General features: G+C 43.3%; 1 protein-coding gene and 1 pseudogene across 1 annotated transcript; one reads left to right on the plus strand and one right to left on the minus strand.

Moving 5' to 3' along the window:
• The first annotated feature begins 37,792 nt into the window (after window positions 1–37,792).
• LOC148146559 (uncharacterized) lies at window positions 37,793–41,910 on the plus strand (annotated as a pseudogene).
• Window positions 41,911–231,833: 189,923 nt separating this feature from the next.
• On the minus strand, window positions 231,834–482,043 carry xylt1 (xylosyltransferase I). The gene is made up of 11 exons (XM_087997591.1): window positions 481,804–482,043; window positions 370,492–370,999; window positions 317,747–317,919; window positions 316,386–316,588; window positions 289,012–289,092; window positions 262,809–263,025; window positions 257,291–257,467; window positions 255,969–256,231; window positions 245,968–246,163; window positions 241,966–242,299; window positions 231,834–235,805 (listed from the first exon to the last, which is right to left on the minus strand). The coding sequence occupies exons 1-11, from the start codon at window positions 482,035–482,037 to the stop codon at window positions 235,483–235,485; spliced, it is 2,709 nt and encodes a 902-aa protein (XP_087853717.1). The 5' UTR covers window positions 482,038–482,043; the 3' UTR covers window positions 231,834–235,482.
• Window positions 482,044–488,651: the final 6,608 nt, after the last annotated feature.

Here is a 488,651-nt window from a genome sequence, read left to right on the forward strand (position 1 = left end):
TGTTACAACTCTGCAGAATTCCTGTAACATCTACCTCATTGTTACAACCCTGCACTATTCTTGTGTCATTTACCTCATTGTTACAACCCTGCACTATTCCTGTATCATTTACCTCATTGTCATAAGTGTGCAGTATTCCTTTAACATTGCCTCAATTTTACAACCCTGCACTATTCTGATACCATTTACCTCATTGTTATAACCCTGCACTATTTCTGTAACATTTACTTCATTGTTACAACCCTGCATTATTCCAGTAACATTTACCTCATTGTTTTAACTCTACTCTACTCTTGTAACATTTACCTCGTTGTTATAACCCTGCACTATTCCTGTATCATTTATCTCATTGTTTCTACCCTGCACTATTCCTGTACATTTACCTTATTGTTACAACCCTGCAGTATTCCTGCATCATTTACCTCATTGTTATAAACCTGCACTATTCCTGTATCATTTACCTCATTGTTATAACCCTGCACTATTCCTGTATCATTTACCTCATTGTTACAACCCTGCACTGTTCCTGTGTCATTTATCTCATTGTTATAACCCTGCACTATTCCTGTATCATTTACCTCATTGTTATAACCCTGCACTATTCCTGTCACATTTACCTCATTGTTACAACCCTGCACTATCCCTGTAGCATTTACCTCATTGTTATAACCCTGCACTATTCCTGTGTCATTTACCTCATTGTTATAACCCTGCACTATTCCTGTGTCATTTACCTCATTGTTATAACCCTGCACTATTCCTGTGTCATTTACCACATCGTTATAACCCTGCACTATTCCTGTAACATTTACTTCATTGTTACAACCCTGCACTATTCCTGCATCATTTACGTCATTGTTACAAGTCTGCAGTATTCCTATAACATTTGCCTCATTGTTATAACCCTGCACTATTCCTATACCATTTGCCTCATTGTTATAACCCTTCACTACTTCTGTAACATTTACCACATTGTTTTAACCCTGCACTATTCCTGTAACATTTACCACATTGTTATTACCCTGCACTATTCCTGTATCATTTAGCTCATTGTTATAATCCTGCGCTATTCCTGTATCATTTACATCATTGTTACAACCCTGCATTATTCCTGTAACATTTACCTCATTGTTTTAACTCTACTCTACTCCTTTAACATTTACCTCATTGTCATAACCCTGCACTATACCTGTTTCATTTACCTCATTGTTTCCACCCTGCACTATTCCTATACATTTACCTTATTGTTACAACCCTGCACTATTCCTGTTTCATTTACCTCATTGTTATAACCCGGCACTATTCCGGTATCATTTACCTCATTGTCATAACCCGACACTATTCCTCTATCATTTACCTCATTGTTATAACCCTACACAATTCCTCTATCATTTACCTTATTGTCATAAGCCTGCAGTATTCCGTTAACATTACCTCAATTTTACAACCCTGCAGTCTTCCTACACCATTTTCCTCATTGTTATAACCCTGCAGTATTCCTGTAACATCTACCTCATTGTTACAACCCTGCAGTATTCCTGCATCATTTACCTCATTGTTATAACCCTGCACTATTCCTGTATCATTTACCTCATTGTTATAACCCTGCACTATTCCTGTATCATTTACCTCATTGTTACAACCCTGCACTGTTCCTGTGTCATTTATCTCATTGTTATAACCCTGCACTATTCCTGTATCATTTACCTCATTGTTATAACCCTGCACTATTCCTGTCACATTTACCTCATTGTTACAACCCTGCACTATCCCTGTAGCATTTACCTCATTGTTATAACCCTGCACTATTCCTGTGTCATTTACCCCATTGTTATAACCCTGCACTATTCCTGTGTCATTTACCTCATTGTTATAACCCTGCACTATTCCTGTGTCATTTACCTCATTGTTATAACCCTGCACTATTCCTGTGTCATTTACCTCATTGTTATAACCCTGCACTATTCCTGTATCATTTACCTCATTGTTATAACCCTGCACTATTCCTGTAACATTTACTTCATTGTTACAACCCTGCACTATTCCTGTATCATTTAGCTCATTGTTATAATCCTGCGCTATTCCTGTGTCATTTACCACATCGTTATAACCCTGCACTATTCCTGTAACATTTACTTCATTGTTACAATCCTGCACTATTCCTGCATCATTTACGTCATTGTTACAAGTCTGCAGTATTCCTATAACATTTGCCTCATTGTTATAACCCTGCACTATTCCTATACCATTTGCCTCATTGTTATAACCCTTCACTACTTCTGTAACATTTACCACATTGTTTTAACCCTGCACTATTCCTGTAACATTTACCACATTGTTATTACCCTGCACTATTCCTGTATCATTTAGCTCATTGTTATAATCCTGCGCTATTCCTGTATCATTTACATCATTGTTACAACCCTGCATTATTCCTGTAACATTTACCTCATTGTTTTAACTCTACTCTACTCCTTTAACATTTACCTCATTGTCATAACCCTGCACTATACCTGTTTCATTTACCTCATTGTTTCCACCCTGCACTATTCCTATACATTTACCTTATTGTTACAACCCTGCACTATTCCTGTTTCATTTACCTCATTGTTATAACCCGGCACTATTCCTCTATCATTTACCTCATTGTTATAACCCTACACAATTCCTCTATCATTTACCTTATTGTCATAAGCCTGCAGTATTCCGTTAACATTACCTCAATTTTACAACCCTGCAGTCTTCCTACACCATTTTCCTCATTGTTATAACCCTGCAGTATTCCTGTAACATCTACCTCATTGTTACAACCCTGCACTATTCCTGTATCATTAACCTCATTGTTATAACCCGGCACTATTCCTGTATCATTTACCTCATTGTTTTAACTCTACTCTACTCCTTTAACATTTACCTCATTGTCATAACCCTGCACTATACCTGTTTCATTTACCTCATTGTTTCCACCCTGCACTATTCCTATACATTTACCTTATTGTTACAACCCTGCACTATTCCTGTTTCATTTACCTCATTGTTATAACCCGGCACTATTCCTCTATCATTTACCTCATTGTTATAACCCTACACAATTCCTCTATCATTTACCTTATTGTCATAAGCCTGCAGTATTCCGTTAACATTACCTCAATTTTACAACCCTGCAGTCTTCCTACACCATTTTCCTCATTGTTATAACCCTGCAGTATTCCTGTAACATCTACCTCATTGTTACAACCCTGCACTATTCCTGTATCATTAACCTCATTGTTATAACCCGGCACTATTCCTGTATCATTTACCTCATTGTTTTAACTCTACTCTACTCCTGTAACATTTACCTCATTGTCATAACCCTGCACTATACCTGTATCATTTACCTCATTGTTTCTACCCTGCACTATTCCTGTACATTTACCTTATTATTACAACCCTGCACTATTCCTGCACCATTTACCTCATTGTTATATCCCTGCACAATTCCTGTATCATTTACCTCATTGTCATAACCCTGCACTATTTCTGTTTCATTTACCTCATTGTTATAACCCTGCACTATTCCTGTAACATTTACCTCATTGTTATAACCCTGCACTATTCCTGTTTCATTTACCTCACTGTTACAACCCTGCACTATTCCTGTGTCATTTACCTCATTGTTATAACCCTGCACTATTCCTGTATCATTTACCTCATTGTTATAACCCTGCACTATTCCCATATCAGTTACCTAATTGTTAAATGCCCGCAGTATTCCTGTCACATTTACCTCATTGTTACCTACCTGCACTATCCCTGTAGCATTTACCTCATTGTTACAAACCTGCACTATCTCTGTAACATTTACCTCATTGTTATAACCCTGCACTATTCCTGTGTCATTTACCTCAATGTTATAACCCTGCACTATTCCTATAACTTTTGCCTCATTGTTATAACCCTGCACTATTCCTGTATCATTTAGCTCATTGTTATAATCCTGCGCTATTCCTGTGTCATTTACCTCATTGTTATAACACTTCACTATTCCTATACCATTTGCCTCATTGTTATAACACTGCACAATTCCTGTAACGTTTACCTCATTGTTACAACCCTGCACTATTCCTGTAACATTTACCTCATTGTTACAACCCTGCATTATTCCTGTAACATTTACCTTATTGTTTTAACTCTACTCTACTCCTTTAACATTTACCTCATTGTCATAACCCTGCACTATACCTGTTTCATTTACCTCATTGTTTCTACCCTGCACTATTCCGATACATTTACCTTATTGTTATAACCCTGCACAATTCCGGTATCATTTACCTCATTGTCATAACCCGACACTATTCCTCTATCATTTACCTCATTGTTATAACCCTACACAATTCCTCTATCATTTACCTTGTTGTCATACCTGCAGTATTCCGTTAACATTACCTCAATTTTACAACCCTGCAGTCTTCCTATACCTTCCTGAAGAAGGGCTTGTACCCGAAACGTCGAATCTCCTGTTCCCTGGATGCTGCCTGACCTGCTGTGCTGTTCCAGCAATAAAGTTTCAACTTTGATCTCCAGCATCTGCAGACCTCACTTTCTCCTTCCTATACCATTTACCTCATTGTTATAACCCTGCACTATTCCTGTAACATCTACCTCATTGTTACAACCCTGCAGTTTTCCTGTAACATCTACCTCATTGTTACAACCCTGCACTATTCCTGTGTCATTTACCTCATTGTTATAACCCTGCACTATTCCTGTGTCATTTACCTCATTGTTACAACCCTGCACTATTCCTGTGTCATTTACCTCATTGTTATAACCCTGCACTATTCCTGTAACATTTACCTCATTGTTACAACCCTGCACTATTCCTGTAACATTTACCTCATTGTTTTAACTCTACTCTACTCCTGTAACATTTACCTCATTGTCATAACCCTGCACTATACCTGTATCATTTACCTCATTGATTCTACCCTGCACTATTCCTGTACATTTACCTTATTGTTACAACCCTGCACTATTCCTGTACATTTACCTTATTGTTACAACCCTGCACTATTCCTGCGTCATTTGCCTCATGGTTACAACCCTGCACTATTCCTGTATCATTTACCTCATTGTTATAACCCTGCACTATTCCTATAACATTTGCCTCATTGTTACAACCATGCACTATTCCTGTATCATTTACCTCATTGTTATAACCCTGCACTATTCCTATAACATTTGCCTCATTGTTACAACCATGCACTATTCCTGTATCATTTACCTCATTGTTACAACCCTGCACTATTCCTGTATCATTTAACTCATTGTTATAACCCTGCAGTATTCCTTTAACATAACCTCATTGTTTTCACCCTGCACTATTCCTATAACATTTACCTCATTGTTATAACCCTGCACTATTCCTGTATCATTTACCTCATTGTTACAACCCTGCACTATTCCCGTATCATTTAGCTCATTGTTATAACCCTGCACTATTCCTGTATCATTTACCTCATTGTTATAACTCTGCACTATTCCGGTAACGTTTACATCATTGTTATAACCCTGCACTATTCCTATAACATTTGCCTCATTGTTATAACCCTGCACTATTCCTGTATCATTTACCTCATTGTTATAACTCTGCACTATTCCGGTAACGTTTACATCATTGTTATAACCCTGCACTATTCCTGTATCATTTACCTCATTGTTATAACAATGCACTTTTCCTTTAACATTTACCTCATTGTTATAACCCTGCACTATTCCTGCATCATTTACCTCATTGTTACAACCCTGCACTATTCCTATACATTTACCTTATTGTTACAACCCTGCACTATTCCTGCATCATTTACCTCATTTTTACAACCCTGCACTATTCCTGCATCATTTACTTCATTGTTATAACAATGCACTATTCCTGTATCATTTACCTCATTGCCATAACCCAGCACTATTCGTGTTTCATTTACCTCATTGTTATAACCCTGCACTATTCCTGTATCGTTTACCTCATTGTTACAACCCTGCACTATTCCTATAACATTTGCCTCATTGTTACAACCCTGCACTATTCCTGTATCATTTACCTCGTTTTTACAACCCTTCAATATTCCTGTAACATCTACCTCATTGTTACAACCCTGCAGTATTCCTGTCTCATTTACCTCATTGTTATAACCCTGCTCTATTCCTGTATAATTTTCCTCATCGTCATAACCCTGCACTATTCCTGTGTCATTTATCTCATTATTACAACCCTGCACTATTCCTGTGTCATGTACCTCATTGTTACAACCCTGCACTATTCCCGTGTTTTTTCCCTCATTGTTATAACCCTACACTATTCCTCTATCATTTACCTCATTGTTATAAGCCTGCAGTATTCCTTTAACATTACCTCAATTTTACAACCGTGCACAATTCCTATACCATTTACCTCATTGATATACCCCAGCACTATTCCTGGAACATTTACCTCATTGTTACAACCCTGCATTATTCCTGTAACATTTAACTCATTGTTTTAACTCTACTCTACTCCTTTTAACATTTACCTCATTGTCATAACCCTGCACTATACCTGTTTCATTTATCTCATTGTTTCTACCCTGCACTATTCCTATACATTTACCTTATTGTTACAACCCTGCACTATTCCTGCATCATTTACCTCATTGTTACAACCCTGCACTATTCCTGCATCATTTACCTCATTGTTATAACCCTGCACTATTCGTGTTTCATTTACCTCATTGTTATAACCCTGCACTGTTCCTGTATCGTTTACCTCATTGTTACAACCCTGCACTATTCCTGTATCATTTACCTCGTTTTTACAACCCTTCCCTCTTCCTGTAACATTTACGTCATTGTTACAACCCTGCACTATTCCTGTAACATTTGCCTCATTGTTATAACCCTGCACTATTCCTGTATCATTTACCTCATTGTTATAACCCTGCACTATTCCTGTATCGTTTACCTCATTGTTACAACCCTGCACTATTCCTGTATCATTTACCTCGTTTTTACAACCCTTCACTATTCCTGGAACATTTACGTCATTGTTACAAACCAGCAGTATTCCTGTGTCATTTACCTCATTGTTATAACCCTGCTCTATTCCTGTATCATTTACCTCATTGTTATAACCCTGCACTATTCCTGTGTCATTTATCTCATTGTTACAACCCTGCACTATTCCTGTAACATCTACCTCATTGTTATAACCCTGCACTATTCCTGTAACATCTACCTCATTGTTACAACCCTGCACTATTCCTGTAACATTTACCTCATTGTTACAACCCTGCACTATTCCTGTATCGTTTACCTCATTGTTACAACCCTGCACTATTCCTATAACATTTGCCTCATTGTTATAACCCTGCTCTATTCCTGTATCATTTACCACATTGTTATAACCCTGCACTATTCCTGTAACATCTACCTCATTGTTATAACCCTGCACTATTCCTGTAACATCTACCTCATTGTTACAACCCTGCACTATTCCTGTAACATTTACCTCATTGTTACAAACCTGCACTATTCCTGTATCGTTTACCTCATTGTTACAACCCTGCACTATTCCTATAACATTTGCCTCATTGTTATAACCCTGCTCTATTCCTGTATCATTTACCACATTGTTATAACCCTGCACTATTCCTGTATCATTTACCTCATTGTTACAACCCTGCACTATTCCTGTTTCATTTACCTCATTGTTACAAGCCTGCAGTATTCCTGTGTCATTTACCTCATTGTTACAAGCCTGCAGTATTCCTGTATCATTTACCTCATTGTTACAAGACTGCAGTATTCCTGTATCATTTACCTCATTGTTATAACCCTGTACTATTCCTATAACATTTGCCCCATTGTTATAACACTGCAGTATTCCTGTAACATTTACCTCATTGTTACAAACCAGCAGTATTCCTGTGTCATTTACCTCTTTGTTACAACCCTGCTCTTTTCCTGTATCATTTTCCTCATCGTCATAACCCTGCACTATTCCTGTGTCATTTATCTCATTGTTACAACCCTACACTATTCCCGTGTTTTTTCCCTCATTGTTATAACCCTACAATATTCCTCTATCATTTACCTCATTGTCATAAGCCTGCAGTATTCCTTTAACATTACCTCAATTTTACAACCGTGCACAATTCCTATACCATTTACCTCATTTTTATAACCCTGCACTATTCCTGTAACATCTACCTCATTGTTACAACCCTGCACTATTCCTGTAACATTTGCATCATTGTCACAACAGTGCACTATTCATATAACGTTTACCTCATTGTTATAACCCTGCACAATTCCTGTAACATTTACCTCATTGCTACAACACCGCACTATTCCTGTATCATTTACCTCATTGTTACAACCCTACATTATTCCAGCATCATTTACCTGATTGTCACAACCCTGCACTATTCCTGTGTCATTTACCTCATTGTTATAACCCTACACTATTCCTGCATCATTTACCTCATTGCCACAACCCTGCACTATTCCTGTGTCATTTACCTCATTTTTATAACCCTACAGTATTCCTGTATCATTTACGACATTGTTGTAACCCTGTACTATTCCTATAACATTTTCCTCATTGTTATAAGACTGCAGTATTCCTGTAACATTTACCTCATTGTTCCAACCCTGCACTATTCCTGTGTCTTTTCCCTCATTGTTATAACCCTGCTCTATTCCTGTATCAATTACCTCATTGTCATATCCATGCATTATTCCTGTGTCATTTATCTCATTGTTACAACCCTGCACTATTCCTGTGTCATTTACCTCATTGTTATAACCCTGCACTATTCCTGTGTCATTTACCTCATTGTTATAACCCTGCACTATTCCTGTGTCATTTACCTCATTGTTATAACCCTGCACTATTCCTGTATCATTTACCTCATTGTTATAACCCTGCACTATTCCTGTGTCATTTACCTCATTGTTACAACCCTGCACTATTCCTGTATCATTTACCTCATTGTTACAACCCTGCACTATTCCTGTGTCATTTACCTCATTGTTATAACCCTGCACTATTCCTGTCTCATTTACATCATTGTTACAACCCTACATTATTCCTGCATCATTTACCTCATTGTTACAACCCTGCACTATTCCTGTATCATTTACCTCATTGTCACAACCCTGCACTATTCCTGTGTCATTTACCTCATTTTTATAACCCTACACTATTCCTGTATCATTTACCTCATTGTCATAAGCCTGCAGTATTCCTTTAACATTACCTCAATGTTACAACCCTGCACTATTCCTATACCATTTACGTCATTGTTATAACCCTGCATTATTCGTGTCACATTTTCCTCATTGTAACAACTCTATTCTACTCCTGTAACATTTACCTCATTGTTATAACCCTGCACTATTCCTGTGTCATTTACCTCATTGTTATAACCCTGCACTGTACCTGTATCATTTACCTCATTGTTCCAACCCTGCACTATACCTGTGCCCTTTCCCTCATTGTTATAACCCTGCTCTATTCCTGTCTCATTTACCTCATTGTCATAACCATGCATTATTCCTGTGTCATTTATCTCATTGTTACAACCCTGCACTATTCCTGTGTCATTTACCTCATTGTTATAACCCTGCACTATTCCTGTATCATTTACATCATTGTTACAACCCTACACTATTCCTCTATCATTTACCTCATTGTTACAACCCTGCAATATTCCTGTGTCATTTATCTCATTGTTACAACCCTGCACTATTCCTGTATCATTTACATCATTGTTACAACCGTGCATTATTCCTGTGTCATTTACGTCATTGATATAACCCTGCACTATTCCGGTATCATTTCCCTCATTGTCATAACCCTACACTATTCCTCTATCATTTACCTCATAGTTACAACCCTGCAATATTCCTGTGTGATTTACCTCATTGTTACAACCCTGCACTATTCCTGTGTCATTTACCTCATTGTTATAACCCTACACTTTTCCTCTATCATTTAACTCATTGTCATAAGCCTGCAGTATTCCTTTAACATTACCTCAATTTTACAACCCTGCACTATTCCCATACCACTTACATCATTGTTATAACCCTTCACTATTCCTGTAATACCTACCTCATTGTTACAACCCTGCAGTATTCCTGTAACATCTACCTCATTGTTACAACAGTGCACTATTCCTATAACATTTACCTCATTGTTATAACACGGCCCTGTTCCTGTATCATTTACCTCATTGTTACAACCCTGCACTATTCCTGTATCATTTACTTCATTGTCATAACCCTGCACTATTCCTGTGTCATTTATCTCATTGTTACAACCCTGCACTATTCCTGTGTCATTTATCTCATTGTAATAACCCTGCAGTATTCCTGTATCATTTTCCTCGTTGTTACAACTGTGCACTATTCCTGTAACATTTACCTCATTGTTATAACCCTGCACTATTCCTGTATCATTTACCTCATTGTTACAACCCTGCTCTATTCCTGTATCATTTACTTCATTGTCATAACCCTGCACTATTCCTGTGTCATTTATCTCATTGTTACACACCTGCACTATTCCTGTGTCATTTATGTCATTGTTATAACCCTGCACTATTCCGGTATCATTTACCTCATTGTCATAACGCTACACTATTCCTCTACCATTTACCTCATTGTTACAACCCTGCACTATTCCTGTATCATTTACCTCATTGTTATAACCCTACACTATTCCTCTATCATTTACCTCATTGTCATAAGCGTGCAGTATTCCTTTAACATTACCCCAATTTTACAACCCTGCAGTATTCCCATTCCATTTACCTCATTATTATAACCCTTCACTACTCCTGTAACATTTACCTCATTGTTACAACCCTGCAGTATTCCTGGAACATCTACCTCATTGTTAAAACCCTGCACTATTCCTGTAACATTTGCCTCATTGTTATAACCCTGCACTATTCCTGTATCATTTACCTCATTGTTATAACCCTGCACTATTCCTGAATCATTTACCTCATTGTTACAACCCTGCACTATTCCTGTATCATTTACCTCATTGTTAAGACCCTGCACTATTCCGGTATCATTTACCTCATTGTCATAACCCTACACTATTCCTCTATCATTTACATCATTGTTACAACCGTGCATTATTCCTGTGTCATTTTTGTCATTGATATAACCCTGCACTATTCCGGTATCAGTTACCTCATTGTCATAACCCTACACTATTCCTCTATCATTTACCTCATTGTTACAATCCTGCACTATTCCTGTAACATCTACCTCATTGTTACAACAGAGCACTATTCCTCTATCATTAACCTCATTGTTCCAAGCCTGCAGTATTCCTTTGTCATTTACCTCATTGTTATAACCCTACACTTTTCCTCTATCATTTAACTCATTGTCATAAGCCTGCAGTATTCCTTTAACATTACCTCAATTTTACAACCCTGCACTATTCCTATACCACTTACATCATTGTTATAACCCTTCACTATTCCTGTAATACCTACCTCATTGTTACAACCCTGCAGTATTCCTGTAACATCTACCTCATTGTTACAACAGTGCACTAATCCTGTATCATTAACCTCATTGTTCCAAGCCTGCAGTATTCCTGTATCATTTACCTCATTGTTATAACCCTACACTATTCCTGTATCATTAACCTCATTGTTATAACCCTGCACTATTCCTATAACATTTACCTCATTGTTATAACACGGCCCTGTTCCTGTATCATTTACCTCATTGTTACAACCCTGCACTATTCCTGTGTCATTTATCTCATTGTTATAACCCTGCAGTATTCCTGTATCATTTTCCTCGTTGTTACAACCCTGCACTATTCCTGTAACATTTACCTCATTGTTACAACCCTGCAAAATTCCTGAGTCCTTTCCCTCATTGTTATAACCCTGCTCTATTCCTGTATCATTTACCTCATTGTCATAACCCTGCACTATTCCTGTGTCATTTATCTCATTGTTACGTACCTGCACTATTCCTGTGTCATTTACGTCATTGTTATAACCCTGCACTATTCCGGTATCATTTACCTCATTGTCATAACGCTACACTATTCCTCTACCATTTACCTCATTGTTACAACCCTGCACTATTCCTGTGTCATTTACCTTATTGTTATAACCCTACACTATTCCTCTATCATTTACCTCATTGTCATAAGCGTGCAGTATTCCTTTAACATTACCCCAATTTTACAACCCTGCTGTATTCCCATACCATTGACCTCATTGTTATAACCCTTCACTACTCCTGTAACATTTACCTCATTGTTACAACCCTGCAGTATTCCTGTAACATCTACCTCATTGTTACAACCCTGCACTATTCCTGTAACATTTGCCTCATTGTTATAACCCTGCACTATTCCTGTATCATTTACCTCATTGTCATAACCCTACACTATTCCTCTATCATTTACATCATTGTTACAACCGTGCATTATTCCTGTGTCATTTTTGTCATTGATATAACCCTGCACTGTTCCTGTATCATTTACCTCATTGTTATAACCCTGCAGTATTCCTTTAACATTACCTCAATTTTACAACCCTGCACTATTCTCATACCATTTACATCATTGTTATAACCCTTCACTATTCCTATAACATTTGCCTCATTGTTATAACCCTGCACTATTCCTGTGTCATTTATCTCATTATTACAATCCTGCACTATTCCTCTATCATTTACCTCATTGTTACAACCCTGCACCATTCCCGTGTTTTTTCCCTCATTGTTATAACCCTACAATATTCCTCTATCATTTACCTCATCGTCATAAGCCTGCAGTATTCCTTTAACATTACCTCAATTTTACAACCGTGCAAAATTCGTATACCATTTACCTCATTGTTATAACCCTGCACTATTCCTGTAACATCTAACTCATTGTTACAACCCTGCACTATTCCTGTAACATTTACATCATTGTTACAACAGTGCACTATTCCTATAACATTTACCTCATTGTTATAACCCTGCACTATTCCTGTAACATTTACCTCATTGCTACAACACTGCACTATTCCTGTATCATTAACCTCATTGTTATAACCCTGTACTATTCCTATAACATTTGCCTCATTGTTATAAGACTGCAGTATTCCTGTAACATTTACCTCATTGTTATAACCCTGTACTATTCCTATAACATTTGCCTCATTGTTATAACCCTGCTCTATTCCTGTATCATTTACCTCATTGTTCCAACCCTGCACTATTCCTGTGACCTTTCCCTCATTGTTATAACCCTGCTCTATTCCTGTATCATTTACCTCATTGTTACAACCCTGCACTATTCCTGTGTCCTTTCCCTCATTGTTATAACCCTGCACTATTCCTGTCTCATTTACCTCATTGTCATAACCCTGCACTATTCCTGTGTCATTGGGGGGCACGGTGGCATAGTGGTTAGCACTGCTGCCTCACAGTGCCTGAGACCCAGGTTCAATTCCCACCTCAGGCGACTGACTGTGTGGAGTTTGCACGTTCTCCCTGTGTCTGCGTGGGTTTCCTCCGTGTGCTCCGGTTTCCTCCCACAGTACAAAGATGTGCAGGTTAGGTGAATTGGCCATGCTAAATTGCCCGTAGTGTTAGGTAAGGGGTAAATGTAGGGGTATGGGTGGGTTACGCTTCGGCGGGTCGGTGTGGACTTGTTGGGCCGAAGGGCCTATTTCCACACTGTAAGTAATCTAATCTAATCTAATCTACATTACAGTACAGTGTGGATACAGGCCCTTCGGCCCAACAAGTCCACACCGACCCGCCGAAGCGCAACCCACCCATACCCCTACATTTACCCCTTTAACCTAACACTATGGGCAATTTAGCATGGCCAATTCACCTGACCCGCACATCTTTTGGACTGTGGGAGGAAACCGGAGCACCCGGAGGAAACCCACGCAGACACGGGGAGAATGTGCAAACTCCACACAGTCAGTCGCCTGAGGCGGGAATTGAACCCGGGTCTCTGGCGCTGTGAGGCAGCAGTGCTAACCACTGTGCCACCGTGCCGCCCACAGATTAGTGTAATGTAATCTAATCTCATTTTTACAACCCTGCACTATTCCTGTGTCATTTACGTCATTGTTATAACCCTGCACTATTCCTGTACCATTTACCTCATTGTTATAACCCTGCACTATTCCTGTAACATTTATCTCATTGTTACGACCCTGCACTATTCCTGTGTCATTTACCTCATTGTTACAACCATGCACTATTCCTACATCATTTACCTCATTGTTACAACAGTGCACTATTCCGGTAACATTTACCTCATTGTTACAACCCTGCACTATTCCTGTATCATTAACCTCATTGTTCCAAGCCTGCAGTATTCCTGTATCATTTACCTCATTGTTACAACCCTGCACTATTCCTGTATCATTTACCTCATTGTTACAACCCTGCACTATTCCAATGACATTTGCCTCATTGTTATAACCCTACACTATTCCTGTGTCATTTATCTCATTGTTATAACCCTGCACTATTCCTGTATCATTTACCTCATTGTTACAACCCTGCACTATTCCTGTGTCATTTATCTCATTGTTATAACCCTGCACTATTCCTGTATCATTTTCCTCATTGTTACAACCCTGCACTATTCCTGTATCATTTATCTCATTGTTATAACCCTGCACTATTCCTGTGTCCTTTCCCTCATTGTTATAACCCTGCTCTATTCCAGTAGCATTTACCTCATTGTCATAACCCTGCACTATTCCTGTGTCATTTATGTCATTGTTATAACCCTGCACTATTCCTGTATCATTTACCTCATTGTTACAACCCTGCACTATTCCAATGACATTTGCCTCATTGTTATAACCCTACACTATTCCTGTATCATTTACCTCATTGTCATAAGCATGCAGTATTCCATTAACATTACCTCAATTTTACAACCCTGCACTATTCCTGTGTCATTTACCTCATTGTTATAACCCTGCACTATTCCTGTATCATTTACCTCATTGTTCCAACCCTGCACTATTCCTGTGTCATTTACCTCATTGTTATAACCCTACACTATTCCTGTATCATTTACCTCATTGTCATAAGCATGCAGTATTCCATTAACATTACCTCAATTTTACAACCCTGCACTATTCCCATACCATTTACCTCATTGTTACAACCCTGCAGTATTCCTGTAACATTTACCTCATTGTTACATCCCTGCACTATTCCTGTGTCCTTTCCCTCATTGTTATAACCCTGCACTATTCCTGTATCATTAACCTCATTATTATAACCCTGCACTATTCCTGTTTCATTTACCTCATTGTTATAACCCTGCACTATTCCTGTATAGTTCCCCTCATTGTTACAACCCTGCACTATTCCTGTAACATTTACCTCATTGTTACAACCCTGCACTATTCCTGTGTCCTTTCCCTCATTGTTATAACCCTGCTCTATTCCTGTAACATTTACCTTATTGTCATAACCCTGCACTATTCCTGTGTCATTTATCTCATTGTTACAACCCTGCACTATTCCGGTATCATTTACCTCATTGTCATAGCCCTTCACTATTCATCTGTCATTTACCTCATTGTTACAACCCTGCACTATTCCTGTGTCATTTACCTCATTGTCATTAGCCTGCAGTATTCCTTTAACATTACCTCAATTTTACAATCCTGCACTATTCCTGTACATTTACCCTATTGTTACAACCCTGCACTATTCCTGTAACATTTACCTCATTGTTAGAACCCTGCAGTGTTCCTGTAACATTTACCTCATTGTTATAACCCTCTACTATTCCTGTATCATTTAGCTCATTGTTATAATCCTGCACTATTCCTGTATTGTTTACCTCATTATTACAGCCCTGCAGTATTCCTGTAACATTTACCTCATTGTTACAACCCTGCACTATTCCTGTTTCATTTACCTCATTGTTATAACCCTGCACTATTCCTGTAACATTTACCTCATTGTTTCAACCCTGCACTATTCCTGTATCATTTACCTCATTGTTACAACCCTGCACTATTCCTGTTTCATTTACCTCATTATTATAACCCTGCACTATTCCTGTAACATTTACCTCATTGTTATTACCCTGCACTATTCCTGTATCATTTACCTCGTTGTTACAACCCTGCACTATTCTGGTAACATTTACCTCATTGTTACAACCCTGCACTATTCCTGTATCATTTACTTCATTGTTACAACCCTGAACTATTCCTGTATCATTTGATGTCCTCAGTAACTGGCAATCATCTGTAATCTCCTTACCTAATGAGAGAACTACCAGAGTGCTCTGAGTGAGGGGATTCCACTACATTCTCCACCATCTTAGGGAAAGGCTTTCCTCCACATTTCTGTCTCACTTCACCAAACGTTTATTCTGAGTCTTTGACTTAAGGACCTTCCCCTATGTCCCCTTCTTTATGTCTTCTTTCTGAATCATGTCCTACAATATTCTTCAAAGCATTATCCTCAAAAGCACTATTTCAAATCAGAATAGTATGAGCTGTCCATAACTTCCAGACCAGATAAATGCCTTGAACAATTCTGTCATAAAGCCATGTTTGCAAAATTAGATCACTTTTCTCAATCAATAAATGCTGTCTGCACGGATCCTCAGACCAGACATCTAATAGAAAAAGGTTATTTGTAAAGCAAATAGTGATGGTTACTGAGTGAGCCAAGACACAACATCATGGACATGGTGGTTGGAATTTTTCTGAGACTCAAAGTCAAGACCGTGATCAATGTGGAGCGAAGAGAGGCCAGTCTGAGGCACACAGGGCGAAACATTCTGCTTAATAGCTCCAGTGGTGTTAACACTATGAGAGCCTGCTGTCTTATACATCTCATCGCATCTATAAAACCATAAAGCCATAAGAAATAGGAACAGCAGGAGACCATTCAGCCCTTTGAGCCTGCTCCATCATTCAATAGGATCATGGCTGATCTAACATTCCTCACATCCACATTCCTGCCCTTTCCCTGAGGGAAATTCTTGATTCCCCGACTGTTCGAGAAGCTCCCTCTCTCAGCCTTAAATATACAGACTCTTCTTTGATCTTGGTCAGGACACCATGTCTGTCAGGGTATTGGCCCAGGTATACCGTGTGTGTACCTGTGAGAAGCCTGTCACTTTACCACATTGTACACTACAGAATAAAACATTACAAGATTTGCATTTATTTAATATTTTTCATAAAATACTTCACAATTAAGTGTTTTATTCTGAAGTGTTGAACTCAATTTCAGAAACACAGAATCATTGAGTCATGCAGCACAACATGTCCATGCCGAGCAGGTTTCCGAAACTGAACTAAACCCATTTGCCTGCATTTTGGGCATATCCCTCTCAACCCTCCCTGTCCATGTACCTGTCCAAATGTCATTTAAATATTGTAATTGTACCAACCTCCACCACTTCCTCTGGCAGCTCATTCCATACACGTACCACCCTCTGTGTGAAAAAGTTGTCCCTTAGGTCCCTTTTAAATCTTCTCCCTCTCACTCTAGACCTATTCCCTCTAATTCTGGACTCCCCCACCCCAGGGGGAAAATACCTTGTCTATTTATCCTATCCATGTCCCCTCATGATTTTAGAAACCTCTATAAGGTCACCCCTCAGCCTCCGATGCTCCTGTGAAGAGATTCTCAGCCTACCCAGCCTCAGTAATGACACATATCTGGTCTTACAGTGAATAAGCATTGACTCTTTACTAATGGTTGAGGTGGGGCATCTAAGTGATAGGCAGGAAAGTGGAGTTCAGGCCAAAATTGGATGAGTCCCAGTAGGAAGAGGGACTGAATAGCCTCCTCCTCGTCTTGTTCCGATTTTCACCATGTTACTGAAATCTGCTTGAATTTGAGCTGTTTCTCAGATTTGTTTTTATAACATCTCTTCGCTGCAGCAATTCTCCCAGTCTAAACCTCGAATGGAGCTGAGTATACTTTTGTATTTGACAACAGAACACAAGGGAATGCTTCATTCCCATTCCTTGTAATCTGCATTGACACATGTCCCTCAGCTCACAAATGACTGTGGATTCGGTCAGACAGTGCTGCATCTAACTGGGGTGGCACGGTGGCTCAGTGGTTAGCATTGCTGCCTCACAGTATCAGGCACTTGAGTTCAGTTCCAGCCTCGGGCGACTGTCTGTGTGGAGTCTGCACATTCTCCCTGTGTCTGTGTGAGTTTCCTCCGGGTGCTCCAGTTTCCCCCCACAGTCCAAAGGTGTGCAGGTTAGGGTGGATTGACCATGGGAAATTGCCCATAGTGTTAGGTGCATTAAATGGAGGGAAATGGCTCTGGGTGGGTGACTCTTCAGAGGGTTAGTGTGAATGTGTTGGGCCAAATGGCCTGTTTCCACCCTGTAGGGAATCTAATCTAACTGGAGGACAATCACTCGAATGCCGAATACTCAATGCTGCCGAGTAAGAACCCATTCTCAGCTGTTGGTGGAAAGCCTGCTCTCCTGATATTTAAGTTACATTAGATTCGGTTGGTTTTGGAATATTGTTCAGTTGGAAAGCACAGCTCCTTATCGTGGGTACTGCTGCCTTCTCAAATACAGAACACTCATATTAGAAACAAAACTCAGACCCATTCCATAGCCCGAGGTGGTAAATACGCTAAAGTCTGTCATCGTCCAGAGTATTTTACTCATCAGAAGTGATGAGCTGAAAATTGTTATTGGCACAGCTGAGTGTGTGACTGCAGCCAGGAGCAGAGCTTTGATCTGGGTCCTCCAAACAGAGAGGCTGTTTTCATAATCCCAACCCGGACGGTGTGGACCACCCACACTGACAGAGACTTCTGTTCTCAGTCACGTGATTCCCTGCAACCCTCATGTGAGCTACAATCATGCCACGTGGCAAATACTCTCCCAGTTCCTCAGGCCCTCATGGCGTGCTCTGGAGTAGAGGCAGCTATCTGCTTTCCCTGGTCCAGCCGCTTGAACCCTGGCAAAATGTCCCCCTGAAAAGACAGCAGCTTTTATATTTACTCATTCACAGGCAGAGGGCACCACGGGTCAGGCCCAGCATTTATTGTCCATCCTTGATTACATAGACGGCAGTTAGGAGTCAACCACATTTGCTGTGGGTCTGGAGTCACATATAGGCCAGACCCCCAGGTAAGGATAGCTGTTTCCTTCCCTAACAGACATTAGTGAACCAGATGGGATACTTGTTCAAACAATCAACAATGGTTTCATGCTCATCATTAGATATTAAATCCAAATTGTATTGAATTCAAACTTGCCCACCTTCCTTGGTGGGGCTTGAACCTATCCCTGGAATATGAGTGTTCACCTCTGGGTTAACAGTCCAGCAGCATTACCACTCAGCGGCTGGCAAGTACTGGCTGTGTCATGGTATCCAGGTGCACCAAGCACAAAGAGATTAAGGATAAGTACAACTGGGTGACAGGAATGCAGTGGTTGCTGTGGCTTTGTAGCAAACTGCACTGGGGTGTACCTGCCCAGGCTGCAGTGCTGCCCCTGGGATGTACCTGTCCAGGCTGCAGTGCTGCCCCTGGGGTGTACCTGTCCAGGCTGCAGTGCTGCCCCAGGGGTGTACCTGACCAGGCTGCAGGACTGCCCCTGGGGTGTAGCTGTCCAGGCTGCAGCGCTGCCCCAGGGGTGTAGCTGTCCAGGCTGCAGTGCTGCCCCTGGGATGTACCTGTCCAGCCTGCAGTGCTGCCCCTGGGGTGTAGCTGTCCAGGCTGCAGTGCTGCCCCTGGGGTGTACCTGTCCAGCCTGCAGTGCTGCCCCTGGGGTGTAGCTGTCCAGGCTGCAGTGCTGCCCCTGGCGTGTACCTGTCCAGGCTGCAGTGCTGCCCCTGGGGTGTACCTGTTCAGCCTGCAGGGCTGCCCCTGGAATGTACCTGTCCAGCCTGCAGGGCTGCCCCTGGGGTGTACCTGTCCAGCCTGCAGGGCTGCCCCTGGAATGTACCTGTCCAGCCTGCAGTGCTGCCCCTGGGATGTACCTGTCCAGGCTGCAGTGCTGCCCCTGGGGTGTAGCTGTCCAGCCTGCAGTGCTGCCCCTGGGGTGTACCTGTCCAGGCTGCAGTGCTGCCCCTGGGGTGTACCTGTCCAGGCTGCAGTGCTGCCCCTGGGGTGTAACTGTCCAGCCTGCAGTGCTGCCCCTGGGGTGTACCTGTCCAGGCTGCAGGGCTGCCCCTGGGGTGTACCTGTCCAGCCTGCAGGGCTGCCCCTGGAATGTACCTGTCCAGCCTGCAGTGCTGCCCCTGGGATGTACCTGTCCAGGCTGCAGTGCTGCCCCTGGGGTGTAGCTGTCCAGCCTGCAGTGCTGCCCCTGGGATGTACCTGTCCAGGCTGCAGTGCTGCCCCTGGAGTGTAGCTGTCCAGCCTGCAGTGCTGCCCCTGGGATGTACCTGTCCAGGCTGCAGTGCTGCCCCTGGGGTGTACCTGTCCAGCCTGCAGTGCTGCCCCTGGGATGTACCTGTCCAGGCTGCAGTGCTGCCCCTGGGGTGTAGCTGTCCAGGCTGCAGTGCTGCCCCTGCTGGTGTGCATTGTTAATGAGCAGCCGTTTGTGAATCTGGGGGTGCATCAAGATAGCTTATCGGAAAGTTTTCATTCTGTTTGTAGAACTTCATGGATGGGAAGTTTGGACTACTGCAGGCGGAAAGGAAGATGGACACTCCCCAGGAAGCTGGCTCTCATTTGTCTGAAGGCTTTCCTGAGTTGTACACCATGACAACATTGATAGAACGGAACCATTTTGCCACTTAGAAAAACTCCTGCTTGAGCTGTGTGTGAACAATTTTACCCTGTACCCTGGGGAAGTCAGTCAGTGACACAGAAACATAAACATATGTACTGATAGATTCAAGAACAGCTTCCTCCCCATTGTTTATCAGACTTCTGAGTGGACTGCTCTCATTTTAAATTTAATGTTGATCTCAGTCTTTGTGCACCTTCCCTGCAGCTGTAACATTGTGTTCTCGCTCTGTTCTATTACCATAATGCAGTTTGTATGGTATTATCTACCTGTACTGCACACAAAGCAAAATATTTCACTCTACCTAGCTACATGTGACAACAATAAATTGAATCAAATCAAATGATGCAAACACAAATGCCAGCTCATTCTGATCGGCACCATCACAGGTGGAGGGCACCTTGCTGCCAGCTCTTTAACCAAGTCCCAACCGAGTGCAGACAACTAGGAAATCCTTAATCCATCTCTGCTGGAATCCTGGAAGGATCTGATCCAGGCTATGAGGAAGTTGGTGATTTCCATCGCTGTTCGTTGCAGGATTACCAGGGAGTAGGTCGTGTTGTTGGCATGTGCCAATGTTCACCAGCAGCTGAGGTGACAGTCGCACTCCACTGACTGATCAACATCATTGAGACTCTGCTTGTGTAATCTGGACAATACACTGTGTCACTCCCTCACTCTGCACTCCCCCTCCCCCTGCTTGTGTCAATACACTGTGTCACTCCCTCACTCTGCACTCCCCCTCCCCCTGCTTGTGTCAATACACTGTGTCACTCCCTCACTCTGCACTCCCCCTCCCCCTGCTTGTGTCAATATACTGTGTCACTCCCTCACTCTGCACTCCCCCTCCCCCTGCTTGTGTCAATACACTGTGTCACTCCCTCACTCTGCACTCCCCCCTTTGTGTTCACCATCTGCTGCTCTCTCCACTGCACACTGCTGTTACTGGTAATAACCATCTTGTTCCTCACCTGAACATCAATCTGAAGGCGCCCAAATGATTCAGGTTCAAATTCATAGTCACCTGGAAAATTGTGGATTGATGTGGAGGCGTCAGACTGGATTGCTGAAGGGAACATCCTATCTAACTAATATTCTTCAAACAGGTTGATGAGGGGATGCTTATTGAGGTGGTGGACATGGACTTCCAGAAGGCATTTATACAGTTCCATACAACAGACTTGTGAGGAAAATTATATATCATAGAAGGAAGAGACAGTGGCTACATGGAACAAACACAGAAAATGCTGGGGAAACTCAGCAGGTCTGGCAGCATCTGTGGAGAGGGAAACAGAGTTAACATCTCAAGTCCAGTCAACAGCCTGATCAGGCAACTGCTCTGCTCAGAACTGTCAGAAACTACAGAATAGCCCAGACCATCATTGAAGCCAGCCTCCCATCCATGGACGCCATTTACATGGCTTACTGCCATGGAAAGGCTGCCAACATCATCAAAGACCCCTCCCACTCCGGTAATGCTCTCCTACAACCTCTTCCATCAGGCAGAAGATAGAGAAGCTTGAACACATGCATCAACAGGCTCAGGAACAGTTTCTTCCTCCTGCTATCAGACTGCTGAATGGACCTCTCTAATTTCAAATAATGTCAATCTTGCTTTGTCCACTCCTGTGTGGCTGTAACATGTAAACCTCTCTCCATCTAAGCACCCTATGATCTGTATATACTTGTTTGCTGTGATCTACCTGTACTGCACACTAAACAAAAGTTTTCACTGTACTTAGGTACATGTGACTACAATAAATCAAGTCAAAAACCAAAAATTCTTCATCAGATCTGCAGTCCTGACTCTCAGACATCACTTTGTGGGTGGACAGACCAATACTCTGCTTTTCTTGATGTCAGGTAAGAGTTCCTCAGGAGGTTCATCCCTGACATGCCCTGCTCGTGGCCTCTCCTCTGAACTTGGAATCTCACCAGACGTGTCAACACCATGTGGATAGCTATCTAAGCTGATTCAGCCTCACAAACAAGTGCACTTTTATTAGAAAATGGCAAAATGCACTTTCTGTGTTGGAGGCGCAATCAAGAGCATTCCCCAGTTGACTTGGTTAGCTCAGTTGGCTGGATGGCTGGTTTGCAATCCAGAGAAATGCTAACAGTGTGGCTTCAATTCCTGGGCTGGCTGAGGTTACTATAACAGCACGTCCTTCCCAATCTCTCCCCCCTGCTTGAGGTGATAATGACCCTCAGATTAAGCCAGTACCAGTTGTCTCTTTCTACCAAGACAGCAGAGACATAGTGAATAGGCCATTTGGCCCACCACATTCACACTGACCCTCCAAAGAGGAACCTAATCCCTTACCCTAACCCTGTAGCCCATAACCAATCCACCCAAGTCTGCACATCTTTGGATGTACCTATGACCCAGTAAGACAGTGGTGCCCTTATCTGAGCTTTTAATGGTTCAGATTTCAATCTAAAATAAAACCCAACAGATTCCAGAATTTACCGAGCCTGTCACAACTGGGTAGGGTCAGGTTTTAACCAGAACTGACTGGGAGAGCAAACGTCTTGGTGCTGGTAGGAAGCAGGATCTCTTTTGAAGAGCTGGCCTCATTACCGTTCTGATAAAGAGATGGGCCAAGGGTTCATGGATTATTAACAGGAACATTACCATCACACCACCAGGCACAGCAACCCTTGCAGCAGAAAATGTTAGCATAATCAATAACAGGAAGGAGCAAACAAAATATATTCACAATCTAGGGCAGAAACTATATTACAACTTAAATTCTTTAAGGTGCAAAACCTATAAGCAACTGTCAGAAAGGTATCTCTGGATGCATGGTGCCTTCAGTGATTACTGCAAGTAGCCAATTCCCAGCTCGTGCCCGCATGGGCAGGAACTGGCAGCAGTTGTCAGGGGACGGAGGAGCAGAGATGAAAAGGGCTTCAGGATCTTAACTGACTGCCTTCACCCTAATGTTCAGACACTGGAGGGTATCCCTTGGGCATTCAGGATGAAAGATTGGAGGTCTCCCCAGAAACCGGGTGGGACAGCAGTGATACACTGTTCCTCAACTCTGAAACCCTGTTTAAAATCACAAACTGGGACAGTAACAGGGTGTAGATCAAACTCTCAAAACAGACTAGATGTTGCATGTTTAATAAATACAACAGTACAACTTTAAGGTGCAACTATTTGATAATTCTTCTGCTTTATCTGAGATGGATATAGCATCAGCATTTCCTCTTCAGGTTCCCTTCATAAATTAAAGCAATACGGGAAAAACCAAGTGACAAATTATTGGGGGTTGGTGTCGCCAGTCAGATTGGTAGTCAGAATAAAAATAATTTAAACTTACTTCTCTGCAGATGCCATTGTATAATGCTTGTGCTGATACAGAGATATTTTGTAAAGGTGATGGAAATAAATTCAGTCCTGTTTATTAGTTGGCCCACCCTCCCGAAACAAATCAGGTGTATGACCATTTTATTTATTAAGCAAATAGGTCAATTCTTTGAGCTAGTGAGAGATTTTGTTAGTTATGCTCTTGTGGTATGTGGTGAAAACATTTGTTTATTTTTTTTTAAGCTGTGGTATTTAATGAAACACTAATTATTTTTGTTGAAACCAGTTCAAAACTATTTCGTTCCCAGTCTGAGTGAAGCAAACGTTTTTCAGAGACAAAAATAGAAATTGCTGGAAAAGCTCAGCAGATCTGGCAGCATCTGCAGAGAAATCAGAATAAACATTAAAGTGACTCGACCTGAAACATTAACTCTAATTTCTTTCCACAGATGCTGCCAGACCTGCTGAGCTTTTCCAGCAATTTCTATGTTTGACTCTGATTTACAGCATCTGCAGTTCTTTCAGCTTTTACAAACAGTTTTTATGTTTCCACTGGAGGCTGAGCACCGTCATAAACTGCATCTCCCTCTTAGGGCATAGAGACCCCCACACGTGACCCCTGACCCATTGTTCTGAACTCCCGTGAATAAGGTCATAGCCAATCCAGTCTCTCTTCATATGTCAAAAAGTGTGGTGCTGGAAAAGCACAGCCAGTCAGGGAGCGTCCGAACAGGGAACATTTCGAACATAAGCTCCTCATCAGGAAAGCATTAGCATCTGAATCAGCATCTGCAGTCCTCTCTTTCTCCCTCTCTTCATACGTCAATCCTGTCATCCCAGGAATCAGAATGGTAAACCTTTCTCCCATTCCTTCCACAGCCAGAACATCCTTCCTCAGATAAGGAGACCAAAACTGCGTGCAATACTCCAGGTGTGTATCACAACATTTCTGAACAGTTGCAGCAAAACATCCTGTACTCCAATCCTCTTACTAGGAAGTCAGAAGTCACATGACACCAGGATATAGTCCAATGGGTTTATTTGAAATCACAAGCTTTCAGAGCTCTGCTCTTTTCTCAGGTGGAGTACTCCAAAAGCTTGTGATTTCAAATAAACCCATTGGACTACAAACCTAGTGTCATGTTTTAGATTAGATTAGATTCCCTACAGTATGGAAACAGGCCCTTCAGCCCAACAAGTCCACACCGACCCTCCAAAGAGTAACCCATCCAGACCCATTTCCCTCTGACTAATGCACCTAACACTATGGGTAATTTAGCATGGTCAGTTCACCTGACCCGCTCATCTTTGGAGTGTGGGAGGAAACCGGAACACCCGGAGGAAACCTACGCAGACACGGGGAGGATGTGCAAACTCCACACAGTCATGTGACCTCTGACTTTATCTACCCCAGTCCAACACCAACACCTCTCACTATGAAGACCAACATTACCATTTGCCTTGAAAGAATAACAGAAAGTGCTGGATAAACTCAGCAGGTCTGGTGGCATCTGTGGAGAGAGAAACAGCGTTAACATTGAGTTGTGAAGAAAGGCCACTTGAAATGTTGATACTACTTTCTGTCCACAGATGTTTCTGAGGTTCCCCAGCAATTTCTGTTTTTGTTTCCGATCTTCAGTATCTGTGTGTTTCCCTTCAGCGACGGGGGTACCCAGACCCCAGTGTTTGATCAATGCATATCCCCATTTCCCAATCGATTACCATTATGTTGTATTTCAGTGCTCCTTCACAAACTCAAAAGATTTGAAAATTACTTACACACAATAGACTGTCTATTTGAGGGGAGCATCCAAGCTCCTCGGATGCTGCCTGAACTGCTGTGCTCTTCCAGCACCACTAATCCAGAATCTGGTTTCCAGCATCTGCAGTCATTGTTTTTACCTCGTCTATTTGAGGGGACTATGATCATGAACTCCCAAGCTCTAACAGTTGTTTTTCACTTGCTATGCATTGCCAACACAAGCCTGGTTGCTGTGGCAGACGATACAAACAGAACATTCCTGAAGGTTAGCTTGGTCCATATCTAAAACCACAGAGAGACCTATCAGAAACCTCAGTCACATATCCTCAACATATCCTTTCCCAAATATAATGGAGGGACTTTGTATTTCTTCCAAGATCTAGTCTTGTTTCTCAGGAAATAAATCTAGTCCCACCATTTACTGAAAAACACCACAGTACGTATTCAGACTAATGGAATGGATGGCCAAGTGAAACCAATCTCCAGTAAACTGCAAGCCCAGTCATGAAATGGGAGCCTCTTACTGCGTCTGGAACTGAAAGACTAGCAGGACAATTGCAACAGGGAGTTAATGAAAACACTCTTATTAAAAATAGAACTAAATTATCCAGCTAGATCAATCAGATTAGGATTTATTTACACAGTGGATCTGAATAGTTTGGTTTTTTAAATTCCTTTTATTATTCCTTTTTTATTCCAGATGTATTTCCAAACTGATCAATTTCTCTGTATTTTGTGTTAAGCAGCACTCCCTGATTAGGCAATTAATATAATTAGGAGCATTTAACATGAAAAAGGAATGTCTTGTTGCTGAGGAACTCAATGACGGTGTACTCATTTTCAGTGTAAATATTTAGCAATCCAAAATAGCATTCCAAGCCCTGCATCCATTCCTGACTGGGCATGTACCACACACACTGTTGGAAAATGCAGAGACACAAATACCCTTTGACAATGAACCTGGCACCTGACCACCCTTTCACATTCCCGATACAGTATTGGGTCGCCCTGGGGTGGGGCCTTTTTGGGAAGGGGGCTACATGTTCCCTCAGTTCTTTAAAGCAGCCCCTCGGAGTCTGTTATTGGAAAAGCACATTTTTGTCAATATTCTGGTACTGTAAACAAACAAATATCTAAATAAAAGGTTTATCCTAGACACGAGACACGATTGTGGGGTGGCTTTATGTTTACTCATTCACAGGATGAGGGTGTTGCTGGCTAGGCTCAGCATTTATTGTCCATCCCTAATTGCCCAGAGGGCTGTTAAGAATCAACCCCATTGCTGTGGGTCTGGAGTCACATGTAGGCCAGACCAGGTAAGGGTGGCAGTTTCTCTCCCAAAAGGGCATTAGTGAACCAGGTGGGTTTTTATAAAAACCAACAATGGATACATGGTCATCTTGAAACTCTTAATTCCAGATTTTTATTGAATACAAATTCCACCATCAGCTGCGACAGGATTTGAACCTGGGTCCTCAGGGCATTACTTGGGTGTCTGGATTAACAGTCCAACAATAACAGCACAAGACTGTCGCCTGCCTATCTTTATGGGAATGAATGCAGGGCAGATCTCACCAGCTGGGATCTCAGTAACTAGCCTTTCCTCAGGTGTAGGATCACAATGAGAGTCCGTTTCGACAGCTCACCTTCAATTGCTAAAACTAAAAATGATCTGTTAAACACCTGAACAGTGAAAACAGATACTCACTACAAATGCAATGAAAAGAGCGTTTTCCATTCTAAAGAATATCAATGTCCAGCAAAATTGCCCGACAAGATAAATACCCGATGGCCAATGAACACTGAGAATACTGGAGAAACTCAGCAAGTCTGGCAGCATCTGTGGGGAGAGAAACAGGGTGAATGTTTCAAGTCTGATATGACTTCTTCATAGAAGAGATAGAATCTCTATAGTGTGGAAACAGGCCATTCGGCCCAACAAGTTCACACCAACCCTCCGAAGAGCAACCCACCCAGACCTTTCCCCTACTCCATATACCCCTGACTATTGCATCTCGCCTACACATCCCCGTACACTACGGGCAATTTAGCATGGCCAGTTCATCCTATTCTGCACATCTTTGGACTGTGGGAGGAAACCGGAGCACCCGGAGGAAACCCACGCAGACACTGGGAGAGTGTGCAAACTCCACACAGATTCTAGATTAGAGTGGTGCTGGAAGAGCACAGCAGTTCAGGCAGCATCCGAGGAGCAGTAAAATCGACGTTTCGGGCAAAAGCCCTTCATCAGGAATACAGGCAGAGAGCCTGAAGCGTGGAGAGATAAGCTAGGGGAGGGTAGGGGTGGGGAGAAAGTAGCAAGTAGCATAGAGTACAAAAGGTGAGTGGGGGAGGGGATGAAGGTGATAGGTCAGAGGCGGGGGGAGGTGGAGTGGATAGGTGGAAAAGAAGATAGGCAGGTAGGACAAGTCATGGGGACAGTAGGGTGAAGTGGGGGAAGGGAAATGAGGAAACTGTTGAAGTCCACATTGATGCCCTGGAGTTGAAGTGTTCCGAGGTGGAAGATGAGGTGTTCTTCCTCCAGGTGTCTGGTGGTGAGGGAGCGGCGGTGAAGGAGGCCCAGGACCTCCATGTCCTCGGCAGAGTGGGAGGGGGAGTTGAAATGTTGGGCCACGGGGCGGTGTGGTTGATTGGTGCAGGTATCCCGGAGATGTTCCCTAAAGCGCTCTGCTAGGAGACGTCCAGTCTCCCCAATATAGAGGAGACCGCTTCGGGATCATTGGATACAATAAATGATATTAGTGGATGTGCAAGTGAAACTTTGATGGATGTGGAAGGCTCCTTTAGGGCCTTGGATAGAGGTGAGGGAGGAGGTGTGGGCGCAGGTTTTACAGTTCCTGCGGTGGCAGGGTAAAGTGCCAGGATGGGAGGGTGGGTTGTAGGGCGGCGTGGACCTGACCAGGTAGTCACAGAGGGAACGGTCTTTGCGGAAGGCAGAAAGGGCTGGGGAGGGAAATATATCATAGTATTGAGTACAGGAGTCGGGAGGTCATGTTGCGTCTCTATAGGACACTGGTTAGGCCACTGTTGGAATATTGCGTGCAATTCTGGTCTCCCTGGTATAGAAAGGATGTTGTGAAACTTGAAAGTGTTCAGAAAAGATTTACAAGGATGTTGCTAGGGTTGGAGGATTTGAGCTATAGGGAGAGGCTGAACAGGCTGGGGCTGTTCTCCCTGGAGCATCGGAGGCTGAGGGGGTGACCTTATAGACATTTAGAAAATTATGAGGGGCATGGATAGGGTAAGTAGGCAAAGTCTTTTCCCTGGGATGGGGGAGTTCAGAACTAGCGGGCATTGGGTTAGGGTGAGAGGGGAAAGATATAAAAGAGACCTAAGGGGCAACGTTTTCACACAGAGGGTGGTACGGGTATGGAATGAGCTGCCAGAGGAAGTGTTGGAGGCTGGTACAATTGCAATATTTAAGAGGCATTTGAATGGGTATATGAATAGGAAGGGTTTGGAGGGATATGGGCTGGGTGCTTGCAGATTGGATTGGGATATCTGGTTGGCATGGACGAGTTGGACCGAAGGGTCTGTTTCCATGCTGTACATCTCTATGACTCTATGACTCTATATCCCTGGTGGTGGGGTCTTTTTGGAGGTGGCGGAAATGTCGATGGATGATTTGGTTTATGCGAAGGTTGGTAGGGTGGAAGGTGAGCACCAGGGGCGTTCTGTCCTTGTTACGGTTGGAGGGGTGGGGTCTGAGGGCGGAGGTGCGGGATGTGGATGAGATGCATTGGACGGCATCTTTAACCACGTGGGAAGGGAAATTGCGGTCTCTACAGAAGGAGGCCATCTGGTGTGTTCTATGGTGGAACTGGTCCTCCTGGGAGCAGATACGGCGGAGGCGGAGGAATTGGGAATACGGGATGGCATTTTTGCAAAAGGTGGAAAGGGGTGTAATCCAGGTAGCTGTGGGAATTGGTGGGTTTGTAAAAAATGTCAGTGTCAAGTCGGTCGTCACTAATGGAGATGGAGAGGTCCAGGAAGGGGAGGGAGGTGTCAGAGATGGACCAGGTAAATTTAAGGTCAGGGTGGAATGTGTTGGTGAAGTTGATGAATTGCTCAACCTCCTCGCGGGAGCACGAGGTGGCGCCAATGCAGTCATCAATGTAGCGGACAAAGAGGTGGGGAGTGGTGCCGGTGTAATTACGGAAGATCGACTGTTCTACGTAGCCAAGAAAGAGACAGGCATAGCTGGGGCCCATACGGTGCCCATGGCTACCCCTTTGGTCTGGAGGAAGTGGGTGGATTCGAAGGAGAAATTGTTAAGGGTGAGGACCAGTTCGGCCAAACGAATGAGAATGTCGGTGGAAGGGTACTGTTGAGGACGTCGGGAGAGGAAAAAACGGAGGGCTTGGAGGCCCTGGTCATGGCGGATGGAGGTGTAGAGGGATTGGATATCCAGTCTACCTGAGGCTGGAATCAAACCCGGATCCCTAATGCTGTGAGACAGTAGTGTGAGGCCCATTGTCAAGACTTTGTGCAATGAAAGGGTGCACTACCACATACACTTAACAGACCATTCATTTTATTGATGCTTGCAGGACTGGAATAAGTAACCACTGGATTTGGGTAACTAGCAATTCCCCTGAGGTTTCACTTTCAAATTAATTGCAAACAGCTATTGTCATGACTTCAAATGACATCAGTTCTGATGGCAGTACAAACAAAAAAGAAAATTTACAGCCCAGGAACAGGCCCTTCGGCCCTCCAAGCCTGAGCCATTACAAATGTACTGTCTAAACCTATCGGCCAATTCCTAAACATCTGTATCCCTCTGCTCCCCACCTACTCGTGCATCTGTCCAGACGCATCTTAAATGAATCTACCGTGCCTGCCTCTACCACCTCTGCTGGCAACACGTTCCAAACACCCACCACCCTCTGTGTGAAGTACTTGCCATGTGTATCCTCCTTAAACTTTCCACCTCTCACCTTGAAAGCATGACCTCTCATTATTGAATCCTTCACCCTGGGAAAAAGCTTGTCTCTATCCACCCTGTCTATACCCTTCATGATTTTATAAACCTCAATCAGGTCCCCTCTCAATCTCCTTTTTCTAATGAAAATAAACCTAACCTACTCAACCTTTCTTCATAGCTAGCACCTTCCATACCAGGCAACATCCTCGTAAACCTTCTCTGCACCCTCTCCAAAGCATCCACATCCTTTTGGTAATGTGGCGCCCAGAACTGTACACCATATTCTAAATGCGGCTGAACAAAAGTCTTGTATAACTCTAACATGACCTGCCAGCTCTTATACTCAATACCCTGTCCAATGAAGGCAAGCATACTATATGCCTTCTTGACCACTTTACCCACCTGTGCAGCAACCTTCAGGGTACAATGGACCTGCACTCCCAGATCTCTCTACCCATCTTTTCCCAAGGCTCTTCCATTTACAGTATAGTTCGCTCTAGAATTAGACTTCCCAAAATGCAGCACCTCACATTTGCCTGGATTGAACTCCATCTGCCACTTCTTCGCCCAACTCTCCAGTCTATCTATATCCTCCTGTAGTCTCTGACAGTCCCTTATGCTTTCTGCTTAAAGTCTTCGTGTCATCTGCAACTTGCTGATCAGACCAACAGTGCCCTCTTCCAGATCAGTTATATATATTACAAACAACAGTGGCCCCAAAACTGAACCCTGTGGAACACCACTGGTCACCTTTCTCCATTTTGAGAAACTCCCTTCAACTACTACTCTCTGTCTCCTGTTGCTCAACCAGTTCTTTATCCACCTGCTAGAACACCCTGCACACCATGTAACTTCACTTTCACTATTTACCATTGGGAACTTGATCAACTGCCTTATGACATCAACAGCCCTTCCTTCATCTATCAACTTGGTCACTTTCTCAAAGAACTCTATTACGTTGGCAAGACACTATCGCCCTTGCACAAAACCATGTTGCCTATCACTGATAAGCCCATTCTTTTTTCAAATATAAATAGATTTTATCCCTCAGTACCTTCTCCAGAAACTTTCCCACCATTGATGTCAGGCTCACTGGTCTGTCATTACCTGGAATATCCCTATTACCCTTCTTGTACAGGGGGACAAAATGAGTAACCCTCCAGTCCTCCAGCACCTCACCTGTGTTTAAGGATGCTATAAAGATATCTGTCGGGGTCCCAACTATTTCCTTTCTCACCTCCCTCAACAACCTGGGATAGATCCCATCTGGTCCTGGGGATTTGTCCACCTTAGTATTCTTTAGCCTACCCAACACATCTTTCCTCCTTATGTCAACCTGATCCAGAGTAATCAAACTTCTATCTCTAATCTCAGCATTCATCACCTCCCATTCCTCAGTGAACACTGATGCAAAGTAATCATTGAGAATCTCACCCATTTTTTCAGGTTTGACACACAACCTTCCTTCCTTATCCTTTAGTGGATCAACCCTTTCTCTGGTTATCCTCTTGCTTTTTACATAAGAATAAAAGGCCTTGGGATTCTTCTTAATTCTGCTCGCTAACGTTATTTCATGACCCCTTTTAGTGTTTGACTGTTTTAAGTGTATTCCATTTTGTATCGATTTGTTGAATCAAGTATCTGGCTCCCAGAAAGCCAGCTGATTCATTGTCCTGCAGGTTTAACAACTCTACCAGTGTAGACCACTGATAACGTCCAGGAACACAACTCAGAAAGGAATTGCTGAAAACCTTGGGAGCAGTAACAACACTACAACCATGCATTGGAATAAAGGGACATAAAAAAAATACAGTTCCTGAACAGACTATTGGTTGCAGCTGCTTTATAGTAAGGAGCAGAGAGCTCACTTTGTTGTTCAGTGATAAGACTGAGGTGGTTCAGGCTCAGCTACTGCTTTAGGAATATTGCATTGCATTGCTCTACAATGTTATCGTCCGGGAAACAGTGAGGCCTGGTGAGTTGTCCTCCCACAGTCTCACTGAACCACTCAAAAGGCCGAGTAGGAGACACCTCCTGGGCTGACTTTGCCCTGTGTTGGGGTGGGGCAGGGGTGTGAGAGCATTATTTCCCACAGCATCTATCCATTTGGAACTATCCCACACGGGCTATGGGCAGGAATGGCTGTTGTAAAAAGAAATGGCTCTGAAAGGGTTAATGCTGGAGACCACATCAAGCTCCACCCAGTCTAACGATGTCATAGAGTCATGGGTAGAGAAATGAGGAGTAGCGGTTTGGATCCCAATAGGGACAGCTATGTCTCCAGGGAGTCTTACTAACAGTGTCTAATTAACTAATGTAATTCAAACCTCATTGATAACATGCAATGAACCACATCTTACCAAGAAAAAATGCTTCTCCTCATTAAGATCTGCTACTGGTTGTTGCTCTGTCACTGTAATAGGCTCTTAGACCCAGGCAAGGGAACAGGACCAGTGATAGGTCCTTCTACTGACACACCCGACAATGGCCTCCACTTCAGTCCCTCCAGGGTCTTCAAAGGGTCCTGCTGGTTACATTCTCTGCTCCTGGGAAAGATGACGCTGCCTATCCCTGCTCTCTGACAGCTGACTGCTTGACCAGCTGGGCCACAGAGTTCCAGACCCCACCGCCAGGGAAGCTTGTTCACCGAGCAGTGACTCCATCCCACTCTCTCAGCAACAGCCCACCACCTGCCTGTGTCTCAGAGTCCCCACCCACACCCTCCCTCTGCCTCCATGATAAACCTGTAGGATGGTACCCTGTTACCTGAAGGATAAAGTCGGAACAGAATTGAGTTTGAAATCTCTCAGTACGGGCATGGAAGTTGTTGAGCATGCTAAATAGGTTGGTGTCTTAATGACTCACCACATTGCAAATTGAAATGTAATTCTTCAGCTCCATCCACTTACTTTGAACGAAGTGATTCAACAAACATGACAAATGATCCAATCTAAAAGGAATGGTGTTGCAGTTAAGCGGAGGAAAGTGTTTTTGAATTAGATGCACAGATGTATCGATTAATTTCAATTCACACTTTGGAACTTCTTCCTAACAACACGTGGTCCCTGGGACCCTCTGTAACACTGAGTGTCTCATAAAACATTCACTCATTACTTCAGCTCCCGCACAACGATGGGCAAAGTCACGGATTGGGGATCGCTCAGCAGGAACGAAGTGTTAGAAATAACAAGGAGAAACAAGCTGAAATTTCCCAAAGCGAGTGCTCAGTGTGATTGAACACACTGTCATTGGAAATTGGCCGAGAGAGAGAGAGAGAGAGAGAGAGAGAGATTGGTGTGAAGCCGAGGAGCAAGGAAATGAATAATTCCTGCTTCCTTGCATTGGTGGGAGATGGTGGTCACGCAGTAAACAATCCGTTTCAGATGTGGACTCATCACTCAGAGTTTCCCTCACGAAGGCTGAGGAGGTCAGGCCTTGAAGGGGCTGGGACTGGTGCCTCATGAGAAGCTCGTGTTGAGTGTAGGGGTGTTAGCTCCACAGGAAGTGCCGCCATCACCTTCTGACATTAGTTAGGCCCTCCCAGGGATAAAGGGCAATGTTTCAGGAATGGGAGCCAAAGTTAGAAACTAGGATCAGGTAGGCCATTCAGCCCTTTGAACCAGCTCCATCATTCAATATGATCATGGCTGACCCTGTCTCAGCACCACTCTCCCGCTCTCTCTCCAAAGCCCTTGACACGTGAAGCTTCTAGAAATTGATTTCTTTCTCAAGTATATTCAGTAACTTCACCTTCAGAGCTTTTTTTGAGGTAGAGAATTTCACAGGGTCACCAGCCCCTAAGTAAAGAAAAATTTCTCGACCTCAGTCCAAAATGGACCACTGTACATCTTTGTTCTGGACATAGTCCAGTCGGGGAAAATAGCATCTTGGCATCTAATCTGCCCAATCTCCTGTCGGAATTTTATACATTTCAATGAGATCCTCTGTCATTCCTTACAGTGACTAACTCACCCTCTGACTCCCCAAAGCCTGTCCCATCATCTACAAAGCAGGAGTGTGATGGAATACTCCCCACTTGCCCTGGATGGGGGCAGCTCCAATAACACTCAAGAAGCTTGACACCATCAGGACAAAGCAGCCACTTGATTGGCACCACACCCACAAACACCACTCCCTCCACCACTGGCATCAACTCAACAATGTGGAAAATTGCCCAGGTATATCCCTTACACAAAAAGCAAGGCAAATCCAACCCAACCAATTATCGCCGAATCAATCTACTCTCCATCATCAGTAAAGTGATGGAAGGGGGTCATCAACTGTGCTATCAAACAGCACATGCTCAGCAATAACCTGCTCAGTGACGCCCAGTTTGGGCTCCCCCAGGGTCACTCAGCTCCTGACCTCATTACAGCCTTGGTTCAAACATGGACAACAGAGCTGAATTCCAGAGGGGAGGGGAGAGAGACAGCCCTTGATATTAAGGCTGCATTCAACCGAGCGTGGCATCAAGGAGCACTGGAAAAACTGGAATCAATGGGTATCGGGGGCAGACTCCCTGCTGGTTGGAGTCATACCTGGCACAAAGGAAGATGGTGGTGTACGCTAGAGGTCAGTCATCTCATCTCCACGACGTCTCTGCAGGAGTTCCTCAGGGTAGTGTCCTAGGCCCAACCATCTTCAGCTGCTTCATCAATGACCTTCCCTCCATAAGATTAATAGTGAGGATGTTGCCTGATGATTGCACAATGTTCAACACCATTCATGACTCCTCAGATACTGAAACAGTCCATGTTCGAATGCAACAAGATCTGGACAATGTCCTGGCTTAGGCTGACAAATGGCAAGTAACATTTACACCAGGTAATGGCCATCACCAATCAGAGACAATCTAACCATTTCCCTTGACACTCGGTGACATTAATATCACGGAATCCCTGGAGGTTACTATTGACCAGAATCTGAACTGGGAGATAGTGAGGATTGCAGAGGCTGGAGAGTCAGAATGGATAAAGAGTGGAGCTGGAAGAGCACACCAGGTCAGGCAGCATCCGAGGAGAAGGGGAGTCACTGTTTCACGTCTGAACCTTTCGTCAGGCCTGGTGGATGGGGAAGGAGGCTGAGAAATAAATCCAGGGGGTGGGTGGGGCTGGGGAAAGGTGGTGGGATGGTGATAGGTGGATGCAGGTAGCAGGTGGCTGTGATTAGTCAGTGGGAAGGGTGGAATGAATAGGTGGGGAGGAAGATGGACAGGTAGGGTCAGGTTAAGGTGGGGTGATGAGGATGGGCTGGGCTGGGCTGGGCCTGGGATGGCGTTGGGGGGGGGGGGATGTTTGTGGGGAGATTTGGAAACCGGTGAATTCTATGTTCAGGCCATATGGTTGTAATCTCCTGAGGCGAAAGATGAGGTTTTCCATCCTCCAGTTTGCAGGTGGCCTTGTGTTGACAGTCATTACACTCCAATCAACTCCACCTTCCAGCTGCTATCCATTTCAATTCCCCCTACTCCCGACTCACCCTCCCCCAACAACATATCCATCCTGAGCCTCCTCCACTGTCAACACAAGGCCAACCGCAAACCAGCAGAGGAACACTTCATCTTCCACCTCAGGAGATTACAACCATACAGCCTTAGAATAGGATTCACCAGCTTCCAAATCTCCCCAACCCCCAACCCCACCACCACCACCACCCCTCATCCCTAGCCCAGCTACCCTCTCCACCCCTCCCCCTTAACCTGACCTAATCTGTCCATCTTCCTTCCCACTTATCTGCTCCACCCTTCCCATTGACCAATCACAGCCACCTCCTACCTTCACCATCCCACACACCTTTCCCTCAGCCTCCTTCCCCCTCCCCCAGTCCTGCTGAAAGGTTCTGGCCTGAAACGTTGACTCCCCTTCTCCTGTGATGCTGTTTGACCTGCCGTGTTTTAACCAGCTCCACATTTTATCCACTCAGAATATGAAGTGGTCTGGCCACATAAACACAGCAGCTACAAGAGCAGGTCAGGGGCTGGGAATGCTGCAACGTGTAACTCACCTCCTGGCTTCCCAAAGTCTGCCCACAGGGCTCCTCTCGGCCTTTTGGCTAAGATCAAGAGTCTGTTCTTATCAGGACAGGGGTCGAGTTGCGAGTCATCAGAGCTAGTGGAGATCATTGCTGGATCGTGATTGGACGTTAGAGGATCGTTTGGTTGTGCTGACCTGCTATTGGTGGATCTTCATGCTGGCTTCGGCCTAGCGCCAATTCAGGGACCAGCCAACCTCAGAGCTATGGCCTCAACAGCTGTGCGCAGCCCTGGGCAGGGGGTTCAAAACACCGTCCGGGTGTCTGTCAAGAAGGTGGAGGAGCGTACACCAGTCGATCGGACGGTGTTCGTCAAGAAGGTGTTGTTCGAGTGCTGTGGGTTCGCCGCAGCAGACGTGTACTGCCTGCAGGATTTCCCTGGGGCAGGCTACTTCGATGTCACCTTCAGGAGCGTGAAGCAATGTGAGCAGCTCCTGAAGGTCTTCAAAGAGAAGGAAGGGGAGCCGCTGTTCTCCATCTTGTCGGCGGTCCCCTTGTGTGTGCTCCCTGCACAGAGGAGCCGGGTTGTTACAATCCACATGTACAACCCCTACGTGCCAGCAACTGATGTCCTGACCTTCCTGGGAAGATATGTGCAGGTCGAGGGTCAAAGCACCGATGTGGTTGACCCTTTCGGGATCTGGACCAGCAAACGACAGGTCAAGGTAACCCTGAGGGTGGATGCCAGCGGGAATATCCTCCACCCACCCTCCAGCTTTGCTATCGGAGGGAGCAGAGGGTACCTGACTTATGCAGGGCAGCCGAAAGTGTGCCGAACCTGTGGGAGGTCAGGCCACATGGCGGCGGACTGCAAGGTCACGATCTGTCGCAATTGCAAGAAGGAGGGCCACCCGACCAAAGACTGCAAGGAGGAAAAGAACTGCAATCTGTGCGGGGAGGCTTGCCACGTGTACAGGGCCTGCCCAAGACGAGGGGCCGCCACCTACGCGCAGATGGCCGGAGGCGGGCCACAAAAGGACGGCAAGGCACCGCAAACCGGCAAGGGAATGGTGGCAGGAGGCACGCAACAGGAAGGACAGGCCGGAGCAGAGCAGATGACAGTTACCGGAGAGGTACAGCTGCCGAGCGAAGCTCCGACAGGACAGGAGGAGGAGGCGGAGAAGGGAAAGAAGGAGGCAGAGGAATGGACCGTGGTGAAAAACAGGAAGAGGAAAACCCACCCGGTCACCAAGACCTCCCAAAAAAAGGGGAAAAGGCAGCTGCAGGTGGAAGACACGGACAGCTCTTCGGAGGGAGAGGATGGAAGAAAGGAGGGTCGTCACCAAAAGAAGAGGCAGAGCGCTGCGAGGAGAAAGGAGAGCAGCAACTGCCAACCAAGGGACGAGCCTCCTGAGGAAATGGGAAACCACCACCCCCTACCAGGTGAAAGCCAGGAGGGTCCCACCGCCACACAGCTCCAGGTGACTGGGAGCAGCGACCCTCTGACAGCCCCGCTGTCAGATATAGAAACAGACAGCGTGGACCCTGGTCTCGGCCCGATGACACCAAAGCGGGCAAATGGGCCGAGTGAGGAACTGGACAGCTACCTCAGCCCAGCGAGGGTCCAGCAGTTTGCGTACTGCACGGGGATGCAGACAGCTACCCCAGAGGGGCAGGACCAGCGACAATCGGACATGGGTAAACTTACAACCTGTTAACAAAATGGGGTTTAAAATTGCAACTATCAATGTGCGCAGCATAAAATCTGCTGCGCGATGTGTTTCAACACTGGCCTTCCTGGCCAACGTGAAAGCCGATGTCCTGTTTCTGCAGGAGTGTAGGATACCGCACCTCAGCAGTTACAGGAGATGGTCGAGCTTGTGGGCCCATGGGCCGTCAGTGTGGTCGGGGGGTAATGATAACCGCTCCTCAGGCCTGGGTATTCTGTTACGGGGAGGAAACTTCACCATGTCCGAGGTTAAGAAGGTGGTGGGCGGGTGCCTCCTCGTTGCTGATGTTACAGACAGAAACGCTCCCGTGAGACTAATCAACGTGTACGCCCCAGCGGGTAAGAGGGAATGGTTGGCCGTCCTGCAGCAGCTTCCACTGTTGCTGGCTACGTCCAGGCCGGTCATTCTGGCCGGAGACTTCAACTGTATCATCGATGCAGAAGGACAATCCGTGGGGGGGAGACAGTAAACTGGACGCCACGTCCAGAGCCCTGATGGACACAGTCAAAGACGCCAAGCTGCACGACGTCTTCAGCGCCCCTGCAGACGGAGCGCAGCGTAGATATACATGGTCACGGGCAGACGGGTCTATCCGCTCAAGGATAGATTACCTGTTTGTGTCCCGAACGCTCTCGGTCAGATCCACCGACGTCTAGCCGGTGTTCTTCTCTGACCACTGCCTCCTGCTGGCCGACTGTCACCTACAGGACGAGCAGCAGGCTGGTAAGGGAACGTGGAAACTGAACACCAAGCTGTTGACCCCGGGAAACATTGAGGAGCTCAAGAGGGATTACGCAGGTTGGAGAACCGTGAAGCCCCTCTTTGAGTCTCCAGCAGACTGGCGGGAAACAGTAAAAGGGAACATCAAGAGGTTCTTCATCCTCAAAGGTGTTCAGGAGGCGAGAGAGAGCCGGGGAAAACTGTCCCAGCTCCAGGAAAGTATGCAGAACCTGCTCCTGCTGCCGATGATGGGGGTGGATGTCACGGAGGACCTCAAGGAGGTGAAGGGCCAGCGAGCCTCGCTCTTTGCTTCAGAGGCCTCCAAGATAATCTTCCGGTCCAGGGTCCGCTCGGTGGAGCAGGACGAGACGTGCTCACGTTTCTTCTTCCAGAAGGTGCACAAAGAGAGCTCCGTGCTCAGCAGCCTGAAGGAAGAAGATGGCTCGCTAACGTCATCTCAGGCTGACGTCATGAGGATCAGTAAATCCTTCTATGCCAGTCTGTATGACGCGAAGCCGACCGACAGCGCGGCCTCCCAGTCGTTCCTGTCCTCTATCACGGAGGTTTTAGACGACAGAACACGGGAGAGGCTGGACCAGCCGCTATCTCTGGACGAGCTGACCAAGGCCCTCGAGTCCTTCGAAAAGAATAAAACTCCCGGAAGTGATGGCTTACCGGTCGAGCTCTATTCCGCTCTGTGGGACTTGATTGGCCAGGACCTGCTGGAGGTGTATGTCAGTATGCTTCGGGCAGGTACCATGAGTGAATCCATGAGGAAAGGCATCATCACCCTCATCTACAAGCAGAAGGGGAAGAGGGAAGAAATTAGAAATTGGAGACCGATCTCACTGTTAAACACAGACTACAAAATCTTGTCAAAGGTCATCGCCAACCGGGTCAGGTCTGCTCTAGGGTCGGTGATTCACCCTGACCAAACCTGTGCTGTACCGGGCAGGAAGATCGCTGAGAGTCTCGCACTCCTCAGAGATACGATCGCCTACGTGCAGGACAGAGGGTTGGACACCTGCCTGATCAGCCTGGACCAGGAGAAAGCCTTTGACAGGATATCACACACGTATATGAGAGATGTTCTCTCCAAAATGGGCTTCGGGGAGGAAATCGCTAATTGGATCAGACTGCTCTACACCAACATTGTCAGTGCAGTCTCAATCAATGGGTGGGCATCAGATAGCTTCCCAGTCAGATCTGGAGTCAGGCAGGGCTGCCCTCTCTCTCTTGCCCTGTTTGTGTGCTGCATAGAGCCATTTGCCGAGTCCATCAGGAAGGATGCGAGCCTGAGAGGGGTGACTATTCCTGGCAGCGGGGGCCTGCAGGTTAATGTCTCCCTGTACACGGATGACGTCGCCATTTTCTGCTTGGATCCGCTGTCCATGCACAGACTCATGTGCATCTGTGACCAGTTTGAACGGGCCTCGGGAGCCAAGGTAAACCGAGGCAAGAGTGAGGCCATGCTCTTCGGGAACTGGGCCGACCAATCCTCTATCCCCTTCACCGTCAGGACCGACCACCTGAAGGTGCTGGGTATTTGGTTCGGGGGGACTGGGGCGTGCGCCAAGACCTGGGAGGAGCGGATCAGGAAGGTGAGACAGAAACTGGGCAGATGGGAGCAACAGTCGCTCTCCATCGCGGGTAAGAACCTGGTCATCAGGTGTGAGGTACTCTCAGTATTGTTATACGTGGCACAGGTCTGGCCTATCCCCAGAACCTGTGCCGCCGCAGTCACCCGGGCCATCTTCCACTTCGTGTGGAGGTCAAAGATGGACCGGGTCTGAAGAGATGTAATGTACAAAGACCAGTGCAATGGGGGAAAAAACACACCCAATGCAACCCTCACCCTGATGGCCACCTTTGTGTGTGGCTGCATCAAGCTGGGCGTGGATCCCCGGTACGCAAACACCAAGTGTCACTATGTACTGAGGTTCTACCTGTCCCCGGTGTTGCGAAGGATGGGCCTGGCCTCGCTGCCGCGGAACGCTCCGAGTAGTTGGACCGTTCCGTATCACCTGTCCTTCGTGGAGAAATTTATGAAGAAAAACACCTTTGACCACAAGTCCATCAGGAAGTGGTCAGCACGTAGTGTCCTTGAGATCCTTCGGGAAAAGGAGAGGGCGGATCCTGTCGAGCGGTTCCCTGAGCAGACTGTCAAAGCCAATTGGCCGAATGCCTCATCGCCAGAACTTTCCAACAAGCACCAAGACATGGCTTGGCTGGTGGTGAGAAGGGCTCTGCCTGTGAGATCCTTTATGCACGCCCGGACTCTCAGCTGCACCGCACGCTGCCCTCGAAGCGGCTGCGGGGGGGACGAGACTGTCACACACCTCCTTCTGGAATGTGCCTACGCAGAAGAAGTCTGGAGAGGAATGCAGTGGTGTTTGTCGAGGTTCGTCCCGAGCAGCGCCGTGACGCGGGACTCCATGCTCTATGGCCTGTTCCCCGGGACGCACACCGAGACGAACATCAACTGTGCCTGGAGGATCATCAACTCGGTGAAGGACGCTCTCTGGGCGGTCCGAAACCTGCTGATCTTCCAGCTGAAGGAGTTGACCCCGACTGAGTGTTGCAGACTGGCACATTCCATGGTCCAGGACTACATGTTGAGGGACGCGCTGAAGCTTGGGGCAGCTGCCGCCAAGGCGCGGTGGGGAAAGACCACTGTGTAACATCTGCCTGCCTAACGAAGAACAGGGGACCCACGCAGTCATTTGGGCTCCGCTGGCGTCTCAGCTCAATGTAATCGCACCAACCTGTGAATAGGAATGATTACCCTGTTTCGATATGCAAAGAAATGGAATGTTTACAGAATGATGACATGTCCAATTGTATAGATTAAATATATATGAATAAAGTATATTTTTGAAATAAAAAAAAAGTCTGCCCACAGGGCACAAGTCAGGAGTGTGAGGGAATACTCCCCACTTGCCTGGATGGGGGCAGCTCCAACAACATTCAAGAAGTTTAACACCATCCAGGACAAAGCAGCTGCTTGACTGGCACCACACCCACAAACACCCACTCCCTCCACCACCGAAGCTCAGTAGCAGCAGTGTGTACTATCTACAAGATGCACTGTAGAAATTCATCAAAGATCCTCAGACAGTACCTTCCACAACTACTTCCATCTAGAAGGACAAGGGCAGCAGATACATGGGGACACCACCCCCTGCAGGTTCCCCTCCGAGCCACTCACCATGCTGACTTAGAAATATATCATCTTCAGTGTCACTCGGTCAAATCCTGGAATTCCCTCCCTAAGGACATTGTGGATCAGCCCACAGCACATGGATGCAATGGTTCAAGAAGGCAGCTAACCCCCACCTTCTTCAGGAGCAACTAAGAACGGGTAATAAATGTTGACCCAGCCAGCAACACCCACATCCCATGAGTGAATAAAAAAGAAGTCTTACCTGAGCTAAGTAGATTTGCCAATCAATCAATATGGGTGGCACGGTGGCTCAATGGTTAGCACTGCTACCTCAGGGCCCAGGTTTAATTTCACCGTTGGGCGACTGTCTGGGTGGAGTTTGCACATTCTCCCCGTGTCTCTGTGGGTTTCCTCTGGTTTCCTCCCACAGTCCGAAGATGTGTAGATTAGGTGAATTGGCTGTGTTAAGTTGCCGAAAGTGTTCAGGGATGAGTGAGTTAGGTGTATTAGTCAGGGGCAAATATAGGGTAGGGGGAATGGGTCTGGGTGGGTTACTCTTCAGAGGGTCGGTGTGGACTTGTTGGGCCGAAGGGCTTGTTTCCACACTGCAGGGATTCTAAATAAAAATCCTTTTCCCCTCCAGTGTAAATTGTTGTAATTTGGCAGTTTTGTGTCTGTTCTGATGAAGGCATGTCACGAATCCTCAACAATTTTTCTCATTTCAGCAAGAGCCTGTCCTGTGTCCCAGAATGCTCTGTGCCTCTTCAGCCCCTAATGCTAGTTGCCTGGTTCCCTACTCCTTACCAAGTTAGCCTGGTAAATTATGGATTCAGCTCTCAATCAAGAGAATTTCTGCCTGTTTAATCAAAAGCAGAGCTTTAATTATTTTAGGATTGAGAAATTGTCTTTACTCCCAGAGGCGGGGACCCAGTAAGCAATGATTTTGTCATTGCAAGCCTGCCCTGGTTCAGGTGTAATGTCACTACCTTTGAATCAGGAGGGTCCGTGTCAAGTCCCTCCTACCCCAGACCTGTGTTATATCTGAGCAGTCAGATTACAGCATTGTTCACTTCAGGCCTGTTATCACCCACAGTGACTGGCAGATTGTGTTTGTATAACAGTGATTAGATTAGATTATTTACATTGTGGAAACAGGCCCTTCGGCCCAACAAGTCCACACCGACCCTCTGAAGAGCAACCCACCCAGACCCATTCCCCTCCATTTACCCCTTTACCTAACACTACGGGCAATTTAATATGGCCAATTTACCTAACCTGCATATTTTTGGACTGGGGGAGGAAACTGGAGCACCCGGAGGAAACCCACACAGACACTGGGAGAATGTGCAAACTCCACACAGACAGTCACCTGAGGCAGGAATCGAACCTGGGTCTCTGGCGCTGTGAGGTAGCAGTGCTAACCACTGTGCCACCGTGCCGCCCACACCTGTTTAAGGGTAAATCCTTAAGGCAAAGGGAAAGCTTTCAAATTGGTCAGTTATCAAATGGATCCCATCACCATTGATGAAGAGTAGACTTTTCTGAAATGCACTGCATTCAGTGTTGGAAACACTTCACAGGATGGTGGAAAAATGCAAGATATTTAATGATAAAGTCGCGAGGTAATGAATCTCTCATGACATGTTTAGCGGATTTGCATTTGATCAAATCTATTCGAAAATCAACTTCAGGCACTGATTAACTAAATTACTTATAAATCCCTCATTTCAAAGGCTTATTGATTTGGTGAACATGCACATTTGTTCAGTGCAATTGGATAATAGCTTTTTGCAATAACGATCTCTCATTATAACACGGAATGTACTCACACGTCAATCAACAACGTGCTTGTGAGACTGTACAAAGTTTAACTCTTTCCTGTCAGTGAGATAATGATGTAAGTATCTTGTGGTAGAACCTCTCTTGTTGGTTGAGAAAGTTAATGTTGAGGTGTTCCTAGAGCAACAAGCAACATAATGATGCCACAGAGACTCAGGGAGGACCAAAGCTTTCAATCGGAAAGGGGTAACACTGGGGTCCCCCTCCTAGTCTTAGAAACTAGTTCTGACCAACTAGTGTAAGCTTATACCTGACTCCTATCACACAGTAAACGGCAGCTACTTTAAGCTGAGAGTCTCTGCTGTTTCAGTGACCAGGTAGTTTCCCTCTACATCATGAGACCAAGGAAGTGGTGGAGCTCAGATGGTGGTTGGTGGAACGTGCTCCAGGATGAAGCTGCCAGAGCTCCATTGCTGGTCCTCAGTCGGTAACGTGTCTGCCTGTTTTCATCGCCTTGGTTAACTCATGACAGAGTGTGCCTCACTCAGCCACCAGCCCCATCTTTTTCTGCAGCTTGTTCTTTGGTGAACACTAACCATCAAAGTGAGAATCTGCTGGGGTTCTGAAGGTTATGGCGCATTGTTCCATGCTGGCTGGAAGGACACTCCCCCTGTGCCACGGTATCGCCATTGTATCCCAATTCAGCGGAAAACTCGATTCGTCCTCTCCGGGTGAACGGATCTGACTTGGACTCGGTCACACGGTCTACATTGACATGGTGATATTTGGCCTAAAAAGCTATTGAATGTAATTGTGTTCATTGCTGCGTGCCTGCATTGCTGTGTGCCTGGATACAAGGCATTCAGCAACTGGTTAATAAACAAAGCAGGACAATCTCTCAGGATTTATTTCACAAACAGCTCGAGTACAATAACATTGATGCATTCTGTAAAACCTCGGCAGACTGTGAAATACTTGTAGTTTCATAGACACTCTCACTGCCTGAGGTTCATTTCACCAGAGCTGTGCAATTGTACAGTAACACAGCTATGTATCTATATAGCCACACTGTTACACAGATACACACATGGACTGCTGTGTGGCGATGCAACTACGCAGCATTACAACAATGCAGGCACACAACAATGCAGGCACACAGCAATACAGGCACACAACAATGCAGGCACACAGCAATACAGGCACACAGCAATACAGGCACAGCAATGCAGGCACACAGCAATACAGGCACAGCAATGCAGGCACACAGCAATACAGGCACACAGCAATGCAGGCACACAGCAATACAGGCACACAACAATACAGGCACAGCAATACAGGCACACAGCAATACAGGCACAGCAATGCAGGCACACAGCAATACAGGCACAAAGCAATACAGGCACAGCAATGCAGGCACACAGCAATACAGGCACACAGCAATACAGGCACACAGCAATGCAGGCTCAGAGCAATGCAGGCACACAGCAATGCAGGCTCAGAGCAATGCAGACACACAGCAATGCAGGCACACAGCGACGCAGGCACACAGGGGTGCAGGCACACAGCAATGCAGGCACACAGCGACGCAGGCACACAGGGGTACAGGCACACAGCAATGCAGGCACACAGCGACGCAGGCACACAGGGGTGCAGGCACACAGCAATGCAGGCTCAGAGCAATGCAGGCACACAGCAATGCAGGCTCAGAGCAATGCAGGCTCAGAGCAATGCAGGCACACAGCAACACAGGCACACAACAAATCAGGCTTTCAGCAATGCAGGCACACAGCAATACAGGCACACAGCAATGCAGGCACAAAGCAATACAGGCACACATCAATACAGGCACACAGCAATATAGGCACACAGCAATTTAGGCACACAGCAATACAGGCACACAGCGACGCAGGCACACAGCGACACAGGCACACAGCAATGCAGGCACACAACAATGCAGACACACAGCAATACAGGCACACAACAATGCAGGCACACAGCAATGCAGGCACACAGCAATACAGGCACACAACAATGCAGGCACACAGCAATACAGGCACACAGCAATACAGGCACAGCAATACAGGCACACAGCAATACAGGCACAGCAATGCAGGCAAACAGCAATACAGGCACACAGCAATACAGGCACACAACAATACAGGCACAGCAATACAGGCACACAGCAATACAGGCACAGCAATGCAGGCACACAGCAATACAGGCACAAAGCAATACAGGCACAGCAATGCAGGCTCAGAGCAATGCAGGCACACAGCAATGCAGGCTCAGAGCAATGCAGGCTCAGAGCAATGCAGGCACACAGCAATGCAGGCTCAGAGCAATGCAGACACACAGCAATGCAGGCACACAGCGACGCAGGCACACAGGGGTGCAGGCACACAGCAATGCAGGCACACAGCGACGCAGGCACACAGGGGTGCAGGCACACAGCAATGCAGACACACAGCGACGCAGGCACACAGGGGTGCAGGCACACAGCAATGCAGGCTCAGAGCAATGCAGGCACACAGCAATGCAGGCTCAGAGCAATGCAGGCTCAGAGCAATGCAGGCACACAGCAACACAGGCACACAACAAATCAGGCTTTCAGCAATGCAGGCACACAGCAATACAGGCACACAGCAATGCAGGCACAAAGCAATACAGGCACACATCAATACAGGCACACAGCAATATAGGCACACAGCAATTTAGGCACACAGCAATACAGGCACACAGCGACGCAGGCACACAGCGACGCAGGCACACAGCAATGCAGGCACACAGCAATGCAGGCTCAGAGCAATGCAGGCACACAGCAATGCAGGCACACAGCAATGCAGGCACAGCAATGCAGGGACATAGCAATACAGGCACACAACAATGCAGGCACACAGCAATGCAGGCACAGAGCAATGCAGGCACACATCAATGCAGGTACACAGCAATGCAGGCACACAGCAATACAGGCACAGAGCAATGCAGGCACACAGCAATACAGGCACACAGCAATACAGGCACACAGCAATGCAGGCACAGAGCAATGCAGGCAGAGCAATGCAGGCACAGAGCAATGCAGGCACAGAGCAATGCAGGCACACATCAATGCAGGTACACAGCAATACAGGCACACAGCAATGCAGGCACAGAGCAATGCAGGCAAAGCAATGCAGGCACACAGCAATACAGGCACACAGCAATACAGGCACACAGCAATGCAGGCACACATCAATGCAGGTACACAGCAATACAGGCACACAGCAATGCAGGCACAGAGCAATGCAGGCAAAGCAATGCAGGCACACAGCAATACAGGCACACAGCAATACAGGCACACAGCAATGCAGGCACAGAGCAATACAGGCACACAGCAATGCAGGCACAGCAATACAGGCACACAGCAATGCAGGCTCAGAGCAATGCAGGCACAGAGCAATACAGGCACACAATAATGCAGGCACAGCAATGCAGGCACACAGCATTACAGGCACACAGCAACGCAGGCACACAGCAATACAGGCACAGAGCAATACAGGCACACAATAATGCAGGCAGCAATACAGGCACACAGCAATGCAGGCTCAGAGCAATGCAGGCACACAGCAATGCAGGCACAGCAATGCAGGCACACAGCAATACAGGCACACAGCAATACAGGCACACAGCAGTGCAGGCACACAGCAATGCAGGCACACAGCAATACAGGCACACGGCAATACAGGCACACAGCAGTGCAGGCACACAGCAATGCAGGCACACAGCAATACAGGCACAGCAATGCTGGCACACAGCAATGCAGGAGGAGAAAGTGCGGTCTGCAGATGCTGGAGATCAGAGCTGAAACTATGTTGCTGGAACAGCGCAGCAGGTCAGGCAGCATCCAGGGAACAGGAGAATCGACGTTTTGGGCATAAGCCCTGTTCGGAAGAAGGGCTTATGCCCGAAACGTCGATTCTCCTGTTCCCTGGATGTTGCCTGACCTGCTGCGCTGTTCCAGCAACATATTTTCAGCACAGCAATACAGGCACAGCAATGCAAGCACACAGCAATACAGGCACACAGCAATACAGGCACACAGCAATGCAGGCACACAGCAATACAGGCACACAGCAATGCAGATACACAGCATTGCAGGCACACAGCAATATAGGCACACGGCAACGCAGGCACACAGCAATGCAGGCTCAGAGCAATGCAGGCACACAGTAATGCAGGCTCAGAGCAATGCAGGCACACAGCAATGCAGATACACAGCAATGCAGGCAAAGCAATGCAGGCACACAGCAATACAGGCACACAGCAGTGCAGGCACAGAGCAATGCAGTCACACAGCAACGCTTGCACACAACAATTCAGGTACACAACAATGCAAGCACAGAGCAATGCAGGCACACAGCAATGCAGGCACACAGCAATACAGGAACACAGCAATGCAGGCACACAGCAACGCAGGCACACAGCAATGCAGGCACACAGAAATACAGGCACACAGCAATGCAGGCACACACCAATGCAGGCACACAGCAATGCAGGCACACAGCAATGCAGGCACAGAGCAATGCAGTCACACAGCAGTGCTTGCACACAACAATGCAGGTACACAGCAATGCAAGCACAGAGCAATGCAGGCACACAGCAATGCAGGCACACAGCAATACAGGAACACAGCAATGCAGGCACACAGCAACGCAGGCACACAGCAATGCAGGCACACAACAATACAGGCACACAGCAATGCAGGCACACAACAATGCAGGCACACAGCAATACAGGCACACAGCAATGCAGGCACACAGCAATACAGGCACACAGCAACACAGGCACACAGCAACGCAATCACACAGCAACACAGGCACACAGCAATGCAGATACACAGCAATGCAGGCACACAGCAATACAGGCACAGAGCAATGCAGACACACAGCAATGCAGGCACACAGCAATGCAGGCACACAGCAATACAGGTACACAGCAATGCAGGCACACAGCAATACAGGCACACAGCAATGTAGGCCCATAACAATGCAGGCAAACAGCAATACAGGCACACAGAAATGCAGGCACACAATACAGGCATACAGCAATGTAGGCACACAGCAATGCAGGCACACAACAATACAGGCATACAGCAATGCAGGCACACAGCAATGCAGGCACACAGCAATGCAGGCACACAACAATACAGGCATACAGCAATGCAGGCACACAGCAATGCAGGCATTCAGCAATGCAGCCATACTGCAATCCAGCCATACAGCAATGCTGGCTCACAGCAATGCAGCCATAAAACTATGCAGCTGTCCAGTTGCACTGTGATCTAGCTGTGCTATTATACAGCTATATAGTTATGTAGCCACACAGTTATGCAGCTGTACTGCCATGCAGCTATCAACTGCATTGTGATGCAGTTATACAGCTACACAGCTTCTATAGTGAAAGAGGTGGCATGGTGCCTCACAGCGCCAGGTTCCTGGGTTCGATTCCAGCCTCAGGTGACTGTCTGTGTGGAGTTTGCACATTCTCCACATGTCTGTGTGGGTTTCTCCTGGGTGCTCTGGTTTCCCCCCACAGCCTCAAGATGTGCAGATGAGTTGGATTGACCATGGGAAATGCGGGGTTAAGGGAAGATTGTGGGTCTGAGTGGGATGCTCTTTGGAGGTTTGGTACAGACGTGTTGGGCTGAATGGCCTCTTTCTACACTGGAGGGATTCCATGATTGCAACTGCGAGGTCAGGCAGTGATACTATCACAACACTGTTCTTCCTCAAACTTTACAAATGTCCCAGGGACTGGGATTCAAATCTCACCATCACAGATGGTGGAATTTAAATTCAATTTTAAAAAATAACAATCTGGAGTTAAGGATCTAACGATGACTGTGAAACCATTGCAGATCATTAGGAAGAACCCCATCTGGTTCACTAATGTCCTTCAGGGAAGGAAACTGCCGAGCTTACCTGGTCTGGAGTACATGTGACTCCAGACCCACAGCAATGGGGTTGGGTCTTAACTGTCCTCTGAAATGGCCCAGAAAGCCCCTTCGTTGTATTAATCAATGTGAAGCCTCAGCTGGTGAATCAGTACCCCTCCACATTGGGCAACACTGACAATAGCAAGGACACAAAATGGACTCTGGGTGAGGGATTCTAGTGTCCGCCACCAAGAGGGGTTCGGCAGCAGCAGAATGACTGATCGAGCTGGTCGGGTCCTAAAGGACATAGCTGCTAGACTGGGTCTGTGGCAGGTGGGGAGGGAACCAACAAGAGGGAAAAATATACCATTCGCATTCGTATCAATCTGCCAGGAGGAAGCTCTACAAGTACCCCATCCTCAAAGATGGAAGAGCCCAGCACATCAGGACAAAAGATGCATCTGTCCATGACAGTATCTGTAAGAGTGACCACCACACAGTCCTTGTGGAGACAAAGTCCCACCTTCACATTGAGAATACCCTTCATCGTGTTGTGTGGCACTATCGCCGTGCTGAATGGGACAGACTTTAATCAGAGCAAACAGCTCAAGACTGGGTATCCATGAAGTGCTGTGGGTCATCAAAAGCAGCAGAACTGTACTCCAGCACAATCTGTAACCTCATATCCCCCACTCAACCATTACCATCGAGCCAGGGGATCAACCCTAGTTCAAGACAGAGTGCAGGAGGGCATGCTGGGAGCAGCACCAGGCATAAATAAAAATGAGGTGTCAACCTGGTTAAGCTACCAAACAGAACTACTTGCGTGCCAAACAATACAAGCAGTAAGTGATAGACAGAGCTAAGTGATCCCACAGCCAACAGATCAGATCTAGGTCTGCAGTCATTGAGTCATAGAGTCATAGAGATGTACAGCATGGAAACAGACCCTTCGGTCCAACCCGTCCATACCAACCAGATATCCCAACCCAATCTAGTCCCACCTGCCAGCACCCGGCCCATATCCTTCCAAACCCTTCCTATTCATATACACATCCAGATGCCTCTTAAATGTTGCAATTGTACCAGCCTCCACCACATCCACTGGCAGCTCATTCCATACATGTACCACCCTCTGCGTGAAAAAGTTGCCCCTTAGGTCTCTTCTATATCTTTCCCCTCTCACCCTAAACCTATGCCCTCTAGTTCTGGACTCCCCAACCCCAGGGAAAAGACTTTGTCTATTTATCCTATCCATGCCCCTCATAATTTTGTAAACCTCTATAAGGTCACCCCTCAGCCTCCGACGCTCCAGGAGAAACTGCCCCAGCCAGTTCAGCCTCTTCCTGTAGCTCAGATCCTCCAACCCTGGCAACATCCTTGTAAATATTTTCTGAACCCTTTCAAGTTTCACAACATCTTTCCGATAGGAAGGAGACCAGAATTGCATGCAATATTCCAACAGTGGCCTAACCAATGTCCTGTACAGCCGCAACATGACCTCCCAACTCCTATACTCAATACTCTGACCAATAAAGGAAAGCATACCAAACGCCTTCTTCACTATCCTATCTACCTGCGACTCAACTTTCAAGGAGCTATGAACCTGCACTCCAAGGTCTCTTTGTTCACACTCCCTCGGACCTTACCATTAAGTGTATAAGTCCTGCTAAGGTTTGCTTTCCCAAAATGCAGCACCTCGCATTTATCTGAATTAAACTCCATCTGCCACTTCTCAACCCATTGGCCCATCTGGTCCAGATCCTGTTGTAATCTGAGTTAACCCTCTTTGCTGTCCACTACACCTCCAATTTTGGTGTCATCTGCAAACTTACTAAATCTACCTCTTATGCTCGCATCCAAATCATTTATGTAAATGACAAAAAGAAGAGGACCCAGCAATGATCCTTGTGGCACCCCACTGGTCACAGGCCTCCAGTCTGAAAAATAACCCTCCACTACCACCCTCTGTCTTCTACCTTTGAGCCAGTTCTGTATCCAAATGGCTAGTTCTCCCTGTATTCCATGAGATCTAATCTTGCTAATCAGTCTCCCATGGGGAACCTTGTCGAACGCCTTACTGAAGTCCATATAGATCACATCTACCGCTCTGCCCTCATCAATCATCTTTGTTACTTCTTCAAAAAACTCAATCAAGTTTGTGAGACATGATTTCCCACGCACAAAGCCGTGTTGACTATCCCGAATCAGTCCTTGCCTTTCCAAATACATGTACATCTTGACCCTCAGGACTCCCCCCAACAATTAACTTATCTGATTCTGTGCTGTGAACTTCGCCCAACAATTCCTCCAAGATTAGTTGTGAATTTCACTGTTTGTTAGTTTTCCCAGATGCACTCCGATGTCCAGCGATACACAAATTCAAACAGCAAAGGTGGTAACTTTCACTCTCTCTCTCTCTCTCTCTCTCCTGCACTGTCCTCACCATGTGCTTCCTTTGTCTGCTCTTCTCCCTTTTAAAACTGCTGTTTTTGGCTTTTTTTTCCAAAGTTCCAAAACAATGCAACAGCATACAAAACAGTAATTGCTGCTCCTGGAATTCAAGGAAATCACATCCAGCGTCTAAAATACCTCAAAAAAAAGGAGCAGCTCTTACAGCCAGAAATGTTTCCCGTCCTCCAGTGCTGCCACATCCAGTTGTGAATGGTGGTGGATGACTAAACTACTCACTGGAGGGGGAGGCTCCACCAATATCCCCCTCCCCATTGATGGAGGAGCCCAGCACATCAGGGCAAAAGATAAGGCTGAAGCTTTCACAGCAATCTTCAGCCTGAAGTGCCGAGTGGGTGATCCACCTCCGTCTCCCCCAGTGGTCCCCAGCATCACAGATACCAGGCTCCAGCCAATTTGATTCACTTTATATGATATCAAGAAACAGTTGGAGACACTGGATACTGCAAAGGCTATGGGCCCTGACAATGTTCCAGCAATGGTACTGAAGACTTGTGCTCCAGAACTTGTCACTCCCCGAGCCACGCTGTTCCAGTATAGCTACCACACTGGCATCTACTCGACAATGTGGGAAATTGCCCAGATATGTCCTGTACATAAAAAGCAGGACAGATCCAATCCGGCCAATTACCACCCCATCCGTCTCCTCTCGATCATCAGTACACATAGAACAAAGAGCATTATAGCGCAGTACAGTCCCTTCAAGCCCTCGATGTTGCGCCAACCTGTGAAACCAATCTGAAGCCCATCTAACCTTCACTATTCCATTACCATCCATATTTTCATCCAATGACCATTTAAATGCCTTAAAGTTGGTGAGTCCACTACTGTTACAGGCAGGCGGTTCCATACCCCTCCTACTCTCTAAGTAAAGAACCTATCTCTGCCATCTGTCCTGTATCTATCACATCTCAATTTAAAGCTATGACCCCTCGTGCTAGCCATCACCATCTGGGGAAAAAGGGTCTCACTGTCCACCCTATCTAACCCTCTGATTATCTTGTATGTCTCAATTATGTCACCTCTCAACCTCCTTCTCTCTAAAGAAAAAAGTCACAGATCCCTCAGCCTTTCCACATAAGACCTTCCCTCCATACCAGGCAACATCCTGATAAATCTCCTCTGAACCCTTTCCAAAGCTTTCACATCCTTCCTATAATGTGGTGACCAGAACTGTACGCAATACTCCCAAATGTGGCCGCATCAGAGTTTTGTACAGCTGCAGCATGACCTCATGGCTCTGAAACTCAATCCCTCTACCAATAAAAGCTAACACACTTTATGCCTTTTTAACAACCCTATCAACCTGGGTGGCAACTTTCAGGGATGTATGTAAATAGACTCCAATAACTCTCTGCTCATCTACAATACCAAGAATCTTACCATTAGCCCAGTACTCTGTATTCCTGTTTTCCCTTCCAAAGTGAATCACCTCACACTTTTCCACACTAAACTCCATTTGCCACCTCTCACCCAGCTCTGCAGCTTATCTATGTCCCTCTGTAACCTGCAATATCCTTCTGCACTATCCACAACTCTACCGACTTTAGTGTCATCTGCAAGTTCACTAACCCATCCTTCTACGCCCTCATCTAGATCTAAATGACAAACAACAGTGGCCCCAAAACTGATCCTTGTGATACACCACTAGTAACAGAACTTCAGGATGAATATTTCCCATCAACCACCACCCTCTGTCTTCTTACAGCCAGCCAATTTCTGATCCAAACCGCTAAATCACTCTCAATCCCATGCCTCCATATTTTGTGCAATAGCCTACCGTGGGGAACCTTATCGAACACCTTACTGAAATCCATATACACCACATCAACCGGATTACCCTCATCCACCTGTTTGGTCACCTTCTCAAAGAACTCAATAAGGTTAGTGAGGCACGACCTACCCTTCACAAAACCGTGTTGACTATCCCTAGTCATGTTATTCCTCTTTAGATGATTATCAATCCTATCTCTTATAATCCTTTCCAACACTTTACCCACAACCGAAGTAAGGCTCACTGGCCTATAATTACCGGGGTTGTCTCAACTCCCCTTCTTGAACAAGGGAACAACATTTGCTACCCTACAGTCTTCTGGTACTATTGCTACAGACAGTAAAGTGATGAAAGGTGTCATCAACAAAGCTATCAAGCAGCACCTGCTCAGCAATAACCTGCTCAGTGATGCCCAGTTTGGGCTCCCCCAGGGTCACTCAGCTCCTGACCTCATTACAGCCTGTAAAGAAGACCGCATCAGGAGCAATGGATACAGTAAATGACATGTGTGGAAGTGCGGGTGAAACTTTGATGGATGTGGAAGGCTCTTTTGGGGCCCTTGGATGGACGTGAGGGAGGAGGTGTGAGCGCAGGTTGCACTTCCTGCGGTGGCAGGGGAAGGTGCTGGGAGGGGAGGGTGGTTTGTTGGGGGACGTGGACCTAACAAGGTAGTCGCGGAGAGAATGGTCTTAACTGAAAGCGAATAGGGGTGGGGAGGGAAATATATCTCTGTTGGTGGGGTCCGTTTGTAGGTGGCAGGAATGGCGCACCAAACAACCCCACTGCCCCATGGCCAAAGACTTCAACTCCCCCTCCCACTCTGCCGAGGACATGGAGGTCCTGGGCCTCCTCCACCGCCACTCCCTCACCAGCCAACGCCTGGAGGAAGAACGCCTCATCTTCCAAATTGGGACCGTTCAACCCAAGGGCATCAATGCGGACTTCACCAGTTTCCTCATTTCCCCTCCTTACCCCAGTTCTAACCTTCCAACTCAGCACCGCCCTCATGACCTGTCCTATCTGTCCATCTTCCTTCCCACCTATCTGCTCCTCCCACCTCTCTGACCTATCACCTTTACCTCCACCTCCATCCACCTGTTGCACTCTCAGCTACCATCCCCCCAGCATCACCCCCCTCCCATTTATCTCTCCACCCCCAAGGCTCCCAGCCTCATTCCTGATGAAGGGCTCCTGCCCGAAGCGTTGATTTTCCTGCTCCTCGGTTGCTGTCTGACCGGCTGTTCAAGAAGGCAGCTCAGTGCCACGTTCTCAGACTGGCAATACGCATTGGCCCAGCCAGTCATGTCCATGCCCCACAGATAAATGAAGGAAACTAGCTGCCAGACGTTTAACCTAAGATTTAGAGTTGGATCATTGCTTTTGAATCACTTTCATTTGATTGGAATAATTCCTGGCCAGGAATTGAAGTGAACATGGATTCTGTCACCTTGTGCTGGTTTGGTTTTCTGTCAATGGGTGATAACATTCGCTCTGGTGTAGTGAACCTCAATTGACAGAACTCATTCATTTTGACAATTTCTAACATCTGTTACATCGATTCGGAGACGACAACATTTCACACGAGTGCAATTTCACCACATTGTCCTCCTCGGGATAATTGTGACTAAGCTACTTACACTGGTTTAATGTTGGAAAGTCACTCTATCTGAAAATCCATGACTGTATGCCTGCTGAACTCACACATTCATTTACATAGCGCCAGGCCCATGTGGGTTTGCTGCAGTAATGTGCTGGCATTGCCTTATGCCCAAACATTTAGATACAAGGTGACCCAAAGTCAGCTGATACCAACACAGCAGAGCTTTTAAGAATTTGATAGCAAATTTCTTTACCATTTCTATAAAAAATATTTCTTCCCAAGCCCTGTTCTATATTTAAAGTGGAATCAGTTCTAGTGTATCAACATTCTTTTCAAAAACTAAATACCTCTCCAGGGGACTTTTTTTTAGGAAGGTTGATACAATCAGATAATAATCATGATATTAATTCGGAATCTGTCCTGTGATGGATTCAAGAATATCACACCTGTATAGAGTTAGGGAGACATCAGACTGAAAGGCTGTACAGGAAGCAATGACAAGAGGCTGACTACACAAACCCATACGTCTTTGAGGCCAGTGAAGCCCAGGAGATTCACGTTTGTGTTTTGTCCTTGCAGCGATTTACTAAAAAAGGGTTAAAGTCCATTTTCAACTCTGGACTGTGTGTGTTAGTGGCCTTGTATGCTGACTGGTGTGCGTGCAGGAAAAACCACTGAACACCCCTGCAATGCAGGAAAAGAGAGAGCAATTCACCCTTTCACTTGGAATGATGTCTGTTCCTATTCATACAAGACGAAAGAATCTCAACCAGCCTGCATAATTAAGACCCTCAAAATCAGCTGTTAAACTACCAATGTTAGCACCACTGGTAATACTGATGTTGTGCTATCCACCCCTCACAAATAACTCAGAGTCTGTTTGCATTAACTCATCTTTTATTTGGATATACTTCTTAATCTGAATGCGTGTGCATATGTGTTGAATTATTATTTCTTCCCCTGTTTAGTGACTAATAAGTTCTTTTTTTGATTGCTTAAGAAATTTACTTTTCTTCTAAAAACTAAATTAATTTGGTCTGCAAGGAAGGTATCCACAGGAGGAAATAAATATTTTATTTAAGGTGACCCTTGTTCAGACAATCTGAGGGGGCACATAAATAAAGAAAACGAGTCAGTCAATCCTTCCTCGGCTGGGAGCTGAACCGTTTTGGTGTGTCCTGCCTGGAACCATAACAAATCGGGGAACCGCACCCAGGTCACATAATACCTCAGAACATTGGAGCAAAAATTTGATAATTTACCCCTTTACTCCACTGTTTAATAAAAGCATCACTCACCTGCATCTCAGCTCCATTATTCCCCTTTATTTTATATTCCTGGATATTGCCACCTAATAAAGTATATCCATCTCAAACTTAAACAGTTCAATTAGTCCAGCAATCACAAGTAAAAATTCCAAACAGTCATCACTCTTTATGTAAAAAATATACTGTCGAGTGTGTGATGCTGGAAAAGCACAGTAGGTCAGGCAGCATCCGAGGAGCAGGAGAGTCAACATTTCGGGCATAAACCCTTCATCAAGCCTCATTCCTGATGAAGGGCTAATGCTCGAAACAGCGACTCTCCTGCTCCTCAGATGCTGCCTGACCTGCTTTGTTTTTCCAGCACCACACTCTCGACTCTCATCTCCAACATCTGCAGTCCTCACTTTCTCCGAGTAAAATATATACTCAATGATTTCACTCCCCATCTCAAATTTGAACTTTATGGCTCTTTGTTCTGGATTATCTGACCAGCGGAAATATTGTCTCCAAATCCAATCAATAGCTTCTGTACTCCCAGGGAGTACGTTAGCTCAGTTGGCTAAATGGTTGGTTTGTGATGTAGAGTAACACCTTCAGAATAGGTTCAGTCCTACATCAGCTGAGGTTACCATGGGGAGTCTCCTTCTCAACCTCTCCCCTTTGCCCGAGGCACAGTGACCCTCAGGCTAAACCCCCACCAGTTGGCTCTCTCTCTCTCGAATGAGAGAACAGGACAATGGTGACCTTACCTTTCATACTCTGAGCATTTAATAGAGATCACCCTTTGAATTATTGAAATACATGACGATACAAGTCAGATTCATGCCCTCACATTTTCACATTCTCTGTTGTAGCATTATTCTGACACACTGCTCTGTTTCCCGCTGAAAGCCAATCGGCCCATCTAGACATGTACTGTCCAAAACTGAGCTCAGCCCTTCAGCTGGAATTTGACCAAGACCTGTACTGCTGAAGCATAATTTTCTCCCTCTATAAAACCATAAGACGTAAGAGCAGAAATTAGGTCATTCAGCCCATCAAGTCTGCTGATTCAATCATGGCTGGTAAGATCCTCAACCCCATTCTCCCGCTTTCTCCCTGTAACCCTTGATCCCGTTGGCAATCAAGAGCCTATGTATCACAGTCTTAAATATACTCAATGACCTGCCCTCCACAGCCTTCTGTGGCAATGGATTCCATAGACTCCCCCCTCTCTGGCTGAAGAGGCTTCTCTTTACCTCCATTCTAAAAGGCTATGACCTCAGGCCGTAGTCTCTCCTGCCAATGTTCAGTCTGTCAGGACCATTCAGTACTCTTTATGTTTCAATTAGATCCCTTCCTCTGACTCTGCTCCTGAAAACAAGGCCACAAATCCTCCAGATATGTTAGGTTTATACTAACCGCACTGTGGGTGCTCCTCCCTCTCACCCTGCTCCTTTGGAACCCTCTTCCCTGAGATTAACATCTCAACCATTTTCTCCTTCCCCATTCTGAATGTCTCCTGTCTCTGCACCTAATGGACTACTCTTAGCATTTGTTAAATGCTTCAGTTTTGTATAGTTGTAAAAGTTATTGCAATCTCTTTGTTTTGTACTTCTTACTTGCTTAATCTCATATTTGATTTTCTTCCTCTTTTTAACTTTTCAGTTATTCTTGGATAATTTTAAAAATATCCCAGTCCTCAGGAACATTACTTTTGCGGTAACCTAATAAACCTTGTTAAATCTAATACTATCCCTAATTTATTGAGTTACTTATGCTCATACCACTTTCCCAGTGGGGACCTATTCCTGAAGGGAATGTATATTCATTGAGAATAATGTTTTATTCATTTTAATACCTTCTAGGTCTTGTCTCCCAAGTTAGTTCAACCAATTTGCCCCTCAGACCCCTGTAGTTGGTTTTGTTGAAATTAAAGATCTGTGTTTTGGATTTAATTACATCCCTCTTAAATGCAGTATGAAATTCTATCAAATATGATTACTCTTCCCCAGAGGAACTTCTCTGTAGGATTATTATAAATCCTGCTTCATCGACAAGGTTAGATCTAAAATAGCCTGTTTGCTATTTGCTTCCACAACACACTGTTCCAAAATAAAACTGCTTCAATTGCATTTCATGAACCCATCCACCAAGCGACTTGTTCTAATTGGGTTTGCTCAGATCAGATGATCACATCACTCTCATGAAAGTGATCCTCTGATTTCTTGGTTTATGTTATGTCCAGCACCATGATTACTTTGAGTAACCTGCTCCCATTGGTGTACTGAGGTTTCACTCAGACTGATTATACATCCTGATTTTTTGGGATAACATCTTTGCTTACAACTGCCCTTATTCATTTTGTTTTGTCAGGCCAACACACCTCCCTTTGCATTTGGCTGGACATATTTACAAACAGAATATTTCAGATTATTTATTTCCCAGCCTTGGCCATGAAAGCACATTAAATCACGATTATATGAAACCCATTTATATTTGTTAGTGCCATTAGTTCCTATATCTCATTATAAATGTGCTAACATTCACATATGGAGCATTTACTTTTCCCTGTCAAATTGTTACTCATGCTCCAATTACCTTTTCTATGTTCTGTCACATCTATATTGGCCAATGAGTGAAAATAGATACAGCATGTTTGCTTTGTGAATCCTGTTATAATACCTGTGACTGACCCTCCAAAAACCCCATGTCTGGCTCTATATGCCCCTCCAAAAGCCCCATGTCTGGCTCTATATGCCCCTACAAAAGCCCCATGGCTGGCTCTACATGACCCTCCAAAAGTCCCATGGCTGGATCATTTTTTTTTAATGTCAGAAATCACTCAACATCAGATTATATAGTCCAACAGGTTTATTTGAAAGCACAAACTTTCTTCATTTGTGAGGAAGGAGCAATGCTTTGAAAGCCTGTGATTCCAAATAAACCTGTTGGATATAGCCTGATATCATGTAATTTTTGACTTTGTCCACCCCAGTCCAACACCGGCTCCTCCACAGTTTTTCTTAAGATCAACTCAACCCAAACTTGGGGATTCGATGAGGTGAGAGTGACAGCCCTTGACATTAAGGCAGTATTTGGCTGAATGTGGCATTAAGGAGCTGATCACAATTTGATCTCCTCTTCATTGGCGATACCAAATATGATTGGGTGACTACTTTACGGCACACCTCTGCCCTGTGCATGGGAATGTTTCCAGTTGCATGGCGTTTCGATGCACCACCTTGCTCTCACGCAAACATTTCTGTCCTGAGCCAGTGACAATGTTCTAGTGATGCACAACACAAACTCGAGGAACAGCATCTCAACGTTCAGAGCTCACTATTGAGTTCAACACCTTCAGAGCGAGACATCTAACTCCTTTGTGAATACACTCCCTCTCCCACCAGTGTTTGTTTGCTCTTAACAGAATTAATCTATTTCCTACTTCTCACACCTATTATTGACACTTAGTTTGCATCTAGATATCTCCTTTACTAACATTGACATTCCCATTGCTGGTGGCTGTGCACCCTGACCATTTGTTCCACTTGCTTCTGAACTCTTTTTACCAACAACAATAAAAACTATCGTTTTACAGCCCACTTCAGTTTCAATGAAGAGTTGTTGGACTGGAAACAATGACTTTGTTTCTCTCGTTATCTGTGCAGTGAGTGCTGGCCCCAACAACATCACCCACCTCCCAGGAATAAATGATCAAAACCAACGTAGGTCAGAAAGTGACCGGCCTATCCACTGCACTGCCATGTTTTCAAAAGATAGTTGAGGAGAAAGTGAGGTCTGCAGATGCTGGAGATCAGAGCTGAAAATGTGTTGCTGAAAAAGCGCAGCAGGTCAGGCAGCATCCAGGGAACAGGAGAATCGACGTTTCGGGCATAAGCCCTTCCTGAAGAAGGGCTTATGCCCGAAATGTCGATTCTCCTGTTCCCTGGATGCTGCCTGACCTGCTGCGCTTTTCCAGCAACACATTTTCAGTTCAAAAGATAGTTGCCCAGTTAGACCATCACTGGATTTATATTTAACATTTTACAAAAGAAAAAGCACCAACTGGATCTGCCTGAAAAGACATAAAAAACGATATTATATGTGGTGACACAGAAATAAGTGGGTGGGCAAATGGTGAAGATGACACAAACAGCCAACAGAGAGACAGACAGACAGACTAAGCGAATGGGCAAAATCTTAGCAGGCAGGATATAATGTGGGAAAATGTGAGGCTAAGCACTTTGGCAGAAAGAATAGAGGAACTGAATATTATTTAAATTGGAAAAGGCTGCAGAAAACTACAGCACAGAGAGTTCATTCCCTTATCGAAGGGAAAATATACTGGCACTGGGGTCAGTCCAGAGAAGGCTCTCTGATCCTTACCCTGGAGGGACTGGTTTGGGAGAAAAGGTCAAATAGGTTGGAGTTATAGTCTCTTGAGTTTAGAAGGATCAGAGGTAACCTTATTGAAACATACAATATTCCAAGCTGGATGTGGAGAGACTGTTACTAAAGAGTCAAAGATTATGGGTATAATCACAGAGTAAGGAGTCACCCATTTCAGACTGAGATGAGGAGGAATGTTTTCTCTCCAAGGGGAGTGAATTTGAGGAATTCCTTACCACAGGAAGCTGTACAGTTTGGGGTGTTAATTATATTCAAGGCTGAGGTAGACACATTTTTCATCAGTGAGGGGATCAATGGTTATGGGCAAAAGTTAGGAAAGTGGTGTTTAGGATCAACAATAATTTCATTGAATGTTGGGGCAGACTCGATGTGCTGAATGGCCCATGTCTGTTCCTGTATCCGATTAAGTGCTCTTAGATTTGCATTGAGGGCTATATTTTGAGTTGTCTATGAGTATATCTCACAAACATTTGAGAGATGAGTATGACTGAGCTCAGATTCAGATCCTGAGCTGGTAGATCAAAGGCTCTGACTGTCACTTTGAGCTTTGAGTCAGAAGCTAGCATTGGGCCCTGGGCAAATACTACCAGCAACATACAGACACCAAACTAAACAAGGGAATGGCCTCACTCTCCCTGTCTCACCAATGTAAACCAAACACATACACACAGACACACACACACAGACACACACACAGACACAGACACACACACACGCATACAGACACACAGACACACACACAGACACAGACACACACAGACACACACACACAGCCACACACACACGCATACACAGACACACACAGACACAGACACTCACAGACACAGACGCTCACACACACACACACGCACACAGGCACAAACACACACTCACACACACACAGACTCTCACACACACACAGAGACTCACACAGATAGACACAGACACACACACTCAGGCACAGGCACACACACACTCACAGACACACACCCACTCACAGACACACACTCACAGACACACAGATAGACACACACTTGCACACAGACACACAATAGACAATAGACAATAGGTGCAGGAGTAGGCCATTCTGCCCTTCGAGCCTGCACCACCATTCAATATGATCATGGCTGATCATCCTTAATCAGTATCCTGTTCCTGCCTAATCTCCATAACCCTTGATTCCACTATCCTTGAGAGCTCTATCCAACTCTTTCTTAAATGAATCCAGAGACTGGGCCTCCGCTGCCCTCTGGGGCAGAGTATTCCACACAGCCTCCTCTCTCTGGGTGAAGAAGTTTCTCCTCATCTCTGTCCTAAATGGTCTACCCCGTATTTTTAAGCTGTGTCCTCTGGTTCGGGTCTCACCCATCAGCGGAAACATGTTTCCTGCCTCCAGAGTGTCCAATCCTTTAACAATCTTATATGTCTCAATCAGATCCCCTCTCAGTCTTCTAAACTCAAGGGTATACAAGCCCAGTCGCTCCAGTCTTTCAGCATAAGGCAGTCCCGCCATTCCAGGAATTGACCTCGTGAACCTACGCTGCACTCCCTCAATAGCCAGAATATCCTTCCTCACATTTGGAGACCAGAACTGCACACAATACTCCAGGTGTGGTCTCACCAGAGCCCTGTACAGCTGCAGAAGAACCTCTTCGCTTCTATACTCAATCCCTCTTGTTATGAAGGCCAGCATGCTATTAGCATTCTTCACTACCTGCTGTACCTGCATGCTTACCTTCATTGACTGGTGTACAAGAACACCCAGATCTCTTTGTACTGCCCCTTTACCTAAATTGATTTCATTTAGGTAGTAATCTGCCTTCCTGTTCTTGCCACCAAAGTGGATAACCATACATTTATCCACATTAAACTGCATCTGCCATGCATCTGACCATTCACTTTACCTGTCCAGGTCACCCTGTAATCTCCTAACATCCTCCTCACATTCCACCCTGCCACCCAGCTTAGTATCATCAGCAAATTTGCTAATCTTATTATTAATAGCATCTTCTATATCATTAATATATATTGTAAAAAGCTGCGGTCCCAGCACGGATCCCTGCGGTACCCCACTGGTCACTGCCTGCCATTCCGAAATGGAGCTGTTTATCACTATCCTTTGTTTCCTGTCAGCCAACCAACTTTCAATCCAAGTTAGTACTTTGCCCCCAATACCATGCGCCCTAATTTTGCTCACTAACCTATGTGGGACTTTATCAAAAGCTTTCTGAAAGTCCAGGTACACTACAGCTACTGGATCTCCCTCGTTCATCTTCAGAGTTACATCCTCAAAAAATTCCAGATACACACACACAGATACTCATACACACACACTCACAGACACACAGACATACTCTTTCTCTCTCTCACACAGGCACACACACTCTCACAGACACACACAGACACATGCTCACAGACACACAGATAGACACACACGCGGACGCACAGATACTCATACACACACTCACACCCACAGACAATCAGACACACATATTCTCTCTCTCACGCACATACATATACACACACATACCCACATACAAACACACACACACACTTTCTCTCTCATAGACACACAATCACACACTCACATTCACAGACACAAACACACACGCACACATCCACACAGACACATATATAAGCCCTCTCACACAGACACACACAGACATACAGACACAGAGATACTTTCACGCACACAGACACTCACACACACATATGTACTCACACAGACACTCTCTGACACAGATATACAGACACAGACACATACAGATTCACACACACAGAGACACCCACACAGACAGACACACTCACACACAGAGAGACACAGACACACCCACACTCACAGAGAGACACACACACTGACAGAGAGACACACACACTCACACACACAGAGACACAGGCACACCCACACTCACAGAGAGGCACACACTGACAGAGAGACACACACACTGACAGAGAGACACACACACTCACACACAGAGAGACACAGACACACCCACACTCACAGAGAGACACACACACTGACAGAGAGACACACACACTCACACACACAGAGACACAGACACACCCACACTCACAGAGAGGCACACACTGACAGAGAGACACACACACTGACAGAGAGACACACACACTCACACACACAGAGACACAGGCACATTGCTCCAGCGAAAGTATAAATACATAAAAGGCAAGCCCTGTGGATAAAAAGTCCAAACTAAAAGGATAGAATGATGTGACTTTCTCACAGTTACATTGGTTTCTTTTTGTTGAGGTCACTTTGCTGCAGATTACAGACTGATATGATATCTTCAGATTCCAGCTGAGAAATAGGAGTCTGAAATTTGAAGCTTTATTAAAGTTTTTTTTTCATATTAGTTCCCTGAGAGAGAACAATGTTGCTTTCAGCTCCAAGTTCTGACTCTTACAGACTGAGAGAATGTATCTTTGAAAATTTTTCCAGCAACTGCCTACCCATTACTTCAGTTCAGAGGCTGTTATTAGGCAGCAGTGGCGTAGTTTCATTAGAGTTTTTCAGGTCTGTTGCTCAACAATTAAAATTAATTAAATTGCTTGCTTCTCTCTAAAACCTTCCTGGACACTGTTTTTCAAAGTTATGCTTTTTAAACAGTAGACCATAGCCTCCACCAAATTCACCAAAGATCCTCAGATATCACCTTCCAAACCCACAACCACTTCCATCTAGAAGGACAAGGGCAGCAGATACATGGGAACACCACCCCCTGCAAGTTCCCCTCCGAGCCCCTCATCACCCTGACTTGGAAATATATCGCCGTTCCTTCACTGTCACTGGGTCAAAATCCTGGAATTCCCTCCCTGAGGTCTAACCTACAGCACATGGACTGCAGCGGTTCAAGAAGGCAGCTCACCCCACCTTCTCAAGGGGCAACTAGGGATAGGTAATAGATGCTGGGCCCAGCCAGTCTCACTGAAATTCCACAAGAGAATAGAAAAAGCCTATGACTTTGCAGTTTCAAGCAATCCTGTAATAAATTGTTTGCAATCCTCTAACATCTAAATGGCTATTTTCCACTTCTCATAACCCTTAAATGTATACACTCACAACATAAACCTCCTGCTTAGATGATCCATCTTCTTTTGATATAATTTATGAGAACTCTTGATCTTCTGAGCCCACTCAGTATTCTTAACCCAACACACGTGAGATTCCAAAGCACCATATTCTGAAGCTGCTGATATTCTCCTCTTCCTCTTTCCCAGTGCTCGAGGCTTCATCTCCCAAAATCCATCACTGACAAGACACGACATGATTGGTAGATGAGCTCTAAGAGTTAAGACTCCTTGTTGAAAAATAAAAGCTGCTTAACTTTGGAAACATCCTTTTCGCTTGTCCAATTGTTTTTCAGACGTCAGTACTGCTTTTCACAATTAGGTGTTTCTGTGCCTTTGAGATAATTGAATAGGTCGGAAAGGTCTAACTTGTTTCTATTTTCTGGAATAATGCTGAAATATCCTTTCTCCTTCTCATTACTGCATGTACCTTCTTGTGTTGAGTGTAGGCCTATATTTATCTCTGTCCTTTATAACTGTGTTGATTAATTTTTGCAAGACTTCTTGCTGCTCAAGGGAGTACAGGTCTTAAGAGTCCTGTTGGCCACTTGTTTAAGTATTCTTTTTGAACTGTTGGCTATGGTTCCTGGTACAATTGGGAACAAGCTCCTTCATTTGTTCCTCAGCTATACCCCCATGGGCCCTCCAATTTGCTTTTTTATAAAGAACTTTGTGCCTGTTTCATATTTCTGTGCTGCTTTCCCATTTACAGCTCCAATATCACATCAGAACAGCCATAGTGTCTAATGGGCAAGGGTGATGTAACCTCCTTTACATTCACACTTGGTTTGCAATTGCTTTCTCTGGGACAAGACACGTGGTGATGAATTCCACTTCTCTCTGCTTACCTTTTTAGGAACTGAAGAGGAAATCCAACATCATGTTCTGATTTGAAGCATGAAAAAGGCAGAATGAAACAAGTTTGCTGTTGAAAGCACTGACACTGAAAAATAATCCCAGTTTATTGCTGGAGAAAGCATGGGTTGAACAAAGGAAGGGGTGGAAGGGGTTAATCACAGAAAAATAAGTACAATCTAGGACAAAAACAACTGCTCAATCTAATGTTTCATGAAATTAAACCTGAGTCCTATTTCTCCGTGTAACTCTAGACAGTTTAATTTTCAACAGTCTTGTAATTGTAGATAGCCATTAATTCACTTTGCAATCAATTGACATCACCAATTCGTTATTGTCTTCATAAATTACTGATTCTTTCTGTAATTTTTTTTGTAATTGGATAGATCTTGAAGAATTCCTATGCTGCATCTTGTGATGTGACTCTCTCCCTAATCCTAGAATAAAATCATGAATTCCTGCAGTGTGGAAGCAGGCCATTCAGCCCATCAAGTCCTCCCAGACCCATTCCCTTATCCCTGGATTTCCTGTGGTCAATCCACCTGGCCTATACATCTTTGAACTGTGGGAGAAAACTAGGGCACCCATTGGATAACCACTCAGACGCAGGGCGACTGTGCAAACTCCACACAGACAGTGGCCAGAGGCTGGAATCAAACCCAGGTCCCTGGTGCTGTGAGGCTGCAGTGCTGACCACTGAGTACTGCACCACCCTTGAGATATCAGTGACTTAGAAATTCATTAATCTTATATAATCTGCGAGAAATCTCATCACCATTTGTTGTGTGTGGGTCCAGAGCTCACAGCAGCTTTGTAAATGTGGTGAAATGAGAGATGAAAAGGAACAACATCTTCTTGGGGAGCTCAGCAACAGTCAGTCTTTCAGGTACTTTATCTTTAAGAGTTAATGTAATGTATTATTCACTTACTGGTGGAAATACAGAAAATCTTTTTTTAATGTCTTCTATCATGTGCCATTTTGTCATGTACTTCATATGCAGATAAGGGAAAGCTTATAACCATTACAATTTATTACAATGAAAATGACATTTATATTGTGTCAAAATGAAAAAAGTGTGACAAGTTCATTATTTGCATATAAATAGTATTTTAATATCAGAGTGTTTGGAAATGGCTCATATTCCAACTGATCATCACAGACAAAATTAATTTTTGATAGCTTTTTGCGATTGGAGTAAAACTTTCCATTTCTTTTAGAGCAGTTGATGGAAAGAGTGTGCAGTGCTGATCATGACAATGTCTTCGTAAACTATAGGACAACGTGGCTGGCCTTTCGGGACTGGTCCCGCCAAGTGACACAGAAAAAGGTTCTTCAAACCATGAGCTTAGAAAATGCAGACCGTGACAATCCAACTGTCCATCATTCCCTCACCTCCTCCAAATGACTTGACTGTGTCAGCCATCGATTTCTGTAATGAAAATGTAGATCAATTAAGAATGCACAGAGGTCTCACACGCCTTCTCATGAAAACTGTTCATGATCAGGTTCTGCTGATTTCCAATTACAGATTAATTCATGTCCCAATAACACAAAGATAATGTAAACAATGGAGATTAATCAAACCTTCATCTTTTTTGTTGTTACATCACTTACTATCAAAATGACAAAGATGGTTCAACCAATTATCAAATCAAGTATGTGATTAAAGAAATATATCTACTTTGATCTCTGTTCATGGGATATGGGTGGCACTGGCTGGGCCAACATTTGATGCCCTTGAACTGAGCAGCTCTCGAGGCCAGTGCAGAGGCTCCTACATTGCTGTGGGCCTGGAGTCACATCTAGGCCAGACCAGGTAAGGATGGCAGATTTCCTTCCTTAAAGGATGTTATTGAACCAGAAAGGTTTTTAAAACAATTAACAATGTTAACCATTAGGCTAGCTTTTAATTCCGGATTGTTCTTTCTGCCACTGTGAAATTAGAATCATAGAACCCTTACAGTGTGGAAGCAGACCATTTGGCCCATTGAGTCTACACTGTCCATCAAAGAACATCCCACCCAGACCCACCCCATCGCTGTAAACCCCTATTTCCCATGGGTAATCCATCTAGCCTGCACACCCCTGGACACGATGGGGTAATTTAGCATGGCTAATCCACCTAACCTGCATACCTTTGGACTGTGGGAGGAAACCGGAGCACCCGGAGGAAACCCACGCAGACACGGGGAGAATGTGCAAACTCCACACAGACAGTCGTCCGAGGCTGGAATCGAACCTGAGTCTCTGGTGCTGTGAGGCAGCAGTGCTAACCACTGAGCTGATGCCCTCAGGGCTTCTGATTTGTTAGTCTAGTGAAATTACTATGAGACTCTCTAGTCCAATTTCTAAAACAAATTACATCAAAATGATATATTTTGCACTCATTAGTCACCATGTGATGAGTGTTTCATTAATCTAATGATGTAAAGCTGATCCCTGTTTAATAAATGATACATAACAATGCAGTGCACTGAACTAGAATCAGAATGCAGCAGGTATATCCCCTTCTGATTTGGACAAATGGCATCAATTGGCCATTCGGCCCATCTGTCATGGCTGATCTGATTGCTCCATATTCGTGCCTACAGCGACACCCCAATCCTCGCTAAGCCTCCCCTCCTTATCTATCAAGAATCAATCCAACTATCTCAAACATCCCCTTCATGCCTCTATTGTCACTGCCTTTTCAGGAACAGAGTTCCAAAGATTCATAATGCTCTGTAAAGAAAACATTCTCCTGAAATGAGTGAGCCCTGATCTTTGAACAGTAGCTCCCAGTTCTAGATTCTCCCACATTCTACATCCAGCACACAGACTGCAGCTCATCCCCACCTTCTCCTTGGTAACGAGGAACAGGCAGTCAATACTGGCCCAGCCAGTGACGCCTATGTCCCACAAGTGAATAAAAAAACCAAAAAGAAATATCCACTTTGTCGCCTGCCTGCAAAGGCTCTTCAGCCTCTTAACGTGTTTCAGTCAAGTAACCTCTTCCTCCACTAAACTCCAGCGGATACATGCCCCGTCCAACCTTTATTTATAAAACAACTCACTGAACTCTCCCTATGCACCATCGCAGGGATTAGTCTCAGAAACCTGATCTCAACTGCTTCCATCACACTTTAAATAAGGAGACCACAGCTATGCACCGTATTCCAGATGTGGTCTCGCTAAGACCAGTTCGGCCCATCGGCAGCAGCTTTTTTACTACCTGCTTCAGTTGTGTGACCACTCTGTGTTGAACTACACTTGCACATACGAATTACTCGAGAAGCCATGGCTCAGTGGTTAGCACTGCTGCCTCACAGCACCAGGGACCCCGGTTCAATACCCGCCTTGGGCGAATGTTTGTGTGGAGTTTACACATTCTCCCCATGTCTGCGTGGGTTTCCTCCGGGTGCTCCGGTTTCCTCCCACAGTCCAAAGATGTGCAGGTCAGGTGAATTGGCCATGCTAAATTGCCCATAGTGTTAGGTGCATTAGTCAGTGGTAAATGTAGGGGAATGGGACTGGGTGGGTTACTCTTCGGAGGGTCGGTGTGGATTTGTTGGGCCGAAGGGCCTGTTTCCACACTGTAGGGAATCTAATCTAATCTAAAGCTGTCATTAATACTGTAGGAGATACTGAGCAGAATCTTCACTATTCAGAATAGAGATAAAGTCACCGTTAGCTTACCAGGTCATTGGGCTGCTCTCTCATTAACAAGGGACAGCTGGTGATGGTATAACCTGAGAGTTACCGTGCCTCAGGCGAGGGGAGAGAGGTTGAGATGGAAAGTCCTTCATGTAAACCCCACCCACCCACACCTTTAGCATCATTGTATCACAAACCAGCCACCAAGCCAACTAAGCTCACCAACCTTGATCTTTCAGAGTAAGCATGGCAACTGTTGGTAACTAGGCTGCATGAACAACAATGTCTGAGTTTTAAGTAAAGAATATTACTGATAAGACCTAAAGTGCATTAGATTAGATTAGATTCCCTACAGTATGGAAACAGGCCCTTCGGCCCAACCAGTCCACACCGACCCTCCGAAGAGGGTCCATTTCCCTCTGACTAATGCACCTAACACTATGGGCAATTTAGCACGGCCAATTCACCTGACCTGCACACCTTTGGAATGTGGGAGGAAACCGGAGCACCCGGAGGAAACCCACGCAGACACGGGGAGAATGTGCAAACTCCATGCAGACAGTCGCCCGAGGCTGGAATCGAACCTGGGACCGTGGTGCTGTGAGGCAGCAGTGCTAACCACTGAGCCACCTAAGCCACCATTCTTATTTATCATGACCTTACTGTACAACATAATGGTCAAAACCTGAATAATTTCTCCTTTATGCGAACTCCGCCGCTCGCATTTTTGATTCTGATTTGTATCTCTGGGCTAAGTGCTTACATATACACTCCCAGAGGCTCCTAGCAGGTCACCACTCTTCACTGTGTCTCTCACATTTTTAGTTTGTTCTTGTCCTTGGGTAAGGCTGTCTCAAGCTCTTCAATATTGTAAAGCTCCTTACTTACATTAAATCATTACAGATTAATGATTGCAGCTCTCCAGTATAATGTCAAAGTCCTTTTTCTGCCAGCTTCTCTCTTTACTCTACCCCGCTCTCTCCTGTGCCCTGCTGCAATCTTCAATCACATCCTCATCATTTGCAGGCTCCATCCTATTGCATCTGCTGACAGGTATGGCCAATGAGATGTCTGATTTGGAAATTAACTTATTTTATACTTCAACGAGGTAAAAACAATGACTGCAGATGCTGAAAACCAGAATCTGGATCAGTGGTGCTGGAAGAGCACAGCAGTTCAGGCAGCATCCAACGAGCAGCGAAATCGACGTTTCGGGCAAAAGCCCTTCATCAGGAATAAAGGCAGTGAGCCTGAAGCGTGGAGAGATAAGCTAGGGGAGGGTGAGGGTGGGGAGAAAGTAGCATAGAGTACATTGGGTGAGTGGGGGAGGAGATGAAGATGATAGGTCAGGGAGGAGAGGGTGGAGTGGATAGGTGGAAAAGGAGCTAGGCACGTCGGACAAGTCCGGACAGGTCATGGGGACAGTGCTGAGCTGGAAGTTTGAAACTAGGATGAGGTGGGGGAAGGGGAAATAAGGAAGCTGTTGAAGTCCACATTGATGCCCTGGGGTTGAAGTGTTCCGAGGCGGAAGATGAGGCGTTCTTCCTCCAGGCGTCTGATGGTGAGGGAGCGGCGGTGAAGGAGGCCAGGACCTCCATGTCCTCGGCAGAGTGGAAGGGGGAGTTGAAATGTTGGGCGGCATTTCTGGTTTTTCATTTCACAATTTCAGAATGTCCCAAGACTTTTCAGAGGGACACAGGAACAGGAGGAGGCCATTCAGCCCCTCAAGCCTGCCTCACCATTTCATGTGTTCATGGTTAATCTGAGATGGAAGTCCACAGACCTGCCTTGTGCCCATGATAACTTTGCTGAATAAAAATTTGTTTATCTCGGATTTAAAATTAACAATTAAATTAATGTTAACTGCTGTTTGTGGAAGAGAGTTCCAAACCTCTTCCACTGTTTGTAAGTCAAAGTGCTTCCTAACATCTCTCCTGAACATTCTGGCTCTCATTCTCAGACATTGGCCCTGTTTCTAGAATCTTCAACCAGTGGAAATAGTTTATTTTTATCTACCCTGTTTTTCCTTGTTAATATCTTGAAAACTTTACTTAGGTCACATTTTAAGTTCTTAAATTGTAAAAAACAAAGGCCGAATTTGTCCAATCTCTCCTCATAACCTAACCCCTGAAGTCCAGGTGTCTTCCTTGTAAACCTATGTTGAACTCCCTCCAGGGCCAAAACACCCTTCCTCAGGAATGGTGCCCAGATCTGCTCACGGTACTCCAAGTTGGGTCTAGCCAGGGTTTTGTATAGCTGCAGCATAACATCAGCATCCCCATACTCAGTGCTCTAGAGAGCCAGCATTCCATTAGCCTTCTTGACCATTATTCTGCATGTGACATTTTAAAGAGTTAATCACCCAAACCCCTACATCTCACTGCACACCCACCGTATTTAACTTTGTGCCATCTCAAACAATATCCTGAACTAGCCTTTTCCTGTCCAATCTGAACGACCTCACTTTTGCTTATATTGAAATCCATCTGCCACAGCTTTGCCCATTTACCTAAGCTAACAATATCCTGTTGTAATTTTATGTTGCTGTCTATTCTGTCTACAGTGCTGCCGAATTTTATGTCATCAGCAAATTTGGGTATTTGACTTTTTCTGCCATTGTCCAAGTCATGAATGTATATTGTGAATGATTGAGTCTCCACCACTTGTCGCGTCCTGTCAATGAGTATGTACCCATTATTCCAACTCAGCCACTTAACCAATTCCCTACCTTTGAATTGCAGCATCTGTTAAAAATGCAGCAAATACAAAATGATTCCACACGACAAACAGCAACGTGATCGCAGAGATATTGATCAGCCAGGACACCGGACACAGCTCACCTACTCTTTGTCAAAGTAAAACCATGAGAATATTTTTCAATCTTCTGAGAGAGCAGCTTGGTTGAAGAGTTTGAGGAACAGAATAGCTGACAGAGCAGCACACCTCCAGTCAGGCACTGTTGTGTCTGCTTTATTGTGTCACTTTAACCCACATCCATAAGTTAGAGTTCAACACAGGCTGCGCAAAGTAAAGGCAGGAGCTGTCTTCAGGTTGGGGGCTTCCTAATGGCATTGTTTATAACTGAATGCTACAATCAAGGGCATTCTGAAAGACACCAAACTCTAATCTTGCCATTAAATTATTAAAAGATTTTTCTAGAAACACAGTCAGCAAATGCTTGTCAATCCACTCCACCTATTTCTCTCATTCCACATCTCTAACTCCACCTATATTGTGTTATTTATGCCCAGTGAGGAACAGCTCTGAGACATCCGCACAAGGTCGCTCCAGGAGCCTAAAGCCCTTACACAACAATACCAGCCAGATTTGATGCTGGACTCTCTGTAGTACAGCCAACCCAAGGGCCACCTTGGTCAGCATGGACAAGTTGGGCTGAACGGCTTGTTTCCAAGCTGTCAACCTCCATGACTTTGAGTAAAAGGTGTGAATGCTCCCAACTCAACAAAGGCCAAAGAGGGAACTCTTCACCTCACTGTCTGCATTGCAGGCCAGCTGACCATTCAAAGCCTGCTCATTGGCCAGTTTCTATGACAGGAAGCTAATTGATAGCATCAATTTGACACTCATGAGGCAATTTCTATCCCACCAGACAAGTTTAACAAGGAGAACTTGTAATGTCATGGATTTTATAGATGACACTAGTATCTTGAAATTTCCAGGAATGCTGGTGAAGAGGAAACAGTTAATTCTGTCAGAACAGCAAGTGATGAAGCTTTGCTGCCAGCATTTTGTATCAACAGTTTTGTTTCTTTGCTAAACCAAACAAGATTATCAAAAAATATGTTTACCCATGCATTTGTTCAGACTGTTTACACTTTGACCCTCAAAGAACAAATAGCACCAAGTGAATACTCAGTTTAAAAGCAGCATGTTTAATACCGTTCTGTAACACTGAGATGTCGTTAGCATCCTTCTTTGTCATCTGAGAGAATATATTGAAGAACTAGGATGACAAATTGAGGCAATCATTTGAGTGAGAATTAGTTGCATTACAAATAGGTGATAAAGAGGAATTGGAACATTCTCGGAAACAGAACAATAGTTGCAAACTTAAGGTCCTGAAGAGTGGAGATAATCACATAGAAACAGATAATGTGTAATAAATCATTGCCTAACCTCCTGAAACTGCAGACTTCACCATGAGACCAATTAATCTTTTCTTCTCCTTGTTGTTTAACCACTGTTTAGAAAGTCTGCCCTGTAAGCAAGTACTCTGATAAATTATACAAGTGAGGTAATTTCAAAAATGTGAACATTATTCTTAGAGGGACCAGAGCTGTTCTGTGTTCATTAGCATCATGTGAGAGCACTTAGTACATCGTTACCAACAATCATTCAATACAACAAAACGCTCTCAGCTTTTTCTAACTGAGCAGAATGGAAAGAGCATTATTAAGAGAATTTCAGGAGCAGAGTGCATGATTTGGAAATGTTTTAGAGTTTAGAGAGAAACCTCTTTGCTTTGAACCTCCAAAGGCAGCTGTAACATCACTTGGAAAGCTTGACAATATCCCAGGGAAAAACAGCCCCATCCATAACTTTCAAAACTCACTCCCTCCACCTCCGATGCTCAGTCGCAACAGTGTGTACTATCTACAAGATGCACTGCAGAAATTCACCAAAGATCCTCAGACAGCTCCTTCCAAGCCTACGACCACTTCTATGTAGAAGGACAAGGGCAGCAGATACATGGGAACACCACCCCCTGCAAGTTCCCCTCAAAGCCACTCACCATCCTGACTTGGAAATATATCACCATTTCTTTAGTATTGCTGGGTCAAAATCCTGGAATTCCCTCCCTAAGGGACAGTATGGGTCTACCCACAACTGCAGCGTTTCAAGAAGTCAGCTCACCCCCTCCTTCTCAAGGGTCAACTAGGGACGGATAATAAATGCTGTCCAGTCTCACACATCCCCATCTTGTGGATCGATAAAAATAAATATAGAAGTTTCCAGATGATGCCTTATTGACCCAGAACCATCGGGCTGTTATTTCCTTTCTCAGTGGAAGTATTTTATTGAGTGAGATTTATGGTGTGCGCATCACAGCAGCTCAGAGTGACTGTTCCTCCCACAATCCTCCACCTCATTGTACAACTGCGCTCTTTGGCTCCTGCCTTGGGCAATCACAACACTCATGAAGCAAATGGGTTTTTATAGCAATGAACAATGGCTACATTAGACTAGCTCTTAAAATTCAGATTTTTATTGAATTCAAATAATCACATTCTGCCATATTAGGATTCACCACAGTTTGGGGTGCTGGTTTAGTAGAGTGTTGATATGACCTTGACACCACTGTACGTGCACTGAATCCCAAAGATTTATGCTCCTTGATACATGACATTCATGTAGACATTGTCAGCTTCCCCCTAAGAAATGCAGCATCAATTCCAGCGTTTGGGAGATCCTCGTTCAGAAGAAACCACCTGGGGGGACCCTCCTGAATGAAGTGAAATAATTCTTAAACAACATGCACTGGCAAGAGGAAGTACGGAAAAGGAACTGGAGAAAGGAATGTCAATGATCTCGGGGCCAAGGACCAATTCCACTTCCCGGAAACACCTGCCAAGTGTGTGGTGGGAGATGTGGCTCCAGGATCGGGCTCATCAGATACACAAGGACCCACAGATCCCAGGACCAGTGACACAGAATCTCCTGGGTGGACAATCAGACACGTTAGGGAGTGATTGCTGCTGATGGTTGCAGTGGTGGACTGAGCTATGATCCCAATCATTTGTCGGTGTAAGTAAGGGTAACAGTGCATTGACAGGACATGAGGGTGCAGCTAGTAACAAATAAACTAATTAAACCATTTCTATTTTACAGGATTCAAGCAAATGCAATCATTTAAAGATATTTAAAGTAATTTCAAACAGTCCCATGCTGGGAGAGTGCACACCTGAGGTAGTGGTATAAAGGCAGAGTTCCTGTCACTGCAACCGGATACAAGGCAATGCGAAAGTTTCATTCTTCAGCTCTGTCATTTCTCATCTTACTGAGAAAAATTAAGAAGAAAGGGATTGATTAGTCATTTGGCCAGTCAAGTAACTTCAGAATAATCGTTAAAGCAATGTTGTCCTTTCTGATTAAACAGTAAATTTCTGCACTGACAAGGGAGCACTGAGAATTTCATCCGCATCAAATTCTGCTAAAATTAGCAGCTGAACATTGACTCAGAGTGTGCAGCATCCTGCCCCCTACCTTTGAGGTTCCATTAGAGTGTACAATATAAACAAAGACCGGCAAAAGGCCATTCAGCCCCTCAAGTCCATGGCTGATCTGATCCTGGTCTCAAATCCACATGCTGGTCAACCCCCAATAACCTTTCACCTCCACCTCTTGCTGACCAATAATCTACCTGCCTCTCATTTAAAACCAGTCAACTTCTGTCTTCACCTCTTTTCCAGAAAGAGATCTCCAAGGATCCATAACCCACTGTGAAAAAGATGGTCGCCTCACTGCTGCTTAAAATAGGCAAGGCTTCATTTTTAATCAGTGGTTCTCCCACAAGAGGAAACATCTACTGGGTCAGGATTGCTCAGGATCCTGCATGTTTCCATGATTCTTCTAAACTCCAGTGGACCTAAGCCCAGCCCTAACCTGCCCACTCCAGGGATTCTTCTGGTCACCCTTCTCTGAACTGCCTCTAATGTCTTTGGTTCTTTCCTTAAATAAGATGACCAAAACTGCACATAGTACTCTGGATGTGATCTCACTAACATTCTGGAAAAAATAAAAGAGAACCTCCCTACTATTGTAGTCAATTTCCCCTTGCAATAAACGGTACCATTCGATTTGTTTCCTAATTACTTGCTCTCGTATATTCACCTTTTGCAGTTCATGCATGAAGATAATCAGGTTCCTCTGGAACTCTGAGCTGTGTAATCTTTTCCATATCAGATAATAAGTTTCATTTTTGTTCTTCATTCTGACTTTCTGTTTCTATCTGCACAGTTTACTCCTCAGAGCACTCTCCCAGCCATAAAAAGATCTATTTCTGCACAGTCTCTGTTTCTTAGCTCATCTGCCATCTCTCTATGCCAGTCTGACACCTCCTAAACAATGAGCTTTTATTTTCTACAAGGACCTTTGATGTGACACCTTCTCAAAAGCCTTATGGCAATCCAAGAATAATAAATCCACATGTCCCTTTATCCACAGCTTGTGTTGCCTCTTCAAAGAACTAAAACGCTTTGGTTCAAAATGATTTTCCTTTCACAAAGACATGCACACTGCCTGATCACCTTGGTGTTCTTTCAAAGTCCCATGCTGTAGCACCCTCTAATAACAGGCTCCAACATTTTCCCCATAACTCGAGGTTCCTGCTTTCTGTCTCCCGCCCTTTCTGAATAATGGAGTTACATTCACTATTTTACAAATTAGATTAGATTACTTACAGTGTGGAAACAGGCCCTTCGGCCCTACAAGTCCACACCGACCCGCCGAAGCGCAACCCACCCATTCCCCTACATTTACCCCTTTACCTAACACTACGGGCAATTTAGCATGGCCAATTCACCTGACCTGCACATCTTTGGACTGTGGGAGGAAACCGGAGCACCCGGAGGAAACCCACACAGACACGGGGAGAATGTGCAAACTCCACACAGACAGTCGCCTGAGTCGAGAATTGAACCCGGGTCTCTGGCGCTGTGAGGCAGCAGTGCTAACCACTGTGCCACCGTGCCGCCCACAAATTAATGCAATTTTTCTTGAATTAGAGAACCTTTAGAAAATATATCTGACTACCCACCTTTGTTTAGGCCTTAGGTTGAAGTCCATCAGAACCCAGGCACATATCAGCTCCCTGCTCCAACAATGTCCTCAGTACCATTTCGCTGGTAATTGTAATTTTGAATAGAATATCTGGAGTGTGGAAACAGGCTATTTGACCAACAAGTCCACACCAACTCTCGAAAGAACATCCCACTCCCCATCCCTGTATTTCCCATGGCCAATCCACTTTCACCTGCATATCTTTGAATTGCGGGAGGAAACCAGAACACTGGTACAATTGCAACATTTAAAAGGCGTTTGGATGGGTATATGAATAGGAAGGGTTTGGAGGGATATGGGGTGGGTGCTGGCAGGTGGGACTAGATTGGGTTGGGATATCTGGTCGGTGTGGACGGGTTGGACCAAAGGGTCTGTTTCCATGCTGTATATCTCTATGACTCTATGACCTGAAGGAATCCCACGCAGACACAGGGAGAATGTACAAACTTCACACAGTCACCCAAGGCTGGAATCGAATCCAGGTCCCTGGTGCTGTGAGACAGCAGTGCTGACCACTGAGCCACCATGCTATCCTGATCCTGAGAGTCTCCCTCCCTACTCTCCCCTGATGTATCGCTGATTCTGGGATGTTCATTGTATTCTGTCTTGTGAAGACTGACGTTAAATACTTGTTTAATACATCCACCATTTGTTTAGTTTCCATTTGGTTGCAGAATGGGCTCAAAGGTAGAAGACAGAGGGTGGTGGTGGAGGGTTGTTTTTCAGACTGGACGCCTGTGACCAGTGGAGTGCCACAAGGATCTGTGCTGGGTCCACTACTTTTTGTCATTTACATAAATGATTTGGATGCGAGCATAAGAGGTACAGTTAGTAAGTTTGCAGACAACACCAAAATTGGAGGTGTAGTGGTCAGCGAAGAGGGTTACCTCAGATTACAACAGGATCTTGACCAGATGGGCCAATGGGCTGAGAAGTGACAGATGGAGTTTAATTCAGATAAATGCGAGGTGCTGCATTTTGGCAAAGCAAATCTTAGCAGGACTTATACACTTAATGGGAAGGCCCTAGGGAGTGTTGCTGAACAAAGAGACCTTGGAGTGCAGGTTCATAGCTCCTTGAAAGTGGAGTCACAGGTAGATAGGATAGTGAAGTAGGTGTTTGGTGTGCTTTCCTTTATTGGTCAGAGTATTGAGTACAGGAGTTGGGAGGTCATGTTACAGCTGTATAGGACATTGGTTAGGCTACTGTTGGAATATTGCGTGCAATTCTGGTCTCCTTCCTATAGGAAAGATGTTGTGAAACTTGAAAGGATTCAGAAAAGATTTACAAGAATGTTGCCAGGGTTGGAGGATCTGAGCTATAGGGAGAGGCTGAACAGGCTGGGGCTATTTTCCCTGGAGCGTCGGAGGCTGAGGGGTGACCTTATAGAGGTTTACAAAATTATGAGGGGCATGGGTAGGGTAAATAGACAAAGTCTTTTCCCTGGGGTTGGGGAGTCCAGAACTAGAGGGCATAGGTTTAGGGTGAGAGGGGAAAGATATAGAAGAGACCTAAGGGGCAACTTTTTCATCCGAGGTTGGTACTTGTATGGAATGAGCTGCCAGAGGATGTGGTGGAGGCTGGTACAATTGCAACATTTAAAAGGCATTTGGATGGGTGTATGAATAGGAAGGGTTTGGAGGGATATGGGCCGGGTGCTGGCAGGTGGGACTAGATTGGGTTGGGATATCTGGTCGGCATGGACGGGTTGGACCGAAGGGTCTGTTTCTGTGCTGTGCATCTCTATGACTCTATGACTCTCTTAATTCCCCAGTCCCACTTTCAAAACGAACAACACTCACTTTGTTGACTTTTCGTTTTTAAAATATACTTATATTCTTAAACTCTGATTATCTGTTTAATTCTTAAATTTCTGGCTAGCTGTTTCTTCTACTCTACTTTTTTCCATATTCATTTTTTGTCATTCTTTGCTGTTTTTAATATTCTGACCTGGTGCTTGCCTTTGCACAATTTTATGTTTTTTCTTCAAGTTTGATACTATTTTCAACATTTCTCATGAACCACAGATGATAGATCATCCCTTGTAGCTTTTATCACTTATTCAAATGTATTTATGTTGTGTATTCTGAAATAGCCCGTTGAATGGCTGCCACTGCATCTCTACTGACCTATCCTTAAATCCAATTTGCCAATTCACTTTCACCAACTCTCATAATTATCCATTTTTAAATTCGATAAGATAGTCTTGGACCCACCCTGCTCCTCTTTAAACTAATTATAACATTCAATCATATTATGATCGCTGTTTCCTATGATTGCCTACATACGAGCTCATGAATTAATCCTATCTTGTTGTAAGAGACCAGGGCTAGTATAGAACATGCTGTTCCAAGAAATTGTCTCATAAACATTTAATGAGCTCCTCATCAGTTAATATAGAATTGAACTTAGCCTTGGCACTCAGTCAAGAGAGATATCACACCAATCCTGCAGGTTCCCATTTTATCTTGTTTTATGGGTACCTGAAAGAATTCTTTAAAAGGGGCAGAATGGACTTCAGTGATAATGCTGAGGTTCTGCTGCAGGCCTAGAGGGGAGATCCCAAGAAAGACGTCAGTAAGGTGAAATGTTTGAACTCTGTTCCACTTTTATTACAGTCAGGAAGGAACTGGAATACAAAAGTTCCCAATAAAGAGAGTTTTAGCTTCCCCTGCACTGACTTGCCTCCCAGCTCCTCCTCTCACACCACCCCTTCAATCCCTCTGCAATCAAATGTCCTCTTTGGAGCATGGTCCATTTGGAGAAGTGCATTGTGGGTGCTACTGAAAGATGAAAATCTGACCCCTCAGTTCTGGCCCATTGCAACCCCAGTTTCAATTTACATCCTCATTGGGAGTTCCATTGTGAGCAGAACATTTGTCCTTTAACAAAATGGAATTATGACATTTGGAAATAAATATTATAATGGTGTCACTGCACAGAAACTCATTGTAGGAGGTGCTATTCATTTATTTAAGCATCAAATTAAAGAGAAAATGTTACTAGCCTGGCAAACAAAGTACGGTTTTGCATTTCACTCCAGGCTGGAACCAACCTTCACAGATTCCTTTCCTTCTTCAATCTCAGCTTGTTCTAGCTGACAGTGTTGCCACTGCTTTCATCGTTGTTAAAATAATTGCCCACCAGTTTGATCAGTACAGTTGGCTTCATTAAGCTGACTGAGTGTTTATCGCCTGGGGAGTGAGAATAGGGAGTTAGTAATAGACAATACTGACATGGCAGATATAGTGAACAAATATTTTACTTCTGTCTTCACAGCAGAGCATACAAAAAGCATTCCAGGAATAGATGTAAATCAGAAAATGGAAGGGAGAAAGGAACTTAGTGAAATTATAATCACTGGGAAAATAGTATTGAGCAAACTGAGGAGCTGGAGTCTGATAGGTCTTTGGGTCCAGATGGATTTCATCCCAAGGTCTTAATGAAGGTGATAATGACATTGTGGATGCATTAGTGTTGATTCTCCAAAATTTACGAGACTCTGGAAATGTTCCTCAGGATGGATAGTTCTATCGAGCCCTGGTTAGACCACACTTGGAATATTGTGTTCAGTTCTTGTAATCTCATTATAGGAAGGATGTGGAAGCTTTAGAGAGGGTGCAGAGCCTGGAGGTTAATGAGACAAGATGAGGGCAATTGGTCTAAGACCTCGCTAGGTGGTAGAAGCCTAAGGATTTAAAACTGGGACAATGGACATGGGAAAATAAGGGAATTCTATGTTTGGGAGATTTATTCGAGGAAGAGGTCCTGATGTCATTTAGTCAATTAGGTCAGAAATATGGATTGCCCAATCGGAACCTTTTCCAATACTTCCAGGTAAGGGACTATATACAGAGGAAGACCACGCTCCTGGCCCAGCGTTATAAAACAGCCATGGAGAAAAAAGAGTACTCCGTTGTATGGGTTCTCTCTCACTCAGTACTTTATATCATTTACAGAAAGGTCGTGCCCTAAGGGATATGGAAGGACTCTGTATGACGTGGAACCAAGAATTAGGACAGGAATTTCACCGGAGATATGGGAAGATATCTGGGGGAATGTAAGGAAAATTTCAGTCTGTAACAGAGCGCAGGCTATGCAATTGAAGATCTTACACAGGGCTCATATGGCACCAGAGAGGCTAGCTAAGCTTAAGCGAGGAGCGTCCTCAGGGTGTCCCCAACGTAACATTAGTATAGACACTCTTACACACTGCTACTGGTCATGTTGTAAGATCCAGAGATACTGGAGTGCTATAGTAAGGGAGCTAACAGACATCCTGGGGATTGAAATTAATGTGGATCCGGTAATTCTTCTTTAGGAGTTGCCAAATTTGCCCTCTCTGAGGGAACACGGGAAGAGATTGTGTAACCTTCTTACCCATTGTGTGAGGAAGAACATTTTACTAAATTGGACGTCAGAAACCCCCCAAGTCTAATGGAGTGGCGTGGGCTGGTGATGGAGCATCTCCCCCAAGCCTACCTCATAAATATGGTGCACCACAAAACAGAGCAGGTTTACAAGACGTGGCGGCCCTTTCTAAATTATATTGATGCTGACTTATCAGTAATATTAATTAGGGCCGTGGTATCGCCGTGGGAATCAGTCTGGGCGCCTGTGGGGCCCCGGGAGGGGGAGGCTGGAAGGAAAAGAGTATAGATACTGTAGGTGATACTCCCAGGGATGCAGTAAGATAGAATAAAGTAATTATTTCATTTAAGTTATTTGAATGTAGTTTAAACTAGTATTTATTTAATATGTTTGTAGTTTAGCTTTAGTTAAGTAGATATGTTTGTTTTGGTAGAACAGCGGGTTGTTTATTAACAATGGTACTCTGCTCTGGCCTTGTTTTTTGTACTACTTTTTTCTGTTTTGATGGTGTTATTCTTTTTCGTTACGTATAAATGTTTTGTAAAAGATTTAAAAAGCTTTTCAATAAAAATATTTTAAGAGAAAGAGAGGGTGCAGAAGAGGTTTACCAGGATGCTGCCTGGACTGGAGGTTGTGTCTTATGGAGAAAGGTTGAGGGAGCTAGGACTTTTCTCATTGGAGCAAAAAAGGGTGAGAGGTGACTTGATAGAGGTGGACAAGATGATGAGAGGCATAGATAGAATGGATAGACAGGGACTTTTTTCCAAGAGGAATAGTCTATCATGAGGGTGTATAATTTTAAGGTGATTGAAGGAAAGTTTAGGGGAGATGTCAGAGGTGGGTTCTTCACACAGAGAGTGGTGAGTGTGTGGAATGCACTGCCAGTGGTGATAGTAGAGTCAGATACTTTAGGGACATTTTAAGCGACTCTTGGATAGGCACATGGATGATAGTACAATGAAGGGTGTGTAGGTTAGTTTGATCTTAGAGCAGGATAAAAGGCTGGCACCGCATTGAGGGCTGAAGGGCCCGTACTGTGCTATACTGTTCTATGTTCAATCTTCTGGAAATAGCAAACATTATTCTTCTATTCAGGAAGAGAGGGTGTAGAAAATGAAACAATAGACCAGTGAGTCTGTGTTTGTTATGAAGAAGGTGCTAGAATCAATCATTAAAGAGGTTATAACTGAACACTGAGGAACATTCAGAGGAAATGACAACAGTCAGCATGGTCTATTGAAAGTTTAGATTAGATTAGATTAGATTACATTACATTACAGTGTGGAAACAGGCCCTTCAGCTCAACAAGTCCACACCGACCCGCCGAAGCGCAACCCACCCATACCCCTACATTTACCCCTTACCTAACACTACGGGCAATTTAGCATGGCCAATTCACCTGACCTGCACATCTTTGGACTGTGGGAGGAAACCGAAGCACCCGGAAGAAACCCACTCAAACATGGGGAGAGTGTGCAAACTCCACACAGTCAGTCACCTGAGGCGGGAATTGAACCCGGGTCTCTGGCGCTGTGAGGCAACAGTGCTAACCACTGTGCCACCGTGCCGCCCACAAAGTTATTACCCAAGTTAGTGCAGCCCTCTGAAAGAGTAACATGAGCTGGGGTAAAGGGAAGCCTGTGCTGGACCGGATTTCCAGAAGGCATTTGACAAAACACCACATTGAAGCTTATCGTACAAAGAGAGGGGTAGGAACAGACAGTATGGGAGGGTATTTAATTGGGGGAGGGGAAATTATACTGCCATTAGACAGGAGCTGGGGAGTATGAATTGGGAACAATTGTTCGACGGGAAATACACAACAGAAATGTGGGGCTGTTTAAGGAGCACTTGTTGCGAGTGTTGGATAACTTTGTCCCACTGAGACAGGCAAGGAATGGTATGGTGACGGAACCTTGGATGACAAGAGCAGAGGAGCTTCTCATCAAGAGGAAGAAGGAAGCTTACTTAACGTTGAGGAAGCAAAGATTTGGCACAGCTTTAGAGGATTACAGGGTAGCTAGGAAAGAACTCAAAAATGGACTGAAGAGAGCTAGGAGGGGGCATGAAAAAGCCTTGACGGAAAGGATTAGGGAAAATCCAAAGGCATTCTACGCTTCGGTAAGGAATAAGAGAATGATCAGAGAGTGGGTGGAGCCAATTAGGGATAGTGGAGGGAACTTATGCCTGGAGTCTGAAGAGGAAGGGGAGGCCCTATATGAGTTTTGTGCTTCAGTATTCACTAGAGAGAAGGACCTTGTTGATTGTGAGAACATCATGGACCAGGTTAATAGGCTGGAACAGATTGATATTAAGAAAGTGGCTGTGCTGGAAATTCTGGGAAGCATTAAGATAGATAAATCCCCAGGGCTGTACAAGATATACCCAAGGTTACTACGGGAAGTGAGGAATGAGATTCCTGCACCTTTGGCAATGATCTTTGCATCCTCACTCTCTACGGGTGTAGTACCGGATGATTGGAGGGAGGTAAATGTTGTTTGTCTGTTCAAGAAAGGGGATAGGGGAATTATAGACCAGCCAGTCTTAAGTCTGTGGTAAGCAAGGTACTGGAAAGGATTCTGAGAGATAGGATTTATGACTATTTGGAAAAGCATAGTTTGATTAAAGGTAGTCAGCATGTTTTGTGAGGGGCAGGTCATGTTTCACGTCTTATTGAGTTCTTTGAGGATGTGATGAAACAAGTTGACCAAGTTCAAGTAGGGGATGTGGTGTATATGGAATTCAGTAAGGCATTTGATAAGGTTCCCCATGGTAAGCTCATTCAGAAAGTTCGGAGGTATGGGATACAGGGAAATGTGGCTGTTTGGATACAGAATTGTCTGGCTGGAAGAAGACAGTGAGTGGTAGTGGATGGAAAGTATTCTACCTGGAGGTCGGTGACCAGTGGTGTCCCGCAGGGATCTGTTCTTGGGTCTCTGCTCTTTTTACTTTTTATAAATAATTTGTATGAAGAAGTGTAAGTTTGCTGATGACACAAAGGTTGGTGGGGTTGTTGATAGTGTCGAGGGCTGTTGCAGGCTACAAAAAGACAGTGACAGTATGCAGAGCTGGGCTGAGAAATGGCAGATGGAGTTCAACCTGGATAAATGCAAAGTGATTCATTTTGGAAGGTTGATTTTGAATGCTGAATACGGGGTTAAAGACAGGATTCTTGGCAGTGTGGAGGAACAGCAGATCTTGGGATCCATGTACATAGATCCCTCAAAGTTGCTACCCAAGTTGATAGGATTGTTAAGAAGGCGTATGGTGTTTTAGTTTTCATTAACAGGGAGATTCAGTTTAAGAGACCCGAGGCTTTGCTGCAGCTCTATAAAACCCTGGTTAGACCACACTTGGAATATTGTGTCCAGTTCTGATCGCCTCATTATAGGATGGATGTGGATGCTTCAGACAGGGTGCAGAGAAGCTTTACCAGGATGCTGCCTGAATTGGAGGGCATGTCTTATGAAGGGAGGTTGAGTGAGCTAGTGCTTTTCACACTGGAGGGAAGGAAGCGAGGTGACTTGATAGAGGTGTACAAGGTAATGAGAGGCATAGATAGAGTAGATAGCCAGAGACTTTTCCCCAGGGCAGAAATGTCTGTCACGAGGATCATAATTTTAAGGTGATTGGAGGACAGTTTAGGGGAGGTGTCAGAGTTAGGGTTCTTTACATAGAGAGTGGTGGGTGCGTGGAATGCACTGCCAGTGGTGGGAGTAGACTCAGAGACATTAGGGACATTTAAGCGACTGCTGGATAAGCACATGGATGGCAGTAAATTGAAGGGTATGTAGGTTAGGTTGATCATAGATTAAGTTAAATATTTGGAACAACATCGTGGGCTGAAGGGCCTGTACTATTCTATGTTGTATGTTCTCTGTGGGAGTTCATGGTGTTGAGGTAATATCGCAGCATCGGTGGGGGGGGGTGCGTGGCGGAGAAGAGGGTGGGGAAGACTGGCTGGATGGTAGAAAGCTGGGTGCATGCAGAAATGGGTATTTCCCTGATTGGCAGTGTGACAGAATCTTGCTTGATGGGGCTTGATGTTTTACACTTTCTATCAGCGACTTAACTGAGGCTAGTGCAGGCAAGGTGACTCACTTTGCAGATAACAGATCGGTTGAAACATATGTTGTGAAAAGACATTTTTTAGATTACATTACATTACAGTGTGGAAACAGGCCCTTCGGCTCAACAAGTCCACACCGACCCGCCGAAGCGCAACCCACCCATACCCCTACATTTACCCCTTACCTAACACTACGGGCAATTTAACATGGCCAATTCACCTGACCTGCACATCTTTGGGCTGTGGGAGGAAACCGGAGCACCCGGAGGAAACCCACGCCGACACGGGGAGAATGTGCAAACTCCACACAGTCAGTCGCCTGAGGCGGGAACTGATCCCGGGTCTCCGGCGCTGTGAGGCAGCAGTGCTAACTGCTGTACCACCGTGCCGCCCAAATAAGATAATTGCAGATGGATATCGATAACGGTGAACATTCCAACACAGAGCAGCAGTGGGCCATTCGGCCCTTCAAGCCCGCTCTGTCATTCAATGACATCAGAGCAGATTCCCGTCTCCCCCTTGATAATACCTAATGCCTCTGCCAGGGCACTTACCTTGTTTGGGGGTAACTGCAGCTTCTGGAGGGCAGCAAATGACAAAGCCGTGGGATTGCCAAGAATCCAGGATCATGCCAGAAATTAAAGATTCATCTCTGGAAACTGCTGGGAGAAGAAAAACCGTGGAGATATTGAGAACATAGTTTCTAGAGATTGTTATGACGTGGGTCATAACTCTGCTAATTTAAACCAGCTACACAGAAAAAGTTCACCTCCGCTGTAATCTGTTAAAACTCGGAGGCAAAGAATTATCCCAGAGGTCCCTATTTAAAGTAAAAATTAACAACTTTATTCTTTAAGCCCAACAGAGGATATTAAAACCAATAAATAATTACAAGTCCTTTCTCTTAAACCTATCTTCTACCTCCCACCCTATAATACCAATCCGATAAAAATCCTGCTTAAGGTTTATTAAAAAAATTATGTATCAAACCCAGTCAGCTCTGCCAATTCTCCTTTGTAGATGTTCCTCTGTAGGTTCTCTCCAGGTCAGCCTCAATGTTCTGCTGCACAACCTCCCCACAGAAAGGTACCTTTCAGGGAGCTCTTCACCTGACAGTCTACATTTGTTGGTTTTTGGCAGTTCTCCCTCTAACTGTTCAAAATGTCTGATTTTATACCCCAAAACATCAGACTATTAAAACATCGGTTTTAATATTATCAAAATTCAAATTTGATTGGATTTTGGTATCTTGGGGCATAATTTAAACTGATTGGCTGAATTTGAATTTGCTTTTGTTTCATGGCAACCCATCTGCTACTATTTGTTTCCACCAAGTGTTACATTGTTACCATGTTCAGGACTCTGTGCTTTGTCAGTCCTTGCTAGCTTTTCAACTTTCTTAAAGGTACAGTACACCTCTTCACCTTCATAACAAGATTTTCTTTTGAAAACCTTTGTTCATTATAAAAGTATAGACATGGGAAACAAAGGCTGTTTGATTGACAGTGTAGAGTTACCAGTTAGATAATAAAAATCTACCTGCTTCCAGGTTGGTGTAGGAAGATGGGATATTGTATATGTGTGTGTGTGTGTGAGTTGGCTGATTAGTGGCAGGGGTGTCAGAGCAAGGTTCATACAGTTAGAGACAGCAATGTTGAAATTATCAGGAGAACTGAAACAGTAAGAGGGCTCTCAGCAAAATGAATTTAATTTTAACATCAAAGAGAATAAGCCCGTGTATCAGAAAAATGTTGCTGAAATGTTATGTCTGGTTAACAATTCTCTCTGACTGTGAAACTTGTATTGTCGCAGCCAAGTGATGAGAAGCCTGGAAGCCTTTACAGAGGAATGTTCGGAAAATCTCTGGAATGGAGAGTAAACCATAGGGATGTCTACGGGAGGATGAAAACCAGAAGAGGTTTGATGGGAACCATCAAAAACTGAAGATCCATTCTTGTGACCAGCTGATCAGGTGCAGCAATGTCGGCAGAGCAACTGCTGGAGGCTACATCGATGGGCAAAACAGTCCCGAGGTCACTGGTGGGGAGGGGAGCATGGGGTGGGGGGGGGGGGGGGTGGGGGTGACAATCAGCTAAAGAAATGGTGCAAACCTGAGCTGCAAGGACTGTCCCAGCAGAAACATTACCAGCAACACGAGGGAGGAAGATGACGACAATAGGAACAGCAACCTCACAGAGACTTGGTGAGCATCTCCAGTCTCCCGTCAGCGTTCCAGTAGGAGGCTGGTGGAATACCAGGATTAGGCCTTTTGTCAGTGTGGCTCTGACTATACCAGTCAATCTTGTTCCATGGCAACATTGAATCAATTCATTGTTTCAGGTTGAATCAGTAGACCCATGGATGTAATGGAGTGTTTGAAATTGGCTTTTGAGGGTTTGGTTGACACAAGGACCATGTTGAATCCAGCACTGTATGGCTGAAAGACTATTTAATGTTTTGCTGTTTCCTGCTGGGTTCTGCACCCTGGGGGATGTAGATGATCATCATATTGCTCATTTATCAGTAAAATGTAATTAATGTAAGTGTAAATTTAAAGAAAAATGATGTATACTTAAAAATAAAATATTCTACTCAATGAGGCATGTCTCAAGTTCATCAAATGCCGAACTCATCAATGTTGTGGGGTTAGACAAGGAATGGCAAATGTTTAAATAAGATAATCTTAAATTAAAGTAAGAGGCTTTTCAAGTTCATAAAGGGTGTGACATGCAAGGATTGGGAGGATTTAGAATTCAGCAAAGGATGAAGAGAAAACTGATGAAAAGAAAGTATGAGAGTGAAAGAGCAGGGGATGTAAAACAAATGGGCACAACTTTGATAAATATGTAAAAGGAATAGATCAGTGAAAGGAAAAGGAAGCCGGATACAGGAGAGACACAAGAACTTGACAATGGAGAATGAGGAGCTGGCAGAATCATTAATCAACACTCTGTGCCTATCTTCACCATAGAGGATACAAAACCTTTCTGAAAAAGTGGGAAGCCATCTGTTGAGAATGTGGAATCTGTAAGAAGTGATTACTCCTCTATATCGGAGGATATAATGGGTTTGTAAGTTGACAAGTCTTCTGAACCTTAATCCCTCCAGCCCAGAGTTTTCTATCAGAGATACTGGATGTATTGGCTTTGATCTTCCAGAATCCCCCATGTTTTAGAATGTTTCCTGTGAATTGGAAGATAACCAGTGTTCTCGACAAGAGGGAGAGAAACAGGGAATGATAGGCTGGAGTCCAGCAAATACTGAAGGCTGTGGCAACAGGAAATCATGAGATGTTTGAGCAGAGACAACATGGATTCAGAAAGGGAACGTTATGCTTGACCAGTCTGGAATTTGGTGCTGCAGAGAGATGTTATGAAATCTGGTGCTGGTATCTAATTCACTAGGGGAAGTTAAGAACTGGGATTGTTCTTATGGTGAGAAGGTTTGGCGTGTCAGTCAGTAATTTAATATTCATGGACGCAAACTAGAGAAAGCAAGCATGCAGGTAAAGCTAACAGCTAAAAATTCAAATGAAATGTTTGTCTTTTTAATGAAAGGATTAGAATGAACAAACAAAGTCTAGCTGCAAATGAACCAACACCCAGGTTACTGATTTCTGCAGATGGCAGTTTAAAGGGGTTTGATTGGGGTCAGATTATCTAATTCTAACCATGACCCCTGACTCTTTTTGATTGTGGGAGTATTAGGGAAAGGGGGGATGCAGGAGATATGAATTAAACTTGAGACTTTTATTTCCTTCTGAGGATTTGCAAACAAACTTTAAATGTTCAGATATTTTACACTAGATCTCTAGAGAAGGAGGGACTTGAACATGGGTCACCTGGGCCAGAGGTGGAGACATTACCAGTGTGTCACAAGAGCCCCTTACTTTAATGCTCTGAACTGATGAAAAGTGTGTGTAATACACTGGCACTCACCTTTGTTTCGATCGAACTGTCATTTCCAACATGCTGCATCATTACATCTAACCCCTTTTTGCTGAATTCAGTTTAATATAAATTGCCCAATTTCTTCTTGGTCAAATAACCAAAAATATGGCAGTCACCAACATTAATTTTGTAATGTAACGCAGATCATGTTAAAATCATAGAGTCATAGACCCTTTGTTTCAACTCGTCCATGCCGACGAGATATTCCAACCTAATCTAGTCGCATTTGCCAGCACTTGGCACATATCCCTCTAAACCCTTCCTATTCATATACCCGTCCAAATGCCTCTTAAATGTTGTAATTGTACCAGCCTCCACCACTTCCTCTGGCAACTCATTCCACACACACACCACCCTCTGTGTGAAAACGTTGTCCCTTAGGTCCCTTTCATATCGTTCCCTTCTCATGCCCTATAGTTCTGGACTTCCCCACCCCAGGGAAAAGACCTTGTCTATTTACCCTATCCATGTCCCTCATGATTTTATAAACCTCTATAAGGTCACCCCTCAGTCTCTGACGCTCCAGGAAAACATTCAGCTTCACCCGTCTTAACTTATCTTTTCAGCCACTGAGAGATTTAAGAAGGAGATGGTGTTGGGTGTCTTGAAAAACATTAAGGTAGATACGTTCCCAGGGCCTGATGGGATCTTTCCCAGGATACTGAGGGAGCCAAGGGAGGTGATTTCTGGGGGCTTGACAGTGATCTTTGTATCATCTTTAGCTACAGCTGAGATCCCAGAGACTGGAGAATAGCCAATGTTGTTCTTTTGCTTTGGAAGAGCAATAGGAATATTATAGACCAGTGAACCCGACATCAGTGGGAGGGAAATTATGGGAGAAATGTCTTAGGGATAGGATTTACTTGTGTTTGGTAAATAATGGGCTTATTCGGGATAGTCAGCATGGCTTTGAGCAGGGGAGAACCTGTCTTACAAACTTGATTGAGTTTTTTCAAGAAGTTACCAGAAAGATTGATGATAGCAGAGCAGTAGGCATTGTTTATTTGGATTTTAGTAAAGCCTTCGACAAGGTTTCGCATGGTAGACTAATTAGTAAAGTTAGGTCACATGGGGTTCAGGGTGAACTTGCCAATTGGATACAAAATTAGCCTAATGGCAGGAGACAGAGAGTAAAGTTGGAGGTTTTCAGACTGGAGGCCTGTGACCAGCGGTGTTCCACAAGGATCGGTGCTGGGTCCTTTGCTGTTTGTCATTTACATAACTGATTTGGATGAGAATATGGAAGGCATGGTTAGTAAGTTTGCAGATGACATCAAAATTGGTGGCATAGTAGACAGTGAAGAAGTTTGTCTAAGATGACAAAGGGATCTTGTTCAAATGGGTCAATGGGCTGAAAGATGGCAGATGCGGTTCAAGGTGTTGCATTATGGTACAACAAACAAGGGGTAGGGCTTATACGATTAATGGTAGGACCTTGGGTAGTGTTGTAGAACAGAGGGACCGAGGCGTGCAAGTACACAATTCTTTGAAGTTTGCATCAGATACAGACGGGGTGGTTAAAAAGGTCTGGTTAGCACACCTGCTTTCACTGCTCCATCTTTTGAGTATAGGAGTTGGGATGTCATGTTGAGATTGTACAGGACATTGGTGAGGCCTCTTCTGGAATACTGTGTCCACATCTGGTCGCCCTGTTGTAGGAAGGGTATTTTTAAGCTGAGAGGGTTCAGAAAAGACTTACCAGAATGTTCCCGGGTATGGAAGGTTTGAGATATAAAGAAAGGCTGGGTAGGCTGGGACTTTTTCACTGGAATGTAGGAGGTTGGGAGGTGACCTGATCAAAGTTTAGAACATAGAACATAGAACAATACAGCGCAGAACAGGCCCTTCGGCCCTCAATGTAGTGCCGACCTGTGAACTATTCTCAGCTCATCCCCCTACACTATCCCATCATCAACCATGTGCTTATCTAAGGACTGTTTAAATCCCCCTATTGTGGATGAGTTGACTACATTATCAGGCCGGGCATTCCACGCCCTTACCACTCTCTGTGTAAAGAACCTGCCTCTAACATCTGTCTTAAATCTATCACCCCTCAATTTGTAGCTATGCCCCCTCGTACAAGCTGACATCATCATCCTAGAAAAATGTCTTTCTCTGTCTACCCAATCTAATCCTCTGATCACCTTGTATGTCTCTATCAAATCCCCTTAGCCTTATTCTTGCCGATGAGAACAGACCCAAGTCTCTCAGCCTTTCCTCATAAGACCTTCCCTCCGCCCCCCCCCCCCCCCCCACCCCCCGACCAGGCAACATCCTGGTAAATCTCCTCTGCCCCTTTTCCAATGCTTCCACATCTTTCCCGAAATATGGAGGCCAGAACTGTACACAATATTCCAAGTGTGGCCGCACTAGCGTTTTGTACAGTTGCAGCATGATATTGCGGCTCCGGAACTCAATCCCTCTACGAATGAAACCTAACACACCGTATGCCTTCTTAACAGCACTATCAACCTAAGTGGCAATTTTCAGGGATCTACGTACATGGACTCCAAGATCCTTCCGCACATCCACACTATCAAGAATCTTTTCATTGACTCAGTACTCTGCCTTCCTGTTATTCTTCCCATAGTGAATCACCTCACATTTAGCTGCATTGAACTCCATTTGCCACCTCTCAGCCCAATTCTGCAGTTTATCCCTGCAACCTGTAACATTCTTCCACATATAATGAGAGGTATAGATAGAGTTAATGGTATTGTCTTTTCTGTAGGATGGGAGACTTCAAGACTAGGGGGCACATTTTTAAGGTGAAAGGAGACAGATTTTAAAAAGACATGGGGGGCAACTTTTTTGCACAGCGGGTGGTTCATGTGTGCAATGAATTTCCTGAGGAAGTAGTGGGTGTGGGTACAGTTACAATGTTTAAAAGACATTTGGAGAAGTACATGAATGGGAAAGTTTAGAGGGGTATGAGCCAAGCGCAGGCAGGTGGGATTAGCTTAGTTTGGGATTATGTCCAGCATGGGCTGGTGAGACCGAAGGGTCTGTTTCCGTGCTGTATGACTCTGACTCTATGACTTTGTGATTATAAGTGTAAGGTGATGCATTTTGGGAGGTCAAAAACAATAGGATAGTATACAGTAAATGGCAGGATGCCCAGGAGCATTGAGAGATCTTGGGGTTCATAGTTTCCTGAAAATGGTAACACAAGTGAATGAGGTGGTAAAGAGGGTATATGGCAGGTTTGCCTTCATTGGTCAGGGCATTGAGTATAAAAGTTGGCAAGTCATGTTGCAGCTGGATAGAACTTTAGTTTAGCCACATTTGGAGTGTTGTGTGCAGTCCCGGTCCCCACACTATAGGATGGAGGTGGAGGCTTCGGAGAGGGTGTGAAAGAGATTTACCAGGATGCTGCCTGGATTGGAGTGTATTAGCTATGGGGAGATATTGGACAAACTTGGATTGTTTTTGCAAGAGTATCGGAGGCTGAGGGGCAACCTGATGGAATTAAATAAAATTATGAGTGGAGTAGATAGGATGGAGAGTTAGAGTCTTTTTCCCAGGGTGGAAATGTCAAACACTAGTGGCAGAGATTTTAGGTGAGAGGATGAAGGTTTAAAGGAGATGTGCTTGGCAAGACTTTATGCAGAGGGCAGCAGGTGCCTGGAGCACACTGCTAGGGGAGGTGGGAGAGGCAGATACAATGTTTATGAGACATTGAGACTGAAACATGAACAGGCAGGGAATAGAGGTCAACAGACCATGTGCAGACAGATGGGATTGGTTTACAATGGGCCAAAGGGCCTATTCCTGAGCTGTACTGTACTCTGTTCCATGTTCTAATGCCAGGATTTACAGTCATTCTTTCTATTGAGGCTGGCCAGTCAATTACAGCACATATCTACACTTGGAAATTTTGGTTGGTGTTTTCCGTTCCTGTTGCTGGGATTTTGCTCCCAATCGCTTTCCCAAATGTTGTTTATCTTTCATTTGATTGGCCTCGATAATATGCTGCATTTGTCAGACTGGTTTTGATCCCTGCACTGGGGCTTACTATTTACAGTGCATATTCTCCTATTTTCTGAAGTTGACAGAAATGTCATGCTGGGTTTTTTTGAGCTGCTGAGAATCCATTATGAAGTTACTGTCTCATAGAAATCTTTTACCACTGAATATATTCACATAAGTCACTCATGCAGTCATACACCACCGAAACAGACTGCAGTGAATGGAATGAGTTTGGCCGGATGGCTCTTATTGAGTATGAGATCCCTGATTGAGGCTGTTATGCCTGGGCCAATCATGGAGCCCTGGCTGACAGATAGACACAGGAGTCTCAGAGAGCTGGCTCTGAGCTGGCTGGTCAGAGTCGATGTAGTGTGCATGTGTAAATAAAGGGTGACTTGTGATGGGATACTAGGCTCCATGCAATTAATTCCCAGACCTTTCGGTCCAACCAGTCCATGCTTACCACGCTCACAAACTAACTAGTCCAACCTGCCTGCTACTGGCACATGTCCATCCAAACCTTTCCTACTCATGTACTTATCCAAATGTCTTTTAAACATTGTAACTGCACCTGCATCCACTGCTTCTTCTGAAAGCTCTTTCATACACGAACCACTCTCTGAGTAAAAACCTTTCCCCTCATGTCCTTCTAAAATCTTTCTCCTTTAATTTAGTACTCTCTGTCTCAGTGACTCTTGGCATTCACTGCTGTGTAGTATTCGGAGAAGAATGTTGTCATTACAGCAATGTTTTGGTGATATGGGATTACCCATAGCTGGAGGCTGATAAGTCCCCGGGACGTGATGGTCTGCATCCCAGGGTACTGAAGGAGGTGGCTCTCCAAATCGTAGACGCATTGGTCACCATTTTCCAATGTTCTATAGATTCAGGATCAATTCCTGCAGATTGGAGGGTGGCTAAAATTGTCCCACTTTTCAAGAAAGGAAGGCGAGAGGAAACAGGGAATTATAGACCAGTTAGCCTGACGTCAGTGGTGGGAAAGGTACTGGAGTAAATTATCAAAAATGAAACTACGACTCATTTGGATAGCAGTAACAGGATAGGTCAGAGTCAGCATGGATTTATGAAGGGATAATCATGCTTGACTAATCTTCTGGAATTTTTTGAGGATGTAACTATGGATATAGTATATCTGGACTTTCAGAAAGCCTTTGATAAAGTCCCACATAGGAGATTAGTGAGCAAAACTAGGGCACATGCTATTGGAGGCAAAATACTGACCTTGGATTGAAAATTGGCTGGCTGACAGGAAGCAAAGAGTAGTGATAAACGGCTCCCTTTCGGAATGGCAGGCGGTGACCAGTGGGGTACCACAAGGTTCAGTGCTGGGACCACAGCTGTTTACAACATACATCAATGACATAGATGAAGGCATTAAAAGTAACATTAGCAAATTTGCTGATGACACAAAGCTGGGTTGCAGGGTGAAATGTGAGGAGGATATTATGATAATACAGGGTGACTTGGACAGGCTAGGTGAGTGGACAGATGCATGGCAGACGCAGTTTAATGTGGATAAATGTATGGTTATCCACTTTGGTGACAAGAACAGGAAGGCAGATTACTACCTAAATGGAGTCAAGTTAGGTAAAGGGGCAGTACAACGAGATCTAGGTGTTCTTGTACATCAGTCAATGAAAGCAAGCATGCAGGTACAGCAGGCAGTGAAGAAAGTTAATGGCATGCTGGCCTTCAAACAAGAGGAATTGAGTATAGAAGCAAAGAGGTGCTTCTGCAGCTGTACAGGGCCTTGGTGAGACCACACCTGGAGTATTGTGTGCAGTTCTGGTCTCCAAATTTGAGGAAGGACATTCTGGCTATTGAGGGAGTGCAGCGTAGGTTCACGAGATCAATTCCTGGAATGGCAGGACTATCATATGTTGAAATATTGGAGCAACTGGGCTTGTATACACTTGAGTTTAGAAGGATGAGAGGGATCTAATTGAGATGTATAAGGTTATTAAAGGATTGGACACTCTGGAGGCAGGAAACATGTTTCCGCTGATGGGCGAGTCCCGAACCAGAGGACACAGTTTAAAAATAATGGGTAGGCCATTTAGAACAGAGTTGAGGAGAAACTTCTTCACCCAGAGAGTGGTGGGTGTATGGAATGCTCTGCCCCAGAAGGCAGTGGAGGCCAAGGCTCTGGATACTTTCAAGAGAGAGATGAATAGAGCTCTTAAAGATAGTGGAATCAAGGGTTATGGGGATAAAGCAGGAACATGATACTGATTGTGGATGATCAGCCATGATCATAATGAATGGTGGTGCTAGTTCGAAGGGCCGAATGGCCTACTCCTGCACCTATTGTCTATTGTCTATAAGAGGTCAGAATTCCAAGAACTGTTTGGTATAGCCATACCCAGGGAAGGTGCTGCTGCTTGAGCACACTGCCTTGTCATCATCCGACTACAGGTCGCTATCATGCTCTCATGCCCACAATACTCTGGGCTATATATTAATGCAAAAAGCTTTAAGTTCAACATAGCCGAAAGGCACTGGAGAGCAGCATTAATGGGAAATTGTTCCCCATCTCTGGAACTTTATTGTGTTTAAGGAGGAATCACTTTTATAAACTGAATAAATGCTTTCCTGTTTGAAAATACTCTCTTCATTCCCCTCTGAGTGAATTAAGGGCAGCTGCAGAATAGAAACCGCAGTGTTAGCCCTTGAAATTCCATAGGAAGTTGGAACAGGCGTGGGTCATTCGGCCCCTCGAACCTACTCCACCATTTGATTGGATCACAGACAATCCAACCTTCCTCACTTTCCACTGAATCCTTGATTCCCAGCTGATCGAGAATCTATCTCAGTACACCATCAAGTCATGGGAATGAGCACTGACATAGATAGTGCTGGGGAGGGGCAACAATCAGCAACATTTTTCACCCTTTTGGAACAAATACACATGACAATAAATCAAGTCAAATACAGACCTTGTTACAAACAGAAGGTTTCCCATTGTCCTGTGTTTGTAATCATGCATCAGTTAGGAATGGCAACAATTTCCCCAGAGCTTTATGTAAAAAACACTAAGCCTAGGGTTCTTACAATAATCTACTCCTTAATAAGCATGTGATTTGTTCAAATAAGAGATGCATCAGGTGAGAGCGATTTCATCAACTTCTACAAAAGCAAATAAATACTGCTTCGGTTCAGCAATGAGGATTGTAGTGAGGAATGGTGGAACTCAGTTGTAGCCTGCCTTCAACTCGGTCTTCCAATAAAATGTCGCATTTGAGCTTCCTCCACGCGTTGGATGAGTAAACAAATAATGTACAAGAGTTGGCTTTGATCTCATACAGTCAAGATTAGAGTGGTGCTGGAAAAGCACAGCAGGTCAGGCAGCATCCGAGGAGCAGGAAAATTGACGTTTCGGGCAAAAGCCCTTCATCAGGAATGATCTCATACACTTTGGGAGACTCAGGGTTATGGTCAAATCATCATTTATTTTCATGCATATGCAAGGAGAGTTAGTCTTATCACTGGGAAGATTAAAACCAGCTCTGCTGGGTTAAGGACAACATTTTACATCATTGCCTGTTGCAATCCCCATGTTTCTACTGTTTCCCTACAGTTTACAAAGGCATCGTCAGTGACTCACTCAAGGCCAATGCTATCCAACCAATGGGCAGCTCTGTACCATTTGCTTTTACCACTCCTGACAATATGACTTTAACTGTTAACTAACTGAAACCAATTCAATCCCTCAATAGTAAACCAGAAATAAAAATACAAAAAGCTGGAAATACTCAGCAGGTCTGGCAGCATCTGTGCAGAGAAACAGTTAATGTCTCAAGTCAATGAATGGTCATCTTTATCAGCACATGACTAAAACAAGCACTAAATCGAGTCCTTTCCCAGCAATTTAGAATATAGAAATTAGAATGCAAAACGCTACCATTGAAGATTCCCTTCCTTTCTATCAGATTTCTATAATGAATGTTTGGTATATTATTAAAATCAAAGCTGCCTCCTTGTCTGTTTATATTTCAACAATTGACCATCACTTTGGAAAAAAGCAACAGAATATAACCTAAACAATTTTGATTTCAATCTGGAGTCTGATGTTCCCAGTGGGAATATCAGCTATGATCCTAGTGATGAGTACAAGATAAACACATTGATAATTTGTTTTCCTAAATTATGATCCAAATTCAGACTCTGTACAGAGACACAGCTGGAATTCAAGAGGCAGGAAAACATTAAAGAAATGTATGCAGTTATACAGATAGACTGAGGCTTACAGGTGTGTAAAGGAATTATTTACAATAAAAGGTGCAGAGAGAAGCTTGTTTTCAGACTAACTATTGAGGAATACAGATGATGCCTCAAAGCTTTATTAAATATTGGCTGTTTATGAATAATATCGGAATATCTTAACATATTGCCTCCTGCGTTATTTCACTTTTGTGTGAAGGCAGTAAATATGATTTGGGAAATACATCTGTTGAAGAAGCAATTGATTAGTGGCTAAATACAAACTGAATAAAAGTGAAAATATTTTATGGATAGTCGGTCAATTACACCAAGGCTTTATAGAACATTAATAGAGGACATTTCTGAATTAAACAGAAAGAATGTTTTTGCTTTTTTGTTTGTGTGTGCCTGTGTGTTCATGTGTCTGTCTATGTGTGTAGATATGTTTGTGTGAGAGAGTATGTGTCTGTGTGTGTGTCTATGTGAGTGTGTGTGTCTGTCTCTGTATATATGTGAGTGTATGTGTATATCTGTGTGAGTGTGAATGTATCTGTGTGTGTGTCTGTGTGTGAATGTATGTGACTCAGTGTGTGTGAGGGTGAGTGTATGTGTGTCTGTGTGTGAGTGTGTGTGTGTGTAAGTGCGTGAGTCGGTGAATATGTGAGTGTGTGGATGTGTGTGTCTGTGTGCGAGTGTGTGATTGTGCATGTGTATGTATGTATGTGTGAGAGTGTGTGTGTATGTGTGTGAGTACGTATGAGTGAGTGTGTATGTATGAAAGTGTGTGTATATGTATGAGTGTGTGCGCGCGCACATGAGTGTGTGAGAATATATGTATGAGTGTGTATGTGTGTGAAAGAGAGAGTGAGTGTGTACGTATGAGTGTGTGTGTGTGTGTGTGTGAGTGTGGTAACTGTTTGCTGTCATTGCCAGCACACGGTGTGCTGTTACGGGATACCCTCCACACAGCGGGATTAATAGTCATGACATCAATATTTGAAGTTTATTGAGAAATAAGTCACTGTTGGTTATCAGGAAATCGTATTGCTAATGTACAACAGCAATGGAGAACATTATTCGAGCTAAATACTTTGACAGAGAGCATGCATCTGATTTATTTGAGGCTGACTACAATGCTCTGGTTACGTATTAGATGGTTTCCTGCGATTACATTTTGTCTTGATGTTTGAGAGAGGAGCAGACTTCATTATCAAATCAACCAACAATTTTGAAATGGTCAGGTGGTGAAGTGCACCAGTTTATTAAGGGTGATTGTGACAGGTATCTCCATTCACAGGGTAAGTACCAACAAACAGTCTGAATCGTTGTTGTCAGTCACACTGCCTGATCGCTGTTCGGGGATTGGAATCCACCATTCCACCTTAACTGACCAGCTCCTTAAACATTGGACAGGCAGCTCTGCCTGCATCACGATGATGTCTCTGATCTGAAATTGTCTAGACATTCTGAAACAAAACAACCAAAGGAAATTCAGTTCCTTGATGCTGTCAGACCCACTGAGGAGTTCAAGCACCTTTTTGTTTTTACCTCAGATTTCCAGCACCTGCAGGATTTTATTTTAGACAGAGTCAGGGCGGGTAGCCCTGAAACAAAAACAAAATAGCTAAATGGGCCAGAGGATTGTCTCTCATTCACAATTCCTCGTATCCCTCTGGTGAAGTCGGTCAGTTCCATTGGAATGCCTTTGCCAGAGGAGGAAGGAAGAGAACTCTTCTCTTGTTCATGATGGCATGCTTTCTGCGATGTTAATCTTATTTCTTAAACAATTACTAAAACCTCTGTTTTTGTTCTGTAGTCAATACCACATTAACATGGAAAATGAAACTTGTGTCGATATTGCATTTCACGTGTCTTTGGGATAGAACATAGAACAATACAACGCAGAACAAGCCCTTCGGCCCTCGATGTTGTTCCGACCTGTGAACTCATCTAAGCCCATTCCCCTACACTATCCCATCATCATCCATGTGCTTATCCAAGGATTGTTTAAATCTCCCTAATGTGGCTGAATTAACTACATTGGCAGGCAGGGCATTAGAAAACACTCACTTATATAGCTGGAGGGAAATAGAAAAGTCCCTCCTTTCCCAGAAACCTCTGCTCTCTGATGTCAGATGTAAAGACTCAAATCAACGACTCACTGCCCCTAGTAGGCCCCTGATCCAAGCTCCCGCCATTCATGCTGCTTCTGCTGAAAAACACACAAGAAAACAGGATGTTCCAAAAGACTTTCCACCTGATTATTATGTCCAAGGTGTGGTCATAATTTACAATTAACCAATTTGACCACAGGACCAGCCCCCCAAAAATCACAAATAAGTAAATGCTTAACTAACTTGCTTCTTGATGGGTGCTTATGGAATGGCCAGAGCACTAACGAGACTCACTAGACAAAAAAAACAAAGAATGGAAATACTGGAAATCTGAAACAAAAACAGAAACTGCTGGAAAATCTCAGCAAGTCTGGCAGCGTCAGTGGATGGTCCAATGACCCTTCTTCAGAACGTTAACTCTGCTTTCCCTCACGGATGCTGCCTGACCTGCTGAGTTTCTCCAACATTTTTGTTTTTGTTTCACCAAAGATACTTTGAGCTCTTCTTCAACAATCACACATGATCGTCCTTTTCCGTCATCTGAAAGAAGGCATTTCCAACAATGTAGCACCCCCTTCTCACTGCCCTCACATGCTTTAAAGAAAATATGTGATTACATTTATAGCGAAGCTTAAACCCATTAGCACTGACTAAAGTATAAATGAACCAACAAATCTTCCTCTCCATCATATGACATTAGACAAAGCTATTACAAGGTAATTATTAGCTTTGTAACAAGCTCCTTTACACTATCATTTCTAGCTGCCTCATATGATTTGTCAACATCTACATACAGCAGCAGAGAGATAACTGAGGAATAAGGATCCCAAGAAAACGAGATATGATGCTTTTGAGAAGAAGTTGAAAGGAAAAAATGAAATCTTTGCTATTAACACAATGGCAGTCTTCATATATCAGCTTCACTTCAGTACAGATTAGCTCCTTGCTAAATTTCTTTGACAGAGCTGTTATCTTACCCGTGAAGGAATAAGGCAGGCTGCTTTTATTATATATGAATGTAATATCTTTGAGATTGCATTTCAGGGTCCTGTCCCTTTACAATCAGGAGCACTGGCTTATGGTGACCAAATAAATTAAATTCCATTTTTATTACTTGGGATTATGGGACTTAGTGATATTTGGGGATTATTTTTTCATGATTTCATCTTATATTTTAGTGAAAACCTTGAGCAATGTCCAATAATTTGACTGACCTACATTCCCTATGTTGCTATATCTGAGCTGGAAGGTGCTGTGAAGGTCGCTGGGAGACCTGGGGTCAACTGGACCGATAATTACAGGGGTTTCGAAGAATGAAACATATAGTGCAAGTGCACATATAAATGTGTTGCCTGGAACTGTCCTTTTTACACTGAAATTTAAATTCTGTAATGGACGAAAGGAAATCTATAGCACAAGAATGGTTGATTCTTTTCAAACTATTCAGCCTTGTCAAAAGTTGGATTTGTGGAACAATTACCTTGTTATGGTTCTCTTCAACCTTACCTTTACCAAGAAAGAAATCAAACCCTCTCCTATGTAATTTGTGTTTTTTGCTATTGTCTTGCAGTTCCATTCATATTCAATACAGGCATTATCAGAGATGATTCTAATTACAGATGTTTTCTAAAAATTTAGAGTATTCAATGACTTCATTTTTAAAAAGATGTGAAAAAAAGAATTGGAGAGGAATTTTTCATGCAGAGGGTGGTACGTGTATGGAATGAGCTGCCAGAGGATGAGGTGGAGGCTGGTACAATTGCAACATTTAAGAGGCATTTGGATGGGTATATGAATAGGAAGGGTTTGGAGGGATATGGGCCGGGTGCTGGCAGGTGGGACTAGATTGGGTTAGGATATCTGGTCAGCATGGATAGGTTGGATCGAAGGGTTTGTTTCCATGCTGTACATCTCTATGACTCCATATATAACTCCAGCAGAGTCAGACAGACTGGCTACAAGGGGATGTTCTCCCTGGCTAAGGGTAAGGTCTAGAACAAGGAGTCACAGTCTCAGCACATCGGATAATCAATGCAGAACAGAAATGAAGAGAAATGTCTGCATTCCCAGGATGGGGATTCGATGGAATTCTCTACCACAGAAGGGTATGTGGTCAAACCACTGAACAAACTTATAAAACAAAATCGATTTGGAAACCCTAAAGGCGTCAAAGGTTACACAGAGAGTGGGACCATGACATTGAGATGGCGAAACAGCTAGGATCATGTTGACTGGTGGGCCAAATAGCCTACTCCTACTCCCATTTCTTTATGCTTCTATGTTGAGATATGAGGTATTTCAAATACTGCAGCTGATTCTTCAGTTCAGAGTTGAATTGTTGGAGTTTTCTCTAATATAGTGTGTTGTGATTACTGGTCATATTCATTGTAATTGTGGTGCAGCAAGTACATGAAAAAAAGACATTTCACCCACAACACCTGGGCACACATAATTCCAGCTCTTCAGGCTGAGAATCCGAAATCAAACTCGGCAAAACTCTGTCACACTATGGCAAAATTCGGCAAAATCCAGCCCAGACCACTATCAACTTGACACTAAACCCCTGAACAAAATTTGAGCAAGGTTTACATTAGATTACGCAGGTATTTGTAATCAACTTGTCCAATAATGAGATTAAACACCTCTGGAGCAGGTGGACCTTGAACACAGGCCTCCTGGATCAGAGGTAGGGACACTATCACTGCAGCACAAGAGCCTTTGCATGAAACTTTATAACTAGTGTAATTAAAAAGAATGCATTTGTGTGTTTTCTGTTTGAGATAACACATTGAATTGATTAGTTTATGAGTCAAAAATGAGCAAACATACAAGGAAATCCAATTTGAGTGATAAAGATTCTTGCTCTTAGTGATCTGAGCTGGAGAAACACACCTGAAATATGGCAGGCCTTAAGCAAGAGGATGGCCGAGTGACATCTGTCAGAGCTGACAGGTTATTGTAACGTAGTCTTTTAAAATTTCATTTGTAGGACTTGAGCATCGTTGTCTGGGCCCAGCATTTATTTCCCGTCCCTAGTTGCCCCTTGAGAAGGTGGGGGTGAGTTGCCTTCTTGAACTGCTGCAGTCCATGTGCTGTAGGTTGACCCACAATGCCCTTAGGAAAGGAATGCCAGGATTCTGACCCAGCAGCAGTGAAGGAACGGCGATATATTTCCCAGTCAGGGTAGTAAGTGGCTTGGAGGGAACCTGCAGGGGATGGTGTTCCCATGTACCTGTTGCCCTTGTCCTTCTAGATGGAAGTGGTCATGGGTTTGGAAGGTGCTACCTGAGGATCTTTGGTGAATTTCTGCAGTGCATCTAGTAGATAGTACACACTGCTGCTACTGAGTGACAGTGGTGGAGGGAGTGAATACTTGTGGGTATGGTGCCAAAAAAAGTGGGCTGCTTTGTCCTGGATGCTGTTGAGCTTCTTGATTATTGTTGGAGCTTCCCCATCCAGGCAAGTGGGGAGTACTCCATCACATTCCTGACTTGTGCCTTGTAGATGGTGTACAGGCTTTGGGGAGTCAAGAGGTGAGTTACTCACCACAGTATTCCTAGAGTCTGACCTGCTCTTATAGCCACTGTGCTTATGTGACAAATCCATTTCAGTTCCTGGTCAATGGTAAACTCCAGGATGCCTTAGAAATAGCATGCAAGACACCTTTTAGAGATATGTCCTTGATATCATTGCTGTCTGATAGTATGGGATCTGACAGTAGCCCAGTCTCAGCCTCGGGATAATGGAGTCCCTGGCAACATGATACACTGAGGGTAGTATTTTACAGTTTGTAACTGGATCACTCAGTCCAAGCACTGACTGTGATTGCAATATATATGTACCTGTTGTGGTTCTGTTCGCCGAGCTGGAAGATTTTGTTGCAAACGTTTCGTCCCCTGGCTAGGCGACATCATCAGTGCTTGGGAGCCTCCTGCGAAGCGCTTCTTTCCTCCGGTGTTTATAGTGGTCTGTCCCTGCCGATACCCGATACCCAACATGAGCAAGACGAATGTAGTGTACAAAATACCATGCAAGGACTGCACTAAACACTATATAGGGCAAACAGGAAGACAGCTCACAATCCGCATACATGAACATCAACTAGCCACGAAACGACACGACCAGCTATCCTTAGTAGCCACACACGCAGACAACAAGCAACATGAATTCGACTGGGACAACACTACTATCATAGGGCAAGCCAGACAGAGAACAGCCAGGGAATTCCTAGAGGCATGGCATTCATCCACAAACTCCATCAACAAACACATCGACCTGGACCCAATATACCAACCACTACAGCGGACAGCTGAAACTGACAACCGGAAGCGGCAGGGACAGACCACTATAAACACCGGAGGAAACATCAAAGAAGCGCTTCGCAGGAGGCTCCCAAGCACTGATGATGTCGCCTAGCCAGGGGACGAAACGTTTGCAACGAAAACTTCCAGCTCGGCGACAGAACCACAACAACGAGCACCCGAGCTACAAATCTTCGCACAAACTTTGAATATATGTACCTACTGGAAGCTGTAACCAAAATCTATTGAATCTTTCAGCACTACATCACCTACATCCAGTTCTTATGTACAGGACATTGGTTAGGCCACTGTTGGAATATTACATGCAATTCTGGTCTCCTTCCTATCAGAAAGGTGTTGTGAAACTTGAAAGGGTTCAGAAAAGATTTATAAGGATGTTGCCAGGTTGGAGGATTTGAGCTATAGGGAGAGGCTGAACAGGCTGGGGCTGTTTTCCCTGGAGCGTCGGAGGCTGAGGGGTGACCTCATAGAGGTTTACAAAATCATGAGGGGCATGGATAGGGTAAATAGGCAAAGTCCTTTCCCTGGGATCGGGGAGTCCAGAACTAGAGGGCACAGGTTTAGGGTGAGAGGGGAAAGATATAAAAGAGACCTAAGGTGCAACTTTTTCACTCAGAGGGTGGTACGTGTATGGAATGAGCTGCCAGAGGAAGTGGTGGACGCTAATACAATTGCTACATTTAAAAGGCATCTGGATGGGAATATGAATAGGAAGGGTTTGGAGGGATATGGGCCGGGTGCTGGCAGGTGGGACTAGATTGGGTTAGGATATCTGGCCTGCATGGACGGGTTGGACCGAATGGTCTGTTTCCATGCTGTACATCTCTATGACTCTATGACTCAGTGTCATCCCATCACACACATACAGTCTGTTGATGGTAAGATTGTGACAGCAGAACTGATCAAAGTTAGCAGTGGCACCCCATCATAAAGGAACTGCTCCCAGGTCTCAGATCGTACATCATTTAATTATGTCTGCAACACCATTCACATTCTCCATCCGAAGCATTGTGGATGTGACGGAGTCTCTCTGTTGTATTGTTCACTCACAGGATGAGGGCAGCGCTGGCTAGGCCCAGCATTTATTATCCATCCCTAATTGCCCAGAGGGCAGCTGAGATAGAGAGGGAGGTAAAAGGGTTGGAGGAGTTGCAATACTGGTCAGAGAGGATATCCCAGCTGTGCTGAAGGAGGGCACTATGGAGGACTCGAGCGGTGAGGCAATATGGGCAGAGCTCAGAAATAGGAAAGGTGCAGTAACAATGTTGGGGCTGTACTACAGGCCTCCCAACAGGGAGCGTGAGACAGAGGTACAAATATGTAAACAAATTATGGAGAGGTTTCGGAGCAACAAGGTGGTGGTGATAAGAGATTTTAATCTTCCCAACATTGACTGGGATTCACTCAGTGTTAGAGGTCTAAATGGAGCAGAATTTGTCAAGAGCATCCAAGAGGGTTTTCTAGAGCAGTCTGTAAATAATCCAACTCGGGAAGGGTCCACACTGGGCCTGGTGTTGGGGAGTGAGCCCAGGCAGGTGGGTGAACTTTCAGTAGGGGATTACTTTGGGAATAGTGTCACATTCTGTAAGTTTAAAATACTCACTGACAAAGACGAGAGTGGTCCGAAAGGAAGAGTGGTAAATTGGGGAAGGCTAACTATATCAAAATTCGGCAGGAGCTGGGAATGTAGACTGGGAGCAGCTGGTTGAAAGTAAATCCACATTTAATATGTGGGACGTTTTTAAAGAGAGGCTGTTTAGAGTTCAGGAGAGGTAAGTTCCTGTGAAAATGAGGGATCGAAATGGCAATGTTATGGAACCATGGATGACAGGTGAAATTCTGAGACTAGCTAAGAGTATAAAGGATGTGTACATAAGGTCTAGGCGACTGAAGACAGATGAAGCTTTGAAAGAATATCAGGAAAGTCAGACCAGTCTGAAATGACGAATTAAGAGAGCTAAAAGAGGTCATGAAATATTTTTAGCAAACAGGATTAAGGAAAATCCCAAAGCCCCTTATTCATATATAAGAAACATGAGGGTAACTAGGGAAAGGGTTGAACCACTCAAAGGAGGAAAGTTATGCGTGGAAATGGGTGAGATTCTTAATGAGTACTTTGTATTGATATTCACCGAGAAGAGAGACATGCCGAATTTTGAGGTTAGGGATAGACGTTGATTACTCTAGGTCAAGTTGACATAAGGAGGGAGGAAGTGTTGGGTATTCTCAAAGGCATAAAGGTGGACAAGTCCCCGGTCTGGATAAGATCTATCCCAGGTTTCTGAATGAAGTGAGAGAGGAAATAGCTGGGGCCTTAACAGATATCTTTGCAACATCCTGGAACACGGGTGAGGTCCCGGAGGACTGGAGGATTGCCAATGTTGTCCCCTTGTTTAAGAAGGGTAGCAGGAATAATCCAGGTAATTATAGATTGGTGAGTCTGACGTCAGTGGTAGGGAAACTGCAGGAGAAAATATTGAGAGATAGGATCAATTTACATTTGGATAAAAATGGGCTTATTAGTGATATGCAACATGGTTTTCTGTGGGTAAGGTCATGTCTTACAAACCTAATAGAATTCTTTGAAGAGGTGGCAAAGGTGATTGATGGGGGAAGGGATGTAGATATCATATACATAAGGTGTATATATCATATACATAAGGTGTTTGATAAGTTTCCCCATGGTAGGCTGATGGAGAAGGTGAAGTCACATGGGGTCCAGGGTGTACTAGCTAGATGGATAGAGAACTGGCTGGGCAACAGGAGACAGAGACTAGCAGGGGAAGGTAGTTTCTCAAAATGGAGACCTGTGAGCAGTGGTGTTCCATAGGAATCCGTGCTGGGACCACTGCTGTTTGTGGTATACATAAATGATTTGGAGGAAGGTGCCAGTTGCCTGATTAGCAAGTTTGCAGATGACACTAAGATTAGTGGATTAGCAGATAGTGAAGGAGACTGTCAGAGAATACAACAGAATATAGATAGATTGGACAGATAGGCAGAGAAATGGCAGATGGAGTTACCATCAGGAGTAGGAAAGGGAACTGGCAGACAGTGCAGGGATCTCCCGTGGCCGTTCCCCTCAACAACAAGTATACTGTTTGGGGGACGACTTACCAGGGATAAGCAATGGGGTACAGGTCTCTGTGAATGAGTGCGAGTGTGAGTGTGTGTGAGATTGTGTGAGTGTGTGAGTGTGAGCATGTGTGAGCGTGTGAGTGTTTGTGTGAGTGTGTGTGAGTGTGGGCGTACATGTGTGTGAGAGTGTATGAGTGTGAGTGTGTGCGATTGTGTGTGAGTGAGTGTGAGTGTGGGAAGAAACCATTGCCCTCATCCTAAATGCTTTGTCTTAGATCACATCAGTCTTCCAGTCTCCTTGTAGCCCAACATTGGGAGTGGCTTTGGGCTGATGTCAAAGAGTGTGTGTGTGTGTGTGTCTGTGCGTGCGTGCGAATCTGTGCGTGTGTGTCTGTGCATGTGCGCGTGTGTGTGAGTGATTGAATGAATGAGTGAGTGAGTGTGTGTGTGCATCGATGCATGTGTGTGTTTGAGTGAGTGTGTGTGTGAGTGGGTGCTGGGGAGTTGGGGGGGGGGGGGGAGAGCAGATATCAGGGAGTTTGATAAAGACCAGGAAAGAAAATGCTCACATTCAGAGGTTTAGTTTGTAACAACCAATTTGTTAGAATGTGAGAGTGGAACTGCATTTCGGGAGAATTGAAGGAAAATAACTCCTAGATCTTGCCCCTTTGATGCCAGTCTGAGCAAATATGATTCAACAAATGGCCTCAGAATTGTGGAAACCATTTATTGATAGATTAGTACAAATAGTGTACAGTCGATTAGTTCAGGGATTTAAATTTTTAAAATCACTGTAACTCCTGAGGAATTATTCTGAATAAACAGGTGGCAATCTCTCACAGGTGGAGATTTCCAGTCACATCAGGCAGTCGCTACTTTGAAGAGAAGAGGAACATGTGCACTGTGTTGTCTCATTGGTGGATTTATCTCTCTCTCAACAATGTATATGAAATCAAAATAATTCTCCTCACTCCCTTGTATACTCATTACTTTGTAAGCAGTCAAGGTTAATAATGTAAACATTTGAGTTCCATATTCTTATATCAGCACTAGAATAAAATAGATTCACCATAATAAAAATGCTTTTTTTAACACAAATGTAATAACTTTTTGGCTCTGTTTTTCATTGCCAGACATTAGATTTGTCTGGCTGATCTCAGACGAAGATAACTGAAAATGATGCTAACATTTTCATGGAATCCCTACGATGTGGAAGCAGGCCATTCAGCCCATCGTGTCCACACTGACTCTCTGGTGAGCATCCCACCCAGACCCAACTCATTCCTGTAATCCTGCCATTTCCCACCTAGCCTGCACATCCCCAGACACCACGGGCAACTTAGCATGGCCACCTAACTTGCACATGTTTGGACTGTGAGAGAAAACCAGAGCACCGGGAGGAAACCCACTCAGACACGGGGTGAATGTGCAAGCGCCACACAGACAGTTACCCGAGGGTGAAATTGAACTTGGATCCCTGACGCTTTGAGGCAGCTAAGTTGACCACTGAGCTACCATAACACTCTGTGTTTGAGGGTTTGTTTAGCTCAGTTGGCTGAATAACTGACTCGCAACAATACATGTTCTACACTGGCTGAGGTTACCATGAAGGACTCTCCTCAACCTCTTCCCTCACTGTGAGGCGTGTGACCCTCAGCTTAAACCCCCACCAGTCATCGCTGTCTAACGAGAGATCAGCCCCATGCTCTGGCAACTCCAGCTTTTGTTTCACAAAGGCATTGGTGCTCATTTTGTATGCAGCTGGATGACATCAACCCAGCCGCTGTTCTGTCTCTCACCACATCTTCGTGTCCACTGTTATCCATCATCAAAATCACCACCATTACTTACCAGCACTTTAAATAAGAGATTTAAAATGTCAGCAAGCTTCTACAAAGTTCAATCATTCTGTGAAGATTAAATTTACATTATTCAAGGTTGGCAGTTTGTCTGAGAATAGCAGATTGTGCTATCTCGTTCTTTCATAGAAATGGGAGCAAGAAAAGGCTGTTCAGCCCTTCAAATCGGCTCTGCAATCCAATACAATCATGGCTAACAGGACAGGGATGTCAGAGACATAGAAACACTGGTGTTCCTGTATTTAACTACATCATTATAGTAATTCTACCAAATTTCAGTATTATTCTAGGACACCCCATGTGCCTGATGAATGTAACCAATTTCTAAACAGTTAGCAAGAACAGAGTAGAAATGAAAAGACTTTGAGACTTTGTTTGCATTCTGTGCAAGCATTTGTGTCCATTTTAAAACAGGTCATTTGTGATTGTTAGGGCACAGGGTAAACCCTCCTGCTTTATTTAAAACCAGCAACACAGAAAAGATATCTCCCGTGCAGTAATCTGTCAAAATTTGAGTGGCCAAGAACTATTTAAAGTAAAAACTAGCAACTTTATATCTTAAAGAATAACAGAGAATAATTAACTAACAATTATTTACCATTCCTTCCTCTAACCTATCTGTTACCTTCCCTTCTATAATACCACTCTGATAAAACTCCCCATTACGATTTACAAAACAAGACTTCTCATCTCAAAAACAAAGTTATAAATCACACAACACCAGGTTATAGTCCAACAGGTTTAATTGGAAGCACACTAGCTTTCGGGTATCACCTGATGAAGGAGTGATGCTCCGAAAGCTAGTGCTTCCAATTAAACCTGTTGGACTATAACCTGGTGTTGTGTGATTTATAACTTTGTACACCCCAGTCCAACACCGGTACCTCCAAATCATCTCAAAACCAGGCTGCTTTCGTTCTTCTATTTGGATCTTCCTGTGTCTTCCTTTCTTCTTCTTAGAAATTTCTGCGTCACAGGTTACTGATGGAAAAGGTACCTTTTTAAGAGAGCTATTTTTCAGGCAGCCTGTTTACATGCTGGGCTTGTCAGTTCTCCTCTCAACTGTTCAAACTTCTTCAGTCTTATACCCCCAAAGCATCAGATTGTGTCGTTGGCTTTTAAGATTGTCAATATACTGGATTGGAGTTTGATATTTTTTGCGGTATAATTTAAACTGAGTGGCCAAACTCGAATTTGCTTTTATCTCCAGGCAATGAGCTAATCAAGTTGTTCGACCCAGTGTTACATTGGCGCCTTATTGAGAACACTTAGTGCTGTGTCTGGTAGTTCTACTGCATTTAATTCTTTTAAAGTATACCCACATCTTCATAAGACGATCCCCAAATATACATTGTCACATGATAAAGAATATCGCTTTACCGGTGTGTTGCAGCTCGGAGGGAAAACGCAGAGAGATTTGCAAAGTGGGAGAGAAGTAAAGTAGAATGAGAAGGAAAAGCACACGGATAGACGGATGAGTAAGTGAGCTGCTGACTGTCCAACAAACGTCAAATCAGTTAAAGGAAGCTGGAACTGGACTCGGGAATGGTAATTAATAAACACTGCACACTCTGTTACTCTGCTGGTAATTGTTTCCAATTCTCTCTGTGCATTCGCAAGATGACAGGTTCAGGGAACATTTTCAAACCAGTTCAGGAAGGAAGGCTGAGTAAGATCCAAGCAAAGTACGAATTGTATTTCACTCCTTTTGCTAAAGCCTTTCCTGTATGCCCCAAAATCATGGATTGATAGGCTCCAGAAGAAAGTGAGCACTGCAGATGCTGGAGGTTAGGGTCAAAAAGTGTGGTGCTGGAAAAGCACAGCCGGTCAGGCAGCATCCGAGGAGCAGGAGAGTCAACATTTCAGGCAAAAGCCCTTCATCAGTAATGATGGATTCAATGGGCGGAGTGGCCTATTTCTGTTCCTATGTTGCGCGGTCTTATTTTATCACAGAGGTTTGTCAAGGCTGGATTGTTAAATACAATCAAGTCTGAGAAAAGACGTGGCAGATGGAGTTCAACCTGGAAAAGTGTGAAGTGATTCATTTTGAAAGGTCAAATTTGAATGCAGAATATAAGGTTAAAGGCAGAATTCCTGGCAGTGTGGAGGAACAGAGGGATCTTGGGGTCCATATCCATATATCCCTAAAAGTTGCCACCGGGTTGATAGGGTTGTTAAGAAGGCATATGGTGTGTTGGCTTTCATTATCGGGGGATTGAGTTTAAGCGCCGCGAGGTTATGCTGCAGCTTTATAAAGTCCTGGTTAGACCACACTTGGAATATTGTGTTCAGTTCTGGTCGCCTCATTATAGGAAGGATGTGGAAGCTTTAGAGAGGGTGCAGAGGAGATTTACCAGGATGCTGCCTGGACTGGAGGGCGTGTCTTATGGAGAAAGGTTGCTGGAGCTAGGGCTTTTCTCATTGGAGTGAAGAAAAATGAGAATTGACTTGATAGAGATGTACAAGAGGATAAGAGGCACAGATAGACTGGATAGTCAGAGACCTTTTCCCAGGGTGCAAATGGATATCATAGGGGGGCATAATTTTAAGGTGATTGGAGGAAGGTTTAGGGGAGATGTCAGAGGTAGGTTCTTTACACAGAGAGTGGTGGGTGTGTGGAATGCACTGCCCGCGGTGGTAGTAGAGTCAGATGTATTAGAGACATTTAAGCGACTCTTGGATATGCACATGGATGTTAGTAAAATAAAGGGTATGTGGGTAAGTCTGATCTGAGAGTCGGATAAAAGGTCGGCACAATATCGTGGGCCGAAGGGCCTGTACTGTGCTGTAATGTTCTATGTTCTATGCTTTAATCAATAGGAAACGAAGGGTGTTGGGCAAAATGCAGGAAAATGGAGTTAAGGATTATCAGATCAGCTGTGCTCTCATTGGTGGTGCAGACCTGATGGGCTGAATGGCCTACTCCTGCTCCTTCGGCTTGTGGCCATTTAAACCAGTCATTCTACCTTGGAGAAGTTACAAAATAACAATGTCCTGTAGGGAAGGAAATCTACCATGCTTACGTGGTCCCCGGTATTTCTGATTGAATAATTGATCTGTAAAGCCCATTAATGGAAATTAATCGTTAACAGTGAGGGAGAGGTCAGGAAGAGGCAAAATCCAAATGGAGTTGGAGGGGGCAATAAAGCACTGCATCCCCACACCCCCCAAACCCCACGGTGCCCATCTCTCCCTAAAGGCATCGAGAGCATTGGTGGACACCGTGTGCCCCCTCTCCAGGGACACCCGGGCACGTAACCACGGGAAGAGGGGCAGGCAGTCAGCAGAGATGAAACCTCCCCCCCACAGCCCTCTCCCCCCCCACGGCCTCCCCACTGCCCCCACAGCCCACCCACCCCCCCACAGCCCACTCTTCCCCACTGCCACGGCCCCCCTACCCCCCCACAGACAACTCCGCCCCCCGCCATGGCCCAATCCCCCTCCACGGCCCACTCTACCCCCCACGGCCCACTCCCCCCCCACAGTCCACTCTCCACCCCCTTCCACAGCCCACTCTCCACCCCCTCCCCCCCACGGCCCACTCTCCACCTCCCCTTCACGGCCCACTCTACCCACCCCCCCCCACGGACCCCCCACCCCCCCCAAAGACCACACTCGCACCCCCATGGCCCACTCCCCCCCCCCACAGCACACTCTCCACCCCCCCCCTCCACGGCCCACTATCCACCCCCCCTCCACAGCCCTCTTCCCCCCCCCACGGCGTACTCCTCCCCCACCCACAGCCCACTCTCCCCCCTCCACATCCCACTCCCCCCCTTCACAGCCCACCCACCCCCTCACAAACCACTCCTCTACCCAGGGCCCATTCCCCCTCCCTCCACAGCCCTCTTCCCCCCCCACCCCCCACGGCGCACTCCTCCCCACCCCCCACAGCCCACTCTCCTCCCCCTCCACAGCCCACTCCCCCCTTCACAGCCCACCCACACACCCCCAGACCACTCCCCACCCAAGGCCTGCTCCCTACCCCCCCCCATACAGCCCACTCCCCCCAGCACCACAGCCCACCCCCCCTTCATGGCCCACTCCCCCCAAACTCATTATCTTGTTAAGTATTTCAATAGAGTTAAAGTTAAGGCAGTTCTCCTTTTTGTCTGTACTTTAACTGTGTTGTAGGAATAAAGAGTGTTTTGCTTAAAGCCTGGTGATGGACCAATCGAATTATGTCTGGGACACTGTGCCTTACTCGTGTCTTTAAATAAAGCTGAAAGTTACAGTCTGGGCTATCTCCTCACTATATTCTGGGGGAGTCTGGCTAGGAGAAAGTGAGGACTGCAGATGCTGGAGATCAGAGCTTAAAAATGTGTTGCTGGAAAAGCGCAGCAGGACAGGCCGCATCCAAGGCGCAGGAGAATCGACATTTTGGGCATAAGCCCTTCTTCAGGAACGGCTGACTTTCTCCAGCTATTGCTGTTTTTGTTTCAGATCTCCAACATCCACAGTTCTTTGTTTTATGTAAACTATTGTGATGTCCTTATTGTTGGTATTGATTTAACACAATGTCCTAATTCTCACACAGGTGTGTGATGAATCAGTATGGGACTCTTTCTTAATGTTCGTCATTGTAAGTGACGGGGATGGTGTGGGTTTTGGTAATGACTCATGCTGAAGTTGTCACTCCTCACAGGGGGTTTGTTCTGATGCTCCAGTTTCTCATACTGACTCATTGCTATTTGTTGCAGTGACTCAAGACCCATAGGAGTTTGCTACCGCATGCTAATTTCATACAGCATTTTCACACCATGTGAGTGGTTCTCTCTCGAATGATGAGACAGAATGTTTTTGAAGCTGGAGAATGGAACTCACTCCTTGTCAGTGCAGTGGGAGAGAAAATATTGTTTTAAATTTAGCTCAATGGAGGAAGAGAGAGTGATCATTTTTGGACTATTCTTGTATTGTCCTAGTCATTCAGCTGAACCATCTGGGGTGTCTTTGATAGAATCACTGCCACTAATCCATCATGAGTGGAATAGATAGAGTCAATAGCCAGAGACTTTTCCCCAGGGCAGGATTGACTGGTATGAGGAGTCATAGTTTGAAGATATTAGGAGGAATGTATAAAGGAGACATCAGAGGTAGGTTCTTTACGCAGAGAGTTGTGAATGCATGGAATGCGTTGCCAGCTGTGGTGGTGGAAGCAGAGTCATTGGGGACATTTAAGCGACTGCTGGACATGCACATGGATAGCAATGAGTTGAGGGGTGCGTAGGTTAGGTTACTATATTTTACATTAGGAGTAACCTCAGCACAACATCGTGGGCCAAAGAGCCTGTTCTGTGCTGTACTTTTCTATTTTCTATGTTCTACGTTCTATTTGTATCAAAATAAGTGATTAAAAGAGCGTTCACACAAAGGCAGCAGCAGACTGTGGAAATAATGGCCTTTTGGCATCATCACTGCACTGTTAATCCAGAGACCCTGGGTAATGGGAAGTGGTGGAATTTGAATTGAATAGTTTTTTTTAATAAAGCCCTGAATTAGGAGTCTACTGATGACCACAAAACAATTGTAGATTGTCAGGGAAAACCCATCTGGGTCACTAATATCCTTTTGGGAAGGAAACTGCCACCCTTACCTGGTCTGGCCTACATGTGACTCCAGACCCACAGCAATGTGGTTGGCTCTTAACTGACCTCTGGGCAATTAGGGATGGGCAATAAACACTGGTTCAGCCAGTGACACCCTGTTTTAAAAAATTCTCAAGGTCAGGTTCGTAGGAGAGTAGTCTGACACAGAACAAACGACCAAGAGGCGAGACTGCTAGAATATGGGCATTTTATTCCCCGCAGTGTCGCACAACGGGTCTGGCTTATACTCACTCTACATGCTACAAAAACTGGGAGCCGTCAGTTCTCGTAGAGCGGTTGCCAACAACCCACGCTCGGCGGTTAAACGTAACCCCGGAGCAGACTCACCGAACTGGAGACTTTTCCAGCTGATATACTCCCTTCCAGATATAAACATTCATGTGAACAGCAGAGCAAGGCTAAAAAACACATTCCATTCTGGTTACATACAGATAAGAAGATTCACACGGGACTAAGCAACACCTCCATTCCGGTTAGATTCACACATGTATTGGGACATAATTTTTAACCGTTTCACCACATTCCACTGCTTGGAATTTTACACCACATTCCACTGCTTGGCCCAATACATGTGTTACATTATGCTTAATTCAGTTCAATTCGTTTCAGTTAATTTCAGTTCAGTCAATTCAGTGTAATTCAATTCAGTTCTGTCCATTTCAATTCAATTTAGCTCAGTTCCATTTTGTTCCGTTCAATTTGATTCACTTCAGTTCCACTCAGTTCAGTTCAGTTCAATCCCATTCAATTCTGTTAACTCCGCTTCAGCCTTTTGGACATGCCCACATCCTCCGCTGTACCCCAGGCAAGGGGTTCTTCGGCAGGACTGGGATCCTTTCTCAAACAAACTGCCACGTACATGCCCACATCCATGCCATCCCGGGACGGTCGGGACCTCCACAGTTTGTTCTTCTGGTTTCTTAGTCGTTTTCCAAAACATTGTTCTGTATCAAAATCTCTCCTCAATTGCGATTGATCCTGCTCGACTACGCCAAATGTTTTAAAAAATTCTCAAGGTCAGGTTCGTAGGAGAGTAGTCTGACACAGAACAAACGACCAAGAGGCGAGACTGCTAGAATATGGGCATTTTATTCCCCGCAGTGTCGCACAACGGGTCTGGCTTATACTCACTCTACATGCTACAAAAACTGGGAGCCGTCAGTTCTCGTAGAGCGGTTGCCAACAACCCACGCTCGGCGGTTAAACGTAACCCCGGAGCAGACTCACCGAACTGGAGACTTTTCCAGCTGATATACTCCCTTCCAGATATAAACATTCATGTGAACAGCAGAGCAAGGCTAAAAAACACATTCCATTCTGGTTACATACAGATAAGAAGATTCACACGGGACTAAGCAACACCTCCATTCCGGTTAGATTCACACATGTATTGGGACATAATTTTTAACCGTTTCACCACATTCCACTGCTTGGAATTTTACACCACACACCCACATCTCGTGAATGAATTAAAAAGAAAAGACTCCACCTAGATTATTGGTAAAGGTTTGTTACATAGTACTTAGTAGCTGGTTACATTGCAGCTGAGATGCATGACTGTTGTCTGCAGGACATCAAACTGAAAGGGATGCCCACTTTACAACAGCTGAAACAATCTCACAGCATTGGGAACATTCACAGAAACCTACCTGCATTGGTTAACTCCTCCAGGAACAGTTTGCCAACACAATCAGATGGTGGAAAGTACCTGGCAATGTCAGTTAACCCTTTCAGGTACTAAGAGTCTTATATAACATCTATGAGAAAATGCTCGGCATTCTGGGGCTACCCAAGCTGAATTTCAGAATTCAGTGGGAGGTCCTGTGGGCATCAGGATGTTTCAGGCACCCATACCTTCCTGTGAACAAGAGACCTGAATCACTTTAATAGACAGACCTCATGTGAATCTTATTGCAGCCCTCATTGTTGTAGAAGTTACTTAGTACCAGAAAGGGTTAAATAAGATCACGTGATGAGCCTCACCCATCAGGATAGAAAGCATCATTTTTGGAAGGAGCCAACCAGACATTCTGTGGTCTCTATGCTGTATAGAGGACTGAGGTGGTTAAGTGGAAGTGTCCCTCCCTAGGAGCCAGGAGATGTGGGTTCAATCCCACATGCTCCACATTCAAAAAGAAATAAAGGAATTTTTCAATAGTGTTCACTCTGAAGTATACCCCCAGGTCTTACGACTGACTTACTCAGATATAATATAACTAGGTGTAGCCAACTTTGTTTTCCCTGGCACTTCATCAACCAGCAAAAACTATATACCTCAAATACTGCAATCTACTGCGATGTTCGAGTACTTATACTATAAATAAAGTCTAACAGTGATGTGTATGCCCCCTTCATTATGTTTCTATGTGTTAGTGTATGTCGTTACATTGATTTTAGGAGGTGTGCTGATGTTTTTACATTGATTATTTCAGAGATGTTAATCTCCTGAAGATGTGCTTGGTCAGGGTTTGTTGCAGTTAAGCGCACCTCTCGATTATCTGGAATATTTGATTAATCGGCATACGCCTGGTCCCATTGGTGCTGGTTAGTAAGTTGAAACTTTATTGCTGGGACAGCACAGCAGGTCAGGCAGAATCCAGGGAACAGGTTGCTGGTTGATGAAGTGCCAGGGAAAACAAAGTTGGCTACACCTAGTTATATTATATCTGAGTAAGTCAGTCAGAAGACCTGGGGGTATACTTCAGAGTGAACACTATTGAAAAATTCCTTTATTTCTTTTTGAATGTGGAGCATGTGGGATTGAACCCATATCTCCTGGCTCCGAGGGAGGGACACTTCCACTTAACCACCTGGATGCTGCCTGACCTGCTGTGCTGTCCCAGCAATAAAGTTTCAACTTTGATCTCCAGCATCTGCAGACCTCACTTTCTCCGTGCTGGTTAGTAAACAGTTTGCTGTAATACATTAAGCACCTACTCTGTTTGCCGAGACGAGGTTTAACGTCTGCAAATCCTTCCCCAATTAGTATCAGTAACTGAGACCAATAACTAGGTGGTGGATTGAAGAAGGCTCAACCAGATTGGAGAAGGAGAAACCAATGGAGCGATGTCAGTGAATTGACTCAAGCACCTCAGATAGTTCCAACTAACTGTGAGCACAACACCTAGCACACAGCTTCTCAATGATGATGGGCAACTTAGCCAATTTTTTTTAATTCACTCAGGGGATGTGACATTGCTGGCTAGGCCCAGTATTTATTGCCCATCCCTAATTGTCCAGAGGGCAGTTAAGAGTCAACCACATTGCTGTGGGTCTGGAATCATATGTGGGCCAGACCAGGTAAGGATAGCAGATTTCCTTGCCTAAGGGACATTAGTGAACTAGATGAGTTTTCCAACAATTGACAATTGTTTTGTGTTCATCATTAGATTCTTAATTCCAGATTATTCATTGATCTCAAATTCCACCATCTGCCCGTGGTGGGATTTGAACCTGGGTCCCCAGAACATTAGCTGTGTTTCTGGATTAATAGTCTAACAATAATCCCATAGGCCATTGCCTCTCCTTAATTGGAGGGCAGGGGTTTTAGCAGGACAACCAGCATAAAGAGAATGGCCTCTTGTTCTAAACAGCCTATTTCTGGCTGAAGGTGATAGGATTGGGGCAGCTAGTATAAAGCTGGATAAGTGTCTGGATGAGGGGATTGTGTGTGAGGGCAGCAATGAGTGGGAGTTAGTTCAAGCCCAAAGTGATTAATATCATCTACTGCATCCGTTGCACCCAGTTTGGTCTCCTCTACATCTGGAAGAGAGGATACCTACTTGTGGATCGTTTCAGAGAACATCTCTGGGACACCCACACCCATCAACCTCACTGACCTGTGGCTGAACACTTTAACTCCCCTTCTCACTCCATCAAAGACATGCAGGTCCTGGGCCTCCTCCACCACCAAACCGTTACCACCCGACACCTGGAGGAGGAATGCCTCATATTCCGCCTTTGGACCCTGCAACCACACAGGATCAATGTAGATTTCAACAGCTTCCTCATTTCCCCTCCCCCCACATTATCCCAATCCCAAGCCTTCAACTCAGCACCGCCGTCCGGATCCATCCATCACTGTCCCCTCTGACCTATGACCTTTTCCCTAACCTTCATCCACCTATCGCTTTCCCAGCTACCCCTCCCCAACCCCACCCCTCCTCCCATTTATCTCTCAGCCCTCTGACCCACAAGCTTCATTCCTGATGAAGGGCTTATGACCACAATGTTGACTCTCCTGCTCCTCGGACGCTGCCTGACCTGCTGTGCTTTTCCAGCAACACACTCTCGACTCCGATCTCCATCATCTTCAGTCCTCACTTTCTCCCAAAGTGATCAGGTCTGCATGAGTTTATCTATCTGTAACTAGACTGGTTTATTGCACTGCGGTAACTATATCTTAATGGCACAAACATGTCCTGCATTAGTACACAGACGAGGGAGTACACCAAACTGGACTCTGTTTCCTACAGGATGTTCCCAACTCTGACTGAGCCCTCTGTGGCATCAATACTGTGGGTGGTATTCAATCAAATATTAACCTTCTCAAAGCCACATATAATATGTCCCCCCAAGTCTTTTTTACCTCATAATAATTCAATTATTGTCTATTTGTTTACATGTTTACATTTACCCTTTTCCCCCCAAGTCTTTGACTTTATAAATTTGTCAGGTTTGTAATTTGGCTCATCCCAGTCAATAACTTGTGGATGGTTCTGAATTTCTTGTGGTCTGTGGTTGAATGGCCCCTACTGACCATCCATCATCTCTGTCATTTCCCATCTCTCAGGATAATCATTTCTCCTCTATTCAAGTCTTCAATCTCCAGCTGTTCTGGCCAATGCCTCACATGGCAGCATTTTTGACTCTGCTGCCTGTGATTGGATCATGTTTAATCATGTTTCCCTTGTCTATGATGATGGTGTAAGTATGGAGCCCATTCCTGAGGTGGGAAGGGAGCTGCACTTTCAGCTTCCTACCTGTCAGCAGGTCAGAAAGTGCTATTAGAGTGGACTGGACCATAGTTCAGGAGCAGTGTGCAAACATCAGAATCCTGTAGCTGTTCTGAGCCCATCAGCCGTCTTCCGGTTGGATTATTGGTACCACGCTGGGTTTGTGATCCACTTCACCCAGAACAGTGGCAAATTGCCTCCAGCACTCATTCCAGAACTGCGTCCTGATGCTGAACCAACCATATCAGGGACTTTGTGCACAAGACTTGGATAGCCACTTCTGTAGTCATTGTACACAGTTCATAATGTCATCATATGCAAATTCCATGGTAATTATTTGCAGCTTGTTAACCTTAATCCATCAAAAGAAATAATCAAAGATGATGAGGTATGATTTGGAAGCAAACATTCCATCCCCAAGGGAGTTGTGGGGAGTTGTGGAGTTTTAGAAGGTCAGTTCCATGTAGTCTGACCTGTAGATGGCAAGTGTCTGCCAATTGCCAACAGAGATCCCAGACCCACCCTCAGTGATTCCCCAATATCCTGGTGCAGCCTCCCCAGGACGTCATCTCAAAGTGAAGCTGGAATAATCACCTTCACTCAAATGCCACCGACATTGGATACAGGTTTCCTAGGTTTGAAATACAATCCTGTGCCCAGCTCACTGAGCTGCTGATGCAGCCAGACCTCAGAGGGAGATCAGCGGATGGTGAGGTGTTCCTGGATCTTGTTGGCTCACGTTGAAGCTGGAAGGTCTGATTGTAACCCATTGGCCCCACTGCTGCTGTAGGTCAGGAATACTGGACTAAGTCTGCACCTCATAGAGGGTTGTGAGCCTTTGGAACTCCTTACTATAGGGAGCTGTGGGGGCTGAGATCGATTCTTCATCAGATGGGGAATCGAGGGGAAAGGGCAGGAAGGTGGATGTGAGGAATGTCGGATGAGCCACAATCCTATTGAATGATGGAGCAAGCAGGAGTGAATGGCCTAATTCTGCTGGCTTTATGATCATGACTGATAAAGCTGTTAACTATTACTTTGGAGACCGCATTTACTATTGTTTGTAGTTTTCCCTGTTTCATAAATAAATTTCATGGGAGGAAGTTGAAATCTTTGTAATGTTGGAGGCTTCCTTGCAAATTCTGTCCCATTGAGTCAATAATCTAGAGATTTGTATCCTCTTCAGTGAACACCTTCAGTCCAGGATCTACTATAAAAAATCTTCCACATGTCCATTAAAATGAGAGAGCTTCCTTCTTAATAGCGACAGTATATATTGTGTTCTGCTTTAGGTGAACAATTGTCTGGATTGTGACTCCCATCTCCTGTTCCTGAAAACCTACAAAGAGTCCTAAGACAGTAACTGAAGCATGCACTGTTATTGTCATCGGAAAGGCAGGATTGTAATACTCAAGGACATCTGTGAACATTAACCTTTCTTCGATCTTCTGAAACATATTCATTTGTTGAGGATTCTAAAACCAGCCTTGGATCTTCCTGAAGGATTTCCCACAAGGCATTCTGGAACGATTGCTAAGCAAGGTTTCAATTTCATTAACTTTCTCACCAAACTTGAGAAATGTTGAAGATCCTGAACTGACTTTGGAGTTGGGAATTTCCTAATGGCCTCAGTTTTCTGGGGAATCTGCCGTTCTGCCTTCATTACTGACAATGGATCCCAAACAGAAGTGGATTCACTGGAGAAATCACATGCTTCATTAAGTATGACGCCTTCCTGTTGTAGGTATTTAAATACTGCGCACACTTTCTGATCACAGTCTCCCCTATGTCACCATATTACCCCAGGACATATTATTTGGCAAAGACTTTTTAAAAATGTTTGACATCATTCCTTGGAAAAATATTTGGCGCAGCTGCAATTTTCCCAGGAAAACTTTAGGTTTGTCATTTATTGGAGTCTGGGCTTCATGTGAGTAGTTCTTCAGTTTTTGCTTTTCTGTAGCTTTGTCCTGTTTCAGCACATGTTATGAAAGTGCTTTCTCGCATGTTGTTTACAATAAAACCATTTGGATTAAAAAGCTGAGCACTGTTTGCAGCCTATGAGATTTCTTTACTCCAGCCAAGGAGTAAAGTGTCTAGTGTCTGTGCTATCTGCATATTGGAATTTTTGATTTTCTTTGTGCTTTTCCACCTTAAGAAATGAACATATTTTTGGGGTCTCCTGGGACAAGTTTAATCTTCTCCTCTGAGAATTGATCTGGTTAGCTTCCAGACCTCTGTGTCAGAGACACTTAGAAACTAGGAGCAGGAGGAGGCCATTCAGCCCTTTAGCCTGCTCCACCATTCAATATGGCCATGGCCAATCCTCTCTCTCTAAGCCAAGTCCCTGCTTTCTCTCCATACTCTTTGGTGCATTGAATACCTAAAAAGAAATAACTGCTTTTCTGAAAATACTGATTTTCACTCACCATTTATTAGCTTTCTTTGGAGCAAAGTCTTCTTTGGCTGTAAAAAATCTGACAAGTATTCATTTATAATACCTACAACTATCCAGTCTTTTATGAGTTTGAACATTAAGTAAACATAGTTGCATTTTTCTACTAGCTTGTAGAGATGATGAACTCGATTATATATGGTTTGACCTGGATGCTGAAGGGGTTTTTAAATCTTGTCCATTCAAGAAGTTTATTGCTTTTGAGATTGAAGTAATTGTCAAAGGCTTTCAATGGCACTTTGAATTTTTCCAATGTTTGGTTTATCCTTTGACAAGCAACATCATCATCTCCTATAGTCTCAAATGTCTATAGAAATGGATTCACTTGTTCGACTTCTGTGTCACCATTCTGTTTAGAAGTTACTCCATACATCAAAACTCTGCTCCACCTGGGTGTCAAATTCTGGGTTCTATTTGGCCCCCCCTCTGAAACTCAGTCTTCCAGGTGATGTTATATTTGATGCTGTAGCTTCCTAGTATGATTAAGTATTTTGTCTTTTTGTTACTCTGTTGCAAGGGCAGTTCTCTGACACTTTTCGGATTTATTTACTGCTTTATATATTTATCCATCTCCTCCATTCCTTTCTCTTTTATGTTCAAGACAATGCCTTTGCCTTTTAGCTTCATGTTCCTAACCCCCTGTGTGTCTGCTCCTGATTTTACACCCATCCATCCCAGACAAACAGGAGCAGCTTTGAAACAGACACCTGTTTAACCAAAACCTATCAGACATTTCCACCGAGAAGAATCAATTAAAACTGTTGCTCTGGATTCTGCTAGTACTCAATAAAATTTCACTCAAATCCAGGAGATGAAATATACTTTCTCTTTCAAAAATCCAGCTTGAGAAGTATTGTTACATATAGAATGGTCTACTTATCTCACAGCAGCTTTCTGGTGACAAGAGACAAGAGATCAACAGATTAATTTCTGTTGAGGAAACTATAATATGAAGATTTAAGTTTTAAAGTAAAATGAACAAAACGACTTACACAATACAGCGAACACAGGGACCTGGGGTGGACTTACACAATACAGCGAACACAGGGACCTGGGGTGGACTTACACAATACAGCGAACACAGGGACCTGAGGTGGACTTACACAATACAGCGAACACAGGGACCTGGGGTGGACTTACACAATACAGCTAACACAGGACCTGGGGTGGACTTACACAATACAGCGAACACAGGGACCTGGGGTGGACTTACACAATACAGCTAACACAGGACCTGGGGTGGACTTACACAATACAGCTAACACAGGACCTGGGGTGGACTTACACAATACAGCGAACACAGGGACCTGGGGTGGACTTACACAATACAGCGAACACAGGGACCTGGGGTGGACTTACACAATACAGCTAACACAGGGACCTGGGGTGGACTTACACAATACAGCGAACACAGGGACCTGGGGTGGATTTACACAATACAGCTAACACAGGGACCTGGGGTGGACTTACACAATACAGCGAACACAGGGACCTGGGGTGGACTTACACAATACAGCTAACACAGGGACCTGGGGTGGACTTACACAATACAGCTAACACAGGGACCTGGGGTGGACTTACACAATACAGCTAACACAGGGACCTGGGGTGGACTTACACAATACAGCTAACACAGGGACCTGGGGTGGACTTACACAATACAGCTAACACAGGGACCTGGGGTGGACCTACACAATACAGATAACACAGGGACCTGGGGTGGACTTACACTGTATAGCTAACACAGGGACCTGGGTCTGTATTTACACAATACAGTGAAGACAGGGACCTGGGTCTGTATTTACACAATACAGCGAACACAGGTACTTGGTCTGGACTTACACAATACAGCTAACACAGATACTTGGTCTGGACTTACACAATACAGCTAACACAGGGACCTGGGGTGGACTTACACAATACAGCTAACACAGGGGCCTGGGGTGGACTTACACAATACAGCGAACACAGGACCTGGGGTGGACTTACACAATACAGCGAACACAGGACCTGGGGTGGACTTACACAATACAGCGAACACAGGGGCCTGGGGTGAATTTACACAATACAGCGAACATAGTGACATGGGGTGGATTTACACAATACAGCAAACACAGGACCTGGGGTGGACTTACACAATACAGCAAACACAGGGACCTGGAGTTCACGTACGTAATTCCCAGACCAGGTCTGTGTGAAGGATTCGGTGCCTGTCATATTGACTGGCAAACACATGAATATTTACTTTAGACTGCGAGGGTTCTCTGGGGGATTCTGCTTATCTCCAGCGTTGAACTAACACTTAAAGATAAACCCACAGCCGTTATCACATCTCAGAAGTCAATCAAAGTGTTTGTTAAATTTCCTGAATTAAAGTGTAATGAATCTGAGTAGCTCATGAAGTTCCCAGGAAATGCTTTCTGAAGTTATGATTCAGTCCCTGAGACCGGGTCAGGATAAGTGACTTTGAAATGTCACTTCTGAGGTCAATATCAGGCACCATGAACTCTCCCCCCAAGCTTCGTGAGACAGCGATGGCAATGACACTGAGCGGCCCTTAAGGTGGGACTGAAAAGCTCCTTCTACATCAAGCCCAAATCTCTGACATGTCACGCCATCACGAGTGTCACTTGATCAGAACATTAAACATCTTCAATTGTTCATTTGATACAAACTTGAGAAAAAGAATAAATTCCTGCAGTGGCAGAGGGTGTGGCAGATTATTGGTGAAGGCAGGGTCAGGTCACCATTTTGTATAAAGAGTGGGCTTTTTTATTTTTCTTTATTTTTGGATAAAGAACTTCAATAAGGAAAAGAGACTGGTTTTGACCAAGGATGTGGAGATGCTGGTGTTGGACTGGGGTGGACAAAGTTAAAAATCACAAAACACCAGGTGTTAGTCCAACAAGATTATTTTGCGAGCTCTAACTTTCGGAGCGAGTGACTTATAAAGGAGCAGCGCTTTAAAGCTTATACTTTCAATAACCTGTTGGATTACAACCTGGTGTTGTGTGATTTTTAACATAAACCAAGGAAACTGTGCAAGGAGATGTTGCATTTTTAAATGAAGTTACTCCGTGTGAGCTATGTTTACACTGTTACCTTGCTCAAGCAGTGGGGTTAGGGTTAGGATTAGAGTTAGGTATACGGTTAGAGTCAGGGTCAAGCTCAAGGTCAGGGTCAGGATTAGGGTGAGGGTTTGGATTAGGGTTAGAGTTGGGTTAGGGTTAGGGCTAGAGTTAGTGTCCAGGGTAGGGTTTAGGGTTAGGGTTCGTAGGGGAGAATTGCTGACCTCATTGGCAACATGTCTGTGTGAGTGTTCATGACAGATTTACCCAGAGATGTTGATTGAAAGAAAACCAGAAATTGCTAGGGAAACTCAGCAGGTTTTCTCGCGTCTGTGGGGAGAAAGCAGAGTTAACATTTTAATTTCAGTTTACCTCTTCTTCAGAACTCAGTTCATCAGACTCAAAACATTAACTCTTCCTCTCTCCACAGATGCTGCCAGACCTGTTGTATTTCTCCAGCAATAACTATTTTGTTTCAGATTTCCAGCATTCTCAGTTCTGCATTTTACTTCAAGATGTTGATTGGTTTTGGAATAACTCAGGGAAGCTCAGCTTGACAACAGCTCTCTGATTGGCTCCTGGTTAGATAGCAATCCTGGGTATGAACAATACAGAAGGGTCACTGGATCCGAAACGTTAACTCTGATTTCACTTCACTGATGCTGCCAGAGCTGTTGAGCTTTTCCAGCAACTCCTGTCTTGGAGTAACATCACTGTCCAAACCCAAACCCGAAGGCAGGAAGCTGGCGTAGAGACTGAATAGTGAGCATCCACGCCTCTGAGGATCCTGGGACATTGTTGGTGAAGACAAGCTGCTGGATGATGGTATGGCCCATTGCTGGGGAGTTTACACAGGAGCTGATAATCTGCACAACTTCAGCCTCTGCCTCTGGCAACCCTTAATTCTACCCAAAATTCACATTCCTTCTGAAGTGGATAGCCACATGCAAATTGCAATTTCCTTGAACATGGATAGCTTTCCAGGCTGGTCAGAGGGCAGTTTCATGTCACCCACTTTGGTGTGAGACTGGAGTCACCTTTACGCTGGCTGGGTAAGCACAGCAGACTAGGTAAGGACAGGGTGGGCGGCTCCAATCAGTACTGACCCTTTTATAAACAGCATTACAGGCTTTCAATTTTAAATTTCTGTTAATGAACACAAACGTCACCAGCTGTTACCGTGGATTTGACTCTATGTCCCCAAAGTATTGGTGTGGGCCTGTGGAGTATTCATCCAATGACATGACCACCATACCCAGCACCTCTGTTACTCTGTCAGTTATTATGGAAGATCCACGTGAGAAAGGTGGATTCATTAGGAAATGTTAGCATGAGTTTCTAAAGGGGAAGTTATTTACTGGAGTTTTTTTGAAGATGTAACAAAGACACTCAATGAGGGTAAAGCTGTTGATGTGGTGCACATGGACTCCCAGAAGGCGTTTAATACAGTGCCACACAACTGCATCCGAAAAACGTTGCAGCACATGGTATAAAAGGGACAATAGCAGCATGGATACAACATTGGGTTTAGAGGGATATAGACCAAGTGCTGGCAAATGGGACTAACTTAATTTAGGATATCTGGTTGGCATGGCCGGGTCAGACCGAAGGATCTGTTTTCGTGAGGTGATGCATTTAGGCAAGTCTAATTCTAGAGCGAATTATATAGTAAATGGAAGAGCCTTGGGAAAAGTTGATGGGCAGAGAGATCTGGGAGTGCAGGTCCATTGTACCCTGAAGGTTGCTGCACAGGTGGATAGAATGGCATACAGAACGCTTGCCTTCATTGGACGGGGTATTGAGTATAACAACTGGCAAGTCATGTTAAAACTGTACAAGACATTGGTTTGGCCACATTTAGAATACTGCATACAGTTCTGGGCGCCACATTACCAAAAGGTTGTGGATGCTTTGGAGAGGGTGCAGAGAGGATTTATGATAGGACACAGAGAGCAATAGTCAATGGATGTGGTTCAGGCCGCAGGCAGGTTTCCAGTGGAGTTCCCCAGGGGTGAGTTTTGGGACCCTTACTGACAGACATTCATGATCTGGATCTTGGTGTGCAGGGTCGAAAGGTGTGGCGCTGGAAAAGCACTGCAGGTCAGGCAGTATCCGAGGAGCAGGGGAATCAATGTTTTGAGTATAAGATCTTCATCAGGAATATTGGGGGGAAGGGGGCTGAGAGATAAATGGGAGGGGGTGGGCATTGGGTGAAGTTAGCTGGGAATGTGCTAGGTAGATGGAGGTGGGGGGTGATGGTGATGGGGAAGGTGGAGCAGAGAGGTGGGAAGGAAGATGGACAGGTAGGACAGTTCAAGAAGGTAGTGCCGAGTTGCAGGGTTGGGTCCAGGATAAGGTGGGGGGAGGGGAGCTGAGGATACTGGTGAAATCTACATTGATGTCGTTTGTTTGGAGGGTCCCAACACGAAAGATGAGGCGGTCTTCCTCCAGGCGTGGGTGGCTAGAATCTGGTGGTGGAGGAGGCCCAGGACTTGCACGTTCTTGGCAGAGTGGGAGGGGGAGTTGAAGTGAAGTGGTCAGCCACAGGGCAGAGGGGATGTTCAGCGCATGTGTCCCAGAGATGTTCCCTGAAATGATCCACAAGTTGGCGTCCTGTCTCCCCAATGTACCGGAGACCACATCAAGAGCAATGGATACAGTAGATGAGGTGTTTGGATGTGCAGGAAAATCTCTGCTGGATGTGGAAGGATCCTTTGGGGCCTCAGACAGAGATGGGGGGAGGTGTGGGCATATATTTTACACCTCTTACAGTGGCAAAGAGAAGGTGTCGGGAGGGAAGGATGTGTTGGGGGGGGTGGGGGCATGGACCAAACAAGGGAGGGAATGGTTTCTCCAGAACACAAGTGGGGTAAGGAGGGAAATATATCCCTGGTGGTGGGGTCTGTTTGTAGGTGGCAGAAATGACGGAGGTAATGCAGTCAGAGAGTAGTAATTGAAGAGGGTTTCTCGAAATGGAGAAAGGTGACCAGTGGTGTTCCACAGGGGTCAGTGTTGGGGCCACTGCTGTTTGTAATATACATAAATGATCTGGAAGAGGGCACTGTTGGTATAATCAGCAAGTTTGCAGATGACACAAAGATTGGTGGAGTAGCATAAAGCATAAGGGACTGTCAGAGAATACAGGAGAATATAGATAGACTGGAGAGTTGGGTGGAAATGTGGCAGATGGCTTTCAATCCAGACAAATGTGAGGTGATGCATTTTGGGAAGTCTAATTCTAGAGCAAATTATTACAGTAAATGGAAGAGCCTTGGGAAAAGTTGATGGGCAGAGAGATCTGGGAGTGCGGGTCCATTGTACCCTGAAGGTTGCTGCACAGGTGGATAGAGTGGTCAAGAAGGCATATAGTATGCTTGCCTTCATTGGACGGGGTATTGAGTATAAGAGCTGGCAGGTCATGTTAAAATTGTACAAGACATTGGTTCGGCCTCATTTAGAATATGGTTTACAGTTCTGGGCGCCACATTACCAAAAGGATGTGGATGCTTTGGAGAGGGTGCAGAGAAGGTTTACGAGGATGTTGCCTGGTATGGAAGGTGCTAGCTATGAAGAGAGGTTGAGTAGGTTAGGATTGTTTTCATTAGAAAAGAGGAGATTGAGGGGGGACCTGATTGAGGTTTATAAAATCATGAAGGGTATAGACAGGGTGGATAGAGACAAGCTTTTTCCCAGGGTGAAGGATTCAGTAATGAGAGGTCATGATTTCCAGGTGAGAGGTGAAAAGTTTAAGGGGGATACATGCAGCAACTACTTTACACAGAGGGTGGTGGGTGTCTGCATTGCGTTGCCAGCAGAGGTGGTAGAGGCAGGCACGGTAGATTCATTTAAGATGCGTCTGGACAGATGCATGACTAGGTGGGGAGCAGAGGGATACAAATGCTTAGGAATTGGGTGACGGGTTTAGACACTAGGTTTGGATCGGCTCAGGCTTGGAGGGCCGAAGGGCCTGTTCCTGGGCTGTAAATTTTCTTTGTTATTTATTCATGCAGTGGAGGAAAAGGTGGGGAATGGTGCTGGCATTGTTGCGGAAGATGGACTGTTCCACATAGCCAACAAAGAGACAGGCATAGCTGGGGCCCATGCGAATGCCCATGGCTACCCCTTTCTTCTGGTGGAAGTGGGAGGATTGGAAGGAGAAATTGTTGAGGGTGAGGACCAGTTCAGCCAATCAAATGAGTCGGTAGAAGGGTACTGGTTTGCTCGGAGGGAGAGGAAGAAACAGAGGGCTTGGAGGCCTATGTCATGGTGGGTGGATGTGTACAGGGACTTGATGCTGATGGTGGAGATGAGGAATTGGGGGAAACCGAAAGTCCATTTAATCCCTGCGGTGGCCTTCAACACAAAACCCTGGAGTCAAATGCAAGGCTTCTGCCCCACCCCCACCCCAAAACCATAGCTCATAAAGCAAAGGTAACTTATGGGGTTGACTTGTGATCTCTTTGGCATGGCTTTTCTGGTATTGACTTGCAACCAAAAATCTCGTGCTGCCTTGTGATTCCCTGAGCTCCCATCAAAGTTACAAATGGACCAGGACCTTGTCAGAGCTGAAAATGTGTTGCTGGAAAAGCGCAGCAGGTCAGGCAGCATCCAGGGAACAGGAGAATCGACGTTTCGGGCATAAGCCCTTCTTCAGGAATGAGGAAAGTTTGTCCAGCAGGCTAAGATAAAAGGTAGGGAGGAGGGACTTGTCGGAAATGTGATAGGTGGAAAGAGGTCAAGATGAGGGTGATAGGTCAGACTGGGGTGGGGGGCGGAGAGGTCAGGAAGAAGATTGCAGGTTAGGAAGGCGGTGCTGAATTCGATGGATTTGACTGAGACAAGGTGTGAGGAGGGGAAATGAGGAAACTGGTGAAATCCGAGTTCATCCCTTGTGGTTGGAGGGTTCCTAGGCGGAAGATGAGGCGCTCTTCCTCCAACCATCGTGTTGTAGTGGTCTAGCGATGGAGGAGTCCAAAGACCTGCATATCCTTGGTGGTGTGGGAGGGGGAGTTGAAGTGTTGAGCCACAGGGTGGTTGGGTTGGTTGGTCCGGGTGTCCCAGAGGTGCTCTCTGAAACGCTCCGCAAGTAGGCGGCCTGTCTCCCCAATATAGAGGAGGCCACATCGGGTGCAGAGGATGCAATAGATGATGTGGGTGGAGGTGCAGGTGAATCTGTGGCGGATATAGAAGTTTCCTTTGGGGCCTTGGAGGGAGGTGAGGGGGGAGGTGTGGGCGCAAGCCTTGCACCTCCTGCGGTTGCAGGCGAAGGTGCCGGGAGTGGAGGTTGGGTTGGTGGGGGGTGTGGATCTACCATCCACAACCTCATCACCTCGGGGGATCTCCCATCCACCGCCTCCAACCTCACAGTCCCACAACCCCGCACCGCCCGCTTCTACCTCCTGCCCAAAATCCACAAACCTGACTGCCCCGGCCGACCCATTGTCTCCGTCTGCTCCTGCCCCACCGAACTCATCTCTGCATACCTCGACACGGTCCTGTCCCCCTTAGTCCAAGAACTCCCCACCTATGTTCGGGACACCACCCATGCCCTCCACCTGCTCCATGATTTTCGCTTCCCCGGTCCCCAGCGCCTTATCTTCACCATGGACATCCAGTCCCTGTACACCTCCATCCCCCATCACGAAGGACTCAAAGCCCTCCGCTTCTTCCTTTCCCGCCGTACCGACCAGTACCCTTCCACTGACACCCTCCTTTGACTGACTGAACTGGTCATCACCCTGAACAACTTCTCTTTCCAATCCTGCCACTTCCTCCAAACGAAAGGAGTAGCCATGGGCACCCGCATGGGCACCAGCTATACCTGCCTCTTCGTAGGATATGTGCGGCGCTGCCTCATGCTCCCATGAGGAGGTTGAACAGTTCATCCACTTCACCAACACCTTCCACCAAGACCTCAAATTTACCTGGACAGTCTCAGATTCCTCCCTCCCCTTCCTAGACCTTTCTATTTCTATCTCAGGCGACCGAATCAACACGGACATCTACTACAAACCGACCGACTCCCACAACTACCTGGACTACACCTCCTCCCACCCTGCCCCCTGTAAAAACGCCATCCCATTCTCCCAATTCCTTCGTCTCCGCCGCATCTACTCCCAGGAGGACCAGTTCCAAAAACGTACAACCCAGATGGCCTCCTTCTTCAAGGACCGCAATTTCCCCCTTGACGTGGTCGACGATGCCCTCCACCACATCTCTTCCACTTCCCGCTCCTCCGCCCTTGAACCCCGCCCCTCCAACCGCCACCAGGACAGAACCCCACTGGTCCTCACCTACCACCCCACCAACCTCCATGTACAGCGCATCATCCACCGTCATTTCCGCCACCTCCAAACGGACCCCACCACCAAGGATATATTTCCCTCCCCTCCCCTATCAGCTTTCCGTAGAGACCACACCCTCCGCGACTCCCTTGTTAGATCCACACCCCCCACCAAACCAACCTCCACTCCCGACACCTTCCCCTGCAACCGCAGGAGGTGCAAGGCTCGCGCCCACACCTCCCCCCTCACCTCCCTCCAAGGCCCCAAAGGAAACTTCCATATCCGCCACAGATTCACCTGCACCTCCACACACATCATCTATTGCATCCTCTGCACCCGATGTGGCCTCCTCTATATTGGGGAGACAGGCCGCCTACTTGCGGAGCGTTTCAGAGAACACCTCTGGGACACCCAGACCAACCAACCCAACCACCCTGTGGCTCAACACTTCAACTCCCCCTCCCACACCACCAAGGATATGCAGGTCTTTGGACTCCTCCATCGCCAGACCACAACAACACGATGGTTGGAGGAAGAGTGCCTCATCTTCCACCTAGGAACCCTCCAACCACAAGGGATGAACTCGGATTTCACCAGTTTCCTCATTTCCCATCCCCCCACCTTGTCTCAGTCAAATCCATCGAATTCAGCACCGCCTTCCTAACCTGCAATCTTCTTCCTGACCTCTCCGCCCCCACCCCAGTCTGACCTATCACCCTCACCTTGACCTCTTTCCACCTATCGCATTTCCGTCGCCCCTCCCCCAAGTCCCTCCTCCCTACCTTTTATCTTAGCCTGCTGGACAAACTTCCCTCATTCCTGAAGAAGGGCTCATGCCTGAAACGTCGATTCTCCTGTTCCCTGGATGCTGCCTGACCTGCTGCGCTTTTCCAGCAACACATTTTCAGCTCTGATCTCCAGCATCTGCAGCCCTCCCTTTCTCCTCCCAGGGCCTTGTCACCCTTTCTCAGTTGCTGATGCAGCATTTACATCTTCTCAGTGCCTCACTTGAGGTGTTTGAGAGTAAATTGACAATTCTCTTGAGATTGAAAAGGATTTGAGGTCTAATTCACCAAATCTACCTTGCCTAAAATCATTTCAATATTGTGCTTTTTTAAAAATGCTGTATTTTGTGAGACAGACTAAAACAATTGCCCTAAGAGCTATGTTTTTTTTTCTATACCATTAAACATACCATTTACTATTGGATTAATTTGCTAAATTGATGCTGAGGGGAGAGGGTCTCCTTTGCTGACATTGGACTGCTAGCAAGTCACACCATCCCGACTGGCAACATACACTTGGAAAACTAGACCTCAAATCCTTTCTCAACCTCCATGTAAGTCCAACCCCAGCACCTCCACATCAGAAATTTATACATGTGCCGAAATGTCTCCCCCTCCCCTGCTGTTGGTGAGACTCTTCCAGAACTTGTCCTGATGTCTGCACTTTGCGCATGCAATCTTCAACAGGATAACAAGACATTGGAGAAATGTCAGTGAGGATTAACGATAATTATCTATGAAGTTTATGTTATGTCACAACCTGGTAACGCGTGTTCTGATTGAAGAAGGGAATATAATCCTAAACCTTCCTTTCGAAAGAAGACTCCTATCGGACTTGACATGTTAATTCTGTTTCTCTCTCCCCACAGAGGTTGCCAAACTTGTTGAGTTTCTCCAGCATTCTCTGTTTTCATTTCTAATTTTCAGCATATGCAAAGTTTGTTTCTGTTTGATCCTTATCTTTAATTTGCTGGAAAACAAGACAGTTTAAAAGTTGACTGTGTGGTTGCAGCAACCAGAGCACAAGAGAATAAAGCTGGCACACTTCATACAAGATTAAAGATTTGAGGAAATACATGTTCCCACTGAGTGCTTGCTGTGCAGATCTAATATGATGAATGTTTGCTCTTAGCAGGAAGTCTCACCCACTCAAAACGCGCATTAACAAATCCTGTCCAGGCTCCCCCTAGTTCTCAGTGTCATCACCTGTGGATCTCAGCAGGTGCTTTGCTTAGAACAAGATTTCCTGCTCAGTGTGTGCATTGGAAATGCTGACCCTGGAAGGTTAGCCTGCACCTGGGAAGTAGCTAATTCAGTAACACCACCTTTCAGAGATACAGCACACTGAACTTACAGCATCACTGAAACTGAGCGTTTCCTCCAACGGGTCTGTGCAGGGGTTTGTTTCAGGTGAGCTATATCCAGCTCGGCGAACAGAACCACAACAACGAGCTATATCTCACCTTTGTTCATCAAACTCTTTCTGTGTATTCTTTTATTCACTTTATTACAAAATCCCCTCATGTATTGCTTGAGATTTCCCTCAAGCCAACTTATTCTATTCACCTCAACCGCTCCAGGGGTCACAGACTCAGAGAGACCTCCTCACAGAAAAGCCATCGTGAAAATCAACCACCTAAATATTCCGACCTTTTCCCAGCCCAGGCTTCACGTTGTGTTCAGTTTGTGGGGCAAGGCATTTTTGCAGAATTGTTTACTCAGTTCATTGGGATCGATTTTACATCTCCCCATTCGACACACCCATCAAGTGAAAATGTTCATATACCCCGTATTAAACCACTTCTGGACTTTAAAGAGCACGGTTAGATCACACCTCAGCATCTCTTTTCTCACAGGTGTGTTCAGGCACTCCCCATCATTGTAAGCTCTGAGTTCTGGGATCTTCCTTGTAAACCTTTTGGCCTCCTCTCCAGTATTTTGAACCTGCTCAGTATTACTGCACACAGCAGTGTGCTCGGTACTCTCAGTATCAAGTAATCAAGGTTAATACCAATTGACAGCTCTTCAGTTGTATTCCTAAGGGACAATCTCCATCTAAAGACCTCATCCAGACTATACTGAACACATCAGGGATCAGCTAATGTCTGAGAGTATCTTCTACCCAGAAAGTGGGCCTTTAGACTGTTTACTGATGTTTATTTCATTGTAGGTTGCGATGGATTATTCAGTTACAGTACACTCTTGTTGTTAGCATTTTTCTAGCATCACATACTGAACACAGTAACTAAGTTGTATTCTACAGTAATATTTAATCAATACAACATTGTTCAGACAAAGCCCTGACTCAGTGAGAATGATGGTCTATACAACCGGTAATAATTGAATGAGTGCTTAAGAAAGCCCGTGTAAATGTGTGGAATATTCTTTTACGTTGTGAATAAATCCTAATGTACCATCGATGGTAATACCCGACTAGGATCAGGTCAAAGGAGAATGCCTTCACTCAGGAGCAGCGGGTGTGCTCCCAGTCCAGTGCATCAGGGTCAGCCCCTGATCCCAGTCCAAGGGCTTGGACACAGTCAGCCGGGGCCTGGGGGGGGTGACCCTAGGGGGGGATGGGGGTAAGGGGGGGAGGTTTGAAGGTGTGTGGTTAGAGACAGGTCCTCTCGTCATTAGGGGGTGAATGTTGGGCAGCCCATTCCCTGTCCTGAGTCTTCCTGCCCCACTGAGAGAGAGGTGGGTATTAAGGGCAGTGACAGTGGGGGATGAGTCTAGGTGTGAAGGTGCAGGTTGGGGGGGTGTCCCAAGTGAGTGAGTGGGCAGCACAGCAGGCAGGCAAGGGGAGTGGGTGCCAGGGGGTGGGTGAGGGACGAAGAGGGGGGAGGCAGTGAGAGGGGAGAGCAGGAGCCTTGCTGGGAGGTGGGTGTGGTCACAGAGACAGAGTGAGGGGAAGGGATTGGAGTGAGGGAGAGGGATCAGGGTGAGGGAGAGGAAGAGAGGATGGTGGACCTGCCCCTGGGGAGTGGGGAAAGTCAGTGATGTCCAGCGCTGGCCATTCCCCCCCGACACCAAGACTGCCCTGACCCTGGGGTGGGGAAAGTACCCTGGGCCCAGGCTAGCCGTGGGATGGTGTCGGGTTTCATCTGCTGGTCCCTGGGGAAAAGGGAAACCTGCCCTCTGCCCCTCCCTGTCCAGCAGCAGCTCCGGGTCCCTGCCCCCAAAGTGGGCACCAATACACCCCTGCCTGCCACATCCAGGGGCAAATATCAGGAACCTGTGCGGGGCAGCTCTGGACTGACAGAGCCCCTCCATGCCCATGGTCGGGGGAGGGGGGTGGGGGTTATAGACAGCAGAGACATAGTGGTGCTGGTCCTATAGGAGATATTCACTGAGTGGTGTGATGTTCCAGGATTGGTGCAGAAAAGGGTGGAGCTGGACATGATGGATGCTACAGGGGCTGAGTAGATAATAAGGGAAGTTTGGTAAGGTACAGAGAGAAATCTCATTGAGCATGAAGCAGCAATCCTTCCAAAGAACTCCCGGTAACTCAGACGTAGCCAGGGTAGCAGTGAGATACACATCTTGGTTTATTTGTTTCATCGTTTTACAAAAGGGTAAAAAGAAGTTCTAGAAACATCCTTCGAGTCTCGCCTCACTTCATCACATCAGCAGGAGGGAACATCAGACATTCTAGCACACATTTCTAACTACACACTGAACTGTTCTAATTGGTCGACTGAAAATGGTGATGTGACTGTGCCACGTGGACTTGTTTAGGTGCAATGTGTAAGGCTGTTCACTGGGAGCAAATCTGCATTGTATTTTATGACATTTAATCGTGGTTAACTTTAATAAAGTTTAACATGTGGCATTGAGTGAAGTGCTCCTCACAGCTCAGGGAACAAAGCCAGTCTCTGTAAATCCGTGTGTGATGGGGAACCCACAGGCTGGCTGCTTGTTTCCATCACTCTGACCACAACACAGACTGTAAAATCTCACTGTCTGCTTTCACTGATGGAATTTAAATTGGTTTAATGATCACAATAATCGTAGCTTTTAAATACTTTTTTTTAAAATACAAAGAAACATAATAACCTTTAAGTGCAATTGCTGATTTGACTTTGTGCACCGTTCTTTATAATTCATGATGCTGGGGACTATTGCTTTCAATCGTGAACATAGTGGAAGATTTTATAACAAATTTGTCAATTTGTTTTTGATGCTGTCATCCCGAACAGATTACAAAGTTTCATGGATGTATTATTTTATGACACATAAACGCAGCTAAATAAACTAAAGGTACATAATGAAGCAGCTGCTAATTGTTCCTGGAGTTGTGTCGTGTTGACTTCTAGATTCCCCTGAGGTCATGAAAAATTGAAATACTATTTTCTCCAAAAACAATGACAACAGGCCTAGTGTGATTCTCAGGTCTAACACCAACTTGATGCATAAGCTGCCAGTCTTCGTTACACAGCTCCTGTGTTTTTAGATATTTTCCCTCATCAACCTGTTCAAACATGTTATGACCCACCATCTGGTACAAGTGGGACATAAACCTAGCCCTCCCAGTCCAGAGAGAGGGACACAACCACTGAGCACATGAGTCCTACTGAAGAATCACACACAAGAGGAGACCCTGTTAGGAGCAGGGGCAATATCTGTCCCTCTGCCAGAAGAACTGATTTCATGTTGCCCTCCAGAGAGATTTAACCTGGGTACTGACTGTCCAATGGGCGGAGGTGAGTACTGCAGATGCTGGAGATCAGAGTCAAGATTAGAGTGCTGCTGGAAAAGCACAGCAGGTCAGGCAGCATCTGAGGAGCAGGATTTCTTGATGAAAGGCTTTTGCCTGAAACGTCGATTCTCCTGCTCCTCAGATGCTGCCTGACCTGCTGTGCTTTTCCAGCACCACACTAATCGACTGAGTGTCCAATGACTAACTGAAAAATCAAAGAATATGAAGAGATACTATCAGAGGACATGATCAACTCCAAAATGTTAATTTAATTTAAGACTTCTTTGATATTTTTGTGTAAGTTCAGTTCCCTTTTAAAGGGTTTAGTTGGATCATTTTATTTATTAGTGAATTGATGCCAATAGAGGATATGGACACACTAACAATATAGAGCAGGGTTAGAGATCACACAATACCAGGTTATAGTCCAACAACAAAAACCTGTCGAACTATAACCTGGTGCTGTGTGATTTTTAACTTTGTCCACCCTAGTCCAACACTGGCACCTCCACAATATCGAACAAATAATTGATCCATTTATTACCCAGCAACTGAAAGAAGGATGGTATTCTGTCTGACTGGACGATGCAAAATAGGTTTAATTTAACTTTATCTGTTTGGCAGGAATGCACCTTTGGCCATTTCATCAAGAGTTTCTCAAGGGAAAGAAGGCTATTTGGTTTTAGTCTGAGAAGGAAGTTTCAGCATCATCAGCCAGAGGGTCTTCCACTTTACTCTGTTGTTAAAAGGATGGAGTGGACAGGTAGAACTCAGGAAAATTCCTGGTGTCACAGACCAGCTCCGAGGATAGGGGTGTGGTCATTGAAGTGGGGCCTCAGAATGGTTTTGTTGTTGCTGGCTGTGGAGGTGAACTGGGTAATAGTGAACCTCCCCACCCCACCCCTCACTCACCCTGACACTCACTCACCCTCAACCTCACTCACCCTGACACTCACGCCCTCACCCTCATTCCCCTTCCCCCTCACTCTCCCTCACCCTGACCCTCACTCCCCCTCCTCCTCACTCTCCCTCACCCTCACTCCCCCTCCCCATCACCCACCCTCACCCTCACCCACCCTCACTCTCACTCACCCTGACACTCACTCTCCATGACCACAACACTCACCGTACCTCATCCATGTTCATACATGCTAGCACTTGCTCCCTCCCTCCCTCACTCCTCATGGCCTTTACTATCCTGCACCAGCCTGTGCCCCTCTACTCAACTCCCCATGGACCCTCTCATCCTTCCCCTGAGGAGTACCCCCCTCGAGTTACCACATAGCCTCAAGATCCAAGATGGCGGCAGAGTAGGGGAGCTGAGCCTGGGGCATGTCTGCTCCCATTGGTTATCTTTCTCTTTTATTTCCTTCTTTTTATCTTTATTTTCTTTCTTTTATTTTCTTTGTTTTCTTTTCTTTAAGCCTGGAGTGTGGTGGGTGAAGGTGGAGGCCTCCAGCAGCAGCAACACCAGGACGAGCCAGACAGAGCTCCACCTCAGCCTGGGGTCTCCCAGCAAGCAAGGGTCAGGTCCTGGGCTGACTACCCAGGCACAGGCTCTCAGGCTAGGCCAAAGCTCCAGGTTCGCTGCTAGGCCCAGGCACCTGAAGGCTTGGAGCGTCGGTGAAAAAGACGAATGAAGGATTAATGACAGTGTCTGGAGGAGTGTTCAATGGGAAACAGGAGGCTTCTAACAATCCAGTGATAAGTTGGCTTCTGGTGGCATGTTTGGTGGTCTCAGCCCGACATGGTGTTCTGGGCCCAGTGTAGTGGTCTCGGGTCAGTGTGATTGTCTTGCCCTGCTGTTGTGGTCTTGGCTTGGTGTGGTGGTCTTGGCCCGATATGGTGATCCAGGTTCAGTGTGCTGATCTAACCCGGTGTGATTATCTTGGTTCAGTGTGGTGATCTAGGCCCGGTGTGATGATCTAGGTTCAGTGTGGTGATCTAGGCCCGGTGTGATGATCTAGGTTCAGTGTGGTGATCTAGGCCTGGTGTGATGGTCTTGGCCCGGTATAATGGTCTATGTTCAGTGTGGTGATCTAGGCCCGGTGTGATGGTCTAGGTTCAGTGTGGTGATCTAGGCCCGGTGTGATGGTCTTGGCCCGATGTAATGGTCTAGGTTCAGTGTGGTGATCTAGGCCCGGTGTGATGATCTAGGTTCAGTGTGGTGATCTAGGCCCGGTGTGATGGTCTAGGTTCAGTGTGGTGATCTAGGCCCGGTGTGATGGTCTTGGCCCGGTGTAATGGTCTAGGTTCAGTGTGGTGATATAGGCCCGGAGTGATTATCTTGGTTCAGTGTGGTGACCTAGGCCTGGTGTGATGGTCTTGGCCCAGTGTAATGGTCTAGGTTCAGTGTGGTGATCTAGGCCCAGTGTGATGATCTAGGTTCAGTGTGGTGATCTAGGCCCAGTGTGATGGTCTGGGCCCGGTGTAATGCTCTAGGTTCAGTGTGGTGGTCTAGGCCCGGTGTAATGGTCTATGTTCAGTGTGGTGATCTAGGCCCGGTGTGATGGTCTAGGTTGAGTGTGGTGATCTAGGCCCGGTGTGATGGTCTTGGCCCGGTGTAATGGTCTAGGTTCAGTGTGGTGATCTAGGCCCGGTGTGATGATCTAGGTTCAGTGTGGTGATCTAGGCCCAGTGTGATAATCTAGGTTTAGTGTGGTGATCTAGGCCTGGTGTGATGGTCTTGGCCCGGTGTAATGGTCTAGGTTCAGTGTGGTGATCTAGGCCCGATGTGATGATCTAGGTTCAGTGTGGTGATCTAGGCCCGGTGTGATGGTCTGGGCCCGGTGTAATGGTCTAGGTTCAGTGTGGTGATCTAGGCCCGGTGTGATGATCTAGGTTCAGTGTAGTGATCTAGGCCCGGTGTGATGGTCTAGGTTCAGTGTAGTGGTCTAAGTCCGGTGTGATGGTCTTGGCCTGGTGTGATGGTCATGGCCCTGTGTAATGGTCTAGGTTCAGTGTGGTGATCTAGGCCTGGTGTGATGGTCTAGGTTCAGTGTGGTGGTCTAAGTCCGGTGTAATGGTCTTGGCCTGGTGTAATGGTCTAAGTCCGATGTGGTGATCTTGGCCTGGTGTAATGGTCTAAGTCCGATGTGGTGATCTTGGCCCAGAATGGTGATCTCCTCCTAGCTGTGTTTTCAGGTTTGTCCATCGTCCCTTAATTGAGCCCAGGAGCTGTTAACTAACCTGTGATGAACTTTGGGAAAGTGAGTACGGCAGATGTTGGACATTAGAGTCAAGATTAGAGTGGTGCTGGAAAAGCACAGCAGGTCAGGCAGCATCCGAGAAGGGCTTTTGCCTGAAATGTTGATTTACCTGCTCCTCGGATGCTGCCTGACCTGCTGCCCTTTTTTCAGCACCACTCTAATCTTGACTGTGATGAACTTTGTCTCAATTTTAATTTTTTATTATGATGTATTAATTCTCTCATTGATGTAGGTGCCATGATGGGGCAGCTTATAAACTTTTTCACTGTATTTTTCATGTAAATGTGCACGTGACAATAAATTTCTATTTTATTCTATTCTATCCTAAAACCATGACCTCATGTTCTAGACTGTCCCACATGAGGAAACATCTGCTCGATGTGTACTTGGGCAAGCTCCTGGGAGTGGTCATCCACAACAAGCTTTCTTGGACTCTTCATGTGGACGCACTGGTTACAAAGTCCCAACAACGTCTCTTCTTCCTCAGGCAGCTGAGGAAATTTGGCATGACGGCGAATACCCTTACAACTTTTATAGGTGCGCCACCGAGACCATTCTGTCTGGATGTATCACTACTTGGTATGGCATCTGTACCATTCAAGATCGGAGACGGTTACAGAGAGTGGTGAACTCGGCCCAGACAATCACAAAGGCCAACCTCCATCTACCAGGCCCGCTGTCAAGGAAAGGCCGCCAGCATTCTCAAAGATCCATCCCACCCTGGCAATGTTTTTCTACAACCTCTACCATCGGGGAGAAGGTACAGAAGCCTGAACACACGCACCAGCCAGTTTCAAAACAGTTTCTACCCTACTGTTGTTAGAATACTGAATGGACTCACAAACTGTTAACATTCGCCTGTCCCTGTGTTTTTGTTTTTGCCGCTGTTTCCCTATTATTTACTTATCTACGCTGCTTAACTCTGCGATCTGCCTGTATTGCTCACAAGACAAAGCTTTTCACTGTGTCTTGGTACACGTGACAATAAATTCAATTCAAATTCAAATTCAATCCCCTTTAGCTTCCCATATCCCTCAAATAAATCTCCTCTTCTAACCTCCACAAAGTCTAGACCTAAATTGCTCAGTCTCTCCTCATAAGACAAGCCCCTCATCTCTGGAATCAATCTTGTGAACCTCCTGTGAACAGTAGAAATGTAGGACTTATCAGATGGCTGTTACTAATGGCAGAGTCCATCGGAGCTCACTGTGGTTTGACAGTGAATGACCTATCGATGCCCACTCTCAATTTCATAAGACATGAAGCCCAATTCTCAGTGTGACTCAGTTCTGAGTCAAATCAGATTTCTCTCTCGACAGATGCTGCCAGCCCTGCTGAGTTTCTCCAGCAGTTTCTGCCTTTGGCTCAGCATTGTCTGCAGGATTTAAGTTTTATTTCAGTGCTTGGGTCAACCCCATACAATGAACCACATTCTCGGTATTTTGATTCCCCAGTAGTCTCCTTGATTTTCAATAGGTTTATTTTCAGGATATCTCAACCTCCTCACATCTGGAGACATCAAAGGAACTTAAAAAGCAAATTATTGCTAATGACTAACATGCCTGAACGTCCTTTCCAAGTGCCATGCACCCACGATGTGTCTCTTGACACAAAAACCAAAGTTGCTGGAAAAGCTCAGTACGTATGGCAGCACCTGTGGAGAGAAATCAGAGTTGATGTTGCTGGTCCAGTGACCTTTCCTCAGAACCGGACCCGAACCATTAACACTGATTTCTCTCCACAGATGCTGCCAGACCTGCTGAGCTTTTCCAGCAACTTTGGTTTTTGTTTCTGATTGACAGCATCTGCAGTTCTTTCAGTTTTTATGTGTCTCTTGACATTAGTTCAATGCTTTTATCTTAAGGAAATTAATTTTCACTTATGGGAAATACACCAGTATTGCAGATCGAACAGCCTGAGACTTCTTTTTTTTAAACTAGAAAATATATTCCAAAGACAGAAATAGCAACTAATTAGAGCTGAAAACCCAGGGACTAGGGGGCTTCATACAGCCTTTGAGAAATATGAAAACATCACCATGACAACTTAAATTTACAGCAACTCCATCCTAATATATCATGTGATAATAGAGGCAATATGACAGCTTGGAGGAGCTATTTCTTTGCTGATAATCTCCAGGTAAACAGAGAACTGTTTTGGCAGATACTGGAGGTGGACTACAGGGAATATTTAAGTAATACAATAAAATCAGCATTCATAAACACCAAAAGTAATGCACACCAATAAATCTGAGCACTTAAACTCCACCCAGTGTGAGGCACTGCCTGAGCTCAGCATGTATAACTATAAACAGGGGCATTATGTTTCAAGCACTACCTAGAGCAATGACAATCAAATAATCATTTAAATGATTACAACTTACTTCATACACAGCTAAGCCCCTAGCCACTTGTCTCTCCAGATGTGCCTCATTGCACTAGTTCCACTGCCTGAGTGTTAATGTGTGCCTTGCCATTAATATCACAGCAACCCCACTGTCATGTACAAAAGTTACACAGAACAGAGAGAATAATGCACAGTTGTGGTGAGGAGATTCAATGTGTTAAATTATTCAGCTTCATATTCAATCTGAGTGCCTTCAGATCTCACACACTCAATTCCTGCTGACCAGGAATTGCAGGACAGTTGGAAATCTCAAACTGATCTTTGGGGTATTCTCTGTTTTGGAGTGTTAGTGACTCTTAATCTGGCTGTAGATTGGTCATGTCGATATTTGTCATACACTTAGCTTGTTTAGGATGTGACATTGCAACTGTCAGCTATACGTCCAATACAGGGAAAGGAAGGACCGCAGATCTGAGGCATGGATTCAGATCAAATAAATACATCCGGCTGTCTTTTCTCAGCTAATTGCTCCTCCAAGTTTCTGACCTTCACTGAGTCTGACCTTCACCGAGTCTGACCTATAACCGAGTCTGACCTATAACCGAGTCTGACCTTCACCGAGTCTGACCTATAACCGAGTCTGACCTTCACCGAGTCTGACCTTCACCGAGTCTGACCTATAACCGAGTCTGACCTTCACTCCCACGCGGGTAACCAGTTACCTCCCGTGACTCTGTTTAAACTGATTGCATGATGGGTGGATTTTCAGTAAACTGCGAAAGGGGTCATTATTTAGTGAAAAGAAGAGTGACTCGACCCAAAATTTCTGATTTCTCTCCATAGATGCTGCCAGACCTGCTGAGCTTTTCCAGCAATTTCTATTTTTGTTTCATTATTTAATGAGTTAGTCAATTTTCCTCCTTTATCAAAGCATTAAACAATTGTTTCTGAATTTACATTTATTACTAAAATACCTTGTAATATCAGACAGTGATAATTTGATGGTGTGCTTCACAACTCTATGTTTCTGTAGATGAACCATTAGGAGTTAACAAAGACAGTCAGGGAGAGTACACAGTCAAAACAAAGACACACAGAGATACAGAAACTTACATCAGACCACAGAATTGATGTGTCTTTAGCATTCAGAAGTGGATGATTTTAAAGCTAATAAAGGCAGAGAAAATTGACTATATAAGTAAATTGGCAAGAAATATGAAAGCAAACAGTAAAGCTTCTGTGGACATACGAAAAGAGAGAGAATAGTAAAACAGGATCTTGGGGCAAACAACTAGGGAATAGATGATGTGGAATAGGGAAATGACAGATAATTTAAACTAATCATTTGCATTGGTCTTCATGCTGCAGGACATTATAAATACTGCAAGGATATCAGATAAACAATGTGCTACTGGGAGGTAAGATCTTGTCACAGTCTCCATCACAAGGGACGCAGTATTTGATAAACTGGGGCTGAAGACAGACAAATCACCAGAACCTGATGGCCTGCATCCAAGGGCTTTCGAGGAAGTGGCTGCAGAGATAGCAGAGGCATTGATAAAATATTCCCAAACTCACTGGATTCCAGGAAGTTCCAGTGGATTAAGAAACTATTAAAATGTGACATAGCTGTTTAAGAAGGGAGAGAGACAGAAAGCAGGAAGCATTAGGCCAATTGGACGAACATCTGTAATCTTGGGAAAATCTTAGACTCTGTTATTAAAGAAAAACTAGCAGATTTAGGAAAGCTTAACACAACTGGAATGAGCTGCCAGAGGAAGTGGTGGAGGCTGGTACAATTGCAACATATAAGAGGCATTTGAATGGGTATATGAATAGGAAGGGTTTGGAGGATATGGGCTGGGTGCTGGCAGGTGGGGCGAGATTGGGTTGGGATATCTGGTCAGCATGGACGGGTTGGACCAAAGGGTCTGTTTCCATGCTGTACATCTCTATGACTCTATAACTCTAACCAGGGTCAACATGGTCTAATGAAAGGGAAATCATGCTTGACAAATTTGATAGATTTCTTTAAGGATATAACAAGCAGAGTTGATAAAGGGGAGCTGGTCGATGCTGTGTATTTGGCTTTCTAGGATAAATGTGATAAGGTGCCATGTAAAAAGTTATTGCACAATATAGGAGTGCATAGTACTGGGGATAGCATGTGACCTTGGATTGAGGTGTGGTCAAAACACAGAAGACTAAGAGGTTGGAAAGATGTAACCAGTGGAGTGTTACAGGAACTCAATTGTTTAATATCCATGTTAATGACTTGGAGGAGGGGGCAGAGTGTAATATACCCAAATTTGCCCAAGTCACAAAGATAGGGGGGAGGACTTGTTGTGATGAGGTAATAAAGAATCTGAAAGGATACAGACAGGTTGAGTGAGTGGCAGGTGGAGGTTAATGTCGGAAAGTGTGAGCTCATGCACTTTGGTCAGAAGAACCAAAAGGCAGGCTGTTACTAAAATGCAGAGAGATTCCAAAACAAAATGCAGTGCAAAGGGATGTTTTTTGATTAATGCACAAGATCTGGATGTTCCTGTGCATTCATCACAAAACATCAGCGTGCAGGTGCAGCAAGTAATTAAGAAGGCAACTGGAATCTTGGTCTTTACTGCTAGATGATTGGAATTTAAAAATAGGAAAGTGTCATTACAACTGTCCAGGATGTTGTGAGGCTGCACTTGGAACTCTGTGCACGGCTTTAGTCCCTGAGTTTAAGGGATGGATATATTGGCAGTGGACGCAGTTCAAATAAGATTCGTTCGGCTGATTCCTGGGATGAAGGGGTTGACTTGACTAAAATGGCTAAACAGGTCAAGCCTTTATATATTACGGTTTAGAAGATGTGATGATGCTGTGGTTTTAAGAGGTGTATTTGGTTCTGGTTCTTTTTAAAAATGAGATTGACCGAGAGATGCCGAGCAGTCTGTGGTAAAATAAACAGCTTATGAGGCCCTGGGTTTTTTTTAGAAGTTGGAACAATAGAAGTAGCCTGGACAGATGTGGCCAGCTCTCACAGACCAGGGCTTTTTTTGTTTTTAGTCTTTCAGCTTTGAGCATCAATTGCTGTTGGAGTCTCAGGAGGGTTGGAAGTTGCAATAATAGTCTCCTGGCTGCTACTGTCTCAGAGTTTCTGCTTGATATTTTTTCTCACTCTCTCTGCTGATGCATTGCATGTCAGGAAATTGGATTCTGAATTTGCCTTTTTGCCAAGAGGTGTGTTGGTGGGATGTTACTGTATTGGAACAGTTCATTAGTAACAGCTACTGTATCTGTTGGTCTGTTAATTTTTCCAATCAAGTTAAGTTGTTCTAAGTTCTTCTTTCTTTTGTTGTGTTTTAAATAGTCATAGAGTTATAGAGATGTAAAGCATGGAAACAGACCCTTCGGTCCAACCCATCCATACTGACCAGATCTAGTCCCATTTACCAGCACTTGGCCCAGATCCCCCCAAACCCTTCCTATTCATATACCCATCCAGATGCCTTTTAAATGTTGCAATTGTACCAGCCTCCACCACTTCCTCTGGCAGCTCATTCCAGTCACGCACCACTCTCTGTGTGAAAAGTTGCCCCTTAGGTCCCTTTTAAATCTTTTCCCTCTCACCCTAAACCTATGCTGTTTAGTTCTGGACTCATACACCCCTTTAGTGTTTGAATAAATTTTGTTTAACTTAATGTCAAGTAGTTTGACCAATCACATTGCAACTGGAACAGACACTTCACATTTTCCTTTAAGAAAATAAACTTTTAGGGCTGAGGCTGCCTTCTTCAAATATTCCGAGGGAGTCTGGTCATGACCATAACATTGACACAATGATCTCATTGAAACATACAAGATTCCCTATGGTAGGCTATTGCACAAAATACAGAGATATGGGATTGCAGGTGACATAACAGTTTGGATCAGACATTGGCTAGCTGAAAGAAGATAGAAGGCGGTGGTAGATGGGAAATATTCATCCTGGAGTTCAGTTTTGTTTTATCATTTTTATAAATGACCTGGATGAGGGCGTAGAAGGATGGGTTAGTAAATCTGCGGATGACACTAAGGTCAGTAGAGTTGTGGATAGTGCAGAAGGATGTTGTAGGGTATAGGGGGACATAGATAAGCTGCAGAGCTGTGCTGAAAGATGGCAAATGAAGTTTAATGCGGAAAAGTGTGAGGTGATTCACTTTGGATGGAGCAACATGAATGCAGAGTACTGGGCTAATGGTAAGATTCTTGGTGGTGTGGATGAGCAGAGAGATCTCGGTGTCCATTTACATAGATCTTTGAAAGTTGACAGCCAGGTTGATCGGGTTGTTTAGAAGGCATACGGTGTGTTAGCTTTTATTAGTAGAAGGATTGAGTTTTGGAGCCATGAGGTCATGCTGCAGCTGTACAAAACTCTGATGTGGCCACACTTGGAATATTGTGTACAGTTCTGGTCACCACATTATAGGAAGGATCTGGAAGTATTGGAAAGCATTCAGAGGAGATTTACTAGGATGTTGCCTGGAATGGAGGGAAGGTCTTATGAGGAAAGGCTGAGGGACTTGGGCTGTTTTAGTGAGAGAGAAGAAGGTTGAGAGGTGACTTAACTGAGACATATAAGATAATCAGAGGATTAGATAGGGTGGACAGGGAGAGCCTTTTTCCTCAGATGGTGATGGCTAACATGAAGGGACATAGCTTTAAATTGAAGGGTGATAGATCTTGGCAGATGTCAGAGGTTGTTTCTTTACTCAGAAAGTGGTAGTGGTATGGAACACACTTCCTGAAACAGTAGCAGACTCGCCAACTTTAAGAGCATTTAAATGGTCATTGGATGAGAATGGAATAGTGTAGGATAGATGGACTTCAGATTGGTTCCACAGGTCGGTGCAACATCGAGGGCTGAAGGGCCTGTACTGCGCTGGAATGTACTATGTTCTATGTATCTGAGGGACAAAAAGCAGAAGTTGTTAGAAAAGCTCAGCAGGTCTGGCAGCATCTGTGAAGAGAAATCAGAATTAATGTTTTGTGTCGAGTGACCCTTCCTCAGAAACCTCCTCTGGGAAAGGGTCACCAGACCCAAAACGTTAACCAATTTCTCTTCACAGATGCTGCCAGACCTGCTGAGCTTTTCCAGCAATTTCTGTTTTTGTTTCTGATTTACAGCATCTGCAGCTCTTTCAGTTTTTATTTAAGATTCTGAGGGAGCTGTACAGGGGGGGATGGGGGAATCTCGAACTAGGGGCGTTATTGCAGAACAAGGGGACACTCATTTTTTTCTACCAAAAGACAGTAATGTCTAGAATTCTCTTCTCCAGGGAGTTGTGGAGGAGCGATCACTGAAAGCATTAAAGGAGAGGGAGATAGATTTTGGAAATATCAGGGAGCTGAGGAAATGAGGAGCTGCCTTGGAATAGGAGATGAGGCCTTGGGCAGATCGACCATGATGTCTTGGAATGCTGGGGCCAGCTTGACGTGTTGATTGGCTGAATCCTGCTCCTATTTCTTACGTTCTTGTATTCTGTGTTCAATGTAGCAGTCTTGGTCAAAATTGTGTAAGGAGTCATGAAATAAATTTTATTGCAACAATCCATCTTGAGGAAGATGAGCTCCGAGGTGAAGGTGTCAGGTTCGATTCCTGTCAGCAGAGAGAGCTGAAGAATGTAATTATTCTTGGCACCATCCCCACAGTCACCTCCAGTTTGTGATAGACAATTGGATAAAACAAGGAGTGATGAGTCCAGTTAACTTTTCATATCACTTTCTTATTATTCCAGTGGCAGGCTTTAGAAATCCATGAGAGGCAATTCTTATATTTGATGTAGCATTGTAAACAGAATGGCACAGAAATGAAAGCTTTGCTTTCACCAATATTTCAAATTGTAAATAGCTGGAGCGTGGAGCCTTTCTGTGTCTGCCTGCTGCCTGTAGCAGAGAACATTCCTGTCCTTTCAAATGGGAGCCTTCCAAAGCACAGTTTGCTTTCTTGTGTTCAAGAATTCTCTCGTGTCAGCACAAATATTAGCCTATTGTTAATTAACGACATTTTAATTGTCGAGCAACCTTCATTTTCGTTAAATTCAATTGTTTATTGAATTGTGCCAGTCAATAGTGTGGTTAGCTCAATCTTCAGGAAAAAAGCTGTCAGCTATATTAAATCATTTATAGAAGGGTGCTGCTTTTAATTGCAAGATTTTTATGTCTTTCTTTGTTCAAGAGACAAGCTGCACAATTTGTAAAGCCTGTGTATGAATGAATATGATATTCACTGGTGATGTTTTATGTTATAATGTGCCTTACAGTTGAACTGGAAAGATTTTTACTCAGAAACTGGTTTAAAGCTCACACATTTAATGTAGATGCACAGCAATCTAGATCAATATTAATAATCGTGTCAAGTATAATTTAGGACTGGTGTGTCTGGCAATTCAGACAAGTGATGTGTGAACACATTAAGGAGAGAACGACACACAGAAACAATCTCAGAGTAAGTACAAATGAGCAGGAACTGATTTTTAATCTGTCACATCCAAGAAAAGTCTTTGTTGTCGCATTGTCTCTAAGTTAACATTAACTAGCGTTTGAACAATAATGAACAGGTCTGTGTATTCACGTTGGTAAAAACAATGACTGCAGACGCTGGAAACCAGAGTCTAGATTAGAGTGGTGCTGGAAAAAGGCAGCAGTTCAGGCAGCATCCGAGGAGGAGTAAAATCGACATTTCAGGCAAAAGCCTTCATCAGGAGTACAGGCAGAGAGCCTGAAGGGTGGAGAGATAAGTCACTTATGCTGCCTGAACTGCTGCGTTTTTCCAGCACCACTCTAATCTAGACTCTGGTTTCCAGCATCTGCAGTCATTGTTTTTACCAACGTGAATACACAGCTGATAAGGTGTTGCTAGAAAAGCGCAGCTGGTCAGGCAGCATCCAAGGAACAGGTGAATCGATGTTTCGGGCATAAGCCCTTCTTTAGGAATGAGGAAAGTGTGTCCAGCAGGCTAAGATAAAAGGTAGGGAGGAGGGACTTGGGGGAGGGGCGTTGGAAATGCGATAGGTGGAAGGAGGTCAAGGTGAGGGTGATAGGCCGGAGTGGGGTGCGGGTGGAGAGGTCAGGAAGAAGATTGCAGGTTAGGAAGGCGGTGCTGAGTTCGATGGATTTGACTGAGACAAGGTGGGGGGAGGGGAAATGAGGAAACTGGAGAAATCTGAGTTCATCCCTTGTGGTTGGAGGGTTCCTAGGCGGAAGATGAGGCGCTCTTCCTCCAACCGTCGTGTTGCTATGGTCTGGCGATGGAGGAGTCCAAGGACCTGCATGTCCTTGGTGGAGTGGGAGGGGGAGTTGAAGTGTTGAGCCACGGGGTGGTTGGGTTGGTTGGTCCGGGTGTCCCAGGGGTGTTCTCTGAAACGTTCTCTGAAGCTACCTAGACTACACCTCCTCCCACCCTTCCCCCTGTAAAAACGCCATCCCATATTCCCAATTCCTTCGTCTCCGCCGCATCTGCTCCCAGGAGGACCAGTTCCAATACTGTACAACCCAGATGGCCTCCTTCTTCAAAGACCGCAATTTCCCCCCAGACGTGATTGACGATGCCCTCCACCGCATCTCCTCCACTTCCTGCTCCTCCGCCCTTGAGCCCCGCCCCTCCAACTGCCACCAGGACAGAACCCCACTGGTCCTCACCTACCACCCCACCAACCTCCATATACAGCGTATCATCCGTTGTCATTTCCGCCACCTCCAAACGCACCCCACCACCAGGGATATATTTCCCTCCCTTCCCCTATCAGCATTCCAAAAAGACCACTCCCTCCGTGACTCCCTCGTCAGGTCCACACCCCCCACCAACCCAACCTCCACTCCCGGCACCTTCCCCTGCAACCGCAAGAAATGCAAAACTTGCGCCCACACCTCCCCCCTCACTTCCATCCAAAGCCCCAAGGGATCCTTCCATATCCACCACAAATTCACCTGCACCTCCACACACATCATTTACTGCATCCGCTGCACGTGATGTGGTCTCCTCTATATTGGGGAGACAGGCCGCCTACTTGCGGAACGTTTCAGAGAACACCTCTGGGACACCCGGACCAACCAACCCAACCACCCTGTGGCTCAACACTTCAACTCCCCCTCCCACTCCACCAAGGACATGCAGGTCCTTGGACTCCTCCATCGCCAGACCATAGCAACACGATGGAACTGCCTAGGAACCCTCCAACCACAAGGGATGAACTCAGATTTCTCCAGTTTCCTCATTTCCCCTCCCGCCACCTTGTCTCAGTCCCAACCCTCGAACTCAGCACCACTTTCCTAACCTGCAATCTTCTTCCTGACCTCTCCGCCCCCACCCCCACCCCCACTCTAGCCTATCACCCTCACCTTGACCTCCTTCCACCTATCGCATTCCCAACGCCCCTCCCCCAAGTCCCTCCTCCCTACCTTTTATCTTAGCCTGCTGGACACACTTTCCTCATTCCTGATGAAGTGCTCATGCCCGAAACGTCGATTCTCCTGTTCCTTGGATGCTGCCTGACCTGCTGCGCTTTTCCAGCAACACCTTATCAGCTGTGTATTCACGTTGGTAAAATCAATGACTGCAGATGCTGGAAACCAGAGTCTAGATTAGAGTGGTGCTGGAAAAATGCAGCAGTTCAGGCAGCATAAGTGACTTATCTCTCCACCCTTCAGGCTCTCTGCCTGTATTCCTGATGAAGGCTTTTGCCTGAAATGTTGATTTTACTCCTCCTCGGATGCTGCCTGAACTGCTGTGTTTTTCCAGCACCACTCTAATCTAGCCCCTGTGTATTCACGTTGTCAGGACAGAGAAATATGGCAAGCCAGTATGTTATTCACCACAGTCAGTCCCACATGGCTCTCAGCTGGAATTAGTCTCCGTTTTGTTTATTCTTTCACAGGATGTGAGCATCATTGGCTAGGCCAACTTATGGAATGTTTCAGGGAATATCTCTGGGACATACGCACTAAACAACCCCATCACCCTGTGGCCAACCACTTTAACTCCCCCTCCCACTCTGCCAAGGACATGCAAGTCCTGGGCCTCCATCACTGCCAAATCCAAGCCACCTGATGAATGGAGGTTGAATGCCTCAACTTCCATCTTGGGACCCTCCAACCACATGGCATCAATGTCAATTTCACCAGTTTCCTCATTTCCTGTTCCCCCACCTCATCCCAGAACCAAACCTCCAACTCGGCACTACCCTCTTGACCTGTCCTACCAGTCCATCTTCCTTCCCTCCTATCTGCTCCACCCCCCCAGTCACCTATCAACATCATCCCCACCTGCATCTACCATTGCCTTCCCAGGTACCTTCCCCCCCTCTCCACCCCAACACCCACACTTCCATTTATCTCTCAGCCCCCTTCCCCACATTCCTGATGAAGGGCTTATGCCCGAAACATCGACGTTCCTGCTCATCGGATGCTGCCTGACCTGCTGTGCTTTTTCTGCGCCACACCTTTTGACTCTGATTTCCAGCATCTGCAGTCCTCACTTTTGCTCAATATTTTATTACCTGCCCCTATTTGCCCCTTGAGAAGGTGGGGGTGAGTTGCCTTTTTGAACTGCTGCAGTCCATGCACTGTAGTTAGAACCACAATACCCTGAGAGAGGGAATTCCAGGATTTTGACCCAGTGGCAGTGAAGAAATGGTGATATATTTCCAAGTCAGGATGGTGAGTGGCTCAGAGGGGAACTTGCAGAAGGTGGTGTTCCTGTGAAACTGCTGCCCTTGTCCTTCTAACTAGAGTGGTCATGTGTTTGGAAGGTGTTGTCTGAGGATCTTTGGTGAATGTCTGCAGTGCAGAAATTTGTGGGCGGCATGGTGGCACAGTGGTTAGCACTGCTGCCTCGCAGCGCCAGAGACACGGGTTCAATTCCCGCCTCAGGCGACTGACTGTGTGGAGTTTGCACGTTCTCCCCGTGTCTGTGTGGGTTTCCTCCGGGTCCTCCGGTTTCCTCCCACAGTCCAAAGATGTGCAGGTTAGGTGAATTGGCCATACTAAATTGCCCGTAGTGTTAGGTAATGGGTAAATGTAGGGGTATGGGTGGGTTGCGCTTCGGTGGGGCAGTGTGGACTTGTTGGGCCGAAGGGCCTGTTTCCACACTGTAAGTAATGTAGTGTAATGTATGTAATGCATCTTGTAGTGGTGGAGGGAGTGGTTTTTTGTGGGTGTGGTGTCTATCAAGCGGGGGCTGCTTTGTCCTGGATGGAGTTGGGCCTCTTGAGTGTTGTTGGGGCTGTCCCCAACCAAGCAGGTGGGGAGTATTCCATCACACTCTTGACTTGTGCCTTGTGGATATTAATAATAATTGGTACCTGCTGGATGGAATATTATTAAATGAGTAAGGTCGGTGACTCCATGGAATGGATTTCCTCTCAGGAGAGATGTTCAGAGCTGGCTGCCAAAATATAGAATGGCAGTGCCAGCTGTAAAATCCCTGTGAATACTTGGGTAGAATCCGCACTGATATGGCAGACCAATGGCTGGGATTACATGTGGAAAACAATGTTTCTCTCCCTAATGGGGCTTTGGCCTTGTGGGCTTTGACACAGGCTGTGATCTAACCAGCTATTCGGGTCCATATAGAGAGAGGGCTGACCATCCAGCACTCCCTCCCTTGAGGCCTTTCTGCCCTGGGCTTGCTCTTACTTTCCCCTCAGCAGTCCCTGGAAACAGTAGGGCAACAGGAGGGAGGGCAGTGAGCCAGAATGTTCTACTAGCTGTTGCATTCAATGGCTGGAGTTTGAGCCATCAGTGACTGTCCTGATCTGACAGAGCTGTCAAAAATAGGAGTGGGAGGAGGCCATTCGACCCTTCGAGCCTGCTCTGCAATTCGTTACGATCATGGCTGATCCTCCAACTCAGCATCACGTTCCCAGTTGTCCCCCATTTCTTCTGATCCCTTTAGTTTCATGTGCTAAATCCAACTCATTCCTGAAATCTTGCAATGTTTTGTTCTCAAATGCTTTCTGTGGAGGTGGATTCCACAGGCTCCCCACTCTCAGGCTGATGATATTTCACCTCACCTCAATCCGAAATGGTTTACTCTGTACCCTGAAACTGGTTCCAGACTCTCCTTCAATCAGAAACATTCTCCTATACCCACCCTATTCTCATTAGACAGAGACAACCAGTGGGGGTTTAACCTGAGGGTCACTGTGCCTCAGGCAAAACAGAGTCCTTCACTGTAACCTCAGTCAGTGTGGGAATTGAACCCACGCTGTTGACATCACTGCATCACAAACCAGCCGTCCAGCCAGCTGACCCCTCTATGCATCACAAACCAGCCGTCCAGCCAGCTGACCCCTCTATGCATCACAAACCAGCCGTCCAGCCAGCTGACCCCTCTATGCATCACAAACCAGCCGTCCAGCCAGCTGACCCCTCTATGACGGGGGATTATTGCTTGGTAATTCCTTCAATAACTGCATATCTCAGCTCAGCAATATGGAGCTTCCCGCTCGGCCACACGCAGCCAGGAAATTAAACAATGAGAATAAAGTCATAGAGATGTACATCACAGAAACTAACCCTTTGGTCCAACCCGTCCATGCTGACCAGATATCCCAACCCAATCTAGTCCCACCTGCCAGCATCCGACCCATATCCCTCCAAACCCTTCCTATTCATATACCCATTGAAATGCCTCTTAAATGGTGCAATTGTACCAGCATCCACCACATCCTCTGGCAGCTCATTCCATACACGTACCACCCTCTGTGTGAAAACGTTGCCTCTTAGGTCTCTTTTATATCTTTCCCCTCTCACCCTAAACCTATGCCCTCTAGTTCTGGACTCCCCGACCCCAGGGAAAAGACTTTGTCTATTTATCCTATCCATTCCCCTCATGATTATGTAAATCTCGATAAGGTCACCCTTCGGCCTCCAACGCTCCAGGGAAAACAGCTCCAGCCTGTTCAGCCTCTCCTCCAACCCTGGCAACATCCTTGTAAATCTTTTCTGAACCCTTTCAAGTTTCACAACATCTTTCCGATAGGAAGGAGACCAGAATTGCACACAATATTCCAACAGTGGCCTAACCAATGTCCTGTACAGCCGCAGCATGACCTCCCAACTCCTGTACTCAATACTCTGACCAATAAAGGAAAGCATACCAAACGCCTTCTTCACTATCCTATCTACCTGCGACTCTACTTTCAACGAGCTATGAACCTGCACTCTTTGTTCAGCAACACTCCCTCGGACCTTCCCATTAAGTGTATAAGTCCTGCTAAGGTTTGCTTTCCCAAAATGTAGTACCTCACATTTATCTGAATTAAATTCCATTTGCCATTTCTCAGCCCATTGGCCCATCTGGTCCAGATCCCGTTGTAATCTGAGGTAACCCTCTTCGCTGTCCACTACACCTCCAATTTTGATGTCATCTGCAAACTTACTAACTGTACCTCTTATGCTCGCATCCAAATCATTTATGTAAATGACAAAACATAGATGGCCCACCGATCCTTGTGGCACTCCACTGGTCACAGGCCTCCAGTCTGAAAAACAACCCTCCACCACCACCCTCTGTCTTCTACCTTTTGTAGCTTTTATTTTAGCAACGTCTTTTATGTGCAGTTTTAAAAGAGCAATTTAGTTTGAATTTCAGCTTATGACCCGACAATAGTGGGTATGATATTCCCTTTGTATCCTTATGTCAATCATGCATTATTCGCTCTAGATTGTATGAAGAAATCTCGAGAAGAAATGGAAAGCGTTGCTCGATTTACCGTCACTTCATTTAGCGTCGTCAAATCTCAACTGTCCTCAGTCTATTCTGCTGAGAGTAAGACCGTGAAAGCTCAAAATTAGAAAGTGATGGGCCATCACTGAGCTTGGAAACCATTTCTTCAGCTCTGGACACAGGAAAGAGTGATATCCCTTCCTTTAGAATGTGGGTTTCTGAGTGTAATGCTCTGACACTAAGCCACATTCCTGACTGAACAAGGAATTATGCTCTTCCATCAGTATATCATTTTTCCTTTGTTTATTATTTGTTCATGAGATATGGGCATTATTGGCTGGGCAAATATTTATTGCCCAGTGAAGAACCAATCCCATTGTAATGAACCTCGAGTCACCTGTAGCCCAGATTACGTGAAGATAGTGGGGTTGCTTCCCTAAAGAGCATTAATGCACCAAATCAGTTTTTGTGACAATCAATAGATGTTATCTGAGCTAGCTTTCTATTGTTTTTTTTAAAGTTTATTTCAAATTTCATGACCAGTACAGGTGGGATTTGGAGACATGTTGAAGTCATTTGCCTGCGGTTTCTCAAATACTAGAAATAAAAGCAGAAGAGGAGAGTGATGGCCAGGTAATGGGGGTGTCGCTGGGGCAGTATTTCAGAATAAAAACCCGAAGGAACTGCGGATGCTGTAAATCAGAAACGAAAACAGAAATTGCTGGAAAAGTTCAGCAGGTCTGGCAGCATCAATGGAGAGAAATTAGAGTTAATGTTTCAGTCCTGAGGAAGGGTCACCAGACCTGAAACATTAACTCTGAATTCTCTCCACAGAAGAGGCCTGCTGAGCTTTTCCAGCAATTTCTGTTTTCGTTTCTGATTTACAGTTCTTTCAGTTTTTATTCTGAAATACTAGCCCAGTGACACCCCCATTACCTGGTCATCACTCTCCCTCTGAAGGGCATGATCAACCTCTTTCTCAAACCACACCATCCTTCCAGTGAATTTTCTTGGGTAGAAAATTCACCAGATTTTGACTCAGTGCTGACTAAGGAATGGTCATGTTTGTCACTGCATTTAAAGGAATAAATAGAATAATAATAAAAATATAGAAATATTGAAGGAAACATAAATGAAAAATTACCATAATCCCAGAGGTCTGCTTACTCATCAGACAGAGAGAGAGAGAGAGAGAGAGAGAGTGAGAACTGGTGGTGGTGGTTTCACCTGAGGGTCACAGTGCCTCAGGGTGAGGGGACAGGTTGAGAGGGAGAGTTCTTCATGGTAACCTCAGCTGGTGTGGGGATTGAACCACCCCCCGCTGTTAACATCATATAGGATCCATCCAGCCAATGGAGCTGATCAATATCTTATTGTACAAAGGAAACCATTAATTACAGTCAGATTGTTAGCATTTTACATTTCAGCATTTCTTGGTTTTGTAAATGAACTCTCATATTTTAGTGAAATAACTGTTCACAAAATATTTGAGATACAATTTTTTTGTTTCTAACAGTTATGAATAATTACTGCAAGTTTATTTCTACATAAAACAAATTTCCAATTACTATTCCAAATGCAGACAGCAGAGTAATACATTTTATGAGATGTCGCCAGTTTATAAAACGCACTAATTGCCTGATGTGATTTATCCTTGGCTATTAATGCAGATTTAGTAGAATCTGGAAGGCATTGTTTTGGGTCTGAAATAGAGCAATTGTTGACTCAGTTATGATCGATGAACAGCTGAAAATCATGGCTGAGTGAACACAATGGCAAATGTCCCACTTGCTGCATCCTGGGGAAAGTACAAAGAGCAGTCACGGTGATTACACGCAGACAGACGGAAAGGAGTTGGGAGCCCACTAACAGTGCCAGAGGCCTGGACAATTCTGTGACCAATGGTTGAGTCGAGATGGAATGAGAACAAGAGCTGGATCGGCATAGGCATTGGATAGACATATGGCCAAGAATGGAAAAGTGATGGTTAGATGGGCTTCAGATTGGTTTCACAGGGCACTGCAACATCGAGGATTGAAGGACCTGTACTGCGCTGTAATGTTATATGTTCTCAGTCCATATGCCTATCCAATGACCATTTAAATGCTCTTAAGGTTGGTGAGTCTACTATTGTTTCAGGCAGTGTGTTCCACACACCCCTCCTACTCTCTGAGTAAAGAAACTACCTCTGACGTCTGTCCTATATCTATCACCCCTCAATTTAAAGCTATGTCCCTTCGTGCTAGCCATCACCATCTGAGGAAAAAGGCTCTCGCTGTCCACCCTATCTAACCCTCTGATTATCTTATAAGTCTCAATTAAGTCACCTCTCAACCACCTTCACTCTAACAAAAACAGCCTCAGTTCCCTCAGCCTTTCCTCATAAGACCTTCCCCCCAGACCAGGCAACATCCTGGTAAATCTCCTCTGAACCCTTTCCAAAGCTTCCACATTCTTCCTATAATGTGGTGACCAGAACTGTACGCAATACTCCAAGTGCGGCCACACCAGAGTTTTGTACAGCTGCAACATGACCTCGTGGCTCTGAAACTCAATCCCTCTACCAATAAAAGCTAACACACCATATGCCTTCTTAACAACCCTGTCAACCTGGACGGCAACTTTCAGGGATCTATGTACATGGACACTGAGATCTCTCTTCAGCTGCTTCATCAATGACCTACTCTCCATCATAAGGTCTGAAGTGGGGATGTTCGCTGATGGTTGCACAATGTTCAGCGCCATTTGCCACTCCTCAGATACTGAAGCAGTCCATATTCAAATGCCACAAGATCTCAACAACGTCCAGGCTTGGGCTGACAAGTGGCAAGTTACATTTGTGCCTCACAAGTACCAGTAATATCCTGGGCTTTACCATTGACCAAATGTTAGCATTCATTGCAAGAAGGGCTGGAATGCAAGAGCAAGGATATGCTGCTGAGGCTGTATAAGGCTCTGGTCAGACTGCATTGGGAATATTATGAGCAGTTTTGGGTCTTGTAACTAAGGAAGGATGTGCTGGCCTTGGAGAGGGTCCAGAGGGGGTTTACAAGAATGATCCTGGGGATGAACAGCTTGTCTTAAAGTCATAGGAATGTACAGCACAGAAACAGACCATTCAGTCCAACTCGTTCATGCCAACCAGATACCTTAAACTGATCTACTCTCATTTACCAGCATTTGGCCCATATCCCTCCAACCCCTTCCTATTCATATCTGGAAATGTGTTGCTGGAAAAGCACAGCAGGTCAGGCAGCATCCAGGGAACAGGAGAATCGACGTTTCAGGCATAAGCCCTTCTTCAGGAGGGCTTATTCCTGAAGAAGGACTTATGCCCGAAACGTTGATTCTCCTGTTCCCTGGATGCTGCCTGACCTGCTGTGCTTTTCCAGCAACACATTTCCAGCTCTGATCTCCAGCATCTGCAGACCTCACGTTCTCCTTCCTATTCATATACCCATCCAGATACCTCTTAAATGTTGCAATTGTACCAGCCTCCACCACTTCCTCTGGCAGCTCATTCCATACACGTACCACCCTCTGCGTGAAAAAGTTGCCCCTTAGGTCCCTTTTATATCTTTCCCGTCTTACCCGATAACCTATGCCCCTCTAGTTCTAGTGTCCCCCACCCCAGGGAAAAGACTGTGTATTTATCTGTCCATGGCCCTCATGATTTTATAAACCTCTGTAAGGTCACCCCTCAGCCTCCGACGCTCCAGGGAAAACAGCCCCAGCCTGTTCAGCCTCTCCCTTTAGCTCAAACCATCCAACCCTGGCAACATCCTTGTAAATCTTTTCTGAACCCTTCCAAGTTCCACAACGGGCGGCACAGTGGCACAGTGGTTAGCACTGCTGCCTCACAGCGCCTGAGACCCGGTTCAATTCCCGCCTCAGGCGACTGACTGTGTGGAGTTTGCACATTCTCCCCGTGTTTGCGTGGGTTTCCTCCGGGTGCTCCGGTTTCCTCCCACAGTCCAAAGATGTGCGGGTCAGGTGAATTGGCCATGCTAAATTTTCCGTAGTGTTAGGTAAGGGGTAAATGTAGGGGTATGGGTGGGTTGCGCTTCGGCGGGTCGGTGTGGACATGTTGGGCCGAAGGGCCTGTTTCCACACTGTAATGTAATGTAATCTAATCTAATCTAATCTAATCTAATCTGTAATGTAATCTAATCTAATCTGTAATCTAATCTAAACATTCCTCAAATAGGAAAGAGCATTTGAAGACTCTGGGTCTGTACTTGATGGAGTTTAGAAGAACGAGGGGGATCTGACCTAGACGTACAGAATACTGGGGTCATCTCTGCAGAGGGCTGTGGAGGCCAACTCATTGAGTGTATTGAAGACAGAAATAGATTGGTTCTTGATTCGTAAGGGGAACAATGATAACTGGGAGATGGTAGAAGAATAAGGTTGAAAAACATATCAACCATGATGGAATGGTGGAGCAGATGTGATGGACCAAATAGCCTAGTCCTGCTCCTATGTCTTATGGCGTATGGGCCTTATGACTGGAAACTGAACTGGACTAGCCATATAAACATAATGGCATTAAGTGCAGTTCAGAGGCTAGGAATACTGCAGTGAGTAACTTATCTCCTGACTTTCCAAAGCCTGTCCATCGTCTACAAGGCACAGGTCAGGAGTGTGAGGGAATACTTCCCACTTGCCTGGATGGGTGCAGCTCCAATAACACTCAAGAAGTTTGACACCATCCAGGACAAAGTAGCCCCCGCTTGATTGGTATTGTGCCTAACTCCTTAAAGATTTACAGCCTCCACACTCCAAGCTCAGTAGCAGCAGTGTGTACTATCTACAAGATGTACTGCAGAAATTCACCTAAGATCCTCAGACAGCACCTTCCAAACCCATGATGACTTTCATCTAGAAGGACAAGGGCAGCAAATACATGGGAACACCATCCCCTGCAAGTTCCTCTCCGAGCCACTCACCACACTGACTTGGAAACATATCGCTGTTCCTTCTCTGTTGCTGGGTCAAAATCCTCGAATTCCCTCCCTAAGGGCATTGAGGGTCAACCCACAGCACATGGACTGCAGCGGTTCAAGAAGGCAGCTCACCCTCACCTTCTCAAGGGGCAACTAAGGATGGGCAATAAATGCTGGGTGCAGCCAGCACCACCCACCTATCATGTGCAAATATAAAGTCACATAATTTAGGTATTAAAACTTTGCATTCATTAACTAATACAATTATTTGACCGTATTAATATTTACGTATATGTCGGTAAACCGTAACAAACAAAGAGATTGATTGAATGAATGCGTGAAGTGGAGAAAGTGAGGACTGCAGATGCTGGGGAGTCAGAGTCGATAAAGTGTGGTGCTGGAAAAGGTCAGGCAGCATTGGAGGAGCAGGAGAGTTGACGTTTTGGGCATAACCTATCATCAGAAACGATGAAGGGCTTATGGCCGAAACGTTGATTCTCCTGCCCCTCAGATGTTGCCTGACTTGCTGTGCTTTTCCAGTGCCACACATTATTGATTCTGAATGTACGATGGACATATTATTGTTTAGACACAATGCAGGCACATCCAGGAACCAGCTATCCCAGCATGCTCCACTGCAGGCAGGAATCATATGGAAACTCTGAACAAAGAACAGGAACATCAGTTCAAAACTATTGGAATAACTGTCGGAAAAACATGACCTTTATTGCCACAGAGTCATGGCAATAAAGGTTTGCTGCTGGCTGGAATGGCCTGTTGGTGTAAAATAGGACAACGCATTCCAACTGAAATCTCAATCTCGATTTTAAACAAGAAGGCAATTTTAAGGCAACAATTGATTTCAGTGCTCCCAGCCAGAGAGGGGCAGAATGGCCCATGTTATTCACATCTGATCCCAATCCCAGTGAGGAAGGCACTGTGTAGGGAAGTCAGTCAGGTTTGCCCAATATTCTTCAGCTTTATACAGAGATGGCAACATGCCAGGAGTGTCCCGCGACAATTAACCCAGGCTCATAGTCTGAGCACATGGGTTCAGATCTCACCGCATTAGCTGGAGGAATTTAAATATCATTAATACTTCTGGAATATGAAGGTTGTCACGGTTACAGTCCCAACAAATTAATACTAGTTGTTGTTTAAACCATCTGGTTGATTGGAAAGCAATAAGACCATAAGATATAGAAGCAGAATTCAGTCATTCGACCCATCGTATCTGCTCTGCCATTCGATCACACTACACAGGCAGGAGGCTGGGAGAACACAGCAAGCCTGAAGAAGGGTTACACCTGAAACATTGCCTTCTCCACCTCCTGATGCTGCCTGGCTTGCTGTGCTCTTCCAGCCTCCTGCCTGTCTACCTTGGATTCCAGTATCTGCAGTATGTTTTGTCTCTCGCCATTCAGTCATGGCTGATATGAAAGTTTTAGACTATTTGGACATTCTCTTAGGAACTGAAGTCAACATTTTAACATGTGCCATAAGCCACCTACCATTTATTGGAAATCAGGTAACCTTGGAAAAACAGCTAAGTAAAGCTTTCAGGGAGATAAGAGGTGGGGGATTCATTGCCTTAATTACAGTAAACAAACCAGCCTCTGAGAAGACTAGGGTCACTTTGGTTAATCGTTGCCTAGCAACTTTCTCTGGACTTCAACTACTATTCTACAGTCACTGGGGCCAGGCCAGAGTAAAGAAGATATCTCTCAATCTCAGATCTCTCCTGAAATTCTGTCCTCAGGTTGTCCTGACAAGCTGAAAGAGTTTCCAAATAACACTATTTCTGGAAAACCTCAATGGGGTAGATTGCAACCAATTCTCCAAGACTCAAATTTAAGGTGTGTGGAATCAGAAGTGGACATCAATTGTCAACTTAAAGTTGTCAGCATTTTAACATTTTCAAAAGAAAAGATGGATGTGACAAGTGATCACATGGAAGCCTTTGTTTCCAGACCCTTGGCCAAGAGATGTTGATTTTCCCTTTTACTTTCTGAACAAGAATTCATTATCTCTGCAGAGATTCATCTTATTGTATTGCATGAAAATGTCTATGAGTGGGATTAAGCTGATATTGTTATTAACTGGAAATTGGTTAAGGTGTTAACCAGAGTTTCCTAATCATTTTAAGAATAAATGAATTTTTTTTAAAAATGCTGGAGAAACTCAGCAGGTCTGTGTAGAGACAAACAGAGTCAATGTTTGGAGTCCAAAGATTTTTTTTGGGACTGACAGAGGAGGAATGGGGCAGGATCAGCATTCCTGTTGGAGTTATCAGACCAGTGAGCCTGACGTCAGTGGTAGGAAAGTTGCTGGCGAAGGTACTGAGGGATAGGATCTATTTATATTTAGAAAAGAATGGGCTTATCAGTGATAGGCAACATGGTTTTGTGTGGGGGAGATCGTGCATTACCAACTTAATAGAGTTCTTTGAGAAGTAACCAAGTTGATAGATGAAGGAAGGGCTGTTGATGTCATATACATGGACTTTAGTAAGGCATTTGACAAGGTTCCCCATTGTAGACTACAGAGAAAGTGAGGTCACATGGTGTGCAGGGTGTTCTAGCTGGGTGGATAAAGAACTGGTTGAGCAACAGGAGACAGAGAGTAGTAGTTGAAGGGAGTTTCTAAAAATGGAGAAAGGTGACCAGTGGTGTTCCACAGGGTTCAGTGCTGGGGCCACTGTTGTTTGTGATATACATAAATGATCTGGAAGAGGGCACTGTTGGTATGACCAGTAAGTTTGCAGATGACATGAAGATTGGTGGAGTAGCATAAAGCATAAGGGACTGTCAGAGAATACAGGAGGATATAGATAGACTGGAGAGTTGGGCAGAGAAGTGGCAGATGGAGTTCAATCCTGGCAAATGTGAGGCGATGCATTTTGGCAAGTCTAATTCTAGAGCAAATTATACAATGAACGGAAGAGCCATGAGAAAAGTTGATGAGCAGAGAGATCTGGGAGTGCAGGTCCATTGTACCCTGAATGTTGCTGCACAGGTGGATAGAGTGGTCAAGAAGGCATATGGTATGCTTGCCTACATTGGATGAGGTATTGAGTATAAGAGCTGGCAGGTCATATTAAAATTGTATAAGACATTGGTTTGGCCTCATTTAGAATACTGTGTACAGTTCTGGGCGCCACATTACCAAAAGGATGTGGACGCTTTGGAGAGGGTGCAGAGAAGGTTTACGAGGATGTTGCCTGGTATGGAAGGTGCTAGCTATGATGAGAGATTGAGTAGGTTAGGTTTGTTTTCATTAGAAAAAGGAGATTGAGGGGGGACCTGATTGAGATTTACAAAATCATGAAGGGTATAGGCAGGGTGGATAGAGACAAGCTTTTTCCCAGGGTGAAGGATTCAATAACGAGAGGTCACGTTTTCAAGGTGAGAGGTGGAAAGTTTAAGGGGGATACACGTGGAAGTACTTCACACAGAGGGTGGTGGGTGTCTGGAACACGTTGCCAGCAGTGGTGGTAGAGGCAGGCACGGTAGGTTCATTTAAGATGTGTCTGGACAGATGCACGAGTAGGTGGGGAGCAGAGGGATACAAATGCTTGGGAATTAGGCAACAGGTTTAGATAGTGGATTTGGATCAGCTCAGGCTTGGAGGGCCGAAGGGCCTGTTCCTGGGCTGTAAATTTTCTTTGTTCTTTGTTCTTTACCTCACTCCTGCACCATTTATCAACCATTGGCTGGAGGCTGTTAGTAGTTTGGAAATGTCAGTCATCGAGTCAAAGTCTGTTCCTGCAGAGAGTCAGAAACAATATAAATCTCATAGTTTACAAATTATGGTGTTCATCGATATGAAAGTGTGAGTATTGTATTGTTATAGGATTCACGCTGAATACTGAGTGGAAGAAGGAGCAACTGTGGCATGAGGGCAAGTGTTTTTACACAGTGAGTGGTTAGGCTGTGGAATGTGCTTCATGATAACAAGGAGGGGACTAATTGTTTTTGCAGGGATGCAGTGGATGACTGTCAGTGAATTGCTTCTTCTGAGAGTCAGCAAAGCAGCGATGAACTCAATGACCTCTTCATGTATTGGGATCAATCTCTGATTCCTCATCAGAAATACACATGGTCTTTCAATGAAATGGGACTTCTGCACATTCTGATTGCTGGGAATTGGTCCAGTTTATATTATAGAGGAGAACTCTGTGGGAAGCTAGAGAAGTGATTGCTGGGCCTCTTACTGGGATATTTGTATCATCGATAGTCACAGATGAGGTGCCAGAAGCCTAGAGGTTGGCTAACGTGGTGCCACCTGTTTAAGAAGGGTGGTAAGGACAAGCCTGGGAATGATAGACCAGTGAGCCTGACATCGGTGGTGGGCAAGGTTTTAGAGGGAATCCTGAAGGACAGGATGTACATGTATTTGGAAAGACAAGGACTGATTAGGGATAGTTAACATGTCTTTGTGCGTGAGAAATCATGTCTCACAAACTTGATTGAGTTTTTTGAAGAAGTAACAATGACGATTGATGAGGACAGAGCAGTAGATGTGATCTATATGGACTTCAGTAAGGCGTTCGACAAGGTTCCCCATGGGAGATTGATTAGCAAGGGTTAGATCTCACGGAGAACTCGCCATTTAGATACAGAACTGGCTGAACAAAGAGACCTTGGAGTGCAGGTTCATAGCTCCTTGAAAGTAGAGTTGCAGGTAGATAGGATAGTGAAGAAGGCGTTTGGTATGCTTTCCATTATTGGTCAGAGTATTGAGTACAGGAGTTGGGAGGTCATGCTGCAGCTGTACAGGACATTGGTTAGACCACTTTTGGAATATTGCATGCAATCCTCATCTCCTTCCTATCGGAAAGATGTTGTGAAACTTGAAAGGGTTCAGAAAATATTTACAAGGATGTTGCCAAGGTTGGAAAATATGAACTATGGGGAGAGGCTGAACAGACTGGGGCTGTTTTCCCTGGAGCGTCGGAGGCTAAGGGGTGACCTTATAGAGGTTTACAAAATCATGAGGGGCATGGATAGGGTAAATAGACAAAATATTTTCCCTGGGGTGGGGGAATCCAGAACGAGAAAGCATAGGTTTAGAGTGAGAGAGGAAAGATATAAAAGAGACTTAAGGGGCAACTTTTTCATGCAGAGGGTGGTACGTGTATGGAATGAGCTGCCAGAGGAAGTTGTGGAGGCTGGTACAATTACAACATTTAAAAGGCATCTGGATATGAATTGGAAGGGTTTGGAGGGATATGGGCCGGGTGCTGGCAGGTGGGACTCGATTGGGTTGGGATATCCGGTCAGTGTGGACAGATTGGACTGAAGGCTCTGTTTCTGTGCTGTACGTCTCTATGATCTAAAGGGCACAATGTGACAATAACCAGAATTCTCGTGAAGCAAATGGTGAAGAAATCCCAGGGTCTTAGGAATGTTTGGCCCATTGTTTTTCACTCTCTTTCCAAATTCATGCTGGTTTTGACAATTCCTGAGGTAACCCTGTGGTCACTTTATGTCTCCAAATCTCTTTCACTTTGCGGTAAGTAGTTCTTTCTGTTTACCCTCATCACAACCTTCTCGAGAGGACAAATATCCATTGTTACCAAACATTAATGCTTTTGAAATATGATCACATTTCCTCATGCAATATTAATGACAATGCAATGAATGACAAATGATGTCTGACACAATCAGCTTGTTGGAATTACAGCAGTGTATCAGTTAAAGAGCTCTCATTGTATATTGGCAATCAAGTGGTGCCTGTTCATTACTGTTTCCAACAGTAAAACGACCACCATTGGATTTAAATTGGCTGCCCCATCAATAATTCTGTTCGGAAATGAATGTCATTGTAGCAAAGAGAAAGATATACTCTCTTTATTCAACAGAGCAAGTGTTTTATAAACAGCTTGCCAATTTTATTAAATCGCTGCTAACATCCTTTACTCTGTGAAAGATATAGCTATGTACAATGCTCAATATTGAGCTCCAAGGATTCTGAGTAGGGCCCTGTCCTCATTACATTTACATCCCCCATCCTCTCTGAGCTGCTCTTGTTGATTTTGTTGTCTGTAGACCCATTCTCTCCTTTACACTCTGAATATTTACACCTATTCTCTATCTCCATCACTCCTTGACTACCATTACCACAGCTTTTGTCTTTTGCTCTGAGCAGCCTCACCATCTGTTCCACTTGTCCTTTTCCCCCTCCATCCACTGAACAAAAAGCACCATTTTCCGGCCACTTCAGTTCTGAAGGAGGATCATATTGGACATGAAACGTTAACTCTGTTTCTCTACCCATAGATGCTGAGTCTCTCCAGCCATTTCTGTTTTCATGATACACACCACTTTTCATGCTTGTACTGAGGAGCAGGCTATTTTTCATTCAGACCCCTTGATATTATCGAGATATGCATAATGCTTAAAGCACTGATCTAAATATGGTGAGGTTGAGCAGAGGTGTTTGGACCTGGTATGGTCGAGAAATGTACAAGTTGTACATTCTGGCTCAGGGTCTGGGCTGTATGCAGATCAGTTATCTCTGTGGGTGACAACGGCAGTTCCAGGATTAGGGAGAAGAACATCATCGAGGAGACCTGATCCTGAATATTCCGTGGTTGCCTCTTAATGTTGGGTGGAACAGAATCAGATTGAAGACCATGAGGCTATTGGATGTTGTAGCAATAGGTGGATGTCACATAATTCCACATTCAGGTAAATTCTGGACTCATTTTACGTCCACTATGCAGGTCCTTTCATGGGCTCAATGTTCTTAGATTTATGGGTGCCCACTCAAAGTGCCTGGACATATACAGAGTTCATTTGTCAAACACGGGGATGATGATAGTGAAACTGTAAGCATCGTTTGCAGTACACAGACTCCTGGAAGTGTTGGTCACAGACATTGGGCCATTAGTTACCAGCAGGGAATTGGAGTATTTCCTAAAGTCGAATGGCATTTGGCACATTAGGACAGCTCCATGCCATCCATCATCCAATGGTCTGGCAAAAAGAACAGTCCAAACTTTGAAGGCAGGCTTAAAGAAGCAGTATCCAGCTTTACTCAACACCAAACTGTCCCGGTCCTTATTTGATTATAGGACTAACCCTAATGCAACTACAAGATAGCTCCGGCAGAGTTGCTAATGGGGAGAAGATTCCGCACCAGGTTAAACCTTATATTCCCAGACCCAGGGTGGGAGGGTGATGCTAATACCGGACACAAGACTCTGTTAAGTGAGAGAGATTGTTTATATCGGTGTGCTGATACCACAGGAATGGCCCTGCATGGGTAAGAAGCATAGTTGATACGAGGTCAGGTCCCGTGATAGACAACATTCAGGTTGGTGAGACCACCCTGAACAAACACGTGGACCACGCAAAATCTGCAAACTCACAAACAGGGCAGGAGCAAAACATACCCGGCCCCTCAGAACATCCAGAAAAACTGTCAGAGGGTTCTCACCCTCCACCTAGTGTCCAAGAAACCTCAGAGTCTGAGATCGACACGGATGGATGATGCAGTCTTCACACCTTTACCAGCTGAAGAAAAGGATGAATACCTTCTGAAACACTCCGAAGACAAGAGGCAGGCTATGGGCTGGTACAGAGATGGAAATGTGTTGCTGGAAAAGCGCAGCAGGTCAGGCAGCATCTAGGGAACAGGAGAATCGACGTTTCGGGCATTAGCCCTTCTTCAGGAAGGGCTGGTACACACTGCCTGTGTCAGAGTCAGAGTCAGAGTCAGAGGAACTGGACGCTGTGCGGAACCACCCCAGCAGTAGCTACAAGAAAAAAATTAGGCCTACACCCCCAGGCTCAGAGGGGGAGGGATGTGGTGACTGTAACAGGATCAACCAGATGGACCGCATAGAATCTGAGTTCCCTGATTGGGGCTGTTAACCTGGTCCAATCAGAGAGCCCTGGCTAACAGATAGAAACAGGAGTGTCAGACCTCCTCGTGGGTCTGCTCCTGGGCCTGGCCAAATTGGCCATCAACAGGTCCAGGCAGCGGGCCGTGGAGGGGGTCGTTAGGGCCGATTGCCTGCCCCTCTTCCGCGGTTACGTTAGGGCCCGGGTGTCCTTGGAGAAGGAGCACGCGGTGTCGACCAACACCCTGGAGTTGTTCAGGGAGAGGTGGGCACCGCAGGGAGTGGAGTGCATCATTTCTCCCTCCAACTCTATTTTGATTTAGTCCGACCCTCCCCTTCACTGTTTTGATCACACAGCACTGCCCTTTGATGTGAAGGGCAGTGCTTGTCACTGGCCACCCGGGTGTTTTCCTATCTTCCTGGTGGTGGAAATTGAATAAAGATTGGTGCACTTTGTGTCTTCCACTGTGTCTCACACCTGCACACACACACACCATGGGTGCTGGGGATAAAATAAGAAACAGGTGTGTCAGGGGTTCTGTTCACTCTGAGAGTTGGCTCTGAGGGAGCTGGGTCAGTGGAAGGAACTCTCTGTCTGTAAATAAAGGGAAACTTGGTGACGAGCCTCTTTGGAATGATTTTGGATGCTATGCTCCCAGCATTGGAACAAGCATTGCCATCTCAGAGTTGAAGCTCAGGGATAATAATTTGCAAGTGGTTTGGAGGGGCTGTGAGTTCACTTCTGTTCCAACAGGCATCACACAGCCCAAAGGAAAAGAAAGAACATTTGGCGGTGGGAAGAAATCACATTTTCCTTAATATGTAATCAGTTATGCAGTCACCCAAAATCAGGAATCCTGCTCTGCTTCCCACTTAACAAGCAGTCATTACATTTCAAAATGTTTCAACGTTGAGTCTTTTCCGACAGATGTAATGAGACATTGTGTAATGCAAGCCTTGCTTTCCATATCCCACTGTTCCATCAAACTCCTGAAGTGAAAAACTAGCAATCATCACACCAACAGTGACAAGAACACTTGATTGACAGGCAGACCCTGTGTTCAAGCCCCTGACATCTGGTTGAGATATAGACATTACTGCACAGATGGAACTTGTAGCACTGAGTCATCCTAACCAGAGATTGCTAGATGATTCTATCTTGGCACTGTGTACAATTGACTTTCCAAAATGTCTGTGGGTGCTAACTATTTCTATTATCCTTACGGAATTTGCTTGATCTCAGATACAACAACGAAAAAAGCTAGGACAAGGAAAGTAAAGGATTGATGTCTTTAGTTCTGTGCATGTTATTAGAGAAACCTGTCACATTGAAAATGAGCCATCAACATAAGCAAACTCAATAACCTCAGCACAGTATCTGCCACATTACTCAGAACGGGATCCTGTGCAAATCAAAAATGAAATTAAAATTTCAACACACCGACCAATCATTCCTGTCAACACGTACTCGGCCCATCTGTCAGTCAGGCACTGGAGCAGGTGATGAAGGTGTAAATCAAGACAGAGCCAGAGACAGAAAGAAACCAAAAGACAAATGTGTCAGCTTGGTGTCTCGTAAGAGTGTCGATGCTTCGTAAAGTTCCGCAATTATGTGTCTTTTCATATCAAAACCATATTTCTGTTATTGAGGAGATTCTAGGCGATTTGCTGAAGAGTTCAGTTCTGAAGCATTCCTCTGGATTTTACACAGATTTTGACCGGGGATATCGGTTTGATGTGTATAAAATTCTAATGTAAACAGTATAAAGTAAATCACTTTGTTGCTGAAGGAGGATAAGCCATATAATACGTTCATTATTACGTAAGGGATGGGAAGCGATGACCTTGGGTATTATTGCCTTTATTATTAACCCAGAGAGCCAGGTAATGTTTTGGGGACCTGGGTTTGGATCCCACCATGGTAAACAGTGGAATGAATCATCTAATGATGACCATGAAACAATCGTTGGAAAAACCCATCTGGTTCATTCCTGTCCTTTACCTTGAAAGTGCTGGTATTGGATTGGGGTGGACAAGGTCAGAAGCCTCAAAACACCAGGTGAGAGTCCAACAGGTTTATTTGAAATCACAAGCTTTCACAAGAGCGCTGGCCTTTTGTCAGTTGAGATGCTTTAATGCTCTGAAAGCTTGTGATTTCAAATGAACCTGATGGATTGTGACTTCTAACAATGTCTTTTAGGGAAACAAACAGTCATCTTGAAGAAAGGTCACTCAAGCTGAGATGTTAATTCTGCTTTCTCTCCACAGATGATGCCAGACCTGCTGAATTTCTCCAGTGATTTCTGGTTTTGTTTCTGATTTCCGACAGCTGCAGTTCTTTGGAGGTTTTTTGACATCCCTACCTGGACTGGCCAATGTGTGACTCTGGACCCACACCAATATGGTTGACCCCAGTTAGGAATGAGCAATAAATACTCACCCCATAAACAAATAAAGAAAACAATAAAAGGTCTGACATCTCCATAAACAAGAGACGTGGACAAGAACTGCCCTTTATCCAGTCTCCCAATGTACTGCTGGGATTTCAGAGGCACTGACCTATCAGATTGGCTCATTCTGCATCCACTTGAATGAGGCTAATGCACACTGTGCTAATTGGCTGTGGGGCAGCTGTGATTGTTAGAGGTAACACGGTCATCCTTAAACATTTAACGTCAGATTTTGCATTAGATCTCTAGATTAGTGATCTAGTAATAATACCATTAGGCCATTGGCACACCATAAAGGGGGAGGTTTTGTCCAATGAGGTCCTTTACGTGGGTGTCTTCCCCTTCAGGATGACCTCTCAGCATCCCCACTCCCCCTCCCAAGCCCCTCAGTCCCTAGCTTCTGAACTCTCTCAAAATTGAGGCCCAGAGGAATCCAGTTCTTTCTTGATTATTGCAGGTCAATACAGAACAAGTTGGATTCAGAAGGATAGTCAGATACTCAGCTTGGAAATAATTTTCAATGAGCTTTCCACGTTCATGAGACAACATACAGAGTAGATCTAGTTTGTGTCTCAGTCAAACTACATCCTGAATCCACAGTCTATACACCCTCATGGCTCTCTATCAATAGATACTCTCTACCAATGTATCTCATCTATATATCTAATACCTCTCCCAATCGATAGCTTTATTTCTGGTTTGCCAGTTTTGAATTTGTTTCTGACTCCCAGATTTTAATATCTTGTTTCTGGTGACATATGAGCTGTCAGAAATATTGAAGTGATTCAGCTCTGTTATTGGTCATTAAAAGGTAATGGGACCAGAGATAACCTGTCTCTTTAGCCTTTTCTGTATTCTTAACCCAGTAATGGTCTACAGTCCAATGCAGATGAATTGATACAGTCTTCAACAATCAGTATTCCATGTCTGTCAAAGCAAAAAATAGGGTTGTTAAAAGGCATACAGTGTGTTAGCTTTTATTGGTAGAGGAATTGAGTTTTGGAACCATGAGGTCATGCTGCAACTGTACAAAACTCTGGTGCAGCCGCACCTGGAGTATTGCATACAGTTCTGGTCACTGCATTATAGGAAGGATGTGGAAGCTTTGGAAAGGGTTCTGAGGAGATTTATTAGGATGTTGTCTGGTATGGAAGGAAGGTCTTATGAGGAAAGGCTGAGGGAACTGAGATTGTTTTCAATAGAGAGAAGAAAGTTGAGAGGTGACTTAAGAGTTAGAGAGTCATGGAGATGTACAGCATGGAAACAAACCTTTTGGTCAAACTCATCCATGCCGACCAGATATCCCAACTTTATCTAGTCCCACTTGCCAGCAATTAGCCCATATCCCACCAAACTTCTTTAGCTGTTCCAGATGAAGAAACCTTCTTGATAACTCTGCAAAGTTTACCCCACAAACCCGTAAAAATATCCCAAGATAAAGTTTCATTACCAAACTGAAAAATAATCATTTCCATTTATATAGCACCTGTCAAGTTGGCAGCAGTAGCGGGTTTGGAAATGCCTGGGCTCTGTGCCTGTACTCTCCTGCTCACCTGGCCAGCCGTATCCTTCTTTGTTCTTTGGTTTATTTTTGTTTTGCTTCGTCGTTTCTCCTTTGTATCAAGGTTTACTTTTGCTTCTTTTCCGTGACTGTGGTGGAGGAGGATGGTTGTGAGAGCTTGTGCCAGTGTGATGGATCCCGGTGTCCATTCCTCGTGACCATAGTGACCATGGCTCTAGCGAAGGCTCCACCATTGGTGGGTGTGGTCCATTCCTCCTGCTGGCAGTGCGGCAGGAGGTGTAGTGATGGCAACTTATAGTTGTTCTGGTTCATACCTCATGGCTGTTGGTGACAACGGAACACTGACTAAAGTGGTGATGGTATAGTATTGGTGATTTGGTGGGTCTGGTCTCTCCCTCCTTGCTATGGCAGTGACACATCAACTTCAGTCTCGGTTTCAGCGGTGACAGGGTGCAGGGTTAGGTCTGGAAATCCTTACTTTGCCGGCAGTGTCCCGTAGCCACTTCAGAAACCTAGGAAGGAACAAAATATCTTCTGCATCTCTGTCGGAAAAGGGTGACCCCTGATTTATAAACCATGCCCCTTAGACCTGGACTCACCTACAACTGGAAATATCCAGTCACATCCACCATGTCAGGACTGTTCAGGATCTGACATGTTTCAATCCAGTCTGTCCAACCCCTCTTCATCAAGCAACCTGCTCATTCCAAGGATCAATCTAATAAACCTCCTGGAACCATCTGCGATGCAGTTACACCTTTCTGTAAATAAGAAAACCAAAAGCACATTCAGTATCTGAGATGGGCCAAATGTGCTACTTCTGCTCCTGTATCTCATTTAGTCTCATCATTGCCCTGAGTAACTAAAGCATACCATCCCAACTCTAATATTGAATTCCTCTCACAATGAAGGATCACATCCCAGTAACCACTTGCTGTCTCTGAGTGTTAATGTTCAGTGTTAATGTTCATGCTCTCGAACACTTAAACCCCTCTGCACTTTAGAATTCTCCACTTAGGTTAAACTTTGCTTTTCATTGTTCTTCCTGCCAAAGTGAACAACTTCCCTTTTTATTCCACATTGTGCTCCATCTGTCAGATTTTTGTCCATTCATCACTCAACCTACCCACATTGATTGGTAAAGTCCTAATGTAAACATAACTACCATGCATTGGTCTTCTTGATTAAGTCGATGAAATAAATTGTAAAACATTGAGGCCAAACACAGATCCCTGTAGCCCCCACTCGTCGTATCCTGCTAATTAGTCAAAGGTATGTATAAGCATCTTCTCTGCTTTTGGTGAGCTGAGGAATGCATTTGGCCAAACCACTGACATCACTCTTTGGATTGAGTTGATATTATTGATCCCAGAGCAACACAGAGATGACACTAGGTCTAAATCCAAACACTTTATTTACAAATCTTTCAACATCTTAGAATTTTACAGAAGTTCCATGCAGAGTTTACAAGACTCCCTGGTCTTCTCGAATGTTTCCTTTGAGTGTCATCATTTGACTCTGTTTCTTGGCCGACAGGCTTAAGCAATCAAGCACAGTTACAAAGATCAGTATTCAGACTAGTGTAATGAAACACAGAGTAAGCAAACCATTAAGCACCATAATCGCAAAGAAAGTAGATTAGATTTGATTCCCTACAGTGCAGAAACAGGCCCTTCAGCCCAACCAGTCTACACTGATCCTCCGAAGAGTAACCCACCCAGACTAATTTCCCTCTGACTAATGCACCTAGCACTATGGGCAATTTAACATGCCTGCACATCTTTGGATTATGGGAGGAAACCGGAGCATTGGAGGAAACTCTCTGCGTGGAGAAATTCTTCCCCATCTCACTCTTGAACAGCTTACCACTTATTTTTAGAATATGATCCCTAGTTCTGAACTTTCCCAACATCGGGAACATTCTTCCTACATCTAGTCTGTCCAGTCGCATCAGGATTTTCTATGTTTCTATGAGATTCCCTCCCCCCACCAATCTTTAAATTCCAGCGAGTACAAGCCCAGTCGATCCAGTCTTTCTTAATGTGTCAGTCCTGCCATCCTGGGAATCAGTTTGGTGAACCTTCACTGGACTCTCTCAGTAGCAAGGCTGTCCTTCCCCGGACTAGGAAACCAAAACTGCACACAATCCTCAAGGTGTGGCCTCACCAAGGCCCTGTATAACTGCAGCAAGACATCCTTACTCCAATACTCCAATTCTCTCACTATGAAGGCCAGCATGCCATTAACTTTCCTCACTGCCTGCTACCCCTGCATGCCAACCTTCAGTGACTGTTCCACCAAGACACCAAAGTCTCGCTGCACCTCACCTTTCCCGAAAGTGCTCCCATTCAGGTCATAATCTGCCTTCCTGTTTTTGCCACCAAAGTGGATAACCTCACATCGATCCACATTATATTGCATTTGCCAAGTATTTGCTCCTTGGATGCTGCCTGAACTGCTGTGCTCTTCCAGCACCACTAATCCAGAATCTGCAGTCATTGTTTTTACCTCGTTGATTTGCCCACACAGCCAGTCTGTCACCCTGCAGCCTCTTAGCATCCTTCTCACAGCACACGCTGCCTCCCAGCTTAGTGTCATATGTAAATGTGGAGATATTGCTTTCAATTCCTTTGTCCAAATTGTTAATGTATATTGTGAACAGCTGGGGTCCCAGGACTGAACCCTGCGGTACCCCATGTGTCACTGCCTCTCACACTGATAAAGACCTGTTTATTCCAACTCTCTGCTTCCTGCCTGCCAATACGTTCTCTATCCGTGTATCCGTGTCAATACATTACCTCCGATACCATGAGCTTTAATTTTCCAAAATAAGCGCTTGTGTGAAACCCTGTCAAAAGCCTTTTGAAAGTCCAGATACACACCATCTACTGATTCCCCCTTGTCCACTCTACTGGTCACATCCTTAAAACATTTCAGAAGTTTTTTCGGGCATGAATCCCCTTTAGTGAATCCATGCTGACTTGTACCAATTCTGACACTGCTTTCCAAATGTTCAGTTATCACATCCTTAATGATTGACTGCAGCATTTCCCTCACCACTGATGTCAGACTAACCAGCCTATAATTCCCCATTTTCCCTCTCTCTCCTTTTTTAAAGAGTGGGATTACATTACCTACCCCCCAGTCCATTGGAACGCTTTCAGAATCGACAGAATGCTGAAAAATGAGCACCAATGCATCCGCTATTTCTTGGACCACTTCCTTAAGTATTTGGGCTGAAAGGCCTCGGCCCTGTGAATTATCAAGTTTTAATTCCATCAATGTCCCTAGTATTATTTCCTGACTAATAAGGATTCCGTTCAGTTCCTCCTTCATGCTTGACCCTCTGTCCCTTGGCATTTCCAAAAGATTGTTTGTGTTGTATTTGTTCAACTGGCTCTGCCATCCCTTTGCTGCCCGTTAGGAATTGACCTGATTCTAACTTCAAGGGGCCTACATTTGTCTTCACCAGTTCTTTTTCTCTTCACAAATCTATAGAAGCCTTTGCAGTCAGTTTTTATGTTTTCTGCAAGCTTACTTTCATGTTCTATTTTCTCTTTCTGAATTCAACCCTTTTGTCCTCCTCTGCTGAATTTTACATTTCTCCCAGTCCTCAGGTTTGCTGCTTTTTCTGAACAATTTATATGCCGCCTGTTTGGCTTCAACACTGATCCTGATTTCCCTTATTAGACATGATCGAGCCACTTTCCTTGTTTTACTCTTACATCCGACAAGGATGTATAATTGTTGAAGTTCATCCATGTGTTATTTAACAGTATGCCTCATACTGTCAAAGTTAGCTTTGTTTAAGTTCAGGACCCTAGTTTCAGATGTAATTGTGTCACTCTCCATCTTAATGAAGATTTCTATCATATTTGCACTTTGAGTGCGAGCAGCAGCTAAGGTAAGACAGTTTGTTTTAAAATTACTTACTGGTAGCGGGCAGCGGTGTTTTTTTCTCTCTTTACAGAAAGAGCGGGAGCAGCAGGGGGAAATGACGAAGACCAGAGGGGCAGCCGGGTAGGTTTTTTTTTTCCTTTAAAAGCGCGCAGGAGAAGAACCCGAGGCACTACAGAGGTAGTGTCTCCCACCCGCCCTCCTCCTCTAACCTAAATAATAAGACCTGTTGTGGTAAGTAGGTAAGTGCTGCATTTTGCTTGTTGTATTCTTTAGACCCAGTTTTTTTATAAAAGGTTACTTTCAGAGGGATGACAGTGAAGGCAGTGCAATGTTCCTCTTGCAACATGTTTGAGGTGAGGGATGCCATGGACGTCCCTGCTGATTACACTTGCAGGAAGTGCACCCATCTCCAGCTCCTCCAAGACCGTGTTAGGGAACTGGAGCTGGAGTTGGATGAACTTAGGATCATTCGGGAGGCAGAGGGGGTCATAGATCGGAGCTTTAGGGAAGTAGTAACTCCAAAGATGGCAGATAGATGGGTGACAGTGAGGGGGACTGGGAGGAAGCAGCCAGTGCACGGACCCCCTGCGGCCGTTCCCCTCAAGAACAAGTATACCGTTTTGGATACTTGTGGGGGGGACGACTTACCAGGGGCAAGTAACGGGGCTCAGGTCTCTGGCACGGAGCCTGTCCCCGTTACTCAGAAGGGAAGGGTGGAGAAGAGCAGAGCAATAGTAATTGGGGACTCGATAGTTCGGGGCACAGATAGGCGGTTTTGTGGGAACGAGAGAGACTCACGTTTGGTATGTTGCCTCCCAGGTGCAAGGGTACATGATGTCTCTGATCGCGTTTTCTGGGTCCTTAAGGGGGAGGGGGAGCAGCCCGAAGTCGTGGTCCACATTGGCAACAATGACATAGGTAGCAGGAGCACTGAGGATGTTAGGCAGGCTTTCAGGGAGCTAGGTTGGAAACTCAGAGTTAGAACGAACAGAGTTGTTGTCTCTGGTTTGTTACCCGTGCCACGTGATAGAGAGTCGAGGAATAGGGAGAGAGAACAGTTAAATGCGTGGCTACAGGGATGGTGCAGGAGGGAGGGATTCCGGTATCTGGATAACTGGGGTTCTTTCTGGGGAAGGTGGGACCTCTGTAAACAGGATGGTCTGCACTTGAACCTGAGGGGCACCAGTATCCTTGGGGGGAGGTTTGCTAGTGCTCTTGGGGGGAGTTTAAACTAACTCTGCAGGGGCATGGGAACCCAGACTGTAGCTTTAGGGTGCAGGACCTGGAGTGTAGGGAGGTTAGGAACATGGCATCAATTTCAAAGGAGGGTGTCTGTAAACAGGAAAGTGGCTTGAAGTGTGTATACTTCAATGCAAGAAGTATACGAAATAAGGTAGGTGAACTTGCAGCGTGGGTTGGTACCTGGGACTTCGATGTTGTGGCTATTACGGAGACATGGGTAGAACAGGGACAGGATTGGCTGTTGCAGGTTCCAGGGTTTAAATGTTTTAGTAGGGTCAGAGGTGGGGGTAAAAGAGGGGGAGGTGTGGCATTGCTTGTCAAAGATAGTATTACAGCTGTGGAAAGGACAATGGATGAAGACTCGCCATCTGAGGTAGTTTGGGCTGAGGTTAGGAATAGGAAAGGTGAGCTCACCCTGTTAGGAGTTTTTTACAGGCCTCCTAATAGTCCTAGAAACGTATAAGAAAGGATTGTGAGGATGATTCAAGAGAAGAGTGAAAGTAATAGGGTGGTTGTTATGGGGGACTTTAACTTTCCTGATATTAATTGGGAAAGCTATAGCTCAAGTTCGTTAGATGGGTCAGTGTTTGTCCAATGTGTGCAGGAGGGTTTCCTGACACAATATGTAGATAGGCCAACAAGAGGTGAGGCCATACTGGATTTGGTTCTGGGTAACGAACCAGGCCAGGTGTTAGAATTAGAGGTAGGTGAGCACTTTGGGGACAGTGACCACAATTCAGTGACTTTTACTCTAGTGATGGAGAGGGATAAGTGTGCACTACAGGGCAAGAGTTATAGCTGGGGGCAGGGAAATTATGATGCGGTGAGGCATGACTTAGGATGCGTGGCTTGGAAAAGTAAGCTTCAAGGCAAGGGCGTAATTGATATGTGGAGCTTGTTCAAGGAGCAACTATTGAATGTCCTTGATAAGTATGTACCCGTCAGGCAGGGAGGAAAGGGTCGTGTGAGGGAGCCGTGGTTTAATAAGGAATTGGAATCCCTTGTTAAATGGAAGAGGGCGGCCTATGTAAAGATGAGGCGTGAAGGTTCAATTGGGGCGATTGAGAGTTATAAGGTAACCAGGAAGGACCTGAAGAGAGAGCTAAGAGCAGCAAGGAGGGGACATGAAAGGTCCTTAGTTGGTAGGATTAGGGAAAACCCTAAGGCTTTCTACAGGTATGTCAGGAATAAAAGAATGACTAGGGTAGGAATAGGTCCAGTCAAGGATAGTAGTGGGAAGTTGCGTGTGGAGGCTGAAGAGATTGGGGAGACATTGAATGAATACTTTTCGTCAGTATTCAATCAGGAACAGGACATTGTTGTCAATGTGAGTACTGAGTCACAATTAAGTAGAATGGATGGCTTTGAGGTATGTAGAGAAGAGGTGTTGGAAATTCTGGAAAGGGTGAAAATAGATAAGTCCCCTGGGCCTGATGGCATTTATCCTAGGATTCTCTGGGAAGCAAGGGAGGAGATTGCAGAGCCATTGGCCTTGATTTTTATGTCCTCGTTGTCTACAGGAGTAGTGCCAGAAGATTGGAGGCTAGCAAATGTGGTTCCCTTGTTCAAGAAGGGGAGTAGGGATAACCCTAGTAACTATAGGCCGGTGAGTCTCACTTCTGTTGTGGGCAAAGTCTTAGAGAGAATTGTAAGGGATAGGATTTATGAACATCTGGATAGGAATAATGTGATCAAGGATAGTCAGCATGGTTTTGTGAAGGGCAGGTCGTGCCTCACAAACCTTATTGAATTCTTTGAGAAGGTGACTAAAGAGGTGGACGAGGGGAAAGCGGTAGATGTGGTGTATATGGATTTTAGTAAGGCATTTGATAAGGTTCCCCATGGTAGGCTACTGCACAAAATACGGAGGTATGGCATTGAGGGTGAGTTGGAGGTTTGGATTAGGAGTTGGCTGGCTGGAAGAAGACAGAGGGTAGTAGTTGATGGCAAAGGTTCATCTTGGAGTGCCGTCACTAGCGGTGTTCCGCAAGGATCTGTTTTGGGACCATTGCTGTTTGTCATTTTTATTAATGACCTGGAGGAGGGGTTAGAAAGTTGGGTGAGTAAGTTTGCGGATGATACAAAAGTCGGAGGAGTTGTAGACAGTGAGGAAGGATGTGGCAGGTTACAGCGGGATATAGATAAGCTGCAGAACTGGGCAGAAAGGTGGCAAATGGAGTTCAATGTAGCTAAGTGTGAGGTGATTCACTTTGGTAAGAGTAATAAAAAGATGGGGTACTGGGCTAATGGACGGATACTTGGTAGTGTGGATGAGCAGAGGGATCTTGGTGTCCATGTACACAGATCTCTGAAAGTTGCCACCCAGGTGAATAGTGCGGTGAAGAAGGCATATGGCATACTGGCTTTTATTGGTAGAGGAATTGAGTTCCGGAGTACTGAGGTCATTTTGCAATTGTATAAGACTCTGGTGCGGCCGCATCTGGAGTATTGTGTGCAGTTTTGGTCGCCATACTATAGGAAGGATGTGGAGGCACTGGAACGGGTGCAGAGGAGGTTTACCAGGATGTTGCCTGGTATGGTAGAAAGATCGTATGAGGAAAGGCTGAGGCACTTGGGGTTGTTTTCATTGGAGAAAAGAAGGTTTAGGGGTGACTTGATAGAGGTGTACAAAATGATTAGGGGTTTAGATAGGGTCGACAGTGAGAATCTTTTTCCACGTATGGAGTCAGCTATTACAAGGGGGCATAGCTTTAAATTAAGGGGGGGTAGGTATAGGACAGATGTTAGGGGTAGGTTCTTTACTCAGCGAGTCGTGAGTTCGTGGAATGCCCTGCCAGTAGCAGTGGTGGACTCTCCCTCATTATGGGCATTTAAGCGGGCATTGGATAGGCATATGGAGGATAGTGGGCTAATGTAGGTTAGGTGGGCTTGGATCGGCGCAACATCGAGGGCCAAAGGGCCTGTACTGCGCTGTATTCTTCTATGTTCTATGTTCTATTATGATCACTCTTCCCCAAAGCACCTTGACCACAATGTTGCTAATTAATCCTCTCTCATTACATAATACCCTGTATAAGATGGCCTGCTCTCTAGTTGGTTCATATTGGATAGGAAACCATCTCTCTTACATCTCAGAAATTCCTCCTCCATTGCATTGCTACCAGTTTGTCAGTCCAATCAATATGTAAATTGAAGTCACCCATAATAACTGCTGTACCCTGATTGCAAATTTCCTGTTTGACACAGTTCTCAACCTCACAGCTATTGTTTGGTAGTCTGTACACATCTCTCAGTAACGTCTTTTCCCCTTGGTGTTCTGCAGCTCCACCCCTACAGATTCCACACCCTCCAGACCAATGTCCTCCCTTGCTATTGGCTTAATCTTCTCCTTAACCAGCAACACCATCCCACTTCCCTTTTCTTTATGTCTATCTTCCCTGAAAACTCAATAACCCTGGATGTTGAGTTCCCAGCCTTGGTCATCCTGGAGCCAGGTCTCCGTGATTCCAATTACATCTCATCCATTAATAACTGTCTGCACAGGTGATTCACCCACCTTCAGGCTTGTTTTGTTTTTGACGTTTATTGTCTGTTTAGAATCATGACGTACTGCGGCCCTTTTTGATGTTTGCCTTTGGATTCTCTGCCTTCCACTTTCACTTTTCCCATCACTGTCACTTGCTCCTGTCCCCACTTCCCTCCAACTTCCTGCATTGGTTCCCATCCCCCTGCCATATTAGTTGAAACCCTCACCAACAGCACTAGCTAACTCTCCCCCCAGGACATTGGTTCCAATCCTGCCCAGGAGCAGACCGTTCAGTTTGTACTGGTGCCACCTCCCCCAGAGCTGGTTCCAATGTCCCAGGAATTTGAATCCCTCCCTCTTGCACCATCCTTCAAGTGACAGGGTTAGGTTTAGAGTAAGCTATCTTAACTATCCCACCATTTCTATTCTGACGAGTATGCGGCACTGGTAGCAATCCTGTGATCACTACCTTTGAGGTCCTATTTTTTAGTTTAACTCCTAACTCCTAAGCTGGAGAAGGTTTGGAAGAAATTTATCAGGATGTAGCCGGTTATGAAAGGTTTGAGTTATAAAGAAAGGCTGGATAGGCTGGGACTTTCTTTACTGGAGCATAGGAAGTTGAGAGGCGACCTTATAGAAATTTATAAAATCATGAGGGGTATAGATACAGTTAATGATAACTGCCTTTTCCCTGGAATGGGGGATTTCATACGGGGGTGGGGGGGGGCACATTTTTAAGGTGAGAGGAGAGAGATTTTAAAAAAGACATGACGGGCAAATTATTTTACACAGAGGGTGGGTTCGTGTGTGGAATTAACTTTCTGAGGAAGGGGTGGATGTGGGCACAATTACAACATTTAAAAGACATTTGGATAGGTACATGAATAGGAAAGATCTGGAAGGATATGGGCCAGGGGCAGGCAGGTGGGATTAGGTTAAATTGAAATATGTGTCTGGTTGGACGGAAGGGTCTGTTTCTGTGCTGTTTGACTCAATGACTCTGTAAGGATGTGGATAAGGATGAGGATTGAAATCAGGATGAGGATGAAGATGGAGACAGGAGTGAGATGGTGTGTGGGAAGGTTTGCTGACAATAAAATATTTGCAGAAAATTAGTTGATCTGTTTTCAAGCTTCTCTGTTAGGAAGATGTCTTTAACCCTGCCAACAATTAGCATTTTCCCTTTTGAAGTTATTTAAAGAACCAGCTACAGATTGGGAATATATCACAGCTTTCCCTTCTCTGTCTGTGTTTAAGTACAATCAACCACATAAGGATTAAAAATCGTTTGTGATATACATATTCAAACAGCTTTCTGACACATACCAGCTCCAAAAATCAAAAAGGTGAACAAATTAGTCGATGTTAATTAATTTTGCAATCTTAGCTCCTTCTTATTATGAGCTCAGGTTGTAGAACACTGTTGAAATGAAATTTATAAACTTTTCTCAATTTTTCTTGGTATTAATGGAATAGTCTTATTTCTGAGGTTCAGCAGATCAGATGTTAGTGATTATATATTGATGGGTTTCCATTCTATACATTTACCTTTACTGCCCGGTTAATCACCCCTTACATGTTTTTCATCAATCTGTTTGGACAAATCTCCAATACAGGTGGGACTTGAACCTGAACCTTCTGGTCCGGACACTGGGACATTACCACTACTACAAGAGCTCTCAAAACACATCAGACAGGGTTCAGAGCGTGGCAGTCTATGACTGACCAGGAATCTCTTTGCTCTTGCCATCTGGTGGGAGTGTGTGCTGGAAGGGTTTACAAGTCACACCTTCTTTCACCATTCCATCCTGGAGAGACACTTGAGCCCAGACCTTCTAGCTCTGAGTAAGGGATGCTACTCACTGCACCATGTTATTGCATTGAAAGGAGGAGTCTATTGGATATTAAACCCCATCACTCCAGCAGCTGTGTGATAATTGTAAATGACTAATTAAAACTATCAATTTTCCTTCATTATTGTTATACAGATCAAAACAGACTGGCACTAAGTTTCTTTTAAAAGCTCAAGAATAACTTATTAAAACTAACATTTTAAAGATGGGAAGAACTGCTAAACAATGAAGCTATGTTGCAGGATTAAACTATTACCCCCTTAATCCTAAAATATTATCTAGGACAATTAAACTGAATCACTTAATCAATCTCTCACACACACACACACACACACACACACACATACATTTATATGCACACATAGTCGCACACACTCACAGACGCACACACATACACATTCACTCACATGTTCACATTCACACAGACACAGTCATGCACATATGCTCTCTCTCTCTCTCTCTCTCACACACACACACACATCCAAGTTGGGAAAATCCTGTGATCATCAATGTAAATTAAAGGGCAGAATAAGCTGATTTTCTCACAGATCCTTCAGTTTCTTGACAATTAGGTTACATTGCTGTTGGCTGCAGAACAATAGTAGACCCTCAGTTCAAGTAGAAGGTCAGTTAGGCATAGGTCTCATGATCAAGTCAGCTGTTCATTTTTAAAGTTTGCAGGAAGGTCAGAGACATTGATTCCTGGAGTATTCTCTCATTGTCAGTGATCATTCACAGAGATAATTCTTAAACTAGTTTTCTTTAATGGATATGTAGATACTCACTGAGAGAGAGAAAGAAAGATGGACGGAGGGAGATAGTATTGTTTCTTCCCAAGCCCAATGGCAATCAAAGAATCCTCAAAGCTGTGCTAAAACAGAATGCAAAACGTCCAGAAGCTAAGTAATGCTTCAGCACTAAGCCCCCATCAAATTACAGCTTGATTTCCAAGAAATTAAGGGCAGAAGCAAATTTTTTTATCGCATTTAAAAGGTTTGCTCTCAAAATCCTTTTTGGCAGAAAACCATCAGTTCTTCTGACAGTTTGATTCCAAATAAGGTCACCTGGTACATCCTTTGCAACCCAGAAATGTTTCAAATCTGCACTTTCTTCTAATTTAAATTACAAATATGTGCCCTCAACCAACAGTCACAAAACATCTTGCATTTGTCCTTTCTAACTGAGTTTTAAAAAGCTGAGTCTGCGTATATGGATAGGAGATGTAGAACCTAGACCTTCAGTTTGAGAGCTAGGAACACTACCACTGCATCAGTCACCCTGTGCAGCAGTGAATCAGAGATCCTTTGACTTTCAAGTTTTTTAAATTATGTATTTGTTTTAAGGATTGTGGAGTCAACATGGGCTTACGGAGGTAGAATACAGATTAGCCAAGGTTTAACTTAATGGTGAAACAGACACTTGCAGTTCTTCTGTTCATATCTCAGGTGGAGAAGGTAAAACTGCCTTGTGCTGAGTCTTCACTCCACAATTACTCCATCCTTCATTAGATAAACAGATAAATCCCATCGACACACGACTCAGAAATATCAAAGAGTTTTATCGTCCCAAGCATGCAATATAAATGCAACATTTTAAAATGCTAAATCTCTATGGAAGAGTTGATTCAAGCAATCTGGAAAGTGTCTCAACTGAGACTGGCATGTATTACCACTGGATCATATCCGGGAATTAAATGTCTCTTGCTCTCTCTCTTGTTCATTATATTTTCTAGCTTTCAAATTGTAGCCTCTTTGAACGCATTTGCTGAAGAATAAACTTTAGACCTTTCATTGGTGGTTATACTAAATTATACTAAAATTCCAAATATTAATAAGAATAAATGACTGATATTTGGACTAACATTATATATTCCAAAGGTGAGAATCAACATGACTGTATAATTTTCCGTACATTTACTTTATACACACAGATGTGTGTATCTGCAAACAGATGAGCTAGAATATAGCATTTATGTAACATATGATCTGATTCTGCTCTAATTCCATGTTCCTGTTTACTCCAAATAACCGATGATTCTCTGCCCAACAAGAGCATTGAGACCTTTCTGATTTTGATTGTTTAATTTTTGATTAATTTGTTTTGGAGCTGTGAACTGTGGGGGAGAGCTGAAGCTGAACTTTTCCTGAAAGCTATGAGAACAAACAAACTGATAGTTTTGATGAGGCTGGCATGGAAGTTAATTGCAGACTGATTCTTGCTCAATGGACTCATAGACGTTTTGACTCCAATGAGGCATTATGCTCAGGTAGATAGAACATAGAAGAATACAGCGCAGTACAGGCCCTTTGGCCCTCGATGTTGCGCCGATCCAAGCCCAAAATGGCAAATGTTTTGAATGTTAACAGGAGCCCAAAAGAATGTTGAAAAAAACCCCGAATTTGTGCTGGTCCTGAACTGTATTTCTGTCAGCAGGATTGTGTCTGCCATGGCTACAGAGGTTTAATTGCCCCCTGGTGAAAGTGAGGACTGCAGGTGCTGGAGATCAGAGTTGAGAGAGTGGTGCTGGAAAAGCACAGCCGGTCAGGCAGCATCCGAGAATCGACATTTTGGGCAAAAGCCCTTCATCAGTAATGAGGCTGGGAGCCTCGGGGGTGGAGAGATAAATGGGAGGGACATGGGGCTGGGGGGGAGTAGCTGAGAGTGCTATAGGTGAATGGAGATGGGGGTAAAGGTGATAGGTCAGAGAGGAGGGTGAAGCAGATAGGTGGGAACGAAGGTGGAGAGGTGGGACAGTTCAAGAGGTCAGTGCTGAGCTGGAAGGTTGGATCTGGGATAAGGTGGGGGGAGGGGAAATAAGGAAACTGGTGAAATCCACATTGATGCCATGGAGTTGGAGGGTTCCAAGATGGAAAATGAGGCGTTCTTCCTCCAGGCGTCGGGTGGTGAGGGAGTGGCGATGGAGGAGGGCCAAGACCTGCAGGTCCTCAGTGGAGTAAGAGGGGGAGTTGAAATGTTCGGCGTTAGTTGGTGCGAGTCTCCTGGAGATGTTCTCTGAAGCGCTCTGCGAGAAGGCATCCTGTCTTCCCAACGTAGAGGAGACCACATAGGGAGCAATAGATACAATAAATGACATGTGTGGAAGTGCAGGTGAAACTTTGATGGATGTGGAAGTTTCCTTTGGGCCCTTGGATGGAGGTGAGGGGTAGGTGTGGGCACAGGTTTTGCAATTCCTGTGGTAGCAGGGGAAGGTGCAAGGAGGGGAGGGAGGGGTGGTGGGGGGCGTGGACCTGATCAGGTAATCACGGAGGGAACGGTCCTTACGGAAGGTGGAAAGGGGTGGGGAGGGAAATATATCTGTAGTGGTGAGGTCCGTTTGTAGGTAGCAGAAATGGCGGAGGATGATGTGATGTCTATTGAGGTTGGTGGGGTAGAAGGTGAAGACAGGGGGGTTCTGTCCTTGTTGTGGTTGGAGGGGTGGGATTCGGGGATGGCGGTGCATGAAATGGATGGAGGGCATCATCGACCATGTGGGAGGGAAGTTGCGGTCTTTAATGAAGGAGGCCATCTGTTGTGTTCTGTGGTGGAACTGGTCCTCCTGGGAGCAGATACAGTGGAGATGGAAGAATTGGGAATAAGGGATAGTGTTTTTACAGGAGGTAGGGTGGGAGGAGGTGCAGTCCAGGTAGCTGTGGGAGTTGGTTGGTGTGTAGAAAATGTCAGTGTTGGGTGGTCACCATTGTTGGAGATGGAGAGGCCCAGGAAGGGGAGGGTGGTGTCAGAGATGATCAAGGAAGGGGAGGGAGGTGTCAGAAATGGTCCAGGAAGGGGAGGGAGGTGTCAGAAATGGTGCAGACAGGGGACGGTGGTGTCAGAGATAATCCAGGAAGGGGAGGGAGGTGTCAGAGACGATTCAGGAAGGGGATGGGGTTGTCAGAGATTGTCCAGGAAGGGGAGGGTGGTGTCAGAGATGGTGCAGACAGGGGACGGTGGTGTCAGAGATAATCCAGGAAGGGGAGGGGGGTGTCAGAGATTGTCCAGGAAGGGGAGGGAGGTGTCAGAGATGATCCAGGAAGGGGAGGGGGTGTCAGAGATTGTCCAGGAAGGGGAGGGAGGTGTCAGAGATTGTCCAGGAAGGGGAGGGTGGTGTCAGAGATTGTCCAGGAAGGAGAGGGTGGTGTCAGAGATGGTCCAGGAAGGGGAGGGGGGTCTCTGACATGGTCCAGGAATGGGAGGGAGGTGTCTGACATGGTCTAGGCAAACCTAAGTATAGGGTGGAATGTGTTGGTGAAGTTTATGAGCTGTTCAACCTCCTCATGGGAGCATGAGGTGGCACCAAAGCAGTAATTGATGTAGCGGAGGAAGAGGTAGGGAGTGGTGCCTGGGTAGCTGCGGGTAGCCGACAAAGAGACAGGCATAACTGGGGCCCATGCGGGTGCCCATGGCTACCCCTTTCGTCTGGAGGAAGTGGGAGGATTCAGAGGAGAAATTGTTGAGGGTGAGGACCAGTTCAGCCAATGATATGTGAGTGTTAGTGGAAGAGTACTGGTTGGAAGGTCAGGAGAGGAAGAAACGGATGGTTTGAAGGTCCTGGTCATGGCGGATGGAAGTGTAGAGGCATCAGACATCCATGGTGAAGATAAGGTGTTGGGGGTCAGGGAAATGGAAGTCTTGGAGGAGGTGGAGGGCATGGGTGGTGTCCCGAATGTTTGTGGGGAATGTATCTGCTCCACCTTCCTCTCTGACCTATCACCTTTACCCCCACCTCCATCCACGTATTGCACTCTCAGCTACCTTCCCCCCAGCCCCACCCCCTCCCACTTATCTCACCACCCCCGAGCCTCCTAGCCTCATTATTGATGAAGGGCTTTTGCCCGAAACGTACTGAAGGTGAGCTGCTATAATCTCAGCTATCAGTATTATGTTAATATTCCTCAGAGCCCGCTAGAAACTGTTTGCATTGGCCAGTGCCTTCAGGAACTAAACAAGGTACATTCCTTTATGGATCATGACAGCTGAACTGGCCGTGTTCCATCTCATTTATCTTTCTTGTGATCTATCCTTTTGCTGTGTCTGTCTCTCTGTCAGTCTCTGTGTAAACAGGGGCTCGAATCAAAGAAACATTCCAGGCACTGAATTCCAGATTTCCACCACTATCTGAGCGACAAAATCCTCACATTCTCTCGAAACTCCACTCCCTTCCTTTACCTTAAATCTATTCCCTCAGTCATCTGTCCAACAAGGGGAAATGTCCCTTCCTGTCTCTGCCCCTCATAATTTTATCGATCTCAATCCTGTCCCCTTTCAGTCTCCTCTGCTCTGTCCAATCTCTCTCCTTCACTGAAACTCTCCATTCCAGGCAACATCCTGGGAAATCTCCCTCTACCCCCTTTCCAGTGCTATCACATCCCTCCTATAATGTGGATTTCACTTATCCCACCACCTTAAGAGACCTTTGTATGTCCCTTTGATCCTCAGTGCTTCCCAGGATCCTACCATTCACCATGATCCTATTGATCCGACATTCAAGTCCAAATTGTTTATATATCCTACAAACAACAAGGGCCCCAAAACTGACCCCATTGGACCCAGGCTTCCAGTCACAAAAACACCCCTCAACCACCATCCCCTGCTTCCTGCCACTCAGCCAATTCTGGATCTATTTCCTAAATTCTCTCGGATCCCATGGGCTCTTACTTCTGCTATCAGTCTGTTATGCAGGACCTTACCAAGATCCTTACTGAAGTCCAAGTAGACAATGTCAAAGTCTTTGCTATCAACGGTACACCTGGTCATCCCTTATAGAATTCAGACATGACCTCCCCTTAACAAACCCAGGCTGACTGTTCTTGTTTAATCCCTGACTCTCCAAATGTAGATTAATTCTGTCCCTCAGAATTGCTTCCAATAGTTGCCCGACCACTGAGGTTAGTCTGACTGGCCTGTCATTTCCTGGGTTTTCCCTTACCGCCTTTTTGAATAATGTTATCACATTGGCTATCCTCCGGTGGCATCTCTCCCACAGCCAGAGAGGAATTGAAGATTATTGCTAGTGCTCCTGTTATTTTCTTCCATGCCTCACTCAACAACCTGAGATTCAATCCAACTGAACCTGGAAATATATCAACCTGTATGCCTGCCAGACCACTCAGAACCTCCTCTCTGTCTTTAATTATATCACAGTCTTTCTCCCTGATTTCTCTCCCCTCATCTAAGTCATTGAGGTGAATTGTAAAAAATTGAGGCCCTCCACCATACAGTCCGTGTACACTCCATGCATCACATGCTACTAACCAGGAAAAGGCCCATTTATACACCCTGTTTCCTAGCAACCAGCTAATCTTCTATTTGTGTTGCCCCCTACACCATGAGCTTTTATGTTTCACAATAACCTTCCACATGACACCCTGTCAAATGCCTTCTGAAAATCCATCTACATTCTCTCCTTTATCAATAGCATGAATCCTTCAAATGATTTAATAAACTGGTTAAACATGACTTCCCTATAACGGCACCTTTCTGCTTCTTCTCAATTCCCTTGCATTTTTTTAAGTGATCATTGGTTCTTACATTTCCACAGAACAATGTCAGACTAACTGGCTTGTAGTTCCTTGCCTTCTGCCTCCTTCCCTTCTTGAACAGCAGTTATATTCACAACTTTGCAGTCTGAAAGGGAATTTTATAAAATTAATACCATTACATCCACTCCTCAGTAGCCATATCTTTGTGACCATAGGGTGAAGTCCATCTGATCCAGAGACATGTGAACCAACATCTCCAGCAATTTGATGATGGCTCAACAAATCCCTATAGTGCAGAAAGAGGCCATTCAGCTCATTGAGTCTACACTGACCCTCTGAACAGTATCCCACCCAGACTGACTCCCTAACCTATCCCTGTAACATTGCATTTCCCATGGCTATCCCATCTAATGTGCACATCCCTGCACAATATGGGCAATTTCCCATGGCCAATCCACCTGGCCTACACATCTTCGGACTGTGGGAGGAAACCGGAGCACCCGGAGGAAACTCACGCAGATATGGGGAGAACATGCAAACTCCACACAGTCATTTAAAGTTGGCACCGAACCCCGGTCCCTGGTGCTCTGAGACAACAGTGTTAACCACTGAGCCACTGTGTCCCCTAGTTTGCTCAGTATCATTTCCCTCATGACTGGAATTTCTCCCAGTTTCTCTCTCTTCTATCTTTTCCCAGTACCAATGTGAACCACAGCCTCTGACCTTTCACCAGAAGAATATCCTGCAGCCATTCTGTGATGTCAATGACCCATGCTGCCCTGGAATCACATCAGTATCTGGCTACTCCTCAAACTAAAGAACCTCCTGTCTGTAATGCACATGGACCTTTCTCCTTCCCTATGTACAGACAGGCCCTCTACAGTGCCAAAGGCTTGTTTCTCCTCTCTCTCTCTCTCTCTGTCTCTCTCTCTCTGTGCTTCACATGGTCCACACTTCCTCTTGTAATAGTTCAGAGTGCCAGAAAATCCAATAAATATTCATCTCTGCTTCCTGAGACCCAACCAACTGATCTGATTGCTTATGGTGTTTTTATAGGACTGAGTCCTATTCCAGATTGCACACTGGCTGAGAGTAATCATTTGTCATCGCTTTATAAATTTCCATCTCGTTGGTATGAAAGCAAATTCAACTAAAACATCTTTTTATTTACACATTGACAGCATTCACCCACTGTAATGTACTGTTAAAGTAATGAGATAGTGTGTTTTGGATGAGTTGGCAGCGAGGGTATTGGGATGGATGTGGTGTCTATAGATGTCAGTAAAGTGTTTAATACAGTTCCCCATTGTAGCTCCATGTGACAAAAGGGACATGGTACATGGACACACGGTTTAATGAGTCACGAGAAACAAAAGGTAGTCCAAAACAGAAGGCATGTAGGTGGCATCACCCTCCAGTGAACAGGCACATATCAGAACACAGGAACAGAAGTAGGCCATTCAGCCCTTCAAGCATGTTCTACCATTCAATGAGATCATGACTGATCTGTGGCCGAACTCCATATACCTGCCTTTGGCCCATACCCCTTTGCTTAACACAAATGTATCAACCTCACATTTAAAATTAATAACTGATCTAGCATTCACTGCTGTTTGTGCAAGAGAGGTCCTAGGGAGTGTTGCTGAACAAAGAGACCTTGGAGTGCAGGTTCATAGCTCCTTGAAAGTGGAGTCGCAGATAGATAGGATAGTGAAGAAGGCGTTTGGTATGCTTTCCTTTATTGGTCAGAGTATTGGGTACAGGAGTTGGGAGGTCATGTTGCGGCTGTACAGGACATTGGTTAGGCCACTGTTGGAATATTGCGTGCAATTCTGGTCTCCCTCCTATCGGAAAGATGTTGTGAAATTTGAAAGGGTTCAGAAAAGATTTACAAGGATGTTGCCAGGGTTGGAGGATTTGAGCTACAGGGAGAGGTTGAACAGGCTGTTTTCCCTGGAGCGTCGGAGGCTGAGAGGTGACCTTATAGAAGTTTACAAAATTATGAGGGGCATGGATAGGGTAAATAGACAAAGTCTTTTCCCTGGGGTCAGGGAGTCCAGAACTAGAGGGCATAGGTTTAGGGTGAGAGGGGATAGATAAAAAAGAGACCTAAGGGGCAACTTTTTCACGCAGATGGTGGTGTGTGTATGGAATGAGCTGCCAGAGGAAGTGGTGGAGGCTGGTACAATTGCAACATTTAAAAGGCACCTGGATGGGTATATGAATAGGAAGGGTTTGGAGGGATATGGGCCGGGTGCTGGGAGGTGGGACTAGATTGGGTTGGGATATCAGGTCGGCATGGACGGGTTGGGCCGCAGGGTCTGTTTCTGTGCCTGAAGGTCTTTTTATCTCGATGACAAGATTCCAAATCTGCAATCTAGGTTTTTTCACTGAAGACCATTGCGTTGACATTAAACGTTTCAAATTTATCATCAGCTTCTTCCTTTTTATTCTTTCATCTGTCATCAAGAAAATCATTGGGATGAGTCTGTCCACCATGCTCTGCACCAATTAATGTGAAACAAATAAAATCCTGCTGACAAGTCAATATAATTCTTGATACAAAATGGCACAGGGCTAGTGGCATTTCATTGCTTCAGAAAAACAATAGCCTATTTCAGATGACAATCTTAGCACAATGTTATTACTGAGCTTGGCAACCTCCCTCAATTACAATATCAGAGATTACATCAGATATTTACTTACTGAGGAACAAACATCATCCTCACTTCTGGTAAATGTAGCACTTTACAGCTGACTAAAGAGTTCATGCATCACATGTCATAAAGCCTTCATTATTTATCCCACAATTTATAGATTTATTACACAATCACGGTTGAAGTGGCTGTATCTATGCTATGAGCATTAACTTGTCAATTTAAGTTTCATTTCATATCTCGGAAACCTACCAGTGCTTCAAGTGTTTCAAGGTTAATTTAGAAAGACCAATCAACAGATATCAGCTAGAATGTTAAAGCAGTGCTAAGGTATTAACAATGACATTTATATTAGAAATGAAACTTAAAAAGAACTGGAGATAAGGAGCCAACCCAACAGTTGCAAACTTGAACTCTAAACATTTCAGCAAAATATTTGTCCTGGGATATAAAAGACAATCTTCCTCTGGTAAAAATAACAAAGTTCTCCAGATTCCTGCTTCAAAATCAGAAACGGAAACAAAAGCTAAATCGTTGTTATTATGTATCAGACAATATCAGCTAGTTAGACATTAATATTTCACCGAGGAACATTGTGCATTCCACATTGTATGATGGAGAAAATACGTACCAAAGGTTCACACACCCATCATGGTATCTCTCAGAGCAGTCCTCTCACATCCTAAAAACTAAGAACTATGGAGGGTTTGGAGAGGGTACAGAAGTTACCTGGTTTGGAGAGTATTAACTATGAGGAGGAATTGGACAAACTTAGTTCATTTCCACTTGAACAAAGGATGAGGGGTGAATTGATAGAAGTTTACAAAATTATAAGGGGCATGGATAGAATGGAGAATCAGAGTCTTTTTCCCAGGATAGAAATATCAATTACTAGGGGAAGTTTAAAAAAGGGGTAAGTTTAAAGGAAATGTGAGAGGCCAGGTTTTTTACACAGAGGGTGTTAGGTGCCTGGAACGTGCTGCCAGAGGAGGGGGTGGGTACAATGGCAACGTTTAAGAGGTATCTTGACAGATACATGAATAAGCAGGGAATAGAGGGATATGGACTGCATACAGGCAAAAGGCTTCATGTGTATGTACAGGCTTGATGGACCGAAGGGCCTGTTCCTGTGCTGTACTGTTCTTTATTCTTTGTAACTGCAGATGCTGGAGATCTGAAACACACAGAGAAAGTGCTGACTAAGATCAGGCAGTATGTGCGGAGAGAGAAATGGACAAAGAGTCCCTGGACTCAAAATGTTAACTCTACTTCTGTATAGGGAGGCAATGATTCAATGAAGTTATCATGAGACCTTTGATCCAGAAACCCAGCTAATGTTCTGGGGACCCAGCAACGGCATAAAATCAAACTATGAATTGGCCTACATGTGACTCCAGACCCACCGCAATGTGGTTGACTCTCAGCTGCCCTCTGAAATGACCCACCAAGCCACTCAGTTGTATCAATTGCTACAAAATCTCAACAAAGAAATGAAATTGGACAGACCACCTTACATTACAAGGCATTTGAAATGACAATGGCAGAAACAGCCCCATGCCAAACCCTGCAAAATCTTCCTCACTAACATCTGCGGGCTAGTGGTAAAATTGGGAGAGCTGTCTCACAGACTAGTCAAGGATCAGCCTGACATAGTCACACCCACGGAGTCCTACCTTACAGACAATATCCCAGACACTACCATCACCATCCCTGGATAGGGCCCATCCCCCTAGCAGGACAGACCCAGCAGAGATGGCAGCACAGTGGGATGGGGTCTGGGGATGTACTGTCTGAGAGTGGGGGGAAGGCAGATTCAGTTTAGTAATTCAAGAGGAAGTTAGATAGATCTTTGAAAATGAGGAACAATGTGTGATAGGGTTGCAGAGAGAAAGCAGGAGAATGGCACAAAGTGAAAACCAGTACAGGCACAATGGGCTGAACGCCTTCCTCCAGTACTGTAACAATTCAGTGATCCTGAGACAAATCACATTCACCATTTTAATACTTTCTCCTTTACAATATTTATATCTATCCATGGTTTTCCCTCACCCAAGTCTTCCATCCTTCTCTGTCCCTGTAAACAAAGTGGGTGATAGCACCCTCAGTAAACACTGTACAATTAATACAGTCTGAAAACACTGGATTAGTGGTGCTGGAAGAGCACTCCTCGGATGCTGCCTGAACTGCTGTGCTCTTCCAGCACCACTAATCCAGAATCTGGTTTCCAGCATCTGCAGTCATTGTTTTTACCTCGTCTGTAAACACTGTATAATTAACACACTCAGTGAACATAGACTTGCCTTTTCCCTTCATTCAGCTCATCTTGAAAGGAATTGATGCAGTTATATTTCCCATCTCAGTGACTGAATTGCTGTGAGAGAATGCTGGCTGTGAATCCTACTCTTCCCATTTGAAATTCCTATCAGAGTCAGTGCTGGTAGTGAATGAAATATTTATGCTTGAGAAACCTTTGCTGACCCTTCCCATGGTAGGATGTTTCTCAGTGTGGTTATAAATCTTTATTGGATATTTCAATAAAAAATTGATGTGCCAGAGAGACCAGTCCTCCCGTGACCTGGGGGCCCTGAAAGAAAGGTTTTGCATTTACCGGTCTGCTCTCAGAGCTGAAAAGGTCGGGAAATGTTGAAACCAGTGAAGGGCTGATGAAACGTAGAGACTGTGTCATTGAGATGAAGCAGTCAACTTACCCCACCAGCTGCAATGAGCAGGTTTTCCCTGATGCTGGTTGGGATATCTAAAATAAAACTGGCCAGGAGCCATTACAATCCTTCAAAATAATTCAATTGGATTTTTCACATCAATGTGTGAGGGCATGCAGCCTCTCCTGATGGGAGTGTCCACCCACTCCCTCCCCCCCACCCCCCACCACTGAAACCCCCGGGAAACAACTTCAATCTCAAACCCAAGTGGGACTTGAACCCACAACCTTCCTGCTGAAGGTGGCTGGATGCTGCTGACCATTCATAGCTTCTTACTGAACTAACACCACAGAGACTGGGATCCCGTCACCAAGTAGTCCATTATTTACACTCGGAGAGGCCCTGACACTGACCCAGCTCCCTCAGAGCCAGCTCTCAGAATGAACACAACCTCACACACTCCTGTTTCTTTTTTAAAATTTTATGAAACAATTCACAATTTACAAAACAATTAACATTAACAGCTGTATACAAAGAAACAGCAATTTTACGAGGGAGGGGAATGGCAAAGCCAAGCCCCAAACCCTGGCATTTAACTGGTTTTCAGGGAAATGAGCACAAACCTCAAATCTCAGTTTCAATCACCACAAAACAGTGACAATGACAAGTACACACAAGACAGTCCAATTACATAAACAGTGCATACAATACAGACCCCCAGAAACCCAGCAAGACTCCCTGTTCCTCCCAACTTTCAACCACTCTAAGGCAGCCCACTCCCGTTTATATCTGTCAGCCAGGGCTCCCTGATTGGAGCAGGTTAACAGCCCCAATCAGGGAACTCAGATTCTATGAGGTCCACCTGGCTGACCTCATTATAATTACTTCATTTACTGCTCATTGGAAATCAACCCCAATTTCCCAGATTTGTCACAAGTGTGAAAAGATTTAGTGAAATTTTCCAGAGTTCCCAGTTGAAAAATCAGGTGGAAAGAAAACACTCACCAGGTTTTTGTACTTAAAGTTTATTCTGAACAAACTTGATAAATGACAATTATGGAATATTAACGCTAATAACTCAACAATTTAAACAGTATTTCTTCCTAAACAAAACACCTGATCGTAGCAGAGAGATCTCGGTGTCCAGATCCCTGAAAGTTGCCACCCAGGTTGATGGGGTTGTTAAGAAGGCATACGGTGTGTTAGCTTTTATTGGTAGAGGGATTGAATTTCAGAGCCATGAGGTCATGCTGCAGCTGTACAAAACAGTACAAAACAGCTGTATAGAACATTCCAGCACAGTACAGGTCCTTCGGCCCTCGATGTTGCACCGATCTGTGAAACCAATCTGAAGCCCATCTAACCTACAGTATTCCATTTTCATCCATATGTTTATCCAATGACCATTTAAATGCCCCTAAACTTGGTGAGTCTACTACTGTTGCAGGCAGTGCGTTCCACAGCCCTACTACTCTCTGAGTAAAGAAACTACCTCTGACATCTGTCCTATATCTATCACCTCTCAATTTAAAGCTATGTCCCCTCGTGCTAGCCATCGCTATTGTAGGAAAAAGGCTCTCACTGTCCACCCTATCAAACCCTCTGATTATCTTATATGTCTCAATTAAGTCACCTCTCAACCTTCTTCTCTCTAACGAAAACAGCCTCAGGTCCCTCAGCCTTTCCTCGTAAGACCTTCCCTCCATACCTGGCAACATCCTGGTAAATCTCCTCTACACCCTTTCCAAAGCTTCCACATCCTTCTTATAGTGTGGTGACCAGAACTGCACGCAATACTCCAAGTGCAGCCACACCAGAGTTTTGTACAGCTGCAGCATGGCCTTATGGCTCCGAAACTCAATCCCGCTACCAATAAAAGCTAACACACCGTATGCTTTCTTAATAATCTTATCAACCTGGGTGGCAAACTTCAAGGATCTATGTACATGGAGACCGAGATCTCTCTGCTCATCTACACTGCCAAGAATCTTACCATTAGCCCAGTACTCTTTATTCCTGTTGCTCCTTCTAAAGTTAGTCACCTCACACTTTTCCGCATTAAACGCCATTTGCCACCTCTCAGCCCAGCTCTGCAGCTTATCTATGTCTCTGTTACCTGCAACATCCTTCCGCACTATCCACAACTCTACTGACCTTAGTGTCATCCACACATTTACTAACCCTTCTTTCTACGCCCTCATCCAGGTAATTTCTAAATATGACAAACAGCAGTTGCCCCAAAACAGATCCTTGTGGTACACCACTAGGATGAACTCCAGGATGAACATTTCCCATCCCTCTGTCTTCTTTCAGCTAGCCGATTTCTGATCCAAACTGCCAAATGACTCTCAATCCCATGCCTCCGCATTTTGTTCAATAGCCTACCGTGGGGAACCTTATCAAACCCCTTACTGAAATCCATATACACCACATCAACCGCTTTACCCTCATCCACCTGTTTGGTCACCTTCTCAAAGAACTCAATAAGGTTTATGAGGCACGACCTACTCTTCACAAAACTGTATTGACTATCCCTAATCAATTTACTCCTCTCTAGGTGATTACAAATCCTATCTCTTATAATCCTTTTCAACACTTTACCCCCAACCAAAGTAAGGCTCATTGGTCTATAATTACCAGGGTTGTCTCTACTCCCCTTCTTAAACAAGGGAACAACATTTGGTATCCTCCAGTCTTCTGGCACAACTCCTGTCAACAATGACGACATAAAGATCAAAACCAAAGGCTTGGCAATCTCCTCCCAGGCTTCCCATAGAATCCTTGGATAAATCCCATCCGGCCCAGGGGACTTATCTATTTTCACACTTTCCAGAATTGCTAACACCTCCTCCTTGTGAACCTCAATCCCATCCAGTCTAGTAGCCTGTACCTCAGTATTCTCCTCAACAACATTGTCTTTTTCTCATGTGAATACTAATGAAAAGTATTCATTTACTGCTTCCCCATCTCCTCTGACTCCATGCATAACTTCCCACTACTGTCCTTGATTGGCTGTAATCTTACTCTAGTCATTCTTTTATTCCTGATATACTTATAGAAAGCTTTACGGTTTCCTTGATCCTATCCACCAACAACTTCGCATGTCCCCTCCTGGCTCTTCTTAGCTCTTTCCTTATTCCTTCCTGGTTAACTTGTAACTCTCAAGCCTCCTAACTGAGTCTTTACGTCTCATCCTAACAGAAGCCTCCTTCTTCCTCTTGACAAGAGATTCAACTTCCTTTGTAAAGCATGGCTCCCTCACCAAACCACTTCCTCCCTGCCTGACAGGTACATATTTATCAAGAACACACAGTAGCTGGTCCTTGAACAAGCTCCACATTTCAATTGTGCCTGTCCATGCAGTTTCCTTCCCCATCCTATGCATCCTAAATTTTGCCTAATCATATCATAAGTGCCATTCCCCCAGCTATAACTCTTTCCCTGCAGTATATACCTATCCCTTTCCATCACTAAAGTAAACTTAGCTGAATTGTGGTTACTATCACCGAAGTGCTCACCTCCCTCCAAATGTAACACTTGGCCAGTACCAAATCCAATGTGGCCTTGTCCATTGTTGGCCTGTCTATATACTGCATCGGAAACCATCTGCACACATTGGACAAAAACTGACCAATCTAAAGTACCTGAACTGTGGTATTCCCAGTTAATATTTGGAAAGTTAAAGTTCCCAATGACAACTATCCTGTCACTCTCACTCCTATTGAGGATCATCTCCTTTCCTCTACATCTCTGGAACTATTTGGAGGCCTAGAGAAAACTCCCAGCAGGGTGACTTCTCCTTTCCTGTTTCTAATCTCAGCCCATTCTACCTCAGTAGCTGAGTCCTCAAACATCCTTTCTGCAACTGTAATACTGTCCTTGACTAACAGTGCCACACCTCCCCCTGTTTCACCATTTTCTCTGTTATTACTGAAACATCTAAATCCTGGAACCTGCAACAACCATTCCTGTCCCTGCTCTATCCATGGTTCCGAAATGGCCACAACATCGAAGTCCCAGGTACCAACCCATGCTGCAAGTTCACCCACCTTATTCCGGATGCTCCTGGCACTGAAGTAGACACACTTCAAACCAGCTTCTTGCTTGCCGATGCCATCTTGCGATCTTGAAATCTTCGTTCTGACTTCACTACTCTCATCCTTCTGTATACTCAAATTACAATTTCTGTCCCCATCCCCCTTCTGAATTAGTTTAAATTTGGTAATTAATAGCTGAAGTATAAAAGTGATACCATTGTAAAAAAAAGATAATTAGAATAAAGTGACAAGACAAGATTGCTAGAATGATTAGTTAACAGCTTAAATAAGAAATGGCAGTCATGGAAGTTCAGGTGATGTGTTGTGGCTACTGCAGCGTGTGGGATCTTCTCGACTCCAAGGTGCCCAGATTGAACATATCAGGAGCAAGTGTCAGCAATTCGATCGGTTTTGGATGGGAGTTTAGTATCTGGAGTCTGAGCTGCGGACACTGTTCCATGTCAGGAAGGGGCGAGTTACTTGGACACTTGGCTTCAGAAAGCAGCCATACGCCTCAGACAGTGCATTACTCAGGGAGGTGCTGGTGTAGTGCAATGTCACCAGGCTAATAATCCACCAGCCCAAGATAATGCTTTGGACATTGGGTTCAAATCCCAAAACAGCAACTGTTGAACTTTGAATGCAACAATTAAAAAAAAAACCTGAAATAAAAAGTTAGCATAATGCTGACCATACAACCACTCTACACAGAGAGTGGTGGGTGCCTGGATGCATTGCCAGCGGTGGTAGTAGATTCAGTGACATTAGAGACATTTGAGCAACTGCTGGATAAGCACGTGGACAGCAGTAAATTGAGGGGTGTGTAGGTTAGGTTGATCTTAAATTAGATTAGATTAGATTAGATTCCCTACAGTGTGGAAACAGGCCCTTCAGCCCAACCAGTCCACACCGACCCTTCGAAGAGCAACCCACCCAGACCCATTCCCCTACATTTACCCCTTCACCTAACACTACGGGCAATTTAGCATGGCCAATTCACCTGATCTGCACATCTTTGGATTGTGGGAGGAAACCGGAGCACCCAGAGGAAACCCACGCAGACACGGGGAAAATGTGCAAACTCCACACAGTCACCCAAGGCTAGAAACGAACCTGGGACCCTAGTGCTGTGAGGCAGCAGTGCTAACCACTGAGCCACCATGCCGCCCCTTTCTGAAATGGACAAGGACATCAATGAAAACGGGAGAAGGGTTCATCATGGGCCAAAGGGTCTGGACTGTGCTGCACTATTCTATTTCTATAATTAAGCGTGGGCAATAATCACCAGCCTAGCCAGAGACACCCACATCCCATGAACTAAAATAAACTCAATTTAGTCGATGATCAAGGACTGGAGCATCCGAGGCAGGTACAAGGACGTGAGGAATAGCTTTTGAGGAAACTTGGGCAAGTTTCAAAACCAACAAAAAATTGAACTAACTGTTAAAAAAGAGGCAGAAAATAAATTATGAGGGTAACAAAAAAAAAGCCAAGAGTTTCTTGATGGAGATTACAAGGAAGAGAGAGGCCAAAGTGAATACACGTCCCTTAGAGAACGAGGCTGGGGAAACAACGACAGGGAACCAGGAAATGCTAGAGGAGTTGACGAGACATTTTGCATCAGTTCTCACAGTGGAAGATAATAATAGCAGTCTGAGCATACTGAATTACAGGGTGAAAGGTGGGGAAACAATAAATACAATAATCATCACAAGAGAAAACATGCTGAGAAAACTCATGGAGCTAACTCTGATAATTCCCCTGGACTTGATGGGATGCATCTTAGGATTTTAATATCAGCAGCTATGGAGATAATGAATGCAGAGCACATAATCTTCTAAGAATCCTTAGACTCTGGAAAGGTCAAGAGGATTCGAAAACTGTCAATATAGCACCCTTTTCCAAAAAGGGAGTGAGAAATAAAATAGGTTATGACAGGCCAGTTAGCTTAACATATTCAATAGGAAAGTGTTACGGTCGATTATAAAGGATGTAATACAGGGTATTTACAAATCCAAACAAAGTCAGCATGGCTTCATTGAGGGGAAAATCACACCTGATAAATTTAATAGAATTCTTTCAAGAGGGAACAAGAAGGATAGATAAAGGGGAATCAGCAGATGTAATATATTTGAATTTTCAAAAGGCATTCAAAAAGGTACTGCACATAAGGCTATGAAATGATATAAGAGCCCAATGTGGGGAGCAGTATATTAACATGGAGAGACAATTGGATAATTAGTAAAATACGAAGTTGGAATAAAGGAGGCATTTTCAGGATGGCAATGTGCAATCAGTAGAGTCCCTCCGGGGTCAGTTCTGGGCTCTCAATAATTTACAATGTACTGAGATAAGGGAAGTGAACGCACTGTCATAAAGTTTGCGGATGACACAAACATAGTAACAAGGTAGGTGGTGAGAAAGACACATAGAGCATGCAGAGGGATACAGACAGAAGAATAGTAAGTGAGTGAGCAAACACCCAGCAGAAAGAACAGAATGTGGGACAATGTGAGATTGTGTACTTGGGCAGAAGAATTGATTGATTGATTGAAGTATTGCCATGTATATTTGTTATATGTCGTTGTTACAACTCCAGTGAAAAGTGTTGTATAAAGCCACCGGCCTCTGGTGTCATCTTAAAATACAGAAATAAACCAGCTTTCAGTATAAAGGTGGGACAGTAGAGATATAAAGTTAAAACTTCAATAGTACAATCCTTCCGAAGGGCTCTTCCTCCCTGACCCTGAGACTGTCACCAGGATGAATTGCACAGTCTGTCTTGAGTCCCTGCGCCGTACCACCACAGAGCTGTCTCACCAGTCTTCAGTGCCAGCTTGCTATGACTCCTGTCGCTGTGAGACTGCCACTGGGTGGATCTCGACAACGCAGCCGTCCCTGAAGCTGCTGGGTCCCGCACAAGGCATTGGGCACAAACCCCCTTCTTCTGCCAACCGCTCAACTCCTTCTGCTGCCAACCGGAACAAAACTTACCTTCGACACGCTAGACACCTCCATGCTGTTCAAGCTCCCCTCAAGAAGGTAAGAAAGGTTAAAGTAAAAAGAAGCAGAGAGAAAAGAGAAACAAGGAAAGGCAGACAGAGTAGACAGACTCCAGGCTCCTGGACTCTGAGCAGCTGAATATTATTTGAATGGAGAAAGTCTGCAGAAAGCTGTAGCACAGAGCAGTTTAGGAATCTTCATCCGTAACTCACAAAACACTTGTGTCCAGGGAAGGCAAATGGAATGGAGTAATTTATTTCAAAGGAAATGGAAGTTTCAAAGGATGGAGCTCCTGTTAAAACTGTACAAGTCACAAATCAGATCACACCTTGAAGACTGTTGGGCCCTTTATCTGAGGAAAGATGTACTGCCATGGGGGGAATCTAGAGAAAGTATGATTCTGGATATGAAGAGATTTCTTACAACATGGGTTGAGCAATTTTAGAAGGATGAGGGACAGTCTCATCAAAACATATAATAAGGTACTTAGCAGGTGGGTGTACAGCAGGATGCAGAGAGCGTGTTTCCCCTTGAGAGAAAGCCGAGGACCAAAGGTCATCATCTCGGAATATAGGTCGTACACTCAAGACAGAGCTGAGGGGGATTTTCTTCTCTCAGATTGGAATGAATCTGAAGAATTCTTTACCACAGAGGGCTGTCGAGCCTGGGCAATTAAATACATTCCAAGCTGAGAAGGACATATGTTTAATCAGTTGGGGCAGATTAACCTTCATGGGGCTATGAGAGAGAGGGAGAGAAAGGGAGACAGAGGGAGAGAGAGGGAGAAAGAGGGAGAGAAAGGGAGAGAGAGGGAGAGAGAGGGAGACAGAGGGGGAGAGAGGTAGACAGAGGGAGAGAGAGGGAGAAAGAGGGGGAGAGAGAGGGAGAAAGAGGGGGAGAGAGGGAGAGAGAGGGAGAGAATGGGAGACGGAGGCAGAAAAAGAGAAAAGAGAGAGATCTTTTTGATGCTTTCTCTCCTGTCCCACACAAGACACGGCCATCTTTTCAGGAGCCAATCATAATGCTGTTGCCAAGCAGCTGCCGACTGCTTCAGAACTCATTGGCTCCGAGGTGTCTACGTTTTGCTCTCAACATTCCCAGAAAACACATTACACACAACTCACAGGATCCTTCAGTAAGATGGCCCATAAAACTGCTCCCATTTCTGCATAGTCTCCTTGGTTTAAAGCAGTTTTTCTTATTTTCTGTCCATAAGCCAAAAATTACGCAGATAATAAGATATGGTCTTCACAAGGTGAATGTGATATGTGAGGCATGGTTACAAGAAACCTCTGCATATCCACAACCCTGTATACATACACGCAAGGTATAAACTGCACAAATCTTCAAGGTAAAAACAATGACTGCAGATGCTGGAAACCAGATTCTGGATTAGTGGTGCTGGAAGAGCACAGCAGTTCAGGCAGCAACCGAGGACAGGCAAAATCGACGTTTCGGGCAAAAGCCCTTCAGCAGGAATAAAGGCAGTGAGCCTGGAGCGTGGAGAGATAAGCTAGAGGAGGCCTAACTTATCTCTCCACTAATCCAGAATGCACAAATCTTCAGCAGAACAGTAAGTTCTCATATTCTTTGGGGCAGTATGTTCCTTTCTGACATATTCCCACTATTGCCTAGAGTCTCTGTCTCCGCCTGATTTCATTCACATTTTAAATTGTTACTTCCTGCAGGTTGTCATTCTTCAGGCTGAACACTTTCATCATCAGGAATGTGCAGGATTGCTCATATAAACCTAAGATTAGCCAGGAAGGACTAGGATATGAATCAGTGAATTACAGACCAGTTAGCTCCAAGATTAGTGGTAGGGAAAAGTTCCAGACATTTTACACAATGTTATCAAAGTTAATCTAAAATGTTTTCAAGCCATAAGGGAGATTCAATGTTTTAGAAGTGATAGGTCATGCCTCATAAATCTATTGACATTCCCACAAGAAATCATTAAATTAGCAGGTGAGAGTTTCACAGCCAGTATAATTGTTTTCACGTCTCAGAAAAAAATTGATAAAGGTTTGTCACACAGAATTTTAAAGAAAATGAAAGTATATTGAATTAAAATTCTAAATTGGAAATTGACTCAGTGTAAGGGCAGGCAGTTCAAAATCTGTTCTTTGTATTTGGGTCAAATGGTCTGTTCAGCAAATGTATAATCTAATGTTTAATGCCTGCTATGGACCTCCTGCTCTGCTTATGAATGACATATAAAATCATCAAGCTAAGTGGTCAAATGAGATAGCATTCAAGTTGCATGGACAAGTTAAGGATCTGGGTCCAGTTTAATGTGCTACACACCAGCAATCTCAACAAGAGGCAATCCAGCCATCACCCTCTGGACATTCAAACATCAAAATCCTGAGGAATATCATTGACAGAGATTGAACTGGACTCACTGGATCAAAACAATGGCTACAGAGCAGGTTAGAGGTTAAGAATTCATCTCCTGACTCCCCACACTCAGTCCACCATCTACAAGGCACAAGTCAGGAGTGTGATGGAATACTCCCCATTTGCCTGAATGGGGGAGGGGGTGGGCAGCCCCAACAACACTCAAGAAGCTTGACACCACCCAGGACAAAGCAGCCCGTTTAATTGGCACCACACCCACAAACATCCATTCCCTCTACCACCGACACTCAGTAACAGCAGTGTGTACTATCTACAAGATGCACTGCAGAAATTCAACAAAGATCCCCAGACAGCACCTTCCAAACCCACAATCACTTCATCTAGAAGGACAAGAGCAGCAGATACATGGGAACACCACCCTCTGCAAGCTTCCCACCGAGCCCCTCACCATCCTGACTTGGAAATATATCGCCGTTCCTTCAGTATCACTGCGGTCAAAATCCAGAATTCCCTCCCTAAGGGCATTGTGGGTCTACCTACAGCACATGGACTGCAGCGGTTCTAGAAGGCAGCTCACCCCCACCTTCTCAACGGGGCAACTAGGGACGGGAAATAAATGCTGGCCCAGTCAGTGATGCTCATGTATCACGAGAGAATTTTTTAAAAGTGTAGGAGCTAAAATATGCCATTCAGCTCATCGAGTCCACTCTGACATACAATGAGATTGTGGGTGATATGTTCAACTCTATTTTCCTGCCTTTTTCCTATAACCCTTGATTCCCTTCCTGATTAAACATCTCTCTGTCTCAGCCTTGAATATACTTAATAACCCATCCTCAACAGCCTTCTGCATTGAAGAATTCCACAGATTCACTCCCCTCGGAGAGAAGACATTCCTGCTTGTCTCTATCTGAAATGTGCAACCCCTGACATTATGCCCTCTGGTCTGAACTTTGCCAAAGCATTTGAAATGTATGTAGAAACTTTTGTCATCTGTTTTAATATTTCCAGCTGGTTTCCTCTTATGCTCTAATTGATTATCCTGATTAACATTTTGCTCATTCCCTGCCATTTTGTTTTGTACTCTGACCTGGCACACACCTGTGTGCATTTATATACTTTTCCCATAAAGTCAATGCTATCCTTATTCAGATATAGTTGGTGGATCTTCCTCGTGGATATCTTTTTATTTATAATAGGAATGTACTTATTCTGAGTCTTCTAAAATATAGCTTAAAATGTTTGTCACTGTTTCTTTACTGATCTTTCCCGTAGTGTGCCAGTTTTGGTCACATCCCAGATCAGCTTTCATGATCACATAGTTCCCTTTTTAAGTTTAAGGTTAGTAAAGACCCACTTATTTCCTTTCAAACTGGATATAATATTCAATTGTGTTATGATCACTGTTACCTAGAGGAGTCTTTATTTTAAGTCATTAATTAATCCTGTCAGATTGCATGATACCAAGGTATTTCCCTCTGAAGGAAATCTGTATCTCTTGGGTGTCTGTTTCCACAGTGATTTGAATAGCTTTCTCCAGAGTTAAATCTTCTTTGCACTGTAGAAGATCTGATAAAGTTTCATCAAGAATCCCAACTGTAGTTGTTTTTTTAAAATTCTGATTTCAAAGTTCCACAGTAACAGTTTCCCACTGCCAAGGTTAATAATAAATAATTCTACAGTCCCTCTAGAAACTGAACTCATCTCCTAAATCTTGCTCATTCAAAGATTTGTATATTGATGGGAGTAACTGACCAAAGCTTCCAGAATACTTTTGAGTGAGATCAGTTTTATGAGCTCCTCAGGCTCAGCTTTAAGCCACTTACTCATACAGCTCAGGAGGAGGAGGGAAAAGCCACAAATTTAAGAACATTATCAGAGAGATTATTATGGCAATCCTTAATAAGACAGGATACCCGAGTGACTGGTCATTCTTTACTCATTCTTTCATGGGATGGAAGACCACCATTTATTGCCCATTCCCAAGTGCCCATAAACTGATTTGTTTACTGAGCCATTTTCAGACCTGGTAAGAGAACAATGGCAACCCCCTGGAGAAGGGGAATTAGTAACTCCCAAAGTGGATACAAAATGCATTGTGAGATGGAGCTCAGTGAGACTGGGCAGATCTTGGGGGCTGTGTGAGTGAAGCTGGATATCCCTGGGAATTCTTCAAAATGGTGGAGTAACTGAGGCTGCAAATGAGAAGTGAATGAAGAACTTACAGCTCAGATTGATCGATGCGATACAAGGAGCATGGTGACAGAAAGCGGTTGTAGATCCAGGGATATCACAAAGCCAGGAATTAAAGTGATAACATTTAGCTGTTTCAAATGCCAAAGCAGATGAGGAGACAAAGTTTTGAACTTCTTTTCATCCTGTAGAAAAGGCAGGGTATCCTTCATAAGAGCTTTAATTATGCTGGGAAATACTTATTTAAATCACAAGGAGTGAGGATCATTCAGGAAAACCATCAGTAAGGCAGGAAGTGTTTTTTAAAGCTATAAGCAACATAACTCAAATAGTGAAGCCACAAACATAAACAGCGATACTCCATTTCAGGTGCAAAATGCCAGAATTTAGCTGAAAACATGGAAAGACTCTTCAGTATAGCAGTAAATAGCACCAGAGCTGCTAATGCTGTGAAATCAACAACTTTTAAACCAAGTAAGTCACATTATAATCACATAATGACAATCTGGGATCAGAAACAATATTGCCAGGAAGGCTTCATTTCCAAAGTATGACAAATAGAACATGGAATTGGACACCTTAGAGAAAATAGGAATGTGATGGTCTAGTGGTATTATCACTAGCCTGTTAATCCAGAGACCCAGGTGATGATCTGGGACTTGGGCTTGAATCTTGCCACAGCAGAAGGTGGAATTCAATGAAAATCTAGAATTTGGAATCTAATGACGACCATGAATCCATTGCCGACTATCAGAAACCCCCATCTCATTCACTAATGGAAGGAGAAGGGGGAAGGAGAGGGGGAAGGAGACGGGAGGAAGAGGGGGGAAGGTGAAGGAGAGGGGGAAGGAGAGGGGGGAAGGGGAGGGGGGAAGGTGAAGGAGAGGGGGAAGGAGAGAGAGGGAGGGAAGGAGGGAAGGGGAAGGTGGGACCTGTACAAGCGGGACGGGTTGCACCTGAACCAGAAGGGCACCAATATCCTGGGAGGTAGGTTTGCTAGCACTCTTCGGGGGGGTTTAAACTAATTTGGCAGGGGGATGGGATATGGACTTGTAGTCCAGCTGTTTGTCAGGATGTCCAGGAATGTAGGGAGGCTGTGGAGAAGGTAGCACTGACAGGGAATACTTGCGGACACAGAGATGGGTTCAAGTGGGTATACTTCAACACAAGGAGTATCAGAAATAAGGTGGGTGAACTTAAGGCGTGGATCGGTACCTGGGACTACGATGTTGTGGCCATCACAGAAACGTGGATAGAAGAGGGACAGGAATGGTTGTTGGAGGTTCCTGGTTACAGATGTTTCAGTAAGATTAGGGAGGGGGGTAAAAAAGGAGGGGGGGTGGCATTGCTAATTAGAAATGGTATAATGGCTGCAGAAAGGCAGTTCAAGGGGGATCTGCCTTTGGAGGTAATATGGGCTGAAGTCAGAAATAGGAAAGGTGCAGTCACCTTGTTGGTGTTTACTATAGGCTCCCCAATAGCAGCAGAGATGTGGAGAAACAGATTGGGAAACAGATTTTGGAAAGGTGCAGAAGCCACAGGGTAGTAGTCATGGGCGATTTCAACTTCCCAAATATTGATTGGAAGCTCTTTAGATCAAGTAGATTGGATGGGGCGGTGTTTGTGCAGTGTGTCCAGGAAGCTTTTGTAACCCAGTATGTAGATTGTCTGACCAGAGGGGAGGCCATATTGGATTTGGTACTTGGTAACGAACTGGGACAAGTGATGGGCTTGTTAGTGGGTGAACATTTTGGTGATGGTGACCACTATTCTGTGACTTTCACCTTGGTTATGGAGAGAGATAGGTGCGTGCAACAGGGTAGGTTTTACAATTGGGGGAAGGGTAAATACGATGCTGTAAGACAGGATCTGAGGAGCATAAGTTGGGAGCATAGGCTGTCAGGGAAGGATGTCGTGGAAATGTGGAACTTTTTCAAGGAACAGATACGACGTGTCCTTGATATGTATGTACCTGTCAGGCAGGAAAGAGATGGTCGTGTGAGGGAACCTTGGTTGACGAGGGAGGTTGAATGTCTTGTAAGGAGGAAGAAGGAGACTTACATAAGGTTGAGGAAACAAGGTTCAGACAGAGCAGTGGAGGGATACAGGATAGCCAGAAGGGACCTGAAGAAAGGGATTAGCAGAGCTAAGAGAGGGCATGAAAAATCTTTGGCGGATCGGATCAAGGATAACCCAAAGGCATTTTTTGCCTATGTGAGGAGTATGAGAATGACGAGAACGAGGGTAGGTCCGATCAAGGACAGTAGTGGGAGACTGTGTATTGAGTCGGAAGAGATAGGAGAGGTCTTGAATGAGTACTTTTCTTCAGTATTTACAAACGAGAGGACCGTATTGTTGAAGAGGAGAGTGTGAAATGGACCGGTAAGCTAGAAGAGATACTTGTTAGGAAGGAAGATGTGTTGGACATTTTGAACAACTTGAGGATAGACAAGTCCCCCGTGCCTGACGGGATATATCCTAGGATTATGTGGGAAGCAAGAGAGGAAATTGCAGAACCGCTGGCAATGATCTTTTCATCTTCACTGTCAACGAGGGTGGTACCAGGGGATTGGAGAGTGGCGAATGTTGTGCCCCTGTTCAAAAAAGGGAATAGGGATAATCCCGGGAATTACAGGCTAGTTAGTCTTACTTCGGTGGTAGGCAAAGTAATGGAAAGGGTACTGTGGGATAGGATTTATGAGTATCGGAAAGACACTGCTTGATTAGGGACAGCCAGCACGGATTTGTGAGGGGTAGGTCTTGCCTTACAAGTCTTATTGAATTCTTTGAGGAGGTGACCAAGCATGTGGATGCGGGTAGAGCAGTGGATGTAGTGTACATGGATTTTAGTAAGGCATTTGATAAGGTTCTCCATGGTAGGCTCATGCGAAAATTAAGGAGGCATGGGATAGAGGGAAATTGGGCCAGTTGGATAGAAAACTGGCTAACCGGTCGAAGTCAGAGAGTGGTGGTAGATGGTAAATATTCAGCCTGGAGCCCAGTTACAAGTGGAGTTCCGCAGGGATCACTTCTGGGTCTTCTGCTGTTTGTGATTTTTATTAATGACTTGGAAGAGGGAGTCGAAGGGTGGGTCAGTAAATTTGCAGATGATACGAAGATTGGTGGAGTTGTGGACAGTGAGGAGGGCTATTGTCGGCTGCAAAGGGACTTAGATATGATGCAGAGCTGGGCTGAGGAGTGGCAGATGGAGTTCAACCCTGTCAAGTGTGAGGTTGTCCATTTTGGAAGGACAAATAAGAATGCGGAATACAGGGTTAACAGTAGGGTTCTTAGTGAGGTGGAGGAACAGAGGGATCTTGGGGTCTATGTTCATAGATCTTTGAAAGTTGCCACTCAGGTGGATAGAGCTTGTAAGAAGGCCTATGGTGTATTAGCGTTCACTAGCAGAGGGATTGAATTCAAGAGTCGTGAAGTGATGTTGCAGCTGTACAGGACCTTGGTTAGGCCACATTTGGAGTACTGTGTGCAGTTCTGGTCGCCTCACTTTAGGAAAGATGTGGAAGCTTTGGAGAGGGTGCAGAGGAGATTTACAGGATGTTGCCTGGAATGGAGAATAGGTTGTACGAGGATAGGTTGAGCATGCTAGGCCTTTTCTCATTGGAACGGAGAAGGATGAGGGGTGACTTGATAGAGGTTTATAAGATGATCAGAGGAATAGATAGAGTAGACAGTCAGAAACTTTTTTCCCGGGTACAACAGAGTGTTACAAGGGGACATAAATTTAAGGTGAAGGGTGGAAGGTATAGGGGGGATGTCAGGGGTAGGTTCTTTACCCAGAGAGTGGTGGGGGCATGGAATGCGCTGCCTGTGAGAGTGGCAGAGTCAGAATCATTGGCGACCTTTAAGCGGCAATTGGATAGGTACATGGATGGGTACTTAAGCTAGGACAAATGTTTGGCACAACATCGTGGGCTGAAGGGCCTGTTCTGTGCTGTATTGTTCTATGTTCTATGTTCTATGTTCTAATGTCCCTGAGGGAAGGAAACTGCCATCCTTACCTGGTCTGGCCTACATGTGATTCCAGACCCACAGCAATGTGGTTGGCTCTTAAACTACCCTCTGGACAATTAGGGATGGACAATAAATGCTGGCCCAGCCAAGAATGCTCATATCCCGTAACCCGTAAATGAATGAAAAAACTTTATCTTTGAACTTAGATAATAGACCAGAAGCTGAACAAATAAATACATTACTATACACAATTGAGAATATAGTTGATAATAATATTACTCACCAAGAGGCAAAAGAAACAATATTTGAAGAGTTATCAAATGTTATAATAAAGAATAATGAAGAGATAACAATGAACAACATACCCTGCTGGAAGCTATAACTGATGGAACTCGGACTACAACACAGCGTGTAGGACATCCAGCCATGACAGATACGAGTCTGATGTTCAGTGTCGAGTGATTCAGAAGTCACTAGTTCAAGCCGAATATTTGACTTCTTTGTTTTTTCAGGAAGAATCCTCAGTAACTGTGGGACAGAATGTGCACAGCAAGAGGCAATCCACAAATCATAGAGCTGAGGAAGTGAAGACGGTGACTTCACCATGGAAACGATTGCAACCAAAAACCAGAAAGTCTAAAGCAAATGGCAGGGGGGAGAGTGAATGGAAGGAGAGGTTAATGATCGGTTGTGAATGTTAGAAAATAAGTCAGACCTGCCGAGAGCAAACCCATATAAACCAGACATGGGGAGTGGGGGTGGAGGGAGGTGGAAAATTCAGATGGAGGACAATGCTCATGGTCTGAACACTGAGACCGCAACGCTGTAAAATCCCTCAGCAGGAAATGATGTGTTTTCCTTTCCTTTGGGTTTGCTCCGTGCTTCATGAGAACATTGTGACAGGGCCAGGACAGAACAGTCCACAGGACAGCAAGGAGCTTTATTGTCAAGACAAACAACTGGGAGGTCAGGGTCATTGCTGTGGACAGAGCAGAGCTGGTCTATAAAGTGGTCACTCACTCTGTGTTCAGTCTCCCCAGGATAACGGAGAGCACATTGTGAGCAGTGAATACAGAAGGCTGACAGGAAAGACTGCTTCACCTGGAAGGTGTGTTTGGGGCCTTGGACAGTGAGGAGCCTCAGACAGTGACGGGGGGGGGGGGGGGGGGGGGGGGGCGGAGGGGGGGGGAGGGGAGGGGAATGAGAAAGTACTGTTGACTCAGATTTGTTTGCCCCTCACAATGTCCCAGAAATGCAGGGATGGGCTTTTTAGGTATTTGTAACTAATGCTTGTCAGACTTGCTGAGGACTTCATGCATTTTCTGCTTTTAGTTTAGATTTCTGGTATCTGTACATATTTCCTTTCATTTTCCACAATGTACAGGGGTTCTTCCGGTCCTCAAAGCCCTTTAGTTACATCAATCTCCATGAGGCTGGGAGATTGTTTTCATTATTGAAGATGGTGTCGTACAGGGGACCGTGAAGAAATATATTATACTATTAGCTTCAGAAGGATTGTAACACTTATCCATCATGTCAGAGATATTTAACGTGATAATTAATCACATTTGAAGACATCCCTTGGAGTACACCCATCATGAAAGAGCCTTGCATTTTCCGTGGATTCGGACCTAGCACAGGGCAGGGAATGGTTACAGTTTCCTGTGGACTCGGACCCAGCACAGGGCAGGGAATGGTTACAGCTTCCTGTGGATTTGGACCCAGCACAGAGCAGGGAATGGTTACAGTTTCCTGTGGACTCGGACCCAGCACAGGGCAGGGAATGGTTACAGCTTCCTGTGGATTTGGACCCAGCACAGAGCAGGGAATGGTTACAGCTTCCTGTGGATTTGGACCCAGCACAGGGCAGGGAATGGTTACAGCTTCCTGTGGATTTGGACCCAGCACAGAGCAGGGAATGGTTAGTTTCCTGTGGATTTGGACCCAGCACAGGGCAGGGAATGGTTACAGCTTCCTGTGGATTTGGACCCAGCACAGGGCAGGGAATGGTTACAGCTTCCTGTGGATTTGGACCCAGCACAGGGCAGGGAATGGTTAGTTTCCTGTGGATTCGGACCCAGCACAGAGCAGGGAATGGTTACAGTTTCACATTCCAGTCACCACCAGGATGTTGCTGAAAAGATTCACAATCCAAAGACAAATCATTGCAACTCTCCTCATTTCATTGTCCTAAACATCAATCTCAATGTGTGGTACTCCCTGCTGTCTCATTTGGAAACAATTTGGCTGGTAATGAAAACTGGAGAACAGTCACTAACTGTGTCTGACAATCAACATAGGATTTCACAAAATGTCTCCCACCTGCTGACATCAAAAGATTTACCTGATAGATACTCTGAACTTCCCTCCAATACATGATGCACAGGCAATGTTTTCCCTTTCCCCCAATGATGGATGTCATGACACATTTAGAATATTCCATATATGGTCCCTTTCTTTTCTGACATTGCAGATTCGAGGGTAGTGCCTTTTACAATGATTCAAATCAACGCATGTACTCTTCAAAGGAAGTACACACGAAAATCTCACATTAATGTCAGCAACACAACTTGGAATTGTGTGGAAAGCTGCTGAGGGAAGTCCCACCTCACAGTAGGCTCTTGGAAGTCAGAGGAGGTTGAGGGAGGGATGGTATGTTCCTTGGGTTGGAAGAAAGCAATAAAACCAAGTAGCACAACTTCAGAGGGACACAGGGAGAGTGTGTGCACAAATGGGTAATCCAGAGACCGGGGATCAAGCTTCCTGCTTCATAAGGTACCAGTGTCAGGAGTGGGACTTGAAGCCACAAAACCATTGACCTCAGAGGCAGGACAGTTACTAACAGAGCCACTGTCCTCTCAATGTGAGAGGATTCTTGATAAAGGGTTTTGCCCAAAATGTTGATTTTTCTGGTCCTCAGATGCTGCCTGACGTGCTGTGCTTTTCCAGCACCACTCTAATCTTTACTCTAATCTCCAGCATCTGCAATACCCAGTTCTGCCTATAACCTGGGGCTGTGTGATTTTTACCTTTCTGGATCAGTGGTGCTGGAAGAGTACAGCAGTTCAGGCAGCATCCGAGGAGCTTCGAAATCGACATTTCGGGCAAAAGCCCTTCATCAGGAATACTTTGTCCACTCCAGTCCAACACTGGCTCCTCCACGTCATCATTGAAGATGGGGATATTTGTACAGTCTATTCCTCCATGGAATTGTTTATCATTTTCGGTTTGGAATTCCTTTCTCTCTTGTTTTCCTTCTGTTCTGATTCAGTCACACCTTCCCAAATTTGAACCTTCCAGTCCAATCTCAATTTCCCTAATGTCACCTTGTGTTCACTAAATTGATGGAGGTGGTGGTGGGGCTGTTGAGGAATGTTTGGGGGGAGAGTGGGTGGGGAGGATGGAAATGGTGGGACGTGGGTGACCAACAGGAGGCAGTAATGATGTTTCTTTTAGTCCAAGGTCTGTGTGGACCATGGGGAGTTAGTGATGGACTGTCCCGGCCAGTCTCCTGTCAGCTTCAAGGTGGAGCTTTCAGGCTGGCTCTGAATTGCCTGGCTGTGAAAAGCCTCACTCCTTGGTTGCTGACTTTGATCTATAACATCGAGGATGTGCTCTTCAAGTTGTTGGTGTAGATCCATCCGGAAGCCTTGAATGGATGAAGGTCGAGCCCTGATTCAGGCTCCGATGTTGAATGAGGGGATGAGACAGGCATCCCTCACTGTCCTGGGGAGAATCCCAGCCTCTAAACCAACCGTCTGAAATTGAAGCAAAGTTGACTGTTGGATGTCATGTAATTCAGTGGACTTGCTTGGCAGATAGGTGGACCAGTGGCTCAGTGGTTGGCACAGCTGCCTCACAGCACCAGGCCCTGGGTTTAATTCCATCCTCAGGCGACTGTGTGGAGTTTGCACGTTCTCCCCGTGTCTGTGTGGGTTTCCTCCGGGTGCTCCGGTTTCCTCCCACAGTCCAAAGATGTGCAGATTAGTGTGGATTGACCATGGGAAATTGCCCATAGTGTCCAGGGATGTGGAGGTTAGGTGGAAATATGGGGCGATAGGGAGTGGGTTTGATGTTTGTTTTGGAGGATATGTGTAGGCTGATTGGCCTGCTTCCACACTGTAGGAATTCTATGATTCTGTGGGGCATTTCTGAATAAGTAACACCATTGGAAATATGTCCGTGTTTCTGTACATTAAATACCCAAGGCAGATTGAAAGACCCCATTCAAGCTTGCCAAATGGATGGGTTAACTTGTGTTCCCACAGCATGGTATACTGTAACGCTACACCTCAGCGACACTCACAGTCCTGACCATCCAGCTTTGACCTTCTATGGATGCTGCTGTTCTGCCTCACTGTTAGGGTAGTGCATGCTGCTGAACGGAATTTTAATAATGTTGACTCTTCGAAGGTATTTGCCAGACTATCCAGGCAAACAGAATGATGTTTACAGTGGCCTCCTAATCTAAAGCAACAAACAGACACACCACAGAGCAGCAAGTGGAGGGGAGCTGTCTGCTAATGACCTTTTCAATGAGGGTTACTGTTATAGATCACCCAGTTAGGTAACTTGATGTGAATGCAATTAGGAATGAGACAAAAAAGAGCATTGGGCAAATGTTTTATTCAATGTGACTAAATAAGAAACAGGAACATTAATCGATGACTAACAATCATCAATATTTAACAAGTCCAAAAAGGCGTCAGTCAATGTTATCTTTGGCTGTTGTGCTGTGAGTCAGTGAAATACTTTCAACTAACTAGGTATCAGGGAACAACTTGGTTTGAAACTCTATCGCAATATAAGTAATGTAAACTGTTCCTCAGACACTGACTTTCACAGCTCATAATTATTTGCTGCACAGCTAAATTGAGGGGAAAAATCTGAAATCTGTGTAAAATAGTCCCAGTTGTAACTGCAGCAGTAACTGCTGGGAGAGCCTGAACACTTGAGCAGATGTGGTGGGGCTAGTGAACGGAACCAAGGCCTGAAGGTGACAGAGTTGCTGCACATTGTGAGGGGACTGCTGGGCGATGCAGAAGGACAAAGCTGCTGTTATGAAGAGGTCAGGAGCAACCGAATGGAAGAACAGAAATTGATTTTTAATGGATTTGCAGGTGAAGGCAGACAAAGAGAGGCCATGGTTTTAAAGAAATGAAGAAAACAAAACAGACAAATGTAAGCAGCAAAAGGCCATTCAGCCCTAACACTGCACCATTTGACTAGATCATGGTTGATCTAATTGTGACATCAAATCCACAAACCTGCCTGTCCTGGTAACCTTTGACTCCCCTTGACTCCTCACCCAACAAACTCATCCTTTAGAATAGTCAATGATCCCACTCTTTGGTGAAGGGAATTCTGAAATTCACAACATTGAGAGAAATGAGTTCTCTCCATCTCTGTCTCCAATGGGAGAGCCATTATTTCAGACTGGATTCCCCCAGTTCCAGTCTGTCCCTCAGGGGACAGCATCCTCTCAGCATCCACCCCACCAATTCCTCTCAGGATCTTGTACGATCCAAGTGATCATCTCCTGTCCCAGTGGATATTGGTCCAGCCAATCCGAACCTTCCTCATGAGATAACTTCCCACCTCCCAGTTCTCTGCGGATCTTCTTTGAGCTGCCATGAACAGATTTATATCGTTTCTTAGCTAGGAGACCAAACTGTCACACCATCCCTCACACCGTACAGCTGCAGTAAAACATTGCTACCTTTATACCCCACTCCCCTTCTTGAGAGGCCACACCTGGAGGATTGTGTACAGCTTCAGTCTCCCTTACTTGAGGAGGGATGTAGTTGCATTGGAGGCAATTCAGAGGAGGGTCACTCGGTCAATTCCAGAGATGGGAGGCCTGTCTCACAAGGGCAGATTGAGCAGTTTAGGCCGATACTCTCTGGAGTTAAGAAGAATGAGGGGAGATCTCATTCAGGGTTAGAAGATGCTAAAGGGGGATTGACAGAGTAGATACAGAGAGGATGTTTCCTCATGTGGGACAGTCTAGATCGAGAGAGCATAGCTTTAGGATAAGGGGCAGCAGATTTAAAAAAACAGAGATGGGGAGAAATTACTTCTGTCAAAGGGACTTGAATCTATGGAATTCACTCTCCCAGAGTGCAGTGGATGCTGGGACATTGAGTGAATTTAAGGAGGGGATGGGCAGATTTTTATTGAGTTAAGGCAGGAAGGTGGGCAGGAAGGTGGAGTTGCAGCTGAGATGAGGTCAGCCATGATGGTGTTAAATGGTGGAGCAGAGCCGAGGGGCTGAATAGCCTCTACCTGCTCCTAGCTCAGATGTTCACATGTACTTCTAATAAACAACATTTATTTACCTCCTTCATTTCCTGTGTCTGCAGACCATTTTTATTGATTCATGTACAAGGACACTTGCATTTGTTTGTATCACCATGCTCTGCAGCCCGTCTCTGATTATGTGACATTCTGCTTCTCTGTTCATCCTGTAAGGTTAGATCGGTGCACACTTCCTCACATTCCACTACTTTGACCAATTCCTTGCCCATTCACATTATCTATCGATCTCACTTTGCAGACTTCTTGTAGTACTAGCAAATTTAGCAACATAGAACATAGAACATTACAGTGCAGTACAGGCCCTTCAGCCCTCGATGTTGCGCCGACCAGTCATACCAATCTGAAGCCCATCGAACCTACACTATTCCATGTACATCCATATGCTTGTCCAATGGTGATTTAAATGTACTTAAAGTTGGCGAATCTACTACCGTTGCAGGCAAAGCATTCCATACCCTAACTACTCTCAGAGTAAAGAAACTATCTCTGACATCTGTCCTATATATACCACCCCTCAATTTAAAGCTATGCTCCCTTGTGCTCACCGTCACCATACTTGGAAAAAGGCTCTCCCTGTCCACCCTATCTAACCCTCTGATTATCTTGTATGTCTCTATTAAGCCACCTCTCAACCTTCTTATCTCTAACGAAAACAGCCTCAAGTCCCTCAGCTTTTCCTCGTAAGACCTTCCCTCCATACCAGGCAACATCCTAGTAAATCTCCTCTGCACCCTTTCCAAAGCTTCCACATCCTTCTTATAATGCAGTGACCAGAACTGTACACAATACTCCAAGTGCGGCCGCACCAGAGTTTTGTACAGCTGTAGCATAACCTCATGGTTCCGGAACTCAATCCCTCTATTAATAAATGCTAAAGCTGCAAGGTGTTAGAAAGGATTCTGAGGGATAGGATTTATGACCATCTGCAAGAGCATGGCTTGATTAAATGCAGTCAGCACAGCTTTGTGAGGGGCAGGTCATGCCTCACAAATCTCATTGAGTTCTTTGAGGATGTTACTAGACAAGTTGATGAGGGTCGAGTGGTGGATGTGGTGTATATGGACTTCAGCAAGGCATTTGATAAGGTTCCCCATAGTAGGCTCATTCAGAAGGTCAGGAGGAATAGGATACAGGGAAATTTAGCTGTCTGGATACAGAATTGGCTGGTCGACAGAAGACAGTGAGTGGTAGTGGAATGAAAGTATTCTGCCGGAAGTCAGTGGCGAGTGGTGTTCCACAGGGCTCCGTCCTTGGGCCTCTACTGTTTGTAATTTTTATTAATGACTTGGATGAGGGGATTGAAGGATGGGTTAGCAAGTTTGCAGACGACACAAAGGTTGGAGGTGTCATTGACAGTACAGAGGACTGTTGTACGCTGCAGCGGGACATTGACAGGATGCAGAGATGGGCTGAGAGGTGGCAGATGGAGTTCAACCTGGATAAATGCGAAGTGATGCATTTTGAAAGGTCGAACTTAAAAGTTGAGTACAGGATTAAGGATAGGATTCTTGGCAGTGTGGAGGAACAGAGGGATCTTGGTGTGCAGGTACATAGATCCCTTAAAATTGCCACCCAGGTGGACAGGGCTGTTAAGAAAGCATATGGTGTTTTAGGGGGATTGAGTTTAAGAGTCGTGAGATCTTGTTGCAGCTCTATAAAACTTTGGTTAGACTGCACTTGGAATACTGTGTCCAGTTCTGGTCGCCCTATTATAAGAAAGATGTGGATGCTTTGGATAGGGTTCAGAGGAGGTTTACCAGGATGCTGCCTGGACTGGAGGGCTTATCTTACCAAGAGAGGTTGACTGAGTTTGGACGTTTCTCATTGGAAAAAAGAAGGAAGAGAGGGGACCTAATTGAGGTGTACAAGATAATGAGAGGCATAGATAGAGTTGATTGCCAGAGACTATTTCCCAGGGCAGAAATTGTTAACATGAGGGGTCATAGTTTTAAGCTGCTTGGCGGAAAGTATAGAGGGGATGTCAGAGGCGGGTTCTTTACGCAGAGAGTTGTGAGAACATGGAATGTGTTGTCAGCAGCAGTTGTGGAAGCGAGGTCATTGAGGATATTTAAGAGACTGCTGGACATGCATCTGGTCACAGAAATTTGAGGGTTCGTACATTAGGTTTACCTCACATGAGGATCAATGGTCGGCACAACATCGTGGGCTGAAGGGCCTGTTCTGTGCTGTACTGTTCTATGTTTTATGTTCTAAAACACTGTATGCCTTCTTAACAACCCTGTCAACCTAGGTGGCAACTTTCAAGGATCTGTGTACCTGGAGACCGAGATCCCTCTGCACATCTACACTACCAAGAATCTTACCATTAGCCCTGTACTTTGCATTCTGGTTTCTCCGACCAAAGTGAATCACCTCACACTTGTCTGCATTAAACTCCATTTGCCACCTCTCAGCCCAGCTCTGCAGCTTATCCATGTCTTTCTGTAACCTACAACATCCTTCGTTCACCGACCTTAGTGTCATCTGCAAATTTACTAACCCACCCTTCTATGCCCTCAACCAGGTCGTTTATAAATATGATGAACAGCAGTGGACCCAACACCGACTCTTGCGGTACACCACTGGTAACTGGACTCCAGGATGAACATTTCCAATCAACCACCACCCTCTGCCTTCTTTCAGCAAGCCTATTACTGATCCAAACTGCTATATCTCCCACAATCCCATTCCTCCACATTTTGTACAATAGCCTACTGTACAATAACCTTATCGAACCCCTTTCTGAAATCCATATACACCACATCAACCGGTTTACTCTCATCTACGTATTTGGTCACTTTCTCAAAGAACTCAAAAAGGCTTGTGAGGCATGACCTACCCTTCACAAAACCATGCTGACTATCCTTAATTAAATTATTCTTTTCTAGATGATTATAAATCCTATCCCTAATAACCTTTTCCAACACTTTACCAACAACTGAAGTAAGGCTCACTGGTCTATAATTACCAGGGTTGTCTCTACTCCCCTTCTTGAAGAGGGGAACCCACATTTGCGATTCTCCAGTCTTCTGGCACTGTTTCTGCTGCACCTGGGGTTCTTGTGGTGCACTGGTTGTGGTCCTGCCTTTGAGCCAGGAGGCCTAGGTTTAAGTCACTGTGTCATAATATGTGAACACATTGGTCAAAACTGTCTCAATTCTGTCCCTTCATCCAAGTCATTTACATAAATTAATACTGATCATTGTGTTAGTATTACCAAAGCTATGGTGCTGATTTACAGCTAACTAATCCCCATCCAAGCTAACACGTTACCCACTACACCAGCCCCACAATTTGTACTATCCTTCGATATGGAATGTTCCCCTTTAGCAACATTGCTTGTTACTTTAGCAAAAGGCTGTAATAAATGATTCAAATATGATTTCCCCTTCACTAAACCATGTTGTCTGTGCCTGAGATTTTCTAACTGCCCTGTTATAATCTCCTCCATAGTATTCCTTGCATTTTACAGACAGAGATGTTAAGTTAACTGGCTTGTAGCTTTCTGGATTTGATCTTCAGCCTCTTTTCCAATCTGGTGGCACCATTCCAGAATCTGGGGGATTTTGTAAAATTAAAATCAATACAGTGCGTATCTCAGCAGACAACACTTTGAGCACCCTCAGATGAAGTTGATAAGCCCCGAGGGACTAGTCAGTTTTTCCCAGGTGATTATGATTGCTTTAAACTCCATCTTTGCTTTCAGCTCTTGATTCAGAATTATTTCTGGAATGTCACTTGTTTTCTCTACAATGAAGACTGGTGCAAAGTATCTATTAAGTTCATCTGCCAGCTCCATTTGCCAGTTAGTAACTCCCCAGACTCAGTCTCTGGAGTACACAATCCTCGATTTTCTTACTCCTTTCCTATCTAAATATTTAAAGAAACTCTTCATGTCTGTTTTTATATTTCTAGTCAGCTTTCTCTTATTCTCTAATTTCTCCATTGTTACTAATCTGTTGGTCATTGATGGTTGTTCTTTGTTCACTGTCTCACCTGCTACTCATTTTTGTGAAATTATAGATTTTTCTTTCAAGCTGATACTATCTTTAATTGTCTTAGTTAACCCTTGATGGCACGCTGTTCCTTAGCATCCTTCTTTCTCAATGCGATGTATATTTTCTGAATATTCCAAAATATCTCCTAAATCTCTGCCACATTATCGTTGCTAACAATGATCTCATCATTGTCCTGTTCTTAAGTTTAGTCTTAGATCCACTCTATTCTCCAACAAACAGAATGCAAAATTTAATCATGCCAGCAACACTGCTACCTGGTGGTGCCTTTATTCTGAGGTCATTAATTAATCCCATCTCGATGCACATTACCAGGTTGAGCATAGGCTGCTCTTCTGATTGGCTTTGGAACATAATCGTCTAAGAAACTTGTCCCAAAAGCACTCGACGAACCCATCATCCAGACTACTGCTGCCAATCTGATTCATCCAATGTAAATGATGAAGTAATCATCACAACTTCCTCACCTGCCCCAATTATTTCTTCCTGTGTAACCTGCTGTTAGGGGGGGAGTAGGGACCATAAACTCCAGTTAACCAGGTGATTAACCAGTTAACCTTTCATCTCCACCCAATGCAATTCTACATCCAGACCTTCAGAGCTAAGGTTATCTATCTCAACTTAAACAATACCATCCTTAATTAACAGAGCTATCCCTTCACCTTCAGCTAGCTTTCTGCTCTTCCAAATTGTCATGTACACTTGAATATTCAGATCCCAGTCCTTGTCATGTCTCTGAAACTATCAAGTCAGATGTAGCAAGTTCTATTCAAGTTTTCTATTCAAAAGTTTAAGATTAATAAATAAAAGGCCGAGCAGACCAAAATAAAGAAAACAAGTAACAAAAGTGCAGTGACACAACAGGAAATTTAAAACAACAGAAAGCACGAGGTGAGAAATATTAATGGTCTCATAATCAGTTCCTAATCAGGAATCCATTAGCTCTGTGGGTCAGTTTATTTCAAGCAATAAAACACATTCCAAGTTACGAAGCAGATATTACAGCCAGCCAGCTGATAGCTCTGTCTGTGCAGCTTGCAGACCCATCAGGCAGAGTCCTTCCAGGTGAAGATATACTCACAGTGTATAGAGTCCTTCTCTTCAATGTCAGGTTACACATATAACAGCAAGAGTATCGTTTTAAAAAGGAACTATTTTGAGGACATAAAAGTGCATGAGGAAAGAGCAGAGGAATATAATCAGCTCCAGCTGAAGAGCCAGTATCTTTACAGGTGCACTGGGCTGAATGGCCTCCTGCACTTCCATTTGCATGTTGTTACTATCCTGATCCTCATTGCTTGAGTTTTTTGTGCCAAAGAAGAAAATAAGAAAACTGTACATCGAACTCTTCAATCAGCTGCTTCCTAAACAAGGTAATCAGGCTGATAACAAGCTGCGTTTTTGACCAAACAATGTTTCTAATGAGACTTCAAGCTGTTTTTCTCTGTTTGAAATGATAAATGCAGCAATAGAATCATGACTATGTTTGTCAAATTATTCTCCAAGCATTAGTCATCAAATCACCTGTGGTTTAAAGCTCTGCTTTAATCTACTCTCTCCCTCCCTGTGAGAAATTAACCTGTGAGATTTAACAAAATCTCTCTATTGCTCACAATACACATTACTCATTACAAAGAAAACATTAATGTTCAAATACCTAAAGGGATGTTGCCTAAGATGTACCTCTTGTATATGTTGCTACTGCTATGCTTTTCAGTTGTTTAAAACTTTCCCAGTCTAATTATTTTCCACAAAATGCCTCCCAAGAGTGTGGTGGGAGATGGGGCTCTATGATCGAGCTCATCGACCACACAAGGATCCACAGATCCCAGGGCCAGTGACACGGAATTTTCTAAGTGGACAGTCTTCCTCGTTAGTGAGGGATTGCCGATGACAATTTTATATTTTATGAAGAAATTAATTATGCAGAACTCATTAACACCTCCAGTTAAAACTCATTCAAGTTGTATGTAACCTGTACTGATTGGAGTTGGCTCTTGGTGCTGAAGGTTAAATAGTAAAGTAATAATTGACTGGCCGGTGAAACATTCACGTGGCTCAAGCCCCCAAGATTTCTTTTCTGTTGTATAAATATTTCATATTTCCTCATTGTGAAAATGGAGTGTAAAACTTCTGTTTGAGCCAAAGTAGCACACAGGAATTAGAAAGTTCTCTTGTTTTTTTGCAGCATGTGTGTTTGGAAAAAAACAATAAAGAAAACACAGGGATGTTGCAGCAAGTGTTACACTGATATTTTTGTAATGACCATATACTGGAGAAATTGGTGAATGTGAGTTTGAACTGATTGAAGGAAACACAAGTTATTTTAGTCACTTGCTGTCTTTACACCTATCCTTGTCTCAGATCCCTGTATTCTTCCTTTTTCCTGAGACAATTGCAGCCCAGGCCAGAATAGGTCTTTGATTTATAGGGTCTCAATTGGCAGTTGCTGACCGTTTCCCTCCTTCACATCAGGCCAAGTACAACTCTAATCAATCAACTTTCTCTGGACATGTTAAAAACACAATCTCTGAACTAGGGGGAAGTGATTTGGGTGGAACTGAGAAATAAGAAAGGGATGATCACCTTATTGGGATTGTATTATAGACCTTCTAATAGTCAAAGGGAACTTGAAAAACAAACGTGTAAGGAGATCTCAGCTATCTGTAAGAATAATAGGGTGGTTATGGTAGGGGATTTTAACTTTCCAAACATAGACTGGGACTGCCATAGTGTTAAAGGTTTAGATGGAGAGGAATTTGTTAAGTGTGTACAAGACAATTTTCTGATTCAGTATGTGGATGTACCTACTGAAGGTGCAACACGTGACCTACTCTTGGGAAATAAGGCAGGGCAGGTGACTGAGGTGTCAGTGGGGGAGCACTTTTGGGGCCAGCAACCATAATTCTATTAGATTTAAAATAGTGATGGAAAGGGATAGATCTAAAAGTTGAAGTTCTAAATTGGAGAAAGGCCAATTTTGATGGTATTAGGCAAGAACTTTCAAAAGCTGATTGGGGGCAGATGTTTGCAGGTAAAGGGATTTCTGGAAAATGGGAAGCCTTCAGGAATGAGATAATGAAAGTCCAGAGAACGTATATTCCTGTCAGGGTGAAAGGAAAGGCTGGTAGGTATAGGGAATGCTGGATGACTAAAGAAATTGAGGGTTTGTTTAAGAAAAAGAAGGAAGCATATATGTAAGGTATAGACAGGATAGATCAAGTGAATCCTCATAAGAGTAAGAAGGCAGTAGGGAAATCAGGAGGGCAAAAAGGGGATATGAGATAGCTTTGGCAAATAGAATTAAGGAGAATCCAAAGGGTTTTTACAAATATGTTAAGGACAAAAGGGTAACCAGGGAGAGAATAGGGCCCCTCAAAGATCCTGAAGAAGGGCTTATGCCCGAAACATCGATTCTCCTGTTCCCTGGATGCTGCCTGACCTGCTGCGCTTTTCCAGCAACACATTTTCACCCCTCAAAGATCAGCAAGGTGGTCTTTGTGTGGAGCTGCAGAAAATGGGGGAGATACTAAATGAATATTTTGCGTCAGTATTTACTGTGGAAAAGAATATGGAAGATATAGACTGTAGGGAAATAGATGGTGACATCTTGCAAAATGTCCATATTACAGAGGAGGAAGTGCTGGATGTCTTGAAATGGGTAAAGGTGGATAAATCCCCAGGACCTGATCAGGTGTACCCGAGAACTCTGTGGGAAGCTAGAGAAGTGATTGCTGGGCCTCTTGCTGAGATATTTGTATCATCGATAGTCACAGGTGAGGTGCCGGAAGACTGGAAGTTGGCTAACGTGGTGCCACTGTTTAAGAAGGGCGGTAAAGACAAGCCAGGGAACTATAGACCAGTGAGCCTGACATTGGTGGTGGGCAAGTTGTTGGAAGGAATCCTAATGGACAGGATGGATTTTGGAAAGGCAAGGACTGATTAGGGATAGTAAACATGGCTTTGTGCGTGGGAAATCATGTCTCACAAATGTGATTGAATTTTTTGAGGAAGTAACAAAGAGGATTGATGAGGGCAGAGCGGTAGTTGTGATCTATATGGACTTCAGTAAGGCGTTTGACAAGGTTCCCCATGGGAGATTGATTAGCAAGTTTAGATCTCATGGAATACAGGGAGAACTAGCCATTTGAATACAGAACTGGCTCAAAGGTAGAAGACAGAGGGTGGTGGTGGAGGGTTGTTTTTCAGACTGGAGGTCTGTGACCAGTGGAGTGCCACAAGGATCGGTGCTGGCCCTCTACATTTTGTCATTTACATAAATGATTTGGATGCGAGCATAAGAGGTACAGTTAGTAAGTTTGCAGATGACACCAAAATTGCAGGTGTAGTGGACAGCGAAGAGGGTTACCTCAGATTACAACAGGATCTGGATCAGATGGGCCATCTGAATTGTAGATCCAGTGCACAGGAGGGACAGGGTAATGAGGTCAGGGATAGATTTACAAGGTCGCGAGAGGGCACCAGCAATCATGATGCTGGTTTGAAATGTGTGTACTTCAACGCAGGGCGCATCTGGAATAAGGTGGGTGAACTTACAGCATGGATTGATACCTGGGATTTTGATGCTGTGGCCATTTCAGAGACATGGCTAGAGGAGGGACAGGAATGGTTGTTGCAGTTTCTGGATTTAGATGTTTCAGTAAGAACAGAGAACATGGTGGAGGGGAGGGGGTTGTGGAGGAGGGGGTGACTTTGTTCATCAAGGGTAGTATTACAGCAGTTGAGGTAACGTATGAGGACTCATCCACTGAGGGAATTTGGGTTGAGGTTAGAAACAGGAAAGGAGAGGTCACCCTGTTGGGAGTTTTCTACAGGCCTCTGAATTGTTCCAGAGATGTAGAGGATAGGATAGCAAAAATGATCCTCGATAGGAGCGAGTTGTTATGGGGGACTTCAACTTTACAAATATTGACTGGGAATATTATAGTTCAAGTAGTTTAGATGGGTCAATTTTTGTTCAATGTGTGCAGGAGGGTTGTCTGACACAGTATGTAGACAGGCCAACAAGAAGCGATGCCATATTGGGTTTGGTACTGGGGAATGAACACGGTCAGGTGTTAGATTTGGAGGTAGGTGAGCACTTTGATAGTGACCATGATTTGGTTATGTTTACAATAGCATTGGGCAGGGATAGGTATGTACTGCAGGGAAAGAGGTATAACTGGGGGAAAGGCAATTATGATGCGATTAGGCAAGATTTAGGATGCATAGGGTGGGGAAGGAAACTGCAGAGGATGGACACACTTGAAATGTGGAGCTTATTCAAGGAACAGCTACTGTGGGTCCTTGATAAGTATATACCTGACAGGAAGGGAGGTAGTTGTCGAGAGAGGGAGCCATGGTTTACTAAAGAAGTTGAAGCTCTTGAAAAGAGGAAGAAGAAGGCTTATGTGAGGATGAGGTGTGAAGGCTCAGTTAGGGGGCTTGAGGGTTATAAGTTAGCCAGAAAAGATCTAAAGAAAGGGCTAAAAAGAGCCAGGAGGGGACATGAGAAGTTGTTGGTGAATAGAACATAGAATATAGAACAGTACAGCACAGAACAGGCCCTTCAGCCCATGATGTTGTGCTGACCACTGATCCTCATGTATGCACCCTCAAATTTCTGTGACCATATGCATGTCCAGTAGTCTCTTAAATGTCCCCAATGACCTTGCTTCCACAACTGCTGCCGGCAACGCATTCCATGCTCTCACAACTCTCTGTGTAAAGAACCCGCCTCTGACATCCCCTCTATACTTCCCTCCAACCAGCTTAAAACTATGACCCCTCGTGTTAGTCATTTCTTCCCTGGGAAGAGGATCAAGGAAAACCCTAAGGTTTTCTATAGGTATATCGGGAATTAAAAAATGACTAGAGTAAGATTAGAGCCAATCAAAGACAGGAGTTGAAGGTTGTATGTGGAATCTGAGGACATAGGGGAAGTGCTTAATGAATACTTTTCGTCAGTATTCACATTGGGAAAGGGGCAATGCCAGTGAGAATACGGAGATACAGGCTACAAGATTAGATGGGATTGAGGTTGATAAAGAGGAGGTTTTAGCAATTTTGGAAGGTCTGAAAATAGCTAAAACCCCTGGGCCAGATGGGATTTATCCTCGGATTCTCTGGGAAGCCAGGAAGGAGTTTGCAGACCCTTTGGCTTTGATTTTTATGACATCATTGTCGACGGGAGTAGTGCCAGATGACTGGAGGACAGCAAATGTTCCCTTGTTTAAGGAGGGGAGTCGGGCCAACCCTAGTAACTATAGGCCAGTGAGCCTTACTTCAGTTGTGGGTAAGGTGTTGGAAAAGGTTATAGAGAGAGGATTGATAATCATCTGGAAAGGAATAAGTTGATTAGGGATAGTCAACGTGGTTTTGTGAAGGGTAGGTCGTGCCTCAAAAACCTTATTGAGTTCTTTGAGAAGGTGACAAAACAGGTGGATGAAGGTAAAGCGGTTGGTGTGGTGTATATGGATTTCAGTAAGGCATTTAATAAGGTTCCACATGGTAGACTATTGCACAAAATATGGAGTTTTGGGATTGAAGGTGATTTAGTGGTTTGGATCAGAAATTGGCTAACTGAAAGAAGACAGAAGGTGATGGTTGATGGGAAATGTTCATCCTGGAGCTCAGTTAACAATGGTGTGCCGCAAAAGATCTGTTTTGAGGCCACTGTTGTTTATCATTTTTATAAATGATCTGGATGTGGATGTAGAAGGATGGGTTTGTAAATTTGCGGGTGACACTAAGGTAGGCAGAGTTGTGAATAGTGCCAAAGGATGTTGTGAGTTACAGAGAGACATAGATAAGCTGCAGAGCTGGGCTGAGAGGTGGCAAATGGAGTTTAATGTGGAAAAGTGTGAGGTAGTTCACTTCAGAAGAAATAACAAGGTAATGCAGAGTACTGGGCTAATGGTAAAATTCTTGGCAGTGTAGATGAGCAGAGAGATCTCGGTGTCCAGATGCATAAACCCCTGAAAGTTGCCACACAGGTTGATAGGGTTGTTAAGAAGGCATATGGTGTGTTGGTGTTTATTGGTAGGGGATTGAGTTTCGGAACCACGAGGTCATGCTTCAGCTGTACAAGACACTGGTAAGGCTGCACTTGGAGTATTGCGTGCAGTTCTGGTCACCGCATTATAGGAAGGATGTGGACTCCTTGGAAAGGGTTCAGAGAAGATTTACTCGGATGTTGCCTGGTATGGAAGGAAGGTCTTACGGAGGAAAGGCTGAGGGTCTTGAGGCTGTTTTCATTGGAGAGAAGAAGTTTGAGAGGTGACTTAATCAAGACGTATAAGATAATCAGAGGATTAGACAGTGTGGACAGTGAGAGCCTTTTTCCTTGGATGCTGAAGGCTAACATGAGGGAACATAGCTTTAAATTGAGGGGTGATAGATATAGGACAGATGTTAGAGATAGTTTCTTCACTCAGAGAGTAGTAGGGGTGTGGAACAGCCTGCCTGCAACAGTAGTAGTCTCGCCAACTTTAGGGGCATTTAAATGGTCACTGGACATACATATGGATAATAATGGAAAAGTTTCAGTTAGATTGGCATCAGATTAATTTCACGGGTCAGTGCAACATCGAGGGCCCAACGGCCTGCACTGCGCTGTAACATTCTATGTTCTATGTAACTTCCGGAATGCCCCCATGGAATTTCTGTACCTTTAATGCAGAACGTTTCTTAAGGAACGTAAAGGGATGGTGCAGAGTGATAGATATTAGTTCATGGATGAAAGTTGAGAAGATATTCATCCCAATGTGATCAGTTTCTCAAACAAAACTGCTCCTTTGTTACAGTTCATGAGAAATGGGTGTGTTAGCTATGGTTGTTCAGTTTCTGTCATTAGTGTCCAAGGAAGGGATCAGTATCTTTTTCCCTGAAATGCATCGTATGAACTCTTCATCTCAAATGTATTTTGCAGCAACCAATTCCCTACCAGCTATCTAAAATTTATAGATCTTAACTGTGACAGTGTACATTAAAAGAATATTCTCAGCATTTGTCAGTGTTTACATCAAGGAGAAGGTAGCTCTGGGTGAAATGAAATCTGCACGACAGTGGGATTCGGTATGCTGTTGTTTTTAGATGGTGTGCCTGGACTGCAACATTCTCAGCTTGCATTCACAGGATCATTTTCAGAGTCAGCTCAGGACAAGGCTAGACCCCTTGTCAAAATATTTTAAGTAGGTAGCCCAGACCTTAACTTTCCTTATTTGAAACATAGATGTGAAGTGCTGCGTTCCCAATGTGATGTGACCGGTCAAACTATTTGACATTAAGCTAAACACAAATTTATTTTGACACTATAGTTAAAATACAAAGAAACAGGAATTTAGAATAACAACTATTGGAAAACTTAACTGAATAATAGATACAATACCTATTAATAATTAACTGTTCCAAACATCTCACAAACACACTTCTTGGCAAAAAGGCAAATTCAGACACAGATTCTCACATGCAGTTCTCCAATCCAGGAGGAAGAAACATCAAGAGAAAATTCAGAGAGTGTAGTAGCCAGGAGATATTCACTGAAGCATCCAACTCTTTTGAAACCTCAAACAGCTTCTGCTGCGAAAGCTAAACAACCTGGAATGCCTGGTCTGTGAGAGCTGGCTGCCCCCAGGCTGCTTCCAATGTTCCAACTTAAAATAAAACACCCCAAGACCTCACAAGTTGTGTATTTAAGTTATCTTGAGTAGCCAGATCGGCACCTCTGCCTGAAAACCTCTCTTCAAAAAAAAACAGGACAAAATAACCTTTTAAAGTTATAGCATCATCACAGTCGGGTGCAGGTAATCAATTGTGTGATTTAATGCCACATGGTCAATTTTGGGGTTTTTTGCAGATTCGAGGAGAAGGCAAAGTCAAAAAATGTCTTAAGGTAAAAACTTCAAAATAAAATTATTTATTATACATTAATATTAAACAGTGCTATTATACAGTACGCACTGGTATACCAGACTCTGATGTTTAGTTGCATGAAATTACCTCATGTTTTATCTGGTCAGCTGTGTCTTCAGATTCTCCAAAGGTCTTGTGTTCTAAATTCGCTCACACTGCTAGTTACACTCAGTGATGTACAGCTCCATGACATCATTAAAGATTGCTTCAGAATCCTGATGCCTCATACAACATGGGTCTCTCCCTTAGTTATTCCAATGGAAATTTGGCATTCCAGAATTCTGAAACAAATTAACATTTTTTTTTGTTCATTCATGGGACATGAGCATTGTGGACAGTCCCGAATTGTCCTGGAGATGGTGATGGTGCTGAAGTATTAGTTGGCAGTAATCTCAGCTATATCACAAGACTATGCATTCAAACGCCAAGACTTGTGAACAAAAATTAAAGCTGATAGAGTAGGGTGGTGCTGTTCATCAGAGAAGACTCCATTTGTCTGGTGACTGCAAGAGATCCACTTCATAGGGGCAGGCAATTCTTGCTGGCCTCCTGGTCAATATTTAGCCCTCAACTGACATGACAATTATTGGGTCATGTGTGGGAAAGCTGACAGTGTACAAATTAGCTTGCACATTTTCTACAAAGAAACTACACTGAAAAAAACATTGGATGATTAGCTTTGAGACACCCGATGGTCTTGAATGGCCTATATAAATGTCAGTGTTTCTCTTTCTGATGAACGGGATGGAGGTCAAAGCATATAGTTGGCAAAGGTCAGAAATAATTTATTTCTAATTAAATCAGCAAGGTGTTGCAAAATTGTTTAAAAAAAGGAAATAAGTTTTATTATTTTAACGGTCTAATGGAGGTCCTACAAATGATGAAAGGTTTTGGTGGATTGGATGGGAGGAAATGTTTCTCTCCTGGGGAAGCGAATCTCTTCACTATAAAAGACACCAAGAAATCGAAGAGGGAATTCAGAAGAAACTTTTTCACACCCAATGGTGAGAATGTGGAACTCAGTATCACAGCAAGTAGGTGAAGTGAATAGGTGGTTATTAATGAGAAACCTTGGGAAGATGCTTTAGTGGAGCATAAAACACTAGTATGGACTGATTGGGCTGATTGGCCGGCTTCTGTACTGTGTAGCCTGTATAAAATAATTAGGTCAGTGCACTACAGAAATTCACATTTTAAAGACACTGCTAATTCTTTACTATCACAACAGGTTTATATTTTATGATTCAGAAACCAGAGAAATGGCAGTTGATTCATTGTAACATTTTGCTGGAAGAAATAATTTTATCAGATTTTTTTAAACAAATAATTGCTGAGTTAGAATGGCACAATAGGGTAAATCATGGGCATTTCTATCTGTATAGCAGAAAGTGAATTAGTCCTGCACTGAGTGTTTTCAATCTTGATCACATTTCACCAGGAGAATGATGTGGAAATCTGAGTACATGATCCGTCAGGGAGAGGTCAGCCTGATAATCAGTAACACTGAGAAGTGCAGTCTGTCTGCTCCCCCAAGGGTGATACAAAAGATCCAATCATCTAGAAGAGAGGGGTAAATCTCCATAAGACCAAGAGCTATTCCCCAACAGTTATTACATTAAAACAGTGATTCCCTGTCAAAAAGTACTTCAATGACAGCACTTTGGGATGTCCTGAGGTTGTGTAAGGTGCTATGTAAAGGCAAGTCTTCTTTAAACAGAAGCAACACAAATATCAGGAAAGGGTTGAGAAACACTGTCATATGAAAGAAGCTGGAGTCCTGTTATTCAGTGGCCTGCCATAGAAGTGACAGCGCACAAAGTTATACCTATTTTAAATTCCAAAGATGAAAAATTGCTTAATGAAGAGAAGAATAAAGAATTAGCTGAGATTTGTCATTGAACAGGATATATTGTGTCCCTCGAGTGTGGAGTGTGAAAGCCAAAGTTGAGACATTCATGATAAAGTTGCAAAAAGGCAAGACACACACCTTTGTTTTTTTTGTATTTTAAAATTCTGCAATCAAAACCACAATAGGACAGTAGGCGTCTATATACAACAGCAGTTTTTGGTACGATACAGCATTTAATACAACTGTTGATAACCTGCAAAAACTTGCTTTGTCAGACAAAAGCAGACTTCCTCAGACCAGAAGGCAGTTAAGGCACAATTTCTGTGTTTCATTATCTCTCTGCTAATTGGAGGGCAGTTGGGTGCAAAACAGCTAGTGCAATATTTGCTGAATAAAACATTCTACATACAGGAAATCGTACTGGCTTTCAGAACTTTTGACCCAATTGTCAAATTAAACATCTTTTAAAACTTCAAAATATTTTATTCCTTTAAATAAATAACAAATATCTACACCTTGCAAGGAGTTGCATGTTGGAATTAGTCCTTTTCCTGTAAGTACATGTCCAGTTTAAAATAATTCTTAGTTTCTTTTTAAATGCTTATTTGGATTTATAATAAAATAGCCATAATTTTTTTTTTAATTGCATAAGGTAGTCTTTAGAATTTTAAAATGAGGGCACAATCAATAATTTATCAGGAGGCAAAGGAATAAGCCAGCACTGACTATCTGACAGCCACGCATTTGTTGACATGTAACAAGTGTATCGTTAATAACTCAAAGACTCTTCAGTATAGTCTTTGGGCAAAAATTGACCTAACTGTGACTAACAATGCCCGTTGAACAAAATACGTGACAATTTACAAATTTGGTGCAGTGAACAGCACCTGAATGTTTCCTCTGTTATCAGAGACGTCTGTACAGTATCTTGCAGTTTATTTGGCAAGTTTAATTTCAATTGCGTTGTGTTCTCATGACAAGGAACAGCTTGCATAGATCATACATTCAGCTCAGGTGAAACAGGCTCTGAAGATATTTCCAGTAGCAATGATGTCGGGTAAAATATGCTCCCATTCATGTGAGGTAGCACCCATGACAGCTCCCCCCTCAGCACAGGAGGAAGAAGGTATTGAGCTGACAGCTTCATGATAATTAATACATGGCATTAACAGCAGAGAATTAAAAATGGACAGCTGCTTAATAATTTCAGAGATTCACATCCCCCCACTGCCTCCCAAGTGTAAAAAGGTTTGCTTAGTTGTGAAATGGTCTCAGCCAACCTGAGGTTTTTAACGTGCACATTTTGAAATGCTGCACAAATTGGAAAAGGATACCTGCTGTGTACATTTTAAAGGTTGGTTCTGGGATAATGGAGCCTTGGGGAGTCATCAGTGTGTATTCATAAATGCTAGAAAAAACATCAGGCCAATAATCGTTCCTTTACAGGCAGGATCTCCAAAGTGTATTTCACTTTTTTTATATATAAAAGGCTTTTCATTTTTAATGACTGAAGACAAAAAGCCTAATGATGTCCTATCTTCAATCTTCTAAACTGATCGGTTGTATTTCTAATTTCACCCCTTCCCAAATTAGGAATGATTTGTGGTTCCTGCGCCTAACAGGAATGTGGAGATTTTTCTGTTACCTGTATGCATTCTTTTACAACCATTGGTTTAAACAGACTGAAATTATGAGATAAACACAAATCATTCATCAACTGGGAAACGGATACATTATTACAATGAAAATGACCTGAAGTTAATTTTTGAAATCAGTTTGTTCAAAGTTGCACAAATTCTAGACAGTATTAACATTGCTAATCTAGTGTGGCTGAGGCAGGATCAATGTGGGCAGAAGTCCTGATCACACACTTTTCCACTCCCATTCCTGTCACTAAATCCACCAGCCTTTTGAAGCAAAGTTCTGTTTGTTTTAGATTTTGTCACACATTTATGACGGGGGTGGCACCAGATCAACTAAATTGAATAATTTAGTGTTACATCGAAATGGATAGAAAACTGATGCCCAGAGTTTGATCATGTGAACTATTCACTTCAGTAAATATGTGATTATACAGTTTAAAAACACGGTCAGAGATGGAAATCTGGATTAAAAACAATGTTCAAAGTGCACTGGAAATGAACTAATTTGTAGAGAGGGAAGTAGAGTGATTTTTGAAATGGAACCCTGTAATGGGGTGATGGGAATGTCCACAACAGGGACCCTGTCACTGCCTCCCAACTGTTGACTAATCTGCTCGATATTCACAGTATTTCCCATGTCAGTTCAGCAATTCTTCATTTCCCCTTTGTTGCCAAGTTGCTGTGAACAAGAAGGACCCTGTGATTTGGGGTAACTGTAAATCCGTAGCCGCCCAAGGGTTTTAGCAATTATTGTCACTGTTGAGTTCACACAGAACAAGCCGAGAAATATTTCAACTCAAAGTAGGAATGGAGTTTGAGTGAGGCAATGCTGATTGTGAAATGCAACTCTGAACCCATCTAATGTTTAACAATAAGTTACTCAAATACAAATTATTAACAGGAATACTGATAGACCTTTATAACACAAGTTGAAACAAAGGTGGGCTTCATCTGATTTTCACACTAATAGGAGCAGAGACCTAGGTTATTTTGATGTGATGAAGTAAATAAGCAGGGCTGCTGGCCTGCCTGTTAGTCTAAAAACCCAACAGACAGTAGCTTCACATGCTGAGATCAAATGTGTGTGCATGACACTAACTGTTCACAAGACCTATCACCTGCAATAAAGTTAACAAACCCTGCCCACACATCACATCAAAGGATGACGATTAATGCAAACTGCATGAATGGGCCAACACGAAGCACTTCTGAGATGCCCTAATAACAAATATAAAAGAAGTAAAAACATTCAAATTTTTAATTAGCTACAGTAAATAATGTTCAATCAAAGATATCTGATTTTTAACCATGTTGAATACTTGACCATTAGGACTTGAACAGAAGAATGTGTTTCTGGTTCTATATTCAAAAAGCTTTCTCTTTGAAAGTGCAATGTGATTTTTTTTGCAAAATTAGATGCAAGATTTTTTTAAAAAATTAAGTTTAAAAGGAATGTTTGATCTAAATAGGTTAAAAAGAGTTGCTATATCATTGCCATGAAAAATTCGAATAAATTAATTTGCTTTGGGGTTTCACTGATGGTTCCACTACATCATTTTCTGAATCTGGTGTGTATCCTGGCTGCAGTATAATGCTCTGATCATCTGTAATAGAATAGTCAGTGCTGAAAGCACTGGTTCAACAAAGTGCGTTACAACCTGTTTGGGAGAACTGACTCTCTCTCTTACACTAGGTGTAACTATTTGATTTCAATTTAAATAATCCTGTTGACAAGCTTTAAGACCCTCTCCAGGTTTTAGATCAGATACAGTTAAAGGCGATAGGAAGTCTGGACACAGGCCTTTGTTAATAAAGGCAGATTAGTAATAGGATATATATATATACCAAAGCTGCAAAAGCAGCGCCTACTCATTAGTCACTGACTAAAATGTTTAAATAAATAGAGTGCTAAAGTTTCCTTCTAGACTTTCTGTAGTACATGATAATACATCTGTTCTTTCACAGTACCAGCACAGCTAACACTGCTTACCTCTGTCAGTATCAACATCTTCAGTTTAGATACACTGCCCTAGCTTTGCCACAATTCTATGAAGACATCCGGGAACTGCTGCTAAGAACTAACAGGAAAACCCAATTGGCAATTTGTGTTTTTATGATGGTTCAGGAATGCATTAGGTGCTACCTCAAACGCCCATTTGCTTTGACTGGCCCCAATTCTGATTTGGGGTCTGGACTCTCTGAACTCCAGGTCGTTTGGCTGCATGTGTGCATGATCGAGCAAGAGGTGGGGCCACTGGCACAGATATCCACAGCTGACCACAAACTGTTCACCATGGGATCCACCCAGCTCTCCAGCTGTGAGCCAGTGAGTGCTGCATTGTGTTTTGCCTGTTCCACTTGCTTGGAAGTAGAGTGTATATTCAGAGTATTCCTCAGGCCTTGAAAACTCTGCTCCATGTAGGCATTCTTAGATGGGCCACTATGTAACTTGAGTGCTTCTCCTGGAAGAGAGGAAAGAAAGCTAAATGAAACATTTGTGAACAGAATATCGAGTGTACTTTGCTGAATAAGGATTATTTTTGAACATAGCACATCATTTCTCAACTTCTACATTTAAAATCTGCCAGCCTTTAGTTCACTTTCTTTGTGTGCTTAATTAGATTTTATATTTGTATGATAATAAGGTGAATGATATGTGGCTGAAATGACTATCTTTTACCTGTTCACTTCTGTTTATCCATACCTGCTTCAGTTCAGCTGTAGTCACATTTGATTTGTCTGGATAAAACACTAAAATTCAGTTTGTGGGATTATACATTTGAAGTTTGTGTTAAATGTCATCAAGTTTCTATGGAAACCAACAACAATTACACGTTTCATTTACTTTATCCATTTTGTTACTGATGATGAATGCAAATGCAGCTAAATTCCAAGCTCATTTTGTTGTCAGTGAATTTGGTTGCAGCCAGAATGGTATAAATTCAATACAACTCGCCCAGTTTCAGCATTCAGCTGTGGCCTCTCAGGACTGCCCTGGTCTCAATGTCAAAAACTGCCCAGTCTTTCTTTCTATCTCCCTGACCTCATCAACCTGGCATCTCACTCATTTTAAGCACACACTGTACTGGTAGCACACACTGCTATAACGTGCCTCTCATTAACACAAATTAGTTGCAATCTGATTGGGTGAATAGGGAACGTGGCTTCTAAAACGCTAACTTTTAAAGTGTGTGTTGGCTATAAGGCAGTCACACCGCCAATACTTTAAGTGTTATTTGTATTGCATGATTGTTGCAGAACACAGCTTTGCACAGGAACACAACTATCACGTTATAAAAGAAATACCTGTATCACTTTTCTGTTGTCAGTGCTATTATATCCTTTCAAATTAAGCACTCCATAATCCAATTCATCAAATCTCAGAGGAGGGGAAAGAGGGAGCTGGACAGCAATTATAACCAAGGTGGCATCAATCATATCTCTGATGCTAAAGGTTTCACCTCAGAAAGGAAATATCCCAGATAATGAAACAGCCTAAATTGTGTAGTTGAGTTTGTATAAATCGTCACACTTGGAAAAGCTTCTACAGGAAATAAAATTAAACATGGAATTTTATCCTCGTAGCTTGGGACTTTAGATTGTACAGTAATTCTACTGTGTGTAAATGTTAGCCTATTGCTAGTGTGACAGTGTGTAAATGTATTTGTGTACTCAGCTCACCTTTCACCATATTCCTCATATCAGCGCAGATTTGCATTGAGCTGGGTGGGGTCCAAAACTGTTTAAAACAGGTGGGTGGTCCAGACTCTGGAATTCCCAGCCTCATTTCTGGCCATTTTCGCCAGCATGGAATAAGGGCGCACATATGTGACACTCCCATCCTAGCTAGCTCCAGTGTGGGAGTGGACACTTCAAATCCCACTCCGTCCCTTCTAATTTTCCTGGGACATATGGTTGATGACACCTAAGTGGAGTTATGAGCCACGGGGGAGCCCTACCCCAAATTGGGGACCGAGAAAAAACAGTCACCTGTTTTTTGGAATTCTTCACTTTCTGACCCATTGTCTGTAGCTCAGAGAAAAATCAAATAATCTGTTCTTGCAGGTTCAGTTGATTCCTTTAATGTTTATTTTGACAGCTGAGATCATTAGGAACGTTTGGCTGAATTTCAAGAGCTAATAATCTCCAAGGTGTTCATGTTCACAGTCTGACTAACAGTTTTAAGAGGTTATTAATGGATTATCTGTCTTGGATATAATTTCTCATTAGATGTATGGTTTTACAACTCAATTGCACTTAACCATCTTTCAGTTATTAGGAGTTTCCTTCTCTTGTGTAGTACACATTTTTGTTTGTGTTCAACAGATAGCACTGTGCTACATGCAGTAAGGTGGTGGTGAGAAGACAGCTGATGAAAATAGATGCCATCATGTCCCAGCAGTTGCAACTTTACAGCTAGAGAATCGAAATGAGATTGAGAATTTCAAACCCATTAAAGGCAACTTTTTAAAACTGAAATTTCCTAATACTTCTCTTTTAGCGTTGTGACCTTTTTCTGAAAACTATAGCTTGCTTTAAACTACATTACTCAGAATGTTTTTAAGAACAAAAGAATGCCCTTCAATTGAAGTGCATTTGTGGTTAATCAGCGAAGAACAGCAGAGAGCAAAATTAATCCACACTGGTCATAACCAAAGTCAAGATTCTTAGCTCTAGTTACTATAGTTCTCATCAGTATTCCTTCAATCCCCATGTCAAATTATTTCTTTATTAAATGGGAAAGTGGAATTTAAGGGAGACAGTTTAATACATTTTAATTCTTTATCTTGGCTTTTAAGCTGAAAAGCAAGCTTCAAATTACCCAATATTTGCTGCACAATGTTTGACCTGCTCACTGTTGCTTAATCTCTGGAAGCTGCTCGTTTGTTCTTTCACCTGGATTAGCTGGAAAAGCTACAATACATTTGATAGTGGGGTATGTTCACAGGACTGAGCCAAATAGATTGGCTGTGTTATACTTCTCGTTCAAATTGACAGCCGAGTAGCAGATAATGAATCAATGTGGAAACCTTTAACAATCACTGACGGCAGGGCAGATTATAAATAGCACTTGTGATGTTTTTACTCAATGATTCACCTGCTCGGATTGAGAAAACAAAAAAGATTCAATCAAATGAACAGCTCAGTCTGAAACTCTTACATTGAACTATTGTTTCACCTTTTTTTTCTAATATATAAACACAATAATTTTGTTGATGTCAGTCTTAAGTAGGGTCATATTACCGAGCGATAGCCCTGACATGAATACCCCACTTACATGAAGTGGGCATCCATGACCAGCTTCCAGACCTGCTCTTTCCAAATTGTTCCAGCACAATGGTTATAAAACAGCTATTTGTAAGGAGTGTTTATATCCCTGCTGTTACTTTAATGCCACTCTCTTACACAATAGTCAAGGAAGGCCATCACAATGTACTCTGCAATATCTCGGTGGAGATATGCCTACCCTTCAGGAACTCTAATTGAGGGCAGGCAAGTCTATTTATTATTCCTGCAGACAATAGCGCATGGGTTGTTGCAGATATCACTGAAAAAAACCAGCCATTTCACAGGATACAATATTGAGAACAGCAGGAATTACACACATTCATAATGCAGTTTGTGTGGCAGGGCATCAGACTGAGAATGATCATGTTCATACAGATTGTTCATGATTTACATAGAGAAAGGTTCACTTTATATTCTAATATTTCAAATTGGACCCATTAAAAATTGCATAAATTAATGACTGTACTTCAGGTTACATTTGCTATGTGGAGTGCACACCTCTTTGAAACGTAGTTAGAAGTCAGGGTTGGTAGGTATTTTCATTTTTTAGAAATTATGGTGTGACACACATTAGCTGGTATTTTGTACTTTGTCTATAATTGTGGTCACAAATCCTGACCTCTAGCTTCCCACAATCCTTAACATGAATAAGGAAACAGGTCAGAGGTAATAGTGGTTGAGGTGCAGTCAGACTTTAGGACCATGGAGCAACCTTGAGATGGCAGCTGCTTCTCACTGGGCAATAAGAGCACAGTGTGGGTGGGATTAAGGGAACACAAACAGAACTATGTGGAAGCCTTAAGTCTAGCCATGTGAATGTTCGACACACATGCAGAGAAGCATATGGTAGCATTAGGTGGTAGAGTTTATCAAATAGTTATTCAGTAATGTAACAGTAAGATTAGATCCTGGTCTATTGCTGATTACATGCATTGTAGCACTTAGCCTAAACATTTAATAAGCAGTATTAGAAAAAGCCCAAGTTAGAAGACAGTTCCAGATCTTGCCTTCTCCTTGGCCAGTTCATCTTGAATCCAACTAGCAAATGTGGTCGTAAACCACAACAGAGTTGAGTCCTTGATTGGGAAAGTATTTAGGACAATACGTTGCCCTAAAGAGAGAAGCTCTCAGGTCTTTAGGAGCCTGGCTGATGGTCATCGAGATCTACAGCACAGAGAAACGCCCTTCAGTCCATTGAGACTGATTGGTCAACAACAACTACTAACTATTCTAATCCTATTTTCCTGCATTTGGCCCATAGCCTTGTATGCTATGGTATCACAAGTACCATGTAAATATGAAATGTGATGACGGTTTTTCTCTCTCTCTTCAACCATTATAGATAGCGAGTTCCAGATTGCCACCAACCTGGGGAGTGGAAACTTTCTCCTCACATCCTCTCTCAACTTACTACCCTTTTCCTTACTTTTGGGAAGAGAAGGATGCTAGGTGGGATGGTGCTGTACCTGAATTTACCACCTTCCCAACCCAACACCAATCAAGTAGCTGAGTAATGGCCCCATTGAAGGAGCTGTTCCCAATACTGCTAGGTTAGCCTGGCTGCATGTGGATGACCAATAGGCCAGGCAGTTACAAGCTACTGAGCACATTGCTGCAGAGGGCAGGTGGGGAGATGCCTTGGAAAACTAGACAGACCAGACATCAGAAAGGAGCAGGCCAGGGGCTGGGAGGATGAAGACAGCAACCTCCACAACCCTTGATTCTGACCACCTGACCACCCCGCCACCCTCCCACCTCAGTCCTATCCTGCAGTACTTCCCCAGGGAGTGTGGGCCCCCTGTGATGCCAAGAAACTATCCTCCATCAGCAGCCACAGCCTCTTCTGTGTGGGAGACATTACTGCTTGCAAGAGTAAACAGTCCTGATTGGCTGACAGCTTTCATTGGGGTGAGGGACTGAGGAGGTGGGAGAGACAAGGCTGGTTTTTGTGCCGAGGATCCTAATCCAGGAAAAGGTTTTGTCAGTGCCTGATCTTTTCCTGCCTCAGTAGATCTGCTGAAAGGAGGTAGCATGGGGGTCTCGCTGTCTCTCAATCAAAAGGGGCAAGACCTGTAATGCCTCAATAAAATAAACTTAGTTTCTGACTCCCACAGAAGACTCCCAAACCTGGTGAGTATTTTTGCATTTTATAATCTTACTATTTGAATATAGTTCACTGGTTAAGATTCTAAAATACTTTAAAGAAATAATCCTTTTGGTTAACCCAAGCTCCAATGACTATAATTTTAGGAAGTGAATTTAATTGCTAGCTCTTTGATGGTTAAATTGACTATTGCACGTTCCATGTGTATTTTAAGTTAAACAAAGTGCTTGTTAGCAATACTTTTAAGTGGCTCCCACCAATCCTTGATATCTGTTATGAGCTAAGATTTAAATGCTGTATCTAATTATGCCAAATCCCTCTCAAACTGTTGAGGTATGTTATAACGGGATTGTTTTTCTGTGTGGAACACTTTGGAATGATACACAGTAACTGATATTTTAATTTATCTTGTAGTTTAAGACAGACGTCAATTTGAGAACTGGACATCACGAGAGGTGACACATAAAGTTTAGTATAACTTTGCATTACAGATCAGAAAATCACCAGCAATGCTATCACCATCCTTAGTGCCTCTGGGTTAGAGAGGAGATACATAGCCATGTGGTTGTGAGATGACCCCTGCTGGAAGGGGTCACCTCACAACCACCCGATGAAGGAGCAGCGCTTGGAAAGCTAGTGCTTCCAATTAAACCTGTTGGACTATAACCTGGTGTTGTGTGATTTTTAACTTTGTACACCCCAGTCCAACACCGGCATCTCCAAATCACTGCTGGAAGATGTGTGTGTGTATCAAAGTCTGAGTTAGCTGTGATGACATCCTCAGACAAATAGCTTAACACCACTTCCTGATGAGATTCAAACAGCAAGTGCCCATAACCCCATATACTGCAGATCACAGACAGAGTGTGTAAGGGAGTGTGTGTTTGTGGGAGTGAGTGAGTGTGAGTGTGTGTGTGTATCATGGTGGTAGTCTGTAGTTTGTACTCTAGCCACTTTCTCATCTTCGGTAACACTTACCCTTTCTGATCAAGATCAACCTACTTGCTACGTTACATGGAGTATTTGAGGTGAATAGCATCGACCTTTTGTTTAGGGAAAGCTGGATAACTACATGAGGGAGAAAGCGATAGGCATGTTTGCAGTTGTTATTAGATGCAATAAGGTGGCAGGAGGCTTGTGTGGAATGTAAACCATGCAGTGGACCTGTTGTGTTGTAACACTATGCACTCCCCCTATTCTCTCAAAATGCAGTTCGGCATGTGTCTCACCTTTTCCGATTGGCTGCCTGTTTGAAAACGTCAGTGGAGTCACTAAAAATTTTGTCTCAGCCACTGGTGTCCAGCGGTGCAGAATTTTGACAGTCCAGAGACCTGGACGCAGGGGGAGGTTGAGTGGAGGTTTGTAATGAGTGAACTCGGCACCAGACTCGATCTGAATATCATACGTAGCTGCAATGACATTAATTGGATCGATCCAAACGACAGTGACTGTGGCGTTAGGGCCCTTGCCCCACTTTTGCATGCCAATAGGCTCATCCATAGGCCCAATGAGGCCGCCATAGTTTCGAAAAATTCTCTCCTTAGCATCCCATTCTGTGCCAATCTGAAAGTAAAATGCATAAAAGCAGACATGAACTATAAATAATTACCCAGAAATGATCCAATATAAACAGGTATAAAAGAACATACAGATAAAAAGTGTTTGCGGTTAACATCGCGCTCAGGAACAGTGAGCTGTGGTGGGTAGCGACAGGCACTGACCTGAGTAACAGCTGGGAGCCAATGCATTTCCACAGTTTGTATGGAAAGGTGAAGTATCTTTAATAACAATGGTATACCTTTCTCCATGTCCTCTCTCATTAACTGGATTTAAAAGTGTTAATGAGTAGAAAATAGTCAGAGGGACCACACATCTACCCTTGCTCTCAACATGCCCTCTCCCTACAACCCTATCCACAACCTGAATTCCCAGGAAGTGCTTACTCAAGTCTTTGGTCTTTGCAATAGTCAGAGGTTTTCCAGCATGTCCACACTGTTCATCAAGCATCTACTGCCCAGCAGCACCTAAGGCCTTCTCAGTGACACAGCCAAGTGTGGGAGCTGCTGCCTTCTGATTGGCTGGCAAGTCTGCGTCCAGGAGCTTGATTTCACAGAAAGGATCTTTGCTGCCCTCCAAACTGCCTGATTGGAATTGAGATACAAGCCTTGCTCTAAAATTAGTGGGTTTTGAGTAGATTTGTAGCTCAGGTTGAGGTTCTGGTTGTAGGCTTGCTCGCTGAGCTGGAAGGTTCATTTCCAGATGTTTCATCACCGTACTAGGTAACATCTTCAGTGAGCCTCTGAGCAAAGCACTGCTGATAATTCCTGCTTTCTATTTATATGTTTGGGTTTCTTTGGGTTGGTGATATCATTTCCTGTTCTTTTTCTGAGGGGGTGGTAGATGGGGTATGACTCGATGTGTTTGTTGATAGAGTTCTGGTTGGAAGCCATGCTTCTCGGAATTCTCGTGCGTGTCTCTGTTCTGAGAAGCATGGCTTCCAACCAGAACTCTATCAACAAACACATCCAGTTAGACCCCATCTACCACCCTCTGAGAAAAAAGAACAGGAAATGGACATCACCAACCCAAAGAAACCCAAAATATAAATAGAAAGCAGGAATTATCAGCAGTGCTTTGTCCGGAGGCCCACTGAAGATGCTACCTAGTACGGTGACGAAACGTCCGGAAATGAACCTTTCAGCTCAGCGAGCAAACCTACATCCTTGTTCTAAAATGTTGGCTTGAGGTCTTTTCAACAAGTGAGTGGGACACCTGAGAACACCAGAAGAACCTGGTCAGTATTCCTACAATTCAGTTATTTGACTCAAAATAAGTTTAGTTTTTATTTACTGAGTGCCAGTCCTTCTGGCTATCTGTCAACCTCAGTGGCTGAGGTTCAACAACCTCATGGCCACACAGTCAGAAGAACTGTTTTGATTAGCTCATCTTCTAAACCGAAAGCAGGCTATGGCAGTGCAAGCCCAATAGAATAAAAGCTTGTTTCTAAGTGGGCTCTTGTGATATAATATGGTCTGTCCCTCTCAGCCACAAAGTCCAGGTTCAAATTCCACTTGTACTGGAGCTGTACCTGAACAGGGTGACCAAGACTCTCCCTAATATGGCATGCCATGTTTACAACAAACTCTTGAATATGTTTCAAAGGAGACAACCTACAGTGAGAAACCAATCCCAAGTCTCAATGGAAGACGCCCAGCAGCGAGCATTTTGCTGGTACCTGCACCGTGGTTCATTTTTAATCCATTCATGGATCACACGCTTTATAATCACTGACCTATTCTAACAACAAATGGGACTGCCTTACATCAAAGTGCTTTTTGTAAAGATCACTGTAGAGTGAAACTTCACTGGGCTCTCTCCTTTCACCTAGTGTTATTGATGCTGCTGTTTCAATAAAACATTTTTGTCACAAGGCACAAGGAGACAGTCTCTCTATAGAAAAGAGACAGTCTACTGAATACGCTTAACAACTGACTGGCTTTGCCTTAGAGAGTTGCCAGAACGATAGTTCTGTAATGCCTTTACCTAGGTTTTTTTGTTGATGAGCAAAAACAAGTGTCTCTGTGATCAGTCTTGTAATTCACCAAGGTGGTCCTTCTGACCTCCTGTTCTAAGACTGCATTTCTCCCTTGCTATTGCTTCGCAGCTCTGTGCAGCTGCACACACAGCTCCAATTGAAAGTGAGTTTTCATGCTGAACTATATCATGTGCTAGGATAATAACATGGTTTAACAATGATCATATCTAGAAACAGTGACTGATTGAAGCAACAAATATCACCTTCAACTGCAGATCAGACAGATGCACACTGTTTACTGCACATTTGGGACTGTGAAAACAACATGGCCTTTAGCAGCTAAAAGCTCTGTTCTGGTCATTAGACAAGTGAAATTTTCCATTCTGCTATTTAGATTAAATATATCACTAAGCTTTCTGTACAAGTAAAAACAAGTTACCACACACAGGAGATTTGATCTGTAAATTAAAACACTGCCATGTCCCACCAGCAGCCAGTCTATTGCAACATGCAACTGTTCATATTTTTTCAATGACAGAATTCATAATTCAAAACTGTAATGAAGTTAATGGAATGCTGGCTTTTAGCTCAAGGGTTAGAAATTCTAAAGTGAGAAAATGATGCTGCAGTCACAAACAGCCTCAGGCAGACACCATCTGGATACTCCGATCAATTTGGGTGACCAGTCCTTAGCGAAGATAAACTGGTTTTGGGAAGAGTACAGTTCCAGTTCACAGGAATCATATCACAATGTAAAAGCAAAGTCTGAGGACAATTTGCACAAACTAGGCTTGTATTCCATTCAAGTTAGAAAGTTAATCTGTTGAATATATTTAAAATGATTAGGGTATTAGGGTACATATACACAAAATATATTATTTTTGTCAGAGAATTCCTAGCAAGAATATTGGTGTCAGACAATTTTGGTGCGAAATTGAGAAGCACATTTTGCACAAAGGGTAGTGGACATGTTGTATTCTCCTCCCAAGGGCTATAGATGATGGGAGCAGCTCACCTTTCCAAGACAGAGATCAATAGATTTTTGTTCAGCAAGGGTATGAAGGGCTATGAGACCAGAGGAAATAAAACCAAGGTTAAGGAATTAGCTGTGATCTAATTAAATGTTGAAGCAGTCTCGAGCAGCCTCTCTGGTTCATCCAGTTCTGATATCCTGTTCAGCCTGCTCTCCGATCAGCTGAATTCTCAGGGAGCAGGGGCAACTCCAGGGGATCTGTAAAAGGCTTGATTGTGGCCTAATTCCCAGTATCCTCAGATTTCTTCAAGGTGGCATGGCTGACATAGGGGAAGGATTAAATTAAATTACTACGGTGTTGGAAACCAGAAGGCAAAGACAGATTGGAGGGATGCAAACTCTAATCAAGCAGTAGAAAAATAGTAAGCAACTGAGTACTCCCTTCTTTTTCTTTTCAGTGAAAATTGTGTTGATTTGACTAGAAATGTGGGGCAGGACATCAGATTCCTGGTCAAGTTGACCCTTCTGCAAGAATCTGGCTCTGTTGTTTAGTTACTCCCATTTAGCACTCACAATGGCGACTCAGCGCAAGATGTCAAGGGTGGATGCTGGGTGACATAATCAAAGATTTTTACAACATTTTGCAGATGTGCCAGTTATAATTAAGACAGCAAATTCCTTTATTTCAGTAAAATTAAGTCAGCTTCAATTTTGGTTGTTTACCTCAGCAAACTGCAGCCGTGCAAAGTCATTGGTGGGATTTGAAATTTTAAACATTTTTCTTGGCATCACCCAAGACTCCAGCGTTTCCAATTTGCTGGTGGCCAGATTTGTCGCATAGTGTTTCAGCAGATAGCCTTGGAACCGGTCAGCATAGAAATAGAGATGAACTGAAACTGGATTGCCCATAGCGTAATATCTAGAACAAAACAGGTGCAGAGAGATAAGTGTTAGCTGAGAAAGGACAAGACCAGTGGATATTTTCGAATATTCTTCAGATTCAGTCAAGGAAGAGCAGTTAAACCATAAAGACTTAAAAGGCAAAGAGAATGCCATTTAGAACACAGCTCATCATAAACTGTCCCAGGAATGGATTTTTAAAACAAATCTTGAATGAATGTTTTCTTCAAACCGACTGCTGTCAGATTATCACATGCTGGTTTGATTACAGAAAGATACAGGGAACTGCAAGACCAAATAAACCAAAACAGAAAAAACCCAAAAATTGCTGGAAAATCTCTGCCCACATCCTGTGCATGAATATATAAAGAAAGGTCTGGCAGTACAGTATCAGTGGAGCAAACGCAGTTAACATTGGGGCTCAAGTGACCCTTCATTAGAAAGGCCATTTAACGTATATTCCTACAAATAAAATAAAGAGCAGGAAGCTGCTCTACCACTCCAGAACATAGCTGATCAACAACTTCAACATCATATTGGCCATGTTATCCTCACATCTGTTGTATCAGTAGGGAGCAATCTATCAACTCTTGTCTTGAACTTACTAAATAACTGAGCATCCACAGCCTTCTGGGGTAGACAATTCCAAAGATTCAATACCTTTTGGACAAGGTCCCCCTTACCCCTCAGTCCGAAATGGTTTGCCTTCTATTCTGAGACTGTGTTCCTTGGGTTCCAGATCCCACAGCCAGAGGAAACATCCCTTGTGGAACTCTGCCTATCCCTTTAAGACTTTGATTTGCATAGACCAATCTGTTTGTCAGGCACAGCGTAATGTATATGATTGATAAAGGATTTCTGGGACAGGAGGTGGAAAATTTCAGGTAACCAGAATTTCATTTGAATCAATAAAATGAAGGGGTGTTGACTGTGTCAATGCTGGGGCTTTGAGGGTCTCACTGTCATGCCAATACCATCTCATTTCTAGACTTTAAATTAAGCTGCAAAGTAAGTGCAGTCCGCAAGAGCTTAAAATCAACGACTTACAAGAATAATCAGATTCTAGTTTGAAAGTAACAAAACATAATTTTACTCTGTTAAAAAGACAGCAGGCTTCCTTTAGTTGTGTATGTGCATGAGGCAATGATACTGAAAGGATTAATGCTGAACAATATATTAATTTCTACCTAATCTGATTGATGTCATATGGATTTGATTGGAGAGAAGAGTAACATCTTACCATCCTGATGGGGACAGCTGTGTTAACTTAGGTCTTCCAGTAATTTCAGTAACAATGACTTATGTAATCTTTACCTGTCTGCTATCATGCAATAGCCTCCATCTTGTGTAAGGCAGGAGCCTCTGCTCGTTATGGTACCTGGTGGATTTTCTTGACCATACTAGACCACATGGAAACCCAGTCAGAAAAGGGAATGACAACAGCAATCCACCCAACATGTTGGTAATACATGTTTATACAACAGTGCACCACCAAGTTGCCCCTGAATTGTCACAGAATTCCTCCACTGCAGAAATAGTCTGCACCAATCCTCCAAACAGCATCTCCCCCAGAACCTTCACCCTCCACCAGCCCACCCAATCCCCATGACTGTGGGTGGAAACTGGAGCATCCGGCAGGAACCCATGCAGACACAGGAACAATGTGAAAACTCCACAATGACAGTCACCCAAGTGTAGAATTGAACCGGGATGCCTGGCGCTGTGAGCAGTGCTAACCACTATGCTGCCATGCCAACCCATTGTCCATTAGTTATCACAGTAAAGTCTGACATTTCTGGGTTTGCCATTCTTAGTAAACAAGAGAAAAACTTGTCGACAGCATCAACTGTCGTACCCACTTGTCCAAGGGGGAGAAGTGTCAACAGCAAGTATTTTCAACCGGCACATCTTTATATAACAAAACAAATTGCGCTGAACTCTTACAACACAAAAATGAATCAGTGTTGGTGGGCTCAGGAAAAGGAAGCATTTCAAATTCCAGATCCTGCAGGAGCAAAACAGTTTAGCTGTAATAGTCACTCTCATCCAATGGAGAGGAGAAAAGGGTCCCTCAGGAGCACATTGGCTGCTGGAGAAGCAAGCTGGTTAGCTCAGTTGGTTGGGTTGAGGTGCGGACTGACATCAATAACATAGCTGCAAATCCTGCGCCAGCTAGGGTTGACATGAGGGAGCCTCATTCTCAACCCCCTCCTTGCCTGAGGTGCCGTGACCCTCAGGTTAAACCACCACCAGTCATCTCTCTGTAATATGAGAGTGGCCCTATGATCTGCTTAGACTATAGTGATGACCTGGACATTGTTATTGAAGGGCTACTGGGGCGTTTGGTATTTCAGCTACACAGTAGGCTATTCAGTCCAACAATATTTGTTTCACCAATTAGTTAGATCATGACTGATCTATATCTCAGCTTCAACTCCTCACCTTGGTTTCACATCCCTTAGTACTGTTGCCTACAAAAAAAAATCAAGTGATTTCACTTTGGACATTTTCAGAGGAGATATCCTCTTTTGGTGATGGTGGTGGGGGAAGGTGGGTAAAGTGTTCAATACCTCTATTACCCATTTGATGTCTTTTTTAATTCATTCACAGGGTTGAGGGTGTTGCTGGCCATGCCCAGCATTTATTGCCCATCCCTAATTGCCCAGAGGGCAGTTAAGAGTCAACCACATTGCTGTGGGTCTGGAGTCACATATAGGCCAGACCAGGTAAGGATGGCAGTTTCCTTCCCTGAAGGACATTAGTGAACCAAGTGGGTTTTTTCCTGACAATGACAATGAATTCAGGGTCATCATCAAAGTCTTAATTCCAGATTATTTTTTAAAAATACAATTCAAACTTCCCCATCTGCCATGGTGGGATTTGAACCCAGGTTCCAAGGGCATTGCCTGGGTTGCTGGATGAACAATCCAGCAATAGTACCACTCGGCCATTATCTACCCTTGCATTACTTTTATCTTTTACCCATAAATTCACATTCTTAGAAGTCAAAAATAAAACGCTTGGTAACTGTGCATTTATTGAATATTGTTAATGTGGCACAGCATAGTGGAATACATATCAGACGCACATAGAGCAAGATAGTTGTATTGGATTCATTCACAAAAATTACAAAAACATAGGTGTTGTTGGAATAAAACTCATTGAAGACAGGACTGAATTCAGTGTGAAGGAGGAAAAGTTGACGAGGAAAGGAGATGTAGAGGGGGGTTCTGACATGTTCAGGGTAATTTAAAAATGAAGCATGCTGAGCTGATAGCCTCAGGGAAAGAGACAATATTTAAATAGCTGACGTTGTTAACAAGCAAACTGAAAGCAGGATTGGGAATTGAGGTGTACTTGAGATTCCTGGCAGATTAAGTAATTTGAAGTAGGACGGAGTTGAGAAAGCTTACAGGGGAAAAGGGGGAAGGAAGAGACCCTGCAGGGTAAAAGAGGAGATAACAACAAGGGAGGAAAACCCAGGGTGGAAAATCTGCAGATGGAAAGGAGGGATAAGAACACAGTAATGAGATCAAACAGAATATGGTATTAATGGCACAGGCAGTCCTATGAGGTAACTATAGTACAAGAGTATTCATTTAGTCCCATAATGATAAAATTGTAATTAGATCAAGTTGGAATTTAGAGCATAAATTTGTGGGAAAAACTGAAGCTAAAAAGGTAAATTATATATATTCGACAATTATTAATGACAAAGGATAATACTGACTTGCCGCTAAATCTCTGTTGTACACCTGGTATTCTAGAGGATTTTGAATCTGGTGTAGCAGAGATAAACACACCAACAGATTGGATTTATTCTAGCATTTCCTTCACTGACTCCTTCAGAATGCATGTCTGCCAACAGCAGAGGAAAAGATATCAGTGGACACGTGAGGTTTCCTGCAGCTGGAAGCAGGCAACCATTGGAGCTATGTTTAAGATCAATGACAAGTCGAATACAACCTAATAGTTTAACAACAATGACAGACACAATAACAGAATCCTGAGGACAAGCTGGAATGGTACCTTTTATAGTATTGATTTGAAAAATAGGAAAGATAACAGACCTGAAAGCAGGGTTAAGAAACAAGGTCGGCTTAATTAGAAAGGGAAGGGTAATGAAATTAGCCAGACAGACAGTAAATGATCACATAAAATATTGCAGCTTGGCAGACAGATGTATTTAATTTGATTCTATCCATTGCACAGTAATTAACACAAGATGACGAAGAAAAGAACTTTGGAGTAATAGTGAGCTCATTCATCAGCTTTAATATCTGCAATATGGCAACGTAATTTAAAGAGAGAATAGTGGAATATGTAGTTTGAACAAAAGCATTTCTAATTTATGTTCTGCCTTAATGATTTATTGCTCAACCAACAATTAAAACATACATATTGCAGAGGGCACAAAGATGAGAAATAAAAATGCCAAATTAAATAATATACAAGAGAATTAAACTCTATTGTCTAGGAAAAGGATATTTGGGTGGGACCTCATGGAGTTCTTATAAAATATTAAGTGGTACAGATAAAGGAAAGCAAGAAATTTAATTCAAAGCCGGGCACGTAGGATATAAATTTAAATAATTGAAAAGTAAAGTGATAAATGTTTGAATAATGTGCCAGGCTGGATATTAAGGGGAAAAAAAAATGGTATTCAGAATCCAGTTGAATACTAACCTGGAGAGCTAGAGCACCAAAGAAATCCAATTGACTTTTGCTAATTAATGATTTTTTTTGTGAGTTTTTAATGATTTGGGAGAAAACTCATTTTACTCACCTTTACATAAGAAGATTATTTCAGCCATGAAGTTTCAGGATGCTCAAATAATGCAGCATCAAATTAAATTCTTTCATAGCTATTCCTTTTTAAAATAAATACACATATTCATATGTTTCTGTCTTTGATGTGTGGTGTTTTAAGCCCAGTGAGTCTGTACCATGGTAAATTGCCTGCCTTGCTGTAATGGCTGAAAAAATAAATTAATTTCTAGGCAGTTACCAATGTAATTTGCTCCAATGTTTAATTAGCACAAGGCAGGGTTTTAGAAATCTACTGCTGTCAATCTGAAACAAGCAGACTAAATAAAATGAAGTAGGGAAATCTTCAAAACAAATCTGCAAAACGTGTACAGCCATGATAACTAATCTATCAGCTCACTATATATACTTTAGAATGAAATTCACAACAAACAAATAAAAAAACTAAAAAATGTGTTGCTGGAAAAGCGCAGCAGGACAGGCAGCATCCAATGATTCCTGAAGAAGGGCTCATGCCCGAAACGTCGATTCTCCTGCTCCTTGGATTCTGCCTGACCTGCTGCGCTTTTCCAGCAACACATTTTTCAGCTCTGATCTCCAGCATCTGCAGTCCTCACTTTCCCCAAATAAAAAAACTACACAACTCTCAAATAGCTACAACTGAACCAAAAATTGCTTGTGTCCTGTTGCAAGTTCATTTGTTAATATTTATTGTTAGAGGGTTTCTTTCTCTCAGTAATTTGGCACTTGAACTTTGCTCCTTCCAGCAGCATGATGTCTCTCGTCGGACAGGACTCCGGATATTGATGTGTTAAGCCTGTATGAGGCCTCTCTGTATGTGTAGTGCATCCACCCATTGTGTGTCCCTGAGTGATCCTTCCCTATTCGGCTGGCCATGCTGAGCTCTCTACTGCAGCACAGCCTACTTGCACAAATATGCCATGAGGCTGATTCTCAGTCCTTCTCACCAATACCATAGCAGATCTAATGGTGGCACTTAATCACTTTTGCAGAATGTCATATATCAAATACAGACATGTCAGAGCCTAGCACCAGAAAGGATAGGAAAATGATTTTAATGATTTCCACATGTCTCTACAAGACTTTTCTTTAAGCTCACTTTAAAAGCACTACTGAGATTACTCTCAAGTATTTAAAGGTTACATTTCCATTGAAGAACACTTAGGTTGGAATTTTTCCCTTAGTCAAAGTAAGCCAACGATCCAGTATTGGACTTCTTTGGTCACCTGATATCTATACTGTGGTATTCAAATGATAGGCTTCACTACAGAAAATAAACAAGTGTACTCAGAGTTTACAGAGGTCTCAATAAACCAGCTGGATAACAAACTACATGGTTACAACATTGAGATGTTCTGTCAGTTTGAGATTCGATGAAAAATTGGGGTGCTGCAGAATCATTGTCATTATTATAACTGTGTTTCGAAGGGAGAAGTCATCAAGGCTCCCATTTCCTCACTGCAGGCTGAATTAGATATACAGATGGAAGAGCTCTCAAAGGTAAGTGTAAAACTCACCACTTGGAGGCTAATCAGCAAAGTTATAATTTCCACTGCCCTGGAATCTCCATCTTCTCTCCTACAAGACCCTCCCAAAGATCACTCAATCATTCCTATGTTCTGTCCGTGGACAATAATGAAATCTCAGGAAATTAAATACTCAGCACCTCAAATCTAATTGTACTTCCTATCCAGCCTCCAGCCAACCAATCCCTTTCAATTAGCCAAAAATACCTTATGGTTAAAATCTACCCCTTAAATATTATATCTGAGAAAGATGACTTATGGGGTATTTCAAGACTAGGGAGCACATTTTTAAGGTGAGAGGAGAAAAGTTTAAAAAAGACAAGAGAGGAAATTTTTTTTACACAAAGTGTGGTTCATGTGTGGAATGGACTTCCAGAGGAAGTGGTGGATTGTGGGTACAAATACAACTTTTGAAAAACATTTGGGTAAGCACATGGATAGGAAAGGTTTGGAGGGACATGGACCAGGAGCAGGCAGGTGGGACTAGTTTAGTTTGGGATTATATTCAGGGTTGACTAGTTGGACCGAAAGGTCTGTTTCCATACTCTATGACTCTATGAGTCCAAAGTAAACTTTCATGTTCAAAGCCTGCATGCAGAGTAAACATCTCCACTTGGAGTGAACTTGGTGTCAGGCTCGAGATGGATATACCTTAGTTTGAGCTGATCTTTGATGTGTAACTCAGGATACACAGTGATGTATAGGCACTGGAGGCAATGTCACATTGGAAACACCACAAAGTGTATCCCTTTCTACCTCTAACCTTTGGTCATGGCTGGGATGTGATTATGCTCATCAACTTGTTCGGTGATAATATGACAAACCTCTGGAACAAGTAGATCTTGATCCTGGATTTTTGAGGTCAGAGGTCGAAATGGTGCCTGCGCAACAACAGCCCTCTCCTCTGTTTATGCTGACTTTCGGTTTGTAACATTTGTAAACAGGGAGACTAATTTCCAGTAAAAACTGCAAAAATGATGTTTGCGAAACTTCTGGATGCCGAACTCTGACAGTGCTGATGAAACTCAGTGACACCATGACTTTCCCCTGCTTTCAGACAGCCTATCTAAATAGGTAGAGATACACAAGCTGTGCAATGACTGCTTGGGAGTTTGACCAGGTTGGCAGGAATCACTTTATGGGTTTAGGATCACTTTCATATCAGTACAAAGAGTAGCATGAACAGGCAGTTAGAGAATTCTAGGGAATTCAAAAACCCAATTTTCTTTAAACATGTTAATTATGTTATATGGTAGAGAGCTGCTTTGCATAGTTGCTGCAGGATGAACTGCTATTGTACCACATCAAGCATGTAAAATAATGTTACCCAGTGTACAAGCAGCAAGCAGTATAACAAAGCCAGTCAAAGCAATAACTCGCACAGACAGAAATGGCTTGAAAAACTCAGCATCTTGGTTTGGCAGCATCTGTGGCAGAACTCTTAAGGACTTGAAATGTTAACTCTGTATCTCTCTCCTCAAATGCTGTCAGACCTGCTGAGTTTTTCAAGCAGTTCCTATTTGTGTTTCTGATTTCCAACATCCACAGTTATTTGGATTTTTTGAAGCAATAATTAAGCTGTAAGCTTTATTTAGTCTTGGCACGATTGCCTGTGGGTTCAAGATGGTTTACATAAGATAAGAAATAGCAGCAGTTCAGTCACTCCTCTAGAATTTGCTCTGCTAGTCAACAAGGTGGTGGCTGATTTAAGTGTGGTCTTAACATGCCTTCCCTGCCGTACCCTCACAACTCTCAATTCCTTTGTTGATCAGAAACTTGTTTCATCCAGTATTGAAGATATTCAATAAGCTGGCCTCCACTGCTCTGTGGGAACAGAATTCCAAGCACTAATGGTCCTCAGAAGAAATTCCTCAGTATCTCCTGGCTTAAATGAGAGGCCTCTTACTTTGACAGTGTGGCCCCTAGCTCCAGAATCTCCCACAAGAAGCATCTTCTCAGCATCCACCTTCTAATGGCCCCTCAGAAATTGTTATTTCAATTAGATCATCCTTCATTCTTCTAAATTCCAATGAGTATAGATCCAGCCTCCTCAAACTTTCCTCTCAAGACAGATCCTCATCCCTAACTTTCTCTGAACTGCTTCCAATTCAGGTATGTCACTCCTTGAGCAAGACCTGTATGCAGTATTTGAGGTGTAGTATCACCAATATCCTGTACAATTGTAACAATTGCCTACATTGGTATTCCAGAACCTTCCATTCACCTTCTGAATCACTTGCTGAACCTGTACACTAGTTTATGTGATTCATGAACAAGGATACCCAGAGCCTTCTTGTACTGCAGCATTATGCAGTCTCTCTCTCTCTCTCTCTCTATCTCCCTTAAATAAGATGTTGTTCTTCCTGCAAAGGTGAACAATCTCACTTTTCCCTGCGTTATACACCATCTGCCAATTCTTCCCCACTCACTGAACCTATTTATATCCCTTTGCCGACTCTTTGTATCCTACTTACAGGCTTTCCTTCCTATCCTTACATCACCAGCAAATTTGGCTAAAATATTGTTAATCCTTTCATCCAAATCATTAACATAAATCATAAATAGTTAAGGCTCCAGCACTGAGCCCCATGGCACTCCACGATTTAGAGCTGGCCAACCTGAAAATGACAAATTTATCCAATCTCCATTTTGTTCTATTTAGCCAATCCTCTTTGCCTTTTAGTGCGCCAGCTCTGACAGTACATTCTACAATAACCTTACTGAACACCTTTTGGAAATTCAATTACATCAGACCCATTCTGCTTGGTACATCCTCAAAGAGCTTTACTTAAATTGGTTTAATGGGTTCATGCCTTACTGCAGGACTAACACCTCAATCCAGTCCTGAGGGAAATCTGTACTGTTAAAAGCCCATCGGAAAGAATGCACTTTTATGTTGAAGTCTCAATTGGCCCCTCAAACGGGCAAAGAATATTCCATGCAACGATTCAAGAGCAGCAGGGGAGTTCTGATGTCCTGGCCAACGGTTAACTCTCAGTGAGCATTGTAACTTCAATGCACATGGAGTCTGTAATTTAGAAGGTTACAGAACAGGAGCTGAAAGTGGGATTAAATTGACAGGTTAGATTCCTTTTCTCTCATTATTAGCCAGCACAGAACGATGGGTTGAATGGCCTCTTTCTATGCCATAATTTTTCTATGATTCTAATAAAGCAGATTATGTTTAATTACATCAATGCATTTTGCTGGGATCACACTGTGCTCAAACTGGTTGCTGTAATTCCCAATGTTATTATAGTGACTACATTTCAAAGGTAATTCATTGGCTGAGATGTACATTATGAAAGGTGCAATATTAGCAGTAATGTAATGCATATATTGCATTATGGGAATAGAATCATACTTCTGAGGGAGAAACCCTACCAAAATTCTTCAAATTCTCTTTCAATCAGCAAAATTATTTCACTCGCCTCATTTTCACAATGGTGTGCATACCATAACAGCAGCAATGCCACAATTTTCACAAGTTATATGCAGTTTCTCTCTCACCTGCACTTATTCTCCTCTTTGGAATGCCAGGAAGACTCTGCTCTTTTGAGACCAAGGCGGGTGAACGAGTGATACATGGTCAAGTATGTGTCGCTGATGCTATGGATGCCATCCGGCTCATCATATACATTTTCCCAGTACGCCTTCAGGGCTGTCGTGCCAGCTGGGTAGTTCCCAAACAGATAGGAGTCCAGCTGACCAATGATCTCTTGGTTAACTGCAGCCTCAAACTTCCGAGCAAAAAACGTTGGCCTCGCCGTTTGCTGTGTGGATTGAAAGAGAGTATTATTTTCACTTCCGATCTATCAACAATGGTGATGGTTTTAGCCATGTCCCTGAAGGATATCTACCCACCATCTACCAATCCACCACTTCAAACCCTCACTCCTTCCACAGCGATGTACAGAGGCAGAAGTCTGCATCATCTACAAGACACACTGCAGTAATTCAACCAGGCTCCTTAGATAGCATCTTCCTAACATGCAACCTCTTCCACCTCACGAAAAAAGGAGGTTACATGGGAACATCACCCCTTGCAAGTTCTCCTCCAAGCCACTCAGCATCCCTCCTTGAAACTACATCACTGTCCCCTGGGTCAAAATCTTCAAACACCTCCTTCACAGTACCATAGGTGTACCTACACTAGAAAGACTGGAGTGGTTCACAAAGTGGTAGCTCACCGCATTCTTGAAGACAATTTGGTTTTGACAGCGAATACTGCCCTTGCCAGCAATGCTCACATTCCATCTGTTTCCCCCTTCCCCCTCAGCTCATCTTATCGACAAGCCTAATCTCTACTTCTCGAATCCCACACTCACTAAATATTTGATAACTCAACTTTCCTTCTCAGCTTCCCACACCAGGTGACATCAAGTTTTATCCCCTTTCTTTTAACAACGCAGTTCCCACTCTCCAATAATCCTTTCCACCTCACGTGCTTGTGAATATGGTGTTACCTTTATTAGCTTCACCTTCACAGAACCACAGAATTGTTGCAGTGCAGAAAGAAGCCACTCAGCCAAATGTGCCCATTCCCTGGACCAAACTCCTGCCTTTTCCCAATATAATTCTGATCCAAATAATCAACAGATCCTTGTTGGCTCCTACCCTCCAAACACGAAAAATAATCCTGAGATCAGAACTGACAATTAATAATATTGAGAGCTATTCTGGTGAATTCCTTTCTTACACCATGAGAATTCACCAGAACCTCAGCCCTCATGTCTGAACACAAGTTGTTTTTTGTAACAGCAGTATCATTGGCAGTAAGAGTAATGTTAGGACCAGTTGGAGCCATATTTATCAGCAAGTATTGAAGCTACCTGGAAGCGGTGGAAATCTTGTGGCTTGAAGTCATTGGGGGAGCAGCCACACCAGTCCACGATGTGTTTATACTGGCACTTGCAGCCAAGTTTCCGATTCCAGTTGGTAATCCGCAAGTTGTTATCCACCATCGTCTCACAGAGCTGACTATTCTCCAGGACCGTATGGAAGAAGGACTGAATTAGAAAGGTAACGAAATGTTAACATTTAACATCCAGCTGAATGTGAACATCTGACATAACACAAAGCTTCTGTCATGATGCATTCTGCATGTTTCAGACCAGATGAAGTATCTTTAAAAATTAAATAAATCAGAAGCTTTGCAGTTATTTGCCAGTGTTTATGTAATAGGTGGTAAAGGTGACATCTGATAATATAGGTAATCTATCTCCACACTTAACGTTTCTCAAACTCCACACACTCGTTTGAACTTCTCATCTTTACTTACTCTAAGACAATGATATCGGTAGCGAGTCTAATTACTTTGTCCTGCCAGTGCAAAGCCCAAGTAAAAGAGCAATTGATAGAATATGGTCAACAAGAATATTAAGATATCTGGAGAAAACATGGGTAGATGGAGCGAGATTTCAGATTAACCATAATCTTGAATGACAGAGCAGGCATCCCCCTTTCCCCTCTGACTGTAACCTGAATTGGTGATAGACAGCTGTAAAGCCAGTTTGTGATCAATCTCATTCTTATTCAGTTTAATTTAGTTTGGATTATACATATATAAAATATAGCTGATATTCAATCAAATCATATTAGCTGGCTAAAGGTATCAATTTGACCTTTTCATGCAGTTATAATCCATAATCCATGCTCAAACTACATGGTATGTGACCCACTGTAATGTAGCCACTCCCTCCTAAAAATTAAATGAAAGGTCAGTGAATGTGGATTTTTTCCTTGAACAGTTTGATTGAATCCAAACAGTCATATATTTTCATGTGAGTAAGCAAAATGTACCTAATTACCTGTCCCCCTGTGAGCTTTTACTAATCACCCAGAATTCCAGAGCAATATAATTGGTACAAAAAGACAGACTACTGGGAGGAAACAGAAAGCGACTAATGGTAAAAACAACATGTACAGACAGTACATTCAAAAGGAAAAGACAAGCCCAGGAACTCAATATTAAGAGAGCAATACATAAGAACATAAAAACATAAGCAATAGGAGCAGGAGTAGGCCATCTGGGCCATGGAGCCTGTCTGCCATTTAATCAGATCATGATAATCTTTTTGTGGACTTCCACCCACTCAATATAACCCTTAACTCCTTTATTGTTCAAAAATCTCTCTGTCTTTGCCTTAAAAACCTTCAATGAGGAAGCCTCAACTGCTTCACTGGGCAGGGAATACCATGGATTCATAACCCTTTGGGTGAAGAAGTTCCTCCTCAACTCCTGCTCCTCGTTATTTTGAGGCTATGCCCCGAGTTGTAGTTTCACCCACCAGTGGAAACAATTCCCTGCTTCTCTCTTATCTATATCCTTCATAATTTTATATGTTCCTATAAGATCCCCCCTCATTCTTCTAAATTCCAACGAGTATAGACCCCGTATACTAAATGTGTCCTCATAAGCTAACCTTCTCAATTCCAGAACTAAAGTAGTGAGCCTCCTCTGTACTATCCAGTATAACTCTATGACACTCAGTAATGCATAAGTTGCTATCCACCATCATCTCAAAGAGGCAGTGTCTTCTCGGATTACACCCTTGGAGCTCTGCGAGACATTCATATTAACGCCAACCAGAGAAACATGTCTGTTTTTGTTGATACAGTCAGAGATGACCTACTATGAATGGTTGGTTCATTTCCAACATGAACAGATTGCCTGTGAAAACAGACCTTGCTGAGCCAATGTACCCTCTGTGCTGCACGCTCACTCAGGGGATTTGCGTAAGCTGATCAATATGCGATACATTGATTTGCAGTTTCCATTGGCCAAACTGCACACACACTTTGGAGGTGTGTGCAGCAGCAAGAAAAATGAGAAGGAATGTCGTTCATAGGTGCAAATGGATGGTTTATTTTGATTGACATGTTTAAAAGTTTTTTTTGAACTCTCTCTTTCAATGCTGCATGTTTATTCAGACAAGATCAAATGATGTAAAATGAGATACACGTCTGTTATTGTACGAGAAGGGTTCCATCTGACATTTTTATAAAAGCAAGGATTGTAAGGGCAACAGATGTATTTAAGATTTCAAAATGGGTTATTTTGTTAAGTGTGTGTCAAGACTGGCTATTGATTTTCTATGACTCACTGTTCTGTACTGTGTTCTTGGTGAATAGGCATGGAAATTGCAGGGGTCCATGGAAAAAAGGAGGCCATAGAAGGTGAATGAGAGGCAAGGGCGAGAGGACTAAGCATAACTTTTAACACAATTGGTTCAAAGACCTTGTAATCAGATCGCTTTGGCACTGTTTCCAAAGGCTGCCTGCCAATTGCCACTCGAGATGGTAAGCCTGACTTCTCCCTCCCTGAAGGGAAGTACAGCAGAAGGCAACCTTTTTAAAGGAAGTGGATCTGTCAATTTGGGAAATATCTTTAACTGAGCTTTCCAGTTCGATGTCAAAATCCCAGTTCATGGTAACAAATTAATCAGCATCCGTAGAAATAATTTGCTCTCTAAGGACGCACAGTCTGTGTTTTTGCTGCTATCCAAAGATAATAAACTTTGATGTATTTGAAATCAAGCCTAAAATCCAACAAAATAGTTTTTTTCTGAAAATCAGCACACCTCTTCTTTGACCAGCAGCTTTCTTTGCTTCTATATGAGTGACTTTGACAGAAGATAGAAACTGGAACATTGAGCAGAAACCAGGCTAATTGTCAAAATTACACAGTCACCATGAAACACGTCCCTGGAATTAACAGGCAAGACAGCAGTTTGCTTTACTCCACCTCCCCAGACAGGTACTGCCAGACCAGAGGAGACTTTGACAACTTATCCTGGCCACATCTGCAGATGGCATCACTGCACAGTACCGGGACATGATACATACCTCTGGCAATTGTAAACATGAGTATTATTTTGGGATGGAAATAAAAACAAACTGCTGGTAAGTGTGGGAAGATAAAGAACAAAATTATGTCATCATAACTGAGTATGTCAAAGCTCTGCAGTTCACTAATTAATAAAGAGGTATGTGGAGACATATGTACATCTTTGAGAGAGAGAGAGAGAGAGGATTAGCCACGAACATGCTGAATGCCAAAGCAGGCTCTATATACTGACTGACCTACTCCTGTCCCTGACTGACCTACTCCTGTCCCTGACTGACCTACTCCTGAGCCTGACTGGCCCACTCCTGATCCTGACTGGCCCACTCTTGCTTTTCTACCTTTCTATTAGGAATTATGAACTTCTTAAATAGGATATGATCATTTAGAAAACAGATTTTATACTTTCTATACTGGATAAACAGCAAACATAGGACATAGAAAGCTCATATTATACACAAACCACACAAAATGGTTGACCTTTCATGACACTGAATATTTATAATAATGATAATAATTTATAATAATAAAGACTGGAAAGTGAGGTGATACTTTGTTGGTTATATGTTCTTGCTTCACATTTTTTTGCTGAAATCCACAAGAAATTAAGCGACATCAAGAAACTACAGAGATTTCACTGAATGAAGACGGCAATCAGAACTAAATCATTTCTGGATCTATAGTACATAGGAGCAGATAGAGGCCATTCAGCCCATTGAGTTCCATCTGCCAATGAGATCACGGCTGATCTGATAATCCTCAAATCCACTTTGTCACCTTATTCCCATAGCCTTCAAATCTATTACTGATTAAAAATTTGTTCATTTCAGTCTTGAATATATTTAATGTCTCAGCCTTAAACTACCCTCAGTCCTAAAGAATTCCACAGATTCACTTGTGATTCAATTCAGCATTCTGTAAAATGTGTCACTTCATTTCCTATACATGTCTGCAATAAATGTGAGAAAATCAAAAGTAAATCCTAACCAATAAAATATTACCTCACGTTCCAGTCATTGTTATCACTGAGTAAATGTCCAATGTCATGAAGGATCAGCAAGTGTATAGTTAAACAGATGATTCTTTCTCAAAGTGAAATTAGAATCACTGCAACATTACCTGATTATCTTAAAGTCTAAGACAGTAACACATGGCTATTTGTGAATGTCAAGTTCACTGTAGACATTATCCAGATAAACTCAATGCTGATATGAACTATTATCTAATTTGTAATAATAAGTTTCAGGAACATTGACCTGGGTTTTAGCCCAGAGCAGGAAGCTGTGTTGCAATCAGGAAAGTCTGAAGATTTACAGGGATCCTTTCAGATTTTTTTCTGTCAGTTTATTGTCCACAGGCAGCCTGATAGGTAGGTGAGAAGCCTGGGGAACAATCCTGGGGAACCCAGAGGAAAGCATGTCGATGAAGGGGTGAAGAATACAAAGTAATCAATCAATGAGGAGCATAGCTGCTGGTCACAAAGTGAGTGTCGTGCTGGTGGATGGTAGTGAGGGCAAGTAGACATGATGGGTATTGGTTTAGTGGGTGGCTGGAGGAAGCCTGGCCCACAGGCAATGCTATAATGATACTTGCACCTTTTCATTTTCTGAGGCCAGGAAACACCAACTGACATGAGTTTGAAAAAAGACAAAGATTGTTGAAATGAAGGAAGGCAGCCTCATGCCATCATTCAGATGGACCTGCGAGCAGATCCAATTAATCATGCTTCATTGCTCCAGGGTTAAATCTACAAGTGGGGGAGTTTGAAGTGGGCTATGGTTCCAGTTTCAAAATTCTAACATACTATTTATCTCTTAGTCCTTGTTTGGGGGAAGTGAAGTAGGGTTAAATTATTTCTTGATTCAGAGGTAAACATCAAAACTCAGTATGAACATACATCTGATTGATGGCTGCCCAGGAATTCTAAACTTTGGGGAAACATTGTGAGGAAACCTGGAAGCCGTTTTACAACATGACAACAATTCACTATTCAGTCGTTTAACTAACTTGGCAACATAACTTTTTTAAAAATGAGAATCAACAGTTCATCATAATATAATACACAGTGATGACAATAGATACTCAGGTCATTTCAAAAATGTGGAGATTTCCGTAGCATTTGTAGTGAATCTGAAAAGACCAGAATATTCTAAAATGGGCTAGTCTTTTTAAACCACAGATTCTAACTCCCCCACATACAATGTTCTTGATAGCTGCAAATCATGTGGTCAAAAGCTGCAGCAATTAAGCAGCACTGGGTCTTATTCTAGTGGAGCAGGCACTGCCTTTGACTTTTCCTTGGCTCTGGACAATGCCTGTTCTGATTCTTAACATGGCTATGATGTCACATGCAATAAACTGTAAATTCAGTCTTTAAATCAAAAATATTCACTTGCTTAAAAGTCCACTGATACCTAATAGCTAAACACAACAATTGTGGTGAGACACAATACATTTTCTTTTTAAAAATATTCACAAAGGAATCTTAGCTTTTTCTTTCCTACCTCAGCAGGCAGCAGGGTGTAGGCATAGAACTGCTTCATGTGGCTCACCAGCTCATCTTCAGAATAGTTCACATATTCCACAAATTTTCTACTGAGGAGGAACCAGTCAGAACCACCATCGACAGTGATACCTTCAGGGATTTTCCTGTCTCCTAGGCGCCACATGTGCGTATCACACTCAAAGAAAATCCTGTCTAAACCCTGCTTCCTTATGAACCTGGAGACAGGATGGAAAAGCAAAATTGAGACATGATATGATGATGCATGAACTGTAGCAGCAATTAGGAAAGCAGCTATAAATAAACTCCTTATTGAAACTGTGACCTGGTGGCATACAGCAGATTAAAACAAGAGAGTTCTGACTTCATGTGTCATTACACTCAGCGATTGCAACAGTTCACAGTTTAAAGCTACCTACTTGAATTCTGCTGTGAATGAAAGCACAATGTAACCAGGAAAAGGGCCATTCATCTCCTTCATTAAACACATCAAGAGATCTGAAAAGACATGTGATCCAAATCTCTCTCCATACTGTCAACCATGACAGGAAATGCATAACAATTCAAGGAATTAATGGAGAAATTCTATAATTTAGACTTCACAGATTATTGCACCACTTGTAATGCAACATCGTAGCATTTTGCCACTTATTTTTTAATGTAGTGTGAACAAAATACATTTGAAGGCTATAGCGAATAACTGTAGTGTTCACACTTCTGCTCAAAAGATCACTGTAGCGAACACTTTTCTCACTGGAATGACTTTATTTAATTTCCAGCTACCTTCCATGACTGAAATCTCTTCCTCTGCTACTTTGGAGATAACATCAATGCAGGATGTCCATCAGGGATTTGATGGGTTTGGATAAGGGGCCCATTCTATACACACAGAGCCATCCTAATGAGAACAATCTTTCAAAAATAAAGAGCCACAGCTTCCGACAGATCTCATCTATCTCATTATTCCTTGGGATCGGTGACTAGCTCATCAGTTTGTCACCAAGGATTTTAAAGTAAAATTACCTGTTTCATAAAACTTTTCTGAAAGCTAGCTTTAAGAACAGAAGGAGCAGAGTTACAGGAGTAGGCCATTCCTGATGAAGGGCTTTTGCCCGAAATGTCGATTTTCCTGCTCCTTGGATGCTGCCTGACCACCTGTGCTTTTCCAGCACCATTCTAATCTAGAATCTAATTTCCACCATCTGCAGTCCTCACTGTTGCCATTCAGTCTGTCAAACCTACCCCAACATTCACTATTATGATGCCTGATTGAACATTCTAAGGCCTTTTCCCTACTCCATCCCTGCAATCCTGTACACCATTGGTAATTGGAAATATATCAATCTCTACCTTAAACATACTCAGTGACTGAGCTTCCACGACCCTTTGGGGTGGAGAATTCCAAATAGTCCTCCTTATCCCAATTAAGTAGCATCCCCCTGGTTTGGTCTCACAATTAGAGAAAACATTTTACCTGCATCTATCCCATCGAGCCCTTCAAGTATTTTGTAAATTTCAATGAGATAATCTCTCATTCTTCAAAGCTTGAGAAATTTGAAAATATCACATTTGACTCCCTTCTCTAAATCATTGATATATATTAAGAACATAAGGACTAGGAGCAGGAGTAGGCCGTCTGGCCCACCGTTCAATAAGATCATGGCTGATCTTGTCATGGCCTCAGCTTCACTCACCCACCCTCTCACCATAATCCTTAATTCCTTCACTGCTCAAAAATCTATCTAGCTTTGACCTAAGAACAGCTGGGGCACAAGTCATGAGAATGATCTACTTATTTCTAATCCATTTTCTGTCTGTTGGCCAATCATTAATCCATGCCAGGATATTACCTCTGATGCTATGTGCTTTAAACTTCTAACCAGCTTCTTGTGGGGGAATTTATCAAAAGCATTCTGAAAGTCTAAGAATGCTGTGTCCATCAATCTCTTTTATCAATTTTGTTAGTAACATCTTTAAAAGACTCCAAGTTTGACAACACTATTTTCCATTCACAAATCCATTATGCCTATGACCAATCAGGTCATGATCAGCCAGATGTTTATTTAATCCTTCCTTTGTAAAAATGCTAACATTTTCCGTATTACTGGTGTAAGGCTAACAAGTTTGTAGTTCCACATTTTCTCTTCCTCCCTTCTTAAATAATGGGGTGACATTTGTTCTAATCCACAGGAATCATTCCAGAATTGATGGAAATTTGGAAGATAATCACCATTGCATCAACTATCTCTAAAGCTACATCCTTCAACACCCTGGGATGTAGAATATCAGGTTGTGGGGATTTATCAGCTTTCAGCTCCATTCATTTTTCCACACAATCTTCTTACTGATGCTAATTTCAGATCCCTACTCCAGCGAGATCTTTCTCAGTGAAAACAACGTAACAATTTAGCTTCTCTGCCATTTCTCAATTCCACATTACAAACACTCCTGCCTCTGCCTGCAATGGAAACACATTTGTTTTAGCTAGATATTTCCTTTACATATATCTTTTGAAGCTTTACAGCCTGTTTTTATGTTTTTATTTGCTAAATTGCACTCATTTCCATTCTCCCTTTCCTTCTCAGTTCCTTGGGCCTCCTTTGTTGAATTGTAAACAACCTCCCAATCCTCAGAATTACAGCTATTTCAGGAAACTTTCATCAACCTTTTCTTTTGACTTTACCTAATCATGAGCTTCCTTTATCAGTCATGGTTGGCTGACCGTTCATTGAGTTGTTGCATCTTGAAGGACTGTAGAGTCATGTATGCCATGGACTAGTTGCCTGTGTAGAATGAATGTATTGAATGTATTTTCCCAAACCACTTCTACTAATTTGTTCCTCATGTCATCATTTTCCTTTTTCAAATTTAGCAACATTGCTTCACAATGAACATCTCACCAACATCATGAAAAATTCGATATTATGCTCATTCATCCTGAAGGATTCTCTTACAATTTGTTCTCTCAACCTGAGCGCCTCCCTTACTGATGTTCTGGTCCCATCACTTATTATCAGGGCAATGCCACCTCCTTTTTCTTCTTCAAAAAAACCAAAGAACTGCAGATGCTGGAAATCAGAAACAAAACCAGAAACTGTTGGATAAACTCAGCAGGTCTGGCAGCATCTGTGGAGAGACAGCAGAGTTAATGTTTCAGAAGAAGGTCATTGGACCCAAAATGTTAACTCTGCTTTCTCTCCACAGATGTTGCCATTCCTGCTGAGTTTATCCAACAATTTCTGATTTTGTTCTTTTTCCTTCTTGCCTGTCTTTCCCAAAAAATGAATATCCTTGAACATTCAGCTCCCAGTCCTGGTCACCCTGCAGCAGGTTTCTATTATGATAGATCAGACCCCTGTATCTCAAATCCTGTTTTTAGATGCCTACCTGTTGTAAATGCTGCATATATTCAGGCAGATTTCCCTCAGTTTTGTTTTGTTTTTGGGACATCATTCTGTTTTCGGACCAGACTCAATGCTTGGGTTTGTTTCTTCTGCCTCTCCCTAGCACCTTTTCAACTTCCTGTTACTAACCTTAAATTTTTCTGATTTGGGTTACCCCTCAGATTCTCACCCCCGACAAGCCAATTTAAACCCACCCCAACAGCACTAGCAAATCTCCCCATGAGGATGTTAATCCCAGTCCCATTAAGGTGTAACCCATCAACTGGTACAGGACCCATCTGCCCCTGAACTGGTCCATCTGTCTCAGAAATCTATTATCCTCCATTCTACACTCAGCAACGCATTCCACTATTTCTTTGGTTCAGGGTTAGTTGGTACTCTTGTCTCTAATTCTGAAGTTGTGGGTTGGAATCTGACTCCAGAGAATTTGAAACATAATCCAAGCAATAACTCATTGCAGAACATTGGATTATTTTAGTTGATATTCCACCACAACAAAATTAATATCACATAAGTAAATGGAAGTGGTTGAGTTTGTTGAATTATGTTCTAAATTGGACATACAGTTTATCTGAAGCTGACTACCAAGGAAATACTGCACTAAATGATTGCTGGGATGAAAGGATTGTCCTAATACAACAAATTGAGGAGACTAAGGTTACATGTGATTGCATAAAGACCACGCCTCTGAACTAAACACATTGATCAGGACTTTGGATCCAGTCCTTCAGAGTTCCCTACGCGTCCTCATCCCAAGAACTTCTCACGTAGGTGACTTCAACTGCCTTCTGAAGATACACAAAGCCAAAACGCCAGGACGTCCCATCATACCAGGCAAGGGGACCCTGTGTGAGAACCTCTCGGGCTACATCAAAGGCATCTTGAAACCCATTGTACAGGGAACCCCCAGCTTCTGTCGCGACACTGCAGATTTCTTAAAGAAACTCAGCACCCATGGACCGGTCGAACCAGGAACATTCCTCGTCACAATGGATGTTTCCGCACTCTACACCAGCATCCCCCACAATGACGGCATCGCGGCAACAGCCTCAGTACTCAACACCAACAACCGCCAATCTCCAAACACCAAACTACAACTCATTCTTTTTATCCTCGACCACAACATTTTCACCTTTGACAACCAGTTCTTCAACCAGACACATGAAACAGCTATGAGGACCAAATTTGCACCTCAATATACCAACAATTTCATACACAGGTTCGAACAAGACTTCTTTTCTGTACAGAACCTCCAAACAACACTATAGACCAGGCAAATTGATGACATTTTCTTCCTCTGCACCCATAGTGAGGAGTCACTGAAACAACTACACAGTGATATCGAGTTTCATCCCACCATCAAACTCACCATGGACTACTGTTAGTATCTGTCTCATTCTTGTTCACATGCGTCTCCATCAAGGATGGGTACCTCAGCACCTCACTCTACCACAAACCCATGGATAACCTCACGATGCTACACTTCTCCAGCTTCCAACAGAAACATATTAAAACAGCCATCCCCTACAGTAAAGCCGTCCGCAGACACAGGATTTGTTCAGATGAGGAGGAATGTGACGGACACCTGAAAGTGCACAAGGATGCCCTCATAAGAACAGGCTAAAATGCTCAACTCATCGACCGTCAGTTCCAACGTGTTCCAATGAGAAACCGCAATGACCTCCTCAGGAGACAGACAGAGGCTGCAACCGACAGGGTACCCTTCGTTGTCCAGTACTTCCCAGGAGCTGAGAAACTATGCCATGTTCTTCGCAGCCTGCAACACATTATCAATGAGGATGAGCACCTCACCAAGACCTTCCCCACACCTCCACTTCTCGCCTTTAAACAAACACCAAACCTCAAACAGATTATTGTTCGCAGCAAACTATCCAGCCTTCAGGACAACATCAATCACAACACTGCACAACCCTGTCACGGCAACCTCTGCAAGATGTGTCAGAGTGACGGCATGGATACCACCGTTACACATGGGGACACCCCCCACCATGAATGTGGCAGGTACTCATGTGACTCTGCCAACGTTGTCTATCTCACATGCTGCAGGCAAGATGTCCCGAGGCATGGTACATTGTTGAGACTGAGCAGAGGCTACGATGATGGATGAATGGACACCGCGCAACGATCACCAGGCAGTATGTTCCCTCCCAGCCGGGGAACACTTCTGCAGTCTGGGACATTCGGCCTCGTACCCTCAGGTGACCATCCTCCACGGCAGACTTCGAGACAAGAGACATTGCAGAGTGGCTGATAGCCAAGTTTGATACCCATGGGGATGGCCTTAACTGGGACCTTTGGTTCATGTCACACTACAGGTGACCCCACTGCACTATACACTCTCTCTTACACAAACACACACACACACTCTCTTACATACTCACACACTCATACACAAGCTCTCTCTCATATGCAAACATATACATGCCCTCACACCCACGCACGCACCCTCTCACAGGTAATTACCCCATCACAGTCACACACATACTTGACCAAGCTTACACACACACATGTTCACACACACTCTATCACGTACACTCACACCCACATGCACACACTCACTCCATCTTTCCTGCACACGTATACATATAGTTTGTGGGGTGAATTTGTATTTGCAGAATTACATTTTATTTGCTGAAAAGCTGCATAAATCCATGCAAGATTCTGTACATGCCACTTTAGAAACTGAACCAGTCTGAATCAACATTGGGACACAGTCAGAGTTTAAGTCACACCTTGAATGCATTGTCTGAGCTGAGATGGCACGTATTGTTAGAAAAGCTATCTTGAGAATGTAACTTAAAAGGAGTTCTGGGATTTATGTATTCAAGAACCAAAACTAGCATATCCCATTCTAAAAGATGAAAGACTTAATCTAAAATGTGTTTAATATATCAATTAGATTAGATTCCCTACAGTGTGGAACAGGCCCTTCGGCCCAACCAGTCCACACCGACCCTCCGAAGAATAATCCACCCAGACCTATTTCCCTTACACTATGGGCAAGTTAGCATGGCCAATTCACCTGACTTGCACATCTTTGGATTGTGGGAGGAAACCGGAGCACCAAGAGAAAACCCACGCAGACACGGGGAGAATGTGCAAACTCCACACAGACGGTTACCCGAGGCTAGAATTGAACCTGGGACCCTGGTGCTGTGAGGCAGCAGTGCTAACCACTGAGCTACCGTGCTGCCCTAAATTTTGTGTCTTGTGGTCTTGTCACCTTGAAAGCTAGTGCTTCCAAATAAACCTATTGGACTATAACCTGGTGTTGTGTGGATTTTTAACTTTGTCCACCCCAGTCCAATACTGGCACATCCAAATTGCAAACAATCTCATGAGAGATAAGTCGTAAAAGTTTTAAGGAGCTTGATTGGTTAGATGCTGGGAGGATTTGTTTTTTGGTTAGAGGGTCTCAAATGAGGAGTCAATACTTTCAGAGTACAAAGAAAATCTAAAGCCCAGGAACAGGCCCTTCAGCCCTCTGAGCCTATGTCGATAAAGGTGAACAATTTAGGTCCAAGGTAAGATGTTCTTCACTTAAATATATGTAAACCTTTGGAAATCTTTTGTGCAGAGAGCTGTGGATGGTCAATCACTGAATATATTCAAGTCAAAGATATTTTTTGGACATTACGAGCACTAAATATAGGGATAATGTGATGAATATGGTTGAGGTGGAAGGTTAGTCATTATCGTCTTAGGGGGCCAAACGGTCTACTCTTGCTCCTATGTTCTCTAATGTTTCTTGCTGCTGCACAAGATCATTGAGTTCCACAGCTGACAGCAACTTTCAGAATTGGAAGTCAATGCACCAACATGGGTATACGTGACATAAGCATGCATACACGTAATGTGAGCGAAACTTTGGAGTAGCTGCGTGGTCCCAAGAGGGAACACTGTCCTGCTCCTCTATGATTTTATGTTCTTAAGATGATATGTTTATGAATCATGCATTTCACCAGCAGAAAACTATTTCTAACCGTTTAACAAGAAGCTCAGCATTAACTTTGACTTTGGTTGCATCCACGCCTTTGTCTTTTATGCAAATTAGTATCACCACTTTGCAGTGCATCCTGGTCATGGAATTTAAATTGCTTTGTGTAGCATAATAAGATTGTTGCCAAGTTATAAATCTTACTAATTAACCAACAAAGGCAAAAGTCAAAGACAGCTTGATCGTGGCTATTACTTTGCTGGCTGGAACATTTCTGTAAAATTGGAAACACAACTAAAGCAATCAAAAACAAAGATCTACAATGAATAGTACAAGTTACTCCACAGGAGGATGAGCAGCATTTCATTACTGGAGCTATGCAGTCAGTGTAAATTCTTTCCAATTGCTTTCTGAGTCAATAGGTTCCTATAATTATTCTAACCCAATCTAAAATGTCTCCTCGAATTGCTTTTATATAATGTGGAAAAATAAGAAAAGAGATTTGTATGTTTTCAGGAGATACCAACCATTTCAGTGTTTAATGAATTTGAACAGTAACATATGTTGAGGTTTCTATCGGAGATATAAAGCCTTGCAAATGCAGTCAGTCTCTGATGTTCAATTACACAAGGGACACATAGCTTTTTATTTGGAATGGCAAGGAAGATCCTTATCCCAAAAGTTGTTTTGAATTGCTAGGATTCAGGAATCGGTTTCAGGCAAATAATTTCTACAATGTGACATTTACAAACCAAACTGAATTGTGCAGAATAGAGTAAAATGTAAGCAAGTTATTTAATGGAATAAGATTACACTAAAAATAGATATAAATATTGTATTCAATGAAGAAAACCACAAGCAGCCAGTGTAGTAAAGAGATCAATAAGGGCGATGGCAGGCAATCTCAGTAACAATGGTTAAATTAGGAGTCAGAAAATTATTACTGTAAATAGGTCAGATTCAGGTGAGCAACTAAAGCATGACAGTGGTACTAAAATTATTATTTCAGATCGATATTTCTAAATCCTACTGCCAACCACAGGTCGAACCTCAGGTAATAAAATTGTAAACAATTCTGATATAATAAGAAACATTAAGATGAATTAGATTGCTGGTTCAGAGGACATTCACCAAAGAGTGATTAAAGAATGAGAAAACCACAAGCCATTTGCCTAGAACTTTAACAACTCAGCGACCTTTTGAGTTGTTTGAGTTGTTCTGTTTGGTTGGAAGGATGCCCAAAGTAGTTCCAATTTTCTGCAAGGATAACAAATCAGAACTCAAGAACTACTGGCCCAGTTTCAAAGATCAATTGTAGGGTAAGGGACAAGATTGTAAAGGTTACCCTTTATGATCACCTGGATAGGGTAGAAATCATCCGGGACACTCAACAAGGATTTCTGAAGGTAAAACAAGTTTAAGCCTCATATATCAACAGTAAAAGATTCAGAAAGGTAGGAAGAAATGATTCCCTGCTTAAACAACCTGCATCACTTACATTGAAAAAGTGGGACTATTCACTTTGCTGGTAGTGGAGTTTGGAGTGATTTGATATGGGTTTAAAGATGATGTGATCAAAGCATCAGAATTTTCTGAAATAACAATCCTTTGCAATCATGGATGATACAGAATTTAGATTGGTGTTATCAGTCCTACTTTCCTTCTTGCTGTCATATTACGTATCAATGGCCCTAGACATTAATCAATACAATCTTCAGGTCAAACAAAATCAGTGTGCAACCATTACTGCAATCAAGATGCAATTAGTCTCCACCTTAAAGTCCAACATTTTGCCCCCTACTTTACACTTTAATTACAAATTCCCATATTCTCATTCTTAAAGTAAAACAGTCAATGTGAAATTCTGATGTAATGACATTGTTCTGCCGATGATGGCACTATGCTCCCCTGCTATGTCCTCCTTTGTTCTCTTATCTGGGCAGCTTGTTACATGGACCTGATTTTGTTTCTCTTGTGCCAAGTCATGTTATTTTCTTCCTCTTCCACCCCAACAATAGAAGGCCCTACGTTGCCCTGGTCTGTGTGCATGGTCTTGTGTAGGTTGCAGGTCTCCCAACCCCAAAAAAATGCTTTGCATCCTTACAAACTGCAGGATTGTGAAGTCCGGGCATCCAAATGAAATTTCTCGAGACGTGTATTGTAGCACTTCTTTGTGTGCTCCCAGGCTGAAGTAACAAATGCTTGGTTATTATTTTGAAAGCAAGCAACATTTTGTGATTATAATATTATAGCTGTATGAGAACTTGTCAATTTTTAGATTCCCCCACCATAGCCAGGATCAATGGATGAGAATTCTTTGGAGCATTCATTATCATTTCCATGCAGCTACAGTAATTGGATTTAGCTTGTGTATTTAATCAAAGATGAAACAAGATCAGCATCTCCACATAAGATTAAATATTATCCACCTACATGCACACTGATAATATGCTACAATTGGGCAGCCTGAAGAATTCTTTGATAATCCTGTCTGATCAATTTGAATCATGTATTATTCTCTTACACTACACATCAACTCACTGAAATAATCATTCTTTTTTCAAATTTCACTTAGTTTTTGGTGACCCATGTCCTTCTTCATACCTGCGGAATTAAAATTAAATATTAAAAAGCAATAAAGTCTTTAATCCTTTTGTTGACTTTTAAAAAATATAATTCATTCTGGGAGTCTAGAGACTGAAGCAGCAGGAGTTTCCTTAGCAGTTTCTGATTAACATGTTATTTTGTCCATGAAGAATGATTATGTTTACATTATGTAGACATGAATCTTGAGCTGGGTACAGGCTATTCGGCCCCTTAAGTCTACTCCTCCATTCAAGATAGTCGCGGCTGATCTGATGATGCCTCACCTACAGATTTGTGCCCACCTCCTGAATTACTCTGCTCTGAGGAAGCATCATATCAGACTCGATATGATTGCTTCCCTCTCCACACATGCTGCCAGGCCTTAGCATTTCTCCAGCACTTTGCTTTAGTTCCTGATAACCTTTGACTCTCGTTAGTCGTAAGTTGTGAACAGATGACTATTCTATATCTATAGCTGCTATGGTTCCATTCACCACTGCAAGATATTTAACAAGTTAATCCTGAAAGATGGGGGCAAATGGTGGCTCTTTATTAATGCCATTGGACTAGTTACCTGGACCTATCCGCCTCCTGGCAGCAGAGTGAAAACTTGTATCCCCTTGCACCCCCCCTCCCCCCCCAACCATGATTTGTATCTATGCAAACTAGAAATGTGAGTTGGAGTTAAGTTGGAGAAATTCAATATCTCCTAATGTGCCCCAGGAGTTAAATCCCCACTCTCCACGTTTGCCACCCGAGTAAAGCAATCTGAAAATCCTCAGCAGAAAATTATAACAGAGCTTCAATGTTAAAAAGTTAATATTCAACAGACGTTTCAGCTTTCTATACTGTTGATTGCTAATGTGAAACTGACTCTATGACGTGTTAAAACAAGAGGTATGTGCATATCTTGAGGCATTATCATAGCAGTGCGACAAATCCTTTTATGTAGGTAGATTTGTAGAATATTAGAGCAGAGAATGCCAGCTTGTAAATTCACAGCAGCTTTGATTTTATTTTTCCCAAATCACCTTGAAATGTGCTCTCTTGGCTGCCATGATATGATGTTAGGTACTTGTACTAGTATATTAATGATCTTGCAATCACATAAAACAAGTAGATAGCACAGCCTAATGGAATGAACAGGAAATTAAAACAAGATGGACAGAATCGTTCAGTCCTTGTTATTTCATTGTGTACAATAGATGAGCAAGTCTGCATATTCTTGCTGCTGAATTCATGTAACCGTTTCACGTCCTAACCAAGACTCTCTCCTGGATCAAGTCAGGACGCCACACAGCATAACAAATGTTTCATAACAGGAAACAGATTGTGGGAAATTTACCAATTGTGCCAGGCTGGAGCATATTAACATCTCATCTTCAGTGAAACTTGCCAGTTGGACACACCTAAGGGCTTGCAACAGGTGCCCTTGATACGTCAAAGATGGCTATTGCAGACAAAGAAAACCAAGTGAACCAATTCCACCAGTGTTAGCAAAATCCCTACACTCACACACCTTTCACCTTTGGAATTTAACAGCAGTCTGCAATTTCAATTCTATTTTCACTTTTGCCAGATTTGCCCACTATTTGTTTGCCACTCTGGGATTGTTTTCCATCCGGGGGACACCTGGCATCTGCGATGTTGAGAAAATGCACAGGGTTCAGAGGCAGCTGGAGAATCTGAGTATGAGACATTTCTGTCAAACTGAATGATGGGACAATTAATACCTGATACTCGTCCTGCTGCACCCACCGCTATTCCAAACACTGTACTCACCGCTATTCCAAACACTGTACTCACCGCTATTCCAAACACCGCGCCCACCGCTATTCCAAACACTGTACTCACCGCTATTCCAAACACTGTACTCACCGCTATTCCAAACACTGTACTCACCGCTATTCCAAACACCGCGCCCACCGCTATTCCAAACACTGCACTCACCGCTATTCCAAACACTGTACTCACCGCTATTCCAAACACCGCGCCCACCGCTATTCCAAACACCGCACCCACCGCTATTCCAAACACCGCGCCCACCGCTATTCCAAACACTGCACCCACCGCTATTCCAAACACTGTACTCACCGCTATTCCAAACACCGCGCCCACCGCTATTCCAAACACAGTACTCACCGCTATTCCAAACACTGCACTCACCGCTATTCCAAACACCACGCATACCGCTATACCAAACACCGAGCCCACCGCTATTCCAAACACCGAGCCTACCGCTATTCCAAATACCGAGCCCACCGCTATTCCAAACACCGCGCTCACCGCTATTCCAAACACCGAGCCCACCGCTATTCCAAACACCGAGCCCACCGCTATTCCAAACACCGCGCTCACCGCTATTCCAAACACCGAGCCCACCGCTATTCCAAACACCGCGCCCACCGCTATTCCAAACACTGTACTCACCGCTATTCCAAACACCGCGCCCACCGCTATTCCAAACACTGTACTCACCGCTATTCCAAACACCGCGCCCACCGCTATTCCAAACACTGTACTCACCGCTATTCCAAACACCGCGCCCACCGCTATTCCAAATACCGAGCCCACCGCTATTCCAAACACCGCGCTCACCGCTATTCCAAACACCGAGCCCACCGCTATTCCAAACACCGCGCCCACCGCTATTCCAAACACCACACCCACCGCTATTCCAAACACCGCACCCACCGCTATTCCAAACACCGAGCCCACTGCTATTCCAAACACCGCACTCACAGCTATTCCAAACACCGAGCCCACCGCTATTCCAAACACCGCACTCACCGCTATTCCAAACACCGCACACACCGCTATTCCAAACACCGCACTCACCGCTATTCCAAACACCGCACACACCGCTATTCCAAACACCGCACTCACCGCTATTCCAAACACCGCACTCACCGCTATTCCAAACACCGCACACACCGCTATTCCAAACACCGCACCCACCGCTTTTCCAAGCACCGAGCCCACCGCTATTCCAAACACCGCGCTCACAGCTATTCCAAACACCGAGCCCACCGCTATTCCAAACACTGCGCTCACCGCTATTCCAAACACCGAGCCCACCGCTATTCCAAACACCGAGCCCACTGCTATTCCAAACACCGCACCACCGCTATTCCAAACACTGCACTCACCGCTATTCCAAACACCTCACGCACCACTATTCCAAACACTGCACACACCGCTATTCCAAACACTGCACTCACTGCTATTCCAAACACTGCACTCACCGCTATTCCAAACACTGCACTCACCGCTATTCCAAACACCTCACTCATCGCTATTCCAAACACTGCACTCACTGCTATTCCAAACACTGCACTCACCGCTATTCCAAACACCGCACTCACTGCTATTCCAAACACTGCACTCACTGCTATTCCAAACACTGCACTCACCGCTATTCCAAACACCTCACTCACCACTATTCCAAACACCGCACTCACTGCTATTCCAAACACCGAGCCCACCGCTATTCCAAACACCGAGCCCACCGCTATTCCAAACACCGCGCCACCGCTATTCCAAACACTGCACTCACCGCTATTCCAAACACCTCACTCACCACTATTCCAAACACTGAGCCCACCGCTATTCCAAACACCGAGCCCACCGCTATTCCAAACACTGCACTCACTGCTATTCCAAACACCACACCCACCGCTATTCCAAACACCTCACTCACCACTATTCCAAACACTGCACCCACCGCTATTCCAAACACCGCACTCACTGCTATTCCAAACACTGCACCCACCGCTATTCCAAACACTGCACTCACTGCTATTCCAAACACTGCACTCACCGCTTTTCCAAACACTGCACCCACCGCTATTCCAAACACCGCACTCACTGCTATTCCAAACACTGCACCCACCGCTATTCCAAACACCGCACTCACTGCTATTCCAAACACTGCACTCACCGCTATTCCAAACACCGCACTCACTGCTATTCCAAACACTGCTCCCACCGCTATGCCAAACACTGCACTCACTGCTATACCAAACACTGCACTCACCGCTATTCCAAACACCTCACTCACCACTATTCCAAACACTGCACCCACCGCTATTCCAAATACCGCACTCACTGCAATTCCAAACACTGCACCCACCGCTATTCCAAACACCGCACTCACTGCTATTCCAAACACTGCACTGACCGCTATTCTAAACACCGCGTCCACCGCTATTCCAAACACCGCACTCACTGCTATTCCAAACACTGCACCCACCGCTATTCCAAACACCGCACTCACTGCTATTCCAAACACTGCATCCACCGCTATTCCAAACACCGCACTCACTGCTATTCCAAACACTGCACCCACCGCTATTCCAAACACTGCACTCACTGCTATTCCAAACACCGCACTCACCGCTATTCCAAACACCGAGCCCACCGCTATTCTAAACACCGCGTCCACCGCTATTCCAAACACCGCACTCACTGCTATTCCAAACACTGCACCCACCGCTATTCCAAACACTGCACTCACTGCTATTCCAAACACCGCACTCACCGCTATTCCAAACACCGAGCCCACCGCTATTCTAAACACCGCGTCCACCGCTATTCCAAACACCGCACTCACTGCTATTCCAAACACTGCACCCACTGCTATTCCAAACACTGCACTCACTGCTATTCCAAACACTGCACCCACCGCTATTCCAAACACTGCACCCACCGCTATTCCAAACACCGCACTCACTGCTATTCCAAACACTGCATCCACCGCTATTCCAAACACCGCACTCACTGCTATTCCAAACACTGCACCCACCGCTATTCCAAACACTGCACTCACTGCTATTCCAAACACCGCACTCACCGCTATTCCAAACACCGAGCCCACCGCTATTCCAAACACCGAGCCCACCGCTATTCCAAACACCGAGCCCACCGCTATTCCAAACACCGCGCCACTGCTATTCCAAACACTGCACTCACCGCTATTCCAAACACCGCACTCACTGCTATTCCAAACACTGCACCCACCGCTATTCCAAACACTGCACTCACTGCTATACCAAACACTGCACTCACCGCTATTCCAAACACCTCACTCACCACTATTCCAAACACTGCACCCACCGCTATTCCAAACACCGCACTCACTACTATTCCAAACACTGCACTGACCGCTATTCTAAACACCGCGTCCACGGCTATTCCAAACACCGCACTCACTGCTATTCCAATCACCGAGCCCACTGCTATTCCAAACTCCGCACCCACCGCAATTCCAAACACCACGCACACCGCTATACCAAACACTGCACTCACCGCTATTCCAAACACCACGCACACCGCTATATAAACACCGGGCCCACCGCTATTCCAAACACTGCACTCACCGCTATTCTAAACAACGCGCCCACCGCTATTCCAAACACCGCACTCACCGCTATTCCAAACACTGCACTCACCGCTATTCCAAACACCACGCACACCGCTATACCAAACACCGAGCCCACCGCTATTCCAAACACTGCACTCACCGCTATTCTAAACAACGCACCCACCGCTATTCCAAACACCGCACTCACCGCTATTCCAAACACTGCACTCACCGCTATTCCAAACACCGAGCCCACCGCTATTCCAAACACCGCGCCCACCGCTATTCCAAACTCCGCACCCACCGAAATTCCAAACACTACGCACACCGCTATTCCAAACACTACACTCACCGCTATTCCAAACACCACGCACACCGCTATACCAAACACCGAGCCCACCGCTATTCCAAACGCCGCACCCACCGCTATTCCAAACACCGCACTCACCGCTATTCCAAACACTGCACTCACCGCTATTCCGAACACCGAGCCCACCGCAATTCCAAACACCGCGCCCACCGCTATTCCAAACACCGAGCCCAACGCTATTCCAAACACTGCACTAACTGCTATTCCAAACACCGCGCCCACCACTATTCCAAACACCGCACTCACCTGTATTCCAAACACTGCACTCACCGCTATTCCAAACACCAAGCCCACCGCTATTCCAAACACCGCACCCACCGCTATTCCAAACACCGCATTCAGCGCTATTCCAAACACCTCAACCACCTCTATTCCAAACACCACACTCACCGCTATTCCAAACACTGAGCCCACCGCTATTCCAAACACCGAGCCCACCGCTCTTCCAAACATCGCACCCACCGCTATTCCAAACACTGCGCTCACCGCTATTCCAAACACCGCGCTCACCGCTATTCCAAACACCGCACCTACCGCTATTCCAAACACTGCACCCACCATTATTCCAGACACTGCACCCACCATTATTCCAAACACTGCACCCACCGCTATTTCAAACACCGAGCCCACCCCTATTCCAAACACCGCACTCACCGCTATTCCAAACACTGCACTCACCGCTATTCCAAACACTGCACTCACCGCTATTCCAAACACCGCACTCACCGCTATTCGAAACACCAAGCCCACCGCTATTCCAAACACCGAGCCCACCGCTATTCCAAACTCTGCACCCGCCGCCATTCCAAACACCGAGCCCACCGCTATTCCAAACACTGCACCCACCGCTATTCCAAACACTGCACCCACCGCTATTCCAAACACTGTGCCCATCGTTATTCCAAACACTGTAGCCATAGGTCTTGGCAGTGCTTTGGTGTGGGTAGATGGTTGCGACCAGTACCTATCATGCTGGTGGGGATGAGATGTAATCTCTCAGCCTTACTTTCTCCTTCTCTCTCTCTCGAGCAATTTGCACATTTTGGGTTAGATTTGGAGAGCCCATCTCACACATTGCTCTTTCGGTTTGAATTGTGGGTGAAGCTATTTTCTTGCATGATTACTCCTGCAGTTTGCATCTTTCTGCACTTAATAGTGCTTTAAATGAGAATTATGTGGTGAGCAAAGGGTCAGTCTAGTGGCTCTCTGTTTAATGATCTCCATCTTCATTCTTACTGGTTGGCCCCTTTCCAATGGCCCTCTTTCTCCATATTGCTCCATGTTACTTTGTGTTGCTCCGTGTTGCTCAATGTTACTCCATGTTACTCCATGTTGCTCCGTGTTGCTCCGTGTTGCTCTGTGTTGCTCCGTGTTGCTCCGTGTTACTCTGTGTTGCTCCATGTTGCTCTGCGTTGCTTTGTGTTATTCCGTGTTGCTCCGTGTTACTCCGTGTTGCTCAATGTTACTCCATGTTGCTCTTTGTTGCTCCACGTTACTCCATGTTGCTCTTTGTTGCTCCGTGTTGCTCCATGTTACTCCATGTTGCTCCATGTTACTCCGTGTTGCTCCATGTTACTCCATGTTGCTCCACGTTACTCCACGTTACTCCATGTTGCTCCATGTTACTCCATGTTGCTCTTTGTTGCTCCATGTTGCTCCGTGTTGCTCCATGTTACTCCATGTTGCTCTGTGTTACTCCATGTTGCTCTGTGTTACTCCGTGTTGCTCCGTGTTGCTCCATGTTACTCCATGTTGCTCTGTGTTACTCCGTGTTGCTCCGTGTTGCTCCATGTTACTCTGTGTTGCTCCATGTTGCTCCGTGTTACTCTGTGTTGCTCCATGTTGCTCTGCGTTGCTTTGTGTTATTCCGTGTTGCTCCGTGTTACTCCGTGTTGCTCAATGTTACTCCATGTTGCTCTTTGTTGCTCCACGTTACTCCATGTTGCTCTTTGTTGCTCCGTGTTGCTCCATGTTACTCCATGTTGCTCTTTGTTGCTCCATGTTACTCCGTGTTGCTCCATGTTACTCCGTGTTGCTCCATGTTACTCCATGTTGCTCCACGTTACTCCACGTTACTCCATGTTGCTCCATGTTACTCCATGTTGCTCTTTGTTGCTCCATGTTGCTCCGTGTTGCTCCATGTTACTCCATGTTGCTCTGTGTTACTCCATGTTGCTCTGTGTTACTCCGTGTTGCTCCGTGTTGCTCCATGTTACTCCATGTTGCTCCATGTTGCTCTGTGTTACTCCGTGTTGCTCCGTGTTGCTCCATGTTACTCTGTGTTGCTCCATGTTGCTCTGTGTTGCTCCACGTTACTCCATGTTGCTCTTTGTTGCTCCACGTTACTCCATGTTGCTCTTTGTTGCTCCGTGTTGCTCCATGTTACTCCGTGTTGCTCCATATTACTCCATGTTGCTCTGTGTTGCTCCACGTTACTCCATGTTGCTCCATGTTACTCCATGTTGCTCTTTGTTGCTCCATGTTGCTCCGTGTTGCTCCATGTTACTCCATGTTGCTCTGTGTTACTCCGTGTTACTCCATGTTGCTCCGTGTTGCTCCATGTTACTCTGTGTTGCTCCATGTTGCTCTGCGTTGCTTTGTGTTATTCCGTGTTGCTCCACGTTACTCCATGTTACTCCGTGTTGCTCCATGTTACTCTGTGTTACTCCATGTTGCTCCGCGTTGCTCCATATTACTTCGGGTTGCTTTGTGTTGCTCCATGTTATTCTGTGTTGCTCCATGTTGATCCGTGTTACTCCGTGTTGCTCCGTGTCACTCCGTGTCGCTCTGTGTTGCTCCGTGTCGCTCTGTGTTGCTCCGTGTTGCTCCGTGTCGCTCTGTGTTGCTCCGTGTCACTCTGTGTTGCTCCGTGTTGCTCCGTGTCGCTCTGTGTCGCTCTGTGTCGCTCTGTGTTGCTCCGTGTCGCTCTGTGTTGCTCCGTGTCACTCTGTGTTGCTCCGTGTTGCTCCGTGTCGCTCTGTGTCGCTCCGTGTTGCTCCGTGTTGCTCCGTGTCGCTCTGTGTCGCTCTGTGTTGCTCCGTGTTGCTCCGTGTCGCTCCGTGTCGCTCTGTGTTGCTCCGTGTTGCTCCGTGTCGCTCCGTGTCGCTCTGTGTTGCTCCGTGTTGCTCCGTGTCGCTCTGTGTCGCTCTGTGTTGCTCTGTGTTGCTCTGTGTTGCTCCGTGTCACTCTGTGTTGCTCCGTGTCACTCTGTGTTGCTCCGTGTCGCTCCGTGTCGCTCTGTGTCGCTCTGTGTCGCTCTGTGTTGCTCCGTGTCGCTCTGTGTTGCTCCGTGTCACTCTGTGTTGCTCCGTGTCACTCTGTGTTGCTCCGTGTCGCTCTGTGTTGCTCTGTGTTGCTCCGTGTCACTCTGTGTTGCTCCGTGTCACTCTGTGTTGCTCCGTGTCGCTCCGTGTCGCTCTGTGTCGCTCTGTGTTGCTCCGTGTCGCTCTGTGTCGCTCTGTGTTGCTCCGTGTCACTCTGTGTTGCTCCGTGTCGCTCTGTGTTGCTCCGTGTCGCTCTGTGTTGCTCCGTGTCGCTCTGTGTTGCTCCGTGTCGCTCCGTGTTGCTCCGTGTCGCTCCGTGTTGCTCCGTGTCGCTCTGTGTCGCTCTGTGTTGCTCCGTGTCGCTCTGTGTTGCTCCGTGTCGCTCTGTGTTGCTCCGTGTCGCTCTGTGTTGCTCCGTGTCGCTCTGTGTTGCTCCGTGTCGCTCTGTGTTGCTCCGTGTCGCTCTGTGTTGCTCCGTGTCGCTCTGTGTTGCTCCGTGTCGCTCTGTGTTGCTCCGTGTCGCTCTGTGTCGCTCTGTGTTGCTCCGTGTCGCTCTGTGGCAGCATTGCAACCTGCCACCTCACAGGAGCTCCAATCACTCGACTGCTAAAATCCCATTCCCCTTCTTTTTCCTTTGCTTGTCAATGCCGCTCTTGATATTATCTCTGACCCAATCCTGAGAAGACCACCACCATGATTTCTCACTCTCTAGCCTCCTTACAAATGCTCACCATGGCACACAGTCCAGTGATGGTGAGCGATAGTTGACCTAATAATCCTAGTGGCAGACCCCACAGCCTCATATCCCTTTCTGTTGGAATACTGGTCATTTTGGAGTATATCTGTCTTTGGTGGAATTGGGAGCTCTTTACTCAGTGTCCACAGAAACCAGGAAAGCTTCTACCCATGAACTGCAACCGATTCAATTCCATCAGTCCTGGGTTTTCTTGCACCAGCATGCATGTCTGATAGTTCTATTTACAACCAGATTTGGCATTTTAAAGGTTGTTCCTATTTGTAAATTTTAACTAGCTGTGGCTTCAAGCAGCATTTTTATTCATTTAAACCAGACTAACTGGGACTGTCCCAGACTAACTGGGACTGTCCCAGACTAACTGGGACTGTCGGTAACTGCCCATATCTGCAGGTATTACAAAAAGCAACAAAGCATGTAACTTTGGGAAATTGTCTTGCAATAAATTTAATCAATCAACCATGGTTCAGTACAAATTCTACTCTAGAGACTTGAACATGTAATTAAGTTTGATACTTCAGTGCATTGGTGAGAGAGTGCCATCTTTAAGATGAAAGTTAAACAGAGGCTCTGCTTGCCCTCTCAGGTGCATGTAAAAGGCCCTGTGGTATATTTTTAAGAGCAGCAAGGCATTTTCCTAGTGCTCTGGCCTACAGTTCTGATGAAATTAATATCTAAACAGATGACAGCCTCATCTTTTTCGCTATTTGTGGAGCTTGCTGTGTGCAAATTGACTTTGCTTTTCTTACATTACGGCATTGGCTGCATTTTAAAAAGACTTCAATGCTCGTAAAGCCCAATGAATAGTGAAGTGTGGAGAAAGGAACATCACCAAGCACTGAACTCCAGGCATGTAAAAAATACAATCACATGAGCTGACATCAGAACCTCCACAAGCTACTGTATTGAAAGAGATATGAGAGAGAAGAAATCCATTTTGAAATGGGGTAGGTGTTGTCATGGTGGTCATGTCAATGGACCAAAAAAATACAGAAGGCCAGGTTAACTCTCTGAGGACACAGGTTCAAATTCCACCATGGCAGCTGGTAAACTCAATTAATAAAACCTGGAATTGTGAGCTGATCTCAAGTACCACAAAGTGATTATCAAAAATAAAAGCTGACTCACTCTCTCCTTTTCTACAAGGACAGAAACCCACTGTCTTTATGTGAACTAGCCTAGACGTGACTCCAGAATAAGAGGGTGGACTCTGAAATGGCCTAGCAAGCCACTCGATTCAAGGGTAATTGGGGATGAGTATCAAATACTGGCATTGACATTGAATCACTCTCAGGAATGAATAAAAAAATATCTATGACAATTCCATAAAATGGGTAGAGTGTCTGAATGCGTTACAATTACACTGCCTAAATAACTCACACAAATGTTTTGTTAGCTTCGATTCACCTAGTATCTTGCTTCAAGTCCAGCCATAAGGTGAGATGGGAAGAACGTACACCAGCAATCGTGAAAGATTATGCATCAATTGATGAAGGGAGTAGATTACACAAATCCCAATTCTAGTTTGCTATCAGGAGCTAGCAGGCTGTTGACATTTCATCTACAAGTTGTGAAAGTAGTCATCCTGTCTATTGATTGACAGAACATTTATGCCTCAACATCAAAATGGTGTAGGATATGGTGGCTGGGAGTCAAAAGCCAAACTTCTGGCAAAGTGGGATCTACTTGTCACTGATTCTGTCTGCCAAAGCTAGATTTGATGTACAGAGGGTAGTTATAACCTATGTACTGGGCAATAATGTCTCTCTGAAGCAGTTATCTGGATTGGACCTGGAAGATCCAATGGGTATAGATTTGGTGGTCCTTAACCATGGGCTCTTATGATATTGTTCTCTGGCTTCCAGCCTGGTTCCTGAACCTCATAAAGAGTTTAGATAGAATTTCTGTCAAATTTCAAGTTACTGATAAGGTGCTCCTTGTCTAGGCTTCCTGCTTTTCATTCTAAAGCACTGACAGATTTTAAGCAATATCCATTTTGCAGGACACACCAAAGGAATCATAGAACCTTAGGACACTGAAGGAGCTGTTCAACTTGTTGTGCCTGTGACTGATCTTTTCCTCATAACCTTGTAAATTAGTCTCTCAAAAGTACATGTCTAATTGCCTTTGGAAAGTTCCGATAAAATCTGCTTCCATCACACAGGCATCTTTGGGCACTCATGATCCTAACGACTGGGTGCAAAAATGTGACTCATTTTCTTTTTTTTGTCAATTATTTTCGGGTTATGACCTTTGGTTATATACTAATCCTTAAGGCAGCATCGTCATCACTTTGGGATCTCTTACAGTTTCCTTCAATGCACTGAAATTAACCTTAAATTTATTTCCTCAATGTTACATTGATTTTATTGATTCACTCATGGGACAGAGGCATCACTGACTGGACCAGCAATTACTTGTCATCCCATGCTCCCCTTGACAAGGTGGGGGTGAGCTGCTTCCGAGAACCGCTGCAGTCTATGTGTTGTATACAGATCTGCAAAGCCCTGAGGGAGGGAATTCCATGATTTTGACCCAGTGACAGTAAAGGAATGGTGATATATTTCCAAGTCAGGATGGTGAACGGTTTGGAGGGCAACTTGGACATGGTGGTGTTCCCATGCATCTGCTGCCCTTGTCCTTCTAGATAGAAGTGGTTATGGGTTTGGAAGGTACTGTCTGAGGATCTTTGGTGCAGCTTGTAGATAATACACACTGCTGCTACTGAGTGTCAGTGGTGGATGGAGTGGATGGTTTGTGGATGTCGTGCCAGTCAAGTGAGCTGCTTTGGCCTGAATGGTGTCAAGCTTCCTGGAGCTGTAGCCATTCAGGCAAGTGGGGAGGATTCCACCACACTCCTGACCTGTGCTCTGTAGATGGTGAGGAGTCAGGAGGTGAGTTACTCACTGCAGTATTCCTAGCCTCTGACCTGCTCCTGTAGTCGCTGTATTGATATGGGGCTGAGTCCAGTTCAGCTTCTGGCCAATGGTAACCCCCAGGATTTTGATAATGGGGGATTCAGTGATAGAAATGCCATTGAATGTCAAGGGCCGATTGATACTTTCTTCTTGGAGACCGTCATCACCTGACACTTGTCTGGCACAAATGTTACTTGCCACTTTTCAGCTGAAGCCTGGATATTGTCCTTTTCTTGATGCATTTGGAAATGAAGGGCAGGTCGTTCTGCCTGAGCGCGTGTTTCGTTAACACAAATTTGCTGTAATCCGACTGACGAACTGGGGACACTGTTTCTAAAGCGTGAAATTTTAAAACATGTATTGGCTGTAACGTGATTACATCAACAACACTTTGAACGCTGTTTCTGAAGTTTGATTGTTCTATAATGCAGGTTTGCACAAGAATGCAACTGTCACGTTATAGAAGGTCTACCTGTACTTCCTGAGGAATCTGACACAATTCAGGTGCATGGTAACTTAGAAAGTAGAAAAGATTCACCTTGGAGATCTCTCAATTGATAAGAAACAAATCTAGGAGTGAAGGCAAATGCTAATAATTCAGTCAAATAGGACTGCCTGAATATTATTATCGCTCGTAAATTTGCTCACGTAAACAAAAACCCTCTCATAGCTTATAAAATGTTTCTAAATGACAACAGCAAGATATGGATAGAAGAATGCCTTGTTAACTTTGTTTGGTAATATACAGTGTAAACCTGCTTCCTAATTTGAAATTATTGCTGCAGGCTTGCTTTTTCACCTCTACGCCACTATGATTCCCACCATAACCTCAATGCATTTCCCTTGGGCAAGTGTCATTGATTCAAAAAGGTGTCCACCTGAGTAAAGGGAGTTTCTAACGTGCTGCCAAGGGATTGTTACTGCAGTAGCCAGAGACAGGAGCAGCATTAAAAAAGACAGGAAGTTTTAGGAAGTGTGTCGCACTCATGTGCCTCAGCTGGAGCCAGGCCTCCTGAAAGCAAACATTAGAAGCAAAATGGAGGCAGATGAGGTACTAGATCACCCTGGGTCAAACATCTGGGCCTTATTCTCTAACAGCATTGTAGGTGTACCTACACCGAAAGCTTTGCACAGGATGGCTGACAACCATGTTTTCAAGGGTAATTATAAATGAGCTACAAACCCTGGTCGAGTCAGCGACTCCCACATTTCATGAAAGAATAAAGAAACTTCTGGGCCCTACTGGCACTTTCTGTAGATGGAGTTGACAGCAGAAAATCTGCTGAGGTTAGGTGCACATCAGAATTTACAAACAGCAGACTGAGAAGAAATGGGACAGAAAGGGTCCCAGCCTGGAAAGGGGAGCCACACACCAAGCAATGTGTAGTGTTGGGAGGTTCCCCAACCTTAACTTTCCATCATTTCAGTTATATAAGAAGGCCAATATTATTCTGAATTATCAGAAGGGCCACTGGTTACATATACTGGAAAGCCAATGGTAGGCTGTGGGTTTTTGCTGTGGGTCACATATGTAGGCCAAATCAGGAATGTAAGAAACAGGAGAAGCGGGCCATTCGGCCCCTCAAGTCAGCCCCTCTTTTCACAAGGTAATGGCTGATCTGCCCTAGGCAAAGAAATCTTGTAACAATAATCAGCATAGTTTCACGGTCACCAACACAGAGACCAATTTTCAACCTCAAAATTTATTGAATGAATTTTAAACTCCAACGTGTGCTGTTGGGCAATATTATCCTGTATCCCCAGCTTGGGAATCTGGAATATTAACCAGAGACATCACCACCATCTCTGTTAAATAAAAGGCATTTTAGAGAATCTTGAAGAGGTTTGCTACAGAATTCACTGAAAGTCAGTCCATTTAAAATGAAAGTGAAGTGAAAGTTACTCCAGTCCCAGAGGACCACAGGCTGTTCTCTCATTAGAGACACACACCTGGTGGTGCAGTCAATCCAAGGGTCAGTACGTCACAGGTGAGGGGCAACTTACAGAAGGAGGCACCTTCAAGGTGATCCTGTTGTAAGACAATCGATGATTTGGGTGGAATGGTTGTGTGCACTTTTGTTGGGCTGCATTGCTATGTTCAGCTTCTTTTAGCAACAGTGTCATCCTGAGTTCATGCATCAAAGTAAGCTCATCGCACAGGTCACCATGCATCTAATTTATCTTTTACCAAGTGAGCTGAATACAGTACCCATATATGTACAAATGCTGGCATTTCATGCAGTAATTTGTGTAGGATGCAAGTAAGTTATATAATTAAGACACTTGTAGATAACAATATGGAAAACAGGCAAGAGCAGGAATTTGTGCACTATGTGAAATCAGAGCAGCAGGAGCCTTCACTTGCCAGACATGCAAAGCAAAAACTTACAAATGCCTTAATATTTACCCAAGGATAGATAAATATATATTTGCCTCCTTTTAAATTTACCCTCATTTAAGTGCTCTGGCTGTGGACAAGGCAAATTTCAAGGTGACTTCCATTCAAATCTTAAAGGATATAATCCTTTCACCTCTTTTAACCTTTTTTTCCCCATCAACAACATGCCCAATTTACATAGTGAAATGACTAATTTAAAAAAAGACAAAAAGAACCGATCCAATAATGAGATACCCATAGTATCTCCAAGGACTACTAATACTGATGCTAATGGAGAGAATTTGCACAAGAAACATTGCCAAAGGATCATTATCATCTCATAAAGGGCAGACAGCCAATAGCACAGCAGCAATGAAAACAGATAGCAAGACTTTCAATCAAAACTGAACCATTTTGGTCATGCAGTTCACCTTCTATTTACTTTGTTGATTGCTACTCTGTAGTAATTAGACATAATGTGATAAGCATCTTGAATTGAGTACCTGGAGTGCTAGGCATCGACTGAGGACAGCACAGAGAGCAAACTCTGAGAGGGCATAACGCTGGCAATTTTTACACGCTAGCTTCAAATCGTTTCCTGATAAAACACCATCATTCAATCAAACCCAATCAGACAAGAAAATGCATTTCTGTGTCTATATTTAATTTTTGATTTGGAATCTTTTGTTGGAATCAGCATGAGCAATTTAAAACCCAAGGTCACAATGGATAAAGTACAAGGCAAATAGTGTCGTGCAACTTGGAGATAGTGCAGACTGCAGATGCTGGAAAGTTAGAGTTGATAACATATAAAGCTGGAAAATGCACAGCAGGTCAGGCAGTATCAGGGTCTTTCTTTTATAAGCTGGCCTTCATAAGCTAAACAAAACAGGCACTGAAAATATCTCCTTCAAATTGTAGAATGAATTGTACTTTTAATTTTTTCCAGTTTAAAATTACTGAGCACTGTTACCCAAGGTTTGTGGATTTTAACAGGAATTACTGATCTGTAGGGATCAGCTCAGTGTTCAAGTTGCATCATTTGTGCTGTGTGAAATAGACCGCCTTGTCTTTGTTGTAACTGCCAACTCATTGGTGATTGCTGCTGACCCCAATTTGATTAAGTCACTGTTAGAGTTATGTAAAATCAATTCTAGGTCAAATATATTCAAATCTACATCAATAAGTGCTAACAGATGAACAACACAGTACCTCGCATTATCTCTGCCATGAGACTTCAGAAAATTCATATCTCTGTATCTCGACAAGAAAGCGACCAGTTGATCATTAGTCCTAAGGAGCAAATTCAAACAAACATTCTAATTAATTATACATCTCAGATAAAACAACCATGTACAGGTAAATGATTTTTAAGCATCATGTCACAATTTGTAAGCATCTTTGATCATCAGTGTCATCAGGTTGACTTTATGTACCGATACAGCCAATGTAAGCTGTACAGGTGCATTGCCTTGCAGCAGTCAGGAAATCAAACTAGCAACAATCTTTTTAAGATGCAGGCTTATACAGCTGCGAGGCTGGAAATGAACAGATACCATGCCTGCATTTGCTACCACCCCACCAAACCAATCAGAACGTCTGGCCCACACACTTGCAGTTAAATGTGGAAGTACAGAAGCTGCAATTGGTGATTCCTGGGTCATCCACATGGTGTGAAATTCCTACAAATGGCAATCACTGAACTGATCAGTATTTTCTCTATAATATAGTATTGCTGTTAAAGCTCTTTAAAAAAATTAGCTGTTAAAATGCAACCAGGCTTTCAGTCACATACAAAGAATTAACTATGATTGAACAACCTGTATGCTCCTGGGAAACTAATTTACATTTGTCTGATATAAAACATTCCTCTTACCATAAAAAATCCAGACTACATTTAATACATGATATTCTAAAATTGGTTTGATATTGCAGCTTCTATGGTGTATGTTGAAATATTTTGGTCAACTTTATGAGGAGCAAAATAAAGTGCAGTTTACTTTCTCTTTTGTGATCTGTGTAAATACTGCAGGGTGCCTACTTACTTGATTTGATAACATTGCAGTTGCAGGATGCTTAGAGAGTCCCCTGAATTAAAACTAGATTGAAATGAATAATGAAAACATGAAAACCATCCAACAATGATGTTTGTGGAGATGTCAGGTGAGCCTCAACAATGAGATTGATTAGTTTGTCACGGACTGTAAAATCCTACTGATTGTTATCCGCCAAATAGGACTGTTTTTCTTTTATACAAAACAATAGACACAGAATTGTCTAAACTCTGATTCAGATTCTAGTTGCTACCTGTAACTAGGTAAGGATGGATTTCTTTTTATGCACAGTATAGAGAATCAGAATACTATCTAATTTCAACCCATTACTTGCTGATAACTTGCATGACCTGTGGAGATAACTACAATGTAATGAATCAAAATCTGATATCTGGGTTATCCAGGTAGAAAGCCAAATTTGAAAGTTTAAGTTTGAGAGTGGGAGTTCATATATTTTCCTGTCTTTAATGTTTGGCTGCAATATTCTGTTGACTTCACAAGGAAACGAGAGAAAATGAACTTTCTCTGTCTGGTACTTTTCTCAAGAATTTTGTTAGAAGCCATATTTAAATAAAAAACAACTTTCATTCTATTGTTTGAGACAACTTTTAGTTTTATGTTTTGCTGGGTTGAAGAGATAACACTAGTTATACTTACACACACACACACATACATAAAGTAGTATCTCAAGGGATGAAAGATAAATATCTTATCACAAGAAGAGCTACACTGGGGAAAATCAAGTACCTTGCACTAAATAAACACCATATTAATTAACAGTTTGTTATTTTATCTTTTTCATGTACATCTACGAGATAATTAAGTTCCTATCATTTCAGGAGGGGGTTGCTCCTTCATTAACAGTTCAAGCTACTAAAACATGAAGAGTAATTATATTTCTGTTCTTCAAAAAGATGCAAAAATACCATTAAAACCAAATTAAGCCTGCAGAAATTACTGATGGCATACATAGTGCTGAAAGATTAGAGAATAACAGATTAGTTCAGATCAGTGGGGAAAGTATTAAACATACAGGATGTTAATTAGGAACAGAGGTGAGGAAATTTGTAATTGTAGCCTTTTTCTAGTGACATCTGGGTTATTATCAAAACAACATACGATCATAAAATGTTATCCTCATATTAATACGTCTTTCCACATCATAGTAAAATAACTGAATGTTTAGGGGCTTTCAACCACAACTGAAATTCCACTTGCATGAGCAGTGTCATTTCATGGAGCCCTAAACTCTCCCAGCCTGTTCGCAATACACTGCCTGCATTGCTGTCATGTACAAATCCTCTGACATCTGGTAGCTCCTGAACATAGGAACGCAAGTTGGATCTTCAGTTCTCTGTGCTTGTTTTGCTCATCAATTAGATTACCAATCTATAATTAAAAATTTTTGCCTGCCGAAAGCCAATTCACAAACTCTCTTGCTTCTCGGATGCTGCCTGACCGGCTGTGCTTTTCCAGCACCACACTTTTTGACTCTGATCGCCAGCATCTGCAGTCCTCACTTTCTCCCATCAATAGTTAGATGTTTGCCATTAGGTTAGCTTTCAATTGAATTAAAATTTTACTTCTGGTATGGTGGGATTTGAAACCATCTCTCCAGAACATTACTAATTTAGTGACATTACTGCCATGCCATCATCTCCCATGTCTGGTCAATGCAAATTGTTCACTTCAGTTAATGACAGCTGATGCAATATTTACAAATTCATTGGCTCCCAGCTGCATTACACAAGTTGTCAATTCCATTACCATAATAGTATTCATAATCTTAAAGACCTCTATGACTTTTATTTGACTAATATTAACTAAGACTAATATATTTACAACAAAACCTAACTAACTAACAGTCAAGAATAACCCATTCAGATATCAAAACACATTCCTTTTGTATTTGAAGTGGGATAGGGTGGACGGCTTGACACCAAATGGCAGGATGCCAAAGGCAGTAACATGAGGGTGAGGCAGTCAGTACTGGGAGGATCGTGTGAAAACACCCCTGGAAATATGGCCCAACTTCAGCTGGAAATGTAGACATCGATGAGCTTCTCCAGTAAATGCCACCCACCATTCCACCCACATCAGTCTGCTTATTAAACACCCACCTTCTGTTGTGTATAGAATAATGGAACTTTGCAAGGGAATAATGAGATGATTATAGTTCCAAAATCACTCTAGGGCATCTATTATTTTTAAAATATATAGAATGATATATACACATATACTGAGAAAGTAATGGGCCTCTTGTATTCAATTTTCTCCAGGATGTGTAGGCTGACAGCCATTATAATCCAGGCTGCTGATGCATGCTGATGCTCCCACTGAAAGTGAATGGTGAGCCACAGTTGTTGCAAATTTATCAAGACATAATTTGTAGGCAAGGAATAAGAAATCATATCAGCACCAGATATTAAAAGAGATTCTGCTGTATAATTTCACATTCAATATTGCCCTGTTGCTTGTCAAACCTGCAATGTATATGGTAACTCAGGCTGTTAACTGTGAGCAAAGAAATTGAGAAACACAAACAGTGCTAAAATGCAACTTGTAAAAACACTCAGTAAAAATCTAAAGGGAGAAAAATGTAAAATATTCCATGAACAATCAAGATCTTAAGCACAAAGACATGGCACTTGTTTTGCACTGAATTCAACTGTCGTGTTAGTTTTCAAGTGAGTATCTGAGTCATAAACACAATTATAATTAAACATAAATAAATTTACGACTGCAGTCATTCAAGAAGGTGGCTCACCATCACCTTAAAGAACAGTTTGGTATGGACAATAAATGTTGGCTTTGCCAATGGTATCCAGATCCCATGAACATTTCTATACAGTTATTTAAACCGCCAGTTTTGCAGCTTCCCTTGGTAGGCAGGGTTAAAATTAGACTGTGTGAACAATGAGTGATTTTTTAAACATATTATAAATTAGATGCAGAGGAGCTGGTTAACTCAGGTGACTAGCACGCGGTTCAGAATAAGGTCATCAGCGTAAATTCGATTCCCATTCCAACTGAGGTACACATAGGATCCTGGTGATCTGTTCCACACTTGCAGACTGGTGCTCTTGAAGTTAGATAACAAATCATCTCTTTCACTTTCTAATAGAGATGCCCATGGGTATCACTAACATTTTGAGGTTTGTTTAAACTGGGAGATTGCTTTGTTCTTGCAAGAAAGAGAAATAGCTTTGACAAAATGCATCTTTTTCCACTAATACGCATTCTGTATTACCAAATGACTATTCATTAATGTAAAATTTAAATAGTTGAGGCCCCATTCATTAGGACACTCATTTGCAAAGTTTTCTGAAACAAACAGAAAGGCAGGTCAATCTCTTCACATCCTACTAGCCAGCCAGGCTGTATCAGCATTCAGGAATATTTAAACATACTCCGTCTATATGGAAGAATATCAACTTGTCACAGAGGTCCAAAACTGATTCTGAATTTTTATCATCAGGTCTGTTACCTTGGTGACAGCCCTGACGTAGGTCTTCTCTGTCACATGCCCCAAATCATTAGCTTTATATTAATAAAGAAGATCAGTGTAAAGTCAACTTAGGTAGGATCTAAATCATGTGGTTGGTCACTTCCTGACAGAGTGTAGAGGCTCTTGCCCAGAGCTCCTCCGTATCCTTGGCAATGGGTCAAGTACATTGCTGACGTGTGGCTCATTGTCTAAAGTACTGTCTTTCCAAAGACAAGGGAGCATGCATAGAACATAGAACAATACAGCGCAGTACAGGCCCTTCGGCCCTCGATGTTGCGCCGATCCAAGCCCACCTAACCTACACTAGCCCACTATCCTCCATATGCCTATCCAATGCCCGCTTAAATGCCCATAATGAGGGAGAGTCCACCACTGCTACTGGCAGGGCATTCCATGAACTCACGACTCGCTGAGTAAAGAACCTACCCCTAACATCTGTCCTATACCTACCCCCCCTTAATTTAAAGCTATGCCCCCTTGTAATAGCTGACTCCATACGTGGAAAAAGATTCTCACTGTCGACCCTATCTAAACCCCTAATCATCTTATACACCTCTATCAAGTCACCCCTAAACCTTCTTTTCTCCAATGAAAACAACCCCAAGTGCCTCAGCCTTTCCTCATACGACCTTTCTACCATACCAGGCAACATCCTGGTAAACCTCCTCTGCACCCGTTCCAGTGCCTCCACATCCTTCCTATAGTATGGCGACCAAAACTGCACACAATACTCCAGATGTGGCCGCACCAGAGTCTTATACAACTGCAACATGACCTCAGTACTCCGGAACTCAATTCCTCTACCAATAAAAGCCAGTATGCCATATGCCTTCTTCACCGCACTATTTACCTGGGTGGCAACTTTCAAAGATTTGTGTACATGGACACCAAGATCCCTCTGCTCATCCACACTGCCAAATATCCGACCGTTAGCCCAGTACCCCATCTTTTTATTACACTTACCAAAGTGAATCACCTCACACTTAGCTACATTGAACTCCATTTGCCACCTTTCTGCCCAGTTCTGCAGCTTATCTATATCCCGCTGTAACCTGCCACATCCTTCCTCACTGTCTACAACTCCTCCGACTTTCGTATCATCCGCAAACTTACTCACCCAACCTTCTAACCCCTCTTCCAGGTCATTTATAAAAATGACAAACAGCAATGGTCCCAAAACAGATCCTTGCGGAACACCGCTAGTGACGGCACTCCAAGATGAACATTTGCCATCAACTACTACCCTCTGTCTTCTTCCAGCCAGCCAACTCCTAATCCAAACCTCCAACTCACCCTCAATGCCATACCTCCGTATTTTTTGCAGTAGTGGAGAACAAAGGCACCGATGGTATCATTTTGAAGAGGGATTGCCTGGCCATCACCACATTGTTACTTGGGGAGTGTGCTGTACTCAAATTGGCAATCACCTTCCCTATATTAGATTGTAATTCCTTCATTGTCACATGTTTTGGGACATCCAGAGATTATGGAAGTTGCTACATAAAGGCCTCCTCTTCTCTTTCACGTGGGTTTGATTAGAAATGCCCAATGCTAGCCCCAGGATTGCACTGTAAATGCATGCACATGCTGCATTTGGCCAGCAAATTCTACTTGTGGCTGCTACCGACTCATGTAATTACCAGCACATTTTGGGACGGGTTTACATTGATTTTCTTTGTCTCTCTCTGTGTTGTTGATAGGAGGAGAGCAGAGCTCATATATTTGTCAATACAAAAATCTTTGAGAATGAGTTTTTTTGCAGTCTCATTCTTCATACTAATCTAACTGGCTTACTCACTTCAACTTTCAGCAAAAGTAAGACCTAGGATAGTAGAAATTACATTAGCAATCTTTCTCAGAGGAGTAATTAATGCGCTTGTACACCCTGCACATGTAATTTATATGCAGGCATCATGCTCTTTTTTAAAATGATCCACTCGTAAGGAGTTAATGGCAGAAATGAAATGATCAAACAGACTGCAGTAGGCACAATTAAAGGAACCAAAAACAAAAGTTTGCCAATTGTAATTTCTATCCGAGACTTCACAATTGTCGGAGAATTTAGCCCAATTAATCAGAGATCACAAACACACAGATCGGACTGAGAACTGACGAGGATTTATTTAACCAACAGCGATATCACGGAAGAGACTTGACCCAACTGAAACAGTCACTGATGGGCTGTTCAGAAAGAACCACAGCTTCTTCCCCGAACAGAGAATACTGGAGTTTCATACCCTTACAACAATGAAGTGTGAGGTATGAGACAATGGTGTGAGTTGTACAACAAAGAGAAATAAAGTTTGTTCACTGAAAAGATTCAAGCGTCCGATGTCCGACAATGAGTTAATTGACTCAGGAGATTCCGATCCTTGGCTGGGGCAAGTGTTTGTGGGCTTCATCCTGGTATCAATGTGTTCGTATTGTTGAGGGGGGCAAGCAAAGTACCTTTGGCGTCTCCTTGTCTGGGTACCCTTTGTGAAGGCTTGACTCATAATGGCAGCAGCTGTACCCTCGGGACATCAGAGGTGGCTGGAGCACGAGGCTCATTATCAGTTAATCTGAAGAAGTATATTCTCTTGGTCTGGGGCTGTCCTGAGGTATGTGAGATATCTGGGGTGGCTGGTTTAGCCAATTTGAGGCATTGTGGGTAGGCATAGTGGTTAAGTGCAGACATTTTGTGTTGTCCGTTTTGTGAACATGTCACGAGGAGCCCGGGACCCGTATTTTCTCCCATGACAATGATAGTGGCCATCTGTCCCAAATTTCATTGGTACCTGAGAGCGACTTATCTGGGCATTTTGAGTTGGACAGCAAGCTCAGAGATATTAATATTGTATCTCAAGATAATCTTCAGTCGATCTTAACACCCTCCCCAATGTTAATATGTTTTCAAACACAGTACTCCCCACAACTCCATTTCAGATTGAAACAAGTCCCCAGTCCATTCTCTAGTTTAACAAAACACCACCCCACCCTATGTTTCCCCAGTCAAGGTGTTCCTGGTCACAACTAATGCTGATCCTATATTTTCTCACTTTATTTTCGGTCTAAAATATTAAAAGCAGCCTTGTCCGACAACACGTTACTATAAATCACATAACTTCTGTAATCGTATGAAAACAAATCAATGAATGAAATTCCCCCATTGCCCACCAAGAGAGGTGGCTAGAAAGGGAAATAATTGTATGAGTTAACTCTGGTGAAATACTCACCCGCTTCTCACCAAATAAGTTCTGGAAGGTTCATGGGGATGTCCTCAATTTGCCAGCAATTGAAGCCTTAGAGTGCAAAATTAACAGCCACTTCAGTTCCTAATTACTTTCCATTCCAGCTGGAGGTGTCAAAAAACATGGCTTCCTTACTGATTGGGTAACCAGGGCAACTATGGAGTCCAGGCCTTTTATTTGCCCCAGTCGAGAGAAGAAGAGCAGAAAGCTGCATTTGGCCTTGCCTTTAAATCTCCCCAATCCCTATGACTCAGATCTCACAAGAAGAGAAAGAATATCTACCTTTGCGCTATTGGATCCTCTGAAGATCTTGCCTAGACTGATGGTCTTAACAACCCAAAAGGTGCCCACCTCTGATGTGTTGGCAGTTTTTGGTCATCTGGGTTGCCACTGTTGACACCTGTGATTGTCCAAAGAGCTTGGTGGCTAACTGTCAAGTGAATTGGTGCACAATCTGGCAAATTTGCTTGGCAGTAAGGGTGGAGAGTTAGTTGACCCCTATGTAGCCTTCCCCACACAGTCTGAAACAGAGAAAGTTTTGGCCAGTGGATTTCTCTGAGGCTTCACCTCAGACTGGGTACTCCAAATGTTGAAACGAGTTCATTCTGAACTACATCATACTCACCAAATTGAATGCAAGGTAGTGTTTGTGTGCAAATTACTTGGTTGTCAGCATTGTATTCAATGCATTGCTGTATAGTAACAAGGTTAGGTCCGTCCCATGCTCACTGAAATGTTTTTCATGCCCTCAAGCAGTCTGCATAGCAACTCCATTTGCAGCCAAAGGAAACTATGGTTTGCATTCTAAACTGTGCAGATTTTCACATTTGCTGCTCGAATTGATCCCCCCTCTCACTAAGATGAAAGACCATTTACAAAGAACACTTAGCAATACTTCCACATGGAGTGACTTCAAGTAGTGCAGGGCCAGAGGCTCAGAAAATCTCTCCCTGTTTAAAAAAAACTCCCGGAACAGTGGGCTGCTGGGGCTCGACATCAACCTCTGAGAGTATGGAGAACAATGAAATCCTTGAGCAGCACTTCATTAAACCCATCTGCATAACCTGCCCAAGATGGAATTTTCTAAATATCTGGAAATTACTATGCAACCTCCAAGTGTATATTGTGTAGATTCCATGTCAGACAACACTTGCAGCATTCAGCTCAGAATGGAAAGCTGTGAATGCCTCTGCTTTAAAGGCTGTAACGAATCGTTAAGGTTAATAGCTGCAGAAAGTAATGAACTTTAAGTGAAGGTAGCTGTATCCATCACACATGACAACCAGAGTCAAACCTATCCTTTTACAGTTTAGTACACACAAGTGTCCCATTTAGATGACATTACAGCTTATTTGATTCATGTAGCCCACCAGGGAACCACAGTTGATACCTGACCGACTCTGAATTTCACTTTGCAGACATTAAAGGCCCAACTCAAAACACCACAGGGAGACATTTTTAAATAAGTTCGTTTTCACAAAATGATTATGCTAAATTTTATTTTCTTTGAAAAATGAAATTGGAATTGCTATCAAGATTTCAGTGTAAAGCAAATCTAAAACTATGTTGGAATCAGTGTTCAATGTCAAGGCCATTCAGGCTCCATGACCTTTTTGGGATTTCAGAATTAATTATGCAGAAAGGCATTGAAAGGGAAGTGTGAAGTAGATCAAACAACCCAGAAATGGCAAGTTTTAAAAATGCTGTACACAGAGGCCTAGTTCAACCTGAATGCTGATAGCAGCTAATTACTTAAAGTAGATTTGGGCAGGAGCAAGCCAGCGATGAAGAGACACTAAATAGCTGGAGTTGTTTTCATTAGGGTACTGGGTAACCTGATTGCAATGTGCAAAGTAGAGAGGGGTACATTTAGGGTAGATAGAGGTACACCTTTCCCCTCAGTGCAGGGGTCAATGATGGGGGGGGGGGGGGGGGGGGGGGGTGGGGGCAGAGTTTTAAGGTCAAGGGCGATGAGGAAAGGTTTTTATTTACTGAAAGGTTATCTGAACTCCCCGCCTTCAAAGGTGCCAGAAGCAGAACCTTAGGACACTAAAGTATAATTGAGACGAGGGTCTGAAAAACCATAAGACCATAAGGCATAGGAGCGGAAGTAAGACCATTCGGCCCATCAAGTCCACTCCACCATTCAATCATGGCTGATGGGCATTTCAACGCCACTTACCCACACTCTCCCCGTAGCCCTTAATTATTGCGAGATTAAGAATTTATCAATCTCTGCCTTGAAGACATTTAACGTCCCGGCCTCCACTGCGCTCTGTGGCAATGAATTCCACAGGCCCAACATTCTCTGGCTGAAGAAATGTCTCATTTCCATTTTTAATTGACCCCCTCTAATTCTAAGGCTGTGCCCACAGGTCCTAGTATCCCCTGACGGAAACAACTTTCCAGCGTCCACCCTTTCTAAGCCATGTATTATCTTGTACGTTTCTATTAGATCTCCCCTGCGCTACTTCGTGCTCCCATGAGGAGGTTGAACAGTTCATCCATTTTACTAACACCTTCCACCCGACCTCAAATTTACCTGGACCGTCTCAGACTCCTCCCTCCCCTTCCTAGACATCTCCATTTCTATCTCGGGCGACTGATTCAACACGGACATTTACTATAAACCGACCAACTCCCACAGCCACCTAGATTACACCTCCTCCCACCCTGCCCCCTGGAAAAACGCCATCTCATATTCCCAATTCCTTCACCTCTGCCGCATCTGCTCCCAGGAGGACCAGTTCCAATACTGAACAACCCAGATGGTCTCCTTCTTCAAAGACCACAATTTCCCCTCAGACGTGGTTGACGATGCCCTCCACCGCATTTCCTCCACTTCCTGCTCCTCCGCCCTTGAAACCCGCCCCTCCAATCGCCACCTGGACAGAGCCCCACTGGTCCTCACCTACCACCCCACCAACCTCCAGATACATCGTATCATCCTCCGTCATTTCCGCCACCTCCAAACAGACCCCACCACCAAGGATATATTTCCCTCCCCTCCCCTATCAGCGTTCCGGAAAGACTACTCCCTCTGCGACTCCCTCGTCAGGTCCACACCCCCCACCAACCCAACCTCCACTCCCAGCACCTTCCCCTGCAACTGCAAGAAATGCAAAACTTGCGCCCACACCTCCCCCCTTACTTCCCTCCAAGGCCCCAAGGGATCCTTCCATACCTGCCACAAATTCACCTGCAGCTCCACAGACATCATTTACTGCATCCGCTGCACCCGATGTGGCCTCCTCTACATTAGGGTGACAGGCCGCCTACTTGCGGAATGTTTCAGAGAACACCTCTGGGACACCCGGACCAATCAACCCAACCACCCCGTGGCTCAACACTTCAACTCCCCCTCCCACTCCACCAAGGACAAGCAGGTCCTTGGCCTCCTCCATCGCCAGACCATGGCAACATGACGCCTGGAGGAAGAGCGCCTCATCTTCTGCCTAGGAACCCTCCAACCACAAGGGATGAATGCAGATTTCTCCAGCTTCCTCATTTCCCCTCCCCCCACCTTATCTCAGTCCCAACCCTCGGACTCAGCACCGCCTTCTTGATCTGCAATCTTCTTCCTGATCTCTCCGCCCCCACCCCACTCCGGCCTATCACCCTCACCTTAACCTCCTTCCACCTATCGCATTCCCAACGCCCCTCCCCCAAGTCCCTCCTCCCTACCTTTTATCTTAGCCTGCTTGGCACACCTTCCTCATTCCTGAAGAAGGGCTCATGCCCGAAACATCGATTCTCCTGTTCCTTGGATGCTGCCTGACCTGCTGCGCTTTTCCAGCAACACATTTTCAGCTCTGACCTCCAGCATCTGCAGTCCTCACTTTCTTCTATTAGATCTCCCCTTAACCTTCTAAACTCTAATCCCAGGATCCTCAGCTGTTCATCGTATGTTAGGCCTACCATTCCAGGGATTATCCGTGTGAATCTCCGCTGGACATGCTCCAGTGCCAGTATGTCCTTCCAGAAGTGTGGGGTCCAAAATGGGGCCTAATCAGAGCTTTATAAAGTCTCAGTAACAAATCACTGCTTTTACATTCCAACCCTCTTGAGATAAATGACAACATTACATTTGCTTTCTTAAGCACGGACTCAACCTGCAAGTTAACCTTTAGAGAACCCTGGACTAGCTCTCCCAGATCCCTTTGTACTTTGGCTTTATGAATTTTCTCACCGTTTAGAAAACAGTCCATGCCTGTATTCTTTTTTCTGAAGTGCAAGACCTCGCATTTGCTCACATTGAATTTCATCAGCCATTTCCTGGACCACTCTCCTAAACTGTCTAAATCTTTCTGCAGCCTCCCCACCTCCTCAATACTACATGCCTGTTCACCTAACTTTTTATCATCGGCGAACTTCACCAGAATGTCCCCAGTCCCTTCATCCAGATCATTAATATATGAAGTGAACAGTGGCAGCTCCAACACTGCGGGACACCACTTGTCACCGGCTGCCATTCCGAAAAAGAACCTTTTATCCCAACTCTCTGCCTTCTGTCAGACAGCCAATCCTCAATCCATGCCAGTAGCTCACCTCGAACACCATGGGCCCTCACCTTGCTCAGTAGCCTCCCGTGAGGCACCTTATCAAAGGCCTTTTGGAAGTCTAGGTAGATAACATCCACTGGGTTTCCCTGGTCTAACTTACTTGTTACCTCTTCAAAGAATTCTAACAGGTTGGTCAGGCACAACCTCCCCTTGCTAAATCCATGCTGACTTGTTCTATTTTGACCCTGCTCTTCCAAGAATTTAGAAATTTCATCCTTAACGATGGATTCTAGAATTTTATCTACAACTGAGGTTAGGCTAATTGGCCTATAATTTTCCATCTTTTGTCTTGATCCTTTCTTGAACAAGGGGATTACAATAGCAATCTTCCAATCATCTGGGACTTTCCCTGACTCCAGTGATTTTTGAAAGATTACAACCAATGCCTCCGCTATTTCTTTAGCCACCTCCCTCAGAACTCTAGGATGTAGCCCATTGGGGCCAGGAAATTTATCAATTTTTAGACCTTTTAGATTTTCTAGCACTTTCTGTTTTGTAATGGCAACCATACTCAACTCAGCCCCTTGACTCTCCTTAATTGTTGGGATAAAAATTACAGTACTTTGGGTCCATTGCTGCAAACTTAGATGGTTGAACAGCGGCACAGACATGAAGAAGGCCTATCTGTGCTGCTAAAACCCCAACTGGAAATTCTGTGTTTTTCAGGGGTGTAAAGTTATAAAAATAAATTATGAATGAGACTGGCTGGAGGTTGGGTTGCCAACACTGCCTGGAGGTGCTGCTGCAGGTTATCCCATGCCCTCCAAGCTCTAACTTTCCTTATCATCAAGTAGTCTTGATCTCAATTCCAACACTGTTACAAATAATAAATTAAACTGTTCAAAGGAAATGAAAGGAAAAATGGTGATTTAAAACACTGGCTTCCACCTTTGCTTAAACTGACTTCTCTAGCTATGCTAAAATCAAAGTAACATGCTTTTCCCTCAAAATTCTTTGCAAATTCTGACTGGAAATACAGTGGCATGTAGCTTTCCTTTACCATAGATGGGGTTGATTAAATAATGGTGATGAATGATCTTCATCCACAGAGCCATAAGGATGTCTTATCTCAAACTGTTCTTCCTGTAGCATCTTATTGCTCTGGTGATTCTGTATGTAATGATGGTACAGGATAACTTGAAAACTTTAGGTCTTTACCTTCTTTGAGATCTTTATAAGGATTGACATGAGGCTCATACCAGTTGTTTTTGAGCTGAATTCGCAAAGATGTTCAAGAGTAATACCATACACATCACCAGACTACTGGCAAATCCAAAGCTGCCTCATGGCAGATATCAGCCATAGCTTAGCCCAAGTCACAAGGCTATAGGACTAAGATACACAGTTAAGGCTGACACTTCACTGTATTAGTGAGGGAATGCTGCATTGCACTTTTCAGATGAGACATCAATTTTCACACACCCCTACCCCCAGCCTGAGTGCCCCCTCAAATGGAAGGAATCCTCTTTTCAGAAGAGGTTTCCTTCCCATGGCATCCTGAACAAAACTGTTCCCTTGAGTAACATCACTGAAACAGGTTGAAGAGCCCCCATCAAGTTAGTGCTTTTAGTCACTAAATAAGAAGGTGTGATGTAACCAAGCAAGAAGTCTGGAAATTCAGACTAATTTATATGTTACATCACACATGAAATCCTCTCTGATTAATTGCATTGTTGAGAAGTTTTTTTTTAACAATCTAGCTGTCTTTAAAGATAAGCTATCTTTCAATACAAATTTTAACTTGGTGCTATTTCACTAATAGAGCTAAAAATGGAGCTGGCACAGTGACTCAGTGGTTAGCACTGTTGCTTCACAACATCAGGGACCCAGGTTTGATCCCAGCCTGGGGCGACTGTCTGCGTGGAGTTTGCACATTCTCCCCGTGTCTGTATGGGTTTGCTCTGGGTGCTCCGGTTTCCTTCCACAATCCAAAGATGTGCAGGTTAGGTGAATTAGCCATGCTAAATTGCCCATCGTGTTCAGGGATGTGTAGGGTAGGTGCATCATTCAGAGGAATGTCCAATGACAGGGAGGGGAATGGGTCTGGGTGGGATAAACTTCAGAAGGTCAGTGTGGACTTGCTGGGCCAAATGGCCTGTTTCCACAGTGTAGGGATTCTATGATCGAGCTAAAAATGGGTTTAACTATAAATAACAAAACAAATTTAAAAATCAGTCAGAGTCACTGACTTGTTATATTGGCAAATAGAAGTCAGTTTCTGGCTAAGTTTTGAAAGGACTTATTAGAGTTTCTATTTAAGGTGCAGTTTTATTTTGAGGGATTCCTTTTGGGGGTCTGAGGGCTTGTAAACAAGCACAGTGAGCAGAAATTTCCTATGGTGCTGAATTCGACCTCTGATTGAATGGCAAGCTATGTGAAAGGGATGGTGATCTAGTGAATTTTTAGAGACGTTTAGACCAGCGCAACAGATCATGAGTGTATTAGAATGTATGAAGGTGGATAAATCTCCTGGTCCTGACCAGATATATTCAAGAACACAGCAAGAGGCTAGAGGAGAAATTGCGGGGCCCCTGGATGATATTTTTGCTTCATTGTTAGTCATAGGTTAGATCCTGGAAGACTGGAGGATAGCAAATGCTGTGCCATTATTCAAGAAGGGCTGCAAAGAAAACCTGGGAACTACAGACCACTAAGCTTAACATCTGTGGCAGATAAGTTGCTTGAGAAGATTCTGAGAGGGAAGATATACATACATTTAGAAATACAGGGTTTGATTAGGAATAGTCAGCATGGCTTTGTGCGTGGGAAATCATGTCTCACAAACTTGATTGAGTTTTTTGAAGAAATAACAAAGAAGATTGATGAGGGCAGAGCAGTAGATGTGATCTATATGGACTTCAGTAAGGCGCTCGACAAGGTTCCCTGGGAGACTGGTTAGCAAGGTTAGATCTCATGGAATACAGGGAGAACTAGCCATTTGGATACAGAACTGGCTCAAAGGTAGAAGACAGAGGGTGGTGGTGGAGGGTTGTTTTTCAGACTGGAGGCCTGTGACCAGTGGGGTGCCACAAGGATTGGTGCTTGGTCCTCTACTTTTTGTGATTTACATAAATGATTTGGATGCGAGTAAAAGAGGTAGAGTTTGTAAGTTTGCAGATGACCCCAAAATTGGAGGTGCAGTGGACAGTGAAGATGGTTACCTCAGATTTCAACAGGATCTGGACCAGATGGGCCAATGGGCTGAGAAGTGGCAGATGGAGTTTAATTCAGATAAATGTGAGGTGCTGCATTTTGGGAAAACAAATCTTAGCAGAACTTATACACTTAATGGTAAGGTCCTAGGGAGTGTTGCTGAACAAAGAGACCTTGGAGTAGAGGTTCATTATTCCTTGAAAGTGGAGTTGCAGGTAGATAGGATAGACAATAGACAATAGGTGCAGGAGTAGGCCATTCAGCCCTTCGAGCCTGCACCGCTATTCAATATAATCATGGCTGATCATTCCTAATCAGTATCCTGTTCCTGCCTTATCTCCATAACCCTTGATTCCACTATCTTTGAGAGCTCTATCCAACTCTTTCTTAAATGAATCCAGAGAGTGGGCCTCCACTGCCCTCTGGGGCAGACCATTCCACACAGCCACCACTCTCTGGGTGAAGAAGTTTCTCCTCATCTCTGTCCTAAATGGTCTACCTCATATTTTTAAGCTGTGTCCTCTGGTTCGGCATTCACCCATCAGCGGAAACATGTTTCCTACTGGCAGAGTGTCCAATCCTTTCATAATCTTATACGTCTCAATCAGATCCCCTCTCAGTCTTCTAAACTCAAGGGTATACAAGCCCAGTCGCTTCAGTCTTTCAGTGTAAGGTAATCCTGCCATTCCAGGAATTGACCTCGTGAACCTACGCTGCACTCCCTCAATAGCCAGAATGTCTTTCCTCAAATTTGGAGACCAGAACTGCACACAGTACTCCAGGTGTGGTCTCACCACGGCCCTGTACAACTGCAGAAGCACCTCTTTGCTTCTATCATCAATTCCTCTTGTTATGAAGGCCAGCATGCTCTTAGCCTTCTTCACTACCTGCTGTACCTGCATGCTTGCCTTCATTGACTGGTGTACAAGAACACCCAGATCTCTCTGTACTGCCCCTTTACCTAAATTGATTCCATTGAGGTAGAAATCTGCCTTCCTGTTCTTGCTACCAAAGTGGATAACATACATTTATCCACATTAAACTGCATCTGCCATGCATCTGCCTACTCACCTAACTTGTCCAGGTCACCCTGTAATCTCCTAACATCCTCATCACATTTCACCCTGCCACCCAGCTTTGTATCATCAGCAAATTTGCTAATGTTATTGCTGATACCATCTTCTATATCATTAACATATATTGTAAAAAGCTGCGGTCCCAGCACAGATCCCTGCGGTACCCCACTGATCACTGCCTGTCATTCCGAAATGGAGCCGTTTATCACTACCCTTTGTTTCCTATCAGCCAACCAATTTTCAATCCAATCTAGTACTTTGCCCCCAATACTATGCGCCCTAATTTTACTCACTAACTTCCTGTGTGGGACTTTATCAAAAGCTTTCTGAAAGTCCAGGTATACTGCATCTACTGGATCTCCCTCGTCCATCTTCAGAGTTACATCCTCAAAGAATTCAAGAAGATTAGTCAAGCATGATTTCCCCTTCATAAATCCATGCTGACTCTGTCCTATCCTGTTACTACTATCCAGATGTGCCGTAATTTCATCCTTTATAATAGATTCCAGCATCTTTCCCACCACTGAGGTCAGACTAACTGGTCTATAATTTCCTGCTTTCTCTCTCCCACCTTTCTTAAAAAGTGGTATAACATTAGCTACCCTCCAATCCTTAGGAACCGACCCCGAATCTATCGAACTCTGGAAAATAATCATCAACGCATCCACGATTTCCCGAGCCACCTCCTTCAGTACCCTGGGATGTTGACCATCAGGCCCCGGAGACTTATCAACCTTCAGACCTAACAGTCTCTCCAACACCAAATCCTGGCAAATATAAATTCCCTTAAGTTCAGGTCCTTCAGCCACTGTTACCTCAGGGAGATTGCTTGTGTCTTCCCCAGTGAACACAGATCTGAAGTACCCATTTAATTCTTCTGCCATTTCTTTGTTCCCCATAATATATTCCCCTGTTTTTGTCTTCAAGGGCCCAATTTTAGTCCTAACCATTTTTTTGCCTTTCACATACCTAAAAAAGCTTTCACTATCCTCCTTTATATTATTGGCCAGTTTACCTTCGTACTTCATTTTTCCTCTGCGTATTTCCTTCTTAGTAATCCTCTGTTGCTCTTTAAAAGCTTCCCAGTCCTCAGTTTTCCCACTTATCTTTGGTATGCTATACATTTTCTCTTTTAACTTTATATGTTTCTTTACTTCCCTCGTCAGCCACGGCCGCCCATGCCTCCTCCTGGGATCTTTCTTCCTTTTAGGAATGAACTGATCCTGCAACTTCTGCATTATACACAGAAATATCCGCCATTGTTCCTCCACGGTCATCCCTGCTAAGGTATTGCACCATTGAACTTTGGCCAGATAGTGAAGAAGGTGTTTGGTATGCTTTCCTTTATTGGTCAGAGTATTGAGTACAGAAGTTGGGAGGTCATGTTGCGGCTGTACAGGACATTGGTTAGGCCACTGTTGGAATATTGCGTGCAATTCTGGTCTCCTTCCTATCGGAAAGATGTTGTGAAACTTGAAAGGGTTCAGAAATGATTTACAAGGATGTTGCCAGGGTTGGAGGATTTGAGCTATAGGGAGAGGCTGAACAGGCTGGGGCTGTTTTCCCTGGAGCGTTGAGGCTGAGGGGTGACCTTATAGAGGTTTACAAAATTATGAGGGGCATGGATAGGATAAATAGACAAAGTCTTTTCTCTGGGATCGGGGAGTCCAGAACTAGAGGCCATAGGTTTAAGGTGAGAGGGAAAAGATATAAAAGAGAACTAAGGGGCAACCTTTTCACGCAGAGGGTGGTACGTGTATGGAATGAGCTGCCAGAGGAAGTGGTGGAGGCTGGTACAATTGCAACATTTAAGAGGCATTTGGATGGGTATATGAATAGGAAGGGTTTGGAGGGATATGGGCCAGGTGCTGGCAGGTGGGACTAGATTGGGTTGGGATATCTGGTCGGTGTGGGCAGGTTGGACCGAAAGGTCTGTTTCCATGCTGTAAATCTCTATGACTCTAATTGACCAGTAAGGTTCACAAGAGCAGAGTGGGAGATGCAATCTCTATGGATTTCACTAAGACCTTTGATAAGGTTCCACATGATATGCTCCTCTGGAAGATTAGATAATACGGAATCCAGGTCGAGCTGGCAAATTGGACACACAATTGGCTTGATGGTAGGAAGCAGAGGGCAAGAGTGGAAGGATGCTTGTCGGACTGGAGGCCTGCCGAGAGTGTAGTGCTGGAAAAGCACAGCAGGTTAGGCAGCATCCGAGGAGCAGGAGAGTCGACGTTTCAGGCAAAAGTCCTTCATCAGCAATGAGTGGAGTGCCCCATAGGGTCGGTGCTGGGCCCATTGCTGTTTGTTATCTATATTAATGATTTGGATGAGAATGTATAAGGCATGATTAGTAAGTTTGCAGATGACACTGAAATAGGCAGTATCGTGGACAGTGAGGAAGGTTATCAGAAATTGCAGCAGGACATTGATCAGCTGGGGAAGTGGGCGAGAAATGGCAAATGGAATTTAGATTAGATTTCCTACAGTGTGGAAACAGGCCCTTCGGCCCAACCAGTCCACACCAACCTTCCAAAGAGTAACCCATCCCCAGACCCATTGCCTAATGGACCTAACACTATGAGCAATTTAACATGACCAATTTACCTGACCTGCACATAATTGGATTGTGGGAGGAAACCGGAGCACCCAGAGGAAACCCACACAGACACAGGGAGAATCCACACAGACAGTCACCTGAGGCTGGAATCGAACCTGGGACCCTGGTGCTGAGTCAGCAGTGCTAACCACTGTGCCATCATGCTGCACTTATAGATAAGTGTGAGATCTTGCATTTTGGAAAGTCAAGTCAAGGTAGGTGTTTCATGGTGAATGATAGGGCCTTAAAGAGTGTAGTGTAATAGAGGGACCTTGGAGTTCAGGTGCAGGGTTCACTGAAAGTGGAGTCACAGGTAGACAGGGCAGTGAAGAAGGCTTTTGGCACATTGCCCTTCATCAGTCAGGGTAGTGTCATTGCAGTACAAAAATTGAGAAGTTATGTTACTGTTGTACAGGATGTTGGTGAGGCCAACCTTGAAGTATTGTGTTCAGCTTTGGTCCCCTTGCTTTGGAAGGATGTTATTAAGGTGGAAAGAGTGCAGAAGAAATTTACAAGGATGTTGCCAGGACTCAACGGTCTGAGTTATAGGGAGGGGTTGGACAAGCTAGGACTTTTTTCTTTACAGTGTAGGAGACTGAGGCGGGATCTTATCGAGGTGTATAAGATCATGAGAAGCATGGATAGGGTGAATGCACTCAGTTTTTTCCCCAGAGTTGGGGAATCGAGGGCTAGAGGGCATCAGTTTAAGGTTGGAGGGAAAAGAATAAAAGGGAACCTGAGGGGTAATGTTTTTACACAGAGGGTGGTATACATATAGAATGAGCTACCAGTGGAAGTGGTTGAGGCGGGTACATTAATAACATTTAAAAGATATTTGGACATATATGTGGATAGGAAAGGTTCAGAAGGATATGGGCCAAGTGCAGGGAAATGGGTTTAGCGTAGATGGACATTTTGGTCAGTATGGACCAGTTTGGCTCAAAGGGCCTGCCTCCACACTGTAGGACTCAATGACTCCAAATATCAGGACAACATGAGTTGTGCTGATCATAATTTGGAGTTGACATTCCTCAACATTCTACACTGATTTAACAACTTGTGTTTGGACAAATTGAATTAAAAATATCAATGTGAGCCCCAGAAAATAAATCCTTGTGTATTCCAGTTTTCTTGCTGGTTTTTCACATGTATTCTGAACATATATGTCCCCTTTATTTTATATTTAAGATTCCTGTTTTCTGGTTGGTTTTTCATGTGCAATATTGAGTATATATACCCCTTTATTTTACAATTAAAGTGACTCATATATCAATATTGTATTAGACTGCAATTTCCATAAATTATTAGTTATTTTAAGTGGGCTAATGCTTCTATTTAAATAGAAGGTACATGAAAGTGATGGAAATTCATTCAGCTTTTATTCCTGATTTTTTCTAATTCTGATTTCAATATTTAGTTCCCTCCAGCTGTCATTTTTTGTTTAAAGCTTGACATGGGCTAGTTAATACAGAGTGTAAAATACATTTAAGCAGTGCATGTGCTGGTTGTCATATGGGTGTGCCATCTCACTATGTTGTATGAAGTGCTGTTTATGAAGAATGCTGCTCCCTTCCCTGAAGTGTGGATTTTAAGGAGGGCCAAATGACAGGTCTCACTGCTTTGAGATCCTAAGTGGAGGTCGGTTTGAATTGAATTGAATTTATTGTCACGTGTATCGAGACACAGTGAAAAGCTTTGTCTTGTGAGCAATACAGGCAGATCACAGAGTTAAGCAGCGTAGATAAGTAAATAATAGGGAAACAGCGGCAAAAACAAAAACAAAGGTACAGGCGAATGTTAAGAGTTTGTGAGTCCATTCAGTATTCTAACAACAGTAGGGTAGAAACTTTTTCAAAACCGGCTGGTGCGTGTGTTCAGGCTTCTGTACCTTCTCCCCGATGGTAGAGGTTGTAGAAAAACATTGCCAGGGTGGGATGGATCTTTGAGAATGCTGGCGGCCTTTCCTTGACAACGGGCCTGGTAGATGGATTCTATAGATGGGAGGTTGGCCTTTGTGATTGTCCGGGCCGACTTCACCACTCTCTGTAACCGTCTCTGATCTTGAATGGTACAGTTACCGTACCAGGTTATTACCCCCAACAAGTCATTCGACAAAAACAGAAGGCTGTTGAAGGTTGATGGCTTTGGAGAGGGTACTTGGAAATTTATTTAAAATGGCGACAAGGATAAGGGGCTTCATTTTTAGAACAGAAAAGTAGTAGCAGTAGTAAGTTTTCAGAGAGAAAATGGTGACCTGTGGGTGGTCTGATCATCAAAGAACAAATTTAAAATATTTTATTCAAGAATTGTGAAGGAAGGGGAGATTTTTTTAAAATACATTGAATTATTCCAATTTGGAATGCACTGGCTGAATGGGTGGTTCAATGCCAACTTAATGCCAACATATGTCAAACGATGCCATCTCTCTTGTACCTCTGCCTCCCTCATGCCAATGTCCTCAAAATCTATCTGGGCAAACCTCAGGAAGCAGGCTGACAAAGTAAAGTTGTGGCATGTGATGATAAAACCGTGAGTTGATAATAAAAGCATTTTACATTTAAAGTTCCTCAGCTAATCACTTAAGAAATTTAACATCTGCGTGCCAAGTTGTTTGACAGCCTTACTTGTCCTAATGGAGGTAATTACAATTTTAGACATGTTCTTATCTCAAAGGGCACCTGACCACCTTCTCACAAAACCTGACCTCTCCTCCAACTCCCTCAAGAGCATCTGATTCCCCACCCTAGAAGGATACCTCATCTCTCCAAAGGAGGGCACTAGCTATATGCTGGAAACAAATTCATTTAAACAGACCTACTTTGATTTGGTCTGCTTTACACACTCCAAGTTCCAAACAGGAGGGATACCAAATTGGAGACAGCTTCCAGTTTTGAATCCAGGATGTCTACAATCCTGCTCCCTGGGAAAATCAGAAATGACACTTGTGGAAATTGGTATTCCTGATTCTCAGAGATTTTTGGCATTATTGTCAGAGGTTCTCCAATACAATGAAAATCTGAGCCCAAGATTATAAAGTGACCCTGGAGTGTCCACTTCCCAAGTCCATGAAACAACAACCACATCCAAAGAGATCAGAAACATGATTCAAAAATTATGTTTAATGATTGCTTTTTGATTCACCTATGCTGAAAACGAAAAATATACTTCAAAACATTGCCGAGTGTCATTAAAACTGGGTCACTGTCTTCAGGGCACAATTACAATGTACTGTGGGTTTTTTTGATTCTGTATCAAGCTCCATTGAGCCATAACAGAAGGCACATCAAGTGCTAATGGTAAGCACACAAATGTACTGTCATGAAGAAGTAAATTGATGATTAATTTCTTAAATGGGGTCAACATAATGTCTCTATTCTGTGTGCATAGCACAAAGCTCACAGTACAGAAAGCTTGGTATGATTAGAGGTAGAACTGCTGTGAATAGACGTGGTTGGCAAGGATTTTTAAAAAAGTCACATTGGAGTAATCAACCTGACAGACTTTGTAAGTTGCTCCTGTCAAAGTGTAATTGCAAATCAATTTTTATGCATACTAGCCCCTGCCTGTACATTGAGATCTCTCCATAAAGAGACTATGAAAACTTGCCCTATGTAAATTGTAGTTGTTTGCAACCAACACATCCTGAAAATGGTATGCAAATGGCTCCAGTTATAGTTTATACAGAAGCAAAAATACTGGTGACCCGGATACACAACTCCTGGTTGTATCAGAGTATTACTGAAGAAGGGCTCATGCCCGAAACATCGATTCTCCTGCTCCTTGGATGCTGCCTGACCTGCTGCGCTTTTCCAGCAACACATTTTTCAGCTGTATCAGAGTATTGCAAGCACTGAAGCTCAGAGATGACAGCACAGCAGGCTGCCATTCAGCCTATCATATCCATGACAGTCAACAAAGACCTGACTACATTCATTCGAATTTCCTGCTTCTGGACCATGCTATGTTTACTCAAGTGAATATCTAAATACTGCTTGAATGCTGAGAGTTTCTGACAACCATCCTTTCAGACAATGATTTCTAAACTCCCACCACCATCTGGATGAAAAATAATCTCTTGAACTCTAACTGTAGCCTTCTACCTCTTACCTTAAATCGATGGCCCTGGTTATTGACCCCTCTCCTTCTGTCGAGATAATTGGTACCTGGTGTGGCTGAAGCTGGCAGTTAAACAGACTGAGGCCAGGCAAGAGAGTTTGAAAAGATCATATATGGAAGTCAAAATGGCAGTGAGACATGTCCATTTTTACTAACACTGCAGAACACTTTGGAATTTGGGAGTGTGTAAATCAGACCAAATCAAAGTAGGTCTGTTTAAATGAATTTGTTTCCAGCATATAGCTAGTGTCCTCCTTTGTGATGATGGCAAGTAATTAAGACTGCTCTTTCAAAAGTACTTAACAAAACTAACATTTGGATGCCAAGTTGTTTGACAGCTTTGCTCATTCTAATGGGGATCTGATTTGACGATAAACTTATATTCAAGCTTGAAACTTTATTGCTGGAACAGCACAGCAGGTCAGGCAGCATCCAGGGAACAGGAGATTCGACGTTTCGGGCACAGGCCCTTCTTCAGGAATGAGTGGAGGATCCGGAGGGAGGTCCGTTGCTGGAGGCTGCGGATTTGTTGCAGGTACTGGTAGTCCTGGTTGGGTCCAAATTGTGTTGGTCGGAAGGTGATCTGGAGTCCATGGGGGATCAGTCGGTTCCGTAGGCAGGTGCTGAGAAAGGAGATATGGCTGTGGTAACGAGTCTGCTTCAGAATGTGGCTGAAGAGCTTCTGTGCAGAGGAGATGACCTGGGGTGTGCAGTGAGAGAGGGACTCACTGAAATCTTTGTAGAGAGAGGCAGAGAGCTTCTTCAAGGAAGGCATCCTTGTAAGAGGATTCGCAGTAGGTTGAAATCTTCGAGGAGAAAGTGAGGTCTGCAGATGCTGGAGATCAAAGTTGAAACTTTATTGCTGGAACAGCACAGCAGGTCAGGCAGCATCCAGGGAACAGGAGACTCGACGTTTCGGGCACAGGCCCTTCTTCAGGAATTATATTCAAGCTTATCTAGCTATTTTGTTGTTGCACATGATTGCCTTGATCATATATGAAAAGCTTGGTGATTTATTAAAATAATTAACCCTTTGAAAATATGACAGATGATTCTGATAAGATCACGGAAAAATGTACTTTTTAATCGTCTCTGACCAACATCTTAAACAAAAACTCAGATTTTCAACTCCATCCTTTCTTTCAGTTGCATTGTTGGTGTTGCAGGTAACTGTGACATGTCGGGAGAGCAGTACTGAAATGAAGCTGTCAGGTTCCACACGTGTGAAAACAAAGTCACACATCAGTCCACAGATCCAGCTGGAAGACTTGGTGGCAACATTAGTTAGCAGAGCTGGTGACAGACAGGACTGAACACTGCACAGCTAGGTTATATTCAACATTACAGGTGAGAGTCATGGTTAGGATGGACAGACCCCATCAGTGAGTGATGTCAAGACAGACATAGTACTGACTGCAAGTTGGGATCAAGGGGAAGCTATTAAAGTCCTGGAGAATATTTCAACTGTTTCCGGGCTTCGCAGAGGTATTACGCATTAATTTATTAATTGGGGCTGTTTTGAGTTGCTAGTTGTTTCGAAAGAGCAGCTTGCTAACATTTGAGTGGAGTTTATTATTATAAACACATTGAATTAAGAGGTTTTATAATTAAAATACTAATTGAGTGCAGTTACATTGTATAAATACTGACTACAATCATCTGACATGACAGTAGAATACTTACTTTTAGATTACAGCAGTGAACGACCTCTGGTTTGTAACAACTGTCATTACATGACCAATCAGTGTCTTGTTCCACTCTTAAAACTCAATCTTAAATTGTTCTCTAAGCCCAGAGTTCTAACTGGAGTACTGCCAAAAAGATTCAAAATGACAGATCATCACTAGCTTCTCAAGGTCATTGCAGGTGGGCAACAAATATCAGTGCCGCTAGTGACACCCACACCGTGACTGAGAAATAATAAACAAGTAGATATTGCCCACGCATAAGAAACCTTGCATTTGTGCAGCAGTGAACACCACATACTTCTTTATAGTAAATGATATTAGGCTGTGCACCTGCTTTGTGTCAAAGTGTTCTGTCAAATTTTCAAAATAACACATTCCAGCCACAGATACAAAAAAATTGGCATAATTTTTCAACAGTTTGTTAGATGCAATTTTGAAAGAACCATCCAAGACTGTAAAAGAGAAGCACCATACAGTAAGAGTAAGTTGTCCAGCTTTAGTTTCATATCAATTTTTTGTTCTGTATAAATAGCACTCTGAGGCATTAATGGCAATAAGCTCAGCAATAAACACCTATGAACGGCAGAAATATAACGGATAACATTTTTATAAAGTCCTGCCTATACTAAACACCAAATATGGCTTTCAATCAATCACAATGAATAACCTTTAAATGCTAATGATTATTACTCCCTACCCAGCAGGTTTCACAGTCAGAATCAGCCAAGATAAATGGGATGACTTGCTTCTTGTGATAAACCGAGGAGAGCAGGGTGATCAAATCAATAGGTCCAGGTATTAAAGTTATTAACCTGCACTATTAAGTCAGCATGAACCTGGAGATTTAATGTAGAGGTTTCTACGGGAAATCACCCGTAAAACAAAGTGTTGCATCAAACTAAATTAGTTTTCAGTGACTTTGATTGAGATCCCTTAGTTTCAATGCACTGATTGTGAAGACTGAATTCCTAATTAGGAAAAGTAATTCATTCATATATTTCAACAGCAAATGTAAAACAAAAATGAGCCAAACATGTGTGTAAGCTGTGGCAAACCCAGTGTCAGCAAAATAGTTTGGTCTGCATCATTTATTCAAAGTTGTCTTTTTTTTGGCTCATCAAAGTTACTTTGAGGAATTGTTTTGCTGATTCAGAGATGATATTTAGGTCTTTCTGTGCTGACATATTGGCTAAGAACAGGGCAGGTGAGTTGTCTAATGTATGAGTGCTTGATCAACTGGAATCAAGAATGCAGATGAATTATATATTGTGCAGTAGAAATTGAACTTTCTGGAATTAATTGCCACAAGGCTTGAAGAACTGCCACAAGCCTTTCAGGGTTTTTTTTTAGTAACCCTACCTATACAAAAAAAACATAATTTATCTTGACATCTTGCAGATCTGAGCAACACATAGAGATGAACATAGCTGAAAGAGGCTACTCAGCCTATTTAGATAATCCTTCAGTTTCAAAAATTACCAAAATGTAAGGGAATTATTTTGTCAATGAAGAGTTTGTCAAGCATGCTTAACGTTGAATAATTTAGAACCTAAACCTATCTTTGAATCCAAGCATCTATAAAAACTGACTGCAGATGTGTTCTTGTTCTCATTCCCAGGATCCACATGTGCAGAGCAAGTTAGGAACACAGGAATAGCCAATTCAGTGCCTTGACCCTGTTTTGCCACTCAATGAAATCACGGCAAAAGGTCCTGGCAGGGTAGAGGATTGGCTGACTGGCAGAAGGCAGAGAGTGGGGAGAAAGGGCTCTTTTTCAGAATGACAGCCGGTGACTAGTGGGAGTTCCACAGGGGTCAGTGTTGGGACCATCACTATTCACATTACACATTTATGATCTGGGCGAAGGAACTGAGGATGTTGTTGCTAAGTTTGCAGATGATACTAAAATAGGTGGAAAGACCAGCTGTGTTGAGAATGGAGAGAGGTGGCAGAAGCATTTGGACAGGCTAGGAGAGTGGGTAAAGAAGTGGAAGATGGAATAGAATGTGGGAAAGTGTGAGGTTATGCAGATTCTTAGGAAGAATAGAAGTGTAGACTATTTTTAATAGTTAATACTTGGCTATTTCCTCAACCCATCCCACCTTCCCTGACATCTGTCATGTAATAGTCCATTTAACTCAGCCTGAAAAATATTCAATGTGGTGGAGGTGCACCTATAGTGCTGTTACAAAGGGAATGCCAGGATTTTGACCGAGTGACACAGAAGGAACGGCAATATATTTCCAAGTCAGGATGGTGAATGCTTGGACAGGAACTTGCAGCGGATGATGTTCCCATGTATCCATTGTCCTTGTCCCTCTAGATGGAAGTGGTCACAGTTTTGGAAAGCGCTATCTAAAGAGATTTAGTGACAACATTTAGTTGCATAACTCTATTCTGTCCTCTGAACACTCAAATTCAGCTGATTGGGGGAAATAATATCAAAGTGTTCCTTAACATGCAATCCAGCATTCTGAGCACTGGTAGATGCAACATAATTGCATTTGGTTAGTATTAGTATTCCCTGCCTGATTGCCAGTGGTCATGTTCACTTCACCCTTTATATCAATCTTTCCAATCTGTAAACATTTCCATACCTAATCGGATAGTCGGCAGCACTCAAGTTGATGAAGAAGTCCCAGGACCAGTCTTTCATCTCCAGTAGATCCCGCATGGTCTGCAGGTACATGGTCAGCAGACTTGCACCACCCCAGATGGTGGCCATTCGCCAAGGCGTGACTCGCACATTTGGGTACTGGCTGGCAAACTCTAACACATCACGGTGCAGATAGTTCGATCGCTGAAAATAGAGTTTAAAAAGAACTTCAGTGGGATGAGAAATTCAATTTTGCTGAGTGGACCTTTAATGAGCATGAAAATGGCTTCCCAAAGTACATTGTGTGGAACCTTGACTCACTTTTAAAGTTCTGAAACTTAATAACAAAGCCCCATCCCGCTGTCCAGAAAGTGAGTTCTGGTCTTTTGGTGCTTTGTTTCCCGCTCCCAGGATCAGCACAAGATTCCACCCAAAAGATGTGCAGCCTGTCTGTAACTGAATTAGATTAACTCCGAATTTACTCGCAAGATAGGGAAAAAATAGACAAGATCTTTTCCCTGGATTGGGGGTGTCCAGAACTAGAGGGGCATAGGTTTAGGGTGAGAGAGGGAAGATATAAAAGAGACCTTAGGGGCAACTTTTTCACGCAGAGGGTGGTACGTATGTGGAATGAGCTGCCAGGGAATGTGGTGGAGGCTGGTACAATTACAGCATTTAAAAGCCATCTGGATGGGTATATGAATAGGAAGGGTTTGGAGGGATATGGGCCGGGTGCTGGCAAATGGGACTAGATTAGGTTAGGCATGGACGAGTTGGACCAAAGTGTCTGTTTCCATGCTGTACATCTCTATGACTCTAAGTAGGTGATCACCTTTAGAAAGAATGATCCTAGCAGCAATTTTGTTGTTTTATCTGTAACAAATACAAAGCTAAATGTATAAATACTAGAATAAAAATTTTATAAAGTACCCACACTTTAGTATCGGCAACAAAACAATCTGCTCTCCAACACTAAAAATGTCACTGGCACTGAAATGTTACTAAGCAGAGCCCTTCAAGCATATTCGGTGCTCCTCTCTGGTTCGAAAGCAGTGACACAATATACATAAATCCTGTCGACTTGCATCATTCTTAAAACATTTTAGTGTATCATTAAGATATGAGAGCAAGATAGGCAAATAAACCATTCTAAGTAGTTGATTTATAGATAAACATTAAGAATTAGTAGAGCAGATCATGAAGCTTGGAAATGGTATATTCCCTTCACATATAATCACCATTCTAAAAATGTGATACTTGCATTGCACACCAAGCCCTTTCTTGTATATTAACAGATCCCCATTAGACTTTTAAATCATGGAACGAAAGGGGACTGAGTTTCATGGCTTCTCTTAAGCCTACCTTGTCCACATGAATGTAATAGTAGTGATCTCTGTGATAAATCGCCTTGAACATCCGCCGCAGCTGTCGTGAAGCTCGACCGTGAACAACCAAAACAAAGGCAATTCTGACAGGATTCTGAGGCAGAGATTCCAAGGAGTCATCCTCTGGCTGGATATTATTTGCTGCTTTACCTGTTAGTTACAAATGATAGTTCAAAATTAGAAAAAAAATGCACAAAAATAAAAATTAAGATCTTTTAAAAAGTGTTTTGCACAACAGGTGATTTCTTCTCATGGCATAACAATAACAGTCAAATATAAAATCACAGCCATTGCCCAGAGTCATTCTCCAGATTCAACCTCAGTTACACAGGAAAGCTCAGTAAGAACTACAATGCACAATATGCAATTTGCTGATGATTGTACAACGTTCAGTACCACTTGTGACTCCTCAGATCCTCAAGCAGACCATTTCAAAATGCAGCAAGACCTGGACAATACCCAGGCTTGGGCGAACAAGTGGCAAGTAACATGTACACTACACAAATGCCAGGCTATGACCTTCTCCAATAACAGACATTCCAACCATTACTTCTTGACAGTTAGTAATGTGACCATCACTGAATCCACAAGGTTCAACATCCTGAGGGTTATCATTGACCAGAAACTCAACTGCACTCACTATATAATGCCTACAAGAGTAGGTCAGAGGCTAGAAATACTGCAGCGAGTACCTCACCCCCTGACTCCCCAAAGCCTGTCCACCATCTCCAAGGCACAAGGCAGGAGTGTGATGGAGTACTCCCTACTTGCCTGGGTGGATACAGTTCCAACAACACTCAAGAAGTTTGATATCATCCAGGATAAAACAGCCGCTTGATTGGCACCACATCCATAAACATCCACTCCCTCCACCACTGACACTCAGTCACAGCAGTGTGTACTATCTATAAGATACACTGCAGAAATTCACCAAAAAACCTCAGGTAGCACCTTCCAAATCAACTTCCATCTTGAAGGACAAGGGCAGCAGATACAGGGGATACTACGATCTGCAAGTTTCCCTCCAAACCACTCACCATCCTGACTTGTAAATAAGTCACTGTTCCTTCACTATCACTGGGTCAAAATCCTGCAAATCCCTCCCTATGGGCATTGTGGGTCAACCTACAGCACATGGACTGCAGCGGTTCAAGAAGGCAGCTCACCCCCACCTTCTCAAGGGGGAGCAACTAGGGGAGCGGAATAAATACTGGCCAGTCAGTGACACTTACATCCCACAAGTAAAAGAACAACACACTGAATTTGGTAAAGTTATACAGATTAACAGTCATTCAAAGTTTTTCATCTTATAGTCATCAGGGCAGATATCAGAACAGCAAACTTCAAAGGGAATAGCATCTTATGCTAATTGAGCAAAAAGGTGCGGTGATCAACAAGTCTTCGAAGACTGGGCGAGACTTTGCCATGGAGAATGCAAGAATTTAGTATTCTTGCATCTGTTCTGATGAGTACATGATGAAAAACTTTGACATATCCCAACAGGTTTATTTGGAAGCCAGTGCTTTGAAATTTAGTATTCTTGCTAAGCTAAGGACTCAGCTAAGATGCTAACAGCAAGCCATGCATCTAAACACCAACTGTTCCTATGCTCTTGTTTAATTTAAAAAAAAAGATACAGTGGCTGGACATATTCACTTTTCCTGCAAAGGACAGGTTTCTGACTGAATATAAACACCTATACAATAGTTCCCTGTTGCATTCTCCAGGACAATGCCATGACCAATCAGAGTCGACATGTCAGCCAATCAGCACCTTTTCCTCACGCAGCATTAATTGTTATCCCCTTTGAAATTTTGATTTGGAGCAGCCAGTGTTGGACTGGGGTGTACGCAATACCAGGTTATATTCCAACAGATTTATTTGGAAGCCAGTGTTTTGAAATTTCGTATTCTTGCATCTGTTCTGATGAGTACACGATGACAAACTTTGACATATCCCTGTGAGTATACATTGATCATAAAAATGAACAACTAGAGAATAACTTTACGCTTTTCAACTTTGTTTTGGTAGGGAGAAATGAGCAGGTGTGGACAAAACTGGCCCTCACTTTTCTTAAAGAAAATCGTGAGCCCGTTAAATAGCCAATCAGATTTTGGTTTCTGTTCCAATCAAAACTAGGTGCACTGTGAAATGAGCTGGTGGTTTGTTATGGCTCAAATTCATGCTACTGGTGAAAACCAATTTTTATTGTTGTGGTTTTGTCTTTACCTGATTATTTATTAGCTGCATTAACAAAACGCTTAAATTCTGTTATCACTCTATTAACCATATGCAGCAATTGCTTACCTTACCCTTTCAGACAAGGTATTTCTGCTTCCTAGATACAATTTATTCACATCCTATTAAAGATGCCCAGCAGAAGATCAAGGAGCTTGAACAATTTCATCATGAATGTGCTCTAGCAGAGCCAGAACATCAATATCTGAGCAACAGCAGGGGAGAAAAGCAAAATGAACTCACTTCATACACCGGGAGGTCCCGGCATTAGTACAGCTTTATGGATCGTTTCAATCTCTAATAATAATTAAAACATGAAGGGATGAGACTCCACACTCTTAGTAGTTAACGTCAGTATCAAGAGAGGTTAACAGAAATTATTTCATATCAGTTTGTGAAAAGGGAGTTAAAAAAGATCCAAAATGTTTTGATAATTTGTATAGAATGTTAACATCACATCTATTACACAAATATAGGAACTTCTCTCTGTTCAATGTATTTCAAATGGTGAGGAACTCAGCTAAGATGCTAATGGCAAGCCATGCATCTAAACACCAACGTTTTGATTTCTATATTTAATGGTACATTTGCAACTGCAGTCATTTTTGCACATAAATAATGCAATTATCCTCACTGATAGTTTGGCAGGAGATTTTAGAACATAGAACATAGAACAGTACAGCACAGAATAGGCCTTTCAGCCCACGATGTTGTGCCGACCACTGATCCTCATGTATGCACCCTCAAATTTCTGTGACCATATGCATGTGCAGTAGTCTCTTAAATGTCCCCAATGACCTTGCTTCCACAACTGCTGCCGGCAACGCATTCCATGCTCTCTCAACTCTCTGTGTAAAGAACCCGCCTCTGACATCCCCTCTATACTTTCCTCCAACCAGCTTAAAACTATGACCCCTCGTGTTAGTCATTTCTGCCCTGGGCAATAGTCTCTGGCTATCGACTCTATCTATGCCTCTCATTATCTTGTACACCTCAATTAGGTCCCCTCTCCTCCTCCTTTTCTCCAATGAAAAAAGTCTGAGCTCAGTCAACCTCTCTTCATAAGATAAGCCCTCCAGTCCAGGCAGCATCCTGGTGAACCTCCTCTGAACCCTCTCCAAAGCACCCACATCTTTCCTATAATAGGGCGACTAGAACTGGACACAGTATTCCAAGTGTGGTCTAACCAAAGTTTTATAGAGCTGCAACAAGATCTCACGACTCTTAAACTCAATCCCCCTGTTAATGAAAGCCAAAACACCATATGCTTTCTTAACAACCCTGTCCACTTGGGTGGCCATTTTAAGGGATCTATGTACCTGCACACCAAGTTCCCTCTGTTCCTCCACACTGCCAAGAATCCTATCCTTACTCCTGTACTCACCTTTCAAATTCGACCTTCCAAAATGCATCACCTCACATTTATCCAAGTTGAACTCCATCTGCCACCTCTCAGCCCATCTCTGCATCCTGTCAATGTCCCGCTGCAGCCTGCAACAGCCCTCTATACTGTCAATGGCACCTCCAACCTTTGTGTCGTCTGCAAACCTGCTGACCCATCCTTCAATCCCCTCATCCAAGTCATTAATAAAGATTACAAACAGTAGAGGCCCAAGGACAGAGCCCTGTGGAACACCACTCACCACTGACTTCCAGGCAGAATATTTTCCTTCTACTTCCACTCGCTGTCTTCTGTTGGCCAGCCAATTCTGTATCCAGACAGCTAAGTTCCCAGTTTATTTTGAAGCAGTTTATTTTCCTGTTGTTTTCAGAGCATCATAATCAACTCTATGGGACTCTTGTATCTGCTGGCTAACGTTATATTTTGTGGGTTAGCATTATAACAAAATGAATCTGCTCAACATATGAACAGACTAAAATGGAGATGGTACTGCTTTGATTGATCCCTGATTAATACGTTTAGCCATAAATTTGACTTATCCTTACATTTTTTTTGGCTTCTGGTCTCTCCTGATAAATCAGCAAATCATTTTAGCAAATCCTAAAAAAACAGAATCGAAAGGTCCCAGGAGTAATTAGTGGCTGGTGCTAAGTAAGACAATGTCACCCAGGCAACAACAGTCGGATGTGCAATTGGTCTTGTAATGGTTGGGGAAGGAAAGAACGGCCGGGGACTCCTGGGGCATTGGATGAACCTAGAATGGGGACTCATTACCTGGAGACCAGATCACCTTACAGAAACCCCAGAGACCTTAAGAAAGTCTGGAGCCACACTTGACAAGAAGGACTTTAAAATTGAACATTATTTCTTATGTTTCTGCCTTTACATTTTTCTGTCAATTGAAGAGAAGATGAAACTCTGTTTAAGTAATTTCTTTTAATTCATTTTGTAATCCCAAATGACATTGTATTGCAGCGAAAAAAAACATTTTTCACTGTGTTTTCCCAAATACACATGATAATAAAATCATTCATTCATTCAAAAGTTGAGTCAAGAGTGCGGTGCTGGAGAAGCACAGCAGGTCAGGCAGCGTCCGAGGAGCAGGGGAATCAAAGGTTCGAGCAAAAGCCCTACATCAGGAATTCAAAAGTTGTTCAGACAATGTAGAGAAAGGTGGGCTAAAATTCAGTTGACATATGCATGCTACAAAAGCCTGTAATCATTCAGCATCAAGAACTAAGTGTAATTATCACTTACATAACATACTGCAGCATGACGTGCCACAGAATTAAGTACTACCGTGAAATGTGATCTTGGACAAGGAAATTGAGCTGCTCTGTACTGCTAACTAGAGTAAAGCCATCAAATGAGCAGAAAGGGTTCAGATTGTCACTTTTTGATCATTATTGCCTTTATTCGAGAAATACACCTTTTTGAGTGTATACTATGCCCCTGTTGACTTCCATTAAGCCAACAAAAGATTGAGCACCGTCAAACACACATTTAACATAAATGCTTACAATGAGGTACTAAACAAGCACAGAGATGCTTTTGTAAACCTTCCCCACACAATACTAGATTCATAAAAGTAGAAATCATAGCTGAAGTCTTTGATTCCAATTATAGTTTGCGGAAATTCCCCCAACAATGCCATCAGTCTGCTATGCTACAAAAGACTGTGAAACATGAGGTGTTATCCACTTCTGTTACATACACAATGGAATTTGTCTCATCTGCACAAATAACCCACATATTCAATTTCTTATCTGACAGACAGTGTAAATTGCTGACATATCAAAGGATGACTCACCAGGAACTATTATATTTAGCTTTAGAGGCTAAATAAATCATAGTTTTATCAATTAAATAAATTTTCTTGCATTTGTTTCCTACTCGGCTCATTGTTGTTAAATTGGAAAGCGCAGCATTTATGACGATGCCACCTCGTTACAGCAAAACAACTAGATATAATCGAGCTCAATTTTCAACCTTTAAAGCCACTGAAGTGGACAAAGTAATTTTCAGCTCTGTTATAACACTTGGTACACTCCACACAGATTACCAGTTACTTCCAGAGGCAACTACTCTCAAACTAGTGCCCTACACATCAATGTTCTCAGCGACAGGAGTATGTAGCTCATTGCAGACAACTGACCGTACATGACAATTTTACACAGGATGCTGGAGATCAGTGCGAGAGTGTGGTGCTGGAAAAGCACAGCAGGTCAGGCTGATTCCTGATGAAGAGCTGATGCCTGAACTGTTGATTCTCCTGCTCCTCAGAGGCTGCCTGACTGGCTGTGCTTTTCCAGCACCAATCGCTTCGACAACTTTACACGGAGCAGAGTAAAGGGGAACAAAAATGCTACCTCGCTGACAGAAATATGAAAACAAAGTGAGATGCAAAACTCCAAGCTAAGATAACTTCCTATCATAAAGTGGACAGCAAAGAAGGTTACCTCAGAGTACAACGGAATCTTGATCAGATGGACCAAGGGCTGAGGAGTGGCAGATGGAGTTTAATTCAGATAAATGAGAGGTGCAGTACTTATACACTTAATGGTAAGGTCCTCAGGAGTGTTGCTGAACGAAGAGACCTTGGAGTGCAGATTCATAGCTCCTTGAAAGTTGAGTCTCATGTAGATAGGATAGTGAAGATGGCATTTGTATGCTTTCCTTTATTAGTCAGAGTATTGAGTACAGGAGTTGGGAGTTGAAACTCCCAACTCCTGAAGAAGGGCCTGTGCCCGAAACGTCGAATCTCCTGTTCCCTGGATGCTGCCTGACCTGCTGTGCTGTTCCAGCAATAAAGTTTCAACTTTGATCTCCAGCATCTGCAGACCTCACTTTCTCCTACAGGAGTTGGGAGGTCATGTTGCTGCTTACAGGACATTGGTTAGGCCACTGTTGGAATATTGCATGCAATTCTGGTCTCCTTCCTATCAGAAGGATGTTGTGAAACTTGAAAGGGTTCAGAAAAGATTTACAAGGATGTTGCCAGGGTTGGAGGATTTGAGCTACAGGGAGAGGCTGAACAGGCTGGGGCTGTTTTCCCTGGAGTGTCGGAGGCTGAGGGGTGACCTTATAGAGGTTTATAAAATCATGAGGGGCATTGATAGGGTAAATAGACAAAGTCTTTTCCCTGGGGTGGGGGAATCCAGAACTAGAGGGCATAGGTTTAGGGTGAGAGGGGAAAGATATAGAAGAGACCTAAGGGGCGACCTTTTCACACAGAGGATAGTACGTGTATGGAATGAGCTGTCAGAGGAAGTGGCGGAGGCTGGTACAATTGCAACATTTAAGAGGCATCTGGATGGGTATATGAATAGGAAGTGTTTAGAGGGATATGGGCCATTATCTGGTCAGCATGGACGAGTTGGACTGAAGGGACTCTAAAATATGAGCACAATTTCAAAATAAATCACACAACAAAGAAAAATAGCAAATAGACAAGATTGGAAAAAATTCAGATAAATAAGAAACAAAAATATTTAATAAGTAAGGAATAAAACTTAAAGGAGGATGAGAAAAACAAAATTTCTGGCTAAAGTGATTGCCAGTGCCAGACTCAGGCTTTTGGGAAGTGGCAGGCTTATGTAATGGCTCTTTATGACATTGTGCTAGTGGCAATTCAGGGAAGGCTACTCATCAAGGTAAGTGAGATTCAATCTTATTCATTGGATCTTGGAGTAAAATGGTATTTCCAGCCTATTGGAAAACAGACTGCTCCACAAGTCACCTTCAGGGAGTGTGGAAACAGGCCCTTCAGCCCAACAAGTCCACACCGACCCACCGAAGCGCAACCCACCCAGACCCATTCCCCTACATTTATCCCTCCACCTAACACTACGGGCAATTTAGCATGGCCAATTCACCTAACCTGAGTAAAATTCTGGAATTTGATAATATTCCATAACCAGTTGCTTTTTCTCATTTTCAATCATGTCCCCAGCACCTTCCACCAAAACATGGTGTGAACACCCTCCACACCACCTCTTACCTATGGTACACGGTCCCTCTTCAACTCACAAACACATAACCCTTTCCTCAGTTCCAAGGTTAGGAGTGGCAATGTCCCCCAGGATTTCCAGCTGTGTGGAATAATACATTGTATTGCACCATTACATAAAGGACTAATGCAACTCACACCCTGTCATCGGGCCTTAACTTAACTGGAAAAAGGCTGTAAAAATTGAGTTGAGAGTATGATGCTGAAAAAGCACAGCCAGTCAGCCAGCATCCGAGGAGCAGGAGAGTCGACGTTTTGGGCAAAAGCCCTTCATCATTTTTCCAGCTTTTCCAGCACCACACTCTCAACTCTAATCTCCAGCATCTGCAGTCCTCACTTTCTCCCTGTGAACAATTGAGCCCTATAATTCTCAAGCCAATATGAATATGTAAATTCCCGAGTTAAATCACCAAGGTGACCAATTTTCCTGATTGCTACTCAGGACCAAAGCAATTCATAGAATCCCTACAATGTGGAAGCAGCCCATTTGACCCGAGTCCAAACCAACTCTGTGAACAGCATCCCATCCAGAGCCAACTCCCCCCTATTCTATCACTATAACCCTGCATTTCCCATGGTTAATCCACTTAACCTGCATATCCCTGGATACTATGGGGCAATTTAGCACAACCAATCCACCCAACCTGCACATCTTTGGAGTTTGGGAGGAAACTGGAGTACCTGGATGAAACTCACACAGACAGGGGGGAATGTCTGTGTGGATTTTGCAGAGTCTCCCAAGGTTGGAATTGAAGCTGGGTCCTTGGTGCTGTGTAGCAGCAGTACTAACCACTGAACCATCGTGTCACTCGGCTTCATCATTAACAGGAGTGTAACTATTATAAACACATCTAATCTTTAACAAATGGTAGAGAGAAAGAATACCTAATCTATTATGTTAAAAGTCACACTACACCAGGTTATAGTCCAACAGGTTTATTTGGAAGCACTAACCACCTGATGAAGGGGCAGCGCTCCAAAAGCTACTGCTTCCAAATAACTGTGTTGGACTATAACCTGGTTTTGTGTAAATTTTAACTTTGTACACCCCAGTCCAACACTGGCACCTCCACATCATAATCTATTATGCAACTTAAACTCTTCCCCTTTAAAACTACAAATATATACACATTCACAATTAATACAGACAGATATTTTGAGACATATTATGGGTGGAAAAATAGAAAGAGGGAAAACATTTTCTATACATCAAAATTCCAGACCACAAGGACGGGTAGTTATCTTAACTCATTTGAATTTAGCAATGGCAAAATAGTGTGGTCTATAGAGTGACAGTTTCTTGCTTGTAGTCAAATTCTTTCCTTGAAGTTTTATTTGTTTTTCCGGTCATAAAGAGAGGAGGATGAAAGCCGCTGCCTGCTTGTGGCTCTGAGTGGTTCTGGTTGCTCCCACCAGTCTGGGGCAGACTGTGGCTTGACCAATCCAAGGGCTGTTGTCAATCCGTCTTCCCTTGACTCAAAGACTTCTCAAAGACTTGCTACTGTATCTCAACAATGCAACAAGCTCACTGCTTCAAAACAAACATGGCCATGTAGAGTTTAAAACATACCATATAATTCCACTTGATCTTCGAACTGCAAAACACTGGCATTTCAACAGTAAAGCAAATTCAACAGTAAAGCAATGCCTGAGTTCCATTCCAGTTTATAGTCCAAACCGGAAAAACAAGTTTTCCCTTACACCTTGGTTTAACACTGTAACAATTATATAGCACAAACTTTCTTTTATATAGGTGCCTACACTGCTTTTATGGAGATCCGTGGCATAAAATAAAAAAAAAGAGATATTTGCAGGCCACAGTGGACAGTGTTGGAATGCTGAACTTACTTGAAAAAACGTTTATGATTTCACAAACCCCCCCATAAACTGAGCTGAACTACTGTAAAGAAATCTGGCACAGCCCCTCCATCCAATTCCTTTATCGATGCCCCAATGAGATACTAACCTAGTGTGAGGAAATCAGTATTAAATGACAAAATAACTCACAATAAAACAAACTCTAAAGGAAAAATGGTTGTGATTTATTAAGACTGACCACTTCAGATAGCAGCTGAAAATGTGTTGCTGGAAAAGCGCAGCAGGTCAGGCAGCATCCAAGGAACAGGAGAATCGACGTTTCGGGAAGGGCTTATGCCCGAAACGTCGATTCTCCTGTTCCTTGGCTGCTGCCTGACCTGCTCGCTTTTCCAGCAACACATTTTCAGCTCTGATCTCCAGCATCTGCAGCCCTCACTTTCTCCACTTCAGATAGCATCTAATGATGGTGAAACCTTGATCACTTGTTTCTTGTTCTTGCAGAGTTTTCAGCAGCATCACAAATTGTTCACCTACTCCAACAAAACTGTCAGAATGCAGAAAGATGTATGAAATTCATCAGACTGCAAGTTGACGGAAATGTTTCTGGCTGAAACTTTAAAAGAGCGACTGCACGTTCTTCCCGCCTCCTTCAATGACTGAAGCAGATGTGAGGACTTCAAACTACCAGATGATTGACACTCGATGGAATAAAACTGAGCTTCTATGTCAATTGCTACAGGTTTACCGTTAATATCATTTGCCATAAGTTGCATAATTGAACAGCAAATAAACTGATACAATTTAATATATATCACTGACATATTTAAGTGTTGATTTGGAAAGAAAACTGTGGAAATATTCAGAATACTACCTAAGCTCCTTACTGGCAACCATGTGGAGCAGGTTCACACAAAAACAAAAGCAAGGCACTGTTTCAAATTTGGATCTATGCACAAATAGATTGGTTCACAATTGGCTGTCAAAATAACAGCAATGTTATTACTGCTTGCTGGTATTTATGAGCAAATATCACAAAAACTTGAGGCACATCCTATTTCTCCCTGATGGGCTTATTTTAAGGCTCACTGAATTCTTTGAGATTTCGGCTTTAACTAAAACCGTTCCACTTGTATGCAGTACATTCAAATGCTTGAAAACGTAGAACTAACTGTTGAGCTTCCCAAAGCTGGGGCTGATCACTTACTGTTGATGGAACTTTAAGAGTCCTACCAAAAACAAATTGATATAGTTTATATCCTCCAAGCAGTTGCAACAAATTCTTGACATATACAGCCCACATACTGGAGATAATTTACAGTTTAACTGATCTGCCAAAATTATATAAACCAGTTCTTTTAATGATGCATGGTTCCCTTCACATACACACTACTAAAATGGCTTTCTGCTTCATAACAATTATATATACCTCTAAATTAATCATAAGCAAATTCCTCTCGCATTATCAGTGGGAAATTTTGTGGTCTAAGTCCAGTTCCCATTGACTTTTCCGTTTGCTTATCCACAACTATGTTTTCATTTTCACTACGTATTACTGTTGACTGACAAAATCTGATTTTTATATCTGCAAAACATAAAATGAATTTTGTTTATTTACTGTCTACTTCTAAATGCATAGCCACTACTTCACTGAAATGTCTCATTGAGGGCAAGCATACTTTTGGCTGTAACAGTCTTTTTCGATATTTCTTAAATACCTCACATCTACCATTGATCAGTTCTGAGAGAGAGTTTATAGTACTACCCATCCCTTATTCCTACATCCTCTACTGAAAATGCTTAAACTCTTTACAAGATGGCTGAGCAAATTGCCTTTGTAATTTTAACACAAGCAAATCTTTGACCTTTAAATTTCTAACCCAGATCTCAACAATAACTACTTTTTAAAAGAAAGAGGGAATGCTCTGTTCCATTAAAGGAATTCAATCGAACCCTGACTGGGTAAATTGAAAGTCCACAGATTTCCTATATACAAAGCTTTGTAATTATCCATATCCAGTTTTATCAGTGCTTCATCAATGGCTTACTTAATAGCAACAGTATTTCACTGGACATTGTATCCGTGCTAGTAAAATTATTGATTCTGATTATTTTGCAAGGAATGGACACTCTTTTCAAATTTCTCAACTCTTCCCCAACCTGTACTACTTATAGTCTAGGTAGCATTTTAGTCAGACTATTCCACACACAGTTGATGCTCGCACATTGCACTAATACTACAACACATTTATCACTGGGCTTAAACTTCTTGTGACCAAACAATACCTTCTCTTTGATCTTTAACTCACTCTTCTTCCTCCTAATCCCTCTATTCCATGTTTAGTTTGAAGATAGGTGAGGTGCTGGAAGACTGGACGTTGGTTAACGTGGTGCCACTGTTTAAGAAGGGTGGTAAGGACAAGCCAGGGAACTATAGACCAGTGAACCTGATGTCAATGGTGGGCAAGTTGTTGGGGGGAATCCTGAGGGACAGCATGTACATGTATTTGGAAAGGCAAGGACTGATTAGGGATAGTCAACATGGCTTTGTGCGTGGGAAATCGTGTCTCACAAACTTGATTGAGTTTTTTTTAAAAGAAGTAACAAAAAGGATTGATGAGAACAGACTGGTAGACACGATCTGTATGGACCTCAGTAAGGCGTTTGACAAGGTTCCTCATGGAGATTATATAGAATATAGGGAGAACAAGCCATTTGTGGGTGACTTGGTGGCTCAGTAGTTAGCACTGCAGCCTCACAGCGCCAGGGACCTGGGTTCGATTCTAGCCTTGGGCAACCGTCTGTGTGGAGTTTGCACGTTCTCCCCGTGTCTGCGTTGGTTTCCTCTGGATACTCTGGTTTCTTCCCACAGTCCAAAGATGTGCAGGTTAGGTGAATTGGCCACGCTAAATTTCCATAGTGCTTAGGTTAGGAGTATGAGTCAGGGAAAAATGTAGAGAAGTAGGATTGGTGCTGGGTCTACTACTTTTTGTTCTATTTATATACGCAATTTGGATATCAACATAGGGGGTATAGCTAGTAAGTTTGCAGTTGACACCAAAATTGGAAGTGTAATGGACAGTGAAGAAAGTTCCTCAGAGTACAACAGGATCTTGATCAGATGGGTCAAAAGACCAAGGACTGGCAAATGGATTTTAATTTAGATAAATGTGAGGGGCTGCATTTTGGAAAGGCAAGTCACCTAATGGTAAAGTCCTGGGGTGTATTGCTGAATAAAGAGACCTTGTAGTGCAGGCTCATACTTCCTTGAAAGTGGAGTCGCAGGTAGACAGAACAGTGAAGAAGGTACTTGGTATGCTTTCCTTTATTGGTCAGAGCATTGAGTACAGGAATTAGGAGGTCGTGTTGCAGCTGTAGTTAGGCCACTATTGGAATACTGCATGCAATTCTGGTCTCCATGCTATAGGAAAGATGTTGTGAAACATGAAAGGGTTCAGAAAAGATTTACAAGGATGTTGCCAAGGTTGAAGGGTTTGAGCTATAGGGAGAGACTGAATAGACTAGGGCTATCATCCCTAGAGTGTTGAAGGCTGAGGGATGACTTCATAGAGGTTAACATAATCATGAGGAGCATGGATAGGGTAAATAGACAAGATCATTTCTCTGGGGTGGGGGAGTCCAAAACTAGAGGGCATGGATTTAAAGTGAGGGGGTAAAGATTTAAAAGGGACCTGAGGGACAACATTTTCATACAGAGAGTGGTGCGTGTATGGAATGAGCTGTCAGAGGAAATGGTGGAGGCTGGATGGTTTTATGAATAGGAAGGCTTTAGAGGGATATGGGCTGGGTGCTGGCAAAAAGGACTAAATTTACTCAGGAATCTGGCCAGCATGGATGAGTTGGACTAAAGGGCCTGTTTCCATGCTGTACATCTCTATGACTGTAAATACTTTATTGTACCATTTATTACTATCAACCTTAAACCAGCATTTATTATTCAACTCTAGTTTCCCCTTGAGAAGGTGGTGTTGAGCTGTCTTCACGGACCACTGCAATCCATGTGCTGTACTTTCACCCCATAGTAGTGTAAGAATGACAAATCCATGATCTTGACCGCAACAGTGAAGGAACCGTGGTATAGTTCCAAGTAAGGATGGTGCATGTCTTGCAGGGAACTGGTGTTGGTGTTCCCATGTATCTGCAGTCTTTGCCTTTCTAGGTGATAGAGATCACAGGCTTGGAAGGTGCTGACAATGGAGCTTTGGTGAGCTGTAGCATTGCACCCTGTAGACAATAACACACTGCTTCAGTGGTGGGGTGGGGGGATTGAGTATTCAAGGTGGTGAATGGAATACTCATCAAGTGGCCTGTGATGTCCTGGGTCTTAATGTGTTGTGTAAAGACATGAATTTTTAAAACAATTAGCTGTAAAGAATTTGAATTTGCGAAGTTCTGGTGACATTTTGCTTTAGATGTAAACTTTTCAATATGTTGCCATAAATATGTTTAAATGGGCAAGTGGGAGCTGCAGTGAATTAATAAGTGACAAGTTTAATTTGCACAGTCAATAAGGCCAAGTAATTAAATCTCAATGACTGAAAACAAAAGACGATAAACGGAAATTAATACTTTTATCCAGAAAAGGTCTTGCGCACTGACCTATGGCACAACACGTACTCGAGCCTTCCAGAAGCTTTATATTTGTATCTAAATATCGCCTGAACTGAGAGAAGAAGCTAGTGTATCATTGTGACCTTTCCGACTGTGTCAAAACCAATGAGATCAAATCGTAAAGACTTCTTTGTAGAACTAATCATGCTTCAGTTGTTCAGTCACCACTCTGACATAATAACAGTGAGCTTGATGTAATCAGCAATGAACGCAAGCTCATGGCGATGCTGAGCACAGCTATAAACTGGAAACACCATGCGAGGTCCGAACGAGGAACTGCTAAATCAGACAGCAGAGGAGATGGTAGTTACTTGGCTGCTCCTCCCTCACTGAAAGAATTCTGCAGTTACTCTCATTTCCCTGACCTTCCGTTACGACCACAGTTGAAGGGACTACTGAAGAAACAAGATCCCAGAATGATAGCTGCTTTTTTGCCTTTGTTTTTTCTGGTTAATTGCAGCCATTTCACATAAGGTTGCAAATTTTCTTTAATATGAGAACGGAAATGTTGACACAAAAGCTAAGAAATAAAATCAAGCTAATTATCCAATTCTGAAGAAGAGTCACCGAACCCAAAACTTTAACTCTGCTTTCTTCCCACAAAGGCCGTCAGACCTGCTGAGTTTCTCCAGCAATTACTTTTTTTTTGTTTCAGATTTCCAGCATTTGCTGTTCTTTGTTTGATTTAAAGTCTTAGGGAACTTAACAGGGAAGATGCTGTTTGCCCTTGTGAGTGTGTCTAGGACTGGAAGACACAGAGTAAGAATTTTCCTATGTAAGACAAAGATGAGGAAGAATTTCTGCCAATCCAACTAGCTGACAACTCCTGACGTTAAACTGCTGCAGGCTTCTCCAACTCCTCATAGACCTTATGGTCAGCAGGTTGAGAAAGGAGTGCAGGGAACATAAAGTCTAAACCCTGGTTTCATTTGGTGTCTTAATCAAGTACAATGTTCCCCAGTTTCTGTCTCTCTATGCAAGGAAGCAGTCTCTGCGTATCCATTCCATACAGTCGCCTGCAGATCTTATACGTTTCAATAACATCACTTCTTATTTCTCGAATCTGTTCTAACGTTTCCCCAAAAGCTTAATGCCCCATCGCAGAAATGAGTTGAGTGAAACTTCTTGAATAGAATAGCAACATATTGTCATGTGTATTTTTATAAAAATAAAAAGGGAAGTTTCATAAGTCGCCATACTACAGCACCTCTATTAATGATGTAATTCATAGATAAGAAAGAGAAAAAACTAAAAGTTAAGGTAAAGTTCATTTCAGATCAATTTCAGTTCGGGGAAAGACGAATTAAAACAATGAACGCTGTAATACCCAGAAGACCTCCATGCCAAGACAAGTTTATTAAACCTGGAGACCGACATGCAAAACCGAGACCGACCTTCCGGGATGAGACCACCAGGCCTGGCTCAGACAAAATGGCCAGGCTGGGCCGGGCTGAGATCAAAAGGCCGGGCCGGGATGAGATGAGACCACCACGCCGGGCTGGGCTGGGCCAGACTGGGATGAGACTGCCAGCCAGGCTGTTGGAAGGAAGAAGGTCAGAGAAGACCTCAATGTCAGTACAAGACCTCCACAACAGGACAAGACACCAAATCAGGAGACCACTGTGTAAAGCTGGGACTGCCCCTCCAAAGCTAGGCTGCCACACCGGGTTGATGCTGGGCTGGAAGCCTCCTTGTTGCTGGGTTCGGGCTAGGAGAACATGCCTTCGCCCAAAGCCACTGAAAGAGGTGAGATGGCAAATGGAAATATTTAGAAAAAAGCAGAGGAAGAAAGCAAAGAACAGAGTAGGTGAGCTCCAGGCCCCTGAGCTAAGAAGCCCGCATGCTGTGCTGCTATGAATTATAATCATTTTGCCCTCCCCAAGGAAGGAAATCAAAACTGGACACACAGTACTCCAGGCATGGTGTCACCAAGGTATCGTCCAGCTGCAGTAAAACGGGGCTACTTTCCGAATCCATTCCCTTACAATAAACATTATTCACCTTCTTAATCATTTGGAATGCCAACACATTAAGGTTTTGTGATTTATGCACCAGAACACCCAAAGTCTTCAAGCACTCTCTATTTAAATAACTCACCAACATCAACTCGATGGGCCAAAAGGCATCTTTCTGCATTGTCGACATCTATTCCTATTCTTCAAGCCAAAATGGACAATTTCACATTTACAAATGTTTATTCCATGTACCTTTTCTGTGCCCATTCACTGAATATATTTCCACCTTTTTGCAGACACTATCTTCTCTTGACAACTTTCTCGAGGTCACTGGTAAATGTAGCTGCCAAGCATTCAGTTTCTTCATCCAAATGATGGATTTAGTAACTAATGGAGGATACCGTTCTGATCCCTGCGCTACTTCACTCATGGCCACTTGCCAAACAAACAAGACCTATTCATCTCGCCTACTCCATGAGCTAATCAATCCTCTGGCCATGTTAATGCTCCCCTTCCTCTCTGTGCTGCTGAGTAAGTGAGGCCATATATTTGGGTGGTTGTGTTACTTCTTCAGGAAGGGCTTATGCCCGAAACATCGATTCTCCTGTTCCCTGGATGCTGCCTGACCTGCTGCGCTTTTCCAGCAACACATTTTCAGCTCTGATCTCCAGCATCTGCAGACCTCACTTTCTCCTGTGTGCTAGATTGGTAAGGTAACTTGTTTGTTTTTTCCTTTACTTTTCAATAGTCTCTTTGGGAATTTAACATAGTGGGAATGGATGTTGAGGCAGTTGAATGTTCCTCTTGCAGAATGTGGGAAGTAAGGGTCACCACTAGTATCCTTGCTGACTGCTTCTGCGGGAAGTGCACCCACCCCCAGCTCCTCGAGAACCACCTTAGGGAACTGGAACTGGAGCTGGAGTTGGATGAACTTCGGATCATTCAGGAGGCAGAGAGGGTTATTGAGAGGAGTTACAGGGAGGTAGTTACACCTCAGGTACAAGAAAGAGGCAAATGGGTTACAGTCAGGGGACGGAAAGGGAACCAACAGGCAGTGCAGGGATCCCTGTGGCTGTTCCCCTCAATAACAAGTATACGTTTTGGATACTATTGAGGGGGGATAATTTACCAGGGATAAGCCATGGGGTACAGGTGTCTGGCACAGAGTTTTGTCCCGGTTGCTTAGAAGGGAACTGGGGAGAGGAGCAGAGTATTAATCATTGGGGAGTCCATAGTTAGGGGGCAAATAGGTTCTGTGGGGACGAGAGAGACTCACGGTTGGTGCGTTGCCTCCCAGGTACCAGGGTTCATGACCAGAGTTCATGATGTTTTGAATAATGTTTTCAGGATCCTTGAAGGGGAGGAGGAATAGCCCCAAGTCAACATAGGCACCAATGACACAGGTAGGAAAAGGGATGTGGATTTAAGGCAGAAATTCAGGGAGCTAGGGGGGATGTTTAGTGCTAAAACAAACAGAGTTGATATCTCTGGTTTGTTGCCCGTGCCACATGCGAGTGAGGTGAGGAATGGGGAGAAAGAGGAGTTGAACTTGTGGCTACAGGGATGGGGCAGGAGGGAGGGATTCAGATACCTAGATAATTGGGGCTCTTTCTGGGGTAGGTGGGACTTCTACAAACAGGATGGTCTACACCTGAACCTGGGGAAGGAAATTTGCTAACACTCTTCGGGAGGGTTTAAACTAATTCAGCAGGGAATCTAAATTGTAGTTCCAGTATCCAGGAGGTTGAGAGTAATGAGGTCAGAAATAAGGTTTTAAGGTCGCAAGAGTGCACCAGTAAGCAGGAAGGTTTGAAGTGTGTCTACTTCAATGCCAGGAGCATCCGGAATAAGGTGGGTGAACTTGCAGCATGGGTTAGTACCTGGGACTTCGATGTTGTGGCCATTTTGGAGACATGGATAGAGCAGGGACAGGAATGGTTGTTGCAGGTTTCGGGATTTAAATGTTTCAGTAAGAACAGGCAAGGTGGTAAAAGAGAGGAAAGTGTGGCATTATTCATCAAGGACAGTATTACGGTGGCAGAAAGGACATTTGAGGACTTGTCTACTGAAGGATATCAAAGGTGACTCTGGGTAGGAGCAAGAGTGACAGGGTAGTTGTTATGGGGAACATTAATATTCCAAATATTGACTGGGAATACTATAGTTCAAGTAATTTAGATGGGTCAGTTTTTCTCCAATGTGTGCAGGAGGGTTTCCTGATATAGTATGTAGACAGGCCAACAAAGGGCGAGGCCATTTTGGATTTCATAACTGGGTAATGAACCTGGCCGGGTGTTAGATTTGGAGATAGGTAAGCACTTTGGTGATAGTGACCACAATTCAGTTATGCTTACATTAGCAATGGAAAGGGATAGAGTTATAGCTGGGGGAAAGGCAATTATGATGTAATTAGGCAAGATTTAGGATGCATAGCTATAGCGTGTCCTTGATAAGTATCCACCCGTCAGGCAGGGAGGAGATGGTTAAGCGAGGGAGCCATGGTTGACTAAAGAAGTTGAATCTCTTGTCAAGAAGAAGAAGACGGTTTATGTTAAGATGAGACATGAAGGCTCAGTTATGGCATGAGAGAGTTACAGGTTAGCCAGGAAAGACCGAAAGAGAAAGCTAAGAAGAGCCAGGAGGGGACATGAGAAGTCGTTGGCAGATAGGATCAAGGAAAACCCTAAGACTTTCTATAGATATGTCGGGAATAAAAGAATGACTAAAGTAAGACTATGGAAGATATAGACTGTGGGGAAATAGTTGGTGACATCTTGCAAAATGTCCAGATTACAGAGGAGGAAGTGCTGGATGTCTTGAAACAGTTAAAGGTGGATAAATCCCCAAACCTGATCAGGTGTTTCTGAGAACTCTGTGGGAAGGTAGAGAAGTGATTGCTGGGCCTCTTGCTGAGATATTTGTATCATTGATAGTCACAGGTGAGGTCCGGAAGACTGGAGGTTGGCAAACATGTTGCCACTGTTTAAGAAGGGCAGTAAAGACAAGCCAGGGAAGTATAGACTGGTGAGCCTGACCTCGGTAGTGGGCAAGTTGTTGGAGGGAATCCTGAGGGACAGGATGTACATGTATTTGGAAAGACAAGGACTGATTAGAGATAGTCAACATGGCTTTGTGCGTGGGAAATCATGTCTCACTAACTTGATTGAGTTTTTTGAAGAAGTAACAAAGAGGATTGATGAGGGCAGAGCGGTAGATGGGATCTATATGGCCTTCAGTAGGGCGTTCGACAAGGTTCCCCATGGAAGACTGATTAGCAAGGTTAGATCTCATGGAATACAGGGAGAACTAGCCATTTGGATACAGAACTGGCTCAAAGGTAGAAGACAGAGAGTGGTGGTGGAGGGTTGTTTCTCAGGCTGGAGGCCTGTGACCAGTGGAGTGCCACAAGGATCGGTGCTGGGTCCTCTACATTTTGTCATTTACATAAATGATTTGGATGCGAGCATAAGAGGTACAGTTAGTAAGTTTGCAGATGACACCAAAATTTGAGGTGTAGTGGACAGCGAAGAGGGTTAGCTCAGATTACAACAGGATCTGGACCAGATGGGCCAATGGGCTGAGAAGTGGCAGATGGAGTTTAATTCAGATAAATGCGAGGTGCTGCATTTTGGGAAAGCAAATCTTAGCAGGACTTATACACTTAATGGTAAGGTCCTAGGGAATGTTGCTGAACAAAGAGACCTTGGAGTGCAGGGTCATAGCTCCTTGAAAGTAGAGTTGCAGGTAGATAGGATAGTGAAGTAGGTGGTTGGTGTGCTTTCCTTTATTGGTCAGAGTATTGAGTACAGGAGTTGGGAGGTCATGTTACAGCTGTACAGGACATTGGTTAGGCTACTGTTGGAATATTGCGTGCAATTCTAGTCTCCTTCCTATAGGAAAGATGTTGTGAAACTTGAAAGGGTTCAGAAAAGATTTACAAGGATGTTGCCAGGGTTGGAGGATTTGTGCTATAGGGAGAGGCTGAACAGGCTGGGGCTGTTTTCCCTGGAGCATCGGAGGCTGAGGGGATGACCTTATAGAGGTTTACAAAATTATGAGGGGCATGGATATGATAAATAGACGAAGTCTTTTCCTTAGTGTTGGGGAGTCCAGAACTAGAGGGCATAGGTTTAGGGTGAGAGGGGAAAGATATAAAAGAGACCTAAGGGGCAACGTTTTCACGCAGAGGGTGGTACATGTATGGAATGAGCTGTCGAGGATGTGGTGGAGGCTGGTACAATTGCAACATTTAAGAGGCATTTGGATGGGAATATGAATAGGAAGGGTTTGGAGGGATATAGGCCGGGTGCTGGCAGGTGGGACTAGATTGGATTGAGATATCTGGTCGGCATGGACAGGTTGGACCGAAGGGTCTGTTTCCATGCTGTACATCTCTATGACTCTAAGATTAGAGCCAATCAAGGATAGTAGTGGGAAGTTGTGTGTGTGGAGTTTGAGGAGATAGGGGAAGCGCTAAATGAATATTTTTCCTCAGTATTCACACTGGAAAGAGACAATGTTGTCGAGGGGAATACTGAGATACAGGCTACTAGACTGGATGGGATTGAGGTTCACCAGGAGGAGGTGTTAGCAATTCTGGAAAGTGTGAAAATAGATAAACCCCCTGGGATGGATGGGATTTATTTTAGGATTCTCTGGGAAGCCAGGGAGGAGATTGCAGCACCTTTGGCTTTGATCTTTATGTTGTCATTGTTTAGAGAAATAGTGCCAGAAGACAGGAGGATAGCAAATGTTGTCCCCTCGTCCAAGAAGGGGACTAGAGAGAACCCTGGTAATTATGGACTAGTGAGCTTTATGTCGGTTGTGGGTAAAGTGTTGGAAAAGTGTCTAAGAGATAGAATTGATAATCATCTAGAGAGGAAAAGGTTGATTAGGGATTGTCAACACAAAGGGGGTAAGTCGTGCCTCATGAACCTTATTGAGTTCTTTGAGAAGGTGACCAAACAGATGGATGAGGGTAAAGCGGTTGATGTGGTGTATATGGATTTCAGTAAGGTGTTTGATCAGGTTCCCCACGGTAGGCTATTGCACAAAATATGGAGGCATGGGATTGAGTGTGATTTAGTGGTTTGGATCAGAAATCAGCTAGCTGAAAGAAGACAGAGGATGGTGGTTGATGGAAAATGTTCATCCTGGAGCTCAGTTGCGAGTGGTGTATTGCAAGGATCTGTTTTGGGTCTGCTGCTGTTTGTCATTTTCATAAATGATCCAGATGAGGGTGTAGAAGGATGGGTTAGTAAATTTGCAGGTGACACCAAGGTTGATGGAGTTGTGGTTAGTGCTGAAGGGTATTGCAGATTACAGAGCGACATAGATAAGCTGCAGAGCTGGGCTGAGAGGTGGCCAATGGAGTTTAATGCAGGAAAGTGTGAGGTGATTCACTTTGGAAGGAGCAATGGGAATATAGAGTACTGGGCTAATGGTAAGATTCTTGGCAGTGGGGATGAGGAGAGAGATATCGGTGTCCATGTACATAGATCCCTGAAAGTTGCCACTTTCAGTGATACGGTTGTTAAGAAGGCATACAGTGTGTTAGCTTTTACTGGTAGAGGGATTGCGTTTCGGAGCCATGCTGCAGCTGTACAAAGCTCTGGTGTGGCTGCTCTTGGACTATTGCGTACAGTTCTGGTCACCGCATTATAAGGAAGGTGGAAGCTCTGGAAAGGGTTCAGAGGAGATTTACTAGGATATTGCCTGGTTCAGAGAGAAGGTCTTGTGAGGAAAGGCTGAGGGACTTGAGGCTGTTTTCATTAGAGAGAAGGTGGTTAAGAGGTGACTTAATTGAGACATATAAGATAATCAGAGTTAGATCGGGTGGACAGTGAGAGCCTTTTTCCTCGGATGGTGATGTCTAGCACAAGGGTTCATAGCTTTACATTGAGGGGTGATAGATATAGGACAGATGTCAGTGGTAAATTGTTTACTCCGAGAGTAGTCGGGGCGTGGAATGCACTACCGCAACAGTAGTAGACTCACCAACTTTAAGGGCATTTAAATGGTGATTGGATAGACATAGGGATGATAATGGAATAGTGTCGGTTAGATGGACTTCAGATCGGTTTCACAGGTTGGCACAACATCGAGGGCCAAAGGGCCTGTACTGCGCTGGAATATTTTATGTTCTATAATGGCCTAAGGATGAAGCCAGGGTGCCTTTTCCAGAAACATATCTTTTTCATGTTTATTTCTTTGTCAGTTCTCTGCTTGAAAGCAGATCTGGCGCACAGCTCCATAACCTCCCATATGTTTATGGAAAGGAAGTGGGTACCAGATCCACCAACTGGCACAGGGATCAAACTTTGTACTTTTTAAAAATCAATCTTATCCAGGCCAGTGATCCAACCAAAGGATAGTGATGGCAGTAGGTCCAATTTGTTTTTATCACATGACCTCACTGGGGCTGTCTTTCACTCTTAAGGTCAGAAATTGGGCAGTGATGGAAGGACTGTACGTTGATACTCATCATACACAGCTGCTGCATCATGAACATTTCTTCGTTGGCCATCACATCCTGGGGTGAGATTTGAATCTGGAGCTTCTGGCTGAAAGGCAGGGATGCTACCCACTGGTAGAGAGTGAAGTCAAACTTTTGCCCTCTTGCACACTTTCGGATACAGAGACATCCTTCAAAATACACAATGTTCAAATTTCATCTTGGAAGGGATGAGGCTAGAGGTGCCATGCTGCCACAATTCTAACTTGTTTCTTTTCAGTCCCTACATCTATGAATAAGTAGAAACTCTAAAGGACACATAATACATCAGCACAGACTGCAGCAATGATTGGACAATCTGTTCAGTAATCTCAAAGACCATGAGAAACAGAAACAGGGGTGGCCTGTTTGGCCTCTCGCGCCTGTTCTGCTATTCAACAAGATCAGGGATGATCCAACATTCCTCATAAAAACGGAAATCATTGCAGAGGCTTGAAATCAGAAACAAAACAGATAATTGCTGGAAAAGCTCAGCATGTCTGGCAGCATCGGTGGAGAGAAATCAGAGTTAACTTCTTGGGTCCAGTGACCTTTCTTCAGAACAGGGGGTTCCATTCTTCATGTCCACATTCCAGCCTTTGATTACCCGATTGATCAAGAATCTATTGATCACAACCTTAAGTAGACTCAAGGACTGTGCCTCCACTGTTCACTGAGACAAGGAGCTCTAAAAACACAATCCCAGAGAGTGGTAAGCCTGTGAAATTTGCTACCACAGAGAGCAGTCAAGGCCAAATATCACGTGATTTCAAGAGGGAGTTGGATATAGCACTTGGGATAAAAGGATCAAGGGATATGGGGCAAAAGTAGGCACAGACTATGGAGTGGATGATCAGCCATGATCATAACGAGTAGTGGAGGAGGCTCAAAGGGCTGAATGGCCTACTCTAGGTCTTATTTGGTATGTCTTGACATCTCTATGGATCTTTCTTTAAAGAGAGGATTCGGCGAGTAAATTTACCTTTCTCCCCCATATCACCACTCCAACCCTGTTAAGTCCTGCAAACAGCTCCCTGTCAAAGCAGGTTTGGAAAGCCAGCGTTATCTAGGTCAGGGGGTTTTCAACCTTTGCTTCTTTTTCATTTTACAAGTGCCTGTGATTTTGAAAATCCTGTGTTAATAATTCAAGCCTTTTTAGTACATGGAAGGTTTACTTCTCATTTGTCATTGCACATGGCCTGTCAAGCAGAAAAATGACACTTAATTAAGATCTGACATTTTCATCAGGAAAATACAGTCAGATGGATTAAAAGGCATCCGACTTGTCACCGCTTTAAGGGTCGAATCTATTCCTAGCAAATCTTCCAGCTACAGTGACATAGAGCTTGAGGCTTTTTCCTTCATTATCACAAGTAAGGAAATCTGAAAATCAAAATGTTTGATTGACTATTGAATCTAAATGAAGCAATTGTACACATATGAAACTGAGCAAACATAGTGCACGGATTAGTGTGGGTTTTCAGAAGGGGACTATCTGTTCTTTATTTGCATGTTGAACAATTCCATTTGGAGAGTGGAGTTGAGGGGTTGGTGGGTGTTCCACTGTTTGTAGGGAGGGGGGGGGGATGTCCCATTGCCAGTTTCATTCCCCTATATCTTATTTCCATCTGTGTGTCTCTATGCTTACAGTCTTGTAAATTAAATTGCAATAGGCAGGAATGCCATTTGAGCCTTCTAAAATTTTCCTAAGCCTATTGTGTCCTCTCTTTAAACTCATCCTATTCCTTTAAATTTTACTATGATCAGGTTATAATCAGGTAAAGAGGAATCAAAGACAATTCCATCCCTCTCTCCCCACTCCACATTTGACACAACAAGTTTGTTAAAACACATGTGCTTGCCAATCCAGTGACTACCCCAACCTTCTCACACAATAAGGTAAGGATAGGTTAATTTATTCTTCCAAGTCCAATAAAGATTAAACAAGTGTGGTTATGCCTTTCATACGTTGATAGATTTTCTGGATCCAGGGTGAGCTCAGTGGCCCTTTTGGTTTCAGTTTCATGCTGATTTAAAGATAATTTATCTGTTCTTCTGCCAACTGCTGTGTCGGGTTCTTTAAAACATGAACAGTCAGAGTTCAAGCTTGCAGGATGGGTGAGGATGGAGAGAAAAGAAAGCCAAGGGTTCTCCTATCCTGTCACTTTGGCATTCCGTTTGCTGCTGTCTCCAGTCTGAAGAAGACAGTTTTTTTTAAACAGAATGTAATCTGTCTTGCCACATTGTCTTCCCTCTTCAATGCAGTAGGCACCCAAACATGGTCATTGCTATCGCATTCCAGATTTCCGTTTCCCCTGCATCGTGTCGTGTTTGTGAAGGTGTTGGACACAGTGAAGAACAACAAGTGTATAAATCTTTATTTATATCCCACCACCAGGAAGAAAGGGAACACCTGAGTGGTCAGTGACAAGCAGTGCCCTCCTCAAAGGGCACTGCGTGATCAAAAAAAGTGAAGGGGAGGACAGGGATTAAATCAATATAGAGTTGGAGGGGGAAATAAATCACTCCACTCCCTGCGGTGCCCACTCTCCCTGAACAGCTCAAGGGTGTTGCTGGACACCCGGGCTTGAACATAACCATGGAAGAGGGATAGGCGCTCAGGTGAATTCCATTCTCAGTCAGATTTAATTGTTTGAAATGATTCGACCTAATAAATAATCCCAACACAGATTCTGTGCATCTTCTCAGAATCTGTCCCATTTCCATTCCTTCAGGGTCATTGTTTCTGCTGGGGTTCCCTTGACAGGATGGCTCCACTTAATGGCTCTCGGAGTTTGCCTGTACAATGATGCAAATATTCAGCCATTTTCAACCTGCAGTTTCAAGTCACTAGAATATTGCTTTTGTCATTCAAAAATTAGGTTTCCAACAAAATTTGGAAGAAGTAACAAAGGGGATTGATGAGGGTAGAGTGTTGGGCGTGATCTATATGGACTTCAGTAAAGCGTTCAACGAGGTTCCCCATGGGAGACTGGTTAGTAAGATTAGATCTCATGGAATACAGGGAGAGCTAGCCATTTGGATACAGAGCTGGCTCGAAGGTAGAAGACAGAGGGTGGTGGTGGAGGGTTGCTTTTCAGACTGATGCATTGTGACCAGTGGAGCGTCACAAAGATCGTGTTGGGTCCACCACTTTCCGTCATTTTTATAAATGATTTGGATGTGAACATAGGATGTATCGGGAGTGGCTGAATAGGCTGGGGCTATTTTCCCTGAGCTTCGGAGGCTGAGAGGTGACCTTATAGAGGTTTATAAAATCATGAGGGGCATGGATAGGTAAATAGGGTAAGTAGACAAAGTTTCTTCCCTGGAGTGGGGAGTCCAGAACTACAAGGCATATGTTTGGGTGAGAGGGGAAAGATTTAAAAAGGACATAAGGGGCAATGTTTTCATGCAGAGGATGGTACGTGTATGGAAAGAGCTGCCAGAGGAAGTGGTGGAGGCTGGTACAATTACAACATTTAAAAGGCATCTGAATGGGTATATGAATAGGATGGGTTTAGAGGGATATGGGCCAAGTGCTGCCAAATGGGACTAGATTGGGTTGGGATATCTGGTCGGCATGGACGAGTTGGACCGAAGAGTCTGTTTCCATGCTGTACATCCGAGAACTCTCTGATTCTAAGTAAAATGAAAGATAAAAATAAAAATTGCTGAGAAAATGCAGCAAGTCTGAAGAAGAGTGACTTGACCTGAAACATTAGCTCTGATTCCTTTCCACGGATGCTGCCAGACCTGCTATGCTTTTCCAGCAAGTTCTGTTTTTGTCTGTGATTCCCAGCATCTGCAGTTCTTTTGGTTTTTATTTGTAAAATCCTGTAAAGCAGGAAGCGTTCAGCCTCATTAACATATCTGAAATGTTAACTCACTTCCTGTGAGTGGGCCTCTCCTCCCACACCCTTAATAAAACCAAGAAATCAACCATGAGCTGATTTCATGATTTACTTGAAATGTTTGCCCATGTAACTTCCCTCACCCCAAACCAACATCCAACCCAATCCCGGTCAATGTTAGATCTCCCCTCTGTTTCAGCACATGCTTCTTAAACCGGAGGTGACACAGGGAAGATTCTATCTCCTTTACTAACATTAAGATTGGAACACTTGGACAGTCTATACAGGGTCAGAATAACAGCAAAAACGGGAACATAGTCATCAGCTAATTTTCTGGCTATGTGGGTTCAAATCCAACCTTGACTTGAAATATTAATTCTATTTTCTCTCCACAGATACTGTGGGACCTGTTGTGTTTCTCCAGTACTTTGTTCTGTTGTTTACCACTGATTACCAAACTCCTAGTACTCTGTCAAAGCTACATTCTTGTCATACTGAGATGTATAGCTTTATAGGTTTCTGAAGAAAAACAGCAAGCTGACCCCAGTTATGGAAAATACAGTTTCAATTAACTTCTTTAATTATTTAATTTCAACTGTTCTTCCGGTGGAGACTTCATAAAATCCCATTCAAAACTGAGAAATTTAGAATTGCAATAGTAGATTTCAGTTGACCTTTAAATATAAACAATAATTAGATTTTTACAGATTAGGACTTCTTACTCCCAAACGTCCAGTCACTCAGATGCTTCATAAGTTGCTGCAGCAAAAGCACTTGCTGATCCCAGTTCCAGTAAAACAAAGTTTCAGCTGCTTTCCTTAATTATCGAATTTCTGTATTGACTAAGCTACACTGGCAACCTATGACAATGCTGCTCCTTTTGCAAGGTATGTTGACCTTGGATGTTTTTCAAGAGGGGTTGTAAAAGGCAGAGGTTCCAGTTTGTCTGGGCTTAGGGACTTTGTTAATGGCCACCCGATACTGCCGAAGGCTTTTGTTTTAAAATACTTGCACGATGAAAGGGGACTGGCCAATTGTCCCAGTTCGAGGTTTTAGCAAGCAGTCTGCTCGAAGCTGCTGGTCAAGGAAAGCTGCTGGGAAAAAAGGTTCCCAAATTCAACAGATGTCTCTGGCTGATTCTCCCTCTCTCTAACATCTCTCCTGTAAGAACCTGGGTTTGAACTTAACTATTTTTTTCCAAGTGGTGCATTTACAGGGATGTTGCAGGAAATTGGAACAGCTCCTTTGTGGAGTTTCTGGTGTCGGTTGGGTTGCCAAATAGTTGTCATCCTAAATTCTGTTTTTTTTTTAACTGGTGTTTTGTTTGGTGGTGTCTAAATTAATTCTGTTTGACTTGAAGTAAAGTGGTTTGACCAGCTGCATCACTCCTGGGGTATCCACCTACCATTTGGCAAAAACGACTAAAAACGTGAGGGTCTGGGATACTTTCTCAGATTGTTTTGAGGAAGTCTAGCCTGGTCAATAACAAACCGGTTCAGTAATATGTCCATTTTAAAATTATTATCCTCTTTTCCAAGCAGCTTTGATCCTGCCTGTTTCTAAATTTTTCACTAATGCTGCAATGCTCAGAAATTTGCATCCATCACTTTGTTTCTGATACACAATGGGAGGAATTGTTTAATGAACAATTTACAATGGTCAATTTTTTTAATGATAAATAATTTGTCCATTTTCTAAGTTTAATGCAATGCATTCTGAAACAAGCACAGTTGAAACGTGCATATAAAGGACAGATTAAATGCTTTACCTTCTCTGTACCTATCAGAGTCGTGTAACCTTGATTATTGTCAATTTAATGTAGACTGAACAAAGTAGAAAATGTGAGAGATTGCAGTGGAAGCTCTCAGACAGACACAATGCAGTTTATTAGCAGGTAATCTCATGATCCTGGTTTCAGAGGAACAGCATTCTAATTTCTGTACAGGGCTGACATTTGTCTTTGACCTTAGTAGGAATGTAATGTAATCAGTCATACAATGATAAATCTGCCCCATCCTTTACAGCTGCACTTTCTTGTCACCTAAATGTTCAAATACTTAGTTATAACATGCAATTCATAGTTATAAAAATTGCACAATTATCTGCAAGTAGTACAGTTCACAAAAGGCAAGGAATTACTGTTTTAGAGGGATGAAGCTGAGGCGCTAATTTATGAGCATTAGTTGCAGCAAACTTCTCCTCCAGGATCTCATTCCACACTGCACACCCCACATTCTCCAGATGCAGGTGTCCATACAAGGCAGCAGCTGTGTCCACTCAGAAGTGATTTTGGTAATTTACTGTACATGTTAGAAACCTGAAATGTGCAGATTATACCTCACAGAGACAGGACTGAACCTTGCAGAATCATTTGGATAACAAGGGTATCTTTTTGGAGAGCTAAAATGCTCCTTTGGATATGGTCCCATGACACCTTTGGGGGAAGTCAGATGCAACCTGAGATTGTTAAAAGTAGACATGAATGTGTGAGAAAACTGTAGAAACTCACTGAAACTGTCAAAATTCAAACAGAACATTCAAAGTTCATTGAAACTTTCAAAGCTATCAAGGGATTTAGCTACATTTTATCTTGAACTTTAAAAATGGTGTGCAGTTTCTAAAATTAAAAAAACTCTTTATTTCATTCTGTTGACATAAACTGGAGGGTTATCATTACAGGATTTGTGCTGCGTGACAGATTTTACAGTACAACATTATCACGGCAGGGGGGATGCTGTCTGTTAAGTGAACAATTTAATTGATAGCTCCAAGTGGTTACTGAATCGAAATGTTATGTTTTTCAATGCGACTAGTGTGTTTTTCAATCTCTTTTTGAAGCTGTCAACAAACAACTTTGTTTTATATGAATAATAAAAACAGAAAGTGATATAGAGACTCAGCAGGTCTGGAAGCATCTGTGGAAATAGAAATGGAGTTAACATTTCCGTTTAATATTACCCTTCCCTAGAAAACCTTCAGAAGAAAAGTTATTGAACATGAAACATTAACCCTTTCTCTTACTGGTAACAATAATAAATGCAATTCCATTATTGCCGCTTGAAAAGAAAATTTATTTAAATGTATTAAAGCATTTGAGGGATTTTACTTGCTATTTTTCTTTTGGCACCACTAGAAATAACTCCCTGATTATCATGTGGAGAGAAATCAGAGTTAATGTTTTGGGTTGAGTGAGCCTTCCTCGGATTTCTCTCCACAGATGCTGCCAGACCTGCTGAGTTTTTCCCGCAATTTCTGTTTTTGTTTCTGATTTACAGCATCTGCAGTTCCTTTGGTTTTTCCCTGATTATAAGTTCATGGTGCTTAATGTATCATCAATTCTGACTTGCCAGGAGTTTTTGGAAATATATTAAAGTAGGATATACTGAAATGGCACATCAGCCAGTTCCAGGAATTACAATACAATAGGAACTATGAAATAATTAAATATTGGCTAAAAGGCTAATGCCCGAAACGTCGATTCTCCTGTTCCCTAGATGCTGCCTGACCTGCTGCGCTTTTCCAGCAACACATTTCCATCTCTGATCTCCAGCATCTGCAGACCTCATTTTCTCTTAAAAGTTGATCACTGGACATGAGTATTTCTGCACTGTATTGCATAATAAATCTCTGGGGTATAATTGAGTTACATGTTAACAAAGTCAATAATTTCTGATTGTGCCCTATGTATTCCTCGGGACACAGATGTGGAGGTGCCAATGTTGTACTGGGGTGCACAAGGACAGGAGTCACACAACACTAGTTTATAGTCTGACAAGTTTATTTGAAGTCACAAGCTTTTGGAGTATTTCTCCTTGGTTGGGTGAAGTGAGAAAGAAGCACACAGACACAGAAATTATATGCAGAGAAGTTAATGGGCAGAGAGATGAAAAGATCATTCAAATGGTGTGTGTGGAGTGTCAACAGGCTGAATAACAGGTCTCTGCAGGTGATCAAGAGTGTCAGACAGTGTGAGTAAAGTGTCAACAGCTGAATAACGAGTGAAAGGAGGATCTATAATCCGATTAAATGAGGCACAGAGATAATTACAAAAAATTAAAAATAAGGTGGTGCTAGAGACAAACTAAATGCCTGAAACAACATAAGAGGTATAAGAGTCACGTGCCAAGGGTTAACTAAATAATAAGTAATCCAAAATTTTATTGAACTGTAACCTGGTGTCATTTGACTTCTGACCTAAGGACACAGAGGTAAGCCTTTTGCCCAATCCACTGTTGTGAGGGGTCTGACTGGCAGAACTCCCAAGTTATTCAAAATAAAAACCAAAAACAGTTAATCTGACAGCATCTAAGGAGGGAGAAACAGAGGGAACATTTCAGTCTGTGACCAGTCATTATAAACTACCCAGTCTGACAAGGTTACCAATTTATCTCACAACAGATGTTCCTTGGCCCGCTGAGTACTTCCAGCACTTTCTATTTCTATTTGTGACTTTCGGCATCATAGAATCACAGAATCAGCAATATTTCATTGTTATACCCCGGCAATTCCATTCCTAACAGCTTCCACTAATTTCCATGGAACCTGAAGCCTGCCAAGGTTAGCAAAGCAGCGCCAAAACTTGAAGAGGATTGCTTTATTTCCCCAAACAGGTCTGCTCATATCCTTTGATTTGGGAGAACCAAATAATCAGTACTTCCAGAACTCCACGCAGCCAAATCTGAATGCAGCTACTCTAACATTCTCCAAGCAATGTCACTAATGTGCCATGGAGGCCTAGGCATTCTGACAGCTGGCTGACAACTATGTAGATGGCACCATGCCCAGCATTTCACGCTGGCCTCTCTGCCCTCACTTGCACCACTGGATTGCACCATCATGAATTTCAGGGCCCACGATGAAGTCCAGCCTGAAAACCTATTTTCTGCTGTCTCTACATATAATGTGCAGTTTTGTATTTGTTTTTGCAAAACTAGAGATGAATCACGAGTTGCTTCATGCCTAAATGAGTTCCATGATTACTATTCCAGTGCAGGTTGACTTCAATCACTTGACCGACACAATACAATGCCATAAGTTCCACTCCAACAGTGAACAATTGTGACTGCATGCTGCATCTGACTCATCCTACAGGCTATAATTGCAACCAGCTTTAGACTAAAGTGTGACAAAATAAGGGAGAACAAAAGGCAGGTAGAATGTATTTCATGAGATACTTGAGGGGCTGATTCAGCAGGACATTGCCTGGGATGGAGCATTCCAGCAATGAAAAGCAGCTGGATAAGCTTGGGTTGTTTACCTTTGGAGCAGAGAGGGTTGAGGTGGGCCTGATTGAGGTGTGTAAGATAATGAGGGGCATGGATAGGGTGGATAGAAAGCAGCTGCTCTCCTTAGTTGAAGGATCAAGATTAAGGGGGAACACGTTTAAAAAGTGAAAGCAGGAGGTTTCGAGGGGATCTGAGGAAAATCTTTTTCACCCAGCGGGTAGATACAGTCTAGAATGGGAGAAGGTGTGGACTGCAGATGCTGGAGATCAGAGCTGAAAAATGTGTTGCTGGAAAAGCGCAGCAGGTCAGGAAGCATCCAAGGAGCAGGAGAATCGACGTTTCGGGCATAAAAAGGGCTTATGCCCGAAACGTCGATTCTCCTGTTCCCTGGATGCTGTCTGACCTGCTGCGCTTTTCCAGCAGCACATTTTTCAGCTCACGGTCTAGAATGCACTGTTTAGGAGGATAATTGAAGCAGGAAATCTCAAACTCTAAAAAAGTACATGGATGAACATGACATTCAGAGCCAAGGGCCTATGTGGGAAAGTGGGATGAGTGAAGGTAGTTGTGTAGTTTTGGTGGTTTAGATTTGATGTGCTAAAGGCCTTTTCTGTTCACCATGGTTCGATAAGAGGAGCAGACTGAATCTCCAGAGGGCAAGAGCAGAATTGCTGAACAACCAGACACTAGTAGAAGAATTAGGGGCAGGGAAACTGGGAGAAGCTCAGGGCTGGGACTGTTTTCACTGGAGCATAGGAAGTTGAGGGATGACCTTACAGAGGTTTATAAAATCATGAGGGGCACAGATAAATTGAATTGTTTTCATTCATTCACAGGATGAGGGAGTTGCTGGCTAAGCCCAGCATTTATTGCCCATCCCTAATTGCCCAGAGGGCAGTTAACAGTCAACCCCATTGCTGTGGTCTGGAGTCACATGTAGGCCACACCAGGTAAGGATGGCAGTTTCCTTTCCTAAAGAGCATTAGTGAACCAGATGGGATTTTTCCCCTGATAATCGACAATGGATTCATGGTCATCATGAAATTCTTCATCCCAGATATTTACTGAATTCAAATTCCACCATTAGGGGTGGCAGGATTTGAACCTAGGTCCCCATTGCCTGGGTTCTCTGGATTAACAGGCTAGCGATAATACAATGAGGCCATTGCCTCCCCTTTAGCAAAGGTCTTCTCCCCAGGGTAGGGGAGTTCAAAACTAGAAGACATATTTTAAGGTGAGAGGATAGAGATTTAAAAGGAACCTGAGGGGCAACCTTTTCACAAAAAGGGTGATTAGTGTGTGGAATGAACTGCCAGAGGAAGTGGTAGATGCAGGTACAGTTACAACATTTAAAAGACATTTGGACAGGTACATGAACAGGAAAGGTTCAGAGGGATATGGACCAAATGCAAGCAAATGGGATGAGTTCAGTTTGGGAAACTTAATTGGTATGGACGAGTTGGAGCGAAGGGTCTGTTTCTGTGGTTATGTCTCTATAACTATATTAGAAGATTAACTCAATGAGCATTGTTAGGGCAAGGGTTATTGGTGTAAAACCTTGCTACTAGGTGAGGAATGGTGTTGAGATAGAAGGAAGTGGCTTTGGTTAAAATAGAAGCTGAAGAAGTTGTTACGTTTGAGGGTTGAGTGACAAATTAAGCTCCTGCACATCCCTGGTGTACTAGTCAAATATCTGATGGAGCCAAACCCACATCAATACTAACGGGAACGGTAGCAAACTGGGTTATCTCGGGTCTTACTGATTTTGAGCTGCAAGAATGTTTGCCTCACTCAGTTGAACAGACAGTTAACAAAGCACAACAATAGGCTCTGGATCAATAGATGATTGTAGAGCACATATAGAAACTTATCCTAGCCGTCTGAATGCCTTGGCCTGATAATTGTTATTGTTTATTAAGAACGCAAGGTGAAAGTGAAGATTATATAAGCATTGGACAAAAATGGCAGTAAATCCTCCAGGACGTTTTATTGCGAGGTAATGGATTTTCATTTATTTTAAAAGCTTATGAAAAAAATTGCCACTCAAAACCTTTGCAGTATTAGATTATCTGACTATTTGCAGTCACGATAAGCTATCTATCAATACTTCTTACATCACAGGTGAAGTTTTGCAAAGCCTCTGTTTGCACATCAAAAAGCACAGCATCCATTGTTTAATCCTATTTCATTCTAATAGTGAGGCACAAAATCAAACCAAGTAACTGAAGTTTGTTTATGAGTCCCTACACGTCTACTTTAAGAATATGTCATTTTTGGAGGCTTTGTTGGGTGTAACATTTTCATACAGAATTCCAAAGTGGGAGATCTTTTCCCATGAAGCACAATTTAAATACAATGCGAGAGCCAATCAAGCAATTTTTTTATATTGCAAGCATCACATTAAACATCAGCAATCAGTAAGTGAAGAACTCAATTCATTTCTTTGTTCAATGAATTGACATTTAAAATACTTATCCAAACACATCACCCCACTGACAGCTTTCATATACAATGTTTCTTCACCAGGTCAAATTCATGCAACAGATTATTCTGTCAGTATGCACACAAAAAGCTTTTAAGTAAGACTCTTTAATCCTTCCTCCCACCTGCCAAAAAACACATCAAATAGCTGGAAATAAATATGCATTCTGTTGTGAAAAAACTGGCATGAGATATAAAACAACAGGCAGCTTGGATGCAACTTCATTGAAGGATTTGATGGAGCAATTTATTTTAAGTAGTGTGGCAGGATTATCATATATCATGCTATCCATAGTTTGTAATTCATGCTGGAACACATTTGGATTATTAAACAAAACATCCTATTGTTCACAGAGGGTTAACCTCACCAGTGAACTAAAGATTAATAGCTTTAGTTTCTTAAAACCTGGATAGTATTTAATGGGGCCCATAACAGCAGGATACATGGCAGCAGAGACACAATTAGGTTGGAGATGAAATATTGGTTTTCCAACATCGAGTAGAATTTGAGAGATAAATTCAGGGGTGGGTCACAGCAGGAAAGCCAGCACAAAACCTGATGATAGGAAGCTATTTAACATTTGTTTGGAAGACATCAATAATCTGATTAGGAAGGACAATAAACTCAGTGCTAGCTTTAGATTTAGTCAGCGGTGCTTGGGAAACCCATGCCGAATGTTTCCTGATAGCTTCAAGGTGGCATGCATCAGGAAAGGGTTAGATTAGATTAGATTAGATTACTTACAGTGTGGAAACAGGCCCTTCGGCCCAACAAGTCCACACCGACCCGCCGAAGCGCAACCCACCCATACCCCTACATTTACCCCTTTTAACGTAACACTACGGGCAATTTAGCATGGCCAATTCGCCTGACCTGCACATCTTTGGACTGTGGAAGGAAGCCGGAGCACCCGGAGGAAACCCACGCAGACACGGGGAGAATGTGCAAATTCCACACAGTCAGTCGCCTGAGTCGGGAAGGTTGTTCAACCTTTGGATCACAGTTGTGGTTTTGTCTCTGTCTCGCTCAGCATCATAAGAGCATCACCCAGGGAGGGGCCAGGTGGGGGTGATTGAGTCCTCAAAAACTGCAGTGCCTGGGATGGCAAAATGGTGAGTCATTTGTTCAGTTCCTCGGGTACTGGAATATTTGGAGCACCAAAGAAGGTGGTTGTAAGAATTGAACGCTGGCTTATTTCGACTCAGTTCATCATTGAAGTGACCTCATCTTACATGAGATATAAAACAACGGGCAGCTTGGATGCAGTTGCATTGCATAAATGACCTGGATGAGGACGTAGAAGGATGGGTTGGTAAATTTGTGGATGACACTAAGGTCGGTGGAGTATTGGATAGTGCTGAAGGAAATGCAGGTTACAGAGGGACATAGATAAGTTGCAGAGCTGGGCTGAGAGGTGGCAAATGGAGTTTAATGCAGAGAAGAGTGAGGTGATTCACTTTGGAAGGAGCAACAGGATTAAAGAGTACTGGGCTAATGGTAAGATTCTTGGTAATGTAGATGAGCAGAGAGATCTCCATGTCCAGGTACTTAGATCTCTGAAAGTTGCCACCCAGGTTGATAGGGTTGTTAAGAAGGCATACAGTGTTTTAACTTTTATTAGTAGAGGGATTGAGTTTCAGAGCCACGAGATCATGATGCAGCTGTACAAAACTCTGATGCGGCTGCACTTGGAGTATTGCGTGCAGTTCTGGTCACTGTATTATAGGAAGGATGTGAAAGCTTTGGAAAGGGTTCAGAGGAGATTTACCAAGATGTTGCCTGATATGGAGGAAAGATCTTACGAGGAAAGGCTGAGGGACTTGAGGTTGTTTTGTTAGAGAGAAGACTTAATAAAGACATACAAGATGATCAGAGGATTAGATAGGGTGGACAGTGAGAGACTTTTTCCTAGGATGGCGATGGCTAGCACAAGGAGACATAGCTTTAAACTGAGGGATGATAGATATAGGACAGATGTCAGAGGTAGTTTCTTTACTCAGAGTGTAGTAGGGGTGTGGAACGCACTGCCTGTAACAATAGTAGACTCGCCAACTTTAAGAGCATTTTAGATCATTGGATAGAGATATGGATGAAAATGGAATAGTGCAGGTTAGATGGGCTTCAGATAGGTTTCACAGGTCGGTGCAACATTACTGCGCTGTAATGTTCTATGTCCAGGGAGGTAGTTGCACCATGCTGGGAAGAAGTCTGGAGTTTGAAGCAGGGCAAGGCCAGCTATGGGGGTGGGGCTAAGTCAATGGCTAGGGACAGGGTGGGAGGGGGGGGGGGGGGGCGGGGGGGAAACTGAAGGAAAATGAATGCAGATGAAAAATGACAGAAAGAGGCATTGCTACATTAGCACATATATAGTGCATACTAATTACCTCCAGTTATCAGACAGGTAATGTGAGGAAAGGTAAACTTTCTCAGGAGGCAGTTGGTACATGCAACAAGACCTGCAGTCCTCAGGCTTTGGAGGGAACCACATACCAAAAAGCTTTAAGGTTACTGCAGCTCTAAAGATCGGTTTATTTCAGGGTTCGACAGGGGGTCATGTGTGGCATTTCCCAGAGTGCAATACATATCCACATGGGAGGTGACAAATGCCCTGTCCAGACGTACTGACAAATGTATCAAATTCACAACTGATTCTGAAAGCAAAATCCTGAGAGAAACTGCCTTCAGGTCACAGTGTTTCCAACCAGCACAGCGGGTAACTGAGTGCATACACATGGCCATTAGAGCGACAGTCAGCTGTATTTTTAAACTAGAAGTGGTTTTCATTTAGTGAGTTTCGAGACAATTTGTAGCTCAGGTTGAGATTCTGGATGTAGGTGTGCTCGCTGAGCTGGAAGGTTCACTTTCAGACGTCTCGTCACCGTATTAGGTAACATCTTCAGTGAGCCTCCAGATGAAGCACAGGTGGCATGGCCTGTTTTCTATTTTTGTGTTTAGGTGTCCTGAGGTTGGTGATGCCATTTCCTGTGGTGATATCATTTCTTGTGGTGATGTCATTTCCTGTTCTTTTTCTCAGGAGTGGTAAATGGGGTCCAAGTCAATGTGTTTGTTGATAGAGTTACCGTTGGAATGCCATGCCTCTAGGCTCATTGAAATAATGTTCTAATGCAGCTTCATTTGTGGGTGTTGGGATGATTGCTTCTGTAGTTCAGTATTTGGTCTGTATGTGTTGTTTTTCTGAAGACGCTGGTTTGAAGTTCTCCATTGGCTGTTTGCTCGACTGTGACATCTAGGAATGGCAGTTTGTTGTTGTTTCCTCCTCTTTAATGAATTTTATGCCAGTAAGGGCATTATTGATGGTCTTGAAGGTTTCCTCTAACGTGTTTCGTTTAGTGATGACAAAGATGCCATCCACGTAGCAGACCCAAAATTTGGGTTGGATGGTTGGCAGAGCTGTTTGTTCAAGTCTCTGCATTACTGCCTCTGCCAGGAACTCTGATATCGAAGATCCCATGGATCTTCCATTGGTTTGTCTATAGGTTTTATTGTTGAAGGTGAAGTGGGTGGTAAGGCATAGGCCCACTAGCTTGACGATATTGTCCTTGCTGATGAAGTTGGTGCTGTTTGGTGCATGTGTCTTTGATTCTTCTAATAGTGTAGTCAGTGTTTCCTTCAACAGGTTGATGTTGATGAATGTGAACAGGGCTGTTATGTCAAAGGAGACCGTTATTTCATCCACTTCCATTTTGGTGTCTTTGATAGCATTCAGGAATTCTTGGGTGGAGTGGATGGAGTGGTGCGAGTCTTCGACTAAGTATTTTAATCTTTGGTGTAGCTTCTTGGCCAATCTGTAAGATGGTGTTCCAGGTAGCAAGGCTATGGGTCTGAGGGGGGCTCCTGATTTGTGAATTTTGGGTAATTCTTAGAAGCGTGGTGTGTTGGATCCGTCTGGTTTTATTTTTTGGAAGTTGGTCTTATTTATCTCTCCAGATTTCTGAAGTTTTTTGCATAGGACTGTGATTCAGTTCTCTAGTTGTGGGATTGGGTCAATCACCACCTGTTGGTTAGTGTTGGCATCTGCAAGGAGTGCATTTGCTTTCTCAATGTAATCTCTTTGATTTAAAATGACTGTCAAGCATCCTTTGTCTGCAGGGAGGATAACAATGTTTTTATCTTTTTTTAGTCTTTCTAGTGCTTTCCTTTCTTGTGTATTGAGTGGGTTTCCTTCCTTTTTCCTGCTTAATGTTGGTGCAACTGTCTGCCTCATAGTTTGCATGGTTTCTTCTGTGAGCCGGTTGTCTTTCATTGTTGTCTCTAATGGTGCTAAGAAATCTTTCTTGTCTGTTGTAATTTAGTCCTCTTACTAAGACGGCTTTTTCAGTGTCTGTTACGGGTCGGTCAGATAAGTTTTTTATTCATGCTTGTGTATTGTCTGTTATTTTGCGTAAGTTTGTCTTTTTTTTCTGCAGGTTTAGTTTTTTTTCATTTTCTGTTTGTCGTTGTCTAATATCTATGGCTCGTTGTACTGCCTCTGTCCATTCATGGCCTGCTGCATTGTTGAGGAAAGGTTTTTGGTGCAAAATTTCTCGGTTGTACTGACAAAGTCTGTTGCGGGCATCATTAATCATTTTTCTAAGCATTCTGTGGCCATTTTGCTCTGCTATTCTTTTGGCTAGTGGCGTGTTAAGGGATGGGTTATATTTAAGACATTTAGGTAGTACCTGTTTCCTTAGACATTCGTGCAGGAAGTACAGCTGTTCACAGGTGGTGCTCTTCTGAAGAGCATTGGTTTCCCATTTTCGGGCCAATTTTAGTATATTGCACCCATAGATGTTAGCGAGTTTTGAGAAGATTTGTAGCTCAGGCTGAGGTTCTGAATGTAGGCTTGCTTGCGGAGCTGGAAGGTTCATTTTCAGACGTTTCGTCACCATACTAGGTAACATCTTCAGTGAGCCTCCAATGATGCACTGGTGGCATGGCCGCTTTCTATGTATGTGTTTAGGTTTCCTTAGGTTGGTGATGCCATTTCCTATGGTGACATCATTTTCTGTGGTGATGTCATTTCTTGTTCTTTTTCTCGGGATGGTAAATGGGATCCAAGTCAATGTGTTTGCTGATAGAGTTACCGTTGGAATGCCATTCCTCTAGGATTTCTCGCACGTGCCTCTGTTTGTGTTGGTCTAGTTGAAGTGGTGTTCCTCCTCATCTGTATGTAAGGTTACTAGTGAGAATACGTCATGCCTTTTTGTGGCTAGTTGATGTTCATGTATCCTGCTGGCCAGTTTTCTGCCTGTTTGTCCAATGTTTGTTACAGTTCTTGCAAGGTATTTTGTAAATGACATTAGTTTTGGTTGTTGGCTGTATCGGGTCTTTCAAGTTCATTAGCTACTGTTTCAGTGTGTTCGTGGGTTTGTGGGCTACCATAATGCCAAGGGGTCTGAGTAGTCTGGCAGACATTTCCAAGATGTCTTTGATGTAGGGGAGAGTAGCTAGGGTTTCTGGACGTGTTTTGTCTGCGTATTGGGGTTTGTTGCTCAGAAATTGCCAGACTGTTTTCATTGGGTATTCAATGGTTTTCATTTCCTGAACATTCAAGTTATCTGTTAGCACTGGAATCGAACTGTGCAGGTTTGAGCTTGTTTCCCAGGGAGTATTCATGATGCACAGACAAAAGAACACCAGCTGCCTCAGCTATTTGAGGGTGACAAGGGATAACCCCTCACGGCCTGAGTGCATCATCCTGAAACCCACCAGAGCAGTCCAACACTGCACACTGATCAACAAGTGCAATCAGACAGCAGACCACAGGATTATTCAAAGGAGTTTTCTGATACTTTCATTGGTCCAGTGGAACTTTACAAGACACACCACAGATGGTGTTCATGATGCCATCATTTCTGTGCCTTGTACAATGAGGTATCATAAAGGGAGAGGAATTGACAATCGAGGAAGATGGTGGAGGAATATGAAGAGGACAACAAAGATCTCTCAGATGCCAGGACCATGCAGAGATCTCCCAGGATTGTCAGGGACAACCTAATCTTCAACCATTTTGATCATAAGCAATGCACCTATTTCTTAATGACTCAGGTGTGGGCCTCACTGGCTGGCCAGCATTTGTTACCGTCCCTAGTTGCCTTTGAGAAGGTGGGGGTGAGCTGCCTTCTTGAACCACTGCAGTCCATTTGGCGTAGGAACACCCACAATGCATTCAGGGAGGGAATTCCAGGATTTTAACCCAGCAACAATGAAGGAACGGTGATATATTTCCAAGTCAGGATGCTCAGTGGCTTGGAGGGGAACTTGCAGGTGGTGATGTTCCCATGTATCTGCTGTCCTGCTTCTTCTAGGTGACAGTTGTTATGGGTTCAGGTGCTGTCTTAGGAGCCTTGATAAATTCCTACCCACCAGATCATCATTTCCCTTCACTGCAAACCTTGGCCAGTTTCAACTGTACGTCCAACCCTGACAGCATCCATCCAGAGCCACCTCATTATACACACAGCCTTCACACCCTTGAATAACAAGGCAACTATTGTTCTCATGTGGAAAGAAAGTAAGATGACTGTTCTAACAGTCAAGTCAATTGTGACTAGAAGCCCTTTCTGGTATGAATTCATTGGATGAGGGCATCATTGCTTAGGCCAGCATTTATTACCCATGGGGTGGGTAATGGTAAAGCACATTATTGAGGGTCTTGCGTCACATGTAGGCCACACCAGATAAGGATGGCAGTTTCCTTTCCTAAAGGACATTAGTGTCAAAAGGACATGAGGACAAAACCAGATGGGTTTTTCCAATAATACACAATGATCTCACTGTCATCATTAGACTCCTAATTCCAGACTTTTATTGAATTCTAATTCCACTATCTGCAGTGGCGGGATTCAAACCTGGCTCCCCAATATATTACTTGGATCTCTGGATCAACAGCCTAACAATTAAACCACTAGGTTTAACTCCCCTTCTCCCTGCTCCATACTCACAGTGTCAAGGCCATGATTCCATGGGGCAGCTCATCCTTTCTCATGCTAAATGACCTTGAAGAATCTGCATGGCAAGCCATTAATGGAAAGGCTAATGGATGCTACAGGCTCAGTCGTGTTGCATTGCCTTGGAAATATAAATCACACCACACAGATTACCGACCAAGAAAGGCTAGCCTCTAATACACAGCCATATTGTTGCTTAAACAGGTCCGATGTCCCTCAGTCCCCTTGGTTCAGCAGTGATGGCAGACAAGTAGTATGACAGTAAATTCTGCCCTTTGGAGAATCATGCCCTAACAAATGCACGCAATAGTCAAGTGAACAAAATATGTACCAATCTTCGTACCATAAACAGCTCATCACAGTCCCAACAATCATTGTGCGCTTAGGACTTCTCAATTTTCCTCTGTCAACCACTAAGCATGCCTTATCACCTCTGACAGAGAGTAAACCCAATCCTTGCGATTGTATGTGAGAAGTGTGCCCACATGCACTTAGAATTTCCTCATGTGTCAGTTCTTGACACCCGAATGGAAGCTAATCTTTGTCGCACCATCATATATTGATGAATTCCACTCCATCTTTCAGAAGTTTCATCTGACTACAGGTTATTAGGCGTGACGGTATTGGGAAAAGTGAAGGAATGCTTCATTCTTCGTTTCAAAGAATTTTTTTAGAAAGCAGTTAGGTGAACATTTTCACTGTTGTTCCTCAGGAATATTGTGAGCAGTTTTGGGCCCCATATCTGAGGAGGTACATGCTGGCATTGGAGGGATTCCAGAGGGGGTTTACAAGAACAATCCCAGGGATGAAGAGCTTGTCACGAGGAGTGGTTAAGGACTCTGGGTCTGTGCTTGACGGAGGTTAAAAGGATGAGAGGGGTTCTGCTTGAAGCTTATAAAACATCTAGACACTTGGATAGAGTGGATGTGGAGATGATGTTTCCACTAGTAGGACAGACTAGGGCCTGGGAGCACAGCCTAGCGGTGGAGGAGTGACCATTTAGAAATGGGATGAAGAGAAATGTCTTCAGCCAGGGCGTGGTGACTCTGTGGAGCCCATTGCTGCAGAGGGCTGTGGAGGCCAAGTCACTGAGTGTCTTTAAGACAGAGATAGATAGATTCCTGATTAGTATGGGGGAGCAAGGGTGACGGGGAGAAAGCAGGAGCATGGGGCTGAGAAACATATCAACCACAATTGAATGGTAGAGCAGACTTGATGGGCCGAATAGTGTAATAAATGTGTAATATGCTCCCAAAACATATGGTGCCATGGTCTGTTGATTTATGAAGTACAGTTTTATTTCAGAAAATCCTCACAGCAATACTCAAGATAGTCTGGCAAAAAAACAGCTTTTTGACACTAACTAATGTGGTATTGAGTTTAAAAATGACATCGTGAATACTTAAAATTTCAAACTTTTAACCTTTTACTCAATTTAACAAAAACACAAGAACAATTTGGAGGCTGCATTGCTGTTTTAAACAGTAAGCAGTTTCTGCCATTGCTCAAGAACCTGTCAAAGGCATCAGTCTTGGCTCAGTGATATATTCCTGCCGCTGAATCAGAAAGATTGGTGGTTCAGGTTCAATTGTAGAAACTTACTTATGATCTAGGATGACCTTTCACTGCAGTGTTGAAGCAGCAGATAAGAACCTCTAGCTTCATTAGCCAATAATTATCCCACAGCTAACAGCACTGAATCAAAAACAAATCAACACAGAATCAGATTATCAGCAATATCTTCTTGCTTTCCATGGGACTTTGTTGTGCATGCATGTTTTGGGGTCTTTGAATAAGTAAGCTAATGGTCCCATCTCTCCTGCTCTTTCCCCATGCCCTGCAAGAACTCCCCCTTCAAATCTATCTATCCATCTATCAAATTATCTTTGCAAAGTTATGACTGAGCTGAAAATGTGTTGCTGGAAAAGCGCAGCAGGTCAGGCAGCATCTTCAGGATTCCTGAAGAAGGGCTCATGCCCGAAACATCGATTCTCCTGCTCCTTGGATGCTGCCTGACCTGCTGCACTTTTCTAGCAACACATTTTCAGCTCTGATCTCCAGCATCTGCAGTCCTCACTTTTTCCTAGAAAGTTATGACTGAACCAGCTTCCACCACCCTTTCAGGCAGTGTTTTCCAGCAGACAAGTTAGAAGAAATCCCTTTTATTCCTTTGCAGCTACTTAGCCTTAAATAAGTCTTATCTAGTTCCTGATCCACTTGTCAGTGAAAACTTCTCCTTATCTACTCTACTTCTTTACAATTTTAATAAATCTATATTAAATCTCTCCCTAAACCTTTCTGCTCTAAGCACAATAACCCTAACTTTCACATAGTGAAAATCCTCTATCCACGATACTGTTCTAGTAGATCTCCTCTGCATCTTCAAAGGTGTAACCATCCTTCCAAAAGTAGCTGGACTCAGTACTTCAGATAGTGTACCCCTTAACCAGCAGTTTATAATGTGTCATAGAATTGCTGTACTGTGATAAGAGAACCCAAACATTTAGGGAAACCAAAAAAAGGACAAAGGGGGATGGATGTCCAAAGTATAAACTTAACCGTTTTACTGAAAACTAATAGAAAAAATACAATTGCTAAGAAGTAATCATGAACAAGAAACACTAGTGCAATATAATCAGTCCATAGGTAACATTTTGGATCTGGTAACCTGTCTTGAATTCTAAAGAGGGGTCACTGGACCCAAATATTAACTCTGATTTCTCTCCATAGATGATGCGAGACTTGCCGGATTTTTCAACCAATTTCTGATTTTGTTTCTGATTTTCAGCATCCACAGTTCTTATTTTATATAATCAGTCCATACCATCTTTTCTTCATTTCCATCTCATGAACAGTTTTAAATCACCCTTCCATTCTCACAGGTTTGATTGCTTCCTGATCAGATTGGAGGAAGGACAACTGTGTGCGGTCTCTAACGCAGCCTGTTTTTGAATGAATGGAAACCAGGATATTCCCTGTATAGGTGGTTACAGTACCACAACTATAATCTCTGTTACTTGGAGAAAGCAGTAAGAATACGATCAGCAATAAAGCAGCTCGAAGGGACACTGAAGCAGTGTAGATGTTAGCAATTGATGATTTTCAGCAACAACAGAGATTACTGAAGCAATTAATAAGAACCAGAGAAACCAAGTCTTTGATAGTTCATTATCTCTGTAACATGTCTTAACATCCAAATGCAAGAAAAATATTAAGCCTTTAACATATAAAGTGCTTCCAAATAGTGGCAGTAGTTGGAACATCTGATAATCATCAGAGACACTTTACTCAAAACTTTTAACAAAGAATATTTTGATAGGCTAAAATATCAGAGATCCTAGATGCAGTACGAAGACAGGACTCCCTTCCTGAGCTATAGATGCGCTCAATATTATCTCACCTCTAGTGTTCAACATGTGTAGGATATCCAGCGTTAAACATCAGGAATTTGACAGCTTTACTGTGTCTGGCAGTTATTTAACAAGCTCCTAATAAACACTTTTAAGTCAATCAACATCATTGGAAAGAATTAATGTCACACAACCAGTAGTCTTTATATGCTGTAAATACAAACACTTGGTCAATAAGACCTAGGTTTCATAGGTTAGGGACACTTTTATTATCACAGGCTTTGCTCAGCCTTAACTCACAATGTCTGACCACGATGTTTGGCGCACCAACCTTTACACGGCTGAGGCTAAATGCCAGCTCGCGGACACCCCCTCCTACTGCCCCCTTGACCATGACCCCACCTCCCACCACCAAACCATCATCTCCCAGACCATCCATAACCTCATCACCTCAGGGGACCTCCCATCCACCGCCTCCAACCTCATAGTCCCACAACCCCGCACCGCCCGTTTCTACCTCCTGCCCAAAATCCACAAACCTGACTGCCCCGGCCGACCCATTGTCTCAGCCTGCTCCTGCCCAACCGAACTCATCTCGGCATACCTCGACACGGTCCTGTCCCCCTTAGTCCAAGAACTCCCCACCTACGTTCAGGACACCACCCACGCCCTCCACTTCCTCCATGATTTTCACTTCCCCGGTCCCCAACGCCTTATCTTCACGATGGACATCCAGTCCTTGTACACCTTCATCCCCCATCATAAAGGGCTCAAAGCCCTCCACTTCTTCCTTTCCCGCCGTACCAACCAGTACCCTTCCACTGACACCCTCCTTCGACTGACTGAACTGGTCCTCACCCTGAACAACTTTTCTTTCCAATCCTCCCACTTCCTCCAAACCAAAGGAGTAGCCATGGGCACCCACATGGGCCCCAGCTATGCCTGCCTCTTCGTAGGATATGTGGAACAGTCCATCTTCCGCAGTTACACTGGCACCACCCCCCACCTTTTCCTCCGCTACATCGATGACTGTATCGGCGCTGCCTCATGCTCCCACGAGGAGGTTGAACAGTTCATCCACTTTACCAGCACCTTCCACCCCGACCTCAAATTTACCTGGACCTCAGACTCCTCCCTCCCCTTCCTAGACCTCTCCATTTCTATCTCAGGCAACCAAATCAACACGGACACTTACTATAAACCGACCGACTCCCACAGCTACCTAGACTACACCTCCTCCCACCCTGCCCCCTGTAAAAACGCCATCCCATATTCCCAATTCCATCATCTCCACTGCATCTGCTCCCAGGAGGACCAGTTCCAATACCGTACAACCCAGATGGCCTCCTTCTTCAAAGACCGCAATTCCCCCCCAGACATGATCGATGATGCTCTCCACTGCATCTCCTCCACTTCCCGCTCCTCCGCCCTTGAGCCCCACCCCTTCAACCGCCACCAGGACAGAACCCTACTGGTCCTCACCTACCACCCCACCAACCTCCATATACATCGTATCATCCGCCGTCATTTCCGCCACCTCCAAACGGACCCCACCACCAGGGATATATTTCCCTCCCCTCCCCTATCAGCGTTCCGAAAAGACCACTCCCTCCGTGACTCCCTTGTCACGTCCACACCCCCCACCAACCCAACCTCCACTCCCGGCACCTTCCCCTGCAACCGCAAGAAATGCATAACTTGCGCCCACACCTCCCCCCTTACTTCCCTCCAAGGCCCCAAGGGATCCTTCCATATCCGTCACAAATTCACCTGCACCTCCACACACACCATTTACTGCATCCACTGCACCTGATGTGCCCTCCTCTATATTGGGGAGACAGGCCACCTACTTGTGGAACGTTTCAGAGAACACCTCTGGGACACCAGGACCAACCAACCCAACCACCCCGTGGCTCAACACTTCAACTTCCCCTCCCACTCCACCAAGGACATGCAGGTCCTTGGACTCCTCCATCGCCAGACCATAGCAACACGACGGCTGGAGGAAGAGCGCCTCATCTTCCGTCTGGGAACCCTCCAACCACAAGGGATGAACTCAGATTTCACCAGTTTCCTCATTTCCCCGCCCCCTCATCTTGTCTCAGTCCCAACCCTCAAACTCAGCACCACCTTCCTAACCTGCAACCTTCTTCCTGACCTCTCCGCTCCCACCCCCACTCTGGCCTATCACCCTCACCTTGACCTCCTTCCACCTATCGCATTTCCAACGCCCCTCCCCCAAATCCCTCCTCCCTACCTTTTATCTTAGCCTGCTTGGCACACTTTCCTCATTCCTGAAGAAGGGCTCATGCCTGAAACGTCGATTCTCCTGCTCCTTGGATGCTGCATGACCTGCTGCGCTTTTCCAGCAACACATTTTCAGCTCTGAGCTCCAGCATCTGCAGTCCTCACTTTCTCCACGAAACCAATTGTCAATTAATTGACCTACAGTATATCCATCTACTCCAAAACAGCATTGTCCTCCTGAATCTTGAATCTCAACTCCCAATTTCAAGTACAATTTCTATAAAGTTTGGAATTTAAAGCTCTCAAACAAATGATAGTAAACAATCCCCTTGACATGTAAAAAAAATATTAAAAGTGACAGTGTTTAAAAGCGAGCTAAAAGCTATCTAACAATCACTGGGTCATTGCTCAGATAATGCTTACATTAGCATTAGATATAAAAGCATGGTAAACCTCCCAGGTATATAGACATAACTGCAGTACATCGTCGAATGTTCAGTCCAGATTATAATTGCACCCTCTAAACCTTTTGTACTATCTTACATTTGCTTAATTTCTTTCAATGTTTCACTATTTAAATGCAAATACCGTAATACATTTCCATTTGTAAAATCACAATTTCATGATTTAATGGCATTTGTTATATGGTGCAGAGCTTTATCGTACTAGCAAGTGGTTCAACATGATTCACATTGTGCTAATACAATCCCTGATACAGTAACATATTTGTTATAAGAATACAGTAGTATATGCACACATCTTATTATTCATTAAAAGCTTTACTCTTAATCTGTTCCATACTCGAAATGGATTTGCTTTCAAAAGTAAATGAAGTTGCCATAGTACATCTGCCTGTGATAAAACTGAGGATGCTCAGCTTTGTGATGGCAAGAGTAATGCACAATGTGGAATTGTGGAATCTGGCTTGGTCGTCTAGCTTTACAGGCCTAACTCCTGAGGAAGCAACTTCAACCAGAGTGCAATCAAAGAAATCAAGGAATATGGGATAGCTGAAGGCAGGAAAGTGGGACTGAGGCTCAAGGGACCTTATTGTCTACTCCTGCTCGTATTTCTCATCTTCTTATTGATGTGGAGACTGGGAGCAGCAGGAAATAACTAGAATTTTTTTAAAAAACCACTTTGTCTCTGTAACAACATTTGACACTTTGACTGCGGATTCTTCTGGAAGTTGGGGCAGACTCTGCTTGTATTCCCTTTTCAACAGCCCTTGCTGCCTGATCAGACTGCTTTCCATATTTATTCTTCAACCTAGGGCTCTGAAGACAAATAGCAGTCAAACATTTCACCCGACTGACTTCACTAGAATGGAATGTCAGGAACTGTGTCTAATCTGATCCTCTACCAGCTTTTCATCAAAAGTGACAATTACCTCCAAAATAGACACTCAGTTTTTACATCAACCAAATAGTTCCAAAAATGATCAAACTTCTTTATTCAGCTGATCTCAGGAGCTCATCATCATTATCATCAATAAGTGTGCAGATTAGTTCAAAAGATTATAAACAAAGTTCCCTTCAATTGCTTAACTAATTCAAAACTATCTTCCTTAAATCTTGGTCAGATTTGTTTAATGTATGTGTTGTTAAAGTGGTACTGGACATTAGCTACAAAACAGCATAAAATATCAAATGCAACGCAGTAATATACACCAACAATTAACAAAGTGCTGGGGCAGTCAGGCTTGTGATAACAGAATTGCTACTAGCTAGGTCAAAGGGATTTGGGGAGAAACCGAATTTAAAGCTCTCCATATCTTTTAGTGTGTCTGAAATCCTATGGATTCAATTGGGGAGGAGGCAGAATATCAACACCTTCTCTCCTCCATTTCCACTTTTATTGTCCTCTACAGAAGTTAATCTAGAAGGATACACTGGCAGACAAATATTCTACATTAAACTGAAAGAACTGCAGATGCTGGAAATCTAAAACTAAAACAGAAATTGCTGGAAAATCTGAAGGAAATCACTGGACCTGAAACATTCACTCTGATTTCTCTCCACAGTTGCTGCCAGACCAGCTGAGCTTTTCCAGCAACTTCTGTTTTTGTTTCATGTTGTCCACATTCCCTGTTTCTCATCAGTAAAGTGGTCAACTAACATTAGCAAAACAACATTGTCACTCTAAAAATAACGGTACCAGAAGCATCCAAGTCTAAGTGCACTAAATATTGACATAATTGAAATCAGGAGCAACAGCACAAACCACACTGCCCCACTTATAACCAATATTGTTGGTTGAAAATTTGTCAGAAGGTCCACATATTCTCATAGCCTTGGGTTGTAAACTACAGAATTACAGAATGGTTACACAGCACAGGAGAACATTCAGTCTATCATGAAGAGTCTTTGCCAGAGCAATGCACCTACAGCCCCTCCTCTGCCTTTTCCCTACGGTACTACAAAGTTTTCCTTTTCAGATAATGGTCCAATTCTCTTTCAAGAGAGATGAGTGAACCAATCTGGGCCTTTCGGTATTTAGTCCAGTCTTGTGGAGATTATGTTCTGGGGACATTGGAACAAAGCTCACCAAGGGAGCTGGTGGTATTTAAATCTGATGGATACTTTTGGAATTGAAAGCTGGTCCCAGGAAATGATAGCCAGGCACTTACCACTGACTGTCTTTCTGGTTCAACAGTGTACTTTCGGAAATGAAATCTGCCATTCTTGTCTAAAACTGACACTAGACCCATAGCAATGTGGCTGACTTCAGAATGCTCTCTGAAATAGTCGAGCAAGTCAAGGACAATTAGGAATGGGGGTAACAAATGCCGTGACTCCTTCATTCTCTTAAAGGATAAAGAACAAAATGAGGCCATATATTCCAGCTGCTTACCACTCAATGTATTAAAAATATTTTCTTGTATTGTCATTGCTTCTTTCCACAATCACCTTAAATAGTGCCTCCTGTGTTCCTGATTCCACTCTGACAGGAACAGTTTTTGTCTCATCTACTTTGTCCTAACCATTCCTGATTTTGAACACTATCAAATGTCCTCTCAATCTTCTCTTCTGCAAGAGCAGCCTCAGCCTCTGTCATCCATCCATGCAATGGAAGTTCCTGGTCTCTAGAAACTTTCCCATCAATATTTCATATCTTTCCTGGAATGCAGTTACAGGACACATTACTTCAGTTGGGGCCACTCCAGACAGAGATTACTAAACACTTTCAGAACTAAATACGGAACAGTAAAGATCTGATTAATTTGTTAGAGAATACAGGAATATCGAGGACACAAGACTCTTAACTGAGCTAAACATTTTGTTTTTCATTTTTTAATAAGCTTACCATGGTGCATTGACTCTGCCGCACATAAGATAGCTATTGGTTGCAGAAGTTCATTGGTGGAAATGATATGTAATAGCAGAAGCAGATTTCCTTCCCCAAAGAGCTTTAGTGAACTATATAGGTTTTAACATTAGTAATAATAATGGAAACTAATCAAGTCAACAGCATTCAATCATCAGCATTTTCAACTCCTGTTATTTCATCCTTGCTCTCCCCCTGGGGGGCCCTTTTTTAGCACCAGCAGTCCACACTGAATTTTTTGCCAGTAGCTATGTGATTGACTAACAAAGTAGCAGAAACAGAAAGGTCAAATGTCACTAAAACCTCTTTTCTATTCCAATATAGGACCATAGGACGTTGGAGCAGAAATAAGCCATTCGGCCCATCGAATTGTCTCTGTCATTCAATTAGATCTTGGCTGCTCTGATAAATCTTAACTCCACTTTCTTGCTTTTTCTCTATAATCCTAGATTCCTTTTCTGATTAAAAACATCTCTTGTGGCCTTGAATATACTTAATGACTCAGTTTCAAAAGTCTTTGCAGTGAAGAACACCATAGATTTCCTACTTTAAGGAAGAAATTCTTCCTCGTTTCTGTCCTAACTCAGCGATCCTTTACTCAGTCTATGTTCTCTAGTCAAAGACTTTCCCACAAGCAGAAACCACCTTTCCACAAGCTCAGACTACACTGAAGTATTATAACCCAGTTAGACAGGTCATCAAACCACTGTGATCAAGAGTTTTATTTAAATATTTTTCTTTCAAAGAAGATGCATGTTAAGTATAAGAGACATGCACCTATATAGCATTTTTCATGTCCTCAAGACATCAAAGAGTGATTTTCTCACCGAAGGATTTCTGAAATGTAGTCAATCTGCACACAGTGAAGACACACCTTAATTCTTCGTGGAATGTGGACATCATTATCTGGCCCAGAATTTATTGCCCATCGTTTACTACCTAGAGGCCAGTTCAGAGTCAGCCACATTGCACTTGGTCTGGGGTCACCTGTGAAACAGACCAGGCAAGAATAGCAGATTTCCTTCCCTGAAGAGCATTAGTGAACTATATAGGTTTTTACAATCGACTGTGTTATATCATTGCAATTAAGATATCTTTTTATTCCAGATCTATACTGAATGTAAATTTCACAAGTGCTATGGTTGGATTCAAAGCCATGTTCCCAGAACATTAAAATGGGTTCTATATTCCTGATGAAGAGCTAATGCTCAAAACGTCGACTCTCCTGCTCCTCGGAAGCTGCCTGTTTGACTGTGCTTTTCCAGCAACACACTTTTTGACACTGGAATACAAATCCAGTGACATGATCCCTCTACCACTGCTTCCCCTAACATTTCAGAAGTGAAACTTCTTATATTTTTGTTCCACTTAAATGTTGACAATCAAGAATTTGCAAGTTGTCATTAGGAAATTTCCGTCTCAGTATTTCATCATTTTGATGGCAGAGTGCATTTGGAATTTATTTACAGAAGATTAATTGCCTATTCTGCTTCTTTTTTCTTCTGCTGACTCAGAATTCGCGATGTTTGTGCAACCAAAGAGATGCTGTTAATAATGACCAGACAGCCATCACAATCTCAGGATTCATTAAACACATTGACTAGTCCTATATGGCACTGGGAGTGGGGTGCTAACTAAAGCATCAGGTACTTTCACCATCTCAGGGCTTCCAACCCAAAATAAAAAATACAATCAATGTAGATATTAGTAACTGCAGTGTTTCCAAATTAATTCTTTGCATGTTAACATTTTATAACCACTTCTGAACTGATCACATGATCACATATATCAATTCAATAATTAATAAACAGGTTTCCTCACTTAGTCATGCCTGCTGTTTGGATTACACCAATTGAATATACCATTGACTTGAATAGCAATATTAAAAAAAACAATATTTTAAGACTAACCTTTCTGAACAAAGTCAATCTCACAGGCATTGTATAATCCAGGGATTCCCACAGTGGGTGTTGGAATATCAAGCTGGATTGCAAGCTTCAAAGTATTGTCCAACCTTCCAGCATTCCTCTCATAGGCTTTGCAACTATTTTAGCCTCAAAATTGAGTCACAATGGGGCAAAACTTTAGGAAGCGCTGGTACATAGCATAAATCATTGCTTGGTGAAACAGGATTTGAGTATAAAAACCTAAATTTCTGGAAAAGTTCAGTAGGTCTGGCCAGAAAGCTTAACAGTATCTCTCATTTTTCACCAACAAATCACACAAATTTAACAGCACTACACAAGAAATTTCACACAGGGCACAAGTCAGAATGCTTAATAGTTTAATCAACTGCTGAAAAACGACATGGTTTCTGCAATGCTGCAAAGAATGTGTGCTTTATCTTTAAAAGGTGCAATATTCCCACAGGCATTAATGGTTAATTGGTCTCCAGCAAGCATCAGGTCAAGTAGTCATTAGATCTACTTTTATTCCTCTCTCTCCTGAAGTAGGAGCAATTTTTCTTTTTAGAGAAGCTTACTTTATAAATGGAAATATCAGTAGCTTTGCTTTCTAATTATTTTCAACAAGTGATACAGAAATGTGTGAGAGACAGTAGGGCATCTGAAGTATGATGGAGATACCACAAAATTAGAAAGAGGTAGAACATGGAAAGAGAAACAGAAAGAAAGGCAAGTGAAATAAGAGGAAGAGAAAGAAACAGAAACAATGATGAAGAGACAGATGCTCATCCTCAGTCGCTTATCCCTTTAACAATAAAATGTGTATCAGAACCTCTTACCCTCCAGCGGACACAATCGAGGTGCCTTTTCTGGCATTAACTTGCCATCTTTATGAAGGCAATACAGCTCAGCGATCTCCTGCTGACAATGTTTGCTTTTCGCCCTGGAGAGTGCGGACAATGCTTCCTTGCCTGATATTTCACATCTGGGAGTCTGCTCATAATGGATTTCTTGTGTATTTTTTCCAATCACCACATCTTTATAAACATTCCCAGTCTTGTGGTTTGGTTGCAAATTGCTGGCATTTTTTGCCTGATAGTTCCCATACTTTAGGACTTCATTGGTGCTCTTGCCTAGCAATGAATGATCCTTGGCTTTGCCCACCTGCTCATACTTGGCTTTCTTCTCAGTTGGTGCTTTACTCTTCACTTCCGGCTGCAACTTCTGCTTTTGCATTCTGGGCCCAAAATTACTATTGTCAATATTTTCAAAGTCTTTCGGGACAGAGTTTTCATTATTACTGTCAATCCGATTTTTTTCCTTTGGCTTATGAGAAAGAAGCACACCCTGGAAAAGAGAGAGAGACACACACAGAAAGCAGACTATTAGTATTAGAAAGCCAGTCAACAAATTTGATAAGAATAAGCTACTGTTTAAAATTTTTCGACAGACAAGAGCAAATCTTTCTGTTATTGCACATGGGTGTATCAGGTGGCCAAAACACAGAAAGGATATGTAGGATTATACAATGACAAAGAAACCCATCCAAATTAGGCTTCAAATATGGATAGAGAATTGGATTAGCTGTTACATCCGTATGATTCTCTCTGCCCCAGTGATAGTTGTAGACTGTGCCAAGTTGACTCATTGCAAAGAGGAAAATCTACCATTCATGACACGAGTCCCTCACTATAGTTACATTCTGCAGTAGCAACTCAAGGTGCACTAGATAAGAAATCCCCTCTGCAATACATTGACTTATTTCTGTACAAAAAAATATACAATTAATTTTAAGTAACAATGTAATAAACTGAAAAAGCCTAACTGAATTTCACAATATCACAATTCCAGCTAGCTCCAACAAAACATATAATCTCAGGGTGCCTCTACACTGCACTTACCACAAAGAGCAGGGAATAATAAAGAGCTGAATAGTGACCGGGTTTCTCCCTTTATAATTAAGGGAGTGCATTAAGTTTTATTTAACCAAATGTATCATTAAAAAAAACAGTTTTCCAGGTAATAAAAAGAAGATCATCCCCTTCTGCCAAATAGTCTCTATTCTAGTTTCATTGAAACCACCTTGGCTCTGCTGTGATCTGGCAACTGAAGAGAGTTATACTTGGCTACACAGAACATGACTGTGCAGAGTTCCACACTGAAATCCAACAGCAGATCTCTTGTACGTTTGTTCATGGAAAATATTGAAGTATAAAACCAATGTTAAATTTTACTAATTTTGATACTGACAATCGCAGACAGATGCAGCACTTTTGACACCAGTTTAGACAATATCATAATTTAACAGTAATTTCAGTTAATTTTCCATTATTCAATTATATCTCTATTCTTAGAATTTGGAAAGACACTAATCAATGAGAATGTCACCAACCCTCAGCCATAATGAGTTTGGCAAAGTATTATATATCTGACTTGTTCATGTAGACCTGATCCACCCAATTCTGACTACATAGCAAACAAAAACTTAAACACAAAAGGTGAGAGGTGTATTTCAGTATCATGTTTATGTGCTATTATATAATATACATTTTAATAAGAAGGTAAGTTGTAAGAGAAATATGCCATTCAGCTCAACAGTATGTATGGAATGAGTTGATACAGTTACATCATTTAGAAGGCATCTGAATGAGTATATGAAGAAGGGCTCATGCCCGAAACGTTGATTCTCCTGCTCCTTGGATGCTGCCTGACCTGCTGCACTTTTCCAGCAATACACTTTCAGCTTAGAGAGATATGAGCCAAGTGCTGGCAAATGAGACTAAATGAAGTCAGGATATCTGGTCGGCAAGTTGGATCGAAGGATCTGTTTCCGTGCTGTACATCTCTATAACTCTAAGTCTGTCTATCATTCAGTGATATCATAGCTCCAATTTCATTTTTGGCCTCAAACTCTTGTTGATTAAAAGTCTGTCTATCTTAGCCTTAAAGCATTCTTAACAAATGATATTTGTTAAGACTGCCAAAATGCCAGTATATTTCCTCAAATAGTGAAATGAGAATCTGTATTACTAAGTTAGCTCCTGAGCTGGAAGGTTTGTTTTCAGACGTTTCGCCACCATGACCAGGTAAAACATACTCACTCTCCACAACTCTCTGCAGTAAAGCATTTCAAAGATTCATTATCCTCGGAGAAAATTCCTCCTGATCACTGTTCTAAATTGGCAACCCCTTACTTTGAGATTATGCTCTGTGGTCCTAGACTGTCCGACAACCTTTCTGTACCTACCTTGTCAAGTCTCTCACATCCTGTATGTTCTAATAATGTCACCCCTCATTCTTCTAAACTCCAATGAGTACAGGCCCAGCCTACTCAACCTCTTCTCTAAGACAGATTCTCCCCATACCTGGCATTAGCTGAGTGAAACTTCTTCAGACTGCCAAAGTGCCAGTATGTTTTCTCAGATAGTGAAATAAGAATCTGTATTACTAAGTTAGCTCCTGAGCTGGAAGGTTTATTTTCAGATGTTTCGTCACCATGACCAGGTAATATCATCAATACAGTCTCCAGTGAAGCGTGGTGGTATGGCCCTGTTTCTCTATTTATAGGTCTTGGTTTCTTAAGGTGAGTGATGTCATTTCAGTTCTTTTTTCCTATATTTCAACATGGGAAAAAACTGTACACGATATTCTCGATGTTGCCTTATACAGTCCTAGTAAGACCTCCCTAATTTTATACTCCATTTCTTTTGAAATAAAGGAAATAAAAATATTTCATTCCATGCTCAGATAATCATTTGAAATCACAAAATATTCAGTGGCCAAACAAATAAATTTGAAGAAACTCAGCCATCAGTAATGATAATGTATCTGTTCCTTTAACGGGCATTGTCAGTTCAGTGGAATTTTCTTTCTCCCTCAGTATGTTCAATTCCTGGAACAGGTTGTTGCGAGAATATTTGCTGTTATGCTGTTCTTAGGATTCCTGAGGAAGGTCCTTTCTATGGAAATTCTTTTAACTGTGGTAGCAAAACTAAAATGGTTCTTATTAAAGTAATGAGAGCAAGCTCAAATAAATTAAGATTTGTTTAACTGTGATGTTTTGATCAAAGCTGATTGTAATACGGGACAGGTCAGATTTCAGAGTGGAAACTGATCGATAAACTATTACCAAGACCATTCTGGTTCAGAAATTTCATTACCACGGTGGTCAGTCATTGAACATAATTTACATAAGGATACTCTTTTAGCAAAAAGCACAAGTCAATTACATAAAATGAAAATAATTTTTTAAAAGATCTGATCGTAGGCAACACAAAATAATTCAACCCTTCTTTCCCAATTACTCCTCTCTTCATTTTAAAATTTCTAACTCAACTGTCGAGGTCATACACGTTTTCTTTTGGCAACTCTCTGTATATTCACCAAGTGTGATTCCATCAGTTACTATCTCTCTCCACAAGATGCATAAACAAGCTAACACTGACTGGTCTGACTTTGAGTAATTTGAGGCTGTTAAAACAGCTGATGGTCTGAAGGCTTCCACAAAATAGAAGTTGCCTTATGCTGGAAACATCTTTACTTCTGAACCCAACTTGCTAGTGACCTCCAGCTCTCTATCTCTTTGTCGATCATAAAACCTCAAAGCACTGCAAGTATTTGATCTCTCCAAATGCATCATCTCACATCTGTCCAGGTTGAATTCTATTTGACACCTTTCTGCCCTCATGACCAGTTCCCTGATACCTTCCTGCAATCCATAGCTTCCTCTTCGCTGTTGAACACATGGACAATTTTTATGTTATCTGCAATTTTGTTGATCACTGGAAAAGCACAGTTGGTCAGGCAGCATCCGAGGAGCAGGAGAATCGATGTTTAACACATAACCTCTTCATCAGTCTGTTGTCAAAAGACTTGCCGCATTCCTGATGAAGAGCTTATGCTCAAAACGTTGACTTTCCTGTTCCTCAGATGTTATGAGACTGGCTGTGCCTTTCCAGCACCACACTTTTGATTCTGATCTCCAGCATCTGCAGTCCTCACCTTCTCCCTGCAAAAAACACCAGTCAATCATTAACCTTTGTTTTCTTCCACTGAGTCAATTTTACATCCAACTTGCTATAGTCCCTGGATCTCATAAGCTTTTACTATTTCCAACCAGTCTGTTGTCAAAAGACTTGCCAATATCCATGTACACCACATCAGCTAAAGTATTGAAATCAACCTTAGTTACTTCCTCAAAAGATTCAATCAACTTGCATTAGATAGCATTTTATGACACCTGACAGTGTTTTATAGCCAATGAAGTACTTGCGCCCTTCAGTGACTGTAGCAATGCTGAAAACAGAAAAACCAAGTTTCAAAACAGCAAGCTCCCTCAAACAGTAATGTGACAATGGATTTAAAATAAATGAATTATCTGGTCAAAGTGATATTGGTTGATGCATTCGCCAGAATTATCAGAATTTCGAGTACAGAAGTAAACAAGCAAATTGTTGATTTGGCGAAAGTTGGGTGGAGATTGCAGTACACCAAACTAGTAATCCCGAAGCTCGCACTAACGTTCTGGGGGACATGGGTTGGGATCTCACGATGGCTGATGTGGAGATTTGATTGCATTAAAAATCTGGAATAAAAAGCCAGCCTAAAGGTGACCATGTAGCCACTGCTGACGATAAAAACCCATCTGGTTCCATCTATCATTTAGGTCAAGAAATCTGCCATATTTAACTGGAACTGGTTTACATGTAATTCTAGACCTACGACAATGTGGTTAACTCGTAACTGCCAATTAGGGACAGGCAATCAATGCTGGTCTAGCCAGTTACACACACATGACATGAACAAATTTAAAAATTGAGCCCAGTTTTAAAGTGTTATTATTTTAGATGTCAAAGTTATGTATGAGTTTTATTAGCACAATCACAGAGTTTTAGTTAGGATGAGAGACAGGAGGATTTACTTTAAACACCCATACCATTATGAAACAGAATGTTCTGCCAGAAATATGCAATAATGAAAGAATCCATAATTCTTTTTAAAAAAATGTTATACATCTGAAAAGGTAAACTTAGGGTTAAAGAGGCAAAGAACAGAGAACAGGACTAAAGGTACAGCTGGATTTGCCTTCATGATCTGAACGATCTTCCTCTGTGCTGTAAAATGCACTGATCCTATTCATTGTCAAACTCTCCTGACGTATATATAGAATTGAGCAGGTTTTAGAAAGATCCAAAATCACTTCAAAATCAAAGATAAAACAGAAACCACAGCGGCAATTCTTACAGATGACTGCTGCTAACAGATTACCCGTCTCGTACTTTCCCCAGGTCTTTGAGTACTGGTGTGTCGTTTACATGGCCAAAGGGACAAATCTCTTTAAATAGCCTTCTGAAGACAAATAAATTTCAATGAACAAGACTATCAGAGAAAGAGCTGATCATTGGTCATCTTTTAACTCTGGTACTAACATAAGCTCTAACTTGCTTGAGTGACCAGAATCAAAAGTTAGTTCAGCATTATTTCTGTGATTTAAAATATTCTAACAATTGCTAGAGTGCAGTTCCATGGACAGGTTAGATTGGCAATTTACCACAGCCTTTCTATTTAACTCTCTAGGGATGCACATCTTTATTAAAATCCAGAAGGCATGTTAAGTTGATCTTCAGGCTTAACCATACTGAAAGATAACAAACAGACTGGGAATTTATAATAGATTATAAATTTAAAATTAATTCAATGCTCCAAATATTCTTTGTACATGTTCTATGGGAACTGATTTTATATGGATCATAATTAGATTGAATGACAGAATCTACACAAAGATACAGACCATTTGGATCAACTGGCTTATTCTCTTGTTAATGCTCCATCTCTGCATTCACTTCAGAAGTATATCCTTTCTTCCTCCTGTGTGTGTTTGTCTATGTTCCATTAATTATATTTATGCTGTACATGTTGAGTTCGAAATTGGCTAAAGTAGTCTCTCCGCCAACTGGATTAATTTCTACTTACAGCCCATAGTCTTGGTCACTAGAAAATTGTCGTGTAAAGGAAGGGTAGCATCTCTACATCTGAGGCAGAGGCTCCTCAGATAAAGGTAGATAGGATCTTGGATAAATTATGCAAAGGGGTGAAAGGTTATCAGGGGTAGGCAGTGATCAGATCAGCTGTGATCATACTGAATGGCAGCACAGGCTTGATCTTGCCCCTAATTCATATGTAGGTTTATTTTCCTTTTACAACTGGGAACATTTCCCTGTCTACTTTATCAAACACATTCACAATTCTAATGACTTCCACTGGATCACACCTCAACATTTTTTTCCACGAGAAGCCCATAGTACTCAGCCTTCCCTTCAGGTATAGTTATCTGTGTTCAGGTAATGGAATGTCACAGCAGAAACAAGAGTGAAGTGAAAATCGATTGTACTATTTCAAAATGTGGCAAAATATTCACAATGAAAAACCTAAATACTGATCCCTGTGCCTTTATTTGTATCTCCTCATTTGCCTGCAGGCTGTTTATATGTAATAAATCAGAACTATGCACAATATTCATGTGTGGTCTCATCAAGGTTCAATTCAAGCTCTTCCCAATGACTCGGAGACAGGAGGTCATTTGAATTTGCGGGATCAGCAATAATAGCTTCAGTGACCTCTATATAAGGGGAAGGAAGAAAGGGCTTAGCAAAGTCACAATCTAAAGCCAGCACTTGAGCGGCAGCACAGTTGGCAGTTTTACTCACTCCTGTCTTTTGCTGCGTCTCAGGTTTGCCCCTGCCCAGAGCTGTGGGACAGTGAGCCAGTATTTACTGCTTATTTGCCCCTGCCCAGAGCTGTGGGACAGTGAGCCAGTATTTACTGCTTATCCTTAGGTGAACTTTGGGGTCTAAAGGCCAGTGGCAATGTCAATCAAACGTCTAACCACATTGCTGCAGTAGACAGTTCTACAAGGCACCATCAGGAATAAAGAACTGTCTGATCCGTTGGTTTGATCAGAGCTTACCAGTTGGCACATCCTCCAACTTTGATTTACTTTGACTGTTGAAAGCTTAACTTTCCTGAAGTTGCTTATTTACTGACATTTTAAAGTAACATTGATGAATTTTACAAGTCAGCCCAATGTTGAGAACATTAACAAGCCAGCTCTGTGGAATAACCCGTTATCCTTCCAAAACCAATATCAAAGTTAAACATTTCAGTCTCAGACTAAAACAAGGCAGACATTATCATTCAGTGAAACACTGGATTCCATTTTGCACACTCAATGGCAACATTTGGGAGCTTTAAAATACATGTAAAGAAAATGAGTGCAGTGAATTCTTACAGAAGACTCTGAATATTGCATGATTTGGAGACACTAGTGTTGGACTGGGGTGTACAAAGTTAAAAATCACACAACACCAGGTTATAGTTTAATTGGAAGCACTAGCTTTTGGAGCACTGCTCCTTCATCATCATCTGATGAAGGAGCAGCACTCCAAAAGCTAGTGCATCCAAATAAGCCTGTTGGACTGTAATTGTGTGATTTTTAACTGAATATTGCATGCATTCCACATAACTGAAAGATCACAATGGGGTGATACACTGAACTCAGATTCAATTTTCAACTATTCTCAATGGCAGAGGAGGAAAAAGGTACACCAACAGTCAAAATTCTTTAAATTGCAAAGTACTCGAGATTGAAGCATCTTCATTCTTTGAAATACCACTCAGTTTATTTGGACACAACAATACGACATTAATGTTTCCAGAGTCATAAAGCATGGCCAAAACATTGAGTATTTTCAAGAAGAAGTTCAATACAGGTCTTAGGTCTAAAGGGATCAATAGGTATAGGGCGAAATTGGGAACTGAGTTGGATGATCCGCTACAATTGTATTGAATGGTGCAGCAGGCTTAAAAAGGCTGAATGGCCTATTCCTATTTCTTATCACTATGTTTCTTAAGGTTGCTATGTTTGAGTTGTCATACTTGGTTTCATTGTAACACTGTCAGTCAGAAGATTTGGGTTCAAGTTCTGAATACTTAATTTAGGGGCTAGTCCTCCTGATGTCTTGGCTAATACTTATCCCACTAAATTGATGTAATTGGTCATGAAAACCTTCCTATTACAGGGGCCATGCTGTGAGCAATCTGTTGTCCATATTACCTACACCAGAACAGAATCTGCACTTCAAAAGCATTTCATTGGCTGTAAATGGCTTTAAGATATAAATAAAGATATGACAGCTACATAGCACTATTCCTGACATGATCAAATAGTTTTACAGCCAAGTGCTTTAAGTGTTATCACTGTTGTAATGTGGGAAACAGTAGCAAATTTGCACACAGCAACCTCTCTTAAACAGGACACAGAGGATAACTCCCCTGCTCCTCTCTGAAATAATGGTATGTGACTTTTTTTTCTTGGTCTGTCTCTGTTATTCTCTCTTTCTGTCAATCTATTTCTCTGCATCACCCTCTCTATCCCTATTTCTTCACCTCTCTCTCTCTCTCTTCTCCCACCAAAAAAAAACTGGCCACTCTCCCTTTCTCTATTTGTCCACTTTTCCATCACACTTCCGTGTTTTCCCCTGTGTCTTTCTGCTACCTCTCTCTCTCTGTCTCTCTCTCTCTCCCTTCCTCTCCTTTTCAGCGAGATCTAATCATTCCCAGGGATTGTTGCTATCAACCTTGGCATCAAATAAAAGTTTAACATAATGTCAGAATGTTATACTTTCAGAATCAGAAAAGATGAAGATAGTCAAGAAACTAAATAAGGATGTTTCAGTGAAAACTGTGTGGGACATGCATGGTGTGAGTGTCTTTAATAGTTTACAACATCAAAATGCTTTAAGAAAACATCCAGGATTTGATCAAGCAGCATCTGTAGATAGTGAAACAAAGTTGGTGTTGAATCCAGCATGACTTCTTCAGCACTGACTATCATACTGGACTTGAAACATTAATTCGGTTGCTCTCTCCAGGCCTGCTTTGTCTCATATTTCAGATTTCCAGCAACTGTAGTATTTTGCTTTAATTTAAGGTGCAGTGATTTGAATAAGTTGAACAATTTTATTTTATTATGTTTATACTGTTTTATAACACTTATTCTTCAGGTAAATATATCTCGGGTGTTTTAGGGTTCACAGATCTACAAACATTCTCACATTATTCTGTCGTCCAGAATATTCTGAAATCCAGAAAGAATTTGATCTTAAACATGCTGGGCTTGATTGGACAGGTTCCACTGTATTTGCATATCTTACACAAAACAAAAAAAAATCAGCATAATGATTGTAAATTTTCCAGCTGTCAATATTGTTAAGCTGTGGTGGAACTATTTAACACTAATTATACACTACCTCTCAACTTACTCTAATTATCTGCTTACTAACTAAGATAGAGCCTAATTAGGAGAAAACTTTTAGATAATATCAAAACGTATTCCCAATTACATGTGTTTTATACAGAGAGCAGCAGAAGATCTGAATGATCAGACTTTTTAAATATCTGGTAAGAATGATTGCAAGGCAGTGTACAATTACAGAAATCTAATTGATACTATTTGAATTTAAGTGTTTATGTCTTATATTGCTCAAATGAAACACCTATAAGAGATCTTGCAGCTTGTTCTGAGCACAAATAAACAGCTTCTGTTCTGAATAAAAGGTATTTTGATTTATAAAAATACTGCTCTTTAGAGAATTGGAGACGAACATAGGTGCCATGACAATAAAACATTTACAAAGTAAGTAAACATGAACAACATGAAAGTGGTAAAGCACCTGGTCCACGGGCTAACAGATTATAAACCAGCTTTCATGAGGTATTTATCATATTTTGCTGCTGGCCACAACTCTCATTACATTTTTCCAGAGCAGACATGTTCCTGCAATTGCTGGGTTATTAAATGCACAACTTTTAGCCAAATTCTGCAATAAATATAGGCATAATGAATGGACTAAAATTAGGTTTACCTCAGGCAGCTGCTTCGAAGTCGAAAGACAAGAAAAGCTCAGAGCCCTCTTATTAAACCTCTACATAATAATAACGTTTTTGGCTTTCTCACACCTCCACTCCCAAGGATAATTTAGCTGAATCAGAGGTTTAACTATTTGCCCAACTGGAACTCTTCCAATTGGTACAAAGCCATACTGAACTGACCACTAAATTTGACAGAAATGAGGAAACATTCTGTTATTGTTTTATACTAATATTTTTCATCAAATGTTTTAGAAAAATTCACAATTTCAATTGCGCTCCAACATATCTAAACAACTGTTCTTCCCTGAAGCTTTTCAAAAGCCTACCTAGCCCTCCAAAACAGTTGGATGGAACTATGCCATTCTTTCCTCCCAATTGTCTTTTCTCCCTTGTATTCCCAGATGATCCAATAATCCCAAGACCAGAAATAGAAAACCATGAGCCCAAAGTAAAGTCAGAATGTCTTCACCCAAGTGTAGTTCACCAGTCAAGGCAGCAGACAGCAAATGACCACGCCAATGTAAATGGAATCTGATGGAATTCTGGAAAGTAAAGGTCAAGTGTGACATCCTAAGTTTGTATCTTGCTAAAACGTTAATTTTCTGATTCTACATTCGAGGAGAAGAAGTGATGCAATTGCATTCTCACTGGACACACCATCCAGATAGAGTTCTGGTAATTTGTTTGAATCCCATCACAGTGCTTGGTGAAATGTTAATTACATTAATATATCTGGACTCTGAAATCTAATGGCATCAGGTCAGACGTGTGTGGAAGCCTCCTGCTGATTATCATCTGTTGTATCCCCCTCAGGCCTTCTCTTCCACGATGATCACCACTTGGACGATGCATGGAGGTTAGCAAAGGCACATAATGCAGTTTTTTTTGGGGGGGGTGAGTTCAATGTCCATAAGCAGGAGCGCCTTGGTACTACTGTTACTGACCAAGCTGGTGCAGTCCTAAAGGATGTAGCTCACAGACTGGTCCAGGTCCTCAGCACCCCAGCATCTGAGGTGCCTGTCTTCAAACATGTGAGTCATTTCACATGATAAGGCATAAAAGAAATTGCTGCTATCTACCTGTGACGTGGAGGTGCCGGTGTTGGACTGGGCTGGACAAAGTTAAAAATCACACAACACCAGGTCATAGTGCAACAGGCTTATTTGGAAGCACTAGCTTTCAGAGCTCTGCTCCTTCATCAGGTAGCGAGTGGGACAGGATCATAGGACACAGAATTTATTGTAAAAGAACAAAGTGTCATACAACTGATGCGATGTATTGAACAAACCGAGATTGCTGTTGAGTCTTTAATCACTTAGAATGGGTTGCAGGTTTTGATTCATTAATATGCAAATCCCAGAACTTCTTTCAAGTTACATTCCTGAGATAACAAGGTTTTATTAAAAACTGTGACATCTCAGCTCAGACAATGTATTGAAGGTGTGAGGTTAGAGTCTGTATTTCAACTTTAAGTCAGACTGGTTCTGTTTCCAAAGTAGGAATCTATAAAATGTCACATGGACTCACTGCCAACAGATTGTGTACTTTTTGAACAAAATAGAATGTATCTGCAAATATAAATCTGCAAATGCAAATTCACCCGATAGACGTGTATGTGCGTGTGAGGGAAAGAGAGAGACAGAGTGTGAGAGTTTGTGTGCATGCATGCGCACACTTGTGGGTGTGTGTGCGTACGTGTGCATGTGCGTGAGAGAGAGTGTACAGTACAGTGGGGTCACCTGTAGTGCAACATGAACCCAAGGTCCCGATGAGGCCATCCCCATGGTGATCCACCTAGTATCATTTGTACTTTACTGAGCCAAAAGAAAGCACAATCAGCTTCAGACAGTCACTTAGTGTTATGTTGAGTCCTAGAGATGTACAGAATGGAAGCAGGCCCTTCAGTCCAACGTGTCCTTCTGAACAAATATCATAAATTAATCTAGTCCCATTTGCCAGCAATGGCCCACATCCCTCCAAACCTTTCCTATTCATAGACCCATCCAAATGCCTTTTAAATGCTATAATTGTACCAATATCCACTACTCCCTCTGGCATTCCATACACGCACCACCCTCTGATGAAAACATTGCCCCTTAGTTCCCTTTCCCCTCTCACTTCTAGTTCTGGACTCCCCCACCCCAGGGAAAAGACCTTGGTTACTTACCCTATCCATGCCTCACCAGATTTATATCAGGTCACCCCTCAGCCTCCGATGCTCCAGGGAAAACAGTCTCAGCCTATTCAGCCTCTGCCTGTAGCTCAAACCCCCCAATCCTGGCAACATCCTTGTAAAAATTTCTGAACCCTTTCAGGTTTCGCAACATCCTTCCTGTAGTAGAGAGACCAGAATTGAACACAGTATTCCAATAGTGGCCTAACCCTTCCAAACCCAAAGGTGAGGTGCAAAACGATGAAAATTAGTTAGTAAATGATAATTGGCTTCAGATAATATTTTACAGTGATTTTATGATTTGGAATTTTCTTTGCATGCAATCCAGAATATTGACTTGAAAATATGTATGTTCAAATTACACACAAATTTCCTGCCAATCTTATTAGAATCAGATAAATTGGAAGGTGAAAGTGGGTACTGCAGATGCTGGAGATCGGAGTCGAGAGTGTGATGCTGGAAAGATCAGGCAGCATCCAAGGAGCAGGAGAATCGAGGTTTTGGGCAAAAGCCCTTCATGATTCCTGATGAAGGGCTTTTGCCCAAAACGTCAACTCTCCTGCTCCTCGGATACTGCCTGACCTGATGTGCTTTTCCAGCACCACACTCTTGACTTGGATAAATTGGTGTAGATCCACATAAAGAATTGGCCCCCAAGTAAAGGATCAAACCTGCATCATAAATTTCTTTAGTTTCAATTCATCATTCATTCACACCAGGCACAGAATATTATAGAACTTGTAACTGAGGAAGCCTTTCAATTTTTAATGATGCTGATGACAAAAATATTTCCATTTCTAAGAATGCAGACGAGGTCTCAGTGAGGACAAATTAAAGAACAAAACTGTTGTATGTTTGTAAGTAACACCATCACTCACAAGCTCCCACACACCGTCCTGACTGGGAAATATATCACCGTTTCTTAACGTCGCTGGGTCAAAATGTGGAAATCTCTGCCCAACACTTTTATGCCGACATCACACGAACTGCAGCAGTTCAAGGTGGCAACTCACCAACACCTTCTCAAGGATACCAAGGGATGGGCTCCAAATTCTGGCCTAATGTAAGACACTCAATGTATGAAAAAAAAGTAAACACCAGAAAAATGCCACTCCCCTGTTGTGCAAGGGAACCTGGTCAGGATTTGGAGAGAGCTTTGAGCAAACACAATGAGGTAATTTGCACGGATGGCTTTGTAACTTGGGATTAAAACAGAAACTGCCAGGAAACTCAAGTCTGGTCGTATCCATGGAGAGAGAAACAGATTTAACGTCAAGTCCAATATGGCCCTCTGGTTTTTCTCTCCCGTCAGATACTGCCAGACCTGCTGAGTTTCTCCAGCAATTTCTGTGTTTGTTTCAGATTTGCAGTATCTGCAATATTTTGCATTTATTTCAATATGACTCTTTGGAATGGTAACTTGCAATTTAGGAGCTGCAGTATTTCAGGCCAATGGATTAAAGGATAATGCAAAAGAGGAAGGAAATTAAGTGATAGTATATGCATTTATGTCCAAATTTCAGCAAACTTTTTAATCTTGTGTTGCATCTGAACTCAGCACATCATTAGGGATTTATATATGAGTACCTCAGGCTGACTTTCTGATGGCATTCTCATCAAAGACTGGTTCGTGATGGTATCCAAAGGCTTTGGTTGCTTCCGAGTCAGTGTTATTCTGGAGTGAATTGCCACCAACTGTCTGTATTTTATGTTATAACAAGTGTTACAGGAAGAAGTTACAGCTGGAGAAAATGCTGGCACAGGGAACTGCTCTGTGTGAGGCCAGACTGCAAATGTGGTGAGCAGCAGGCAAGAAAAATCCATATTAAAGCTCACAAATCACAGGAGAACAGTCACCAGAACAATACATAATAAAATCAAAGACAAATATAGGTTTAAAAAAATAGTAGAGAACACTCCTGCTTTGAGCCCACCCTGCCTGAAAACTGAATTAGTGTAAAGTACAGGTAATCTCTTACTAAGAAATAGCACAAAGTCTTTAATCTTTGCTGCAGGTTATGATGTGCAATATTGAGATTTCATACATCATGAAACACAGCTTAACAAAGAACAGATTTCCAAGGTATTTTCTAAATTGTATGTAGCAGTAAGAACTAAATGGAAGCAGTTTATTTTTGAAGTAAATTGACAATATTACAACCAAGCAGCAGGCCGACCCACTTGGCAGTCTTCACTTGAGGGTCAAAGCACAGTAAGAAATTACTCAAATAATAGCATGGCACATGAGAAACACTGGAACTGATAATGTGTTGTTGGAAAAGTGCAGCAGGTCAGGCAGCATCCAGGGGACAGGAGAATCGATGTTTCGGGCATGAGCCCTTCTTCAGGAATGAGGAAAGTGTGTCCAGCAGGCTAAGATAAAAGGTAGGGAGGATGGACTTGGGGGAGGGGCGGCGGAAATGTGATAGGTGGAAGGAGGTCAAGGTGAGGGTGATAGGCCGGAGTGGGGTGGGGGCGGAGAGGTCAGGAAGAAGATTGCAGGTTAGGAAGGCGGTGCTGAGTTCGAGGGATTTGACTGAGACAAGGTAGGGGGAGGGGAAATGAAGGAACTGGAGAAATCTGAGTTCATCCTTTGTGGTTGGAGGGTTCCTAGGCAGAAGATGAGGCGCTCTTCCTCCAGCCATCGTGTTGCTATGGTCTGGCGATGGAGGAGTCCAAGGACCTGCATGTCCTTGGTGGAGTGGGAGGGGGAGTTGAAGTGTTGAGCCACGGGGTGGTTGGGTTTGTTGGTCCGGGTGTCCCAGAGGTGTTCTCTGAAACGTTCCGCAAGTAGGCGGCCTGTCTCCCCAATATAGAGGAGGCCACATCGGGTGCAGCGGATGCAGTAAATGATGTGTGTGGAGGTGCAGGTGAATTTGTGGCAGATATGGAAGGATCCCTTGGGGCCTTGGAGGGAAGTAAGGGGGGAGGTGTGGGCGCAAGTTTTGCATTTCTTGCGGTTGCAGGAGAAGGTGCCGGGAGTGGAGGTTGGATTGGTGGAGGGTGTGGACCTGATGAGGGAATCACAGAGGGAGTGGTCTTTTCGGAACGCTGATAGGGGAGGGGAGGGAAATATATCCCTGGTGGTGGGGTCCGTTTGGAGGTGGCGGAAATGACGGCGGATGATACGATGTATATGGAGTGACAGATGATACAAAGTATACGGAATATAATTTCTATCTCGGGCGACCGAATCAACACCGTCATTTACTATAAACCGACCGACTCCTACAGCTACCTCAACTACACCTCCTCCCACCCTGCCCCTGGAAAAACACCATCCCATATTCCCAATTCCTTCGTCTCCGCCGCATCTGCTCCCAGAAGGACCAGTTCCAATACCGTACAACCTAGATGGCCTCCTTCTTCAAAGATCGCAATTTCCCCCCAGACGTGATCGACGATGCCCTCCACCGCATCTCCTCCACTTCCCGCTCCTCCGCCCTTGAGCCCTGCCCCTCCAACCGCCACCAGGACAGAACCCCACTGGTCCTCACCTACCACCCCACCAACCTACATATACAGCGTATCATCCGTTGTCATTTCCGCCACCTCCAAACGGACCCTACCACCAGGGATATATTTCCCTCCCCTCCCCTATCAGCGTTCCGAAAAGACCACTCCCTCCATGACTCCCTCGTCACGTCCACACCCCCCACCAACCCAACCTCCACTCCCAGCACCTTCCCCTGCAACCGCAAGAAATGCAAAACTTGCGCCCACACCTCCCCCCTTACTTCCCTCCAAGGCCCCAAGGGATCCTTCCATATCCGCCACAAATTCACCTGCACCTCCACACACATCATCTATTGCATTCGCTGCACCCGGTGTGGCCTCCTCTATATTGGAGAGACATGCCGCCTACTTGCGGAACGTTTCAGAGAACACCTCTGGGACACCCGGACCAACCAATCCAACCACCCCGTGGCTCAACACTTCAACTCCCCCTCCCACTCTACCAAGGACATGCAGGTCCTTGGACTCCTCCATCGCCAGACCATAGCAACACGACGGTTGGAGGAAGAGCACCTCATCTTCCGCCTAGGAACCCTCCAACCACAAGGGATGAACTCGGATTTCACCAGTTTCCTCATTTCCCCTCTCCCCACCTTGTCTCAGTCAAATCCATCGAATTCAGCACCGCCTTCCTAACCTGCAATCTTCTTCCTGACCTCTCCACCCCCACCCTAGTCTGACCTATCACCCTCACCTTGACCTCTTTCCACCTATCGCATTTCCAACGCCCCTCTCCCAAGTCCCTCCTCCCTACCTTTTATCTTAGCCTGCTGGACACACTTTCTTCATTCCTGAAGAAGGGCTCATGCCCGAAACGTTGATTCTATGCTCCTTGGATGCTGCCTGACCTGCTGCGCTTTTCCAGCAACACATTTTCAGCTCTGACATTAAGACAAACCTGTTATTGTGTCTCCACAGCTAAACAGTCCCAAGGTGCAACTGAAACAGAGAGTTTGGCAAAATTTTGGAGCTGTGTTTGGAGAAATTCAGAATATCAGTATGATTCAGGACATTCTGAGGCAAGAGAAGCCAAGTTTCATTTCTCTATCCCTGTCGTTAATGAAACTCCCACGTTTTCCAATACAAGGTTTCACCATTTTCAACAACTATTATGTTTTGAAATTTTGCAGTTTATCGATTTGTATTTCGAATCATAAAGCCATACAGCACAGAAACAGACCCTTCAATCCAACCAGGCCATGTCGAACATAATCCCAAATTACACTAGTCCCACCTGCCTGCTCCTGTATTTCATTTTCAAATTGTCACTTTGTGTTCCACTACCTGTTGTCAAATAGACATGAAAATAACTAAAAAAGCTCATTTACTGCCCTGTAAACGAAACGATCTTTGGATAAATTCAGATAATTTGAAAATATAAATTCCCGAATGAATGAGAATTTTAGAAACTGAATTTGGTGAATCTGTGCCCAGTCAAGTGGGAACTTTCACAACATTCCTGAGGAACACAAATTGTTCAACAAACTGTAGAATGTTGAGATTACAGGAAATCTTGTTTCACTTACAATTTAGGTTGATACAAATTAATAGAAACGTTGGAAATTCCTTCAGTTTCTGGGATTATACATAATTCTACACTTCTCGATTATTTTGTTTTAAATCAGTGAAAAGGAAAGTTGCAGCAATTATGGAGTTTCTGGTTTGGCTCATTTTCTAGAAAGCTGACATCAGCTTTCTCAAATGAACACTCTCCCCTTGTTCTGCAAATAAAGTTGGTACAAAGCAGTTGCGGTGGGTTAACCACAGTGTATAATGACTGACACACTCAGAAAGCTCATCCAGCAAATGACTAAGCCACCAAGCAAAAAGGAATCAGGTTAGATAGCTGGTCAGTATTAAGCTAGCTCTGTAAGTATTGCACCAATAGCATGAACATTAGCGTTAAAGATACTTGTACATATTGTTGAATCAGCACAATTGGAAATGTTATTATACACCAGATGGGACGTGAACCCAAACCTTCTTGTCCAAAGATAGGGAACTACCATAAAGTCCCGTTAAAAAATATTAGATGCAAATATGTTGGTTGTTTTAAACTACTGCAAACCCCACTTGCAATGAAGATGTGTTATAACACTTTTGAACAGGACATAATCACAGAATCCCGACAATATGGAAAGTGGCTCCTCAGCCTATCAAATCTGCGTCAACCCTCCAAAGAACATCCCACCCAGACCCTCTTCCCCATCCCAGTAACCTCACATTTACCATGGCTAATCCACCTAACCTATACATCCTTGAACACCATGGGTAATTTAGCATGGACAGTCTACCTAAATTGCACATCTTTGGACAGTAGGAGGAAACCAGAGCACCCAGGGAAAACCCACACCGACACAGGGAGAATGTGCATTTGCCCGAGGCTGAAACCCATCCCTGTGGATTGGTGCTGTGAGGTACCATTGAGCCACTGACCCACACAATATGGTTGATTCTAAAAAAGCTGAAAATGTGTTGCTGGAGAAGCGCAGCAGGTCAGGCAGCATCCAGGGAACAGGAGAATCGACGTTTCGGGCATAAGCCCTTCTTCAGGAATCCTCCTTGATTCTAAAAAACTAAAGAGACAGTTACTGATATTCGGGAGGGTCAGGTTAGAAGCTGTATACTTGTAATGCTTAATTCTGTGAATAAATCTAGGCTGCAAAAGTATTCCATCCTTCTACAACTGGCTATCAGGACTGAATGTTCACACCCAAGCAGAAGCGCACAGTCTGCAAAATCCAATTCAGGATGGTCTAATGTTTGTTCTGGGGTCAGGTGATACCAGGAGTTGAACCTGCCATCCCCGGGGAACAATTGGATGACGGCAGGGTGTGGAGATAGACCAGGTGAAGGATGTACACAACTGGCTCCTACACTGTCCAACTGCAAAAAAAAAACAAAGCAACCTTCTAGCAGTCACCTGCTGTCACTTCTACCAAGCAAGTGGCACTGACTGTTAGACAAATAAAAGAATTGCTTAGGCTTCGTGTTGTGGAAGTCTAACAAGTAACGCTAGGACTGCACATTACGAACATCAGGATTTGGCTCAGACTTGACACTCCTTTAGTTGACACTCCCTCCACGATGACCCTCTACGATGACACACCCTATCAAGCCTAACACACAAAGCATGGAACTAATGGAACTCTAGGCCAGCAAGAAATCAACAAGTTCAACAGGAAAATAAATGAAAGACAGAAAAATGAATGGCAAAGAAAAAAAGCTCCTACAGAAGGAGTACAAATGTGTCACTGAGCATTCAGCTTCACCACCTGTCAATATTTTCAACATACTTACAATATACTGCTGCTACCAGTAATAGTGCTGCAAAGCAGTGCAACTTTGCACATCCAGCCAGGACTTCACATTGGAAATTCAAGCATGACATTTGTGATTTTCAGCCCATTAAAACGTTGCAACAGTAGCCCTCATGGCAACCTGTAACCTTTCTGATTTACTTTCAAACCTCAAAGCAGCTTTAGTTCAAAAGAAAAAGATCAAGGTGTTCCACAAAGACATGGTGTCAAACAACAACACACTTGCCTGATGCTTTGAAAATGCTTGTTTTTTCAGTTAGTCATCCTTCAGATGCCTCCAGCAACCTGATAAACGATATAAAGCTAATAGATTCCTGGACTTGAGGCATGATTTCACATTTACTAGTAGTGTCTCAATACGTACATTTATTACATAAAGTTTGAAAGAACAAAATACAAATTAGTCAGAACTAAAAAATTCAGCTTTATTTAGAATTAAGGGTTTCGCTCATAGTCATTTTATTTTAGACTGAGCTATGTATTAAGTGTGTTGACAACTAATAATAAAGGTTCCTCTGAGTGCAATGGTTTTTAAATTATTCCATTTTCAGGAGTGGTAATGTGCCTATTTATATAGTTAAAAATCACACAACACCAGGTTATAGTCCAACAAGTTTATTTGGAAGCACTATTTTCGGAGCACTGCTCCTTCATCAGATCCTTCATCACAACCACCTGATGAAGGAGCAGCTCTCCGAAAGCTAGTGCTTCCAAATAAACCTCTTGGATTATAACCTGGTGTTTTGTGATTTTTAACTTTGTACACTCCAGTCAAACACCGGCATCTCCACATCATGACTATTTATGTAATTCTTCTGAATACTTAGCTTCAGAAAAAAAATCAGCACCATGAGCACACAAGACACATCTACCAGGAAAAACATTCCAATTTCTCCAAACTGTTGGGATGAGGCAGAGCTGTTTGTGGTAACATTTTTTATACCCTCACCTGAATAACTGAGCCATGGAAACGGTGGACCAGACAGGTCCAGTTGGAATTTCCATCAGGAAATGCCGCTGGACGAGAGCTGCATTCACAATGAGGTTCAGGGACCATTTATAACCCTCTCGCCCAACAGCTTTGGCAGACCTAATGCTTCACAGTCCACCTATATCACATTCTCAGTTCATTGTCTCCTCAGCTCTGGAATGGTAGGTAACCTGAATCAATGGTGTTCTGTTTCCTTTTCTGTTATCAGCTGTAACTCAGTGGGATCCTCTACTCCAAGTACTGAGCAGAGTCTTGGCTAATTCTCTCAAACACAGGAATAAGAATTCTAGACAGTCAGAGGGACTAGCTTTTGGATAATTTGTTAAGCTGAAGAATTATCTACCCTTGAATGTGGACATAAGAATGAATCTATTCAAAGAGCAGCAGGGAAGAGTTCCTGCTATCCTCGCCAATAGTTCACTCTCAAATATCATCTCTAAAAACCATTATGCCATTGTTCTTTGTAGAACCTTGTGGTGGACACATTGACTACTTTGTCTTCCACATTACAAAGCTCATGTTCCTTCAGAAGACATCATCCTCTGTTGTGCCCTGATTCGAGAATGGCATCTCCTCAGGGTCATGAGCTTCTGCCATAGTTCTTCATGTAATTAAACCAGTCAGTTCTCAACCCACAGATCTCTGAGGAGATGGGGTAGACTGTCCCATGAACTGTTGAGATCTGGAGTGCAAGATTTGCACTCTTTCTTTCTGTTTCATCAAGGTATTGGACTCAAAGCTTTATGGTCAAGCTCATACCAATTTCAACGATTGCAGCAAACTCCTTCCACTTGATATTGTCAAACCTGCTGTACTACAAGGAGAGCTTCAGAGAATCTTTGAAATATTTCTGTTTGCCTCTCCGACAACACTGGCCAGACACTCTGGGCTTGATAAACTCACAACGTGAATGCGTTTTGCTTTCTTTTCAGAACCAGAAGGCAGAAAAATTTCATAAGACAGAATTATTCCAACACCGGTGCAGTAAGTGGCCCCATTAAACCAGTGCGGGCTATGTAATAACGACTGACCCAGCGGGTCACAAATAAAAAGAACTGCAGATGATGTGGGTGTGGAGTCACATGTTGGCCAGACCAGGTAAGGATAGCTGTCGAAAAGTGTGGCACGAGAAAAGTACAGCAGGACAGGCAGCATCCGAGGAACAGGTGAGTCAACATTTCGGACATTCTTGATGAAGGGCTTATGCCCAAAACGCCAACTCTCCTCGGATGCTGCCTGACCTGCCGTGCTTTTCCAGCACCACACTTTACGACTCCGACTCTCCAGCATCTGCAATCCTCACTTTTTCCAGGTAAGCATAGCCACCTTGCTATTTGGCACACTATCAATTCTTAAGTCATCAGTGAACGTATTGATCATTCATGTATAGAACAGCAGCAAGGGACCCAGCAAGGGGACCATTGTGGTGTGCCACTGAACATGTGATTCCACCCAGAGATTACAAGCTTTATGATCTGGCTTTTCGCACTGCTACCTAGTTCTCTACATTCCTGACACAGGAACTCGTCCCTCGTTCTACCTACGCTGTTGGTATGAATGTGAACCATATCTGACTGTTCACCCTCCCCTTCAGAAGGCCTTGCAGTTATTCAGTGACATCCTTAACTGTTGTCCCAAGGAAGCAACACAACATTGTGGAGTCACACCTGTGTCCACAGAAACCTCTGTCTGTGTATTTTACTGTTGAATCTTTTAGCAGTCTTGTTCTTCCTCTTTCTCCTTCCTTGTGCAATTGGGTATAGGCTACATTTCCTTTAGGAAAGGTCACACTCTCGGTTTTCTAACACACAAAACCTGTTCTGAAGGTAGGTGGACTCTCTTGACTTCTTCTGACTGATGGTTGCCTATTCCTCTCTGACTGCATTTGCATAAGATGCAGGATGACCACATCTAAAAACGTGCTATCCATGGATCTATTCACCCCCAGCCTCGCTGCCTCCAGACAACATTTGATTGACAACACCGATCAACCCAGCAGCCAGTGCAATAGATGTGGTCATCCAGAGTGTCAGCAGTGCCTCAACCCACAGGCTGTTAGCAAGAAACTCCACTGCTTGCATTAACCCCGAGTTTCACTCTGCTCTGCTCCCTCTTTGTCCATATGGGTATGCAATTGATTTTGGCAGCCCTCATGAAGACATTGTCAAAGTCTAAAATCGGTGAAGATAAGAAGGTTAACAGATATTTTTATATCATTGCTGAACATCTTGTAGACCAACTAAGCAACTTTCAATTGTTCAGATTTCCCCAATATACAAATGGCAAAGAGCCTCCCTCTCTTCCCAAATCCTCACCATAACATGCTTTTCAAAATGTAACCTTCCATTAAAATGATGCAGGAAGCTCACAGTCACATGCCTTTATTTGTTCAGATCACATGAAAGCTTCCCCACAGCTTCATAATTAAACAGAAAACACAGTCAAGATTTTCCACAACCATCACGCTAAACATCACACGTAATTTAAAAAGAACTATAAAAGCAGCACAGGCTGTCAAGAGAATAGGTTTACAAATAAAGTTGCTTAAAAAAGAAATCATAGATTCTCTCTTAAGGAATTATCTCTAAAACAAAGATCATAGTGAAGTTGAATGGACTACGGGGAAAATCTAAAAACACATTTAATCTTTGAAACATCTGAAAACATCACATTTGAGATCTGATGGCAAGCTTTAATATACTAAACTTTTAGATCTTTCACAGGGACATTTGCCACACTGTATGATAATTCAATCCACAGCACACATCAGTGCAAAGCCTAAGTGCAGAGGCTGCACACATACTGTGCGAGGGCTCATTAAGGCCCTGTATAAGTTGGAGGAAAGCCTCTTAATGCAGCTTGAAGCCTGTGTTCTCCATGCTGAGTGCCCTTTTGAAAAGGGTTCTTCAAAGCATGCTTGCTCAGAAATGCTTCCAAGTGCCTCTTAAACTAAGCAGCGTCTTTTTGTTTTACCTTCATGCTTTCTCTTCTGTATCAAGTAACATTTCTTCACTGCACAAACTCTTTCCTACCTGGTGACCTCTCGTATTCTGATGCTTAGCTACAAAAGGACCTACATATGCTAAAAATCACATTCCTTGAGCTGCATTACACATCCTGAACCTCATTCTTTAAGAATATTTTGTACTGTTGGCCTTTCTGTTTCCCTGATCCATAATCACATATCGCCAAGGAGAACCGAGCTGTCAATGGTATTTTCTGCCCTCATTTACTGTCCTTCCTTATGGCAGTCTTTGTCTGTTGTGAGGGGTACATTTATGTCTAAAAATGCTGCAACAGAATGCATGATAAATGTGAGTGAGTATTGCTAAAAATATGTTTCATCAAAGCTCATTTTATTGTAGATATCAGGACATTTCACAAAAAAAATTTCCAAGGGAAAACTGTTAAACTGTGGGACATCGCCTACGGTGATGAAATCATTTCATGTTGTATATCATGCAAATAGATGGCAGGATTAAAGGCAGTCACTCTTGGCCCTGAGAAAGGCCCTGCCTACTTCAGATTACCTTGAAGAGAATGGTACCTCAAAAGGTTTGAGCAAAAGGTGAAGCTAGCTGAGTGCTCATCGCCAATAACAGGATGTTACTGCATAGCCACAAAAGGTATCATATGGTGGTATAGAAAACTTCAGTGCTGGTGTAATGTCAGGGGTGTAGGTTGTACATCATAAAAATTGGTGGATTATACCAAACACATTCACTAAAGCTCTTCGCACTAAGCTGACCATACCCAACCAGGCTGCCTTTGGAAATCTCTCAATAGGTGCCTTACATTTGATGGGATTCTGTAATTGGACAGTGTTTGCTGGATAATCCTGAATATGCCATGAATTATGCTGACAACCAGAACAAAGAACAGAAAAAATTACCGCTCAGGAACCGACCCTTCGGCCCTCCAAGCCTGCGCTGATCTAGATCCTCTACCTAAACCTGCTGCCTGTTTTCTAAGGATCTGTCTCCCTCTGCTCCCTGCCCATTCATGTATCTGTCCAGATACATCTTAAATGACACTATCATGCCCACCTCTATCACCTCCACTGGCAACGCGTTCCAGGCCCCCATCACCCTCTGTGTAAAGAACTTCCCACACATATCTCCCTTAAACTGTTCCCCTCTCACCTCGACCTCGTGACCCCTAGTAATTGAATCCCCCACTCTGGGAAAAAGATTCTTGCTATCCATCCTGTCTATACCTCTCATGATTTTGTAGACCTCAATCAGGTTCCCCCCCCCCCCCCCACCTCTGTCTTTCTAATGAAATTAATGCTAATCTATTCAACCTCTCTTCATAGCCAACACCCTCTATACCAGGCAACATCCTGGTGAACCTCCTGTGCACCTTCTCCAAAGCATCCACATATTTTTGGTAATGTGGTGACCAGAACTATACGCAGTATTCCAATTGTGGCCGAACCAAACTCCTATATATCTGTAACATGACCTGCCAACTCTTGTACTCAATACCCTGTCTGATGAAGGAAAGCATGCCGTATGCCACCTTGACCACACTGTGGAGCTGTGTTGCCACCTTCAGGGAACAATGACCCTGAATACCCAGACCACTCTGTACATCAACTTCCCCCAGGACTTTTCCATTTACTGTATAGTTTGCTCTTGAATTGGATCTTCCAAAATACATCGCCTCGCATTTGCCCAGATTGAACTCCATCTGCCATTTCTGTGCTCAACTCTCCAATCTATCTATATTCTGCTGCATTCTCTGACAGTTCCCTTCACTGTCTGCTACTCCACCAATGTTAGTGTCATCTGCAAACTTGCCAATCAGACCACCTATAGCTTCATTTATGTATAACCAATTTAAAGTTGTCAGGCCTGCCTTTAATGCACACTCCATGTATTACTTCTCAGACATACAGCAAGAACATGTACACACACTGCACCTGCTTCAACACAACAAAATGGTTCACTGGTTCATTTCTTAGAGCAATGGTCTGATCAGAGTCAACCAGCTTGGTGTAAGATTCTGCTGCTTAGCCACAAAGGGACTTCCATGTGTTAAAACTCCCATCCTATGAGCTGCATTACGTGACCTAAACCTCATTCTTCACAGATATTTTGTAATGTTGGCCTTGTCTTCTCCCTGCACAAGGGAAATACAGAAGGTTTAAATGGGATGCAAAAAAGCAAGTAAGAGAAGCAAGCAGGGATTTAAATCAAAGACTGGGAGCTAACAAAGGAAAATTCCCAAGTATTCTGTTGGCATAAACAGTACAAGGGTGGTAAAAGGAGAAGGTGGATTGATTAGAAGCTAAGATAAAAGTACGATTTCCACACGAGTTAAAAGGAATGCTTGAAATGCTAAATGAACACTTTGCATCAGCCTTTATCTGTGAACCAGATGCTGCCCAAGCCATGGTGGAAGAAGAGGAAGTTCAGTGGCTAGAAACGTGTAACATTAATGTGTAGGAGGTATTGAATGATCTGTTAGCACTTAAAGTTGATAAGACACCAGGGCCGGTTGAGGTGCGTCCCAGGATATTGAAGGAAGTGGGAATAGAAATTACAGAGGCATTGAAAATACTCCAATCGAAGGATGGAGCCAGAAGATTGGAGAATTGCAATGATAAGAACCATATTTAAAAAAGGTTGTAAAGATGAACCCAGCAATTATCAACCATTCAGTTCAACATCAACAGTGGGAAAGTTGCCAGAGACCATGATTTGGGTTAGAATGAATAGTTGCATGGAAAAATGTAGGTTAATTCAGAACAGTCAGCATGGAATTGTTCAGGGAGTATTGTGTGTAACTAACTGGCTGGAGGTTTTTTTCAAAGAAGTGACAAAGGGTTGATGAATAGGAAAGGCTTCTTATGCAGTGTAGGTGCACCTCCAAACACATTTGGTTCAGCATCACACACAAGGCTTCAGAGAACCGGTACAGGTCGTGAAATGTATAGTAACAACATGGATATAAAATTAATTCAGGGTTGTTAATACTAAGAGTGATAGTTAATGGATATTTTTCAGGCTAGAGGAATGCTTCCAGTGGAGCTCAGAGGGGTCAGTATTGGGACCCTTTATACTTCGGAGCATTGTGAACTGTGAGGATGACAGTATAGAACTGATACACCTTAGTAGAAAGAACATGTGGAGACAGTACAAAATAAAGGATGCTGTTCTAAAGGATGTGTTGCATTAGAAACCTGGCAAACATGTGCATTAGTTATTAAAGGTGGAACAGCAGATAGAGAGAGCTGTTACTAAGGCATTCAATAAGTTAAGCCTCATTAATAGGTGCACAGAGTACAAGAACAGGGAGGTTATGAAGAACTTACACGAGGTACCAGTTAGACCTCAGCTGCAGCATTATGTACGCCTCTGGGTGCCACACTTTCAAAGAGGTGTAAAGACTTTGGAAAAAGTGTAGAAAAGACTTAGAAGAGGGATGAGTAACTTCAGTTATGAAGAAAATATGGAGAAATTGGGATTGTTTTTCTTGTTGAAGAAAAACAAGAGATAACTTGTTTTCAAAATCACACTGGGACTCAACATAACAGGTAGGGAGAAACTATCTCCATTGGTAAAAGGATCAAGAACCAAGGAATACAGATTTAAAATGCTTGCAAAAGAAACATAAGAAACAAAAAGTGAGTAGTCAGAGTCTGGAAAGTGCTGCCTGGAAGAGTGTTGGAGGCAGGTTCAGTCAAAGCATTCAAGAGGGGCATTGGGTAATTAAATGGAAACAATATGCAGGGATATGGAAAAAAGGCAGGAGATAGGCACAAGGTTAAAATGTTCAGACAGCCAATCACATGACATGTTGAGTGATGTCCTTTGGCACTAGGACAATTCTGTGATTCTGTGAACTCTGTTTCTCTTCCCACTGAAGCTGCCAGACCTGCTAAGTGCTGTATATCTCAGCATCATGTTTTCATTATGAAAAATAGTTATTTGGCTCACAAAACATGTAGACCATGTCCATGTGACATACAGGCTGTGGTGTTTAAAGTGACAAGAATTCAATAAAGTTGACTCAGAAAATCTCAAGAGGACAAGGAGCTATCAGATAAGAGCTAGGCAATTTAGGAATCAGTTAGGTTTTAGGAAATAGTTTTTCACAAAGGGTAGTGAGGGAAGTTTTAGATGCAAAGTTGATTGCAAGTTTCAAAATTACAATTCATAATTTAGGTGAGTGTAATATGGCTCACAGAGCAAAGGTGGAGCAATAAGCTGTGGTGTTGATCAGCCACAATCAAAGTGGGGCAGCATGGTGGCTCAGTGGTTAGCACTATTGCCTCACAGTGCCAGGGACCCAGGTTCAATTCCAGCCTCAAGCAACTCTCTGCATGGAGTTTACTATGTGGGTTTACTCCAGGTGATCCGGTTTCCTCCACAATCCAAAGATGTGCAGGTTAGGTGATTTGGTATTGGGAAATTGCTCTTAGTGCTCATGGATATGTAGATTAGGTGCATTAGTCAGGCATAAACGTAGAGTAATGGGTTTGGGTGGGATACTCCTCAGAGGGTCGGTGTGGACTTGTTGGGCCGAAGGGCCTGTTCCCACACTGTAGGGATTTTTCTAAGATAGAAAGTGGATAGTGAAGCAAGCGGAAGACAGCCCTGAATGGTTATTTCCTGTTTCTGTACAGACAGGAGAAAAGTTGATTGCATCATGTCTCCTCTGGTTTAGGCTTTGCCTCAGTGTTTCGAAGAGCACTGTCTCGTGAGAGCATTGTCTCGTGAGCACAGCTTCTGTGCAGTTCTTTTGTCCCTTCACTATTCCCCCAGCTGGGTTCCAGCAAGTTTGCTTTGCCTGAATCACCCCAGTTTGGAGATCAAAATAATGGACAAAATCTGTAGTCTGCACACCACCAACATTTGAATGATGTTGAATGACTTAGAGGCAGTGAAGACCACATCATTGAAACGATTAATGGAATGCTTAAACACATTTAACTGCAAATCCTCCATCATACTTGATACAATCAATGGGTACCATTTTCATCTATTGTGCACAAGACATTTTTGCCAAAAAAAACCCCATTGAATTTAAACATGGTACGACAGGCAAAGGAATTGACTGTCTTTTGTACAGTTCCAAATTATTCGAGCAGCTGTGAATTACTGGAACTAAAACCAAGGTAAGAATTAAAGACAAAGATGTTCGGGTTCGCTGTTCAGCTCACCAGCTGGGTGGTCAAACTGGCACCACTCATTCACTGTCCATTTTTAAAACCATCAACAGCAATTTGCATTCAGGCAGCACCTTTAAAATAGCAACAGCATCCCAATGACCACAACAGGAAAATTTGCAGACAAAATTTAACACAGCCACTTAAAATTACATTCAAACCATTGGTCAAAGAGGTAAGGTTTAAGGAGTAAATTAATAAAAGAGCCGAATTCAGTAAATGCAGCAGTGAATGTGTTTAAGGTTGAGGTAGCCATGATTTTGGTGTGCTTCAGAACGTGCCACTCCCCTAGCCAAGTTGTTCCAGTACAGTTATAACACTAACATCTACTCGATAATGTGGGAAAATTGCCCAATTGTGTCCTGTACACAAAAACCAGGACAAATCCAATGACCGCCCCATCAGTCTGCTCTCCATCATCAGTAAAGTGATGGACGGTGTCATCAACAGAGCTATCAGGCAGCACCTACTCAGCAATAACCTGCTCGGTGATGCCCAGCTTGGATTCCCCCCGGGGCCACTCAGCTCCTGACCTCATTACAGCCTTGGTTCAAACATGGACAAAAGAGCTGAATTCCAGAGGGGAGGTCACTACATCAAGGCCACACTTCACTGAGTGTGGCATCAAGGAGCAATTGGTATTAGGGGCAAACTCCCTGCTGGATGGAATCACATATGACATACATTGGAAGATGGTTGTGATTGTTGGCGGTCAGTCATTTCAGCAGGAATTCCTCAGGGTCATGTCCTAGGCCAAGCCATCTTCAGCTGCTTCATCAATGATCTTCCATCCATCACAAGGTCTGAAGTGGGGATGTTCGCTCATGATTGCACAATGTTCAGCATCATTTGCAATTCTTCAGCTACTGTGAGGACGTGTATAGAGTATGAGCAAGCAGGGAAAGAGTTAAGCTTTGGGTTGCCTGACAAAGGCTCAGCTAATCAGATAATAACTTGCAGTAAACAATGAAGTGCTGGAGCTAGGGTAGTGGGTTAATGAGGTAAAAAGGCATTCATTGTGCAATGCCAGTTAACAAGGTTAAGTATAATGCCAGATGACTTAAACTTTACAGTGATGTACAGCATGGAAACTGACCCTCTCGGTCCAACTCATCCATGCCAACCAGATATCCTAAATTCATCTAAACCCATTTGCCAGCACTTGGCCCATATCCCTCTAAACCCTTCCTGTTCATATACCCATCCAGATGTCTTTTAAATGTTGTAATTGTACCAGCCTCCACCACTTCCTCTGGCAGCTCATTCCATACAAACACCACCCTCTGTGTGAAAACGTTGCCCCTTAGGTCCCCTTCAAATCTTTCCCCTCTAGTTGCTTGCTGATTGTAATGGTCAATCAATCAACATAGATGTTGCCTTATTTGGATGATGCTCCCTGTAAGTAACTATATAATTCCTTAAGAATCTGCTGTTCGAGAGAAGACCAAGAACTCATGTCTCTGTGCACATGGGAAATCGTTTTCTCTCTCTCTCTCTGTCCAGGGCCCGGAATAAAGGTGAAGAAGGTAAAACCATACTGTGTCTCTTGACTGATATGGGAACGGGATAACAACTGAAGTAGTCCATGTTCAAAGGTAACAAGATCTGGACAATATCCAGGCTTGGGCTGACACGTGGCAAGTAACATTCGTGTCACACAAATGACAGGCAATGACTATCTCTAATAAGAGACAATCTAACCTCCACCCCTTGACATTTGATCATGCTGCCATTACTGAATCCCTAACTATCAATATCTGGGGGTTACCATTGACCAGAAACTCAACTGGATTCACCACATAAACACAGTGGCTACAAAAGCAGGTCAGAGGCTGGAAATACTGCGAGTATCTCATCTCCTGACACCCCAAAGCCTATCCAGGCACAAGTCAGGAGTGTGATGGAATACCCCCCCACTTGTCTGGATGGGGGCAGCTCCAACAACACTCAAGAAGCTTGACACCATCCAGGACAAAGCAACCCACTTGATTGGTACACATCCACAAGCATCCACTCCCTCCACCACCAACGCTCAGTAGCAACAGTGTGTACTATCTACAAGTTGGACTGCAGCAATTCACCTCGGTTTCTTAGTCAGTTCCAAATCCACGACTACTTCCATTTAGAAAGGCAAGGGCAGCAGATACATGGGAACACCACCCCCTGCAAATTCCCCTTGAAGCAACTCACCATCCTGATTGGAAATATATCGCCGTTTCTTCAGTGTCACTGGGTCACAATCCTGGAATTCTCTCCCAAACGGCTTTGTGGGTCAACCTACAGCACATCGATTGCAGTGGTTCAGGAAGGCAGCTCGCTATCACCTCCTCAAGGGCAAAGGTGACAGACAATAAATGCCAGTAATGCCCATGTCCCACAAATTAATATATGGGAGTCAAAAAATAAAAGTTATCATAGCTACTGGATAATGTTTCTAATATTGTTTAGTCTTAATTTCAACAAATATCAAGCCCAATTCTCAATTGATTCACACCAATGTTACTGGGAATACCGTGCATTTTCATTCTCTGTAGTGAATGTGGCAGCTGGATTGAAAGTACCAGCAGAGCTCATTAAAGCACAATTGCCTTGCAGATGTGAAGCAATACCAGCCACCTTATATACACTTATCGCACATTCTGCAGATGAGCCAAATTGAAACAGGCAACACTGTTTGACTACCACCTCAAGCTAAAGTACACAAAACTTTGCTGGCTAGAGTAACCTAATTTAACGTTTCCTATTTTCAGATCAGTCTTTAATCGAACAGGAGATTTAGAATCAAATGGAAAAGTGGAAATCTTTTGGCTGTGTCATATGCACATCGTAGCAAGGTCCATGTTCATGTGCTTAGATTAGATTAGATTACATTACAGTGTGGAAACAGCCCTTCGGCCCAACAAATCCACACCGACCCGCCGAAGCGCAACCCATCCATACCCCAAAATTTATCCCTTACCTAACAATTTAGCATGGCCAATTCACCTGATCTGCACATCTTTGGACTGTGGGAAGAAACCGGAGCACCCAGAGGAAACCCACGCAGACACGGGGAGAACGTGCAAACTCCACACAGTCAGTCGCCTGAGGCGGGAATTGAACCCGCGTCTCTGGCGCTGTGAGGCAGCAGTGCTGACCACTGTGCCACCATGCCTCCCACGCTGTTAGAACCTGAAGCACTACAGATGAGGAATATGAACTTACAATTCAACGATTTTATTATTGTTTCAATTTTTTTACAATCTAATAGACATGTGCTTGCTTATTGAATAATCATAGACTTAAAATGTGAAAGCTACAATTACAGTGCCTTTATCCTGCACATCCTTTTATTAGTGTGCATTGTGGTTTGTTAGTAATCAAACAACACAGTTTCTATCATCCCAATGCAGTCTCTCATTGAACAAAAAGGCACTTCAACACCAGGCAGCTGACAGGACAATTTACAAAATACGAGACATGCTTGCCTCCCTTTTCCTCTGGTTCCAAACCACCTCAGGACAAGATTAGTTCCGTAACATCTGCTGAGATGGAAGAACAAATAGGTCAGACTGATATACACATTATCAGTTTAACAACTCAAACATTATGGGTGCTTTATGAATAAGTGAAAAGACTAAACACAGCATAGGTTCAACACTTGGAAATGTTCAAACCAACAAAGCATCTTTGAGATATTCTGACAGGGTGTCACAGGAACTGAAGTGCAACAACGTACAACAGGCAACTTGGAGGGAAACAAAAAACTGTTTTCTTGAAGTATTGATTGGTGCTGACTATCAAGTGCATCTTCCTTTTTATTGATTTAAAGGCAAACAGTTTGCATTCCTTTGTCAATTTCACTGCTTCCTCTTATCTCCACAGGGGTATTTGTGTCTTAGTAAAGCAATCTCAGATGCAGCGGATTTCATTTTGGAACAAGCCATTAAAGCCCATACGTGGAGTATGTGGCTATCAGATGTCAGTAAAGTTCTCAATGGCTGGCTCAAGCTGCCTGTTAACCAAACCTTTGCTGTCCCCAGTTGACTCATGATCTAATTTTCCTTCCCATCCTCAGATAACCACGGACTCTACTCCAGACAAAGCCCGAGAAAAACTTGTTGGTTTTGGCAACTTCCTATTTGGCAGGCCACTGACTGCTTTCTTCTTTATAGAACAGAAAACCACAGCAAAATGTTAACAAAACTAACATATTCAGCAAGAACAGAAGAGCCCTGTTACAGACTAACCATATTTGATTGATTCAATCCATCACTCCAGCCTCCTCTGGAACTGAGACACCAGAAAGCACATGTGCAAGTTCAGTGGAACTCAACATGCTTCATGACGCAAAGAAGAACCAACACTCCGTTTAACATATGACTCCAAACTCTTCAGGATCAGGTCAGATGAAGCAGGACTGAGAGGGAGCATTCAACAGGTGGCTAAATGTGTTGATGGAAATTCATAGCAAATGTTCTTTATATTTTTCTGTTGTAATTACCCACATACAACAGACTTACAGTAAACTCTCTAAACAACACCTTGCAATGTCTGGGAAAACTGTGAATAAGCTGAAATACAGGTCTTAAAGTGATTGCTGTGAGTATGCCAGAGCAGGATACAGGTCTGACCATCAACATGAGTGAGAATGCAAATGTTAACAAAAGCATGCAGGACCTGTAACACATGGGTTTCAGTAGTGCTGATATTATTAGATCTTTGCCTGTTATTTATATTTTTGGGACCACAAAAAAATCAATTCTTGACAGAATATTTTCCTTTAGCACTTGTGATTTTGACTTTTTAATATTCAGACAACCACTAATCTGGAAAATAAAATTTTATGGTGTGCACCCCATTGGGAATTTCTTCTGCTAAGTACCAGCTGGAATATATTGGCTTATCTAGTAAATGATTATATCAAGTGCAATACAATTCATGGAAACATGCAAGTTTAGAATAACACATTTAAACTTTAATAATTTAAATAAAAATGAATATATTTTCACTTCTTACCACTTCCTGAAGGTTGCCATTTTGCATTTCATTACTAGTCCATACAAGCTCCCAATATTGCCCTGTATGAAAATCATGCACTTGTATTTCTGCACAAAACAGATGACACTGCTCACCTTCACTGCTACTTCTCTCTCCATCTCACCTTTGCTTAGTTATTTTGTTGAGACACAGAGAGTGAACTCATCAGTCCTTGGAATTGCAAGTTAACAAAAGACATTTTGTCAAAGCTTTTCATCATACACTCATCAGGATTTGCAATTTTGAATATATACAAAAGCAAAGGAAAACCAACATTTATATTGAGACAGGACAGTGCGAATTGACTGGTAACTAGACATTAATTTGTCAAGTTTTTCCATTGAAAATGAGCTAGTTAATGATGACTGACAGTTAATTGCCATGTTTTATTTAAATTTCAAAGAAGGCAGGCTTACTTATTGGTCAGGGCATCACCCTGAAAAATTAACTAGAGAATGGCTACCCCACCTAATCTGGAGAGTTGATACGGGTGCCACATGTCTACAGTTTCTGTTTGTCTGCAAAAATCAGTATTAACATGCAACTCCTACTATACATACGTTGGCCACAACTGATTATCCTAATTTCTTCTCTTATGAAGTCAAGATGACTTGCAATCACATTGAATGCAGGACATTGTTGGACATTTTGCAAGTGCAGGCTGGTTGGGTATGGTCAATATCTTATTTGCCAAAGGAACATGGCATTTGATAAGATCCCCCAGTCTTTTTGATGCATGGCCTATATATGTAGCATCATACCAGCACTGAAACTCATATTCCACATCAAATTCTGTCTTTCACAGATGAGTAGTATGATTCTGTGATTGTTTGGCAAATGTTATCCAATCTTGAATGTATGAAGATTAGAATCCTAATCAATTTAAGACTGTCAGTCGGGCTCACTGCTGTCCCAATATACCTATCACATTAATTAATTTGATGGACAATGATGCCAATTTTGGGGGTCAATGGCATAGCCATAAATCACTGAACTAACAATCCAGAACCCTAGGCTAATCTTCTAGACAGACAGATAGAATACCACCAGGTCCAATAGTGAAATTTGAATCTAATAGAAATCCATAAATGTTGACTACATAACCACTCAATTATCATAAAAACCCAGCTTGTGCACTGATGTCCTTTGGGGAAGGAACTCTGCCAACATTATCTGTCGTACATATACTATAATGCAATTGACCTTCAACTGGTCCCAAAAGTTAATAAGTACTGGAAACAAATGCTAGCCTTGCCAGTAGCACTTGCAACCCACAGATTAATAAAAGAATTCCAGGTCCATTGGGCTAACTTGGAGAGCACGATGGTTAGGATTAGTCAGTGACTTCATTATTGTATTACCTGATAGAAGGGGGAACTATACAGACATTAGCAAACTGTTCTTATGTTTTAACTTTGTAAAAAAAAAATCACCTGATGAAGGAGCAGCACTCTGAAAGCTTGTGATTTCATGCACTGTAAACCTGTTGGACTATAACCTGGCGTTGTGCGACTTCTGACCTTGTCCACCCAAGTCCAAACGAGTACCTCCACATCACATAAAAACAATCAAAAGTGCTTTCTGAACAAAGGACATTTTAATGTTTCTCCATTGGTAGGTAAAGTTATGTGGAATAAAACATAGATGTCAAAATTTGTTTCTCATGATTGCAACTACGTGACACGGCCTCTGTCTTTCACCCAGAGAGATCACATAAAAGGAGTCGACAGTTTTACCGTATGGGTTCCTTTGAAGTCAGCTATGCTGCAGTACCTCAGGCAAAGAAGCAAATATATTTTAAGTACCGCCAGGCACTTCCTCTTCAAGTAGGAACTACAAAGGATTTGGCTGGAGCACAAGAAATTTGCCAAACAATCCTCAACAACCTAGCAAGTTGGAGAAGTCAAGAGTTAATGCCCCAAGGGAAACCAATGGTAACACTGACTGACTTCCTGCCACATGAAGGATTACTCATCACTTCTTAGAGCCATAATTGCATTTAAATATGTCTTGGCAAACTGTTTCCTCAGCACCCTCCCACCAGCAATCATCCAAACATTCTCCACCTCTCTTTCCCTTTCTACCCAACCATTCTGTAACGAGGCTTTCACCTTGTAAGACAAAACAGATTGAAGGGAAATGAACACTGCATCAATGATTCACAGTGTCATTACATAGCTCACTGGGACACCAAATAATGAAAATGCTGAGCTATTAAGCACAATGGTGTTTTCAAATTAGCTAGTCAATTTCCAGTGGGCTTGCAGGCAAAGAAACAAGTTGGACAGCAGTGCTCCAATTAAGCAAAGGGAAAGGTCCAAATATTGCGTTGACAATGAGGTCTCAGCAAATGACTGGAGGCCTAGCAAGAGCAGGGTGACCAAATCTGGCGAAATTAAATGAGCACTTTACCTAAGAGATTACAAAGATGGTGGTTCCTGGTGCAATGGTGGCCATAGGAGTGGGTGGGGGTTTTGCTGCATGGGTAGGGTAGTGACCATAAAAGTAGGCTAAACTGAGGTGGTGTGTTGAAAGCAACTACAGCTTGGAAGTTATCTTGTGGAATGACAAATTTATTACTGCACAGCTGACCGACTTGCAGCTCCGCTCAAATGCTGCACACAGGCGGAGTCTCCTATAGGTTATCTAGCAATATAGGTTGAAGGTATCCCTTAAGGAGTGTAGGGAAGTGAAAATGAGGAACTGCTGGTCACCTTGGGCAAGAGGCCCAGTCATTTCTTTCTGGACAGGTTCACTGGTATTGAGAACCAATCAGGCACTTGAAAAGCTTTTCCACAGTATCAGGACCCCAGGATAGCCTGCTGAGAGCCAGCAACCAGCTGGCTGCTGCCGGTAATACACTTACCAGAGATCACAGCATAGGCCACAGGTAAGTGATGGCGGGAGAAGGGTTCAGAATTGGGGTCTTGGGAAGGGTTCAGGGGAGTTGGCGAGAAGGATCGATGGGGGTCTCTCTTAGCAGAATCCACCTGACTTTTGTTTTAAATTGGTCTGTCCAGCCATGTTATGACACCCTGGAACAAGTGGAACTTGAACCTTGGCCTCAGCTCAGGAGGTAGAGGCAATGCCACTGTGTCAGGAGAACCCTCTATCCCACTTACCCATGCTACATCTGTTTTTCAAATACAGCAGGACTCAACTTGTCTTGTGCACACCTCCATCCCCCCAGCCATGTGCTGTGTGCCACCAAGCTAATCCAGCTGTTGTGCGAAGAAAGACTTGATTGCGTATTAATTGCCCAATTAAGGGTTTGAATTAGCACTGGGACAGAAAGGCCACCTGCAGTTCCTTTTGTCAAGGAGTTAATCCAGATGGAGGTAAAAGGTGATGGGTCCCTATTCACCAGCAGATTAAATAACATCCTTACAACCCTCTCCCAACACACAAATGCCAAAATCGCAGCCATCACAGAGCACAAAATTCTGCAAGAGGATTAAGTGGATCGAGACAGGAAATCAGATAGAGACAAAGAAATGAAATGGGACGTAGATAGTGAAGGAGGTGGTGGGAAAACAGAGGATGGATTCATAGATAGAGAAGGATGAGCATAGAAGAGATGGAGAGGAGATGGGTGGCAATATTTGGATAATTATTGGTTTCATGGTACTAGGGTCAATGGTTTGCAAGGACCCATTCAAGGCCTGTTAGGTCAACTAACCTCAGCAGTAACTATCTTACTGTTTGTTTCTGCTTAAAATTGCACTGCTGTTTTTCATTTTGGTAACATTGATTCTTCTCTGGGATCAGCATAAACTACTCCACGGTCCTTCAGTATTTTAAATCATCAAAATAGCTTTATAAGATAGATACATAAGGTCTTTCACCTCACTGAGGAATCTAGAACCGAGGGGTCACTGTTTCCAAATAAGGTACAAGATTGAGATTCGAAGAAATGTGTTAAAGAGTTGTGAATCTTTGAGATACTCTCAGATGCTCTGTCAATTGTTGTATTCACAGGAGAGAACAACAGTTTTTATTTAAGAAAACAAAGTAAATTAATAGATATGAAGATGGTGAGAGAATATATTGGTGTGGGAGAAGATCAGCTCAATGTCAGATGTACCGAATGATCTACTCAAGGTACTATTTCTTATTTTGCTTCATTCAGTCTTTGCTACGTACTGCGTAAGTAACTCCACAGTCGACTTTACCAATCCTTAATGAGGAAAAGGGAACAAAATGTTAAGCACTCCAGATTGTACTCCAGAGATTGTTCTGGAAACTGTGTGTGGAAGTCAGGTGAACATAGGATTGAGATGCAACAAAAGGAAGAACATTTTTTGCAATAATGCATTTCGTGTCTCCAGGGACATCTCGAAACACTATGCAGTCAAATAAATACTTGAGGTATAATCATTGTAATAAGGCAGACAAATGCAGAAGGCCAGTCTATAGAAAGCAAAGCCCCAGCCCACTCAGCCAAATAAGTGAAACTTTAAAATCACAACCCCCAAAGGCCAAGCTATCATAGATGTTACGTTGATAATGATGCCAGTGCTTGGTAAATGGTCCACCAATACCTAAGTCTTGGTTTGTACATGATGAGAAGCTACAGCTAAATGTTGTACCAGATGCCAGTGGTACACTCAAAGCCACAAGACAGCCTCCTCCGGACAGAGGCGGGGAAAGTTACAGGAATACAAATAGCTGAAAATACAGAATAAGAAATGCTATCTCAAGTTTAAATGCAGGAGAATGGCACAGTGCCAAAAGCCTCTGTGTTAGGCAAAGTCTGTTTATCCTGTCAGTGGAAATGACTTCTATTTTCAACTTCACATTGAGGCTCAGTAAAGGACTGTTAAATTGAAAGGTGATCTCAGTAGAATATCTTTATGAAGCAGCACTTTAAATGAAAAAACAACCACAACAGTGTTAACACACTCAATATTTCGCTCAATACAGATCAAATATAATTATAGTTGATTATACTGACTGTATATTCCTCCATGTGGCTCAGATTTCTGCCCAACTGGGTCTTCACACACAGTACCACATTAACAGATGTAGTCAGGCATAAAGACTCAGTTTTCCCAGCATTTCTGCAATGTTCTGCACCAAAAGCAGCCTAATCTAGAGTACTGCGATCTGAAATAGCTTATTGCTCAAGTTTGTTCATTGTAAGGCTATTTTGATGTCTCCTAAAGATAATGTGCAAATTTCTGAAATATTCTGTAACAAATTACACATTTTCTGTCTCAGACAGATTCTCAAAGATAGCCTTTATTTTTGAACTGCAAAATTAAGTTAACGTTTCCAAGATATTTATCATTTTTACATTAAACACTTCTAATATCTGAAATATTTGTGCAAAGTTATTAATGCATGCCCTATTTTCCGATATGATGCAGTGTACACCAAAACAGAATTTGTTGGAGAATCACAGCAGGTCTGACAGCATCTGAGGAGAGAAAACAGTTGACATTATGAGTCTAGTGGCCTGTTCTAAAGGAGGGTTTCTCCAGCCAATTCTGTTAGTGTGTTTTTCAGATCGTTAGCATCTGCATTCTTTGTTTTCTGATGAGGTGGTGGTCACTCTGGATCTAGCAGTAGCAACTGAGCGTAAATCAATGTATCAAACTGACATAGTTTGAGCAAAGTTTTTTTTTGCCACAAAGTAACAGATTTAAAAGAAAAGAGAACTTTAATGAAGCAAATTTGGAGATTGACTACTTTGATGGGAGATTACTTTGAAGCGCAGAAAAGTATGGTGCTGAAACTTGTGAAGGGAAAGAAAACTGGCCTGGGTTTGCAGAGAGTTGCACAAAGGAAGGTGATGTAATTTTATGTCAAGGCCATATCTTTTTACTTTTTATTTTCAATTGTGGTCTGAAATAGGAAAAGAACTGATTAAAAATCAAGGATTGTGGAAAGGGTTACTGCACTTTTTAAGGAGTTACCTGGCACTCATTTTAAATGTTGTTTACACTGCTATTTATTCAAGCAAAGGGGGAGGTTACTACAGATGTAGTAACAGATGAGCTGGAACCAGGTGACATGTATACAAGGAGATTCCGTTGACAATTTTGTATTTTGTACTCAATGGAGTTAAATCAGTTTATAAATATTGCAATGCAAGCATGCAACACCACCTTGTTGGTGAGCATGGGATACGGAGCTAAAAAGTAATTGTTACCCAGCACTGACAGGCTTTAAAGTGACAAGACACTGGTTTGAATGTGTAAGTCGGCAAGTCTGAAGGCCTACCCATTACGTAGAGAAGAAAAATCAAAGGGAATTATTTTGTACATCTCTCTACACAACTTTTACTTTTCAGTTTAATTGTCTGGTACATAGTCAAATTTAGAAAAAAACAGAATTCTTAGAGGTTTGTCATCATTCCAAAAGCAAAATAAATTCAATTTCAGGCCGAAAGCAGAAAGTAGCCAAGTTCCATTATCCTGATTGCACAGCCCTGTGTTTTGCACCAATGATTCTGCTGATGGATGGTTATAATTATCTATCAAGTAGAATCTGGCAAGGTGAGCATTCAGACTTTGGAAATTGATATCACTATATTTGCTGTTCAGTTGCTGAATACAATGGATGGTAACCAGCTTCCTCAGGCACACACAACCACCAGCTTCACTAAACTGCCAGTTAACAAAAGACTCTAGTCCAACTGCAAAGGTTATGATGTACTTGATACCAGCTGACGTGATTCTATTCATTTACTATTTTAATTGATCTCTGCTTGTATCCTGGGTGACCGCCAGAACACTCATCTGTATTCTGGTGACCCTTTATATAGCACTCCAATCGCTCGGCGATAGGACGTCTCATCATGCAGCACATTCGATAAAGGCTCGGGATTGATTATTTCCTTTGTTGGAAATGTAGAAGATGACCTTCCAATGCGTTGCCCAGTGATGGGATATCGTGTTCTCTGGTCATGCTTAATAAACTGCATGAATTTTTGCAAAGGTAAACTATTGTTATATGTGGGAATTATCTGCATGGGAACAAAGCAACAAATGAAACTTATGGTGGTCTGTCTGAAAAAGTGCATCTTGTGTCAAAATTGCCTACACAGTCCAGACTTTGAAAGATGAAACATCATTCCTTAGAAGTTCAAAGAAAATGTTCAGAAAACAAAGCAATGTAGAAAAAGCACAGAGGTTTGTAAGTGTACAAATAACACACAATCAAACAGACACATGCAGCTTAAAAGCCACTGACAAATGACAATGTGGATTAAAAAGTCATTGAATTTGAGATAATTTCTTTTTGTTAATGGAAGAATGACAGATGGTACTTCTCTTTTCAGTCTCAAGTACCACATGGGGTTCAATGGAAAATGAAAGCCCTCAATTTGAAACAAAAAGCTAAATTGAGAGACTTTGAACAGTCTAGCAACTCAAAACTAGGCAACCATGGGGACCATCAACTGTGGCACAAGATGCATTGCAGGAATTCACAAAATCACTGCACCTTCTAAACCTGTAGTCTCGACTACTTAAAAAGGTCCAAAGCAGCAAACACCTTTGAATATTGCCACCTGCACTCGGAACTATATCACTAGTCCTCTATCATTGGGTCAAAATCTTGTACTCCCTTCAAACCAACATTGTGGCTGTCCATACAGTATATGGACTGTAGCAGTTCCTGAGCCACCTGAGGAGGAAGAATGGATGTTGTTGTACCATCACCTCTGGTACAGGACAGATTGTCAGTTATCGTCACTCCTAGGAATTGGATGGTCTCGACCCTCTCCACCTCAGCTCCATTGATGTAGATAGGGGTGTGTCCTACTCCTCTCTTCATGAAGTTAATGATCAGCTCTTTAGTTTTACTGACATTGAGGGAGAGATTATTATCTTTGCACCATGACACCAAGCATTCTATCTCTTTCTGCAAACTGACTCATTATTGTTTGATATCTGCCTATAACGATGGTGTTGTCAGCAAACTTGTAGATGCCGTTTGTGCAAGATTTGGCCACATAATCATGAGTGGACAGGGGAGGACAGTGGGAGGCTGAGTATGCATCCTTGCAGGGTACCGGTTTTGAGGATTATCAAGGAGAAGGTGCTGTTGTCTATCTTCACTGATTGCGAAGCTGAGGATCCAGTTGCAGAGGGCTACTTATGCATCAGTAGTTAGAAGTGAAGTTGTCAATGGTTCATATCTTGCCACATATAGATTCCCATGTAACACACAGTTTCTTTAAGCTCAGTGCCACCAACTTGTCTTGAACTCGATGTACATTTTATCTTGCTTACTACTTAATCCTGTCCTGGTTATTTGATACCATGTTAGTTCTATACCATTCAACAGCTTCTTTGCATTATATTCTGAACATTTATATTATCAACTCAGACTTGTATTAAATGCTTGCAATTGGAAGGTTTTATTAATATTGGGTTTATTAATGGCCTTCTGTGAAAATTGGCCTGAAATGTAATCCATATGATTACCATCAATGATATTTAGTTAGCGAGTTTTGAAAAGATTTGTAGGTCAGATTGAGGTTCTGGATGTAGGTTTGCTCGCTGAGCTGGAAGGTTCGTTTTCAGATATTTCGTCACCATACTGGGTAACATCTTCAGTGAGCCTCCAGATGAAGCTGAAAATGAACCTTGCAGCTCAACGAGTGAACCTACATCCATGATATTTAGTTGCAGTTAGTGGAGATATTCAGCAAAAACACTGGTCTGGCAATTATTATGTTCTCCTGATAATAGCTGCTCCAAAGGCAGAACCACCAGGTTTTTAGAATAGAATCCCTACAGCGTGGAAACAGGCCCTTCGGCCCAACAAGTCCACACCGAACCTCTGAAGAGTTATCTACCAGACTCATTCCCCTTCCCTATTACTCTATATTTACGCCTGATTAATGCACCTAACCTGCAATTTATAAATAACTATGGGCAATTTAGCACAACCCTAACCTGCACATCTTTGGACTGTGGGTGAAAGCCAGAGCACCCAGAAATAACCCATGCAGACACGGGGACAATGTGCAAACTCTACACTGACAGACGCCCAAGGCTGGAATTGAACCCAGGTCCCTGGATCTGTGATGCAGCAATGCTTACCACTGAGCCACCATGCTGCCATTGGTGATGATAATGGAGCTAGAACCTTGGGGGGTGCTGGTTGTTCATAGGTGGAGGATTCTTCAAGAAGAAGATTGGTTGTTGACTTTGTGTGCATTGAGGAACCAAAGACCACTTCATGTATTTGTTCCTCTAGTTACACTGCTCATTGAAACTGAAAATAGGGGCATCCTAGCAGTGACTGAAGAAGGCATAGAGAAATGAGAAGAGGACCTGCCCTTTCACAAATCATGCCTACAATGTTGTAACTCATGCTGCTGATTACAACAGTGGCCTTAATATAAACTGAAGACGAAGAGGTTTATGGAGAGCGGGCTCGAGAGTGAGGTGGCGGCAGCGATGAGATTAGTCATAATCCTATTAAAGGGCTGAATTGCCTATTCATGTTCCTCGCTCTCATGCTTAGATGCCACTGTTTAAAAAGGGAGGGAGACAAAAGGTGGAGAATTATAGACCAGTTAACTTAGCTTCTATAGTGGGGAAGATGCTTGAGTCTATATCAAGGAAGAAATAGCAAGGCATCTAGATAGTAATTGTCCCATTAGGCAGATGCAACATGGGTTCATGAGGGGTAGGTCATGCTTATCTCAAGAGGATTGGAATATAAAAGCACCGTTGTGCCACTGAGACTTTATAAAGCTCTGGTTAGGCCCCATTTGGAGTACTGTGTCCAGTTTTGGTCTCCACACCTCAGGAAGGATATAGTGGCACTGGAGCGTATCCAGCGGAGATTCACACGGATGATCCCTGGAATGGTAGGTCTAACATATGAGGAACTGCTGAGGATCCTGGGATTATATTCATTGGAGTTTAGAAGATTAAGGGGAAATCTAATAGAAACTTACAAGATAATACATGGCTTGGAGAGGGTGGACGCTAGGAAATTGTTTCTGTTAGGCGAGGAGACTAGGACCCGTGGAATTAGAGGGGGTAAATTCAGAACAGAAATGCAGAGATATTTCTTCAGCCAGAGAGTGGTGGGCCTGTGGAATTCATTGCCGCAGAGTGAGGTGGAGGCTGGCACGCTAAGTGGCTTCAAGGCAAAAATTGATTATTTCTTGATGTCACAAGGAATTAAGGGCTACGGGGAGAATGCGGGTAAGTGGAGTTGAAATGCCCATCAGCCATGATTGAATGGCGGAGTGGACTCGATGGGCCGAATGGCCTTACTTCCGCTCCTATGTCTTATGGTCTTAACTAATGTTTTGGAATCTATGAGAACCAGCACCAGGATGACATGTGCACACACAAGAGTGGAAGTAACTCAATTTGTACAGCATCTGACTCAGTCTTACAGGAATATACACCATAATAATCATAACCGACAACATTCGTGTATGACAGGGAGCAGAGGGGAGGAGTAGCATCAAACAACTTGATGTTAAAAATGAGGCAGGAGGTAGAATGCTCCATAAATACGATGTAATCTTGCATGTTCTAAGTTGGTACATCCTGACAAAATGGCTTGGTGCTGTGGAAGGGGAGGAGCATTATATTTCTCTCTCCAATGTGATATTATGAAATTTTACTTCCCCTACTGCACTCGCTAATCTTAAAAATAGAACAGCCACTATAACAATAGACATCTCTAAAATTGACACAAGAGAAAGCTAATTTCAGATTTTGCCATCGTTGTTCCACACTAATGAAGATAATGGCGCTACACATGCCTTTTCCCAGTTATTACCTCACACGATGCCATGACAGTTCATTTAAGTATGTTCAAGATGCATTGAGTACACAGCGCAAGATAGGTTATGAATTGGATCGGAGAACAGAATATCAGGCATTTGTAGAAAAGGAAGGAAGGCTGTGCATCCATTTGCACCATTATTCTTCTTCAGCCACTCTCTGTCGAAGACCCGGCAATAGAAGGATTCAGCGAAAGTTGGTCACTTCTACTTTTGCTTCCAACTACAAGGACGGAGCCACCAATTACAATTTAATTATTTTTGTGTGAGCCCATTGCAAACAGGTGTCAAGAAAATGAACTGCTGCTCCAGGGTTCCAGCAGCATAATAGGAAAGGCTTTAATTAGCTTAGTACTTGGAACATTGAAGAGAACTCAGCACTTCCTGCCCACATTTCCTGTGACTTATCACCAAGGAAAAGGCCTTTTCTATTAGGTAGCCAGCAAAAGAATAGCATTGGACCCCAGCCTTTAAACACAGCTAAGCGTTTTATTTACAGACATGACAATAATATGCACATCCAAATCCAACCACCACAGCTGTCTGTTCCTATATACTCTTTTGTAAATATGTTACTAATTAAAGAACATGAATTCGGGCGGCACGGTGGCACAGTGGTTAGCACTGCTGTGTCACAGCGCCAGAGAACCCGGGTTCAATTCCCGCCTCAGGCGACTGACTGTGTGGAGTTTGCACATTCTCCCCGTGTCTGCGTGGGTTTCCTCCAGGTGCTCCGGTTTCCTCCCACAGTCCAAAGATGTGCAGGTTAGGTGAATTGGCCGTGCTCAATTGCCTGTAGTGTTAGGTGGATTAGTCAGGTGTAAATATAGGGGGTGGGTTTCTCTTCGGAGGGTTGGTGTAGACTTGTTGGGCTGAAGGACCTTTTACACACTGGAAGTAATCTCAAAAAAAGGCCCTTAAAGGAGGACTCTACTTAGAGCAGCACAAATGAATCTCCAGTTAATGTCCACCACCTGAATACAACACAATTATTATACAAATAACAAGTCTATTTTAGACAATAAAAAAAAGTATTCATGTATTCCTGGGTTGCCACTCACAGCTAGTCTGGTTGTAGTGTATGAACAGAACTGGGATTCAGTGGTTATTCTTTCCTCATCAGCAGGAAGCAATGAATGCTGTCCGAGGCAGATTTACCAAGGCCTCTGTACACCAAGTGAAAGGGTCATTTCAAAACTGAGGTCGTCAACACAATTGATAATCCTGTTTTTGCTTCCAACAGGAAATGTCTCGTAGTTGGAAAACCAATATTTCAACAGGAGACAGCAGAACTAAATTTGGAAAGATGACACAAAAGGCAGTTTTACCAGAAATTATTAAACAGCTGCTGAAGATGCCATCTTTGAAGACCTAGAGTAGCAATGGTATACCAACTATGCTCATTTACTTAGTGAAAAAAAACCCCAAAAGAACTGCAGATACTGGAAATCAGAAATTGCTGGAAAAACTTAGGTGTGACAGCATCTGTGGAGAGAAAGCAGAGTTAACGTTTCAGGTCCAGTAACCCTTCTTTAGAAGGGGCTGAAGAGTCACTGGACCCAAAATGTTAATATTGATTTCTCTCCACAGATGCTGCTCGATCTGCTGAGTTTTTCCAGAAATTTCTGGTTTTGTTGCTGTTGGTGCTCATTAACTTTGTCATTATTGACAGTAACCCAATGGAAGAGGCTTTTCATAGGTAACAACTCAGTGATGCCCTTTTATTTACTAGCTCCTTTCACTGAGATTTTGAGGTCTGCAGACACAAAACAAAAATTGAAAACATACACTCTTACTTCCCACTTGGAGGATGCACTGAGGGTGGCAAAGACAGAATACGAGTAGGGGACTTCAATGCCCATCAGCAAGAGTGGCTCTGTAGCACCACTATTGACTGAGGTAGCCAAGTCCTAAAATATATAGCTGTAAGACCAAGCCTGTGGCAGGTAGCAAGGGTTAAGGAGGGTGGTGCTGGAAAAGCACAGCAGGCCAGGCAGCATCTGAGGAGGAGAATCCACATATCGGGCATAAGCCCTTCATCAGGTATGCGGAGGGGGAAGGGATTGAGAGATAAATAGGGGGTGGGAGTGGGGCTGGGAAAGATAAGTGGGAAGGTGATAGATGAATACAGATGGGGGTAATTGTGATAGGTCAGTGGGGAGGGTGGAGCGGATCTTAAAAATGTGTTGCAGGAAAAGCACAGCAGGTCAGGCAGCATCAAAGGAGCAGGAGAATCGTCGTTTCAGGCATAAGCCCTTCTTCAGGAATCATTCCTGAAGAAGGGCTTATGCCCGAAATGTCGATTCTCCTGCTCCTTTGATGCTGCCTGACCTGCTGCGCTTTTCCAGCAACACATTTTTAAGCTCTGATCTCCAGCATCTGCAGTCCTCACTTTTTCCAGGGCGGAGCGGATAACTGGGAAGGAAGATGGACCTGTATGCCAGGCCAAGAGGGTGGTGCCGAGCTGGAGGGTTAGATCTGGGTTGAGGTGGGAAGACACTTCACAACTCCACACCAACCTGTTACCTCTCATCCCTTTTCCCCCTCCACATTCCTGATGAAGGGCTTATGCCCGAAATGTTGACTCTCCTGCTCCTCGGATGCTGTCTAACCTGCTGGGCCTTTCCAGGGCCACCCTTTTCGACGCTGACTCTCCAGCATCTGCAATCCTCACTTTCTCCTAGCAGCTGGCGAGGGAGCTAACAAGACGGAAGAATGTACTTGACCTCACCCTCGCCAACCGAGCTGTCACAGATGTATCTGTCTATGACAGCATCAGTATGAGCGAACACAGCAGAGTCCTCGGTGAGACTACAAAATTTCATCATCACATGGTCTATCATGCCACATGGCACTAGCACCATGCTAAATGGAATAGATTCTGAGCAGATTGAACAACTCAAAGCTGATCATCCAAATTGTACTGTGGGTCATCAGCACCAGAAATTGCATTCATCCACAATCTGTAAACTCGTGGTCTGATATATTCCCTATTTCTGCCATTCGCATCAAACTGGGAGATTAGGCCTACAATGAAGATAGGTGCAGACATGCCAGAACTATTGCCATGCAGAATTTGCTTGTGCCTGATGCAGCACAGAATACTGCAAAGGCTATGGGCCCTGGCAACAACTTGACAGTAGTACTGAAGACTTGTGCTCCAGAACTAGCCACATCTCTGCCAAGCTGTTCCAGTATAGCTACAACACCAAATTCTACTTGGTGATATGTAAAATTGCCTTGATGTTTCCTCTCTCTCTATCTTGCTCTCGCTCTCTCTCTCTCCCCCTTATCCCAACCTTAAAGATCAATTGTGAGCAATATTTCAAGTGAGCATCAGTTAGGAGTCTGTTCTGCAAGAAAGTCCTCATTTTGGGAATGATAATCATTTAGAATTACCAAACTGTGGGGCTCATATAGCCTGCACTCAACTTGAAGTCAGTAACCACAACAGAAAGTGGCAGAGAATATTCCTGATGTAATCCTATTGTAACTGCAAGTTCCAATATCTTAGGTCAGACAAAGCTGCCTCATGAATAAGTGAGGAGTAGCACTTTACAAAACCTTTCTTACTTTTTCCAGCTGCTTTTTTTTAAACTGTTCATGTGGGATACGAGTGATATTCATATTTGCGGTTTACATCTTGTGCATCTTGCAGGCACTGTTCAAGTTTGGGATGAAGAAACTTCTTTAGATGTCTGGATTTAATTCAGTGCTTTACTAATATTTCATTATTCTCTGAAGACATTTTCAACATACAGCTGAGCTTTTAAACCCATTCACTTTAACAGGATGCTTTCCAACAATGCAATATACATATAGTGCGAAGTCCAGTATGTTAATTTGTATTAAGCTACAGCCTTTAATTGGTGCACTTAGTAGGCAGGCCGTTCAGGGTCACAGCGCTACCTTCAGCGAAAGATTCAGTCATCGACACTTGTTCAGATTTTAAACATTTTGCGTATAGTAATTACTCATGTGTCACTTTATGGGTCCCGTGAGATTCACACAGACCACTTGACACACCAGAACTGCTGAATGGATTTGGAAGCTGTTCTTCTCAACCACAGGCTTAACAGATAAAACAGATACAAACTCACCCGCTTTACAACAGCAGAGAGATTTCCCAGCAATTTGCATCCTCATTTACAACCACAATAAATATATTTTAACATTTTCAGATATCATTTTTCTCCTCATACTGTTGAAATCCTGTCTTTATATTTCATTTGTTTTCGTAACTCCCTTATGCTACATATGGTCAGAGGGGTACACAGCACAGAAACAGGCCCTTCATATTTCATACACAAACAGCCAAAAACAAGTTCTGTATTTCTCTGTATGATACCGAGAAGTATCTAGTGATTATAACAGGGTCAATATGTCAGATCTTCCACTGAACCTGACAGTGATCAACTTATGACTAATCAGTTAATGGTCAATTCACTCAAGTGAGATTGTGAGAATCTCATCAGCTGTATTAGGTCAAAAATTCAAAGAAAAACTGATTGTATACGTCTACCAGATGGGCTGCAGAACATACTTTGGAAACAAAGCACCTGACATTTTAACAATCTTCTTCCGTTAATCTCTTTTGACCGAGCCATGGAAAATATGCATCAAACAAATGCTCTGGAAGTTTCTCTGCATCTAGATATGCACAAATCATTTACAGAACTGCAATTTACAGTTGAAAATGTCTAAATTCATAGCTTTTTATATTAAAAAATCATTCTGAAATTATCAGGAGACCAATTTTCCATTAATCGTAGAAGCAGACAACAGAACTGTCAACTTTCAACATCAATACCTATACAAACAGTCTATCTGTGGGCCAGAGTTGAGTTTACCGCTAGCTCCCACCACCTCTAAATCATGACCAGACAAGGTCTAAACATTCAAACCAATCATTTCTCCTCAGCTTCTTCCAGAAAAATCTGAACCTTATGAGAAACGCGCAGTGTTCTTTTTGGAATGTCCCATGAAACAAGATTCAAGGCGGACAGTTCTCCTGTCCAAACTCTCAGGTAGTCATGATCAGAAATCATTTCATATCCCCTTCACTCATATCCTTCCACACCTCCCCCACTCCCCTTCCTTTAGAATGAGAATCCCACAAGTTGAAAGATTGTTAAAGACGTCTGCCAAGTGAGAATCAAGAAAAGTAAAGCAGCCAACCTCAATCACGGAGAAAAATAGGCCCAACTCATGGTTTGATTTGATGCATTGTGAAAACGGACTAAAAATAGCACATGTAGTTCTTCTTTGTAACCGAGAAAGGTTAGCAAAAGTTACTATCATCTGAGGAGAGAAAGGTAAGTTGAAGTCTGTGACATATGTTACAACTGTCAATCTGTGTAATCATTTGTTTACTATAAAATAAAGCTATTTAGTAATTCATAGCTAACCTAGGTTATATATCTTATCCATTGTGTTAATCAGCCCATCCAATAGAAGAATAAAGAAGTGCAAGTGAGAGCAAAAGATGGGTTTCCAATTGGCACATGCCTGTCCTCCAGCAGCTTACACTATAGCTGAGCGCGATGTTGGCTGGGCTGGGTGAATATCTGAACATATGGCACTTGGGGGCTGAACTTATGGAAGCAAACAGAAAGGAATGTCAAAGGCACAAAATTTATCTCACCTTTTTCCTCCTCGTTTACTGTCTATGAAAGATTGCAGGTGGAATAAACAGCAAAAGTCGATTAGTCTAAAATTTGAATCCAAGTCAGCTTTGACTCAGAACTTTGTCTTGATGGGGAGAGCTCTTCATTGTTTGACATGCTGTTGAACTGTTAGTTTTCTAAAGTATTATTTCAAGAAGGAAAAGCAGTAAATTTTGATAAAGTTAAACTATTCAAAAGAAGCCTGCTATCACTTTTGTTAATTTGGGAAACGAAATAATTACAGTTGCCAGGTATCAGAGATGTTCATATCTCCTTATTTTCTCCAGACAGGGCTCAGTGAATCTACATCAAGCTCTGCAGCACTGCATAAACTTTGTCACACTATTGCATTTGCAGAAAGATGCTAACTTTCCAAAAATCTGTATTTCTGGCTGTATTTCCAAGATCTCCATTACATCAAAGTCTGACCTTTTTAAGCAGATCCAGGGAACTGCTAGTTTTCTGTCTGAGCAATTTTAGATGCAGCATTTCCTACTCTAATTGGAAGATTTTAGGCTGATGTATTAATCCATGTTTGTGTTTCCAGTAAATCTACATTAATTGACAAATCAAAACTCATCCCAAGGATCCAACCTGGTTTGAACATGTCTGCAATACTTGAAAGAGGTAGTGAGTCCTCCTGGCTTTTCCACTATCACCTGTTCCTCAGCCCAACCCAACAAACAACACCGGAAGATTAACTAGTCACTTACGAGAAAAACAACAGGAACCACAAAATGCCTTCTATGCATGCAGAGTGTTTGGTGGTAGCAAATTCACATAATGTCTTTTGACAGGGTGCAAACACTTATGATGCATTTTGTAACTATTTCTGGAGACACAACAAGCATCATAGTACTTCTTTTAATAAAAAAATTACTGGAAGTAACTCCACTGCAGCTAATAACCATTACCAAGTCCATCCTTTATTTGCACATGCAGTATACTTGATACTTGTCAAAGATTGTTAAAGATTGGTTCCACAATCACCGATACTGCCGTGCTGGTATAAACCTCCATTAGAACAGGGTGAACATTTAATCAGACGTTTATTTTGATTGATGCTGATTTGGATGTTGCTAAGTAATTTAACTGTTCCAAGCCAAATGCAGGTGGGCTTCACAGGTTATGCATTCTCCTGGATACCGGCCTATGAGTTCTTTTACTCCATTTCGGTCCAATGGGACTCTTTTGTTGTCTCAGGCCTATACACTGGCTTGCTGATCTGGATCCTTAAGAAAATGTTAAGTGTTTGGCCAAAGCTTGGCTTTGTTTCGGGGTTTTCCCTGGGCTGTCCTAGAATCGCTCTGCTCAGGATATGTGCTGAGTGAAGCTGTGCAATTGCTTTCACTCGAGTGGCGTTCCCCACGGCTCAGTTGGCCCGGCTTGGGTATCCACTTCCATTGGCATTCCCTGGAACTCATCTGCTCCAATTGCCGCATTTTCCAATTGTATTGCCTGTTTGAAGTCCAGCAGGTCTTCAGCTGGTAGGTGCTTCGGCATGGTTACATCATTAATCTCACATACCACATTGTCTCTCAGCATCTCATTGAGGGTTAAACCAAAGTCATATGCTTCTGCCAGTCATCTTAACCTCATCAAATGTTCTGACACGGAATTCCCCAAGTAAAACCGATAGTGTCTCAGAATTAAAGCAGCCTTGAGGCTCCAATATCCCTTACCTAATTCCGCCAACGCTTGAAAGGTTTTAGTATCTGGTACCTCAGGAAAAGTTAGGCTCCTAATGACTGAAAAGGCTGTGGGTGCGCAAGCTATCAGAAGAATAACTCATTGCTTATCATCTGCCCCAATGACATTGGTCCGGAAAAAAAATGCATTCTTTCCAAGTCCTGGGCCCAGCCTTCGACAACAGAATCAAACGAGTCAAGCTTCCCAAATAATGGCAAGATGCAAGAAATGCTTACCCCAACTCAAAAGATGACTGTTGCGAGTGAGTTTCTTCAGGAATGTGCTTTACTCTTGTCACCACTGAAATAACTTGACAGAGGCCAGTATCCCATCACCAAGTCACCCTTTATTTACACGTGGAAAGTCCTTGACTCTGGCACAGCCTTGTCAGAGTCGAATAGTGTGATGCTGGAAAAAGCACAGCAGGTCAGGCAGCTTCTGAGGAGCAGCAGAGTCGACATTTTAGGCATAAGCCCTTCATCAGAAATGTCAACTCTCCTACTCCTCGGATGCTGCCTGACCTGTATGCTTTTTCTAGCAGTAAACTTTTTTACTCTGACTCTACAACACCTGCAGTCCTCACTTTCTCCTAACAGTCTCAGAATCAGCACCCAAAATGTCAAAATCTCTGATACTCACCCTTCTTATCTGTCAGCCAGGGCTCCCTGATTGGAACAGATTAACAGCCACATTCTATGAGGTCCACCCAGCTGGATCTTGTTACAATACATTACAATTACAACTAGCAATGCAAGTTACTTAGCTTTAACAATGATTTGGATGTGCTGGTGTTGGACTGGGGTGTGCAAAGTTAGACATAATGCAACACCAGGTTATAGTCCAACAGGTTTATTTGGAAACGCTAGCTTTCAGAGCGCTGCTCCTTCATCACGTGGTAGTGGAGTATAAGATCATAAGTCACAGAATTTACAGTATGATGCAACTAAAATGATATGTTGAAAAAGACCTGGATTGTTCATTAAGTCTCTCATCTTTTGGAATGACCATGTTCGTTTCAGTTCTTTCGTACGTAAATCCCAGAATTGTTTTTTTTTAAGTTACACTCTCAAGTGAACTTTAACAATAGGTGCCATGTCAGCTCAGATAAAGCAAAGAAGGTGTGAGGTTAAAGTCTGTCTGTCTGTGCCCCAATGTTCAGAGTGATTCTATCTCTAAAAAAGATTTATAATTGATTTAACAAAGGGATCCTGTCTAAAATGTTATAAAGGTTCACAAACGGACTGCAACCTGGAACACTGAAGAAGCACAGAACCCCCATGGTTAGATTCTAAATATCAAATGAAAAATTTGACTTGATTTGCCTTCTGACCAATTCATTTTGTTTCATTGAAAAATCAAAACAATCCAACCTGATACAAGATTTTCTTGAACTGCTGCTGGGCTCCACTATTTCAGTGTTGAAAAGTGTGGTGCTGGAAAAGCACAGCAGGTCAGGCAGCATCCGAGGAGCAGGAGAATCGATGTTTCAGGCATAAGCCCTTCATCAGGATTCCTTATGCTCCTCAGATGCTGCCTGATCTACTGCGCTTTTCCTATGTCACACTTCTCAACTCTGACTCTCCAGCATCTGCAATCCTCACTTTCTCTCCAACATTTCAGTGCTAAGTGATTATTTTCACAGAACTGATAATGGCATTATATACACAAAGTTATGGCAGGAATAAGTCTAAGCACACAGAATGAAAAGTACTCAATGACAATATGGTTATGTTTTCTTAAGCCTTGGTAGCATAAAAGATTAGCAGTAGTTCTTCAAAAAAACTATTATGCACCACAAGGACAGAGTTTTACCATGTGGATTTACTGTTAGGCAGCCATTGTTGAACAAACCTCATTTGCACTTTTCTCAGCAAAGGACAAAATAAAAATTCTCAGATTTGCAATATACTAGACTCCCTCCCCACTTAAAAAATAATCAACTTTTACATAAAAATGTTACATGTATATAACTTATCAGAATACAATATGATTAAACCAACATCAGCAATACCTAAACATTTAACAAATTGGGGTTACAAACTTGTTTTTACTATAATCATTTTTTTTTCAATTTTCCCTTAAAGTATATATGTGACAAAAATAATTCTCCTATCTGGCTTCTGTTTCTGACTAGAGTATCTATTTCCATTTCAATTAGCTCAACTCTGCTCTCTCAAACATCTTTGTCAAATGTGAAACCTGACAATCAATTCCACTTCGTAGTTGGGACTAGGAATTGATTTGTCTTAAATAAAGACATATGTCTCACTGGTCTACCTGTGGTTTCTGTAACACCAAACAATAGCGCTTTCTGACTGCCAGCTTCATTGTGATTTTTGCTTTAGCTAACCGGAGAGATTTGGACTATACAAGAATCCTCATGTGCTCCCTTTGTCATAATTTTGTTTCAAACAAATGATTTACATGATAGTCTGAGTTACATTCATTACATACTCTCTCCTTCTGCTATTTATATGGCTGTGGACAGAAGTTCCCTCTCACATCAGCTCATAAGCTTTGCTCAAAAGCTTAGCCTGGAATTTATTGCTCTTTGGGTCTTCTACAAAGTGTATGAGTTTGACTTCTAAACTCAAGTCATGCCTAGTGACAAAAATGTTTACTTAATTTGAGAATGCAATCTGCAGGTCTTACTTGACAATTGTTTCCTTTTATGAAATGCAACTTACCATGCAATTTCATTTTGTGCTGTTCAGAAACCAGAATGTTACTGATTTCAGTATAGTCCATTGTACTAGGGTCTTGACAGCAACAATGATAAGTCACCAGTTCAAAAGTATGTGGCCCCAGTTTAAAGAGGAAAATACTTTATGCCCATCTCCTACTTTATTCACTTTCAGCCAAATGTGTAACTTTAAGTCATCATTGCACTGGTACTCTTTGGGAGGGCTGAGTTTATCCGAATATTGCATATACAGTCAGCATCTTTTATTTCAATTTCACACTGCTGACTCAGTGCACCCTGTGTATGATGTGCACACAGAACAATCTTTAAAGTTGCTCAAAAGTCTTCAAAATAAACTTTAGAAATTTCAAAAACGTTCAATGTTTTTCAGTCCTTCAAGTGAAATATGGAAGAAAATTCTCTCCCTTTCTGAGTCCCATTGTGCTGTTCTGCATTCCACTAATTAAGGCTAGCACTGAATTACAGAAGATAGCCATTAGTGAGCCAACTTTATTTTTGTCAGAAACAGCAACAGAAATTGCTGGTAAAACTTCAGAACTGTCTTCAGGTCACTGGAACCAAAAGCTTAACTCTGTTTTCTCTCCACAGATGCTGATAGTCCTACTGAGTTTTTCCAGCAATTCCTGTTACTGTTTTTGATTTCCAATATCCGCAGTTCTTTGTTATTTTTATTTCCGTCATCCAAAACAAAGAAGCAGCACAGAAGACACTGTTACAATGCTCAGATTTTGCAACATGCTATAAACACATAAATCCTGACATTATCATTTATCTCAAAGGCAGTTCAGTGATTCTGCAACAAGTTAAGCATATACGATTGAAGTGAAAGAGCAAAGTATTTTAAGGTGAATATAGTTTGTTTGCCAATATCTTCTTAAACGCTGTGAAGCACTTCACTACTGCCACAGTTTTACTGGTGAAGATCACTTCAATATTCAATTGCTATAATCTAAAAGAACTTAATGCTGTCGGCAACACAGACTACTTTAAAAAAGGCGCCTTTCAGCTGACAAATAAATACTTCTCTTACAATTTCTGCAAATGTGCCCTTCATTATCAAAACACAGATCCTTAAGTATGTTAAGTACAGAAGGAAAAAAACAGAAATTGCTGGAAAAGCTCAGCAGGTCTGGCAGCATCTGTGGAGAGAATTCAGAGTTAATATTTCCGGTCGAATGACCCTTCCTCAGAACTGTACAGTGTGCCCTGTCATTTCAGGAAAGGAACGAGATTTAAAGTGAAAAGTATAGAATAGAGAATAGGCTGCATCAGAAAATAAAACCGAGACCTTTGAGGAACATTGTCCAAGCATTTTGTCATTGCCACACTTCATGGAAATACTGAGCAAATGTTAAGCTGTCAGAGTACCATCGTTCAGTTGAGATGTTAATTGGAGGCTTTGTCTACCCTCGCAGGTGAATACAAATTGATCTTATGGCACTATTTAAAAAAAGCAGGGGATTTCTCTCGGGTGCGCTAGCCAATAATTATCCCTCAAACAACATCTCAAAAACAGATTTTGTTGTCATTATCCCATAATTTTTGTGGGAGCTTGCTGTGTATAAATAGGCTGCTGCATTTGCTACTTTACATGAGTGACTACATTTCAACAGGGCATCTCCAGCTAGGTCAGCATTTATTGCCCATCCTAATTGCCCGGAATTAGCGATATTGTTGTGGGTCTGGAGTCTCTAAAGAATGTTAGTGAACAAAATGGATTTTTCTGACAAACAACAACAGATTTGTGACAGTCATTAGACTCCTAATTCCAGATGTTTATTGAATTCAAATTCCACCATCTGTTGTGGCGGGATTCGAACCCTGATCCCCAGAACATTACACGGTTCTTGCTATCATTGAATCACTTTACAGTTGCACAGATTCTCTACCGTGCAGAAAAAGGTCATTTGGTCCACTGAGTCTGCACCAACTCTCTGAAACACATCCCACTCAGATCTATCTTATCCCCGTAACCCCTTGTTTGCCATGGCTATTCCTCCTAGCCGGCACATCTTTGGGCTGTGGGTGGAAACCGGAGCATGTGAAGGAAACCCACATGGACATGCAGAGAAAGTGCAAATTCGAGACAGTCACCTTCGGTGGAAATTGATCCTGGGGTTTTGGTCTGTGAGGCAGCAGTGCTGATCACTGAGCCACTGTGCAGCCCATGGTAGTCCCTGGATTAACAATCCAGTGACTAGGCCATCAACTCCAAATCCATGAAGTATTGTCACTAGGACAATGAGGAAAGAAATAAGAATAACTTTTTTCAGCAAAAGGAACAAAGTGTTGGAGAAACTCAGCATGTTTGCCACCATCTGTGGAAACAGAAATAGAGTTAATGGTGAATCCAACAATCCCTTCAGAAGATGTTCTGAATGAGAACCATTGGCGGAATTGTTTCTCTCAAAAAAAAACTCAGGTTCGTGTGAACTGAACTAAATACATTTATGGCAAGTTCATGGTTTCTCAAAAATGGCACAATGTAAAAAAAGGAGCAATAAATTAGATGGGTCGGTTTTTGTCCAGTGTGTGCAGGAGGGTTTCCTGACACAGTATGTAGACAGGCCTACAAGGGGCGAAGCCACTTTAGATTTAGTACTGGATAACGAGCCTGGCCAGGTGTTAGATTTGGAAGTAGGTGAGCACCTTGGAGACAGCAATCGCAATTCTGTCAGGTTTACTTGAGTGATGGAAAGAGACAGGTGTACTCCACCGAGCAAGAGTTACAGTTGGGGGAGGGGAAATTACGATGCAATTAGGAAAGATTTAGGAGGCGTAGAATGGGGAAGGAAACTGCAGGGGATGAGCACATTAAAAATGTGGAGCTTATTCAAGGAAAAGCTCCTGTGTGTCCTAGATACGTATGTACCTGTCAGGCAGGGAGGAAGATATAGAACGCGTGAGCCGTGGTTTACTAAGGAAGTGGAATCCCTGGTCAAGAAGAAGAAGGCTTATGTTAGGACAAAATGTGAAAACTCAGTTAGGGCGCTTGAGGGTTACAAGGAAGTCAGGAAAGACCTAAAAAGAGAGCTCAGAAGAGCCAGGAGGGGACATGAGAAGTTGTTGGCGGATAGGATCAGAGTTAACCCTAAGGCTTTCCATAGGTATGTCAGGAATAAAAGAATGGTTAGAGTTAAATTAGGGACAATCAAGGATAATAGTGGGAAGTTGTGTGTGGAGTCAGAGGAGATGGGGAAGCACTAAATAAATATTTTTCGACAACGTTCATGAAAGAAAATGAAAATGTTGGCGAGGAAGATACAGAGATACTTGCATCGAGACTAGAAGAGATTGAGGTTCACAAGGAAGAGATATTAGAAATACTGCAGTGTTTCTGGGCTGGATGGGATCTATCCTAGGATCCTCTGGGAGGCAAGGGAAGAGATTGCTGAGCCTTTGGCATTGATCTTCAGATCATCGTTGTCTACAGGAATAGTGCCTGAGGATTGGAGGATAGCAAATGTGGTTCCCTTGTTCAAAAAGGATAGTAGAGACAACCCTGGTAATTACAGACCAATGAGTCTCACTTCAGTTGTTGGTAAAGTGTTGGAAAAGGTTATAAGAGATAGGATTTATAACCACCGAGAAAAGAATAATCTGATCAGGAACAGTCAGCATGGTTTTGTGAAGGATAGGTCGTGCCTAATGAATCTTATTGAGTTTTTTGACAAAGTGACCAAACAGGTAGATGAGAGTAAACCGATTTTTGCAAGGTTTGTGAAGGTTTGTAGCTCAGGTGGAGGTTTAGGGTGTAGGTTTGCTTGCTGAGCTACAGGTTTGATATCCAGACGTTTCATTACCTGGTTAGGTAACATCATCAGTGGTGACCTCCAAGTGAAGCGAAGCTGTTGTCTCCTACTTTCTATTTATATGTTTGTCCTGGATGGGGTTCCTGGGGTTTGTGGTGATGTCATTTCCTGTTCGTTTTCTGAGGGGTTGATAGATGGTATCTAGATCTGTTTGTTTATGGCATTGTGGTTGGAGTGCCAGGCCTCTAGGAATTCTCTGGCATGTCTTTGCTTAGCCTGTCCCAGGATAGATGTGTTGTCCCAGTCGAAATGGTGGTTTTGGTTGATGTGGTGTATATGGATTTCAGCAAGTGGTTCGATAAGGTTGCCCACAGTAGGCTATTATACAAAATGCGGAGGAATGGAATTGTGGGAGACATAGCAGTTTGGCTTGCTGAAAGAAAACAGAGGGTTGTAGTTGATGGAACATGTTCATCTTGGTGTACAGTTACTAACGGCGTACCGTAAGAGTCGGTGTTGGGTCCACTGCTGTTCATCATTTTTATAAATGACCTGGATGAGGGCTTAGAAGGGTGGATTAGTAAATTTGCGGATGACACTAAGGTCGGTGGAGTTGTGGATAGTGACGAAGGATGTAGTAGGTTGCAGAGAGACATCGATAGAATGCAGAGCTGGGCTGAGAGGTGGCAAATGGAGTTTAATGTGGACAAGTGTGAGGTGATACGCTTTGGCCGGAGTAATCGGAATGCATAGTACTGGGCTAATGGTAGGATTCTTGGGAGTGCAAATGAGCAGAGAGATCTTGGTGTCCATGTACACAGATCCCTGAAAGTTGCCACCCATATTGACAGGGTTGTTAAGAACGCATACAGTGTTTTGGGCTTTATTAATAGAGGGATTGAATTCCGGAACAGGAGGTTATGCTGCAGCTGTACAAAGCTCTGGTACGGCCACATTTGGAGTATTGTGTACAGTTCTGATCACCGCATTATAAGAAGGATGTGGAAGCTTTGGAAAGGGTGCAGAGAAGATTTACTCGGATGTTGCCTGGTATGGAAGGAATGTCTTACGAGGAAAGGCTGAGGGCCTTGAGGCTGTTCTCGTGAGAGAGAAGGTGGTTGAGAGGTGACTTAATAGAGACATACAAGATAATCAGAGGGTTAGATAGGGTGGACGGGGAGAGCCTTTTTCCAAGTATGGGGACAGCAAACATGAGGGGACACAACTTTAAAGTGAGGGGAGATAGGTATAAGACAGATGTCAGAGGTTGTTTCTTTACTCAGAGAGTAGTAAGGGTATGGAATGCTTTGCCTGCAACGGTAGTAAATTTGCCAAGTTTAAGTGCGTTTAAGTCATCATTGGACAGGCAAATGGACGTACATGGAATAGTGTAGAATTCAGATAAAACAACTACATTTAAAAATCTAGATAATATTTGTTTAGACCCAAAAGAACAACATCTCTTACAAATTAAAGGAAATAAAACTAAAATGTGCTGTTTCACTGTTTCTATTATAAAACAAATTTAGAGGACTTCGCAATGTTCATAACCAAAACCTCCCAATAATTTTAGTTTTCAGGCAGTTTGTGCAGCAGCTTGGCTACCCAAGAAAATTTAATTACTTGACAATTTTTGTTTAACATCTTACATGTTGAAGAGTTACAAATAAAAACCCAAAGGTTCTCCACAAAGGTAAGTATGTGTAAAAAAAAGTGCACATCAACATATTTACAAACTACAGGATGAAACTGTAAGCGACTAGGCTGTCAAATTAAACATGTCACAGTGAAATGTAGATTTGAAACAGAAAACACAGACGGCAGAAAAACAGGTCAAGATTTAGAAACAGATGCAATTATACTGACAAGAGAAAATGTTAAAATTTCTGCAAACATTTTTTTGTTCCAGTTTTTGGGTCTTGTAATATTTTTAGTATATAGTAGAACCTCGATTATCCGAACATCAAATATCAGAATTTCAGATTATCCGAAAAGAATCTGAAGGTCCCATAAAAACGGCATTAGGCAACTCAGCATTCATTTATCAGTTAAACGGCATTATGGCGTGCATTGCCGGATAGCCGAGGTGTATTCGGATAACTGGCCCTCATAAATTACCGCTTGTTTCTGGTTATCAGAACAACAATTATGTGAAAAAAAATGCTCCCCTCCTGTCTCGTTCAGATAATCAAGGTTCTACTGGATTTTTTTGAGTGTTTGAATAAATGATTAGATTAAAATTAGTAGCATGAAAATTTGTGGTTGACTTCATTTCAGCGTGGTAAGGTATGCCCTTCAACACTGTCGTCTTTGATGCAGTTCAAGCCCTAAACTTCAGCCACTTTGGCCAGTTAAATGACTGTAGCCAGCTGAACTGGAAGACAAGGAAAGATACTACTATCTTTAATCTGTAATTTGGGGAATGGGAATCTAAATTGAAGCTCTAGTGTACAGGCAGTTGAGAGTTGCGAGGTCACGAATAGGGTTTCAAGGTCACAGGAGTGTACTAGCAGGCAGGAAGGTGGTTTGATATGTGTTTACTTCAACGCCAGGGGCAGGGAAAGTGTTAAAAGAGGGGGAGGTGTGGAATTGTTAGTCAAGGACAGTATTACGGTGGCAGAAAGGATGTTTGATGAGGACTCATGGACTGAGGTTAGAAACAGGAAAGGAGAGGACACCCTTTGGGGAGTTTTCTTTGGGCCTCCAAAAAGTTCAAAAGATATAGAGGAAAGGACTGCAAAGGTGATTATGGATAGGAGTGAAAGTAACAGGGTAGTTGTTAAGGGGGACTTGAACTATAGCATTTCTAGTCAATAGTAGGAGAGTTAAAGTACCTTAGATAGGTCACTTTTTGTCCAATGTGTGCAGGAGGGTTTTCTGACACAGTATATAGACAGGGCAACAAGACGAGAGGTCACATTAGATTTGGTACTGGGTAATGAACTGGGTGTTAGATTTGGAGGTGGGTGAGCACTTTGGTAATAGTGACCACAATTCCGTTATGTTTACTTTAGTGATGGAAAGGGATAGGTATGTACCACAGGACAAGAGTTATAGCTAGGGGAAAGGCAATTATGATGCGATTAGGCAAGATTTAGGATGCATAGGATAGGACAGGAAGCTACGGGGATAGGCACATTTATACTTCATGAGAAGAGAAAGTTCCGATCAACTAAGGAATTCAATACCTCAGCAAATCAGAGTCGGCTTTCCTGTTTTGAACTTAAAATGAATCCTTAGAGGATACATGCTCCTTTGTAAATGCTCCACAGCAACATCTCAACCAGAGTCCACTGCCCTTTCTTTCATACAGTTTAAATTGTTGCTACCTGATATTCTTGCATGCATCTTGGCAAGTACAAGATGAAAAATACATGCCTCTTCTCAGCAATATTTAAGTTCTCTACTCCCAAATCAATATTATTTTTTTAAAAATCACATTTGCAATGCCATAGCGTTGCTAATTTTAGGATGTTCTATCATATGGTCTATAACCTACAATCACCCCAACTTACAGTCATGCCATTGGTCAGCCAACATGTCCATCCTCATTGTGTATGGCTTTCTCTGCCAATTGAAGGGCCAAAAGAAGTCACCAAATGGATGACTCATAACCTTCAAACAAACTTTTATTCAATATTTTTCTCATTATCTTTGAACAAGTTTTTTAATGGAAAGAAAAGGCATAATTTATTTTAGTGCCTCTATTTTTCTCCTGGGTGTTGCTTGCAGCAGCATCTAGAAATTAACCTTTAATTCTTGGAATTTCCTGGAAAATCCTGAATGATTGGTTACCTGAAATCATAAATAGGTTTGAAACAAATATTACTTCAATAGTCCCATTCTTACAGTAAACTCTCCTGAAGAACTTCAGAGACAAAAAAGAAATAGGGCGGCAGGGTGGCACAGTGGTTAGCACTGCTGCCTCACAGCGCCAGAGACCCGGGTTCAATTCCCGCCTCAGGCAACTGACTGTGTGGAGTTTGCACGTTCTCCTCGTGTCTGCGTGGGTTTCCTCCGGGTGCTCCGGTTTCCTCCCACAGTCCAAAGATGTGCAGGTCAGGTGAATTGGCCATGCTAAATTGCCCGTAGTGTTAGGTAAGGGGTAAATATAGGGGTATGGGTGGGTTACGCTTCAGCGGGTCGGTGTGGACTTGTTGGGCCGAAGGGCCTATTTCCACACTGTAAGGTAATGTAATCTAATCTAATCTAAATTGAGCACTGACGGTTGGCAAGAGAAGAATTGAAAGAACTGCAAATTAACTTTCAAGGAGGTTTCATTTGAAAACAATATGATTTAATTGACATTATCAGAACAAGGAGGAAGAACTGTCTAAAAATAAGTTGGCCAGATCTCATGCCTCTGAGCAATTTGCAAACACAAGCAACTAGCATAGCACTGGGTGTCACAGGACTTCAGCTATTACATAAACAAGCCTTAAGTAAACTGTGAAACACAGTTAAGTAATTAATTGGTTCCAGCGGTTATTTAAATGAAATAGCTTTATTGTACTGAATCAAAAGTACAGAGAGTGCATTTACCTCAAAGGATTGAAATTTTATTGGTAAATGTTTTTGAAATAATTTATTTGCTTTTAGCTTTTCAGAAAGATGAAAAATAAAACACATCCGTTGTACTTTAGGGATATATTCCCATTTTACAAGACAGATCTTCCAAATAAGTGACCTTATTTGAGATATCAATGATGGAATATTCCAAGTCTCTGACAAACTCTGACTTAATGCAACTCAGTGCTGATGCAGAAAACATTGGGGACGCAAAAAATCATTTGTTGACTTCATATCTGCTGTTGGCCTGTTAAACGTGATGATCCCCATTCAGTATCACAAAATGCAATACAATTCAGTCTCAACTTTAACACATGGCACACTTTCAGATCTTCAAAGGTCAGCTGTATTTTATGCATTGTAGGACTTCAATTCAACAATCTTGATCAATACTCCAATTCTGAGGAAGTTCTGAGGAAGTGCTGTTCTGTCAACGATGCTGTCTTTCAAATGAGATATTAAATGAAGATTCCACCCCCTCAACTGGACTGAAAAGATTCCAATGGTATCACTTTGAAAGAATTATACTCAGCCAATATTTATCCTTGGTCATTTTCAAGTTGTTGCTTGGAGAGGCCTGCTGTGCACAAATTGGCTGTCACATTTCCAACATTATTATTGTAAGTTACACTTCAAAAAAAGTACTCTGTTGGTTGTAAAACAGTTTGGAGTGTTCAGTGGATGTCACCCAATGAAGGAGCAGCACTCCAAAAGCTTGTGATTTCAAATAAACATGTTTGGACTATAATCTGGTGTTGTGGGACTTCGGACTTGTCCATCCCAATCCAACACCAGCACCCCCAAGTCACTGTACGTGAAAGGGGCTATAGAGATGTGAGTCTTTTCTCCTGTTTTTTTTTCAAAGTGAAAAAAATCAAAGGCACACAAGAGGTGAATTACATATATTAACTTACGCAATGCTTCAGATCTAAATTCCAGCTATCATTAACTGTCAGCCCCAACTGTCTTGGACTTTGGGGGTTGGGGAAAATTCCATAATGGGGCTGTCAATAAGGAGCATCTTCATTTTTATTCTGGCACGTACATGCCTAGATGTCAGTGACAGTGTGCTAGATCTTTGAAGTGTTTGATTTCCATACATTTCTCTACAATGGTTTATTGTTTGCACAGCAACTATGGAATTGGTTTAGTGGTTGAGAGAGTAGTATAAGCAATTCAAATAAGAGCTGAGGTAGATAGATACACATGTCTTGCTGACTCTAACCAGCTGCTGTGATGTCAGAACCCTGCATTCCAAAGCTGAAGGAAGCTTCCTCACCATCTCCACTCAACTGGTTGACTTGGGGTGGCACAGCGGCTCAGTGGTTAGCACTGCTGCCTCACAGCACCAGGGACCTGGGTCCAATTCCCGCCTCGGGCAACTGTCTGTGTGGAGTTTGCACATTCTCCCCGTGTCTGCGTGCGTTTCCTCCAGGTGCTCCGGTTTCCTCCCACAGTCCAAAGATGTGCAGGTCAGGTGGATTAGCCATGCTAAATTGCACGTAGTTTTGGGTGAAGGAGTAAATGTAGGGGAATGGGTCTGGGTGGGTTGCTCTTCGGAGGGTCGGTGTGGGCTTGTTGGGCCGAAGGGCTTGTTTCCACACTAAGTAATCTAATCTAATCAGAATCTCTCTCACCACTGTCCGAAGGATGTTGAATCTAGCCACTACTGCGATGCTACTCCCCAAAGCCCAGGGGAAGTGTTGACACTGTTTAGATTAGATTAGATTACTTAGTGTGGAAACTAAGTAACTAGTGTGGACCCGGGTCTCTGGCGCTGTGAGGCAGCAGTGCTAACCACCGTGCCCACTGTATATCAGGTCTAAATTGCATATCTCACTGCAAATTAATATTGGCATACTATCATTGCAGACTGCTCACAACCAGTCTTTTTTTTAAATGAGCTGCACAGAAGATGGAGGATTTTACTTTCAGCTGAGAGGAAATGGGCAAACATCACTCGAAAATGCAGCACTCCTAAAGTGCACTGAATGGTCAGACTGGATTATAAATATTTTTAATTTTGTTATAACACACCTCCAGGGCATGTGGGACTTTAACTAGGATATCCTGGCTCAGAGGTAGGGACAATGCAACTGTATTACAAGACCATCCTCGATAATACACTCATCACTGGAAAGAAGCTAGACTCTATGATGTTCCAACTGAGATGCAGGCAACTCATTCCAACTCAAAGTCCATAATAAAGCAAATCACTGGAGAAACTCAGCCTGTTAGGTGGCAGGGGAGTTAAAGTCAACACAAAATGTTAAATGATTCTCTCTCCATTAATGCTGCTTGATCTGCTGGGTTTCTCCAGCACTTTTTACTTCAGATTTCCAGCGTCTGCAGCATTTTGCTTTTATTCAGCAGAAGTCCATGTTTAGATTACATATCAACATTTGTCAATAACACTAATTAGCAGAGATCTAATCCATTATGACATGCTGAACATGATATAAATAGATTTCCCGATGTTCAGAAAGGCAGATCCCAGAAAACCATAGTTTACAGGCTGCAATTTGTCAAGTGAAAGCCACACTAAGTGCAGACATTTCACTGATATGAGTTTTCTTTGAGTTAAGCATAGTGAATGTCAACGAAGCATAGAAAATTCACAACACAAAAGACAGTCATTTGGACGATCATGTTTTGGGCCACCGAATTCAGAGACAGAAATCAAAAAGGAACTAAAAGTTCTGGTTTAAACTACAGCGAGGCTTTAAATGAAGAAATCCATAGATTGCTGACTGGAGTGAAACACCAGGGAGTTTTGGATTCCCTCGTGCACAACACTCAAGTGCTAAAGACTGAAATAAGTGAAGGTGATAAAGTGAATGGAGGCACATTGTAGAGTCAATTAAAGCCTCAAGCCTGGCTGCAACGAGCTGTATTTTTTTCAGACCTCATTTTTTATAATTTAAAAACTAAGAAAGTGCTGAAAATTCTACCTCACCAAAACAAGAGCAAATACAATTTGTGGATTCACAGTTACAGACAAAATGCACCAAGCATGCTTCCACTTCCTATTAAAATATTACAGTTTTACAGCACAGTGAAGATGCCTTTGCACTGCTGTGACTGCTGGAGAGATAAATTTATCAATTCATGTATAGTATTTGATAATTAAATTGAATATATTTGCACTTAACACTTGACAAAATATAAAAAGAGCAAAAGATGTGGTCTTAATGGCCACAAACTCTAAATTAACGTCAAAACAACTTTTGACACCAGCTAAAATTCTATATTCATCATCCAGAGGTGATCAAGGCAAACCAATAATGTTTATTTATTGAGCTCTGAGAGATTTCAGACCATTGTGAGACCCAAGGCAGCTGTGAACAGGGCAACGGGAAGGTGAGTAAATGAACAGACCAGGCTCCAGAGCACTCCCCCCCCCCCCCCCACCCCCCCACCGCCCCCACCCCCCCACCTCCACTGTGATGTTAGGTTTTGCACTGCCAAGAATGGGCTCCGCTTTGACACCCCACTTCCCCCAACCAATCAATGAGCTTTCAACATCAGTGCCCCATTTCAGAAAAAGGAATGGTCACTTAGGTGACTTCTTTAGATAGATAAGGAACCAGATTTCAGCAGGAGGCAGTATCCTTATATGTTAACAATGGGAGTAAGTGCTTAACATTCACAGGGTATTTTCGACAAAAATGAGAAAATGTATAACTGTTTCTTTCTCTCCACTTTAGTTTATTTACTCTTATCGAGTGGATTTTCTGTGCCATTTTTGCCAGCCAGTTGGAAGAATGTTGATAGAGATTGGATTTCTGTTACAGAAATTATCAGTTTCACTAGGAACGAGTACAGGGCAGTTTCTGCAGGTGATGAATGAATCACAATGCTTGCTTTATACTCAGGCTGCAAGCTGAAAATCAACCACTTTGCTTTTGTCCTTTGAGGAGCTAGAGTACAAAAAATGTTATGGAGATAATTCAATAGAATCCATGCTGTATGAAACCACATCTCATCCACTTCCCCAATTAAAAGCTTATAAAAACTTACCCGTATATACTTGAGTAACAGTCAAATGTTTTAGATTCTCTAAATTCTCGACAGGGCGGAACCCAAGGTTAAATGTAAGGGGTTGACTATTACATGGATACTACTTCTGAGGGGCTGAAATTCATGCCTGTCAAAATTCATACCATATCATTAGCAGAAGCCCAATTGATCTCTAATTGAATAAAGAAAAAAGACACAATGAATTACGGTAATTATCAGATAAAAACAATAGAAACAAAAATGAATTACCGGTAGTATGCTTTTATTTATAAAGTGAGAGTAGAAATATAATGTGACCTTGAATCACAATTACCAGTGCACGTTACATCTTAAATTAAACATGTCAAATACAAAAGTTCATTAAAATCTTGCAAAATCACACTTCAACTTCTTCAGCCCTGAATAAAGCTTCGTAATCATCAGGATGAATGATATAGAACATAGAACAGTACAATGTAGAACAGGCCCTTTGGCCCTCAATGTTGCACCGACCGGTGAACAAATCTAAGCCCAACCCCTGTAACTATCCCATCATCATCGATATGCTTATCCAAGGATTGTTCAAAAACCCCTAATGCAGCCGAGCTAACTACGTTATCAGGCCGGGCATTCTATGCCCTTACCACTCTCTGTGTAAAGAACCTGCCTCTGACATCTGTCTTAAATCTATCACCCGTCAATTTGTAGCTATGTCCCCTTGTACAAGCTGACGTCATCATCATAGGAAAAAGACTTTCACTGTCTACCCTATCTAATCCTCTGATCATCTTTAAAAATCACACAACACCAGGCTATAGTCCAACAGGTTTAATTGGAAGCACACTAGCTTTCGGAGCGACGCTCCTTCATCAGGTGATTCTATGAAGGAGCGTCGCTCCGAAAGCTAGTGTGCTTCCAATTAAACCTGTTGGACTATAACCTGGTGTTGTGAGATTTTTAACTTTGTACACCCCAGTCCAACACCAGCATCTCCGAATCTGATCATCTTCTATGTCTCATTCAAATCCCCTCTTCGCCTTCTTCTTTCCAATGAGAACAGACCCAAGTCTCTCAGCCTTTCATCATAAGACCTTCCCTCCAGACCAGGCAACATCCTGCTAAATCTCCTCTGCACCTTTTCCAAAGATTCCACATCCTTCCTGTAATGGGGTGACCAGAAATGTGAACAATATTCCAAGTGAGGCCGCACTAGTGTTTCATACAGTTACAACATGAGATTACTCAATCCCTCCACCAATGAAACCTAACACACCGTATGCCTTCCGAACAGCACTATCAACCTCGGTGGCAACTTTCAGGGATCTATGTACATGGACTCCAAGATCCCTCTGCACATCCACCTAACTAAGAATCCTTCCATTGACCCAGTATTCTGCCTTCCTGTTATTCTTCACAAAGTGAATCACCTCACAGGTGAAACCCGTTGGACTATAACCTGGTGTCGTGTGATTTTTAACCTTGTACAGCCCAGTCAAAAACACCGGCATCTCCAAATCATCATCTCACATTTATCTGCATTGAACTCCATTTGCCACCTCTTGGCCCATTCTGCAGTTTATCCAAGTCCCCCTGCAACCTGCAACATACTTCCACACTATCCACTACTCGACTGACTTTAGTGTCATCTGCAAACTTACTAACCCATCCACCAATGCCTGCTTGTAAGTCATTTGTGAAAATGACAAAAGGCACTGGTCCCAAAACAGATTCTTGTGACATGCCTCTAGTAACCAGGCTGAAAATGTTCCATCAACCACCACTCGCTGCCTTCTTACAGAAAGCCAGTTTCTAATCCAAACTGCTAAATCACTCTTAATCCCATGCCTCTGCATTTTCACAATAGCCTACCACGGGGAACCTTATCAGAGACCTTACTGAAGTCCATGTATACCACGGCAACCACCCAATCCTCATCCACATGCTTGGTCACCTTCTCAAAAAGCTCAATAAGGTTTGTGAGACATGACCTGCCCTTGATGAATCCATGTTAACTATCTGAAATCAAATTGTTGCTTGCTAGATGATTATAAATCCTATCTCTCAAACCTTTCCAAAACTTTTCCTATAACAGACATAAGGCTCACCTGAGTCATCTCTACTGCCTTCTTGAACAAGGGCACAACATTTGCAATCCTCTAGTCCTCTGGACTAAACCTATAGACAATGACGATTCAAAGATCAAAGCCAAAAGCTCCGAAAACTCCTCCTTAGCTTCTCAGAGAATCCTCCGATAAATTGCATCTGGCCCAGGGGACTTGTCTACTTTCACTCCTTCTAGAATTGTTAACACCTCTTCCTTACTAGACTCGATCCTTTCTAGTCTCATATCTCATTCTTCTCCTTTACAATATTGTCCTTTTCCTGAGTGAAAACCAATGAGAAATATTTGTTTAACACCTCTTCAATCTCCACTGGGTCCACACACAACCTCCTAATTCTGCCTTTGACTGGTCCTATTCCTAGGGTCTAGATTAGAATGGTGCTGGAAAAGCACAGCAGTTCAGGCAGCATCCGAGGAGCAGTAAAATCGACACTTCGGGCAAAAGCCCTTCATCAGAAACACAGGCAGAGAGCCTGAAGGGTGGAGAGCCTATTGCTACCCTAGTCATCCTTTTATTCCTCACATACCTATGGAAAGCTTTAGGGTTCTCCTTTAGTCTACCTGCTAAAGACTGCTCATGTCCCCTCCTTGACCTTCTTAACTCTTTCTTTAAATCCTTCCTAGCTGATCTGTAATCCTCCATCACCTCATCTGAACCATCTTATAGACAATAGACAATAGGTGCAGGAGTAGGCCATTCAGCCCTTCGAGCCTGCACCGCCATTCAATATGATCTTGTCTCGTTGTCACATAAGCCTCCTTCTTCTGCTTAACAAGATACACAATTTCTGTAGTAAACCATGGTTCCCTTACCTTATCACTTCCTCCCTGCCTAACAAGGATATACTTATCAAGGAAACGCAATATCTGTTCCTTAAACCAGCTCCACAATTCGATTGTCCCCATCGCTTGCATTTTGCTACCTCATTCTATGCATCCTAAGTCTTGCCTAATCGCATTATAATTGCCCTTCCCCCATCGATAGCACTTGCCCTGTGGCATGTACCTATCCCTTTCCATCGCTAAACTAAACGTAACTGAATTACGGTCACTCCCTCCAAAGTGCTCACCGACAACTAAATCAAACACCTGGCCTGGTTCATTACCAAGCACCAGATCCAGTGTGGCCTCCCCTCTTGTCAGCCCTTCGACATACTGTGTCAGGAAACCCTCCTGCACACATTGGACAAAAACTGATCCATCTGACACACTAGATATATATCATTTCCAGTCAATGTTGGGGAAGCTAAAGTCCCCCATAATGACCACCCTGTTCCTTTCACTCCTACCCAGAATATTTTAGCCAATGCTCTCCTCCACCTCCCTGGAACTCTGCGGAGGCCTATAAAAAAAGCTCCCAGCAGTCTGACTTCTCCTCTCTGTTTCTAACCTCAGCCCATACTACCTCAGTAGACGAGTCCTCATCAAACAGTTCTTTCAGCCACCGTTATACTATCCTTGACTAACAAGGCCACGCTTCCCCCTCTTTTACTGCCTTTTCTTTCTTAATGAAAGATCCATATGGATCCTCTTCATCCTTGCTGTCCTTAGTTAGCGGTAGCACATCACCCGCTTTTTCTTCTTCATCTGTGTCATCCCATAGATAATCATCTCTGTGCCATCCAATACATTCACATTTTCATATTTCTTGAATGATTTGAAAATCATGTCAGCTTTCATTTCCTTCCATGAATCAGCAATCTATTCCCAGATCAGTGGTGTGATGGAGCTGGCATACTGCCTCCTTTCGTGTATTTTTCTCCATCATGCATCCAGTTATTCTGCTTCTTTCACATCCTGTTGATATCAATATCAACATCTACTGATTGTAAAACACTTGTAAAGTCCACCAGGAATTACTGCCAGGTCAGTGTTATGTGATTGGATGTAATTAACAACATTCTTAAATAGATGGGATCTAAATTGATTCCACGTGAGCAAACTCTTTTCCTTGCGTAATCCATCAGGTTGTAATTCCAAACTTCCTTTCTCCATTTTTCTATATCTACCTAGCCTTGTGGATTCTTATGGGTGAGAATTCCTTTTGGAAGTGTCTCCTTTGGAAAAGTTTTTGTCTTAAAAACAGCCATCGGTTTTAACTTAGTGCCATCAGCTGTATAAGAAAGAACTAAATTAAACCTACTTTTCTCATGGCCAGTGGTTCTCACCAATACTGTTTCTTCCTCCTTTTTGGTTCACAGTTCAATTTTTTGGCATGTCGAGAGTAATAGGCATTTTGTCCATGTTTCTATTGCATTATAACTTGTAGCCTTCCTTCTGCTGATTTCTGATTACAAACTGGTGAAACTATAATATCTTACCTTCTAGTTCTGCAGGCAGCATTTGTGAAATCTTAGTTCTCTGCTGAAGTAGGAAGCCATGCCCGTCTCATGAACCTTGTACACCACTCAGCACTTGCCTTAAAATCCAAAATTCCACCCTTCTTTGATTTGTTTCGTACGTGGATTCGGATGGCTTCACGAGTACCACATTTTCAATTTTGACGAATTTCAATTACCCACTCAGCAACTTTTTCTCCAATTGTGGCCATTTGCTACATTGACCTCTGTTGGCATATTTCCATTTTAGTGTTGTTTGAAGTAGGTTCGATATCTATCTCCAGTTTCTCATAAGTTTCTCCAAAACACAACATTCTCTTACTGCTACACAGTTGATGTCTTCTCTGTCAGTCCAATAACTTTCAGTTTAAACGCTGCTGTATATTTTTTGCTTTTATTGGAGGGAATTTTTACACAAAATGAAGAAATTTCAAAACCTCAATGAGGTATATGACTATTCCACGAGGTTGGTTATCACCTGACTCTTTAGTGCCGCATTAGTGTGAATTGTACATCAAATCACATAATAGCACAAAAAAGAAATTAATTTCCTCATCATAACAGTTATGTACAGGATAATATCTTGACTCACAAATGTTAATCTGTTATCTGTGAAGAACTAGGGTTGACTTTTATGCGAGATATATGGAAAATTCCAGACATTTTGGCCAAAAATAGGTCAACTTTCACATGAAATGAACCATTACTCGAGTATATATAGCAATTAATACTTCAATGAAAATGCTAAATTTTTCAAAAGCTTATTTTTGTAAAAGTTTTTGCACCAATATTATTTTTTGTCTTAAGCACAAAGCAACTTGAATATTAGGCTTCGGGCCCTTGCACTGAAACTATTGCTTTAATTATATGGAAATTACAGCACAGCAACAGGCTATTTAGCTTAATTGGCCAGTCTGTGCTGATGTTTAACTCTGGTCTTTTTCTCTCTCATTTACTTATCCAGTTGAGCATCGACTCGACTTTCCCTTGCCTCCATCTGTGCCACGTCCCGGTTCACAATGCTGCAACTAATATCTCCCTCCAGAGCTCCCCAGATTTAGGATTAATATCTGCTTTGTGTTTCACAGTACCTTTCAGAGACACAATCAAGTCATCATCACTGCATCACAGCAAAGAAGCTGAGGTATAAAAGGTCTCATATTCCATCTCACCTGAGATCACATAAAGCATGACACTCCTTTTGAAGCATGCTAAAAGTTGTACACTAAAAGATTATTATCCCAAATATTTTTGGGATTGAAGAATGTATAATTATAATTATACATTTATAATTATGTGCACATAATAGTTCACTATAATCAATATGCTGGATTCTTCCATTCCACATTTTCTTTCCCTGTTTGTTACACAAGATAACATAAGCATTGCTGCGTTAAGTAAAACATCCTGGAGGCTAACTCATGGTATCATCCTGGGAATCAACAGAAAAGCTAGACCAGCTGATCAAGGATATGATAAATACTGTGGAAGAAAAATTAGAACTGAAAATATGTTGCTGGAAAAGTGCAGCAGGTCAGGCAGCATCCAAGGAGCAGGAGAATCGACATTTCGGGCATGAGCCCTTCTTCAGGAATCCTGAAGATTCCATTCCTGAAGAAGGGCTCATGCCCGAAACGTCGATTCTCCTGCTCCTTGGATGCTGCCTGACCTGCTGCGCTTTTCCAGCAACACATTTTCAGCTCTGATCTCCAGCATCTGCAGTCCTCACTTTCTCCTAGAAGAAAAATTAGACACAGGAATAATTCCAACTCAGTATATAATTATTCTATTTATATTCTATTTATAAGTATATTCTATTTCTGCAATTTTTATGCAAGGACAAATAAATTCCTAGATGGCATCAATACAGAAATTATACTGATATGTATGCTTGTTTCTGTACCAAGCTCTCCAGTGGGATTTTATGCTCAAATTTCCTGGAGCACTCTTTCAACTGTAGCAGAAGTTGAAAATTCAAGGAGTAACACCAACAAAGGAAAACATATCAAGCTGCTGTCTTCTGATAAGGTTCAACACCATTGCAATCAACTGCTGAACACATTAACTGCATTAGATGGGTGTTGGGATACTGGTCTGTACTGGATGGGAACATAAAGTAGGTGATATTGAGTAGTCCACCTGGTTAGCAGTTCCACTGACGAGAATAGGATAGAATTGAGGGAAAGCATTAAAAAAGGGCAGCCAATATGATATACATTTCCCATTAAACTCCCAACCCATCCCAAGTGCATTTCTAATCACTCAGTGGCATCTGAATTGTCATGGACACAGAGAGCAGGAGCACTCCAGCAAAGCACAGTATAGAAATTGCAAACAAAATCATTATCAAACTGCAGAAATCTCAGTCACACTATCAGATAATATTTAAGGTGCAAATCTAAGCAAGCGCACTAAAGCAAATCAAGGAAACTGGCTGATTCAATCCTCTGCAGGAGGGTTGAAAAGGCACACTCAGCTCCTCCAACAAAACCTTGCAGAAAATGTTAAATCTACAATTCACTTTGTGCACAATCTTAATATTTTACTAGGGAGTCTACCACTGGCCTGCTCACCTATTTCTTGGGTCTGGAATATATTGGTAATGCTTAATTTCTAATATGGAAGTTATGCCTTTGAGGCCACTTTCTCGAAACACACAAACGAAGGAGATCAGTAACTACTTTAACACTTCTATGGTCACAGGATCAACAAACTGTAATTATAAAGTGCTGTGAGGTGCAAATTGCTCATAGATGCTGAATAAACCTGAGGAGCCAATGGGTCCAATTCTGTGCTGCAAATTCTAAGCGGTGTGTATAATTTTATAAAGACAAATATGAAGAATAAGAAACGGTTAAGTGCAGGCAGCATTCTGAAACGGTATGTATTAGCTCTTCATCGTTTGGTAGTACAAAACTGGAGTATTGTTGAAAAATACATTTTATCAAAGTTTTTCAACTTGCATTCATCAGAACACCTTGCAAGAATACAAAATCAAGGAGAAAACTGACATCAATACAAATGGGAAGAGAATCCTGATTGGTTAGCAAGTGGAGCCAAAAAGGGTGGTGCTGGAAAAGCACAGCAGGTCAGGCAGCATCCCAGAAGCAGAAGAGTTGACTCTCCTGCTCCTAAGATGCTGCCTGACCTGCTGTGCTTTTCCAGTGTCACGTTTTTACTCTGATTCTCCAACACTGACAGTCCTCACTTTCTCCTAGTTAGCAAGTGGATTAATCGATAAAAGTGGTAGCATGCATAATAAACCCATTAATGTTGATTGACAGTTAGCTGCCAGATGTTAATTATTAAAACCAGTCAGGTGGATTAATTGGTCAGGGCACTTCTTTGAGGGATAAACCAATTAATAGCTGCTACTTATGTTGTTGAATGGATACAGGAACAGTGTTCTGCCTGTAAAGAGTAGGGCTCTGTTATTGATATATGCAGCTTTCTGTAGATACAAGTGTGCCACAATAGGAACATGACTGACATGCCTAAATTAGTCCCCTCATACACTCAGGATTATCCACAAGTAGTGCTCAATTGCAGAACCACCTCGAAGTTTATCTCCATATTGTGACCATCATGAACAAAGTTTGGTTGGGTAGTCAGTTGTGAACAGTTGAAGGGATCTGCTGTTTGATACAATCTGCCAGTCTTTGGGAGATACTGCCCAGGTACTGGGCATCACACCATCACTGAGGTTCGTGCACTATATTACCCATTTATGTGATAGGCAGAATGTCTTTTTTGCTTCACAGCAACATCCTGCAAGTGGTGACCATCTCTCATGATGCTACTGCACAATACGAGCATTATACAGCACACTTCACCTGTTGCTCTAATGCTTGAGCTACCTCATAACTGCAATATACTAAATACTTTCCATATCAAAGGTGACCACTTTTAGGGCCTTTACCGAGTTTGCATGATGTACAAAGTAAAATCTGATCAGGATACAAATTAAACAACAGAATGTCTCTGTTGCACCCTATTCCAGCATTAACTTTGCAGAATGAACCCTAATTAGGGTCTGTACATCCAAAGTATAAAACAGTGTAGTTCCATTTATGGTAGATGGTTTAAGGGAAGGTGACTGCCTCATGGTATAATCGCTGGACTGTTACGCCAAAGACCCAGGTAATGTTCTGGTGATCTGGGTTCAAATCTGACTGTAGCTAATGGTGGAATTTGATTTCAATCCAATGACCACAAATCATTGGAAACTGACATCCTTACCTGACCTCACATGCCAGGCCAACATATGACTCCAGACCGACAGCAATGTGGTTGACTCTTAACTGCCCAAAGACAAATGCGGGCCTACCCAATGACGCCCTCATTCCATGAATAAATTTAAACAAAAACTTTTCAACTGGGATATTGAGGAAAGGAAGTCTTGACTTTCACGATTCTGTGACTGGGCAGCATTTAGATTCATGGAGTTGTACAGCACAGAAACAGGTCCATCGGGCCAACTCATCCACGCCAACCAGATGTCTCAAATTTTCCAGCATTTGGCCAATATCCCTCTAAACGCCTTTTAAATGTTGTTGAATATGCTGAAAATTGCTCAATAATCCCAAGTGTGCAAATTATGTTGACAACCAATTTAGGATCATCAGTTCGGCTCACAGTGTGGTACTCCTGCATGTACGTATAGCTATATATTAATACACAAGGTCACAACTTTGCAGGCAGAAAGAAAGAAACACATTCTACCTATTCTAACTGAACAAAATAGTTGGCAACTATTCACTGGTGCATTTCTCAGAGCAACATCCTAACCAATTTATCAACTTGTCTTGGTTTTAAAAGTTGAAACTTTATTGCTGGAACAGCACAGCAGGTCAGGCAGCATCCAGGGAACAGGAGATTCGACGTTTCGGGAAATTCCTGAAGAAGGGCCTGTGCCCGAAACGTCGAATCTCCTGTTCCCTGGATGCTGCCTGACCTGCTGTGCTGTTCCAGCAATAAAGTTTCAACTTTGATCTCCAGCATCTGCAGACCTCACTTTCTCCTTGGTTTTAAAAGTCAAAGTCTGGCAGTTAATTGTCAATCAACACTATTACTGCATTTATCTTGGCAATACTTTTATCAATCGTACAAAATGAAAAGCTTCGACCAAATATGTTTATTCTTGGCAATGTTACTCGTAGTCACATTTTGAATTTAAACTCAGGCTAGACATTTAAAGTAAAATTGAGATTTTGGGTATTTAAAGAATTTTCCAACCATAATTTTAAACTGTACATAATGGTGACTTTATCACATGCTGTTTTTTTACTGATAGAAAACCACAAACTCACATTTGTCTGCAAGCACAAATCCCATCCCTCACATCGCAGAGTTCATTTATACTGAAGTTCTCCATCTGATTTAAAACTGGGAAAATGCTTACCTCGAGGCTAATGTAATGTCAGAAAACTGGATTTCGCAACAACATCCACGCTTCACATAATAAAGAAATAAATGGCTTGTCAAAGAATTTCAAAGAGCAGCCACCGTTGCCGTGGCAGATGGAAAACAGTAAAAACAGCACCATACAGGTTTGGGAAATAACCATTAGCATTTCTAGTGTATGGGTACAATAAGCAGAAAGGGATTTTGCTAATAGATGCTATGTTCAATACATACTGTTTTTCTTTTTGAAATCACACCAAATACCACTTTAATACAATTTCATTTCCTTTATATTTATGACAAAAACTCAATTATTGGTAAGGGTTCCTCTCCTTAATCATCACTCTAAAGGAAATGCATCATACAGTAAAAACTATAGACGGGTTGCAGCCAGTTCTCACTGCTAATCATTTTGCCTGCAGCACTTGGCTCCTAAATAAATGTTTAGGTGCCCATTTCCTTTTGGAATAGAACCACAGACACGAGCTAAAGTTGTACTAGTGACTAAATGATCTCTTTCTTCCCACCCACTTGCTTTGGGGAAAATTATGCTTTCATTAATAAACAGTTGATGTCCAGGTACTCGAGGTAATATAGGTTTTTTGCAGCTTCCATCCTGAGCTCTTGCCCAATCACTCACTCTGTTTTTTCCCTCCTGTATTCTCAACAATCCCCGATTCAAGGTTTATATTATTCCAGACAGACTTTCATGTTTCCATTAATTTCTTTACAGTCTACTATCAAACCAAAATGAAGATATACAGCCAAATATGCTTCTTTTAATATTAATTAAAGTAGTTACGGCTGGATTTAAACTCAGCAATGATAAATGTAAGCCAGCACCCCCTATTCAAAGTCCATTCAAGAGTTGCACTAAAAAGTGAGAAAGGATTTTGTTTTGAAGAAAGTACATCTTAACTCTCTGTAAAATGTGGACTTGCTTCATTTTTTGAACTTTACTTAAATTCACATTCAGATTTCCAGCATCCACAATATTCTGTACTGGTAAGGTACACATTTATCCTCTGCAAGGGATTAGAGAAGATATTTTGCTTAATTCAACATGGCTGCTTCAGTGAAATACAGAACAGCCCACGTTTACCATAACTCAATAATCAAGCTCTGCTGCAAATTTGGCAGATACCCAGAAATACAACAATCAAAACAAATCACTCATGACAATTGATTCAAGACACCAGGAGTTTCAATGCCCTGAAACATGCAGGTTTGGGACTGTAAGGTACAAAAATGTCAAAAATCTTAAATCAAATCCGAACACACTCTGAATAATACAATAATGAAAAACAACAGGCCATTCAGTCTATTGATTCTGTGCAGCTATTTCAAAAAGCAATACAGAAAAAGATGGGCTCCCCACTCTTTCCCCACCTGGTTGCATTTTTCTCCTTCAAGAGTGTATCCAATTCTTCCTTGTCAAGCCATTTATTTCTTTATTGCATGAAACCTGGATGTTTCTGCCAACCAATCTGGGAGCGCACAAAAAATCTCAATGACTTACTTTGTGAAATGGAGGGGTGGGCGACCTCCATTAGCATCTCTATTTACATTACTTTTTGCCTCAAGTTATTTCGCCAATTATGCTTTTGTCCTGTTTGGTTGCATCTCCTAGGCCCCAGAACATAAGAAATAGACACAGGAATAGGCCATTTACCCCTCAAGCCTGTTCTGGTCTTTATAAAATTGTGGCTGATCTGTGCCAGACCTCAACTCCTGTTTCATGCCTGCTCCTTATAGTCAACAACGCCTCTGTAAATATTTTCAGTGATCCACAACTATCTGGGGAAGAGAATTCCAGACATGCACTAGCCTCAGGGGAAATTCCTTCACATCTAACTTTGAAATGAATGTCCCTTTATTCTGTAACTATGTTTCCTAATTCAAGATACCCCAATTAATGGAAATATCTTAACATCTACCTTATCAAGCCCCCTCAGAATCTGGATGTTCCAACAGGATTAACCTCATTCTTCTAAAACGTAATGAATAAAGGGCTAACCTACTTGGTTGTTAGAGCAAGTCAACCTTTATCCCAGGAATAAGACAAGCAAATCTCTTATGAATAGCCTTCAATATATTGTTTCTTCTCCTCCATTCCACAACATATCCACCTCCGGACTATCCCTTCCTCCTGACACTGGGCCCTTATCTCACACCTCAAGCATCATTTGTGGATTATTACATCCAGTACATGCTGGTACTTACAACTGAGGTAATAATGGTCCAAGGATTTATTAAACACAATAAAAAATGCTTGGGCAAAAATATATTTAATAAGGTTCAAACACTTTCCATCAATAATAGCTTTGTGCAATGTATGAAGATAGTAATTAAGTTAGAAAAGGGTTTGGCCTCTTTCTGGTTACCTACAGTTAACTGCTGTTTAGAAACAAGTTGTATTTCTAAGGAGGATTTGTATTCAACAGGCTAACCGATTAAAACATTTGGCACCACAGCAGTCAGTCTGTCATATCCCTGATGAGTGACGTTTATTCTCACCATAGTGCGGCACTGTGTCCATTTCAAAATGGTGTGGCCTGTCAGCCAAGTTTTGCACTTCTGATGAAAGAAGCCCATTTAGTGCTGTTGCCAATCTTAACAGACTTTACTCATGTGGCTTCTCAGTGAGGCGTGATGCCGACAAAGCTCAATTCTTGTAGAAACACACTGACTACGGTTAATCTGCTGCAGTGACTGCACAGTGACAAGGTGAAAGCTGCTCAAAATACCACAACTCATAAAATGCCTCTTGTCACTATTTGCAGTTCAATCAATCAAAATATCACACAAATATTGGACACTAGTGTTACAGCACTTGGTGTTCACTGCATTCAACACAATGTATTCTGTTCACTGGACATCCCAGGTTATCATTGACAGAATTCCTATTTACTATCTACATTTTGAAATAGAATTAAATGACAAATAGAAACTGGAACAGAACACAACAGAATCTGAGCTATTCATAGCAGGATATAATATTCACTTTAAGCTGTTCCATTTTGAGTGTTGGTATGTTCGAGAATTTTCAGTATTAGCACTTTTTTAAAAAAAATCCCCACTTAGTGTTACTGTTAAACTTGGCACAGACCCTAGCAACACACAATCAACTGTTAAATTTCAATAAAAATGTTGCAATGTTGGCTTCTATGATGTCAAAGGAAACCAGCAATAAGGATGCAACTTCTCATTTGCAGTTCTGATGTTTAATATGTTTATTGTAAAAAAAATTACATGTCCATTTGAAAGTCCCAGTTTAAACATTATTCTGTCATGGATTTATTACTTCGCGGGCAAAATGGGGAGTTGACAGTAACTTAACTGCAACATCATACAAATGGCCATTCAGCCTGAATGGGTCATACCTGTATTCATGCTCCACACGAACCTCATGCTAGTCTACTAGCATAACCCAATGTTCCTTTCTTTCTCACATACTTACCTAGCTTCCCTTTAATAAAATCTAGACTGTTTTCTTTAATGACTCCCTATGATAACAAGTTCCATATTCTAATCCCTCTAGAGAAAAACTAACAAAAGGAAGTCCTTTCAAAACCGAATCTACTCTGTGGTTTCTTGGGCTGACATGTCCCACACTAAAGGTCATGTCTTTCTTTTTGAGTTTTTTTCTGACTCCATAGGCCTTGAAAATTGGTGGTTGGGACCCAGATGCATAAGGGCCACACTTCACATTAATAAGCTTCCATTTTTTTTTGGTCAGTAAAGAAAAGGTGATAGGACATGAATCACCCACAGGATGGAAACAAACTCAGCAAGATCATCTGAAATCAGTACGAGGTCAGATCCTGTATTGGCTGTTGCAAGGGACATAGCCCACAGTTTGGCAATCACAAATTAATGAAGTAGACATTTTTGAAGAGCAGATAAGATCTGTTTAACTATCATGACCTGAAGATTTTTACATCACATTTTAAATATTTTTAATCAAACTGTTCAGTGATGTTTTTGCACACCTCTGGAGCAGGTGGGACCGGAACTCAGGCCTCCCAGCCCAGATATCAGAACACTACCTCTGTGCTAGAAGAGGCCCCCAAAATAAAACTTCTGACCTATTTTTCTAATCTACCTCTTCAGCGATATTATTACGCACCTCTGGAGCAGGTAGGACTTGAACCTGGATCGGAGTCAGGCAGCATCCATGGAGCAGGAAAATCGATATTTCGGGCAAAAGCCCCTCATCAGGAATGAATGATGAACCTGGATCTCTCAGTCCAATGGTAGGGACACAGTCACTGCATCACAGGAGGGGCCCAGTGATATCTCTAAACAGATTGATTAGAATTTCTCTCAGCTGGATTGCTTTGATTAACAAGCCAGCTAGTGTAGCATTGGTTAATGCAGTATTTGTTGACATCTTCCTAAAGATTGTTTATTATGCAACTTGGTTGATTTTCAAAGGCTAGAATGATCTCAGCAGGGGATTCCAACTTCACAGTCTCATAGACATCTTAAAGAATATTAAAGCATTAGTTTCATTTGATGGAGGATATGAATAGAAGTTTGTTTATATGAGAGCTGTAAACAATTTGAATGGGCATCATGAATGGAAATTGTTTGACAATCAAATGTGTACAGCAAGGGCTTCCTCAGATTTTAATGAAGTTTATTTTGTTTTGTCCTTACTTGGCTCCTGAAGTCTATTCATGGTGATGGTGGTTCGCTGGTATTGAGATTTTACAGTGTATAAGGGGTCACAAGGAATGAGTGGAGAGTGCTGGAGAGGGAGAGGAGTGAGGGCCAAAGATCCGAACTAATTTTATCACAACTCAGATCAACTCCTAGAAAACAGAGGTGGACCACCTAACCAGCCCTCCCCAGTGCTCACCCAAAGCCTGGCAACCAGAATCTACTTCTAGAGTCAGAGGCTCTGAATCTAACTGCACCCACTCCTAGACCCCATCCAAAGCAAACATTGAAATAGATCAGGCTCATTAAAAAGGAGGCAGATCTACCAACTGCAGGGAATTTCCAAACTAGAACTACAATAGCAAAATCTGACATGACACCAGCTGTTTTCTCATCAAGCTTGTATGATTTACTTTGAAACATTGCAGAAATTGCAGCACTATGTACAGTGCCCTATGGGTAGCATGCACACCAATAGCAACTCTAAATTCTTATCAAATATACCATCACAAGAAAAACTTTTAACCACAAACTTGCAGACACAAAGGCCGACCTACTTTCTGTCACTTTGAACCTTCCATGTCTTTGACATTCATGGTTACACACTGACTGAATGAATAACCATTCTTTCCTAATCTACCCAACTACAAAGGAAATGTGGAGAAAGGGAGGGCTGCAGATGCTGGAGATCAGAGCTGAAAATGTGTTGCTGGAAAAGCGCAGCAGGTCAGGCAGCATCCAGGGAACAGGAGAATCGACGTTTCGGGCATAAGCCCTTCTTCAGGAATGAGGAAGGTTTGTCCAGCAGGCTAAGATAAAAGGTAGGGAGGAGGGACTTGGGGGAGGGGCGTCGGAAATGCGATAGGTGGAAAGAGGTCAAGGTGAGGGTGATAGGTCAGACTGGGGTGGGGGCGGAGTGGTCAGGAAGAAGATTGCAGGTTAGGAAGGCGGTGCTGAGTTCGATGGATTTGACTGAGACAAGGTGGGGGGAGGGGAAATGAGGAAACTGGTGAAATCCGAGTTCATCCTTTGTGGTTGGAGGGTTCCTAGGTGGAAGATGAGGTGCTCTTCCTCCAACCGTCGTGTTGTAGTGGTCTGGCGATGGAGGAGTCCAAAGACCTGCATATCCTTGGTGGAGTGGGAGGGGGAGTTGAAGTGTTGAGCCACAGGGTGGTTGGGTTGGTTGGTCCGGGTGTCCCAGAGGTGTTCTCTGAAACGCTCCGCAAGTAGCCGGCCTGTCTCCCCAATATAGAGGAGGCCACATCGGGTCCAGAGGATGCAATAGATGATGTGTGTGGAGGTGCAGGTGAATCTGTGGCGGATATGGAAGTTTCCTTTGGGGCCTTGGAGGGAGGTGAGGGGGGAGGTGTGGGCGCAAGTCTTGCACCTCCTGCAGTTGCAGGGGAAGGTGCCGGGAATGGAGGTTGGGTTGATGGGGTGTGTGGATCTGACGAGGGAGTCACGGAGGGAGTGGTCTTCATTTTCCTCATTTCCCTTCCCCCTAACTTGTCTCAGTCAAATCCAACGAACTCAGCACCGCCTTCCTAACCTGCAATCTTCTTCCTGACCTCTCCGCCCCAACCCCAGTCTGACCTATCACCCTCACCTTGACCTCTTTCCACCTATCGCATTTCCGACGCCCCTCCCCCAAGTCCCTCCTCCCTACCTTTTATCTTAGCCTGCTGGACACACTTTCCTCATTCCTGAAGAAGGGCTTATGCCCGAAACGTCGATTCTCCTGTTCCCTGGATGCTGCCTGACCTACTGCGCTTTTCTAGCAACACATTTTCAGCTACAAAGGAAATGAAGCAGCTAAGTGATCATCAAACGTGAGATGTAAGGCAAAGGACTGATCTTGTGACCAAGGTATTTAAAACATCCATAGAACCATAATGGCACAAAGAGGCCATTCAGCCCATTATGTCTGTGCCAGCCAAAAAACTAACTGCCTATTTAATTGCGCCTTCCAGAATCTGCCGTGCAGGTTTTAAGGTTACATATTTAATATGCAGATTCAGATTCTTCTTAAATTGTTGAGGGTTTCTGCCTTCTCCACCAAGCTGGGCAGTGAATGTCAGTGAGGAATAACCAGAATAATAGCACAATAATGGCAAATCAATCAACAGTAGGCAGATTGCTCTGGGTGGCAAAGATCAGTCTGAAAATGGAGCTCTTCACATGGACACAACAGACAAAGGAAGAATTCACAAGTAATCAATGAGTAGAAAGATGGTCTGACATTATCTCCGTACTAGCTGTTTAACTCACGTCGACATGCAGCCAATGATTCAGAATGGTGCTGCTCAGCTTCAAGCTACCAGTTGTAAGAATGTACAAGAATCACTGAAGTGGGAGGGTAATGTGTTGCAGCAATGCAGTTTAATTAGGAAAACTGTCAGCAGAGTTTTACATAAGCACTATTCTATCTTTATTCACTTTAAACATATTATAGATTTCTTTAAGCAAATGTGCTATGAATAGTAACTGCATGTGTGCTTCAGGCTCTAATTTAAGAATTCACTCTCAAATTAAACCACTACTGCTAAGATTGGATTGTAACTCTTTGGTGCTTCGACTTATGTATTTCATAGGCACCAAACATGAGTTGAAAAGCAAAGTATGGATGTGGGAGACAATGCAACTCAACTAGCTCTGCTTCTTTTCTTCAAAAGCCAAAGTTTCTAACTAATTTACCCAAATGATCTGACCAGGTGTTGGTTGTGCTCTTTGTGAGTATGCTTTCTTCTGTTCTGATCTCTCTGTTGTCCATTTGCTCTGCAGGAACAAGGCTTCAAAACAGCTTTCTTTCTCCAAGATGGTGGGAGTAACTCCAACCCAAGTGGGTGATCAGAGACTTTGAACACCACAACAGATTCCACGATCTGTACTCTCCATCAAACGCAATTTTGCAATCAGACAGCGTCTCCAATAAACTCACCTCTGCATTTCTTAAAATTCAATAATACCCCTTTTTAAGTTTGCAGGGACCAAATCTTTCTAACCTTCACTCATTTCATTCCTCTGACTTGAGGTCTTTTTTGCATTGCTTCTTTCTTACTAAGAGAAATTGAGGACTGTGGATGCTGGAGATCAGAGTTGAGCGTGTGGTGCTGGAAAAGCACAGCAGGTCAGGCAGCATCCGAGGAGCAGGAGAGTCAACAGTTTGGGCATAAGCCTCATTCCTGTTGAAGGGCTTATGCTGGAAATGTTGATTATCCTGCTCCACGGATGCTGCCTGACTTGCTGTGCTTTTCCAGCAAAATACTCTCGACTTCTTTCTTACTTGTCATGTCGGTGCAAATCACACAGAGTACATAAAGACAAGTGCTATCTAGCAGACAAGTGCCATCGATCAGAGTTTCCTCCCCTGGTGCTGGTCAGAATCTCAGACAATCCCCAAAACCCCCACAAATTCCAGGTTCAGGTTGACAGCCAAGAACTCCTCCAGGATAACCCAAACCATTGGTGGATCCTTGCAGCTGCCATCAGGGAAACAACTAGCCACATGCTGTGATTCTTCTGGCTATGGTCTAACACAAGACCTGATGGTGGTGAAGGAAGAGGTATCTCTCTCTTGCTGGGCGTTATAATCTCAGTGGCTGCTTCTTGCCAATCCTTCAATCACAACAACCAGGTAGAGGGTATAACATTTAATTCTGCTCGCTAACCAGTTCAAGAAGCAAACACTTACTAGACATGAAAGCATTCTGAACAACACATCAGGATCTCAAAATAATTTTTTTTAGCAACTTTAAATAACTGAAACAGAGTTAACATTTTGAGTCCAGTGACCCTTCTTCAGAACAGTTCTGAAGGAAGATCACTGGATCCAAAATGCTAGATCTGCTTTCTCTGCACTGATGTAACCAGACTACTTGAATTTATGTAGCAATTTCTGTTTTTGTTTCATGGTAGTCTAGTGATTACATTATTGAATGACTAAACCAGCAGTAAAGTGTTCAAATCCCATTAGGAAAGTTGCAAAATTCAATTTGCGAGCTTGTACTGGAAAATAATTGCAAAAGCTACTATATTTATGTAAAATTGCTGCTCTTAGCAAGTATAAGTTTAGCTAAGTTACAGAGTCATAGAGATGTACAGCACAGAAACAGACCCTTCAGTCCAACCCGTCCATGTCGACCAGATATCCCAACCCAATCTAGTCCCACCTGCCAGCACTTGGCCCATATCCCTCTAAACCCTTCCTATTCATACACCCATCCAAATGCCTTTTAAATGTTGCAATTGTACCAGCCTCCACCACTTCCTCTGACAGCTCATTTCATACATGCACCACCCTCTCTGTGAAAATATTGTCCCTTAAGTCCCTTTTAAATCTTTCCCCTCTCACCCTAAATCTACACCCTCTAGTTTTGGACTCCCCCACCCCAGGGAAAAGACTTGGTCTATTTATCCTATTCATGCCCCTCATGATTTTATAAACCTCTATAAGGTCACCCGCCAGCCTTCGATGCTCTAGGGAAAACAGCCCCAGCCTATTCAGCCTCTCCCCATAGCTCAAATCCTCCAACCCTGGCAACATCCTTGTAAATCCTTTCTGAATGAAGGGTTTATGCCTGAAACGTCGACTCACCTGCTCCTCAGATGCTGCCTGACCGGTTGTACTTTTCCAGCACCACACTTTTTACTCTGATCTCCAGCATTTACAGTCCTCACTTTCTCCTCTAGTTTCAGCTAAGGTAATCAGAGACACGTTGAAAAATTGGAGAAGCTAGGGAACAGCTGCAGGCATTTACCAAAGATTTCTTGGTATCATGGACATTATTTCCCTCCCAGTTCATTGGCTGTTTGGGCTGGAGGACAAGAATATACATTTTGGGGAAATGAGTAGGCTATTTAGCCCCACAGGTCTACTCCATATTTCAGTAACACGATGTCTGATCGGATTGTGGCCTTGAATCCATTTTATCTGTCTGCCATAATGCTCAACTTCCTTGGCAAATTAAAACTCTGTCCAACACAGTCCTGAATATATTCAACGATCCAGCTTCTACTGCTGTCCAGGGAAAAAAATCCCAAATAATTATGACCATCTGAGGTAAGAAAGTGCTTACTTCCACCTTAAATTGAAGACTTGATTTGAAACTGTGCACCGTTGTTCTAGATTCCACAAAGAGAAACATCCCATCGATCTCTTGGTAGCACAGACTTGATAGGTCATAGGGCCTTATCTGTACTGTATGATTCTGTGATTCTAGAGTGGCTCAGTGGTTAGCACTGCTGCCTCACAGCGTCAGGGAGCCGGGTTCGATTCCAGCCTCGGGTGGCTGTCTGTGTGAAATTTGCACATTCTCCCTGTGTCTGCGTGGGTTTCCTCTGGGTGATCCTGTTTCCTCCCACAGTCCAAAGATGTGTAGGTTAGATGAATTGGCCAAGATAGGTTGCTCATAGTACTCAGGGATGTGTAGGTTAAATGCATTAGTCAGGGGAAAATGTACAGTAATGGGGCTGTGTGGGATACTCTTCGGAGGGTCAGTATGGACTTGTTGGGGCGAAGGGCCTGTTTCCACACTGTAAGGATTCTATTTCTAATGATCCTGTTTGCACCGCCAGTTTTAAATTTCAACTAATTATAGCCCAACTTGCTCAGCTGTTTTGTTTTAAGCTGAACTTTTCAGAGAATCAGACTAATGAATCTTCTATGAAATGTAACCAATGTCTCTCCCGAGGTAAGGTGACTAACATTGCTCACAGTGCTCTAGGAGAGAAATACTGTTTATTGAAAGTTTCTGTATTTCACATAAAGGTTAAGAACTGAAATTAGTCTTATCTTCAATGTGATTTTAGTGAAGTAACTGCTGAAACTGTTGTCATCTGGACTTCCTTTATTGACGCTTCACCAAATGAACAGAGGAAGAAACAAATAACCACTATTTCCTTCTAACAGTAGAGTGGAGATGCACAAACTTATATCACTTCCTTAAAGAGCTGTCAATCAATCACTAGGGTTTTGGCTCTAAGGTTGTCGGAATGAAATCTTGTGTTCCAGTCATGTCCTGACTAACCAAATAAAGTCACAGAAGCTTGGATGTTAGGAACTGCAGGAAAACTTGGAAGGTTTTTTGTTAAAAGTGGAGATACTTTAAGGAAATGTCTCTAAATGAAAAGTCTACCAGAGTAGTGGGGAGAAAAATAAACAGCAGCACAGATGGTGGGAAAACACAACAGATACAGTATGCACGCTGCAGAAAAGAATTAGGGAAAATCAGCATTGGTCACCAAATCCTGAATGCACTGTCGTGTTGTTTAATTCACCCACCCTTCTGACATGTTCTGGGAATTTTATCCTAACTCAGCAGGTTTCTACTGTCTTGCCCATCTTGATTCATGTCATGTTAGCAGCCTCCTGACCCTGATCTGGTTCAGCAATAGACAATCTTTGCTGTAACTCACTATCAGCATGGTTTGCAGCATTTCTCTATCCAACAATAGGTGGCAGTTGGGCTCATTCAGAGTCCATTAAGATGATTCTGCTTGGTGAGTCCATGTGCACAGAATACTAATGAAGAGTCACACAATCAGAGGAGGCTGTTTTGGCAGTCATTTTAAAAACAAACACCACAGTTTATTTCATTACAGTTCAACTTCGAGCATTTAGCTGCTGGGATGCTTGATCTTTGATAGGCATTTGGAACAATACCAATTATTTCAGGTGAAACTTTTCCGGAGTATTTTCAGCTTGAGAACATTGTGCAGAATTCATCCAGAAATATCAGCCTTCATAATGAGTTTCATGATCATATTCCTCCTTATTAAAGGCAATTCTAAAGAGTTTAGCAGTTACTGCTTTTCAATCTATTCACTGTGTTATACAAAATTATAAGGTTTAAATAAACGATACACCACACTGAGTGAGAGCATTCAGCCGAGTTGGTTAAAACACTAGCGTGTGTGTCAAACTAACAGCATAGTACAGGGTTCCGTCTGTATTTCATGCTCCACACAAGAACTGGCTCTATAAAATCATGTATAGTGCAGGTTTGGCAAATACTTGCCAAGAGCATCTTCATGTACAGAAGCCATTATGATAATAACTCCATTGAGGTTCAGCACCCTGAATACAGGCTAAAGACTAAGTTTCCCCCACTACAGCCTGCTGCCTTCCAAATTTCTACTGTAGCCAGTGATAATTTTTTAATCAAATAAACATCCAAGATTAAATTTCTATTATTGTATCTGGCATTATGCATGACCTCCAAATAACTACGCTCATCTGTTCTGCCACGTCATATCACAAGACAAATTAAAGTGGGCAGGATAACATTAAACTTTAATACTGGACTTTGAAAGGAAAAGTCTGCACAGCAATAACACCACAGAAGGGAAATTAGGCTAGTTGGATAACTATTTACAACTGGGCAAAAGTGAGGACTGCTGATGCTGGAGATTAGAGTCAAGATTAGAGTGGTGCGGGAAAAGCACAGCAGGTCAGGCAGCATCCAAGGAGCAGGAAAATCAATGTTTCGGGCAAAAGCCCTTCACCAGGAAGGACTATTTCTACAGTTAGCACAAATATTGGACTGAGCTGACCCTGTCAATTCTGTATGTTTTAAGATTGTGAATCTTAGCTGGATGCACAGTGAACACTGATCTGCGGTGCTGTCATCAGGAAGGGCTTATACCTGAAATATCCATTCTCCTGTTCCTTGGATGCTGCCTGATCTGCTGCGCTTTTCCAGCACTACACTCTATGATTCTGACTCCAGCATCTGCAATCCTCCCTTTCTTCGAGTGAACACTGATCTGTCACTTTACTGTTTCTATTCTTTCTGTTCGAGCTAGAAGTGCTCTGGCACAAGAACACAAAATCATCCTCACTAGTCTGTAATAAAACTTCGTCTACCCAAGCTATTTTGAGTGGTCAGTTTAAGGGGCACAACAATGGTAGGCTTATTTCTTGGACAATGCCTATCACATGGGATGGGATGGACAGGAGGGATGGAGATGGCAAGTGTAGAGGGGAGATAGAGAAAGAAGGATGCTTGGAATGGAGCTGTGTCACAAAAAGGGATGAGATGACAGAATTAGTCAAGTGTAGCAAAATGGCAGAGACAACAATTTGATACAACTTATTTGAAAACTATTCTTTGGGCTAGAAGTGAGGATTTACATGATTTTATAAAAACGTTTTAGAAAGATGTCAGTTGATTTGAAAGCTTTGATTCTGTGGACAAAGATGGCAATGACAGTCTTTATTTTGCAGAATTTCAGTCTGAATTCCATTGGGCATATATGTGTTACTACAATGTTTTCCTGCTCTTAGACTAATGTTGCTGCAAAACTCGAATCCTAAATAAGGACAGTCATGGAACAAGCTGAAAATGGTCAAGAAGCCACTTTCTGCAATTTAGATACTGAAATTATAACTGCAGATTTCACAGAAATGAATGCAATTCGTCCCTCCTCGGAGGTGGGAGGAGGGAGATAATTGACTAATTTGCCCTGGAGAGAAAACTACACCCTTCTCTCCACCTCAACAATCTATAGCAAACTACGGAAACTGGGGCTAGAGAATGGGACTAGCTAGGTAGCTCTTTCATGAGTTGTGCCAGACACAATCACTCATTTTGTACTGTAAAATTCTATGATTTTAAGTGCTGAGTGAGAACGTTCATCAAGGACTTTCATGACTCAGAAGCAGTTAAGGCCTTTAAATGGACAAAATGACCATTCGAGGGTCTCAGCCCACTTCTACAGGTGGACAGGAAAAATGACCATGTTGAGCTGAATGGTGAGTGATCAGGCCAGTCTTCTCGCTGGTGAGCATGGCATGTCACTTGCCAACTAACAGGCTCCCTCAACACTTTAGGGAGAAACAAATGGGAAAATTCCATCATCAGTATTCATTCTTCTGTGTTACGATTGAGCCCTTCACTATCACCTGATGAAGGAGCGTCACTCCGAAAGCTAGTGTGCTTCCAATTAAACCTGTTGGACTATAACCTGGTGTTGTGTGATTTTTAACTTCCGCGAATAACATTGTGCATGAGATGGTTAACGTGCCTTTTCAACTCGGGAGAAAATTATTCCTAATTAGACTTTCATATTCCATGACTACAAACAAAGATTATAAAGTAACAAGGTCAGTTTCTTGATAAGATTTGTATTAATAGCCCTGGGCCAGTTATTTTTAAACACACACACAGCTTTATGTGAGAGTAAGAATTTTGGATTCTGTTAGAGTCCTTGGTTTAAAAAAAAATGTTGTATTTAAATATGTGCTGCGATTATAAAGATAATTTGACTGTAAATGTTTTGCTGGTATTATCTGCACATCATTTTTTATTCTCTCTCTTAAATTCAAATGTTAGAAACACCATAATATGCAACATTTAAAAACTGGCAATGATCATGTAATGCAATCAAATAATGAAATGTTAGCCGTAAATAATTTTAATCTGAAAAAAGTCAATACAAGATTTCCTGTTCAGTGGCTAGTTCAGGAGTGTGGGTAAGACAGAAATGGTCCATGAGCTTCAAAACGTCAAGACCCATGTCACCTGCTGAAACATGCTGCCTGCTGTTGATAATACAGAGCAAATAGGAAAGGTTTCATCTGTATATTGTACAACAAAACCTAAAACTGATCTCTACAATTTCATTTACACAGAGCAGAGAAAACATTCTCCTGCAGTGAATAGTATAATTAATTGTCACCTTGTCAACAAGGCCACACACAGCACACTGTGCAGTAGGCGTGGGTCAGGCCTAGGTGAAAATGTAATAAAACTGAAAATGGTTGCAGGCTTGATGGTATCTCACAATAGATTTTCACACAGAAGGAAAGGCCCCGATGGCATCAATTCAAGGTGTGTTTTGGACCAATATTTAACCCACAACTAATTTAGCTGATTGAAGTTATCACATCATTATCATGTTATTTATCAGGCCTTACATTATTGTTTGCCACATTTTCTATATTATTACAATGACTAATGTACAAAAAGGACTTAATTGGCTGTTAACATTTGGAAAATTATGTACTCTTGATGGGTGAAAGTCTATCTTATTTTTAATGCATGATGTATTAATTATAAATCCACATTGCACATGATTAAATGTATAAGGCTCTGTGCCTTTAATTTCTAGTCTCGGTTTTCTCCCTTCTACTCCCGAAGGCAATGACTGCCTACATTTCCAAAAATACATTGGGGAGACCAAACGTAAACAAAGGGGACTTTTTGTTGAGCATCTCAGCCTGACCGGACCTCCCAGTCACCACCCATTTTAATTCCACTCCCACTCCCTTTCTGACATGACCATCCTTGGTCTCCGCCATTGCCACAACAAATCAAAGCGCAAATTGGAGGAACAACACCTCATTTTCCAACTGAGTAGCCTGCAGCTTGGAGGAGTCAACACCGGGTTTGAAATGAGTATATCCATAAAAGACTCCTGCCCTAGGTGCCGACCTCTCTCACCCTTCCTGGAGTTAACCCATCTATGTGACTGTATCTGAGTCTTTCCCCCCTTCCTATAACTGCCATCCATCACATACTGTTGTTGTTGCAAATTCCTCATTGCTTCTATCTGTCTCTCCAAACGATCTAGTCGATCTGAAAAGATTCGCATCCAACAGCATTTATGGCAGATATAATCGCAGTAACCCTTAAACTCTCTTTAAACTCCCACATCTGACAAGAAGTACATATCACTACATTTTTGCTCCTTCACAATTTACAGACCCAGAAAATAACACCATCTTATTCCTCTACAAACACTGCCCCAGGTTAAATTAATAGCTATGGCTTATATTTTAAGTTTAATCAAGAGGCTTATCTCCAAAAGCATATAATCAAGAAAGAATCCACTATACTCACTACTGCAGCCTTTCTCTTGGACAGACTTAAAACAACAATTAACTTATCTGATTCTGTGCTGTGAACTTCTCCCAACAGTTCCTCCAAGATTAGTTGTGAATTTCACTGTTTGTTAATTTTCCCAGATGCATTCCGATGTCCAGCATCTGGGAAAACTAACAAACAGTGAAATTCACAACTAATCTTGGAGGAATTGTTGGGCGAAGTTCACAGCACAGAATCAGATAAGTTAATTGTTGGAGGGAATCCTGAGGGACAGGATGTACATGTATTTGGAAAGGCAAGGACTGATTCGGGATAGTCAACACGGCTTTGTGCGTGGGAAATCATGTCTCACAAAGTTGATTGAGTTTTTTGAAGAAGTAACAAAGAGGATTGATGAGGGCAGAGCAGTAGATGTGATCTATATGGACTTCAGTAAGGTGTTCGACAAGGTTCCCCATGGGAGGCTGATTAGCAAGGTTAGATCTCATGGAATACAGGGAGAACTATCCATTTGGACACAGAACTGGCTCAAAGGTAGAAGACAGAGGGTGGTGGGGGAGGGTTGTTTTTCAGACTGGAGGCCTGTGACCAATGGAGTGCCACAAGAATCGCTGCTGGGCCCACTACCTTTTGTCATTTACATAAATGATTTGGATGCGAGCATAAGAGGTACAGTTAGTAAGTTTGCAGATGACACCAAAATTGGAGGTTTAGTGGACAGCGAAGAGGGTCACCTCAGATTACAACAGGATCTGGACCAGATGGGCCAATGGGCTGAGAAATGGCAGATGGAGTTTAATTCAGATAAATGCGAGGTGCTGCATTTTGGGAAAGCAAAACTTAGCAGGACTTGTACACTTAATGGTAAGGTCCTAGGGAGTGTTGCTGAACAAAGAGACCTTGGAGTGCAGGTTCATACTCCTTGAAAGTGGAGTCGCAGATAGATAGGATAGTGAAGAAGGCGTTTGGTATGCTTTCCTTTATTGGTCAGAGTATTGAATACAGGAGTTGGGAGGTCATGTTACGGCTGTACAGGACATTGGTTAGGCCACTGTTGGAACATTGTGTGCAATTTCGGTCTCCTTCCTATCAGAAAGATGTTGTGAAACTTGAAAGGGTTCAGAAAAGATTTACAAGAATGTTGCCAGGGTTTGAGGATCTGAGCTACAGGGAGAGGCTGAACAGGCCAGGGCTGTTTTCCCTAGAGTGTCGGAGGCTGAGGGGTGACCTTATAGAGGTTTACAAAATTATGAGGGACATGGATAGGATAAATAGACAAAGTCTTTTCCCTGGGGTCGGGGAGTCCAGAACTAGAGGGCGTAGGTTTAGGGTGAGAGGGGAAAGATATAAAAGAGACCCAAGAGGCAACTTTTTCATGCAGAGTGTAGTACGTGTATAGAATGAGCTGCCAGAGGATGTGGTGGAGGCTGGTACAATTGCAACATTTAAGAGGCATTTGGATGTGTATATGAATAGGAAGGGTTTGGAGAGATATGGGCCGGGTGCTGGCAGGTGGGACTAGATTGGGTTGGGGTATCTGGTTGGACCGAAGGGTCTGTTTCTATGTTGTACATCTCTATGACTCTATTGAGTTCTGCAATTTCAAATAACCTCCCTTCCCATCACCTGACTCCCTTCCCAGCATTTCCCCCACCCTCCGCCCTCTGTTTCCAGTCCTCTTATCAACCTTTTCTTTCAGCCACCAATCTGTTCTTCAAGCCACCAACCCTTCTGAGGAAGGGTCACCGTACCTGAAACGTTAACTTTGATTTCTCTTCATAGATGCTATCAGACCTGCTGAGCTTTTCCAGCAACTTCTATTTTTGTTTCTGATTTTCAGCATCTGCAGTTCTTTGGTTTTTTATTTACATTTCTGTCCTCTTGTTCTGGATTACGAAAAACAGGCAAAATCCCAGTGTTTGCTGCATATTTGTGTTCTTTGGCACTAGAGGGTTGATACTATAGGCAATGACATGTTGACGTAAGAAAAATCTCAAAGCAAATATTATTCATTCTAATTTTCAATCATGATTATCATTACATTAATTACTAAATAGAACTGGATTTGTAGAACAAATCAGGAGAAAATTTCTGCTCATGATTACAAAGGTTATGAATAGAAAAGTCAAAAATATAAATATCCTGTCACAGAGGAACCAAATCATCAAAAGTATAAAAAAGATTTCACACAATAATGAGTGCCATTTATTGTGCATTAGAAACCCATCCTTGTTGGTATTTCTAATCATAATTATGGACAGTGGACAATCACCATTTCAATAATGATTGACCCTAAAAACTGGTTTTATCAACTGGTGGTAACTATGTAATTGGAAATACAAAAGTTTGTAAAGAATCTACCCGAACAGTACATTGTGAACTCCTTTCTTGTAAAAATAGTGAAAATGAATAATATTTGTTTTTCAAAGACAGTGTGATAAAATTGGACACAATCACTGTAATATAAACTTACCCAATAGTGTGTGTGGAGTGATTAAATAAATTGCATTGTTGCTGAAACAGTGCGACAGATAGCTTTCCTGGCAAAAGTTCACTGGCTGTTATCAATTAGTTCGAGGTCAGAGCTAAAGGTTAGAATATGTAATCAGACTCACCATCTGTAACGTAAAGTAGTTAAGCCAAGAGGAAATTATTTGACATTACAACCTGCCATGTGATAACTAAATTGCTAACTCCAATCCTAGGAAACCACTGATATATAAAGCCTTAGACAATTTAGGATTAAAACATGGCTTCAAAATCTTCAAGGAATTAGTGTGGTACAATACTCAGATTTGTGGATAGATAAACCCTTGCCTTGGATAAGCTTTCTAACACACTCTCAGCTTCACTATAAACAATTTTTCTCCAGATGCTGATGCTGGAAAGACTAAACTGAACATCATACTCAGAGTGAAAAATCTAAAGCAACACCTAAAAGGTGTGTAACATAACAGTGGGGAGTTTTAAAAGTCCTTTGCGGGCTCTTGTGGTACAGATTCAGATCCCTCCTGCTCCAGAGATGTGTAATAATATCTCTGAACAGGTTAATTTTAAAAAAATAGAAAATCTTTTGTCCCTCTGGGACTTGGTGTGTATTTCATACCTTTGTTGAAAAAGTCGCATGCACTTTCTTCAGAATACAACTACAGAATTTGTATAGTTCTGTGGAAAGAGCTCTGTCTGTTATGGTGCAAACTTCACATATACAGCATTAAACCAGACATTGGTTGCACATTTATTTCACTGCCGAATACTTCACCAACAAATCACCGCCACCGCACCCCACCCCCCACCCCCCCCAACAAACCTTCAGAATTACAGCTGAATTATAGCCTCAAACTGCATACTATTGAAAGGCAATAGTCTAAGAACAAAATAATTGGTATTACAGTTTTAACCCATAAAGTAGATTTTCTATTAATGGTTAACTTAAATGAATACCCAAGTTGATCTAATTATCAACTTACTGTTGGACATTAGATTCTTGTTAGTGAATTAAACCAGAGTACAATTTTTAAAAAAACCACAACAATATAGACATCAATTAATGTTACTATGTATGATCTTGAGACAGCACAAGTATTTTCTTCATAGAAAGAATGTGATAAAGGGATATCCAAGGTAATGAGCACATGACACCAAGAAGGCTGGAATCAGCAAAGTTGACAATGATTAGCTTAGTTTGTGCAGCTTCTTGAACACAGTGTCTAGTTAGAAATCAGCAGGTTACTAAAAAGGTGAGAAAGTTTAAGCTCTCAGTTTTGAGAGTATTCGTATAAGACATCCTATAGCTAACAAGATGGAGATTTGGGAGAATCATTTAAATAGAAAATAAAGATATGAAAAGAGGGCTAAATTCTCTGGATTTGAATCCTTGTAAAGTGATGGTGTTGGGAAGAAAGTTGAAAACTTTGTTTGTTGCACATTTTAAGATCTTTGTCTTCTTTATCAAGATAGATTGTGTTTCTTTTTGTCTTTTGTGCAATAAACTATTGTTCTGTTAAAGAAATTCTAGAGCCTCTAGTCATTAGGTTTTAGTGACTGACTACCACATTAACCAAACTTTTCAAAAAATGATCCATCAAATCAGACCTTATTCTGGGATCCAATACGCCCAGTAATACAATCACCTAACATTAAAAAAGAAATTCTTTTCAATAAGGTCCAGAATTGCTGATCAATCCTCACTGTTGACTTGACAACTATCAAAAAGTGCCGTACTGGAAAAGCACAGCCAGTCAGGCAGCATCTGAGAAGCAGACGAGTCGACATTTTGAGCATAATTTCTTCATCAGGAATGTTGGGGAGGGAGGGGCTCAAGGGGGCTGAGAACTAAATGGGAGGGGGCTGGGGACAGGTAGCTTGGAATGCGATAGGCAAATGAAGGGGGTTGATGGTGATTGGTCAGAGGGGAGGGTAGAGCAGAGAGGTAGGAAGGAAGATGGGCAGATAGGACAGTTCAAGAGGGCAGTGCCAAGTTGGAGGGTTGGATCTGGGATAAGGGCGGGGGGAGCTGAGGAAACTGGTGAAATCGACAATGATTCTGTGTGGTTCGAGAGTCCCAAGGGGGAAAATGAGGCGTTCTTCCTCCAGGTGTCGTGTGGCTCGGATTTGGTGGTGCAGGAGGCCCAGTACTTGAATGTCCTTGGTGGAGTGGGAGGGGGAGTTGAAGTGTTCGACGACAGGGCGTGTGCCCCAGAGATGTTCCCTGAAACATTCCACAAGTTGGCATCCTGTCTCCTCAATGTAGAGGAAACCACATTGAGAGCAACAGACACCAACTTGCGGAACGTTTCAAAGAAGTGGGGAAACAGGATGCCGACTTATGGAATATTTCAGTGAACATCTCCAGACACACGCACTAAAGAACCCCACTGCCCTGCGACCGACCATTTCAAGTCCCTTTCCACTCCGCCAATGACATGAAAATCTTGGGCCTCCTCCAATGCCAAATTCGAGCCACTCGACGACTGGAGGAAGAATATCTTTCGTCTCCAACCACACAGAATCAATGTGGGTTTCACCAGTTTCTTCATCTCCCCTCCCCTCACCTTATCCTAGATCCAACCCTCCAATTCGATACCGCTCTCGTGAACCAGCCTACCTGTCCATCTTCCTTCCTACCTAACCGCTCCACCCTCCCCATCACCATCACCCCCTACCTCCATCTAACTATCACATTCCCAGCTTCCTTCCTCCAGCCCCACCTCCTCCCATTTATCTCTCAGCACCCCCACATTCCTGATGAAGGGCTTATGCTCAAATTGTTGATTCTCCTGCTCCTCGGATGCTACCGGACCGGCTGTGCTTTTTCAGAACCACACTCCAGCATCTGCAGTCCTCACTTTCTTCTTGGCAACTATCGAGTCAAATTATAAAGCTAGTTCTGGAACCAAACCATTAATGGCAGCAAATCACACTCAAATACAAGCAGTTTCTGCTTTTGTTCCCTCACTGATGAAGTTCCCTATAAAGATGACCAAAAAGATGAAGTGGTTGTCATACCAATTCCAGCATTTTGTTGGTGAGTTAGACATGGGTCAGGATTCAAGGATAATTTGTCTGAACAGAAATGTTCTCTCTGGCCAACTTTACCTGCAAATAGCCTTTTACTTTCAAGTAATATTCTCCATCCTCTATACTTTGGATAACCGTGGCACTAGATTTTAGAAACTGGGGCTGATGCAGTATTGTCTTCACTATCTTTCATTGCAAAGTCACCAAGAACCCATAGCTGAAATGGTTAAATAATCTGTGGCTTTCATAAAGGGAGCCCCAGTTTTACCACATACATTAAGGGGGGAAAAAAGCTGCCGGGAAAATGGTTTCTGGATCTCAATACAACAAAGACAAATTGAAAGCTCTCTACATAACGCTCACAATATAGTCAGTCCTACAAAGGAACCCCTCTGTGAAGTTATTTGACAGTTACTATGGCATATATTAGAATGACCCTCAACACTAGTTAGTGAAGGACTTGCATTTGGTTATAATGGAAAGCAAGAACAAGAATTTATTAAAATCACTGTCAAGTGGAATAGGATACAAAAACATGTTAATCCAAATATAAAATATTATGATGATTTGTAAAAGTTTCAAGAATTAACAGCAGTAACAATGTTAATTAAAATTGGTCCACTTTGAACAGGTGGACTGCAGATATTTAAATGTTGGTAAAATTCACTGATTTTGAACATTACTCACTCACATCAACTAAATGCAACAGAACTGAATAGTCCAACTTTGTTTGCCATTGCACACACTGACATCCTTTTACTTAGTAGTTGAAGGAGTAAATGAAGTAATTCAACCATAAGTTTAATGCTTCAATATGAGAGTCAACAAGTACAGATATTCACCCAAAAACAGAAGTATGTAATCATGGCAGAGGACACAGCTTCCAGTCTATCGTGAATGAGCCAACTCATTTACAAAAAAGCATTCGGACTATTTAAAAAAATAGTCATCGGACATTCACAAATGTAAATCATGAATGTGAAAATATAAAGTGAAGCTTTTAAAATAGTGACTGAGGTAGGATGGGGCTGTTTTCCCTGGAGCGTCGGCGGCTGAGGACTGAACTTATAGAGGTTTATAAAGTCAGGAGGGACATGGATAGGACGAATAGACAAGGTCTCTTCCCTGGGATGGGGGAGTCCAGAACTAGAGGGCATAGGTTTAGAGTGAGAGGGAAAGATTTAAAAGGAATCCAAGGAGCAGGTTTTTCATGCAGAGGGTGGTACGTGTATGGAATGAGCTGCCAGAGGAAGTGGTGGAGGCTGGTACAATTACAGCATTTAAAAGACATCTGGATAAGTATATGAATAGGAAGGGTTTGGAGGGATATGGGCCAAATGCTGGTAAATAGGATTAGATTAATTTAGGATATCTGGTTGGCATGGACGAGTTGGGCCGAAGGGTTTGTTTCCGTGCTGTACATCTCTACGACTCTAAGACTGCGCTTACCGGTTGAAAAGTGGTCTCAGTTTCATGGAGATGACACTAGTGAGAAGACAATTGACAGTAAATGCCAAAACTTGTTTAAATTTAAACCAGGCAGGTTGACATGGATTAATCAAAACGTTGCCCTAGTCATCAAAGTGTTATGTTCTCCACGGTGATGCCTTTTATCAGAATCCATTTACCATCCAATAAGCACTCTCTTCACCAATAAACTGAACAAAATTTTGTTGTTCTTAACACTGTTGTTTTTCTGAAATCTGAGTGGAAAATCAAAACCTTAACAAAAAAGTCTTTTTTTTCAGAAATAATCGAGTTCCGTACTACTAAATTACTAAAGGTACTACTGTCTGGACCACAGGAACCAAACCGCAAACAAATGCAGAACAAAATCATTAATCATTAGTTGATAAGATAAGTAACACAAGGCTTCACTTTATATCAGTGTCCACGGTAAGAGACAGCTGGGGATAGAGCAGGGATCACAGGATATGCAAACAAGACAAATTTAAGCACGAGCCTTTATCATTATTTTTTATTTAGTTTTCCACCTGGCAAGTTGTCGGATGAACAAGCTGGCTGGCTGGGAAGGTCACAACTAGGGACAACTGGGAAATATTCCTAAAATTGGGAAAGATTATTTGGGATTTCAATTCAGCAATCAAGAAAGAGGCAGAGGCTGCTGAGCGGTGGTTTGGGCAATCACAAAAGACTGGTGTCATTGATTTCAATTTGAACCCACCAACTGTCATAGAAAAATCGTAAGCTACAAGACTAAATCAGCCAGGTTCTAGAAGATGGCCAGCCTCGTGAAATCAACAGAGACAAAGAAACACTCAGCACTCTCCACAAAAATCAACAAATCCAAGGTCAGCGTAATTAATTTGACCAACAGCCCTATCTACTATCACATTATATTGTAGCATTTCATCCCTACAGACGTACCACAGCAATTCATCTGGTTTAACTGTATTTTGAGAGGCGGTCCATTACTGTTTTGTGGGATCTACTACAATAAAAGAACAAAAGCAGAGACCATCAATTTTCCTTCTAAATCTCACACTATTCTGAAATGGACATGTATTGCCATTCATTCATTCATTATGGGTATCGCAAGGTTCTGAAAACCCACATCCAAAATGATTAGGCCAGCAGTCCATGGAGAAAGATCACACGAGCTTCTCAGTGCAGGAAAACAAAAATGATTCAATGTGTTCTTTTTGAATTTGTATTCCAGGAGACCATCATTTGTGGTTTGCTGCAGCATATAACCAGGTAGGCATATTTGCCTCTGAGCTATAGTAAATGGATTTAATCGCACAAGTGGTACAAGCAAGTCAGCTCTCAGATATTGGGCTGGCAAAATCAGATGAAAAGATCATAGAAGCATCATTAGTCTGCTCATTCAGGAGAGGGGGAAGAAAACCTCAGTGTGGGTAGCAAAAAAATCTAATCTTTGGAAACTATCATTAAATTCATCCAACTCTCAGAACACACATTTGGGAAGCACAGAACATAGAACATTACAGCGCAGTACAGGCCCTTCAGCCCTCGATGGTCCACCGCCCTGTCATACTAATCTGAAGCCCATCCCACCTACACTATTCCATGTACGTCCATTTGCCTGTCCAATGACGACTTAAATGCACTTAAACTTGGCAAATCTACTACCGATGCAGGCAAAGCATTCCATACCCTTACTACTCTCAGAGTAAAGAAACTCCCTCTGACATCTGTCTTATACCTATCTCCCCCTCACTTTAAAGTTGTGTCCCCTCGTGTTTGCTGTCCCCATACTTGGAAAAAGGCTCTCCCTGTCCACCCTATCTAACCCTCTGATTATCTTGTATGTCTCTATTAAGTCACCTCTCAACCTTCTTCTCTCTAACGAGAACAGCCTCAAGGCCCTCAGCCTTTCCTCGTAAGACATTCCTTCCATACGAGTAAATCTTCTCTGCACCCTTTCCAAAGCTTCCACATCCTTCTTATAATGCGGTGACCAGAACTGTGCACAATACTCCAAGTGTGACCGTACCGGAGCTTTGTACAGCTGCAAGCACAACCTCCTGTTCCGGAATTCAATCCCTCTATTAATAAAGCCCAAAACACTGTATGCGTTCTTAACAACCCTGTCAATATGGGTGGCAACTTTCAGGGATCTGAGATCTCTCTGCTCATCTGCAATCTCAAGAATCTTACCATTAGCCCTGTACTTTGCATTCCGATTACTCCGTCTGAAGTGTATCACCTCACACTTGTCCACATTAAACTCCATTTGCCACCTCTCAGCCAAGCTCTGCATCCTATCGATGTCTCTCTGCAACCTACTACATCCTTCGTCATTATCCACAACTCCACCGACCTTAATGTTGTCCGCAAATTTACTAACCCACCCATCTAAGCCCTCATCCAGGTCATTTATAAAAATGACGAACAGCAGTGGACCCAACACCGACCCTTCCTTGTAACCCTCAAGTGCCCTAACTGAGTTTTCACATTTTGTCCTAACATAAGCCTTCTTCTTCTTGACCAGGGATTCCACTTCCTTAGTAAACCACGGCTCACGCGTTCTATATCTTCCTCCCTGCCTGACAGGTACATACGTATCTAGGACACACAGGAGCTTTTCCTTGAATAAGCTCCACATTTTTAATGTGCTCATCCCCTGCAGTTTCCTTCCCCATTCTACGCCTCCTAAATCTTTCCAAATTGCATCGTAATTTCCCCTCCCCCAACTGTAACTCTTGCTCAGTAGAGTACACCTATCCCTTTCCATCACTAAAGTAAACCTGACAGAATTGCGATTGATGTCTCCAAAGTGCTCACCTACTTCCAAATCTAACACCTAGCCAGACTCGTTACCCAGTACTAAATCTAAATTGGCTTCGCTCCTTGTAGGCCTGTCTACATACTGTGCCAGGAAGCCCTCCTGCACACACTGGACAAAAACCGACCCATCTATAGTACTCGTACTGTAGTGATCCCAGTCAATATTTGGATAGTTGAAGGCCCCCATGACAACTACCCTGCCTCTCTCACTCCTATCGAGAATCATCTTTGCTATCGTCATTTTCCCAAGGACCTCAACTTACAGTAATTAACTAAAGGATCAATGGTGGCATGGAGAATTCTTTTCATGAGTATTGTGGTGTAGAAAGCATTGCCTGAAAGGATGGTAAACAGATTCAGTAATAATCCCAAAACCATAATTGGAAAATGTTTGAAGGAGAAAAACTTCCAGGACTCTATCAATGGGGTTAAGAGTAATTGAGCAGCTCTTTAGAGGAATTTATATCAACAAAAATAAAATTATTAGCTACTGGCAAAATATCACTAAAATGCATTTCAAGGGTAAGTATTTGGATCAATATTAATTCAGTTATTTCATTAATGAAGCTTGACATTAGTAATATGTAGATTAAAAATCACTTTCAGTATAATACTGTTAATCAGCAGGTATAGGTTTCAGTACTATGTACTCTACAGTTTCACTCAAAAATGCAAATGACTTCATAGTCATGCTTTCATCCAAGAATATTTTATTGAAGCTTTTCTTTGTTATTTTGAAATGTTAAATAATTAACAATTTAATGAACAGCATTTCTCTTGCAATAATATGTTTCAGTTTGTATTAAAGGATACAGATGTGAAATCTTCACAGTATACATCTTAATGCATTTCACGGTTAATCACCTAAGCTGCTTTACAGTTTAATGTGGCTTACCGTGGATTAGACCAGAAGTTAAGAAGATTTGCCTCCTAATACTTACCAGTAAGAAAGATATTCCAGCCTTATGCCTCCATGGATGGCAATTTGCAGTTTTGTCTCTGCTTAGACCAAGAAACAGTAGCATGTGTTGCTTTGATATTTAAGTGAACATTATAGTATTTGTAAATATTTTGCAAGTACAAGTCAGATAATTATTATTTTGGCAGTGTCGAAATATTAGTGAAAAGCAAGAAGTGGAAGCGTAGCCCACCTCCATCAGAAATACAATGTATAGTTCTAATCAATGCATTACTTTCGACCATCCTGTCATTGAAAATAATTCAATGAAGAGCAGCAATGAATTGGGTATCTCAAGCAGAAACTATCCAAACTGGAAATATTTAATCTGGTTGATTGGGGGAGGGGGTGAATCATTTTAAAACACCTATATTATTTAGAATGTTGAATATTTCAAGATGATTTGTTCTAATATATTTGGTGAAAGCACTAATTCGACAAGGGGACACACCTCAAAGCTCAAGCAAGGTAAGTAGTTTAGATTTAAAAGCTTGGATAATACTGGAAGATGAATTGAAGAAACAGACTACTTAGGGAGACTACTGGTATAGACTATAACAAGAATTTTCATTCATAAAAGAGCTTCCCACACAGGAAATGTCACGATCTGCTATACAGAAAAAGAAACTAACAAAATGAATAAAGAAATGGATAATGATTCACAAAGGATAACTTAAAGACAATATTTAAAACTTGATCCATAAAGGTAGCTTTTGAGGAGGACTTTAGTGATGGAAGGGCAGAGGGGTTTAGGGATGAGGTTCAGTCGAGCTAGATGACAGAAAAAAAAGGTCAGATGAGGGAAGGGTTGGGCATGACTTATTGAAAGTAAGTGATGGTGGACAGAGATGGCAACAAAGGCACAATATTTCAGGAAATAGGGACCCAACGCAGAAGACAAAACTTAGCACATGGTAGGAATGGTTTATATTTGAGATGCTGGAGTTTATAAAGAGAGAAAAATACAAAGGGCCAAAGAGGACAATAGTGCTGAAGTGACGCATAACATTTTCTGATAATAGGATTAAGGTAGGCACTGAGTAGTTTTGATACTGAATAAAATGTGAGACTTGTTATTGAGCATGCTCTAATATTCATGGTAATCACCAATGCAAATATATCTTTCCTTGAATGTGAAAATTAAATTCTTTCACAGTATTGTGATTGCGATTTCACCATAGCTCAGCAAAATTGTAACAAAATCTCTTTATTCTTGTACTCCAATCCCCTTGCAATGAAAACCAACAATCCATTTGCTTTCCTAATTGCTTGCTGCATCTGCATGCAACTTTGCTTTCTTTCTACAAGAAAGCCAGGATGCTCTGAACATCAACATTTCCAAGTTTAATACCATATAATGTAATATGAATACCCGTTAAGTCGTTTAATTTTGACCACACACCACTAATGAGATTATTCTTCATATATAGTGTCAGGAGTATTTTTTAATGTTATTTTGCACTGGACCTAATGTAGGATGACATGGTCTTATCGGCAGCATTTTGATAGATCTCTGTGTGTTGCTAAACTTGCAGCTTGCTGCTGTTTCTTGCCTCTCGCCGTGCATCTTCTCAATCCTTGCTCACAGCCAGGATTCAGAAAAATGTAAGAAACAAGATGAGGGGTGAGACACATTGGGGTCAGGATGAATCAGCAGCAACTGGGAGGATCAATGAGGAGGAGGTAAGAGAGAAGGATGTGTGGCACCAGGGGTGAAGAGGGAGGCAACCAGCAGGGGGTAAGTAGAAAATGTTAACATATTTCTTTCAAAATAACAGTTTTTAAAATAATAATTTCCATATAAAAGATATTAGCAATGTACTTCAACCTGCAGGGTTTTTGTTTTCTCTCACATAGTAGTCCAATAGAACTCACCTACAGGTTTAACATTATGTAATGAAAAACTCTGGTTTGCTTCGCAGTATTTCAACGCTTCAGGAAAGCAAAAATGCAATAAGCAAGCAATTACTGTATTCTACATTTCTATTCTTAAAGTAAACAAAACTGGATATCGTCACATTTTGCTCCATCCACCAACTTGTTGTCCATACACTTCTCTCAATTTCTGAATAGCCAGTGTTCAGCTCACAGCTTGCATTCCCACCTAACCTTGTATTGTCAGAAAATTTTGTACATAACTCTGTCTCTTTCTCTAAGTATTTAATATTAACTATAAATTGTGAGAGCTGCAATACTGGACTTTGCAGCACTTCACTAATCAGTCAAACAACTTGATAATGTCCCATTCATCCCTATCTTTATTTCCTACCCATTAATCAATCCTCTATTCATATAACGTATCACACTTTCAACTCCAAACGTTCTCATCTTTTGTGGTACTTTATCAAGCACCTTTTGGAACTCCAGGTGTACTACGTCTGCTGGTTCACCTTTATCTATTCTACTAGATACATTCACAAAAAACTCCAATTATGCTGTCAAACATAATTTCCCTTTTGGGAAATATAGGTGTGTGCACCAGAAGAGGGCAAGTGAAACCTCGGGAAAATACTCTTATGGCACCATAAGACATAGGAGCGGAAGTAAGGCCATTCGGACCATCGTGTCCACTCCACCATTCAATCATGGCTGATGGGCATTTCAACGCCACTTACCCGCATCCCTTATCCCTTACTCGCCATATCCCTTAATTCCTTGCGAGGTTAAGAATTTATCAATCTCTGGCACAATCATTTCCTGACACTTTGGTTAGCTTTTCAATTGGTAATGAGGTCAGAAATGTGGCTCTATGTGTTGATAATTGGTAAGTGTTAATATGCGCAAGAGGCACAGGCATTAATGAAATTTTTTTTTTACTTTGGTTTAAGTCAATTTTGATCTGAATGGCATACTTGATCCCTTTTTTTCTGAGATGGTCAGGTAGAACTAAAGCCGTTGATTCACTTCAGCCTGATTGGCTGGAAGAGTATCGGGATGGTCAGTCTGCCATTGGAGCGTGTGTCCACAATAAACCACCACATGGACTGCCACAGTCACTGCTGAATATCAGCACAAAGCAGTATTCTAAGTCAAAATCAAACCACGTCAGTTTGTCCAGAAAGAATACACAGAGCTGCAGATATACACCAGGAGTAACTCCTTTTCACAGCTAATACATTGCCTACGAGACCTCAGATAGATTAAATGATTCTTGTCACCAGCTGCGGAGCTAGTAATACATGAGCAGCTGTGTGTGCTATTTCACTCATACTGCAAGGAACACCAGCAATTTTGAAACAGTTGAAGTCTGATTAGAAGCAATTCATAAATGATTTTTGTAAGTTTAAGCATGAATACTAATTGTTGCACAGTTAGATTGCCACTCAACACTACATCAGAATGGGGTGAGACAACATGTGAGATTGTTATGACATTGTCTGCATCTATGAAGCAATATTATTTATCATGACATCCTATCACAGAGCGGTTTCAACTAAAATATGCATAGAAACAAACTTTTGCAAATTAATTTGAATATCAAATTTATATTAAAAAATTAAAATCTGAATTAAAAGTTTTCCCAACATTTTGGTTGCTAATCACCCTGAAAACTTGCATGGGACTCACAACTGCATTCCCGTAACAGTGGGGGCTATTTAATGCATATACACAGATAGAATTTCATTAATATCACATCTTCTCATCTCCACAAACATCCCAAAGTGATTTCATACATATTGAATAAAATCATTCAGTAGTTGTTGATCTGTGAATAAAATAAAAACCTGATCTAGGAGAACCTGTATGCTTTACAAGGCGACCAGCAGAACAAGATTTTACAGCACACCGAAAAAAGGTTCTTTGGAAAACAGATTTGACAAGTAGCTCAATAATCATGCTGATTTGCTCAAATCACTTTTAATTATAAACTTTCATTCATTTATAATAATGATTATGCTAAAAGCAGTTTGTATCAGTGATTAAGTTACGTGATCACTATCATTGTACCTCATCATCTAAGTGTGAAATACAGGAGTGAGTTAGTGTATTGAATTTGTTTGTAATATACAAACAACCGTCAAACTTCTCAAAATTTCTATAGCTTTTTTTGCATTATTATAAAACACCAAACATTTTTCAAATTGTTATTCAAATTATTCAATTATTGACAGAACAAAATGTGCTTGTTCGTGTCTAAATATTTTCAAAGACATTTTTAAGGAATGGTAATAACGATTATAAAACCTGATGAGACAACTGTATTTGTAGTTTAATACTAGAATAGCTTTAAAAATCACTTCTGCAAGATCTTTCTGCACTCCTCTAATGGTGACTTTATTTTCTCACGCTAAATGACAGTGCTGTACTGGGTTAAATTGGTTTTCAGGACATTGACCTTTACTTGATAATTGAGATTAAGCAATTAGAGCCAATAAAAAGTGACAGAAAATCTCCAACAAGGCTAAATGTTGAGTGATTGCACAGTAATGGCGAGAGCTGGGGGAAAAGACATCCAATCAATTATTATGCAGGACTGTAACTCAGTGCAATGCCCTAGCAGAGTGGCAGCACTATCCCTGTAGCTATTGCTGCCTCCAGTGCTTGCTCATCAAACATCACCTAAAGCTTGGTTACACAATTCACTCAGCCTCAGGTCAACATCCCAACACTATCTCAAATCTGCGCTTGATATTGCCAGCAATATTAAATGACTGCATTCATAATCAATAACACAAATAAAACAATGACCTTTCTCCAAAAGAGACTTTCAGATATGAAAATCCAGGTACTCCTATTTTTTCACCTTACCCTGACGGAGTTGAATTTAAGCTGAAAGTGGAGGAATGCATCAGCTTTAAACCCAACTGAAAACTCCAGCTTGCTACAGTCAGAGAATCCACTATGCAATCTGGGTTCATTCAAAACACAACTAACTACTTCATTTGTCCGAGGATAACTTACATAATTCAAAATTTAATTTTCTTCACAATGTCATAAGTATCAAATGGCCTCATCTTCCATTGACTATTTTAATAGCCACTCAATCTTTCATATACATTCCCAATGGTTTACACAGCAAGAATTTTTTTAATCATTTAAAATTTTTCTTAGACACGCAAGGTTATGAAGTCCCTACTCGTAATTATATCCTAGTTAAATAGCCAGTCTATTTAAACAATCCACTGTATTAAAACAGCATGACAGATGGTTAAATGCACAATGTTTTTTTAGTTTGAAGAAGAGAAAGCAGTCAATGCTGTATGAATCACACCCACTACTAAACTGCTGGCAACTGTTACTTGGTACTTACACTTGCCACCATTTCAGCTTCAGATTCCGAACAATTCAGATTCAAGCTGATTTCTAAAACGTGCCACCAAAGATTGACAAAAAACTAATATGAAATATTCAGACAAGCAGACTGTGTGAAATAACTCAGAAATTGTGACTATTTCCCTAAAACTCTCTCAATAGTTTAGCACACGGCTCAGGGATGAAACATCCCAAAAACAGCTGGAACAATCACTTCACAACAGTCACACAATTATGTCCAACTCTATGATCTGTCTGTCACCATCCCAATGGCCTCAATCTCATTCCTGCCCTGACAGACCGCATTTCTAACTTTAACAGGCACCAACTGTAATTAGCACTGTCCCCATCAACATCTCTTAAACACTGAGAACAATTACTCTCTGCACTCATTCCACAGCAATATTCACAGCTAGTCCCAGATTTTTACACAATTAGAATCATCTCTGTCTGCTACTGCGTGACAGTTCAGATTCTTAGACATTTGTCATATTCAAATCTAAAAAACTCAGTCCCAGTTTTCTGACATCACGCTTAATCTCTGCCAAAACAATCTCCTGTCACCTCCCAGTCATTGTTGTCTTCACTTCTACTTCACCTGACTGACACCTGCTGACTCAACCCTCTTTCAGGAAAACCAGTGTTCCATCTCTGTGCTTGAAATGTCTTAAGCCAGTTCCAACTCTTCCCAAACCCACCAGAGCTTTCTCTCTATCGGGGACTATCTATTTCCCTAACTCCTGACTGCCTGATAACATCAATGCCTGCTGGCTACATCTTAGCATGCAGCAGCATTAAGCCCTGTTGCTAGTCTGCTCTGACCACTCACTGAAACATAGACTGATCACTGCAGTTGTTTCTGACAGACATTACAATGTGAATATTTAAGGCAGGCTTAAAGACAAGCATCAGACTTCCTCCCCTCCCTTCACTGATGGTACTGAATGAAACGTTGTTTCTCTAATCGTTCAGCAGAAATTTCCCTCCCACAGCAGCCTAAGATTGCATAGTGGAGCTGCTGCTACATTACAAAGCACAGGTAGAAACAGTCCGGGTGAGTTCCTCAGTCTGATTATCGAGTTCCTTTCTGGGAAAGGCTGGTCTGAGCTGCCCGGCTCCTTTCTATTTGCTGCATTGAGCAAATATAGAAACCAAAACAAAAAGCCTGCAAACCGAGCTGGCTTCTTGGTAAATCGCTGAGCCCTTGCTAGAGGGAAACGTTCGGACAAATCGCCCTCTGTTCCCCGCACCCCCACCCCTTGTCCGCTTTATGAAGAGCGAGGCTAGTTTCCTGCCCGCACTAACGGCACATTCCGTGGGAATGTTCAGTTCACCTTTAACACCAATCTGACGGTTCGGTAAACGCTGTTATTAGAGAATGAGCCTCGCTCATTCAGAACTCGGGGCTGCGATGCTGTGAACTCCATTCGCCCGAGAGATGTCTGAAAGACAGAACCTGTTTCTCTCCCCAACCCTCTGCAGTGGACAAGTCACTGTCCGTCCCGTCCCCCCCCCCCCCCCCCCCCATTCTGGAGCAGTAGGTATGTGTGTGGTGTCAGGCTGAGCGTACCCAGTCCCTTCAGCACGGGCTGCATCAGTCTCGGCTGCACACACAGTTGCTGAATAAACAGCAAGATTCACAATCTGGGCGACAGCCAGTCCAGGATGCAGCCCTGAGATCCCAGCTCCCAACACCACCCGAACGCAGATCATCACAGCCTACAACTTTTTCCTTTCTTTGTAAAAGCGAATTTTGAGAAATAACCGGTTTGGAGGCTGGGCCAGAAGTGACCCATCTCCAATTAGCTCAGGTAGAAAGGATTCCCTCTGAACACTTACAGCTACCCTTCACAACTCCACACGCAACTAGCTTCTTTCTATTTGATGTTAATAAGGGAGAGGGGGAGACTCTTCCAACCCCGCACCCCCGGGGAATGCCAAAATCACCCCCCACAACGTTGACAGTAAAATGTCACGCACTGGTTTCTCTCCGTTTGCCAGTCCTGTGATAGCAATGTGATATTAAATGTGATGAAGATGATTAAATTTCGCAGTTTACACAGAGCTCAGCACACCGGCACTGCACTGTGCAAGGCAATCAAGTGATGATCAGCGACGTGCTGTTAAAAAATTGCAAATCGGGCGGTTGCTTTTGCCTCAATAAAATATCCAACAATACAAATTCGTAAATCAGAACCCTGTCGAGCGCGGGAAAGTAATAGGAAGAAGCCTTAAATCAGGAGAGGCGTCTGCAAATAAAAATCTCAGACCCTGTTTGAATCTCAATGAATGAGATTGGTTTATCTCGACTGCTGGAGAGGGAGAAGGATTGGAGGAGGAGACGGAGAGGGGGAGAGAAGGGGTGACATAGACCGAGAGAGTGACAGATAAGGAGAACGGGGTGCCAGACAGAGAGGGGGAATAGCACAGAGAAATAAAGGGTGACAGAGAGAGGGAGGGAAATAAAGAACGGAGAGAGGGAGTGACAAATAGAGAGACTGACAGATAGACAGAGGGGGTGAAGGGATGATGGGGTAATGGTGTTGGGGGTGGAAAGTGTGATGGAGTCAGGGGGTGAATGGAGTGATGACATCGGGGAGGAGAGGGTGAGGGACTGATTGGGTAGGGGACTGATGGGTTGGGGGCTGATGGGGTGAGGGGCTAATAGGGACACTGGTGAGGGGGAATAGGAGTCGGGAGAACAGGAGGTGATGGGGTAAGGGTAATGAAGGAATCGGGTGGGGGAGTGATCGGGTGGGGGAGTGATCGGGTGGGGGAGTGATCGGGTGGGGGGGGTGATCGGGTGGGGGGGGTGATCGGGTGGGGGGGGGGTGATCGGGTGGGGGGGGGTGATCGGGTGGGGGGGTGATCGGGTGGGGGGGGTGATCGGGTGGGGGGGTGAGGGGGGGTGTGGGGGGGTGTGGGGGGTGAGGGGGGGTGTGGGAGGGTGTGGGGGGGTGAGGGGGGGTGGGGGGGGTGAGGGGGGGTGAGGGGGGGGTGAGGGGAGGTGGGGGAGTTCAGAAGATGAAGGGGTGCGGGCATGATGGGGTGAGGGGCGATCAGAGGGTGAGGGGGTGATGGAGTGAGGGGGTGATGGAGTGAGGGGGTGATGGAGTGAGGGGGTGATGGAGTGAGGGGGTGATGGAGTGAGGGGGTGATGGAGTGAGGGGAGTTGAGGGGATGAGCGGGGTGAGGGGAGGTTAGGGAATGAGGGGGTGAGGGGGTGATGGAGTGAAGGTGTGATGGAGTGAGAGGGTGAAGGACTGAAGGGGTGAGGGGATGGTGGAATGAGTGGGTGATGGTTTGAGGGGATGAGTGGGTGATGGAATAGTGAGTTGAGGGGTGAGAGGTGATGGAGTGAAGGGGTGAGGGGACGGTGGGGCGAGGGGACGGTGGGGTGAGGGGATCTCAGCACGAGGGCAGTCTACAGCAGCATCCGCTCAGTGGCGCCCGAGGCAGACCCCAGCCCGCTCCCCACCTCCCCCCCCCCCATCCCCCGTCCCCGATCCCGGCTGCACCTACCAGCCCGTGTCCGGGGAAGGCTGCTCCTCTGGCGGGTATTTCTCGGATGTGCCTGCTGCGGTCCCGGTGCTGCCCGGTGTCCGGGCTCTGTCCCCCGGTCTCCCCGCTCTCTCCGTCCAGGCTGCTGAAGCTCCACAGCAGCAGCGTCTGCAGCAGCAGCACCGAGAGCGCGGCCAGCAGCGCGGAGCGGGAGCCCCGCCGCAACAACCTGCGGCCGCACACCAGCACCATCATGGTCCCAGTGAGAGGGAGGGGAGACCGACACTCACACACAGGCAGAGGCAGAGAGGGGGGCGGGGACTGGGCGGGGCAGGGGCGGGGACTGGGCGGGCCAGGACCGCGAGGGGGTGGGGCCAGAGAGGTGAGGCGACAGGGCCAGGTCCGGAAAGGGGGCGGGGTCAGGGTGGAGAGGGGGCGGGGTCAGGGAGGAGAGGGGGCAGTGCCAGGCATGAGGTGTTAGGGAGGAGGGAGAGTGGGTGAGGAAGGAAAGGGGGAGGAGTCAGGGTAGGGAGAGGGTGGGGTCAGGGTGGAGAGGGGGCGGGGTCAGGGAGGAGAGGGGGCGGTGCCAGGGAGGAGGGCTGGGCCAGGGTGGGGATTGGGCGGCGCCAGGACCGCGAGAGGGTGGGGCCAGAGAGGTGAGGCGACAGGGCCAGGTCCGGAAAGGGGGCGGGGTCAGGGTGGGGAGGGGGCGGGGTCAGGGCGGAGGGCTGGGCCAGGGTGGGGATTGGGCGGCGCCAGGACCGCGAGGAGGTGGGGCCGGAGGCGTAAGGGGATAGGGCCAGGTCCGGAAAGGGGGCGGGGTCAGGGTAGGGAGAGGGTGGGGGCGGGGTCAGGGTAGGGAGAGGGTGGGGTCAGGGTGGAGAGGGGGCGGGGTCAGGGAGGTGAGGGGGCGGGGTCAGGGAGGAGAGGGGGCGGGGTCAGGGAGGAGGGGGGGTCAGGGAGGAGAGGGGGCGGGGTCAGGGAGGAGAGGGTTCGGGGTCAGGGAGGAGGGGGGGTCAGGGAGGAGAGGGGGCGGGGTCAGGGAGGAGAGGGGGCGGGGTCAGGGAGGAGGGGGGGTCAGGGAGGAGAGGGGGCGGGGTCAGGGAGGAGAGGGGGCGGGGTCAGGGAGGAGGGGGGGGTCAGGGAGGAGAGGGGGCAGTGCCAGGCACGAGGTGTTAGGGAGGAGGGAGAGTGGGTGAGGAAGGAAAGGGGGAGGAGTCAGGGAGGAGACAGGGGCGTGGAAGGATCTTTGGGGGAGAAGGAGGGGTCTCGGAGGATAGGGGGTGAGAGTCAAAATTAGTGTTGCTGGAAAAGCACAGCAGGTCAGGCAGCATCTGAAGAGCAGGAGAATCCACAGGGCAAAAGTCCTTCATCAGGAATCATATTTAGGGGAAAGGGGATGTGGCGGGGGGGCGCGGGGGCAGGGAGAAAGGGGTTTGGGAGGTGGGGTGAGGGTGTGGATGTGGTTGGGGCCAGGGTGGAAAGGGAGGGGCTGAAGGTGTGTTTGAGAAGGGCTCAGAGGTAGGGAGAGGGTGAGGCTAGGAGGAGAGCAGTTGGGATCAGCAATGGGGTGGAGGTGGGATGGGGAGAGGCTGTGATGCAGAGAGGGTAAGACCTGGGAGCAGGCAGAGGTAAGAGGCCAGGGATGGGGAAGGGACTAAGATAGGATGGTAGGATTGGGACAGAGGATGACAGAGGGGAGGGAGAGATGGAGAGGAAGGAGAGAGGGTTCAGTGTGTATCATGGGGTTGGGGCCTGAGTGAGGGAGTTGAATGAAGAGGGTTTAGAATATATGATGGGAAGGATTTGAAGAATTATGATGAGGACATGTTGGCAAACAGGGTTGAGTGAGGGGATATAATGGAGGTGGAGCATGAGTGAAGGGGATTGAGTAAAGCTGTTGAGGGCATATGATGGGGTAGGAGGTTAAGTGAGGGTTTCAGGAGTTATGATGGGTGAGGAGACTGAGGAGAGGGGGCAAGGGTCAAGGAAGGAGAAATGGTAATAGAGATGGAGGGGAGTGGTAGGGACTTGGGGAGAGTGTGAGAAAGGGGCATTTGAGGTTGAGAGGAGTTTCATGAGGGAGATTGGAGAAATGATCAGATAGGAGATACAGTGATGGGAGTTTGGGGGTGTGAACAGGGAGTGGGTTGAGTGAGGAGGGGTATAATGAGGGAGAGACTTTGTGATGAGGGAAGGGTTTGGTGAAGGGGTTCTGGATTAGTGGTGCTGGAAGAGCACAGCAGTTCAGGCAGCATCCGAGGAGCAGTCCTTGGATGCTGCCTGAACTGCTGTGCTCTTCCAGCACCACTAATCCAGAATCTGGTTTCCAGCATCTGCAGTCATTGTTTTTACCTGTTTGGTGAAGGGGGTTGAGGGGTCATGATGGTTTCTTCCCAACTGTTATCAGACTTATTAACAAACCTCTAGTATATTAGGGTTTTAGATTCAATTTCCAACAGTATGGAAACAGGCCATTTGGCCCAACAAGTCACACCAACCCTCCAAAGAATAACCCATCCAGACCAATTCCCCTACCCTATATTAACCCCTGACTAATGCATCTAACACTATGGGTAATTCAGCATGGCCAATTCACCTAACCTGCACATCTTTGGATTGTGGGAGGAAACCCAAGCAGACTCGGGGAGAATGTGCAAACTCCACACAGACAGTCGCCTGAGGCTGGAATCAAACCCAGGTCCCTGGCGCTGAGAGGCAGCAGTGCTAGCCACTGAGCCACTGTGCTGCCCCAGGTTGATCTTTCTCTGCACATTCTCAGTACTGTAACACTATATTCTCATTTCTGTGCTACTATCCTAATTACTTATGTAAAGTACATCTGGTTAGAACGCAAAACAATCGGGTCATAGAGACAAACGGCACAGGAACAGACCCTTTAGTCCAACTCGTCCAAGCCGATCAAGTTTCTCAAACTAAGCTAGTTTCATTTGCCTGCATTTGGCCCATATTCCTCCAAACATGTATCTGTCCAAATGCCTTTTAAATGTTGTAAATGTACCTGCTTCTACCACTTCCTCTGGCAGTTCATTCCACACACAAACCAACCTCTGCATGAAAAAAAAGTTGCCCCTCAGGTCCTTTTTTAAATCTTTCTCGTCTCACATTAGAATTATGCCACCTAGTTTTGAAATCCTGCACCCTGGGGAAAAGACCTTTGCTATTTACCTTATCTATGTACCTCATGACTTCATAAGCCTCCTATGCTCCAGTGAAAAAAAGTTCCAGCTTATCCAGCCTCTCAAACTCAAACCCTCCATTCCAGGTTACTTAAAGATAAATCTTTTCTGGACCCTCTCCAATTTCATATTTTTCTGACAACAGGGCAACCAGAACTGGACACAGCACTCCAGAAGAGACATCACCAACAACCTGTCAAACTACAAAATGATGTCCCAACTCCCTTATCTTGGTACATGTGACTATAATCAAATAAATTCTGGATCAGTGGTGCTGGAAGAGCACAGCAGTACAGGCAGCATCCGACGAACAGCAAAACTGACATTTCGGGCAAAAGCCCTTCATCAGGAATAAAGGCAGAGAGCCTGAAGCGTGGAGAGATAAGCTAGAGGAGGATGGGGGTGGGGAGAAAGTAGCATAGCAGGGCAGAGGAAATGACCTGGGAGTTGCAGTGGGAGAGGGACTCCCTGAGATTCTTGTAGAGAGAGGAGGAAAACTTCTTCAAGGCAGGCATCCTTGCAAAAGGATTTGCAGTAGGGTTAAAATCAACGAGGTAAAATAAAATCTAATGGGGAAGAGGGTTCAGTCAGAGGGTATTATTGGGGTGGGAGATGAATAAGGACATTGGTGGGAGGTTGAGTGATCTGATGGGAAGGGGTTTGTTGGGAGGACTAATGAGAAAGTGGCTGAGTGAGGAGGATTAGGGGTTTGATAGGGAGTTGAGTGAGAAAAGGTTATGATGTGAAAGGGGTTGAGTGTCGAGGGGATGGGGTCAGATGGGAAGGGAATTGAGTGAAGAATAGTTTGGGGGTCTGATGGAGGAAGGGATTGAGTGAGGAGGTATTGGGGTATGGTGGGGTTTGGTGAGGAGGAGTTAGGGGTATAATAGGGTATGGATTGGTCAGAGTATGTCTGAGAGACCTTGGGAGGATGTGATGGATTAGTAGGTTGGGTGAGTGAGATTGATAGGGGCTGAGGGATTATAATGGGGGAGGGGGATGAAGGGGGCATAATGGAAAATGGGGTTGAGTGAGGGAGGTTAAGGAGGGTATGACAGGGAGGGGGTTGAGATTTTGATGGGGTGGGGGATGAGGAGGATCTGATGGTGGAGGGGTGAAAAAGGTACAGCTGGATGTGATGAGAGAGGGTTGAAGAGAATGTGATGGAGCAGGGGATTAACGCTGTGATAGGGAGTAGGTTGAGTGGGTGATTGATGGGAGATGGGGTTAATTGGGTGGTGGTTGATGGGGAGGGGTTAAGTGGGTGGTGGTTGATGGGGGAGGGGATTGAGTAGGTGGTGGTTGATGGGGAGAGGGGTAGTTGATGGGGAGGATGGTGGTTGATGGGGCAGGTGGTGTCTAAGATGTGTTAGGGAGGTCAGCGTGACGGTTGATGGGGAAGAGGGTTGGGGAGGGTGTGATGGGGGTTGATGGATGGTGGGAGAGTGAGAATGGCAGCTGGTGGGGACTGAGGGTGGCAGTTGGTTGGAGAAGGGATGGTTGAGGGTGAAGGTTAGTTCAGGAGGGGGGTGAGGGCAGTGGCTGATGGGAGGAGGGTGATGGGCAGAGTGTAATGGGCGGTGCAGGTGATGGATGATAGGGGTGAGCGTGGTGGTTAGTGGGGGTGGGGTGAGGGTGGTAGTTAGTGGGACGAATAAAGGTGGGAACAGTTGATGATGGAGGGAGGGGGGTGAGGGTGGAGTGAGTGGAGTGATGGTTGATGATGGCGGAGGGAGGGGGTGAGGGTGATGGTTGGTGGTGGAGAGGGTGAGGATAATGGTTGGTGGGGGATGGGGTGAGGGTGGGGGAGGGGGTGTGAGGGTGATGGTTGGTGGGGGAGGGGGTGTGAGGGTGATGGTTGGTGGGGGAGGGAGGAGTGGGTGATGGTTGGTGGGGGGGAAGGGTGGGGGAGGGGGTTGTGAGGATGACAGTTGGTAGGGGAGAGTGAGGGTGACGGTTAGTGAGGGGGTGAGGGTGGTGGATGATGCGTGAGGGTGATGGTTGATGGGGAGGGTGAAGAGGGCGACAGTTGGGGGAGGAGGGGTGAGAGGTAATGGTTGGTGGGGGAGTTGGGGTGAGAGTTGATGGGGAAGGGGGGTGAGGCTGAGAGTTGGTGGATGGTATGTGAGGTGGATGGATGGTGGTTGGTGGGTAGGGGGGAGGGTTGTTGTGGAGGGGCAGGGTGAGGGTTGGTGGGGGAGTGGGAGGGTTGTTGGGGTAGGGGGTGACAGTTGGTGGGGGTGGGGAGGTTGAGGGTTGGTGAAGGGTGGGGAGAGTAAGGGTTGTTGGGGGAGTGGAGGGTGACAGTTGGTGGGGGAGGGCAGGGTGAGGGTTGGTGGGGGGAGGGGGAGGGGGTGGAGAGGGTAGGTGGGGGAGGGGATGGGGAGGGATGGTGGGTGAGGGCAGGGTGAGGGGGGAGGGGGAGGTAGTTGTGGTTGAGAGTAAGAGCCTTTGCCCAAACCGGGAGCGGGAAACGAGTGGCCAATCAGGAAAGAGCATCAACGGTCAGCCTTGGGCTGCCGGGCAATCGGCAGGCGCAGCCAATCGCTTAGACGGATCGAAAACAGCCAATCAGGAAACAAGTACACAACGGCCAATAGGAACAAGATGTAGCGGGAGAGACAGAGACGATTGGTTCTGAGCTGACGCCGGAGGAGCGCTCGAGAAGCGAGCCCGCCGTCTGACGTCACTGGGATACAGTCCATCAGAAACCAACTGGGACAGAGAGAGAGAGAGAGAGAGAGCACCCAGAGAGAGAGAGAGAGAGAGAGGGCACCCAGAGAGAGAGAGAGAGAGAGGGCACCCAGAGAGAGAAAGAGAGAGAGGGCACCCAGAGAGAGAGAGAGAGAGAGGGCACCCAGAGAGAGAAAGAGAGAGAGGGCACCCAGAGAGAGAGAGAGAGAGAGAGGGCACCCAGAGAGAGAGAGAGAGAGAGGGGGCACCCAGAGAGAGAGAGAGAGAGGGCACCCAGAGAGAGAAAGAGAGAGAGGGCACCCAGAGAGAGAGAGAGAGAGAGGGGCACCCAGAGAGAGAGAGAGAGAGAGGGGGCACCCAGAGAGAGAGAGAGAGAGAGGGCACCCAGAGAGAGAAAGAGAGAGAGGGCACCAGAGAGAGAGAGAGAGAGAGGGCACCCAGAGAGAGAGAGAGAGAGAGAGGGCACCCGAGAGAGAGAGAGGGGGCACCCAGAGAGAGAGAGAGAGAGAGAGAGAGGGGGCACCCAGAGAGAGAGAGAGAGAGAGGGGGCACCCAGAGAGAGAGAGAGAGAGAGGGGGCACCCAGAGAGAGAGAGAGAGAGAGAGGCACCCAGAGAGAGAGAGAGGAGAGAGGGGGGCACCCAGAGAGAGAGAGAGAGAGAAGAGGGCACCCAGAAGAGAGAGAGAGAGAGGGGGCACCCAGAGAGAGAAAGAGAGAGAGAGAGGGCACCCAGAGAGAGAGAGAGGAGAGGGGCACCCAGAGAGAGAGAGAGAGAGAGGGGGCACCCAGAGAGAGAGAGAGAGAGAGAGGGCACCAGAGAGAGAGGAGAGAGAGAGAGAGAGTGCACCCAGAGAGAGAGAGAGAGAGGGCACCCAGAGAGAGAGAGAGAGAGAGAGGGCACACAGAGAGAGAGAGAGAGAGAGAGAGAGAGAGGGCACCCAGAGAGCGAGAGAGAGAGAGAAGGCACCCAGAGAG

Source organism: Chiloscyllium plagiosum, unplaced genomic scaffold (genome assembly GCF_037043375.1).
Source record: "Chiloscyllium plagiosum isolate Xiang-an unplaced genomic scaffold, Cpla_swu_hap1 HiC_scaffold_20, whole genome shotgun sequence".
Lineage (NCBI taxonomy): Eukaryota > Metazoa > Chordata > Chondrichthyes > Orectolobiformes > Hemiscylliidae > Chiloscyllium > Chiloscyllium plagiosum.

Coding starts and splice junctions, on each gene's coding strand:
- xylt1 (XM_087997591.1), bottom strand. CDS start 482,037: ATGATGGTGCTGGTGTGCGGCCGCAGGTTGTTGCGGCGGGGCTCCCGC. Junction 263,026..289,011: donor CATGGCAGAGATAATGCGAG/GTACTGTGTTGT, acceptor TCCTGTCTCCAG/GTTCATAAGGAAGCAGGGTT. Junction 235,806..241,965: donor CAGGCAGCCAATCGGAAAAG/GTGAGACACATG, acceptor CCTCTCTTCCAG/GAGAAGCACTCAAGTTACAT.